Genomic DNA, 491908 nt, shown 5'->3' with positions numbered 1-491908 from the left:
AGCCACCATTGAGCATCTTCATTCAGGCAACTCAAAATTTGGGACATGTTTCATATTGATACTGTGTGAAGGAAACTCAAAGACTTTTTTTTTTTTTTTTTTTTCAGTACTGGTTTGTGAATGCTACATTGTAACACTGGGTTTAATAAAGAGCAGTAGTATTCAACTGAATTTCTCAGACACACTCAGTAATGCGGCATCCAGCACTATTACTAATTAGGCATCCCTGTATGCAAAGAATAACTGGATTAGTGAGGGTCTGCTGTATATACATTTACGTATTTATACTTTATCTATCCCGTGATTAGCAGCCTCAATTTTCCTGTCATTTGCACTGAGCAAGTCTTCCTCATTCCATGATTCATTCAGGCGGACACAGATCAGCAGATGTACTGAAACCACATTCACATTGTTCACCACTAGTGAAACTCCATTTATTTAGGTTTATTTGGCATTTTATTACTTGTTTTCAGTCAGTTGAGAGTCTTCCATATTCCAAATGGCAGGTGATAAACCACTACTGGACTCTCCTATGCTGGCCATGGGCCTCCAGGCATTACTTTCCTTCTGCTTCAATCTGACAAGCTTTGGTTGAAGGTCGAATGAATGCTGTTGTTGGGAAGAAGCTCTTTTTTTGACTTCAACCCTGATCAAAAAGGGTGTGAACCATACATTGGATGCCTTGATTTTTTTTCCCCTTATCATCTTACATCTGGTGGTAATGAAATGACGTATGGCTTTTAGTGCCAGGAGTGCCCGAGTACATATTCGGCTCACCAGGTGCAGATCTTTCGATTTGACTCCCGTAGGCGACCTGCGCGTCGTGATGAGGATGAAATGATGATGAAGACAACACATACACCCAGCCCCCATGCCAGAGAAATTAACCAATGTTGGTTAAAATTCTTGACCCTGCCGGGAATCGAACATGGGACCCCTGTGGCCAGAGGCCAGAACGCTAACCATTTAGTCATGGAGCCAGACACATCTGGTTGTGCTATGCCCAGAAGAGGAAAGATCTCACTTAGCCTACTGGTGTAGATTGTAAGCAGCCCGTAACTATGTGGCCTGTCTCATAAAGCACTCTATCTATTGGCTAGAATGGGTAAATTCCTTCAGACTGGAACAGCATACTCAGGAGCAGTAGGGAAACAATGAACAAGCAAGACCAGATGTCTGCAGAACACTGGGCTTTGCTCCTAATCTAATGTAAATGAGTTTGCAAAAGAGATTATTCCTGGACCTTTTACTTAGTGTCCTGGCAGTGGTATTTATACATTTGGGCATGATTCAATTTTACCACAAAGTATTTTGAGTATCATAATGGTTCATTTTGTGACCTCTCCAAGTGATGTTCGGTTTCCTGTTTGTTTCCCGATTCTTCAGATGGAATGTACATATTTGCATTTTTCTTGGATTGGGTTTCAGATGGCTAGTGGTAAGGACAGATGTTGGTTTAGTTTCAACTTCCCCAAATGTTCTTCCCTGAGCAGCAATGGCTGAACCATGTGCTTAGATAAAAGCCTTGGTTCAGATGTTAACTGGCTGGTAATTGGTGTATATGTTGTACAACATGGGAAATAGCCCACTTCCTTGAAGCAGGCCATTTTTCTGAACTCTCCATCTATTTTTTATTTTTTATTTATTTCATTTCAATATAGGCACCTGAGCCAAGGCTCTTCTTGGTGCAATACAAATAAATGACAATGGCAGCTATATTCACAATCTGATTACAAAATAAAATACAGTAAGTATATAATTTAACATGGTGTAAGAGATAAGATAGGACAAAGCTTCCTAACCATAATTACCATACTATTTCAGGTATTTAGTTACGTTACTTTTGAAGATAGATAAAGTTGGTAACATTTTTATATTTTTTGGAAGCGAGTTATACATAGTTAGAGAAAAATGCCAAAGAGAGTTTTGACCATAACTAGTGGAATGAATCTGATTGTAGTGAATATTATAAATAATTCTTGTTTCATAATTATGAATCTGTGAATTGGTAATTACTGATGTGTTTGAGCGGACTAATTTGTTTTGAATTTTATAGATCATAATTATAGAAGCCTTTATGCGGAGGTTTGGAAGTGATAATATATTACAGTATTTATACAGATCTTTAGTCGGTGTCAGAATGGGCAGTTTGAAAATTATTTTTAGTGCTCTCTTCCTAAGGACCTCTACCTTTCCAAATAATTCTTTATTACAGCATGCCCAGACATGTATCATATAAGAGATGTGGCTTTCAATAAGAGCATAGTAAATACCTTTCAACAACCCACGAGAAAACTTATATCGCAATCTACTGAGGATACCAATCACAGGGATAATTTTATTACAAATAGTCTCCACGTGATTACTCCACGACAGATTTTCATCTATAATCAGTCCTAAGAATTTAGTACTGTGCACTTTCATTACTCTTTGATTGAAGAAAAGCAGATTTTTATCCAAATTTAATACATATAAAGGTTTGTGAAAATTTATGTAGTTTGTTTTTGTTAGATTGATGGTTAATCGGTTGGAATTAAGCCATGTTTCAAGTAATCGAATATCCTGCTGCATATTTTGTTCAAGTTCATGATTGCTAGAGCCTGTATAAAAAATATTAGTGTCATCAGCAAAAATGGATAGTCTTCCATTTAATTTAAGGTGACCAATATCATTAATGAAGATAAGAAACAATAAAGGCCCAAGCACAGAACCCTGAGGCACACCAATTGAGATCACCTTCACATTACTCTGATTATTATTACATGTAACAAACTGCTCCCTATTAGAGAGGTAATCAACAAACCAATCCAATGCAATGCCTCTAATGCCTGCTACTTCTAATTTATGTAATAAAATTTTATGATCAACTGTGTCAAAAGCCTTTTTAAGATCTATAAATAAACCAGCTGCTAACATACCTGAGTCTAAAGCTTGTTGTAGTTTAATAATAATATCCTCAATAGCATTACTGGTACTCGAGTGAAGTAGGAAACCATACTGAAATTGATAAAAATATTCTACTCTACTCTTCTTATCCCATCAAGTGACAAATACATCGTCTGTTCTGTTAAAAGAATCCAATGAAACATGTCAGTCAAAAGTCCTTAGTAATTTTCCATACCTTTCTTGTGAGTTTTGTGTGGTTTACAGAATCATATGCTCCTGTAAGATCTATAAATGCCTCCCCAGTGATTTGTTTCCTTTCATAATCACCATTGATGTACTGGGTGAGATTAAGTCTCTGCCCAGAGCATGACTTTCCTGGTCAGAATATTGCCTGTTCTTTAATACTCATTCTATCAAGTAATTCTTACATTCAGTTCAATATAATTCTCTCCAGGATTTTGAAATGGTAGCAGGATGAAAGTTACTGTGGTTATTAGGTTATTTTCCTGGTTTAAGCAAAGCCACAACTTTCACCTTGCATTCTAGTTATACAGACAGTTGTAGGATACAGTTGATAGCTGAGGGACCAAAATGCTTGATCTGTTCTGGCCTTATGTCATCCAATCTAGTAACCTTGTAGTTTCTGCTGAATAGCTGCTTTTAGTTTTCCACATGGTTGGATATTGTTGTACATGCTAGTGAATAGTCAGATGTTGAAAGTGCTTTGCCGTATCGTAGTGATAAGCTGATAATGCAGTTAATACCCATTAAACTTTAGTTAATTTTGTGTGTGTTCCATTTAGTGCTATATATACTGATGGAGAAGGAGAAAGGTAAACAACTGGAAGATGTGACAGCAATGCCAAGAGCAGATTTCGAAGGAGACCATAAAGTAGTGCCCAAATTAAGACTTGGTAAAATAACAAAGTTAATAGAAAAAAAGGAAAGAAAAATAAAGAGATGGAAGTTAAAAGAGAAAGAAATAAGGGAAAAGTTTCAAGAGGATCTGAAGAAATTCCCAAAGATGACGTGAACAGTGTGGATGAGAAATGGACATGTTTCAGAAATGGTTTTGTAAAGTGTGCAGTAAACACCTGTGGAAAACTATCAGGGAGGAAAAAGGAAAAGGAGACTCCTTGGTGGAACAGCAGGGTAAAGGAAGCAGTTAAAGAGAAACAAATAGCTTGGAAGAAGTGGATAGGCAGCAATAGTACAATGAATTGTCAGAAATATAAAGAAGCCAAAAAGGTATGTAAGAAAATAGTCCGAGAAAAGAAATGGAAGAGCTGGGAAAGTTTCACAGAAACTTTGCAGGAGGATATAAAGGGAAGTAAAAAGGTTTTGTATGGTTTGGTGAAGAATAGTTTAAGAAATAGGGCAGATACAAAATTTGTAAAAACTAAAACAGGACAGATATTGATGCAAAGAGATGACATACTAAAAAGATGGGAAGAATACTTCTCAGAATTAAAACCAAACCAAACCCCACAACACTTAACGCCTTTGAAAGGGCTTTGCCCAGCAACCGCTGCTCAGCCCGAAGGCCTGCAGATTACGAGGGGCCGTGTGCTCAGCACGACGCATCCTCTCGGCTGTTATTCCGGGCTTTCTAATCACGTAGACTGAGTGGACCTCGAACCAGCCCTCAGGTCGAGAGAAAAATCCCTGACCTGGCCAGGAATCGAACCTGGGGCCTCCAGGCGAGAGGCAGGCACACTACCCCTACACCACGGGGCAGGCTACTTCTCAGAATTGCTAAATATTAAATATAGTGAACTGGTAGATGAGAAGAAGCAAGAAGAAAAAATAGGGAAAGAAGAAGAACAAGAAAAGGAGATATCAATGTTAGAAATAGATGAAGCCATGCAAGAGATGACGAGCGGTAAAGCAGCAGGAATGGATAAGCTAACTACGGAAATGATAAAAGAAGGGCTGCAGTGGCTGTATAGACCATTTAAAATAATCTGGAGAGAGAAAGAGATCCCAGAAGAGTGGGGAAAGGGTTTAATTATCCCAATATTTAAAAAAGGTGATAAAAAGGAATGTAATAACTACAGAGGGATCACCATTATTGCCCATGTAGCTAAGTTCTTTGAGAGAGTATTGGAAGAAAGACTGAGCAGGAAGCTAGAAGGAGAAATGGAAGAAGAACAGTATGGTTCTAGGAAAGACAGATCTTTAAATTAAGATATATGATGGAGAAAAGATTGGAGTTTGGAAAAGACTTACAGTAGAAGTCCGATAGTCTGGCACGTTCGGGACCGGCCTGGTGCCGAAAATTCCGGACTATCGGGCAGTACCTTTTACTACGATATAGGTTAAGTCATACAGCAAAATCAGCTGTAACACGGCGTTTTGCAGTAAAATGTTGATCAGCAGAATCATTAGTTTAATAACTTTAGCTCAAAATTAGGGCAGCACCAAATTTTCATTCAACACAGTCAGTTTACATACATGTACTGTACTGTAATACGGATCCTAGATCGCAAGAAAAAATACTGTAGTGAGAAGTTCTCGCTATCAAAACAATGAACTGAACCTGTGTGTGGTGATAGCCAACAATGCCGATTGTGTCTAACAGTAGCAGACACGTCGTGGACACTTTCGGTTGGTTTCGAACCGCGCCGCGCGCTTTCACTGTCACAAACGTAAAAAAAAAACATTAAAAAATCCTGGATAAGTTGCTGGACCATTGGGCGTTCTGGACTGTTGGATGCCGCACTAATGGAATTCTACTTTAGTGATGACATTTATTGATAGTGAGAAAACTTATGACAGTGTGCCCAGACAGTTGGTATGGGACACATTAAGGAAAAAACAAGTTAACAGAGTGGAAGTGCAAATGATAAAAGCTATGTACAAAAATTGTGTTGGTAGTGTGAAGACTGGTATAGAAAAAACAAAATGGTTTAAAGTTGAAACTGGTCTCCGACAGGGAAGTGTACTATCCCCCATATTATTCATCACAGTCATGGATTAAATTCATAAGAACATTGAGAAGACAGGCAACAAAAGCCATGTTGTTTGCAGATGATATAGTGATATGGGGTGAGGATGAAATGGAAGTCCAAAAACAAGTAGATGTATGGAATCAAGAGATAGAAAAATTTGGGATGAAAGTAAGTACAGAGAAAAGTAAAACAATAGTGGTGACAAGGGGAAGGAAGGAAGAAAAGAAGGAAGGAAGGAAGGAAGGAAGGAAGGAAGGAAGGAAGAGGATAGAACTGAATGGTAAAATTCTGGAAGTGGTTAAAAGTTTCAAGTACTTGGGAAGTGTGATCACAGAAGATGGAAGGATAACCAAGGAAATTGGGAAAAGAATACAACAAGCAAACAGCTTCTACCAATGTGTGGGGGGTATTTTGTGGAACCAAGATGTCCTGAAGAAATGTAAGAAAGTATTATATTCAACGTATTATGAACCCATATTAACTTATGCAGCTGGATTGTGGACTACAATAAAATGAGAGGAGAGTAGAATACAGGCATTGGAGATGAAATTCCTAAGAGGTATCGAGGGCAAGACCAGAGAGGATAGAATTAGAAATGAAGATATAAGGGAAAGGACTGGAATTGTGAAACTCAAGACAGGATAGAAACAACAAAACTAAAGTGGTATGGGCATGTGATGAGAATGGGAGAACAGAGAGTGCCAAAAAATGTTTTTTCAGAGAAGTTAACAGGAAAGAGACCATGAGAAAGACCCTGAAAAAGATGGACAGATTCAGTTTTTGTTTTTATGGACATCGAGAAGGCCTACAACATTGTGCTTAGAGAGATAATCTGGGAATGCGTAGAAGGTATAGGTGTGCCAAATTTCCTGACTGATAAAGTAAAGATGCTCTATCAAAAGTGCTTAAGCTGTGTCCAAGTAGGGGATGGAAATTCAGATTGGTTTGAAACCAAGAGAGGAGTCCAGCAGGGAAGTGCCTTGTCACCACTCCTGTTCATCATTGTCATAGATCGGATCATAAAAATCCATCAAATCCTTCTTGTATAGACTATTTGCAGAGCTTGAATTTACACAAAAGATAGCGAAATATACGTGTCCTCCTTTTAAACGTATGTTGTTAGAAGACTTAATATGAACGGTAAACTGATTTTGTGTTACTTAACTGCACGTGAACACCGTCCTCTTTTATCATGCATTTCTGCTGTATTTATGCTTTTAGGGCTTTCTTTTTTACTGGAGAGAAGCATCGCAAGAATGTTTACATGAACCAGAGGAATGGCATGCTAAAGGAGAAAGTTATCTAACTCCCCAGCTATTTACCGCCAATATTCAGTCAGGCTGTTATACCCGGTACGCAGCCATAATCCCATTTATCGGAGTTGAACGGCAGCATAAGAGACAAAGAACATCACAACAAACAAAGGTCAATGTAATGTTATTGTTGATCAACGTTATGCGCTTTCGATATTGTAGGCCTTCACATTTAGTTTCCTTCCGACTCTGCAATACCCATAGAGTTAGTAAATAATACACTAGAGGTAGCACTGGCACCATTGTCTACGAGAGAATCACTGTAGCCAGCGGAGCATGTTGAAATCGCAGCTGTTTGGCAAAAAAGTCACTCAGCAGTGCTCATCAAGGTAAATAGGGGACTTATAAAAGTGTGTGGACATAGACAAGGTTTAAAATTCTTACATGTAAACATTCTCAGATACTACAGTATATTTGCGATGATTCTCTCTAGTAAAAAAAAGAATGTCCTGAAAGCATAAATACAGGAGAAATGCATGATGAAAGAGGACGGTATTCAGGTGCAGTTAAGCAACACAAAATCAATTTACTGTTCATATTAAGTCTTCTATCAACATACCAGTACGTTTAAAAGGAGGGCACGTATACTTCACTATCTTTTGTGTAAATGACCAGGACTTTGCTATAGTTCTGCCCACCGACCGAAAATGTCCTCTCTCATACGAAGCGGAAGAGCGAGTTTTTAGGCCTAAAAGCATTGGCGAGATTTTGGGGTAAAGTAGACAAAATATTGTCATTGCCATTTTAGGCTGGCTTTCTGAGCCCAAGTTGGCAGCTTCGAGCCTGGCTCAGTCCGGTGATACTTGAAGTGCTCAAATATGTCAGCCTCTTGTAGGTAGATTTACTGGCACATGAAAGAACTCCCATGCGAAAAAAATTCCGACACCTCAGCGCAAAGAGAATGAGTAAGAGATGACTCTCAACGTTATTTTTCACTTCTGTACGCAACGGCTGCGCAAAGATCGCCAGGAATTGCACACCAGCGCCTCTAGTGTCAACAGGGCTGAACTAATATTACCGGGCAGGTGATTTAAATCGTTTAGCGCACGGAGGGTCCCCAGGTTCTCGTCTCCCCTCCACTCTTAAATATTGTATTCAATATATTTTTTCTTTTTCTTATTTCTCTTATATTTTTCTTTCATTTCCTTTTCTTTCTTTCCTTCTTTCTGTTACCTTTTTCTGAAATACTGCATTCTGAACAACAATACACCTGGAGGTTGGCCTGTGCTTTATTATTATTATTAATAATTTTTTTGCTGGAGAAAAGAAGCTTACCAGCTTGTGCTGCTTATTATAATTATTTGATTTATGGAGCTATATTTTATTTTTACTAATTCACAAAGCCATGAAGGATGGGAGTGACTGGCCTTGCCTGTGCTGCTTTTGTTTGTTTCTGCTGAGGAAAAAGGAAGCTAACTCACAAAGGGAGGAAGGAAGTGACCAGAAGGTGAGTGGGATTGGCAATCCTTATCTCAGATTAAGACCTATGACAGAAATAGACACTAACATCCCCTCGTACATCAGTCCTCTTTAACACTACTTAAGCCAACTGTAACAGTCAATAGTATCAAGATATGCCACTTATGCAGGAAATAAAATATAAATACAATGTAAGAAAGAAAACCATACACAGGAACCAAAATAATGAAAGGAAACTCATATGCTAAGGAGGGAGTTTGTAGGATTCAAAGGTAAATTGAAATGAAACATGATCTTTTGATTTATGGAGCTATATTCTACCTACTATCCACAGTGTTACAGGTATAAAATTGTGTAGAAATTTGCACAAAAGTTTTAGTGATCATAGTATATCATAATCTCATGACATTACATTCAGCAGTGTTAATCATCAATTAATATTCATCAGCCAGAAAACTATTCAATACAACACAAATACAAAATCATTCATTTATGAAAGAAAGACTGGAACAGACAAGGTACAACATAATACTTTTCTCTCTTATTGCAGTCTAACGTTGCATTGACATTGCAAACGTTTTCAGCAACACCATTTGTATTTTCCCAAGGAACTTACTATATGATACATCTTTCAGTCTGTCAAAAGAGTCACCTAGGGCCACACACTGAGAAATATTGAGATTTGTACTTCTTTTGCATGTACTAGAGGATGGCAAATCTCTGGCAGAGTAGTGTTTGAAGAAACCAAGACATGATAGCACATACTCTGTTCCTACATACTGCACCAAAACACAACATATCATTCAATCAGTCATCTGCATTTAGATGATAAACAGTGTCAAGCTACAAAATTGTATGCATCCCTTGTATTCATTGATCTACACTGTTTACAATAAAAAATGTTCTATTTTATGTGACAGTAGGATATATCTAAATTTTTCTGCTACATGGAAAAGGATGGGATCATGAATATATTTGAGGGTTTAAAAGACAAGAGAGCACTTACAGATTCTGTGATTGTTCCCTCTTACAACATGCAGGAGGTACAAATAATGCTTCCTTTCAGTCCATCCGCAGGAGAGGAGTTCCAATAAATTGACAGAAATATGTAGCATCAGGGTCTACATACAATAATATGGCAGCTTAATTTAATTTCGTGTGGCTATTTCTAGCCGGGTGCAGCCCTTGTAAGGCAGACCCTCCGATGAGGGTGGGCGGCATCTGCCATGTGTAGGTAACTGCGTGTTATTGTGGTGGAGGATAGTGTTATGTGTGGTGCGTGAGTTGCAGGGATGTTGGGGACAGCACAAACACCCAACCCCCGAGCCATTGGAATTAACCAATGAAGGTTAAAATCCCCGACCCGGCCGGGAATCGAACCCGAGACCCTCTGAACCTAAGGCCAGTACGCTGACCATTCAGCCAACGAGTCGGACATATGGCAGCTGATCCAGCACAAAACATTCCCATGCCAAGTCACAACATAGCTCCACCTATTAAGAGCTATGTCCAAGGAATTGTTTGCTAATTTAGTACAGTATTATGAACAATATGCTGCTACTTCCACAACATTATGGTGTGCAAGGGACTTTGCTGTGATCTAGACGAAATGCCAGTTGAAGACAGTGGAAACTCACTTCAGACAGTGCCATTTGTACCTACTGTATATCGAAGGCAGAAATCTATGTTGGTGGTTGCAGAGTAGGCTGATCTGTGGTCTGACAGCATGCACTCCAACCGGCCAACCAAGCAGAGGAGGGGTGGGTATGGTTCCACCGTGTTTCTACACCTCTGCATTTGGGACACAGAAATGGGCTGTTCCCCTACCACTGGCTGTCCTGAGAATGGTTTTCCTTTCGCCTGCAGTAAGGTGAATGATGGGACAGTTCCTAGTATATGTCATGGCCACCAAACATCTTGCCCTCACCACAAATCTCCTTGCTTAAGATGATGATGCTTGTTGATTAAAAGGGCCTAACATCTAGGTCATCGTTTTAAGAGAAAGTACAACTAGGCAACCATCCCCTATATATATTAATAATCAGAGAGAAGAAATGGAAGGGGGCCGACACTAGGAAAAGTGATGGTATCAGCTAAGGAAGACCAGGGCCATGGAGGGGAAATAAGACTCTCTAGGCCTCCATACATAATACAATCGGGGCAGAAAAGAACAGGTGGTGATCGAGGTAGATCAGATAGGATAGATGAAAGTGGGGAGCCTGGCACAAGTAAGCGGAAGCAATGCCAAAATTCAATTAAGGGCTCCGTGGTCGCCTACCCAAGCTCCCAAGTGCAGAGCCCACATGGGACCCCTTTTAGTCGTCTCTTACAGCAGGCAGGGGATACTGTGGCTGTTATTCTACTGCCCCTACCCACAGGGGGACAATTATGATAAGGCTAGTTGCTTTACGTTGCACCGACACAGATAGGTCTTATGGCGATGATGGGACAGGAAAGGCCTAGGAATGGGAAGGAAGCAGCCGTGGCCTTAATTAAGGTACAGCCCCTGCATTTTCCTGGTGTAAAAATGAGAAACCACAGAAAACCATTTTCAGGGCTGCCGACAGTGGGGTTCGAACCCACTATCTCCCGGATGCGAGCTCACAGCTGTGCGCTCCTAACCGCACGGCCAACTCCCCCAGTACTATGATAAGGAAAGTTTGTACAACTGTTACCATCACATCAAATGAATGGGTTACCAACATCACAAAATTCACAAATATTTAGTTACTTGGACATTGCATACATACCAGTACATACTTTTGTATAGGAGGATGTGCATACAAACTGCAAATAAGAGAGGAGAGAGCATAATATATTTCCTGCGTTCTGATGAGAAATTTTCTCCAAAATACAAGATTTTCAGTGAAACCTCCTTTGGTAGAAATGGATGCTTAACCAAAACTATGACTTCTTTACACAAATCATTCACACAATATCACACGACACTTCCACTTCAGTATTTGATTATTATCATACAATTATACACAAATGATGATCTCATATAAAGGAACAGATTATGAGTACAGTAAACCACATGTTTGAAAGGTTCCTTGCTCCTGAAAATAAATCCACATTACGGTTTTTCACTTCCCATTTAGCAAATATGCTTCATGCTGTACTTAATCTCCCTATAATAATATTAATAGTAATACTAATATTAATGATAATAATACATGTCCCATGAAGTTTAAATAAAGTGTTTGATTATATAACAACTGTAGGGCAGGAATTTATAAAAGTCATTAATGCAATTAAGACAAATGGGAGTCTGAAACATGCAGATGTATGGCATATTTTGAATTACAACACTGAACATGAACTGAACATACTTGTTTTCTACCTTTATGAACAATTATAATGACATTCTGGGCTTCATAATGATCTCATTTTTTTGCCTATGAGGCTCATATATCACCGATTCATGGCAACGATGGAATGGGCCTCAGAAGGATGCAACTGTGGCCTTAATTAAGGTATGGCCTTAGTATCTGCCTGCCTATTGCGAAGAAGGGAAACTATCTTCAAGATAGCTGACAGCGGGGTTCGAACCCACCACTGTCCAAGCGCAATTTCATAGATACATGACCACACTGCACAGCCTACTTGTTGGGTGTTTTGTAATACAAAATTAAATATATTGATAAAAAATCATTAGCATTCATAAACTGAAATTGTTTAATTTGAATGTAAAATTAACATTAATAACATTAGCACCAGTGTTCTCCCCGGAAATGTTTGTCAGGCAGGTGGCAAGAATGAGTAGCCGGGCGGGGAATACTACATAAAACTTCAATATGAATATAAATTTCAATTATTTCCCCTCAGGGCGTTAACAATAATATCAGACAGGTAAATATTAACTGCACAATTGAACTATTTGAATGTTATTATCACGAACAAGTTATAACAGAGTACGTTGAACTTCTAGTGTTCTATTGCTCCTTCCAAATCATGTTACAGTGGACTTAGGCCTCCCAATCGGTTGCTGTGGACATGTGGGCAGCATCTTTATACAGCATCTTTGATAGGGGTCCTGGATATCTGGAGTGACGAAAGTGCCTTGAACACACAGTGCGGTTCCTCAGCTGCTTCGGAGGAAGCTGCCGCAACCATTCGACCCCCACAACGTCCAACCACTCTCTGCAAATGTTAGGTTTAGCAACAGGGAAATGATGAAATAAGATTTCCTGTTGCCGGCCTTCTTCGCTATCTGTGTAAATTCCACAGATCTGACACTTTTCGTGCATGGTCTGAGACATGAAAAGAAATAGAAGAAAATAATTAAGGACACTGTAATCAGTTTATATTTTTACTGCTAATATCAATACTATCAAAACAATAGTGGCTTATCAGACATAGGCCTAATAAAACATTACATTTTACAAAAGAAAATATTCATAAAATCCTCCTATCAATACAATTCAAGTCATCTGTTAGATGAAACAAAGTCTTTACGTGTTTCAGCCTAATCTCAAGGCCATCTTCAGTAGTAAAACAATTGTTACATAATATACAAACAAATTAAAAAAACGTAATGATGTGAAGTGACAGTGATCATGATAAGTGAGTTAAAAACACATTGAGGTGCAAAGTCCTCTCGTCTAATACATCTTGCTGGCTGTTAAATAAAACATTATGCTGAGGAGTGTAGTGAGACCGTCAATACTACGAATAAAACGTGTAACATCTAAAAGTTGTCGTCTCGAATGGAGATGACCTTGTCAACTTTTAGATGTTACACGTTTTATTCGTAGTATTGACGGTCTCACTACACTCCTCAGCATAATGTTTTATTTAACAGCCAGCAAGATGTATTAGACGAGAGGACTTTGCACCTCAATGTGTTTTTAACTCACTTATCATGATCACTGTCACTTCACATCATTACGTTTTTTTAATTTGTTTGTATATTATGTAACAATTGTTTTACTACTGAAGATGGCCTTGAGATTAGGCTGAAACATGTATAGACTTTGTTTCATCTAACAGATGACTTGAATTGTATTGATAGGAGGATTTTATAAATATTTTCTTTTGTAAAGTGATAACCGTCAATACGGAATGAGATTCATAACTTGCAAAACATTACATCAACTGAATTTTAAGGTGTCTGTTTCAAGTAGGCTTATGTAAAAATCATATCAGCCACCATGCAAAAAGGTAATAAAAAGACAGCCAAAAATAATAGCAACTATCAATCATTAACTTATTAACTTACTTAACCTCCTGCGGCCAAGTATCCTTTGAATATGATTATATTTAAAAACAGACTGGAATATCCGCAAACATTATTCAAACAATACGATAAAATAAACAGAAAATTTAGGCCTGGGCGATTATGTTTCAATTTTTTTAGTTTTTTTTTTTTTTTTGCTATTGGCTTTACGTTGCACCGACACAGATATGTCATATGGCGACGATGGGAAAGGAAAGGGCTAGGACTGGGAAGGAAGCGGCCGTGGCCTTAATTAAGGTACAGCCCCAGCATTTGCCTGGTGTGAAAATGGGAAACCACGGAAAACCATCTTCAGGGCTGCCGATAGTGGGGTTCGAACCTACTATCTCCCGAATACTGGATACTGGCCGCACTTATGTTTCAAATTATCCGAAATTCATTTGCCTTGGTGTGGTATGTTTTCATGTTCTGGCCTCAGGAGATTGGTAAAACAAGAACAGTAAGGATGCTTATCTCAAATATTTTGTACTTTTTTTTTCAAACACGCAAACGAAAATAACAGATATACGCATACAAATCAAAGTGAAGCAAAATGTCACAAACAAAGAGAATGGTCACAAACGTCAAAAACGTGGTCGTCCCACGTGGTCCAAGTTGTCAAACTCAAATCGACCAATAGCAATCGGGAGATGTTTCTACCAATAGGAGCTGCCGTATTCATCACGTGGGCTTAGGGTGAGTGACGTGATGTACAACAGCGCGCCCACGCGAGTGGAGGGCGAAAGTATTCAGTCTGAGCCGGGCCCTCGGAAGGGTAGGACCTATGCCGCTGTCAAACCCTTGTCTCAGCGTCTCCGAAAGCCGTGTAAGTAGTTAGTGGGACGTAAAGCCAATATTATTTTTACTATGCTAGTGGCTTTACGTCGTACTGACACAGATGGGCGATGGGGTAGGAAAGGACTAGTAGTGGGAAGGAAGCGCCCGGGGGCTTAATTAAGGTACATCCCCAGCATTTGTCTGGCATGAAAATGGGAAACCACGGAAAATCATCTTCGGGGCTGCCGACAATGGGGTTTGAACCCACTATTTCCCGAAAGCAAGCTTACAGCGTGGCCCTAATCGCACATCCAACTCGCTCGGTCAATATACGGTATTGTATTCAGTACGCACACGTTATCTTAAAATGTACGTAAGAGCTCGCACCGCGAGAGCTGTTTCCAATGCATACAGTTAGTAAATAATACTCCCTTAAATATCATATGTAATGTCATTTGCTTTACGTCCCACTAACTACTTTTACGGTCTTCGGAAACGCCGAGGTGCCGGAATTTTGTCCCGCAGGAGTTCTTTTACGTGCCAGTAAATCTACCGACACGAGGCTGACGTATTTGAGCACCTTCAAATACCACCGGACTGAGCCAGGATCGAACCTGCCAAGTTGGGGTCAGAAGGCCAGCGCCTCAACCGTCTGAGCCACTCAGCCCGGCAAAATATCATATAAGACTACATATTAATACAAACATTTTTTGAACAAACCACTGCCTTCGTAATATCAAATACAGTATTTGGTAATATACATCACGAAGGCAGTGAACAAACTCGTACTAGTTCATATAAAGGAGTCGTTCAAATGAACTATTTAGCTCATGAACGACTCTACTACAGGCGCACAGCGCTCAGGAACTCGGCCGTTTTTCAAAAGGCAACCTGTAAACAGCGGTTTGGGGCTATTGAAGTTGATGAGATAGAAAAGTCTTAAACAATAGCGGCTGACAGATTGCAAGAGGGTGCTAGGTAGCTTGCCAGGATATTAACACCAAAACTCGTAAGTACACAGAAAAGAAAGAAGAAAAAAAAAACCTTATTTACTTTGTGAAGTTGTATGTTGCCGATTTCTTGTTGTAACATCCGTCGCAGTGTTGGTTATAACACATGTGTGTGTTGCATTTATTTTGTGCACGAATTGTTTATAATTAATGATGATTGACAAGTGTATTTTAGATCACGACACCCTCTAGCTCCACTTATAACGCAGTTTTCTATTATTACTTAAAAAAAAAAAAAAAAAAAACCTACCAGCGGTGATATGGTAACCAAACAACTATTCATTGTTCAGGAACATGATTTTAACAAGTTTTATCCTAATTGCATTGGCATAATGCTTGTTTATATTTAACACCATAACCTTGTAGCAAGTAAGGTGGGACATTCTGGGATATATGTTTACTCATCAGGAAGCAAGTTAGATCCTTAAGAGTTCTACTGTCAATTGGTGTAGAAAGCATGGATGTTACTTCTCCTTAGAAACTGTTGAGACAGTTGCCTTGGCAACTAGGGGATCTTGTATTTTTATAGCAACAGAGTTGATGTACTACATTGTCTTAACCTTTTACTGGGTATATAGGGTGCTGTGAACATCCAGAGTATAACATTCACTTGTTTATACCGAGCGAGTTGGCCATGCGGTTAGGGATGCGCAACTGTGAGCTTGTATTCGGGAGATAGTGGGTTCGAACTTCACTGTCGGCAACCCTGAAGTTAGTTTTCTGTGGTTTCCCATTTTCACACCAGGTAACTGCTGGGGCTGTACCGTAATTCCTTCCTACGCCTAGCCCTTTCCTATCCCATCGTCGTCGTAAGACCTATACTTCATTATACTTTCCATAATTTAATTTCCTTATTTCTTACTTTTAGCCTCCTACAGATATTAAGGAAAAGGAATTATTATGCTCCATTTGTGACAAATTTTATAGTGATATTTGGGTGATACCAATGCGCATCGTACCCTATAATCCCTTAAATTTGAGACTTGAGGTTCAAAGTCAGTATGATTCTTAGTTTTAAAACTGTGGTGCTAAATTTTTTGTAATCATATTTTTAAGATAGTATTACAACTTAAAATTGGCATGTTTCATTCTTATTTAACATCTGTAAACAAAAAGTGTGATTTTTAGGTGGGGTGTTGTGAGCACCCTATCTACCAACTTATGTAACTTTTACACACAGCTAATTAAAGGTAAAACTAGACAGGTAGCATCTTCAGCGTAAACAGGTCCATAGCTGTGTGATCGATAGTTGCGTGATGTTTCTGATTTCATTCATAGCTCTAGTGGCCGCCACTGCTCTAGATCTTATATGTAGTCTGAAACTCTTTCCCGTCGTTTGGATTGTGACACCTAGGTATTTAAAATTGTTAGCCCTCTTGAGTAGTTTGCCATTGCATTTGACGTTCTCTGCTTCAGTGAGTCTTCCTCCCTTCCTAAACACTACCAATTCTGTTTTCCCTTCGTTTATCTGGATGTCGTTTCTCTCCGCCCATTCACATAGTGTGTTTATCAATAATTGCAGTTTATCTATATCGGTCGCTGCGATGGCCATGTCATCAGCGTATATGTATGTGCTTGTTCCTGCCATTCCTTTGGTGACATCGTACATAAGGACATTAAACAGTATAGGGCTGAGTGGGTCGTCTTGGAGGACACCGTTCGTCTGCGGCAGCCAGTCTGATATGCCTATTCCATCATCTTATTTGTATGTGGTTTTCTGCCGGTATATTCGATATGAGGGTCGTTGTGCTCGTTCTCCCAATTAGTTCCTCCAGTTTATCTATTAGTACCTTTCTGTTGACCATATCGAAGGCTTTTGAGTAGTCAACAAAAACCACATATAGTTTTACTTTTGGCCTTTCTATCGTCTGCTTTATTTGCTCCAACAGGTTTTCTACTGCCAGAGTCGTGGACCTTCCCTTTCTAAAACCAAATTGTCCCTCTGGTAGAATGAGTCTAGCTTCTCTGCCAGCCTATTGGCGAGGATTCCTGTTAAGAGTTTCAGTGTTGTAGATTCCAACGCTATTCCTCTATACGCGTTTGGGTTCTCTGTGTCTCCTTTACGCTTGTATAATAATTTGATTGCTGACTTTCTCCATTCGTCTGGTATGCTTCCTAGCTCTAAACATTTGTTTAGAAGGGAGGTCCAAATCGGTAGGTATTCTTGTGCTGTTTGCTTTAAGTGTTCACTTCTTATTCCATCTATTCCTGGAGCTCTGTTATTCTTCATTTGCTGTATCGCTCTCGCAATTTCATCCGTGGTGAAGATCTCATCAGCTTGTGGAGTCCTAGGTGTCTTAATCATGGGTCTTGTTTCTTTTGAGCAGATTACTATTCTTATATGATTTATCCATGTTTCCATGGGTATGTTGGGCTGTATTTTCTGCCTTTTTTCGGTCTCAAAGCTTGGTAAGGGTCTCTTTCTGCCTCTACAATTTTCTTATGCTCTTCTTCCAGGTGTTGCTTTTTCTTCTTTCTTATTAGGTTCTTGTATTTCTTTCGTATTGTATTTCTTCAGTGGTTGCGCTTGCCATTTGTTCTCTGGTTTTATGTAGTGTTTTCAGTTTTATTTTTTGTTTGTTCATAACATTCTCTGTCGAACCATGGCCTCGCCTTCCTATTTGTATCTTGTGTGGTGGCCCCATTTATTATAGTTGATTTCAGCCATGTAGCGGCCTCATCAATATTTCTTGCTCTTATTGCTCTTTCAACCTTATCTTTTTCTTTCATTTTCTCTTTGATTTTTTCCATGTTCAGGATCTTGCCAAATGTTATATTTCGTCTTTCTTCTAATTTGCTAGTTCTGACGTTCTATATTTAATTGTACTGGAGTGTGTTTATGGATGACTGCTTCTTCTTTTTTCAATGTGGTAGCAGGGTGTTTTGTTCTAAAGCCCTTTGTGATTATTAGATCTATTGTGCTAGCTCCGTTATGCCCTATGTATGTGCAGTCCTCCTGTCTGTTGTGTATTGTAAAGCCTTCGTTTGTTAGATAATCCATTACTTCTTTGCATTTTCTGTCTTGCCTATTTATTGTACAATTCAGATCTCCTGCAATGATTAACTTATCCATACTTCTACTGTGATCCGAGGCCATTCCTAGTTTGTCTATTATGTCTGTGGCAGTGTGATCTGGGTTGAAGTAGACTGCTACTATAACTCCAATTCTTGTCCTGACAACCAGCATGTTTTCTTCTCTTAATAGTAGTTTGAAGGGGGCCAGTTGTGGTTTGATTATGCATAGCACCCCTCCCACTGGTCTTCCTCTTCTCATACACAGTATCGCATAGGCATGAAAATTGTAAAAATCTGGGATGTTTAGTTCCGTGTCCTCTTTTACCATTGTCTCTGTTAGTACTCCAATGTCATAATCAGCCATGATATTTCTCGGGAGCAGGCTCAAGACTTCCCTCAGGCCCTCTACATTCCATGTTATTATATTGATATTAATCCCTGGTTGCCGGGCCTCTCAACTTCCAGGGTTGCCGAAAGGGCCGACATATTACATCTTCTGGCCAGAAGTTTCCATCGTAGACTGTTTCTAGGTCTTGCATTGGAATGCCTATTTTGAAAGCTCTGCTTTATATTTTGTCATTCACTAGGTCACAGTAAATTTTCCCTTTTACTCCGTTTTCCTTTAGGTATTCTATGATAGCTTCCTCTATCCAGTTTTCCCACATGTAACCAGGCGTATCGTTCCGCTGCCTTTATTTTACTTTCCCCTTGTCTCATTCCCATTTTTCTTCCATTAATTTATTTTCCTGTCTCGTTTCCCCGTTGTCTGTTCCCGCCTCTCACCGCTGTTGTCCACTCCCTATCCTGGTTCTCTAGTTTAGTTTCATCATTTACTGGTATTCTAGGCTGCCTTGTTTGCTTCCCCTCTTCATCTTCTATTATATGTACTTCAACGTCGTTGGGTCGTTCTTGCTGGCCCCTGTGCTCTTGTCTTGTTACCTTTGTCTCTGTTACGCCGATTTTCATGTTATCAGCTGTTACCTGTAATCGTGGTTTCCCGTGCATTGGTACTTGGGAAGTGGGGGATTTGGTTTGTTTGCCCATGCTGCTTTGAGGGGGCTGCGCTTCATCTTGATTACAATATTGTAGTAGATCCTGATTTTGTGCATAATTTTCATCTATTTTAGGAGTTGCAGGATTTTGTACGTCTTTATGTTTTCTCTTGTTTGGCAGTAAGGGCCAACTCGCACTTTCAGTGTTTTTGAGGTGGTCTGTTAGTATTTCGGCTTGTTTCACTGTACCTCAAGTATTAGTGCTAGTTTCGTTAGTAGTGTCTCACTTAGTGCATCAATAGATGATTTAACATCTGCTATTTCACATTTAATTTCCGATTTATTTGGGATCATGTCCATTCTCTGGGCCAGGTTCTCTATTTTGTCCCCTCTCACTTGCTTATTGTTAATTATCTCATGCTTGCACTTTTCACACATCCATAGTAATTTGCAGTTTTTACGCTTCAACATTTCAAATTCACCTAACGTCATTAATGTGCACTCCTTGTGATGCCGTCTTTCGCAAATCCCATCACACTGTATAGATATATCTTCCTCTCTTGGTCTTTTGTTACAAGTTCCGCAAGTTACCACTTCGGCGCTACGCCCTGCTGTGGCCATCACTCTCGTACTATCGGAGCGAACTATTTGGCTATAAGTTCCTTTAATGCAATATTCTGGTTTCCTATCCTCACTGGTGTGTGGAAACTTGTCACATGATTATCCTGATCGCATACTCAAAGTAGTTAGAAAAATAGCACGTGTTACATAGATTCTGATGCAATTGTTCTTATACAACGCCTGAACTTGACTTAAATTCACTAATTTCTCCACGACCTAATGTCTTCTCTCCTTATGTATGATGGTATCGCGCCAGTACGAATAACAAATAGAAATGTCTTCAGCAATTGTTACAAGCGAGTGTCCTTTCTTGGGGGTGCGTTGCCGTGTGTTCCAGTACGAACAACAAAAAGAAATGTCTTCAGCAATTGTTGCAAGTGGGTGTCCTTACTCGGGAGTGCGTTATAGGCCAATATAAAATAAGAGTTTTGCCTGTACATTGCTCAGAATTTGAAAAGAATGGCATTTCTGTATCGGTCATGTCCACAGTAACAAGGAAATACACTTTTTACTTTTCCGTAATTTCTGTCTGTCTGTCTGTATGTATGTATGTATGTATGTATGTATGTATGTATGTATGTATGTATGTACGTACACGCATCACTAGAAAACAGCTAAAGAGAATTTAATGAAAATTGGTATGCAAAGTCGGGGAGTAAGTCGCTAAAATCTAGGCCATAAATAATTTTATTTACGCTGATAGAAATGGTAGTTTAGGGGAAGGCCTAAAATTTAATTTTCAAATATTTATGTTATTAGTGGTCCTATCGTAATGAAAATTGGTATTCAAAGCCAAGGAATAAGTCGCTACAATCTAGGCAATAAATAATTTTATTCACACTGAGTGAAATGGTAGTTTAGGGGAAGGCCAAAAATGTAATTCTTAAATATTTACGTTATGAGCGGTCCTATCTCAATGAAAATTGGCATGCATACTCGGAGAATGAGCCAAATCTAGGCTATGAATCATTCTATTCACACTGAGTGAAATAGTAGTTTAGGGGAAGGTCTAAAATTTAATTCTCGAATATTTAAATTATTAGTGGTCGTATCGATAAATACTACATAACCAAAGTTATATAGAATCAAGTTTCTGACTATTTATGTCTTATACATTTTTACCGTACCGACTGTGATAACACAGATATTCATGAAATTGTAATTTTGTTGCCAAGTCCATATCAACGCCGAGCCACGAGAAAATGGGTTAACAGAATTTAATGAAAATTGATATATAGAGTCGGGGAATGAGAAACAACAGTCTAAACTATAAACAAATTTATTCACCCTGGATGAAATTGTAGTTTAGGGGAAGGCACCTAAAATGTAATTTTAAATACCTACGTTATTGGTGCTATTGAAAAGTATTACATAACAAAATTTATAGGGAATACAATTTCCGATTATTTATGTTTTAATCAGTTTTACCGTGCCGACTGTGGTAAGAGTAGTATTTCAGAGTCGGAAGAAAACTAAATGTGAAGGCCTACAATATCAAAAGCACATGTCATTGATCTACAATAACATTACATTGACCATTATTTGATGTGATGTTCTTTGTCTCTTAAGCTACCTCTCAACTCCGACAGATGGGATTACTGCTGCGTACCGAGTACAACAGCCTGACCGAATATTAGCGGGAAATAGCTGGGGAGTTAGAAAACTTTCTTCTTTAGCATGCCATTCCTCTGGTTCATACATTTTCTGATACAGCTGGTACGTAACACACAGGTTCTTCATAGTATTCCAGCTACGTGATCCCTAATCTGACACGCTGTTTTGAATGAGCAGTGTGCATACTTAAGGCAGAGGCTCACGTAGTAGTAGTAGTAGTAGTAGTAGTAATAGTAGTAGTATGGCCTGGTGTTTAGGCCTATTCCAAATTATAGCACCACAATTCACTAAATAACTCAAAATTCTACCCTGAAAAGAGCCGTTTCTTAATTAAAGTTTCTTCCTCTTTACTTTTATTAAATTCTACATTCATTTTATTCCAAATTAGCAGTGAAGAGTGGGTTCCTCCTTTGGCTTGGAGGAAAAATTTGCCTCCAAGTCAGATAGATTTTTCCGCCGCCAATGTAGTGAATTAAGATTTTCCAACTCATCGGGTACTTTAGGAAACAGATTAGTAGAAGGGCATAGTTTATGCCGTGGGAGTCTCCACTATTCGACCCCCTCCCTGCCGAAAAAAGACGAAGGGTGTTCACGGATCACAGCTATCTGTGGCTTTGATTATTCCAGCTCTGGAACTTTTGACTGTTAGATCGGCAGCGTAGTCCTGTTTGTTTAAAGTGAGAAAATGTGCAGTTTTTCATTTGATTGAGTATTTTAGGTATATGATATCATTGTTACTTTCCTACCAAAGTTTTTGTAATGACCTATGTTGACTTCAATTAGGAAAACCACAAGGTCAGTCTCTCTGAGAATCCAATCCCGTAGCGAAGCACGGATACATCAGCTAGTCGCCAATAAGAGTTAGACCTGACCCGGATCAACTAGAACCTCTAAGAAACCTGCCCTTAACTAAGGAGGCTGTTAGTTTAAGAAGAACTCTTGGAATGTTTTCTCATTATTCCTCTCATTCAGATATTCTCGAATAAGATCGTACTTCTTGCACGTTCGACCTTCCCACTCTCAGATGAAGCAATTCAGACTTTTGGAAACCTGAAAACTGAAATAGAGAAATCTGTCATTACATGCATTGATTCTGAAATTCCCTTCTCTGGAGAAATAGATGCATCGGAAAGTGCTATTGCCGCTATTCTTGTCACAGTCCGGTTGTGTTATTGGTTTCTTCTGCAGAGTTCTGTGAGGCTCAGAAATGAAACATTCATCAGTTGAAAAAGAAGCTGAAGCTATAGTAGAAGCACTTTGAAAATGGCAAAACCATCTGAGTGGTAGATGCTTCAAATTGATAACAGATCAAAGATCATTGATGGTTGATAACAATCATCATGGAAAAGTAAAAAACAAAGAAGTATGCAGTGGCAAATGGAGCTATCCTGCTTTCAGTATGACATTATATACAGATCTGGAAAATCCAACGTCGCTGCCAATACCTGCCAACTTTTATGGTTTTTCTGTAAAATTTACGTAAATTGCAGCATTTTACGGTTTTGTGGATGGACGGTGTCATTTTACGACTTTAAGCAAAGTCATCTCCGTACAGGCCATGAAGGCCCTTGGAGTGGTGGAAGGTAAAGGGTTCCACTATTCGTAACCTTGGCACTTGATGGGGTAGAGAGGTTAGCTCTATGCTCGGTCACCTTTGGCCCCAGGAATTAACCTGGTACTCATTTTTGGTGTAGGCTGAGTGAACCTCAGGGCCATTGTGCACCTCCGGAAGTGAAAATCTCGTTTCTTAAATTTTACGAGCCCCTGACGGGGATTCGTACCCACGTCCTTCCGGGCGAACCAAGCATGCCTTTATCGCCTCGGCCAGGCAGCCCCTATTTTACGACTTTGTGGGAAAAAATTTCAAACGTTAACATTCAATAATCACCCCACTTCTGTACAATCTATTGTTTGCGTGGGTCAAACGCAAGTCCACGATAGTCAATAACTCATTCTTTGATATGATTGGTACTTTTAACCATGTGATGTTTGTGTCGTCATTGGAATTGAATTTAAAGCCAGGATAACAGTTCTTCCATGTGAACCTTAGGTATCAGCAGGCTCTGCTCCGCAAATTCTTTGTTCCGCTTTGTTTGCTTGTTGTCATTTAACTCATATTCTTTAACCATGTGAGTGTTGTTCTTTGTTCACAAAGTTGGCGTTCCTTGAATGTTTTGGCCTTTTAAGGTTATAAAGTGTTCAAGTTTTTGTGTTATAACTTCATGCTTCACATTTTCCTGTATTCCTTGGACTAATTACATTCGTTCCACGGGTGTGTTTTTTACCATGTGCATAGTCTTTTTTCACGAGGTTGGCATCGTTTTAAGTCTTAGTGTGCTTTGACATGTTTTAATGAAGTATTTGACTGCCTTGAGTGTTTATTTTATAATTTTATGTGACGTTCAGTGATCCAGGTTCCTTTTGATGTTTCAGTAGATATTGAGACATTTGTTTTCGGACATTTTCATACGCTATATTCCGATTGTAGGATTCATGAATAAGTCCAACAAGAAACAGTACTTCCAGGCATTTGAAGAATCATATTCTGATGATATGCCCTTTGCACGGTATGTGGGTGTGATATTAATATTGCACATGGGGGAAGAAACAATTTAGGTAATCATGTGAAGTGTGGTAAACACGTAAGTTGTGTTTAATCGAAGGAAGATAATAAGAAAATCAACACCTTTATTGCCAAGTCTGGAAACATTGACAATGGCGTAATTAGGGCCGAGTGTCTTGTTTACTTCCTTTTTGGTGGAACACAGTTAGCTCTTATTAAGTGCAGCTGGTCATGCTGGTGCTTTATTTAAGATGATGTTTCCTACATTAGTTGCAAAGAAATATAGGTGTGGTCGCACAAAAACTACATGCATTGTAAATAAAATGGCAAAAAAATGCATCATCTGAAGTTATTAAGTGCCTTCAGAACGGACCATTTTCTTTGGCAACGGATGGAAGCAGTGATACGAATGCCAAGTTCTATCCTATTATCGTTACATTCTATGATATTCCGCAGAAAAAGTAGTGAGCACTGTGCTATCCGTACCAGCGTTAGATAGGGACTCAACAGGGCAAAACATAAGTAACCTGATGTTATCACAGCTGAATTCTCATAACATACCAATAGAAAACTGTGTGGCTTTGTGCTCCGACAATGCTCCTGTTATGATAGGACACAAAAATGGGGTTTCAGCAGTTTTGAAGGAAGTTCAACCAGATATTAGCTTGAGCAAATTAATAAAAGATAAACAAAAAGAAACTTTAGACTTGCTTATTAAATAATTGCCCTCTCGAACGGCCTGACTTTCTCAGTTTAGAGATCCCGCTTGCACTGGTCGTGTTTGTAGCTGGCTCGTCTGTGTTTGCGAGGATAGGAGAAGGAGTGAAAAGAGTAAGGGAGGGAGGCACTAAGCCCAGGGTTAGGGAGGGGAGGTGTTGAGTTGGAGAGCTGGAAGCGGGGTTTGTTTTTGTTATAGAATTGTTGACAGTGAAAGTTTTGAGTAAAATGTTTATTTTTGTTTGTTGATTTCACTGAAATTATAAGAGGGATTCCTAAATTGATCTGTATTGACGTGGATGCTCTTGATAATGTTGAGCAAGGTGACTTTTTGCTCATAACGCAGGATTTTCTGATCTTGATCAATTGTTGTGTATTCATGACTACATTCTTTATGATGCTCACTCATAGCTGAAAAAGATTATATTTAAGAGCTTTGTGATGTTCAGCGTACCTTATTAGGCTACAAAGTTGCAGCCTGTTTGACCGATATAGCGGGAACTACAGGATTGGCATTCTAATTTGTAAACTCTGGAGTTCAAGTATCTACTATTATTATTATTATTATTATTATTATTATTATTATTATTATTATTATTATTATTATTATTATTGATGGTGTGCATATTGAAAATTAGTCTGGAGTTGGGATGGGAGGTTCTAAATGCTATTTTGATGTTGTTGTTGTTTGAGTCATCAGTCCATAGACTGGTTTGATGCAGCGCTCCATGCCACCTTTTCCTGTGCTAACCTTTTCATTTCTACATAACTATTGCATCCTACATCTGCTCTAATCTGCTTGTCATATTCATACCTTGGTCTACCCCCACCGTTCTTACCGCCTACACTTCCTTCAAAAACCAACTGAACAAGTCCTGGATGTCTTAAGATGTCCTATCATTCTGTCTCTTCTCTTCAAATTTAGCCAAATTGATCTGTCACCAATTCGATTCAGTATCTCGTCATTCATGATTCAATCTACCCATCTCACCTTCAGCATTTTTCTGTAACACCACATTTCAAAAGCTTCTGTTCTCTTTCTTTCTAAGCTAGTTATCGTCCATGTTTCACTTCCATACAATGCCATGCTCCAGATGAAAGTCTTCAGAAACACCTTTTTAATTCCTACATCAATGTTTGAAGTGAACAAATTTCTCTTCTTAAGAAAGCTCTTCCTTGCTTGTGGTAGTCTGCATTTTATGTCCTCCTTACTTCTGCCATCATTAGTTATTTTACTACCCAAGTAACAATAGTCATCTACTTCCTTTAAGACTTCATTTCCTAATCTAATATTACCTGTATCACCTGCCTTCGTTCGGCTGCACTCCATTACTTTTTTTTTTTTTTGTACTTATTTATTTTCATCTTGTACTCCTTACCCAAGACTTTGTCCATACCATTCAGCAATTTCTCGAGATCTTCTGCAGTCTCAGATAAAACAACAATACAGTAAAATCTCGATTATCCCTTCTAATGCCCGGGAAGTGGTGAACGGTTAATAAAATAAAAAAAGGGTTATCCATGCTACTAATTTTAATGGACTTTAAAAAGTACATAAAATACATATCGTATAACCTTAAAATGCAGTGCATTAAACCCTCTTTAAAACCAAAATGTATTCAAAGCTACAGCAATACATATTAAATATTCACCAATTACCAGCAGACCAGAAATAATTAATTTACCTGGTGTCATTGAAGCTGCTTTAAAAAAATCTGTTACTTTTACTTTTTTTTTTTTTTTTTTTTTTTTTGGCACTCTCCTACAACTTGTTTTCTTCTTTATGTCTATTTGAGCTTTCTAATACAAGAATGTTTGAAAAATATGTATCGTCCTCTTGTTCCAAGAATTCCATTAACGTTTCAACGGACTCCAGTGCGATCTGAAGCGGTATGCTATTGTTTGTGACGCACTCTTCTTCCCCATCCCTCTCAGTTTCACTCCTCACTTTGCAGCTGACTGTCGAGTTCCCGTTCACGCTTTTATTTACTGTTTTGTCATCAATTTAAATGTAATGTCCAGGCAATACATTATCAGCATGAAGCCACTCCTCAATGTTACTTTCATCCACTTCTCCAAAATGAATGTTATTTTCAATAGTTTCCAGGATATCTTTGATCATCAATCCCTCATTTGATGGGCGACCACTAGTATCCTGACAACGATTCTCACAAGTCTAACAGGCCAACAACGCCATAGAACCAACCAATCTACAACATTATTTCAACAGCCCCATCAAACTTCCACAACATTCGTCAATAAGATAAAATTTCCAATATCAAAACTTTGAAAATAATTGTCAATCAGTTATGAAAACAACAGCCATTCAACCTCATGTCAAATCTTACCAACGTAGAGAATAACTGCTTATCATCTCCACAAACTTACTCCGATGATTCAGAATAAATTTAAGCCATCTTTAAACTTCGTGTAATCACATTTCCGCGGAACCATTTTATAAACAATGTACGAACTGTTTGACCATCAAATATACGCTGGCGTAAACAGCAATTTCCCAGCATTTTGGAATGTTTTTTCTTTATCTTTTATATTGCGCCGTTCCCGGCTCCCTGAGGGGACGCATAAGATCCAGGCTAGCATAATTACGATCCTTCCGACTAACATAATTCTATCATTTGGGCTATGAGTTCCGGATAAGAGAAAGACATACCATACAAAGCCAAAGAAAACTTAAATTACACATAGAAACAACTCTCATACGTTGCTTATTATATTTCTTACGCTACCAAGTTGTTGCACCATTCATCCACTTAAATCTAAGTCTCTACGCTACGAAACACATTGAAAGAACTGTTTAAATTTTTACATATCTTATTTATTATATAATTGTTTCAATCCAAAGGTCGAATGTTAATCTATCCTCCCTAAAAAAAAATCTGATAGCGGAAACTGCATGTTCATCTGACTATCTCGTCCATTTCTAGCAAACATGGCTTTAATTTCTTAGATCTCCCTATTTCTTTTACTCGAATACATAATTAATCACTTTCTTTCCTTTTCTAGTTTCTCCATGTCACCCTTTCACTTAATACTTCCACACTTCTGGCGTAAGAAGAAATCGAAGAAATGTCAGTATCGGGTAAAATATATGCAAGCGATGTTTATCTAGAATCTGCCGGTGATTGACCCGTCCGGCACCCACTATGCATTATAAAGGAAATGTTGCTCGATTTAGTCATCCTTTAAACTAAATCTACTGAAATCTATTGCACTAAGTGCTTAAATCTTGATTGCCCAAAAAAAATCAAGGACAGAATGTAATATACGGCAAATTATTGAAGTCCGTGTAACCAATTATTCAGCTGAACATTATTATCGTCCAGCCCGTAATTAACAACTTAAAAATCATGAGTCCAAAATGTCAAATTCACCATCTTAGACCTTTAAAGAAATGATCAAATCGAAATAAAGTGTAAAATTAATAGATTGAAACAATTAAGTTAAATATGTTTGGATAATTAAAGCTTGTAAAATAGTTTAGAACATATTTGAGTAGTTAAAACTTGTATGAGTAATTAAAACATATTGAGTAACTAAAACTTATCTGGGTGCACCCTAGCAAAGAAAAAAAATTATTTACAACATGAGTCCTTACAAGCTAGAGTGTAGACTGAGGGTGGTTTCAAGATATACAGTACGCATTTTAGGCCTAAAACCATATCTCATGAATTGGAATTCTCCTCTATTGCCTATGAAGTTTTGAGTTAATTATTAGCTCTCCCTTGGAGCTCATATTAATCTGCTGACATATAGTTATTCCTATCTCTCGCAACATATCAATAGATACCTATAAATATCAACCTGGGAGGATAGTTCCCTAATATTTCTACAAGTAACTGGTTTGGTTTACAATTCTGAATATTCATACTCCTTATTGTCTCTTCTTCTTCTGCGTGAATATTGATAAGTCCTCTTTTAAATGAATGTAATTTTTATAAATGGTTCAATAAGTACCAGTAAGGTCCACATACCATTCTAAGATCTGAATCATCTCATCATTTTAAGTTGAACATACGTGCGACATTATATATTCTAATGACTACTCTACTAGTTTCATCTGAAATATACTAGCTAATGTGGTCTGCATTGTGTGAAGACTTGACCATCAAATATAGTTCCTACATTTTCAGTCAGTCATCAGTGATAGGATGTTGCCTAAGAAGCTATTACATTTCCTTTCGCCTGAGAATATATCAAAATTAGAAGACATCTGTGAAACAGTGCATGTGTTTAATTCATCCTCCTAACTGAGATTTCGTTGACACTACCAAGTGTGCACGCTAACCAACAGGTGTCACTCCGATCTTACTTGAACGTTTTATGCTTGCTCGTAAGAGAAATATTACATGAATCTGCTACATATTCATTTCCCTTTTAGTAAAACTCAACATGAAAACCACTAAGTCCACTACTACGTCACCGTGCTCACATTCGCGAAGAATCAATAACTATCACCATTCTAAATTATCAATCTCATATCAACTTCTCTTAAATAATCATTATTATACTTTCAAACATATAGTCCGTTTCCTTTACTAAATACATGTCCACTTCCTTCAATTTTGGCCCTTATTACTTAAATCACGGTTCATGGACATATTTCACGATATTATGACCTTCATTCCGTCATAACCTTCAATTATCGTAAACACATTTGTCTATTTAGCAAGCATATCCTACTGCTGGTTCCTAACTTGACATTCATTGGTCATAACCAATGTACACACGTACCTAAATCTCTCTTTGACATAGCATAGAATTCACTGTCACCTTAACGAACTCAGTATTTCACACTACATGGATCACATCTCGAACGTAGGCTTTCTTCACTGATTGACTACCTATCTATGGATTTGACATTCATATATGAAGATTACCTATCCACCTTTGCTTTAATTCAATACACCACTTTCGTCGCTTCATTATTTCGCACGGAACCAATTAACAAATCATATTACACTTATATATGAATATATAAACATTACTACACTAATTTAAAAGTAAGACTTATCTGAATTCAGCAGCTCCAGACGTCGGCATATGTCCAGCTGACAGGACACACGGATACATCTCCTTTTATTTCCCTAGGTGAATGGGAAATATTGGCATAATTCTCCTCTGGGCTTAGTCATCTCGGCAGGCAATGTCATCCGACGGCACCCATTTGGGCAGTCTGGCCTTTCATCTTCTTAGAACATCTTGCTCATCTCTGGACTAGTTGGAATAGAATAGCAAACAAGATCGATTAGCATTTCCATCATGAACAGCTGTGATAATCTATCTAATGCGAAAGATTGTTTCTTTTGAAAGAGCTGATCTACTTGTCAAATATTCTTCTTGGGGTAGTATATTTCTATGATTTAAAATAAACAGATTTTCTTTCTTCTATCTATCCCGGAGTTATTACAGGATTCCCACTTCTGTAACTCTTTAACTTTAGTGATATCGAGTAATACGTCAGCAGAGACTGCCGTGACGTAAGCTTGTCGTAGTTTATTTTCAACTTTCCACGTATCTTGAAGTTCGCGGAACCAAATTACTAATCTTCTGCTTAATTTGCGACGTGGCTTCTAAAAGGTCTGTTCTTTGTTCCCGCTGAGCTGATCTCTCGTCGATACCCTCTTTAAACTCTGACGTAGTTGCTTTCGTCTTCAACTCGGATTTTTAAGTAGCAATTCAATCTCGTTTTCTAATTTTTCTCAGTAATTGTTAGTAACAATCTTCACATCCGTTCTTTTTCACTGTCTTCTGGATCTAAATTCCTTTCTCTAGCGCCTGAGGTGAATACTTTTGCCTTCGCTTGCCGTGTGGTCAGACATTTTGACATTAATTATTCTAAGATACCTGGGCTCCATCTTTGTCCTTACGGACGGAACTTCTTATAACAGTGAAATGGCACAATATTCATTAATGTAATCTTTTTCATATTCTTGTACCTCATATTAACGTGTTATTCTACTTATGCTTCAAACTCTGACTACGGCTTTAAGCCATCAACTGTCACTCATAATTATAAGATACCTCTATTTTTAAGTGTACCACCTAAGAACCTACTATTTTAATATCATTTAAATGTATTGTATATTTTTAATGAAATGATTTTATATGCTTTCCACTATGTATTTAAAATTTAATATTGACTAAGGCTTCAAGCCATCTTCTGTAATACTGTACCATCCTATGACGTCCTTTTCATCAAGTGAACAACACATGTTTTCATCACTACAATAGAGTTTTAGTTATTTCATGAACATTTGTATAATAGCTGTAGAATATTTGGAAATGTTATCTGACAGAAATAATAAGGTTTTGATTAGTGACTGAAGATGCCTCAAAATATGAGGCAAAACATGTTTCACTTTTGAAAAATGTTTTAAGTTAAATGTCAATATCTTATATTGTATTGAATAGGTGGAAATAAAATTTCAAATATTTTCCTATATACTTAACGAAATTTTCAATACGGATAAAAATGATTTTCATCACTTGTAATCATGGACTCAGGAGTCGGAGAGTCAGTGTACAGTCGCTCCAAAACAGAATACTGTATCAAGTACCTTGATGTCAAGAGCCGGGCTGAGTGACTCAGACGGTTGAGGTGAGGCCTTGTGATCCCAACTTGGCCAGTTCGATACTAGCTCAGTCCTGTGGTATTTGAAGGTGCTCTGTAGATTTAGTGGCTCGTAAAAGAACTCCTGCGAGACAAAATTTCGGCACCTTGGCATCTCCGAAAACCGTCAAAGTGGTTAGTGGGGCGTAAAACCAATATTATTATTATTATTATTATTATTATTATTATCATCTATATATTAAAAGAATTAATGAAAACTAAAGTCATTCTATCCGGTTGATTTCCTTCATTTTTTTTTTAACTGAAAGGTATTCATGCACAGATTTGTCATCAGGCACTATAAATCACTTAACGTTTGCCTTCCTCAAATTATTTGATTTTTTCAATTTTTTGTCTCTTTGAAGCTATCATATCTTGGCTCTAATTGAGGTACGGAGTTCGTTTTGACCTAAGAACACTCAGTGGATCAAGATCTTTCATTTCAGCTCTTAACTATTTAAATTGGTTGATTCTGAGGAAAGTTATGAGTGCTCGTTCAATTTGACGTCCCATTTCTTTAACATTTTTTTTTCTCATTGAAGCAATTAAATCTTTTGTTCTAATTGAGGTACGCAGTTCGTTTTGGTCTAAAGACACTCAGTGGATCAAGCGCTTTCTTTTGAGGTAATACTACTTAAATTGGTAGATTCTGAGAAAAGTTATGAGTACATTTGTCTCCATGACGAAGATCTTTCAAGGACTTTTCAACAATTCAGCGCGTGGTGTTGTTCCAAGGAACGTTTAATTCAATTTCTATGTGTGATGTATTTTCAAGTGTTTTGTTGACATAATGTTACATTCTATTACCACAGCAGAGCATGTTCTTTATTTCATTAACTCGAAACTTTGCAAATACATCCGTGAGGATAGTAACGAACAACACCATAATTTGTACAGTGCGGGTGGAGCCAGCGGGAAACTGCTAGTTATTATTGTTAACTTATAATTGACATCATGATTACACTCATTCAGTTTAAGAAAAACAACGTCAATATCTCTTTCTGAACTAGCAGTAGAAACACGGATATTCTGTACAATTCTAATTTAATCAACAAATCTAACCCTTTTACAAAGTCAGTGTTTACAGATTTCGGTGCAATGACTGCAACAGCTCGTATATAGGACAGACTGATTGGATTTCAAGATTAGGTATGCAGAGCATATTAATGCAATCAGGTATAACAGGTTTTCTGCAGTGGGTCAGAACATATGTAAGCACAAATTAAATGACATAGATCAAGACATAATGATACTGGGCTATGAACATTTAGACCAATATTTTAATCCTAACTTGAACTTGAATGACATCTTTGAAAAACCCAAAATCTTATTTTATTTTATGTCCTCATTACGGTTTTCAATAGTGTTAAATTTCCCAAAAATAGTATGTTCTTTCAGATCACACGCAATACTTTGTCGCGTTTTGCTTCTCTACCATGCCTACCTGACTCCGCCCAATCCATTACCTGTCTTCCCCTTCCCTCCTGACCCCCCTCCCCCCCATCCCCTTAACCTAGTTTTTGCCTCAAGAAAGTCCGAGCCCTCAGTTCCTCTCTAGACTCCGTAATATACAGCAGGCTGATCGAGGTGAGTCCTTCACTGAAGATTAACTTTCTCGCCCTTTTTCCCAGTATCTTATTCTAATTTGCTTTATCTTTTTCATACTTCAGATCCCGTATTAGATTGGGTACCTTTTGCCATTTGACAACTTTAATATCCGTACTCGTAACAAGATCCACTTGCTCAGTCACATTACGACTCAGCACTTCACCTCATAAAGACTGGTGTCACAAGTTGCCACTAAGGCTACGTATTTTCATCTTAATGTCAACACTCTACAGAGGTACAGCAATCATTCATCAACATTTTAAGAATTCAACTCGTGGCTAATAACGCCACATTTAAGACTTTATGCTTCACAAAGTGAGTAAGACTTATTCAAATATTTGCAAAGGTTTTCACCTGTTTTACAAATATTTTAACATTGTGTATATCTTTGTTTACCTGCCCAATTTTGGCTGATGATGACGTCTGAGACGTTGAAACCTGTACCAAATAAAGTAATGTTGTAATTTTAAATTAGCAGCATATTTTGTATTGAAAAGGTGGATCTTTTGCACTCTACTCTATTGTTTATTAAACCTGATCGTAGGTTGATAGTTTGCTATCCTGTTGTTTAGGTAGAAAGTAGCTACCTCTGTCTTTAGTGGACTAGGTTTCAGGTGCCATTTTTTAAAATCATCCATCTTGTCAAGATCTTGAGATAGAATGTCTTCCCCCTCAGTGAATCTATTCTTTGTACAGTGAGGTTTGTATTGTCTGCATAGGTGAAGTTGCGAGATACGGTTTCTGGGAGATCATGGATGTATAAGTTGAAGAGAATGGGAGACAAAACTGATCCCTGTGGCAAGCCATTATTAAGTTTATGGAATCTACTATGGGCATGTTTGTATGAATATGGAAAAATCTGCTACTGAGCTATTTTTATCAGGGTGAAAATTTTGAGACAATGTTTAGCTCTGATGAGTTTGAGGAGAAGGCCTTCTTTCCAAACGGTGTCATAAGCAGCTGTGAAACACAAATTGATTTCCATTTTCATCTCGAATCCTATTTCGAGGAAGTAAGTCAAAACAAGAACCTGATCACTGCAGTCTCGACCCTGCTGGAAACTAGCTTGCACAAGTGGAGTAAGGTGTTCAGTTGCAGGAGCTATTCATTTGTTGCTCAACGCCCGTAGGTTTAACCTTAAAGTACCCTACACGTGTCTTCTGGGTGGTGCTAATAAGCAACAACAACAATCATAATAAGATGCCGCCATACTGCTTGAATGTTCCTTGGCTATGACAACCAGGTAATCAACTTAAAAATATGTTAAGAGCAGAAAGTATATTGTAAGCCTTACCTCTAGTACTTTGCATTAAGTTGTAAATTGAAGTTGATCTTCTCTCTTTGCTACTACTATTACTACTACCACAACAACTACTACTACTACTACTACTACTACTACTACTACTACTACTACTACCGAACTGTAGTGTATATTATGTGGGAATATGTTTCCACTGCAGCCATTTTTATGAAGTAAAAATATTTTGGCCAGGCACAAGTGATATTTAACTTACTGAAATTTTTTGCCGCACACAGCACGTTGAGGGGGAGGGATATCATGACAACATAGCAGCTGCTTAATTGGGCAATTCTGAGTAGCCTCTTGAAAACAAAACACTTGTGAGAAATGATACAGAGTATCAATATACCTTCCCTTATCTTGTTGAATCCATTGTTTGAAGGCTAGTGTTCCTGTTACTATAATGCATTCTGAGTTGGTAACAGTTCCATAAAGTTCTGTCAACTCATCAGTGTCTGTTTTTTCAGCTGCAGGATGCAAGAAGAGGTGTTCAGCTGTGTGCCTGGGACTGCCCTGGTGGAGTATGAGTAAGTAAATTAGAATTCTTTAAAATACTTGTGAGAGTCATATTTGATATTTTCTCTTCTTTTTTGTACTTCATAAAACTGTTTTGTTGAAACTGCATGTTAATATAAACTTATCAATAAGGATAAATATAAAAAGAAATGATTGTAACAATTTTGATATATACTGTATTGACTCAGTTTCTTGTAGTAGCCCCAATTTTAAAATTCCAATAAACCCTTGTTAAACCGGACCCCGATAAGCCAAATTTTCTATGTTACATTTTAACACAGGAGACAGTTTTGCAATTCTGTACTTTGCAAATATATTACCAAAAGATTTTTCCTATTAAAGCTATTTTATTTTAAATTATAAAGACTTACTCAACAACATAATGATAACATCTTAAAATAGAACACTGTACAACACAAAGAACAAGATGCATTTGATAATAATGTTAATAGCTTTGCGTCTCGGAGACACCGAGGTGCTAGAATTTAGTCCCGCAGAAAAAGCCAGACAGAAACTTGTGAAATGCAGAATGCAAGGTTTTAAAAGTTAATGAAAGTTAAGTCACTTTTATTATTTGGCTCCGTTACAGACCGGTTGACACCACCACTGAGAGTGTGTGAGACGGGAGGGTTGGTCTGCGCAGCGAACTAAAAAAGTCTTTGTGTCACTGCGCGGGCAAACCCTCCCGTCTGCAGTCAGTTTCTGTTAAGGTATTTTATCAAGTGCATCTGCCGGGCTGAGTTGCGTAGATCGTTGAGGCACTGGCCTTCTGACCCCGATGTGGCAGGTTCGATCTTGGCTCAGTCCGGTGGTATTTGAAGGTGCTGATAAATGTCAGCCTTGTGTTCGTAGATTTAGTGGCACGTAAAAGAACTCCTGCAGGACTAAATTCCAGCACCTTGGCGTCTCTGAGACGTAAAGCTATTAACATTATTATCAAATGCATCTTGTTCTTTGTGTTGTACAGTGTTATATTTTAAGATGTTATCATTATGTTGTTGAGGTCCTTATCTGGAACAAAACACAAACACAATGGTCTTTATAATTTAAAATAAAATATCTTTAATAGGTAATATATTTGGTAATATATTTGCAGAGTACAGAATTACAAAACTGTCTCCTACATTAGGAAGTAAAACTGTTCACATTTGTGTTAAAATGTAATGTAGAAAAATAGGTATGAAGTGAGGCAGACGAAAAAGCCTCTAGGGGAAACTAGAGACGATGCTGTGTACATATAAGTGGCTTACACAACTGCATTTGATGGATTGGCAGTCAGAGAAACTGAAATACAAGCTGCTGCTGTGGAAAGACTGGCAAAGGAGATGGCAAGCTCAGTCTGGCATTTCTGATTTTGAAAGATGCCATAATGTAATGATTATTTTAAAATATTTTTTAAGTGGTAGCTCTAAATGCACTACGATTATTGTGGTTTTGTTATAATTGGAATTTTAATACACCATATAGTGTTCTTTTTTACTCCCAATTAGCCCAGATTTATGAGGTGTTTTTCTGTATTTAAATTTTGTCCTTTCTTATCACGTTTGGTATCTGAAATCTGACACACTATGAAAATTATTTCAGTTAATCACATGTCAAACTATTGTTGTATCCAAGGTATAATATACATGTTTGTAATAGCCCATGAACATATCAGTCTCCTCCATTTAGCAGTGCTATGTCATGGATACAATTTTTTTCTTAGTTCCAATATTATTTGATAAATATATGCAGGGCTAAAGGTGGCTTCTCAAACATTGAAGTTTAATTTTAAAATTTCTAAAACCACAACAGATGGCATTACTGCTATAATTTTTAAAATTTTCAATTCTGTAGCTGCAAGAATAGAGAACAAGAACAAAGCTATCTCTAATTCCTCTCTTGTATTACAATTTCTTATTCTAAACGTTTTGAAACATTATAACCGTTCCGTTACGTAACAGTTTCCTTCTCCAAGGCAGCTCATAGACATCAAAGACTTTTACTTATCTAGAATATGCAGAGTTTTGCCTGCATTGGCGAGAAATCAAACTGTAGTTGCTTTATAAATTCAGGGAAAAAGCACTCATGTTTTGCTCCAGTGCAGGTTGGGCTAATCAGTGGAAACCACACCTTTTCCAGAAACTGGCTGGCTAGCATGCTGGTAGCGATGCTCCTGCACTGCTGCTACTACTACTACTACTACTACTACTACAACAAAATGTCTTAGAAGGTAGAAGGTGACTCCTTCTCTCAGGCTAAGGAAATTTGGAGCGGTGAAAATGATGTTGGGTGAAGGTGAGAGGAGGGGGGTGTTGGCCATGGCCTATACTAGGAACTGCCCTGGTATTGGTGCAGGAGAATGGAAAACCATTCTCAGGACAACTAACAGTGGGGATCAGTCTCTGTCCCTGAATGCAGAGCTGTAGAGCCACAGTAGAGCTGTGACTGTCAGTAAGCCGAAGCCTACTCTGGTCAGTTGGAATGCAGAGCTGTAGAGCCACAGACCAGCCATGGCAACATTACAGCCTAAGCAGGGTCTGCATCCACCGACTGCAATACCACTGAAGCAAAGGAAGTTATTTCAACTCTTACCTCAAAGTAAGGTAGGCTGTCAGCTGAACAAGCAGCTCTTGGGTTTCAGTTTTAGTTATTGGTTTTAGTTTGTGAAAATTATGTTAGTATATATGTGGAGTAAAATAAGATTATTATATACAGTGGATGCCGCTTATTATAATCACTCTGGGACGCAGGTAATTTGATAACAGTAGCCGAAAAATAAAAATTGATAGGTAGCGTACCGTATTTATTCATAACTTACATGCACTACAATGAAACAGATACCGGCACACAGCACTGCAATACCGTTAACTGTTTTCAGCTATGGAAAATAGAGTCTAATCATTGTTTGCTTCTGGTTGTTTCTCATAAGTCCATTAATATCTAGCGCCTGTCGTATTTCAGCAATCGTTGGTGTTCGGGAAGTTTTGGCAACATCGTCATCAGCATTGCTATCTTCTGCTCCGTGTTCTTCACCTCTTATATCTAATTCTGCGAAAGTAAAGATGTCCTCATCAGTGTTCATCCTTTCCTGAAATTCATCTTCCTTTAAGCCTGTTGGACAAAGTTCAACATCATCGTCTACTTCTGGTAACTCTCTTAAAAATCCCCCATACCGGAAACAGTCCCTTATTGTATGCGCTGAGACATTATCCCATGACATGGCTAGAAGATGCAGGGCATCGAGAAGGCTGGTTGTTTTGGCAAGGGCATTGGCACTAGTTTTATGTGAGTCCTCTATGTTTTCTAAGATTCTTGTGCGCATTTCATCGCCATAATACGCTTTCATGGTGTGAATAATTCCTTGATTGCATGGTTGAATTAATGAAGTCGTATTCACCGGTAAGAAAACCACATCGATGTTTTTGAGCTCACAATTCACAATGTGCGCTGTACAGTTGTCAACCAAAAACTATTTTACGGCTCAGCCTATTATCCCACTTCGGTGGCCATTCTTTGAAAATAAGGGCAGTCATCCATGCATTAGAGTTGGAATGATAGTCCACTGGAAACTTACTGATGCCTTTAAAACAACGTGGGTTCTTACTTTTCCCAATCACTAACAGCCTTTTCTTTACACCACACATGCTCGCACAACATAAAACTCTTACTCGTTCCTTGGAGGTTTTACAGCGTTTATCACTTCCATGTTTGAAGAAGTACGAGTGTTCAGGCAAGGTGCGATAATACTCGCATACTGGAGAACGAAATCCCTGAAAACAAATATGATAATATAAACCGAATTCATGATCACAATAAACGGAATATTTTCAATGTTTTAGTACGGTATTTGTCCGTATGGGACTTCATAAAAGTGATTGTATAATACAGTTGATAACATTATCCGTGATTACAATAAACGGCGTCAACTGTATATATATATATATTTTTTTTATGCTAGTGGCTTTACGTTGCACCGACACTGATAGGTCTCATGGCGACGATGGGATAGGAAAGGCCTAGGAGTTGGAAGGAAACGGCCATGGCCTTAATTAAGGTACAGCCAACTCGCCCGGTAAAATAAGATTTAGATATCTGGTGCAGAGATCACCCAACCCCATGGAGAGCCTCCAAGAGAGACCCAAACCGTACCCACCCCGTTATCCCCCTTTTATTGTTCAAACATTTCATACATAACACAGTGCTGTTACAGATTGTGGGCATAATTTAAATGTATTTTGTCTCTTGTTTGGCATGTTGAATGTCTTTTAAAGTTTGATAATGTCACTTTAAGATGGTAAATTATAACAGTTATTAAATTCATAATAATTATTATGATTTAAGACATATAATCATATACTATAATTGGTACCTTTATTGTATAATATGTCCATATCTCTTTTCTTGAAGATTCCTGGTGTTTAAAATGAACAGTGGTAAGTTGGTTGTTTTAAGCAAAATAGTATCAACAATAAGATGTTGTGCAGCTGTTATGTAAACATTAGTATTCTCCTAATTGATAGACATTCATGCAAATAATAGTGAGTTACGAGGGCCATACGGAAAGTAGTACCCGTTAGCACCGCATGAAGATCTGACGACTCGGGTAGCCGCTGGGCAAGGTCAGACCGCGTCAGTGACTTGTCTGCCTGCTCTGTGCGAGGTTACCTGACGCTAGCATTGCTTGTGTAGTGCCTGTGATCATTTAAAATGTTTAAACAAATTGAGAACTCCCCCAGTTGTGAAGTGAGGGCTGTGATTAAATTTCTTAATGCACGAAACGTTCGACCTTGTGATATTCATCGCCAATTAACGGAGGTGTATGGAGACAATGTGATGGACGAGTCGTCTGTTCGGCGCTGGTGTGGCAACTTCAACTTGGAGAGGGGGAATACACTCGACAAGGAGCGTTCAGGAAGACCATCTGTCATTACAGACCAACTGCTGAGTGCAGTACATGAATGCGTGAGGAACGATCGGCGCGTCACAATTGATGAACTCTGTGAACATTTTCCTAATGTGTCTCGAACAATTGTTCATAAAATTGTCTAAGACCATCTGCATTATTCAAAAATCTGTGCAAGGTGAGTCCCTCGCATGCTTACAGAGGAGCACAAAACCAAGCGTATGGCTGCAGCACTGACGTTTCTGGGACGTTATTCCAATGAAGGAGACTCTTTCCTGACTCGCATCATTACTGGGGACGAAACTTGGGTTTGTTATGCATCACCTGAGAGTAAACGACAGTCAGTGGAGTGGGATCATGCTCATTCACCAACCAAACCAAAAAAATTCAAGACAGTTCTGTCCACCAGGAAACTCATGGCAACCATTTTCTGGGATCGCCGAGGTGTACTGCTCATTGATTTTATGGCCCGTGGAGACACAATTAATGCTAATGCGTATTGTGAAACATTAAAGAAATTACGGCGGGCAATACAAAATCGACGGTGAGGTCTGTTGTCTACAGGCGTCATTCTCCTTCATGACAATTCCAGGCCTCGTGCATCTGCGATAACACAACAACTTTTGCAGCAATTCAAGTGGGAAACCTTCGACCATCCCCCGTATAGCCCGGACTTGGCCCCATCAGATTTTCACATCTTTACAAAGCTTAAAGACTTTCTGGCAGGATATTTGACGGCGATGAAGAACTTAAACAAGCCGTGACTATGTATCTCAATACGCTGGCGGCGGAGGACTATGACGCTGGAATACAAAAACTTGTCCCACGTTATGACAAATGCCTAAATTTGCTTGGAGATTAAGTGGAGAAGTAGTGTAAAGTATGCTCTTTCCAATAAAAATGTGCATATTTGTTAATATTTACTCCTATGTCTTTATTGCGCAAACGGGTACCACTTTCCGGATGGCCTTTGTAGAAATTGATAGTAGTAGTATAGTAGTAGTAGTTTGGGAAAGGCTTTTAGGGTGGGAAGTATAATCAGAAGTGGGGCGGGGGTGTCTGAATATACATACAAAAAGGTGCAAAAGAGGCATTGATGAAATCACGTTAATGAGGTTTAAACCAGTTACATGAACTTTCTTTTTCTCATTTACTGGGTTCTAATGAGTACTGTCAAGATAAAAGGAAAACTTAGTTTAACTGGTATCTTTGTGGCAGGCAGGGCAAGAATACATTAAAAATAAGGATGTAAATGCATCAGATTTTTCCCGAATACATCCTTGTTCGAATAGAAAAAATGTGGGATAGTTATAGATGCCATTTTTGGATGACAACCTCTTCTCCTTCTACAAATGGTAAAAAGTCAAATAGGAAGCCACTGACGTAGGACAGTTTATTAACCAGTGCAATGAGACGGTGAGAATTTAATGTAGCAGGAGATCCCAAAACTCTTAACAAGATTGAGACTGAATATCTGGTATGATTTTAAAAAGTTTGTTATACCAAAATTTTATATTTATGTTTATAGTGGACATTTGTTTTGTGTTTCAGCAACAATTGCTTGGCTTATTTCAAAGAGGAGCAGCTTGATCCGGTGAGTTTATTATGCCATAATAATAATTTACTTTATACAGCAAAACCTTGTTAAGACGTTTCTGCAATGGACAAGGAAAGACCATGTTAAGTGAGAAAACTTACTACTGAATACATGAATAAAAATTATCCAACAGGGATAGGGAAACACTAGATACAATTTTCTCCGAGATGAGGGCATTTAATCATACGTTCAATTATTTAAATACATTGTTCCACCTTGTCAATACTATTAACAGTTTGTTGTTATAAAAAGCTATACGTTTCGAGAAACTTAAAGTGTTCTCTTCTTCAGCAGCGTTAAAATGGCCAAACATACTCTTGAACTTGTTACATCATTATAATCCCAAATTCTTAACTTGACACAATAAAATAATTTTAAACATCTATAATGAATGTTGAAATGTTTTGGTTAGATGATTTAAAAACATTAAATGTACCCCCTTATAAAATACAAACATCAGTTCAAATCTTAGATTATTGCTAACAATACAAAACATATAATGAAAAATTTGCTAAAAGAGTCTATATCTGTATAATATAAGACAGCTCTTACTGTCTTGGCCACTTCATTTATTTCATGGTCCTTCTCAATTTTTCTTTGGTTTGATACAGCTGCTTGTCAAATACTCAGAAGCGAAACAAGACCTTGATCTTTATTGACATGGACAACACGCGGGCCAGATACAACTATCCTTCTCTTAATGGATCGGTTGTTAGCTGGAAAGACCAAACTTGTTGCGTACAGCATCTCTTTACTCTGCCGTCTAAATCAAAACAAATAGGTCAATACGGATCTACGATAGTTAACCATTATGGTTAAAGTAATTGAGGGCATTTTACGTCGTGTGTTTGCGGGTACAGTAAAAACTATACCCACCATTTCTTAAGATGAGAGGAGAGTATTAAAAGGTAGACAAGAGAACAAATATGAAAATCTTTTCTGCTGGGGCTTTTAAAATAACAACGGTGCACTAAAAAGTGTGAAAAACGTGAGACAAAAAATATGAAAACACTTGCATGGGGGCCTATGAAAATATCAAAAGTATTATTGCAGATCACATTTCTAAAACAAATGTCAGTAGAAGCCTTTTTATTTTAGACCAGTGGATTACTAAACATTATTTTCTGGTCGCACTCGTAGACAAAGAATTGGAGGTTACACTTGACCATGTGCGACTGTGAGAGAAAAACCTTGGCTGCCATTTTGAATCCAAGAAAACTTCGACCAACTGGAGTGATAGAGTTGAAACTGGAAGGTGTGATTTTCAACATTTGAGCCACCTCTTGACCAAGGTACAATTTACGAAAGGAGAGAATGAGCTACTTAAAAGGGGTCCAAAACACAATTTGCCTAATAAAGATAGAGAAATAGACATCATTAACACTGTAGCAGAAGCGGAAGAGAACATATCAAAACTCCCACGCGATGTACAAGACAAAGTAAGATTGGAGCTAAAGAAGAAATTACCCAGAGTAGCTAAAGAGATTTATACCAATTTTGATCCTAAAACAACAGAAAACAATAAAAAACATGAAATCAAAATTTGAAGATAACAATATTATAGTAACCAAGGCTGACAAAGGGGACGCAATCGTTTTGATGGATAAGGATACATACACTACATCAAAAAACTGAGTATTTTTTTGATAATAACAAATACACATTAGTGACTAAAGATCTGTTAGCTAAAGTTCAGTGCAACTTAAAGGCCTTACTTAAAGGATCCACATCTCTTTTTACCGAAGAAGAACAATTAAAACTTGTCAATATGAATCCTAGGCTCCCAGAAACTAGAGCTTTGCCCAAAATACATAAAAAAGATGTTCCAATTCGTCTGATTGCCGAAATTCTCCCACGTATAAGGTCTCCAAATACATTAATAGTTTTTTGAAAAGACATTACACTTTTAATAATAAACAACCATTAAGAAATTCCGTTGACTTGTGTGACATTTTGTTTAAATTTGGCATGTGTCCAAACCAAAGGATGTGCTCGTATGACGTAGTGAATATGTTACCGAATATTCCGACAGATAAAACTGTTAATATTATTCATGATAATATTTGTAAACACAGTAATCTTAGTAAAATGGAAGTAGAAGAATTCACTAGATTATTAAATTTCTTACTAGACAATAATTACTTCTCAGGAAGTAGAAGAATTCACTAGATTATTAAATTTCTTACTAGACAATAATTACTTCTCATTTAACAATAAAATTTATAAACAGAATGGATTAGCAATGGGTGACCCAATATCGGGCATCCTTGCGGACATATTTACGGATTCAATTGAACACAATGAAATAATAGCGAAATTAAAGGAATTGATTTATGGTTGAGATATGTAGATGATATGTTTGTAATCATAAACAAAGATGTCACTAACAGTCAAGAAATCTTAAATAAGTTAAATGAAATCGAACCTAATTTGAAATTTACAAAAGAGGACGAAGTAGATAATTCATTGAATTTTCTAGATGTAACTGTTCCGCGTAAGGATAACACTTTTGATTTCCAAATATTTAGAAAACCGATACAATCATCTACAACCACAAACAATTTTTCCTTACACCCGAATTCACATAAACAAGCATCTTTTCACAGTCTAATTTGTAGAGCACTTAGAATCCCTCTATGTCCCAAGAATTTGAAGAAAGAATTGAATTATATTAGGTACCTTGCTAAACAGAATGATTTCAAAATAGAAATGATCAATAAATTGATCAATAAAATTAAGAACAAGAACAAGTTATCAAATATACAGTATACAGTGTAATTTTTCATATGTTGGACAGACTGGGAGAAGCTTTATGACCAGATACATGGAACACGTTAACGCGGAAAAACATAGGAAATACTCAGCGATGAGTTTGCATGTGAGGGAGACTGGTCACCAATTTGAATCCATAGAGAAAGACCTAGTGATAATTAGAAACATAGAAAAAGGGAAAATGTTGAACGAACTAGAAAGTTTATATATCTATTTAGATCAGACGTATAATAAGGAACAGAATCTTAATGAAATCACGGACACTAAAAGCATGTTACATGAATAAAGCTGAAATTATTAAAGACAGTTCAAATGAACTTAGGATACCTAATATATTTAATTCTTCGTACTCTAATACGCCACCCATACCTACAGATAATAGGCCTACTTCCAGCCAAGCAGATGACTCCGCCCCTTTGTCAGCCTTGTCACAGTTAACTCCACCCATCCTCTCCTCCCTTCCACACTCCCCTATTCCTTCCCCTATGAGTTCACTACTGCCTCTGCAGCACAGATATAATACGAGACTCAGAGCCAACAGAAGGGCAGCTGCCAACACAACAGTTGATAACAGATAACTTTCAGCTAGCATGGAAGTCCTCATCTGTTCCAAACTACGTAATCAGAATTCTCTCCTTGCGTACAACTTCTTAATTCATCCTTTCCTTCTCTTACAGAGAACATTTTCCAGTTTCTACTGACATTTCCTGACAAGATTTCAGACAATAGTATAGCCTACCGGTCCTAAGGGCCACTTCTGCTTTATTTCAGCTGATACTTCTGTTTCACCTTATGCTCACATATTCATCAGCGGCCTTGAACATGGTGTATTTATGACATTCACGTTAGTGCTTGTGTTCACGCCCTCATGTCGTTGGCATTATGTTTTTATCACTGTGGTTCGGGAGATAGTAGGTTTGAACCCCACTGTCGGCAACCCTGAAAATGGTTATCTGTGGTTTCCCATTTTCACACCAGGCAAATGCTGGGGCTGTACCTTAATTAAGGCCACGGCCGATTCCTTCCCACTCCTAGGCCTTTCCTATCCCATCGTCGCCATAAGACCTATCTGTGTCGGTGCGACGTAAAGCAACTAGCTTATCACTGTGGTATTCCACTAACAATTTTTAATGAACTATTTTAATTAGAATTTTAATGGAAGAAGTTTTAGACTCTGACGAGATTATAGTTTAATCATTGACAGTGTTTCCATTAACATGTTTGTATAATGTATCATTTTTCACATTTTTATGTCCCGATTTTTAGTAACTAGCTAAACTTTTAGCTTCCATATTTAATATTAGATGTACTCTTAAGGATTGTTTTTAGGCTGAAGATGCCCTAAATTAAGGGCGAAACATGTCCCATTTAACGGATAGTCTGTTAATGTAACCACTGTAAGTGAAAATAAAAGTATTGAATAGGTGGATTAAAAAACACCTTTGTTGTTTTTTAATCCTAATGCCTTGTCGAAACAAAGTCACCAATGATCTTGCTGGCACCAGCATGTTGGAAGGCAGGAAGTGTTCGGCTTCCTACCTGGTGTTCAGACAGTCTCCTCTTCAATCCTGTGCACAATTTTAAGACAAGAGCCTGATTTATTCATTATTCACACTCGCCACATCAAATTATTGTATTTTGCACATGGTACACATTCATTATTTCCATGCTTCTCTATCTTTTGATGGTGTTGGCGATATGCCTATTCCTCCTTAACATATGCTCAAATGAGTTTGATTACATTGAATTCGCAGTGAACAACGGGCAACCAAACTAACTTCACATGACGATGGGGTTGTTTTTTGTAGCATGTCAGCTTCCTTTGAGGTGTCACATAGTGCAGTCTAGCCCAATCAATTATCTCTGATTTTGTAAGCTGTTCATCCCTGTCAACATGGAGCAGTGGTGAAATATTTCTCTCAGTAAGGCAAGATATAATCTCAGTTTTCCTCCACCACACACTAGGATTCCTTTAGACAGATCAATCATTGGGAGATATGCAGTGCCTGTCAATGAAGAGATGGCTTGAAATGGCATTAGCATACCTGCCAACATTCCCGATTTAGGCGGGCAACTCCCGGTTTTTAACAGTTCTTCCCGCCTCCTGATTATTCTATTCTATCTCCCGATTTTAGCTTATTTTTTGGTGAATTTCAAACATTTGTTTTCAAATCCCACCATTTCAGCTTTTTTACAACGGTGGCCGGAAGTCCTTCGCTCATTGGCCGCTTTCAAACGAAATATCGATGTTTATTAATGCGAGAAATGTGTGCGAATGTTCAATGTTTATTGAAAACTGTATATCGCGACGCGTATATCGATCGTCAATCTCTCGTTTTCGCATGCAGTGTTCGTTCACATCAGTATAGTCGATTCTATTCTCTTTGGTCGATTCTAGAGACTAGTTGCTAGATATGGAGTCATTCTTTGTAATTTAGTGACAGAATTTCAATGATAACGACTAGTGACTTTTCTAGAGATTTTAGGAGCCATTTGGAGACAATTCTGATTAATTTTAATTTATTCCAATATAAATAAAATAGAGTTTTGCCTGTACAATGCTCAGAATTTAAAAAGAATGATATTTCCGTACCGGTCGTGACACAGTAACAAGGGGAAATGCACGCTTTAATTATCCGTAATTTCTGTCTGTCTGTCTGTCTGTCTGTCTGTCTGTCTGTCTGTCTGTCTGTCTGTCTGTCTGTCTGTCTGTCTGTATGTATGTATGGTACGTATGTACGCACGCTCATCACGAGAAAATGGCTGGAGAGAATTTAATGAAAATCGCTATATAACGTCTGGGAATAAGTCACTGCAATCTGGGCCATAAATAATTTCATTCACGCTGAGTGAAATGGTAGTTTAGGGGAAGGTCTAAAATTTAATTTTCAAATATTTGTGTTATTATTGGCCCTATCGATAAATACTACATAACTAAAGTTATATATTATTATATTTCCTATCATTTATGTCTTATACAATTTTACCGTACCGGCTATGATAAAAGAGATATTCATGAATTTGGATTTTTGTTGGTAAGTCCATACCAGTGCCGAGGTACGCGAAAATGGGTGAACAGAATTTTATGTAAAGTCGGGGAGTAAGAAACTACAGTCTACGCTATAAATAACTTTATTCACCCTGTTCAAAATGGTAGTTTAGGGGAAGGTGCCAAAAATGTAATTTTTAATTACCTACCTTACTGGTCATATCAAAAAGTACTACATAACAAAAGTTATAGAGAATACAATTTCTGATTATTTATGTCTTACTCAGTTTTGCCATACCGACTATAATAATAATAATTGTAGTTATTATTTACTTATTTAGTGTATGATTAATACAATATTATATACAATATGTACAACTACCATCTCAAAAGTTCATAACTAAAGTTCCAAGTCAAAAGTTGAGAGCCAGAAAAGAGCTTTGCTTGAGACACAGTGTAAGTCCTCTATAAGCACGCAAAGGACACTTAAATGCAATGTGATCCACTGTCTGTTCCTCTTCTCCGCAGTCACATTGCGGTGATGTCTTCCATCCCCATTTGAAGAGAGTTGCTCCACATCTACCTTGGCCGGTCCTAATTTGGTTTAGCGTCCTCCATTGCCATCTGGGTAGGGCAAAACCATCTGGGCACTTGCAGGGCTTCTCAATGATGTGATGCTGTGGTAACAAGGATTGCTGTTGCCATTGTTCTTTCCAGGTGTCTGATACATTAAAGGAGGTGTCTTGTAGATTCATTGCAGTACGCCAAGAAGGGTGTCTGGATTTCATTCGTTTAGCTGGAGAAGCTGCTATGTCAAAATGAATCGAGAGTTGAGGATTCTTTTCTATTTTCTTCCATTAGTTAAGCAGTGACTGTAATCTTCTTAGGGATGGAGGTGGTATGTGGCTTAGCGTGGGATGCCAGTGTGTGTTAGTTGGTCGGATGCATCCTGTAATGATACACATTGCTTGGTTCAGCTGGGTGTCTACTAATCCAGTGTGAGAACTGTTAAGTGACGGAATAAGAAAGTGCAAGAGCAGTGGATTACAGGATTTGAGCATTAACACCCCAGGATGTACCTGCCAGCTTTTGAAGGATGTTATTCCTGGTCTTGATCTGAGCTGACATATTATAGAGGTGATTCTTGTAGGTCAAGGACCTGTCCAGGGTGACTTCAAGGTATTTTGGGTTACTACAATACTGTAGATTCTCTCCTTTGAATGGAATGGTTGGTTTGTACCCAGCACTTCTATTCCTCATGTGGAAGGTAGACACAACAGTTTTCTGAGGGTTTGGTCTAAGGTTGTTCTGATGAAAGTAACTGTCTAGAATTATTAAGTCTGATGTAAGCATCGACTCAGACTCATCAAAGTGTTGGTGTTAGGCGACCATTGCAGTGTCATCTGCGTAGATGTGTTTTCTGGATTTGTTTACTGGAAGGTCATGTGTGTACAGGTTGAATAGAAGAGGGGCCAATACAGAGCCCTGAGGGAGTCCACCATTTATCTTATGAACTTTACTTCTGGAGTCTTCTTAAAAAATCTGAAAGTACCTATTTCTCAGCATGTTTCTGAGTAATGTGGAGAGTTTCAGGCAAGGGATGATGCTGATAAATTTGAGAAGGAGCTTATCTTGCCACATGATGTCGTATGCAGCTGTCAGGTCTAAGAAGACACCCGTGCTTACCATTTTGTTCTCAAATCCATTTTCAATTTGGGTAACTAGTGCTAAAAACTGTTCTCCACATCCTCGTCCAGGTCTAAATCCAGCTTGCTCGACTGGAATATGCTGATTTATTGTTGCAGAGATCCTGTTATGTATCAGCCTTTCCAGAAGCTTCATTGTAACACTGAGTAGTGCTATTGGCCGGTAACTCTCAACTTTTGTTGGGTCCTTAGATGTTTTCAATACAGCTATTATTTTTGTTTTCTTGAAGACTGAAGATAGATTACCTGTCTCTAGTATGTTTGTGAAGAAGTTGGTAAGCCATTTAGCAGCAGCTGGTCCAAGATGAAGAATGAACTCTGGATATATACCATCAGCACCTGCCACTTTCCCAGATTTTAGACTTTCTAAGGCCTGCTTAGTTTCTTGTGGTAGAAATGGGGCAGAGAATTCGGAGGATCGTTGAGCCGAACGTTTCTTTTCCTTCATGAGGTGTTTCAAGTGCTTTCTATAATGCTTTTCAGCCGAAACCTTTGAGGTAGAGATCATATACTTGGCCATGTCGTCTAGACTGATGCTTGTTTTCGGTCTAATTTTGCTGTTTGGTGTGTGCAGTTTCCTGATCAGGCTCCAAGCTTCCCTGCTGGAGTGAGTGAAACCTAGGGACTCTGCAGTTTCTTGCCAAATTCTCTTCCTATTTTCATCTAGGGATTGTAACAGTTCTGAAGCTGTATCTGGATCACCATTGGCCTCAAATTCTTTAAAGAGCCTTTCTCTCTCCTTGTTCCAGCCGGGGATGTATTGTTTACGATATCCTCTTGGGATACATCGTTGTGCTGCACTTTTAACTACACCGATGAATCTGCTGTAGTTACTATGGATAGGTCTTACCCATCGCAGGTTGGAGTCAATCTGTTTAGAAAATTCTTCCCAAATTAGCTTTTTTAAAATTCCATCTGTGTTTCGGGCAGGAGTGAACGATGGGCACAAGCAATCCAGACTGGAGAATTATTGGTCTGTGCTGACTGTGAGGATATTTATTAAGCACTGTGTGTCGTATGTTGCTGAGTGGGTGTTGTGACTGCGTTACAAAACAGAGATCCGGGGTGTATTCTTCGTTCCATCGGCCATAATAGAAGGAAGCCTTATCCTTGGCATCATAGATAAATTTAAAGTTTTCAGTTTCCATCCAGTCAGTGAGCTTTTCCCCATTACTGTTGTTCTCTTTGTATCCCCATAGTGTGTGATGGCTGTTGAAGTCTCCTGCAATTATAGTTGGAATTGGCGGAGGTGGCCAGGGAGTTCCAGGAGGTTTATATATGTTAATTATTGTCAAATCGCAGAGTTTGATTGAGGTAGTAAATATTTCATTATCTGAGGAGGATGGCAAGACTTGATAGTGGGTGATATCGCTCCTCACATAGGTGGCAATCCCGTACTTTGCATGATTAACTGCGGACACTAATTTGAATCCTGGAATTCTCCCTCTGGATTGCAATTGGAGATCATTTTCCGTGTGGGTTTCTTGAAGCAGGATGATATGAGTATGGTGTTCTTTGAGAACCTTTGGTAGGTGTTCACACTTTGCTCTGATTATGCCCTCGATGTTAAGCTGGCATATTTTCATTGAAGGGCCAATGTTGCGAACTTTGTAATATTTGTAGCGATGGTGATTAAATTTTGAAGATTATTAAAAAAATGAGAAAAAACGTCGTGAAGGAACGATCGCTTGAATAATAACACAAGAGGAAGTCATGAAAGAAAGGACAATTCACTTTACATTAGATGCTCTAATATCACAGAGTCGGAAGAAAACTAAATGTGAAGGCCTCCAATATAGAAAGCTCATAAAATTGATCAACAAGAACATTAGATTGACCGTTGTTTGTTGTTATGTACTTTGTGTATTCTGCTGCCATTTATCTCTGATAGATGGGATTACTGCTGTGTATCGAGTATAACAGCCTGCCTGAATATTGGCGGGAAGTAGCTGAGAAGTAATATCTCCCTCTTCTTTAGCATGTCATTCCTCTGGTTCATAAATTTTCTGATACTACTGGTGTATCATAGTACAGTAGAACCTCGATAATTCGAAATCAGTTAATTCAAAATGCTGCATAATTCGAAGAATCTCTCGTTCCTCGGAACACGAGGTAAGGTTTTGCTTGTTATTTAAATTGTTTAATTCGAAATAAGGATAATTCGTCATTCGAAGAACGTCGATCCCAGCATTTAAATTCAGACTTTTAATTCAAAATTGTCCTTCAATTTGCTTAAAATAATACTTTACAGCGTAAATTGAATTAAAAATCCTCCATGTCACGATGGAACGCGTCTTCCGGAATGTGTATCTTTTCGCACTTTGAGTTTGGTGCCCGGAACGTGTATCTTTCAGCACTTTCACTTTGAGTTTGGTGTGTCTACAGCATGCTTCAGAGTTGCCAAGTTCTAGTGAAATCATAGTTCTTTTGTATTCTTCTAGTTACTCATTTTACTTAAAGTTTTATTGTGCAGTTATAAACTTCGAAGATGTTATATTTTATTAATACCGTGTTTTAGTTTATTGTTACGATATTTTAATTTAGGGCACGTGTGTTCTTTTTTTTTTTTTGTGTTGCGATGGCTAAGTGTCAGTATTCTTCAAAGACACTCAGCGAGAAAATGAAAATTATAAGGGAGGTCGACAAAGGACAAAAAACGAAAACTGAAATAGCTAAAGACTTTGGAATTCCTGTGTCCACACGTTCGGGCAAACAGTATCCCTGTAGATGGCGAAATTATTAAGGGGAAGGTGAATGAACTGGCGCTGAAGACAGGTCTTGAGTTTCAGTGTTCGAACGGGTGGATTCACCGTTTTAAGTAACGGCACAATATCATCTGGCAGGCTGTGTGCGGAGAAGCCGAATCAGTGAACACTAGTGATGCAGACAGTTGGCGAGAAAATGTGGCTCACATAATCAATTCATATGCACCGAACAATATCTTCAATGCCGATGAGACTGCATTGGTTTTTAATGCCGAGCCCAAACAGACCTATGGTTTTAAGGGAGAGAAGTGCCGTGGCGGGAATCCTACAAGGATAGGGTCACAGTCCTTCTGTGTTGCAATGCAGACGGAAGCGGAGACTTCCTCCCCTCGTTATAGGCAAGTTCGAGAAGTCGCGATGTTTTAAGGGCATCGGGCACTTTCCGTGCAAATATGTCGTCTAAAAATTCCTCTATGACAGGCAAAAGTTTTGAGGAGTGGCTGGTATGCCTTGAGCGCAAAATGGCATGCCAGGATAGGAAAATACTTCTGTTATTGGATCAGTGCACTGCACACAAACATAATTTAATTTTAAAACATGTGCGTCTTCTTTTTCTGCTGGCCAACACTACGAGCTACTTGCAGCCCCTAGACCAAGGCATAATTTCATCTGTGAAACGTGCCTACAGAAATCGACTGGTGCATTACTTTCTCCGGGAACTTGCTAGAAACATTCTGGCGGGAGAAATACGCAAGTGGAACATAATTGATGCAATGCGGAGTGTGACAGTTGCCTGGGACTCTGTTCCTTCATCGACAATCAAGAACGGCTTCGTCGAGTGTAGTTTCGGTTCGTTAAATGAAGTAGAAGGAGGAGGAGAAGAAGAAGACGACAATGAAGATGAATTTGAGGAGTTATGTCAAAAGTCCGATGTCGGTATGACTTTCTCCGAATACATTGCCATACACCATGCGGAGACTAGGCCTACTTCAGAAGAGCGGGATCCCGCCATGATAATCAGCTGTGATAACATGACGCCAGAGGGAGATGCAGCTACAGCTGATGTTGAACACGACGAAGATACGGCGCAGGCGGCAACTATTCCGTCAAAGAATGATGTACTTGCCGCTCTCACCGTGTTGGATTCAGTGATAAGTGCAACAGATGCTGACGACGCTACAATTAAGGCTGTGGCCAATGTGGAGCAGTTCGTAGCTAGTGTTTATAAAAAAATGATGAAGCAACCTCTCATACATTCTTTCTCTAAAAGGCAGTAAGCCTAATGTGTGACAAAAAAAGCCCTACTGGATCATTAAACATTTGTGAACTATTCAGGCACTGTAAAAAGTTATCTATTATTCTTGATATTTGTTTTAAATATATGTCTGGATTTTTAAAGTTTGCTTTGTTGGTGCCATGTGTATCCAATATGTCTGGGTTTTTAAAGTTTGTTTTGTTGGTGTAATTTGTTTCCAATTTTGACAGCCTTGTTGGCTCCCCTGTGCAAGTGCTTTATACTGCACTTAAATCAAGTAGGTTATAACCTATTTGCTTAAATTGCGTTGTGCATATACAGTAGATTACTGTATTCCTTGTCTTTCAATCATGTTTTATTTTTCCCGGGTGTGAGGTTGTGTTTGACAGTGTATGGCGTTATCCAAGAGCATTATTTCAATAAATGCACCTTGTTGGATACATTTAGGAATTTTTTCCCCTACAGCATTTGAAAGGTTTAACTGTGAGTCATGATGATTCCATGTTTTAAGGGATCTTAGAATATTTTGTGATATGGCAGTGGTTGGCATTTCTGAACTTCGAGTTAGCGGCGGTTAATTCAAAATCACGTAATTTCCAGCTATTCCTTCCCTACTCTTGAGGCAGTGATTGGAATGAGCAGTGTGCGCACTCAAACGGAATAATTATACAGGAGTGTTTGCGGCTGTCTGCAGCCTGGTCATTCTAGCTCTGAAACTTTGAACTTTTAGATCGACACCATAGTACTTTTCACTAAAAGTGAGAAAATGTGCTGTTTTTCATTTGATCAAATATTTCATATGAAGCATTGCTTTTAATCGCGACATTCATACTGATGTCATTGTAATGACATGTTGTTTTCAGTTGGGAAAAGTATAAGGACAGTCTTTCTGAGAATTCCGTAGCGAAGCACGGGTACATCACCTAGTTATTTGATCCAAATAGCATTGCACTTCGCTTAATCGCGTGGGCACTTGATGCAATAAATTAATCTATGCATTTGCTAAGTAACGGCATCTAATTGTATGACAGATTCTCCCATGTGGATCATGGGTTCATACTATTTTCAGTAAGCTTATTAGAGACTGATCATCTCACTCACATACTTCCTGTGAGGGAATAGAGAAGTGTAATTTTTAGCCTCTTATAGCAACAGTTGGGCTTTGAAACAATAAGTGTTATAAATATATCATAGTACTGTATTGTGCAAGACATGTAGAATAAGCAGTTTTGACCAATTGTATCTCCTGATTTCTCCTGATTTTTGGTTTTGTAAAGTTGGCAGGTATGCATAAGTAGAGGAGTAAGCTTGAGTGAAGTTTTAAAAGCAAGAGAAATCCTAAAGTGAAGATAGGGTGTAAATCATTAATACAAATTGGGGCAATACACATTTATCGAAAGAGAGGGATTGTAATAATTTACATGCGGTGATGTTTGATAAATTACCATCTTCTTTGGAATTATAAGAAAAGACTAGGTAAACAAATAACAGGGACTCTGTCATCTGGGCAACAGCCCTGAATACATATCAGTGGTGAGTGATTAATTAATTTATTAATTAATTCACTCATTAATTCATTTATTCATTCAAAAAGGAAGGAAAGTGGTTTGTATTGTAGCTAACAATACTTACTAACAATAGGCAATTTCAAGTACAAAGACAACGGAGTCTTCTAAGGTTCGTAAATGCTTTAGTATGGTAGTATAACCATGCCTGTGAACCTCAAAGATGGACTAATAGGGGATAGAAACCAGTGTGGTAATTACTGTGGAATATCCTTGCTCTCTGTTGCTGACAAAATTCTTACCATAATTCTATCCAATCGTCTCGTGCCACTTGCAGAAGAGTTTTTACCAGAGACACAATGTGGCTTTAGACCCAGTCGTGGTATTGTCGACATGGTCTTCTGTGCCATACAAATGCAGGAGAAGTCCAAGGAACAAAATCATCAACTATATATGGCATTCATAGATCTTGTCAAGGCCTTTAGACTCGGTTAATAAAGATGCTCTGGAAAATCTTAGCGCTAATTGGCTGTCCTCCAAAATTCAGTAAGATCCATAGACTCCTACATGACAACATGTATGGTACCAGCCTTACTAATAATGGACCTGGAGAATGATTTGAGATCACTACTGGTGTAAAGCAAGGAAGTGTAATTGCTCCTACACTATTTTCAATTTTTGTTGGAACCATACTTCACCTTGTTAAAGGAGAACTACCACAGGGCATAGAAATAGAGCATGTTTGAAGGAGGTTTATTCAATGTTAGCAGACTGCATGCCAAGACCAAGATTTCTACTGCCTGGATTATGGAACTAACTCCAGTATGCAGATGACTTTGTTGTTCTGGCCATCTCAGAAGTAGATCTATAGACCATCCTAAATGCTTTCACAAAAACAAACAAGAGCATTGGTCTAAGTCTCAACATCCAAAAGACACAGATATTGTATCATTCTGCACACAAAGCCAATGCTATTGCTCCTGCCATCGCAGTCCATGAAGAATCTTGCAGAACATCCAGAACTTTGCTTACTTTGGTAGTCACCTCTCAGCAAATGCTAATATAGATGTTAAAATTCAATATTGTCTGAATTGTGCTAGTGCAGTATTCTGTCATCTATGACAAAGGATCTTTAATAACATCAGTTCTTGGACAAAACTTCATGTGTACCAACACTCCTTTATGAGTGTGAAACTTACCACTTACAGGAGGCACATGAAGTGCCTGGAGAAATATCATCAGCGCTGTCTGAGGAGGATTCTTAGGGTTAAATGGCAAGATCATCAAACTAATACCTTGGAAGAAGCCTATACCATCAGCATCGAGGCTATGATCATGAAACTTTGACTTTGTTGGACAAGTCATGTCGTTTGTATGCCTGATTTTCACCCCCCCCCCCCCCAAAGCAAATTATGTATGCTCAACTGAAATGTGGCTGTCGACACCACGGTGGACAACAAAAGAGATTAAGGGACGTACTAAAGTCAGACATGAAGAAATACCACATCAACACCACTAACTGGGAAACAAAAGCAGCTAACCGCCTAGTATGGCGGTGTCTCTTTCGTGAAGGTTCTAAGAACTTCAAAGAACAACAGTGCCGGAGATTTAAAACAGAAGAGAATTGCTTGCAAAGAGCGGGCGTTCCTCAGGATAAATAACCCTCAACAATTGGATATCAACACTGGCAATGTTTGCCACCACTATGGAAGAATTTGTGGCTCGAGGATTGGCCTCCACAGTCACCTTAGAAATTAAAAACTCACCAGTAACATCTGAGGTAGACAGTCATATTCACCAGCGAGTGATAATCTATCATCATCATAATAGAATCTCAGTTGTAATCGTGCAAGCAAAGAGGAAGGTTGTTGAGTGAGTGCTGACATGGGGAATTCAATAGAATTGTACCGGGCGATGATAGGTCGTTGGCACGGTAGAGGCAGGCCCACGAGGCGCAACATGGGTTGCAGAGCCGGACAGCAGGTGAGTTTGATTTCAATTTTGATGGCTGCCTCGGTGATGGCAGTGTTGTTGGTCATTGGAGGGGTCGAGATGAACCCTGGACCTGATCATGATAATGCGGTTGGATGGGAAGAGATGGGAAATCGGTAAGGCTCAAGCTCAGACTGAACAAATGAGAGAGTTACTATGAGAGCAGTCTAGTGAACTACGAGAAATAGTGAAAGAGGAGATAGGCAAGGTGACAGAAATGGTGGTCCAAAATAATAAAGAAATATCAACTTTGAGGGATAAGGTGAGAAGAATGGAGGAAGAGATAAAAGAACTGAGATGGCAGGAGAAAAAGCGACTGCAGGAAACCCGAAAGAAAAATATTTTTATATATGGGCTACCTGAGGACACTAAAGAAGGTCTGGTATCCAAAGTGTTGGAGCTAATTAACGAGAAGTTGAAGATTAGCTGCAGGGAGGCTGATATAGACTAGATACAGAGAATGGGGAAAGCAAAAGGCAAGAGACCAGTGAGAGTGAGGTTCGTATCAATCCTACTAGTGAAGAAGATTTTGTATGCAAACTCGTGTCCTTATCCTGAGGTGGTGCAGCTCTTTTCAGGCACACCCCCATTGGAGGTGAGCTGCATGTACCATTTCAACCACATACCAGCCCTCCTGCCATTCTTAAATTTCTGGCAGTACCGGGAATCGAACCCAGGCCCCCGAGGACGGCAGCTAATAGCACTAACCGTTACTCTACGGAGGCGGACAGATTTTGTATAATACAAGCCGATTGAAAGGTGAAAAATTATGGATCAAACAGGAGCTGGAGAAAGAAGCCTTCAGGAACCAGAAAATGCAGGGGCAACAGATTAGTGGTGGGTGACGGCAAGTGGACCAGAACATGGGGGGTAGAGCAGTTAAAGAATATGTACAACACAGCGAGTACATTGGCCGAGGAGGAAGGTGAATGCACGAGGTAGCTGAGATCAGCAGAAGGCAGAGCAGTGAGTGACGACCAGGTAGTGAAGCGACAAGGACAGAGAGAGGAAGAAGCAGACGCAGAGACAACTAAGGCAGAGCAGTGAGTGACGACCAGGTAGTGAAGCGACAAGGACAGAGAGAGGAAGAAGCAGGCGCAGAGACAACTAATAGTGAGAACAGTCCTGGTGACCTTCAGCGACAGCTGAGTGCTGATTCCATGAGAGATGCAACACCGAAACGCAGACGTGTGAGTATCAAGGCCTTCTGGCACAGAAAAGGTAATTTAAACTAGGGTGGCCTCAATAGGGACTCTGTTAATACTCTAGATGAGAACTCTGATGAACTGGGTGTTACTAGGATTACGAGGTCTAAGAAGAACAGCCAGAGTGAGGAGCAGGGGAGAAAGAAATAACTAGAGATAATAGTAGGGTGCATCAATATTGAAGGCCTTAGAAGTAAGTTACAGAATGAATCTTTTAAAGAGTTGTTTCGTAGCTTGCATATCCTTGCATGTGTGGAAACCTGGATTTCACCGAAAAGTAATGTAGAAATAGAAGAGTTCATGTTCTACTATAAGGCAAATGAAAGACGAACCGGCAGGGGTAGATATCCGGGTGGGATAATGGTTATTGTTAGGGAGGATTTGCAAGCTAGAATAGTCCAAATTGAATCAGAAATGGAGGAGATGATGTGGGTCAAAATAAGGATGTATGATGAAAATGAGCCACATTTATGAATTGGTTTTGTCTACAACCCTCCTGAAGCCTCGCCATTTGCAAAAAGGGATTTCTTTTATGAGTTGGCACTAGAAATTAATAGAATTCAAAACATTTTTGTGGATGCAGGCATTCTAATAATGGGGGACTTCAATGCGTGGGTTGCAGATCGGAAACCGGTGTACGACAAGTAGGCAGAAGAAGTTTATGTACAAAAGAGAGTGAGCCAGGATAAGGGCTGTAATAAAAATGGAGAAAAGTTGCTAGAGCTGTGTGGTATGGTAGAACTATATGTTTTGAATGGATGGTGGCATGGCGACGAATTAGGGAACCTGACATACATAATGGAAACAGGGGGTAGTAGCATCGATTTGGCGCTATGCTCTAGGAATGCGTTGCCTATGATTAAATGCATGAAGGTTAAGGAATGGGGTGAGACACATCATCTACCAATTATTGTCAGAGTAAAAGATAGAGAGGGTAGGGCGTTAACAAGCAATATGATAAAATTCAAAGAAACGTTAGTTACCAAATACAGGTGGAGAGAGGAGCTAAAGAAGGAGTTTATCTCTTCCTCCATTCTTCTCACCGTATCCCTCAAAGTTGATATTTCTTTATTATTTTGGACCACCATTTCTGTCACCTTGCCTATCTCCTCTTTCACTATTTCTCGTAGTTCACTAGACTGCTCTCATAGTAACTCTCTCATTTGTTCAGTCTGAGCTTGAGCCTTACCGATTTCCCATCTCTTCCCATCCAACCGCATTATCATGATCAGGTCCAGGGTTCATCTCGACCCCTCCAATGACCAACAACACTGCCATCACCGAGGCAGCCATCAAAATTGAAATCAAACTCACCTGCTGTCCGGCTCTGCAACCCATGTTGCGCCTCGTGGGCCTGCCTCTACCGTGCCAACGACCTATCATCGCCCGGTACAATTCTATTGAATTCCCCATGTCAGCACTCACTCAACAACCTTCCTCTTTGCTTGCACGATTACAACTGAGATTCTATTATGATGATGATAGATTATCACTCGCTGGTGAATATGACTGTCTACCTCAGATGTTACTGGTGAGTTTTTAATTTCTAAGGTGACTGTGGAGGCCAATCCTCGAGCCACAAATTCTTCCATAGTGGTGGCAAACATTGCCAGTGTTGATATCCAATTGTTGAGGGTTATTTATCCTGAGGAACGCCCGCTCTTTGCAAGCAATTCTCTTCTGTTTTAAATCTCCGGCACTGTTGTTCTTTGAAGTTCTTAGAACCTTCACGAAAGAGACACCGCCATACTAGGCGGTTAGCTGCTTTTGTTTCCCAGTTAGTGGTGTTGATGTGGTATTTCTTCATGTCTGACTTTAGTACGTCCCTTAATCTCTTTTGTTGTCCACCGTGGTGTCGACAGCCACATTTCAGTTGAGCATACATAATTTGCTTTGGGGGGGGGGGGGGGGTGAAAATCAGGCATACAAACGACATGACTTGTCCAACAAAGTCAAAGTTTCATGATCATAGCCTCGATGCTGATGGTATAGGCTTCTTCCAAGGTATTAGTTTGATGATCTTGCCATTTAACCCTAAGAATCCTCCTCAGACAGCGCTGATGATATTTCTCCAGGCACTTCATGTGCCTCCTGTAAGTGGTAAGTTTCACACTCATAAAGGAGGATTTGTGGAATGCGGAAGCTTCCGCGGCAGACTGAAATCAGTCAGGCCATCTAGGTGGAGTACTATAAGAAACTATTAGAGGATGAAGATAGGTGGAGACCAAGAGTAAATGAAAACGGAATATCGGTAGGGCTGGAGTGTACTGTGCCTACATTAGACAAGGAAATATCGGTAGAAGAAATAAGAGAGGTCTTAGAGAAAGGCAAATCAGGAGCGATTTCGGGCATCACTAACGAATTTTGGAAGCAGGTAGCGCAGAATAAAGATATCCTAGAAAGTATGGTGAAGCTATTTAACAGAATATTTGAAGGAGGGGAGTTTCCAAAATCTTGGCAAGAGGGAGTGATCTGCCCAATCTACAAGAAGAAAGGAGCTAAATCTAACTCAGATAATTACAGCGGCATAATGTTGCTGGATACATTAAGTAAAATATACACAGGTGTGTTAGCAAAAAGGTTAATGAAGTGGGCAGAGGGGGGATCAATTCTGGAGAGACTTCAGTCAGGCTTTAGAGAAAGGATGAGGACAACAGATAATATTTTTGTAGTGAAAACAATAATGGATAAGTATGTGAAAAAAGAAAGGTGGAAAATAGTACATTACTGCTATTGACTTGGAGAAAGCATTTGATTCTGTGAGCAGAGGGGTGGTTGTAGCCAAGATGAGGAGGATAGGAGTGTCTCAGAAGATAAGAGCGGTTGAAAACGTATATTTAGAAGTGAAGTGCTCAATTAAAACTAAGGAGGGAGCAGTATTTGGGGAAATATTCTCTAAAGTAGGGCTGAAACAGGGTTGTAAGTTGTCACCAGTACTCTTCCTACTGTTTATAAATGATATCTTTCAATCAAAAGGTTTTGAGGCAGGGGTTTACCCAAGTCTTGATAACCATTTTTGCTGACGACATCCTTCTGCTCACTTTGACACCCAATAGTATGCAGAGTAGTATAAATGTAGTGGTAAATTACTGTAAAGAGTGGAATTTAAAAATTAATGCACAGAAAACCAAGGTAATGATGTGCAAAAAAAGGATATAAATTGTCAAAGAATGAAAAATGGTGGATGGGCGAGACGAGGTTAGAAGTTGTCAAGAAAGTGGAATACTTGGGTTTGATATTAAGTGCAAATAAAAAGATCAAAACTAAAAGGTATGAGTGCACTGTCAGCCATTAACATGCTGGAGAAGATGATGCCCAACATAGACTACAGAGTGTATAAAAATGTTTGTAGTGCAGTAGTTAAATCTAGTGTTGTACGGAGCGGAAATTTGGTGAGTTGAAGGGAGGGTTGATTCACTTTATATAATTACGAGTAGATTTGGTAAAATAATTATGGGTCTACCCAGTTGTACAGCTAACTGTGGAGTGAGAATGATGTGCAAAGATATAAGTCTGCAAGTGGATATTATTAAGAGGATAATAAAGTATTGGCTGAGAATGAAGCTGCGAGAAGGGGCGAAGTATTACAGATAGCATATCAACACCAAATGAAACATCAGAACCAAGGATACTGGGTGGATGGGATAGGGAACATTTTGGAAACGATAGGAATGGGATATTACTGGAAAAGAGACTGTATAGAGAAGATGAGAATATGTAAATAAATAAAAAAATAGTTCTAAGAATTAAGGGTATTGAAAAGCAATGTATTGTATTAATGCACAGTGTAGAAGTAAGAGGTCATTAGAAGAATTTTGTAATGTAAGTGGGAGAATGAGGATAAATGTAGAGATTATAACAAATAAGGGAATGAGGGGTATAATATGGTGGTTAATGGGGATACATAAAAATAAAGCATACACACAAAACAGAGATGAAAATAAATGTTTACTATGTTCTGAAAAAATGGAATGGGCACACCCGATAAAAGATTGTTCAATGACAAAGCAAATACGAGAGAAATTTATAGATGAGGAGGATGTAAAGAAAATTGTGAACGAAAATCAGTTGTATACAATTGTAAAGTTATTGAACAGAGAATGGATGCAGCCGGGGAGTATCGCAAAATTATTTAACATTATTAGGGGAATGTGGAGTAGGAAACTTGAGGGAAGGAAAGGATGTGATACATGTCGGTCAGGAACTGAATTGTACCTAAGGTAACCTAGACAATATAATTCCGTTGAAGTCTAGAGCCATTAGGTACATAGGCTTAAGGTATAGTGTGGAACTACCTTGTTGCAGTAGTTCTATTAGTCTGCCGTATTGTCGAATACTAATTTTTCATTTTTTCCCTTTTCTTAATAGCCCATAGAGGGAATATTGAGATTATTTGAGGTTTTGTTTATAATCTGAAAAGATGTCAATATACATAGATATTTCAGTTTTTCTTCCAAATGCCATTTATCAACGTAACTCCAACATTCAGTTTACATTATTCTTTCTCTGTTCAATCTCTAATCACCTGTTTTATATTAATATTCATTAAAATGTACCAGTTATTAACACAATTCTCAATAGTTATCTCAAGTTAGTCCTTTTAATTTTGTATACTGCATGTATCACAAATTATGAAACGGTTACAATAAACAATACCCTCTCCCTAATCTATGATTTTCAAGTTTAAGGGAGACAGGTATCTTTGACTTTGATAATAGAATCTAGGCTGACGTGTTATGCACACAGATTGAATTATTATACAAGTATCACTCTCCAGATACTTACATAGTACTTAAATAATCATTTAGTTTTAAGTATGAAGGAGGGAGCTTAGTATGTTCATGAGACAAATGTGTTAGTATTGCATTTTGTATTAATGATTGTTCAGATTTAATACTTTAAGTAAGTGATCATTAACATTATTTTCAATTACATTCAAGCTCTCTAATAGAGACACATTTAACAACATTCAAAACTTAATTATATTAATATGAAAAGCAAGACTATTTTTTTTTCCTACCATATAATATCAGTGCAAAAAAGGTGGTTTAAACCAAAAAAAGAAAATGGATTTAACAAGGGAAAAAAAAAGGATTTGGTTTCTTCTTCTCCTTTTCTTCATGGACCCTCTAAATATTAGTTCCTAATTAGCGTCGACCTCTAAGATCTTTTGCTACCATGTTTTTCCTTCATTCCCACCTAGATATTACCTGCTCCCTTCACAAAGCTGCAGGATGTTCTTATTGGGTCGTCTTGGATTTTTTCTCTCTCTTCACCTGGTAGTCCTAGAGTGGAGAGTCTGATTCTTCCCAGCGCCTCACATTAAAAAATATGTGTTCAGCTGATTCCTCTGCTTCATTGCATTTTCTACATAATTATATTGTCTCTTATTACTCCAATCTATGTAGGTGTTTTTTCAGATGGCAGTGTCCTGTTAACATTCCTACTGCCCATCTTATATTTTTCTCTGCTGAGTTTCAAGAGTTCTTTAGTATGCTTCTTGTTTGGTCTTTTTATCAGTTTCTTTGCAAGCTTGCATCTGGAGTATTTTTCCAGTTCTCCATTTGTTTCTTTTGTACCCAAATTCCTATGTAGTGCCGGGCTTGCCCATAGGAAATCCCGCATACAGGTTCTGGGCCTACAAAATGTGTTTCTGCCCCTTTCCTGGCCAGTTTATCTGCCTTTTCATTTCCTTTTATACCTGCATGCCCTGGTACCCATATTATTTTGACAATGTTGTACTTCGAGAGCTTCAGGAGAAGTGAATAGCAATACCAGACATTTCTGGATATTATCCGGACTGCTTCTAGTGCCTTAATGGCCACTTGGTTGTCCATAAAAATGAAAATGTTCTTATTCCTATAGTTCATTTTCAGATTTTCTTCAAGACATGTTGTGATAGCTATGATATCAGCTTGAAAGACTAGTGTGATTGCCCAGGCTCATCTGGATTGATCTCTCAGGTCTTCTCCCGTTGATCCCTCCTCCTATGCCATCCCCAGTCTTTGAGCCATCAGTCCACCACTCTGTGTCTACTTTCTCATTATTCCATTTGTTGATATCCCAGTCTTCTTTTTTTATTTTTTATTATCTGGGTCTCAAATGGTGTTTCAAAGTTGTACTTTGGTATCATATGATCGGAAGCCATTTGTAGAACTTCCTCTGGTATTACTCTGTTAATTTTACAGTGACCTAGATTGGATCTTTGTGCATTCCAGCACTCTGATTGTGCCAGTCTATATGAACTCATTCTAGCCTGTCCTTTTATGAAACTGAATAGTGATGGGAGCTCTAGTAAAGTATTCGAGGCTTATGTCGGCGTAGTTCTCATAGCCCCAGTTATAGCTATGCATGCCATTCTCTATAGGCTATCCAATCTACTACTGACTTTTCCTTGGCTTACTTTCTGCCACCAGATGATTGCAGCATAGGCCGTCAACGGTATAATGATCGTTGTATATATCTGCGTTACCATTGATGTTCTTAGGCCCCATGTCTTCCCGACGGCTCTTTTACATGCATACAGCAAGTTCTAGGCCCGGGTTATGTTCCTTGCTATATGTGGATTTCAGGTTAGATTTTATCTAACACTATACCTAGGTGCGGTGCCTGTTCTTCCATATATATATTGCCCAAAGAGCCTCATTGATCTCTTTCCCTCTAATTTCCTTCTTCTTGTAAAAGGGACCAGAGTTATCTTGTTCGGGTTAACTGATAGTTGTTCTTCCCGACACCAGTTCTCCACAAGGTTAAGTGATCTTTGCATGAGGTCCTGGATACTCATCACCTTACCTTGTACTACAATCACTAGGTCTTCTGCGTATCCTTGTATATAAAAACCTTGTTCGTTGAGAATAGCTATGATTTTTTTCACCACGAGGTTCCACAGCATAGGAGAAAGAACTCCTACCTGAGCACGGCCTCAGGTGGTCCTAACCATCAGCATTTCTTCACACAGGGTTGCTTTTATCTTCCTTCCATCGTAACATGGATTTAATCCATTTGACGACGGTTTTACTCACCTTGCTCTTTTCCAATGCTTTGATCATAGAGTCTAGAAATGCAGCCAGTGCAATTTCTTTATATTCTAGGTTTTCCTCTAATTTACAAACCAACTGGTGAATTGCTACTTCAGTGGATTTGCCAGGTCTATATGCAAACTGATTTTCATGTAACGTTGAGTTCACTTGCCCCGTTCTTCTGATATATTTATCCAGAATTTTCTCCATTGCTTTCAGCATGAAGGAGGTTAAACGTAATGGTCTGTATGCTTTGGCTTGGGCATAATTTACCCTTCCAGGCTTAGGTATGAATACTGCCTTAGCTTCAGACCATGATTTCGGCACATACCCTAAAGCTAGACTAGCTCTGAAAAGGTCCGTCAGGGCATTGACGAGTATTTTCCGTTTCTCCTGTAGGAGTATTGGAAGTATCTCATCTGGCCCCGGAGCTTGTATAGGATGAAATTATCAATTGCCCATTTTACATGGTTATGTTTTATTATTATTTTGGCACAGTTCCAATCTGCTCTTTGAGCTCCCGTCTCTGTTCCAACAGTTTCTTCCTCTGTCATCTCCTCATCCTCAGGAAAGTGACACGCCATTAGTATCTCCTGCGTGTCCCTCCCCGCTTCAGTAAATGAGTCATCTGGTTTCTCCATTGTCCCCACTTGATTTATATGGGTTGCTTTCAGAACCTTCTGGAGCCTTGCTGTTTCAGTGTTTCCACTTTCTCACAGATCAGTCTCCAAGATTTTTTCTTTTTTTTTTTTTTGCTATCCGTATCTCTAGGTTATACTCAGTGAGTTTCCTATGATATACTTCCCACATACCATTTCTAGATGATATTCTATACAACATCCTAACCTCTTTTTTCATTTTGGCTAATTTGTTCTTACACCACCTTACTTTTTTGGTGTTTTTCTTTTCTTTGAGAGGACAATTTTCATGGTATGAGTCTATAATGGCCTCTTCTAATAGTACCACTGCCTCATCCAATTCTTTCTGCCCTCTCATGTTAGTTGGAATTTTTTGTACAGTCTTCCTTAGAACTTCTCTGTATCTGTCCCAGTTAGTTTTTTTTGGGTCTCTACATCTCAGTCTGACATAGTCTTGCATCTATTGCAAATTGGATGTGCTGGTGGTCTGCCAATTATGGTTCCTCCAGCACCTTCCAGTCTTTAATAAAGTTTGCAAAATGCGTGGTGCTTAGTGTAATGTCTATTACCTCCCTACGATTTTTGTTTATAAATGTAGGCTTGTTTCCTAGATTTAGTATCATCAACTCAGTTCCAGTAATAAACTCTAGTAAAGACTCACCTCTTGCATTGCAGTTCATGCTGCCCCATGCCGTGTGGTGTGAATTTGCATCTGCTCCAAGGTCTAGGCGTTTGCCTTTCCTCTTTGCGTTGCAAATTAGTTTCTCAACTTCTACTGATTGGGGCAGATTAGTTGAGTCATATGGGAGGTATGCAGAGCCTATGGTTATTTCTCTGGGTCCCTTCCAATTTCCAAGTTTTATTTATCTTCTGATGTAACTTTGATTGACCGTGAGAGATCCAGGATCTAGTTCAGTCGCCTATTTGTGTAGACTATCAGCTGTCCTACATAAGCAGTCCGTTGCCTAGGGTACACCACGAGGAGGTTATCTACACGTTGCACCCCAATCGGAAATTCAATCAAGAGATTACTTACATGATTGAATTTCCAAGTTTAATCTTGGAAATGGTTAGGTCCCGTGAACAGTGTTCCTGCAACATATGACATTTTAATTTCCTGTTCGCTAGAAGATATGTTCTGGGTATTTCCGATGTTGTATCGTACATCAGCTTACCTCCAGATTCCGCCAGTCCTGTTACTCTGCCCTTGACTACCCATGGCTCTTGAATAAGGGCCACGTCATTAGCCTCGGACTTGAACTTCCCGGCGAAATTGGCCACAGCTGCTTTTTTATGCTGAAGATTGGCCTGAAGGACCTGCAGCTCCATCTTTATCAACGTGGGGTTTCATTTTTCCCCTGATGACTTGAAACTTGATCTGTCCAAGTCCGAGCTTAGCCTTAAGGCTTCTCTTTTTTAAGCTCTTCAAAGTCTCTTTCGCCAGGGGCTAAAACGACTGTCCTTCCTGTCTTATCAATTGAAGTGGCATTCAGCACTTTCCACTCTTGTGTTAGAAGTTTGGTATCGTGCAAGTCTGCTCTACTGGAGCTTCTGTTGCCATTTCTTGTTTTGAGTCTGTGACAGCCTGTCCAATTGGGACTTCTTTCTCCATTTTTTCATCTTGGGCTTGCTCCTGGATCTTGCTCTACTGGAGCTTCTTTGACTTCCCTTGATGTCGAAATTTTTGAAATTGGTTCTTTATAAGCATCCATGTTTCAATCAGTCGTAGGGTTTTTGTCCCTTCTAGAGTTGTGAGCATCGTTCTCACCATCCGTGGTGAGACATACAGCCAGGCATTGTTTTCCCACAACTCAGGCTTTCCGTAGCAGAGATCACGCCCCGGCCCAAATGTAGCCAGGTTTGTTCCCCCTTCAATAGGCCTACTCACGTGATCTCCACTTGGCATTATCATGATTTAGTTCACAGCCATGACTTTTCCCCCTAGGTTGGGATCGTCACTTTCCCAACCCGCGGCTTGTCCAGGCTACGTAGAATGAAGTGATGTGTTGGTTCCAGCACTCCGCAGTATCACCCATGTGAAGGAACCATGGATGCCTCTCTAGCATGTGTGGGCAAAGCCTCCACTTCCATGCCTTGACTTTGGCTAGTAACAATCACAGTGCCTCAAGACATTTTCTGGCAATACCTGTTTTTGGTACGCGAGAGGGTATTTTATTTCCCTCAGACCCTTCAGACAAGTCCGGAGGGCCCCCCTATCCGCCACCTGGGACGCGCCCGATAGTGGAACAGGTAAGAAAACACCCATGGGTAGGATTTGGATTGGTTTTTAACATTTTTTTTTTACCATGTCGACAGCAGACACTACTGGATGGATTTCGGTGCCAGTTTTTCTATTGGGATTTGGTGGATAGTGGGGGGGTGGAGGCATCAACCCATCTAGGGGGACTCCTACTCTATAATCCCCTCTAGGAAGTCAAGTTATCCACTGTCGCTCAATTCTTTGAAAAAAGCTACGCAGTCTACTCTATGTACGGTAGCTGGTATCTCTTGACAATCTGTGATTTTTGCTGGATATACCAGTAAAAAAATCACTTTTAATGAAATAGCATTGCTGTTTGTTTCTGGGATAGGCAGTGTACTTAGCTCTGCCAGTTCTGTTTCTTGCCCTGGAGCACATAACCCAGGTAATATGTTGCCTTATTTGAAAATGATGTGAATACTGTTTGGTTGTGAATGTAACTCTTTTCAGATAGAAAAACCAAGTTTTTTTATGTGCGACAATGACATTAAAGTGGTATTTACGAACGATGTTACCAGCGGCTATCTTGGGTGGATTTAGTTTACAACTATTCCAGGAAAATTTGTTGCAGGTTAGTGGTTGCAACAATGAAAAATAATACTCCGAAATAGAACTACCGTTTATTAGAAGTTTAAGTTTGTTGGTAAGGAATTTCCTGTGTAGGTACAGTGTTCTCCCCACAAATTTTCATCAGCTGGGTGTCAGGAATGAGTAGCCAGGCATAAAATAGGGCATAAAAATGGATATGATAAAATTTCTGTTTATTCCCCTCAGGCCATTAAGAGTATTCGACAGGTAAACATTAACTGCAAAACTGAACTGTTTTAGTGTTATCACAAACAAGACGTAGCAGAGTATTTTGAACTTCTAGTGTTTTGCTGTTTTATAATAATGTGGGTAACATCAGGGCTTACCATTTTGTTGCTGTGGAGTGCCATACAGGTTTATGACGTTATGTGGAATCGCATGCGATTCCATGCTAATCCAGGCACCGCTCGCGTACGACTTTATGTGGTAGTCAAGCCACACTTGAAAACTTTGATGCAGCAGTTAGTCTGACAATAATGAAGATTTTTCGTTTAAATAAACTGTTTTACAGTATTTAAATTTAAATTTCTAACACCCAACGACTCAAATACAGTAGAACCTCGATAATTCGAAATCGGTTAATTGAAAATGCCGCCTAATTCGAAGAATCTCTCATTCCTAGAAACAGGAGGTACAGTTTTGCATTTTATTTAAATTGTTTAATTCGAAATACGGATAATTCATAATTCGAAGATCAACATCGGTCCCAGTATTGAAATTCAGACTTTTAATTCAAAATTGTCCTTCATTTTGTTAAAAATAATATTTTACGGCATAATTTGAATGAAAAATTCTCCGTGTCACAATAGAACGCGTCTTCCGGAACGTGCAGGCATATTTTTCCGCACTTTAACTTTGACTAGGTGTGTCTACAGCATGCTTCAGAGTTGCCAAATTCTAGTGAAATCATAGTTCTTTTGTATTCTTGTAGTTACTTGTTTCACATAAAGTTTTAGTGTGCAGTTATAAACTTCAAAATTGTTATATTTTATTAATACTTTGTTTTTGTTTATTGTTATGGTATTTTAGTTTAGGGCACGTGTGTTCCTTTTTTGTGTTGTGAGATTGCTAAGCATCAGTATTCTTCCAAGACACTCAGCGAGAAGTGAATATTATAAGGAAGGTTGACAACGGAAAAAAAAAAAAAAAATGAAAACTGAAATGGTTAAAGACTTTGGAATTCCTGTGTCCATGCTTTCAACATTTTTAAAAAATTGTGAGAGCATAGAAGCTAGGAAATGCAGGGTGTAAATACAGCAAAGCGAATGCGCTTTCGAGGAGTTAAACACTCTGATTTGGAAGTACAGTTGATTGAGTGGTTTCGGCACGTTCGGGCAAACAATGTCCCTGTTGATGGCGAGTTTATTAAGGGGAAGGCGAATGAACTGGTCCTAAAGATGGAGTTTGAGTTTGTGTTCAAACTGGTGGATTCAGCGTTTTAAGGAACGGCACAATATCAGGTGGCAGGCAGTGTACGAAGAATCAGAATCGGTGAACACTAGCGATGCAGACAGTTGGCGAGAAAGCATGGCTCGCATAATCAATTCGTATGCACTGAACAATATCTTCAATGTTTATGAGACTGCATTGTTTTTTAATGCCGAGCCCAAACGGACCTATGGTTTTAAGGGAGGGAAGTGCCACGGCGGGAAATCTTACTAGGATAGGGTCACAGTCCTTCTCTGTTGCAATGCGGACGGAAGTGAGAGACTTCCTCCCCTCTTCATAGGCAAATTCGAGAAACCACGATGTTTTAAGGGCATCAGGCACTTCCCGTGCAAATACAAGTCATCTAAAAATTCCTGGATGACAGGAAACATTTTTGAAGAGTGGCTGGTATGCCTTGAGAGCAAAATGGCATGCCAGGACAGAAAAATACTTCTGTTGTTGGTTCAGTGCACTGTACACAAACATAATTTAATTTTAAAACATGAACGTCTTCTTTTTCTGCCAGCAAACACTACGAGCTACTTGCAGCCAGTAGATCAAGGTATAATTTAATCTGTGAAACATGCCTACAGAAAACATGCCTACTTTCTCCATGAAGTTGCTAGAAATATTCCGGCGGGAGAAATACGCAAGTGGAACATGATTGATGCAATGCGGAGTGTGACAGTTGCCTGGGGCGCTATTCCTTCATCAACAATCAAAAACTGCTGCGTCAAGTGTGGTTTTGGTTCATTAAATAAGGTAGAAGAGGGAGAAGAAGACGACAATGAAGATGAATGGGAGGAGTTACGGCAAAAGTCCGATGTCGGTATGACTTTCTCCAAATACATCGCCATAGACCATGCGGAGACTACTTCAGAAGAGTTGGGATCTCGCCATTATGATCAGCTGTGATCAAGTGACGCCAGAGTAAGATGCAGCTACAGCTGATGTTGAACACAACAAAGATACGGCGCAGGCGGCAACTATTCCGTCAAATAATGAGGTACTTGCCGCTCTCGCCGCGTTGGATTCAGTGATAAGTGCAAGTGATGCTGACGACGCTACAATTTAGGCTATGGCCCATATGGAGCAGTTCATAGCTAGTGTTTATACAAAGAAAAGATGAAGCAACCTATAACACATTCTTTCTTTAAAAGGCAATAAGCCTAATGTGTGGGGGAAAAAAAAAAAAAAAAGCCTGCTGGACCATTAAACATTTGCAAACTATTCAGGTACTGTACAAAGTTATTTATTATTCTAGATATTTGTGTTAAATTGTATGTCTGGGTTTTTTAAGTTTGGTTTGTTTGTGTCATGTGTTTCCAATTTGGACAGTCTTGTTAGCTCCCCTGTGCAAGAGCTTTACATACATACATACATACATACATACATACATACATACATACATTATCATTAAAGACTGTTATGCCTTTCAGCGTTCAGTGTGCAAGCCTCTGTGAATTTATTAAACATCACCACAATCCTCTATTTGCAACTAGTGCTGTGCCCTCATTTAGTTCTATACCTCTTATCTTTAAATCGTTAGAAATTGAGTCTAACCATCGTCATCTTGGTCTCCCTCTACTTCTCTTACCCTCGATAACAGAGTCCATTATTCTCCTAGGTAACCTATCCTCCTCCATTCACCTCACATGACCCCACCACTGAAGCCGTTTTATGTGTACAGCTTCATCCATCGAGTTCATTCCTAATTTAGCCTTTATCTCCTCATTCCAAGTACCTTCCTGCCATTGTTCCCACCTGTTTGTACCAGCAATCATTCTCGCTACTTTCATGTCTGTTGCTTCTAACTTATGAATAAGATATCCTGAGTCCACCCAGCTTTCGCTCCTGTAAAGCAAAGTTGGTCTGGAAACAGACTGATGTAAAGATAGTTTCATCTGGGAACTGTCTGCCTTCTTACTGAATACTGTTGATCGCAACTGCGAGCTCACTGCATTAGCTTTATGACACCTTGATTCAATCTTGCTTACTATATTACCATCCTGGGAGAACACACAACCTAAATACTTGAAACTGTCGACCTGTTCTAGCTTTGTATCACCAATCTGACATCCAATTCTGTTGAATTTCTTAGCTACTGACATCAGTTTAGTCTTCGAAAGGCTAATTTTCATACCATACTCATTGCACCTATTTTCAAGTTCCAAGATATTAGACTGCAGGTTTTTGGGACAATCTGCCATTAAGACCAAGTCGTCAGCATAGGGCAAACTGCTTACTACATTTCCCCCTAACTGAATCCCTCCTTGCCATTTTATACCTTTCAGCAGATGATCCATGTAAACTACGAACAGCAAAGGTGAAAGATTACAGCCTTGTTAACCCCTGTAAGTACCCTGAACCAAGAACTCATTCTACCATCAATTCTCACTGAAGCCCAATTGTCAACATAAATACCTTTGATTGATTTTAATAATCTACCTTTAATTCTATAGTCCCCCAGTATGGCGAACATCTTTTCCCTCGGTACCCTATCATATGCTTTCTCTAGATCTACGAAACATCTTACAACATTTTAAGAAAGAGCTTTATACTGCACTTATATCAAGTAGGTTATGACCTGTTTCCTTAAATTGCGCTGTGCATATACAGTAGATTACCATACCCTTTGTCTTTGAATCATGTTTTATTTTCCCTGGGTGTGAGGTTACGTTTGACGGTGTATGGCGTTATCCAAAAGCATTATTTCAATAAATGCACCTTGTTGGATACCTTTGGGAAAAAATTTTTCTCCACGGCATTTGAAAGGTTTAACTAAATCCAGGTGATTGCATGCTATAGAAGACCTTAGAATAGCGGCGGTTAATTCAAAATCACGTAATTCAAAGTTTGATTTTTGCGTCCCAACAACTTCGAATTAACGAGGTTTTGCTGTATGTATATTAATGTTATGGAACTAGCACATATCTAGGGTATGTTAGCCGGGTGGACTGCCCATTAAAAAGGTTCTAGGGAGAACACTATGGTAAGTAAGTAAATAAATCTTCAGGGCTATGCTTACATAGGGGTAGAGAAATCTATGTTCATTTGCATTGTAATACAGAACATAACAACAAGGTAGGCACTTGTAATTATTTTTCATGAACTAATTTTCAGGACTCGTCGACATACTCCATTGACACATTCCCTTCTGCATGTAAGCTACCGTGGGAAGGCGAGTTTCAGGACTGTGCTGCATATTCAGATCGCATTTTTCCTTCTGCTACATGCAAGTTGCCTTGTCAGGAAGAATATCCTGGTCCATATGAGTTTGATTTACAACTTAATGCTGAAACCTCAATGAGAAATAGGTGGTTGGTAAGTATTGAAGTGCTTCAAAATTAATCTATTTGACTCTCCAACTGCATAATTTGCACCCTGCCCAAAATATTTTTATTTTCACTTTAAATCGCTACGTAGTACAAAAAGGTATTTTTATTTTTACACTTTGCTTTAAATCACACCACAAATAGGTCTTATGGCAGTGATGGGACAGTAAAGGGCTAGGAGTGGGAAGGAAGTGACTATGGCCTTAATCCGATGTCAAAATGGGAAAATATGGAAAACCATCTTCAGGGCTGCCGACAGTGGGGTTCATTAGGCATAGATATCAAGGATAATTTAATAAAAAACCACCTATTCAATACTTGAATACTTGAATAGGTGGTTTTTTATTAAATTATCCTTGATATCTATGCCTAACGTCTTCTTCAATACGGAACAATAATGAGAGTTGTTACTTGTAAAGTGGGGTTCATATTCATTATCTTGTGAATGCAAGCTGGTAGTTATGTGACCCAAACGGTGCAGCCAGTTGCTCTGTATAGCCTACAAGAAAGTGTCCAAATGTTTGTTGTCATGTATGAATGTGCTTATCTTAAGGAACACTTGATGGATTTTGATGTAGTACGAGTACTTTTAGAGGATCTCAAACCTTTGATCGGTTACAATTCCAGTGTTCTTATAGCAGTTATAGTACTTTTAAATTGTTTCCAGAAATTAATAATAGACAAATATCAGTACACAAATTTCATGCTTCTCTACACATTGATTAAATCTAGTCATGCCTGAAGCAAGGTCATTCAACTGTCTAGCTTGGATCTTTTTCCAAATTTAATAGAAATTTCTACTTGTTTTTTAAATTCCTCACCAACAGCTCAAATTCTGGATACTCTTGTCCAAAGGAGCCGCATGTTTCTTAAACCATGTAGAACTTCAGTCTCGCTGAATGAACACAGTTTGTGAGTACCTCTGTTACAGAAATATCTGAAAACAGGTGATGTAATGTTAGGAACAATGGTAACGGAAATGTCTTCATTCAAACTATTATTGAGTGATGAACATTTCGTAATTTGGCTGTTGTTTTTTCTCAAGGTTATGTTTTTTTTGAAATTATTTTCAATAGACTTCAACAAAGAATGCACTGAACCTTGATAGATCATTTAGTTTTTTTTAAACATTTATATTGTGTTTTATTTCATATTTTGCTATATTAGCACTAAGATTTTCATTTATTTATTTATTTATTTATTTATTTATTTATTTATTTATTTATTTATTGTCGCTTAAGCGCAGCCAGTATCCAGTATTCGGGAGATAGTAGGTTCGAACCCCACTGTCAGCAGCCCTGAAGATGGTTTTCCATGGTTTCCCATTTTCACACCAGGCAAATGCTGGGGCTGTACCTAAATTAAGGCCATGGCCACTTCCTTCCTACTCCTAGCCCTTTCCTGTCCCATCGTCGCCATAAGACCTATTTGTGTCGGTGTGACGTAAAGCAGCTAGCAAAAAAAAAATAATTATTTATTACAGCATTACATAATGCCTAAAATTCTAACTTTATTTAATCTTGCTTATATTATCAGTAGTCCTAATCTCACTTACATATAAGGTTATATCATTATTGTTTGTTGTTTCTGTTCTAGTTGCTATAAAAGTATGTACTTTTTTACTTTTTTAACCTTATGTGGCCACGAGCTTTAATTTCATCAAGAAGATTGATAAAAGTACTTGACTTACTTGAGTTATTTCCTTTTACTCTTTTGCAGAGCATAGGGCTTCGACAAAGTAGCGCCAGCATATCCTATTTTGAGCCAGGATCTTGAGTTCTCCAAAGGTCTTCCCTTCTTGTTTTGCCTCCTCCATTGACATTCTAAAATCCAATTTTCATGTCCTGTTTCAAGCCAAAGTCTTAGGATCCGTCCAGCTGCTTTTCTTGGTTTCTTTAATAAGCTAGTTTTAAGCGACTGCGAGTAATTAGCTCACATTCACTGAGTGTCATGGTGGGGCTGCCACCTTTTAGCCTTGACACTTGCTTCCACCTCGGATGTTACGGGTGGAAAGGATGCCATTTACTGCATCCTTAATTGTGATATGGTTATTCCACCATATATTCAGTTGCCAGAGCCTCGTCTGTGATAACACGGAACACCATTGATAAAGTACTGCAAACTCCCAATTATTGAGGTATGAATTATACCATTTGCGGGTTATCTGTGCACCCCCGAGATTTATTGTATTATTTTTAAAAATTTTATTTCCTTTATTTTTGTCACAGCATTATGAAAACATGTGAACAGCACACTTGAAATTCAAGCACGCTCTCGACTGCAAGTGTGCTGGAGGCATGCTTTGAATGTCCTATAGAGCAGTTGCTTTGTTCGTGTTGTGTGATAGCAGTCATGGCTATGAAGTGAAAGTGGTTTTAACTTTAAAACAAACACTCTAATTGAAAAGTTTTAGAAGGGGGAGTCAGTAAAGAAATTACAGTAGTGAATGATTATGGGATTGGGATTATGTATACTTTTGTACCAGTATCTCAAGTATTTTACGAACAGTAGACATTCTAAGCAATTTTTATATTAGGCTACTTTATTGATACAAGGGGTTATTGAATGCATTAATTGTTCAACATTATTGTGTTTTCGAACAGTATTGTATGTTCTGTATTATTGAGAAACATTTCTGTTGCAGTATCTTTTTCTAAAGATGATGAATTGTACAGCACTTTTCAAGATACGGTTTGCTTTTCAAAATTGTTGATTACTTTGCATACAGGGTGATTCAAAAATATTTTTACAGGCTTTGTGGATTGGTTCCTTACACCAAAACAAGAAAAAAGTTCATATAAACATGTCCCAGAATCCTTCATTTTCAGTTTAATAAAGTTCAAAATGTTATTAATGAAGGAAAATTTTAAAGTGACATTAATTAGTTTTTGACATTATATTGTCAGCGTGTTAGGAAGTGTTTAACACACAAACTCACATCAGATGTTCGAAATGTCCTCCTCTTGCATCTAGACATGCGTGCACTCTTTGAATTGTGGACTGTTGCACTTTCTCAAATACTTCCTGATGGTGTTTAATGGTTTTGCAACCTTCCATGATACGTTGAAGACGAGTTTCTTCATTCAGGTTGTCTGCTGCATAAACCAATTGTTTAAGGTGCTCCCAGAGATAAAATCCAAAGAATTGAGTTTGGGGAAACATGCAGGCCATGGAACTGGTCTTCCTCTACCTATCCATCTGTCATGGTAGATGACCAGCCAGTGCATCTCGAACAGTGAGACAAAAATGCGCTGGAGCCTCATCACGCATGAACCACATGTTTCTTCTTATTTTCAGGGGCACATCTTCTAGCAAGTTGGGCAGAGTGTTCTGAATAAAGTCCTTGTAGACAGCACCTGTAAGGCGTGCTGGGAGAACGTGTGGCTCTACCAGACAGTCGCCTACAATTTTAGCCCACACATTAATCTTAAACTGATGCTGATGTCTAGCCTGAACTGTTGCACAAGGATTAAGAACTGCCCATGTGTGTTGGTTATGGAAGTTTGTTATTCCATCTCTTCCAAATATTGCCTATTCTGTAAACAAAACTGAAGAGACAAACAACGGATTGGCAGTTTGTGCAAGAAACCATCTGCAAAAGTTCTCCCGTGGTGGGTGATTGGCGGGTGAAAGGCTCTGCACACATTGAAAATGGTACGGATACAGGAACTGTTCGTGAAATATCGCCCATGCTGTACTTTGAGACGTACCACATGCCATGGCCACTTGCCTAGTGCTAATACCTGGATCTTCTTCGACAGACTGGAGAATGTGTTCTTCCTTGTCAGGTGTACGAGCAACTCTTGGTCTTCCTCGATCAACTGTCTGTGGTTCTATGGATCCTGTCTCAGCAGCGTGGCGATAAACACCAGCAATGTTTGGATTATTCGGCTGTCTTCGGTCGGGAAAAAAACTTTGATACAGCTCTGAAGCCTCGCGTCAGTTATCATTCACGCAGCCGTACATAAAAATCATGTCTGCCTGCTCACGAAATGAATACCCTTCCATGGTTGAAAGAAACATTCACTGTAACATGTACACAATTGAAAAGTTGAAGGCAAACTAATAGGTACACTTTCACTAACTCACTATGTACAAAGATGAAAAAAGTAAACAAGTCTCCATCGCAACACATCGCCATCTACGTAGGATACAACGAGTCAAAGCCTTCTATGAATGAGTGCATAGATAAATGCAGTTGTTTGGTTGACCTGGAAAGTTGTTGAACGTAACATAAATTTTCGTTAAAAAATTAAAAATGCAAAAGCAAATGATTTGGGGACATATGTTTATATGAACTTTTTTTTTTTTTTTTTTGGTTTTGTTGTAAGGAACCCATCCCCAAAGTTTGTAAAAATATTTTAGAATCACAGTCAGTGGGATTCATAGCCACTATCTCGTGAATGCAAGCTGGTAGTTTTGTGACCCAAACGGTACATCCACTTGCTCTATATACAAGTAAGTATTAAAATGCTTGTCATGTATGAATGTGCTAATCTTCATGAAAACTCGATGGATTTTGATGGAGTAGTGTAATTTTAGAGGAACTCAAACTTGACATCAGATGCAAAGAGTTGTTCTCCATGTTGAAAAGAATAGACTTTCCTCATTTAACTGCATTGAGCATGCTGTTTTGTGAAACGGGAGTTTGTCCTGTAAGACATCCTCAGCTACAAAAACACACCAGGACAAAATTCCAACATCTTAAAAGATTAAAAATAGTTCTAAATAGTTCTCTTTATTTATATATATAATTCGCTGGGGCCATCAAGGACCACGTTAAGTCTTGTTGCATTTGACACTGAACTTGGCCTTCTTTAGAGCCCAAATTTCCCTCATTCTTTGTGAGTGGGCCTGCGTACGCTCCTCTGTCCAAGGGGCACCGTGTCTTCTCTTCGGTTGCTCGTCTCGGTTTAGCCCGTTCGTCAATATTTTCTTGCGGAAGAGATCTCTGTTAAAGGCGTCTTCAGCTGAGATATGTAGCATTTGCAGGTCTTCTTTGGTATTTCTAAACCAGGGAATTGTGGTTTTGGGGTTTGAATCAAAAAAGTGAAAGATTTCGTTAGTTAACTTTCTTCTGTCCATTCTTTTCAGATGACCGTAAAATCGTGCCCGTCTTTTTCTGATTGTGTCGGTAATTTTCTCTATTTTGCTGTAGACTTCCTTGTTGGATCTCTTTTGATGGATTCCATTTCTGTACTTTGATCCCAAGATTCCTCTCACAATTTTTCGTTCTCTTTTCTCCAGTTCTTCAAGGAGTCCTTTGTTGACATTTAGGGACAGGGTTTCGGCTGCATATAGAACTACTGGCTTCAGAACTGTTTCATAGTGACGTATCTTGGTGTTTTGGGAAAGGCATTTTTTGTTGTAGATTGTGCGGGATGTTTGGTAGGCTATTTCCAGTTTGCATACTCGCTCCTGAAGTGCTTCTTTGTCCAGTCCATTTTTCATGATGATCTCACCCAGGTATTTGAATTTGTCTACTCAGGTGATGTCCCCGTATTTTGTATGGAGTTTTGGTGGAGCCTCTTTGATGTTAGTCATTACTTCTGTTTTCTCAAACGATATCTGCAAACCAGTTTGTTCGGCAATTTCCTTTAAAATTTCAACTTGAGCTCTAGCGGTTTCTATGTCGGTTGAGAGAACAGCAATATCATCGGCAAATGCTAAGCAGTCTGTTGTGATCCCCTTGGATTTGGTTCCTATTCTCAATGGACTGTAGTTGGTTTCCTGTAATCTCACCCGCCAGGTTCTGATGATCTTTTCAAGAACACAGTTGAAGAGTATCGGGGATAGCCCATCACCTTGTCGGACTCCTGTTTTGATGTCAAAGGAATGCGAGAGACATCCGTGGAACTTCACCTTGGATTTTGTATCGGTCAGGGTGGCTCTAATTAATGCCAGCAGTTTCAAATCAACTCCAAATTCATTTAAGATGTTTAGCAGGACTTCCCGGTCAATGGAGTCGTACGCTTTCTTAAAGTCCACAAAGACAGACACATACTGTTTGGACCTTAGTGTACAATATCTGATGATCGTTTTGAGATTTTGGATCTGTTCAGCTGTTGAGCGACCTTTTCTGAACCCTCCTTGGTATTCACCTATTTGATGTTCGACTTGTGCTTCCAAACGCTCCAGGATGGCAAGTGATAGAATTTTGTAAGTCACGGGTAGCAAAGATATTCCTCTGTAGTTGTTGATGTTCTTCATGCTGCCTTTTTTGTGTAATGGATGGATCAAAGCTATTTTCCAATCTTCGGGTAGGGTCTCCTTGTTCCAAATTTCTTCTATTTGCTTTTGCAAGATATCAAGTGATTCTTCTGGGGCATATTTCCATAGTTCTGCTACTGCTGAGTCTTCCCCCGGTGCTTTGTTATTTTTGAGACGGGCAATGTGGCGCTTGATTTCATCTCTGTCGGGTGGTCTGGAATCTGGATACCTGAGTAAGGGTTCCTTGGTCTCATGGCGCTTTGCGGATTAGAGCAATTAAGTAAATTCTTGAAGTAATCTGCCAGAATGCTGCAATTTTCTTCATTTGACGTCGCCAGTGTGCCGTCCGTTCGCTCAAAGCATAGAGATGGTGGTTTATAGCCAGTGAGTTTGCATTTGAAGGCTCTGTAGTACTCTCTGCTTTCATTCTTCCTAAAGTTTTGTTCTATTTTTTCAATGAGAGATTTTTTGTATTTACGTTTCTCAGTTCTGAACACCCTAGCTGCTTGGGCACGTTGGGTTTTGTAGGTTTCCCAAACATTTTCTGATTTCATAGAGTTGTACTGTTTCCACGCATTGAGTCTTTCTTGGAGGACTGATTCGCAGGTACTATTCCATCAGGCATGCTTTTTGCTTCTCTTGATTTCTGCAACGTCTTTGGCGGCCTCAACAAGGAGACTTTTGGTGTTGTTAAAGTCACAGTCATTTGGTCTAGCCTTCTCCTGGAACTCCTCGACCCTTTGCCGAAGTTTATCATTGTCGAAGCGTGTGATCTGTTTAGTTGTCTTCCTTGTGTTTGCGGGAATTGGTTTGAATTTGATAAGAGACATATAATGATCTGAGGCCACATTGATGCCTTTCTTTACCTTGACATTCATAATCTCAGGGCTGTTTCTCCTGGAGATCGCAACATGATCAATTTGGAACTCTCCGAGAGCTTGGACGGGAGAACACCAAGTCATTTGCTTTCTGGGTAGATGGCGAAAGTGGGTCGACATGACCTGCAGGTTGTGATTTTCGCAAATGGTTACCAGTCTTTTGCCGTTGGGATTGGTTCTTTTGTGAGCAGGGTAATTTCCTATAACTTATTGTACTTCTGCTCACGACCTAGTTGGGCATTGAAGTCACCCAAAAGAAGCTTGACATGGTGTTTGGGGATTTTGTTCAATTTTTCATCCAGTAGGTCCCAGAAATTATCAACTTCGTCTGGATCAGACTTGTTCTTATCGTTTGTAGGAGCATGTGCGTTAACTAAGGCGTAGGTTTTGTTCGCGCATTTAATTGTGAGTATAGACAATCTGTCATTCACAGGTTCGAAATTTGCAACTGATTTAAGGATCTTGGTTCTAACAGCAAACGCGGTTCCAAGCATCACAGCTCCATTGAGGATTCCTCTTTGCGCTTTGCTCTTGAAAAATCGGTAGCCTTCAGATTCAAAAATCTCTTCATCTGGGTACCTTGTTTCCTGTAGGGCCACTATGGATATCTGATTTTCGTGAAGAGCTTTGGTGAGGGTTTTCAGCTTGCCAGTTTGTGTAAGTGAATTTATGTTGAAAGTTGCTAGAAAGGTTTTAGATTTTGGCCTGAGTTTTTGACTCTTCGTGGTACATCGAGATGCTCCGACTCGTCTCTTGCATGATGTCGAGTCTCCCCCAGAATCCGAACGAGACTCGTGCGCCGTGGCGTTCACGACGAGGGATTTATCCGAAGATTTACCCCCTGGGGTATGTTTCTTGAAATGTTGTGCCATCATGCTTTTTGACTTGACTTTGCTTTGGACGGGTACCCATCCTTTTACAACTAGGGCTGTTAGCCCTAGAGGTTGCCTCAAGATGTTTTCTGTCTTCTGATCATTTACCAGTCTTTGCTGTAACCCTGGCAAGTGACCAGTTTTTTTTTCACGGTGGTATTTTATTTCCCTACTACCCTCTGACTCTGCTGGCGGCAGAGCCAGCGAGCTTCCCCAATTCCAATGGGACGCGCCCGATGAAGGTAACCAGTAAATCCGCACACGGGAGTTCTCTATTGTCTATAACTAACTAAACATTGTTATGCTTCAAGACTTAAAGATCAGACAACTTAATGTTGTGAAATAAAAAGTCAAAATGCCTGTGAGAGACAAATATACCATGAAAATGCACTAATTTAAAACTATTCACACCACAAAAATTATTTGTCCATAAAACTCTGTGATAATGTATGGACAAGATATCATGTAGCAGAAATTTAACATTCCAGTATTCGTGAGGTGGTGTATTTGAAAATAGAGTAAAAGTCCGCTATAGCGAGTACAGCATTTAATGAGATCCCTGTTAAAACGACAAGTTTGGTCCGTCCCTTCAAATGTCCTGTATTAAACTGTGTATTATCCTTCAGTTACAGCGAGAGTCCCATCACTTATGCATCCGTTATTACAAGCGATTAAGCGTGCGTAATTTTTTCCGTCACCGATATTTATGCGCCCCAGTGATTATGTTGGATACGATCGATCACCTTCAGTATCGTTTCCTCGCTGTGTCCACTAGCGTGCTCTCACGTTGACATTTGAAGGCGAAATTGGGAGTCGATCAGTAATACCCGTCGACTGCTGTTCCGTAAAGAAAATTCGAAATGAAAGAGAATATGTTTACTTAAATGCATTATTTACGCATTTATTACAAAGCCATGTTATTCTCTTTCATTTCGAATTTCTATAGAGAACAGCAGTCGACGGGTATTACAAATCGGCCTAGGAATTTTGACACTAGACACAAGTTGTTAACTTGTTATAAAATAAAGACTGAATAAAAGATCTCTTAATTTTAATGCTAAATACTGCAATTAAGAAAGAATGGGATACACCTCAAGATATGGCAGAGTGCATCATTCATTTCAGAGGTTAGTTTGTTTTCTCACGTCTGGTTAAATTACGGAAATGCTATTATCATGTAATTTATAGCGAGAAGGTTAGCATCATACATATAGTACAGTTCGGTCCAGATAGGTGATGCTGTTTGAATAAGAGAATTAAAACTTTTGCCACAAAATGCGATCAATCATCTTTGTTATGGTATAGTTTTCTCACTATGTGCATTTGCAAGCTCTAGCGTCAACATTCCTAGGCCGATTTGTAATACCCGTCGACTGCTGTTCCCTATAGAAATTCGAAATGAAAGAGAATAACATGTTTTTGTAATAAATGCGTAAATAACGTGGCCAATAGCAGTTGTTAACTCATTAAAATAAAGGCTGAAGTAAACTATCTCTTAATTTTAATGTTATATACTTAAATTAAGTAAGAATGTGATGCACCTCGAGATATGGCAGAGTGAATCAGTGAATCACTGATTTCAGGGGATAGTTTATATTTTCTTGCGTCTAGTTTAATTTTGGAAAGGCTATTCCCATGTAAATGTTTAGCGAGGTGAGGAGGTTATCATTTTTCTACATGCGTTTGGAATGTTTTCATGATACATATATGGTTAGGTGTGCTGACACCGTTTGAAGAAGAAAACTGAAATATTTGCCATAGAAGCCTCTGGAGTGATATTTCTCCGAAACCAAGATGATTTTTTTTTTCTCAGAATCTCGTGTGAAAAATCAAGGGTCGTCTTGCATTCACGGCCTAACTGTAATGAACACCACTGACAACTACCGTGGTAACCACGCTCCTGCTTTTCACCCCAACGCGCGCAAACACAAAACTCGCTGACAATAAATGACCGCCTCTTTATTATACATTGCTAGCCATGGCATCCAGTTGTACAGTGCCTCTGCGTAACGTCACTGGATCTTGGGAAATAGTGAAAAGAGAATGACGTTCTATTAGCCTCTACAAAAAGTTTCTCAAATTTGTAGAATGGCATCTAAACATGCAAGCTTTCAAATTCTTAGAAAGGCCACGACTCAGTGGCAGAGTTATAATACGTCTATTGTACCTGACACTTAGTAAAATTAAGTTTTATAGACAGCATGGATATTTTCGTGATGGATGGTCGTATTGTAAAAATACGTGGAATGGGTAAAAATACGTGGAACGGGTATTGCCAGCAAAATTTCAACTGGTTCTCCTCAATATTATGATGGCAATTTTTAGTTACTGTTCATTAAACACTTGGAAAAGGAGAATATTTCTGCAGTCTCAAGGAAGTACTGTATAGGCCTAACTGAAGCCAATATTTGGCGTTAGCTTGAAGACAAAGATAGCTAAAAAATGTGTACTATAAAAAAAATGCATTTGGTGGCCTGCAACAAGGACACTTTAAAGAAGTTGAAGATGAAATTGTGGGATATGTGCTCGAAAAACGCAAGGGCGGAATGGCCATACCACGACCCAGTAAACTCGTTCATTGATCTTCAACGCCAATACATCGCTAGCCGCTGAAGTTGGCTGAACCCGGGAAGCGAGACATGTATGTAATGGTCGGTTGTAGCTGATGCTGAGTTAAAAGTAACAGTTTTATAGACAGCAAGAATATTTTCCGTATGGATCGTCATATTGTAGAGGTGCATGGTATTGCTGGCAAATTTTCAACGGCTTCTCTTCGATAATATGATGCCCATTTTAAGTTAATGGTTATTAAACCCGCGGAAATAAAGAATACCGAGCTCGACAGCTGCAGTCGCTTAAGTGCGGCCAGTATCCAGTAATCGGGAGATAGTGAGTTCGAGCCCCACTGTCGGCAGCCCTGAAGATGGTTTTCCGTGGTTTCCCATTTTCACACCAGGCAAATGCCGGGGCTGTACATTAATTAAGGCCACGGCCGCTTCCTTCCACTTCCTAGACCTTTCCTATCCCATCGTCGCCATAAGACATATCTGTGTCGGTGCGACGTTAAGAAAAATGGCAAAAAAAAAAGAAAAAAAGAAATAAAGAATAAGTATGCAGCCGAAAAAGTACGGCATAACTAAAGCCAGTGTTCGGCATTGGCATGAAGACAAAGACAGTCTAAAAATGCGTACTGTACAAGAAAGGCATTCATATGATTTAACTAAGAACTTTTTAAGCCTGATTAAAATTTTTTGAAGGAAAAAGTGGGGGTCGTATTGCATTCGGGGTTGTCTTGGATGAAATTAAATATACACTTTCACATAGTATTGAATTTTGAAAAATGCCAAACAAATAAGCCGTAGTGTGGATATCATTGGCAAAAACATAAGTTTTGAACAAACTGATTGCCGCTTCATACCGATTTTAATATGCATAGGGGTTTTCCCAACTTTTACAAAAAGTTGGATATAACGACAGTCCGCTGTAGCAAGTAAATTTTTTGCTAGTATGAATTCTCGCTGTAACAGACTTCTGCTGTATAATGGGAACCTCTCTCAAAATATTGGTAAGCAAGAAATCTTGGATGAACACACAACCCCATAGGAAAAACGTCAAACTTGAAGAAAAAAAGAATGTGTAATGTGGAGTGAAATAGTGTGTGAGAAAAAGAGTGTAAAACAGAAAAAGAAAACTTAGATCAAAGAGTAGAAGGAAATAAAATAATTCCTTTCAAGAATGATGTTTGATTTCCTGGCTTGACTGAGTTCCTCGTAAAATTGTTGATAACTTTCTTAAAGTAGTCTACTTACAAACACTTCTTGTTTAATAACTGTATATATTCGTTTGAATTAAGTGAATGTATTGTGTAGCATTGAAAAGGCGGACCTCTCTCAAAAATAAGGTACCATATTTACGCAAATAATCCCCGGATATTTAAAAAAATTGAGGCACAAAATTGGGGTGCGGGTTTTATTTGCGTCAATGTTGGCAACACCCTAGTTTTTGGAAACCACAGTTGGAATAAACTGTCCCCATATGTCATATTTAAACAGAAAACTATTAAGATTTTTAATTCTGAACTGCCCTTTAAAATAGTATTTTACAGAGTATAACAACTTGGCGAACAAAATGGAATTCGTTGGGGAGCTATGAATATTAATGGGGCTTATGGAAGAAAGAAAGTGGAACTGGCTGAGTCAGCAAAGAGGATGCATCTGGATGTGCTAGGAGTAAGTGATATTCAGGTAAGGGGAGATAACGGGGAAGAGATAAGAGATTATAAAGTGTACTTGACGGGTGTTAGAAAGGGAAGGGCAGAGTCTGGGGTAGGGCTCTTTATCAGGAATACAATTGCATGCAACATAGTTTCTGTTAGGCACGTAAATGAGCGAATGATGTGGGTAGTTGTCAGTTGGAGGAATTAGGACTAGAATTTTTTCCGTTTATTCACCATGTGAGGGTGCAGATGAGGATGAAGTTGACAAGTTTTATGAAGCATTAAGTGACATCGTGGTCAGGGTCAACAGCAAGGATAGAACAGCGCTAATGGGTGATTTCAATGCGAGAGTTGGGAATAGAACTGAAGGATACGAAGGGGTGATTGGTAAATTTGGGGAAGATATGGAAGCTAATGGGAATGGGAAGTGTTTGCTGGACTTCTGTGCTAGTATGAATTTAGCAGTTACAAATACATTCTTCAAGCATAAAGCTATTCACCACTACACATGGGAGGCTAGGGGTACCAGATCCATAATTGCCCGAGTGCACCAAGCTTGGTAATTATCAGCCTTTAAAGTTGAAATTTTTTTCATTGTTCCGTATTGAAGAATATTATAGTTAAAATTGAAATAATTGATAAAGAGATTCAACCTATTCAATACAAAAGAATAAGAAATGTAGTGAATTACATTCCCATTTAATAATTGGTAGAAACGGTACCGGTTTCGACCCTAGTCCAGGTCATCATCAGCCGATTAAGACGAAGAACAATGCATAGGATCAGTAGAAGAGGCGATATAAAAATGAAATGGGGGTAGACACTGTAAAACTTAGAAGTAAAATGCAAATCACTCAAAAGAAAACAGTGCGCAATTCTCTGAGCGGTAGCACAGCACACGCAGCACTAGGCAAAGTCCCACCATGTTTACGAATAGCGGAGAATGGTTAAATGAGCCAGTTTTTAAATATTGTCAGGCATAAAGTCACATCACAATCGAACACGTACAAAGATCCATAATCGTGCAGGAGTTGAAGATGAGTAGATCCATTGAAGCAACTTGCCAGCTCCTGGTGATCAGTGTGATGCATTCAATATCAGGCACTGTGGTTTCAAATGCCCAAAGTAAAATGGAGAATAGCTTGACGGTCCAGTAATTTTCCTCGGTCGCGGGAAAGTAAGTATATAGATAAATATAATACAATATAATAGAATTCTATAGGAGCACATTTACTTATTCAATTATATTGAATTGTATTATATTTGTTTTATATTTATTAGGCCTAAATAGGATACTTATATTGTAGTAAACTCATATACTTATATATCTTGCTTGTACATTTCATGTAACAATAGCATATAGTAGATTACTTTAAAGTAATGAACTGTAATATAACTTCCAGAACCTGATGACAATCTGAAAAGACCTCCCAGTACTTCCAACCCTCTGGACACACTACAAGATATTGCTAATGTGAGTACAGTATGTTAATATGTTCACCATATATCACAATGCACAAAACTATACACAAGTAACTGCAGACCACAGAAGTACAGACTGTGTTTATGTAAATATATATATATATATATAATTATACTGCTTAGGGGGACTTTGGTGTTGACAGTGGTGGTGGTGATGATGATGATGATGATGATGATGATGATGATGATGATGATGACGACAACTTAGGCCAGTGTTCTCAAGATTATGCGCAAACTCCACTATATACACCAACAAGACCTTGAAGTGGTGTAGGCCTAAAGGTGAAATATTTTCTGTTTTAATTTAATTTTAGAAAAACACTGTACTGCACTGGAGGTGGAGTTTAGGTAATGAAAATAAATTTAAAAATCACCAATATTTATAACACCGAGGCCAAACTATTAAATATTCTTTTTCAGTTTACATGGCACTGTATTTTTTCTCTCTTCACTAAAAGAATGGGTGTATATTTTTCTTTGCAGCACCACTCGAGGAAGACACCTGGAGATACAAAAAAGAGGAAGCTGACAGCAACGGAGTCCATATCAAATGCTGCAGAAGTGCAGCGAGAGGCACTTTTGTTGGACATGGTGCTGAAGAGAGAGAAGCATAACGAGGAATTAGAAATTTTTAAATTAAAAAAATAATTAATAAAAGAAAAAATTGCCTACTGGAAAGCAAAAAATGCTGAACCATTGTAAAAGAAATTAGTGTTTAAATAAAATCTCACCTTAACTTTGTTTGAATTTAAGTAAAATGTCTGTTAATTACAGCACGTCTGGTAACTTGTCCTGGATTATCATCATTCCTGAGATGCAGATGCACAGCAGGTATTGGTAAATTGCCTTCTTCTTTATCAAGTAATTGAAGATTAATTTCAGGGTCATTGGGAGAATCTATTTCTCGAGCTGCAATGGCAATGTTGTGCAGCACAGCCGTGGCAACAATAATGTTCGACATATTTTGAATGTTGAATCGAAGTCCTAAAGATATGGAAGGGAACCTCCTCTTCCACACACCATATTGCCTCTCGACAACATTCCTTGTGGCAATATGGGCTCTGTTATATCGTTGTTCTGCTGGGGAGGTGGGATTCTGAACAGGTGTAAGGAGGAAGGATTTAGATGGGTAACCTCCGTCACCCAAAAGATAGCCATTAGCTATTTCTCTCGTCTCGAGACACTCTCTCAGCCGAGAATTGTGAAATATTGTGCTATCATTAGTCGACCCTGGCATCTTGCTACAATATCTCGTATCATGAGGTTCGAATTGCTCACAGTTTGCACGTTTAGCGAGAAATAACCTTTCCTATTTCTAAATACCTCCCCATTTTTACCTCCGGGAGACTGTATTCACACATGAGGGCAGTCCAGCGCACCCAATACACCAGGAAACCCAGCTATTGTATGAAACCCTTCCATAACCTCTCTTTGTTCCCGCTGCATAAGTGGAAGTTGAATGAACTGTGGCGATAACGACGCAAGTAGATCAGAAACCTTGTGTATTATGCAGCATACAGTTGTTCTGTCAACATCTCAGACATCACCGATCACTCCTTGAAATGTTCCAGTTGAATAGAACCGCAGCGCTATTAAAAGACGATTTCTAGGCGATATAGGACAGTTTCTCCCAGTCGGGAATTCCAATTGTTCACCAATTAAATCTAAAATGTAATTCACTGCTTCCTTATGCAATCTAAATCTTCTCTGGAACGAAACATCGCATAATTCTTCAAATAAATCGCGTCTCTCTTCTATAATTCTCCCTTAATTTCTTTCAAACTGATTAAGATACGGGAGATATAACCTATAGTTGTTCAGCTCCATCTTGGAATCTTACCCACAGAGCACAAATACAACTTTACTGCGGTTTTCTTAGTTAATCGCTCGGTCACGGGCGGTAAACATTATACCGCGGTAAAATATCAGTAAACTCGAAACCGAGCTTGGTGCAACAAAAATACGACTTTACCCTGGTAAAATTGTGAAGTTTACCGCGGTATTCTCTTTACCGAGGTTGGTGCACTCGGGCATATATCTTAACCGACTTCGAATTCAGGAAATCTGTTAGGAATGTACAAGTTTTCTGGGGATTTCTCTATGATACTGACCACTATCTGATCTGTTGTGAACTAAGTATCTCTAGGCCTATGGTAGATACAGTGAAATCTGTCTGCAAACGAATAAGGGTAGAAAATCTCCAGGACTAGGAAATTAGACAGAAGTACGTGGATATGATTAGTGAGAAATTTCGAAAAGTAGACAGTAAGCAGGTTCAGGATATAGAAAGTGAATGTGTGGCATACAGGGATGCTGTAGTAGAAACACAGGGGAATGCCTAGGAACAACCGTGTGTAAAGATGGGAAAAGGCGAACATCTTGGTGGAATGATGAAGTGAGAGCAGCTTGTAAACGTAAAAAGAAGGCTTATCTGAAATGGCTCCAAACAAGGGCTGAGGCAGACAGGGATTTGTACGTAGATGAAAGAAACAGAGCGAAACAAATAGTTGTTGAATCCAAACAGAAGTCGGGAAGATTTTGGTAATAACCTGGAAAGGCTAGGTCAAGCAGCAGGGAAACCTTTCTGGACAGTAATAAAGAATCTTAGAAAGGGAGGGATAAAGGAAATGAACAGTGTTGTTAGTAATTTAGGACCGAGCTCGATAGCTGCAGTCGCTTAAGTGCGGCCAGTATCCAGTATTCAGGAGATAGTAGGTTCGAACCCCACTGTCGGCAGCCCTGAAAATGGTTTTCCGTGGTTTCCCATTTTCACACCAGGCAAATGCTGGGGCTGTACCTTAATTAAGGCCACGGCCGCTTCCTTCCCACTCCTAGCCCTTTCCTGTCCCGTCGTCGCCGTAAGATCTATCTGTGTCGGTGCGACGTAAAACAACTAGCCAAGTAATTTAGGTGAACTCGTAATAGATCCCAGGGAATCACTGGAGAGGTGGAGGAAATATTTTGAACATCTTCTCAATGTAAAAGGATATCATCCTGGTGGTGTTGCGAACAGCCAAGCTCATGGGGAGGAGGAAAATTATGTTGGTGAAATTACGCTTGAGGGAGTGGAAAGGATGGTAAGTGAACTCCATTGTCATAAAGCAGCAGGATTAGATGAAATTAGACCTGAAATGGTGAAGTATAGTGGGAAGGCAGGGATGAAATAGCTTCATAGAGTAGTAAGATTAGCATGGAGTGTTGGTAAGGTACCTTCAGATTGAACAAAAGCAGTAATTGCACCTATCTATAAGCAAGGGAACAGGAAGGATTGTAACAACTATCGAGGTATTTCATTGATTAGTATACCCGGGAAAGTATTCACTGGCATCTTGGAAGGGAGGGTGCGATCAGTGGTTGAGAGGAAGTTGGATGAAAACCAGTGTGGTTTCAGACCACAGAGAGGCTGTCAGGATCAGATTTTCAGTATGCACCGTGTAATTGAAAAATGCTACGAGAGGAATAGGCAGTTGTGTTTATGTTTCGTAGATCTAGAGAATTACAATAAATAAACTTGATATTTCCACCTATTCAATACAATTTTAATGCTGTTATTCAATTACAACATATTAAAATTCACATGACTAGTTTCAACGCGTACTTGCGTCATCTTCAGCTGTTTTCGGAAAATAGGCAACCTTAAAATTCATGACATGTCTTAAAATGTTTGGCATGAAATCCCATTAAATCTATAATTAAAACCTTAACTCATTAAAAACTATTATGACAAGTAAAAGACTTGCAAGTCAGTCGTATAATAAAAGTTCATTGGTTAAATGATATTCTTATGAACAAGCAGTTGTGGAGTCCTTAAATTTGTTGAGCGATTGATAAAATATTGTGTTCCATTTCACTACAACTTGTGTACTGCAGAACCGTCTCGAAAAACATGAAGGTTGGTCATATGGAATTTTCTGGATAAAATCTTCTATGTCTTAGGCCTATGAGGTGGAAACATTAAAGTAGTTCCTTGTGATGTTAGTGAAACCAATGTTTCTTGGTTCAATGCGGAACCTGTAAATATATTAAAACGCGGTTAACGATCCAATGTTGAATGTGTTGTGGCTCTAATCAGCAAAATGATGAAGTGATTGTATGTAGGACTCACCTCAAACTGCCGTGAGACAATGCTATTACTAGCCGCGCTCAATGAACAATGAAAGCTCTGAGCAGGTTTGCATGATCGGACGTAGCTAAACAGGGGTAGTAGGGGTGGGTTGAGACGATGTATGTGGGCCGCGCGTGTGGAGGAAGTCTGGTGGGCGTGAACTGAAGTCGCAGTTCGTAAAATGCCACAAGATTTGCAGGATGATGTTAGGACAGATGTAAAAAGACAATTACAAAAACTTTTTATTGCAAACAATAATAGAACTGGCGTTACGGCAGAAGTTTCTTTTACTGAAAGAAAACACATCATAGACCTTAAGAAGAAGATTCTAGACGAAGAACTTATCGTAACCAAAGCGGATAAAGGTAATACGACAGTAATTATGCATAAGGCCGATTACATTCAAAAAGCCAAAATATTTTTCGATGATAAGACCTTCACAGTGTCCAAGAAAGATCCAACACAGGTACTTCAAAAACAATTAAAACAAACATTAAAGAAAACGGTTTTTCTCTTTACGGAACAAGAAAAGACCAAATTGATTAACATGAACCCGGGGCTTCCAACAGCTAAAGCACTTCCAAAAATCCACAAGGCCGGAGTCCCCATCAGACCAATAATAAACTATAGACCAAGTCCCTTTTATAAAGTAGCACAGTTGATTCGGAAATTCCTCAAACAACATTATAAATTTAGGGCTAATAAATCAATTAAGAATACTATTGAATTAGTTAACAAGTTGAACGACTTCGAATTACGACCCTACCACACAGTACATTCGTTTGATGTGGTTAACATGTTTCCAAGTGTTAATACCAGTAAGATAATACCGATCATTCATAACAATTTAAAAACTTAGTCACCTAAGCGTACTAGAGATACAGGACTTCATGAATTTATTAAGGTTATTAATTAACAATAATTACTTTATTTTTGATAGTATAATTTATAAACAAAATGGGCTATCAATGGGGTCTCCGGCCTCGGGGATTTTAGCAGAAATTTATTTGGATTTTTTAGAGGATTCCGCGATAGATAACGGAAATACGTTCAATAACATACACCATTAATCTAGGTACGTGGATGATGTATTCGTAGTTCTAGATGAGCGGATAATAGATGCAAAGACCACCTTAAGTAAACTCAATGACATAGATCCGCACATCAAGTTTACCTTGGAATCTGAAAAGAAGGGATCAGTTAACTTTTTAGATTTAACTATTAAGAGACAGCCTCCTACTTTTTCCTTCAACATCTACAGGAAACCAACACAGACTAGCGTCACTATAAGACAAGATTCAACACACCCACAAGCTCACAAAAGAGCTACGTATTTCAACCTCGTAGACCGGGCTTTTAGAATCCCTATGACTAAAGCTAATTTAAACAAGGAGCTGAATACTATCCGCAATATATCCTATGCCAATGGCTACAAGGCCTCCTTCATCGAAAGCATAATCAATAAGATCAAACATCGTCCGCAAACCACGCTTACCAAAGATAAACAAAGTCATAATTCCTATTCAACTTTTACATTTAATAACAACATTCACAGAGTCACTAATATATTCAAAAAGAATAATGTAAAGATATCTTTTCGCACAGATAATAAAAGTACTGAAGTTTTACACAATGCAACTACTGTAAATAAATCTAACCCTTATCTTAGGTCAGGTGTTTATAGGTTCCAATGCAATGACTGTGGCAGCGCCTACCTAGGGCAAACTGGGCGCAACTTTAAGATAAGGTATGCCGAACACGTTAATGCAGTAAAATATAATAGATTCTCCTCTGTGGGACAACATATCCATGAGCTAGGACATAATTTTACAAACTTGGAACAAGACATTCAAATATTAGAGACCTTGAGCAAGGGACCATTGCTGAACGCTACTGAATTATGTTACATTCATATAGACCAATATTTTAATGCTAACCTCAATCTCAACGATATAACTAAAACTCCAAAAGTTCTCTTCGATTTTCTGATAACATTTTAAAAAACTGTTCAAATCACAAACAAGAATTTAATTTTACGTATAATACACAATAAGTTTTCCCGATATTTGTTCCGCAGTCCACGCCCACCAGACTCCCTCCACACGCGCGGCCCACATATATCGTTTCAACCCACCCCTACTTCCCCTCTTTAGCTACGTCCGATCATGCAAACCTGCTCAGAGCTTTCATTGTTCATTGAGCACGGCTAGTAATAGCATTGTCTCACGGCAGTTTGAGGTGGGTCCTACATACAATCACTTCATCATTTTGCTGATTAGAGCCACAACACATTCAACATTGGATCGTTGACCGCGTTTTAATATATTTACAGGTTCCGCATTGAACCAAGAAACATTGGTTTCACTAACATCACAAGGAACTACTTTAATGTTTCCACCTCATAGGCCTAAGACATAGAAGATTTTATCCAGAAAATTCCATATGACCAACCTTCACATTTTTCGAGACGGTTCTGCAGTACACAAGTTGTAGTGAAATGGAACACAATATTTTATCAATCGCTCAACAAATTTAAGGACTCCACAACTGCTTGTTCATAAGAATATCATTTAACCAATGAACTTTTATTATACGACTGACTTGCAAGTCTTTTACTTGTCATAATAGTTTTTAATGAGTTAAGGTTTTAATTATAGATATAATGGGATTTCATGTCAAACATTTTAAGACATGTCATGAATTTTAAGGTTGCCTATTTTCCGAAAATAGGTGAAGATGACGCAAGTACACGTTGAAACTAGTCATGTGAAATTTAATATGTTGTAATTGAATAACAGCATTAAAATTGTATTGAATAGGTGGAAATATCAAGTTTATTTATTGTAATTCTTGGTTCAATACGGAAAAATGAAATTTCTTACGTTAACTGATCTAGAGAAAGCATATGACAGGGTACCGAGGGAAAAGATGTTCGCTATACTGGGGGACTATGGAATTAAAGGTAGATTATTAAGATTAATCAAAGGCATTTATATTGTCAATTGGTCTTCAGTGAAAATTGATGGTAGAACGAGTTCTTGGTTCAGGGTACTTGCAGGGGTTAGACAAGGCTGTAATATTTCACCTTTGCTGTTCGTAGTTTACATGGATCATCTGCTGAAAGGTATAAAATGGCAGGGAGGGATTCAGTTAGGTGGAAATGTAGTAAGCAGTCTGGCTTATGCTGACGACTTGGTCTTAATGGCAGATTGTGCCGAAAGCCTGGTATGGTATGGTATGGTATGAAAATTAGCCTCTCAAAGACTAAATAGATGTCAGTAGGTAAGAAATTAATCAGAATTGGATGTCAGATTGGTGATACAAAGGTAGAACAGGTCGATAATTTCAAGTATTTAGGTTGTGTGTTCTCCCAGGATGGTAATATAGTAAGTGAGATTGAATCAAGGTGTCGTAAAGCTAATGCAGTGAGCTCGCATTTGCGATCAACAGTATTCTGTAAGAAGGAAGTCAGCTCCCAGACGAAACTATCTTTACATCGGTCTGTTTTCAGACCAACTTTGCTTTACAGGAGTGAAAGCTGGGTGGACTCAAGATATCTTATTCATAAGTTAGAAATAACAGACATGAAAGTAGCAAGAATGTTTGCTGGTACAAACAGGTGGGAACAATGGCAGGAGGGTACTCAGAATGAGGAGATAAAGGCTAATTTAGGAATGAACTTGATGGATGAAGTTGTACGCATAAACCGGCTTTGGTGGTGGGGTCATGTGAAGTGAATGGAGGAGGATAGGTTACCTAGGAGAATAATGGACTCTGTTATCGAGGGTAAGAGAAGTAGAGGTAGACCAAAACAACTATGGTTAGACTCAGTTTCTAACGATTTAAAGATAAGAGGTATAGAACTAAATGAGGGCACAGCACTAGTTGCAAATAGAGGATTGTGGTGACGTTTATTAAATTCACGGAGGCTTGCAGACTGAACGCTGAAAGGCATAACAGTCTATAATGATAATGTATGCATGTATTTAAATTCAAAATTTCTCCACGTCACGATAGAACGTTTCATCCGGAATGTGCAGTGGTAGCTTTCCGCACTTCACTCACTTCATTGTGTGTATAGTATGTTTTGTAGTTGCTAAGTTGGAGTGAAATCGTAATTCTTTTTTATTCGGCGTTTTAAGAAACGTCACAATATCATGTAGCAGGCAGTGTGCGGAGAAGCTGAATCCGCGAACACTGGTGATACCGACACATGGCGGAAAAGCCTGACTCATAATTGTAATCAATTCGTACACACCGAACAATATTGTCAGTGCTGATGAAACTGAATTTTGTTATGCCAAGCCCAAACAGACTTGTGGTTTTAAAGGAGATGTGGTTACTGTACTGTGTTACAATGCAGCCAGAAGTGAAAGGCTTCCTCCCTTCGTCAGAGGAAAGTTCGATAAGCCACGATGATTTAAGGGCATGGTGTACTATCCCTTCAAGTACAAGGCATCTAAAATGTATACGGTACAATAATCCAATGAATAAAGTACTTGACAAGGAAGCCAGCATAGATTTCTCTTCGACTTTGAATATGTTTTTTCTTTTGTTGCATGAAGTTATGTTTGCCAGCAAGTTATCCAAGTTCATTATTTGAATACTATAAATGCACCTTGTTGATACATTTTGGAAATAGCTTTTTTTTCCCCATGACATTTGAAAGGTTTAAACTGTGAATCAATGTTAATTGCATGGAGTAGTGGCTCCTAGAATATTTTGTGATGCGACAAGGGAATTACGAGTTGGCCGTTAATTTGAAATCACATTATAACTTGGTTTTACTGTATCGCAAACCTAACAAACGAGTCTGTTCCAAGTGTTTACATTGCATGAAAATAATTATCCACCACCGGTTGTGTTACTATCCGAGTAAAAGGACACCACATATGAGAAGTGTTTTAGACACGGAGTGTGACGAATTTGTAAGTAGAGGATTGTAGTGACGTAAGAATCAACGAATCTTTCAAGCCTATTGCAAGTTCAGATTAATGAAGTATCTGTCACATAAGTAGGCTTACTTGCTAATTTTCATGACATTTTATAACTGATAATGTATTTTTATCATCTCATGCAAAGCAGCTATATCCGTAAATTCATATGTTCATATTTGCGTAAAGACCTCGTGGACCTCGCAGAGTGATATAAAACATTTGTTTTTACCTATGTTACTCTTTCAGTGGAAGGAATTTTAGTTGATTTCATATTTTCAAAATGAGCCTTCCTAAAACTGGGAAAGAAAAATCGTGTCAAAATGACTGGAGTAAAGGAGTACAGGTTAAATACAATGATGATATTGTTGATAATGAAGATGCAGTCTAGTGTTCTAGTGTTGATCTTCCATTTTGTAAGCCATATTGCTCTACTTGTAAATGTCCTTCCACCTTCATTTTCATTTTCTTTTCTAGTACCCTTTCATTACTTTTACCACCTGAGATATGAGTCTGATTGTTGATAATTATCACATATCTTCCTGTGTCCTTCCTTGATTATTCATTTTACAGGAAAGTTTATGAATGTGATACATCTCCAGAATTTTCCGGTTTGAAAGGTTGCTATAAACTCACCTCTGCCCATTTGGATCCTAATTCGTTTCAGTGAATGAATGTAAGGCTGGCAATTCAACTATTCAGTAGATCTGTCACTAACAGTATAGAATTCTAACGGGGTATTAATTCAGAGGGTTTAGAAGACAGTGAAGCAACAGAAAATTTCACAAGTGGATTGACGCATTAAATTCATCCATTCCTAGTCAAGCACTGTATAAATGATCAAGCACATGACACTGTTGAAGTGGCAGAATATCCTCAAAGATACTCAGAATACATTCGTTTTACAAAGAGCGCTGGAATCCTTGAGAGTTACCTTAGAAAGTACCGTACTTGAGAAGTTTCTGAATATTTGTGGAAAAACAATTACAGCTACGTGAGTACAGAGTTGAATCCCCATAACGTCTCTTGTTAATCATAAGTGTATTCTTGCAAGAGCAATTGAGTAAAAAAATTGTGCAGTGAAAATACAAACTGAACATAAAATCAGGGGAAAAATTATGAATCTTGAAGATGAAATTCAAATACTGGACTAGGAATACAGATTATCTAACTTAAGTGAGCAGAGTTTTGGCAAAGGGTGCTTAGTGTATTATTTAGCCAGATACAGAGTGCGAAATATTTCAAAAGTGAAGTAGTGTAAATAAACCCTACCGTTCCTCTACGGCAAACCGACTGATAATGTTGATTTTTCTTCATTTTGAAACACTTTCCAGGCTTGTTAATGTTATGCTGACCAAGCGAGTTGGCTGTGCAGTTAGGGTCACATAGCTGAGAGCTTGCATTCGGGAGATGGCGGGTACTGAATCCCTTCATTGGCACCCTTGAAGATAGTTTTCTGTGGTTATCATAAGTTAAGAACTTCATGTTTTATCCAGATTGACATGTATTCAGGAGAATAGGTATGAGGTTATAACTGAAATAGTGTGAATATCACATCAAGGTTGCTTCTAATGTTGTTATCATGTGCTTTCTGCCTATCTCATTGCCAGATAGTTATTGCCGCAGTCACTGTTGGCCTGTGTAGGTTGCAGTTGTTGGGATAACTTCTCGTCCTGCCGTACTCACAGTGTGACTTTGTCTTAGTGGCCACTTGCATGAGCATTGACTTTCAGTGGCTATTTGTGGACTGTGTATTACTTGTGCACTCATAAAACCATTTTATGCCTTGTGTAGTTCAGTGTAACTGTGCTTTCATAATTTATTTGTAAATATGTGAGCTGGGCTGAGTGGCTCAGACGGTTGAGTCACTAGCCTTCTGATCCCAAATTTGGCAGCTTCGATCCTGGCTTAGTCTTGTGGTATTTGAAGGTGCGCAGTTACATCAGCCTCGTGTCGGTAGATTTACTGGCTTGTAAAATAACTCATGTGGGACAAAATTTCTTGGTGTCTATGAAGACCGTCAAAACGTAGTTAGTGGGACTTCAAAAACAATAACAATATCAGTATTATTATCATCATCATCTTCATCATCTTTCAATGTCTTCCTATCCTCTGGACTCCTGGATTGGTATTTAGTGATGAATCGTCTTTACCTTCAAGCCCCAGCCATTGATTTAAGTCCATGTCATAGATATAGTATTGAAAAATCACAATTAAAACCGTGTCATATTCCTCTAGAGTACCATGCACTTTGAGTTTATCACACTTGTCTGGTTAGTGTTTAATATTGACATATATATATATACACATACATACACAATCATTATATATATACAATAACTCACGTATTAAAAATACATTCTGCTTCACATTGAAACACAGATTTACTGGCATTCTTCTTGAAATTCACAACATATATAATTAATAATCCACTTGATTTGAGAACGAACAGATAAGCATGACTGAGCTCGACTTAATACTTAAGAAGTGGTGTTCTAGTATTAAGGGTTGTTAATTAGACAAATGAGCCATGGACAAAGATAATGGAGGGTTAAGAGTTTCCAGTCTTGCCCTTTGTTACTCCAAGTTGGTGCATGTGTAACAATGTCAAAATTATTCTTGAATTTCACATGTTTTATGTGATCTCCCTTCACTATTCTTAATTACCATGCAAATATGTCAACTAACAATTTTCAAGACTCCATTTAGTGAATTTTAGGTTTTTTTCTTTTCAACTTATATCCAAGATTATGCAAACTACCTTTTCAACCCTCTTAGTGCCAGCTCCCCTACTGCTGTGTTTGTTAAGATTGCCAGAGAGAAAATTCCTATTATGCAATGTCAAAGAAAATAGCATATCCTATCCTCACTTTTCAAGATATTTTCATTGTAGTTTACACTTTCTTGTGATCTCTCTCTTCACTTAACATCACTAAAAGGGCCGATGATCTAGATGTTAGGCTTCTCTAAACAGCAAGCTTCATCAACATCATGAAAATAATTCATAGTGTCCAATAAAAGAAAAAATTAAATTTGTTCACGCAATTTTAAAAAATTCAAATTTGGATCACTCTACATCTTAGTATTGTACTCATTAAATTTGGTATTCTTGTGCACACTGATGCATTGTTTACTAGTTTACGAAATAATCACTGTTTTAAGATGGATAGTGCTTCTAAAAACTACTTTTCCAGATCACTACTCATACATGTTATATGTACATATTTACATTTCACAAAGTTTCACCCCTCAACACTGTGCAGTCCTACACATAAACCTTGCAGAACTTTCTTGCACTTGGCATACACAATATTGGACCTTTTTATTGGTCCACCATCCTTATTGCTACATACTACACAACGTTTTAAATTTCTACAGGGTAATTTTTCTAACAAGGCCCCTCCTGCAGAAAAATTTGTTGCAGCAGAGAGTGATTTCCTTGACTTTTCCATTCTATGTCTAAATCCTCAGTAATACTAGAAGTAAACTGTAGTCAGGTCATTTTCTTGTTGGAAAGGGGTAAATCATCATTTTTTTGAAATCATGCGATCAATAAAGAATCAAACTGTCTCACAGTCTACCTCATACAAAAATATGGTAAGTCTTTTACATTGTTCAATAATGAAAGCAAAATTGTACCTCCCTATGTCTTCTGCAGAACTGTATACAAGCCTCATTGAAACATTCCAATGAGTTAAACCTTTAATTCAAATTCTGTACCCTCGACTACAAGAATTGTTAGATAAAACCGATTGGATGTGTTTGCAAGTCCATTTCTGTTGGTAACCTGTATGTAAATGAGTTATTTGATTTTAAAAAATATGTTGCCCCTGAAAGACATTGTTGCTTCACATAAAATTAAAAATTAAATTCACATCGTCCAGAAAAGGAATTCTGGGTTTTCACGAAGTCAAATATGTTGTCGAATTTGATTGAAAAGACAGTTATAGATTGTGATTTGATTAAAGCTCCGAGATGTTTAAACCCCTCTCTAGCGGAAAACCGACAAAGCTATTGAGATACAGTTTGTCACGACATAACAATATAAAAGAAGATGCGCTTGTTGACGAATGGAAGATGTTGCATATGAAGATGGGACCAGCTTTTGAAGAAAAATTGTGTAGTTATTGGGATAAAACTATTGTAGCAGGTCAAAAACAGCATCAGGAATTGGAAGTTATCAAGGCTGCTTTGTGTGTATAACATGTGAATGCTGACATTGAAAGGGGTTTTTCTGTTTTGAGATGGTCTTTAATAACTGAGGATAAACCTTCTACTTGTAAACGAACATTAAATGGCATTTTGGTGATGCATTCAAAGCGTTAGGCAGTATACTTGAAATGTTTCCCATGGCATAAAAACTTACTACTATGGGACACAGTGCACATAACAATTATACAGTGTACCTAGAGGAGCAAAGAAGTTTGAAAGAGGAAAAATAAAAAGAAAGAGGATTTTTTTTAGCTATGGAGACTTAAGAAAAGGTACAACTAGCTGAAGAGTCTAGGAAGTAAATTTCCAAAATAGAAAGTAAGATATCAGAGACAAAACAGGACCACGAGGTAACTTCTGAAGTGTCTGATCATCTGTTCAAAGAAGGCAATGATTGATTGAAGAGAGCAATACAGAATGGGATTTTGAATGTAGTTTGTGCTGCAGAGGGTATATTGGAAGGTGTTAAAACTATGTGTGAAACTCAGAAACAAAAGCTTAAGAAGTAAAACTCTTCAAAAAAAAAAAAAAAAAAAAAACTGTGGAGAAATGAAAAATAGTTTGATCACTGCTTTGTTTGACAATAGAAACATAAGAATTCTTGATTTGCATTTGATTTGAATTGTTAACTGGCTGAAATCTGTCAAGACATGACATTCAATGGGATAAATATTTATAGAAAGATTTCCTTATACCATACAACATACACAGTACTTCATTTTTTTACAATTTTCTTTACATCACCCGGACACATATAAGTCTTATGGCAACAATGGGATAGGAAATCGCTAGAAGTGGGAAGGAAGTGACCGTGGCCTTAAGCTACAGCCCCAGCATTTGCCTGGTGTGAAAATGGGAAACCACGGTAAACCATCTTTCGGGCTGCCGACAGTGTGCTTTGGTCCTACTATCTCCTGAATGCAAACTGGTTGCTACATGACCCTAACCATGCAGCCCTTTCTTGGTGCATTCCTTTTACATCAAACCTTGTACGTTTCGGCACTGTTGTAATTTTAAAATATCGCTCTCCTTTCATTGCAACATTTAACTGGCCATGGCTGAAAACTGGCTGAGGTAAACAGAGACCTTCACATCCCTTGAGGTTTATTGATCATTACAAGTAATGAACTTCATTCCGGTTCCAAATTGAAGAGAGCAATACAGAATGGGATTTTGAAGGCAGTTGGTGTTGCACAGGGTATATTGGAGGGTGATAAACCATTCGGTGGGCGATGCGATGAGATCCGCGGCTGCAAGTCGCTCGCTCGGCGGGGAATGCGGATATATCTCCTGATTCTAATTATATTTTTATTCTCAGTTTCCTGCCTGCAGTGGTTTATTTCTTTTTCAACAGCATATTCCTGATGACTCTGCCCTCTGATGTGTGCTCCCAATACCAATGTGTCATCCACGAGTTGCATCATAAAGAACGCAACTTATGCCCGGGCCAGAACGACTTAAAGCCTAATAGCCTCATGCTGAAGCTTTAGCTCATCACCTAATCATCTCTTGGATGCATTAATATTGTTGTAGAAGGGATTTCTGGAGATTATGATACTAAACAGACCCCTCTGATGACAAATTAGAATTGTGATCTGATTTATAATTCCCACTTTTCGGTTCTTTCTCATGACAGGAGCGTGTGTTTACTGCGAGTTACACAACATTTATTATCGCACGCATGTATTCCATAACATAGGCACAATTCATGATTTCCTTCCAAACCACAGAGACCAGGGTTCTATTCGATTCTTTTTCTTACATTTTCCCCCCTAAAATGTCTAAAAGGAATTACCAGCCCGCACTGTTAGAGGAAGATTATCGACGGGTCATGATAAACGAAATGTTGGAATTTAGTGGGGAAAATAGTGATCTTAGTGAAGTAAATTCTGCCGAAGGGGAATCCATAACTGACAGGAATTTACCTGGAACAAGTACTGCAGGCTCGAATGTACAGGATTCGGGCCCAGCTGATGTGAATGTTCAGCAGTCACGAAAGAGACAACACATGTTCGATTCCAGTTCAAGTAGCGATCATGACAGTGACAGTGGTGACTATAATACTGATAATATTCCAACCACTTCATCAACTTAGACTGAAAATGGACGAAGAAGATTCTGCTTTGATCCAAACTTCCATCATAATGAAAAGGGAGAGTTTTTAGGGAAAACAAAACCGACCAAAATATTTGAATTAGTTTTCGATGATGAGATATGCCAGAACTTAGCCGAGCAGACAAAAGATGCCCAACAGAAAATCGTACTTAAGACCCAGTTTAGTAAGATGAAACGAAGGAATCGAGATCAAGACCGGGTCCGGACAAATAAGAATGAAATAGAGCTTCTTATGCACATAATGTTGCCACAGAGGATTGTACAGAAACCTAAATTAGGACATTATATTTCTCATAATCACTTGTTGACTACACCTATTTTCTATGAGCTGATGGCACAGAAGAGATTTATCCTCGCCGGGCTGAGTGGCTCAGGCGGTTGAGGCGCTGACCAGTCTTCTGACCCCACTTGGCAGGTTCGATCCTGGCTCAGTTCGGTGGTGCTCAAATACGTCAGCCTTGCATCTGTAGATTTACTGGCATGAAAAAGAACTCATGCAAGACTAAATTCCGGCAGCTGGGCGTCTCCGAAAACCATTAAAGTAGTTAGTGGAACGTAAAGCCAATAATATTATTATTATTATTATTATTATTATTATTATTATTATTATTATTATTATTATTATTATTATTATTAGACTTTTCCTCCACAGCTTTTTACATTTCTCTGACAATTAGGGGTATAATGGACAAATTCCTCCTAAAATATGCCAAATAAAACCAGTATTTGACCACCTGGTAGCAAAATTTTTGGAAACTTATACACCTGATGGCAAAGTGTCAGTTGATGAGAATCTCTTGTTATTATAAGGGTGGAAGGGTGGACAGTTAACATTCCATAAAAAATGATCACGTTTCCGAATGGAATCATACAAATTATGTGAAGCCAGGACAGAGTATGTAACTTGATCTACTTCAGTGTGTATCATAATGAACAGCTGTAAAAGACATAACACTGTGAAGACTGTAAATATTACCTGTATTGTAATGTAACATAGTCCATGTGTGACACTTACGAATTGTAGGTATATAAACTGGATCCCTCAACGCTAACCAGCATTACAGATCATTTCGTGAGTATTATAGTTCATTCCATTACAAATCTTTCAAGTGCTTGTAAACTTTGTCAGTTTACAATTTATGAAAATGAAAAGCCACAGCCTGTTTCGTCATTTGACCAGGTCAGGAATGGAATGAATGAATGAATGAATGAATGAATGAATGAATGGAGCCCCCATCTAACGGCGAGGATAGGAAATGTTCCGGCTGCCGAAGCCCTACAATTTACATGTACACAAAAAATTACTTCCATGCAGAGATTGTTAGTAAACTGCCTGAATATTTAGGTATAAGTTACTGGTTAAACGAAAACCAGAGCTTTGCTATTAGGAAGAAACAAGCACAGTGTGAAAGCACTTAGAACATTCTTGCACAAAGTATTGAGAAATTAAAAATAATAGGATTTTTCAACAATTAAATACACTATCTTCAAGTAAATATTTCTCTCATGTCCTTTCTATACTTCATTTTATTCTAAGATTGTTTTTAAGCAAGTAATTAAATATTTTTTCAATTAGGGAAATCGCTCCCCACCTGGGAGTGAGCCGGTGTGTACAGAGCTCCCCGCTTAAGGGTTAAAACTGTGTGTGAAGCTAAGAAGCAAAAGCTTAAGAAGTGGAAACTCTTGATCATGATACAAAATGCCAAGCAAATTGGAAATTGGTGCCTCTTGAAAGAAAATGGAAGTGTTTTATTGGATATTGTTAAATCAGTTTGAGGAATCAAAGCTCTCTGTCCACCTTTATGTCCTTATTTTTTCCAAATCTAAACAATTTTCATACATACATCTTAGAATTAGGCCCTAATCTGGTTCCATTTTGGAGCAGTTGGGAAACGTTCTGATTTTTAAGGAGCATAACTATGGCTCCAATTTTTAGAATAAGAATATGTGGATGCAAACCATTAATTCCAAGGATTTCAAGAATTATGTAGGAAATTGAAGTAGCTAGCTTTCGTCTTAATTAGTTGATGCTAGTCTATGTTTTTGAATTGTTGGGTATAAGCCCAATGACTTTCAAATTAATTAATTAAGAATGGCAACTTTTGAGAAAATATAATCTTTTGCAGAACTGAATGCTTTGCTGTAAATTTTAATTACGTTATCATCATGTGCTAAAATTCTGGCTGGTAGTTCAATAACATTTGATCCGTCTCCATCTACAGAGGGGCAGTCACCGTTACTGATTTCTTGCAAAACAAATATACAAATTCCTTTTCTTTTGTGGTTTAGCCTGCATATTTTTATGTAAGTGGCGTATTTTGAAAAAAAGTTCCATGAGGACATTATTTAGTACAATTATAAATATGGTCTAGAAAACCAGGATAACGGCCGAGAGGATTCGTTGTGTTGACTACATGACACCTCGTAATCTGCACGCCTTTGAGCTGAGCAGTGGTCGCTTGGTAGGCCATGGCCCTTCAGTGCTGTTACACCCTGGGGTTTGGTTTTATAAATAAATAATTGTTTGGCAATAAGCATGTGACAAAACAGACAAAACCTTTATGAAATCCCTCCCAAGAACAATAATTTTCTCCACCAGAAGAAGTGGAAGGATATATTTTAGGATAATACCAATATAGTTGGTCCGTTATTGCATATTTTAGAAGATGATTCACACACGTTAATGAATGGCTATTTGCCATTGGGGCTTTATCCCATATTGAGCCGTGCCAGTCAAATATCGCCAGCTACTTTCGAATTTTATTTTTAACCAGACACTGAATTCTCATTTAAATTGAAAGGAATGTTGATTGTAATATGCACTGTTCAACAGCAGGGCACCCCCTGTGGATGGGGGAAGCAGGCAAAGAATACACCCATGGTATCCCCTGCCTGTCGTAAGAGGCGACTAAAAGGGGCGACCAGGGATGATTATATTAGAACCATGAAACTCCTTGTGATTAGTACCACCTCACGGGAAACACCATGGGTCGCTTTTACTTGCGCGTAGTACCACTATGTTAGGTACCACTATATGAGCGACGCCATGGGATGACGGAACCCATGGTTTCTGGCTTGCCTATGATTAGTACCCACTATATGAGGAACACCATGGGATAGTATGAGTCCCTGTGGTTAGTACACTTAGGTGATGAACACCATACGTTTGCGTTGCCTGTCAATGGCGCCGCAATGTGCGAAACACAGTAGGTCTGTAATACATGTGCAAATTTCATTACCTGTGTGTAGTACCATAATGTGTGGAATACCGCTGGTCTACGCTACTCTTGACTAGTACCGCAACATGACAAATACAGTGGTTCTACTTTTCTAACGATAAGTACCATTGTGAGGAGCCGATGACTTGGATTTTGGGCTCTTGTCGACTACAAGCATCATCGGTTCAGTATCGTGCTATAGAAGCAGTCTCTTGATCAGTATTACTATTGTTTTACACCAGCTTCTGTGCATGTGAGGCACTGTGGGTCGGTTCCACTGATCATCTTAACTTCATTTCATTTTGTCTCATTTCATACCATTAGGGGCCGATGACCTAGATATTAGGCCCCTTTAAATAATGAGCATCAATCAATCAACAACAGCTGGGCAGCGAAACAGCGATTTTCCCTGTCCACAAAGTACCAGCTGACCAGTAAGGCACTGACTGCACATGCATGCCTACTCCCCTTCCACCTTCTCTATAGTGCCTGCTGCTCAGCGCTCTCATGGGTCAGGCGGGCTTGGGCTCGCCAGTAGGTGAGCTCATTAGCCAGTCAGAATGATATATTTTTCTAATATTTTAAAAATATACGGCAAGAAATTTTTATGCTTTTAAGGACAATCTGCAAATGTAAAAGCCAAGAGCATTCATCAGAATGCTTTATGATGTCCATCGGTTAAACCATTCTCTCAAAATCGATGTAACAAAAATCGGCCTTGTGTTTTAAATATGAGTAGTCCAGTTACAAACATGGCCACCTCCATTTCTTAAAATTTTTCAGGAGAGGCGAAAAACTGTTTAATACATTTCCTACTTTCCTTTTGAGTTAATTTTTTGAATGCAGATTCTCAGCAACATCAGAAACATATTTACATAAATATTTTCATATGATATTACATAGTTAAGTAGAAAATCACTGTTGAAATATGGAGTTGGCCAAGTTTGTAAGTAAACAATGGAGCTGGCCACCTTTGTAACTGAACTCCACGCCTAATGCACTGATTTAACATAGTAAAATGGTCAGTAATTCTAAAATTTATGACAGGTGCATTCAACAAACTTGTAATATGTAAAAGTGTCAATTTAATGAAGAAAATGTGATTATTTTATAAATGAGACAAATATAAGAAAGTTGATCTTTCATACATTCTACGGTAGTTTTCAGTTTTTTGAAACAGCAGAATCCCTTCAACAACTTCAAAATCACCCTCAGTATTCTGAATGAGACATTCACAACAATCAGCCGCAGCAGGTACCTCTGGCTTGGTGTCATTTTCGTCAATAATCTCTTGAAACCATTTCAGTTTCTCATGGTTGTTCCACTCCTCTCCATAGTGTTTCTGAAGCAAATTTCTCACATTTTATATCTTCAATGGCTTTACTCTGATGCCAGGAACTAGTTCTGTAGGATTTATATCTTTCGGTCGTTTACCTTTTACCTTTACCGTTTACCTTTTTTCGTAACTGACAATGACTGCGCAATCTCAAAATTATAGTTGAGTTCCCCACTAACAGTAATCGAGTTTGACTTCCTTGTAAGCACAAGTATTTTAATTTGTGAAATTTTAAAGTGAAGTGCTCCAGGATCTTTCACACACGTTTTAGCTTCAGCTTTCCAATCAAGAATATTCCAGTGGATTTTCAGGAGCTTTACCATTCCATGTTTCCTAAATACATCGTGGTAGTCTTCTAGTTGAACAATTGTATCCACTTTCTTTAAATCTCTTTCAGTTGTTCCAAAATCTCTATCGCTCGGCGTGTAAGAATAGCCAGTGATATTTTTCTCCATATCACAAAGTAACCTTTTGATGTATAATTACCTAATTCCTTTTACGGTAAAGTAAAACTATTAACAACAGCTAAAATTTTCTAGTACAGCAATCGTTCATATCACACAATATCAACAACCACTGTTTACTTCCAGTTCACACAAACATCTGTGCCAGTCACGTGATTAAATTGAAACTTATGATTGGTCGACGTGGAATTGGTCGATTTTGTTACCAATGCCTTAAGGAGTTGGACGTTTATGTAACTTAGGTTGATTTTATAATGCTAAATTAACACTGTTATGGCCGATTTTGATACTAACTAATCTCGTAATGAGATTCCCCATATTCTTTACTATATGAATCGGCAATAACCCCGATTTAAAAAAAAAAATGGAGTTGGCCATATTTGTAACTAGGCTACTCATATATTGATGATGATTATATTTCCCTGTTTTACTGTCTTCTTTTAGTATCGTAACAAACTGTATTTCTTGATGTAGCTTGATATGTAAAAGTTGAAAATAATATCCATTATTATACCTTTGTTCCTCAAACATAAACATTTCCTTTAATAAAAATGTAACATAATCCTAATACCTGTTCAATAGTAAGTGAACAGGCCATATCCCATCCGCAACCAGAAACAAATTTAATTTAATCTAAGACATCAAATGATATTACTCTTTATCATTATTAATTTGTGTGTGTGTATTTGTACTTGCTCATACATTTTTTCTGGTCTCAACCAGCCTTTTTTTTTTGGTTGGGGATTACTGAAAATATATATACTCTGACTGACAAAATTAATGGATCACTTGAATTTTCAAAGGAAAAACGCATGTTGAATTGTGAACCATATGTTTTATTATTTACATTGATTCTTTTCATGAAAAATTTATCTAAGTAATGTTACCTGTCTCTTATTGTTACCCGTGAAAATAATCACCGTAAATAATAAAACAAACGTTTTGCAATTTAACATGCTTTTCCCTTTGAAAATTTAAGTGATCCATTAATTCTGCCAATCAGTGTATATTATTTATCAAACTTTTTGTCCGGTTCCATGGCTAAATGGTTAGCGTGCTGGCCTTTGGCCACAGGGGTCCCGGGTTCGATTCCAGGCAGGGTCAGGAATTTTAACCATGATTGGTTAATTTCGCTGGCAAGGGGACTGGGTGTATGTGTTGTCATCCTCATCATGACGCGCAGGTCGCCTACGGGCATCAAATCAAAAGACCTGCACCTGGCGAGCCGAACATGTCCTTGGACACTCCCGGCACTAAAAGCCATATGCCATTTCTTTTTCAAACTTTATGATGCAGAAATGTGAGAGCATCAAACATTTGACCAAATTGTTCATTCTGTGTAACGGTTACACCACTGTAGTATACCATTGTCATCTCCTGAAGTCCTGTGACTTCAGCTGAGATTGAACCCATGATCTTGGGCAACAGGAGCTAACATATGACTCCTGTCAGGCAGAAATGAAAGTCAGAGAATCAGTTCTTATATCTACTGGTTTATTTCATCTACGTGCCAATATTATTACCAAAACCAGCTGAAACCCAATCCTGAAAAGGCTCAAATCTGTGCCTTCATCTGCGACACATTAAAGCATCCCGGAAACTTAAAGTATATTGAAAGGGAAGCTACTGAACCAATATTTCACTCTCAGATATCTAGGAGTCGCCCTAGATCGCACACTGGCTTACAAGAAACTCTGCCAAACATTAGGTGAAAGAAACATCATTCTTTGCAAGTTGATGGGCACTACTTGGGGAACTCAACCACAAACCCTTAGAACATCAGCTTTAGCTCTGTATTATTCGGCAGGTGACTATGCCAGTCCAGTCTGTTATAAATCAGTCCAGACACAACAGGTTGACACTTTACTCAACGAAAGCTGCAGAATCATTATTGGATGCCTGTAGCCTACTCTTGATAAGAAAATCGACTGCTTAGCTCGTATTACCCCTAGGGACACACCAACTATTTGGATATTCCCCAACCCATCCTCACCTTAAATCTAGGAAAACTTCCTTTGGACAACTGTCAGTCTTGACATGAATGCTGATACCGCTAGAACGAGAATGTGGAAGAAAAGAATTTGTCATCTCTCCAACTAAATGGCCCCAAAAGAAAGCCTCCCTCCTTGTCACAGGGAAATCTGGGCTACAAGGAAGGCACTCGACAGACTATCAACTGGAGTTGGCAAACCCGAGCTGAACCTGTACAAATTGGGGGCTTTTGAGTGACTCCCCTCTGAGATTGTGGGGAATTACAGGCAGCTTTACCTTTACCAGTGGCCCTTGTGTCCAGCAACGTGCACGATGGAAGATTTAACACTTATAACCCTAATGCTATTGACATCACCCACTACTGAGCACAGAACAGAACTTTTTTTTTAATGGTTCAATAGACTTGTGTCTCAGTGTTCTGAATTTATAATGTTAGGTTTAGAATAGTTTGAATACTATATTTTAATTAATATTTTACTGTACTGTATCTTAATTTTTGTATTTTACTTCTTACTGTTCGTCATCTGTTTTGTATTTAACTGGTGCTTCTGATGCAAATAAAAAATATTATTAATTAACTTTTTAAAATAAATTTCTTCTACAGTACTCTCAAAAACTGAAGAAAGTGTATGTCAGCATGCTGAGCAAACTGTCAATTCAATTCAAATGGATTCAGAAGGAAGCAGGGCTTCGTGTCCGGGCATTGCTTGTATATTGTATGGAGGATCATTTCAAGTTCCCTGTTCTGAGGTGCCCCAATCATACTTCACCTGATGTGCCTTGTAATATTGGTAAGAGAAAATATACTTGTATACTTCTTTAAAAAAAAATTATAACCTTAGTACATTTGCATAATGGATTATCTGTACTGTACCAGGAACCATTGGTCACCTGGAACATAAATTCTCAAGTCCTATATTTGTAAGGGGACAGCCGGAATTTAGGTTCTCAATGGCACAGCCAAGCATTCAGCATGCAGTACATATCACCCGTTCCACGTCACTGATGACGTAATAGCACGTGAACAAGGCGTGGTGATCTAGAAATTGCTAGAACATTTTCTAAAATCTGAACCCATTGGAATTTCAGTTTAAAAACTATATCACCTTGTAGCCCATAGTTTAAACTAAACCCCTGTAAATTTTGTGAAAATCGACCCATAGAATTGGAAGATATTCAGTGAGATAGAAATGCAATTTTCCACAAGGCACGGGTGATAGCCCGGCTAGTGGATATAAAAGGAGATCCATATTGACAGGGTCAGTAGTAGTTCAAGTTCAATACTCGCAGCTGTAGTGTATGCATGCTGGTGAGAATGAATTCATACTCGGCACTCAAACTTAGTACGGTACGCGAAGGATCTTTGAAACAGACTTGTGTGAATTCAGTGAATGATACGACACTTAGAATTTTTTCGATTGAATATAGACTTGTAAATTCAGTGAGTGCTACGACACTTAGAAACTTTTCAATAACACAAGTGACTTTTGATGGTTGTAGTTATCAACTTCGTGTTTATAACCACAGTTTTAAGACGTCAGTGACAAGAAGTTACTTGAAAGTTTTTAATACTGACAATCACGTGTGAATTAAGAACACTTCTTAGAAAATTACAGACTACTTAGCCCTCTAAAATAGACTGGTCGCAGTCGTACTTTAACATGTACATTTAAAGACTGCAGAATGGTGATCCATTTGTGGCGAGTGTGAGACGTTGAGTTACATTCTTTCTTTCTTCCACATTCAAACTGTGAATTTTAGAGACTGTTGTAGTCATGAATGGACTTTATTGTTGTGTGTTAATACTTCTAAATATAACGAGACTTACAATTCTTCTTCATGAGTAGACTCTATCATTGCGTGCAGACACTTGTAAAATTACGTGAAGTCAAATTTGATTTTGCAACAACATTTGTGAAATACAATTTTGTTAACAGACTCTGTTCTTAGTGACACTACTTATAAATTTGATTTTGTTCCCAAGTAAGGACACTCATAATTATTCCTAATGAACTGTGCTTTCAGTAGACTGTAATTTATGAGTGACATGATTTACGGACAATTGAACTGTGCTATGAATAGACTCTAATATCTGAGTGATATTGATAACGGACGATAGACGTAGGCATATTATGGACAAATGATTTCTAGTACAAGAATCTTGAAATATGCTACCAGTGATGAAATACCCCACTCGTGTGCACTTTACTAAATAATGTGCCATGTTAAAATAGGATGTTCCCAAAGTTAAAGATAGTCAGTTGGACTTTTGCTTGTTCTACAAGTATATGTTGAATACGATAAAACCTGACGAGTGCCTCTCTCAATTATCTACACCTGTCAACAAGGGACATCAGATCATGGTTCAATGTGGGACATCGGATCATGGTTTGACGAGGGAATCAAATGTGGTACCTTGGTGGACATCGAACTACAGGGAACTCAACGTGTGGTTCGCTGAACTACATGTTCTCCAATCCAGTCCAGTATTCCGGTAATACAGGTGATATAAGTGCTTTAAAATCTTTGTAGTTCCACCAGACTAACTTCTCATTTGTGGAAGAGTAAAGCAAGTGATTCTGGAGTGCGTAGCTCGACAAACACTATGAACTTGAACTAGAATCATTTGGGTCTAACGCAGTTGTTTAAAGGTCAAGATTGAACTTTACAAGACAAACTTTATTTTCTATTTTCACAATTTTGCGAATCTCAGTGTTAAATTTAGGTAAACTATAATCATAGATTTGCATCTCGAGTGCTATAACTCAAAAACAGAATTCATGTTACAAGTGATAAAATATTTTATTTCCGTTCACTAAATTAACTTATTTCAAGAGAGACATTATCAGAAGAATTCATTACCTTAAGATATAACTTATTTTCATTTAAGAATAATTCTAAAGACTTGGAGAAAAGTTGATCATTTTGACAAGCCTATGTGCATGATAAATACTTTACTTTCAATAACTTCAACTAAAGCTAGCCACTTTCAGTTTAGAAATCATTATCATGAAAAATGATAGGGAATCAACCTTTCGAGTTCAATGAAAAGAATAAACGTTCTTAAAGAAAAATATATCATCATTTCGCATACCCCTCTCTGTACCGCTCCATAAGAACCCAAAACCCCCTTTGACAAACCTCATGCCTAATTGTTCCTGGTACGGTACAGAATTTAATTATGGGTAAATCTCTCTTCATTTATGACTGATGTTGCTCAGTTAGTTGAGTTGAAATTGAATCATATTGCGCTCTCTCCCTCTCACCTTGCTATGTTTTCAGAATGTTCTCTATTTCCAGACTTTAATAAAGGTTATGTACCATGTTTTTTAGGACTTGTGCAGAGTGTATTTTTAAGGAATGTTTACTGTATGGTGTGGAATGTTGTGATAGAATATTTTATTCGTATTCCATTTACCTACCTAGCCTGTATGGTGTAGAATATTATTGTGGAATGTTTTGTTTGTTTTCCCTTTGTCTACTTAAGTAACTACTAGATTGTAAATTATTGTTCTGTGATACCTGTAAGATTCCGGAAAAGTGGTGCTGCGGACTTTTGGAACAGGGTGTGTTGGCCCCTGTCGATTCTAGAAGCATGTCCTTTCTAATTCTGGAAGATGGAAAGTTCGCGATTGGTGTCTGCCTATGTTCTGGAAATATGGTGGAAACATCGCGACTTGATAAAGAGTTTTGATTGGTGGATCTGGGTGGCGATAGGCAAACTCCTGTGCTCTGATTGGTCACTCGATAATCACACCAAGGCCAGACTTCCCTTTTTAAGAGAGCGAGGCAAGATTTCGTGGTCGTTCGTTCTATCATCAGTACAGCGATTAGACGTACGTCGGCGAATCCTCGCTCCCGAGATGAGCTACCTTGGGGTAAGCACTGCTGATTCCAGTTCCGCCTTAATTTACATTTAATGTTCACTTGTTTTTTCACATAGGAGTTTGCCCTACTCGCCCATACTTGCCACTCTATTTCTTAGATGTCTTAGAAAGCACGCTAACTTTCATTTAATATTGTATTTGTATCTTGTGTTTCCTCTTACCCTCAAAATTGTATTGTAGAAGTTGCATTATGTTAATATATCTATAGTTTACCTCTTGACCTAATAGTAAAGCTCTCGGCAAAGTACATCTAATTGGTATTTTGGAAATGGTGTAACTGGATTGTTTGGATAGATGAATTTAGTTCGAAACTTACCTTGTAATGTTTATTTGGAAAATAATATCTCAGATAAAGGGATCACCGTTGATTTTCCTGGAAACCTGCAACTTTCGTATCTCTATGGCCCTGGTAGGTTTGCCCAGACCCGCTCCATGTTCCTTTATTATAGTTGTCACGTTGCCCAACCTGATATTTATTTGTGTGTATTGGTGCAGTTTATCTGATGTTTATTGTGTGTTAAAGTCTTAAGGTGCTGTGTAATTTGATTTATTTTCTTCTTTTCTTAACTGTGTATCGTGTAACCACTGGAAGCCGGTTACATTTTTCCGTGCAGTGACCTGATTGGTATGCACAATCACATGCTGTCAAAAGTCCCCATATTTTTAAATTTCCATCAAAGTGCCTTTTTCCCCCTGCCCCTGTCATATTGCTCTGTGTAAGAATGTTAATATCAGTTGTGTGATAGGTATGTTACAGTGAACAAACGTATTGCCCACATAAACATCACAATACAAGCTTGATCCATGCTCAGGATTGATTGCAGTGAGAAGTTCGTCAGACCTCTTATAACTCTCACCCTTGGCAAGTGGATTACATTTTTGGTAGTGAGCGTAATTAATTTTTGTGATTGTGATAAATAGTAAGTTATATGCTTTAAATCCAACTAACTAATTTTAAGGTTTATGGACACACCGAGTTGGTGGAATTTAGTCCTGCAGGAGTTCTTTTATGTGCCAGTAAATCTGCAGGCACGAGGCTGACATATTTGAGCCCCTTCAAATACCACCGTACTGAGCCGGGATCGAACCTGCCAAGTTGGGGTCAGAAGGCCAGCGCCTCAACTGCCTGAGCCACTCAGCCCTGCTTTCAAAATTTTATTTTTATTGTTAACAAACACAAACACTCTGAAAATATAAGTAGTTAAGCATAAGTAACTTAAAGTATATTGGAAGAGAAGCTACTGAACCATTGCTTCACTCCCAGATATCTAGGAGTGTCTCTAGAGCGCACACTGACTTACTGTACAAGAAACTCTGCCAAAACATCAGGTAAAAGGTATCTGCAAGACTTCGCAAGTCGACGGGCACTACTTAGGGAACTCAACCACGAACACTTAGAACATCAGATTTAGCTCTGTATTACTCTGCAGGTGAATATGCCAGTCCAGTCTGTTATAAATTAGTCCATACACAACAGGTTAACACTGTACTCAACAAACTTTTCTGCGATTTTTCTGTAATTTAACAGGCCATTTAAGGTTGTCAGTATGGATCAAATATAAAGTTTATAGCTGGTAATATAAGTAGTTATGTATAATTAAGCCGTTTATACCTAATTTTATCAGACTAAATTGCAGGTATCCATTTATTCTGGAAGAAATAAGTACTCAACTACCTGGTTTCTAGAGTTGGCTAGTGTGTATGCTTCGAAACACTAAGCCGGCACAATCAGCTGTCTCGATGGCTCGACACAACACTTCACTGTTTCAAAGCAGTGAGATTGCTTCGTGCGACATGTCACATGAACAGAAACTCCAGTTCTCTACACGTCAGCTACATTGATGCTTCAAAACAGCAAAACTATGCTTTGTTTATCCTCTGACCTCAAAAGAAACATTCTGCGTGACATTGCAACACTCGTTAATAGATGCTTCATATAGCGAACTGCGAGTTAAGTTTCTAAAAGAATAATGTACTCCACAATGTAAGGTATTTGTTTTACGCAGAAAAGGAAGGTCATACTATAACAGAAAAACGCTCCGGTTTCTCAAGTGAAAAAGTTGAGAAAATTATGTTTTTAAACTTCAGTTTGAAGTAGATATTTTAAACTGGATTAGGTCAAGCCTGTTACTGTACATATGATACCAATCTTGGACTCTCTTAGTTTTAATTACTCATTTTATAATCATTCAAATTAGTTCATTTAGTTTGTGATACGGACCCAGACCCTTTGCTTAAGCAAACGCTTAACAGATAGCAGAAGAAAGCGCATAGGGAGCATGCATAATAAATCTAGCAGAGATATAAACACAGCAGTGCTGTATGATCCACGCATAGGACTGTGTAGACCCCCAACCAAGGCGGACGTAATACAGTCTGAAGTTAGACCCCTTCTCCTCCACCAGAGATACCAAAAGAATAACAGACCTTACTAACTAAAAGGAAAGAAGGAATAAGGAAAACACGTAAGTTTATTAAATTGAAAATTCAGGAGAAAATAAAATGGACAAAATTAGAGCATAGTTGTGCCATCCAACCAAGACACATAGTACAAAGGAACGTACTTACAATTATTTTAATAACTCCTTTCAGCATGTCGTTTTATCATTTACCTTTGCAGCGTGATATTATAACATACCCTTTTATCACATCTACAGTAACTGATATTCCATCCCATTCATAAAGGCACTCAAATTCGAGGTTAAAAGACTTGGTTTACCCATGAATAAACTGGTTGTACAAGAATAAAAATAAAAATATTGGCACCGATCAGGCGAGAAAACACTCCCACCCACAAAAAGCAAATCTAATCCAACAATCCCCGCCCAGAATAAATATTATGGTAAAAATAAGGAAAAGCGGACATCACCAAAAGGCTTGATCTCAAAGGAAAAAAGGAAGTGATTTGCGCATGTATCTGAACCAATATGGCAGCCCCTATGAGCTATAAGAAAAATAAACCAACAACTGGTTGCTGTGTAGCCACACAAAATATAAACATAACTTTATTCCAAAGGAAAGAACTCAAATGGAGAAAGCAAATACACTAGGAGAAAAGAAATAAACCCCTTGGAGGAAAATTAATTTAACTCTCCTCCTTCAGTGAGCAAAGGTTTTGGTCTATTACAAGCACTCTCTCATCACAACGTACAATCCTGGATCTCAAGCTTCAATGTGCCATAATCCAACTTCACACAAAATCAGGGTACACCAGTCCTATTCCGGGGGTACAGCCACCTATTGTCCAAGACAGCATGTCATAACCAAAACACATGCAATATCATAACTTATTCATCCAGGCTTCAGTCTCACAGCTTCAGTCTTCTATGATAAATACCATACATAGGCATTTACAAAGTGGGAAATAAGATGCCCTTCTTACCAAGGCAGTAACCAAGCTTAAATAAATCCCCTACAGCGGCTACCCAAAGAATCACCACCACATGGCACATATCGGAGTACCACAAAACAAACAGTTCACACAAGAATAGGCAGAAAGCCTCCTACTAAATGAAGCAGTGTAAGAAAAAGTAAATCTCAAGAATAAAACATGGGATCTTAAATGACATAGCATTTTTTTAAAGCAGGAAGGTCAAAAACTGACTAAAGTAAATTAAAAATAGGCTCCTAAAGGAAAGGCAACCAATCAAGGGATAACCAAACAAGTAGAATACAGAAAAATATGGTACCCCAGAGGGATATACATAATTGAAAGTCCATTTACCAATGCGATCTGTTGAACATTGTCTTTAAATCTTGTGAAAATAGGACATAGAAACACAATTAGACAACGCCTGGCCTTCATTTTAGTCATCGTAAGAGTTCCTAAAAAATCAAGGAACAAAAAGGGACAAAGGAAATAATCTACGTAACGAGATAGAAAATTAGCGGCATCTATTGACATGATCGAAAACAAGGCAGCATGTAGGTGCTAATACAACGTTATTGACATGCGTTCACGAGTATTTGGAGCAATTATGGAACATGAATGGAAATAAATTTACATAGAGACACAAAGGGTGTCTCATTTGTTAAGTATCTTACTATGCTCTCGTAACTTGTTTAGGTTCATAGGTTATAAACTTCATGGTTCTGATCTGTATTGAATTGTAAGTACAATATAATTATTAAATTAATGTAGTAATGGTCCACCTTTCAATACCATAATATGCAATATTTTAAATTACATTAATTAGGGACTAGTTTTGGCCGGGGCTGGCCATCTTCAGCCTTAATGTAAAACATCTAATAACTAAATAAATGTACATGCACACAATTGACATTAAACAAATGAAACAAATATATACAAATTGACATTATTATTATTATTATTATTATTATTATTATTATTATTATTATTATTATTATTATTATTATTATTATTATTATTAAATTTGAAAATAAACTAGGTTCTAACATCTTGAGTATGCTCATCATCAAGACTATTTCAAGTATTCATTTATATACACAGAACTGTTAGTTCTAATACTGCTAATCATTAATAATTCAATAGTAAATATACACAGAACTGTTAGTTCTAGCAAATACTTTAATATGATAATACCGGACAGCTTGCTGTTTTCAGCGAGAAAGCCGATAGTGCTGCTACCTGCATGGCTTGGTGTGACCAACTCTTCAAAAACATATTGCCATCTGCATGATTCTTGGCGCACTGCCGTGTTGTTTATAATGTATCAGTGTTTGTTACTAAATAATCTTACATTGCAGTTATATTCCAAGAAAAGTGTTATGCGCTGAAGAAATTACCCAGCAAGATAATGGGCGTGGGAAATGATAAGGACCGCAAGTATTACAAAAAGTAATGACCTTCCATCTGTGTTGAGGTTACATTGGTTACATTCTATGCCCCTTATATTAAGAAATTCAATCAAATACCCTACTGAAATGTTAGTAGGACGTAAAACCGATAATATTAACAAATATGCAACTCCAGTATACTCAAGCTTGAGGGTCCATATTGTTAAACAGTGCCATAAATTTCACAATCGAAAACTTGCGGGTCTGTAGCGTAATGGTTATCGTGGTAGTTTTGAAATTGAAAATTCAAAGCCATGAGTTTCGAATCCAGTCACCTTTTCTTTTACTGTAAGAAAATAATAATGATTTTCTTTACGTCCCACTAAGTACTTTTACGGTTTTCGGAGACGCCGAGGTGCCGGAATATAATCCCGCAGGAATTCTTTTACATGCCAGTAAATCTACCTACACGAGGCTGGCGTATTTGAGCACCTTCAAATACCACCGGACTGAGCCAGGATCGAACCTGCCAAATTGGATCAGAAGGCCATCGCATCAACCGTCTGAGCCACTCAGCCCGGCGTAAGAAAATTATTTCAGTGCATTATTGGCATAGGCTTGAGCACCAGTCCAATTAATTTAAAACGTGTGTATGGTAATTCTTCATGCATTAATTTGTGAAAGAGACTTTAGGAAATTCTGGACCCTTCATCCTTGTCATGAACATCGTAGTTCACTCACGTAACCCCAATATGTGTTATATATTATGTATTTTTGTCTTCAGAGGTAAAACAGAAAATTCAAAGAACAGCAAAAGCGAGATGTCAGCGTGAGGTTGAGTTGCTCTGTAGAGTTCGGAAAGATTGGCCGTACCGAAGAAGAATAAGAAGAAGAAGAAGAAGAAGAAAGAAGTCAAAATAATGGACCAAACTACTGTTTCTAAATTACAGCTTCTTCTCTTTCCCAAAATCTTAATACATTATGGATGTTGTTAGGTTATCTGTCCCCGTTGGCTCTTTGGCTGATTGGTTAGCTCTTCGTGCCCCCCCCCTCCCCATTTATGATACCATCATTCTTTGGAGTGTTGGACTTCTTCCATTTCCCTTCTAAAACCAAACCCCTTGGCACTACAGCCCTTGAAGGGCCTTGGCCTACCAAGCGACCGTTGCTCAGCCCGAAGGCCTGCAGATTACGAGGTATCGTGTGGTCAGCACGACGAATCCTCTCGGCCGTTATTCTTGGCTTTCTAGACCGGGGCCGCTATCTCACCGTCAGATAGCTCCTCAGTTCTAATCATGTAGGCTGAGTGGACTTCGAACCAGCCCTCAGGTCCAGGCAAAAATCCCTGACCTGGCCGGAAATCGAACCCGGAGCCTCCGGGTAAGAGGCAGGCACGCTACCTCTACACCACGGGGCTGGCCCATTTCCCTTCTGATTAGTGTTAATAGAGGATGGCTGGCCAGTTGTACTTGCTTTTAAAATAATCACCACCACGGAATGGTCAGCGTACTGACCTTCGGTTCAGAGGGCCCTGGTACGATTCCCGGCTAAGTCGGAGATTTTAATCGCGTCTGTTAATTCCTGTAGATCGAGGGCTACGGGTTTGTGTTCGTATTCATACGCATCTTCAAGTATATATAACACATCATGCAAAAAACAACCACAAAAACACTCGTGAGTACGGTATATAACCCTCCACATATGATTGCTGTTATGAAAGGCATCCGGCCGGAAAACTAGGTAAGTCCATACAACATCCTGCGCTAGGTAATTGAGAAAAGGTTAGAAAGAAGAGGAGAGTGTAGTTATTAAGTATTTCCCCAGAGGCTGGGTGGATCCTCAAACAGATTCTGCTTTATAATTTTTAAGACATAGCGAAAGGCACGGCTAACATAATGCTCGTTTGGAGGTTTATGAAGGAGGAATTTCATATTTTAAAATTTCATTCTTAATTATTGTGATTACTCAATTATTTTAACTAAAATATTTCCAATGAGTGTGGTGCATTCCGCTCAGCTGTAGCATAGACAAGTATGCAGTTCACACCAACACGCTAGATGTCACCACCATCGCTGTTCGCACTCCACTCAATGCTGTTGAGATACAGCTGTCCGGTATTGGTGTATTAAAGTATTTGGTTCTAGTACTGCTAATCATTAATAATTCAATTTACCAGTATTATAGTATTGAAAGGTGGACCATTACTACATTAATTTAATAATTATATTGTACTTGTTTAGGTTGTTTGTTAAAGTACGTAAAATTCTAATTTTGGACTCTTGTTAAATTTCATTACTCATTTTATAATTATTTAAGTTAGTTCATTTACTTAGACTATTATTTTACTGTGCTTTTTTAACTGCATTAGGTTAAGTTTGTTATTGTACGTAGAATACAGATTTTGAACTCCTCTTAATTTTCATTAATTTTATATTCAAATTAGATACTGATTTAATGTGCTTTTAACTGTAAAACTGATCCTTTTTAGTATCATTGTAGGTGCGTAGTTTATAAGCAAAAAAGTTTATTACTACAGTATATACGAGAAATTATAATTACACTGTACGTCATCTATTTATCACACTGTATTTTGTTCATTTACTCATTAAATATTTCACAAACCTCATATTTTATTGTTATCAGAATGTCAAAAATTTTATTCAGTGAATTGAACTTATCTGTGAAGTTTGGTTCCTGTTTCACTACACCATCGCGAAACACTGTTTCTATTGCAGTCTGGGACGGAACTGTGCCTTGTGTCGACACACTGCTTCTCTTGTAGTCTGAGACATAAGTGCGCTGCGTGTCCACACACTGCTTCAGAGTAAATCACTGTGCTATGTTGAATATTTCAAAACAGTCAAGAGTGTCACTTCACCCATCTTTACTGGTTTCATGCAAAAGTGACACAAGGCACACCTCACAGTAGTTTTGACTGTCACAAAACACTATATTTATTTTGTACCCACAAAACTTGGTTGTAATTCACTTTCTTGCCTACTTCGTAATTCATTATCACTAATACTACAGTATAATTAATTATTGAAATTGAAAAATTCATTAACAGATATGCACAGTACACTATTTGCTCTAATGGGAAGCAAATTGAAACTTTTTTATGCTGTTAACTAGAATTGTTTGCAGTCCTGGATCCTAATTTGTGACCTTATGCCATTCTATGGTTTCCTCATCACTATCGTTGACTTTGTCACATTCTTCTGATAAATTCCACCGATAATACCTAGGTGCTCATCGTCTGAATCTGTCTTGTCACTTATGTTGTTCTCACACTCACATTAGTTTCACTTTCTTCATCTTTTCACCCATTATCACTCATTTTTTAGAAATCATCAATACTATCTAGTAATTATGACTCTTTTCAAACTCTTTTTTATTATCTTTTTGTGATGTAATGTCTACAATAGCTATAAAACGAACATTTGCAATGTCAGCAGCTTCTGAAAAGAACATCACCATGGAAATCACACTTTGCAGCAAAACCTTCCTTCTTTTTCATTCCCAATCCCTGTGTTAAGCCTAACTAAGGGCCCTGTGTACCTGCTTCTGACATCTTTCGGCTAATGTTACAAACATAATCTAAAACATACAAACGCAAAGGTGTGTAATTTAAAATTCCATTTAATTATGTCTTTCGCTCTCGCAGGAGCCAATCAGTTCCAGATAAACACATGTAATGCTTGGCTAAGGTTAAAAAGAAATTTTCATATTATCATTTATTTTTTTTAAGGGGAAGTACAACTAGGAAGCCATCCTCATAGACGGACTTTGCTGCTCATTTTTCCCCATTTTAACCCTCCATGGGCCAAAATAGCTATTGTTACATGATCGGGCGCAATCCGTCAGAGATACAGTTTGCATTTGTTATTCTGTGCTGTCTGAAAATCTTCTTACATGTGATATCTTTATATTTTGTTACATTTTAATGTTTTATTTGTAATTTAGTACAGTGAAACCTCGTTAGTTCATTCCTCATTAGCACGTTTTCCCATTTATCACATCGTAAATTCGAAGTCCCGATTCTTATTGTGTCATGAATTTTTACTATTACCACTTAGTAAGGTCACATTTATCCTAGCCCTGAAAATTTGTTATTTGTCATCCCTTGTGAAAGAAACGTGATTTCCAACTCGGTAAGATCCGTCGTCACAGCTGCGTGATTACTGAAGAAAAAAAAAACTTATTCCTGAACTTCACAGGTTAAGTTGCATGTTTGGGGAGCAAGCCTTAGCATTAGGAATGTTCAGTTTTCATTGTCAATTAGCAGCAAATTTGCTGAATAACACAGTGAGTCTATTTGTGCTTGTATTTCGTACTCCATTCAGAAGCTAGAAATTTATTTTGTGTTGAGTGGTACAGTGAACTGTAGTGAATATTTATCGCGTGATACGGTAGCCTATATCTGGATTAGGAACATACAAACATACCTATCGCACCATGAATTTTCGCTATTATCGCTTACTACGAGTATGGTCACATTTTTCCTAGCTCAGAAAATGTTATTTGTTATCCCTTGTGAAAGAAACGTGATTTACAACTTGGGTAAGATCCATCGTCACAGTTGTATGATTATGGAAAAGTGAGCCTATTTGTGGTTGTATTTTTCATTCCATTAACTCATTGCGGACCGTGGACAGCGTAAGACGTTTAAGCTTGCTCCTATGCTGCGGGCCATGGACGGCGTAAGACGTTTAATGTTCCGCGCGAAGGAATGCTGTTTATATTCGTCATCTATGCATTCTTACACCTTAGTCAGCGTTACTGGTTGTAGCAGGAAGTTGGTTGACCTTTTTGAGATAACCCTCACGTTGAGTGGGCTCATGTTTATCTTAGCTGTTTTAGCGGGAATATCTCAGCACTTCCTCGCGCCTCAAGACTGTACTTGAGATTCCAATGTAGTGCGTGTCGTTCTTACCGAGTGTAGTATAATGGCTTATAGAACAAAGTTTCTTACGGAAGATTAATTATTAGATACTAGCAAGATACCCGTGCTTCGCTACGGTATTATACTGAAATTTATAATTGAATGCTTATTGTTTTAGATATATAATCCTCCGAAATTCGCGATCTGACTCGTTTTCTGCGAGAATCCACCAAAATTCCCGATCTGACTCGTTTTCTATTATTTTACGACACGTTTCCTCCCATTTTTCAATCTTCCTTTTCAGCAATCGATTTCGTACTTCCCGGGTTAGGCTCAGGTATTCCTCCCGGTCAGTTGGGTCCGTAAATCTGAGCCATCTTTTCCTATAATCATTTTTAATATGGATAAAATCCTTCAGGAGATCCAGCGTGGTGTCATATTGGGTGCCTTGGCGGCACTGAACCCGCGGCCAGGCTGCATTCTTAGTCATTACCCGTCCAGGAGCCGTTTCCAGCGCGGTCCGCACATTTGACGACGGTCCGGAACATTATTATTATTATTATTATTATTATTATTATTATTATTATTATTATTATTATTATTATTATTATTATTATTATTATTATTATGTGTTGCTGGAATGGCTGATGACAGGGAAAACGGGAGTATCCGGAGAAAAACCTGTCCCGCCTCCGTTTTGTCCAGCACGAATGACACATGGAGCGAACGGGATTTGAACCACGGAACCCAGCTGTGAGAGGCCGGCACGCTTGCGTCTGAGCAACGGAGGATCCTTATAAGTACATTAATAACAGTAAAATCAATTGGTCTCACCTCCTTCTACACCCCACCGCCGTTAAGTTTATTTACCGCCACCTCCCCCCCCCCCACGAAAAAATTAAAAGAAGGCTTGTTTCTTTATGTTTAAGGGAGATTCCAAACACCAATGTTCACGTCTATTACCTTCAGCTTTGAGATATAAGTATCCCCATAAAAATAATTTACTTTTTGCACTTCACTTCACACTACTCCCCCCCTCCCCAAGTGAATTTTCCCGCAAAAAATACTTGTTTCTTTAATAGTAAAGGATCTTCTAAATACCAATTATCACGACTCAAAATTCTTCAGTTTTTGATTTATGTGTCCTCATTAAAGGAATTCAACTCCTTTACACTCCCGCCCTCCAAGATGGTTCCCCCCCCAAACGCGTTTTTCTTTGTTTTTAAAGGAGATCCAAATACGAATTATCACGTCTGTAACAACTTTAGTTTTTATTAGATGTATGTATTCTCATACAATTAAGTCAATTAATTTTTCAATTCTTTCACACCCCCCCCCTTCATTGGATTTTCCGACAATACGTGTTTGTTTACTTTTAAAGCAGATTCCAAATATCAAATATCACGTCTGTAACATCTTCATATTTGAGATATCAGTAGCCTAATTAAAAGAATTCAACACCATTTTCAGTCACTTTTAACCCCCCCCCCCCCCCCTGCTCCACCCAAGTGGTATTTCCGAAAACTAAAAATACACGTTCCTTTATGTTTAATAGAGATAAAAAATACCATTTTTCACTTCTGTAACATGTTAAGTTTTTTGAGATATACTGTAAAAATTCTCATTTTAAAATTTCACCCCTTTTGAGTTCCCCTTAAGTGGAGTTTCCCAAAACAAATCACCTATGTTTCTTTACATTTACAGGAGATTCCAAACACCCACTTTTTACATCTGTAACATTCTACGTTTCCAAGATATTCTGTAGATATAGTCTTTCAAAAAATTCAGCCCATTTTGTCACTCCTGTTTAACCGCCATTAATTGGATTTTCCAAAAACTATTATTTTTAAAGGAGATCCCATATACAAATTTTCAGTTCTGTAATATCTTTCGTTTCTGAGATATATGTATCCTTATTAAAGGCATTCAACCCATTTTTCACCCTTTTAAACCCCTCCTATTGGGATTTAAGGAAACAAAAAAAGAAGTGTTCCTTTATTTTTAGAGGAGAATCTAAGTACCAATTTTACATCTGTAAATTTTAAAGTTTTAAGATGTAGACACACTCATTTTAAAAATTCACCCCCCCCCCTTTTCACCCCCCAATATTTGGATTTTCCAAAAACGAAAAAATACGTGTTTCTTTACTTTTAAAGTAGATCCCAAATACAAATTTTCAGGTCTGTAATATCTTCAGGTTCTGAAATATAAGTAGCCTCATTAAAGGCATTCAACCCATTACTCACCCTTTTACACCCTTCCTATTGGGATTTTCTGAAAATAAAAGAATACGTGTTTCTTTATTTTTAAAGGAGATTCTAAATACCAATTTTTACGTCTATAAACTATAAAGCTTTGAGATATAGATACACTCATTTTAAAAAATCACCCCCTTTTCACCCCCCATTAATTGGATTTTCCAAAAACAAAAAATACGTGTTTCTTTATTTTTAAAAGAGATCCCAAACACCAATTTTCAGATCTGTAATATCTTCAGTTTCTGAGATATAAGTAGCCTCATTAAAGGATTCAACCGTTTTTTCACCCCTTTTCACTCCTCCTATTGCGATTTTCCGAAAACAAAAAAAATACGTGTTTCTTTATTTTTAATGAAGATTCTAAATACCAATTTTTACATCTGCAAACTTTAAAAGTTTGGAGATATAGATTCACTCATTTTAAAAATTCACCCCCTTTTCACCCTCCGATTAATTGGATTTTCCAAAAACAAAAAATACGTGTTTCTTTATTTTTAAAGGACATTCTAAATACCAATGTTTATATCTATAAACTTTAAAAGTTTTGAGGTATAGATACACTCATATTAAAAATCATCCCCCTTTTACCCCCCACCATTAATTGGATTTTCTAAAAACAAAAAATACGCGTTTCTTTATTTTTAAAGGAGATCCCAAATACCAATTTTCAGGTCTGTAATATCTTCAGTTTCTAAGATATAAGTATTCTCTTTAAAGGCATTCTACCCCTTTTTCACCCCTTTTCTCCCCTCTTATTGGGATTTTCCGAAAACAAAAAAATACGTGTTCCTTTATTATTAATGAAGATTCTAAATACCAATTTTTACATCTCTAAACTTTAAAACTTTTGAGATATAGATGCACTCATTTTAAAAATTCACCCCCCCTTTTCACCCTCGCATTAATTGGATTTTCCAAAAACAAAAAAATATGTGTTTCTTTATTTTTTAAAGAGATCAAAAGTACCAATTTTGAGGTCTGTAATATCTTCAGTTTCTGAGATATAGGTACCGGTATCCTGATTAAAGGCATTCAACCCCTTTTTCACCCTTTTTCACCCCTCCTATTGGGATTTTCTGAAAACAAAAAAATACGTGTTTCCTTATTTTTAAAGAAGATTCTAAATACCAATTTTCACATCTGTAAACTTTTAAAGTTTTGAGATATAGACACACTCATTTTAAAATTTCACCCCCCTTTTTCACCCCCTTAGCGACGGAATATCCAAAAACCCTCTCTTAGCGAGCACCTACATCTTAATATGAATATATCCCCAAAATTTCATTTCTTTATGTCCAGTAGTTTTGGCTCGGCGATGATGAATCAGTCAGTCAGTCAGTCAGTCAGTCAGGACAAGCTACTTTATATATATAGATTGTTCACAATGATTATTCTGGTGATGAACTTACTCCTGAAATAGACTCAGATAGTGAAAGTGAAATTCCGATTCCCGAATCCGATAGGCTTATAGAGAAAAGTGAAGTGCCTGATACATATCATCCTAGTTATTGTCCACCCATTCCACCATTTACAGAGAATTCAGGTATAAACGTTCAAATAGAAAATAAGCAGGATATTTTGAGTTACGTGAGTATTTTCATGAATAACGAATTTTATCAGTATGTATGTGAGCAGACCAATCTATACGCGAGTCAAGTGATAAGTTCAGTGCCCCGGCCTTTCACAGAGAATTCGATCATGCAATCGTGGAAACCGATTAGTATAAAATCCTGATATAAAAATGTACTGGACCGAAGACCCTGTTTTTCATACTCCGATATTTTCTAATACAATGTTCCGAATACGCTTTCTTCATATTCTTTCATGTTTTCACTTCGGTGACAGTAATCATTATGCCGAAAATACAGATAGGCTGTATAAAATTAGACGTATTTTGAAACCTGTGACACCAGATATCACACCCTAAATACTTACTAGAGGTAAGCACAAAGTATCATTTTTCTAACATGTATAGTTTAGGAGTAATTGTAAATTGTATTAAGTGATGCACGTCAAGAGGGCGGGGCATGAAAATGGCTGGTCCAGGCATTCAAGTGTCCCGCTCAGAAGCAGGTACTGAACGTGTTAAGAAGTTAGAAATTTATTTTATGTTGAGTGGTACAGTGAAGTTTTGTCACATGATTCGGTAGCCTATATCTGGATTAGGAACATAATCACGTGAAATTGAATAGCATGGTATATGTTTGTTTTGTGATAGACTAGTTATGAATACAGAAAAAGTCATGAAATTCCTTACTAATGAAGACAAAATTAAATCTTTCAGAAAGTGGACTGGCATCTACATCTTAAAGTGCGCAGAGGTCGTGAATGTTGAACTCACACCTTCAACTTTCGATTCGATCATTCATCTTGGTCAAAGTTTTTCAAAATGGCAGTCAAAGTCATTCCTCCTGATTACTTCCAATCGCACATGGTCGAGTGTAACCTCCAATTCATTGTCTAAGAGTGTGACCAGAAAATAATGTTTTATTAACCTACTGCTCTGAAATAAAAGGCTTTTACTAACATTTGAAAAGTGTGATCTGCCCTAATACTTCGATATTTTTGTTGGCCCCCATGCATATGTTTTCATATTTGTTGTTTGGTATTTTTCACACCTTTCAGTGTGCTTGTTATTTTATAAGCCCCAGCAGAAAAGGTTTTCATATTTGTTCTCTTGCATTTTTCACAACTTTTAATACTTTCCTCTCATGTTTAGAAGAAGGGTAGATACATTTTTCACTGTACCCGCGGATACACAACGTAAAATGCCCTCATGTCAGAAAAAAATCATATCTAGTGTCTCCATATCCCTTTTGGATAGTTTTTATTTGTATATTCAGTAGTATATTTTCTCAACACGCTCATTTTTGTTGTCCCCCTGTAGAAACGTCTTAACGAGGTTTTACTGTATTCCTTATTTTATATTACAAAGCAATATAGTACTGTATATGTATTAAAGTAATTGCAGGAAAGTAATTATTATGACTGGTATACAACAAGCGAAAGGTAAATAATGTTTTGTTGCACAATAAATGGGTAAACAGTAAACATTATTCACATATTTTGAACTTTTCATGAAATCATTACAGTGAATAGGATCAGATGTATCTTGCAGATGTCTTTACTTAAGAATGAAACAAAACAGGCAGCTGGCCAGTAATGAACCAGGAAGTGCTACAATGCATTTTATGAAACTACTGAAGGTTGAAGCCATTTCCCAGGAATGTTTACGTCAGTACATTGAATAACACAGGAAGGGTATCTCTCATATACATTGTGTCTACTGTAAGTGGATTGTCTACACGATTCGGGTTGTGTAGCTTTTAGCTTGGATTTGGGAGGTGGTGGGTTTGATTCTTACTGTTGGCAGCCCTGAAGATTGTTTTCTGTCTCTCTCGTCTTTCCCTTTTCCAATTACATTTGGATCAGTTTGTGGATCAGTGACTTCCATCTGCTTCTATCCTTCCTCCACTCTCATTTTAACACCTCCTCCACATCTCACTCTTCTTTCCAAAGCTGCCTTAACTTGCTCCAACCATCTTTTCTGGATTTTCCCTCCTGGGTCTTGTGCCTTTTACTTTCAGTTCAAACACTTGTCTTGGTGTTCTTCCTCTGTTCTCTGCAGATGCCCAAACCATCTCAAATGTTACTGTTTTATCCTTTAGTTGACACTTAATCTGAGCCTTTCTCTTACACATGCATTCCTTTCATGATCCCTTCTTGTTTTTCTCAGCATACCTTGCAGGAACTTCATTTTGCTTCCTTGGGCCGTGATGGTCACCGTTGTTTCCACTCCGTATGTCAGGATTGGTATAAAGGAGCTTTTGTAAGGGGTTTCTTTGTATTCCAATGCCATATCATAATTCCACACCAGTCCTATGACACTCTGAAAGAACTTCCCTGCCAACTGCGCTATGCTGCTGATCCCATAATTTTCTTACTATCTCCTGATATCTGACATTGTAATTATTTAAACTTCTTTACTACCTGTAATGGCTGGCCAGTACTTTCACAAATCCTCTTGCATTCCTCTCCTTGCTTGTTACTACAACTATCTTGTTTTTCTCTTTACTATGTTTCATTCCCCATTCCTCAGTTCTTTCACTCCACATATTCATTTGGTTTTGTATCTTTTCTTTCTAGCAGGCTGGGTAGGATGTTTATAAACTGTCTACTTCCATTTTGCTCCACCTTGATATACGTCTTGTCTTGTTATAGTTTTCCAATTTTCTCCTCTATTTTCTTGATCATCTTTGATCTCATCCAGCCACCTCTTCCTGGGCCGTCCAATGGTCTTTTCCCCTGTATATTCCTATCCAAGTATTGTCTTGTCAAAATATTTTTGGATATGAGGAGGCGTATATCTTTGCCCCAGTACATATGAATACAGTACAGGATTTTTGAACCTGTAACATTAGAATGCAAGGAGTGGAGTAACCTTATCTCTTTATTAGTGTCAAGCCACCTAACATCATCTGCTCATTTCTTGCGTTGGAGTTGGGCAGCTGTTTCCTAGCATTAATTATTTTGTGTGCAATAACTGAAAATACGAGGTCCATATGATTTAAAAATACTGAAACCTCTGATGGAGGACTATCTTAATACTTATTTTTGAATCATTTCAGAGAGTTCAAGGTTCTCTCTGAATGAATGAACATTTGGACTTTTTTAGTCACCACGCATATTGAGTCACCCGTGTCCTTTTCCACACATTTTTATTATTGCTGCGCGACTCCAGCTGTGATCTCACTAGCTTTCAGATGAGTAGCTGTCAGCCTTACTTTTAGAACAAAGACTTCATGATAGCTAGAAAATCTCCTGTAATCTGTTGAGAACACTGGAAAATATTTTCCAAAGATATTACAATATCTGAGAAAATATTCGGCGATCGCAAAATGAACACTGCAGAAAAACTACAATTTTTCAGCAGTCACGTTATGTTACATGTGATAATTATTACATGATTAATATTATTCCAGTCACGTTATGGGCAAGCTCCTGCCACCGTAGAATTTTTCGGGCGTGCTACTGAAATGGTTAAGGTTCTGTGAATAACTAAGGAATGTGGCTGTTGTATCTTCATGTTTATTACTGCCTGTATCATTATCTTTTGCTTACATTAAGTCGAAAGAGCAATAATACTCCCTTAGTTTGCATAAGATTGCATTCAGTGTCTGCTTGAAAGTGTTTTAGATATAGGATCAGAAGTAAGTAAGCGAAAATGAACATTGTTAAACATTGAATGCACTTGCAGAGGTAACCAAACCCCAAGCAGAAATGTAACTGTCTGTGTTGAGAAGGCGATACTTGTCATCTGAGTTGAAGCTCATCATCCGAGGCAAATGGATTAATTCACAGAATATCACAGAAAATCAGTTCACAAAATTTCTCTGCATGATGTAATAACTGGTTTACGGTGTACTAAAGGAAGAAGAATGAGGCCCAGATTTTCTTGAATAGTTGTCTTATCATAATCATTGTCATAATTTCCCCATATCCAGATTCTGCTGGGTTGGAGCATTTATGACACTTCTCCACCTTTCTCTCTTCTTCATTCATCTTCCATCATTTTGTCCCAGTCCAGGCTTCTTCTTCATGCACTCCTCTATTGAATCGATCCACCTTGTTCTAGGTCTCTCACTCTCTTTCCCTCATACTTCATCTCCATTGTTGTTTTGGTATTCTGTTCTCCTCCATCCTCTTACAAGTCCAGACCATCTTAGCTTATTCAGATTTTCTATTCTGACTTCATTTCTAACATCTTTCTCATTCTGTCTTTCCTTCTTAGGTATTTTATTTTGCTGGCTTGAATTCTACTCTCCTCCTTACTTATCATTGATCAGGTCTCAGCCGCATACGTCAGTATGGGTGCATAATTCATTTTGTATATTATCGCTTTACACTTCCTTGGTACTCCCTTATTCCAGACAAGAACACTGTGGTAGAATGCATTACTCTATTGCTCTCTGTTGCTGATCACCATGTCCAGCCTTGTATTCTGCATTTATTCACTACCTAGGTATTCGAGACTGTTTACAATTTCAAGGCTTTGACCACCAATTTTCACAATACCTTTCCCTTGTCTTTCTCCTCTTGATATCACCATGGTCTTGGTTTTCTCTTCACTAATTTTAATACGGTACCTTAAATTTCTATTTTCTCATTCAGTGCACGAAGTTGTTCTTGACCTTTTTTGCTGTTCATTCCCCAGACCACAAAATTGTCTGCAAATTGTAATAACTTCATCTCACTATTCCACATGCTTCCTTTGTCTCCTTTACAGTTTCATCCATAAGCATTAGAAACAAAAGAGGTGACAGCACACTCCCCTGTCTTAGTCCAGTTTCATTTCTAATCCATTCTGTCTTTCCAAACGGAGTCTGTATACTGCTGACACAGTTTTTGTACATTGCTTGCACCATTTCTACCATTTGTGTCCCCAGTCTCTGTTAGACCGTTTCCCACAACTTCTCCCTGGAAACACTATTATATGCCTTTGTTAAATCTAAGAATGTCATGACCAGTTCCTTTCCATATTCCCAATTCTTTTCCATGAATTGCCTCATGCTGAAGATTGGGTCCACTGTAAATCTACCTCTTTTAAAGCCATACCATTCCTCTTGCAACTCTCCTTCTACGTTTCATATTATTCTCTTCTCTTCTCTGATTTTTCTTTCAATTATTTTTGCTACTTAAGAGTGTGTTTCCTCTATAGTTATAACACACTTTTTGTCCCGTTTCTTAAAGCCTGGTGTTTTTATTTCCTTTCCCCACTCTTCTGGCACACATTTCTGCTTCCATATGCACTTGAACAACCTGTACACTCATTGTAGTCCAACAGGTCCAGCAGCCTTTATCATTTCCACACTAATTTTATCCATCCCTGGTGCCTTCCCCATTTTCATTTTACAGACTGCTAATTCCATCTCTAACATAGTTATATCATCTTCTGCCGTTGAGTCATCACACCGTATTACTAGTCTCCTCTGCACAGTTTCTCACATTCAACAGCTCATATCAAAATACTCCTTCTATCTTCTCTTAATTTCTTCTGGATGTCTTATCAACCCTCCACCTTCCTCTTTCATCAGCTTTATATTAACTCATTCCATGGTTTCCCATTTTCACACCAGGCAAATGATGGGACTATATCTTAATTAATACCATGGCCATTTCCTTCTCATTCCTCCCCTCTTTCCTATCCCAGCATCGCTGTAAGACCTGTCTGTGTTGGTGCGATGTAAAGCAAATTGTAATTAAAAAATGTAAAAAAGAAATTAAATCCTTCTTTCCTGTAGCTTCGTATAATTCCCTACAGCATTCTTTTACTGCCAGCTCAATCTGTTTCAATCTTTTGTGTAAATTCTTCCCATTTCTTCTTCTTTTCAGTTTCTTATATTTCCTTCCATTATCAAGATATTTCCTTTTGATTTCTTCTTTTTATCTCTGTTTCATTCTTGCCACGTTTTCTTCTTTACTTTCACTTCTCTCACTTTCTCATTCCATCCTGGTGTCTTTTTTTCTTTCACTCTCATCGATGTTCTGCCACAGTTACTCTTTGCCATACTTTTACAAATGCCCTTTTGATATTCAACCATTCATCTTCCACATTTCCTTCTTCAGTAACTGGAATGCAATGTTTCAGTCTCTCCAGAAATTCTTCCTGTACATTCTTATCTTTTAATTTTCGCACTTTTATTTTGCTATCTCTTATCTCCTATAATTTTTCCATTTTCCCCACTCTTATTTTTGCCATCATATCTCTATGATCTCCATTAATTGCTTCTCCTGGTAAAGCTCTTACATCCATCATCTGTCTGCAAATTGTCCTTTCCACCAGAAAGTAATCAATTACTGATTTTATTCTTCTGTCACTCCAGCCCTATCTTGCAATTTTCCTGCTGTTTTCCTTCCAAAATCATATGTTGCCCACAGTCGTTCCATTTCCCTCTCAAAACTGAAGTAGATTCTGTCATTCCTTTTCCCATATCCATATGGTCTAATTACCTCTTCCTTTCCTTGTCTTTCTTTTCCCAGCTTTGCATTTCTCCCATTATAATCATTTCCACATCAGTTATCTTCTTCCTTTTATTTCTCCACGAATTCCTCAATACCCTCCTCTTTGTTCCCTGTCTGTGGTGCATACACTAGTTTGAAGTCCTTCACTTCGTTCCTCATTCTCAGTCTAATTTTCGTTATCCTGTCGCTGATGTACACCCCACCACCACTCCTGTATAGTGTATATCTTTTCCTCATTCTCTTCTTTCCTATCTCCTTCCAGTTAATTCTGCCCAACACCATCAATTTTATACCATATATTTTTAATAAAATCTACCACTACTTCTGCCTTTCCTGTCAGGGTCATAAGGTTGATTATACCCACCTTCATGTTGCTGGCTACTGGTCGCCCATTTTTCACTATTTCCCCAATGCCCAAGGAACCATGTGTCGCTTGCAGGGTACGGCCTAACCTTCTCTGAGACAAGTTCAGAAGTACCATATCATCTGTAGGCAATTATTACAGTGGGGTCGCCACTCCCAGGGGCATTTTATACATACTGCCAAGTGTAACTTTAGGCCGCTCCTCAGGAGTACAGATGCCTTTTGCAATCGCTTCACTGAAGTCCTGATGTCATTGATAGGAGAAAGTTCTTCAGTTTTATATTCCATAGAGACTTGGGTTCTCTTCTGCCATCTAAACCGTTGACCACGTTCCCATTTTTGGTGATTTTGTGTGTCATTTCCTGCACAGAGGCTTCACCTGACCTCCAAAGGAAGAGCTCCTCCACCTGTAGCTGTTGGTCCCCCCTTTGGGTGTGAAGTTCGGTAATGGCCACTTTACCCTTAGCCAGACAGTCAAAGGTAGTACCGTTACCCACTATATCACCTACAAATTGTACCAAATGCATTATTACTATTACTGTCATCATCATCATCATCATCATCTATTGATTACAATTCAAACTCAGTTGTTAAAGAACTATACTCAGTCAGTGGTCACTACAGAGTTTGCGATCACCGGGCGAGTTGGCCGTGCGCGTAGAGGCGCGCGGCTGTGAGCTTGCATCCGGGAGATAGTAGGTTCGAATCCCACTATCGGCAGCCCTGAAAATGGTTTTCCGTGGTTTCCCATTTTCACACCAGGCAAATGCTGGGGCTGTACCTTAATTAAGGCCACGGCCGCTTCCTTCCAACTCCTAGGCCTTCCTATCCCATCGTCGTCATAAGACCTATCTGTGTCGGTGCGACGTAAAGCCCATAGCAAAAAAAAAAAAAGAGTTTGCGATCTGTATCTGTATCTGGGCTCACCAGGTTTAACTAAAAATTTCCTGTTAAAATCCTAAAATACTTCTCTTCATCCTTGCATCCTCCTTCCATCCTCAGTGAGACTCTTTTTTTCAGTTTGAAAATTCAAGGAAGTTTTGATGTGTTGATTTAGGGATTGTAGCTGTTGTTTTCTTTCTTTCAAGGTTTCCAATATGTGGACCACATAGTCCGTTGTGACAATGATCGTGCTGAATATCACAAGGATGAAGATAGTGGACGTTTAAGTGTAGTTGTGCCTTTGGATGTACCTCATGCTGGGACTGACTGGGTTACTGTGGTGTACTCTTTTGTGTGCAAAAACAGCTGTCCTGTTGGTATGAATCGGCGTGCTACTGCTATTATTTTTACACTGGAAAGACCCAAGTAAGTATATTTAAATGTCTGTACTTCACATTTACAATTGGAAAAATATTTATTCAGAAGCATCAGATTGATTTATAATGTGGTTAATACTACTCATACACCGGGCGAGTTGGCCGTGCGCATAGAGGCGTGTGGCTGTGAACTTGCATCCGGGAGATCGTGGGTTCGAATCCCACTGCCGGCAGCCCTGAAGATGGTTTTCCGTGGTTTCCCATTTTCACACGAGGCAAATGCTGGGGCTGTACCTTAATTAAGGCCACGGCCGCTTCCTTCCAACTCCTAGGCCTTTCCTATCCCATGGTCGCCATAAGACCTATCTGTATTGGTGCAACGTAAAGCCCCTAGCAAAAAAAAAAAAAAAGATACTACTCATGCTTTTACCCACGTGCTAACTCACGTTCCACATTAGGATTGAGTCTCCATCATTGGTATGTCCAATAAAGAGGTGCACTATCAACTAAACACTATCGAACTAGTCGATAATCTTAATTCTCATAACAGTAGACTACTGTAAATCACAAAGCAAGCCAACTGAATTCAGTCACACTCCCGTCACTGCAGCACAGAATTGAATGAAAGTATTGGTTGATGGTCGCTTTGTATATTTTTGATAGCTGTAAAGGGTTTTCAGCATCTTGCTACGTTTTCTTTATTTTCACTGTACATTTATTTACACTGCTTGACAAATATATTAAAGTACCAGGAGGGAAGAAGGAAACAAAATGAAACTTCACTTGTTGAGAGGGTATGTGATGTTATTTCAGTAATTACACAATCGAGTCAAATTTACAAAGAGCATGGTAATATGAGCCCACTTATCAGTATGACATTGCACCCCTTTGGCCTGGACGCATACACTGATTCGATTGGGAAGGGTGTCATAAGGCCATTGTTATCTTCTCCTGAGGCAAGCTGGCCCACAACTATTGTAACTGGTACTGGCACTGGGACGGAGTTGACGTCCGAGGTGGTCCCACACATGTTCTATCGGAGACATATCTGGGAGTCATGCTGGCCACGGAAATATCTCAATATCACGCAGACAGTTCATAGAGACAAGTGCCATGTGTGGACGGGCATTGACCTGTTGAAAAATGGCACCATGATAGTTGCATGAGAGGTAACACATAAGGATGTCTGTGACGTACCGTTGTGCAGTTAGAGTTCCTGCAATCACTGAACTGAAGTCATACCCGATGGCTCCCCATACTATGATGCCAGGAGTAATACCTCTGTGCCTCACCAAAACATTAGAAGAATAGGACCTCTTCCCAGGTCATCGCCATACTCGCAAACAGTCATCGTGCATAGTAGTGCAAAACCACAATTCATCGCTGAACACAATGCGACACCATTCATCATCAGTCCATGCTTCTCTGTCATGGCACCATGCTAACAAAAGCAGCCCTTTGTGTTGTGGTGTTAGCGGCAGCCCACGCATGAGACGGTAATTTCTTAGTCCGGCTGCTGCTGCTAGTCTCGAACCAATGGTGTAGGATGACAGAATATTACAGGGAGTTCATTACTTGTTCTCGGATGGCAGGTGCAGGTGTGAGAGGTTACAATGTGCTTGGTGCACAATACGGCGATCCTTTCGTGTTGTGGTCAGGCGTGGTCGACTGGAAACTTGACGACGAGTATGTCTACCCTCACGTTCCCTTGCAGTCGAACGTTGGGCACTGTCACATTCGAATGCCCGGATGTTGCACAATTCAACCAGCCGGCCAAATGGAGACCCACAATGAGGCCCCTTTCAAACTCTGTCAAATGTTAATAACGTTGTCTCACACGAGTATGTGGCATCTTCGCATTCTTCACAGTGATTGCTCAATATCTGATGCTGTTCACACCCCTTGTTCACACCAGCTTAGTAACAAAAATAAACACGAATAACACTAATGCACTCTGGTGGCCGTTCTACTTGTCACAGAGAATTGCAATTCTATAGGTGGGCCGGCGTAAGTTTGCACATGACAGCTGTGCAAAATGTTGGTCACACTGCAGTAGTGCACGAAGCGATGTTGCCGCCATAACAACAGCTGATTGCACGACATTAGATTTTAGAAACATGGGACACTTTTTTTTTTTCATCACGATGATACACAATCCAGATTAAATCGGCCGACAACAATTGCACTTTCAACATACCGATTAAGTTTACAATAAAATATATCCTCACACAAAACGATATGAGATAAATCTACTACGAAGTTCTTTTTATCGCGATGTTAGAAAATACAGAAGAAATCGGCAAACAAGAATCTAACTTTAAATACACCAATAAATGTTACAATAATATACACCGGTGCTAACACGAAAGTTTTCGAGTAAAATCTATTAAATTTACGAAAATTCAGAAACGTTATTCTTCTTACCTTATTCACATTGGTAGAGGCTGTATACCCTCCAGATCACTGCCATCACAACAGTCGCCTTCGTTGTCGTCATTGTCCAGGCAGATCATCAACTCCTGACAGTCACTGACGATGCCCTCTATTGCCATTGCCGAGTTAATTAATGTTGCGACATGGCTAAAATTCTTCCTCCACGAAGCCGCATTCACCAGAGCAATACCCTCCCAGAGTAGTCTTTCCTCTTCAGTAATTTTGAAGGACTTGTTATTTGTTTCACTTCACTCTGTACCAACTCAATAGGGTTGAAGTGACAGTGGTACGGCGGCAATCGAACAACCTCGTGTCCTTGTTCCTTTGCTACCTCTTCGACTACATATGTTGGTGAAACCGGTTTGTTTTGTTTCACCATTGCTTATAAGACTAATTTAGTCATACCTATATACGTTGGGATATTTCTTGCCTGTAGCCATTCCACTAATAGTTCTTTACGAGCGCTCGAAGTGGGGGTCTTATCCATTATTACGGAGTGGTAAGGTGCATTGTCCATAACAATGACAGAAGGGCCTTTGAGCTGTTGCAGGAGCTTCTTAAATCAATCTAAACACCGCGAACATGGTCCATATCTTTGTGATAACCACCTTCCACAAAACCACTGGATGAACCTGCGGGCGCTTTATTAATCTGGAGCCCCTCCAAGTCTGTTGATTACCGGAGCTTTTAGGACTGTCATCAGGTCAAGATTTAGCAGTACACTGCCCAGCATTCTTCCACGTCTCATTCAACATATTACATTGTGGAGATCCGTACTGGTAAGTTTATTCAGAAAAATATTCCTAGCTATCACGTTGTGCGACTTTTCAAGCAGCACTTTTCTTCCATTTAGATTTATATATCTGAAACCTTTGACTTGCAGAACCAATTTTATGGAAGTATTACCCCCAGAGGAAAGCTTTTCCTGGCTAATGAAGACTAGTAACTTTCGCCACAATAGGGTATTCCTTCCTGCTGTAATAATAGTACACGTGTCTCGTATTGCATCAGCCTAGAAAGAATCAAATCCTGTTACAGGAGATGGCTTAATTTGTTTCTTTCGTGGAGTGTTAAGAAATAAGTCCGTACTATCAGCCCCGTTTCTACTACTGCTATGTTCCCCAGTCCCTTTCTCCTTCAGTTCCTGGAGGTTAACACCTTTCTGAATAACAGTGCGCTTTGGAAGCCCTAATGTTTCATTTGTACGTTGCACAACTTTAACTGCAGGAACAGAGGGACAACCATGTATGCGTATGAATACCCTCTCCTTCTCGTAAAACTTGCAAGTTGCCCGCACTAATTCACATGCCTGACAATTAAGGGGCACTCCTCGGCGCAGAGGATTATCACTTCGCGGTTCATCACTATGTTGTTGTTTCCATGACATCGCACTACACTCGTTACAAAAAAACTTCACAATTATCTCACAAAGAAAACACCACTTTTTTCATCGCGCGAATCACACCTGACCACGTGCTAGTGACGACAGACAAGCGGCAACACCTCAATACGGAAGTCAAAGTAGTTATAGATGGCACCACTATAATGAAACCATATTAACAACAAACACCAAATGAAAGTAGTTCATCTTTATTTTGCAGCTCGCTTAATCATTATATTTTCTTTTAAATGCTCGTGTTTCTGTAAGTAAATAAAAAGATTATACGCACTGTACCAAATTAAATACGAACTAGTATGTATAAAATGTATAACTGTATCTGACATAAAAAGTAGTGGATTGGTCGTTCTGACTAACGAGTGATGTTCCTCAATTTTTTTTTCAAGCAGTGTGCAGTAAAACCTTGATGCATCGTATTTTAAGGTGGAGTGGGAATGACGATGGATGCAGGAAAACGATAAATGTGGGTGACATATAAAATAGGGGGGAAGCAAAATAATAAAATATGGGTACTGTGTTTGGACATTTTTCGTCATGTAGTAATAATAATAATAATAATAATAATAATAATATTGATGATGGCGTGTGGCCTCCGAAGCCGGGTGCAGATCTTTTGAGTTATCTCGCATGATAGACGATCTACACGCTGACAAAAATGTGGTTCTACCTAAGAAGAATCCTAATGCGTAAGTCGGCGCACACCCACAGCCCCCGAACTGTCGGAATTAACCAACAGAAGTTAAAATTCCCGACCCGATTGTGACCTCTTGAATTGAAGGCCAACATGTGCTAACCATTTAGCCATGGAGCCGAACATGCTCATACTATACATAACGGTATCAAACCATTGCAGTCATGATATACATGATGAAAATAAAAAACACAACTTTTACGTCGTTACGTTTCACTTTTCCTTACATCTTGAAGTAATTGGAAAACCTTCAAGGTCAGTTCTCTTATTGCAAATTAATGATATACGTGGATATTACAGCAATAACCTGTATTTTGGTAAAGATTCTGTAGACCCTTAGCGAACGATAGGTTAGAGATCCCACATAGTGTGTCTGGGATGAATGATGTCAGAGAGGTTCGAAATTCAACATGGCGTGCCTTGGACGATGTCATGGCGGTCTAAGCGATGCTGTCAACTTAGGAATTAGTTTCAAGACCAGGCAAGTGGAGAGGTTATTGGTCTGGCTTGGTTAGGTCCGGGTTGTAACAAGACAACTGGGCGGGGAGGCAACAAAGTGGTCAACAGGCCTCTAGCTTCCCACACACATCAAAAGGTACGACGAGATTAATAACCCTGTGACTAATTAAAACGTACCTCATGCACCCCGTGACTACTTTAAACTGCACGATTTTCTTATTTTTAACTAAACTGGCAGCCCTAGCCAACCAATAGCAACACAGAAAATGGTGGCAAATTTGAGTTTTACAGTGCCTCCGTTTTAATTCTCATAAATAAGAATACTTCTAGGGGCTGGTTAGGGGGTTGAGGAGAAGCGTTGGTGCCAGGAGGCTCGTTGTGGGGTTGCGCGTGAATAACGTGTGCACAGCACGCCAGCGTATGAGATCCTTGCTCAAGACTAGTAATTCGTACTCGCTCGTACATTTTTCGCATAACAGGTTGCCGCTATTACCGTATTTACTCGAATAATCCCCACCATCGAATAATGCCCGCACCCTCATTTTAGAAAGGCTCATTTTGAAAAAAATGAAACGAACTAAAATTCCTTCCATCGGAAGAGTAACTTAGGCATAAACAAATATTTTGTATCACTCCGTGAGGTCAACGTGGACTTTACGCAAATATCACTGCTATGAAATATATTTTCCATGAAAATGAGCAAGTAGGTCTATTTACGTGACGGGTATTTCATTAATCTGAACTTGCAATAGGCTCTATTCCCTGTAGATGGGAAGATTCATTGTCTCTTGCATCACTAGAATCCTCTCCTAAATTACTTACAAGTTCTTCACACTCCACGTCTAACGCCCGTAGGCGGCTGGAATATCTAATTGAAAGGTAAAATCACAGCGACAAGTAATATGATTAAGATTATGCGGTTACGTGAATGATGTTGATCCATGAATATCACTGTAATATTTGTCACGTAGTATTTGTCACAAATTGATTTTACTCAAATAAAGTCTCATATCGGAGGTTGATTAAGAAATTTTTTGAGTGACATACAATGTGTAGGCTATAATTGGTTTTTCTTATTCCCTTTGTTAATGCTTTCTGCCACCAAGTTCAATAACAATTCACTCTCTTAGAAAGTCATATTAGGCTTCTTTCTCCGTTTCTGCTCAATAGCGGACATAATTTATGCAAATTATTTGCATACCCCGAATGGAATTAAAAAACTTGTTTACAATTCGATAGTGGCGGCAGCACGTAGTCATTTGTTTTTTGTACGTCAGTATGAAAAGATGCTGTTCAAACTGAGATTGAAATGAAAACTTAATTTTGGTAAACCGAGATGATAAATTCTGTGGTGAATACAAAAGTGAGCGTTATTTGAAATAATGACATATCCAAGTTTTGGAAATCTAAGATAACAGCAAACGTTACCGACGTTGGTGAATACAGGCCTAAAACACTTCTCACACGTGGTCTCTTTTTTACTGGACAGTAACACAACCGATGGTGGATAATTCTTTTCGTGCAATGTAAACACTTGAAATAGACACACCGGCAAAATCTGATGTTAGTTTTGCGATACAGTAAAACCTTGTTAATTCGAAGTCTTTGTAATACAGAAATCGGACTTCCAATGTGATTTCGAATTAACAGCCATCTTGTAATTCAGAAATGCCAACCCTCACCAGTTTTTGCGGATTCTGCTTTTCCGCGTACTGCCTGCTACGTGATATTGTGGCTTTCCTTAAAACGCTGAATACAAAAGAATTACGATTTCACTCCATTTTTAACTGTGAAATACACTGAAGTGAAAGCTACCCCTGCACTTTCCGGAGGACGCATTCTATCATGACGTGGATTAATTTTGAATTTAAATTACTCTGTAAAATACGGTACTATAAAAAAAAATGTAAAGTCAGTTTAGAATTAAAAGTCTGAATTGTTTTCTGTTTAAATATGGCATATGGGGACAGTTTTCTTCCATCTACGGTTGCACAAAGCATAACTGTACACTCAGCATCGAAAACTAGGTGAGCCAGGAGCGTGTTGGCAACCTTAACGCAAATAAAACCTGCACCCCAATTTCGTGCCTCGAATTTTTTTAAAAATATGCGGGGATTATTCACATAAATACGGTATGTGCTAGAGTATTCAGCTGTCTCTTTAAATTCAAAAAACTTTTGCGTATATTTGTCTTACGTTTGATCGATCCATGCGGGGAAAATTGTGGCCGAGGACAAATTTTTTGACGATCGATGTGATAAAATGATAGTTCGAGGAACGATAGATGCAGGAAAATTTAACATTGATTTATATGGAACATTTTTGGGACCAAATAAATTGAACGATGGATACGGGAAAATGACAGTTCCAGGAATGATTCATCGTGGTTCTACTGTGTAGTAATTAAGTTATTCATAAATTAGGCATAACTACAACAGTAATCTGGAAAACAATAGTGTGTTTGGCTATTATCATGTCCTGGTGAGCTAGATTGTGTACTACAGCCAGGGACGCTATGATGGTCGAGCACCCCTCAGAATTTTTGTGTGGGTGCCTGTCATCCCTATAAACAGGGAGAAGAAAATTTCTAAAAAAAAGGATAACACGAGAAAAATTGTGGAATTTTAATTTTTCATTGTATTTCTTAAATGAAAGTAGGATCTGAGTATTTTTCATATAGCCAAGAGGAGAGATATAAAGTTTTGTTTGGGCAGAGACTTTATCAGGGATGAAAACATGCTTTGTAATTTTTTTCTCGATGGGCAGACATTTCCTCTCACGTCAGCACATGCAAGCACCCCCTCTCGATTCCGTTACCGGGTGAGTTGGCCATGCGGTTAAGGGTGCTTAGTTGTGAACTTGTATCCGGGAGATAGTGGGTTCGAACCCCACTGTTGGGAGCCTGAAGATGGTTTTTTGTTGTTTCCCATTTTCACACCAGGCAAATGCTGGGGCTGTACCTTAAGGCCACAGCCGCTTCCTTCCCACTCCTAAGCATTTCCCATCTCATTGTCACTGTAAGACCTATCTGTGTCGGCGTGACGTATAATAACTTACAAAAAGGAAAATAAAAACTCTGTGAGTTGTGCTCGGTGCTACTCTCTAGCAGAACATGTACGAAAGTCCGGGGAGCATTCAATCATTCATAGTTCTTTGTGTCACAGCTACCTGCTACCGCTCTTCTATTGACTTCTCTGTGAAGTGTAATTTAGTTTAATTTTTGTTTTCATTCATGGTGACATTGTTGTAAAGTTTCTATAAATAGTGTATTTTTGTAACACTGGATAAATTCATTGTTCACTCGACAATGAAAAGAGGTTATTAGGCTACTGTGTCATCATCAGAGAGTGTTTCAGGTGACCTGGATTCAACTACTGCACCTAAATAAACAACGAAAAATTGTGCTGGTGGGCACTCTTTTCAAACAGTGGAATGACAAATGTAATTGGATCTTACGCTACGAGAAGCATGATAAAGTGTTTAATTCTGTATGTATAGAATTAATTTCTTCCAGAGGAATGTTTGCAATAAAGAAAAAGACTGTAAAAGCATTCATGGAAGTCAGGTTTTCTTCTCAAAACGAAGCCTTACAAAGATTCACTTCTCATAAGAAATCTGATTTTCATACGTCTTGCTGTATTAGAAAAAGTGTAAGTGATAAAGATGTGAACGTTCAGTCTTTGATCTTTAAAGGTTAAGACAGGGAAATGAAACGTGCATGAGTAGCTCTCTCAACACACTGACAACGGATCCTAGAGATATTAGTGCGGCCAGTGGTGGTTGACTGACCCCAAAAATCTCCGTTTTTACGCACAGGCATCATTTGTAACTTGTTGTGTTATCTCTGTTGGCTAAATTATTAGCTACTTGCATTCCTGTCAGAGAGTAGTGGGATAGTGAATGTTAGTGTCGAAATATTTCTCCACTTGTACGATCTTTATAGGCATGAAAACTATCGATGTGCAGAGTATTCTTATGCAGCAAGAATCATTGTACAAGATGGCGTGTCAAGGGTAACGAGCCTGGTGACAAAAAATATTTCAGTATTGATATGCAGATTCTTATTCCAAAGTGCCAAGTGAAATGAAGAGTTAAAAAAAGTGATGTGATTTTGGGCCATTGACATATGTAGTGGTTTGATTATAAGTATGGATTATATAATAAAGTGGGCACTTGTGGGATAAAGAGTTCTCATAAAGGTGTGTAACAGGTAATATAGCTGGGCTAAGTTTTGAAAAGGAGAAAACACCCCTACTGAACTTGTCATGCTTCAACACGTAGGGTCGAAATAGTTATAATAGAACAAATTTTATTATAGCCAAGTTGATTAAAGTGACACTCAAATTTTGAAACTGCAAAGCCTAAACTTAAGTTACATTAGAAGGTGGAAAAAAACCACCTGAAATTAGACCATGAAACATCAACTACAAAGCTGTATTGTCTTTGCAACGCTTAAGAGACTTTCAAGGACAATACCATCCTGGATTCAATGTTACACACCAAGCATATGTTTGTGAGATCGGGATATAATACCAAATATTCATCAATCAGCAGAGTAACGCAAAAGCAGTGCTGGTGATCCAGAGTAAACCGTGGTAGGTACAGGTTTGAGAAAAGGAAAAAGATTAAAAGAAAATAAGAACAGGCACACCTTTCTCAGCAATAAAACCAACAATATATTGTATTTTGAAAGATTTTCAGTAAAATGACCAAACATAGCCTGTTTTTATCCTTTCATAATTTTCCACTACAATAAACATCTTTCAAATGAATGCTTTGATTAAAATACCCGTAGCAGACAAATCTTAGTAATCGTTATCATTTACTTAAACAGAAGTATAAAAAAATTTTCACACTTTTAGTATTTGCAAAAAGGTTTTAATTGAATAGGAGACAAAAGTTGTTGATCGTTATTACCTATTTTGACAGCAGTATAAAATTTTAATAAAATAGAATAGACCACTTCAGGATCATGACTAGAGTTATCTCAAATGAATATAACAACAAAGCTTTTATATCGTTATCGAAAGAAATGTGGCACTAAGCACAAATATAATAAAAGCTGTAGCAAAGATTGCTTTCTTAGCTTAGATACCTAACAGGCTACCATGGTAAAATACAAAGAACACCAGGGTTACACATAGTCTTTCTATAGACATGAAATATACCATGAAATATTACAATAAGAATATTAATTCTAAAGAAAAACAAGGAAGTGGGTGAGGAAAAGGGAAGGAGAGTATGGCTGTTGGTTTTTCCTCTTTTTTAAAATTTTTTAAAGTACGTATGGTGCACCAAAATAAGGTACACAGTGTTCCCTAAAGCACTGTCATTTGATTTTCCCAGTTCTTAGTTCAAAAAAAACATGTTACTTGTATAACATAAAAAAGGGTTAATACTAACTAGCCAAGTTTTAATATTTTCCATGTAAAATAGGACTTGTTGTTTTAAAAACTGGTTAAATGGTAAAAAGTAGATTCTTTTATCAATTTTACATGATTCTATTGTACATAAGGTATACCAAATCATAGACTTTGCCAATTATATATAAAAAATAATTTTAGATGCACTAAATAATATTGTATTTTTCAAAAAAGACATGTTATTTGTATAGTACAATGGGCTTATGCTATTTAGCTATATTTTTAATGTTTTTCATGTAAGAATAGGACTTGCTATTGCATATTTTTAAATTTTTGAATGTTCCTTGCTATAAAAAAACTCAATGGCTGATGATGGCATAGTGGATTGCCGAAACCGGTCCCAAAGATGTATTTTATGATAAGTTAAATAAATATGTGATGTTCTAAATAGACCATTACGATAACGTATTGAATAGGTGGAACCTTTAGCTTTACTAAGCATTGTAAAATCTTGAGTCAATACGGACAAAAAATGACGTTTTTAATACTAAATAAATCTTAGTCCATGGCATAACAAAATATATAGGACAAGATCAAGCACAGCTTCAAACTATTATGCCAAAAAATCTTTGAGAAAATGGCATATAATAATGCATTTTGGTGATGGCATGAAGTTAGAATTGCTACAACTGGCTGAAGGCCAAAGTAAAAGTTCCAGTATAACCTTGAGAGATAGAACAAAATATTGCTCACACATCAGGACGTTGACTAGCACAGCTGTACGAGCAGACCAGCCACATCAAAGTGAATTTGCTCCCTCCACACACAAGGTTCCTTGCTCGATGCCTGACTGGCGAGCTGGGCAATCACACTCACTTATATACTGGAATAGCAAGTCAGCAGAGAAAGGTCGAGAAGGATAGGTGACATGGCAAGATGATGTAAAACAGAGCAGGTAAGGGAGAGAGCAACGTACAGTACACAAACAACATGGCGAGGAGACAGAGTTGTTTAAAGTGGAAATAAACGGAGCAACAGCTAGCAGTCGATGACAGCCAATGAAGCCGGAGAACAGGTAGACAGATATGCCATATTTTACGGTGAGGGTATGTTGTACATAGACTAATAGTTGGAAACAACGTCTGTGTATTTTGTTGAGTGACAGTGATTCCAATAGTGATAATGAGGTAGAAGTTTACTTGTGTTGGGTACTAACAGTGGCTACACAAAGGATAATCCAGCCATACATTTGGAACTGTTTGAAGGTCAGCCAGCCCTCGCATTTGTTCCTGATGTTCGGTACAGTAGAAGTCCGATAGTCCGGCACGTTCGGGACTGGCCCGGTGCCAGATTACTGAAACTGCCGGACTGTCAGGCGATACCGCTTACCATGATATAGGTTAAGGCATACAGCGAAAACAGCTGTAACACAGTGTTTTTGCAGTAAAATGTTGATCAGCAGAATCATTATTAACTACGAGTATTTCTTAAGATTCGTCTTTGTATTTTTTTGCTGAATCTTGGTTTGATGAAAGTGTCTTTCCGGTTACATCAAATCTTCAAATTCCATGCCGAAATTTAAAGTTTCTGAGCCAACAATTAGAAAAATTGCATTCACTTTCTGCAACACCTAAGCTCCGTTACGGGCTTTCCTTCGGAGCGTACTGCATTGAACTATTTGTTTAATACGCTATCTAATTGTTCCAGTTTTTTCATTTTAAATGTTTGTCTGGAAGCCAATTTTTCAGCTGTTACCAATTGAGAACCAAATTTCATTAGTTCATCTTTTTGTTTTTTATGTCATTAATGGTTGACGAACCAATATTAAATTCATTCAACAAAATATTTCTATTCTCACCTTTCTCCAGGCGTTTGATGATTTCCGGTTTCTGGTTGATGGTCAGAGTTACATGCTTACGTTTCTCTTCTGATTTCAAACTTGAAGAAGGTTTTGGTTTTGAGAACATTGTCACTGCTCAAATACCAAGAAAACTTCCACAGGGAACTTTGATATGTATGTCCACTGCACTACTGCACTACTGTAATATGGATCCTAGATCGCAAGGAAAAATACTGTAGTGAAAAGTGCTTGCAATAAAAACAATGAACTGAACCTGTGTTTGGTGACAGCCAACAAAGCCGATTGTGTCTAACAATAGCAGACGTGTAGTGGACACTTCCGGGTGGTTTCGAACCGCGCCGTGTGGTTTAACTGTCACAAACGTAAACAAAAACATTAAAAAGTCCTCGAATGGTGCTGCACCATCGGGCGTTCCGGACTGTTGGATGTTGGACTAATAGAATTCTACTGTATAGTATTTCTGTGGTTGTAAATCGCTTTTTCAGTGAAGAGTTATTTAACACTTTTGTAACTTAACCTATACCATAGACAGAATGTGCATAAATATTGAACATCCCCCAAGACATTAAAGTGGACTGACATTTCAGTTATTTATTTATTTTAATTTTTTGGCCAACATAGGACTACCTTAATCAGGTTTATGGAGGTATTTCTTTTTGTCAGCCCAATGCTGTTTCATCCTTTCTGAAAGTAATTTTCTTTCTGCTTCTGGAATCACTATTCCTATTCTGTTTCTTGATTTTTGCCTGTAGTTTAGTGTGTTTATCTTTCAATATCTTGGGTGTGTTTGTTTTGTATTTTAAATCTTCTATTGTAATATATAACTCTCTCATGTCTTCTTTTAGTTCTGTGATTCATCTAATATTATTCTTACTCTTACTCTTCCATAATTGGTATGAATCGTTTTTTGGCAATCATAATTTTGGTGGGACGGGTGAGGAAAAACTATTACAGGGATTATTGGAGTACAGACCCTCTGATTGAGACTCCTATTTTCAGACAGGTGATGAGTCACAATTGTTTTGAAGGAATGCGTGGCATTTTCCTTTAATTTAGTACAGGATGATCCAGCAGAGCTGCTTCACAAAATCCAACCTCTTCTCCAACATTTTGTGGATCAATTTCAGAACTTGCCATATTTACTCGTGTATTAGACCCCCCTTGGCTTTTCGAGGCAAAGAAAATGAAAAAATAAATTTTGCCTACAAGACCCCCCAGCGTAATTCGTCAGAGAAAAACGACTATTCCGCTTTGGATGGGTACAAGCTTTACTGCAGCTCTGATGACATCACACAAATTTGTGAATAGTTTCATCCGTACGATCCACTCAATGAAAACGCATCAAAGTCATGCGGTACATCTGTGTTTCGTAGTTAAGAAATATCCGCCTGTGTAGCATAGGCCTACTGCAGCTCTGATGACGTGAATAGTTTCATGTCCGACCCGCGCATTGCAAGCACGCATCAGTCATTTATATAAGTTTGTCTGTGCTTTATAGTTAAGAATGTCCGCCAGCGTAATGGTAAGCACAATTAGCTGCCATTCTCGGGATCCTGAGTTTGATTTCCAGTACCGTATTGCCAGAGATGTACGAATGGCAGCAGGGTTGATATGTGGTAAAAATGGTACGTGCAACTCCCTTTCACTGGGGGCCTGTCTAGAAAGAGCTGCACCACCTTGGGATAAGGAAACTAGTTTACTTTAGTTAAGAAATATTTACGGTTGTTGCTATTAATATAGCAGGTGAGATCATTAACAAGGTGATCATTTAATATCTTGCAACTCGGGCCAATATAGGTCTTTTGTGAGGGAAGTAGGTTTAAAACTTGATTTTTAAAAAATCCGATCATAAGTATTGTTTTACTCGCCAACGTACCTCACGAATAATAATAATAATTATTATTATTATTTATTTATTATCGTTCCGGCCATCTATGGACCACGTTTTACAGTCTTTACGTTATTTTTCGCCAGTCCTGACTTCACATTCTGTCAGTACTTCTTTATCCTTGCACTGACTTCTTTCTTCTGTTCTTCTGTGTAGGTTATCTTATTCTTATTCTTATTCTTCTTCACAAGTTCTTCCCCAGTCTCCTGGAAACCCTTGAACTCCTTCACTTTTTGTCTAAATTTGTTTCTGTCCAGTACGTTCTCTTTTTCTACTCCTATCCTGGCCAGATCGGTCCTTGCTTCCCGAAACCATTTTGGTTCCGTCTTCCTTAGGCTGAAGAAGCTGAAAATCCTTTTTGTCAGTCGGTTGGTGTCCATTCTCTGTAGATGTCCATAAAATTGAAGCCTTCGCTTTTTCATCAATACGACGATTTCCTCTGTCTTCTGGTATAGTTCTTTGTTGGGTCTAAGTCTCCTCTCCCCACCTTTCATTTTTGGGCCCAAGATCTTCCGGAGCATTTTCCTCTCTTTCTTTCTGATGTTCTCTAGATCTCCCTTTCCAATCATGTCCAATGTTTCTGCTGCGTATAAGCATTCAGGTCTGATGACTGTGTCCAGATGTCTTAATTTGGCTCCATATGACAAAGCTTTCTTGTTGTAGGTGTCTCTAGTGAGCTGATACGCTGTTTCCACTTTTCTCGCTCGTTCTATCAGAGCTAGCTTCTCTGATCCATTCTCTTGAACTATTTCTCCAAGATACTTGAAGCTCTTTACTCTTTTGACTTTCCCCTCTTTCAACTTTAACATTTGGGGAGCCTCTTTGATGTTGGTCATAAATTCAGTCTTACTGTATGATATTTGCAGTCCAGTCATTTCTGCTATGCTATGGAGTTGTTCCACTCTTTTCTTGGCTATTTCTATATCACTGGCAAAGACTGCGATATCATCAGCATATGCCAGGCAGTCTATCCGTATAGCACCTGCCCCTCTTCCAATACGGAATGCTTCTTTGTCCGGGATTCCTTCTTTCCACTTCCGTATCACCTGTTCCAAGACACAGTTAAAGAGAATTGGTGAGAGTCCATCCCCTTGTCTCACACCAGTCTTGACTTCAAAGGACTCCGATATTTCACCCATGAACTTGACCTTTGACTTGGTGTTGGTAAGTGTCTGTTTGATGATATTCCTTGTTTTACTGTCCACACCATATTCTTCCAGTATTCCGAATAACGTCTCTCTATCTACCGAATCGTAGGCCTTCTTAAAATCCACGAAGACTACAACATATTTGCTTCGTTCCAGCATCTTGTACTTTATGATGTTCTTGAGATTAAAAATCTGCTCAGTGCATGATCTGCCTTTCCGGAATCCAGCTTGGTACTCACCCAGTTCTTCATCGAGTCTTTCTTCAACCCTGATTTGAAGGGCTTTAGACAGCATTTTATATAAGACTGAAAGCAGCAAAATTCCTCTATAATTATTGACATCCTTCTTGTTCCCTTTTTTGTGTAATGGATGTATTAAAGCAGTTAGCCAGTCTTCTGGAATTCTTTCCGTTTCCCAAATAATTTTAAATAAATTCTGCACTTCCCATTTTGAGGAGTTCTGCCACAATACCGTCTTCACCTGCTGCCTTGTTATTTTTTAGCTCGTGGATGATTTTGGATACCTCACGTTCGTCAGGTGGCTTTGAATCTGGCATTGTTACCTGCGGTCGTTTAATTGCCAGTCTTTCTTGTGGACTGTCGCAATTCAGTAATCTTTTGAAATATCTGGCGAGAATTTCACAGTTTTCCTTATTGTTCATTCCTAGTTTACCCTCTTCATCCTCAAAACATAGACCAGGTGATTGATATCATTTTAACTGTGACTTAAAGGTCTGATAGAAATTTCTGGTGTTATTTTTCTGGAAATCTTCTGAGGTCTTCTTCAGCTGATCTGTTTCATATTGTCTTTTCGCTTGCCTGAAAGTTTGTGCTGTCAATTTTCTTTGATCTCTGAAGGCAATCAAGTCACAGTTCCTTCTGGTGGAACTCCATTTCTTCCATGCCTCCATTCTGCGCAAGAGTGCATCTTCACATGTTTCATTCCACCATTCACGTTTCTTTCGTTTCGCCAAGAGAATGGTTTTACTTGCAGCATGTTTAATATTGTCTCGAATGTCATCCCAGTTTACTGAATTAATGTTTTCCAGCTCTTTTTGGTATTGATGCTTTATTTCCTCACTAAGTTTTAATCTTCCCACATCGTATCTTGGTACTCTTTTCCCCTTTCGTCTTTTCCTGACTGGGAGAAGTCTCATCTTTATTTTGGTTAAATAATGATCAGAATCAACTTGGGCACCTCGTAATACTTTCACGTTCATGATTTCTTTTTGCGCTTGTTTAGAGATCGCCACATGGTCAATTTGGAATTCACCCAGAATCGGATTCGGAGATCTCCACGTTTTTTGTTTTCTTGGCAAGTGTCTGAATTTAGTTGACATGAGTTGTAGATTAAAGGCTCGGCACAACTCAGTAAGCCTCTCTCCATTCCTGTTTGTCCGCCTGTGTGCCGGATATTCCCCTACTATTTTTCTGAACTTTTTCTCTCTTCCTATCTGAGCATTGAAGTCCCCCATTAATACCTTCACATTTCTTTTGGGAATCCGGGAGATCTGATCTTCCAATTCCTCCCAAAAACTATCAACTTTGTCTGCTTTTTTGCGGTTGTCTTCTTCAGGGCGTGGGCATTGATTAATGTGTACGTTTTGTTTCCACATCCTAAATGCAGAAATGATAGGCGTTCAGAGAAACTCTCGAAACCTACAACGGAGTCTATTAAACACTTGTCTACAATGAATGCTGTTCCGAATAGTGGGAGAGATTTAGTGTGGTCCACTATGATGGCTGGTTTTCTTTTAAATATCCTAAACTTTCCAATATCGAGTAAGTCCTTGTCTCTGTATCTTGTTTCTTGAACAGCCAAAACTCTTATTTCCCTTTCTTCCATTGTCTTTGTTAGTTCTTTCAATTTTCCGACCTTAAGTAGCGAGTTTACATTCAGAGTTCCTAGCCAGAACTTGCGTTTCATCTTGAGTCTGTGGTTCCCAGGGGACTCCGACTTCCCCTCGCGTTGTGGTGCAGGCTCTCCAGAACCCTTTGGCCTGCTTGTGCCACTTATCGTGGCGGTGGATTTCCCTTTTGGGCTGCCACCTGGAGTAGTTTCATCAATGCACTGGTAGTCCATAACGCGTTAACTGTCTAATCATTAGACGTGGCGAAGCAAGAATTGCTTCGCAGATATACAACTGAGATTGTAAGTCCCAGAGCTTCCATTAACAGCCGCCCCTAACATGGGATAACAGACGCTGACCAGCAAGCCTCCTGATGCGGGAACAGACACCATAGCTGGATTTGTGGTTCATTGCCCCTTCCGCCTCACTTGCCATACCGAAGAACTACTACTCAACCAAGTCAACCGTTGAGATCTTCACCATAACCCCGGCAAGGGCCCTCCATACTTATTACCCCTGAAGAGAGGGTGTCTCAGTATTATAAATAAATAAATAAATAAATAAATAAATAAATAAATAAATAAATAATAATAATAATAATTTTACGTATGGTTCATGTTTGTGGGTTACTGTAGTCATGTCCTAGTTCATGAACCAGGGGCAACGGCTGAGTGGCCTAGTAAGTGGTACTGAGAGTCGGGATACCAGTTGCTATGGAATGGGAGTGGGCATCTCGGACATATTCTGAGTCGTGGCCCTCCTTGTGCTCAGGCGGCTAGGACTATACAATTCACCGGTGGTCCATAACCCGTTAGAGGAGAGATCCTCACTTACACTATGTGCAAGTAGGGTAGCATCCTGCTTCATGAATTTACCGAGCTCAGAACATTTTAAGCAAGCCTCGGACCTATGGGAGTGATGAAGTCCCACTCCCATTTGACAGGCGAGGGACTCCTTGGAAACAACTTGGCGAACGAAATGGAGTTCGATGGGGAGCTATCAATGTTAATGGGGCTTATGGAAGAAAGAAAGTAGAACTGGCTGAGGCAGCAAAGAGGATGCATCTGGATGTGCTAGGAGTAAGTGATATTCGGGTAAGGGGAGATAATGAAGAAGATATAGGAGATTATAAAGTGTACTTGACGGGTGTTAGAAAGGGAAGGGCAAAGTCTGGGGTAGGGCTCTTTATCAGGAATACCATTGCACGCAACATAGTTTCTGTTAGGCACGTAAATGAGCGAATGATGTGGGTAGATTTGTCAGTTGGAGGAATTAGGACAAGAATTGTGTCCATGTATTCACCATGTGAGGGTGCAGATGAGGATGAAGTTGACAAGTTTTATGAAGCATTGAGTGACATCGTGGTCAGGGTCAACAGCAAGGATAGAATAGTGCTAATGGGCGATTTCAATGCGAGAGTTGGGAATAGAACTGAAGGATACGAAAGGGTGATTGGTAAATGTGGGGAAGATATGAGGCGTCTAGTATCAAAACCGGCCAAGTCACAAAATTTACGAAAATGAGTTAAGGTTACCAATTTGAAGTAGAAGTATAGCACTGTCAGGTGAAACAAGAATATGCTTTAAAATCGTCCATGTCTTCATGTTATAGAGCACTGAATTCTCGGTCGTGCGACAGAATCGGCCAAGTCATGCAGGCAGTGAATTCAAAACCGGCCAAGTCAAGGAACGAGCGACAATCTTTATGATGCAGCATTATTGTCTGGAATCTTGTGTTGTTACATTAAGCAACAATGTGATAATATCAGTAGAAAAATCGTTCCTTGTAATGTATATTCTTTGAAGACATAATATTTTGTCTTTTGTTCGTTTGCAACACTGATTTACGTATTTGCGGGCTTCTTACCGTCATTGGCGCCAAAGCAATCCTATTTCCGGTGTGCTCGTATTTTGTCATTATTGTGTGCTGTAACGTGGATATTGTTCCGAGTGGTGAACTGAAAAATTTACTTTCATACCTAGTGCTACATAATGGAAAGATCAATAAATGAAACCCCCAGAAAGAGAACAAGAGATACGTCACAGTGGAAATCACAACAACAAAAACGAGAGCGGTAAGAATAATATTTCATTTTATTTTACTACAGATTATCGAAGTTTCTCATTCGATTCTTGAAGCAGTTAGGTTGATTTTAGGTTGATGTCTTTTCAGAAATTAGCCTCGCAGAACTGTCAAACCTAAAATATGGGTTTCTATGTTTCATTTTCCCAGATTAAAAAAAGAATTCAAATGAGCACATTTGAGAAGAGAAAATAAGATGATCTAACTATGCATGTTTGTGTGAGTGTGTGTTCTAACTCACATTAAAAACCATAGCAATAATAATAATAATAATAATAATAATAATAATAATAATAATAATAATATAGCGTCAGAAATCTTCCAGCACTGCAGTTTTATAAAACTGTAATATTAGCAAGTGAAACAGCTTGCATCAATAGTTCACGAGAAATGCCTGATATTGTATTATAAGTGAGAGCAAATTGAAGACTTTCAAGAACAACAATATTACTTAGTATGTTTGAACAGTACCTATCTTAATAATGATTCTATTAACATGAGTTCGAATCCCACTATCGGCAGCCCTGAAGATGGTTTTCCGTGGTTTCCCATTTTCACACCAGGCAAATGCTGGGGCTGTACCTTAATTAAGGCCACGGCCGCTTCCTTCCAACTCCTGGGCCTTTCCTATCCCATCGTCGCCATAAGACCTATCTGTGTCGTTGCGACGTAAAGCCCCTAGCAAAAAAAAAAAATTAACATGAGTGACTGTTATTGACGATCATTTTATTTTACTGTGTTCAAGATCTAAGTAAACTATAAACTTTTGGCGAGAGAAATCCTATTTTGTATTCTCCTCAGCTTTATGATGTTCTTCTTCGTTTATTATTATCTCATTTATGCTAAAATGCTTTTTTTAATTGCAAAAAGAAAAGTAATTACAATGTCAATTTATTTTCATTTAATTGCCTTTTTTACAACCGTTTGGAATTTAAAAAGAATACAGTTTTACAAAAACAGACTGAAATTGTACAAAATTGCAACAAAAACGGCCAAGTCAAAATTTAAATTAACAAAAAAGATGGATTAATTATGAGTTAGATTTCTCAAAAGAGCGGAACTTAAATATTAAACCATTAAGGATATAACTGTGAAAAAAAAATCTTTTCTGACCATCATTGCTTTGTCTCTACAGGTTTTTCATCCATATTGAAAAATATGCCTTGAGTGACGGCCGGTTTTGATACTAGACGCCTCATATGGAAGCTAATGGGAATGGGAAGCATTTGCTGGGCTTCTGTGCTAGTATGGGTTTAGCTGTTACGAATACATCCTTCAAGCATAAGGCTATTCACCGCTACACATGGGAGACTAGGGGTACCAGATCCATAATAGACTATATCTTAACAGACTTTGAATTCAGAAAAAATCTCTTAGGAATGTACGAGTTTTTCGTGGATTTTTCGATGATCTGTAGTGAACTAAGTATCTCTATGCCTAGGGTAGAGAAAGTGAAATCTGTCTGCAAACGAATAAGGGTAGAAAATCTCCAGGGCGAGGAAATTAGACAGAAGTACATGGATATGATTAGTGAGAAGTTTCAAACAGTAGACAGTAAGCAGGTTCAGGATATAGATAGTGAATGTGTGGCATACAGGGATGCTGTAGTAGAAACACAAGGGAATGCCTAGGAACAACTGTGTGTAAAGATGGGAAAAGGCGAACATCTTGGTGGAATGATGAAGTGAGAGCAGCCTGTAAACGTAAAAAGAAGGCTTATCAGAAATGGCTCCAAACAAGGGCCAAGGGAGACAGGATTTGTACATACATGAAAAAAACAGAGCGAAACAAATAGTTGTTGAATACAAAAAGAAGTCATGGGAAGATTTTGGTAATAACCTGGAAAGGCTAGGTCAAACAGCAGGGAAACCTTTCTGGACAGTAATAAAGAATCTTAGGAAGGGAGGGGAAAAAGGAAATGAACAGTGTTTTGAGTAATTCAGGTGAACTCATAATAGATCCCAGGGAATCACTGGAGAGGTGGAGGGAATATTTTGAACATCTTCGCAATGTAAAAGGATATCATCCTGGTTATCATAAGGCAGCAGGAATAGATGAACTTCGACCTGAAATTGTGAAGTATAGTGGAAAGGGGGGGATGAAATGGCTTCATAGAGTAGTAAAATTAGCGTGGAGTGTTGGTAAGGTACCTTCAGATTGGACAAAAGCAGTAATTGCACCTTTCTATAAGCAAGGGAACAGGAAGGATTGCAACAACTATCGAGGTATCTCATTGATTAATATACCAGGCAAAGTATTCACTGGCATCTTGGAAGGGAGGGTGCGATCAGTCGTTGAGAGGTAGTTGGATGAAAAGGAGTGTGGTTTGAGACCACAGCGAGGCTGTCAGGATCAGATTTTCAGTATGCACCAGGTAATTGAAAAATGCTATGAGACGAATAGGCAGTTGTGTTTATGTTTCGTAGATCTAGAGAAAGCATATGACATGGTACCGAGGGAAAAGATTTTCACTATACTGGGTGACTATGGAATTAAAGGTAGATTATTAAAATCAATCAAAGGCATTTATGTTTTCAATTGGGCTTCAGTGAGAATAAATGGTAAAATGAGTTCTTGATTCAGGGTACTTACAGGGGTTAGACAAGGCTGTAATCATTCATCTTTGCTGTTCGTAGTTTACATGGATCATCTGCTGAAAGGTATAAAATGGCAGGGAGGGATTCAGTTAGGTGGAAATGTAGTAAGCAGTTTGGCCTATGCTGACAACTTGGTCTTAATGGCAGACTGTGCCGAAAGCCTGCAGTGTAATATCTTGGAACTTGAAAATAGGTGCAATGAGTATGGTATGAAAATCAGCCTCTCGAAGACTAAATTGATGTCAGTAGGTAAGAAATTCAACAGAATTGGATGTCAGATTGGTGATACAAAGGTAGAACAGGTCGATAATTTTAAGTATTTAGGTTGTGTGTTCTTCCAGGATGGTAATATAGTGAGATTGAATCAAGGTGTCGTAAAGCTAATGCAGTGAGCTCGCAGTTGCGATCAGCAGTATTCTGTAAGAAGGAAGTCAGCTCCCAGACGAAACTATCTATACATCGGTCTGTTTTCAGACCAACTTTGCTTTAAGGGAGCGAAAGCTAGGTGGACTCAGGATATCTTATTCATAAGTTAGAAATATCAGACATGAAAGTAGCAAGAATGATTGCTGATACAAACAGGTGGGAAAAATGGCAGGAGGGTACTCGGAATGAGGAGATAAAGGCTAATTTAGGAATGAACTCGATGGATGAAGCTGTACGCATAAACCAGCTTCGGTAGTGGGGTCATGTGAGGTGAATGGAGGAGGGTAGGTTACCTAGGAGAATAATGGACTCTGCTATGGAGGGTAAGAGAAGTAGAGGGAGACCAAGACGGCGATGGTTAGACTCTGTTTCTAACGATTTAAAGATAAGTATAGAACTAAATGAGGCCACAACACTTGTTGCAAATCGAGGTTTGTGGCGACGTTTGGTAAATTCTCAGAGGCTTGCAGACTGAACGCTGGAAAGCATAACAGTCTATAACGATTATGTATGTATGTATGTATGTATGATTTTACGTCCCCCACTTAACGATTTTCGGAGACGCGAAAAAAAACGATATCGTGCGTTAATAAAAAATGGAGACAACGATAATAAGAAATTAAAGATTATTATAATAAAATGCTTTACTGCCATACCTGTATTACTGCCATACCTGTAGATATCCATAAATGCGGCATACTTTCCTGTATTTTTAATCTTCTCGTCATGGAACTTCTGGAACTATGCGGGCACTTGATAGCATACCTAACCTAAACAGTTCGGTCTCTCTTATCTCATGTACAGCTGTGATAAATGTGGAGAACATGCATGAAATATACCTTAAAATAAGGGTTTGGCTTTCAATAGCATTAGTAATCCAAAGAACGCTTCTAGTCACTATGTATTACGTTCGGAAGTACAACTCGTAACATACGCTAGTTATCAGCTGGTTTTTGCCCGACTCATTGGCTGAATGGTCAGTGCACTGGCCTTCGATTCAGAGGTTCGCGGGTTTGATTCCCGGACGGGTCGGAGATTTTAACCTTCATTCGTTAATTCCAATGGCCCGGGGGCTGGATGTTTGTGCTGTCCCCAACATCCCTGCAACTCATACACCACACACTGTCCTCCACCACAATAACACGCAGTTACCTACACACGACAGATGCCGCGCTCCCTCATTGGAGGGTCTGCCTTACAAGGGCTGCACTCGGCTAGAAATAGCCGCACAAAATTAAAAAGCTGGTTGTTTGGCATGCTGTCTACAGCACAGCTTTATTCAGAAGTAGTGGCTTCTGCTACACATACACCAACTGGAAATATCAGAGACCATCTCCAGAAAATACTTTGGAATAGATTCTCTCTGTTTGGACTCTATAGTCAGGAATGAGGTCACCGCAAGTTTTCTCAAAGGTATCCCAGTTGTTGATGTTGTAGAACACCTCCAGCCATTGTTGCTGAAACTGGCTAAGGTTTCGTTGGCCAGTTTAAGAGACAACGTCTTGGCGGAGGCTGGCTGTTGTTCATCGCTTAGGGGTGGGGGTGAGGTTGGGGTTGGGATAGTCAGGGTAGGATCGTGGATTGGAAGGATATGTTATGGAGTCGATGGGATGGCGCATCGGGGAGGGGGGCGAGGCGTTTGGAGTGCCACATCCGTCGTTCTGGTTGCTGGGGTCGTCGTCGTCGTGGTGAATCTTTGGGGCTCGCTCGGCGATGGTTCCAGTAGCGTTGAAGACGGGGCCTCAAATGCTCTCGATGCATGGCAGATGAGATGACAGTGAAGATGTCTTCACTTGGAATGACGACATGCCAGTAGCAGGGAAGTTGGCGGCAAAAGACGATAATTCAAATTAAAGCAGAGATCAGGTTTACTCAGGCTTACTGTGTGGTTGGCCTACTGCTCAACTGACAGAGACAAATGACTGTCCATTAAGTTCTTTTGTATCAATATTGCATAATATCATAATACGATACCCTTATCCCTTTTCTCTACGGGGTTGAGTATGACTGAGAAGAATCTTCGTAGCGAGATTTTACGACCGTATCCCCTTCTTGATGTCAGCCTAATCAGAGGGTTTAATGAGATGAAATAAACAACGTGATATGAGTAACTGAAACTGACTATATTTACTTCATATGTAGGTCAAAAAGCCGTGTTCACCATTTGTTGTCTTTTTACATTTAGAAATACTGTAATGCCATCCATTGAAATTAGCCAGTATAACTCTAATACTGCCCCCATTTTTTCCCGAGCTAAGCCCAGCCATCGAGCGAGAGATCCCAAGGTGGACCGTTCGATCGTTGGCTGTCACTTTCTAGAGGCATTTAAGGGATGTTAAGGATTGATGACCAAGCAGGATAAAAAGAAATGTTAAAACAACACTCTGACATTTATTCACATAAGCAAACAATAAATGAAAATATTCTTACTGATATATATTTTTTTTTACATAGAACTTCCTAATATTGATTTTCTTCCTCCTTATTTAGAGTGGCACGTGTTCTTAATCTCCAGCCTTACTGTGCTGTAATGAAAACCAAAGAAAAATTAGGCCTCTTGCCTTTCCAAATCAAAATATTTGATTGAAAGAATTTAAATAAATTAACATAGAGGTTCGTAAAGTAATTAACAACTGTCTTGCTAACGAGGGTTTTACAATAAATGTGTTCAAAGCTTTACCAATTCAAAGTAGTCTCAACACGTGGTTTTAAGATGTACTCAACTGAATTTATCATTTACAGTATTTAATATTAGTCAATGACACCAACATGAACTTCAGTAGAGAATGAAAATTGATTTCAAAATTCTCAGAATTAATTAATTATTATTCTGATTATTATTATTATTATTATTATTATTATTATTATTATTATTATTATTATTAATTTCTCATCATGTAATTAACCTATGTTTCACTGTCACACGATCGTGTTCTCATTAATTTTCCACTGCATTATTTACCTAGCGATCGTCGTTAGCATTTCAGAATAATTATTTTCAATTAATTATTATGACTTATTTTCACCATAACTCAAAGTAATCATGCGGCTAACGAACTTCTACTTCTGATCTTTGTATTTCATTTCCATTCAAATTAATCTTAAAATATTTCAAAGTTCAACTATAAATGAGTCAGAAATTTACATTATCCACGTGTGAGCTAGTTAAATAAATTTTATTTACAAATCGAGTGCCTTCGTAAAATAACGAGATGATCTTTCCTTTTAAATCTCGATAATGAAGAAAATAAATCCTTTTCTAGTCTTCCTCGACTTAAGTTGATCAAACTTTCCCTTAAGGGCATGAAAATTACTTCTTAAGGCAAAACACAACGATGAGTGTAATCTGCGTCGCAGCAGGTGCACGACCAGATCAAATTAAATGGGACCAACATGATGCAAGAGAAATATACATATTTACATACACATACACATTCACACTAGGAAACACGTCTTTTATGTACATTATTTACATCGAATCCTGTTTTGGCAAGTTTATTCATGATTTTTACGAGTGGTCAGGACGCGTAATATCTAGCAGAAATGATCTGTGTACTGAAATTATCCTTCATTAATGGTGGCTAGTGATCGAAGTCATGGGTATCACTTGGTAGAAACACATTTCACATATCAACGTAAGTTCATCTAACTCATGAAATTATAATGGAAGATTCTAGTAAAATCCATAAGCACTACCATCGTTTGGGCTACAGGTTGAAACTATCGCGAGCGTGAGCCTTAATCCTATTATTTTTATTCCCTACCTGTGAAATACATTCACAACACGTGCTCCAACAATTATAATCTATCTTGTGCTCCCAATACACAAAGATAAGTCAAATATCATCATTAAATCATCAATTGCTCAATTATACAACAAATATCCCTCAGGATTGGTCATATTCCAGACCCTTCATGAACAGAGCACATTCAATCTCACATATAAGGACTCTACAGTAATTTTATGGCTCACGAGCGTTTAATTCTGTTTTACCCGATCTTTAGTCAATATTACTATTATTTAAGTGATTATTACATCTACTGATCCTCGTGGAATATCGTAAAATTAGATGACTTTACCATAAATACAACAAGTGATCTTGAAAGAGACTAGATTCGACCCTATTCACTCAAAATGTACACGCAAATTTCAGTCCAGCAACTTTCAACATTACAAGGAAAGTAGATTTATCGTGTGGTCAGTGATTATTAAGTATAAAGCTCCTAAGCATGGGAAATCATTCAAAGACAACCTACATGTCTACTCTAATAGATTCGAAAAATTCATTCACACGTACCTAGTCTACCACGACACCTTAAGAAGTGGAAAAATTAAATATTTCTAACTACAGCAAACTAATAGATCTACGACTTAAAGAAGAAAGACCTCTAGTTGTACAAAAGGTAAGACAGATAAATTAAATTAAAAAGGTACTCAAGTTTTAGATGGAGTTCGATTCCCGTCGACAGTCAATTATTCCAGCATTTTCCTCCGGTCAGTCTCCTTCCAATTACCAGATACGCCTCACATTTTTACAGCTCCATGGAGGCTCTGTAGCAGGTGTCCCTTGATGAAGTTGTGTAGTCGGTGGTTGCGGAATTGTCCATCTTGAGGTGTTCAACTTCTAAGACGACTTCCGTAGAATGCCGGTCACAAGCTGTAACTGAGATGACAAGATTAAGTATTTTGCACAAGCACACGTCGAATATTAATAGCTCGTCTACACAGTCACACTTAACTTGGTTCTTATGGCGTTTTTATTCCATAGGAATTCACTAATTATCGCTAAATTCTAGCAGAACGGGCGTCGACTTGAACTGGAAATTACTTCTCCACGTGGTCCGATAACGTAGTGTCCCACACAGCAGCACAGCGAAGAATATTCAGGGTAAGAGCAGGATATTCAGAGAGCGATTTATTCGAAACAAGGCCTTTTTATATTATCAGCCTGGGAGGTGTGATCTTCAACGAGAACAGTAATTGGCTGATGGTCTCATTTAATTGGCTCAGACTATTCCAGATCCAGAATGTGAGGTGCGCGCGTGCGGCGGTAGTCACGTGGTTTGCTTCGACCTTGGCACAGTCCTGGCATGTATCACCCCTCTGAACGACGAAAAAAACTCGTTCTTAGCTCGCCACTACTCCCCAAATGACACGCTGCAGCTCCAAGCAGACAATAAAACTTTTACTTTCCACTTGTTGAAAATATTCATAATATCGCCAATTTTAACGGGGACAATACATTCATAAGTTTGTTAGGGAATAGTATAGAATGATTACATGCATCATTTATAGCCTAGAAGTCGTATGTTCACTGCACACAATTTGAGATTATCGCATATTGGACCCCGCTTACTGTAAAAGTGGGGAAAAAGAGGGTTTAATGCGCGAGTGAATACGGTATATAAACTCGCCTAGAAGATATCACTTAATGAGGCCATGACTTTGTAGAGAGGCCATCTAAGTGTTAGGAACTATAATCCAGGAAAGCTGGTAAAATATGGCCTAAAATATGTATTGATTAGGGGGACTTTTTCTCAACCTATTGTTATTGTAGCCTACTGGCAGTCATGGTGATGTCACACTAAACCCATGAATGCTGGCAAGATGAGCCAATGGCTAGAGTCAATGAATTTTGGTCAGTAAAATGTTTTGATAACATGTAGACATGTGCTGCTTACCATTCTAATTGTTTCTAATGTAAGCAGATCTTCGCGTTTTTCTTGTATAATTTTTATAGAAGTGTGATGTAAATAGTTAGGCAGGTGATTTGTGAAAAGCGTGTGCATAAATGTATATATTTGTGTTGGTCAGCGTAGTTTTTTTTTTTTGTTAAGGTTATGTTACTGTATTTAAGAATAGATTGTGGTGTTGAAGGAGAGACGTTTGATCCTGTTGTAAAAATTATTTGTAACCATGATGTTTAGAAATTTTAAAATGTGAATTGGTGATTTTGTCTTGCAGCAAGTATTTAATCGGAAGGAGAATAATGTTTCAGTATGTACCATTACGTTACGATTGACGTCAGTTTACATGAATATACATCGGAAGAAAAATGGCGCAGATCAGCTTCAAGCGTTAAGAATGCACGGAATAACTTTTTGTGACAAGTTGACCGCAATTAGGAGGCAGTGCCTGGCGAGATGGAAAGGAAACTCTATGAGAAATGAACCATTATACGTAAAAAAAATTGAAAAACGGTCTATTATTATCTACTTTGGCAAGAAGAGTTTTCGTCGTAAACGGACTGTGAATTGCGATTACTTGACCAGAAGATTAGCTGACATAATCAATATAACCATAATAGGAGCCATACGAAGGAAGAATCCAGAAACAAACCACTGGAAAATACATAAAAACGGCAGGGAAACACGCATAATAGATTTCAAATACTGTACGGAAGAAGAGGTGTTGGGATACGGCATTCGTAAATAAGGCCTACACTGACTTAATAAACGGCCAAATTTTCATCAAATTATACGTATTGCCCATTGATAAGATTTAAAGAACATTATTCAGACAACATAAAGAAGACCAAGGAAGAGCCAGTTTATGAAAATAAAAATTGAATCTGAGCAGTATCTTTAGAGGAAAAGAAATATATATACAATTAGAGAAAGTACTTGGAAAAGCTTTATATACTGAAAATTAAGATGTATTCTATCAATTTAATATTGTCTTTTCGTTGCATGGAAATTGGACACGAAATGGAGCTAGCCTAAAGCGATGGAGGGAGGCTGACCAGATCATCGTAAGCTCAAGCCTGAAGACCTAGAGATCCAGCATGACGTGATCCAGTGCAAGGCTAAGCGTTCCGAGAAGCCGTGACGAGGAAGAAGAAAGCAGAGTCGGACATAACATGGCCAGAGATAAGTAACGTTCTAGTAAATTTAACTATAAAGTATTTCATTTGGTGTAGTATAATTGTAGGAATGCTGAAATGCCAAAGATATGACCTGTTTGTGCCATTGTGTGAATTCTAAGGCATATGCCGGAGAAAATAACCACAGATACGTATTATTTATGTGTAGTAATATACTGCCGTGCTCATAAGTTTGATATGAGGTTAATGTGAGCAGTATCGGGAAGAGAATTGATGTTTTTGAACCTATATGCTTACGAGAACGTCATATATTAAACTAGGCAAGGCTAAGATAGTGAAGTGCAGTATAATAATAATAAACCTAGGCTACCCAATGACCAGATTGAATAACTAGGCCAATATCGTCTACATTTACGATGAGTTGAAATAAACAGTAGCAGCTTGCGGTGTTTTGAGTAGATATTTAAGTAAAAGGAATGTTTTTACTGCGACGTGGTAGACATTACGTGGAATCTGAGTAGAGATATTGTTGTATGCGGAGGAATCGCAGTAATTAAATGCATAAATGATAATATGTTGTTGGAGATTTGAGATGTTGAATAGGTATTGTGTAAGTAAATGATTGATGGAAATAGGTGCGAATTTATTCTTAGCTACAGTTATGTTGCGATTGAAAATGAGGCAAGCAGTGAAATTAAGGCCTAGATACGTGAATATATTAAGTGAAGCAGTGAGATTAAATGGTCTATTGGTCGAACTTATATGGAATATGGAGATAGATGGATCGTAATTTACACGTATTTGAAGTGTATATAGAATAGAGATATAGTCGCCTAGTAATATATTCGTCTCATATAATGAATATATAGCAGTGGAGCACGCGTTAACCTGAAAATCTGGAGGGGCGTGCCATTCCAGCTGATGAGTCCAAATGGCACGTCTGGACGAAACTCTGCATAATGCACACGGCCTAACCACCCAAAAGCGGGTTCTATTGCTGTGATTTTAAGATCTGCGGCTGTGAAAGCGTTTTTTGACATTGTATCTCCAATGGGGGAGCATTTTTTGAACGGAGAAATGATTTCTCCTTTAGCAGGTTAGCAAACTTGATTTGCTAACACAGCGAGGCCACGCAGTTTGGTCTGCTACTGCTAAGCAGAGTCGGTAAAATTAGTAGGCAGTAGAAGGAGTAATTTTAATTGAATATACACATAATAATTAATCGGTCGGTACGATTCTGACAGGTCATGACGGTTGAAGAACATGGCGACGGCATTCGTAAATGAAGATATTTAATTTTATTTTTGGCACACATTTTTAATATATATAGGATGTTGGAATTTATATTTATGGTTAGGATTAATTTCTTTTAGATACTTAAAATGGCATTTTGAAGCCATCATTGGAAAGAGTTACTTATCTCATGCCATAAACAAGTCAATACGCAAATTCCCAAACCAATTCCAAAGAGTAGTGCAAATAGACCTAAAGGAAAGAAAGACCACTCCCTCCTTTAATAAAGAGTAAATCCTAGTTGTCCCCATATTGAAATAAAATGATGAAGTGTGGTCACGCAACAAAATAATAATTGCCCAGATGAATTAAAGATACCTGCCCAATTTTAATTATGTCAATTCGTCAATTTTAGTTGTCAAGAAAAATAATATGTGATTTTTTTGATTTACTTTCCTCTATTACCAAAGATGATCATTATTTTGTTAATTATAATATTGGCATGCTAATAAATTAGTTTTAAGTTTATTCTAGCGTTTATTTTCAAAGGTAGAGATAGGAAGATTAGTTGTAAGGATACATTTAGGCTGATATTTCGGAGTCATGATATTTAAAGGCTTATATTAATTCTACGGTAGGATTTCGGAGTAAATGAGTAACACATTGAACTATACACCCTCTTCAACGGAACTTGCGAAGGTAAATAGTATTGTTGAATATATATAGATGTTTTTACCCTGAGATATTGACTTAATATGGACATGCAACCACCGCGTTTGATTGGTATATCCATCCCCGATTTCGCATAGTTAATTAGCAACATGTAAGTGGAAATATTGCACGGGCAACATCATATTAAATTAGTACTACAACTTGAGGTGAAGTATGAGGAAGTACAGCGCCATGGTGATACCTATATTTTTATCAGTCCAACCTGGACCTTGGTAAGAATTAGGACTACGAGGCCACCAATAGGTTGCATTAAATTTGTTGCCCATACATGGGGCAAAGTGAAGAGAAAAACACTGTTGCCGCAGGTTGCATTAAATATGGCGGCCCGAACGTGAGGCAAGTTTGAAGAGGTCGGATGAATAATTAGATTCTGGATATACAGAAATTTGATAACTTGATTATGGAGTGAATCTTGAGGATGAGATATGGATGTTAGGCTTGGACATATGTCATATGATGCCGTAGCGTCGAGCAAGTCTGAAAAGAAGGACGAATTGAGGAATGAGAATGGTTTCAAGAGAAAGATACCGGGGTGGTTGAATTAAATCTTGGACCACAGTCATGAAATTTATTCGAAGAAGGAGACGATGCCTGATAGTTTATGAACTTAGGTATGGCATGCGACGCAGAATGGATTGATAGCCATGAAGATTAAGGAAGAGAGGGCTTAACTAATGGAGAAATTTATATTTTTGGATGGAGAAGAAGAAGGTAGCAAGAAATTTGATGCGGAGTCTCGCAATATTTGACAGTCTCGTGGAAGGAGAAAGTCTACTGTATATATATTTAGGTTACTTTAAGGAATTTGATGCATGAGTGATGATGAGGGAAGAGTTTTATAACGCAAGTTTCATATTATTGATTTTATATATATGATTAGGTGGATACGACATAAATATAATTAAAATTGGGCATATAGGTCAAGGTTTGGATTTGCGTATGACTTGTATAGGTTGTCATGGCTGAGTTACGATGGTCTGGGTTAGTCTTTCCCAGTTAAACAAGAAAGTACAAAGTAAACTTTGAAGTATTTATAATAATAGATATAGTTATAAGTCTGATAGACTATTTTATGTTGATATTTGATGATTGGTTGGTTGAAGTTGAGGGATAAATAGAGAATTAGGCTTATATATAACATAACTGGAATTATAGAGCATTTTAAGTGGAATATCAAAAAAATGTCGAACTTAGCTCAATTAAAATCACAATTTGAGGATTATAAGAAAGAAATTGAGGAGGAGAACAGGAAGAGAGATGAAGTAATACAGAAAACCAAGGAAGAGCAATTAGGGATTCTTGAAGTGTTTAGACAGATAGCTGAAGAAAATAGGAAGCAAAATGAGAAGCTGCTCCAGGACATGATTAAAAATCAGGAGGAGAAACAACAACAGGCGAATGAAGAAAATAGGAAGCAAAGTGAGAAGCTGCTCCAGGACATGATTAAAAATCAGGAGGAGAAACAACAACAGGCGAATGAAGAAAATAGGAAGCAAAGTGAGAAGCTGCTCCAGGAGATGATTAAATATCAGGAGGAGAGACAACAACAGATGGCTCAAGAAATTAGGAAACAAAATGAAGAAATTAGGAAGCAGAATGAAGAAAATAGGAACCAGATGGCTGAAGAAATTAGGAAACAAAATGAAGAAATTAGGAAGCAGAATGAAGAAAATAGGAACCAGATGACTGAAGAAATTAGGAAACAGAATGAAGAAATTAGGAAGCAGAATGAAGAAAATAGGAACCAGATGGCTGAAGAAATTAGGAAACAGAATGAAGAAAATAGGAAGCAGAATGAAGAAAATAGGAAGCAGAATGAAGAAAACATTAACAGACTGGAAGGAAAGCTCTTGGAAAGGATGAATGAGAAAAATGAGGAATTTCAGAAAATAATCAACGGACAGGATGAGAAACAAAAGCAAATGATTGAAGGAAAACTTCAAGAATTCATTAACAGGCAAGAAGAAAAACAGCAGGAAACAATGAAGGAAGTGAAAGAAGCTGTAAGGATGGAAATGGAAAAAGTCGGAAGTGAAATGACACAAATTAAAGTGGATATTGACGTTTTACGTAAGGATATGACAGGGATTATGGAAAATAAGAATCAAGAGGTAAATCAAGAGATAAATAAAGTTATGGAAGAATTGGCAGAAAGCAGAAATGTTATTCAAAAGTTGAAAATGGAAGAGATGAAGAGTATAACGGATAAGTTGGAGAGTTTGAGGATAAATTCCACAGAAAGAATTAACAAATTGAATGAAGCAATCGAAACAACGAATAAATCAGTGGAAGTAAATATCATTCTGGCAAGAGAGCAGGTGTCAGATAAAATTAAAATAATACAAGAAGAAGCTGAACGGAATAAAAATGAAACTGACAGCAGAATCAGCAGAACGGAGAGAGAATTACATACGATTCGTAAGGAAATTCAGGAAATGAGAATAGAGAACCGAACAACAAGGCCTAATGTCATGAGAACAGTAGAAATTCAGGCTTGTGATAGGGAAACAACGCCAGCAAGGACTACGGATTCAAGCCAAGGTATTAATGGAAGTTCGATGGGGAACGGAAATGGTAATAAGGGAAGTCCAGCAATAATAAATATAATTAAAACCATCGAGGATAAGCCAAAACATTTTAATAATACTGCAAGTTTATCCCCAAAACGATTTTTGAGGGAGATGGAGGATTATTTTCGGGATAATAACGTTCCAAACGAGAAACGACTCAAAGTAATTGAAAAACATTTAGATGCTAACCCAAGTATTTGGTACCAGGCATTTAAGTACAGTTTCCACGAATATGAGGATTTTAAAACGGCATTTTTAAGGAAATATTGGAGTCCGGAAGTACAACAGCAGCTTAGAATGGAATTGTATTCACGAAAATTTGCTGTTGCTGGTCAGACAAGATATAGTGACTATTTTGCTTTCCAATTTCAACGTTTTCAGGATTTGGATTATGCACCCAGTGAATTGGAAGCTATTAAAACTATTCAAAGCCAACTTCCACCTGAAATACAAAGATTATTGGCGACCTCGAACGTTCAAACGGCAATTGAAATGGAAGATAGGCTGAGACAAATTGACATGACGACTTCTCATCCCACGAGTAGGTTAATACGTAGTATGGGAAATGAAGAGTCAATCAATGTAATAGCCCATGAGAATTACGAAATTAACAAACGAAGAGGACAAAGAGACGTGGCTAGGAACCAGGAGATGGATGAAAGAAAAGAGATGAGAGGATACCAACGTCAAAGAGATCAAGAATATCGACGGACATATCAGATGGATGGAAGATATGTGCCATATGACAGGCAAAGTAACAGATATACAAGAAACAGAAATATGATCCGAAGAAGGAATTATTACGGAGGAAGAGGTGGACGGAACTTCAGAGAAAGGGAGTTCGGAAATAGAAGATATGCCCAGGAGCAGAAAGAAGACTTGAGAAATCAAGAAAAATGGAAGCAAGCGATTAAAGACAAGGAGATTGTTGGAGATATCGAGGGCGCAGAGAGTTTAGAGCTCCAACAATATAAAAATTCGGAAGCAGGGAAACGTCATCTTAACCCGAATGCACAGAATTTCAATACAGGGTTAGACGTTCCTGAGAAAAAAAAACGACAATTTTGAAATAGATCATGAGGAAAATGGTAATAGAGGAAAGAAAACGGATAACAAAATTATAAGTTGGATCCATACGCAGCAAATATCAAGTATTATTACAGGGAAAATCAGGAACAATCCTTAAATAATATACCGGACACATGCGGAAAGGAAGGATGCATTAATTCAGAATGTCAACCAGATGGAGAAGACGAGATTGTTTAAAAAGAAATACATAGAGTAATTGCAAAGTCAACAGTTATGAAATGAAGTACGGAGAAGGAAGTTGAGTAACGTAAAGGTCCATTTATTACACGAATGGAAGCATAGTATAAATATATTGTGACCAACATATTTAAAAAAATAAGTGGGAGGAGAAAATGTACCATTACGTTACGATTGACGTCAGTTTACATGAATATACATCGGAAGAAAAATGGCGCAGATCAGCTTCAAGCGTTAAGAATGCACGGAATAACTTTTTGTGACAAGTTGACCGCAATTAGGAGGCAGTGCCTGGCGAGATGGAAAGGAAACTCTATGAGAAATGAACCATTATACGTAAAAAAAATTGAAAAACGGTCTATTATTATCTACTTTGGCAAGAAGAGTTTTCGTCGTAAACGGACTGTGAATTGCGATTACTTGACCAGAAGATTAGCTGACATAATCAATATAACCATAATAGGAGCCATACGAAGGAAGAATCCAGAAACAAACCACTGGAAAATACATAAAAACGGCAGGGAAACACGCATAATAGATTTCAAATACTGTACGGAAGAAGAGGTGTTGGGATACGGCATTCGTAAATAAGGCCTACACTGACTTAATAAACGGCCAAATTTTCATCAAATTATACGTATTGCCCATTGATAAGATTTAAAGAACATTATTCAGACAACATAAAGAAGACCAAGGAAGAGCCAGTTTATGAAAATAAAAATTGAATCTGAGCAGTATCTTTAGAGGAAAAGAAATATATATACAATTAGAGAAAGTACTTGGAAAAGCTTTATATACTGAAAATTAAGATGTATTCTATCAATTTAATATTGTCTTTTCGTTGCATGGAAATTGGACACGAAATGGAGCTAGCCTAAAGCGATGGAGGGAGGCTGACCAGATCATCGTAAGCTCAAGCCTGAAGACCTAGAGATCCAGCATGACGTGATCCAGTGCAAGGCTAAGCGTTCCGAGAAGCCGTGACGAGGAAGAAGAAAGCAGAGTCGGACATAACATGGCCAGAGATAAGTAACGTTCTAGTAAATTTAACTATAAAGTATTTCATTTGGTGTAGTATAATTGTAGGAATGCTGAAATGCCAAAGATATGACCTGTTTGTGCCATTGTGTGAATTCTAAGGCATATGCCGGAGAAAATAACCACAGATACGTATTATTTATGTGTAGTAATATACTGCCGTGCTCATAAGTTTGATATGAGGTTAATGTGAGCAGTATCGGGAAGAGAATTGATGTTTTTGAACCTATATGCTTACGAGAACGTCATATATTAAACTAGGCAAGGCTAAGATAGTGAAGTGCAGTATAATAATAATAAACCTAGGCTACCCAATGACCAGATTGAATAACTAGGCCAATATCGTCTACATTTACGATGAGTTGAAATAAACAGTAGCAGCTTGCGGTGTTTTGAGTAGATATTTAAGTAAAAGGAATGTTTTTACTGCGACGTGGTAGACATTACGTGGAATCTGAGTAGAGATATTGTTGTATGCGGAGGAATCGCAGTAATTAAATGCATAAATGATAATATGTTGTTGGAGATTTGAGATGTTGAATAGGTATTGTGTAAGTAAATGATTGATGGAAATAGGTGCGAATTTATTCTTAGCTACAGTTATGTTGCGATTGAAAATGAGGCAAGCAGTGAAATTAAGGCCTAGATACGTGAATATATTAAGTGAAGCAGTGAGATTAAATGGTCTATTGGTCGAATTTAAAGTTAAGAACTTCATATTTGGGTTCCGTATTGAAGCAGAATTCACATCAAAGAAAAGTACAATAAGTTCCACCTTTTCAATACATTATATTATGTGACAGTTTTACGTTACAGTTAAACCTTCACATTTTTATACACTCGGGACCGGTTTCGACAGTGTCCCTGTCATCATCAGCCAAGAACAATTAATCGAGGACATTAAACCTTACAATATTTCAGGTATGATATAACAGTGAATATAAAATTATACATTATCTATCTACAAAAAGGTGTGAACATGTCCAGGTAAAAAATCACGATTAAGAAAAATCATGTCCTGTAGGGTGTACATTTATAAAAATTTCTAATTAAAATAACGTGTTAAAAATCTGCTGTTATATTATAGCTATAGCAGAGTATGTTTATAGGTGTAAATCTATGAAATTTTGGCACTCAAGACATATAGCTATGTTTGACAAGTTAAAGGTGTTCAAACATTTAGTTAAATGGTGTTCCACTTAAAATATGTGATGCAGTTCAGCTGAGGTTGTAGTAAATATGTTTGTAGGCTTGATTTTGGTATTTTTAACACTCGAGACATATAGCCATGTGTGACAAGTTAAAAGTTGATAAAACATTTAGTTAATGATGTTCCACTTAAAATATATGGTAAAGTTCAGCTGAGGCTACAACTTGGACTTGAGGAGCAGATGATTATGTAAAATATCAATATAAGTAGAAATGAACAATTTAAATGGGTCACTGCTCGTTGATGTAGATGATCAGCAAGTCCTATTAAACAAATATACATGTCGACATGTGGTTGTATATCATCTTGTTGAGAAGTAACAAAAGTCCTGGCTGAAATGGTGCTTGTAGATCTTATATTGTAGGTTGTGATTATATAAAATGATTAGAAGGGATCCTGATCCAAGTCGGAACCTATAAGAAATAAATAAAACGCGATATAAAGTTACCGTATTTAAGAAACGAAAGGGAGTTAAATTTCGCGAAGTATTGGTGAATGAGAAACTCACCTCAGGTGCCAAGTTGATGGTAGACGGAACGTAGTGGAACTGACAGGCTGAAGAGAGACGAGGCCTAGAAGGGAGCAGAGAGGGGCGGAGTTACTGAGTTAGGGGAAGGAGGCAACGCGGTAGAGGCGGGACTGTGATCAGGTGGGCGCGTGCGATGGTAGGGGAAATATGTAAGCGTGTTGTGTATTGTTTTGAAGATGGATCGGTTTTTTGGTATTTTAAGAGTGTTCATTATTTTGATAAAAGTGTCAAAAAGAACATACAAAAATTGACAATAACACAACATTTAGCAATATACATCTTTGGTCCAGGTACATCGACGATGTATTTATTATTATGGACCAACGCACTACAGACGCAGCTACCACCTTAACGCACCTTAACACTATTGATACAGACATAAAATTTACACTGGAATCCGAAGCCAATAATACTATTAATTTTCTTGATCTCACCATCACCAGACTTCTATCTTCCTTCAAATATAATGTCTACAGAAAACCTACACATACTGCCACTACAATACAAGAAGACTCTATTCACCCCCTAAGCCATAAACGGGCCACTTACAATAGCTTAGTACATCGAGCATTTAATGTCCCAATGTCGAAATCAGACCTTAACAAAGAATTAAATACCATACGCAATATCGCAACTCATAATGGATACAACAAGAATTTTATAGAAAATATAATCAGCAAATTCAGACATCGCCCAAAATCGAACCTAATTAAAGAAGCTACTAAATCGAAATCTTTTTCAACCTTTACCTACAACTGTAATATTTACAAAATTACAAATATATTTAAGAAACAGAAGACTAACATCTCCTTCAAAACTAATAACAGAAATCTAGATATCCTATACAATTCTAACTCAATCAATACCTCTAACCTTTCCGACAAATCAGGCGTCTACAGATTCCACTGTAACGACTGTCTCAGCACCTACCTTGGACAGACCGGTAGATCGTTCAAAATTAGATATACTGAACACGTAAATGCGATAAAATACAGAAAATTTTCCGCAATAGGCCAACATATACATGATTATAAACATAAATTTTATGGTATGAATAACGACATAGACATCATTGAAATAATAAATAAAGGCCCCATACTCGATTTCACCGAACAATTCTACATCTCACTCGATCAATACAATAACCCAAATTTTAACCTTAACGATCTCTCCGAAAAACCTACAATACTTTTTGACACTTTTATCAAAATAATGAACACTCTTAAAATACCAAAAAACCGATCCATCTTCAAAACAATACACAACACGCTTACATATTTCCCCTACCATCGCACGCGCCCACCTGATCACAGTCCCGCCTCTACCGCGTTGCCTCCTTCCCCTAACTCAGTAATTCCGCCCCTCTCTGCTCCCTTCTAGGCCTCGTCTCTCTTCAGCCTGTCAGTTCCACTACGTTCCGTCTACCATCAACTTGGCACCTGAGGTGAGTTTCTCATTCACCAATACTTCGCGAAATTTAACTCCCTTTCGTTTCTTAAATACGGTAACTTTATATCGCGTTTTATTTATTTCTTATAGGTTCCGACTTGGATCAGGATCCCTTCTAATCATTTTATATAATCACAACCTACAATATAAGATCTACAAGCACCATTTCAGCCAGGACTTTTGTTACTTCTCAACAAGATGATATACAACCACATGTCGACATGTATATTTGTTTAATAGGACTTGCTGATCATCTACATCAACGAGCAGTGACCCATTTAAATTGTTCATTTCTACTTATATTGATATTTTACATAATCATCTGCTCCTCAAGTCCAAGTTGTAGCCTCAGCTGAACTTTACCATATATTTTAAGTGGAACATCATTAACTAAATGTTTTATCAACTTTTAACTTGTCACACATGGCTATATGTCTCGAGTGTTAAAAATACCAAAATCAAGCCTACAAACATATTTACTACAACCTCAGCTGAACTGCATCACATATTTTAAGTGGAACACCATTTAACTAAATGTTTGAACACCTTTAACTTGTCAAACATAGCTATATGTCTTGAGTGCCAAAATTTCATAGATTTACACCTATAAACATACTCTGCTATAGCTATAATATAACAGCAGATTTTTAACACGTTATTTTAATTAGAAATTTTTATAAATGTACACCCTACAGGACATGATTTTTCTTAATCGTGATTTTTTACCTGGACATGTTCACACCTTTTTGTAGATAGATAATGTATAATTTTATATTCACTGTTATATCATACCTGAAATATTGTAAGGTTTAATGTCCTCGATTAATTGTTCTTGGCTGATGATGACAGGGACACTGTCGAAACCGGTCCCGAGTGTATAAAAATGTGAAGGTTTAACTGTAACGTAAAACTGTCACATAATATAATGTATTGAAAAGGTGGAACTTATTGTACTTTTCTTTGATGTCTATTGGTCGAACTTATATGGAATATGGAGATAGATGGATCGTAATTTACACGTATTTGAAGTGTATATAGAATAGAGATATAGTCGCCTAGTAATATATTCGTCTCATATAATGAATATATAGCAGTGGAGCACGCGTTAACCTGAAAATCTGGAGGGGCGTGCCATTCCAGCTGATGAGTCCAAATGGCACGTCTGGACGAAACTCTGCATAATGCACACGGCCTAACCACCCAAAAGCGGGTTCTATTGCTGTGATTTTAAGATCTGCGGCTGTGAAAGCGTTTTTTGACATTGTATCTCCAATGGGGGAGCATTTTTTGAACGGAGAAATGATTTCTCCTTTAGCAGGTTAGCAAACTTGATTTGCTAACACAGCGAGGCCACGCAGTTTGGTCTGCTACTGCTAAGCAGAGTCGGTAAAATTAGTAGGCAGTAGAAGGAGTAATTTTAATTGAATATACACATAATAATTAATCGGTCGGTACGATTCTGACAGGTCATGACGGTTGAAGAACATGGCGACGGCATTCGTAAATGAAGATATTTAATTTTATTTTTGGTACACATTTTTAATATATATAGGATGTTGGAATTTATATTTATGGTTAGGATTAATTTCTTTTAGATACTTAAAATGGCATTTTGAAGCCATCATTGGAAAGAGTTACTTATCTCATGCCATAAACAAGTCAATACGCAAATTCCCAAACCAATTCCAAAGAGTAGTGCAAATAGACCTAAAGGAAAGAAAGACCACTCCCTCCTTTAATAAAGAGTAAATCCTAGTTGTCCCCATATTGAAATAAAATGATGAAGTGTGGTCACGCAACAAAATAATAATTGCCCAGATGAATTAAAGATACCTGCCCAATTTTAATTATGTCAATTCGTCAATTTTAGTTGTCAAGAAAAATAATATGTGATTTTTTTGATTTACTTTCCTCTATTACCAAAGATGATCATTATTTTGTTAATTATAATATTGGCATGCTAATAAATTAGTTTTAAGTTTATTCTAGCGTTTATTTTCAAAGGTAGAGATAGGAAGATTAGTTGTAAGGATACATTTAGGCTGATATTTCGGAGTCATGATATTTAAAGGCTTATATTAATTCTACGGTAGGATTTCGGAGTAAATGAGTAACACATTGAACTATACACCCTCTTCAACGGAACTTGCGAAGGTAAATAGTATTGTTGAATATATATAGATGTTTTTACCCTGAGATATTGACTTAATATGGACATGCAACCACCGCGTTTGATTGGTATATCCATCCCCGATTTCGCATAGTTAATTAGCAACATGTAAGTGGAAATATTGCACGGGCAACATCATATTAAATTAGTACTACAACTTGAGGTGAAGTATGAGGAAGTACAGCGCCATGGTGATACCTATATTTTTATCAGTCCAACCTGGACCTTGGTAAGAATTAGGACTACGAGGCCACCAATAGGTTGCATTAAATTTGTTGCCCATACATGGGGCAAAGTGAAGAGAAAAACACTGTTGCCGCAGGTTGCAAGTAGGGGAATGAAACTTCTGCGTGCTAACAAAATTTATTAAGATATTGATAATATTAAAGTTAAGATCATTGATATGAACGTAGCAACACTGGACACATAAGAGGTTACACGGGGAGAATGAACAGTCATCAAAGGGGAAACCGGGAATATCGTGTTGGTATCTTTCTTTTTTTTCCGTCATCATGGCGGTATTTTATTGTAAGAATTGACATTGGTAACGAGACAGGTGGAATATCCACATATTTTGGGGAAGTTGTCCTGTAATAGGAAATTGTAGTGTCCCAGGTAATGTCCTGAAGGTAGAAATGGCATTCCAGGTTAGTGACCTGTAGAGTTGATATTTTTGGGGATACAATTAGGACATATTGTTTCTGTGGTTTTGCATCGTTGATCGAATTGTCGTCGCAACATTGTGAGAGAGGTATAGCTGTATGCTAGGTATTTGTCCTTAGGAATCAGTAAATTGTGAAGATAATTAGGATGTGATGTTTTCCGTGGTTGTGCATTGTTGACAGTGATCTGTGAGGTTGTATTGTTTCCTTTAAATATTTGGTGACAGTTGTCAAGTGAATTGTGGAGTAGGTCTTGCTATGTAAATTTCATGTTGGTCAATAGAATGAGATTGTTATGGGCTGGAATTGTGTGTGTTCTTTTGATTCATATCTGGGTTGGCTGATAAGAGTCAGGCGAGGAATCAGTCGTCCGAAGCAGACCATATGGTGGGGCGATAAGAATGTGCCGAATCTTTTTCTTTGTACTGCTTGAAAATATTTCATTTCTCAATGCTAGAAATTTAAGCCTTGTTATTTCGTGTTCAAGCTTCACTTCCATTTAGAATCAGTGGCATTAATGTGTAGATAATTTGCGTTTTATTATTTGGGGTATTTGTTAGATTTTATTGTTGGTGATGTTGCTTTCGTGGGTAGCGATGCGGTAACCTGGCAGTGATCATGAATCACTAGGAGCTTGGGTGCCTGGTGGCCAGGAGTGTCATATCGTGGCATTCGGCTTCAGCGATAGATAAAGTTGTTAGTTGATAACCGAACTGATGCAGCTGAGCGTTTTTCCTCATGGAACTGGGAACCCTCCTATTGGCAAAGTAGTTATCATGCAAGATCATTTGGAGTTGGTGTATGATAGAATGCCAGCTTGTCCAGAGTAACATAGGTTCGTTGCCACGCATAGACAGTACAGCGTGTCATATTTATATTTTATTTATGGGATTTACATTTACGTTCGGGCCATTAGTTCGACTCTGTCCACATGTTTAATTATGAACGGCATATGAATTTTTAGTTGTCATATAATTAATGTAGGGAAACAGTTAGGTTGGTAAGATATTTGTAGAAGCACATGTATTTCCTTCAGGAATTACAGACGGAAGACAAGATCATGCAACTCATCCAGTCAATGAAGTAATGAAACCAAACCGAATAAAACTTGTCTATGTAATTACATTTCAGGAAAACCACAGTGTTCTGTTCTTTTATATTTTCTCGTTGAGGACATGTGTGTGTTTAAATTTTAATTTAATAATTAAATAGTCAATCGTAGTGGTTATTAACTTAAGCCCAAGTGGTGAATGGGTGTTAGTCTGAAAATCATTTCATTTTTATATTTTGTTGTGGAATCCTCACTTCAAATGATTAAATTTTAATTATTTTATTCAAGTTTTGGTTGTTGATAAATGCACTTGAGCATTTATTAAATAATTAATGATTTTTTGTTTAATTTGTTTGTGTTTTTTTGGCATGATGAGGCATTTAACTTTTATTTGGGATCAATCCAGTAACCAGTCAATTTGACTTATCCTTTGGCCATCAGCCCTGGTAAGTTAAATTCAATATTTGTGACAGTCAATCCACAAGGACATGTTAGGTCAATCCGATTCAATTAAGGGCTCAAGCGACTCCCAAGAATCCTGTACGATGAAGTCAGTGAGCTGCATTAACAATTCAAGAGAAAGTCTGGAGCTCGAGCCTCGGGGGCTATACTTTCCAGAATCTTATGGAACATCCCACGGTTGACAGTGGAATTCGACAGATCATCTTTCAGGTTGTTTTTTAGGAAGTTAGTTTCATTTATGATGGTGTTTCTTCATCCCTCAGGCAGCATTGTAAGAAGACATGGCCATACAACTCTGAATTATGGGATAAAGATTTTGTTCAGTTTGTTCATCAGTCCTCATGACCTAACAAATTTAAACTTTATTTATTGATTTTAGATTTTAATCCTTCGACCAATCTTTAATTTCATGTTGTTAGAATCTTAACTGTTCCCGTAATCATGTCAGCAAGTGACGAAGAACCAGAACAGCCCCTGAGAAGGTAAAAGTGATCATAAATGCCACCGACTTAGTCCGGTGAAGGATTTTATATTGCTGACAGGCCACAAAAGGATTCAGTATATATATAAATGGTTTTGACCCTATGTTGAAAAGCGTTTTAGCAACAGCAAAGAGCACTGCATGTGGAACATAAGTTTATATCTTCAGCAGAATCTAGAGTATGTTGATATAGCAATGAAATGGCTTTGGAAAGCAACCAGTGCAGTGTATGGCATAAATCATTACCCCGCTATAACATTGTTGTTGAAATTATTGTTGCTACGAATTGACTCCTACTGTGATGTATTCTGGCTTGATTTAATATCGCCAGAGAGTGGCAAAGGAAGCACAGAATGCAGATAATAGGCCAAAATATCATGAAACCAAGAAAGTGAGCCAGAAAACTGTGCATGAAGAGTATCAGATATGCTGAAAAAGTTTGACACCTTGCAGAAGGACGTTACAGGAAGTGAAGAAGTGGTATATGGATTGATAAATAACAGAGTAAAAATAAGAAAAGATATAAAATTTATAAAGACAAATGCAGGACAGATTTTGACTCAAAAAGATGATATTGTACACAGATGGAAAGAGTACTTTTCAAAATAGCTGAGTATTAGTTCACACAACTAGCTGTTTAAAGGGATCATGAAGAAGAGTGATTAAAGAAGAACAAGATTAAGGGATATCCATGTTAGAAATAGAAGAGGCTGTACGTCAGATGAGATTAGCAAAGCACCTGAAGTATGATCAGGTAGCTATAGAAATGATAAAAGCAGCAGGTCCAGTAGGAGTACAGTGGTTATTTAGAGGGACATGGAAGAAAAAAAGAAATCTCAAAAGATTGAGATAAGGGTCTAATAAAACCATTATTCAAGAAAGGTGATAAGAAGGAATGTAACAACTTTAGAGGAATTATCCTTGTTTCACATTTTGTCACGCTATTAGAGACAATATTGGAAAGAAGATTAAGGGTGAAATTAGAAAATTAACTGGTAGAAGAACAATATTATTTTAGGAAAGATTAATTTTTGACCTGATCTTCAAACTTAGGCACATGATCGAGGAAAGATGGGAGTTTGGGAAAGAAGTGCAAAACAACAAAAACTTTGTACAAACCATCAACATACCTGTAGATGGTCAAAAGGGTTGAGAATGTGGCTCAGTTGGTTGACACACCACTGTCATTCATTAATGCTTCGTATGAAAAGCTGTCTAAAGGACCATATAAACCACATGAAAGAACGAAAGAAAAACTACCATAAACTGTGCAAACACTACCTGGTGGGATGATATGAAAGTAGTGGTTAACTTCCTTTTCTTTTCATTTGTATTGCCTTTGTTATATGGCAGGGCTCAGGCTAAGAAGCCTGCTATTATGCTAAACCATTACAGTGGAACCTCATTTATCCGTTCCCGGAAACTACGTTTTCCCAGACTATTCGTTCAAATTACATGGTCCCGTGAACATCCTAATTAAATAAGAGCTATCAATATTAATGGGGCTTATGGAAGAAAGAAAGTAGAACTGGCTGAGTCAGCAAAGAGGATGCATTTGGATGTGCTAGGAGTAAGTGATATTCGGGTAAGGGGAAATAACGAGGAAGAGATAGGAGATTATAAAGTGTACTTGACGGGTGTTAGACAGGGAAGGGCAGAGTCTAGGGTAGGGCTCTTTATCAGGAATACCATTGCACGCAACATAGTTTCTGTTAGGCACGTAATTGAGCGAATGTTGTGGGTAGATTTGTCAGTTGGAGGAATTAGGACTAGAATTGTCTCCGTGTATTCACCATGTGAGGGTGCAGATGAGGATGAAGTGAACAAGTTTTATGAAGCATTGTGTGACATCGTGGTCAGGGTCAACAGCAAGGATAGAATAGTGCTAATGGGCGATTTTTTTTTTTGCTTTACGTCGCACCGACCCAGATAGGTCTTATGGCGACGATGGGATGGGAAATGCCTAGGAAGTGGAAGGATGCGGCCGTGGCCTTAATTAAGGTACAGCCCCGGCATTTGCCTGGTGTGAAAATGGGAAACCACGGAAAACCATCTTCAGGGCTGCCGACAGTGGGGATCGAACCCACGATCTCCCGATTACTGGATACTGGCCGCACTTAAGCGACTGCAGCTATCGAGCTCGGTGGGCGATTTCAATGCAAGAGTTGGGAATAGAACTGAAGGATATGAAAGGGTGATTGGTAAATATGGGGAATATATGAAAGCTAATGGGAATGGGAAGCGTTTGCTGGACTTCTGTGCTAGTATGGGTTTAGCTGTTACGAATACATTCTTCAAGCATAAGGCTATGCACCACTACACATGGGAGGCTAGGGGTACCAGATCCATAATAGACTATATCTTAACAGACTTCGAATTCAGGTAATCTGTTAGGAATGTACGAGTTTTCCGGGGATTTTTTGATGATACAGACCACTATCTGATCTGTAGTGAACTAAGTATCTCTAGGCCTAGGGTAGAGAAAGTGAAATCTGTCTGCAAACGAATAAGGGTAGAAAATCTCCAGGGCGAGGAAATTAGACAGAAGTACATGGATATGATTAGTGAGAAGTTTCAAACAGTAGACAGTAAGCAGGTTCAGGATATAGATAGTGAATGTGTGGCATACAGGGATGCTGTAGTAGAAACACAAGGGAATGCCTAGGAACAACTGTGTGTAAAGATGGGAAAAGGCGAGTATCTTGGTGGAATGATGAAGTGAGAGCAGCCTGTAAACGTAAACAGAAGGCTTATCAGAAATGGCTCCAAACAAGGGCCAAGGGAGACAGGATTTGTACATACATGAAAAAAACAGAGCGAAACAAATAGTTGTTGAATACAAAAAGAAGTCGTGGGAAGATTTTGGTAATAACCTGGAAAGGCTAGGTCAAGCAGCAGGGAAACCTTTCTGGACAGTAATAAAGAATCTTAGGAAGGGAGGGGAAAAAGGAAATGAACAGTGTTTTGAGTAATTCAGGTGAACTCATAATAGATCCCAGGGAATCACTGGAGAGGTGGAGGGAATATTTTGAACATCTTCGCAATGTAAAAGGATATCATCCTGGTTATCATAAGGCAGCAGGAATAGATGAACTTCGACCTGAAATTGTGAAGTATAGTGGGAAGGCGGGGATGAAATGGCTTCATAGAGTAGTAAAATTAGCGTGGAGTGTTGGTAAGGTACCTTCAGATTGGACAAAAGCAGTAATTGCACCTTTCTATAAGCAAGGGAACAGGAAGGATTGCAACAACTATCGAGGTATCTCATTGATTAGTATACCAGGCAAAGTATTCACTGGCATCTTGGAAGGGAGGGTGCGATCAGTCGTTGAGAGGTAGTTGGATGAAAAGGAGTGAAGATTTTCACTATACTGGGTGACTATGGAATTAAAGGTAGATTATTAAAATCAATCATAGGTATTTATGTTGACAATTGGGCTTCAGTGAGAATTGATGGTAAAATGAGTTCTTGGTTCAGGGTACTTACAGGGGTTAGACAAGGCTGTAATCTTTCACCTTTGCTGTTCGTAGTTTACATGGATCATCTGCTGAAAGGTATAAAATGGCAGGGAGGGATTCAGTTAGGTGGAAATGTAATAAGCAGTTTGGCCTATGCTGACGACTTGGTCTTAATGGCAGATTGTGCTGAAAGCCTGCAGTGTAATATCTTGGAACTTGAAAATAGGTGCAATGAGTATGGTATGAAAATTAGCCTCTCGAAGACTAAATTGATGTCAGTAGGTAAGAAATTCAACAGAATTGAATGTCGATTGGTGATACAAAGCTAGAACAGGTCGATAATTTCAAGTATTTAGGTTGTGTATTTTCCCAGGATGGTAATATAGTAAGTGAGATTGAATCAAGGTGTTGTAAAGCTAATGCAGTGAGCTCGCATTTGCGATCAACAGTATTCTGTAAGAAGGAAGTCAGCTCCCAGACGAAACTATCGTTACATCGGTCTGTTTTCAGACCAACTTTGCTTTACGGGAGCGAAAGCTGGGTGGACTCAGGATATTTTATTCATAAGATAGAAGTAACAGACATGAAAGTAGCAAGAATGATTGCTGGTACAAACAGGTGGGAACAATAGCAGGAGGGAACTCAGAATGAGGAGATAAAGGCTAATTTAGGAATGAACTCGATGGATGAAGCTGTACGCATAAACCGGCTTTGGTAGTGGGGTCATGTGAGGCGAATGGAGGAGGATAGGTTACCTAGGAGAATAATGGACTCTGCTATGGAGGGTAAGAGAAGTAGAGGTAGACCAAGACGACGATGGTTAGACTCTGTTTCTAACGATTTAAAGATAAGAGGTATAGAACTAAATGAGGCCACAACACTAGTTGAAAATCGAGGATTGTGGCGACGTTTTGTAAATTCACAGAGGCTTGCAGACTGAACGCTGAAAGGCATAACAGTCTATAATGATAATGTATGTATGCATGTATGTATGTGTGTGTGTGTGTGTGTGTGTGTGTGTGTGTGTGTGTGTGTGTGTAAAAATACCGCGTTATCCGTTCCTTGAAGAAACAATTCCCCAGATCAACCGTCCAGAAATTTCAGTCCCATCAACACTAAATCCTGGATCAAGCGTTTTTCAAGAAAAAGTATCTCTCAAAAGGATGGCTACGACATACCTATGGATTTTGACGTTAACGTCCCATCATTGCGATAATTAGAGCAAGTACTGTACTGGGAAACCGACCGGTGGTGAACTTGCTTAAGGGACCGTCTTAGCATCACATTCAGCTGGTATCATTTAGGGAATCCTCGGAAATCGTAAAGCAGAGTGGCCACACTTGCAAGGAGACGGACCGTATTTCAACAGCTCTACTTGAAGACGGAACAAGTTTCGTCCCATGTTCATACTTATAAAACATCTACATTATGTCCGGGGTTAGATGTTTATTTTTGACTATTTTCTATCATATTGCCGAACAAGTTTCCAGCACTTCCTACAGGGCACTATATAATATAGTCACTGGGCTTTAAGACAGGAACCGAAATTGATCCTTCGTAACATGAATCGAGTATTTTAATATGATCAGATACGATTGCATTCTTGAGACAGGAAGAAATGTTCCACTTTACATATATAAGGCCATTACTGTTTTGGTCCTAATATAAGATGGAGATTTTTACGTTTACGTATTTGTGTTAAAAAGTCATTATAAAAACAGCATTAGTTATATTTGCGCAGCGTAACATTTAAGAAGTTCGTATCATGTCCCACTCGCACTGGCTCAGCTTTAGGTCACGAATAAACCGAAATTTCTGGAGTTTTGATGGGTTTATTTTCTCTTTCCAATTTGTTTATGATTAGTGACGGGCAGAATTGAATATGTAATGCATTGGAGAACTTTTGAGAATCGATACTTACATTCAAAACCATATTCTCAAGTTCAACATAACCTTTAAAAGTCGCTGTAGGCCTAATTTAAGCAGTACAAGATTTCCAGACAATTACTACAAACAGTATAGGCCTGCTGGTGACCAAATTACCATGTAAGATTAAAAAAAGGGATTATGCTATCATGTTGGGCGTATTTGTATCCAGTGTGCTTTATTTGATTAGTTTAGAGAATTAAAAACTACTTGCGATCGATTGTTGTCTGGCTTGATATAGATGTTGATTCCCATAGGGAACCTGAAATATTTGTCCTGAATGAGCAAATTTACAATACCAATATAAATGGTCCGTTATTGGACATTATAAATTTTCCAGCTAACTCATTCTTGGTTGCCAGCGTTTCGCCCTCGTGTGCTAGGGTGGGCTCATCAGTTGGTACCTAGCACACCTACCAATACGCTGGCTAGTGCATACCGTGGAGGCCACTGCGTAGGCTAACTGGAGCCACCGGCAGTGCCAATGCACTAAGAGACTTTGTCTCATTATCATAAATTGATGCCTGCTTGGCCATCAGATGATATAGATGTTGATTCCCATAGGGAACCTGAAATATTTGTCCTGAATGAGCAAATTTACAATACCAATATAAATGGTCCGTTATTGGACATTATAAATTTTCCAGCTAACTCATTCTTGGTTGCCAGCGTTTCGCCCTCGTGTGCTAGGGTGGGCTCATCAGTTGGTACCTAGCACACCTACCAATACGCTGGCTAGTGCATACCGTGGAGGCCACTGCGTAGGCTAACTGGAGCCACCGGCAGTGCCAATGCACTAAGAGACTTTGTCTCATTATCATAAACAGTATAGGCCTACTGGTGACCAAATTACCATGTAAGATTAAAAAAAGGGATTATGCTATCATGTTGGGCGTATTTGTATCCAGTGTGCTTTATTTGATTAGATTATATGTTGTCTGGCTTGGCGTTATTTATTAAATATTTCAATGAGCTTGGCTGATTGTAAAGTTGCTGACATGAAAGAAGTTTTCAGGGGTAACTGACAAAATTTCCCCGGTAAAAGTGAATGTAAAGTACTGTATCGAGATTTGTAACTTGTGTAATTAATGTCTGAAGCTGGCCGCATGGTCTAGCTTGCCTGCCTCTCACCCGTAGGCCCCGGGTTCGATACATCGGCCACGTTGGGCATTTTTACCTGGATGTGAGGGCTGGTTCTAGGTCCACCCGCTTATGTGACTACCATTAATTGAGGAACTGTCTTAACAGTGAGATGGCGATCCCAGTCTAGAGAGCCAGGAATAACAGCCGAGAGAATTCGTCACGCTGACCATGCGTCACCTCGCAATCTGCTGAACCTTGGGCTGGGCAGTGATCGCTTGGTAGGCCAAGGCCCTGTAGGGCTGTAGTTTGTTTTGTTTTAGGGGTGTTTGTAAGATTATAATTATACGCATTTAATTATTTTGATGTTTAGCCAAATTGTTGATGGTTTTAATTCATTCCCGGATTTTCCGTTTTCCCGTAGCTTACTTTTTTCCCTGGGGTTCCCCCCAAAATGGAGAATAGAGGATTCACTGTATACACTTTTAAATCTTATAAATATTTTACATATAAATCTGCTGGATGCTTTATCTACTACTTTTTTGGGCCGTATTAGTATGTTCATATTTTTACGTCCACTGATATCACGTATCTCTGGTATCATGTATCTCAATAAGAGAGAATGGAAGAGGTCACCAACAGTACTCAGGAAACTGGAACCGTAAAATGATGATGTTGATGATACCACATACGCTTAATTTAGTCTGTTCATCCCCAATAATATTCCGTCCAAATGATTATGTCCAGACCGGACATTTCGTTGTATATTTTTCCTGCAGCCTACTCATTTTGTCTACTCTAAATTAACCTGTTTCTTCCTATTTCAGTTCATCCATGTCTCGTGATATAAACTGCAGTATAATTTGAGAATGTAAAAATTGTAGCTTAGTCCATTTATATGTAGGTATAAAACTAATTGTAGCCTAGTCTGTTTCAGTCCTTTAATAAATTTGAAATCTATTGTGCAATTATTGCCAGACTACACAGTTAAAAAATGGACAGAAATGGATGAACATTTGTAAGTTGAACATGCATATTCAGTTTCATTCTTAAAAATTGTAATTGCATCACTCCGGAGGTTTGTGGCAAACATTTCCATTTTCGTACTCCAAACAATGTCATCTAACCTAGGTTTACCGCGCACCTTTTATGAAAACATATTTCAAGCTCCCTGTAGAATAATAACATTTTCACTATAAATTTACACGGAAACAGCCTATCTGAAGTTTAAAAAGACGCGAAAGTACATAACCTAACATCTGAAATTAGTTAGGCACACTGCTGTATCTTGAGAAGGAGAAGTATCATATTATTTTATTTCAGTACACAGTATTGAAATTAAGGAATCTTTTAGTTCAGCCTTTATTTCTAAGGAGTTAAAAACTGCTGTCATTGCACTTATTGCAAAAACATGTTCTTCCGATGTTTTGTTTACACCAGTCAGAGTTGCGAGACGTCAGGCTCGCTCAAGATCTACTCACTCACTACAGCGAGGAATCAATACAGAAGATGATCGATCGCATCCAAAATAAACGCTGGAGTAATAGTGTTGAGAAAAAAGAAACTGATGCTCTTTCCGAAGTCTTGCGACAAAGCGATGAGATTCAATCACATTGTCTCGGTATAATCGGATGGTAGCGGATGACACTGTGTTGTCCTTCACTGTAAACTTTGTCCATTCCGCACATTGTCTCTTATCCTTTTACTGACGTTAATTTTAACTTAAATTTCTGATTCTCTGTAGAATAATTACAAAGATTTACTACTTTCCACAAAATCAATATTACATCCGTGGAAATCACAGTTACATTCCTAATATGAATTAACTGTCAACTGTTGTAGAAAGAAACAACATTACACTATCAGGACAAGAGCACAAATCGTATGGGCATCCATTGTTTTGTAATTTGCTTTACATCACACTGACACATATAAGTCTTATGGCAATGATGGGATAGGAAAGGGCTAGGAGTGAGAAGGAAGCGACTGTGGCCTTATTTAAGGTACAGCCCCAGCATTTGCCTAGTGTGAGAATGGGAAACCACGATAATTCATCTTCATAGCTGCCGACAGTGGGATTCAAACCCACTATCTTCCAAATGTAAACAGAAAGCTACATGATCCAAACTGCACAGCCACTTGCTCGGTTGACAGGCGTCCAGTATTTGAGACTTGCAATGCCTATTTGAAAGAAATTTATTTTTCACCATTCAGTGATAAAGAATGACCATTGAGAACAAAATAGATTATGAGTTAGTGAAGTTCAAATAGATGGATGAATGAATGAGGGAAAGCATGAGTTGACTTTCTTCTGTCATATTTACGGAATGTTATATAAGGGGGAGGTAGTTAATTTATGCTGCATGATCAGGGTTGCCAGGTACCTCAATTTTCCAAGCCTGTTGATATTGGTAAAAATCCTGATTACCCCCAAAGTAATCATTTTTCACATACTTAGTTTTTTTTACTTTAAATTGTCTATTAGAAGAACATTTTGCATAATTTAGCCTCTGTTTTAATTGCCCATTATTACAAATATTATAAAGGCAACATAATCGATAATATGAAAACTGTTCACAGTGAGGTATTTATCTGAGTTATGTGATTGTGAGTATTTCACTCACAAGCAAGTTGAAGTGTATTATGTAACTCATCTTCCACTCATTTGACTTTGCTTTCACAGATCAGCAAGGGAAGATAAAAAGCATTGTTTCATTTTTAAATTAAATATTGTATATTATGTGTATAATTCAACAATATCAAAAAGTGACTCATCATCATAGAATTGTAATTTTTTAAAGTTAATGTTATATGGGTATTATCTAGGTTTCAAAAAGTCAGTTTTTTTCAGGAAAAACTGGCAACCCTGTGAAGGATCCTATCTAAATATCTTGCAGTTTATTAACCATCCTGCTCCTTTTTCCTTTCCTTTTTAAAATTCCAGTATTACTGGTTGTGTTTTCAATTAAACCTTTTATTGTTTACAGTGGAGAAGTGATTGGACGAAGAAAAATGGGAGTACGCATTTGTAGTTGCCCAAAACGGGACAAAGAGAAAGAAGAGAGAGACTTCCTGAAGCTCCCTGGACCTGGAAACTATCTCCCTCATTACACACCTGTACCTGAATACGACCCTACAGCTGATAACCCAGACCAGAGTGGTGAAGTTGAAGAGCCTACTCCATCCGAGATGGACCGCAATGCAGACTTGATTGTGGTAAGTGTCTGTAGTTGAGTGTAATGTCTATTAAATCCACATAAAATTAAGTATCTTGTAATCTATTTAAATCTTGCTTGCCTTGATAAATGGCTGTGCATCTCATGATATTTGTCTAATGTTTTGAAATACTAGTAATCAAGTCATACCTGGATGTTGGCATAGATGTTTTATCTGACAAAGTAGAATCTGGGCTGAGAAGCACTTGTACCTTCTTTGACTGGAACTGGAACATCTGCTTGAAGTCGCTTCTTGAAAGTCATATGCTTTAATTCATTTTCGAACAGTTGTCAGGATTTCGGTAAAAGAACATTATCTTTACCATTTTCCATAATATGAAGGAAAAGTGTTCAGGAACTGGAGAATATAATTGGATTGTTGGAGAGGTTCTGTTTGTTTGTTATGGATAAACCCCGTAGGATTGATCGGTTTTACGAGGGGGGAATCAAATGTAAACAGGCTTTTATTTTTTACTTAAATTCATTTATTGAGAAACACAAGGCAATTACAATTTATTTTTCCACATATCTTCCTGCTTTAGAAATGCATTTGTCCCAGCGAATGGGCAGATTTTTGGTGCCCTCATCATAAAAAGAACAGGGTCGCGTCACCAGCCAGTTGCGCACGAAGTCTTCCACACTCTCGTCATCTTCAAATCATTGCCCTCCTAGAGCTTCTTTAAGCGGTCCAAATAAATGGAAATCGCAGGGCGATAAGCTGTAAGGAGGATGATCAAGTGTAATTCAGTGCATTTCCTGTAGCTTGGAGACAGAGCTGCAGTTTGGGGCCGCACATTGTCATGGAGGAGGATGACCCGTCGAATCGGTTAGTCTCGTCTTTTGCGGCGAAATGCAACCCTTGCCTTGTTCAACAGCTCGCAGTAGTAAACAGCATTGATTGTGCGTCGTTCATGCAAAAAATCAATCAGCAAAATGCCTCGACGATCAAAAAAAAAACTGTTACAAGAACCTTGCCAGCTGACAGTCGAGTCTTGATTTTCACTGGTGCTGCCTCCCCTTTCCTGCGCCACTCTTTACTGGCTTGTTTGGATTTGGGAGTGTAGTGGTGGACCCATGTTTCGTCGCAGGTGACGATCCGACTCAAAACTGCATCACCTTCTTCTGCAAACCTTGCTGTAAGCGTCTGACAGACCTCCAAACGTCTTAGCTCCAGATTTTTGGTCAAAAGGCGAGGGATCCATCTGGTACACACTTTATGGAACTGAAGGTCATTTGTGATGATTGCTCGACAGCGTCCACAACAGATTTCGACTTGTTCTGCAATCTGATACTGTCGAATTTCGTCAATAATGTCTTTAACCGCACAAATGTTTTCGTCTGTAATGCTGGTCTGAGGATGGCGGTAGTGTTGCTGATTTTCCACTCATTCTCGTCCTTCCTTGAACTTTTTATGCCAGGCAGTCACATGCGCCCTTGACAATGTTTGCTCACCGAACTGTGCAGTCAATCTCTGGCAAATTTCCACCTCTGTAACTCCTTCACGAGCAAGAAATTTTATGATTATGCGTTGCGCAGTGGAGTGATGCAGCTTTTGCTCTGACATCGTGAGCGTTACTGTTGAAACGGTGGAAATATCTAACAGCACACACTCCCCACTCCTAACGGTCCCGCCTTAGCATAGCAGAAGCGCAGGGCCAGTCCTGCTAACTGTTGATGTTCAGGAACAAAAATCCTGTTTATATTCGATCGACCTTCGTATGTTCCCTCCTTTTCAGTCTCTATGTAATCCTTTGAATGAAAAATCACTTGGTATTCCACTGTCTGAGCACTTGGATGACTTCTTTCCTCCCAACTAGCTTTGTGTAATGTAGTCAGAAATTAAAAATTGGTAATTGGATAGAGTTGTGGAATAAATAGAGGAGTTTTGCCTAATAAAGATATTTTCTTGAGTTGAGCACTTAATTTGCTTAATTTCCACTTGGAAAACTGCTCATAACTTTCTAGACACTCAATAATTATTGTTTGACTTTTGTTCAGGCTTCTGACACCCTCATTGAAAAAGAAAAGAAAAAAGTATTTGTAGGCTACTCAGTGGATCATCATGGATATTTGGTTTTTGCTACTCTTGAATTAAATCCTATTACAACAATATGCCAGTTTGTTTGTTTACCATTGGTAGGCTTCTGTGTCGATATCAGTGTTGTAGTTCCTCATCATTACAATCAGCAAAAAGTATGGATCACTTTGTAAAAATCTTAACCAGAAATAACTGAATGTCACCATGCTGAGATGTCTTCCTTTTAGGGAGATTTTATGAACTAAGAAACATATATTCAATAACTTTAGAGATTCTGATTTCATGTGGCTATTCCTAGCCTGGTGCAGCCCTTGTAAGGCTGAGGACAGAAGGAGTAAAAGACTTCATCCAAGTTTATGCACCCCCAAACTGGAAACAGTGAGGAAAATATAGAGGAATTCTTCGAGACACTGGAGGAAATAATCACCAATGTGGAAGTGATAGTCGTGGGAGATATCAGTGGACAGGTTGGAAATGACAGAATTGGGAAAGAAGTAGTGATTCCTTTTGAATATGGAAAAAGAAACTGTGATGGAGGTAAGTTGATTGAATTTTGTAAGAGAAACTGAATGATTGTGGGTAACACCTTGTTTAGAAAGAAGAACAATAGGAAGATCACTAGATATGGCTGGAGTGAAAGAAAGACAAAAACAGTTATAGATTTTTGGTTGAGAGAAAAATCATAAACAGTTACTGGATGTAACAGCACTAGCACGTGAGGCTTTTGATGGAGACCGCAGAGTAGTTGGAGCAAAATTGAAAATAGGTAAAATTGTGAGAGTAAAAGAAATAAGACAGAAGAAAATAAAAGTATGGAAATTAAAAAGTAAAAGAACTCACAAGGAATCGAAACAGCGTATCCCTACATCAGAAATGGAAACGGAAAGTGTAGAGGAGGAATAGACCAAATTTTAAAACATATTTCTAAGCTGTGCAGAGAAGATTCTTGGTAGGACTTCGGCGAGAGTGAAGGAAAGGGAGACGCCTTGGTGGAACGGAAAGGTGAAGGAGGTTGTTAAACAAAAGGGAAAGCCTGGCAAGAATGGAATAGAGATAGGAAAAAAAGGAAGTAGGAGTAAGTATCAGGAAATTAAAAGTAAGTGTAAAAAGTAGTAAATGATAAAAAAAATGTTGGGAGAGATTCACACAAGAATGGTGGAAAAAGTATGTTGTATGGTTTGATAAAAAATAGAGTAAAGAAATATCTACACAAATCAAGTGAAGGAAGAGCATGGAAATGTAACAACAGACCAAGTGAAAATAAAAAATCGATAGGAAGATTACTTTGATAAACTTGTGAGTGTGTTAAATGATGCAGAAGAGTGTAGTGGTAAATGAGGATGATCCAGAAACGGAGAGTGATATTGCAATAGCAAAATTGGAAGTGGCTGTTAAACAAATGAAAACAGAACAAGGTTGGATGAAATACACTGGCAGAAAAAATATCCAAACACCAAGAAGGGATTGTGCTAGATTAACAAACGTTGGTAGGTGTGATTATACACCTGAAAGATGGTGTTGATTCAAATTTCTCGCAAATCACAAAAGCATGGCGCTAGTAGCGGCCCCATGATGTTGCACATCAGGTTTGCTTTAAATACGGGCTTTACTGTCCAAGAGCGTTAGTTACTTGTGAGATTGGATGGTGGCTGTGAGTGAGTCAAGAATGTTTTTATGGCGACGAAGAGGCCAGTATCAACAGCTCACTGTGGTTGAACGAGGCCGTATTATAGGGCTATGTGAAAATGGATTTTCCTTCTGCGCTATTGCAGAACGACTTGGCAGGAATGTCTCCACTGTGGATGCGTGCTGGCAGCAGTGGTCATGAGAAGCTACGCTCGCAAGAAGACCAGGCTCCAGACGACATCGTAGCACCACCGAGAGGGAGGACCGTTGTTTTCGGCGTACGGTAGTGGTGGCACAGCGGACTGCATTTGCAGCAGCAATTCAAGCGGTAGTTGGCACTACAGTGACGCAACGAACTGTTCGAAATCGGCTACTTCAAGGACAGCTCTGAGCCAGATGCCCTGCAGCGTGCATTCCACTTACCCCAAACCACCGCCGTCTGGGACTTCACTGTTGTTAAGCGACAGCTCATTGGAGGATGGAGTGGAAGTCCGTTGTGTTTTCCGATGAAAGATGGTTCTCTCTTGGTGTCAGTGATGGCCCTGTGTTGGTTAGGAGGAGGCCAGGTAAGCACCTGCATTCCACCTGTCTGTGGTCTCGACACACTGGACCTACAGCGGGAGTTCTGGTATGGAGAGCAATTTCCTATGACAGCAGGAGCACTCTCATGGGTATCCCACGTACCCTGACTACAGGTGTGTACATCCGTCTGGTGATTCGACCTGTTGTGCTGCCATTCATGAACAGCATTCCTGGGGGAGTGTTTTCCAACAGGATAACGCACATTCTCATGCCGCTGTTGTAACTCAACGTGCTCTACAGAGTGTAGACTTGTTGCCTTGGCCTGCTTGATCCCCCGATCTGTCTGCAATCAAACACATATGGGACATCATTGGACAACAACTCCAGCATCATCCACAGCCAGCATTAACTGTCCCTATATTGACCGACCAAGTGCAACAGTCATGGAACTCTATCCCACAAGCTGAAGTCCGGCAGATGTACGACACAGTGGTTGCACGTTTGCATCCCTGCATTCAACAGTCAGGCGATTACACCAGTTATTAATGGACCAGCGTGGCACATTTGTGATGGCTTTTCTCGTGCGGATATTAACCTATAGTCTTGTGTCTTTAACCCTTTCGCTTCCTGACACATTTTGGCAGGGTATGTGCAAGAAATCCCTGGCCCTTTTCTTGCTTTCTTCTTATTCTTCTTCTTTTGAATAACGCATTTGCAGGGTACGACGAATCAACTTTGGTTACTTTTCATTATGTTCGATTTCCTTTGCTTCCAAATTTCCTTCATCCTTTGAGAGTGTCGTTCCTTCTCTTCTCGAGTTCACTTTCTTCTATTTGTTAGTTTCTTCCGCTCCTAAATTGCTGCCTTTTGAACTGCTTCTCTAAAACGTGCTCTGCTTTTGATCGTATCTGTTTTAATTCCAGCACTTCTGTTTTTGATTGTATCTGTTTTAATTCCAGCATTTTTCATGTTTTTCTCAATTTCAGTGAACCATGTGGGTTTAAGATTTGTAACTGTTCAGAAGGTTGAAGATGCGCTTGGTTAGTCTGTTGTCATCCATTCTGTAAACGTGTCCAAAAAATTGTCTTCTTCTTTTCCTCATTACATCAGTTTTTCAATTTTCAAATATAGCTCTCTGTTTGGTCTTAACCTTATTCTGCATTATTATTTCGTTTAGCTTCCGGTATTTTTCTCAAAATTCTTCTTTCAAACTTCTCTAGTTTTCCGAGATTTCCATTTATTGTTAGTTTAAGAGTTTCTGCCGCATATAAATTTTCAGGTCTGACTGCTGTTTAGTAGTGTCTCAATTTTGTATTCCAGGATAATGATTTTTTGTCATGTGGAACATCCATTCCATTTTGTGCACTCTAGTTTCTATAGCTGTTTTTTCTTTTGTGTCATTCGCTATCCACTCTAAGTATTTAAAGCAATTTGTTTTACATATTGTGTTGTCATGAATTGTCATATTTTGCGGGACATCACATGGTTTGTCATGATTTTTGGTTTTACAAATGATATTTGTAGTCCTATTTTAGCTGCTTGTTTTAGTAATTCTCTGATTTGTTCTTGAGCATTATCCACTGAGTCAATAATTAACGCCATGTCATTTGCAAAAGCTAGACAGTCTACAGTGATTTTATTTGGATTTCTTACCAGTTGAACACCTTTAGTATTGACGGCTTTCCTCCATAATCGAACTATCTTCCCTAATGCGCAATTGAAAAGCAGAGGTGACAAACCCATCTCCCTATCTTACACCTGACTTTATTTCAAAAGGTTTTGAGAGTTTGCCCCTAAATTTTACTTTGGATGTTGTGTTTATTAACGTTGCTTTAATTATTTCAGTTGTTTTATTATCAAGTCCTAATTCCTTTATAATGTCAATTAGTGCATTTCTGTCAATTGAATCATAGACTTTCTTAAAATCCACAAAAGTAACTACATATTTCAAGTTCCTGATTTTCCTCATTGCTATTATGTTCTTTAAGTTTAATATCTGTTTGGCACATGACCTTCCCTTCCTTTTCTTGCTTTCTTCTTCTTTCGAATAACCCATTTGGAGTATTTTACTGAAATATGCATAATTCACTTATTTATTCTGCACATTGAATATTTTTCATGTTTTATTTTTAAATTCATACTCTAAAAGATACTAAATGCAAAAAGTAAATAGACGCACAAAAAAGATATATATATATAATTTTCCAAAATTTACTGACCGAATCAGAAAGTTTTTTATTTTATTTTTCATATTTCTTCAAAATTTCAAAAAAAAAAAAAATAGCTGGCCTCCAACCACCCATATCACTTGAAGGAACATTTAACAATGGACAAAACTACTAAATTGCAGAACTACAGAATTGCAGAACTACAAACAACACCTTTCACTTCCCTCCAGCAACATAGTCAGCTGGCGCAGAAGGTCAGTGCCTTCTAGATTTCGCTTGCTTCTTTTGGCACTGTATACTATACTAAAGTTTGTTTAAGCAGCTGAACATTTCTTCTCGATTAATTTGGTGTATGTTACACGTATATTTGAGAGCGTATTATATTTTCAAAAAAATTATTTACTAAACGTCCATATATACGGACGTTGGAATTTCTTGCACATGCCGCCAATGTCCATATGTACTGTACCAGGAACCATTGGTCACCTGTAACATAATTTTATAAAGTCCAATATTTGTAACGGTATGGCCAGAGTTTACACGAGTTCTCAACAACACGGCACAGCACAGCCAGGTATTCAGTGTGCAGTCCACATCACCTGTTCCACGTTGCCGATGACGTAATAGCACATGAACAAATCGTGGCAATCTAAAACCTACCAGAATATTTTCCAAAGTCTAAACCCGTTGGAATTTCAATTTATAACCCATATTACCTTGTAGCCCATAGCTCAAACGTAAACCCCCGTGAATTTGATGAAAATCGGCCCATGGAATTAGAAGATATTCAATGAAATAGAAATACAATTTCCCATGAGGTACAAGAGACAGCCCAGCTGGATGATATAAAAGAGATCAGTTTTGACAGGATCACCAGTTCAAGTTCAGCACTTACAGCCGTAGCTTATGCAGGATGGTAAGAGGGGATCTATACATGACATTCAGACTCAGTACTTTACATGAAGAATCTTCAAATGGACTTGTAAATTCAGTGTGTGCTATGACACTTAGAAACTTTTCGATTGAATATCACAGTGACTTGTGATGGTTGTAGTTATTAACTTTATTTTTCTAACCCTAGTTTAAGACGTTAGTAATTAAACAAGTGACAGTGTTTGAATAAAAGCTACTGAAAGCTTTCAATAAAAACAATCGCGCGTAAATTGAGAACACTACTTAGCCCTCTGAAATAGACTGTTCTGCAACCGTACTTTAACTTGTATGTTTAAAGACTGTGTTGAGTTGTGATACGTTCGTGACAAGTGTGAGACATTGAGTTGCATTTTTTCTTTCACATTCAAACTCTGAACTTCTCAAACAGTCGTATTCACTAATGGACTTTATTGTCGTGTGTTAATTCTTCTATATATTATGAGACTTACACATTGCATGAAATTAGCTTTACGATCAGACTTGATTTCTGCAACAGCATTTGTAAAATACAATTTTGTCAGCAAACTCCGTTTTCTAGTGACATTACTTTCAAATTTGATTTTTATCAGTGGAAGAAAATATGTTCCCAAGTAATGACACTTATAATTATTCATAATAAACTCTGCTTTTAATAAACTGTGATCTCCGAGTGACATGATTTACGGATAATTGAACTGTGTTATAGATAGACTGTGATATCCGAGTAATTGAATTGTGCTTTTAATAAACTATGATTTTCAGTACAGTCTTGAAATATGCTGCCAGTGATTGAAATAACCCACTCGTGCACTTTACCAAATAATGTGCTATATTAAATAGGACACTCCTAAAGTTAATGATAGACAAAATTTTTTGTGTTCTGTAACTATATTTGAATACGATAAATCCTGACGAGTGCCTATTGCAATCATCTACACCTGTTAGCGAGGGAAGAGAAGATTTGGTTCTACGTGGGACCTCGGACCTTGGTTCAACAAGGGAATCCATCCTGGTACCATGGTGGACGTCACGACATCCGACTACAGGGGAATTCAACGTGTGGTTCGCTGAACTACATGTTCTCTAGTCCAGTGTTCCAGGTGATATAAGTGCTTTAAAAAAAAAAATTGTGGTTCCACCAGATTAACTTTCCATTTGTGGAATGGTAGAGTCGGTGATTTTGGAATGGGCAGTTCTACGAACACTATAAACTTTAACTGGAAATTATTCTGGTCTCGGTTGTTTAAAAGACAAGATTAAATTCTTACTACAAGACAAACTTTATTTACTATTTCACATTTTGGCAAATTTCAGTGTTAAATATTTAGATAAACTGTAGGCAAAGATGTGAGTCTCAAGTGCTATGAAACTCTAAATAGAATTCACATTACAAGTGATAGAATATTTAATTTAATCATTTTCTGTTCATTTAATATGAACTTATTTCAAGAAAGACTTTATCAGAAGAATTTGTTACCTTAAGGCATAGTTTATTTTCATTTAAAAGACACTCTAAAGACTTGAAGAAAAATGCATTATTTTGGCAAGTCTATCTGTATGACAAACATTCTTTACTTTAAATCATTCTAACGAAAGCTAGCCTTTTTTTTTTTTTTTGGTAAATCTATTATGAAGGGAAATGATAGGGAAGCAACTATCCATGCTCAATGAAGGGAATTAATGTTGTTTTAAAAAATATTTACTATCATTTCGCATACTTCTCTCTATACCGCTCCGGAAGAACCGTGTATTCCTGTGACAAACACTCATGCCTTATTTTCCTGGTACAGAGAGAAAGTATAGTAAAGTGGCGCCGGACGTTAATGGGCCTCGAATGGAGTATATTCGATCATGACTAGCGTGGATAAACCTTGAATGGAGTATATATAAATTATTTTTTTTTTTGTTATTGGGTTTACGTCGCACCGACACAGATAGGTCTTATGGTGATGATGCGACAGGAAGTGGCCGTGGCCTTGATTAAGGTACAGCCCCGGCATTTGCCTGGCGTGAAAATGGGGAAACCGCGGAAAACCAATCTCTTCACATTTGTGTCTGTCGTCATGGAATTCATAACTCGATACGGAAGAATAATTGTCACTTTTATCTTCACTTCCATCGGAAAGCAAGGGCACTTACTCAGTATCGCTGTTTGCTAAATTACTTTGTTTACAGTCGGGGGTTTTAGCACGAAAACCATATTTCTTTGACTGTTGACCACACGGAAAATATGTGCATGGCCACATGAATTCTACACAGAATACACATCGAAATAAAATGTAGTACTTTGATGCAAAATAAGGCCAATAGATGTCAGAAGTATCTATAAACTTTTGACGCTTACAAGCGGTTGACACTGGGAAGGGGTTAATATATACATAACAGTGGCCCATCTGCTAGAGTGAGGGTTATGCCGGATAGTGTCCAACACAATCTCTCTATCGTGAGCAGACGTCACGAGATGATCTCAAACAGGGCACGCTCTTCCCAGGGACACAGTTGCATGCAGACGTCTCTCTACACTAAAATCTCATGCCTGTCGGTTGTTGTCTCCCCGGATAGCCTTCTTGATACTGACATTGTGGCTGGTATGCATTCTATGTAGCTTCTCCACAGACGAGTAACATATCTACATACTCGTCACAGGAATACATTGTGTTGTGTTGTGTTGTGTTGTGTTGTGTTGTGTTGTGTTGTGTTGTGTTGTTACCTGCCTTGAAGGAGGGGAGTTCGTCCCATGAAAATAACATATTATTGCAGGTTCTTTCTAAAGCAAATGTGTAATGTTGAACTGTTAGTTGAAGCCTTATGCTTCAAACCAGTCGTTTATTAAACATAGTTTAACCAAGCTCAATAGCTGCAGTCACTTAAGTGCGGCCAGTATCCAGTATTCAGGAGATAGTTCAAACCCCACTGTCGGCAGCCCTAAAGATGGTTTTCTGTGGTTTTCTCATTTTCACACCAGGTAAAATGCTGGGGAGGTACCACGGCCACTTCCTTCCCACTCCTATCCCTCTCCTGTCCCATCATCCCCGTAAGAAGAGGAGCTATACCAGATGAATGGAGAGTTGCTATAGTAGCCCCTGTGTATAAAGGAAAGGGTGATAGACATAAAGCTGAAAATTACAGGCCAGTAAGTTTGACATGCATTGTATGTAAGCTTTGGGAAGGCATTCTTTCTGATTATATTAGACATGTTTGTGAAATTAATAACTGGTTCGATAGAAAGCAGTTCGGTTTTAGGAAAGGTTATTCCACTGAAGCTCAACTTGTAGGATTCCAGCAAGATATAGCAGATATCTTGGATTCAGGAGGTCAAATGGACTGTATCGCGATTGACCTGTCTAAAGCATTTGATAGGGTGGATCATGGGAGACTACTGGCAAAATTAGTGCAATTGGACTAGACAAAAGAGTGACTGAATGGGTTGCTATATTTCTAGAAAATAGATCTCAGAGAATTAGAGTAGGTGAATCTTTATCTGACCCTGTAATAATTAAGAGGGGAATTCCTCAAGGCAGTATTATCAGACCTCTATGTTTTCTTATATATATAAATGATATGAGTAAAGGAGTGGAATCAGAGATGGTGGCCGATGACCTCGATGTTAGGCCCCTTTAAACAACAAGCATCATCATCATCATCATCATCAACATGAATCAGAGGTACGGCTTTTTGCGGATGATGTTATTCTCTATAGAGTAATAAATAAGTTACAAGATTGTGAGCAACTGCAACGTGACTTCGAAAATGTTGTGAGATGGACAGCAGGCAATGGTATGTTGATAAACGGGGTTAGAAGTCAGGTTGTGAGTTTCACAAATAGGAAAAGTCCTCTCAGTTTGAATTACTGCGTTGATTGGGTGAAAGTTCCTTTTGGGGATCATTGTAAGTATCTAGGTGTTAATATAAGGAAAGATCTTCATTGGGGTAATCACATAAATGGGATTGTAAATAAAGGGTGTTTAGGGGTTGTAGTAAGGATGTAAAGGAGAGGGCATATAAGTCTCTGGTAAGACCCCAACTAGAGTATGGTTCCAGTGTATGGGACCCTCACCAGGATTACCTGATTCAAGAACTGGAAAAAATCCAAAGAAAAGCAGCTCGATTTGTTCTGGGTGATTTCCGACAAAAGAGTAGCATTACAAAAATGTTGCAAAGTTTGGGCTTGGTAGAATTGAGAGAAAGAAGGAGAGCTGCTCGACTAAGTGGTATGTTCAACAATGATAAAGGTGTTTTAATTTATTCCACCTATTCAATACTTATATTATCACGTATAGTTGTTACATAATTAAATTCTTAGTTACATGGGACATGTTTCGCCCTCAATTAAGGGCATCTTCAGCCTAAATACAATAATCAAAAATACAACTAAATTAAAAGTGGACGTTAAATACAATCATCAAAAATACAACTAAAATAAAAAGTGGAAGTTAAAAGTTTAGTCTGTTCTTAAAATTCAGAACAATAAAATTGTGAAAAATGATAAAATAAAAAGATGCTAATGGAAAACTGTCTTATGATTAAACTATAATCTTGTCAGAGACTAAAACTTCTATTAAAATTCGAATTAAAACAGTACATATAAAATATTGGAAAATTTTCCAATATTTTATATGTACTGTTTTAATTCGAATTTTAATAGAAGTTTTAGTCTCTGACAAGATTATAGTTTAATCATAAGACAGTTTTCCATTAGCATCTTTTTATTTTATCATTTTTCACAATTTTATTGTTCTGAATTTTAAGAACAGACTAAACTTTTAACTTCCACTTTTTATTTTAGTTGTATTTTTGATGATTGTATTTAACGTCCACTTTTAATTTAGTTGTATTTTTGATTATTGTATTTAGGCTGAAGATGCCCTTAATTGAGGGTGAAACATGTCCCATGTAACTAAGAATTTAATTATGTAACAACTATACGTGATAATATAAGTATTGAATAGGTGGAATAAATTAAAACACCTTTATCATTGTTGAACTGTTAAATTTTCAATACGGACCTAAAATGAGGTTTATAACATGTAAGTGGTATGTTCCAAGCTGTCAGCGGAGAGATGGCGTGGAATGACATTAGCAGGCGAATAGGTTTGAGTGGCGTTTATAAAAGTAGGAAGATAAAGTTGGAATTCAAGAGGACAAACTGGGGCAAATATCCATTTATAGGAAGGGGAGTTAGGGATTGGAATAACTTACCAAGGGAGATGTTCAATAAATTTCCAATTTCTTTGAAATCATTTAGGAAAACAACAGATAGGGAATCTGCCACCTGGGCAACTGCCCTAAATGCAGATCAGTATTGATTGATTGATTGATTGATTGATTGATTGATTGATTGATTGATTGATTGATTGATTGATTGATTGATTGATTGAAGACCTATCTGTTCGTGCAATATAAATCAACTTGGAAAAAAAAAACTTGTTTCCTGCTCACAGTCTTTGACCATGAATTATTTGTGCTAGATGACTTTTGCTACCATCTTAAACACAACACCACTTCGGCAGCATCTGGTATTGGTTTGGACCGACTCAAAAGAGTTTTAACATTCGTGCCAACTCTACACACTTAAGATGCAGACTTCTATCCACTTGCTGAAGGAGTTTAAGTTTGTCTACAGAAAGGAACAAAAACTTTTTTTAAATTACAAGCGTTTTTGGAATCGAAAAAAGACGGGAGCAAAAGATGGAGTGGCATTCATTGTTAGCCAGAGTGTCAACACTGTTTCACACACATAGAATATGTTAAAGACAGGATTATCAAGCAACATCATCAGACTGTCACCAAAAGCTAACCATTGTTCAGGTGTATGTCTCACAAACTGGGTATAGCCAAGAAGAGGAAGACTTTCCTTGAAGATCTAGAGGAACAAATAGAACGTGAAAATGTAAATGTAATGGGTGACCTCAGTGCAGAGGTTGGTATAATGTCAGAAAAAGTTATAAAGCCATCATCGGTCCCCATGGGTTACAACAGTATACAAAGGAACAAAATGTAGGTATGTAGAGGAAATAAATGTGCCACAGTCTTTAATAAATAAAGAGAAAATACTGTACAAGAACTATCAGAGTTGCATCCAGATAGGTGATAGTTGTTCAAACTGGTTTGCGACTAAGCTTGTAGTACAGCAAGGAAGTGTTTTATCTCCAGTATTATTTATCACTGTGTTGGATGAAATAATGAATTCACTTCCCTTGCTTTTGCAGTAATATGGAACGATACAGAAGCATAAGTATAGCAGAAACTGAATGGCTGGAATGATGTCTTAAAGGAATTGACTTGAAAATCAGTCATTCCAAAATAGTGGTGTTCATGGTCAGCTGGCAAAAAATGGGAGTGAACAAAAGTTTTGATGGGGAAACCTAGAAGTGGAGCTTTTCAAGTAGCTAGGCAGTATGGTCACAGAAGATAAGATAATCGGTCTCATGCTGATATCACACTTTTACCATTAAGTGCAAAAAATCCTATGGGATGCTCAAATCCCAATAAAATAAAAAATACCCTTTATAACAGTTTCTTCATAACATATAGTCTTGAAACCTACACTCTAACCAGCAGAGATGTCAGTAAGCTCCAAGCTGTGGAGATGAAATATTTAGGAATAATCCAAAAACAAGAAAGGACAAGATTCAGAATGAAGTGGTAAGATAACAGGCCCAACAGACAATGAGTGAAACCCTTTCAGAGACCAGGTTAAGGTGGTTTGGGCATGTCCCATAGAACCACGTAGAACAGCAAGAAAATGTCTGGAAACAAGATACCCAGTGCTCCAAAGAAAAAGTGACTTGATCAAGTTAAACAAGATGTGAGAGAACAAGGACTGGAGTGGGAGCAAATCCAGCAGAAAGAGACCTTCCTCAACAGACAGAAGTGGAGGGCAAGTTTACACCATACCTGGGCAACTGGAGATGGAAGATGATGATGATGATGATGAAGATCCAAATTTACCATATTACCTCTCAACTTTCCTTTGTTATTAAACATGGCATTTTCCTGTTTCACAATAGAACTGGGAACTGGTAGTGGAAGTGGTAGTGATTGTTGATCCATGAAGCCAAGTGATTATCATCAACTCTTGAACTGGAAAACTGCATTATTCTGTGATCTAAAGCAGATTCAGACTGCAAGATGTGTTAAATCAAATTCTGGTTGCATGGTCCTACAGATAGTGCATTGATAATTCTATTCATAAGAATTTTCCATTCTTTTTCCAGCAGAATATCCTTTGTTTATTTGATTTCAGCTGCATCTTTTTCTAAGGAATGCACTGTTCAAATAGTCTTCAGATTTCTTAACCTGATGTCTGTTGCATTTCACTGTGTTGCATCTGTTCTTTACCACTTTTCTCCCTATGGTAATTTCTTTTTTAAGAATAGTGTCAAGGAAAAACTATTTCTTCGCTCAAATGTCATTGCTCAGAAAGCAAAGTTGGACATTTTTTTAAAAATCTTTTTCGATTTTACCTGCTGCTACCCAGTCAGAAATATTTATTCTTTATTTCTACTTTTTTCTTAATCAATAGAGTAAAGATAGCATTTTTACAAAAATACTCTTAAATTTTTATAAATGATCAAACTACTCAAAAGGATAAAATCAAGAACGAAGAAAACAGGAAGGTCCCTCTTACCATTATAATGAAGAAGCACAGACTTTGGCATGGGCGCATTATGAGAATGAACATTGGAAGGCCTGCCAGAAAGTACTTTGACAGTACTGTCCAAGGAAAACGACCAAGATGAAGGCCAAGAAAACTCTGAATTGAGACGGGAAAATCAGGTGTGGAGGAGAGGGGTCTGAGATGGAAAGATGTCCTGGAATAGAAGATGTATGAAGACGGGAGGAGATGGTGACCATTTGTACCCCACACCTAGAAGTGAGGGGTCTGAGAAAGAAAGATGTCTTGGAATTGAAGATGGGAGGAGATGGTAGCCATTCGTACACCACGCCTCAGAAACTGGAGTTCAAAAAAGATTACTGCTGCTGCTGCTGCTGCTGCTGCTGCTGCTGCTACTACTACTACTACTACTACTACTACTACTACTACTACTATCTATCTATCTATCTATCTATCTATCTATCTATCTATACATATATACATCTTCATTATAGACTGTTATGCCTTTCAGCATTCAATCTACAAGCCTCTGTGAATTAACTGTGTGTCTCCACAGTACTCTTATTTGCAACTAGCATTTAGTTATACACTTCTTGCTATTAAATAATTAAAAACCAAATCTAACCATCTTCGCCTTCATCTCTCTCTACTTCTCTTACCCTCCGTGGCAGAGTCCATTATTCTCGTAGGTAACCTGTTCTCCTCCAACTTCACATGGCTTCACCACCGAAACTGATTTTTGTGTGCAGCTTCATCCTTCGAATTCATTCCTAACAGCCTTTATCTCCTCATTCTGAATTCTCTTCTGCCATTATTCCGACCAATTTAGAGCAACATTTGTTTTCACCCACACAGCTTCCTCACACTCACAGCGAAGCCAGTCTTTAAACATTTAAAGATGATTTTCTTTGAGAACTTCCTTCTTAAAGAACACTGTTAATGGCAACTGCGAAGTCACTGCTTTACCTTTGATATTTCTTGATTCAATTTCACTTTATATACTTCCATCCTGAGAGAATCATCATCTTCTTCCTCCTCCTCCTTGCATTTTCTCACTTATCTGGGGTTGGTACTTCATGTTAATTAAACCCAGACACCTTTCCTGACGCCAGCTGCATGAGGAGGGATCTATTCAGTATTGCATGTTTCTGTTGTGGTTTGGAGTGTTATGCATTTTGTGGGGCTTGATAAATGAGAAATTAAGACTTGAAAATTGTGGACTGATTACTTTATAAGCAATATCAACATTCTAACAATATAAGATACCGTATTTCTTCAAATCCAAGATTACCCCCACTTTTTCCTCTAAAAAAATTGAATCAGGCCTAAAAAGTGCTTTGTAAGATCATACAAATGCCTTTCTTGTACATTACACATTTTAAAACTATCTTTGTCTTCACGTCAACACCAAACATTGAGTTTAGTTATGCCGTACTTTTACAGGCTGAATAATTATTCATTTTCACAGGTTTAATAACCATTAAATTAAGATTGGCATCATAATATCGAAGAGAACCCGTTGAAAATTTGCCAGCAATACCTGTTCCACGCATCTCTACAATATAATAACGATCCATCGCGAAAATATTCCTGCTGTCTATAAAACTGTTACTTTTACTCAGCATCAGGTAAAACCGGCTACCACTGGACACACCTCTCGCTTGCCGGCTTCAGCCGACTTCAGTGACTAGCAATGTATAATAAAGGCGCACGCGATGAAGGTCAATGAATTAGTTTATTGCTCCGTGATATGGTTATTCCACCCTTGTGTTTTTTGCACACATACCTCACAATTTCATCTTCAATTTCTTTGAAGCACCCTTTTTGCTGGCCACTGAATACATTTTTTGTACAGTACACATTTTTTTAAGCTATCTTTGTCTTCACACTAAATGCCAAATATTGGCTTCAGTTAGGCCTGTGCCATATTTTCTTGTGACTGCACAATTCATTTCTGCGTGTTTAATAACCATTAACTTAAAATTGGCATCATAATATCAACGAGAACCCATTGAAAATTTGCTGGCAATACCTGTTCCACTATCTTTACAATACGACGATCTATCAGGAAAATATTCCTGTTGTCTATAAAACTTAATTTTACTAAGCGTCAGGTACAGTAGACACGTTACAACTCTGCTGCCGAGTAGCAGCGGCCCTTCTAAGAATTCAAAGGCTTGCGTGTTTTGAAGCCATTCTGCAGATTTGAGAAACTTTTTTGTATAGGCTAATGGAATATCATTCTCTCTTTGCTATTTTTTCTCGAGATCCGGTGACAGATGCACTGTACAACCGATTGTCACGGCTAGTTAGGTCGTGACTGCAAGACGACCCTTGATTTTTCACCTGAGATTCTGAGAAATGATTGTCACCTTGGATTTGGAGAAATACGATACAAGTTGAAACATGAAATACAAAATCCAAGATATACAAATTGGTGCACTAGGTATAATCTACATAATATATGTGTAAGTTTAAAGTTCATGCAATGATATTCGTTTGATTGGTTTCATAAGAATGAAGCCATATTTTCCACTGGTAACTTAGTTAAGTGCAACTTAAGAGCTTTTCAGTCCAGCACTACTGCACACTGTAGAGTACTGAACATGACCGAATACCTTGAAAGTTTATTTAGAGTACAATTCGCGCATGAAAATTCAATATTCATTTACTTGGCCCAGAACGGGCAAATTGCATGCACTCTATAGTGTGCTGGTGGCAGTAATAGACCTGTTGCTTAGATCCTTTCCAACAGGATAAGCATGACCAAGGCCACCATAGCTCGTTTGAATAGAACAAGCAACTCAAAATCTGGAGTTGTGGTTTCGGATCCCACTGGTGTCCAGTTGGCCATTTTTGTTATGTACATCATCTACTGAACACTACCCAATACATTGAAAGTTTATTTAGAGTACAATGCTGTCGTAAAAATTCAATACTGGTGTGCCCCCATGTAGGAAAAGGGTAGGCAGATAATTCCCAGCGGCTCAATTTCTTCTCAGGGTATCCATCTCTCGAGTAAAATCTGAAGATTTTACATTAGGTCTCGCTTAACGTGAGTTCAAAGAGAATGTCGGTTTACCGAGGATGTAATACCAAATAATTAATTCACCTGACTAAAGTACCAACGATGTAAGTCCTTGATAAATTCAAATCAGGCATCAACTCAGTCAATTACTTTCTTGGCTTACCAACTAGCTTATCAACTACATAAAAGGGAAAGAATTCATCACACACAAATTCTAGAAAACATAATAATAATATTTATTTAAATAAAAGATTGCCCTAGGAAAAAGTAATGTGATTTAGGGTAGTATTCACGTTGTTACTATGTACAGATAATAATTCAGTCACCTGTGGCTCGTAGAAAAGAAAAATAAATGCAATGTTAAGCTATTTACACCAATTCCGAAATGAAGTCAAAAATGGATATTACTATTTACAATTGATCACTGGACATCCACAGTCTTCATTGACAACAAGTCATTAAGTTGACACAAATATCGTTATGATATTTAGATTGCTCATTATCATGAAAATCAGGCTAATTAGATCTGAATAAAATGTATAGTTTAGCAGAATAAAACGTAAAATAAACAAATAGATCTGAGTTTGAATATGAATATAAATATAAATCTGCTCATAAATCTGAACATAAGTTTGAACATAAATCTGAACTCCTTTAATTTGGTCTTTCTTCTATGATGCGCTTTGGTAACGACTTGCAGGCTAAGGCATATTTCCCTAATGCCTGTTAAATCTGGCTCCTAGCCTATCATTTCCCTATCTATTATTCTCTTAAAGAATATAAATTCAAATAAACTCTGTGTCAGAATAAATAAGTTATCTATCTAGCTTTCCACATAATTTTTGATTCACATACACATCTATTTCAGACTCTATGTGCTCTCCCTTTGTCATATTCCATAACATTTCTCATCTTCGCAAGTTACTCAATTCATTTGGGCAGTCAGAATGTAAATACTATGCATTTATGCTCGAAAATATATTACCGCATTTATAAATATCATATTTGCATTTGGGCATGAATACCGTTATAAAATACATCATAATATTCTCGTACTTGAAATACAGCATCTACTATTGTCATATAATCCCATCAAAATCTCAATTCTACTTCAATGTATATCACTCATACCTTAGTTTAGGTCATTCCCGCGGTGTGCTCAGTTTCACGTACATGTATCAATTCACACAAATCCTTACCTCTTATAAATGTGACATGGCATTTCCTTAGATGCAGGCAATCCTTGCCCTCTCCGTAACACATAAATAAACATCCGCATTTCATTATACATTGACTTATTTCGCCAAGTTACCAATACTGTAACATGATTTCAACATTCAACTGACAACTTCATTATCATAACCTCCACTACAACATGTCGCGATTACTCTTATATTACCGTGCCAAATATGTCACAATTGCCTTTCTTATAAACACATCTCAATAACGTTATATACTATAACCCCAAACTGAGTTCCATACTCTTATGTTGCGGAGCAAAGAGTACGTGATTCTACACATTCATCTCAGACGCGCGGACCAAACATGACGTAAACATTTAGTATAACCAATACGAGATTTATCAAAATTCCACAATGTGTCAAATCATTGCTATCAGCTGTTATAAAAGACACTTCCTTCAAATTCTCGTAACTCATTAGTTATTCTGACCAAAAAAATGCGGTGGTGTATATGTAATGTACTAGAATCTTATTCTACACTGCTCGATCGTATTACTGTAGACTCAAATATCTCACACTTCACTTCCATTATTCACTTGCACTCTTAATTAAATGGTTTTTATCACCAACTTATCAGCACATGCCACAAGTAAATGTATACGCAAATCAAAAACTACGTAATTAAAAATGTAAAGACTTAGCTCGCTTGTCGTTACATTTGGTCCAGTTGTTCCACCTCCGCTCGGATGTCGTTAGCTCTGCGGTCAGGATGTGGGTTAGTCATCTGGTTGACCGTTGCCTTCCTCATCGTGGGTTGGTCATCTGGTTAGCCGTTGCCTTCCTCATCATGGGTTGGTCATCTGGTTAGCCGTTGCCTTCCTCATTATGGGTTGGTCATCTGGTTGCCCGTTGCCTTCCTCATTGTGGGTTGGTCATCTGGTTAGCCGTTGCCTTCCTCATCATGGGATGGTCATCTGGTTGACCGTTGCCTTCCTCATTGTGGGTTGGTCATCTGGTTAGGATGTACCACTCCCCAGTTTGGTCCATCATGCATGCTTAGCAGGCACACATCATATTACGTCTGCTGATAACAAAAATATACATTTCGGAGCAGAAAATTGTCATGATATGATCCGTCTGACAATAATAATTCTCCAGTTGTTATTCCTTTTTCTTGCTCTCTGAGATATAACTTTGATCTTGTCGGGATTAAGTTCTCCGTATATATATATATATATATATCGGCTCATTCTGGGAAAATCTCGAAAATTTATTCTTCTTCTTTCTTGAATTAGAATTGAATTGAATTCTTGCTGTATGAAAGTATTTCTCTTGGGTTTCAATTGGTCCCTCCTTACAGAATGCGACGCGATTGCTCTCGGGATCCTTCTAGGCGTATATCACCGTATCTTGCTTTTTTAATATATATTTTAATTAACTCTGGTTCGTCGGCCGGTGAATTATATTATTTGTTTTACGACGACGATCCCTTTTCTTCAAGAATCTCCTCTAAATTCTTGTATCTTCTTTCAATATATAGCTCGTTTATGAGTTATGTCTTCACTCTTGCGATGCAGATTTTTAAGTGAAGTTTTTTAACAATCCCTTCGCTTCTATTTTTTTTGTAAAACAATTCACTTGACTCTCTACTGTCCCGTAGTGCCTTCAATATTTGTCCGTTCCCAGACATGCATGGCCTTCTATAATATCGCACTACATATATATTCCTTGTATCTCAGATCGGATGGGCCATACCTTCATTCGGCGCCATTTTGAAAGCTGTCTACGAGATGTACACGGGTACACCGGTTTTCATTAACCATATGTGATCAAAATTCCTGACTTGTTCAGGAATTGAATTTGGGTTCCTTTGAACTGAAAGCCATTGATGCTGGCAATTGAGCTGAAGAACCATCGAGGGAGAATACATATCCTAAATACTTGAAATCTTCTTTTCCTACCACTTTTGCCACACCTGTGGTGTCGCGGGTGCGAATTGTCTCGCACATGTGGATTTGGCCCTGTGTTACGACTGGATGCCCTTCCTGACGCCAACGCTATATGGAGGGATGATCCTAAATACTTGAAATGATCCACCTATTCCAGATTTATATTCCCAAACTAAAACTCAATCCAGAAAGTGCTAATTTTTGTACCATACTCACTGTACCCCTTTTCAAGCTCTAAGATACAGGTGGGTTTTTTTTTTTTTTTTTAGTCGGAGCACCACTCAGAACATGGCACGGCTGGTGCAATGACACTCAATCGCTGGCTGGTATGACGTGCACATTTCCTCCCCAATACATCACGGCAATTAACATTTATAGAAAGCTATTCCTAGTGAAACTATCAGTCTAAAACGTACCTGGCATTACATTTAATGTTCAAAATATTGTCCCTCAGCTGTCAAATACGCCTGACACCTCTAAAACTGGTTTGCAGACACTGAGCAATCTCAGCCCGTGTGATGTCCGAAATAACATGTGCAATGCTCTGTTGTTTGAGGGTTGTTCACATACACCTTTTCCTTCAGCATTACCCCCAGGTATTAATCACAGGGATTTCAATCGCGAGATCTAGCGGGATAATTAACCACATGATCTTCAAAAACTTCCCACATTATCCCCGTTGACTGATCAGTAGTGTGTGCCATCGCATTATCTTCCATAAAGTAACTATTACTCGTTCCTTCTTCTGTCATTTGTCAGTTCTTGGAAGAATGGCCTGAGAATGAAATCATATTGGTCAGCATTTATTGTTTCATGGAAAAATATAGGCCCTATAGTTCATCGAGCACTTATTCCACACCAAACTCCTACCTTTACATCATGAAGTTGACAGACATGTAGCTGGTGGGGATTTTCTGCACTCCAGTAGCGATTGCTCTGACTATTTATGTAGCCGTTTAAGGGAAGTAAGCCTTCCCTATCTCGCCCATTGTAATTTTCCAAGTACCATTAACATAAAATTGAGCAAAGATATTAACTTGAAACTCGTACCAATTTTAGCTTGAACATTCTTTGACAAAAATAAGCAGCAGTTTTTGAAAATATTCATTAGTTGCCCAGATATGATTTTTTCCCAAAGTCGTATTTTTTTCCAAAATCATTTTCTCTTAAATCACCATAATTTTAAAAGTACATATTTTATAGAAAATTGACTTCTTATTTTTGTAGCTCTGTAATGTAAGAAGAAGCTGTAGAAATTTAATTCCTGTAGCATTAATAGTGTAGGAGAAATCTGTACCAAGAATTAGAAAAATTGTTGAACCGAGAAAAATGATTTCAAAGTTTTGCGACAGAAATCTCATTTTTAAAACTGTCCTGCTCCATACTCTTCATTCTCCTCATCCTCTCTGGACCTCTTCTTGTTTCTTCTCTTCCTTCTTGAACACTTCTCAATTTCTTTCATCATTTTGTTTGCTTTATTTATGCGAATGGTATAGATTCAGCCTCTGTAACCATAACATCACCGACATCTTCCTTACTTGAGAAACCAGTCTGGTAGTTTCCAGAAAATTTGCGCTTATCAGACGTTTTAATTCGAATCATACTTGCTATATAACATTCACAAGTGATTAGAAATACTACAACAGTTCTCTTCTCTTCTCTTCTCTTCTCTTCTCTTCTCTTCTCTTCTCTTCTCTTCTCTTCTCTTCTCTTCTCTTCTCTTCTCTTCTCTTAAAACAGTTTGTCTCCAGCCTGTTTTCTTGTTAAGAATGGACCCAGTGATGCAGAACTTCTTCACTAAATTACATACCATATTCCTATGGGAAAGGAGAATGCCAGGAAATTTACAGACGAATCAAAAGCAGCACACTTTAACATAAGAATGCTTTACATAGACATCACAGTGAATACACACTGTTCTATTGTATACATCACTCATTAAGCACATGGTAACTTTTGTATTCATACAGAAACTATGCTGTTTCACTGAGCTCGATAGCTGCAGTCGCTTAAATGCGGTCAGTATCCAGTATTCGGGAGATAGTAGGTTCGAACCCCACTGTCGGCAGACCTGAAAATGGTTTTCCGTGGTTTCCCATTTTCACACCAGGCAAATGCTGGGGCTGTACCTTCATTAAGGCCACGGCCGCTTCCTTCCCACTCCTAGCCCTTTCCTGTCCCATCGTCGCCATAAGACCTATCTGTGTCGGTGCGACGTAAAGCAACTAGCAAAAAAACTATGCTGTTTCAGAGCTAACACATTGAACATACTATCAACACCACAGATTTTAAACTAAATTAATGCGATAAAGACACGGGACTTTACACTTAATCGCTACTGCATCAGATCACATTAGCCAGTTATCAAGCAATATATCTCTTGGCAGATGAGTCACCCGGCTATGCTATTGCCTTTCCATGTAGTTCCCTGGACACTCGCTCAGAACTTAAATAAAAAAATAAAAAAATGAATTATATTGTAGGCTTTCAGCGTAGTCTGCCATTAAGACCAAGCTATCAAAATGGGTCACTTGAATACTTCCATGCCATTTTGTATGTTTTGGTAAATGATTTATATTCAGCCAAGAGAATAAAAAACTACCACTTAAATAGAGCAAGATATTTCTTTAAATCTAGCATTTATGTAAGATCTGATTATTTTAGCTGCTTAATTGCCAATTTGGTAAAGCTGTAATTTATTTTCTAGTAGTAGTAGCAGCAGCAGCAGTAAGTAAACATATTATAATAACTTCCTAATTAGTGTAAAAATACATCCAAACTTGAGGTCATATATTGTTGGCTTTGGTATGGAAAGACTTAGTCCTTGGCAGCATTTGAATGTTGATTATCCACCACCATATAAAATGCTTTGTCTCCTGTTGATGAGTATCAACTTTTTCAGGATGAGGAAGCCACTACTGACAATACGGAAGAGGTCCATGGTGGAGAAACAGAGAATGAGGAAGAGAGTGATGAAGGCAGTAATTCTAGAGAGCCAGATGTGAACAGCGACAAATATTTGAGAGTTCGCAAAGATTCATTTTTATTGCCTCCAAATAAGAGGCGTACCAAAGCAACAGGTGGAAAGAATGCAGACAGTGCTCTGACCATTGTGAAGCAAATGGTTGATTTAGCATCATCTCGTGATGAATTTGTTGTTTTTGGAGAACAGGTGGCTATGAAATTACGAAATATTAAGGATGCTAAAGTCCGCCTGTTATTGCAACATAAAATTAGTAATCTTTTGTTTGAAGGTGAAATGACCAACTTTGGAGTTGAGTTGAAACAGAATACACTATCTGGAAATGAGCTTTCACAATCTATGAATCAGTCTGTATCAACTTCATCATCATATTTTGATTCACTTCCATCCCCTTCATGCTACTCATCGTCACCTCAAGCAAATTTTTATCCAGTTTCTTCTAGTCGTCCTTCACCTTCAAACAATATATCATTGCGATCCAAATCTGTTGAATTTCCAAAAAGTAAAAAAGATTCAAACCTCTTTTGTGTTGTGCAGCCAATAATCTCCAGATCGAGCAGTTCATCAGCACAAATGTAAAGAGATGAAAGACTACTTAAGATGAGATCTTGAGAAATAACAATGAATGTTAAATTCATACAGCTGTCTAAATGTAGACAATTAATTTTACATGTTCAGAAAATGAGTTTTCGAGCTATCCAGCAAAATTTGTTATCGAAAGTACAGACTCATTTTCTTGTTTATGATTCAGACAGCAGTCAACTCTCAATTATCTATGATAACGGTTGGCAGGGTGTCTGCAGGTCATGAAAGTCATGAAAAAGTCATCACTTGGAGTTTTGGTCATGTAAATAGTAAACAAAGAACTTAAGATACTTGAAATTTGCTAGTCTCTCCGGTGAATAAACCATCAGTACCGTGCTTGTTTTCATAAACACATTTATTTTTATCATCATTCCTCCTTATACAGCTTGGCAGGGCATATATGTTAGGGGAACTCGGGGTAATAAGAACCTTATCATATAAATACCATATGTAGGAAAATAAAATACAAAATTGGTAGGGTATTTAGAAAAAAAACTCTTGCACAAATTGAGTAACACTATAATGTGTGGGGAATGCAGAAATATCATTAGTTACTTTTTGGTATTTATATCATAATGTTCTAATTACCCCAGGTTCCCTTACTTCTCTAACTTCCTCTCTCCTCTCACTATTCTTTTTCTTTAATTTTATTCCATTCGGTATCAATCCCATGTAAATTTCATTAATGTCTACTACTTTCCTCATTTATATCCATCTGTTAATTCCGTCTTTAATATTGTTATATTGTTTTCTATTTCCGTATTGTCTCTCACACACTATTTCTCACACTCAGGAATTTGTCAAAATAGTCTTCACATGTTTTCTTTATCTCTTTTGGCTGTGTTAGTAACTCACAACCTTCATCTTTCCTCAGCTTTGTGCATACTCTTCTCTTGCTTCTTACAAGCCTATGTAGCGTTGTTTTGCTTCCTTGTACATCCTCTTGTGAATTTCTCCCAGCTATCCTCTTTTCTTCAGGTACTAAATTGTTTACATCTCTTTTAAATTTCTTGATACTTCTTTTTACATTGTTCCTTTTTATCTCCGTTCCATTCTTGCTTGCTTTCTTCTTTTCTTTCAAGCCTTCCTTTACTGTCTCCACCATGGTGTCTCCTTTTCTTTTACTCTTGCAGATGTTCTAACACAGGCATTCTCTCCACAGCTTACAAATGTTCTCTTTGAACACATTTAAGAAAAAGCCAGATAAACAACTGATAGGGAAACTGCCACCTGGGCGATAGCCCTAAATGCAGATCATTGATGATTGATTAAACTTGGACCCTTCCACACTTCCAAATTCCATAGCTGGAAGTTGTTGTTTCAATATCTCCTGTACATTTTTCTCTTTTAATCTCCATACTTTTAATTTCTTCTCTCTTATTTCCTTTATTCTTTCAATTTTTCTCAATCTCATTATTGCTACCACTACTGGATGGTGTCCGCCAAATTATTCTCCTGATAGAGCTATCCATCAGCAGCAACTTGCACTTTCTACCACGAAGTAATCCATTACTGTCTTCGTCCTTCTGTTATCCCAACTATATCGTGTACTGGATTTGCTATTCTTCTTTCTAAACCATATATTTTGTCCTAGTGTTGAAAGGGTAAGACTTATGAATAATAATTAACATGTTTTTGAGTGTAAGACTTCTGGATACTGTTATTAACATAGTGACACACGTAATTTAAAATGAATTACTAAATAAATATAGGTAGGTAATTTTGTGTGTATCATTGTAAGTGCAATATTTTTATGTAATTACCCTTTTAATGTATTAAATAATAAATAAATAAACAAACTTTTAAGAAAGAAAGAAAGAAAGAATGTGAGGACACTCGTTGAAAGTGCCAAACGTTTGAGTTGTGGGCTTTCTTTCAAATTTATTATTGCTCGTTTCAGTCGAGTCATGAAATATTTTAGGAAATGTCATGCAAGTCATGAAGAAGTCACGAAAAATGGTTTACTCAAATCTGTAGACACCCTGGTGGTAGCCACCCTATGGATAAATTAAAATGTGGTTAATAGGAATCTTAGAAGTGAAGCTTCCATGACGTGTAGAATTATTTAGTTCTTTTTCCGGGTTGAACCGTGTTGTTGTATATTCTTTGTCAAGGCGACCGAAATATCCCTACTCGATCCGAGGTAATCAGTCTCCCAGGCAACAGTCACACTACAAGAGTGGTTCCAGACCTTGGTCTTATATATCCTACTCTTTCTGGCTGATGTAAGTCCCCTGGCTGTTTCATGAGAATTCTGGAAAGTATATGTCACAGCCAGGTAGTGTGACTTGCCCCCGCTTTTATGTAATTAGAGGTTTGTCCTCCGTGTTTATGTTGTGGTCTGCTTGTCTTAATCTCTGTATGATAGGCATCCAAGAATTGCTGATTTTATAATCTTCTTCTAAATTTCTTGCCATTAACGCTTTCACAGCCCGTACTTATAGACATGAGACTGTATAGGCTTTTGGGCTTATGCCGTGTCAAGAAAATAAGGTGAAATTCTAAATTCATTTTATTCGGGTATTTCTTGATTTCGATAGCCTCAAGGATTTCCCTTTCCAGATTCCAAGGGATAGCTGCTAGGATCTTGGTCTTGTTAAATGATATTCCATGTCTTGTTTCGTAGGAATGCTTGGCTACAACTGAAATATATCTGTTTTGGTTCTTGGTGTGACGGATGTGTTCTTTTAGGCGGGTAAAGATTAGATATTTTGTTTCACCGACATAGCACATTCCGCAGCTATATTCAATGTGGTATACTCCAGGAGCTTGTAGTTCTTCTATTATGTCTTCTACTGGTGGTAGATAATGGGCTAGCTTCCGGTGTGGTTTATAGATGGTCTTTGTCATATTTATTCAGTATCTTGCCGATCCTGTTTGTAGTGTTTCTAGTGTATGGAAGTATCGCTGTTTTCGGGCAGGTGTCCTGTTGTTTTCTTCTATGGCGGCCTTTTCTTTGTTTGCTTCTGATTTTCTAAAGACTCATCGGATGTTATTGAGTGAGTAGCCATTTCTCCTGAGGGTTCTTGTCATGTGTTCTTTCTCTACTTCGAGGGGTTCTGCGTCTGATATCGCTATGGCCCTGTTAACCAGTGATGTTAGAACAGCTTGCTTTTGTGATGGGTGGTGGTGAGAAGAGGTGTGCAGGTACCTGTCTGTGTGTGTGTGGGTTTCCTGTATACTGCGTGACTCTGAGTCCCATTGATGTTGCGTTTTACTAGGACATCTGAAACGGTAGTTTTCCGTTTACCTCCATTTCCATGGTGAACTGAATATTTTCGCGAGTAGAGTTGAGATGGTCGAGAAATAGCTGCAGGTTATTGCTGCTCCTGTGAGGCCAGATCACGAACGTGTCAACCACATAACGGAGAAAACATTTCAGTTTCAGGGTGGATGTGGCTAAGGCTTTCTGTTCGAAGTGTTCCATATACATGTTTGCTATTATTGGAGAGAGCGGCGACCCCATTGCGGCCCATTCTGTCTGTTCGTAGAACTTCCCGTTAATGTAGAAATAAGTGGCGTAGAGGCATTCTTTAGCTAGTTTAGCTAGTTTCTGGTCTAATAGCGGAAATACTTCTGTTAGTGGCCCCGTGGTGAAAAGTAATGCGATGTCAAAACTTACTTATAAGTCCGTACTTTCGATTCATTGGTCCTTAAGGAGCTGGACGAAATATTGGGAGTCCTTCACGTAGGTTTCAGTGTGTTTCTGTACGTGGCTGAAGTAGTCCGGCTAGGTAACGGGCGATATCGTGTGTTGGAGATCCTATAGCACTCACGATATGTTACAGAGGTATGCCTTCTTTATGAATTTTTGGGAGGCCATACAATTTAGGAGGTATCGGGTCCTTGGAAATCAGTTTCTTCTGTATTTTGGCTGGAATGCTGGAATTTTTTTTACTAACCTGTGGAGTTTGTTCATAATGCGATTGATAGGGTTTCTTATTTTCCTGTATGTAGAATCGGTGAGTAATTGTTCTGTTTTCAGTGTGTAGTCGGTGCGTGTCATCACCGTAGCGTTTCCTTTATCCGCGGGTAGGATTATTGTTTCCGTAACTTGACGTAGTGTTTTTTGGGCATGAATTTCTTCTTTGGTCAGATTGGATGGTGGTGGCTTTGCAGTTCTCAGTAGACATGATAGTCTGAACTTTTCTGCAGATTCGGTAGGGAGGTATCGGATTGCAATTTCAACTTTGCTAATTTTCTTCCACTGGTATCCTGTTAGGAGCTACTGCGCAGTTGAGTCTTTTTTCTAGGCCGAAGTAGTAGGTTCACTGAGTGGCTTATCTGTGAGATTAACTATTACATTCTTCTATAGAAAATCAGATGGTTTCTGTTTTCGTTCTTGTTTTGCTTGGCAGTGGCAAGTTCCAGTGTGCGCTGAGATTGTGTGTTGCTAATGCTGTCTAACGTGGTCCAGTCATTGAGAGATAAAGTGCTGGCAAGTTCCAAGTGGAGGTGAAATAATTCCTACGCAACAAGACACTGGAATCTGGAAAGAAAAATCTGTGAGGCTATCGAAATCAAGAAACACCCGAACAGTATGAATTTAGAAGAAGGTTATAAAATCAGCAATTCTTGGATGCCTATCATACATTGATTAAGACATGCAGACCACACTTAAACACACAGGGCGAACGTCTAATTACATAACAGCATGGGCAAGTCCCACTACCTGGCTGTGACAAATAGGCTACTTTCCAGAATTCTCACGAGACAGCCAGAAAGAGTAGGATATATAAGACCAAGGTCAGGAACCACTCTCGTAGTGTGATTGTTGCCTGGGAGACTGATTACCTCGGATCGAGTAGGGGTATTTCAGTTGCCTTGACAAAGAATACTGTAGGTAATGTTCAGAAAACAACAACACGGTTCAATCTGGAGAAAGAACTAAATGGTTAATAGGAAATCAGTCATAAACATAATAAAAGTGGTTATTACATCAATGAAAATGACTTGCATCACCACAGTTATTCCATATGAGAAGTTATAAACTGTTTCATATCAACAATAAATTATTTAAGACTACTAACAATTTAATTTCATCACTTCTAAAAATTTTACACCATGCCAAAATAGTCCATTAACACTTTGTTTTGTGGCAGTTCTCTTTCTAACAAATATCAGAATGGAGTCTGTGTTAACATTAACTTATCTGAACAACTCTACTAAATAATCCAATAAGCAATGCAACAATTTAATCATCGCTCAGAATTTCAAAGCCTTGTTCGCACGTCACAATTAAGCTATTGTTTTATGTCGTCCACATCCACTTGTTCACCACTGAGAACTTGTTTTGCCATTTTGGCCAGCTTGCCTGTTATTATGTCATCTTGTGTAAATCCCCAGAAGAAGTATGATCATCAGTTTCATTAAATGAATCTGATCTAACAATAACTCACACTTTGTACACTGAAGTTCTACAATAGACTAGGTATAAGGTGATTAGAACACACACATCACTGTTGCATAACTTATTGTGGAAGCCGGAGCTAATGGAGTCTAAATTTGGTTCATAAGTAAATAAAACATTGTGGGTGGAAGTTCTACAGTTAATCCACACCCAGATAATTGAGAGTTGGGTGTATGTGTTTGCTGAATGCTCATAATTACCATCAGGCTCATGCAGGTTATAACTATGGCAATGTTGCAGTGCAGTTACTAATTAACTTCTTCTTTCAAAAGCCTAAGCCTTGTCTTTGCAGCTGTAGTTTCTTTTCCTAAACAGTCCTTTTCATCTCCAAGTTGGAGGAACGCCCCATCTCACTGACCGTATTTTTATTTTAAATTAGACGTTCTTGGTCATCTCCTTGTTTGTTTTTTTCCTAAGATCTTGCCTTCTAAATTGTTTAGTAGAAGAGTATCATGCGTTCAAACCCCACTGTCAGCAGCATTTAATATGGTTTTCTGTGTTTTCCATTTTCACACCAAGCAAATGCTGCGGCTGCACCTTGCACCTTAATTAAGGGCACGGTTGCTTCCTTCCCACTCCTAGGCCTTTCCCATCATAACGATAGGACCTATCCTTGTCAGTGCGATGTAAAACAAGTTTTAAAAAATCCTGTCCAAGTAAGTGTCTGATGAACTTTGGATTTTCCTATTACATTAAGTAGCTGTCTTGCTTATTTCTTGCAGAACCATCTCATTGCTCTTCCCGTTAATCCAGCTAGTTCTGGTTTGCTGCCTCAATACAAGCTTTCTCCTCTTTTTCTAACATCCAGATATCATACCCATATATCAAGACAATCCATACAAAGGTCTTTATAAATCTCTTAGTGTGGATGTTGACGTGCTTGGTCAGCAGAAGGTTCTTTTTATTCTAGATAGCATTCTTGGTCAGTGCTATTCTTCTCTTGATTTTGTAGAGATATCTGTTGTTTCCCTTAATATTGGTACCAAGATAACAAAACTCGGCTACTTCCTGCCTTAATATGTCTGTCCTCCTCCGCCTCCCTTCTTGATTATAACCATGACTTTTGTCTTCTTGGTATTTATTTTTAACATGATCTTCTTGGAGGTCCTAAGCATTTTATTTAACTCCTTTTCCAAGTCTGCCATTATTGCAGTATTATTGGCAAATCTGATGCAGTGAATATGGATTCCATTCATTTTAATTCCAGCCATCCTTTTGTTTCATTATGGTTATTGCCCTCTCAATTATCATATTAAGTAACTAAGGTGATAGGGGACACCCCTCTCTTCCCTTCTGATTTTTACTTCTTTCTATCTGCCATTAATATTCAGTTTGGTACTTTAACTTTTGTATGAAGTTAAAATTAGCTAACTGTCCCTCCAGTCAAGCACTACTTTGCGCATTGCTTTAAATAATAACTTTCAATCTATCATATCAAACTTGCTTTTTTTCCTACATCAATATATGTAATATGCATCTCTGTTTTTCCCTTTAGTTTATTCTGTTTGGCAATGAGTTCCATATTTCTGGAGTTATGCAAGGCTCTCTTGCTTCTAATTTCCTTATTCTTAAGACCTCTGTGGCTGCATTTATTATGCTTGATTTGATAGCATCCTAAGTACATTCTTCCTTGTCTTACTTCATTGTTGCATGCTTGAATTTCTGTATGACCTCTATATCCTTAAGTTTATATATGGCCCATTTCTTCTGATACTTCAGTTTTTGCTTTTTAAATCTAATATTGTACTTTGTTCTAACAATTGTATGGTCACTATCTATATTAGCCCTGGTTAACTGTGATTCAATATTGCTTTATTCCTGTACCTTTGTTTTATTAAAATAACATACGGTAATTATGTACGGTATGTATTATTAACTAGAACAGCTAAATGCCAAAGATCAGTCATGAAGAATAATCCAGATCTCAACTACTTGTTTGTTTCTGTTCATGTATGAATTTTCATACAAGCTAAGATAGTCACACATATAAACATTGGTTTATTCAGATGTTATGAAATATTCATGTTGTAATTTTTGCTATAAATGTACAAAAAGTCACTAGTACAGTAATGCAGCAGTGAGATGGTCACTGTATATTTCTCACCTTTTAAAATGTGCATATGATGTATATTGTTACTGAAAAGAAATTCTTATATATGTTATACTTATTTTTATCAGTGTTGCATTTGTTAATTATATAATGTGAATGTTATAAGTTCAAGGAAGTCTTCATTTCGTGTTCTAACCCTCAAAAATTGAGTTTGACCACTCATCATTGGTATGGGGGCTTTAGAAGAAAATAGAAGAGAGAAAGAGGAAAATTGAAAAAGGAAAAAGAGAAAAGATTGAAAGTGCAATATAGAAATTGCCATCCACATTCAGTTAAATACCAAGTATAGAAATGGAGGGTATGTGTTAAATAAAGGCAGATTAAAATCAGAATGCATCTAGTAGCTGTCAGCTAGAGCTCGTCTTTATAGTACCTGTAGAATTAGCTTCCTTGATTAAGACCTAAAGATACATGTAAAAACAATCCTATCTGTATCTACAGTAGAGCATTGGACTTTCCACTCGTCTGTTTCATTACCACCTGTTTGTACTACTTTTCCAAATTTCACAGTCTTAGTAATTAGCTGACCAGGTGTGTTAATAATGTGATTGTTCCTTGTTGCATGATATTCTCAGTTTGTAAGCTTGTTTTTTTTCTACATAGCTCTGGTACAGACAATGAAATGTATACTGTACATTATAGTAGAATTATACCTGCTCATAGTTCCTCTGAAAAACAAACATTCCAAAAAACTAGTTAACAGTTTCATCTGCAGAAAGTATATTTTTATGAATGTTAATTTATAGACCTAAGATAGAGAACTCACCATCACAGTATGGTGCAGAACTTTGTCAGAGAATCATAACTCTCTTTACATTACATGATATCTTCCACACATCGTCCCACAGAGTTTGCAAACACAAACTGATCTTGGTTGGTGAAATCTTGAATTACCACTTATTAGATGGAGAAATCCATGCACTACATGTCTGGTCATCACATGATGCAGCTCATAATTTGCTTGCATTCGATCCTGAAAAATCATAACATTATTGGTATAGAAGTCAGTAAGTTAACCAATTGTTACTCAGTTCTCTAGAAAATTTCTGTTTACACCCTTTGATCTGGGTGTATATATATTCTCTCTTGTGCATTTTTCGAGATTAGTTTACTATGTATCACCTTCTCTGGATTTCAAGATGGCATCCTTCAATTTCTCACACATGAAGTGAATAAATTCTGATGAATATAACCTAAACTCTTATCACTATAGCTTGGTTTCCCTAACACTTGTATAACTTAGCAGTTGAGGTTAAGTACACATTGTTACAGCAATCCTGTATACTGCAGAAAACCTCATTTCACCACAAAATCAACAAGCTTGTTACCATATATCTTGTAAATGGCTTCAGCTCACAGAGGATTAAATTTACCAGTATGACACTATCACACGTTTAAATGAAACATTATCGTGGGGACACCGCAGTTGATTTCATTCCGCAAATCAACCAATACATAACTTCATATAAATGTTCAGGAACAATTGTATGTAAAAATCCCAAGTTCTTTTGAAAGTCAGTGATAAAAGAAAGAAATGATAGTATCTTGATAATATTGCACACACATCACCTATAACTGAGTTTCTACATAAACATAATTCTACATCTGGTTTGATGTAAAGTTTGATGGAAAATATATTTAAATATACCACATATACAGTCCCACACTCTTTAGGCTGCACTTTATGGAAGATTAACTTCACAATTTAAGTTCACACTTCATATGTAAATAATAAAGATATGCTTACAAGCAGGGTATTGATTTCCATCATTGTCATTTCAAAACTGCACAAGGTTAAACAGTTAACTGTAGTATATTTTTATTGATGGCTCTTCATTTTAAACTCAAGAAAGGGATTACCTGAATGTAGACCGGCCTGTTGTACCAAGCAAGCTGGATCTCAGTACATGTCATGAAACTACAAACTTGCATTCAAAAGATATAGTGGGTTCAAACCCTGTCAGCAGCCTTGAAGATGGCTGTGTGGGATTTCATGTTTTCACATTGGGCAACTGGCGGGGTCGTACCTTAAACAACGCTATAACAAGTATTATCCCAGTCTTAGGTATATCTTGTTCCAGTATCGCCAAGTACCCGTGTGTGTTTGTGTGGTATTAAATCACTTGCAGAAGAAATGAACAGATGCTATAATGTAGAGTTACACTGCAGTTTATGCAGAACATTAAATAACATTTTTCTCACCCCTTCACTGCCAGCCATATCTGGTGAGTGGGCAGGGTCAACAATTTTTGAGGGTTAAGTGGTTCCACCTATTTTCTTTTACCTTGTATTATTTTTTAAAAGTGCTCAAGAGTTGATTAAGTACACTTTATGTGAAATGTAAATCAACTTGCTAGAAGGGGTGAAGCAAACGTACTGTATTTGGATATGAGATTGCTCAGCAAGATAATGGGTGGAGACCGATAATAAAATATAATCATATTTGAGTAAGTCTCGCACATCCTTTTGATCCTGTTTTCTCATTTTATTTGTAAACACGTAAGTAGAATTTGTTTATATTTCTGATACCCTGTAAAACCTAATACAAGATGACGTTAGGTTCAGGCATGCATGTAAACTTTGTTGTTAAAAGTTTTTATTGCATGCTCCTAACTTTCAAATTAAGTCATATAGAAAGAGAGGAACAAGAAAAGAATACATAACAGAATGAACATATTGGCAGGACAGAGTGGGAAGAGAGAGCAACAGAAATAATAGATGAGGACGAACATGAAAACACAAAGGACAAGGACAATTTCCAAATTTGCAAACACTGTTGTTTTCAAATAGATAGACTCTGTCCTCATCAGTCCTAGTGTTTCTCCATCCATCTCTTCTCAGCCCCCAACGAGCTTCTTTCTGCTTCCCAGTTTCATTTGGAAAGCAAGCTTCAACCCTAATTAACGGGCCATCTTGATGTGGGAAGTGTAGGATAAAAAGAAAGCCGGATTAAGTACAGGTAGAGGGAAGAGATGTAAGACACAGATAAATACAGATGCTAAAAGATTGGTAGAGATATTTTAATAGGAAAAATGCACAAAGATTATATCTAGGATGATGCAAACTATTAGTTGACAAGAAATATACTGCAGTCAAACCTTGATATCTCAAACCTCCATTACTCAAATTTTCAGTATCTCGAAGTAACTTGATTTTCCCGGCCATTTTTCCTATTCTTTACGTGTATTTATTTCTCTATTACTCAAAATTTGGTTACATGAATTTCTCGATTTCTCAAAAGCAAATATTTCCTCCCTTGAAAAAAAAAAAAACCAACTCTATAACTCGAATTTTATTGAATGTTAACTGTGCATTATGACGTTTGAGGTTGTGAGGAACAGTTAACAAGTAAAAATAGGGTTACAGTGATGCTGGGAGCTAATATGACGGGAACCAAAAAACTAAACTTCTAATTATTGGAAAATCGGCAAGTATTCGCTGTTTCTCGTGTGCGATTTAATTACGGGTCATGTACGAAAGCAAACCCTGAAGTCACGGATGACAAGCTCCATTTACGGATCTCGGCTGCATGGTATTGACGAGAAGTTTCAAAGTGGAGGGAGGAAAGGTTAACAAGAGAAGAGAACGGAATTTTTCCAAAGATGTTAACCGAGGTATGTTTCTTGTTTCACTGCTGTATGTACTTTACCCTGTCTTCTAAAAATGTTACTATAATAAGGGTTATAATGAAAGTAATGCCGTCAATATTTTTACAGGTAATGTGTTCAGTATAAGCCGTAGGTACATATGATTAAATTATGTGCTATATATACTCTATATCTGTATCTCAAACTTCCGATAAATCAAAATAAAATTTAGCTCCCGAGGTGATTCGAGATGTCGAGGTTCCACTGTATTGCTGCATTAAAGTGATTTTCATATCTTCAGAGTAAATCTTATGTAAACAGCGCACATATCTAAGTAAATAAAAACAGTTTTAAGATTTTAAGTATTCAAGCTCTTAAGACCTTTACGGTTGTGAAATTACCAGTGTTTCACTGTTGTGTGACAGCAGGCTCATTACTAATTGGATGTCTCACCTCTCCAAGACACTGACAGTTGGTGCACTGCAAGCCTCCTTTTGAGCACAATGTAGTGAGAGTATACTGGGAGAGATCTGTACCTACACTTGTTATAATACTTGTCTTTGGCTTTTATATCAAAATGTTTTTACTTGATTCAGCGCTATTTTGAAAATGATAGTTTTGATGATGATGATGATGATGATGATGATGATGATATGATGATGCTTGTTGTTTAAAGGGGCCTAACATCGAAGGTCATCGGCCCAATGGTAGTTTTAGTAATTACTGTAGAGTCAGGCATTTTCTCTATAAACCTGCGTTTTGTCTTAGGCCTAACTCTAGACAGATCAGAGTGGGATGTGTCAGGCCCTACCCATTGATGCTGGGGTGTATGCAAGTGATTTTTTTTTAAATTTATTGAAATAGTTATTTTATTCTCGCCACTAGAATTACATTTACAAATATTTAATTTTTTAAAATGTTTTTGATGTGGTTGTATGCTAATTTCACAAATTTTATGAAAGTAAAAAACATCATACAGTTTTCTTATTCTTTTGTAAAACACATCATCAGAAATAAGTCTTTATCTTGAAGTATGGAATCCCTAAAAACATAATTAAAGAACAGTAAACATTATTTTTTTCTTGAAGTTAATTAATTAATTTTGTGTAGCTATTTCTAGCAGAGTGCAGCCCTTGTAAGGCAGACCCTCCGATGGGGGTGGGCGGCATCTGCCATATGGAGGTAACTGCACGTTATTGTGGTGGAGGATAGTGTTATGTGTGGTGTGTGAGTTGCAAGGATGTTGGGAACAGCAAAAACACATAGCCCCCGGGCCATTGTAATTAACCAATGAAGGTTAAAATCCCCGACCCAGCCGGGAATCGAACCCAGTCCCCTCTGAACCGAAGGCCAGTACACTGACCATTCAGCCAATGAGTTGGACTTTTCTTGAAGTGAAAGAATATTAAATAAGATAATAAACCAGTTTTAGATTTAAATATACAATTGATGACAATATTATTATCGAATTCTTGTCCACATGAATAAGCCAAGTCATCTTAATTTCTGAGGGAAAGGTCACACATACACTTGACACAGGTTTGGTCATAGGTGGCAGTGGTTTCTCCATTAATTCCATTAAATGGGGTGTAGGGTGGCAGTGGAAAAATAACAAGGTGAACCTCGCCCAGAGCTGTGCAGTGGTCCATAATTCTATTTTGTGTTTAAATTTATCTGTGAGCTGAGGTCGGGGTGGGAAGAGGTGTTTGGTGGGAGGTGTTGGTTGGTTTGTACGAATGACAGCGGCGAAAGGGGAAAGGTCAAGTGCTTCTGAAGATTCGGATGAGTCGCGGTAGACAACTTTTTGTAAATAGCAAAGGCGAATAGTGTGTAGATGAGAAAGAATTGTTGGGAATGTATAAAGGTTATTGATTACTTTGAGTCTACTTTCTGGTCTGAGTCGATAAGCTATTTGGCTGGTATGGCAGTAAAGTTTTAACACTGGTATTTGTGAGGGCCACTCTTCTGCCGAAGTTTGAATTTTTATTTTATTTTATGTTTTTGTTTTCATATCATACCTGACATTTTGATACTGCTTGGAATACAATCTCTCCATCATTTCCTGTCATTCCACCTGTTCTCCATCGACACTCCGTTTCAGTCTTCTAGTCTCTTCTTAAGACAGTCCTTCACTCCCTTTACCCATCTGACTCTTGATCTTCCCCTTGGCCTCATGTCACTCACTTCCATCCCATGCTATCCGTAAGTCCTGAGCATTAGAATTCAGACATATGCCAAAAATGTATTGTGCTCCCTTCGGTGGTGATATTATAAGCTGACATATCTACTCTCGTGTGCCATTTATATTGAATCACTTCATAACCTCGATCTTGACTTGATCTGGAAAGGAGTAGTTCTGAATGTGTCGATTAACCCTATCGTATTTCATTATCATGGTTTGAAGTATGGAGGCTATCAGCTGATAGGGATATTACTATGAGTTTTATTTAAGGTTGGAATACGCTGTAATCATGGTGTTATACTCTCTTCACAACAAAACCATTGCCATATAATAACTACCAAGTATGATCCTATTCTCATGTCATCTAATATCACAATTATTCCATCTTTCTTCAAAATCGACGACGGGTACACCTTCACATCTTTTTATTGACTCTATTAACTCTATCACTTCATAGACTATGCCTTTCACAGGGCGAGTTGGCCATACGGTTAGGGGCGCACAGCTGTGAGCTTGCATGTGGGAGATAGTGGGTTCGAACTCCACTGTCGGCAGCCCTGAAGATAGTTTTCCGTGGTTTCCCATTTTCACACCAGAAAAGTGCTGGAGCTGTATCTTAATTAAGGCCACAGCCACTTCCTTCCCACTCTTAGCCCTTTCCTGTCCCATCGTCACCATAAGACCTATCTGTGTCAGTGCGACATAAAACAAATAGCAAAAAAAAAAAAAACCTGTGCCTTTCACATCTCATATCTTCGTAATACCTGTCATTCATAAAATTTAACTTCCTTCAACGTTATTGCTTCTACGCTTGCCCATAATTCACATAGGATCTATTTCTTCTTGCATTATACAGCCATCTCCTATCTATTAATATTACTATATCCTAAAATCCATCTTAATTTCATACAGCACATAACCTTTCCAGTACTCTTTGAATGACAACCACATAGACCTTCAATATGATTTGGGGTCTATAGATCTATTCATAACACATTCTCCAATAGCATAAACAAAACCGTGGCTAGGATTGGAATTCGTTTGTACTCGTATCATTATCACTTCCTATACCAATATACATTGATTAGCACAATAATCCTAAGACAGCTAGATATGACAATAATAATAATAATAATGTTTTTTGCTTTACGTCCCACTAACTACTTTTACGGTCTTCGGAGACGCCATGACAACAATACACCTAGAGTAATTTGTAACTCGGGTAATGAGGAAACAATAAATGTTGTAACACAAGAAAATACTGGTAGAAACACACCCAGAGAGCCAAGAAATACTAACAGAAGCTACAAGAGAGAAGGAAAGAGAGAGCTAAATAGATGCCAGTGCAGGAAAGATAATGAATTTTACGGGAGATACAATGCAAATAACAGATTCATAAATACAAAGTATGTTAGAAGTGTTATTTTTAATATCCACCTATTCAATACAAAGAGATCTGGTAAATTAAGAATTAAATCTTTTCATAAAAAGTTACAAGAGACATGTTTCGCCCATATTAAGGGCATCATCAGCCTCAAACTCAAACCTGTAAGGTGAATAATCAGGATCCTGATTGTTCTTACAAATCGTAAAAAGAGGATATCAATGTAGGTGTTTGTCTAACATAAAATTATTAGAATGTCCTTGGTTAAAATCGTAGTATCAAGCTGCATGTCACAAGTTCACAAGATTACACTCTCCAGAGCGCTGAGTCAATGCCCCAAAACCTGTTGAGGGTAAAGCAATAAACAGCTCAATCTTTATAATGAAATAGAAATGTGTTTCCTTGAATACTCCTATTGGAGGATAAGAAAAAGTAAAGCTGATAGATTGTTAAAGATATTAATTTTGTATGTTAAGATAAGACAGTCTTCTTAAGCAGCTGTACAGCTGTCTATAGTCTTATTTAACTGGCTTGAAGGAGTGAAAGTCGAATGTGTTACGATACGATAACAGTCTTCTTTAAGTAGTTGTGGGAGCAAGGAAAAGTATTTGGCTGTCTGTAGTCGTATTTATCTTGTCTGGAGGAGCGAAAGTCGAAGGTATATTGACGTTGATTAGAGCTTTTTGGTGTGAAGTCTGTAACAAGAGGAGAGTGAATGCTTAGGAAAGGTATTTTGGAAGAGAATGTGGGTTTAAAGAGAAAAAATGGAGAATGTATAAACACTTACCCTTTCGTCAGTACAGATGTAAATCAGTTATGGAAAGGTTAGTTGAAAAAAAAAAAAAAAACACAATGTTATGTGTACGTTCATTTATTTCTTTGACTGTTATGGTGTTAATCAGTTGCTATGGTAGCATTGAATGACTGACACTTGTGCTTCTAGTATTGTATCGATGTGAAATTGGTGGAGGAGGGTGTGGTGGAGGGGACGGGGTAGGCGGGGGGTTAAGTTTATGTGTTGCTGGTTGCGAGAGATATGCGTGGTCGGGCAGGGAGGGAGTCGTGTTTAGTTGCGCAAGATTTGCTGGGGCGGACATGAAGGGAGTCATGTTAGTTAAAATAGTGGAGGTCTAGAATATGTTAATTTAAGATTTTTAAGAATGTAGTTATGTTTTGAATTTAGAGTTTGTAATAATTTGGGTGAACTTCCGTATAATGGATTTTTTACTTCAATTAAATCCTTCAAGCCAGTTAAATAAGACTAGACAGCTGTACAACCACTTAAGAAGACTGTTGTCTTATCTTAACATACAAAATTAATATCTTAAACAGTCTATCAGCTTTACTTTCTCTTATTCTCCAATAGGAGTATTCAAGGAAACACATTTCTATTTCATTATAAAGATTGAACTGTTTATTGCTCTACCCTCAACAGGTTTTGGGGCATGGACTCAGCACTCCGGAGAGTGCAATCTTGTGAACTTGTGACATGCAGCTTGAAACTACGATTTTAACCAAGAACATTCTAATAATTTTATGTTAGACGAACATTGATATCCTCTTTTTACGATTTGTAAGAACAATCAGGATCCTGATTATTCACCTTACAGGTTTCAGTTTGAGGCTGATGATGCCCTTAATATGGGCAAAACATGTCCCTTGTAACTTTTTATGATAAGATTTAATTCTTAATTTACTAGATCTCTCTGTATTGAATAGGTGGATATTACATGTAACACTTGTAACATAATTTGTATTTACGTACATTTCGATACGGACCTAACATGAGAATCATAATGTGTAACAGATTCATACTGTATTACAGGCCAAACAATCGATTCAGACGGAATAGGAATCAATACAATTACCGTAGAAGACCAACTCATGACGACAGAAGAGATCAGGATGTAAAAGAAAGGGAATTGCTGTTGAACCTCTGAATTCCAGAATCTTCTTAGGAATGCATTTTAAAAATCCTCATAATCATTAAAACTATATTTGAAGGCTTGGTACCATACATTTGGATTCAAATTCAGGTGTTTTTAAATTACTCGTCTCTTGTCTTCAGGAATTCTGTTCTCTCTGAAGTATTCCTCCATCTCTCTCAAAAATTGCTTGGCTGATATACTTGCAGTATTATTAAAGTGTTTGGGCCTATCGTCATAAGTTTTAATGTTGTTTATGATTGCGGGATTTCCGTTGTTACTATTGCTATTCCCTACCATTGTGTCGTTAGTACTCTGGTTTGACTCTATGGTAACTAGGTGTTGTTTCTCTTTCGTTAATATGGATTTCCATCACTATCTGCCTCTCATTATAGCTTGCTAGGGCAGATTTTGGTTGCCCATTTTTCACAGTTCCCCCAGCACCCAAAGAGCTGCGCGTCGCTTTTAGCAGGGGACGCCCTAACCTTTTCCGAGGCACCATATCTGCTTTGTCCATATAGGCTATTGTTACGATGGGCTCGCCACACCCAAAGGCATTTTATACCTACTGCCAGGTTCAAAATTAGGCCGCCCCTAACATGGAGACAGACGCCTTTCGTAGCCGCTCCTCTGGAGTACAGACGCTACGGGTATGCCCCTTCCGCCATCTCCGCCGTACCTAAGTCCACCTTCTCCGCCGTAGATGCCGTTGAGGTCTTCACTCGTAACCCTGAGCTGGGACCCATACCAGATGTTACACACCGGGTCAGTGTGCTCTGGGACTCACATAGGCAGGGGCGCCACTCCCTGGGTAGGGCTGCCTCTGAAGAGGGTCCCTACCTGCTACCTGTTCTAATTTAGATACAAGGAAAAAAATAGGTTAAATGTATGTAATCTGGGCCCTGCTTTAAAGATATAACACACAAAAATGCATAGTAACTTATTGAACTTACAGTAGCAGGAAGATCATCATCGTCAACAAAATCGTTCACAGCAACCTGAGTGAAAGGAAGGGCTTTATCAGAATTGGAATTGGCAGCTGCATTTGCAACAGTTCGTTTACCATCAGCAGCATTATCAGTGGAAGATTCCAAAGGATCCAAGGACCCAACATGTTCTCCATTCGCTGTATCAGAGAGTTTCCGACATTTTCTACGCAACTGGGTGTCTGGGGACAGAGCAGTGGTTGTGGAATCATCTACATCTTGCTGCTCCACTTGCATAGGCTGCTGTTGCTGTTCTGCACCTTGAATATCTCCTTTCTCATATTTATTTTGTACATTAGATAATCCCTTGGCTTGTAAAGCCTCAGCTGTAACCAACAGCCCATCCAATTCAGTCTCCAACACCTTTATTTCACCCCGATACATGAACTCCACAACTAATTTGATGTCCGAGTATTTCATTCCATTCAAAATGACTACAGGATGTTGCACATGGTGTTGACGGAACAGTTCCTGGAAATAAGGGCTGCATGCTGAAAGGATCATCTTATGAGCTTTTAAAAACTGTCCTTGGCATGAAAGGGTCACATCAACTAGGTTCGCAGCTGCTCCAAAAACACCTGCATACAAGAAGAATTTCAAAGGGAAATAATACCCTTGGTACCCAGGACAGAGGTGGAGAATGTTGAAGAGGAATGGAAAAGATTTAAGGAAGCACTGGTTGGATGTGCAGAAAAGGTGTGTGGTAGAACATCAGGAAATGTGAAAGACAAAGAAACACACTGGTGGAATGATAGGGTAAAGATTAAAGTGAAGGAAAAGAAAATAGCATGGAAAGCATGGAAAACATCTAAGACTGAAGAAAGTAGAAGAAAATATGTGGAGGCAAAGAATTTGGCCAAGAAAGTAGTGGAGGAAGAAAAGAGGAAAAGCTGGGCCTTATTCACACAGAAATTGAGAGATGATACGCAGGGCAGCAAGAAATTACTGTATGGTATCTTAAGAAACAAAAAGAGAGATCAAGTAAACACCAGATTTGTGAAGGATGAAGGTGGTATAATTTTAACAAAGCCAGAAGAAATAAGAAAGAGATGGAGAGAGTATTTTCAGAAGCTGCTGAACATAAGAACAGATAACAGTCATTCAATGGACGACCAGGAAAGGGAATTAGTTGATGAAGAAATGGATAAAGAAATTACAATGAATGAAATTGAAATGGCAGTGAGAAAGATGAAGAATGGAAAAACTGCTGGAATAGATGAAATTTCAGTGGAGATGATAAAGGCAGCTGGAGCTGTAGGCCTGCAGTGGACATATCGGGTTCTCAGGAATGTCTGGGAGAATAAGGAGGTCCCTGAGGATTGGCAAAAAGGAATAATCATCCCAATTTTCAAGAAAGGTGATAAGAAAGTTTTGAAAAACTACAGGGGAATTACTCTAATATCCCATGTTGCTAAGATAATGGAAAGGATACTGGAAAGTAGAATAAGGTTGAGGGTTGAGAATCAGATCCAGGAAAATCAGTTTGGTTTCAGAAGTGGAAGGTCAACAATAGAGCCCATTTTCATTATGAGACAACTAATGGAAAAGCATTGGGAGTACGGGAATGATATGGTGATGACATTCATTGATATTGAAAAGGCATATGACAGTGTCCCTAGGACGAAAGTTTGGGACAGTCTGGTGCAAAAAGGAATTGGACAGGGATTAATAAAAATGATCATGGCATTGTATAAGGAATGTTGTAGTTGCGTGCAAACACAAGTTGGCAGGACAAGTTGGTTCAAAATAACTAGTGGGCTGAGACAGGGAAGTGTTCTATCACCAATCCTGTTTACAATAGTAATGGATGACATCATGAGAACAGCAAAAGCAGCATATGGAGGAAGAGAAGTGAACATGATGTTATTTGCAGATGATATTGTGATTTGGAGAGAAGACGACAGGAAGGTTCAAGAACAGTTGAATGTGGTGAATGGGAAGATTGAAGAATGTGGATTGAAAATAAGTGTAGAAAAGAGTAAAACTCTTGTTATGACTAGAGGGGAGAAAGAAGGGAAAGGTCAGATTAGACTTGCAGACAAGCCCCTGGAAGTAGTGGAGACGTTTAAATACCTGGGGAGTGAATTAATGGAGAATGCTCGACTGGAAGCTGAAATTAGTAAGAGGATTCAAGCTGGAAGCTGTTTCTATCATAGTGTAAGAAACATGTTATGGGACAAAGATGTGCCAATGGAAGCAAAGGAAACCATGTACAAAATGTATTGCGTACCCATAACAACTTACGGAGCAGAAACTTGGACAATGACAAAGAAGGATGAGAGTCGAATACAGGCAGCCGAAATGAAATTCTTGAGGAGTATGATACAGAAGAGTAGAAGAGACAAAAGAAGGAATGAAAAAATCCGGGAAGAAATTGGAGTGGAGAAAATGAATGATAGAATATAGAAGAGCCGACTAAGATGGTTTGGGCACATAAAGCGAATGAGCGACGAAAGAATGCCAAAAAAGGTGATGGAAATGCAAATCCAAGGAAGGAGAGGCCGTGGACGACCACAATTGAGATGGAAGGATACCATCCAACGCAGCATTATAGAAAGAAACCTGGACTGGGACACAGTGTTGGAGGAGGAGTGGTGGAAAGACCGAAAAAAGTGGAGAGGAACCATATTTGCCCCTACCCGGCTACAGCTGGATAAAGGAAAATGATGATGATGATGAGGGCAGATTTTGTTGTCTGGTTTTCCGCTCGCATTTCTTGAATTTCCTTATGAATTTGTCATAACTCTCCTTGTGTTTTATTGATTCTTTTGTTGGCTTAGTTTCTGTTGTGTTCCATTTCTTCTTTCATGATGCATAATTTATCTGGTCTCACCTCCATGGATTTATTTGTGGTTTCAGTTCCTTCGTTCAGCTTATTCATTATCTCTTGGCATTGATCCCATCTCTCAGAATTAATTTTTAATCCCTCAGTGTTATCTGCGAACTTCTGTATTTCCTCATCCTTTAGGTGCTGAATGAAGTTTTAATTCTCTGATATTTCTTCTCTAATCTTGTTTATTTCTTGATAAACTTCTCTATTCTTGTTCTCCATTATTTCTGTCATCTCCGTGCGTAGGTTTACAATGTTGGATTTAATCTCTGCAACTTTTGTTTTGATCATCTCTTTCTGCCTCTCCTCCATCTTTCTCATTGCTTCCATCTGCTTCTGCTGCAATTCCTCTTGTCTCTGCTGGAATTCTTCCTGCTTCTATTGTCCTTTTCTCATACCTCTGATCTCTTCCATCGTTTCTTGCTGTATCTCCTCCTGTTTTCTTATCTCTTTCAGAATCACGAAGATTCCATTTTGCTCTTCCTTCGTCTTCTGTATCTCTTCCTGATTAAATTTTATTGCCTCGTCTCTCTTCTGCAACTCCTCCTCTTGTTCTTTTTGGTACTCCTCAAATTGATGCTTAATTTGATTTAAATTTGACATGTTATTTGATAGTATCTCTGTTGGTATTGTTTTAGTTCTCTTAAGTTTTGTAAGCTTTCAAAATTTCCTAACTTCCCTAATGACTTATGCTAGCCTTAATTCTATGTCTTAATCAATATTTATTATTATAGTTTCTTTTTCTTTCTCTATGCTAACTGGGAAAGACTATCCAAGACTACCACATTTCAGTCACATTGACTCATCCCAGGTCATAATAAAATTCAGATCCAATTTTAGTCAACTCAAACTCATTTCAATTATGATCATTTCTTGTGGAATGATGTTATTTATATTGTGTGAGAAGCATACATAAGTTTAAAATTAAATATAAGAAAAAACATAAAACATAATATAAATACTTCAATGACGAAGAGCCACATTAAACTATGTGAGCCAAAAACCTTGCAACATCAAGTGCATTTGGCTTCACTTTAACCAGATCTTCTGTTGTGCAACGGAATGGGCATGAACTACATTGCAGCAAATGGGCTGTGATCTGCTCTTCTCCACATACACACAAGGTACTGTCCACTTCGAAACCCCATTTCTTCTGGTTTGCCCTGCACTGCGTAACACCAGAGCGCAGTCTATTCAGTGCTCTCCAATTCACCCAGTCTGTGACATGGCCAGGAGGGAGTTCCTCTTTTGGGGTCATCCATTGACTGATCCTCGTATGTTGACTCCTGAAGCGCCATTCTTGAATTCTTGCTTGCTGCGCTGTTCCTTCAAGTGTTTCGGTTACTCTCAAGAAGCTTTAAACATCTACATACTCGAGCTGTGTCAATTCCTTCTCTTCATTTTCGACGTTGGGTGTCCTATCTTCCTCTGTCTCTTTTCTCTTGCTTCGAAATTGGAGCATCAAACATCTTGTTATCTCTCTCTTTCTCTTCTTCTTGTTCCAAGTTGCAGTGCCATTAATCTCTTTACCTCTCTTGCCGTCTTTCTCTTGCTTCAACATTGGGCATCAAAAATCTCTGTATGCCCTTCTTGCGTCCAGGTTGGTCAACGTAAAGGATTCTCAGCCAGCTTCTCACGGAATCTCAAATTTGGTTCAATTTAACGTGGGATCCGACAAAGTATTCGATGCACCGATTATCATGTCATCAACCTTGACCTCACTGATGGACATCTCCATCTGACACATCACAGCAATTATATCCAACTCGAGAAAATGCATTACCGGTATCTTATTTCTAATACATCTTATCGTACTATTATTTTCATAAATAGCATTTCAAGTTATCCTTTACTTATAACTATTTATTAAACATAATGAAATAATAAAGAATAGGAGGAGAAAAATATCCTTATACATAAATTGAACAGCTGATTCCTCAATTTATGCAACAAGCCTTCATGTCTTACTTTCTGCTGTACTTTCTCTATGTCATTAATTGAAATGGGTCCACTTTTATGCTTTCTTACAAGTTGAGATTGATCAATTACAATTTACATCTGACAATTCAGATTATTCTACATTGATTTTTTTTTTAATTCTCTTCTTCTTGGTCTATAACCTTAATTGAAAATTGGAGTTCAGCATCATACCTAACTAAAATTATACCATTCATCATCAGTCTAATATCCTAACTAAGGTACAATATTCTTTGACTGATTAATCTGAACCTATTTGATCTGATTTTTATTTTATTTTTATTTTAAATTTCCAATTGAATTTTATTATCTGAAATTTTATTATGACCTCAGTTGTTTACTTAGGTTTCGGAATGCTCAATAAGTTTCTTGTATGCAGCCAACATTTGCTGTTATTAACCTGTCATTCACAATGAAATATTCCTACATCTAACATATACATACCGGTATTAAATTCATGTAGTATATTAGCAAGGTTTAATATGATATTGATGTTGATTCCCATAGGGAATCAGAAATATTTGTCCCGAATGAGTAAATTTATAATACCAATATAAATGGTCCATTATTGGACATTATAAATTTTCCAGCTAACTCATTCCTGGTTGCCAGCGTTTCGCCCTCGTGTGCTAGGTTGGGCTTATCAGTTGGTAGCACACCTACCAAGACACATGGCTAGTGCATACTGTGGAGGCCACTGCATAGGCTACTTGGAGCCACCGGCAGTGCCAATGCACTATCAGAGACTTTGTCTCATTACCAGGAATTGATGCCTGCTTGGCCATCAGATGATATAGATGTTGATTCCCATTGGGAATCAGAAATATCTGTCCCGAATTAGTAAATTTATAATACCAATATAAATGGTCCATTATTGGACATTATAAATTTTCCAGCTAACTCATTCCTGGTTGCCAGCGTTTTGCCCCTGTGTGCTAGGTTGGGTTCATCAGTTGGTACCTAGCACACCTACCAAGATGCATGGCTATTGAATACCGTGGAGGCCACTGCGTAGGCTGCGTTGAAAATGTATAATGTCCAATAATGGAACTCGAGGGAATTAATCACTCACAATTAAAATCCCACAACACTTGAAGTCCAAGACTCAGACTAATCAGCTACAAAGCCAAACAAGAATACCTGTAATCTTTCCATGTGTAAATTAGCATATTCAGTGCTCAAAAGAATAGAATGAAAATGTGCGTATACAGTATTACGGTATGTACTAGCTGCTATTAGAAGATAAGAATGTTCAGGAAGAATTTCTGGAGAGACTGAAACAAGAAACCAGTTACTAAAGTAGAAAATGGGGAGGATGAATGATCCATCTTCAAAAGGGCTTTTGTAAGCAGAGCAAAGAGTGCCTGTGGTAGAACATCAGCGAGAGAGAAAGAAGTGGAGACACCATGGTGGACCATGGTAGAATGAGAAGGTAAGAGAAACAATGAAAGAAAGAAAGAATAGAGTAAAAAAAAAAAAAAAAAGCAAAAGGAAGAAATTGGTAAGAGAAGAAAAAAAGTTGGAAAGAATTTACACAAAAGATGGAAACAAATGGATCTGGCAGTGAAAGAATGCTGTATGGAATTACACGAATAGGAAAGAAAGAGTTTATACAAAACTGATGAAAGAGGAAGGTGGAGAGTGGATAATACATCCAGAAGAATTAGAGGGAAGATGTGAGGAGTATTTTGATAAATTGCTGATTGTAAGAAATTGTGCAGAGGAGATGGTAGTAATACGGTTTGATGATTCGACAGTAGATGATATAACCATGTCTTAAGTGGAATTAGCATTCATAAAATGAAAATGGGGAAGGCACCCTGAATGGATGAAGTTACTGTGGAAATTATGAAGGCTGCTAGACCTGATAGACTACAGTGGGCGTATCTTAAGTGGAATTAGCATTCAAAAAATGAAAATGGGGAAGGCACCATGAATGGATGAAGTTACTGTGGAAATTATGAAGGCTGCTAGACCTGGTAGACTACAGTGGGTGTATAGATGGTTAAAATGCATATGGAGATAAAAACATGTGCCAGAAGACTGCGGAAAGGGAATAATAATACCAGTCTTTACGAAGGGGGACAAAAATAGTGTGTGATAAATATAGAGGAATCACATTCTTATCATAAGTGACCAAAATACTGGAAAGATTATTAAAGAGGAGAATGAGAAGAAAGGTAGAAGGAGAGTTGCAAGAGGAATAGTAAGGCATTAGAAGTGGCAGATCTACAGTGGACCCAGTTTTCAGCATGAGGCAATTAAGGGAAAAGAGTTGGAAATATGGAAAGGATCTGGTCATGGCATTCACAGATGTAACAAAGGCATACAATAGTGTTTGTAAAGACAGAATGGTTTAGAAATGAAACTGGACTAAGGCAGGGGAGTGTGCTGTCATCTTTTTGTTTCTAATGGTTATGGACAAAATTGTAGAAAATAAAGGAAGCATATGTGAATAGGGAGATGAAGTCACTTCTATTTGCAGATGATAATGTGGTCTGGGAAAGAAATAGCAAACTGAGCTCAATAGCTGCAGTCACTTAAGTGTGGCCAGTATCCAGTAATCGGGAGATAGTGGGTTTGAACCCCACTGTCGGCAGCCCTGAAGATGGTTTTTGGTGGTTTCCCATTTTCACACCAGGCAAATGCTGGGGCTGTACCGTAATTAAGGCCACGGCCGCTTCCTTCCCATTCCTAGGCCTTTCCTGTCCGATCATTGCCATAAGACATATCTATGTCGGTGTGACGTAAAACAAATAGCAAAAAAAAAGAAATAGCAAAGAAGTTCAAGAACAACTTGATGCACCGAACAAGAAAATGAAAAAGTATGGTATGAAAGTCAGGGCAGAGGGAAGACCATGATGAAATTAAGAGGAGAAAGGTATTGTGAAAATTGGCGGTCAAAGCCTTGAAATTGTTGACAGTTTTCGTGTAAAATAACATTCTCGAATGGAAACTTGTGTGCCGATACATGTTGTCAAAAGTACTGCATGTTCAGCTATGAGCCCCTTAATATCATTAACAAAAGTGAAAACAAAATGTCAGTATCTTAAACAGTTCACGAGTTATTTCATGTGGACAGCTTAGATGAATAACTGTATTAATTTGTTAATAACTGTAGCTAGGATGTACACCTGAGTACCTTGAAATTGTTGACAGGGTAGCTTCCTGTGATGCGGACAGGGTCAGAAGTGTTCTTTGATGATTCTCTTTCAGTGTTGTGTGTTTGTAAGTGCTGGATCATCCAGAAGTATTTTACTTCTTTTGAGCAAACATAGTGAACTGTGCTATGCAACATCTCTTCAAAATAATCTCTCACCTACAACTTATGTTTCATTTCAGTCACCATCTTAAAGTTGTTGTTACAATTAGGCACAGTTACACATTGCAGCATCATATACCAAAGTCTGTAATTATGATGCAAAAACTCTGTAACATTGTAGGGAATTACTTCCTTTGTCACCATGATATCTATAAACGCAAGCACTGGTCAAATGGATATCGAATTTAGGGCCTGATGATAAATTATGAGTGATAACAATGTACACCTACAGTAGCTGTCAGTTTCTATACTTCGCCTATTCATTCTGTACTTATCGCTGCATACAATGCCAGAATTCATATTTTTTATAATTATGTTATACTGCGTCAATAATAGACCTCGGTAGAAATGAACGGCCTAGTCGCTTTCTGACAAGTATTTCCGGAATGAAGAAAACCCGTGATTGACTGTTCACATACTCGACACAAACAACATTTAGCTCCTACAATACCCTGCTGATCACAAGAGCAGGGACAACGCTCTCAAGATGTCTCAACATTTCTTGCGAGAAACAGGTGCTTGTGCCAGTCTTGAGAATCTCGAAACCCCGTCTCACTGTCCATCACTATCTTTGGGCATATCTGGGTTAAAGAAATGCAGTCAAACTTTTAAAGGGAATACTTGCACAAAGTTTGAACTTCTGAGCTCTTCAAGAAGTTATAAACTTCATGGTTCTTATGTGTATTGAATTGTAATTTCAATATAATTATTAAATGAAGTAGTAATGGTCCACCTTTCAATACTGTAATATGCAATATTCTAAATTGTACATTAATTAGGGACTAGTTTCAGCTGGAGCTGGCCATCTTCAGCCTTAATGTAAAACATCTAATAACTAAACAAATGTACATGCACACAATTGACATAAAACAAATGAAACAACTATATACAAATTGATATTTAAAAAACTGGGATGAAATTATAAGTAAATTTGAAAATAACTAGGTTCTAAATTCTTGCATCTTGAGTATGCTCATCGTGGAGACTCTTTCATGTATTAATATTCACAGAACTGTTAGTTCTAATACTGCTAATCATTACTAATTCAACTGTAAACGGGGACTGGTAAATGTTGATCCCGTAGTTCATCACCAAATCTATTTGAGTTGTATTAGCCATATGCAAGTCATTGGATGCCGCTATAAATAACCACTAGCTGAAGGAGCACTGTTAGATGTTGTTTCAACATCAATCAAAGTAATAAAATGAGATGCTCTCACGGTGCTTGTTAAATCATGCTGAAATATTGTTGGACATTATCAGGACGGCACATGAAGATGTGGTTAAAACAGATACATTGTGTCTAGTATAAAATTTGCAATTCATTGAGGTGCCCATGAAGTTAACCTGAATAAATTAGTTAAAATTAAATTCATGAATTGAATGAGAGAATGTGTTAGTTAGATGGCATAGATTATATGAGACCACCTCTCAGTACAGCATGTGGTGTGTGGCCTATTGTTGCGTGTGCTTCAGACTAACTGTTGTGAGATTCAAATGGAAAGGAAGGAGAGGGGAGGGGAAATTTAAGGCAGGGCTGAAGGATATGGGAAAAAGGATGGCTGCTGAGGAAAGGTGCTGTGAATACTATGTAAAACTGAATTATGATCTTCAAGAAGTTGCTAAATATCCTTAGAAAACCTGGACATAAAGCGTAATGGATTTAATATATATAGATAATTATTTGAAGGTGATCAAAAATGTCAGCCAGGTGAGGTACTGGTACAGAATTCCTGAAAAGCAAAATTAAAGGGTCAGGGGAAAAAACCAGGTAAGTCACTTTTTCATCGAAATTGAGATATTGTTACAGTCCGCTTCAGAGTGATAATGCGCATCTATTGAGAGGTCAGAAATGGAAAGCAGGCGAGTCAGGAGAAATTAACACTCAAAGTTTCACTGTTAGGGGTAAGAACTAGGGGGAGTCAAGCACAAAAACTGCTTTTTCTCAAGTTGTATAAATACTGACTCTCCTGCTTTTTTCCCCTGACCCTTCAATTGTGACTTCTCAACATCTCCAAAAACTATAAAAGTAGCTATTGGGACATAAAACCAATAATACTATTATCATTCATTTAACATTAATTTTTAGTGCTGCTACAATATCATTACTTGCTATTATTATTATTATTATTATTATTATTATTATTATTATTATTATTATTATTATTATTATTATTATTATTGCTGCTGCTGTTGTATGTCTCACTGGGCTGGAATTTTATTTCAGTTATATTTTGATTTTGTTTAACACTAGAACCGCCGGAGCGGTCAAAATGACCACTACACATTTTTCAAACTCAATTTTGACTACAGTTTTTATTGTAGGATATTGAGCTGCAGGGACTTTTTCTGATTAGTGGTAAGGAAAATCCATGTTAAATATAATTAAGTAACGGGTATACCTACTACCAAGTGATAAAAATCATTGTTATCCGTATTGAAGATACTGAATGTAGGATGCTAAAAGGTTTGTTTTGTCACCTATTCAGTACATATAAATTATACAATTTAGGAATTTATTATTGATTCCACTTGAGACATGTTTCGCCCTTCATTGAGGGCATCATCAGTCAAATTATCTCCTCAAGGCAAAAATCAGGTACCTGGTTAGTAGTTGACATGCACAAATTAATAATTATAAGTACACATTACAAAAATTAAGTATGAGAAACAGTTGTACATAGTGATAGTTGAACATATAGAAGTCAGCACCAATGCGAAAAATTAAAATAGTAGAGTTCGGCAGTGGTGCTCTGGAGAACAGTTGACGCAATCAATAGGAAAATATAAAGTTTTAAAAATATTTACATTATAACAACTGTTCTCCAGAGCACCACTGCCGAACTCTACTATTTTAATTTTTCGCATTGGTGCTGACTTCTTATTCTATAAACCTATATGTTCAACCATCACTATGTACAACTATTTCTCATACTTAATTTTTGTAATGTATATTTATAATTATTAATTTGTGCATGTCAACTACTAACCAGGTACCTGATTTTTGCCTTGAGGAGATAATTTGACTGATGATGCCCTCAATGAAGGGCGAAACATGTCTCAAGTGGAATCAATAATAAATTCCTAAATTGTATAATTTATATGTATTGAATAGGTGACAAAACAAACCTTTTAGCATCCTACATACCTACTACCGCCGGAGCTGTCATTTTGACCACTGAATTAATTATCGTAATAAAATTTATTATAACACATATCTCTCATTGAGATATAATCATCTGATCATAATTATCCAATCAACAATGGTAATGTTCAAAAACTCAAAACTGGAACTTGGATATGTTATGAATTGTACGAGCAATATTTCCACTGCATCTCCAGTAGTGTTGTCTTTTGTCAGCTTGTCACATACAGCAAACGTGTCTCGTAAACCATCAGTTGCTGAGTCCGTTGCATGACATTTCTGAAGATATGACTGATGTAGAATATGGGCCAGATATAAAGGACCTAAGAAGAGAAAATGCACACCAAGATTACTACCAATCAAGTGATAACTCAGAAAGCAGCGATTCAGACCACGCTGAAAACTGAAGTGTTCAGACTTAAGGTACGTTGATATTAGTATTATTATAACTATCAGCATAACAGCTTCAGTGAAATTCCTTTATTTATACCGTATTCGAATTATAATGATACCTCGGATTGTAGGAGTACTGACGAGTTTTCAACTATCCTATTAGAGCTGTAGAAACAATAACCCGAGAAGCATGGTATCATAGGGTATGCGACAGCCAAGGTAAAAGCCGCTCATGGCCAGATAATGCGTCATCAGGTGCTGATGGCATCGCGGATTGGACTGTAGCAGACTTTGGGAATACTACACCGGGTAGGTTTGCTCGCCATACCCCCTGGAAAGAAAATCCAGGACTTAATCCATAATCAAAGCAGCATGTTTCTGATGACAGTGTAATGAGTGCATGGCATATTTTTATTGAAAAATCAATATTAAAAGTCATAAAGCAATGTACAGAAACAGAGGCAAAACGATAATAATGAGGAACTGTGCGTATCGAGAACGAAAATGTAATAATTTCAATAGCGGTCGAAAAGACCGCATCGGCAGTTCAAGATATAAAATATATTCCGGCAGTTCTAGTGTTAAATTGTACTTTATCTGGTATTAATTATGTCTCTAATGTATACTAATTGGTTTGGTGTAAGAGAAGGCCCAATGGCCTTAACTACACAAATAAAGACATTTGTCTATCTATCGAATTCTTTGTGTTGCCTTTTATCTTGGTGCAGCATCATGCATTCTCTCTAAGTCTAATAAACATCAATATAACAGACTATTCCTCTGGTAGAACTTTCAGTTTGTTTAAACTGAAAATCCGGATCTGACTACACTTTTCATGGATTAAAGTTGCACTGCTTTTCATTCACATTATTCTCAATTTGTCTCCCATCAAAGGATGTTATGAGAGAGGTTTTTTTTTTTTTTTTTAAAGCAAGCTTTCAGTTCACATGACTGTTTATATCATCATCATTGCTATGGGATGTACAGTTTTACATGAAATACAAACTGCAAGGATGTGACTATTCATTTCAAATGTGCCACGAGAATTTGAGTAGGTGAAACATTATCTGATACTGTAATGATTTGGGGAGGAAGGGGGTCAACAAGGCAGTGTTATTGGACCTTTGTTTTCTGACACATATAAATTTTATGAGTAAAGAACTGGAGGAGTCACAGTAAGGTTTTACAGATGATGCTAAGCTGTATAGTATAATAAACAAGTTAAAGGATTGTAAGGGACTGCAATAAAGATCTTGACAAAATTGTGAGATGGACAGCAGACAATAATGATGTTAAACAGTTTAACCAAAGAAAAAGTATCTCGGTTCTAATTGCTGTCTTGGAGTTACAGTGATCTCCATGAAGTACTTTAAGTACCTGGATATTAATATAAAAAAGTTATTTTCATTGGGGTAATCACATTAACAAGGTTATAAATAAGGTTACAAGTCTCTTCATGTGGTTATGAGATTATTTAGGGGTGGCAGTAAGGATGTGAAGGAGAGGGCTTATATGTCTCTGGTAAAACTCCAATTAGAGTATGGGACCCTCACCAGTATCACTTAATTCAAGAACTAGAAAATATTTAAAGGAAAGCAGCACGATTTGTTCTGCGTGGTTTTCAACAAAAGAGTAGTGATACGAAAATGTTAAACTTTGGGCTGGAAAGACTTGGGACTAAGGAGACAAGCTACGTAACTAAGCATATGTTCCAAGTGTTCGGTGGAGATGTGGCATGGAATGACAGTAGATGAATAAGCTTGAATGGAGGTTTTAAAAGAAAGATCATAATATGAAGATAATGTTGGAATTCAAGAGGGCAGATTGGGGCAAATATTCAATCATAGGAAGAGGAATGAAGAATTGAAATGATTTACTGAGAAAGAGGTTCGATAAATTTCTAACTTGAAAACATTTAAGGTAAGACTAGGTAAACAACTGATAGGAAATCTGCCACTTGGGTAACAGTCTTAAATGCAGATCAGAGGTAATCGATTGAAACTATGACCACCGTGGTAAGAAACCAGTTACTATGCCACTCAGCAATGGTGGAGATTTATGTGGTGAACATAGAACTATAGGTACACTTCTTATATTTTTCTCTCCCCCTCTCATGATCAGTGTCATTGAGAAGTGCCCTGAGAACTTACAGCATTATATTGAAGAATGAATTTGTAATGACTAATCCAGTACCAACAAAAAATGTTTCTCATTTCTGTTATCATCTGTACCTTCCCTGAGACCCATTTCTTTCTCATGCTCGTCTATTTTATTTCTTATCATGGAAAATAAATTTGCTTTGTTTGACTTTATGTTGGGCTATTAAATACTTGTATATTGGTCAGAGAGTATTGTTTACAAGACAAAGTCTCGTATGATTGGCAGATGTAAAAATTACAAGTAACCATGCTCATAATGGTCCGTATTGACTAAATAACTTGAGGGGGGGGGGGGGGAGATTGATGCACAAACATACTCATACTTTTCAGAATGATGATTGGCCTTGAGTAACATAAGCTCACATTGAAATAACTGTGACATCTCATATTGCTTGATAAATAGTTGCTCATATTCTGAATAAATGTAGTTTAGAAACCACATCCTTTTAGAACATTTTTCATTCGATCCTTTACATTACTACTCTTTTTTTTTTTTTTGTACATAACAAGGGCATGTCTGTATTTCTCTGAATGCACTGCAGCCTTTAGGCTTAAGAGCACTGCCTGGTTTGGAAGTATCACCTGTCCATTGTTCCTGTGTTTTTAACTAGTGTATATAGTTCCAGTCACGGGGCTGTGTTTAATTCCTGTGGGTCAATGGTTATTGTTACCGTGTTTGCATGGAACAGAGAGGTGGAAAGAAGGTGCTGGCTTGAATGGGTCTATCTACAACAATCAAAAGATTAATTTAAAACTTTAAAAATTAAGGTTATATTTTTTTCAGATACAAAATTTTAACAAAACAATGTGCTAGGCAACAAATCAAGATTTCATGTTTGCTACAAAATAGAAAAACCAGACAAACCTAGAAAAGTTTAGTTACAATTTGAGCTACAGGCTCCCTATTTACAAAGTCCCTACGTCACTACTGTTGCGTTTAGATAGATAGTCAAGGAGACAAATCTCCCAATTTCTTTTACATTACACAATTTTTAAGAGCACTTTCCTCCAATGGTTACAAGTTACAGCCTTCCAAAGGCACCATTCAATATTTACACAAATTACAAGAAAGAGCCTTTATGCTCTATAATTCTACCCAGGGGACTGCGCTCCCAATACAGCCTAATCAGGGCAACCTTTAAGTTTACATCAGAGATTAGTGTCCTTGCTCAATAGATTTTACATTTTCAGGCCTCTCGAGGCACAACCTACATTTAATAGTTCAAACAGATATCACTGTCTTCAACACACAACAGTTTACCCACTTAACAGAAAAGTTTTTACAGGAGTATAGAAATACTCATTCTACCAGGCTTTGGTGGGAAGAAAGAAAAATAACAGATTAAAGTTACTGGCCTGAAAATCAAAATGATGTGGAGGCAGCCACTTGCTTTCCTTGACACAGATACTTAGAAGTTTAAAACACTAGTAGGGCTCACTACCCGACGTTACAGGGGCTAATCCCATACTGCTGAGGTGACTAGATGGAGGAAATTTAAGTTATAAGGCTATGGATAGAAAACGGTTTCAAAAACATAGTCACCTCAAATACAGGTTGATAGGGAACTCGAGAGGGTGTCACACTCCATTCCCGAATTTCAGTTAAGTACACTTGATTTACTCGAACTTTTACATGAGAAGAAAGAAAAGTTTACATTTTAGTAAATTTTCGGTTACATTATTAAAGATAGGAAACCTTCCCCTCGGGTCAGCTTGCGGAGATAACTACTGAGTTAGAAGGATGGTGGCCATTACCTTAGCTGATGTTCTGCCTGCCGATGGATGAGGCCTCCGCTTCCTCTCTTAGCACACAAACTCAATAACACGACAATCAATAAGTTAACTTAAAAAGGCGTCAGCTTTTATACTAGAGAGGAAGATTCGAGAAGGCTCTGGACTAAGACTAGACACACCCACTCATTTTTATTGGACAGTCGAAAAGTTACAAGAAGCCTATGATTGGCAGAAAAATAAATACATAAATTTTGCTATTGTTTGAAATCCCAAGTTGGCAGGAAGAGCTAGAAGAGTTGCAACCTTAGAAATATCAAAACAAAGAAAATATCTATTCAGCTTAGAAACCAATAAATAAAGAATTTCTTTAAATTTTTAGTAGTTCCACTTTACACCAGAGTGCACGACATCAGTTTTTTAATAGACACATCTATGGAGGAAAGTCCAAACTTCTTGAAATAGTTGTTGCAAGCTTTGTGTTAGATAGCGTTCTTCAAGGTGCTTCATTTAAATGCACGGGGTTGAGGTGTACCTCCCGGTACAATTATGTTCCCAAATACAGTGCTCAAAAGAAAGTTTTGCATATTCTGGTTTAATATACAGTATTTTTTATTTTGTTATGTGTAGGTACATACATTATACATTATGAAGGGTATGTATAAAGAAAAACAACATGTATGCAAAAGCAACATAATCACGAAGTTTTTAATGTGAGAAGCACAAAATCATCATTCATTGTCCGACTCGTTGGCTGAACGGTCTGCGTACTGGCCTTCGGTTCAGAGGGTCCCGGGTTTGATTCCCGGCTGGGTCGGGGATTTTAACCTTAATTGGTTAATTCCAGTGGCACGGGGGCTGGGTGTATGTGCTGTCTTCATCATCATTTCATCCTCATCACGACGCGCAGGTCACCTACGGGTGTCGAATAGAAAGACCTGCACCTGGCGAGCCGAACTTGTCTTCGGACACTCCTGGCACTAAAAGCCATACGACATTTCATTTCATTTCATCATTCATTGTGTGACAGATCAGTACTTTGTATAGACACCTTGGGTCCTGTAGCATGCTTGAACTCAAGATGAGGCATAACCACCACAAAAGAATCCAACTTGTCTTGGGGCAAATTATCCCACTCTTGGATAACATCTTCAGTCAGTTGCAGAATATTAGCTGGAGGATTAGGATAGTAGGCTTTTGGTCTCTTCAGCTCACAACATGCATGTTCAACACAGTTTAAGTGTGAAGAATGTGCCGGCCACACCACATGCATCTCAAGGACTGATTGACCACTCTGGCTCAGTGGGCACAAGCATCATCTGCTAGTTAAAAGCCATCGCTGACAGTGGCAGCAAATCCTGTAACAACTGGTGGGAGGATGTTGTCTCTGTATACCAGATGAGTCATATTACCCTCAATAGAAATCAATCGCTTTGTCTACCAAACATGATTCACCCCTGAAACATGACAGAACCTCCCTGATATTGCCGATGGCCTCCAGAATGAAGAGCTCATTCAATCCCTCACTGCATCATTCCCAGACTAATGCTCAGTTGCATAGATACAAGCTTCTAGTGACCTCATCAGAAAAGAGCGTTCACTTCCCCTGTTCGTGATGCAATCGGCTATGAATACTAGTTGCCCACCTCACATGAGCTTCCCTATTGTGTGATTTAAGAGGAGCTTTTGACACAGGCCTCCTCTGATCTGACACATTCACTCCGGTGGCACTTCTTTTTATTAAAGAAATTACACAGAGTAGTGAGGTTTTAAAAAAAGATAATACCCAGAAAAAAGTAACAAGGCAGAGTTTTGCACTAAATAAAAGTACCCAGGTACACCTGGTCTCCACTACACCACTCTCTTACATTGTTTACAAGTGAGGTTAAAGAGGTCAACACGACAAATGCCTCCTATTGGACAATATTGAAACTGATCTTGGTTTACAGTTGATAAATTTTACATAAATTTGATCTGGATTTAGCATCGGTATGTGTCTCAGATATAGACCTGCAGTGCTTACTGTAAACATGTTTGAGATCCTGTGCAATATAGCACATGAAAACTTAAACTGTAAAACTTTATTTGAGCACTGTTAAGGCCAGTGCCTTATGTGTGCGGATTATATCTTGTGTTGTAGTTTCTATACCCTTCTTGCATAAAATTTGCATTTCAGGTTGCTTTTTAGAATTGCCATTTTATTTAAGGTACTCATCGACCCTCCATACAGCCATTTTCAAGAAAATTTTGGAAATTTTTTATTGGCCCATATAAAAGTATGTTTTATCTAGTTTCCAGAAATGTATAATTTATATATGTTTTCGTGTTATTTAGCTTATTTATATACATTTAAATGATCGGTGCGCACGTGTTTCAGCAGCTGTCACTTTGACAACTTGACGTTTCTGGCTTGATATTTCAGTATTATTTCATTCAAAGCGTGGGATGTGTTTGAACGCTTTATTTCTCATACTCAGAAGTTAGTTTTACTGGTGGGTAGCAGATAGAAGCACTAACTATGTTGTATTCTTTGACGAAAGGAAGAACGTCTTTCTTACTTGCCATGTGGTCATATGAGTGATAGTTATTTTGTACATGTGGTCTTCATGTTATATTTTGAAAGATGGGCTCCAAGTCTCGTACGCAAAATAGAAGGAAATCACGCGTGTTTCAAGGGAATTAACACGCTAAGACACCTACGGAATTTCAAAATAACAAGTGTTACTGATAGTGTGAATAATCATGTGCCAAAAAGTGATTCACATAGGTTAGGTTCAGACATTGGAAATAGTGACGTATTTAGTGATGTTAATTTTTGTTCTGGGAACGTTCTGTTTGATTTAGAATGTCTACATACTATGATTTTATTTGTAGCGTGCCCTGAATGTTTGACATGTGGTAGTTTAGTTATAATAAAGTTTTATTGCAGCCAATGGCCATATGTAAATTTTCTACTCTTTACTATATTCATGTAAGGACTTTTCTCTTTTGCTACACTTATCGAAGTGGTATCGTTCACATATTTTCTTACACAGTTTGCACACGCATTCGTCGCTTGGATCGTGATATATCTCTTTCATGCATAGCTTATGATGGAAACCATGTACAGCCAGCCTGTTGATAGCACTGCGCATGTTCTTATTTGGGCCCATCCAGTCTCTGTTTGTCATAGCATCCATCACGTAGAACTCCGGCCAGATTTCTTCTCTTTTGCTTAACCTCAGATTTAGGTGAGCAGTGGCTTGGGGTGTCGATGGCACAGAAAGATATCTAAGGTCCTCGATAAGGAAAGGCTCCTGAGCTAGTTCATAAGCTAGTCTAGATGGAGATGTCTTAGAAATACCTAATATTCTTTTCAGAAAGGTAGCTTTCACTTTTTCAAGGGTAGTTAGGTCAGATGTTGATAATTTGTCCCAGATTAAATCTATGCCATATGTCAGAATGGGTAGTATCTTTGCATGAAAAAGTTTCATTGCCGAGCCTATTGATATTTTGGTTGGGTCTTGTATATCGTAAATTCCTCTTATTGCTGCTGCTGCTCTTTCCCTCACATGTATTTTGAATGAGGATCCTGACGTTTGTAGAGTGATGCCGAGGTAGCGAAAATTATTTACTGTAGTTAAATCTACCCCTGCATATGAAATTCTATCTGTCACTGCTATTCTTCCTCCTTTTCTGAAGACCATACAGACTGTCTTGTTCTTGTTAACCTGGAAGTCGTTTGTTTCGGCCCATTCCTGTAGTCTATCTACTGCGATCTGAAGGTCTTCTCTGTTTTTCGATCCTATTATCATGTCATCTGCCTAGGCATACAGCACTGTTGGCAAATTATCTGTTATTCTTGTGATGTCTGTTGTAGCTACGTTAAAAAGCGTAGGGCTAATGGGGTCTCCTTGTAACACACCGTTTGTTTGAGTGATGGGGGAAGAGAGTGATACCCCATCATCTATTCTCACGCTATTGTAGGCTAGAAGGTTATTTATTACAATCTTAAGTTCATTGTCTGCTCCAATCATACCATCTAATTTTTCCATTAATTTTGATCTGTTGAGCATGTCGAAGGCCTTGCTGAAGTCAATGAATATAGCATAAAATTTTCCTTTTGGGTGCCTAAGTGCTTCTTGCACCTCATCTAGTAAATTAGCGACAGCTTGTAGAGTTCCTCTGCCTTTCCTGAAACCGAATTGTTCCTCTGGGAGATGATCATCTATTAGTTCGTTAAGTTTTTGATTAATGATTTTTGTATATACTTTCATGATGTTGTTCTCTAGCGCTATCCCTCTATACGAGTTTTCATCATCAGGCTCTCCTTTTCCCTTGTATAACATTTTTATGTAGGACGTCCTCCAACTTTCTGGGATTCTACCTGTTTCTAGACATTTATTGAATAGCTTGGTCCAATAAGGTAGAGTGTCTTTTAGATTCTCATTGTAAATTCCATCCGGACCTGCTGCTTTGTATTTTTTAGTGTCTTGAATTGTTCTCGTCACTTCATCTATTGTTATTTCCAGATTTTTTGTTGAACATTTTGCGACATCTTCCTGTATTTAGTACATTATTAAAGTGGGTTTCCCATTTATTCATGTTTATTTGATTCAATGGATTCACCCTTTTCCTCTTTAAAGCTACAAAAGGATCTCTTAAAGCTTCTTGGGATTTCTGTTGTGCCTGCATTTCGGTATAGTTGTTCCTTTTCGTTTTCAGTAATTGTTTATAGCTTCTTCGTTGTATCGCGTACGCTTGTAAGGTGGTTACAGTTTTAAGTCTTATGGCTATATGTAGTAAGTTGAGCATTTTTCTTCTTTCTATGTAGCATTCTTCATCAAACCATTCTTTGGACTTCCAAGGTTTCTTGTGGAACAAAGAATCCCTTATTATTCCATTGATGACATCTAGAGCTGTTTCGAGATTACCTTCCTCGATGAGCTGATGAGTCTCTTCTATACTTTGGCTGTTTTCCCTGAGTTTGTTTTCGTCTATACTTCTTGATCTTATGCGTATATTCTCTGTTTCGTGTGGGACCTCTTGCCTGATTAAGAAATTTGTCGATACTGGTAGATGTTTCCTTTGTGCGGCAATACCTTGATTTCTCATAATCTGATGTCTTATCAATTTAATATTTCTTCCTCGGTAGAAGATTAAATCAACGGTACTGGAACCGTTTGGAGCCAAGTAGGTGACTTCCTCACTTTTGTTCATTAGACGGTATCCTTCCGTGAGCAGCATTTCTAATACGATATCTGTTTTGCTAGTCTGTTTATCCAGACGACAGTTAAAATCTCCAGCTAGTAATACATTTTTGTCCTTGTCAGTAAATGCTAGAATTTTGGCTATTTGCTCGACAGTGTCTTCCACTTTTTTCAGCAGACTAATATAAGTTCCTACTATACTAATTTCTTCTGCTTTCAAGATTACTAAGTTTTCATCTATTATTGTATCTCTCAGTCTTCCCATTTTGTTGTTGTACATGCAGGTCACTCCTCCTTCTGGCCTTCCTCGATCCTTCTTAATTGATAGTGCGTGTTTGCTGTAGTAGCCTGGCGTATCCATCTTTTGTAGTTTAGTTATAAACGAAGTAGATAATAAGAGATTGGCTGGGCCATTTCTATATTATTATTATGTAAGATGTGTGGCTATCCAACACAACAAGACGAAAAACCTTATAACCTGGAGTAATGGACAGTATTTGCCACTTTAACAACGGCTTTTTCTCACGTTTCCTTTTTTTTTCAGCATTTATCATTACTTAGGCAAATGAAATAGAGATATTAACTTCATTCAAAAACTAAATTGTAGCAAAATAACTCAGCTATGTTCTATAGCAGAATAATACATAACATTGAAATTAAGGGTCCGGACCCCTGCAATTAAATTACTTTTCTCTATGAGAATAATTCAATTTATGGAAAAACATTAATAAATTTGGCCCTATGATAACTACGAAAACTATTCTGTTATGTAACACTCAGAAAGTATTGCAAAGCAATCTGAAGCAGCAATGAGCCTTTTATGTTGAATTGGAGCAGAGATATTACGTCCCAAAAATGCTTGTAATTTTTTCCAAATTTCTTTAAAACACCCCCCTCCCCCTGCCAGAAATTCATACATACATACATACATTATCATTATAGACTGTTATGCCTTTCAGCATTCAGTCTGCAAGCCTCTATGAATGTACTAAACATCCCCACAATCCTCGATTTGCAACTAGTGTTGTGGCCTCATTTAGTTCTATACCTCTTATCTTTAAATTATTAGAAACCGAGTCTAACCATCGTCGTCTTCATCTACCTCCACTTCTCTTACCCTCCATAGCAGAGTCCATTATTCTCCTAGGTAACCTATTCTCCTCCATTCGCCTCACATGACCCCACCACCGAAGCCGGTTTATGCGTACAACTTCATCCATCGAGTTCATTCCTAAATTAACCTTTATCTCCTTATTCCGAGCACCCTCCTGCCATTTTTCCCACCTGTTTGTACCAGCAATCATTCTTGCTACTTTCATGTCTGTTACTTCCAACTTATGAATAAGATATCCTGAGTCCACCCAGCTTTCGCTCCCGTAAAGCAAAGTTGGTCTGAAAACACACCAATGTAAAGATAGTTTCGTCTGGCAGCTCACTTCCTTCGTACAGAATACTGTTGATCGCAGCTGCAAGCTCACTGCATTAGCTTTACGACACCTTGATTCAATCTCGCTTACTATATTACCATCCTGGGAGAACACACAACCTAAATACTTGAAATTATCGACCTGTTCTAGCTTTGTATCACCCATCTGACATTCAATTCTGTTGAATTTCTTACTTACTGACATCAATTTAGTCTTCGAGAGGCTAATTTTCATACCATACTCATTGCACCTATTATCTAGTTCCAAGATATTAGACTGTAGGCTTTCGGCACAATCTGCCATTAAGACCAAATCATCAGCATAGGCCAGACTGCTTACTACATTTCCACCTAACTGAATCCCTCCCTGCCATTTTATACCTTTCAGCAGATGATCCATGTAAACTGTGAACAGCAAAGGTGAAAGATTACAGACTTGTCTAACCCCTGTAAGTACCCTGAACCAAGAACTCATTCTACCATCAATTCTCACTGAAGCCCAATTGTCAACATAAATGCCTCTATTTGCTTTTAATAATCTGCCTTTAATTCCATAGTCCCCCAGTATGGCAAACATCTTTTCCCTCGGTACCCTGTCATATGCTTTCTCTAGATCTACGAAACATAAACATAACTGCCTATTCGTCTCATAGCATTTTTCAATTACCTGGCGCATACTGAAAATCTGATCCTGACAGCCTCTCTGTGGTCTGAAACCACACTGGTTTTCATCCAACTTCCTCTCAACGACTGATCGCACCCTCCCCTCCAAGATGCCAGTGAATACTTTGCCTGGTATACTAATCAATGAGATACCTCGATAGTTGTTGCAATCCTTCCTGCTCCCTTGCTTATAGATAGGTGCAATTACTGCTTTTGCCCAATCTGAAGGTACCTTACCAACACTTCATGCTAATTTTACTACTCTATGAAGCCATTTCATCCCTGCCTTCCCACTATACTTCAACATTTCAAGTCTAATTTCATCTATTCCTGCTGCCTTATGACAATGGAGTTTATTTACCATCCTTTCCACTTCCTCTAGCATAATTTCACCAATATCATTTTCCTCCTCCTCATGAGCTTGGCTGTTCGCAACACCACCGGGGTGATTTCCTTTTACATTGAGAAGATGTTCAAAATATTCCCTCCACCTCTCCAGTGATTCCCTGGGATCTATTGTGAGTTCACCTGAATTACTCAAAACACTGTTCATTTCCTTTTTCCCTCCCTTCCTAATATTCTTTATTACTGTCCAGAAAGGTTTCCCTGCTGCTTGACCTAGCCTTTCCAGGTTGTTACCAAAATCTTCCCACGACTTCTTTTTGGATTCAACAACTATTTGTTTCGCTCCGTTTCTTTCATCTACGTACAACTCCCTGTCTGCCTCAGCCCTTGTTTGGAGCCATTTCTGATAAGCCTTCTTTTTACGTTTACAAGCTGCTCTCACTTCACCATTCCACCAAGATGTTCATCTTTTCCCATCTTTACACACAGTTGTTCCTAGGCATTCCTTTGCTGTTTCTACTACAGCATCCCTGTATGCCACCCATTCACTTTCTATATCCTGAACCTGCTTACTGTATACTGTTCGATACTTCTCACTAATCATATCCATGTACTTCCGTCTAATTTCCTCGTCCTGGAGATTTTCTACCTTTATTCGTTTGCAGACAGATTTCACTTTCTCTACCCTAGGCCTAGAGATACTTAGTTCACTACAGATCAGATAGTGGTCTGTATCATCGAAAAATCCCCAGAAAACTCGTACATTCCTAACAGATTTCCTGAATTCGAAGTCTGTTAAGATGTAGCCTATTATGGATCTGGTACCCCTAGCCTCCCATGTGTAGTGGTGAATAGCCTTATGCTTGAAGAATGTATTCGTAACAGCTAAACCCATACTAGCACAGAAGTCCATTCCCATTAGCTTCCATATCTTCCCCACATTTACCAATCACCCTTTTGTGTCCTTCAGTTCTATTCCCAACTCTCGCATTGAAATCGCCCATTAGCACTATTCTATCCTTGCTGTTGACCCTGACCACGATGTCACTCAATGCTTCATAAAACTTGTCAACTTCATCCTCATCTGCACCCTCACATGGTGAATACACGGAGACAATTCTAGTCCTAATTCCTCCAACTGACAAATCTACCCACATCATTCGCTCATTTACGTGCCAGCAGAAATTATGTTCCGTGCAATGGTATTCCTGATAAAGAGCCCTACCCCAGACTGCCCTTCCCTTTCTAACACCCGTCAAGTACACTTTATAATCTCCTATATCTTCTTCATTATCTCCCCTTACCTGAATATCACTTACTTTTAGCACATCCAGGTGCATCCTCTTTGCTGACTCAGTCATTTCTACTTTCTTTCTTCCATAAGCCCCATTAATATTGATAGCTCCCCATCGAATTCCATTTTGTTCGCCAAGTTGTTTCCAAGGAGTCCCTTGCCTGTCAAATGGGAGTGGGACTCCGTTACTCCCATAGGTCCGAGGCTTGCTTAAAATGTTCTGAGCTCGGTAGATTCATGAAGCAGGATGCTACCCTACTTGCACGTAGTCCAAGTGAGGATCTCTCCTCTAACGGGTTATGGACCACCGGTGGATTGTATAGTCCTAGCCGCCTGAACACAAGGAGGGCCAGGACTCAGAATATGTCTGAGATGCCCACTCCAATTCCATAGCAACTGGTATCCCGACTCTCAGGACCACTTACTAGGCCACTCAGCCGTTGCCCATGGTTCACGAACTAGGACGTGACTACAGTAACCCACAAACATGAACCCAGAAATTTATTTTGGATTATTTTATGCCAGAAATCCACTACTTTATACCCTTAGAATCCGTGATATAAGTTTCAAGAAAATAAAATAACTTTGCTGAAATTTCATCACTAGTGTCCATGAGTACCTTAAGTGCTCCTTCACAAATGCATGTCCTATGAAGAATGCTACCATGAATTTTAACTGAATTCTATTGTACTTAAGTAGTGTTTTAGCCGTTTTCTTGTGTGGTCTTTTAACAAATTTTCCCATATTTCATACCGGTTGATGCTTTCCACCTTTTGAGATTTTCATCCCTGAACTAGACCTTAACTACCAGTACTCCACTTATGAAACACTTTGGTATTCCAAAAACTGGTTCTGGTCATTCTAAATATGATGTTGATATTTTTTGTCAGCCAAGTTTATAAATTTTTTCATTTCCTTTGATAACTTTGTGATTTGAGACTTCGACATATTTACATCATTGTATTCTCTCAGGTTCGACAGTGCCCCTAAGACATTTGATATAATTTGGTTTCAGGTAAGTGTCGTATGTTTCAGTTGATATTGGAATAGCACAGAGTCATCTTGAGTGGTAGATCTTGATTTTGTCTTGATCTGAAGAGAATGGCTGACAATGCTTGCGTGAATCTGTGTTCTGAACATCTCCCGACCAAGTGTGTTACAAGTTTTCTCCTATAATGCCTGTATTTTATTGGGTCATTTTGACTGTTGTAGAGAATAAAACTGTTGATTGCTGATACCTCGAGTAGCCAAAAGAACATTTTGCATCACCATTTTTCAGATATCCTGGTAAAGCTGTAGTAGGAAGAGAATTTATCTGCGAGATCAACGCCATCCATTGCTTGCATTTACACATCATTTTCTTTATTCCTTTGCTTTCTTTAGAACCTCCAGGCTTGTAGTAAGTGCTCAGCATGAACACTGTGCATTTATTTTCTACAGTAAGACAAGAACCTTGTCATCTTTGCAATAGTAAACTTGTGGCCTTATACCTAGGTGATGCAGTTCTTTCCAGGCACACACCCAATGGAGTTCAGCTGCATGTACCGTTTTAACCACATACCAGCTTTCTTAAATTTCTAGCAGTACCTGGAATCGAACCCGACCTCCAAGAACAGCAGCTAATAAGGTTAACCATTATGCTACAGAGGCAGATAAACTTGTATCCTCATCCTGAGGTGATGCATGGTCGAGGGTGAGCGCAGCGATCACCCATCATACATCGTGAGGTTTTCTTCAATTTTGTAAACTATTCTTACTTTGAAGTTTGATTTTTGGGTTTTTCTTTTTTATTACTTTACTTTTTTTTTTTTCTAGAGGCTTTACGTCGCACCGACTCAGATAGGTCTTATGGCGACGATGGGATAGGAAAGGCCTAGGAGTTGGTAGGAAGCGGCCGTGGCCTTAATTAAGGTACAGCCCCAGCATTTGCCTGGTGTGGAAATGGGAAACCACGGAAAACCATCTTCAGGGCTGCCGATAGTGAGATTCGAACCTTACTTTACTTTTAAGTCACACATAGTTTTTCAGACCATTGTATGAGGCTCTTATGGTCCTGTGTGTCTTCATGATATCTAGACCTAAGGTTTTGAGGAATTTTCTTCTTGAAAGCTTTCCTTCCATATTGCAGTTCAGAATGATTTGTGAATTTATTCCTCCAGTGTCAAGAAGAGAATATTGTAAGATGCCACCGAAAACAAATTCTAGTATTTGAGTACTCATACTACATTCCATCAACAACATCCACTCCATCTTTGGTAAGGTTATAGAAAGTCACAACAATAGGATATTTTGGGTCTCCAGAAGCTTCATTAGTCTCACCAGAATCACACATCGTTGATAAGAGGATGATGTTACAATATTTCATAGGAGCATAAGACACGACCATTGTGTTTTCACCAAATTCTGACAGACTACAGAAAGGAAGCCTTTGTCTAGTGTTAACAGTTTCTAAAGGTACTCTTTAGTTTTTCCTCAAGTCGCTACGACTGTCAAATTCTTAGCATCGGGCATGGAGGAAAACCAATTGTCCATTGTCACATTCCGACCAAAGTCATCCTCTTCACAACAGCACTTGGTATTTTAGCCAAATGAAAAGGTCCCTCTGGTTGATTTCCAAAATAAAGTTCAGTATTGTGTGTATAAAATATTCTCACATCAACTACAACAAACATCTTCAAATCTTAGTTTGCTGGCTTTCTCTTACATATATTGCCAGAAAGAACACCTTCCTCAAAATAAATCTAACATTTCATCAAGTGTCACATATTCACCTACGCTGTTTAGACATCTCTGTACTAGTCCATCAAATATATTCCTTGTCGGCACCCGTTCCTTTGTGTGCTGGTTTCATCATCAAGCAGTAAATAAAAAGCACCTATAGCTCATAACCATATGAAATATTTCTGTTGCAGTTGCATCATTTGCCCAAAGATCTAACATATTTGCATGGGAAGATTTCATCACCCCAGCCAGATAAAGCACGGCTAATTTGTATCAGCCATACATTTGTATGGTGGGTTATTTTTTCAAGAACCAACACACCGAAAAAAAAGAGGTTCCGTACTTCAGTAATTGTCTCTGAATTCTTGGCCTCCCCTATCACTCCTGGAAGGTGAATTACGATGTTCCTCGTTGGTCTGTGTCTGTGTAGATTTGGTGCATGGATTCTCCATTGCATCGTTTTGTCACCACCCATGTAATAAGGCCCAAAAACTAACGGCACTTTCTTCCTCTTCACCTTTTTCAGCAGGTTGTTCACTTTCACTGTTGTGGTCACTATTTACAACCTCATGTACCAGAAGAACTGTTACCAGAAACAGAACATATGTAAGGCTTTTCAGGCGTTTGCTCTATTAAGCAGCGTTTTGTCTTAGGTCTGACATTAGACTCATCAGAGTGGGATGTGTCAGACCCTACCGACTGACGCTGGGGTGTATGCAGGTAAACTTATCAGACGCCCATATAAGAGGCACAGTCTGATAACTGCATACATGCTCTATTGGTGAAAAATATCTAATTCTCTCCATGGGAACTTAGAATTTTCCATTCAGAACTGCTACCGTCCTGAAACATATTCCTTGCTTAGTCAAATTCCTCTTCAAGCCAATTAGCCTTTTGATTTTCAAGATCCATAAAGTAAAAACATTCATCTACACATAAAAATTGAAACATGAATTAAAACTGGGTAATTAATCGCAAGAATTCTAAGAATTTGGCAGCTAAACACAAAATATGGAAATCGAGAATCAAAGAAAACCAGTAAAAATATACAACACGGATGGTCTATGGTGAGCACTCCGCTCACTGGTACGTAGTAGTGTACCGTTCAGTGGCACTGAACTCACTGAAGGTAACACAGGTGTGTGCTGACGTCTGACATTCCAGTAAACAGCTACTCATAGTTACATACCACTATCTGCAGCTTTTAGCCTTTTACAATAAAATTATTTTGATAGTGAGCACCTTGCTCACCCCTCGACTAATGGCGGGTTAGTGTAAGATGGTAGTGAATGTCATCTAATGTATGTTTTTCTCTTCCAGGCACTTGTCCTTTTTTGTGTCATTTAATTTACTTCCCATGCTGTTCTATATCTTCTATTTTTAGTTTCTTGTTGGATATACATGTTGACTAATCAAAAAGCCAAAATTATTAACTTAAACCAGTGAACATTTAAAACAAACAAATACTTCTGAAATGTATTGACTGTTCCTTTCTCCTTTTTTAAATAAGCCTTATATTCCTTTTAGATCACCTCAGGACCACATTTTCAGAATGTGTCAAGTAATTGTAAAATGCTACAACAGGAATAGACAGTAATGTTTATGTTTCATATAGAGAAGGCAAATGACTGTCTCAAGGGAAAAGAGGTTAGCTGTACTTGAGAATTATTTGATTGGCGTATGTTATTACAGGCAGTCAAAGGCATTTATGTTGACAAATTCACTGTAGTGAGAATTTATGGTAGATTGAGTTCCTGGTTCAAAGTAGTTACAAGGTTTAGGCAAGGCTGTAATCTTTCACCTTTGTTATTCAGAGTATGCATAAATCAGTTACTGAAAGGTATGAAATGGCAGATTGTGCTGAAAGCCTGAAATCTAATATCTTTCAACATGAAAAGAGGTGTAGTGAGTATGGCATGAAAATGAGCGTTTTCAGGAATGATATCAATAGGTAAGAAAATCAAGAAGATTGAATGTCAAGTAGGAATAGCAAAATTGGAACAGGTGGATCATTTCAAGTATTTTATATTTTCCCACAGTGGTAGTAGACTAAGTGAAATTCAATCAAGGTGCAGCAAAACTAATGCAGTGAGGTGACAGTTGCGATCAATGATATTCTACAAGAAAGAAATTGGCTAAAAGCTTAAGATTTGTTTTCCTTAATTATTTGATTCATTTTCATTATTTCTTTCTTTTTTTAACAGGTCTTTAATAAAGAATTTGGAAGAAATCTGGTGGAATATGACTCTTCATTAATATTAATAACTGCACATACAAATGGGGTGGAGCTATCGAAGGAGGATAAAGAAGTATTAGAAATCAACCGTTGTTTCTTGTGAGTATTTTGTTTTTCTTTTTTTCTTCTAGATTTTAATACTGTTCTAATTTGAGATTCTCTCATTCCATCATGGTTTTTCAATACAACATGAATATCATCATCTTCTTCCGCTTCTCCCCAAACCTGTGGGGTCGCAGATGCGAACTATGTCGCACATGTGGACTTGACCCTATTTTACAGCCAGGTGCCCTTCCTGATGCCAACCCTATATGGAGGGATGTAATAACTATTTTGTGTTTGTATGGTGGTTGATAGTGTGGTATGTTGTCTAAAAATGAAGAGGAGAGTGTTTGGACAAACACAAACACCCAGTCCCCGAACTAGAAGAATTAATCACACACAATTAAAATCTCCAATCCAGCCGGGAGTCGAACTCGGGACCCTCTGAACCGAAGGTCTCAAAAATACAATATCAGTATAAGTTCTATATATTCAATTGTTTGACAGCCCCATGGTGCTGGGCAGTTATGGCAAGCTCATATGCCACCAGAATGTGTACAGGGCAAGTATATTACTCACCATATGTTTTTTTTTTTCAGGTAGTTTGTAATTTATTACTCAGAATGAACAGACTGAAGAACCTAACAATTATAAATTAACTGAGTCAAAACTGAAAAGAAGGGACTTCAGATATTACAAAAAATAAAATAAAGTAAATATGATAGTATTTGATCAATTTAAGCAGATACTGAGTTTCAATAATAATAATAATAATAATAATAATAATAATAATAATAATAATAATAATAATATTTTGTGTTTGTATGGTGGTTGATAGTGTGGTATGTTGTCTAAAAATGAAGAGGAGAGTGTTTGGACAAACACAAACACCCAGTCCCCGAGCTAGAAGAATTAATCACACACAATTAAAATCTCCAATCCGGCCGGGAGTCGAACTCGGGACCCTCTGAACCGAAGGTCTCAAAAATACAATATCAGTATCAGTATCAGTATAAGTTATAATAATAATAATAATAATAATAATAATAATAATAATTTTCATCATCATCATCATTGTGCAGTTCCAGTTTCCCCGGTACAATACTGTTTATAAGCCTCTTCCACTTCTTCCTGTCCATATACAACTTGTCGTGGAGAACATCACCGACTGTCCATCCCCTGGTAACTAGTTCAACCTTGATCATGTCCATCCATCGGGTTTTAGGTCTTCCTACAGGTCTTTTCCCCTCCACCTGTCTTTCCAAACTTATTCTGGTTGTTCTTGTAGGCTCCATCCTCATCACATGCTCGTACCACCGTAGTCTGGATGTGCCGATTCAGCCTAATAGGGATGTCTTTATTCCGGCTTCTTTCCTCACCTCTTTGTCATTTCTTAACTTGTCCATTTTGGTCTTCTGGATAATGGATGTAAGAAATTTCACCTCTGATACTTGCAGTCTTGATGAATCTCTTTTTGTGAGAGTGTAAGCTTCAATACAGTAGGTCAATATTGGTATGAAATAGCTGTTAAACATCATCAGTTTGGCCGGTTTTGAAATCATGTCACCCCATAAAAGTGTTCTTACTTGTTCGTAGAATTTTGATCCCTTTTGCACTCTGTTTGTAATTTCCTTTCTGAACAAATTATCACTGGAGATAACACTTCCAAGATAAGGAAAACTATCCACACACTCTAGCTGGTGGTCTCCTAGTTTTACACTTGCTGAACGCCCTTCTCTGTTGACTGCCATCACCCCTGTCTTGGTCTCCCTGATGTTGAGCTTATATTCCTGGAACTGAGGTTTCTATATGTTGAGTCTGGTCTGTACTTGCTCTTCTGTTTCACCCCAAATCATGATGCCATCAGCAAAGGCCACTGCATTCAGTTCACGTAACTTTTCCTTGATGTTCTTCATTATCCATAACAGTGATGAACAGTAGTGGGGACAGTGCACTTCCTTCCTGAACTCCACTCTTGTTCTCAAACCATGATGTTCGACCTTCCCCTATTTGTACACAGCTAGTACAGTCTTTGTACAACATCTGAATTTTCCTTACCAGTCCTTCAGGCACTATTCTTTTCCTCAGGCACTCACAGATATTATCTCTTATAACACTATCATAGGCCTTTTCTATATCCAGGACTACAATCACCAGGTTCTTGCCTTTCTCCCAATACTTTTCCATCAGCATGCAGGTGCTAAAAATGAGATCCATTGTTGATCTGTTACTTCTGAAACCATATTGCTCCTCCTCTAACTGTGGTTCAATGATGATTCTCAATCTCCTTTCTATGATTATCTCTAGAATTTTTAGCCCATGAGACAGCAGTGTTATTCCTCTATAGTTGGTGGGTTTCCGTCTGCTGCCTTTCTTAAACAGGGGAATTATAACGCCCTTGCTCTAATCTGCAGGTATTTTGTTGTCTGTCCATATGGCATTTAGTACTCTGTGCAGCCATTGTATACCCTGGATGCCTGCTGCCTTTATCATGTCCGCATTCACTTCATCTCCACCTGAAGATTTTCCCTTAGGCATAGATTTTAAGGCTGTCTCAGTTTCTGTCCAGGTGATGAGAGGTTCCTCATTGTAGGCTTGGATTTCCGGTTCTGTGTTTTGTTCCTGAAATGGTCTATTCACTAGGTGGTCAAAATGGTTCTTCAGGACTTCTCTCATGTCACTTTCTGTCCTAACCAGATTTCCATTTTCATCTTCAAGTGTCTTTATGGTATTCATTGGTTTCCTTTTACCTCTGATAACACTATACAATAGTTTCTTATTGCTTCTGCTGTCTTCCTCCAGTTTCTGAGTGAATATATTCCATGCCTTGGTCTTTTCTTCTGTAATTGTTCTTTTAACACCCAGTTTCTTGTTTTGGTATAATTGTTTGAGGTTTCTGATCTTTGCCTCATCTCTAGTAAGATCCAGTTTATTTTTCTCCTGATCCCTTTCTTTCCACGAGAGATTTCTTTCCCTGATTGCTGCTCACTCTTCCATTCCACCACGGTGTTTCCTTCTCCTTTGTTTTCATACTTGTCTCTCCTTTCTTTTCATACTTGTCTTTCCACAAACTTCAGTTGCTTCCTTAACCAATGTGTCCCTTAGTCTGGTCCATTCTGCCTCTCAATTTTTCCTTTCATCTTTTGGTAACAGGGTTTTTATCTGGTTCTGGTACTCAGTTTTCTTATCTGTTTTCTGGAGTTCCCATACTTTGATTTTTGGCATTTTCCTGGCACATAGAAGTTTCTCAGGTCTGCTACTAATAGACGGTGGTCACTGTCAAGGCTCTCGCTGGGTATTACTCTGACATTTGTTACCATTCTGCTCCTTTCTTCATCTGAGGTGACATAATCAATTACAGTCTTTTGCAGTCCATCGCAACTGTATCGTGTTATCTTATGGCTCTGTCTCTTCTTGAACCAACTATTTTTCACCACCAACCCATTCCTCATACAGAAATCAAAGAGATGTTCACCTTCTACTATATTTCTTCCACCATATCCATGAGGTCTTATCACGTTATCATATTCTGTTCTGTATGTCCCAATCTCTGCATTCATATCTCCTTATAATGATTACTCTCTCTCTCTTTACTAATAATTATCTCCAAATCATCAAGAAAGTGGTTCTTATTCTCTTGACAACGTCCAATTTGAGGTGCATACATCTGTATCAGAGTTTTTTTTTTGCTAAATGCACAGTCACCTTTATTATTCTCTCGCTAACATACTGAATGTCAACGACTCCTTCTAGATCTTTACTCATGGTGAAGCCAACACCATTCCTCATCTCTTTGTCATTTCTATGCCAATACAGTGTATACTGTTTTCTTAATTTCTTAATTCCTTTCCCTCTCCATTTGGTTTCACTCAACCCCAGTATCATTAATTTCCTCCTTTCCATGTGGTCCACTAGTTCTTCACATTTTCCTGCGAGACTGAGTAAGTTGATGGTCCCAATCCGAGTTAGTCTCCTGAGGAATTTTTGCATTTTTGCAAGATCCTGCCTATCATCAGGCCATAAACCATCATCCCTGACATGAGTCTGCTCATGCTGGCGTCTTAATTTAGTTGATAAATGTGTTCCGAGGCTCTTATGTGTTTTGAAAGAAACTCCAAATAAGCTCTTTTACTGACTAGCTAGGCCTCACGTAATTGAAGATTTTCTTTTGGGGTTTACTCCTTAGCCTTTGAGGATCCCTCCTCATCCCACAAGGCAGTGGGTTCCATCTGTACTACCCCAAGAGGAATAAGTTGCTTTCTCCACCAGATCCACCGTACCGAATCACATTCTCCACTTTCATTAATAATAGCAAATAATAAGTCAAATCACATTCTCTGTTGCATGGAAAAACATAACTGATCACTTTACTTTTGTTATACCTCATTATTATTACATTGTTTTAGTGGATCAGAGGAGGAAAGAAACTTGAGTAATATATAGCTGGACAAAACCTGTACAAGACATTATATTTTTAAACGTTATATTTACTGAAAATCTTTCCTTTTGAATCATTGGTAGATAATTTTTTCAAGCTACAACAATATACTTTGTTCTAAAGAGAAAGAAGCAGGAGCTTCCAGAACAAAATTATGGGGGATTGGGGGAGGGGGAATCGGACCCTCAATTTCAATTTTATATATCAGACGGGCCTTGAACCCCAAACAAAATTTACAGCTTTGAATGCCCTTATGGGCCAGCAATACACATCAGATTTACGTTTAAGAGTTCATGTCAGGACAACTCTCTCATAATTCTTAAAAGCTAGTCAGATTTTTCACTTGCTTTCCTTATTCCATAGGGGAGCCACACACAAATAATGGATCAAAAGATCCGGAAAACAGGAGCAGAAACTTGAACTATGTGGCCAAGTAAGGTAAATAGAAAGGCTGAGAGCCAGGCTGAGTGGCTTAGACTGTTTAGGCACTGGCCTTCTGGTCCCAACTGGGCAGGTTCGATCCTGCTCAGTCCGCTGGTATTTAAAAAGGTGCTCAGAAAAATCAGTCTCCTGTCAGTAGATTTACTGTAACGTAAAAGAACTCCTGTGGGACAAAATTCTGGCACCTTGGGACCTCAAAAAAAACGTTAAAAGTAGTTAGTGGGAGGTAAAAAACAATAACATTACATACCTGCTAACCCTTCCGATTTACCCGGAAACTTTCCGTTTTTAACTCGTTTTATGATTTATTTTTAGTTCTTCCTATTTTTGACCAATATGACCTCCAGTATACTCAAATACTCTTCTTCTAGGATGAACGATGAATTCTTATATGTTTGTGTAAATTACCCAACCTCATTTTCAAGCATTTTTTATTTGATGCTTCATTTCGGGAGTGTATCATCCATCGCCTTCGTGTATCGTGTTTCCTGCTCGCTACAACAGCATGTGTGTTTTACGGCTGGAGATTCAGGACGGCATTCATCCTACAAGCAAGAGAGGCTAGCGAGCGCTAGCAACTCAGTTAATCGGGACGAAAGAATGAGTTTCTTATCGTGTGGTTCGCACACTATTAACGTCGTTTCTGTGCGTAATTTCTTTGGAGTTGTATGCCACGTGTTTTCCTAGCGCTTCTATGCTTTTCACCGTGTCAGATTTGTGTATTAATAATGTATGAGATATACTGATCTGTTTTGTATGTGGTAGTTTGCGTATTTCAGTGCATTTTTGTTCATAATTCTCAGTATATTCTCAGTATTTGAGTATACTTGAGAGTTCATAATTTTAATGAGTTAAATGTATTTCAGGGAGTTGTGTCGGTAACAATTTCTGGTATTTTCTCTTCACGTTATGGCCAGAAAAACATAACAAACGTTATCCCCAAGTGTTCAGAGATATCTTTGAAATTAAATTTCTGTTAATTTTACAGTCTAATCAAGGAAAACTGTTATGCGAATCACCTCGGGAGATAAATTTTATATCGAGTTATCGAAATTTTGATATATTCAAAATACCGTTTTTGAGAATGTATAGTACATAATTGAATCATATGTATCTACGGGCTTTTACTGAATACATTACATTTAATGGTACTTGAAATATACAAAGAAAATCTATTTTACAGCATCACTTTTTATAGTAACTTTTTAGAAGACAGGATACAGTAGTGAAGCAAGCTACATAGCTCTGTTAACACGTTTTAAAAAAATCTGTTAGTCTCTTTTGTTTGTTGTGGTTAACCTTTCCTCCTTTCACGTTGAAACTTTTCGTCAATACCACGCAGCCAAGTTTCATAAATCGAGCTTGTCATCTGCGAATTCTGGGCTTGCTTTTGTACGTGATCGGCAATTAATTGACACCCTAGAAACGGCGAGGATTTGCCGATCTCTAAAGTTTTAGTTTTTTGGTTCCCGTCATATTGGTTTCCACCTTCACTGTAACCCTTTCTTTACTTGTTAACTGTTGCTCACAAACCACAAATGCCGTATTGCACAGTTAATGTTGCTCAAAATTCAAGTTACAGAGTATTCTTTGCTTCGAGAAATTCATATAACCGAATTTCGAGAATAGAGAAATAAATACACGTGAAGAATAGGACAAACGGCCGGAAAGTCTAAGTTAGTTCGAGATACTGAAAATTCGAGTAATGGAGGTTCAAGGTTTGGCTGTGTTATTCGTATGTATGTGACATAAATGAGAGTGATTAGGTACATTTTCTTGTAACCATTTTAATGTGGTGTTTTTTTTTTTTTTTTTAATGATCTATTCACGTTGTAACTGTAGATATGTATGCCTTTTATCCTGTCCTTTTTTCACTTAGACCGTGCCACAATGTATGTGATAAAATCCATGGGGAAAAATCTTTCTGTTTTTGATTTCTGAAAGTTGGCAGCAATGATATTATTATTATTATTATTATTATTATTATTATTATTATTATTATTATTATTATTATTATTATTAGAAAGGCCGAGAACAAATATGAAAGGGATGCTGTCAAGCAATCCTGTGACGTGTCTTGTCAATAGAACCTAATGGGGAAGAAGGCCCATGACACAGGGGATAAGCTGTACTATGTGGTGTCTTAAGATAGAAAGGTTACAGTCTGAAACATAGGATAGAAAATTTAGTCATCAGAAAGCAAAGTGAATAAGGGAAACGATGGTGCACACTTGGATGTGCTTAGATTAACCTAGTCCCTATGAGAGGTTTTCGCCATGCCCATGGACAGCCTAGAAAACCTACATGAGTGTAACTTGGAACCCTACATAAAATTTAAGGTAATTGCAGCTCGTCCTAACTGTTACACGCTAAAGGGGAACACTGGTATCTCCCTTCACCACGTATGGATAAAGTTACATGTTAGGAAAGTCTCTGCCTTACCTAACTGCCACTAATTTTGCCGCCACCCCAGCCTCGTCACCACCTCCCAGGAGGAGACCTCACACTATGTTGCACTCTCAGAGATCAGAACAAGACAGTCATATCAAGCTCAAACTCGCTTAATTGGTATTTCCTTATCAGCTTGGCGAGCAGGCAGGGTGCTGCGGAGTGCATGCTGGAATGCGGACCTGCAGCAGGCAGTGTCCTATCGTTGTTCCTCATTACCGCATTACTTGTTATAAGAGGCTTGGAGTTAAACTCGGGCCCTGTTTAAACATCTTCAAAAGAGGTAGTGAACATAAGTCTATGGAATGTAAGAGGAACTTAAGATCTGGTGCTAAGTGTGATGCATGCAGAATATGGTTTCATTACAAGTCTGGTAAGCTACAGGACCTTGACAGTGTTAAGGGAAGAATGGCATGTAGCAAGTGTTTCATGAATGGGAATGTGACTAGCGACAAAGCAAAAATTGACAAACTTCAGTGGGAATTAAATGAAGCAAATCTCATTATTGTGGAGCTACAAAGAAGTTACAGGAAGTATATGTAAGAGAAATGTAGGCACTCATTCATCTGTAGAGAATAATAAACCCGTAAATTGTATGGTGATAGACGATTCTATCGTGCGACATATAGAACAGAAAAATAAGTCAGTTAAAGTGATGTGCTTGCCGGGAATTCAAGCGGAACAGTTGAACAGGAAAATAGAGGACGAACACGGCAGAAATGAAGAAGTAGTAATTCTCCACGTAGGAACTAATGATTTAAAAAGTCAACAGACTGAATACATAATGGGGGACATTTATGATCTGGTGAACTAGACTAAGAAAAAGTTCCCAAAGGTAAATGTTGTAATTAGTGGTATAGTAAGGAGATCAGATATATCATGGAAGAAGATTGGCCGATTGAACAAAGAGCTTCAGTGGGTGGCCAAAAGTTCCGGATCACTCTTTGTTTGTAAGACGGCAACAGTTGGATCGACAACAGGGATTTCAGCAGGGATGGACTTCACCTGAACCAGCGAGGAGCGGTGAGATTAGGTGAACTCTTTTCGAGGGTTACCGAGTCCTTTTCCACCCAACCATATGACAGCGCAGAACGGGCAGCCAAATGACGATCCACAACGGGAACAGATTTGATGCGGCTACAGCAACAATGGGGCCACCAACAGGATATTGTGAGAGGCATTGATACCAGATGGGATAAGTTTCTTAGATTGTTGCAGGTAAACTGCGGAAGTATTGGGTAATAAAATCGCAAAATTCGAAAACTTAGTTGATGCGAGTGACCCTGATATAATTGTGGGAACGGAAAGTTGGTTATCGGGTAATATATATATTTCAGAAATATTCATGTCAAAATTTCTAACGTTTTGACGGGATAGAGGATCAAAAGGAGGGGGAATTGTCATTTATGTTAAGTCAGAGCTAAGAAGTACATTAAAATGGGTTCTCGATAACTGCGAAATAATTGAGGGTGAAGGTAAGTAATGCACCCAGTAAACAAAAAATAGTCATAATTGGAGCTTATCACTTGCCGAAATCAGGTTTAAACACGATCACTCGTCTTTCAGAATTGACAGGTACTAACATAAGCTACGGGAAAAGAACTATAATTACAGGGGATCTAAACCTACCGTCAGTAAACTGGTCTGGGTCAACTACGGGGGGCCTATTGCAGGAAGCAGTTATTTCATTAATGTGGAATAATGGCTTTTCCCAAGTTGTTACAAAGAACACACGTAAACAAGCACTTGTTTCTGCTGCTTGATTTTTACTGACAACTTTACTTCTCATGGTCCATGTTTTGCAACCATAGGTCAGGATTGGTAAATAATAGGTTTCATATATGACTCTCTATGCGACTATTAGAAAGCCTAAACGTAAGACTAGGAGAACATTCAACAGAAGAAATAAAAATGATTCAAAGTTAAAAACTTCATAGTTGTTCCGTATTGAACTGAGAATCACAAAGATAAATTGAATTTAAGGGTTCCACCTTTTCAATACAATTCTGTTGCACAGGATTATGTTACAACATGTTTATTGTAGTACCGGTTTCAACACTTTTTATAGTGTCATCATCAGCCTATCACATAAACCGAGCAAGAGGACAAAAATAAAACCATATACCGGTATATGTATGTATGTATATATGTATATGTATATATACGTACAACAATATACACACATTGATACAATTCGTGTAACAAGAGTTCACACTTAAAAGTAAAAGTTGTATCTAAAACAGGTACCGGTGTTATAACGTGTTAGCGGCATAATAGTCTTATGTAATCTTGATATAGGTGTTGAAATCACTCATTCTAATGTTGAGTTTATGATTGAATGTGAGTTTAAAAACTTGATAAACATATTAAAATCTTGATGGTTGACTCGTTGTGACATGATAAAATGAGTCTCAGAGAATGATGCAACTTTTGTACTGTTGTTGTTTGACAGTCTTCTAAGCTTATGTTGTACCGGCACGTCAAAAGGTGGATAACTGTATATAAAGGGGTCCTATGTTAGTGTGCAGGACCAAGGTTTCTCAGTCTGATGCGGAACGTGAGGCCTAAAGAAAGGAGGAGATATAATTTAGTATGCAGAAGGCTCAAAGAGGCAAGACAAAATAAAGCGAAAATAGTATGAGGCTCACCTTTCGCAGCATGCCTTGAAGCTTAACATGTGGTGAGGAGTTGAGAACTGGAGCAAGTGTGTAAGCAAGGATGAAGCAGAGGTATAGGTAGGAGGAGGGGGGGGCTTGGGGAATGTGGAGATGAGGAGAAGGTGTTTAAGGCGGGTCTGGAGGGCGATGTGGTAGGGGCATGTTGAGCGAGAGGGTGTTGTGTATGGTGTGAAAAATCGAACGCCTACTTGAGAACTTTATGCTTTTTAAAACCGTGATGGGAAAGTCGAAATGGATGTCGAGTTTCTCCAAGATTTCGTTTAGGTTTAGGTTGGAATTTAAAAACTGATCAAGATATATGAAACAGTTTTCAGTGGCATGAAGGAGGGGGCCTTTCCTTAAAGTCCTGAGAATTTCTAAGTCCTGGTCTATAGTGGTGAAACTGTGTTCTACGTCATGTATATGTTGCCCCACCGCCGAAAACCTATTGTATTTAATCGCGTTAACGTGTTCCTTGTACCTAATTTTGATGCTGTGCCCGGTCTGACCTTGAAAAGACGTTAGTTTTGTTTACTGAATTGGAGTTGTGTATCATTTCCACCTTCCTATTATTGGTTTGAAAGGAAATCTTAGTATGTTTCTTAAGGATATTAGTAATACTGTAGACGTCTTCATTGAAAGTGAAGGTAGAATACATGGCACGGTTGTTTTTTTTTCTTTTAGTAGTGCTGTTTTTGGTCTGTGTTTATATTTATTAATTATTCTTTCTATAAAAAAGTCGTATCCATTGAATCTGGCAATGGAACGGATGGTATTTAATTATTTATTTAAGTTTTCTTTGGACAGTGGTATTTGAAAAGCGCGGTCAACCAAGCTATTGTAAGTTGCACATTTACGTGTATGTGGGTGTGTTGAATCCTGTTTAATGGTGGTTGCTGTTTGTGTGGGTTTTCTATATATCTTACACAATAAAGAAGATGGGAGCCTGGTTATCATAAGATCTAAAAAGTTGATTGATTTGTTGGATTCAGATTTAAGAGTGAATTTAATATGGGGGATCAATATTGTTAAGGTTAATAAGAGTAGAGCCCGCATTAATGGTTCTGTGATCAAGGATTATCAAGGTGTCATCGACCTACCTAGCCCAAAAAAAAGTATATTCTCAAAGGTGTCATTGTTGTCAGTTTACAGTGTGTTCTAAAAAGTCTAGATGTACTAGAAAAATGGTGGACAAGACTAAAACACGTCTCGAAAGTGCTCTAAGATGCTTAGTGAATATCGCTGAAGAATGCGGTTATCTGAAGGAGGAAACTAAAGAAACCCTGCATAAAGCCGTAAGTGATATTAGAAACCTTTTTACGGAACTGCAGTTCGCCGTAGATTATAAATGTCAGTCGAATAAGAATCAATAGAATGAGGTTGGAATAGACAAATCAGTGAATACAGAGGGAGAAGATAGTCGACCTACGGAACAGGTGGCGACATCTACCGGCCCGGCGCAGGAAGTTAATGAAACCCAAATACTATCGACAATGTCTATCGGACAGCAATGTAATCATGACATTCAGACAACATATCTTGACCAAACACACAAAGTCTGTGTAGATTCCGAGATTGAAGACATGATTACAAAATTTAACACAGAGGTTACAAACTATGATCGAAAGTCTTTCGAATAATATAAGACATATGGTCAAAGAAGAAATTATAAATATAACTAAGCCAAAAATGGCAGAGCAACAAATTGTCTTGGAACCTATACCCCAAGAAAATCCAAGGAATAACAATGACATATGGTCAAATATCGCTGCCAAACCCTCCACGTCGAAACTCTGGAATAACAGTAAGAGAAAGATGACCACAACAATCGTGGGCACAAGAAAGTCCGAATGTGGGAATGATAAATCCCAAACAGATAAACTGCAAGCCTCAGATCGTAGAGCTTGGTTATATATAGGGAAATTGCACCAAAATACAATCGAAGAAGTGGTTAAAAAGCACATCTCCAACTTACATGTAGCCAACATATTAGAATGTGAAGAACTCCAAACTAAAGGCACACTTAAAGCCTTTAAAGTGGTGATCCCACTGCAAGACTTACCAAAACTAAACATAGCGGAAGTGTGGCCAGAGGGAGTCATCGTACGACGCTACTGTATTTTTCGTTCCCAAGGAGCAGGAGTCAGACTCGCAGCTCAATCTGCTTCTGTGGAATGTGGAAGGACTGAAAAGCACTCTATCGCTATCTAACAACGATCCTTTGCACACACAAGACATATTAGTCTTCGTAGAAACTCTAGCAACTAAAGCTTTAGAAATAAATGGATTCTACTCGCAACATATACCAGCGACGCAAGGGCCAAGAGGAGAGCCAAAACAAGGAATCTCCTGCTTCTTCAAACCAAAAATAGGAAAAGTGCTAAGCACACATCAGGATCAAGACACACTTGTGATAAATTCCGGGAACCTTTCTATAATAGCCATATACCTTGAACCATTAATGCCAATAGAAGACATAACAACCATTATGATTGCCTTAAGACAGGCGACACCAGGACGAAACATTATTATAGCTGGAGATCTGAACTGCAGATCAGACATTCCAAATCACAGAACAAATGAACTGTTAGATATGATGATAGAGGAAGGATTCATCCTTATCAACCAGGCAGATGAACGAACGTACTTCTCATACTCAGGATGTAGTACTATTGACTTAATATTCTATAAAGGACCCAATATTGAATAATTATATAGTATTTTATTCAGCAGATGAGACACCCCTAAAGAAGCATTGCCCGGTTGTGGCCAATTTTTCCGTTCCAAATGTGATGAACAGAATTAAAAGCACAGAAATCAAAGTCTCACGACAGCTAAGAAACTGTGTATTAAGCCAGAAGAAAGAAGAATGGGAAGAATTCGATAATCAGATAGAGAGAAATGACATTGATTCGGCTGCCATGACACTGGAAAAAAACGATTCAGTCTGCTATGGTATACAATCAAAAGAGAAGAGCTCGCAAATGGTTTGACGCAGAATGTTATGAAAAGAGACAGATTACCCTTCTTGCGCTACATACAGCCAAATCCAACCATAGTTTAGAGGATATAAAATCCTACAGTCAAATCAGAAAAGAATATAAAAATCTACTGAAGATTTTTAAAAAAGGATTACATGGAAAAGGAAGCAAGAAATATGATGGAAGAAGCCAGAAAGGACCCGTACGTGGCATTGAGGCCATGGAAATCTCAGAGCAATAGCAAAATAGACCTAACAGTTTTGGAAGAACATTTCAACAACATTCTCAACATTCTCAACATTGATAAAACCAACACCGCATATGAACCGATCAATGTGAAGGCATGTCTAGCAGAAACTGAACCCTTTACAAGAGGAGAGGTATACGAGACAATAACATATCTAAAAGACAATAAGGCGCCAGGTCCCGATGGCATATATAATGAACATATTAAAGGCTCTGTTAGCTTATTACTTCAAGCAGTCACAGATATGTTAAACCTATGCTTAAAAGAGGGCAACATCCCAGAAATATGGAGGATCTCGACAATTAAGATACTATTTAAGGGGAAAGGCAATCAGTTGGACCCGAACTCTTACAGGGGAATTGCCCTGGAAAAATGCATATTGAAGATACTCACAAGCATTATCACAAAGCGAATTTCTAAGGAAGTTAAACACAGGATTCCGGAAGAACAATTCGGTTTCCAGAAAGGCAGGAGCACTCTCCACGCCATTAACAACTTAATTGATGATATAGAAGATACATTAAGGCATCCTCAAGGAAAATTCCATGTACCGGTAGTCTTCGTAGATTACACCAAAGCTTTCGATACAGTAAACAAACGTATCCTAATCTCGAAGCTGGAAACAATAACAGGAAAAAATAAGCTCACTGTACTGATCCATAACATGATGACATCCAATTTCATTCAGATCTCAGATGGCGTAACCACATCGAAAACAATAACTCAGACCAACGGCATCCTACAGACAGACCCATTAAGCCCCCTACTCTTTAATGTTGCCACATACGATGTTGTACAGATGATTAGACAAGAGACGGAAGATATAAAAAAACTACATATATGCAGACTACATGGTTATTGGATCGAATTCCACCTACAACCTGCAAAGAGCCATAAACCAATTTGAGAAGTGGGCACAGGAAAACAAAATGGAAATTAACACTGAAAAAAATGTACAGATGACAGTCTGCAACGGAGGCCAAGAAGCTGCTGAGGACAGGATATATCTAGGACCGAAACCTCTTGTGACAGTCAACAGCTTCAAATACCTGGAAGTGACTGCAAACCACCGCCAGATCTTTCAGAATACACGTGAAATCCCATGCAGCATCTGCCACAAAAGCAGTTTTTGACATCAAAGAATTGTCCAGATTATCATTAACAACCGCTATGGCCTTATTCAACGCAAAAATAGTTCCCATCGCAACATACGGAATAGATATCATTTGGGATAAGTTAAGTCTAAAAGATCTAACGACTTCGGAAACTGTTAAATCAAGATTCTTGAAAGCCGCTTTAGGTGTTTCGAAACATACAAAGTCGAGGCTAGTATACGAGCTCGCAAGAGAACTGTTCTTTATAGAAGAACTGCGTATGAGACTCCCATCTACCGACAGCTCGAATAAACTGCTCCTTGAAAGACAAAAGAAACGAAGAGAAATTTGGCTGGATTTTTATACTACAGAAGCCATGGTAAATAGATCTTGGGCCAACACGAATCAAGACCTCCGACACCTGTTGACCTCAATAGCTGTGCATGGGTACCACCACAAAGTATGCAAGAACAAGCGTTTTCACGATCCCGGCAATAACTGTATATGTGAGTTTTGCGATCAACCTTGTGATTGTTACCACATTACCACTTGTAAAAAACGACTAATACCCCTGGTAGACTATTGTGCTTAATTAAAATGTGTACAATCAAAATGCGGTAAAATGTATCACCCAAACTTATGTAACTTATGTAACATATATACACAACTTGTGTGAATTTCTTAATAATAATAATAATAATAATAATAATAATAATAATAAAAGGTCTAGATAGAGTTCCGCTAAGATCCCAGAGGCCGGTGACCCCATTGCCAAGCCAGCCTGTTGATATATGATATTGTCAAAGACAAAAAAATTATTGACTATTAATTTTAGGACAGTTATAAAATCCTGAATCTCAAGTATGCTTGAACATCTTTATGTGCTTAAGTTTCTTTCGATAATGGGAAATAGTTTTTTGGTATTAATACTGGGATATTGCACCACTCCCGCGTCCAGGTGGGGATACACGAGTTCCAGACTAGCTCTTAATAACAATTTCATCTGCCAAATATTGCTGGGTTGTGAGTTCCGCGTGAGAAAGAACACCGATGGCCTACGGTAAATCCCAACCTACGTAGATGAACGTCTTCAACACGCTATCAGTTGGATACCGTACTTGTATGATACCGAAATTTATCGTAAAATCAGATTATCATGGCTTGTCAAGAATTCCGTACATGTCATCATCATAATCGCAATTAGAATTAGTCATTATAAGCTTATATCTAGTACTTATTCTAAGTAGACATTGAAAGAATTTTAATGTTTTCACTACTCAGCTTTTATTAATAAATTGGTCTAAGTATGATTTGAAATTAGGGTAGAATATCTTGAAAAATTATTTATACACTGTGGCTGGTTTCCTACGCAATCAGCATCTCTAAGTGACGTAATTATATTGCATTGGAGAAAACAGGTTTAGAAAAACCTCTAACATAAAAAAGAAATGAAATCAGGCCTCATTTATCTATGTCTTAATCCTGGCCTGTCGAAAAATTGTATCATAATTAAGTAGTATCCAAGGAAATGAAATGAAAAGGAAAATAAATAAATTATATAATCAAGTAAAATTATTCAACATAAATATAATAATTGGATGCATCCAAAAGATTTAAGTAAAATAAGCTATACTCCCTACTATATACAATGTTCAAATTGAGTTTCAATTGAAAATGTGAAAAACGCAAAGAAATGGCCAATGATTAATCAATCAATTAATTAATTAATTAAGATCTGGAATCTTTCCATATTAAACTGGATTGCTCCTTAAAATTACCAAAATTCAATCGTCTGAACCTAAATTCACATGCAATAAAAGAAATGCATATCACTCGGCTGAACACTTCACATCAATGTCCACGCACAGTAGAAAAATCGTGTGAGAAAATTAATGTCTGTCCATTAGGGATTTTCTCTAGTTGAGGTTTCAAATTTTTGTGTTTCATATTTCATTTCAACTGACCTCCATATAAGCAAATCTAAGTCCACTTTAAGTCGTAAGTAATCTCAAATTAATTCCATCGTAAGGCTTATGTGGCTAAATCATTCAATTATTATTTAAATTCATGGTTGAAATTCAATTAAAGTGCGTATATGACTTAATATAGCATTACCAAGTGTATTTAATTAACCCTCCAACGAATAATACCATAGGTGGAAAAATTGACACATAGGAAGACTCTATCTTCATCTAAAATCCACATATGAAAGACTAAGTTACCAGTGATGTGTTAAGTTGCTCCCATAAAATCACAAGTTAAATTGCCGTATGTGAGAATGCATGAAAACAATCGTAGGTATGTCAGTGAAGGCCTAAATATTGACGTAGGTGGCCTCTCGGCTCTTCTGATGATCCTACTCACTCAATTAATTCTATACTGATGGCATTGAGATCGTATCCTAATCTGTATTATATATATATATTAGGGAATAAAATAGCAATTGAAAACAGTATGTTTCAATACCTACACCTTAGCATGTGCAACCTACACATACTACCATCTCTCGAAGAATTCTATGACCAACTTACTAAGTAACAATAACTATCACCATCAAAATATACTATCAACTCATATGCTTATTACATTCACCATTTAACACTTCAATTATCGCGCAGCATTCATAATCAAAGCACTCGTTTCATCAAAATGCGCAACATATGTGCCATAACCTACACATATATAAATCATTATCATTACTGTCATAGTATCAAAGAACAGCACATCGTAACCTTAAAACTGTGCCACTATATTTTATTGTAACATTCCCTAAATACGATCTTTACGCATGTTATTTTGTTAAAGCCATCACGCATATAAATATTAGCTTCCTCTTAATACTCTAACACTTCACTGACAACGAATTAAGAAAAATATCAATCACTTCTCCAATACCATATTGACAAACTTACGAACGGCATTCACTGGTATTTTACACCTATGTTTGGGATTTATGGTAACTTCAGATGAATACCTATTTCCTTGTAAGTACACTCGTATATTAACTACGCACACACAATGTCATAATGCACATTATATATTAACCAAAAGAATAAAGGTTTCTACTTACGACACGACTCAAATGGGGACTTAACTTTGCTTATTGGGTAGTGATTTCCATCTCGCTGTTAATCGTCATGGGCTGGTAAGCCTCGCCCCATGGTTCGGCTTAGGTAATCGGGTCCATCTCGTCTTCACAGCTGGTTACCGCCCTCCTGGGTCATCAATCTCGTGAAGCGCCACCATAGTCAGAGTAGTCTCTGCCTCAGCTTCTTAGAACATCATAGTGGTCTTCATTGCGTCAAGGACAGAATAACACAAGGCATTAGTTGATTTATACATGCTGTAATCTGCTTAGTAGTGCTAATGCGAAAAATATATTTGTAATTTGGTCCGTCTAATTTGCTTATAACAGCTCTAAATATCGTCTTATTTCAACTGCCTTGCTCGCCGAAACGGTGTGAATTTTACGTGCTTTTAGAATTGCACTCTATTTTCCGTTTAATTCAGCTCTCTTGACGTTGTGCAGTATCGGGCAAATACAATGTTCCGAGCCCAACCGTGACGTAGTACAGATCCAACTTGACGTTTCCTAACAGCTGGTCTATAATCTCACGTATATGTGTCAACCACAGCTGGTGTTAAGTGGGTTATCGTAGATTTGATCTTTTCTCCAATAATTGATTAAAGAATCTGATAAGTACTGGTTTTTTTACTCGATTCCGTCTTTTCTTCGATGCAGTGCTGGATTGAGATTTGTTCTAATGGAAGATTTTTTTTTCAATAATCGGTTTAAATAATCCGCTCTCGTCATTCTTTCGCACCGCCTTCTAAAAGTGGTTCTTTTCGTGATTGCCGGTAGAATTTGTTGTCTCTTCGGCTCGTACCGCTGCTAATTGCTTTTATACTGATCCGTTAATAGCCGGAACGCCATTTTTGTTCCTAATACTGCAACTATAGAACGGTGAAATGGCACAATATATGTTGGCAATATTGTACGAGTGGATGGAATGGTGGGGTTGATTTCAAAGTTGTCCAATTTCTTAATCAGCTCTGTTGTGTTTTTTACTGATTTATTTGTCTAAAATCTATAATTTTTCTTAAGGAATTTCTGAATGAATTGGGCTCATTTATATAGCAGGCTGGGTCTGTAATTAATAATCGGGCAAATGAGGACATCAGCCTTGTGAATTTTAGGGAAAGCATTAACAGTGGGCAGACCCAGTTTTATGTTTGACAATCTTTGTTTTTTGCTGATCGGTAAAAAGAAACGAGGTGTTCTTTAGAGTTTGTTTCAGAAGACATTGAATTTGTTGATTTGGGTCTTTCTTGACTGTAGAAAAAGAACTATTTTTTTTTTTAAATTTGGTTTTTTTTCGATGTACTCAGCTTTATCCATAATAATGGTGTTTCCCTTATCTGCTTTTGTGATGAGGTTATTATCACTAGTTTTCTTTTTAATTTTGAGGATGTGTTCTCATTCAACGAATGAATCTCTGTTGTTGTTACCATTGGGTGGGGGGGGGGGGGTTGCTTTGCTTTTGGAGGCATAAATCTTATTTCATTTTCTCATTACGTCTAATCTTACTTTATCTTGTAAATCTAGTGGCATTTTGCTGATAGCAAAAATAACCTAGTATTTCCAACAACCTAATCGAACAATTCCATCCCCCGGTAGTCAATTTATCCAAAATAAGTCTAGATGATGAGGAAAATGCGATCCTTGCAAAAGGCCCCAAACATAACTAGTTAAACTTAAATAAAATTAATACAGCTTCTAATTTAGTTATAGAATCTGAAATAGCTATCAGCAAAATGCCACTAGATTTACAAGACAAAGTAAGATTAGACGTAAAAAGAAAATTAAATAAGATTTACACCTCCATAAGCAAAACAACACACACACACTCAGCCCTAAATGGTAACAACAACAGAGATTCATTCATTGAATGAGAACATATCCTCAAACTTAAAAAGAAAACTAGTGATAATAACCTCATCATCACAAAAGTGGATAAAGGAAAGACTGTTATTATGGAGTACATCAAAAAACCAAAAACTTTTTTAACAGTAGTTCTTTTTCTACAGTCAAGAAAGACCCAACTCAACAAATTCAACGTCTTCTGAAACAAACTCTAAAGAACACCTCGTTTCTTTTTACCTATCAGGAAAAAAAAAAAGATTATCGAACATGAATCTGGGTCTGCCCACTGTTACAGCATTCCCTAAAATCCACAAGGCCGATGTCCCCATTCTCCCGATTATTAATTACAGAACCAGCCCACTATATAAATGAGCCCAATTCATTCGGAAATTCCTTAAGAAAAATTATAGTTTTGTCAAATGAATCCGTAAAAAACATGATAGAGTTGATTAAGAAATTAGACAACGTTGAAATTCAACCCCACCATTCCATCCACTCGTTTGATATTGCCAGCATGTATCCCAGTATTAATACCAAAAAACTATTTCCCATTATCAAAAGAAACTTAAGCACATACAGATGTTTCAGCAAACTTGAGATTCAGGATTTTCCAAATTAAAGGTCCATTATTACATAGTCTTTCTAACCTCAGAAAGAATAAATCTTGTGGGCCAGATTCTGTTTCCGAAAAGGCACTTAAACTCGGGGGATGAAGCATTCCTACCATATTTAATAAGAATCTTGAATATATCACTGAACAATACGAAGGTTCCAGAAGATTGGAAATTGGTCATTGTAGTTCTTATTCACAAAGGGGGTGACAAGAGCGACTTGAATAATCACAGACCGGTAAGTTTGACGTCAATCATATACAAACAAATGGAGCAATTAACAGTAGATTATTTAAGGTTAAAATGGGACTCTTCTGGAATAATATTTAAGGCACAGCATGGTTTTAGGGAAGGCTTCTCCTGCGAAAGCCAGCTCTGTTCCATATGTCAAGATATATCGGATAAGCTCGATAATGGGTCAAGGATTGATGTAGTAGTAATTGCATTTGATCTTGTGCCACATGACATCCTCCTTAACAATTTAGCCTATACAGACATTGACAACAGAGTTGTGAAATTGATACTAGAATTCCTCAGTGGAAGAAGTCAGAGGATGCACGTGGGAGAAACGCTATCTTCTTCAATAAGCGTGATGTCTGGTGTGGTTCAGGGTAGCGTTATTGGGCCAATACTTTTCATGAATGATATGCCTGATTCAATAACATCATAAGTGCACCTCTTGCTGATGATTGCATCATATACCGGGAGATAAAGACAGAAGAGAACGAGCTATTGCTTCAGTGGGATTTAGATATGATTGAAAAATGGGCGTAGGAAAGAGGGATTACAAACTTGGAGGGGTAAGTGTTGTTGAAGTTGATAGTTGTAAGTACTTGGGTGTTAGTATATAAAAAAGTCTTAAACTGGTCAGAGCAATTGGAAAATATAGTTAAGAAATCCTGGATATCGTTACATTTTATTATGCGAAATCTCAAGAAAGCTACTTCTGGTGCCAAAAGTAAAACTTATAAATATTTGGTAAGACCGATTCTTGAATATGGATCAGCATGCTGGGATCCGTACATGGTAGGTTTAATAAATTTCCTACAAAAAGTTATAAGAAGAGCGATTAGTTTCATAACCGACTCAGTGTAAGATAGAATAAATATATTCAATAATTAAATTACATCCATTCCTGTTAATTAAGTACAAAATGGACAGATACAATATAAAACAGTAGTAGATGAGAGTGACACAAACAAGGGAGAAGAAATTTAACAGTATACAATAAAATTTTGTATTTATTTTATGTGTAATACAATAAAATCTCGATTTTGTTTAAAATATTTATCGTTCTTGAGTCTAGATGTGATTAAAATTAGTACTGATATGACTAGAAATAAGTCCAGAGTTGAAAAAAAATTGGTTGGTGGGAGGAGTATCATTGAAATCAGGTAGACTGTTTTCAATGGAAATGTCAAATATTATTGGTCATCAATGTCAGAACAGAGTGAAATTGGAGGGCACTGCTTAAGCTACTTAGAGTTGCAGGCAGTGCACTTTGAGAGACTTTGTCTCTATTACAAAATTTATTCCTGCTAGGCCATCAAATGATGTAGATCTTGATTCCCATAGGGAACCTAAAAGCAGCAAAAAAAGTGAGACTAACTGTTGTAGTCAGGCCATGTCCACAAAAATAAGCAGCACGAGAATTCGCAGCAGTAAACCTTAAGACAGCTGCTTGTGGTTAGTAGATGAGAATGAAACTAATAAGAGAGAAGAAATTTAACAGTATACAATTAAAAAACTCAATTTTGTTTAAAATATTTATTATTCTTGAGTCTTGCTGTGATTAAAATTAGTACTAATTTGACTAGAAATAAGTCCTGAGTTGAACAAAAATTGGTTGGCTGGAGCAGTATCATTGAAATCAGGTGGACTGTTTTCAGTGGAAATGTCAGATATTATAGACGCGGTCAAACACTGATGTTCACACCACGTATTTCAGACAAAATTTAATGTTAGTCAATCTAAAACCTTGTATAAATTAAATGTTACGACATTACAACAATATGGCAATGTATCGTAAGTTAATTAGCCCATTTGAGAAGTTCCAGCGCAAGAATTGATAAACATTACTGATTGTGACAATCACAACAGCAATACTGCCATTTCCCGCCTTTCGACAAGAATAACCACGAGCAGCTGTCTTAACCTGGATCCGTCCAAGATTTTTTGAGAATCAGCTTGTAACTTTTAGTGTTGGATAATGTGGATATGAAAATCCTGAAAAAGCTTTAATTTTATTTATTCGGCATGTAACTTCCAAGAAAAGGCCCGTACCATGTATGGCACGCTGGGCGGTAGTGCTGTCTTTTGTTTCATGTACGGGAATTTGGATGTTACTCCGCATTTGTCTTATTGATATGCTTTCATCCAATACTTTCTTTTATAAATCATCAGAATACAAGTTTTTCTTCAATATTTGCATATATTACAAAAATAATGTTGTTCCAGAACTATTAAAAATAACTAGATGTTTGATTTTTGGTGCTAGGGATGATTTTATAGGGGTTGTAAGTGACCTGAGTAGTTAATTGCACAAGAAAATGAATTTATATTTTAAATAATAATGCTGAAATCTCGCAAGCTACCCAAATCACTTATTACATCGTGAGGCAATCAGTCTGTATGAGGAATTATAGCAGCGGTATGTACAAATGTAAGTCACCTGTTCATAATATGAGTACTGCACTAATGGTTATGTTCTGAAAAGCAAGTACACACTACTTATTACCTTTGCGCGTATGATAATCAGTAAAACAATCTACACATAAATCTACATTGCACTTCGTACACTGGGTTCTAGGCCTAGCAAGGCAGTCTTCTGACGCGCATCTTCTCTTTGCTCCTGGAATTGTAGAAGACCAGTGATGCATTCTATCGTACCGAAGTTCCAAAACAATGAGATCTGCTGATTAAGGGAGCAGCTTAGTAGCGTGTGAGGGAAGTCTGGACAATTGCTCGTTGAAAATCAAGGTGAGGAATGCCTTCTCCAGACATGTATTTCAGCTGCCATGCATTATGCATTCCTACATCGACAAGCCAGACAAAAATTGCCTACCACCACTTTTTTTTCCTTGTATTCTGATTGCACATCTGTTGAGTTACGACCCATACGATCAGTACCTCCCATGCCAATATTGTACTGAGAAATCATGTATGGCTGAAACACTCGGACTTTTCCACCTCTAGCCTGTCCTTTTCTCTCACATAAAGAGATACCTGTTTTTCAGGGTGCACTCCACAACATGTAGATGCTACAGTTACTACTGAATTATCCACCCAACAGCAAACCTGAACACTTTCCTCCAAGCTCTTAGGTAATCATATCTACCCCCATTTTTCTTTCTTCATGATAGCGGAAGATTTCAGATTACAATCCTTAGGAATGTGATTTTTCTCGAAGTGTGCCTGTAGCACCGTGTCCCCGTGCACCAAGATGTATTAGCAATCCTATTCTAGTGAAGAAATTGTCAAAGTATAATTTGAAGGGCAAATTTTTCAGGTCCGGTCGAAGATTATCCAGTAGTGTTACAAGGGAGCTGCGCACTTCCCAAATTCTGCTTCATACTGGACATTCGCGTTACGATTTTTTCCTTGGTCTACTTCAAAATCTACAAGATATCCATGACGAGTGTTTAGACACCATACCTTGAAACCAAAACGAATAGATTTTCCTCTTATAAATCGTTTGCAGGAATGCCTCCCGAAATATGGCACCATACTCACTATATGACAAGTGCTCATCAGCTTGGAAGTTTTCCATGAAACGAGCACGTAGAACAGGGCCTCTCAGAGTGCATGTACCAGAGTGCATGGTGCAAAAGACAACTACGCTTGGTTGACCAGAGTGCAGACCCACCACTCGTCGATTTGGAGCAATAGCACTGTCTCTCTCTTTCCCCACGCCTGTCTCGCTCCCTCCACCTGTCTTCCTCTTCCGCTCCAAATCCGAGCCGAGTAGCCCAGAGACGAAGCATTGGTCCGAGCGGAGCCGAATGGGACCGATGCACTGTGCACAGGAAATCTGCACCTCAATTTGCACCCGTGAGATTTTGGGCATTTGAGAGGCCCTGACGTAGAAGATCAATCAGAGGTTTCAACTTCCACATTTTGTCGTTGAAATTTGGGTTTGTGTTATCAGCACAGTGAATGAAACAGCAAATTTTAAGAAACCTGTTTCGCCGCATAGCACTTGCCACCACATAATTGTGCACATCACACACATCCTCCCAATATGATCTCTTCGAAGGAATGGTATTGTATCCAGATAAAATCAAAATTACAATGAAAACTTTCATTTCTTGTCGAGTAATATTTGGGGAAAGGCAGTTCAAAAAGCTGACATATTTGTTAGATTCAGAAACTAAGTGATCAAATATGTCATCTGTAAAAATTGACTCAAACAGTTCATCGCACGATTTTTCTCGAAGTTCGGTGAAATCACTGTTGGGAAATATTCCTGAACGTGTGATAAGGTGTTGCTTTTCCCATTTTGCAGGAATTTGAGGTACCTTTCTGTGTCTTACTTGTACCAACTTAGCTTGATCCACTTCAACAGGCACATCATAGTGTTGATAGTCAGTTGGAGTTCCACAGGTCACTAATTCTGCGTTCGCTCGAAGCTGGCTACCAGGTAAATTGTTAGCAAAGCCACCTCCATCTTCATCCCCGCTGTCTTCGTCTGACAAAACTGCAGCGTCTGGAGGCTTGATGAATACCTTTTCTACGTCGGAAAGTTCATCAATTTCGAACAAGTCGAGTACTTCTCGTAATGAAATTCTCCTAGAAAAATGTATGAACCCATAAATGTGGAGCACATGAAAAGACAGGATGAATAACTGCATAAAAGATACATTTCAACAAGAAAACCGCAATGCAGTGTCAATTTTATGTGAAAATTTTACTCTTTGTGATTAAAAATGGTCAAATTAAAACATATAACTTATAACCTACACTGTTACGCGTCGCTAGGTTGATAAAGAAGAATGAAATGCACAGAAAGGAACATCAGAACTATAACAATTATAGGCTGAGTTGTGCCAGGCACAAAGACGGCACTTCCACCCAGCATGCCAGATAAGTACCACCAAACTTCTCCTTCAAATGAAAGGACACCAGTCATCACCAAGACATACCTCAGCTAATTCCCACACACATAAGCACCTTAGAGAAAAATATAGCACAACAGGTCCATATAAGTAACTATAGAAGTAAAACAGGAATTACTTACTTCAAACGTGCAGCTATTACTGGCACTCGTGAAACCAAGACTTCGTTTTATGTAGGTATACCATACCATTGAGCACGATATACTAAAACAAACAGATGTTAGGCGGGACTTCTCTGAACATGACAGTACGGTAGTAAACAATACAGTGTACGCGGTTTCAATAATGAGAGTCCAAGAAGACGGTGTAGTGGTGCGCTGGGCGGATTCAGGGTAAGGTTTATTGCTGTGAATTCTCATGCCTCTTATTTTTGTGGACATTATGGCTTGACTACAACAGATAGTTTAACTTCTAAGTCAGGTCATAATGACTCTTTCACCTGAAAACACAGCAAGGGTCATAGCATTAGTGGAGGATGGGTGCAGTATACACTGTGTAGCAGAAGTTATAGGTACGTCTTGTTCTAATATGTACAGAACTGTTAAACGGTACAAAAAGGACAATAACTACACCAGGAGGCCCAGTTCTGGTGACAGGAGAAACACTACTAAGTGCGATGATTGCTCATAATGCAAATTCTTTGTGATCGACACACAACAGCTGTGGAGGCCAGAAATAATTTGTTGCAAGTACGGGGCACAAACATCAGCGAAAGGACAGTAAGAAGGAGGTTGTATGAATTGGATTTAAAGTCCAAGAGGCTCGCCACAGGGCCTCTGCTTACACACTAGCACCGCGCCTCTCAGATGCAATTCACCAATGCCCATCGAAACTGGACTGTGGAGCAGTGGAGCTCAATGCTGTTTGCAGATGAATCCAGATTTTGTTTGAGGGAACCAGATGGAAGGGAGAGAGTATGGAAAAGGTCCAGGGAACGTTATTCATCCCGTTCTTTCTCTGCAAGGACTCCATTCAATGGAGGCTCTGTGATGGTCTGGGCTGGAATTACCACTGATGCGTGCATGGAGCTCGTGTTTGTTGAGAATGGAAGTCTGACAGCCCACCATACATTGAGGAGATTTTAGTGGATCACGTGGTGCCTTTTGCACCTGTCATTGGCGAGAACTTTATCCTGATGCATGACAATGCTCACCCACACGTTGCCGTTTGTGTGATGGAGTCAGAATTGACCGCACGGTGTGGCATGCTTGTAGTCCCGACCTTAACCCAATAGAGCCAGTCTCTGATATGCTTGGGAGACACACTGACACACTGGCTCAACTTCGGGCTGCTCTCCAGGCAAAATGGGAGCTCATACCACAAGAGAACATTTGAAATTGCATCCTGAGCATGCCTGATCGAATCACAGCTGTAACTGTGGCTAGAGGTGGTAATACCCTTTACTGAGGCAATGGAAATATGTTGATAACATGTGGACAAATGGACTGCATATGAAACTGTGCAGATCTCTGGGTTTTGACATTTCCAAATTTGTGTTGAATCGGGTGAGTTGGCCGTGCGGTCAGGGGCATGCAGCTGTGAGCTTGTATCCGGGAGATAGTGGGTTCGAACCCCACTGTCAACAGCCCTGAAGATGGTTTCCCATTTGCACGCCAGGCAAATGCTGGGGCTGTACCTTAATTTAGGCCATGGCCGCTTCTTTCCCATTCCTAGGCCTTTCCTGTCCCATTGTTACCATAAGACCTATCTGTGTCAATACGACGTAAAGCAAATAGCAAAAAAGAAATTTTGTGTTGGTGGACCGTTGTGATTGTCACAATCAACAGTCTTTACCAATTATTACGCTGAAACTTCTCAAATGGACTTGCTATATTGTTGTAATGTCATGCATAATATTTGAGTTTTACATGTTTCAAATGGACTAACGTTAAATTTTGTCTGAAACACGTAGTGTTTCAGGTTTTTTTGCTGGCAAGTGTATTTGTCAGGCGTCAGTTTTGTAACAGAGACCAATAATTCTCTCATAGTTGATTGGCACTGCCTGTGGCTCCAAATAGCACTCACAGTGGTCTTCCTCCATATGCACTAGCCACGCCTTTTGGTAGGTGTGTTAGTTACCAACTGACAAGCCCAAATTGGCACACTGGGGTGAAACGCAGGAAACCAAGAATGAGTTAGCTGAAAAATGTATAATTTCACTCATTTGGGACAAATATTTCAGGTTCCCCATGGGAATCAAGATCTACATCATATAAAGTTTGCATCAGGAAGGTCATCTTGCCGCAAAACTGAACCATATTCCAATCCAGGACCGACCCCAATAATGTGCTGTTCTTATGTTGAACGATTTGTTTATTTACAGTGTTCATCATTGTGTATAAATTATTATTAATGTTACAAAATCACTTCGACAATTTCTTATACTGTTGGAATATTTCCTAGTTTAATGATGTTATTGCACAGTCTGTGGAAGATGGACGGACGGACGGACGGATTTTGTCCTTTAATTTGGGGTGTTTCCCTTTGGATTTATAGATTCAGTGAGAAAAAGTTTCAAACATCATAAAAGTCAGTCATTGGATAGCAAAAATTCTTGATAAAACGGACACTATGTATTTCTTCTACTATTTGATTATGGTAAAACATGGATGGTTGTATAGTATATGAAACTTAATCAAGATGCAGCAAAGCCAATGAAGTGAACTCATGGTTGCAATCAAGAGTATTCTGTAAGAAAGAAGTCAGCTCCCAGATGAAGCAGTCTTTACATCGGTCTGGGTTCAGACCAACTTTAATGAATGGGAGTGAAAGCTGGGTGGACTCAGGCTATTTTATTCATAACTTGGAAGTAACGAACATGAAAGTAGTGAGAATGATTACTGATACAAACCGGTGAGAACAGAGGCAGGAGGGTGCTCAGAATAAGGAAATAAAGTCTTAGTTAGGAATAAATTTGATTGACGAAGCTGTGTGTATAAACTAGCTTCAGTGCTGAGGTCATGTGAGGTGAATGGAGGAGGATAGGCTAACTAGGAAAACGATGGGTTTGGCCATGGAGGGTAAGAGAAGTAGAGGGAGACCAAGGTGACAATGGTTAAAATCACCTTTTAATAATAGAGAAGTAAACAACGCACAGAACTAGTTAGAAATACAGGATTGTGGAGACGCTCTGTTAATTCAGAGACCTGCAGACTGAATGTTGAGAGGCATAATGGTGTGTAGTGAACATGTATGTATGTTTGGTTATCTTGTCATTATCCTGGGAACTTACTGACTTGTATTCATGTGTTTTGCATCTTACATGTAAATGATTAAATTCATGTGTTTATCTTTTTCAGGGAATCATCCTCCTGTAAAGGATCCAAGAAATCAAAGAAAAGAAAGTACAGAAGTATGGAGCAAACTTAGGCTACTGCCATAGCTTAGAAAAGGAAAAGTGTGCGCTCTCCACGAGTGCCATGGACCGCCACACAGATGGCACTGGCAACACTACTGCCACATCGTGCAGTAAACAGAGGCATTTACAGTAGTATCATTGCTTCTGTCTCCGTAAACGAGTGATACATGCAACTCACGTTTCAAGATGATTTCAGCAGCTGGAGACTTTGGAGTATTTTCTAGATGATTTCGCCTGTGGGAAGTAGCCAACTCGCTTCGTATCTCCTTTGTGCAGAAGAAAATTCGACACTTCGACAAGTTTAGGTAGCAAAAACCATACATAATCTTCACAACATCCCAACTGTAACAACTTCACTTTAATAACATCTAAACATCCAAACACTCTAAAAATATATCCCCCCCAAACTCTTAGCACACAATAACTTTTCCACAACAACCTTTTCCACTCGCAACAGCACGTTATAAACACCTTCTGGTGCATATGTAAGATAAGTGTCGCTCTGTGTAGACCCTTGATTTTTAATTGGTGTTAGCGAAGCAGGTACTGGTACATTATCAGACGGTTTGCCGTGGAGGTAAGGTGAGCACAATTTACACTGCGTCACTTTTGAAATATTTTTCACTATGTATCAGGCTAAATTATACACTAAGCATACTTTGCCAAAACTCTGCTCGCTTAAGTTAGGTAAACAGTTTTTCCTGTCCGGTATTTGAATTTCATCTTCAAGGTAACACAATTTTTCCCCTGATTTTATCTTCAGCTTGTATCTTCACTGCACAATTTTTGTACTCAGTTCCTCTTGCAAGAATACACATATGATTAACAAGAGACATTAATGGGGATTCAACTCGGTACTCACAGTTTCTGCCAGAGGATAAAGCAAGTTTAGTTGGTATGTAAATGGACAGCAACATATATAAATGTAGAAAGTCAGTAGTGGATGGATGTTCATCACAACTTAGTGATCACAGGATACCAAAACGGCGTTCTAGGAGATCTTGATTAAATTTTCCTGTCACCATAACTGTAGTGTGTTTTCTAAGGTAACTCTCAAGGACTCCAGCATTCTTTGCGAAGCTAATGTAGTTTAAGTATCTCTGAGGATATTCTGCCACTTCGCTGCCATGTGACTGTGATCCTTTATACAGTGCTTGACTAGGGATTGATGAATTTGATGCATTAATCAGGCAGTTTAAATCACTTGTGAAATTTTCTGTTGCTTTACTGTCTTCTAAACCCTCTGAATTAATACCCTGAAAGAATTCTGTGCCATTAGCGATAGATCTACTGAATATTTGAAATGCCAACCTTTCATTCATTCATTCATTCATTAAAATGAATTAGGATCCAAATGGGCAGAAGTGTGTTTAAAGCAAACTTTCAATTTGGAAAATTAATAATAATGTTATTGGCTTGACGTCCCACTAACTACTTTTACAATTTTCGGAAATGCCGAAATTTAGTCCTGCAGGAGTTCTTTTACGTGCCAGTAAATCTACAGACACAAGCCTGACATATTTGAGCACCTTGAAATACCACCGAACTGAGCCAGGATTGAACCTGCCAAGTTGGAGTCAGAAGGCCAGTGCCTCAACCGTCTGAGCCACTCAGCCTGGCATTTGGAAAATTGTGGTGATGTATCACATTCATAAACATTCCTGTAAAATGAATAATCAACAATATCAGCATTGTATTTAACCTGTACTTTGTCTTATACACTTAAATATATGTGGCACATCTGAAAATGCCCACAGCTTTCTGCTAGAGTCACTGGATTGGAAATTGAACAGTTTAAGAATCTTTATGTTGTCAGATATTCCTAAGCATTTCCTTAATTTTTTATTTGACTGGTGAATCAACATCTGTATCATCTGATGACTACCATCTGACGTGAAACCAATTATTCCTACACCTGCTTGCGCTAATTGTATGATGACCTGAATGAGAATTTTTGCAATTATATCAACAGGGATGGGCCAGCCCTGCGGTGTAGGGGTGGCGTGCCTGCCTCTTACCCGGAGGCCCCGAGTACGATTCCTGGCCAGGTCAGGGATTTTTACCTGGATCTGAGGGCTGGTTCGAGGTCCACTCAGCCTAAATTATTACAATTAAGGAGCTATCTGATGGTGAGATAGCAGCCCTGGACTAGAAAGCAAAAATTACAGCCGAGAGGATTCGTCGTGCTGACCACATGATACCTCGTAATCAGGCCAAGGCCCTTCGGGGGTGTTGCGCCATGGGATTTGGTTTTATATCAACAGGGATGGTGATCCGGCTAGTATATATTGCTAGGGGTTGGATCTAGTTGTACAGAAAAGGAACAAACATGAAAACTAGAGCATGATTTGCCAGCTGATCCTTGTTTCCTCTGAACTAAATGTTCCTATATTAACAAAACCATTCACTTGTAACAAATCCCAGTTAAAGCAAATTTCTTCTCTTAGCTTTACCTCATCAAATATCAGCATCCTTAGGCATTCATGCTCGTTCTTACCACTAAAATATTGAGCTATGGCAGCAGTAGCATGATCATTTATGCCATATGAACATTTAAGGCCCTTCACCAATTTTCTCAAATGACCTGCAGACGGCAAAAGCAGCAAGTCGTGTTTTAAGCAGTGCTGATAGCCCTTGGGAGACTTCATTTTTAAAAGAAGAGAATCCAAGAGAAATTCATCATTATATCTCATTCGTTTCTTATTTTTCACTTGACATTTCTTTAACATTGTATCGAGTATAATTTTCTGTTTTTTGCTGAGAGATGTGAATTTTTTTGATTGTGTGAAACTACTCTTTGAGTTTATATCTGAATTCTTTTTTTTCTTTTTTTTTTTTTTAAGCAAATGTAGTTTAGCTTTAGCAACATTTAGTTTATTCTGTGTTCTAATGCAATTACATTTCTGATTCTTCAATCTCCTAGCTCTAACAAAGCAATTGTTTTCCTAGCATTTGTGGCATCAGGACTATCTTCAACTGCTAAGCATACGGGATGATCACTGACATTTATGTTCTGATTAGTGCTTTTAATAGTGACATCTGTTCACATGGATTGCCTCATCACGGGAGAGTTATGTTTCTTAACTGTTGTAGAGAGATACTTGAGCAGATTAGGAAATATATGGGAGAATGCTTCTGGTTTTAATTTCCACCACTGTCTTGGTATCCCTACTCTTTCACTATTCACTGTAAATGAGTCTACTTTTATTAAGAAGTTATCACAAACATGAATATCATACACCAAACAGTTACACGAGTCAGTTTTCTATCTTTTCTTTGTCCCATTTCAGGAAAACACTAATCTCCTTAGGGGGTCTAAATACAGTAAATGCCTACCTGAAGACGATCGATCATATCCAGATCTACAGCCAGGTATGAAACACGTGGGCATGTTGCATCAATACTTCCCACACTGTAACACGCAGTCTTTAAGCACAATAGCGATATAAACTACCATTTATAATACATTTGCACTATTTACTAATGAATACACCAATAATGCAAACTGCCTAAACTTCTTAACAGTGATAATGGATAATAACTTGACACAAATGTAACTCGCACTAATGACAAGTCTCATCTGCTGCTGGCAAACAGTGATTGTGCTGCCACTGATGGAAGGACCACCACTCTCTTCAGTCCACATATGGGTGAAAGGAAAAGAGCACACACTTTTCCTTCTGTTTGCTGTGCTACTACTAACATAGTCTTTAAGCTTCTTTACTCTTTGTATGAAAATGCACGTTAATTAACTATAAGTTTTTTTTATAATTGCTCATTTTTGTTTTGTTTTAAGGAAATAGTCAGCTATAGTTGTAACTAACTTGTGACATACTCTGAAAATTCAATGATGTGCCTATATGTTACAAATTCTCCTCTATGATTAAATTCTAAACAATATTGTAAGTGGGCAGTCATAACAGTATGATATGTTGTAGGTTCTTGGATGTGAGACTACACCTGTAAATTCTGTATTACCTCTGAAATAACACTCTTAATTTCATTGATGTTGTTTCCATAAGCATTTCGAGTAATTATGAACTTAATTATTGACTTGTCATTCATATCTGAAAAATAGAACATCATTCACAACTATGGTTCTTAAGGACTAGTTCAGTTGTTAGAGGTACTATAGCAACCTACAGTATATAGAAGTTCCTTGTATGTAGAAGTTTCTCTTGTCTCCTAGTGGACGTATAAACGTGCTCTGCTTATCTCAGTCAAATGTCATTGCTGCCATTCAAAGCAGCCTTTACTCAGCTTTACACGAAGTTAATGATATTCATTGTTCTTGATTCTCTTTTTTTTTTGCAGTTCGTCTCTGTGTACTTAATTGTAAATGCATATCTCGTCTTATCATGTGTAATTATGATTTGTGATGGGAACATTTTGTTGTTTTTGCTCTGACCAGGAACACTTAAAGCTTTTCTTTTTTTTGGTTTTTCAAATTTTTTGTAGCATGTATGAATGGACAGAAATTGATTTAATTCCCTTATAGTAATTTACTCTCAGTATTCATTTCTCTCATCTGAAAATTCATAAAACATCAGTTTGTGCTTTAAAAATAATTTTCATGTATGTTATATTAGTTCAAAAAAGATTTTAAAATCTTTCTCTCAAGTATCCTGACACCTGCTCTAAACAGACCCTGCTTTATGGCAGGGAGCATTTTTCATTTTGTAACACTTAGTGATCATCTCCATACTACTCTTCTACTGTAAACATCATGCAGCTGGTCAGAATGTTGTTATCTTCTACTGCCTTTAAAATGCTCTGTACAATTATGAGAGGATAAAGTCTCCACGTTGTTGCCTCACCACCAAATTTCACTGTGGGCACTGTACAGGCTAAAATATACCGTTAGCATGGCATTCACCACACCCAAACCCTCCCATTAGACTACCATGTAGAATAGTGTATTTCTTCACTCCAAATCACGTGTCTTTAGTCATTCATGGACCAATGGGGGCACTCTTTACATCGCTGAATGTGGCACTTAGCATTAACCGGTGAAATGTGCAGTTTATGGGCGGATCCCTGAGCCTAGAACCCTAGTCATTGTCTCTACTGACTCACATTTGTGGTGATAGTTGCACAGTTAGTGGCTATGAAGAATTTACAGGGGATAATATCGCAATATATCTTGCATTTCTCCCATACCACCTTCTTCAGTGTTCAACAGTATCTTGTTGGTCAACACACGTGGCTTACTCAACCTTAGTTTTGTTGTGGTTGTTTCTTCTTGTTTCTGCTTCACAGTTTTGTTTCCAAGAGTCGACTTGAGAAGGGCGTAAATCGTCCTGACTGATTGCTTACGGATGTTGCAACCAATAACCTTTCCATGTTCGATTTCACTAAGCACCCTTGCTTCACCCATTCTAGAGGTATCTTATAGTGCTGAACAATTTCAAGCCCTCAGCTGCCTTCTATTGCAGGAGCTGTGGTTGTAGTGAAGTTTAGACTTTAGTTTAGATGTGCAGAGGGATGTCTGGATACTTAAATAATCAGATGGTGTCTGTGTGTGTAATAAAGAGTATGTATCAAAGCAAATGGTACTGAAATTACAAACATGCTCCGAAAATCAAGATACATCATTGTAACATGCAGGGTGTCGATGGCAACATGTTTCTAATTATTTCAGTACTTCTTGTGTTCAAAATGTGTACCCTCATGTCTTGTGCATCGTTTATATTGGTCCTGTAGATTGTCAAACATCTTGAAGAACGCAGGTTGCTGTATCTTCTTTCACAATTCCAGAACGTTCCTAGCTGGTTCATCTGTCCAAAAACTTAATTCTTTCATAATGCTTCATATGTACAGTAGGCATCTGCGGATGTAAGTTCTGGGGAGTGGGAATGGTGCAAGAAATTAAGCGATCTGCAAAGTGTTGTTGTAGAAGGGCAAGTGACTGCCTCATGGTGTGGGCTGTAGCTCCATCTTGCTGCATCCACTGTTGTTGCAGTAGCAGATTTCTGGTGACATTCAGTACTGTTTGATGTTCAGAGCATGTTAGTAATTTGAGTGCTGTTCATTTTGCTGTATATTGTATTGTATATACACTACTGGTCAAAAGTTTTCAATCACCTATCACAACTATGGATTTGTGGTTAAAACAGAGATGTAGTTTTAAATAATCTATCATAGCCCTGTTCTGATAATAAAACAAGCATAAATATGTAAAGACAGAACGACTCTGTTGTGTATTTGACCGGTTCTCCGCATGGAGGGTCGCCGATGAGTAACCACAACAACACTGACGTGTCTTTACCCAAGACGTGTCCACTCGAATAGGCCTCATTTCTTCAGCTGTCTGTGTAGCAAGCAGTTCACATTAGTTTTCAGTACACTGTGTGCAGCTAGCAGTGTGTTTGTGTATCTGATCAGGTGCATACCATATTACCTTCAAATGGGACGGAAGCAGGAGATTGGAACTGAAAAATGTGCTGTAATTGTAGCTCTGCATCACGAAGGGTATTCTAGTAGGACAATAGCAACAAAAGTTGGCGTAGCCCAGTCTACAGTGGTGTATACATTGCAGTGGTTCAAGCAAACCGGTGCCAATGCAAGTGTTTTGCGATCTGGAAGACCCCGTGTAACATCATACAGGAAAGATCAGTTCATAGTGTACAGAGTAAAACGTCAGAGGATTCATACGGCACCTGAAATTCGCGAGGAAGTCAATAATATGCGAGCTGCTCCAATCTCTGTCTCAACAGTGCAACACCGTCTTCGTGAACGAGGTTTAAAGGGGTGCATAGCAGCCAAAAAACCTTTATTACGGACACAAAATAAGGTGAAAAGAATGCAATGGGCACAGCAACATAAAAATTGGAGCTTGCAGCAATGGTCCAAGGTGTTATTCACGGATGAATTGAAGTTTGAAGTATTTGGGAACCGTCGTCGAATGTTTGTTCGTCGACTTTGTGGAGAACGTATGAAGAAATGAAATGAAATGAAATAGCATATGGCTTTTAGTGCCAGGAGTGCCCAAGGACAAGTTCGGCTCACCAGATGCAGGTCTTTTGATTTGACGCCCGTAGGCGACCCGCGCGTCGTGATGAGGATGAAATGATGATGAAGACGACACATACACCCAGTGCCAGTGGAATCAACCAATTATGGTTAAAATTCCCGACCCTGCCGGGAATCGAACCCGGAACCCCTCTGGCCAAAGGCCAGCACGCTAACCATTTAGCCATGGAGCCGGACAACGTATGAAGAGTCAGTATGTGACACCTACGGTGAAGCATTGTGGAGGGTCGGTTATGGTGTGGGGAGTCGGTGATCTAGTGCAAATTAATGGAACATTAAAGAAGGAAGGATATCACAGGATACTGATCAACAATGCAGTTCCATCTGGCAAGAGGCTTATTGGTCGTGTGTTTGTTCTGCAACAGGACAATGACCCCAAACATTCTTCTAAATTGTGTGGAGGGTATGTCAATAGAAAAGAGAAATGTGGGGAACTGAAAAATATGATTTGGCCAAGTCAGTCACCAGACTTAAATCCCATTGAACTGTTATGGGATGAACTTGACAGGGAGATCCGAAAACTGAGGTCAGCTAATGTTGAAGAGCTATGGAATAATTTACAGAGCTGTTGGACTGCAATATCTACACAAACACTACAAAATCTTATTTCCAGAATGCCAAGAGTTTGTGCAGCTGTTCAGAGGGCAAAGGGTGGATACTTTGAAGAGGCTAAAATATAAACCATACTGTATTCTACTTAATGATAGGGAGAGAAAATATATATTTTGTTGGTCTATTTAGTTTTTACAATGTGTTTGTACATTGAAATAAAGTATCTACTTTTGTGCATACGTGATCGAAAACTTTTGACTGGTAGTGTGTGTATGTGTGTGTGTGTATACATACAGGATGAAGCAAAATTTGCGCACTCGGGCATCGCAGCGCGACTGCTCACATGCCAGCAATAAAAAACCGTCTCTCACAAAAGTTCGTCCTGCGAGTATATCCGGGAGAAAAAGGACGTTGAAGAGTGGCAATCTGGCAACACTGTAACCACATGTAGGGTAACTACCTCTGTCAGCACATATTAGGCGTGCTGTACAGTTGGTGCAGTGGATAGAGTTTTGGGTTAGCATGCAGGAGGTCGAGGGGGGTCAATCCTGGTTTGAGGCGTATGTTTTTATTTCGTAAATGTAGTCCAGGTGGTATGGTATCGGGCATCTTAATCGTCAACAGCGATTGCAGCGGGTCCTCTAGAAACGATTTGCACTTGCATATTACGATCCTAGAAATGCACGAACATTCGTTTTCATTGGTCAGCTTTGAAAGACGCCCTTTCCACGTCGTGGGCGTGAATTTATTCGAACCACTTCATCTACTAGATGCGTTACAACGTGTTCAGCGTTACTAAATTTTATAAATGTAGGATACATGTGACGTAAGAAAAGGTGTCTTACGGTATTACAGTATGTAATGTCCGATGGAAATTAGCAAATAAAAAAAGTGCCTCAACCCAGGATCGAACCTTCGACCTCCTGCATGCTAACCCAAAACTCTATCCACTGCACCAACTGTATAACACGACTGGTATATGCTGACAGAGGTAGTTACCCTCAATCAATCAATCAATCAATACTGATCTGCATTTAGGGCAGTCGCCCAGGTGGCAGATTCCCTATCTGTTGCTTTCCTAGTCTTTTCCTAAATGATTTCAAAGAAATTGGAAATTTATTGAACATCTCCCTTGGTAAGTTATTCCAATCCCTAACTCCCCTTCCTATAAATGAATATTTGCCCCAGTTTGTCCTCTTGAATTCCAACTTTATCTTCATATTGTGATCTTTCCTACTTTTATAAACGCCATTCAAACTTATTCACCTACTAATATCATTCCACGCCATCTCTCCGCTGACAGCTCGGAACATTGGTGGAAAAATATCTAGTTCCCTCCATGGGAATTTAGAATTTCCATACATACCACTTAGTCAAGCAGCTCTTCTTCTTTCTCTCAATTCTTCCCAACCCAAACATTGCAACATTTTTGTAACGCTACTCTTTTGTCGGAAATCACCCAGAACAAATCGAGCTGCTTTTCTTTGGATTTTTTCCAGTTCTTGAATCAGGTAATCCTGGTGAGGGTCCCATGCACTGGAACCATACTCTAGTTGGGGTCTTACCAGAGACTTATATGCACTCTCCTTTACATCCTTACTACAACCCCTAAACACCCTCATAACCATGTGCAGAGATCTGTACCCTTTATTTACAATCCCATTTATGTGATTACCCCAATGAAGATCTTTCCTTATATTAACACGTAGATATGTAGACATGTGGTCACAGTGTTGCCAGATTGTCACTCTTCAACGTTCTTTTTCTGCAGGATATACTCGCAGAACGAACTTTTGTGAGAGACATTTTTTTTATTGCTGGCATGTCAAGAGTCGCGCTACGACGCCCGAATGCGTGAATTTCGCTTCACCCTGTATATATAATGTTTTTGCATAACTTTGAAGTGTATCATACCGAACACATCTTCCAAGTACTTTCTCTTGGGTGTTTTCTGATCTTGAAATATACCATCATAAAAGTGTTTTTTTAACCATTATAATTATAGTATAAGAAGTTTTATTTTCCTTTCTTAACCCTAGAAGTGCCAAATGCTGTTGTGCTTGCAGTGCAATGTAATATCACTAGAATGCCAGCAGCACAACCGTGGCACATAGTGCAGGCATTCGCTTAATCAGTTATAATATCATCCATCTTTCACTAGCGCAGCATTGAAGGGAAAAGTTCAAGATTTTCATAACTCATTCCTCACTCACCAGAAATGACTCGTTCAAGTACAGGGCAGGTAGAAATTCGTCTGTTCTTTCCGACTTCCCCCTGCAGTCTCAGTTGCTATGAAATATTTCAAAAACACTTAGGTATTGCTCAGTTAAAAACTGCATATTCCTGTTGAAGCCGTTATTATTGATATGCAGCACTCGAGGATGAACTTGATACAGAGTTTGCAATGAATAAATTTAGTATATTATTTTAGAACTTATCTTGCCAAGTGGTAAACAAAACATCTCCTTGTATTATCAAGCCCAGCAGTGGGCATTTCTAATTTGGGTATGTGACTACCAATCTTGACACTGCAGGTTTAAACCCTGAATTTTAATCTTTCACTACCATGAACTGAAGCATTTCTGGAGGCCTATGAGGCCTCACAGGAAAAGGAAACTCTCCAACGGTGACCCCGGGTAGCGCTTAGCGAACGACAGAACTGTGTGCAGCTCGGAATTTTAGTTCTCTTTAGCTATTCTTCCTGTATTTGCACTGAGAAACAGTATATTTTTGAAACCTAAATGAAATTCTAGTTTTTTTGTATATTACTTTTTAAAACTTTTTTCATTACTGGTTAACATGAAAATATGAAAAACAAGAATGTAGTTAGTTTGTCAAAATTTTGCATGTCAAATATTTCTCTTTCTAAGCAGTGTTTTAAATCTGTGTGCAATGCCTCAATAAATGGCCTGGCATTTAGAGAAAAACATTTAGCACTTGGAGGGTTAAATTAATCGAAAGTACAAAATATAATTGATCATTAATATTAAGCTTTGTAGCTTGTTAATTAGAAATGTATTAGCTGTACAACAAATATCTTTGTGATATAAGTATAGTAAAAAATAAAATTTATTCCTGTTTAGATTAAGACACACATACTGTATGCTAGAAGAATTTGTGTAATGATTGATCATACTTGCATTATTCCATTCCATAAAGTTTTTTGTTCAGCATTCCACTAACTTGAATCAAATAGAGACTTGATTAGTTAATAAAGTGAGGCATTATATATTTTGAAAGCTGAATTGCAGTTTATGTGTGTGACTGTGTCTCAGACAAATCATACAATTTATTGAGCCAATATTAGTTTAATTGCTCAATGATGTACTGTTATCAGTATTTTAATCTTTCCTAAGGTTCACAAGAAGAGAGTATTTTATTTATGTTAATTTCTGTATACAATAATTGTAATATAAGTGAAAGAAGTAACTTTTGAGCTTTTGTTATGGTATTTTTGAAAAGGGTTGATGGTTTGTATTTCATTATTACATTTAGATACAACTATAAATTGCTTACAAGATCATTGCATAAAACTAGGAAAAAGAAGAAAACATTAGTTAGTATTGCTTTAATTCTACTTATTTTGTGCATGATTATTTTTATTTGTTAATCTCTTAGATCTTCTTCATGCAGTTTTTAAGTAAATACTACATTTTCTCATATAAGAAGCACCTTTTTATGGTCAGAAATATAGTCAGAAACATCAAGTATATAAATTATCCTAGGAACTGTGATACAAATTTTTCATTTACATACACTTTTTGTAAAATATTTCAAACACATACAAAATTAATTAAGAATTCAACTGGAGCTATTGCTATTTGGTATGAACTAATTGCATTAGTTTTCTCAACAGTCAAATAGAAAAGGTACATCTGGCAAGTAGAATGTGCAGATTTGTGTTATGGATACTGAAGAGGTATTCTTCCAATTATGAGCTAATAAATGTGAATTGGTTATGATGTCAATCACAACAGTATATTATTGTGACACCACAGAAAAGGTCAAAGGTTTCATCAGCTAATCTTTGTTACTACTACTAGAAGAATTGCCTCTGCTGACACCACTTTCATTCCTCCACATCTCCACTCCCACTTCACTTTCATTGTTTTAGTCTTTTTTAAAGAAATCCTGTCCTAAGTATGTAAATATTCACTCACAAGGAATTTCTACGTATGCCTGTTGAAGTGTGTTTGTGTTCACTTTCTGCTATCTAGCATTGCTACAGTTTTTGCACAGTGTCCATGAATGGTTTACCTGTTGAAATGTTGAAGTACAACCAAGCAAGTTGGTTGCACAGTTTGGGTCACATAGCTGTCACCTTGCATTCACGAGATAGTGGGTTGGAACCCCATTCTGTGGTTCCCTATTTTCACATCAGGTAAATACTGGGACTGTACCTTAATTAAGGCCATGGTCTCTTCCCTCTTCCCTGTCCCATCATTGCCATAGGGTCTGTCTATGTCTGTGTAACATGAAACAAATAGCAACAAAAGGTGAGGTATAGTTGTTACTCCAGCGGGGATCACTATCTGATCAGTTTTGTTTTTTATTTCTTGTAAATCTTTGTTCCTTCTGCCAGTTTATCGGAAAAGCCGTCGAACGCAGAGAGAGGAAGACATTGAAGGAGAGACCCAGCTTGATTTCTCAAAACTGCTCTTATCCAATCCTCTACAAATGATGTGTTCATCCACTCTTTTTCTTGGACGCGAATGTGAATCCATCATAGCAATTTTACATTTGGACATAATAGTGGAGAAATTCTGTTACTGCAAGCATTACAGTACACCTTCGTTCTCACTTCTTACAGAACATATAACATTTGATTTTCCTTTCATATTCATTGTTTAGTTTTGATGCATCTTGAAGCTGATGAGTACCTATCCTGCCTTTCTAATTTGGAGGAGCAAATAATTCTGTCAACAAAATCTTTCACAATTCATTTGCACAGTGATGTTTTTCATCAAAGAGGAAGACCATTTCTCTTCACATGTCCCATTTGTGGCTTATATGGAAGGTTTGTAACCTCAGCACTTAATGGGTTTGACTGGTTAGATCTCTGCCGTCTGACTCGTTGGCTGAATGGTCAGCGTACTGGCTTTCGCTTCGGAGGATCCTGGGTTTGATTCCCGGCCGGGTCGGGGATTTTAATCGCTTCTGATTGATTCTTCTGACTCAGGGACTGGGTGTATTTGTCTATCCCAACACTCTCCTCATCATATTCAGACAGCATACCACACTACCAACCACCACAGAAACACGCAATAGTGATTACATCTCTCGGGGAAGGGCATCCAGCCATAAAACGGCCAAATCCCCATGTGCGACGCAGTTCGCACCCGCGACCCCACAGGTGTGGGAAAAAGCGGTAGCAAAAGAAGAAGAAGTAGTCGTTTAATCTCTGCTATACTGCCTCTACCTTAGGAAATAACCTAAGAACCATTTCTGGTGAAGGATGAGTGAACCTCCAGGGCCATGTGCTTACCTAGAAGTGGAAGACTCTCTTCTAAATTTCTCTTATTCCTGACCGAATCAAACCCTAATTCCCCTATGTGAACCGAGCCCGCCTTTACTGCCTCCACTAGGCAGCCCCCAAACATATCCCTTTGCGGTCTTTCCAAGTCCATTTGTGAGCTGCCTTAACTAATGAGCTCTGTGGACATCCGTTGCAATAGCCCATGTTTATTTTCTATCTTCTGGAGGTATGTTATTATTATAGTGCCTAAACATACTTTTAAGCATTTCTCTGTTCTTTTTACTGTGATTTAGAATGTTACTTCTTTCCAGTGGCTGTTCTCATTAGGATGAGAGTGCTCGACTATATGAAGCATACAACCCTGTAGGTGTACATGGTAGGAAATAGAACAATGTCTTTTTCTTTTCTATAATTAAGTAAACAAAATTATTAGCACCACAATAAAGGTATTTCATGGAAATTGAAACTTATGATTTAAAATGTGTTATGGTATCTGTTCTGTTCTGAAACGGGATAAAAAATTTGTGAAGATATCTCAAGAATTTCTCATAGTGATAGTATCTCTGTGAAATCTTCAGCCCAGAGGCTGGTTGGATCCTCAGAATAGCACCACCAATAGCTATTTTAGGGGAATATCACAAAAACGGATGATAATAATAATGGTGCATGGCCTCCAGAAAGGCCTGGTGCAGGTCTTTTGATTTGACGCCCGTATGCGACCTGCATGTCATGACGAGGATGCAGTGATGATAAAGACGGCACATACACCTATCCTTGTACCAGGGGAATTAACCAATTATGGTTAAAATTTCTGACCCTGCCAGTAATCGAACCCGGGACCCCTTTGACCAAAGGCCAGCACGCTAACCACTTACCCATGGAGCTGGACGCAAAAACAGTTGGTGGCACCATAATGAAATGTGTAAGGCCTAACAGAATGAGGTAGTTTACCATTGCTTTCCTCACTGAGCCAGAAAGTGCTGTTACATCACAACAGCCCTGTGAGTAGCACCTTTTATAACATCCAGATGCCATATCTTGGCACCACCTATATCTCAGCAGCTTCCATACTGTCACAGCCATAAACAAGACTGGGGCTTCTGTGGAAGCTACATTGTGTTCTTCCCTATGCCAAGAGACAGATGAAATATTGCAGGGGGCCTTTATTTTTTCTTTAATGTATCTCATCTGTCAAAATCATCATTCTGTATCCACAAGCAGCTGAGTGGGGTTAAATGTGGTTCCAGTTAATTTCACTCCTTCCCATCTCTCCTCCGTCATCTCCTTATTCCTGTCCAGGGCCCATTGTTTTATATTATTCTTAACAGCATCCATTTGTTGTTTTAATATTGGTGTTGTTAGGCCTGTCCTCCCTTTCATTTAAAATTCCATAACTTGTTTTACCATTCTTTTGTAATTTATTCATGTGAAAATGATTGCTATACAGATGTTCAATCAAGATATTTGAATACATTAAGGAAGTTTCTTGCAGCTAATATCAGAATCGTAATAAACTGTACAGGAAGATGAAAGCCAGTTTGTTTGCATAGTTTAGATAAGTTTACATTTCAAAAGTATATTTGTATGTCCATTGCATGATTTTTCAATAACAAAAAATAATATTAAAATTTCAGTTCTTATGGATGATGCAATTTTCACGAACCCTTGTGTTTCTTGTCATTCGTTTAGAAGCATTTACATCTTAACATGTTTAGCTTTTAACTGATTACTGGAACTGAGCTCGATAGCTGCAGTCACTTAAGTGCGGCCAGTATCCAATAATCGGGAGATAGTAGGTTCGAGCCCCATCTTCAGGGCTGCCGACAGTGGGGTTCGAACCTACTATCTCCCGATTACTGGATACTGGCCGCACTTAAGCGACTGCAGCTATCGAACTCGGTATTTATTTAATTTTGAATCTCATAATAATGTGCCTTTATGAAAATTCTTCTGCAAGTTCTTGAAAGTGCAGTTATGAGAATAATTTGGATATTTCAGATTCAAAATAACATTATATGTGAAATATGTATAATTATGCTTGACTGTATGTATGAATTCCCTTTGGTCACACAAGTGAGTTATATTGGAGATGGGTAGAGAACCAAGCAATTGTTCTCTTAAAACAACTACTACTACTACAAGAGTCATATATGTTAGGAATGAAACCTGACTTTCAGTTAGTATGATAAATAAAATGTTTCAGATATTATTCAGCAGAGTTTGATCATAAAGCACTCGGTTTATTATTTTGATTAAGACTTCTATAGAGACATTAAAAACTCAGCTGATGGTTCATTGTTAATGAAAAATAGAAATACCTGTAAATATTTTAATAGTTGATTAAAATACTATATATTATAATATTATCATGATATTGATTAAAATAAGTGTTTCCAGTAATTATAGATTTAGCTTTGTAATGTTAAGTTTATATCCCATTACTTGTTCTGTATATTTCGATATTATACCCTCAGAGACTGATGTGACAAGAGTAAGGGAATTTTCTCTTTTGTTCTTTGGGTTCAGTCTGGGACTCCTGCCACTTTCTTTATTATCTGTTCATTTTTCTGGTGTGTTATTTAAAATCCTAGGCTGTCTCTGTCGATATATATGTTGATTCCCATAGGGTGTTAGCCGTCATAAAACCAATGAAATGAAGCTTCAGCTTATTTTTCATGCTTAGCAAGGAATTTTCATATTGATTTAGTTCCTAAGAAATACAGTTTATACATCATTAGACTGATCTGTATTTTTATAATTTTGAATAAATATTTTGTAAAATATGATTTAGTTTTAATTTATATTTCAAAGATTTCTTCTCTTACTGCATTCTTTCATTGTTTGATACATCTATTGATAGTTCTGTGTTGCTTGTGACAGACCATTTTGTAATGTTCCTCTTTCATTTTTCAGCCATTGCAAAATGTATGTGGTTTTTCCAGGTATGTATGACCAAATACTATTTATGTAGATCGACTGTGTTGGTTATATCATGTTCAAAATTAGAAAATGGTTGTAATTAATGAGAAACAAACCTGATTATAAACGACAGTAGACATAGAGGGAGATAGTAACGTAAAAGGATAAATACAGTAACAAGCCAGTGTAGGAAGAGGGAGACAAGGACAAACACGAAAACACAAAAGGACAAGGACAGCCTTCACATCTCCATACACTGGTGTTTAGAAATGTATGGCCTCTCTCCTCATCAATCCCACTTTTACATCCATTTCTTCATAGCCCCTGGCAAGCTCATTTCTGTATCCCAACTCATTGAGTAACCATCTTGCAGTAAGTGTAGGAGAAGAAGAAAGTTGCGTAAATATAAGAAAGAGATTTAAAATTAAAATGAATGCAGGTGATTCAAAACTAGGAACTCAGAAGAGACAGGAAAGGATCTCAACATGGTAATTTAAGTGCCAAATCATGACATAAAAGAGACATCTATGTTTTTATTTTTGTCCTTGTCTCCTCTCTGTTGCTCCCTCTTCCTACATTGACCTGTCGTGTTTTCATATTGTGTGTTCCTTCTTATGTTGCTATCTATCCTCCCCTGCGAACCATGTGACCTTGCCGCGGTGGGGAGGCTTGCGTGTCCCAATGAAGCAGATAGCCGAGCCGCAGGTGCAACCATATCGGATGGGTATCTGTTGAGAGACCAGACTAACGAATGGTTCATCGAAAGGGGGGTAGCAGCCTTTCGGAAGTTGCAAGGGCGACAGTCTGGATGATTGACTGATATGGCCTTGTAATAATACTCAACATGGCTTAGCTGTGTTGATACTGCTACACGACTGAAAGCAACGGGAAACTACAGCCGTGACTAACTCCCGAGGACATGCAGCTCTCTCTGTATGTATGATGTACTGATGATGGCTTCCTCCTGGGTAAAATATTCCGGAGGTAAACTAGTCCCCCATTCAGATCTCCGGGTGGGGACTACACGAGAGGGGGCGATCATCAGGAAGATGGATACTGACATTCTGCGAGTCGGAGCGTGGAATGTGAGAAGTTTGAATCGTTGTGGTAGATCAGAGAATCTGAAAAGGGAGATGGATAGACTAAGGTTAGATGTAGTTGGTATAACTGAAGTACGTTGGCAGGAAGAACAGGATTTTTGGTCAGGCGACTACCGAATTATCAACACAAAATCAAACAGAGGAAATGCAGGAGTTGGTTTAATAATGAATAAGAAAATAGGGCAGCGGGTAAGCTACTACGACCAGCATAGTTAAAGTTATTGTCGTCTAGATAGACACCAAACCAATGCCCACCACAGTAGTGCAGGTCTATATGCCTACTAGCTTAGCGGATGACGAGGAAATCAAAAGAATATATGAAGAGATAGAAGATTTAATACAATATGTAAAAGGTGACAAGAATCTAATTGTGATGGGAGACTGAAATGCAGTGGTAGGCCAAGGAAGAGAAGGTAATACAGTAGGAGAATTTGGATTGGGACAAAGGAACGAAAGAGGAAGTCGACTGGTTGAATTCTGCACTGATCATAATTTAGTCCTTGCCAATACTTGGTTCAAACACCACAAACGACGGCTTTATACGTGGACAAGACTTGGAGACACTGGAAGTTATCAAATAGACTTCATTACGATTAGGCAGAGATTCAGAAACCAGGTTTTAGATGGCAAAACTTTCCCAGGAGCAGACGTGGACTCTGACCACAACTTGTTGGTCATGAAATGCCATCTGAAGCTGAAGAAATTGAAGAAAGGAAAGAATGCAAAAAGATGGGATCTAGACAAGTTATAAGAAAAGAGTGTGAGGGATTGTTTCAAGGAACATGTCGCAAAAGGACTAAATGAAAAGGCTGAAGGAAACACAATAGAGGAAGAGTAGATAGTCGCGAAAAATGAGGTGCGCAGGGATGCTGAAGAAATGGTAGGAAGGAAGGAAGAAAAGATCAACTAAGAATCAGTGGATAAATCAGCAGATACTAGACCTGATTGATGAACGATGAAAATACAAGAATGCTAGAAATGAAGAGGGCAGAAAAGAATACAAGCGATTAAAGAATGAAGTGGATAGAAAGTGCAAGGTAGCTAAAGTAGACTGGCTGAAGGAGAAGTGCAAGGATGTCGAAGGTTGTATGTTCCTAGGAAAGGTAGATGCTGCATACAGGAAAATCAAAGAAACCTTTGGAGAAAGGAAATCTAGGTGTATGAATATTAAGAGCTCAGATGGAAAGCCACTTCTAGAGAAAGAAGACAAAGCAGAAAGATGGCAGGAACATATCCAGCAGTTGTATCAAGGTGAAGATGTAGAGAATTTGGTTCTGGAACAAGAAAAGGCTGTTGATGCTGATGAAATGGGACCCAATTTTGAGGTCAGAGTTTGACAGAGCTGTCAGCGACCTAAATAGGAACAAGGCACCTGGAATTGATGACATTCCCTCTGAATTACTGACTGCCTTAGGAGAAACCAGCATGGCAAGGTTATTCCATTTAGTGTGTAAGATGTATGATACAGGAGAAGTCCTATCCGATTTTCGGCAGAATGTTGTTATACCTATTCCCAAGAAAGCTGGTGCTGACAGGTGTGAAAACTATCGCCCCATTCGTTTAGTATCTTATGCCTGTAAAATTTTAACACGTATTGTTTACAGAAGAATGGAAAAACAAGTGGAAGCTGAGTTGGGAGAAGATCAATTGGATGGTGTTATGCATAATTTGACCAAGCGCCAAAAGTAGATTTTGAGATATTGACACAAATTCAAAATCCTTTGTAATTATTCATATTTCCTTTTAAATGTGAGGTATTATATACCAAAATGAAGATAAGAACATAAATTTTCTTCTTAATGTATTCAGTTTAGGGATATTTGAAGTATATCGTCGTAATCTGAGATAATGGCGCTTGGTCACTTGATGCTTTATTGCACTTACATTAGTTTTTGTTTTGCATCACTTGACCAACAAATAAAATTGTCATTTAGTGTCAGATTTGATTTTTAAAAATTCAGTGCAGTGTAAAATATGGTACTTGATAACTGATTTTATTGCTTATTTAAGTACAGGATTAAATTATACAGAACTGTGGTGCTCAAGTGCAGTCTATCAAGCACATAGTTCAAGAGTGCCCCCTACGTGCATTTCCTGGCTCTGTGGAGGAATTTTTTGAAGTAACACCAGAAGTGATTACATGGATAAAAAATTTGGACATTAAAATATAAAAGTGAAGTCCTGATGCTGTCACCAACTTGTATATTTGTATATTTTGGAGTGTATCGAATGAAATGCGACAGTTGTGAGGCTAGCTATGTCGGACGTACTGGCAGAAACTTCTTTATTCGTTACAAAGAACACATCAACGCCTTAAAGCATAATCACTTTTCAGCTATAGCTCAACATAACGAAGATTATAAGCATAATTTTACAAATATTGAGAACGACATGCAGATTTTAAGTATGATCCCCAAGGGCCCTCTGCTCAATATAACGGAAGAATTTTACATTACTATAGATCAATACGCAAACCCAAATTATAACTTGAACGAAATTACAGATAAAGTTAATATCCTCTTTAATACAGTCATCCCGATTTTAAAAAACACCTACATAAAAATAGTTAAAAAACAGAATCCAATATATATCAAGGAACCTCCCGAAGACACGCCCAGCCATGCTCCACCTCTCCCAATCGCTACCCCTATTGAACCTCCACTTCCCCTCTCTACCAACCCTACCTCACCTTCCCCAATCAATACCCCTCATGCCCCTCCACTTCCCCTCTCCGTTACCGCAAGTACTAGCCCTAGACGTACACGGAGCAGTACACGACGTGCTCCCTAACAGTAAACATTCGACCAGTCAACAGGATTATGTAAGTAAACACTTATTCCACACATTCATTAGACATTCCACTGAGAAAATTCTTATACTTCATTCTTCTCTGTTCTCGCAGATTACTGAATGTCCAACAACAAAACTACAAAGAGGGAGCATCTGCACCTACTCAATATCTTTTAACGAGATTAGTACCAAGAAAACTAATGATACACCATAATATTTTCATGTTCATTATTCAACATTCTTAATCATATGAACTCAAAAGAAAAACAACGTACATAATTGAATATTCTAGAATGCTTGGTACAAACACATCTGTGAATGTACAAAATTAATATAATTCCAAAACGTACCACAAGAATCATGTGAACATTTTTTCGTATTTTAATGTATTATTTGATAAATTTTATTACATCCATATCATAGAATGTTCCAGAATGTTTAGTATAAACATACCAATGAATGTATAGAACGATTCACCAATATGGACTGAACTTCAAAGTGTACTTCAAGAACGCCATAAACATTTTACTTGTTGAAATTGTATTTCACCAAATTATCTACTACTCACAAACAGTACCGGTACACTAGAAATTTATGTAACACATACATGTCATAGAATTTTGACGCTTGTTTTTAAACCAGAAGATACATCATATCATTGTATATTTTATATATTGTATATTTTATATATTGTATATTTTAATCTTATCACTCACATCATGTGACATTCTTCATTAGATTTAGTAATGTTTTTAAAATTATTTTAAGTTAACTTTAGATCTTATGACCAGCTGAAGATGACCTCTGTGAAGGTCGAAACCGGTACTGCTTAGTAACAAGATATAATAAAGTATTGATTAGGTGGACAGTACCCATTCTTTGTGATTATGTTTGTATATTTTGATTGTCACGTACACATCATACGCTAATAATAATAATTATTATAGAATACACTGCTACCGAGTTCGATAGCTACAGTCGCTTAAGTGCTGCCAGTGTCCAGTATTCGGGAGATAGTAGGTTCGAACCCCACTGTCAGAAGCCCTGAAAATGGTTTTCCATGGTTTCCCATTTTCACATCAGGCAAATGCTGGGGCTGTACCTTAATTAAGGCCACAGCCGCTTCCTTCCCACTCCTAGCCCTTTCCTGTCCCATCGTCGCCGTAAGACGTATCTGTGTCGGTGCGACGTAAAGCAACTAGCAAAAAAAAAAAATTACACTGCTAGATCATAATATTAAGGCATCATAAACACACAGTTTCTCCAAGTGTAATATAATGAAGGATTTTAAGAATTTTCGAGTTCAAAATCCATATTTCCACAATCAAACCTATCTATATCATTGTCTATTCTAGGATCACTAAACAAGACCTTATAGGAAGGCTTAGCATCATTGGGAATTAGCTCCATGAGAGAGTGCAGGTCGTTCAGTTTTGCTTCTGAAACTGGTTTTGCAATGGGCCATAAGAGTGAGCAGACCATGTAGAGCTGATCCATTTTCATTCTTAAGCCATGACCAACAGATTTCTTAATGTTCACTTCAACAGTACATTCTGCATCAAAGTGCATTTTGAAGAAAATGCTAAAAGGTTTATCTTTCTTCAACTGTATTTCTCTCACATGCAGCCAGTTTACCTTCTCACTGTGTGCCTGCTTCCTGTTTAAAATGTGCTTCTCCAGATGAACTGTACTATGAAAATCCGGTCCGGTCATTCTGTACACAAGAAGCAGGTTCTTCTTTCAGCACATCTTCATTATATTTATGTAGTCTTCGGTGGTATAGAGGCACTGCTGAAATTTGAAAGCACGTTCTACATCTCCAAAGTCGCTGTCGTTAGGGAGGAAGGTATGGCCTGGAAATAAAAATATTTGTGTAATCTTTTCAATGGTAGGGTGTTGTTCCAAAACTGTTTTCAGAAGTAGAACAATCTTTATATTACGATTCTGGCCTCCGCAAAAATCTGACCACAATATGACTTCTTTGACGTTGTGCATGTTTTTCCATGAGATCAGCAGGATCCAACCTCCTGAGCCCCTCGTCCTGCTTTTCCTTCCAACCAGCTGCATCAATGACCTTCATTATATTTCCCACTATGAATCCCTAAGTTATATAACAACTGGTGCTTGTAGAAAACCACATCTGTGGAATACGGGACAATGGCACTGTTTTTTCAAGGCCAAAACAAAAAGTTTCCAGTTTTTCATCCAACTTTGATTTTTCCATATCGGAGGATTTTAGATTCCGGGCGTATGTCACAGGGAAGAAAACCTGTGCGGGAATCTTCTAAACGGGAATCGACATTAAGCATCACACGACCAAGCAACTGCACGCTTGTCGTGTGATCATTTGGTGCGTAATTCAGACTCAGAAATGGTGGTTGGTCACTTGATGCAAAACTTCAATTTAATGATTGAGAGGTTGGCGTTTGGTCAAAATTCATTTCCCGTGAAATCATATTGACAATATAAGTCCAAACAATAATCAATGTAAAGTTTACACCTTTAGCTACCAGATGGTGCAATAATCTAAAAAAATCAATTTTGACGCTTGGTCAATTGATGCATAACACCATCCAATTTGGCACGTGAAGCAATCCTGACTTTACGTCTGATCTTAGAGGATCGAATCAAGAAGGGCAAGCCCACGTACATGGCATTCGTAGATCTAGAAAAGGCATTCGATAATGTTGATTGGACCAAGCTATTTAAGATTCTGAAGGTGATTGGGATCAGATACCGAGAACGAAGAATTATCTACAATCTGTATAAAAATCAGTCTGCAGTGATAAGAATCGAGGGCTTTGAAAAAGAAGCAGCAATCCAGAAAGGAGTGAGGCAAGGCTGCAGTTTGTCCCCCTCCTTTTCAATGTTTACGTAGAACAGGCAGTAAAGGAAATCAAAGAGGAATTTGGAAAGGGAATCACAGTCCAAAGAGAGGAAATCAAAACCTTGAGATTTGCCAACGATATTGTTATTTTATCTGAGACTGCAGAAGATCTCAAGAAGCTGCTGAATGGTATGGACAAAGTCTTGGGTAAGGAGTAAAAGATGAAAATAAACAAGTCCAAAACAAAAGTAATGGAGTGCAGTCGAACGTAGGCAGGTGATGTAGGAAATATTAAATTAGGAAATGAAGTCTTAAAGGAAGTAGATGAATATTGTTACTTGGGTAGTAAAATAACTAACGATGGCAGAAGTAAGGAGGACATAAAATGCAGATTAGCTCAAGCAAGGAAGAGCTTTCTTAAGAAAAGAAATTTGCTTACTTCAAACATTGATATAGGAATTAGAAAGATCTTTTTGAAGACTTTCGTGTGGAGCGTGGCATTGTATGGAAGTGAAACATGGACGATAACTAGCTCAGAAAGAAAGAGAATATAAGCTTTTGAAATGTGGTGTTACAGAAAAATGCTGAAGGTGAGATGGATAGAGCGAATCACGAATGAAGAGATACTGAATCTAATTGGTGAGAGGAGATCGATTTGGCTAAATTTGACGAGAAGAAGAGATAGAATGATAGGACACATCTTAAGACACCCAGGACTTGTTCAGTTGGTTTTTGAAGGAAGTGTAGGTGGTAAGAACGGTAGGGGTAGACCAAGGTATGAATATGACGAGCAGATGTAGGATGCGGTAGTTACGTAGAAATGAAAAGGTTAGCACAGGATAGAGTAGCATGGAGAGCTGCATCAAATCAGTCTATGGACTGATGACTCAAACACACATCATCTCTCTATATGCACTCTGCCATGATTTGAGGCTTGTTGTTCCTTTGTAAAGTAGTAAATTTGTTTAATTACTCTTACATAAGGAATGAAGACATTTTGGTTTAATAGCAGTGGCTTCTTCCTAATTATCACCTCTCATAATTAATTTGAACAAGGATTACAGTATGAATGTTCAAATCCAGTTTCCTTTACATCAGGGGTGCTCACATATGGCCCAAACTCGCCCCATTAAGGCATATTATGTAGCTCCTGGCCGAGTAGTTTCAGGATATGATTTTCTTAGTGGTCAGTAAACAGCATGATAATTATAATAATAATGTTATTGGTTATACGTCTCACTAACTACTTTTATGGTTTTCAGAGACACTGAGGTGCTGGAATTTAGCCCCACAGGAGATCTTTTGCTTGCCAGTAAATCTAGCGACACAAGGCTGACGTATTTGAGCTCCTTCAAATACCACTGGACTGAGCCAGGATTGAACCTACCAAGTTGGGGTCAAAAGGCCAGCACCTTAACCATCTTAAACCACTCAGCCCGGCACCAATAAACCTAGTGAACAAAAACTTTGTTTTAATTTAGAAAGAAAGGAAACAAATCAATAAAAATCTCTGAATTATTTCTAGTTTTCATCTTGATGTGATTTTTCCATAGTTTTACTGGGCTGTAGGAAAGTTTAAAAGCAAATAAGAATTACACTTTCTCAGTTTTTTTCTTGGAATTACAGCTGCAGTGTTCGCTCAGGCAGTAAAAGGCTTATTGCTTTCCGCTGGGGATTAAATCCAGTTGTGGTGAGACATCCACGCGAAATGGCCAGTTTGCACTACTGATATTCAAAAGCATTTTTATATTTTATTTGTGAAAACATCCCTATCCGGATGTAGAAAGGTGGACAGTGATTACAGTGTTTTTAAGAAAAATAGACCGATGATCATTTTTGTATCAAGAACAGTAGGAGAGTAACATACCAGAACCGGGCTGTACTTTAATTAAGGCCACGGTCACTTCCCAATCCTAGCCCTTTCCTATTACATCATCGCCATAAGACTCGTCTGTGTTGGTGCAACAGGAAATAAATAGCAAAAAATTATACGTTCACTGGACAAAACGTTAGTCACCCTAGTTCGCACACACAGATGGATCGTTAAGCCTGTAAAGATGGCGCAGCGAACGATTCCCGTACTCAACCGCACGTGTACTGCTTCTATGTGAGCATAAGGCAGTAGTGATCAGTAAGACATTGATGTTTCAGGTGGACAGTATACATCAACATAGGTGATGTAAGGATGTGACGGAGTGGCTAAAGGGGACAATCGCGTTTGGCTGTGCCCATGGCCATGTGGTGCGTGAATTGCTGGATTTGTTGGTGTTTCGCAGCGGACTGTTCAACGTGTTTACAAGCAGTGGTGTACTACACGTGTCCACGAAACACAACATCAGAATTGTGGTCGGAAAAAGATCCTGACTGAAAGGGACCGGAGGCGGCTTGTGAATCAAAATCGCTTCCAAAGTTGACAGGAATTGCTGCAGTCAGTGAATGAAGGTCCATCCCAACCTGTTAGAGAACTGCATGCAGTGATCATTTTGAGTCGGTCACCTCGCAGGAGGCCATTGCTCACACTGGCACGTCTTCAGTGGGCTAGAAATCATCGAATGTGGGCAGTAGCTGACTGACGGAATTTAATGTGGTCTGACAAATCACGTTTTTTCCTATGTTCCAATGACACACGTCGAGTGCACCGAAGGCCAAATGAGCGTTTCATCCTGGATGTGTGCAAAGTCTGGTTCAAGCTGGAAATGGTTTTGTGATGTTTGGGGGTGTTTTTCATATCGTGGATTGGACCTGCTCACTGAGGTGACCATTAAGGTCAACCAGCTTGTTTGTTTAAACATTCTGGGTGATCGGATGTTACCTTTAGGTCAACATCTGCATGATGAGTATGCTATTGATACCCCAATTTTTCAAGATGACAACAGCAAAGTTTATTGGGATGGACGCATATGTGATTGGTTTTATGAACACTGCCCCACCCTATTACATCTCGATTGACCTGCAACATCACCTGACTTGAACCCGTTGGAAATCTGTTGGACATGTTGGAACAGCGGGTAAAACGCCGACATCAACATCCCCGAAGTTGAATTGCACAATCAAATCGTCAGTAAATGGCTTAACCTGGATGTGACGTACCTGCACAACCTTATGGACTCACTTCCTAACCGAATCCAGGCGATTATCAAGTCCAGACGCAGAGTTACATGGTATTAAATTATGCTTGTAATGAGTTCGCCAGAGGCGACTAATTTTTGTCCGATGTTGACAAAGTGTGAAACTACTGATTAGCTGGCATCTATAAGAAGCTTCCATGGAACTACAACAGGTGAGGATTTGTTTCTCCAACTGAGTGAAATATAGAAGGATCTCGATTTAGGACATATGGACCAAGAAATATGAGTGGTACAAAAACCACATTATTTGGAAAAATAAGAAATTGAACTTACTAACAGAAACACTGATATGGCTCTTGAATTACACTGTGTTATTCATCGACAAGTGCTTTTTGAATTTACAACATGTGATGAACACATTGACGTTTACAATTAATAATAGTATATTTTATCAGGTGGACTCTCATTGGCAGTTCCAGTCATTTCTGACTGATACCTACTGATTCTGAATATGGCAATGTAATTTATCATAGTGAGGTATGCTGTCTTAATTATAATATTTTGAAATGCTTCTTACAACTTTATGAAGAAATAACCATATCATGAGTATAAAATAGAAAGAGGTGGCAGAATTGGATGACAAGAACTGGATGTGGGGTTTAGCAGTTCTCACAAACTTACACAACAATTAACTCAGGCTTTGAAATGAACTGTGTTAGCGTTCCAAAACAAACTGAAATTATTTCAACAGCAATTAGCGGATGAAGAGTTCACACACTTTTCATGTTACCCTGAGCTTGAAGAAGCAAACCCAAAAAAATCCAGAACCATATGATTGATTGGTTGATTTATTTATTTTATTTATTAATTTAGCATTTAATGAATACAATGTTATATACAATATGTACAACTGCCATCACAGTTCATAACTAAAGTTCCATATCAAAGACACAGTGTAAGTCCTCTATAGAGCCTCTAAAAGCAAAGGGCACTCAACTGCAATTAGTGATGGTCAGTCTGAGACGAGGTCTCGAGATTTCTCGAGACTAGCGCAGGCACTATTTCTCGCAAGCGTTTTCCCCGCATCGTGTGGCGAGCAGCGTGTCGTAGGCCTCCAGATAGACGGAGCTGAATGTTGTGTTCACCGAGTATGCGAATAGCAAACCACGCACCTTCTCCATTCCGTAAATAGGTGTCAAGAAGAGTTTCTCTCATTTCTAACGAGGTCTACTTTGACGCAGTATAACATAATTATAAAGGGTACGCATTCTGGCATTGTATGCGTTGATATTTTAAGTACACGAATGAATAGGCCAAGTACAGAAACTGACGGCTACTGTAGGTACACCTAGATACTAGAGGCGTGCATTATCCGAACTCGAGACGAGGCAAGATGTACCCTGCTGCATATGCAACCACCATTACGCATGAGTGGAATGTGTAGTCTAAAATGCTTGAGTTTGCTCCAATTCTTTCGACGGGTAGGTGTACATCGTTATCAGACCCCACATTCAATATCATGTTATGACCACTGCTCGTATTTACCGATATTTTGGTGACGAAGGAAATAATTCCTTACAATGTTATAGAGTATTCGCGTCATATGTAAAATTAGCATAATTAACCAACAACAGCAACAACAAGAGTACAACCAGCAATTCCATGGAAAGGAAATATCACAAGAAGTACCGTACTACTAATTTAACATTCTAAATCCAGGATCATTATACACAAATTCCATTACTTAACACTATGGCTTACAATACTATAGGTTGAACTTAATACTAGCTTAAAACTACAAGTGATATTAAAGTTAAAACATAACTACAACAACAAGAGTACCTACAACAAGAAATTCCATGGAGAGAAAATATTAGAAGAAATACTACTAGTTTAACATTCTAAATCCATCAGAAAATCACAAATTCAGTGCCCGTCGTTTACATCTTTTACTTTTCACTTTACACTAGCACTAATCATCTTCTTAAACGATTTGATACCGGAAGAGAATCTATCAAAGACTGCTGCAGGTAATTTATTCCAATCTCTTATGGTCCTGTTTACAAAGGAAAACTTGCCCACATCAGTATGCTGGTTATTATTACACTACTGTAAGTGACCATTGTCACCGGGATATTTCCCATTTGCGATGTACTTGTTAATAATAATAATAATAATAATAATAATAATAATAATAATAATAATAATAATAATAATAATAATAATAATAATTAGGCGCTTCGGTATATGACTGTGCAATGTGTAATTGTGTCTAGTTGTACGCGACAACTTGCAGACTATGTCCGAAATGCAACGGAAGTCGTGGATGTTGGTTATTTTGAAGAGATGCCATATAGCACAGCCCGCTGTGTTATTCAAAAGAAATAAATTTCGTCGTCAGAAATACTTCTGGGATGATCTGACACTTAAAAACACGCCATATAAATGAAGATTAATAGTCACAGAACACCTCCGGCCCGGTCTGTATCACAGGAAGCTACCCTGTCGACAACGATTGCGAGGCATCCAGGTAGGTTTACATCCCACAGCTCGCAGCAAACAAGAATCGGTCTCCCATCACCTCGGCTGAACGAATTGGAACAAAGTCGGCCATTTTAGATTACACATTCCACTAATGTGTAATGGGGATTGCATACGTAGCAAAGCACATCTTCCACGTCTCAGGTTCGAATAATGCACGCCTCTAGTATCCAAGTAGGTGTACATCCCATCTACAGTTATTCAAAAATTATACAGGATTATTCAGCTAAGATGTCCAACCCAAATAATTCGTGAACAGTTTAAGATACTGGCATTCTGTTTTCACTTGCGTTATGGTATTAAGGGGTTCATAGTTGAACATGCAGTACTTTTCCAGGCCACAAGTTTTCATATGAGAACGTTATTTCACGCAATAACTGCCAATGATATACTATCAAGTTTACAGTCGTAGTTACTGGTACGTCGCACAGCTTGCACTACAGGATGATCGGTGACTCCCAGGTATTTTGGGTTACTACAATACTGTAGAGTCTCTCCTCTGAATGGTATGGTTGGTTTGTACCCAGCACTTCTATTCTGCAAGTGGAAGGTAGACACAACAGTGTTCTGTGGGTTTGGTCTAAGGTTCTTCAGATGAAAGTAACTGTCCAGAAACTTTAATTCTGATGTAAGCATCGACTAAGACTCATCGAAGCATTGGTGTTGGGCGACCAATGCAATGTCATCTGCGTAGATGAATTTTCTGGATTTGGTTACTGGGAGGTCATATGTGTACAGGTTGAATAGTAGAGGGGCCCATACAGAGCCCTGAGGGAGTCCACAATTTATCTCATGTACTTTACCTCTGGAGTCTTCTGAAAAAATCTGAAAGTACATATTACTCAGTATGTTACTAAGTAATGTGGAGAGTTTCAGGCAAGGGATGATGCTGATAAATTTGAGAAGGAGCTTATCTTAAAACACGATGTCATATGCAGCTGTCAGGTCTAAGAAGACACCCGTGTTTACCATTTTGTTCTCAAATCCATTTTCAATATGGGTAACTAGTGCTAAAACCTGTTCTTCACATCCTCGTCCAGGTCTAAATCCAGCTTGCTCGACTGGAACATGCTGATTTATTATCGCAGAGATCCTGTTATGCATCAGCCTTTCCAGAAGCTTCATTGTAACAGTGAGGAGTGCTATAGGCCGGTAACACTCAACTTTTATTGGGTCTTTAGATGTTTTCAATACAGTTATTACTTTTGTTTTCTTGAAGAGTGAAGGTAGGTTAGCTGTCTCTAGTATGTTTTTGATGAAGTTAGTAAGCCATTTAACAGCAGCTGGTCCAAGATGGAGAAGGAAATCTGGATGTATACCATCAGCATCTGCTGCTTTCTATGGCCTGCTTAGTTTCTTGTGGTTGAAAAGGGACAGAGGATCATTGAGCCGAACGCTTCTTTTCCTTCACGAGGTGCTTTACGTGCCTTCTATGATGCTTTTCAACTGAAACCTTTGAGGTAGAGATCATATCCTTAGCCATGTCATCTAGACTGTTCATTTTTTCGGTCTAATTTTGCTGTTTGGTGTGTCCAAACTCTTGATCAGGCTCCAAGCTTCCCTGCTGGAGTGATTGAAATCTAAGGGCTCTACAGTTTCTTGCCAAATTCTCTTCCTGTTTCATCTAGCGATTGTAACAGTTCAGAAGATGTATCTGGTTCACCATTGGCCTCAAATTCTTTAAAGAACCTTTCACTCTCCTTGTTCCAGCTGAGGATGTATTGTTTGATGTCCTCTTGGGATACATCATTTTGCTGCACATTTAACTACACCGATGAATCTGCTGTAGTTACTATTGCGCCATTCCTGCATCCAGGTCAGGCCACAAAGAAATCCAGACTAGCTCATTTCAAACTAAATTTCTATTCTCATTGTTTCTTGAGGTCGTGGGTGCGGAGAGATAACCAGTTTGCTGTGTTTGCTGGCTAAATTCCCTTCAACTAAGTCAATGGACGTCTTCATCTCACCGATAAATTATTTTCGCATAATGAGATTCGTAACCCTTAACCCAAGGTTAACTATCTACTTATCCTAGTATAACATAAAATGCCAATAAGTTTGACTACTATCATTTATTATAATTGAAAATCTTGAAAATGAGAAAAATGAAATATCATTGGAAATATTATCTCTTTTCATTTAAAATTCGTCAATCATTGAAGTAACTCATCAAAGATTTTTGATAAAAACAAAAAGATAAATTATTTGTAATTATGTATCGAAAAGTAGAAAAATACATCTGAAATAATTCTTCGAATTATGTTGCCAGTAAATTAAAATCACATCTCTTGTTCAATTCCTTTGTGTTTGAATGGGATTACAATCCCTACATTCGTTATTATAAAATCTTACAGATCTATCCGGAAAATCATTGAGCATCATCCGTTGTCTTGACTTAAATATCCTAATTTCATGTATTCATGTCTTCACATCTCCATAGTTAATAATATTGAGGATATCAATACTTTCAATAATATCGATGATTTCAATCACTTCGGCTTTCTTATATGTGGATACGTAAGGAAAAAGATAAGCGATAAGTCATTTACTACAGATGCACACTTTAAAATTATTATCATTATCAACAGCTCATGTGGATATCATTCCTTTCATAAAGTCTATGAATCAAGTTAATTGCATATATGTATCACATACAACATATCAACATGTCATCATCAACTTACAACACCTCATCTTTATTTATGAAAATAGGCATGGTATGTCATTTAAGAAGACTCTAACAACCACTATCTTTAGCAATTATGTGTCAGTAACCTCACCATAGCATTATTGTGAAGAGTACCAAGTATGATATATTTCTATTTATTAAGCGAACATGGCTGTGGTTGAAATCTGGGTTAATGGTTAATATTCGACTCAACTTTTCTTATATGGGCTTATCTAAATGATTTACATGTGCCTACCTCCTATATGTGTGATATATAACTCATATTCAACGTTGGATATGGAATACCTAAGAATTATTACTCATCATGGAGTTAAATATATATTATTAACCTAAAATGGCGTCACTCCTCTCAATATAACCCTTGCAACAAATCATTCTCTTTATCGACGAAATAATAACTATCACTATTATTATTATTCTTATTCACTCATTCTTCATATATATCATCCGTTTCATATTTCATCATCATATTTCTTCTTTTATCTCAACAACTCTCATATACACGTTGACTTGACGCAGATTATTCCATAATCATAATCTATTTGCTTGAATATTCCATTTCTTCTTAACTCACTCCTGTATCATTTCATATTCCTCATATGTCTTCACATAATCCAACTATAAACTACGTAAGGCAATGTATCACCTCCCTTTATAATATATCAACCATAACTAATTCGTTACGGTACACAAATACAGTAGAGATAATATGCGACACTTACGGATTTCGCCTTGCTAAAATGGGGACAATTCGACGGTGGCGCTCCTAGTGACTTGACCTGAACAAATCGCGCTAAATTCAAATATCAACGGAAATGTATATACGGAAATTGGATAAATAAATTACGTCTAGAAAGAAAGTATTATTGAGATATTAACTTCGAAGTTGCTAAAGCAATTCTGGATAAATGAATGAAGAATTTTTTAAAAGGTTATTATTCAAAGACTGAAATTAGATATATAAACAAGAAGTGAAATGGACTACTGTGAAATGGCTTTATCTTCCATTTATGCATTACTTTTTTAGCTTTAGCATTCCTGCCTGAACTCTTACGGTTGGATTTGTCTTTTTCTCATTTAAAAACGCTGTATCATCACATTAAGACACTTGCCAATAAAAATATCGGCACAATCCTTACACATATAATGCAATGAATTAACATTTAATAGCTGGACAATTTTCCTCTTAACATGAAGCCTACTAACAGAAAGATATTCCTTACACATATGATGCAATTAATTAACATTTAATAATAATAATGTTATTTGTTTTACGTCCCACTAACTACTCTTTTACGGTTTTCGGAGACGCCGAGGTGCCGGAATTTAGTCCCGCAGGAATTTTCTTTACGTGCCAATAAATCCAACGACACGAGGCTGACGTATTTCGGCACCTTCAAATACCACCGGACTGGGCCAGGATCGAACCTTCCAAGTTGGGGTCAGAAGGTCAGCGCCTTAACTGTTTGAGTCACACAGCCCGGGGAATTAACATTTAATAGCTGGACAATTTTCCTCTTAACATGAAGCCTACTAACAGAAAGAATATCTATAAAATCCCAGCTTTAATCTGAGAAGAGGGATAAAAGAAAGAAAAGTGTGAAAATGTTGTCGATAGTGATGCTTTGAGGAATATTTAGTACAATTAGAGTAAAAATGTAACATAGCCTTGGCTGTATAGTCGAGGATTCGCTGGCATGGAAATGATCTGAACAGATCTTATAATTCTTATATAAGCGTAACGTCCCTTCTTTCTTGTACACCTTATCCAAATCACTTCTGTGACATTTCAAAACCCACAGATCACACCTACAACAACACATCGGTATTGAAGGTTAACTGCTGCACTATATAATAAAATTTGCGTATTATATTTTAAGCCAGTTAAAATATGGGTCGAGCAGGTCATAAGATTATGAAGTACTATAAATATCTCTGTCACTGGAAGAATATACGTGCAAACACAATATTACTTACATGTTCTTGTCACGAGGGAACCTGAAGAACGACCGCGCGTTTTTCTCTACTTCGTAATTACTGCAGCCAAACACAGCACATACCTTTCCTCTCATGTTGAGAGGAGATATCAAGGAATGACACACACTACTATTTATTTATGTCAACTCACTGAAAACGCATAGATAACACCAAAAACTTCACACTAAAATACACGTGCTCTTATGAGAGAATCAGTACTCTTAAGGTCTATCCGCTAGAGTGCGCTCTAGTAGCTGTCCCTCGATATCTCGCTCAGTGTGGCGTATTATCTCTACTGTATTTGAGTAGTATAATTGGATGGTTCTGCCGCCGCCTCCCGCGGGAAATTTGAATTTGGGCGGAAAAATTGAATTTTGGCGGGAGATTTGAATTTTGGCGCGAGATTTCAATTTGTAAACAAAGCCACGTGCTTTTTGACAGCTGTCATCGACAACAACGCATCGCTAACTTCACCGCTGCCATCTTAACGGGCCTAAACCTTAGTGGTACCAAATTAACCTCACAAGTGCGAGATTTGAATTGGCAAACAAATCCACGTGCTTTTTGACAGGCACGTGCGTTTTGACAGGCAACAACGTATCGCAACCTCAGTGCTACCATCTTAACGGGCCTAAAACTTAGTGGTACCAACTTAACCTCACTAGCGCGAGATTTGTATCGGTAAACAAATCCACGTGCTTTTTTGACAGGGCAAACAAATCCACGTGCTTTTTGGCAAACAACAACGTATCGCAAACCTCAGTGCTGCCATCTTGACGGGCCTAAACCTTAGTGCTACCAACTTAACCTTACTAGCGCGAGGTTTGCATCGGTAAACAAAGCCACGTGCTCTTTTTGACAGCTGTCATCCGCCATCTTTAATCCAGAGAGCACCGTGCTGCCCTCTTTATCGTAGTAGATGCAAATTCGTCAGCTGTCATCCACCATCTTTAATCCTGAGAGCACCGTCCTGGCCTCTTGCGTCAGCTGTCATCCGCCATCTTTAAACTAGAGATCACCGTGCTGCCCTCTTGCGTCAGCTGTCATCCGCCATCCTTAAACCACAGAGCACTATGCTGCTCTCTGTAGTAGCGGGTAATTTGAAAAGTTCTGTCAGCTATCATCTGCCGTCTTTAATCCAGAGAGTACCGTGCTGCCATCTTTGTGGTGGTGGCAAATTCCACGTCTTGTATGGAAACAAACGCACGTGCTTTATTGACAGCTGTCATCCGCCATCTTTAATCTACAGAGCGCCGCGCTGCACTCTGTGGTGGCGGACAATTTGAAAAGCTGCCATCTTTAATCAAGAGAGCATCGTGTTGGCATCTTTATTCTTTGACATGTGGTGGCGGACAATTTAAAAGAAATTACAAAAGAAGCGATTAAGAATATAATCCAACACTGTACTCGATACAACATATGATCAGAACATCCATTGGGAGTGTACCTTTGTTCTAAGAGAAAACAAGACTACAGTTTTGAATAGCTTGCGTAAGCGATTGTTTGCTTAGCATAACGTGATCCTAGCATGTTTGTTGTTACATCAGGAAAGGTAACTGTCTAAATCCTGGTCTTTCAGCGCTAGGAAGGGCATCTAGCCGTAAAACAATAGCTCAGGATGTAAAACACTAGAAACTGTGATTTAAAATCCAGTTGTAAAAAAAGATTCTTGCGTCGGGAAGGGCATCCTGGCGTAAAATAGTTTCTTACAGCTTAAAATATCATATTAGGAAGGGGCCACCGGTCGTAAAACAGGACTAGAAGTAGGAGTTCTAGTGCATTTCAGGTGTTATGCCTTACGAGTAGCTATGTACTAGCACCGGGTTTCGAATAAGCAGACTCTAGAACGAGAAAAAGTATCTGGGATGTGTTTTTGAAGCATGCCTACACACACACGCGCAAGCTACATCCGGCTAGCGAGTTCCTACCGGAATGTGTTTGCCTCAGCGGAGTACGAAGTGCACTGCACGCGTACAGTTCGCATTAAAATTATTAGCAGCTTGTAGAGCTGATCTCAAACCTTCTCGTTTAATCGTAGTACAAATACGTCTGCTTGTAGAACTTGTATATTTCGGTACCGCAGCGTTTCGTGTTGTTTTCAAAGGTCGCTAACAGGTAGGGGATACTGTGTATGTAGGCTTAGCTTAGTAAAATTCACGACAATGTCTGACCTCTATAGGTTGAAACTTGGTTTCTTCCGAACATTAGGCTAATCTCTCTATTGATAACTAGTTGTTCTCTTCAATCCTCGTGCTATAGAAGATGTTAATCTCATAATTTCAAACTCACAACAATGTCTGACCTCTATAGGTTGAATCTTGGTTTCTTTTGAACATCGCAAATCTAGGCTAGCTGACTTGTCCTTTCGTATCGTATTATTACATCTGCTTTTACTCTAGGTAATAAAGATCTTTGATTTAAAAATAGCTAGGTTAGCTGTTAAAGAACCAAGTAACTTTTACAACCTTCATTGTATTTAGCATTTTACGATAGGCGAATTAGAAGGTGTAGACAAGGAAGAGGATAATCTCATGATTTCAAACTCACAACAATGTCTGACCTCTATAGGTTAAAACTTGGTTTCTTCCGAACATCGCAACTCTACTCTAGCTGACTCGCGCTTTGGTTTTTAGCACTCTAGGATTAGAAGGCGTAGACATGGAAGAGGTTAATCTTGTAACTTCAAACTTACAACCATGTCTGACCTCTATAGGTTTTAACTTGGTTTCTTCCAAACATTGCAATCGCGCTCTGACCTTCCCAGGTTCGATCCGCTGCAGAACTCCTAAATTTTAGCACCTCGGCATCAACAGCAGGTTCGATCCCGGCTTAGTGCCTAAATACGTCAGCCTGCAGAACTCAGCGTAAGGCACTCAGGAGAGCTCTTGTTGCATAAACATTTAGTTCCAACTGTACTGCAGATGACAGCAACGCTGACATCCGCTTGGTAACAAGCAGCATTTTTACTCGCTGCAGTCTGCGTGAAGCGCTTACAGTTGTTTGTGTGTGTTTATTGCGTGCACATCCTCACTTACCGTCTAAGTACTGTCTGCTGTGAATATTATTCTTCAGTTTGCAGCCTTCAACTGAAGGTAAGTCTGAACTGTTGGTTAGTGTTTGCAAAGCAACTTCTACGCTAGGTAATACACATCTACATTCATATATTTTTATTCTTTTTAGGTACAACTAGAATATTATCGTTCGAGTTACAGGCTTGAAGGTACGCATTTTATTCATCCGAGTAACAGTTTGCAGCGCGAACATCTTAAGGTATGTTTCGAACTTTGAGTTGTACGTTTGTAAAGATAGGTAGGCTAGCTGACGTACCCTTTCATATTCCTACACTGCATTCAATATGTTTGTTCTTTTTAGGTACAACTAGAATATTGTTGTTCGAGTTACGGGCTTGAATGTACGCATTTTATTTATCCGAGTAATTGTCTGCAGCGCGTGCATTTTAAGGTATGTTTCGAACTTTGAGTTGCATATTTGTAAAGACAGCTAGGATAGGTGACGTACCCTTTCATATCCGTACACTACATTCATATTTGTTTGTTCTTTTTAGGTACGACCAGAATATTATCGTTCGAGTTACAGGCTTGAAAGCACGCATTTTATTCATCCGAGTAACAGTTTGCAGCGCGTACATTTTAAGGTATGTTTCGAACTTTTTCTATCGCAACTTTAGTCTAATCTCTATTGATAAATAGTTGTTTTCATCAATCCGCACGCTATAGAGGAGGTTAATCTTATAATTTCATACTTACAGCAATGTCTGACCTCTATAGGTTGAAACTTGGTTTCTTTCGAACATCGCAACTTTAGTCTATTGATAAATACTTGTGCTCTTTAATCCTCATGCTATAGAAGAGGTTAATCTTATAATTTCAAACTCACAGCAATGTCTGACCTCTATAGGTTGAAACTTGGTTTCTTCCGAACATCATAACTTTAGTCTATTGATAAATAGTTCTTCTCTTTAATCCGCATGCTATAGAAGAGGTTAATCTTATAATTTCAAACCTACAACCATGTCTGACCTCTATAGGTTGAAACTTGGTCTCTTCCGAACATCGTAACTTTAAGCTAATCTGCAATGACAAATAGTTATCCTCTTCAATCCGCATGCTGTAGAAGAGGTTAATCTTATAATTTTAAACTCACAGCAATGTCTGGCCTCTATAGGTTCAAACTTAGTTTCTTCCGAACATCGCAAATTTAGTCTATTGATAAATAGTCGTGCTCTTTAATCCCCATGCTGTAGAAGAGGTTAATCTTACAATTTCAAACTTACAGCAATGTCTGACCTCTATAGCTTGAAACTTGGTTTCTTCCGAACATCGCAACTTTAGTCTATTGATAAATAGTTGTGCTCTTTAATACGCATGCTATAAAAGAGGTTAATCTTATAATTTCAAACTTACGGCAATGTCTGACCTCTATAGGTTGAAACTTGGTTTCTTCCGAACATCGTAACTTTAGTCTATTGATAAATAGTTATTCTCTTTAATCCGCATGCTATAGAAGAGGTTAATCTTATAATTTCAAACTCACAGCAATGTCTGACCTCTATAGGTTTAAACTTGGTTTCTTCTGAACATCGCAACTTTAGTCTATTGATAAATACTTTTTCTCTTTAATCCGCATGCTATAGAAGAGGTTAATCTAATAATTTCAAACTCACAGCAATATCTGCCCTTTATAGGTTGAAACTTGGTTTCTTCCGAACATCGTAACTTTAGTCTATTGATAAATATTTATTCTCTTCAATCCGCATGCTATAGAAGAGGTTAATCTTATAATTTCAAACTCACAGCAATGTCTGACCTCTATAGGTTAAAACTTGGTTTCTTCTGAACATTGCAACTTTAGTCTAATCTCTATTTATCAATAGTTGTTTTCTTCCATTCTCATGCTATAGAAGAGGTTAATCTTATAATTCCAAACTCACAACAACGCCTGACCTCTATAGGTTGAAACTTGGTTTCTTCCGAATATGGCAACTTTAGGCTAAACTCTATTGATAAATAGTTGTTTTCTTCAATCCTCATGCTGGTTGACTGTTATTAATTAAATTTTCGTTTGTTCTTTGCGACTCGAGGAAAGGATATTGAGTTACTATAGTTTTAACAAGAGTGCTTCTACTTTGTTAGGTATAGAACATTCATCTCTCTCTCTCTCTCTGTTTGTTTTTCAAACTCACAACAATGTCTGACCTCTATAGGTAGAAACTTGGTTTCTTACGAACATTGCAACTTTGGGCTAATCTCTATTGATAAAAAGTTGTTTTCTTCAATCCTCATGCTGGTTGACCGTTATTAATTAAATTTTCGTTTGTTCTTTACGACTCGAGGGAAGGATATTGAGTTACTATAGTTTTAACAACAAGAGTACTTCTGCTTTGTTAGGTATAGAACATTCATCTCTCTCTCTCTGTTTGCTTTCCAAACTCACAACAATGTCTGACCTCTATAGGTTGAAACTTGGTTTCTTTCGAACATAGCAACTTTCGCCCAATCTCTATTGGTTGTTGTCTTTTCAGATGTTCCCCTGCTGTGAGGAATGCAATGTAACGTTTACAAGGCGAGATAACTTCATACGCCATATGAAATCAAAACACCCTAGCATAACATCTGCTTTATAAAGTTTGTGGTAGGTATTTCGCTTATGTAGAGCGATACGAAGCTCACTTAGTAGAAGCGCATCAGGTATCTACTTGCAACTATAACGCTCAGGTAATAGGAAAAAGCGTTAAAAAACGGATGTAGCTGTAGAAAGTACTAGTAGTAAGAAACCTAGAAAAAATCATGAACTTCAAACTATTTACTGCGAGCGCTGTAACACTGATGTACTATCTTTACATTTCCAGGGTCACTTACGGAGTAATGCGCATAAAAATAATACCTGTAGAAGTGGTAGTAACACAAACATCGAGGAAATTAATACAGCATTTAAAAGTAGGATTTCTGGTTGCAGAATTCGTACGAGTCAAAAGTTTCAGAGTACTGAACACTTTTTAAATTGCATTCAACCGGATGTACAACAGCTTCTTGCTAAAAATGTGTCCAATCATAATTTATTTAAAGTTAATTTCGAACTTTTTGCGTTGTATATTAAGAGCACAGATGAATCCGAAATAACGGACATTAAATCATTTAATACGAAGAATTTTGTACTAAGTCAGTCAACCGATTTTGGTGATGTACTTAGGGATGTCTCGAACATTATTTCAACTAAGAGCGAGGAATTTCAGGAAAAGGAATCAGGGTGGGCTTTAGTTGAAATTTTGTATCTAGAAGTTAACATCAATAAGTACAATCCCATGCGAGGATCTTCGCACATCGAGCTGCCGTCATAGATTCAGCAAAGAAAAGGTGTTGTAAACATCCAAAACAATGCCGAGGCATGTTTTGCATGGGCGGTAGTATCTGCTTTAAATCCTGCGAAATCGAATGTAGCGAATAGAACATCATCGTATCCACACTATTCAACGCAACTCAATTTCGATGGTATAGAATTTCCTATGCAGTTAAAGGACATTAAGCGCTTTGAAGAACTAAATAACATTAGCATTAATGTGCATGGTGTAGACAAAAAGTCTGTGGTAGGTCCTCTGTATTATACATGTAATAAGAAGAGTACTCATGTTAACTTACTCTATATCGAAAACAGTAAGAATAGCCACTTTTGCTGGATTAAAAATTTGAGTAGACTTGTTGGTAGTCAGTTGTCAAACAGGTGTAACTAAAAGTGGCCATGTGATGGATGCCTGCAGTATTTTAGAACTGAAGATCAGTTAACGAATCATTCCAAGAATGACTGCAATCATCTACGTACAGAGATACCTACTACAGGTAATAATGTTTTAAAATTTACAAATTATGACAAGCAGATATGGGTACCTTTCGTGATTTACGCAGACTTAGAAGCTATCCTCAAGCCATGCATCACATGCTCGCCTAATCCTGACAACTCATTCACTAATACCACACACATGCATGTCCCGTATAGCTTCGCGTATTACGTCAAGTGTAGTTATGATAGTACGCTTAACAAGTTAGAGCTGTATCGAGGACCTGATGCTGCTAAAGTATTTTTAGAAAGACTTGAAAGTGATGCAGTACGTCTTGGCGGTATTCTAAATAGTAATATTCCTATGAAGCCACTCACCGAAATGCAGTTAAATGATCATGAACATGCTATAAAATGTGGCATTTTTGATGGGGAATTTACCGAAAATAACCCTAACGTCTTTGACCATGATCATTTAACTGGTTTCTACAGATGCGCCGCCCATAATAGCTGTAATCTTAAGTACAGAGTTCCAAAATTTATCCCTGTAATTTTTCATAACTTATCTGGTTACGACTCACATTTTATCGTTTCACAATTTGCAGCTTCAGATGAAAAGTAGATATAATCCCTCAGAACAAAGAGCGGTACATTGCATTTGCAAAGTCTGTAAAAGTAGATGAGGAGCATTGTATAAAACTGAGATTCCTTGACTCGTTTCGCTTTATGGCGAGTAGCCTCGATAAACTTTCTAGTAGTTGACAGCCAGAACAATTTACGGAAATTCGACGCGTTTTTCCTGAAAAGCGCAGTTTAATTTACTTCGGCGTAAGGGTGTTTTTGTTATGAATATCTTGACAGCTTAGAACGCCTCGAAGAACGTGCTTTACCATGAAAACAATCATTTTACACCTCGCTAAATTCAGCAGATATTAGTGATGATGACTATTTACACGCGCAACATATCTGGGAGCAGTTCCACATTCAAACGCTAGGTGAATACTCCGACTTATATTTAAAGACGGATATACTTTTGTTAGCTGATGTTTTCGAAAGTTTTCGCTGTGTTTGCAAGAAAACCTACAGCCTTGACCCATGCCAGTATTTTACAGCGCCTGGGTTAAGTTCGGATGCCATGTTAAAATACACGCAGGTGAATTTGGAACTGCTAACCGATATTGATATGGTGCACTTTATAAAATCGTCTATTCGAGGCGCTCTAAGTCAGTGTAGTGGGCGGTATTCTAAGGCAAATAATAAGTGCATGCCGAGTTTCGATTCTAGTCAGGAATCTCAGTACATTGTTTATCTCGATGCTAACAATCAGTATGGGTGGGCGATGAGTCAGCATCTACCGGTGAGTGGTTTCCGCTGGCTAACGCAGTGCGAAATTGATGCTTTACAGCTGCACGCCCTAGGCGATGAAGCAGATAAAGGCTATTTTCGCAAAGTTGACTTACAGTATCCTAAAGAGTTACACACTTCTCATAATGACTTACCGTTCTGCCCTGAAAATATGAAGTCCCCGTACATCGCATAGACGACGAAAATGCTAATTGCTAATTTGTGTGATAAATCTAAGTATATCATTCATTACCGAAATTTAAAACAGTGTTTGCAGCATGGTTTGAAGTTATCCAAAATTCATCGCATACTAGAATTTAATCAGTCACCGTAGCTAAAGTCATATATCGATCTGAACAATAATTTAAGAACAACTGCAGTTAACGAGTTTGAGAAAGATTTCTACAAGGTCATGAATAACAGTGTGTTTGGTAAGACTGTGGATAATATTGACAAACGCGTTGATGTAAAATTGATTACAAACTGGGAAAATATTAAAAAAGGTATGGTGCTAACTATTTAGTAAGTAAACCAAATTTCCACAGCTGTACCATCATACATGAGAATTTAGTTATTATACAGATGAATCGTGTTAGGGTTAAGTACCACAAACCTACCTACGTCGGCTTTGCAGTACCTGAATTGGATAAAACACTCATGTATGATTTCATTACGATTTTATGATGAAGAAGTACGCACATATTCCGCAATTGCTCTACACAGATACCGATTCGTTTATTTATCAAATCAAAACTGATGACTATTACAATGATATAAAGCCAGACTTGGGTAGGTTTGATACTAGTAACTATCCAGCAAATAATTAATATCATCTACCGCTAGTAAACAAAAAGGTTCTAAGTCAAATGAAAGACGAATGTGATGGAAATATTATCGATTCATTTGTAGGTACTAAATCCAAGTCATATTGCATAAAACTCTTAAATGAACTACAAATAAAGAAATTGAAGGGGGTTAAAAGTAATGTAGTTCAGAATCAGCTAAGTTTTGAAAACTATAACAATTGCATTAAAAGTAATCCACCTATTTTGCATAAGTAAATGTCTGTCATTAGAAGCAAGAAGAACCAGATGTACACTCATTTAATTAGTAACGTAACTCTTAATAATGATGATTGCCAACGGTTTGTCATTCCAAATTCTACCAACACTCTAGCCTGGGGGAATAGTAGTATTGATAGGTACTACTTTACATAAAGCAGATGTGTGTGTGTATGTATGTATGTGTGTGTGTGTGTGTGTGTGTGTGTGTGTGTGTGTGTGTGTGTGTGTGTGTGTGTGTGTGTACATTATGCTAGAGGTGTGTACTTTGTAATATATACGTTAAGCTGTCTTACATCACAATTCACTGTACATAATGTATAAATATAGTAAGAGGTACGCTCAGAGCGTAGTACAGCGAGTATAAACTTGTACATACATGAATTGTGTCGAGAATAGGAGAAGTACGCAAACATCACTAGGGTAAAACGATTCGAGATAAAACTCGTAAATACGAGATGTAAATATATAATGTAGAATTGGCGTATTATTTTATTTTAGATTAGGTATTACCTTCCTCCCGCTCCTTATTTGCAAGATAGAGTTTTGTTCAATACTATATCACTCAAGGAAGAAGAGTAAGTATGTCAAGAAGGAAGGTGTTAAGCAGATTCGTAAGTATGTTGAGAAGAGAATTTGCAGCGTTTGATTCTAGTCTTGCAATGCAGTGTTCAACAACATCGAACTATAAACGGTAGTATGTGTTCAAGTCTAAGCTTGCACACTCTTGCTTTTGCGATGCATGTTCGATAGAGATGTACCTTGACAGAGGAGGAAGAGCAGCTTAGTAAGTATGTTGAAAATATATTTTTTTCTTTATAAGCAGTGCTCGATTCTAGTCATGCAATGCAGTGTTCAACAACATCGAACTATAAACGGTAGCAGGTGTTCAAGTCTAAACATGCAGGTACGCGATATGTGTGCCGTCTTATGTATAAGATCACGTTGTATGTTTGATAAAGCTACGCCTTAACAGAGCAGGGAAAAGGAGGTTATAACAATCGCTATCTTATGCAAGCCGTTCAGAACTGTAGTCTTTTTTCTTAGAACAAAGGTATTCATTGACATGTTCTTTTTAAATTGTCCGCTACTACGATCAAGAGCGCAGCACGGTGCTCTCTTCATTAAAGGTGGCGGATGTGGAATTTACCACCACCACATGTCAAAGAATAAAGATGCCAACACGATGCTCTCTTGATTAAAGATGGCAGCTTTTCAAATTGTCCGCCACCACAGAGTGCAGCGCGGCGTTCTGTAGATTAAGGATGGCGGATGACAGCTGTCAAAAAAGCAGGTGAGTTTGCTTCCAAACAAGAGCACGTGGAATTTGCCACCACCACAAAGATGGCAGCACGGTGCTCTCTGGATTAAAGATGGCAGATGATAGCTGACAGAAATTTTCAAATTACCCGCTACTACAGAGATCAGCATAGTGCTCTCTGGTTTAAAGATGGCGGATAACAGCTGACGCAAGAGGGCAGCACGGTGTTCTCTAGATTAAAGATGGCGAATGACAGCTGACGCAAGAGGGCAGCACGGTGCTCTCAGGATTAAAGATGGAGGGGTGACAGCTGACGAATTTGCATCTACTACGATAAAGAGGGCAGCACGGTGCTCTCTGAATTAAAGATGGCGGATGACAGCTGTCAAAAAAAGCACGTGGATTTGTTTACCGATTCAAATCTACCTCTAGTAAGGTTAAGTTGGTAGCGCTAAGGTTTAGGCCCGTCAAGATGGCAGCACTGAGGTTTGCGATACGTTGTTGACTGTCAAAAAGCACGTGGCTCTCAGAAATCACGTGGATTTGTTTATCCTGTCAAAAAGCACGTGGATTTGTTTACCGATTCAAATCTCGCGCTAGTGAGGTTAAGAGGGTACCATTAAGGTTTAGGCCCGTTAAGATGGTAGCACTGAGGTTTGCGATTCGTTGTCGTCTGTCAAAAAGCACGTGGATTTGTTTACCAATTAAAATCTCGCGCTTGTGATGTTAAGTTGGCACCACTAAGGTTTAGGCCCGTTAAGATGGCAGCAGTGAGGTTAGCGATGCGTTGTTGTCGATGACAGCTGTCAAAAAGCACGTGGCTTTGTTTACAAATTCAAATCTCGCGCCAAAATTCAATTTTCGCAACAAAAATTCAAATTTCCCGCTGGAGGAGCGGCAGAACCATCCAATTATACTACTTATTTGCGGTCCATTAACCACAATGTCGATATAACTCTTACAATTCACATGTTAGACAACATTGCGTACGCACTGACTTACAGTTGGATCGTTCATGAACTAAGTAGTTCATTTGAACGACTCTTTTATTTGAACTAGTAGGAGTTCGTTCAAATTATTTGAACGGGTCGTTCGCGTGAGCATACAGCATAATATTAGAGGACGAAGACCTAAGCAAGCACCATCTATTGTAAACTGTATGTACTAACTCGCGCCTCGTTCATTTGAACGAAGTGCCGCGAGAGCTGTTTCCATGAAGACAGCACAAATGAACTACCGTACCTCGTTCATTTGAACGACAAAGTAAGCTCTCACATAAATGGCCACTGGCGTGCTGTGTTAATGATCACATGACAGCACATCTCCTCTCACACTTCTCAACTGGCGGCGGCGCTGTGTATTGATAACTTGTTTTAGCACAGATGAACTACCGTACCTCGTTCATTTGAACGACAAAATAAGCTCTCACATAAATGGCAACTGGCGTGCAGTGTTAATGATCACATGACAGCACATCTCCTCTCACACTTCTCAACTGGCGGCGGCGCTGTGTATTGAGAACTTGTTTTCTGTTTGTGCTAGGAGCTCCGCAAGACGACAATCAAATTCCAATTTCGCAGAATGTCGTACTTGCCTGTTAGCTGTAACTGGGCTCATGTTTGTTCGAGTCCGGTCTTACGCAATATACGGTCCACAATACACAGAATGGAGTGATAATGTTGCTGGTTTACCTCTTAAAACATTACGAAAAGAATAAAAACGTGTTTACAGTCTGGTGCTTACGTACTGTAAGCGTTCTATAATACACGACAGTTGTGGGAATTATACACGGGCACTGGTAAATAAATACTTTGTCTACACACAAAAATAATCAAAGTTAACAACATGAAGCACAACGAAATCACACGCACTTGAAGCGGAGTAGCAAAATCATTTTATCACATGGTAACCAACACGAGACTACGGTATTGTATTCAGTACGTATAGCTTATTTAAGATGAGTGTATCGACGTAGTGGAATAATCAACTAAAATAACAACATATGTTAAAATTGTTCATACCACATAGAAAACGCTCACAAATGTCAAGGTACCCAAATACAACAGCCTCTTGTCAGAAGATTTACTGGCACGTAAAAGAACTCCTGCGGGATAGAATTTCGGCACATCGACGTCTATGGAAACCGTAACAATAAATGGTGGCCGTTAAGCAGTTCAGATATAACTGTTCAGAAATAATAGCTGTTCAACCCGTTTTCATGTGAGACGATTCCTCTTCTCGGTCACTATCTGTCCCGTCCCATGTGTAATGATTTCTAAAATGAGATGTATGTAGTAGTGGTTAAAATTAGGTGGTGATCGCAGAAAACTATAGAAGTTCATACCGGTAATTTCAGTCATTACTCCCCTTATTACGATATAATATTAATGGAAATATTAAGGGCATTAAATTTTACACACCAATAGAACATATCAAAAGTTAGCGGGCTTCTGATAAATCCATCTGCATACATCCTACCGTCAGTGGGTACGGCCTGACACATCCCACTGTGATGAGTGTAGTATCAGGCATAAGGAAAAACACTGGTTTTATAGAGTACACTTGAAAAGACTTATATCTAGCATTGTAATATTAGTTATTCAGAAACATTCCTTCTTAACAGGACGTTTCCACAGGATTCGTCTTCCCCAGCTCTTTAACAGCTAAAAAGGACAATTATCATCTTAGAGGAATGTTTTACCGTGGATAAAACCGGTAAATAGCTTCTTCTCTCTCAAACAGCTGATTCATACGCCCCTCGAACCGCCGAGCTTTAAATAGTGTAAGAGATGGGGTGCGGTCGAAGACTATATGGTTGGTCGTTCATATTAAGGAAGGACGAACAAGGTCTGTCTAGGGAGGTCAAGTCACGAATGCTTCTTATGGAGCCGCCATACTGGGTCTTTAAGCGAGCGTAACCAAAGGGAAGTGTATTTGAATTTAGAGGATTTCCGTGCCGTACATTGGAATAAAAACAGATCATCAATTATTTTTCGTAAAGAATTTAATTGGGCATGTACTGTGCATATATATATAACTGTGTAACACTTAAATGATATTAATACATTCACAGCTATTTGAATAGGAATATAATTAGCAGAGCCTGAAATTCTTTTTTTTTAAGAAACAAGAATCAACAGGAAAGCTCATTTACTGTGTTTCCTATTAATACTATCTGTCAAATACGTAATCTTCCTCCTCTGCGAACCATGTGACCTTGCCGCGGTGGGGAGGCTTGCGTGTCCCAATGATGCAGATAGCCGAACCGCAGGTGCAACCATATCGGATGGGTATCTGTTGAGAGACCAGACTAACGAATGGTTCATCGAAAGGGGGGTAGCAGCCTTTCGGTAGTTGCAAGGGCGGCAGTCTAGATGATTGACTGATACGGCCTTGTAATAATACTCAACATGGATTAGCTGTGTTGATACTGCTACACGGCTGAAAGCAACGGGAAACTACAGCCGTAACCACCTCCCGAGGACATGCAGCTCTCTCTGTATGAATGATGTACTGATGATGGCTTCCTCCCGGGTAAAATATTCCGGAGGTAAACTAGTCCCCCATTCGGATCTCCGGGTGGGGACTACACGAGAGGGGGCGATCATCAGGAAGATGGATACTGACATTCTGCGAGTCGGAGCGTGGAATGTTAGACGTTTGAATCGTTGTGGTAGGTTAGAGAATCTGAAAAGGGAGATGGATAGGCTAAAGTTAGATGTAGTTGGTATAAGTGAAGTACGTTGGCAGGAGGAACAGGATTTTTGGTCAGGCGACTACCGAATTATCAACACGAAATCAAACAGGGGTAATGCAGGAGTTGGTTTAATAATGAATAAGAAAATAGGGCAGCGGATAAGCTACTACTACCAGCATAGTGAAAGAATTATAGTCGCCAAGATAGACACCAAACCAATGCCCACCACAATAGTGCAGGTCTATATGCCTACTAGTTCAGCGGATGATGAAGAAATTGAAAGAATATATGAGGAGATAGAAGATTTAATACAATATGTCAAAGGTGACGAGAATCTAATTGTGATGGGAGACTGGAACGCAGTGGTAGGCCAAGGAAGAGAAGGTAGCACAGTAGGAGAATTTGGATTGGGACAAAGGAACGAAAGAGGAAGTCGACTGGTTGAATTCTGCACTGACCATAATTTAGTCCTCGCCAATACTTGGTTCAAACACCACAAACGACGGCTGTATACGTGGACGAGACCTGGAGACACTGGAAGGTATCAAATAGACTTCATTATGATTAGGCAGAGATTCAGAAACCAGGTGTTGGATTGCAAAACTTTCCCAGGAGCAGACGTGGACTCTGACCACAACTTGTTGGTCATGAAATGCCATCTGAAATTGAAGAAATTGAAGAAAGGAAAGAATGCAAAAAGATGGGATCTAGACAAGTTGAAAGAAAAGAGTGTGATGGATTGTTTCAAGGAACATGTTGCACAAGGACTAAATGAAAAGGCCGAAGGAAACACAGTAGAGGAAGAGTGGAGAGTCATGAAAAATGAAGTCAGTAGGGCTGCTGAAGAAATGTTAGGAAGGAAGAAAAGATCAACTAAGAATCAGTGGATAACTCAGGAGATACTAGACCTGATTGATGAACGACGAAAATACAAGAATGCTAGAAATGAAGAGGGCAGAAAAGAATACAGGCGATTAAAGAATGAAGTGGATAGAAAGTGCAAGGTAGCTAAGGAAGAATGGCTGAAGGAGAAGTGCAAGGATGTCGAAGGCTGTATGGTCCTGGGAAAGGTAGATGCTGCATACAGGAAAATCAAGGAAACCTTTGGAGAAAGGAAATCTAGGTGCATGAATATTAAGAGCTCAGATGGAAAGCCACTTCTAGGGAAAGAAGACAAAGCAGAAAGATGGCAGGAGCATATCCAACAGTTGTATCAAGGTAACGATGTAGATAATTTCGTTTTGGAACATGAAGAGGCTGTTGATGCTGATGAAATGGGACCCAATTTTGAGGTCAGAGTTTGACAGAGCTGTGAGTGACCTAAATAGGAACAAGGCACCTGGAATTGATGATATTCCCGCTGAATTACTGACTGCCTTAGGAGAAACCAGCATGGTAAGGTTATTTCATTTAGTGTGCAAGATGTATGAGACAGGAGAAGTCCCATCCGATTTTCAGCAGAATGTTGTTATACCTATTCCCAAGAAAGCCGGTGCTGACAGGTGTGAAAACTACCGCACTATTAGTTTAGTATCTCATGCCTGCAAAATTTTAACACGTATTATTTACAGAAGAATGGAAAAACAAGTTGAAGCTGAGTTGGGGGAAGATCAATTTGGCTTCAGAAGAAATGTAGGAACACGTGAAGCAATCCTGACTTTACGTCTGATCTTAGAGGATCGAATCAAGAAGGACAAGCCCACGTACATGGCATTCGTAGATCTAGAAAAGGCATTCGATAATGTTGATTGGACCAGGCTATTTATGATTCTGAAGATGATAGGGATCAGATACCGAGAACGAAGAATTCTCTACAACCTGTATAAAAATCAGTCTGCAGTGATAAGAATCGAGGGCTTTGAAAAAGAAGCAGCAATCCAGAAAGGAGTGAGGCAAGGCTGCAGTTTGTCCCCTCTCCTTTTCAATGTTTACATAGAACAGGCAGTAAAGGAAATCAAAGAGAAATTTGGAAAGGGAATCACAGTCCAAGGAGAGGAAATCAAAACCTTGAGATTTGCCGATGATATTGTTATTTTATCTGAGACTGCAGAAGATCTCGAGAAGTTGCTGAATGATATGGATGAAGTCTTAGGTAAGGAGTACAAGATGAAAATAAATAAGTCCAAAACAATGGAGTGCAGTCGAACGAAGGCAGGTGATGTAGGGAATATTAGATTAGGAAACGAAGTCTTAAAGGAAGTAGATGAATATTGTTACTTGGGTAGTAAAATAACCAATGATGGCAGAAGTAAGGAGGACATAAAATGCAGACTAGCACAAGCAAGGAAGAGCTTTCTTAAGAAAAGAAATTTGCTCACTTCAAACATTGATATCGGAATTAGAAAGATGTTTTTGAAGACTTTTGTGTGGAGCGTGGCATTGTATGGAAGTGAAACATGGACGATAACTAGCTCAGAAAGAAAGAGAATAGAAGCTTTTGAAATGTGGTGTTACAGAAGAATGCTGAAGGTGAGATGGATAGATCGAATCACGAATGAAGAGATACTGAATCGAATTGGTGAGAGGAGATCGATTTGGCTAAATTTGACGAGAAGAAGAGATAGAATGATAGGACACATCTTAAGTCACCCAGGACTTGTTCAGTTGGTATTTGAAGGAAGTGTAGGTGGCAAGAACGGTAGGGGTAGACCAAGGTATGAATATGACAAACAGATTAGAGCAGATGTAGGATGCAATAGCTACGTAGAAATGAAAAGGTTAGCACAGGATAGGGTGGCATGGAGAGCTGCATCAAACCAGTCTATGGACTGATGACTCAAACAACAACAACGTAATCTTATTGCCAGAAACATAGAAATCTGTACAGTACCTGTGTCATATTATGATTAACGGTACATGAAATACTGAACTTGAAATACTATACTTAAAGTACTAAGAGACAGTTGTAATAAATTACCTTCAACGTTTTCATATTAAGAAAGTAATTACCGATACTGCGTTTCTAAGGGGTTACCCCAGTGTGTTGACAAGCACTGAATGCCTCTTGAGTTGAGTGCATTAAATGATGTATGGTTACTGTTGTTATCCATTCATGTAGTATTTCTTTGGGTTCTGAGGCAAAAATACTCTGTACATGTGCAACAAGAGTGATGTTCTTAGCTACTCTTAACTAGTTTATTGATAACCCATGCAGCTTATATAGTATTGTTGTTTTAAGAGGAAGTACAACGGGGCAACCATCGTCTATAAACACTGATCAGAAGAAAACAAATGGAAGGGGTCCAACACTTCGAAAAATGGAGGTATCGGCAAAAGAAAGATGAAGGCCACAAAGTGCGTGGAAATGAAAAACTTCTTAGGCTTCGAATGCGCTAATGCCGTCGCGGTCGGAAAAAACAAGTGTTGACCAGGGGAAGTCGGATGGGATAAAATAGGTGAGAGCCTAACACAAGTGAAAGCAATGTCAAGACTCAGCTAAGGGCCTCGTAATCACAACCCAAATTGATTTCCCCTGTGGGTGAGGGCAATAGAATAACACCCACGGTATCCCCTGCCGATCATAAGAGGTGACTGAAAGGGGCGTCAGAAGCTCCTAACTAGGGAGCGTGGGTTGGCGACCACGTTGCTCTCAACTGAGTCCTAACGTTCATGCATATAATAGTAATAATAATAATAATAATAACAATAATAATAATAATAATAATAATAATAATAATAATAATAATAATACCGAGCTCGATAGCTGCAGTCGCTTAAGTGCGGCCAGTATCCAGTATTCGGGAGATAGTGGGTTCGAACCTCACTGTCGGCAGCCCTGGTTTTACGTGGTTTCCCATTTTCACACCAGGCGAATGCTGGGACTGTACCTTAATTAAGGCCACGGCCGCTTCCTTCCCATTCCTAGGCCTTTCCTATCCATTCGTCGCGATAAGACCTATCTGTGTCGGTGCGACGTAAAGCAAATAGCAATAATAATAATATTAATAATAATAATAATAATAATAATAATAATAATAATAACCATAATCATAATAATAGTGGTTAAGAAAATTACAGCCATTGGTAGACACAGTTCCTTAAGAAAGAGAAATTCAGTCACTATTAAGTTGAGTTAACCTAGGTCAGGCTATTTTAGGGATTACATTAGGATATTATGTTAGGCTACGGTACGTTAAATTACAGTAGTTGGTTAGTGCGAGTGTTGTGATCTTTAAGTATTTGTCCAGCCAGATAATGTACTCAATAGCGCATTTAAGGTAAATGAAATATAGCTGTAAATAATAACTACAGTTCCGTAAAAGACTGCTATTAACAATTATTGTTGTAATGATGACAAGCTGGACACAAATTGTTGGTTTGATGAGATAGGCCAGCGAAATTAACCAATTACGGTTAAAATTCCTGACCTTGCCGGGAATCGAACCCGGGACCGCTATGACAAAAAGGCAAGCACGCTAATCATTTAGCCATGGAGCCGGACGCATGAAAAGGAAACTTTCGTAAACAACAATACTACTATTACACATTTCCTGTTACTTTCCTTGCTTGTTTTGAAAGACAGTTCCCTTTCTTTGGGAGGTTTCCTATCATATGTCAAAGACTTGGGTGGATTAGGGACGTTTAATATTGTTGGGATGGAATTCCGCTTGAGTAGTTTCCGTCCATCTGCCCTCTTTAGTTCAAATAGCGATTCTTCGAAATTATGCTAGAAGAAAATACACAATAAGACCTATAAATATAAAACATCGTTCATACAAACATATTACTGTACTATTCAGGAATAATACGAGTGTATAAGTTCACAAAACCGCGCACACGACGGAATTATCTGTAGATTACCATTTGTCATGCCTACAGTTATGTACACACTGAGCTCTCCTTTGCTTAACTTTCGAGAAGCAAAACACTCTAATTCCGTCAGTTGTCTTATTTTGACAATTTGGAGTGGCAGAGTATCCCATTTTCTTTCAAAATACAAGTAATAGCTCACATCATTACATCGTGCACGCCCACATAACAACGATTTTTGAGACCCAATATGGCCGCCACCGCAAAGGATTGTGGTAGCGTGACCAGACCTCCCTAGACAGACCTTGAGGACGAAGACGTAAGCAAGCAGCATCTATCGTAAAATATACGTACTAGCTCGCACCGCTATGCAGTTGCTAAGATGCTCATAATAAACTACCTCGTTCATTCGTACGACTTCGCTCATTGAACGAAGTGCCGCGAGAGCTCTTTCCATGAAGACAGCACAAATGAGCTACCTCGTTCATTTGAACGACATCGTTCATTGAACGAAGTGCCGTGAAAGCTCTTTCAATGAAGACAGCAATTAACTACCTCGTTCATTTCAATGACAAATAAGCTTGGAAACGTATGGCCAATGGCGTGCAGTGTTAATGGTCACGTGACAGCACATCTCACACTTCTCAACTGGGGGAGAAGGAGTTATACAAAATCTGTCTCTCCGTCTGTCGTAGATACCACTTCTTCACTTAGGCAGACTGTCGGTGGCATTGTGTAGCTGTTTTCTGTTCGTGCTCATAATAAACTAACTCGTTCATTTGAACGAAGTGCCGCGAGGGCTCTTTCTATGACATCACCTCATGAACTACCTCGTTCATTTCAACTAGTTCATTTGAAGGACTCAAGGCTATGAACGGTATCTAATGAACTATTAAATCAATCAATCACTACTGACCTGCATTAAGGGCAGTCACCCATGTGGCAGATTCCCTATCTGTTGTTTTCCTAGACGTTTCTTAAATGATCACAAAGAAATTGGAAAATTATTGAACATTTCCCTTGCTAAGTTATTCCAATCCCTAACTCCCCTTCCTATAAACGAATATTTGCCCCAATTTGTCCCCTTGAATTCCAACTTTATCTTCATATTGTGATGTTTCCTACTTTTAAAGACACCACTCAAACTTATTCGTCTACTGATGTCCTCCAACGCCATCTCTCCTATGACAGCTCGGAACATACCATTTAATCGAACAGCTCGTCTCCTTTCTTCCAAATCTTCCCAGCCAAAACTTTGCAACATTTTTGTAACGCTACTCTTTTGTTGGAAATCACCCAGAACAAATCGAGCTGCTTTTCTTTGTATTTTATCCAGTTCTTGATTCAAGTAATCCTGGTGAAGGTCCCATGCACTGGAACCATACTCTAGTTGGGATCTTACCAGAGACTTATATGCCCTCTCCTTTACATCCTTACTACAACCCCTAAACACCCTCATAACCCTGTGCAGAGATCTGTACCCTTTATTAACAACCGTATTTATGTGATTACCCCAATGAAGATCTTTCCTTATATTAGCACCTAGGTACTTACAATGATCCCCAAAAGGAACTTTCACCCCATCAACACAGTAATTAAAACTGAGAGGACTTTTCCTATTTGTGAAACTCACAACCTGTCTGTTAACCCGTTTATCATCATACCATTGTCCACCGTCCATCTCACACACTATCGAGGTCACCCTGCAGCCGCTCACAATCTTGTAACTTATTTATTATTCTGTACATAATAACATCATCAGTCTTACCTAAGCAGCGGACGGAAGCAGACGTTCGGAGCTGACAGTGCCGGTAGAGCGGGAGCGCAGTGTGTGCGGTGAGTGGGAAGAAAGACGGGAGGGAAGAGGAAGATGATTGGTCTGGACCAATATCGGGTGGTTATTGGAAGATGGCAGGGAAGATGGAAGATGGAAACAGCCTGGAGTGAAGGAGGTAAAGTAGAAACGAGAATGATGGGTGAGATAATACAGGTGGCAGCGGTGATTATGGTACTGTTAATTATAGGGGGTGTGGAAACAAATCCCGGTCCGACTCACAGTGGCAACATGAACTGGGAAGACGTGGAGGTCATAAGAAAAGTGGTCAAAGAAGTTGTAGAAGAAGTTTGCCCGTTTGAACAGATTAAAAATGTGATGAAGGAACAAGTGAAAGAACTTCAAAATATAAGGCGATGGATACATGGAAAAACGGAGGAAACAATGACCAAAGTGGAAACTAACGAGAGAGAAATTACATCACTCAAGACGAAAATAAGGAAGATGGAGGAAGAGATGGTAAAGTTGAAGTCAGCAGTAGAAGATGGTAACCAAGAACGCAGGAATAAATGCTTATTCATATATGGGGTGCCGGAAGAAAAAGGTGAGGACAAAGTGATTACTATATACAAAGTGGTGGAAGTCATCCAAAATATGATGAAAATCAATTTTAGCGAAGCTGATATTGACGATGTGGGAAGGGTAGGTAAAGCACGGGGCAACAGACCGATAAAAATGAAGTTGTTTTCCACCCTGATGGCGAAAATAGTGATAAGAGGAGCGGGTAATATACAGGGAGCAAAAATTTGCATTAAAAGAGATATGGGAAGAGATGGGATCAAGAATATAAACACCCTGAAAAGACATTTGGTCCGGGCTCGATTGCAAGGGTTAAGAGCCTACATCAACGGTCAATTATTAGTTGTAACCAATGGTCAATGGACCAAAAATTGGACAGTAACGAAATTACGTGAAATGGAGCAGAATGAGAAGGAAGTGGTAATGGGGAAGGGGGTGGAAGAAATGCGAACTGCAGATAGTATAGTTGGTGAAAACGGGCATGGAAACAAAGGAAAAACCAAGGAAAATAGGGCATTGGAAAAGAGCTCGCAACGAGAAGGAGACATCACGGTAGAGGAGATCATATAGGTTATCGGTGAAGAGATGAGGAGGGAGTCCAAGACGGGGATTGAGGAGATGAGGTCGGAGTTCGGTGCCAGAGATGAAAGGAAGAAACACGGAGTGAATGGGGGGGAGGACCACAAGACGTGACGAGTGCAAATAAACGGAGTGAAAGGGAGAAGACAGAAGCACGAGGTGGCCTGGTAAAAGGGAGGAGCTTGAGCCTGAAAGAAATGTGGGAGAAGACGAGTAACCTGGACGTAGGTGTAATGACAAGAAGTAAAAAAACAAGCAGTAACAGCAAGTAAATTGTTTAAGCTAAAGGGAATAATGGAGGATGTGTGTTATTTGCAGTTAAAATAAGAGTGATCTAGTATTAAATTACCAGGTGGTGAACTGTGTGTGGATAAAAGTAAATAAGTGTAGCGAGGCAGTGGAATTCAAGAACGGACAAATGCAATGAAACGTAAGGAGAAAAAGTGCACAGCGACACGGCAGTGGACGTAACAATGAAACGGGAGGAGAAAGAGTGCTCAAGGACACGGCAATGGAGGTAACAAGATAGCTGGGTTTGCAATGTAAGTAGAAATACAGGAAGGTCAGTGTGCAGAAAAGATTGTGCTGAGTAACGTACCAGGCCGGAAGAGGCATGCCGCGTGTTTAAAGAACAGACAACGTCTGCTTACACTATTGCATCCTACATAGCAATATGTTATTGCGTAGACACTCTCCACAGCAATGTGTTATGGGTTTAGTTCGCACTCTACATACCAATATGTAATTGTTTAATATCTATATACAGCAATGCGTTATTGTTTTAGTTTCTGATTATTATACTCCCAGACTACATTTCTGCCACGGCCAACAGACTATCAATAAGGGTTGATCTCGAGTCAGGCGGCAGTGTTTATTCAGCCTATTGCCATTTTTTCTTTTCGATGATGATGATGATGATGATGATGATGATGATGATGATGATGATGATTATTATTATTATTATTATTATTATTATTATTATTATTATTATTATTATTATTATTATTATTTTGTTTTGTTCATGTGTCTGTTTGTTTATCAGGTGACAGTATTTTCATTTTCCATTTGTGAGCTGGTTTAGGTAAGATTTGTTAGTTTTTCTCCATATAAATGGATCATATACATATTATGTAGATCTGGAGAAAGAATAAAGAATATGATGATGATAATAACATCATCTGCAAACAGCCTTGTCTCTGATTCCACTTCTTTACACATATCATTGATATATATAAGAAAACATAAAGGTCCAATAATACTGCCTTAAGAAATTCCCCTCTTAATTATTGCAGGGTCAGATAAAGCTTCGCCTACTCTAATTCTCTGAGTTCTATTTTCTAGAAATATAGCCACCCATTCAGTAACTCGTTTTTCTAGTCCAATTGTACTCATTTTTGCCAGTAGTCTTCTATGATCTACCCTATCAAATGCCTTAGATTGGTCAATCACAATACAGTCCATTTGGCCTCCTGAATCCAGGATATCTGCTATACCTTGCTGAAATCCTAAAAGCTGAGCTTCAGTCGAATAACCTTTCCTAAACCCAAACTGCCTTCTGTCAAACCAGTTATTAATTTCGAAAATATGTCTAATATAATAAGAAAGAATGCTTTCCCAAAGCTTACATACAATGCATGTCAAACTGACTGGCCTGTAATTTTCAGCTTTATGTCTATCACCCTTTCCTTTATACACAGGGGCTATTATAGCAACTCTCCACTCATTTGGTATAGTTCCTTCAACCAAATAATAATCAAATACGTATTTCAGATATGGTTCTATATCCCAACGCTTTGCCTTTAGTATATCCCCAGAAATCTTATCAATTCCAACTACTTTTCTAGTTTTCAACTTTTGTATCTTACTGTAAATGCCATTGTTATCATAGGTAAATTTTAATACTTCTTTAGTGTTACTCACATCCCCTATCTGGACATTATCCTTGTAACCAACAATGTTTACATACTGTTGACTGAATACTTCTGCCTTTTGAAGATCCTCGCATACACACTCCCCTTGTTCATTAATGATTCCTTGAATATCCTTCTTTGACCCTGTTTCTGCCTTAAAGTACCTATACATACTCTTCAATTTTTTACTAAAATTTGTATGACCACTAATTATGCTTGCCATCATGTTATCCTTAGCTGCCTTCTTTGCTAGATTCAATTTCCTAGTAATTTCCTTCAATTTCTCCTTACCTCCATAGCCATTTCTAATTCTATTTCTTTCCAGTTTGCACCTCCTTCTTAGAGTCTTTACTACTCTGTTATAATAAAGTGGGTCTTTACCATTCCTTACCACCTTTAATTGTACAAACCTGTTTTCACATTCCTCAACAATTACTTTACACCCCTCCCAGAGTCTGTTTATATATTTATTTACCATTTTCCAGCGGTCATATTTACTTTTTTTAAACTCCCTCATACCTGTTTTATCAGCCATATGGTACTGCCTAATAGTCCTAATTTTAATACCTTCCTTTCTTTCACATTTATTTTTCACTACGACAAAAACAGCTTCGTGATCACTAATACCATCTATTACTTCGGTTTCTCTATAGAGCTCATCTGGTTTTATCAGCACCACGTCCAAAATATTCTTCCCTTTAGTTGGTTCCATCACTTTCTGAATCAGGTGCCCTTCCCATATTAACTTATTTGCCTTTTGTTGGTCATGCTTCCTGTCGTTCGCATTACCTTCCCAATTGACATTTGGTAAATTGAGATCACCTGCTACTATCACATTCCTTTCCATATCATTTCCAACATAGCTGATTATCTTATCAAATAATTCTGAATCAGCGTCAGCGCTACCCTTTCCCGGTCTGTACACTCCAAAGACATCAAGTTGCCTATTATCTTTAGAGAAGAGCCTTACACACAGAATTTCATGTTTTTCATCCTTAACTTTTTCATAGCTTACAAATTCTTCTTTCACCAGAATGAATACTCCCCCCTCCAATCATTCCTATCCTATCTCTACGATACACACTCCAGTTCCGTGAGAATGCATCCATTATATCATTTCTCAGCCATGATTCAACTCCTATTACAATATCTGGTAAGTATATATATATTAAATTGCTTAATTCGATTCCTTTGTTTACAATGCTTCTGCGGTTGAGCACTAACATTTTTATGTCATCCTTACATGATTTCCAGTTCCCTGTTCGCTTAACACCGCTCCCTATGCCACCCCGTTTCCCTGAATGTACCTACTTATAACCCTTATAAACAAGTTTCCTAACTTATATGCACCACTGCGGTTTAAGTGAAAGCCATCTGGGCGCAGATCATTGTCTCCTACCCACCCATTAGGATCTAGAAATCTCACTCCCAGTTTCCCACATACCCACTCCATAGTCTCATTTAAATCCCCAATCACCTTCCAGTCAGTATCCCTCCTACAGAGTATTCCACTGATAACAATCTCCGCTTACGTAAACTTCATCCGTGCTGCATTTACCAGATCCCACACATCCCCAACTATGTTGGTACTTATACCTGCTTGCCTTACGTTGTTAGTACCAACGTAAAACACTACCACCTTCTCCTTTCCCTCTTCCTTCTCTTCTACTTTCTTCAAAATCTGCCTCAACCTAAATTCCTGGATAACACTCTACCCGGGTTCCCTTTCCTCCACATACTTTCCCAAGATGTCTAACGATGGAATCCCTCATGACCAGAGCCACAACCCTACCCACCACATTTGATCCCCTGCCCTCCTGGTCAGCCCTATCTTCTCTAACTGCTGCAGAAGCTAATTCCTCCTCCCTTTTCTCCCTCCCATGACCCTGATCCACCTGTCTTTTCCTTTCCACTACACTACATTTCCCTTTCCTACCTTTTCCCTTCCTCCTACTTCCACACATCTCAGCAACAGTTCCCTGTTCCTTATCTTCCCTCGGTAGTCCTACCTGCAGTGACTCGTACCGATTTCTAACAGACACCTGTCCTGAATTCTGATCCTGAACAGAGCCCTTAACCTGCAATCTCCTTCCCCTTAAAACATTAGACCACCTGTCTTCTACAATGCCCCCATTTCCTTCCAATCACTCCTTTACACCTACTGTATCCTGTACATTATTTGAGGGAGGCCTACTTTCCTTCCTGCCCTCTGAGAGAATCCTAATTATCTCCCTCAAACTCTCCAACTCCTCCCTCATACTCCTTAATGCCTGGCCACACCCACAGTTCCTACAGTTGCACTGCTTATCCATTATTTTCGGAATATTGGGAAGAAAAGGAAAAAATAAAATAACTTATTCTGTGCAAATAAAAACAAAAGGAAAGAAATATTGCCTATAAAAATGAAAGGAAATATTGTCCACGATAGTTCACAAAAATCACACAACAAGGTAATTAATATAAGCTACTACTACACTACAATACTACCGGTACTTAGTTGTACGAATTTTTTTCTGCTATACCCTAACAGAATGAAAATTGCTGTTAATTACTGAAAACGGAAAGTAATACAGAAGAATTCGGTATACGCAATTCTAAACTGCAGTTAAGTCTGCCCTAATTACTGCAACAGAATTCTAGTAAGAGAGTTAATACAGATACCACAGATACTATAGATACTACAGATACTATACTACACAAATATTTCACAGTAATAGAATAAACGCACTAATTTATAATAAAATACCTACTATAATACACTACAATGATTTTAAACTACGTTCAGACGTAACATAATTATAATACACCAGGTTATTAATAAGCACAGTCTGAAATGGAAATTACAATTAAAGTTTGAAATTCGCAAGACTACTCAAAATAATAGAATAAGCACTCTAAATCCTAATAAGTCACTACATCAGTTTTTAAACTACGTTCAGACGTATCCTAATTACAATAGGTTATTAATAAGCACAAATAGAAATGAAAGTTGCAATTAGGCCTAAAGTTTGAAATTCGCGAGGACTACCGTGTCGGTACTCAAGGATTACCAACAAAAACGCGTAGACAGAAGATTATTTCTTTAGGGTATAACTTTATCCTACTATGCTCTAATAGAAATGAAACCTTGCGTTTGGTTAAATGCTTTAGTATCGAAAGGATTGCCGTACACAGAGAAAAACACGAATATAACAGGCAAGATACTGTCTAATATACCTTATCTCAACTGAAACGTAGTTATGTGATTATTACAGCTGGTGGATAACTATCATTTTCCTTAATTCACGGAACGGCTAATAAAAGTGTCCTTAATTAGGCCTACTGAAAAATACGAAGTTGTCTACAATAATTTCACAAAAATATTTCTGTCAAAACTATTCCTACGACTCCAGGGACTTGAATTGCAATTACTGGAATATATGGTTAATTCCACGTTAAGAAAACAGTACTGCTCTTATGACAACAGTGTTGCCATATCGAACGGCTCTGCGTAACACAATCACGGGAAACGGCGGCATATAAATCTGTGAAATTCAATATTTCACTTCAAGATAACAAGCGGAATAAACTAAGCTGCAAATTATTTGTATGAACTAAAGGGGACGGGGAGTTTACAGGGGCTATTTTTGGTTTGTACAGAATCAGAGGCACATACAAAACCTCAGCAGACCCCAGACGGGCTGAGTGGCTTAGACTGTTGAGGCGCTTGCCTACCGACCCCAACTTGTCAGGTTCGATCCTGGCTCCGTCCGGTGGTATATGAAGGTGCTCAAATACTTCAGCTTCGTGTCGGTAGATTTACTGGCACGTAAAAGAACTCCTGCGGGACTTAATTCCGGCACCTCGGCGTCTCCGAAATCCGTAAAAGCAATTATTATTATTATTATTATTATTATTATTATTATTATTATTATTATTATTATTATTATTATTATTATTATTATTATTATTATTATTATTATTATTATTATTATTATTATTATCAGCTTTTGATGTTACATCTGTTTCAAATATCTTGGCTTTAAAACTGGGTTAATACATGGGAGTTCCAGTAAGGATTTTCAGGGTGGGATATCTTTCGTATTAAATTTGTTTCTTGTTCCTTTAATTTAATTTATTTTTCTTTTGGGGGTTTTTACGTTTATTTGGGTATGGTTTATGGCTTACCGTCCTCCATTTTTCCTACCATTGTTGTCCTCCCCCGGGATTGGTCCTCGCCATGCATAACAATTAGCTATGGTATCCATGGTGATGATAATTGTTTTTTAAAAGAAAAGAGACGATTATGATTTAATATGGTGGACTGCCCCGTGTGGTATTGCTCTGTGGTTTGATGAAACCCGTGTTGGGTGTGATTGACTTTATCTTTGGAGCTCATTTACGCTCATTTATTTTCGTTTCCTCTGTTTGTGTTGCTGGGATTTTTCCTTTCCCTTTGGGTATTTTACTAAATGTTTTGATATCCTGTGCTGGACCTCCCAGAGTACCTGGTCTCTCCGTTAGAAAGAAAAAGGAGAGTTTCAAGAAAGTAAGAAAATATCTCTCAAGGTGTAATTGGAAAGGTTGATAAAGGTTGTAATTTAAAATCCCTACCAAAGATATTGGCTAATTTTAAAGGCATATTTTCTCCGTTTAGAAGTGATTGTGTTCGTTGCGAAGGTAACCTAAAGTTTTGTTTGTACCTTTTCATTTAGTTAATTCCTTTCTTACCCACCGGCGGTATTTAATTTAATTTCCTTTAATTAAAGTGTTTAGTTCAACTTGAATTCCATTGGAATTCTGCTGTGGATTTAAAACAGTTGATTTAATTTAATTTAAATGTTGTTGTTTTAAAGATATTTTGATTCATATTCCATTTCAAACAGGTTTTATTTTATTTCAGGTAACCTATATTTTATCTTGTTATATCTTCGAGGATGACCTGTAATTTTATCTCTTAATTCCCTTTGAGCTTATGAATTATATTTTTCTTAAGAAAAGGAAAAAATTTGTCTTGTTTCTGCTCAATAACTATTTGACACACTGACAGTTGGTAGGTTGATCCACCGGTTTGTTGTTGGTTTCTACCTCCTGGAGGTAAGTTTACTCTGTTTCTATATTTTTCATTTCTTCTGGGTGTGTAGTGGTGTGTGACGCTTCCTGTTTTTTTTCTCTTGCACTGGACCTTTTCCTTGGGTGGTGCAGTTTTACTGCCGATCAGCTGGGTTGGTATGGGTTACCTAGCTGGTGGGGCAGTGTATCACCAATTCCTTAATAGACAGGGGCTACTATAGCAACTCTCCATTCATTTGGTATAGCTCCTTCAACAAAACAATAATCAAATTAGTATTTCAGATATTGTACTATATCCCAACCCATTGCCTTTAGTATATCCCCAGAAATCTTATCAATTCCAGCTGCTTTACTAGTTTTCAATTTTGTATCTTACTCTAAATGTCATTGTTATCGTAGGTAAATATTAATACTTCTTTAGTATTACTCACAGCCCCTATCTGGACATTATTCTTGCAACCAACAGTCTTTACATACTGGTGACTAAATACTTATGCCTTTTGAAAATCCTCGTATACACTCTCCCCTTGTTCATTAATGATTCCTGGAATTACCTTCTTTGAACCTGTTTCGGCCTTAAAGTACCTATACATACCCTTCCATTTTTCATCAAAATTTGTATGACCACCAATTATGCTTGCCATCATGTTATCCTTAGCTGACTTCTTTGCTAGATTCAATTTCCTAGTAAGTTTCCTTCAATTTCTCCTTACTTCCATAACAATTTCTAACTCTATTTCGTTCCAACCTGCACCTCCTATTTAGTCTCTTTACATCCCTGTTATAATATAGTGGATCTTTACCATTCCTTACCAACTCTAAAGGTACAAACCTATTTTCACATCCCTCAACAATTGCTTTAAACCCTTCCCAGAGTCTGTTTACATTTTTATTTACCATATTCCAGCGATCGTAGTTACTTTTTATAAACTCCCTCATGCTTGTTTTATCTGCCATATGGTACTGCCTAATAGTCCTAATTTTAAGACCTTCCTTTCTTTCACATTTATTTTTAACTACGACGAAAACAGCTTCGTGATCATTAATACCATCTATTACTTCGGTTTCTCTATAGAGCTCATCTGGTTTTATCATCACCACATCCAAGATATTCTTCCCTCTAGTTGGTTTCATCACTTTTTGAATCAGGTGCCCTTCCCATATTAACTTATTTGCCATTTGTTGGTCATGCTCCCTGTCGTTCGCATTTCCTTCCCAAATGAAATATGGTAAATTGAGATCACCCGCTACATCACGTTCCTTTCCTTATCGTGTCCCACATAGCTGATTATCTTATCAAATAATTCTGAATCAGCGTCAGTGCTACCCTTTCCCTGTCTGTACACTCCAAAGACGTCATGTTGCCTATTATCTTTAGAGAAGAGCCTTACACCCAGAATTTCATGTTTTTCATCCTTAACTTTTTCGTAGCTTACAAAATATTATTTCACCATCATGAATACTCCCCCTCCTACCATTCCTATCCTATCTCTACGATACACACTCCAGTTCCTTGAGAATATTTCTGCATCAATTATATAATTTCTCAGCCATGATTCAGCTCCTATTACAATATCTTGTAAGTATATGTCTATCAAATTACTAAATTCGATTCCTTTGTTTACAATGCTTCTACAATTGAACACTAACATTTTTATGTCATCCCTACTTGATTTCCAGTTCCCTGTTCGCTTAACACCGCTCCCTAGGCCACCCCGTTTCCCTTAATGTACCTGCCTATAACCCTTCTAAACAAGTTTCCTAACTTATTTGTACCACTGCGGTTTAAGTGAAGGCCATCTGAGCGCAGATCGCTGTCTCCTACCCACCCATTAGGATCTAGAAATCTCACTCCCAGTTTCCCACATACCCACTCCATAGTCGTATTTAAATCCCCAATCACCCTCCAGTCAGTATCCCTCCTACAGAGTATTCCACTGATAACAATCTCCGCTTACGTAAACTTCACCCGTGCTGCATTTACCAGATCACACACATCCCCAACTATGTTGGTACTTATACCTGCTTGCCTTACGTTGTTAGTACCAACGTCAAACACTACCACCTTCTCCTTTCCCTCTTCCTTCTCTTCAACGTTCTTCAACATCTGCCTCAACCTGATTCCTGAATAACACTCTACCTGGTTCCCTTACCTCCACACACTTTGCCAACATGTCTAACGATGGAAGCCCCTATGACCAGAGCCTCAATCCTACCCACCACATTTGAACCCCTCTCCTCCTGGCCAGTTCTATCTTCTCTCACTGCTGCAGAAGCTATTTCCTCCTCCCTTCTCTCCCTCCCATGACCCTGTTCCACCTGTCTTTTCCTTTCCACTACACTACATTTCCCTTTCCTACCTCTTTGCTTCCTCCTACTTCCACACATATCAGCAACATTTCCCTGTTCATCATCTTCCCTCGGTTGTTCTACCTGCAGTGACTCGTACCGAATACTCATAGACACCTGTCCTGAATTCTGATCCTGTACAGAGCCCTCAGCCTGCAATATCTTTCCCCTTTAAACATTAGACACCTGTCTTCTACAATTCCCCCATTTCCTTCCCATCCCTCATTTACACCTACTGTATCCTGTACATTATTTGAGGGAGGCCTACTTTCCTTCCTGTCCTCTGAGAGAATCCTAATTATCTTCCTCCAACACCTCCCTCATACTTCTTAATACCTGGCCACGCTCACAGTTCCTACACTTGCATTGCGTAGCCATTATTTTCGGTATAATGAAGAAAAGGAAAAATAAAATAACTTATCCTGTACACATGAGCACAAACTGAAATGGAACTTACAATTAAAGTTTGAAATTCGCAAGACTACTCAAAATAATAGAATAAGCATTCTAATTTCTAATTATTAAAAGGTTTGCCGTACACAAAGAAAAACACGAATATAACAGGCAATATACTATCTAATATACCTTATCTTCACGACAATTCTCAACTGAAATGTGGTTATGTGATTATTAAAGCTGGTGGATTACTATTATTTTCCCTACTCCACGGGACGGAGAATAAAAGTGTCCTTAATTTGGCCTGCTGAAAAATACGAGGTTGTCTACAACAATTACACAAAAATATTTCTGTCAAAACTACTCCTACTACTCCAGGGACTTGGATTGCAATTACTGGGATATATGAACTTTATTATTATTAGCTAACCGCTCATAAATACTGGAAAATCGAGGGAGCGAAATATAAATTACGGATACTTTAACTACCTACTCAGAACTACAAATGATTTGGAATACAAGATCAGCTGATTTTGATTTATATTTACTTGAATACACTACTTTATACATCCTTTGTTCACGACTTAGCCAACAGTTCAATATTTGAATATGAAGAGGGATCAATAACCAATAACAATACAACGACTGTTAACTATCACCGTGTAATCTCTTTAACTTGTTTTTAAAAGGAAGTTTACAACCGTATCGTGTTTTTTAATGTAGTAAATTAATAACAGATCCGATAGAACAGGAGGAAGTCAAAACTGTTATTCTCGGCACCAAAGACATTAAATCAGTTGAGCTGGATTGGATTTTCAACGAAAACTTGAAAGACACTTGTGACACACTCCCTGACACATGGAGCACCTTATTCAACAAATGTTATTCAACAGGATAATTCCCATATGGATGGAGACAATCTGTCATAAGATGACATACAAAGGCAAAGGAGATAGGAGTGACCCTGACTCATACAGGGACATAGCCCTTCAAAATAATATCTACAAGATATTTGCAAAAATACTGGAGAACAGACTTGTCGCAGCGGCTGGAACGATGATCCCTCATCTACATTTCGGATTCATGAAAGGAAGAGCAATGCTAAATGCAGTAATAAATCTCACTGACTGTATTCAGGACAACATTATACATCGAAAAGGAAAGTTCGCTTTCCTGTCCCTTCGTCGCCATAAGACCTATCTGTGTCGGTGCAACGTAAAGCAAATAGTAAAAAAGTAGCCTATATGATAGGTAAAGATAACACACTGACTATAGCAATAAACATCCTGGTATATAACCGAGTGACAGTACATGATAGCAAGACATACTCAGAAAAAACATAACACAGAGTAATGGAGTTCTCCAAGGTGATCCCCTAAGCCCGATCGTATTCAACATTACCTTGGCAGACATCGTAATGGTCACTCATGAAGCCTCCGTTACGATGTATTTATACGCCGACGGCATGGTTATAGGGTCAAAGAACAGGGTAGAATTGCAGAATATAATGCACAAACTCGAAGACTGTGCCATTAAAAACCGCTTCGAAATTGACAAAAATAAGACAGTCCAGGTGGTATTTAGAAAAGGGGGGAGAATCGCGGCCAATGACAGACTACGGTGTGGAAAGAAGGTCTTGGAGGTCCTGAGTTCATTTAAATGACAGGCTATAGTGTGGAAAGGAGGACTTGGAGGTCGTGAGCTCTTTTAAATAATTGGCCATCACACTTCAACCTTCAGCTACGTCTTTCAAATGGCATGCAAGAGAGAGAACTTCGGCAGCCATCAGAATCATTTACGATATTTCGGATACCACGAGACTATCCTTATGCACGGCCATGAGATAATTTTATGCTAAAGTACTTCCAGTTCTAACATACGGGCTGGAGCTCATCTGGGAACACCTAATAGTATCTGACCTGCGAGTCTTTGAAAATGTCACAGCTAGATTTCTGAAAAGAAAACTGGGGATCTCCAAGACGTTATCCTCAAGATTAGCATACATATTATCCTCTGAGACATTTTTATTGGAAGATCTACGAATCAGAATGCAGCTCCCATCTACAAAACAGGAACGAGAGCTTCTTCAAATTAGACAGAAGGAACGAGAGGACATCGACATGGAATTTCACTCGACAGATGCCATACACAACCGAAGCTGTTCTGGACCAAACATTCACATGCGAAGTGCTCTAAATAGGTTGGCAATACATGTTTTTTACCATAAGCTATGTATAGTACGCGCACTTTATCTTGAGCCCTAGTTCCCATTCGTTACTATGGAGATTCGGGCTCAAGATAAAGTGCGCGTAGTATACTCGGCAGGGCTATCATGACCCGACTGAGCAGTGCATTTGTAAGTTGTGTGAAGGCCATTGCGAACACTACCATGTCAATAAATGCACTAAACGAGGAAAATCCCTTATGGGCCACTGTAAAACGTAAATTAATGTTAGTGGTGTGTTGCTTACTTATAATAGTTTAATGTACCTTATATATGGCCCAGTGGCGTATGCTGGGAACAAGGCGTAGGCTAACACTAGACTTAGGTTACCGTACCCCTTTTAGGTGGTTGATTTAGTGAACGTTCAAGCCTAAGCGTTTTGATTTGCAGCCAATAGCCAACGGAGAAGCCTGCTCAACACTGCTCCACACGCTACTGCCCTGGCCTCTGCTACTTAATCCCTGATCAGTGGAGATGATAGCCTGTTGTTGTTTGAGTCATCAGTCCATTGACTGGTTTGATGCAGCTCTCCATGCCACCCTATCCTGTGCTAACCTTTTCATTTCTACGTAACTATTGCATCCTACATCTGCTCTAATCTGTTTGTCATATTCATACCTTGGTCTACCCCTACCGTTCTTGCCACCTACACTTCCTTCAAAAACCAACTGAACAAGTCCTGGGTGTCTTAAGATGTGTCCTATCATTCTATCTCTTCTTCTTGTCAAATTTAGCCAAATCGATCTCCTCTCACCAATTCGATTCAGTATCTCTTCATTCGTGATTCGATCTATCCATCTCACCTTCAGCATTCTTCTATAACACCACATTTCAAAAGCTTCTATTCTCTTTCTTTCTGAGCTAGTTATCGTCCATGTTTCACTTCCATACAATGCCACGCTCCACACAAAAGTCTTCAAAAACATCTTTCTAATTCCGATATCAGTGTTTGAAGTGAGCAAATTTCTTTTCTTAAGAAAGCTCTTCCTTGCTTGTGCTAGTCTGCATTTTATGTCCTCCTTACTTCTGCCATCGTTGGTTATTTTACTACCCAAGTAACAATATTCATCTACTTCCTTTAAGACGTCGTTTCCTAATCTAATATTTCCTATATCACCTGCCTTCGTTCGACTGCACTCCATTACTTTTGTTTTGGACTTATTTATTTTCATCTTGTACTCCTTACCTAAGACTTCATCCATACCATTCAGCAAATTCTCGAGATCTTCTGCAGTCTCAGATAAAATAACAATATCATCGGCAAATCTCAAGGTTTTGATTTCCTCTCCTTGGACTGTGATTCCCTTTCCAAATTTCTCTTTGATTTCCTTTACTGCCTGTTCTATGTAAACATTGAAAAGGAGAGGGGACAAACTGCAGCCTTGCCTCACTCCTTTCTGGATTGCTGCTTCTTTTTCAAAGCCCTCGATTCTTATCGCTGCAGACTGATTTTTATACAGGTTGTAGATAATTCTTCGTTCTCGGTATCTGATCCCTATCATCTTCAGAATCATAAATAGCCTGGTCCAATCAACATTATCGAATGCCTTTTCTAGATCTACGAATGCCATGTACGTGGGCTTGTCCTTCTTGATTCGATCCTCTAAGATCAGACGTAAAGTCAGGATTGCTTCACGTGTTCCTACATTTCTTCTGAAGCCAAATTGATGATAGCCTAAGGTTTAGCAAATAAATGTCCGGCTTTGTGGCTAAATGGTTATAATGGTTACCTTTGGTCCGATAGTCCCGATTCAATGTCCAGAATCTTTTATTGCTAGTGGCTTTACGTCGCACCGGCACATATAGGTGTTATGGCGACGATGGGATACGAAAGGGCTAGGAGTTGGAAGGAAGCGGTCGTGGCCTCAATTAAGGTACAGCCCTGCATTTTCCTGGTGTAAAAATGGGAAACCACGGAAAACCATTTTCAGAACCGTCGACTGTGGGATTCGAATCCACTATCTCCCGGATGCAAGCTCACAGCTGCGTGCTCCTAACCGCACGGCCAACTCGCCCGGTATGTTCAGAATCAAACCCCTCATACTGTAAATTACCTTGGCTTGGGGACTGGTTGTTTAGGACGTCTTCGCCATTCATTTTATCCTCATTAGATCACCACCACGCCTGTACAGATGCCATGCACTATTATTATTATTTTTTTTGCTATTTGCTTTACGTCGCACCGACACAGATATGTCTTATGGCGACGATGGGACGGGAAAGGCCTAGGAAGTGGAAGGAAGCGGCCGTGGCCTTAATTAAGGTACAGCCCCGGCATTTGCCTGGTGTGAAAATGGGAAACCACGGAAAACCGTCTTCAGGGCTGCCGACAGTGGGGCTCGAACCCACGATCTCCCGATTACTGGATACTGGCCGCACTTAAGCGACTGCAGCTATCGAGCTTGAGTGTTACAGCTGTCGTACCTATCATTCTCTGGTTAATCAGCTCTCTCGGGAGATCAGTGGTGGTGTCTGACCCATGATCACTGGGTCGATTCCAACCAACAAAGGAGAACACTAAACCTGAAAGATTACCGGGCGAGTTGGCCGTGCGGTTAGGAGCGTGCGGCTGTGAGCTAGCATCCGGGAGATCGTGGGTTCGAATCCCACTGTCGGCAGCCCTGAAGATGGTTTTCCGTGGTTTCCTATTTTCACGCCATGCAAATGCTGGGGCTGTACCTTAATTAAGGCCACGGCCACTTCCTTCCCATTCCTATGCCTTTCCTCTCCCATCGTCGCCATATGACCTATCTGTGTCGGTGTGACGTAAAGCCACTAGCGAAAAAAGCAAACCTGAAAGATTGCATTTCATCTTAGCAGATCTACCAATAAAAATAAAAATAAAAAGACTGTATTGCTCCTATAACAGTAGTCCCGCAGTGTCTTCCTACAAGGACGTGGAAGCAAACGAGAGTGAAATGCCAGCACTCTGTTATCTATATAATTAAGTCAGAAGTATGAGGTGAGGAAGTATATACGATTAGAAACCCATGGTTGATATCAAAAACAGTAGAGACAATACGCGACACTTACGGATTTAGCCTTATTAAAATATGAAACAATTCGACGGTGGCGCTCCTAGTGACTTAACCTGAAAAGTCGCGCTAAATTCAAATATCAATGGAAATGCATTTACGAAAATGGATAAATAAATTACATCTAGAAAGAAGGTATTATTGAGATATTAACTTCGAAGTTGCTAAATCAATTCTGGATAAATGAATGAACAATTATTTAAAAGGTTGTTATTTAAAGACTGAAATTAGACATATAAACAAGATGTGAAATGGAGTGCTGTGAAATGGGTTGATCTTTCATTTATGCATTACTTTTATTGCTTTAGCATTCCTGCCTGAACTTTTACGGTTAGATTTGTCTTTTTTATCGTTTAAAAACATTGTATCATCACATTAAGACACTTGTCAATAAAAAATATCGGCACATTCCTTACACACATGATGCAATGAATAAACATTTAAAACCTGGACAATTTTCCTCTTAACATGAAACCTACTAACAGAAAGAATATCTATAAAATCCCGGCTTAAATCTGAGAAGAGCGATAAAAGAAAGAAACGTATGAAAATATTGTCGATAGTGATGCTTTGAGGAATATTTACTTACAATTAGAGTAAAAATGTAACATAGCCTTTGTTGTATAGTCGAGGATTTTTAAAGTCGCTGGCCTGGAAATGATCTTAACAGATCTTATAATTCTTATACAAGCGTAACGTACCTTCTTTCTTGTACACCTTATCCAAATCACTTCTGTGACATTTCAAAACCCACAGATCACACCTACAACAACACCTCGGTATTGAAGGTTAACTGCTGCAATATACAATAAAATATGCGTATTATATTTTAAGTCAGTTAAAATATGGGTTGAGCAGGTCACAAAATTATGAAGTACTATAAAAATCTCTTTGTCACTGGAAGAATATATATGCAAACACAATATTTCTTACACTTTCTTGTCACGAGGGTAGCGAAAGCAAGACCGCGCATTCTTCTCTACTTCATAGTTACTGCAGCCAAACACAGCACATACCTTTCCCTTCATGTTGAGAGGAGATATCAAGGAATGACACACGCTACTATTTTATTATGTCAACTCACTGAAAACGCATAAATAACACCAAAAACTTCACACACAAATACACGTGCTCTTATGGCAGAATCAATAGATCTCAGGTTTACCCGCTAGAGAGAGCTCTAATAGCTGTCCCTCGATATCTCGTTGAGTGTCGCGCATTGTCTCTACTGTATTTGTTGATAGTTAGCAGTGGCGATCTGACGAACCGACGCCTAGCACACCTTTCCCACCCGTCCCCACTCCTATCCGATATACAGCAGCACGGATATTGGTCAAATAGAAAAAGTAAAGAAATTCAAATATTTGGGTGAGACAATTCAAGAAAATGGTTTAGAAAAATCTGCTATAGAGGAGAGGATACAAAAGATGGAAAGAGCGTACGGTATAACTAAGAATACTTACAACAAAAAGTGCTTTTCAAGAAAACTTAAAATAAAGCACTACAACACAGTAGTGAAAGCCGAATGCCTTTATGCCAGCAAATGTCTAGCACTGAACTACAAGCTTGATAAATTAGAAATATATTAGAAAGAAGAATTATAAGGAAAATATTAGGTCGTTTAAGAATTGCAGAGTTTTGGAAATTAAGAAGTAACAATGAAATTTACCAGAACATAGAAATCATATCAGAAACAATCAGAAAAATGAGATTGCTATTTCTTGGACACATTTACAGAATGGATGACAATAGACTGACTAAACGAATCTTCAAGTACCTTTGGGAAAAGAAATTAACTACCACCTGGATTCAAGAAGTCAAGAAAGACCTGGGAAGGAACAACATACGAGAAGAAAAATTATTGGAAAGAAAGATTTTTAGGAAGGAAGTCTTACAAATGGAAGCATTCCAAGCGAGGAGGGAAAAGAAAACAGGCACAAAGTGGACTGAAGACAGGAAAAAGAAGCACAGTGAAACAATGAAGGAATACTGGAAGAAAAAGAAAGACCAACTAAGGAGGAAGAACTGAAATTGTAACGTGGTCCTTAGAAGGCCGGAACACAAGAAGAATAAATGTATCAGATGCTTACACCATAATGTGCTTTAGAGTTCTATCATTCTCAATTGAGGTTTGGGCTTCAGCGACAGCCTTGGTAGCCTTCCGTATGCGCCCCTGATATGGCCATTTGGCTGCAATAAAGTTATTATTATTATTATTATTATTATTATTATTATTATTATTATTATTATTATTATTATTATTATTATTATTACATAAACAACCTCTTCCAATAAAATAGTTCGCACTTTCGTTTGTCAGAACCATTCTATTCTATCCTCTTTGAACAGTACCTTTGATTAGTAATCCTTAAATCAAGCTAGTGACTTGACTTAGTGCGCAGAGCAGAGTCCAAATAAAAAAAGAAGATGTCCACAAATTAAACAAGAAGTAGGAGTCATTTCAGTTCGCTTCGTACAGTGGTAGTGTGCGGTTCCACTTTCCTAATTGGTTCGTGTGCGTCAAGTGCAGTATTCTATAGTGCAAGGTTTACAGTACATGTATGGCTCTCTTCGATAGTGGGGGTGGCGGTACTAACCGTTCACCGGACATGGACATTTCTAGTAATATTGATCATGAAGAGACAGTGCGGTCAACCAATAATAGTGTCAACACACCTGCTCTCGGTGGTGAAAAATCTTTATCCAATATACAGTCTGATGAGACTGTTATAACTAATCCGATTTACTACTATTCAGGACACCGCGGTCCGTACGTAATCTATGTTGAGTCAGCTGATGAGAAAAACACTGGAAATATGCATCCCATGGCGCTTGGTAGGCTCTTCTACGATAGTAAAATTGTCGGTATAAAATCTATCAAACCGAAAGGTGCAAAGCGTATACAAGTTATATTTGACTCAGGTAACATTGCCAACATTTTTCTTAAACACCCCATTTTGAATTCTCATAAACTTAAAGCTTTCATTCCGGACTCCAACTTGTATCGCATTGGATTAATTCGGAGAGTCGATAAGAAATTAACTGAGGAGGACATTATTAAGTACATTGAATCCCCCGTTCCTATAGTTAAAGCACAACGGCTCAACCGACGTGTGTCAGTTTATGGGGAAGCTAACTTTGCTCCTACGGGAACGATAAAATTAACCTTCAAATGTCAATCTTTACCAGAATTTGTTACTATTTTTCACGTTATACTCGAGGTTCAGGCATTCATTTTTCGCCCTATTATCTGCGGGAAGTGTCAACGATATGGGCATACAGCCAAAAACTCCAGAACGAAATACCCGAGATGCGGTAACCGCTCTAAGAATCATGAAAGTCACACATGTTCTGATGTCATACGTAAATGACTACATTGTGGGCTAAATCACAGTGTAGGATCCGATAGATGTGAAGTTCATCAGCAACAAATCGCAATCAAGCGCATGATGTGTGTGGACAATATTTCCTTCCAGGAAGCACAAGAAAAACTCCATCCGACAGGATTTTTCCCCCTTAGCGTACCACATCTATTTCCACAGCTTAGTACCAGCACTTCGGCGTCTCCACGTGAGACTCCTCGTAAACGAAAATTTACTGAAGTAATTCAAAGACCAATTCGACCAACTCCCCTGCCAGGCTTTGATAGAGCAGGTTATCACGCGATCTTACGCAATCCTATTTTGGAACATACTCGACGGGTATCTATTTCACAGACTCAACCGCCAAAGGTGCAAGTGAAACAGTCAACTAACACAGCTTCCCCTATAGAAGGTCCTCAGACTTCATCTGATCGCCCTATACTCCCGCGATTAACCAAGAATGTTCAAGAAGAAATACTACAAGACTTCAAGCGATTAGCAGATGTTCTGGGTGAACAGCCTCAATGGGCTCATTTATTAAAAATCCTCTTTAACAAGGTTAGTCAGTTTTTAGTAGAGGAGGATGCGCATACTGCAATGGAACAGTAGAAGTATTACTTCAAAAAAGCATGAATTAATACTTCTCATCCAAGAATATCATCCCCATATTATTATATTACAAGAGCCATGGTTAAAACCTGACTCCACCTTTTCCGTCCAGGGTTATAATGTTGAACGACTTGGTGATTGTGGCTACGGTGGGGTACTCACTTTAATTGAGTCGCAGATACCATATACTAACGTCTTGCTCCCTCACACGGTTCCTAACACATACTCCTTGGCTGTTAGAGTGCAACATTTCCTTATCGTGAACCTTTACTGCCCGCCTTCCACACAAGGCAACGCCTTTCAATGGCATCACTATTTTTCACAGTTTTCAGCCCGAGACAGGTTAATAATAGGAGGTGATCTCAACGGACAGCACACTGACTGGGGATGTGTCGATATCACAACAAAAGGACGTCATATTCTTAATGCAGTTTTAAATAACCATTTGTTTATTTTAAATGATGGCTCTCCAATGCGGTTATCTCCACCAGGACACCGTAATAGTGCAGTGGGTCTATCAATTTACTCCGAAAATATCGTCCATAAATCAATGTGGTACACGCACAAAGACACTCATCTAAGTGATCACTTTCCTATAATTATTGACATTATAACACAACTCCATCCGCAGAACATAGTTTTAAAACTTCAGCGTAGAACACGGAATCTCCAAGATTTTGATTTTGGCCTCTTTCATGATTATATTTCAAATCGCATTAAATTTGCCTCACAATCATCTTCTGCCTATACTTCCTTATATCAGCATATTCAAAACTACCTAGATATATATCACCCTTTTCATTATCGCAAATATAGCAATACTACTAGACGGCTTAATATTCACTGGTGGAATAAGCAATGCGCTGCTATGGTAAAACGAAGACGCAGCCTGCTCAGAAGCTTAAACCAAAATTTCACACCTGCTAATGATTTGCAATATAAAAAGTACACTGCCCACCTGAGAAAAGTATTCAACGAAAGACGAAGAGAATCTTGGAAATGTTTTATTAACTCCCCCAATAGAAACACCTGTATTAAGGATATTTGGGCTGCTATAAAAAAACTAACTCATATGGGATGCAATACACTCGACCAACCACACTTCGAAAGCATCTCCCAATTATACGACACATTAACGCCATATTTTGTTGTTCAAGAATTTCAGCAGTATACTACATTGCCTCTTCCAGATAAATTTCTCACATTTTCCCAACCTGTATCTTACCCAGAATTTTTTAACATACTCCAAAATAAACCTACTTCTGCTCCTGGACCGGACTATATTACCTATAAAATGATCTCCCATCTTCCTTACCATGCATATGCAATCATCATAGCGTATTACAATAAAATACTAAACTCCGATGTTCCTCCTTCTGCATGGAATACATTTACGCGTGTGCCCATACCGAAACCAAAAAACTCGGCTACCAATCTTATTGAATATAGAGGAATCTGTTTAGGGTCATGTTTAAGAAAAATCTTCCTCAGTATTCTATTGGAAAGGCTTTTATCGTGTCTCGCTTATCACAATTTGCTACCCATCTATCAATATGCCTTTATAAAAGGGAGAAGCACAGCGGATCCCATTAATATATTATTAACTGATTTGGTGCTTGCAAAACAACGCAAACATGGAATAATTGCTGCTTTCCTGATATTAAAGCTGCCTATGACAACGTGCCCATACACATGTTGCTGTCGAAACTTCATAACACACCTCCCTGCTAATTTTATTAAAATTCTCCAATATCTTTTATATTTTCGGCGAATGGAACTCGCATGCCCAACCTCTACGTCTAACGTGCGATACGCATCTCATGGGTTGCCTCAGGGCGACATTTTAAGTGGCCTATTATTTGCTCTATACTTAAAGGATTTATAAGGCATCGTCATACGTGATGCACGACTACTATTATATGCGGATGATATAGTCATTTATTCTTCTCATGAAAGTCTGGAAGTCTGCAGAACTAATATTACTCGAGCATTAACTACATTAACGCTCAGTGTCGCGTATTATCTCTACTGTATTTGTCTCGTTCAACAGCCTACACCTTCACTTGTTCTTGCTATTCAAGAATTTTTGGATAATTGTCATATTAAACTCTAAATTCTTTTGACTAGTGAGTCATATGACCTTCTTAACTCGCATCCTCCTCTACATAACTGTAACCGAATCACTTTGCTATAACATCTGCTGACGTAACGTTCTCGACCTGTAACCCGAGTGTTTCTACAAGTGTTGAACAACTCCTTCCCTCATAAGTAAAACTCAGTCTGTTTCTCTTGAAGATTTGTGATAATAAGTGTTGTGATTGGGTAATGGCTTTTCAGCAGCGCCCAAGAAAATCCCAAGAAGAAGTCGACGACGAAGAAGTGGTAGAAGAACAAGAAGACTTGTTGCTCGAAGCCCATCAAATCAAAGAGGATAGAATAGAATAGAGATGAAACTCAATGATAAATTTCGGTTCCAAGCCACTTGGCGCTAGTTGTTTAGTCTCTTTTCCGAGATAGCGCCACAGTGTGCATTCTGGTGCAATACCTTAGTATTACTATCAACCGATAGCGCGGAGAATTAACATCCGTCGCAGTGACGCACATCCGGGTGTGCTTACGGCTCCTCCCCCCTCCTTTCCCATCCCCTCGCCACCCTCCCTCTCCCACAAAATGGCGATAATAATGCAGTTCTACTACTTCCATGCCCAATACATTGTAATTCATATATTTTTATTTCCAAGTACTTACTACGTTGTAAATAATGATCTGATACCCCTAGTTCGTATGGCATACTATGTTGCTGAAAACATAACCACACACCTCAAAGCAGCTTTAACTTCAAATGAATGATTGACACATTAACACAAAGCTGATATTATAACAAATAAGAAATCCCTTCGAAAGCAAGACAACAGAGCACACCATATGCAAGACAATGGGGTATCACATCAATATCCAAGTACCACATGAAAATAAAAATAACAGAATTAAATGCACTGGGACAGGAAATATTAATAGAATATTAATAGAACCATTCAGCTTTCAGCCCCTGATGTGTACTCAAACAGGAAATACAGAATTTCAGGACGACTGGCGAAGATATATTTCAAATAAACAAGCACAAGGAACTAAGATTTACATCACAAGCACATGAGCACTTGGAATTCAAACAACACAAATACTGTAGCATCATGGGAACTATCGCTTAAAATCGATATAAGTTCGAACAAGGTTAATCGATTGGTTAAAGTCGAATTCGATGCAATTCAGCAATATTATCTCCACAATGCTTGGCGTTTTATGACTAATTAATTTGTGAGAAGTGCCCACTGATTGAGGTTAGACTTGAAATACTTTAAATACCTCACTTCGAGACAAACTGCCTTTGATTATTAACAACGCTCTTTTCATGCTTACTTGCGCGCCATCTACAGAACGTGTATATAACTATTTACACGTTATGAATGACCTCCAGCGCCATCTAGAAAAAGAGACTGAAACTACCTGAAGCTAGCTACAGATTGAAACCAATAGCCCTATTAGAGTTTCACTCCCCAGCATCAAATTATCAAGACAAGACAAGACAAGACTTGTTGCGGCAGTCTCACGTTGCTTCTCGTGGTGAGTGGACGTGTGACGAGCGGCTCTAGCGTTATACTCAGTGTCGTACGTGCGTAGGTTCAGTTTGGTGTGCGTGTTCATTTGTCTTGTTCTCGGTGCTTCCTTGGGAGCGGTGATCGGTTGTGAGTATTGTATGTTTTAACTTCCCAACTCCCTCCCGACCTCATGGCAGAGTCGAGTGGGGGTCTAGGAATGGAGGAAGAAGCAATTGAAGTGGATAGTCAGGAGTTCTCGATGGCAAATACGTTGGTGATCACTACACCCCCTCCAACTAATAGTAAAAATGCTTCATCTATCAATGCTGATTTATTTTCCTTAAAACCGGCAACTCAGCTCTATGATGATAACCATATAGGTCCATATTTTGTCTTCGTGGAGGCCCTAGATGCCAGTAAGGATTTGGGTAACATACATCCCATGGCGTTAGGGAAATTTTTTTATGATCGAAAATTTGAAGTTATCACACAAATTGCTAAGCGAGGTCGCCAGAGGATGCAGATTGAATTCCAGAATAGACATAAAGCTAACCAATTCCTCACACAACCCGGTCCCAAAGGAAAAACATCTGAAAGCATTTATACCTTCCGCAGCGTTATTTACGATTGGCGTGATCCGTGGGGTTGATAAGGATTCGTCCATGGAGGAAATATGTATGGTAGCTGAATCGACCACCCGCATTGTAGGAGCTCAGCGCATGAAACGCCGTGCAGGTCAGGAGGGCAAGGTTCTTTATCTTCCAACGGGTACCATTAAACTAACGTTTCGAAGTCAGACCTTACCGGCTTTCAATTCAATTTATCGTATGCGTACTCCGGTGGAACCATTTGTTTTTCCCCCAACGATCTGCCGGCGATGTCAAAGATATGGCCACATTCGATACAACTGTAGGGCTCAACACCCGAGATGCGCTACTTGCGCCCAGGAGCATGAATCGACCGATTGTCAGACCTCGACCAAACTATGACTCAATTGCTCGGGGGAACATCAGTCGGATCGCTGCAATGTCCGGAACATAAGAGACAACAGGAACTGAGGAAAAAGCAGGCCTTTGAGGGCGTGTCTTTCTCCTCTAATTATTTTTTTACTCCGACCAACAATAGATTCAGCCCACTTTAGCGCTACAACAATTCGCTCCTCTCCCGAGTGCTCCTCAGGTTGTTCAACCTCTTTAAGATGGCCGCTAGCTGCTAGTCGCGCGCAAAGTTTCTCTCGCAAAAATTGTAAATTGCAGGTGATATAGTGCTTGAAGTGATAAAGAATTACATTCGTGCTGAAGTTCAAAGTGCTTGAAGTGATAAAGACGTTATTACATTCGTGCTGAAGTTCAACGTGTGCAGCTAACTACAGTAAACTCTCAGTGTTCTACTACTAAGTTGTCATAATGGCTCCTAAGAAGCTTCCCCAAGCCAGCCCACCGCATGGCGCCAGCATACAAGAACTCGTTAAGCAGGCCGTAGCCGTAGCCGAACAGTTACAGCCCCTAATGTTGCAGCTCCAGGAACTAAGAGCGGAATACAAGGAAAGTGTCAAACTATTACAAGATCAGCTTCAGGCTAAGGACAGGGAACTTGTGAAAATCAAGTGACTTTAAAAACAAGCAAGATGAACTGGAGCAATACCAGCGGCGGCAAAGTATCCATATTTTCGGCATTCCGGAAAAGGGAAGGAGAAGATCCCTATGTCATCGCAATAAGCATCGCAAGAGATCTTGGTGTCGACCTTGACCTTCGAGACATTGACAGGAGCCATCGCATTGGAAGACGACTGGGTGCGAAGCCACGACCTCTGATAGTGAAATTCGTTTCCTACCGTAAGCGGAGTGAAATCTTCCACAAGAAAAGAGGCCTTAAGGGAACGGCGGTCACAATAGGAGAGGATCTGACTGCAAGAAGACTCGCAGTCCTTAAGGAGGCAATTTCGAGGTTCGGTGTACGCCAGGTATGGAGCATTGATGGAGTAATCAATATAAAAATTGGATCAAATAAGTTTAATGTGTGCACTGTGGAACAGTTAAATGAACTAAAGTGATATGCGGGAGAAATGATCACAACATTTTGTTACTTTCTATTGTAGTTTAATTTTAGGGTTAACCTTGTAGTATATCATAATTCACTTTAATTCTCTATTAGAACGTAATTAGTAATATAGTTTACTTCTGCTTGCCGTAGTGGTAGATTGGTGTTAGTAGCAGTAGACTGGGTTCAGTGCCTTATTTTTGTCGTGTTTATTTCCACTTACGTTATTGACACATTGCCATTATCGTATTGATCGCTGTAAATTGTTATTTCCATTTCCATTCCCATTATTGCCATAGTCATCTCCAACATAACGGAGAACAACGTAATTTACAGTCCCCCTGATAACGAACTTGAGACAAACGAACAGGCTCCCCTCTTCCTTGCAAACATTCCTCAAAATCTTTCACTTACTCCACCCTCCCCCAATGTCGCTGGAACCAGCTGCGCAGGCAACAAACACCTATTGTCATCTGAGCTTTCTTGCCATTTCCCATTCGACAAGGGACATCATTAACCACCAGCTTTCTCCGTACAGTAATGCTTTAAAGATTTGCCATATAAACGCTCAAAGCCTCCTTGCGGAGGCGCGAATGAACGAAATAAAAGCCCTATTTATGCCTCCCAGTTTCCACGCAATATTAATCTCTGAATCTTGGTTAAAACCACATCACGCAATAGAAAGACTGCAGCTGGCGGGTTATACATTTCTTAGATCCGACAGATTGATAAGCCCTCCGGGGGTACTGCTGCGTATGTTATGACCAGCTTACGCCCTAAAATAATCTGTAGGTCTCCAGGTCCGTACGAGCGAAAACCTGAGTTCATGTTCCTGGAAATAACTGTGAGTGAAGTAAAGTGTCTTCTGGGTGTAGTATTTAAGCCACCGAAAGCGGATTTTCTATGCGACCTAGAGACTCAAATACAAGATTTAGTCACTGATTACTCAAATATACTTATAATGAGCGACTTCAACATAAACCTTCTTGAACCTAACTCTCCTCAGACAACCCAACTTTTAACTTAATTTACAGCTTGCAATTTAACGTTTCTCCCTCTCAACGCTACACATCACACAGACACATCACACACCTTAATTGATCTCATTGCCACTAACCAACCTGAATTAGTTCTTCATCACGGTCAAATTAATGTCCCAGGTATATCGCGACATGATGCTATATTTATGACCTATTCTATTAAAAGGCCCAAGTTCAAATCGAAAATAATTTCATATAGAGATCTACGAAGAATTGATAAGATTGAACTTTTACAAGACGCAGTTGCAGTGCCATGGCATGACATATTTAAACTTAAAGACATAAATGACAAAGTGACTCTCTTCAATCAACATTTGACTGAACTGTACGATAGACACGCCCCTGAAAAAAAGGCTCGAGTTACGCGGAAGCCAGCTCCCTGGCTCTCAGATGAGATTAGAGCACTAATGGCTGAACGCGATGCTGCTTATAGACGAGTTAAGAAACATTGCACTCCTGACAATCTACTGAACTATAAGAGACTGAGAAACGCTACGACCCAAAAGATTAGAAATGCGAAACTACGACACGCTCACAGTTTTATTCAACCAAATGTTTCAACGTCTGTGTTGTGGAAATCCACAAAGAGCTTTGGAATTACCAAAGGACGAGACGATGACGAAATAAATATACCATTGGAAAAACTGAACGATCATTTTTCATCTAACTGCACATTAAATGCAGCGCTGAAACAGGAACTTCTAGACGGGAATTATGCAAAGACGCGAACAAATAGAGAAAACTTCTACTTCCGTCCTGCAACCCACTCACAAGTCAGGTTTGCTATAAATCGGATAACATCAACGGCAAAAGGAAATGACAGTATAGGAATAGAGATGATAAAAATTATTCTGGATGTGATATTACCTGCACTAATTAATATATTTAACTCTTCCCTTGTAGACAGCACATTTCCCGAAATATGGAAAGCGGGCATTATACGTCCTCTAAAAAAAGTAGCTTCCACTTCAGAACCATCTGACTACAGAGCCATCTGCATACTTCTTGCTTTATCCAAAGCGCTAGAGTGCATCGCTCATAGACAAATAACAGACTACATCACGACTTACAAGTTATTTAACCCACTACAATCTGGTTTTCGTCAAGCACACAGTACTACAACGGCACTACTGAAGGTCACAGAAGACATCCGGGAAGCTATGGACAACAAGGAAGTGACAGTTTTAATACTCCTAGATTTGAGCAAAGCTTTTGACTCTGTTGATTTTGATATTTTGCTCTCGAAATTGTATTCCCTCCATTTCTCGGACAGCGCCTTCCTTTGGTTGCATTCCTACCTGCATGGCCGTCGGCAGTGTGTTACAGATAGAATAAACAAATCAACTTAGCGGTCTGTGCAGTGTGGTGTGCCCCAAGGGTCAGTGTTAGGACCCCTTCTTTTTTTCTATTTACATTAATGATGTCTCCCAAAACCTAACGCACTGCAAATACCATATTTATGCTGATGATGTTCAAATGTACCTCCATACATCTCCAAATCTAATACTTTCGGCCATAAACAAAATCAATCAGGATCTAACATCATTTTCTTCTTGGTCTTTGAGATGTGGGCTTATGTTAAACCCAGAAAAAACGCAAGCCATCATCCTTGGATACCCAAAACTACTCACGAAGGTCAATCGACCAGAGATTCCATCTATAAGGTTGTGTAATACTAACATACCATCCATGTCATCAGTAAAAGTCCTAGGCATTACTTTCGAAGATGACATATCATGGAAAACGCATATCACGAACATCACCCAGAAAATATTCTCTGCATTGCACATGCTACACGGGTATAAATACTTATTTCCTGAAAAACTCAAAAAAATGCTGGTAGAAAGTCTGGTTTTCCCTCATTTCTTCTATTGTGACGCGATTTATAGAGACGTTCGAGGCAAGTTATTGAGCAGATTACAACGTGGTCAAAATGCTTGTGTGAGATACGTCTGTAACCTACGGTACTATGACCACGTAACTCCTTCATATAACCATCTATCTTGGCCCCGACTAGAGATCCGTCGCACTGTGCATTCCCTATGCCATCTCCATAAAATACTTCATTCTTCACAACCATTTTACCGTACTTCATATTTCAAATACTTATCCTCTTATCACAGTCTTAACACCAGATCCACAAATAATTCCATCCTTGCTTTACCTACCCATAGATCTGCCATCTATGATAAATCATTCACAGTAATTGCCTGCCGTGAGTGGAACCTCCTTCCCGAAAATATCAGGGGGTTAAGCGCTATTCACACTTTCAAGGAAGTACTTTGGAGACATTTTATGCACCAGTAAGGATCATCTGTAAACCTGATGCTGCTACTTACAACCATTCTATTGTTATGGATTTCCTGGTAGAGAGTCTAAAATCCTTATCCGATTTGTCTTTAAAATCGAATTTTATGTACTGCCTTTTTTTACATGTAGGATATTAGTTTTAAGAATTTATCCCTTTTTATATCTGATTTATTTAAACTTAATTTATTAATTTAATCTTAATTCATTTCATCTTAATGTAATCTCACCATTCTTGTATTATTATTAATTTAATTTGTATTAGATCTAGTTATTTTAAGTAATACAATGCAATATATGTATATTTCAGTTCCTGGTTAGATGGAAGAGAAGGCCTGAAGGCCTTAATCTTGCCAGGTAAAATAAAATATTACTAAACTATACTAAACCTCAATTACCCAGAAAACGTAAATTTACGGCGGTGGTTTCATCTCCACCCCCGCGTCCGGATAGGTCGCCTGGTTATGATGTTCAGGGCTATCGTGAACTTATTAAAATGCCTCCCGTGATCCCACCTAAAACAGCTCCTAGAGTCTCCGTATCCGAGCAGAAAGTTTCGATTCCTTCCCGACCAGTTGAGTCGGCTGGGACATGGAAGCCTGCCAAGTCACAGGCTTTGCCCTCGTTCCTGTCGCTTCTGACAAACTCGCTGCATATGTACGAGCGGCTGAGGACGACCCACATTGGTAAAACATGCTCATCACGTTGCGTGATGAACATATGGTAATTCTAAATCAAGCAGCAGCTTCCATTTCCGTAAAGGATACGTCGCCCACTGTAGGTAAATAATATCGTTACCCAATCATACTATCTCATTCCGGTTTTTTTTGCTTTCTCTATCCATATATCCTTTGGCACAACTTATTCGGGTTATAAATGTAAGTGAAGTGTGGACTCTTGTTCCCACGAAAATCGGTTTGTGCCTTCTCGAATTCCCTTTCGGTTACCATAATATTCCTGTAGGTTAGGTCCCTTTCTATTCCTCTTAAGTGTTGACCCGGTCTTGTATGTGATTGGTAGAAAGTCGCCAAGTTTCGGTCGCTATGGCGTGAAGCTTAGTACCGTCAGAAGGGGTGAAGTCGATCAAAAAATGTAGTTTTTATTTTATTTTAGGGGGAATATATTGAAGAATTCGTTTTAAAAAAAATACATGTAATCCTTAGCATTTCAACATTATATCTAATGCTGAATATAGACATAGCCATTTGTACTTTTGGAGTTATTTTAATTGAAAAGTCGATCGGCTTCACCCCACCCAGTGGGGTGAAGCCGATCACTGCTTTTTAAAAGGCATACAACGGCTTCACCCAGGTACTGGGGTGAAACCGACCAATTTTTAAGTTGAAATAGCTCTAGAGGTATGGTAGGCTATGTTTTCATTCAATTTTAAAATACTAGAGGGTGTTCCTCAGGGACCTAACATATATGTAAATTAACAAATATAATATTTCATGCTTAGAACATTGTATTTTCATTTAAAAGACAGCCACTATACAAACAATTATCTTACATCATGAAGAATTTTCACTCAATTTTTGAAATGTCAATATCTGGGAAAATGTAGCGTCCACGACCGATGCCCTTAGGCTTCACTTTTGTTACAATTTGCGTGAGGGGAGTCTTGTCTACATCAGGAACATCTGGAAATACAAAATGAACCTGCTTGGATCCTCTTTTCCTTAAATAGCTGACTTCAGCGTCACTTTCAGCCATCTGAACTATTTGACCTATAAAATGTCTGTTCCTGCTACCAGTCGGAAATGATACCAATACAAATTCACCACTCTTGTAAGAACTACAGTTTTCACCTTCTTCAGTAGTTCCACCATAATCTATGACACTAGACCTACCGGTATCATCCTCGACAAATAGCTCTGAATCAGAATGCAACTGGTTCTCGTTTGATGATCTTGAATGCATATCATCACCCGACTCTACGAGATCACGAACTACTATTCCCTTGCCAGCTGCAACATTGAGACGTTTTTGCTTTGGGCGTTTCTCGGTACTTCCAGTGGTTTCCTTCCTTAATTCCTTTAAGTGGTCCACCAATGTGTCACTCCACCGTCTTTCCAATCCTTCATTTTCCCTCGGAGATTTTGGAAGTTTTTTAAGGACAGCTTCTCGATTTAGAGGAACAATGCCACATGCTGCGAATCCTGCCACAACGTTGGATGTTAGGTGAACACCCACTTCCTCGAAGGTCTTCTTCAGCATCTTAGGAAACTCACACTTAGGCAAGATTCCTCTGTTTTTCATTTTCCATTCTTCTAAGCACTTTCTCCAAGCTCCTTTTAAGTTAGTGGGTGGAAGAAGGCTACATCAAGTGGTTGGCAAATGTGGGTGGTATTTGGTGGAAGTAAAATGAAGTCAATTTCGTTCTCTTCACACACCTGAATAACATGGAGAGAAAGATGACTTGAGAGGTTGTCTCCAATCAGTACTTTTCTACCGTTCAGCTTACGAGCAAACGGGAGCAGAATTTTCTCAAACCAGTCTTCAAATATCTCAAGGTCAAACCAACCGCTTGTGTTCCTGTTATACCCACTGCCAGGAATGCCATTTTCAATCCATGTTGGGTAGAGATACTTTGCTTTATATACCACATATGGTGGCAAAACAACACCTTCAGCTGTAGCTGCAATCATGACACTAACACTTGTCTTGGACGAATCCATGATTTTCTCTGCATGCTTTACTCCTCTTTTAACCAGTGCTTTACTTTGGCCTGGGTCATCTGTAAAGTTGGTCTCATCAAAGTTTATTATGTTACTAGGAGGCATATCTGCAACGTATACCTCCAGATTATCAAAATAATCATGAATAACTTCCTCACTAATTCCAGCACGACTCCTCTTGATATTTTGCACTAATCTTTCAGTAAGCTCCTGGTTTCTTTTTATAAAGCCTAAGAACCAGTCTCTTCCTGGTTTATTGTTCTTAAAACGTTTCTCAACTCGCCCAGAACGATTCAAATACCCCTGTACAACATTTCTCACATCATGTCGTTTCAAAGGAAAACCCCACTCTCCACACTTGATCAACCCATGTACTAAACATTCTTCGTCTTTTGAATTTAGAACAGGCTGCCCACCATAACTGTTTTTACGTTTGCCCTTCACCCACTCATTTAGCGTTGTATAAGGCACACCGTAACACTCGGATGCTTTACGAATGCTCAACTTTCCTTTCTTCACTTCCCGAACGGCATTTTCCAGATATACTGCACTGTAGTTCCTTTTTCCCTCCCTGCCCATCTTCTTTACGTACGTTCGCGGCATGATCGACTTCACCCTGCAAAATACAATAATTCAATTAATAGATCAGTACTCGTCCTCACGACAAACTTTAGCCTTTGCAAATACATAAATCGGATGACAATGCATTCACTTACCAACTAACAGTCCGAAAACGGCTGAATTATATGCCTATAATGTGGTCTTGTGACACTTTTTGTCTGACTTCATTCACAGGTCACCAAAATGCATGTGTTTATTTCCCACAGTGCCACTGAACGGTTATCCACAGAGAACATTCCACATATAGAAAATACTCTGCAACTCATTGGCTTTCAAAGAGAATATATATCATAAAGTTTCCTGATTTGCCACCAGGTAGCAGTAGCAAAAAACATAACGATATATTGGCGATCAACTTCACCCCACCTGATCGTCTTCACCCCTTCTGACGGTACCGTGGGGTTACTTGGGACACTTTTTTGATTTAAACACTTGCCATTTTCATAAAAATGTTATATGTGATAAAGTAACTTTTTAAAAACTTGGGTTTACAGTTATACTTCCTAAACGTGAGGTAGTATTATTTCTAGTTATACATAAATGGAGAAATTTGAATTTAATGGGTGTCCCAAGTTATAACCCAAGTTGGGGTTTCTTGGGACACTGATTTAAAACAGCTGATATTCTCAAGTTAGCCTATTGTAGGATAACTAGGGACACTTCAAATATATAAAGAGATCATATAAGTGAAAAATTAATAACATCATTTATTTATAATGATATATTTTACAATAATTGAACATATTTGATACTAGATACAGACCCTACCATAAATTTAGTTTTTAATTTCAAAATGGAATGTAAATTTGTCCCTCCTGACATTGACTGGCTGCACACTAGTTAGATTTACATTTACATCAATTTCCATAATATCATCAAGTGGAAAAATATACACATTTCCGAAAGATTTCGGACTTTTTCTTAGAAACTTCACTGTTACTTTATCGTTTTCAACATCTAATTGTGTGATCTGTCCGTAATATTGTTTCATCACTTCTTTCTTTGTTTTCTCATTAAAAATCAAGTTCACAAGCACAAATTCACCAACAGAAAGTTTATTTATGTTCACTCCTAAGTTTTCTGGTACCGGTACGGGTGTTTCCTCATCATAGTCAAGATCGGAGGCTGAGTTGTGGACAGAATAAGAGTCTGTATCATCACTAGAGGTCTCATCAGATTTCCTTTTAGGCCTATTTATTTTTCTTTGTTGGAGCATTGGTGTATCATCTTCCGGTATTGGCGAGTTGGCCGTGCGCGTAGAGGCGCGCGGCTGTGAGCTTGCATCCGGGAGATAGTAGGTTCGAATCCCACTATCGGCAGCCCTGAAAATGGTTTTCCGTGGTTTCCCATTTTCACACCAGGCAAATGCTGGGGCTGTACCTTAATTAAGGCCACGGCCGCTTCCTTCCAACTCCTAGGCCTCTCCTATCCCATCGTCGCCATAAGACCTATCTGTGTCGGCGCGACGTAAAGCCCCTAGCAAAAAAAATCTTCCGGTATTTCTGGAGCATTAGGGCTCACTGAACGATATTCTACCAGTATTCCTCTTCCTGGTGGAATATTTAACTTTTTCCTTTTCAACTTCTTCAAAGGCTCAGTTTCTCTTTTCCTGGATTCTTCCAAATACGTTTCAAATGTAAGGGCCCATTCACTGCTAGAATTATCAGCAGATGTAGATGTTGATGGCCCTTGATCAATAGATTGTGTCATTTTGTGGGGAAGCCTTTTCAGCACTTGGTCTCTGTCAACAGGGGCAATTCCTGATGCTTTAAATCTACTCTGGATGTCTTTAGATATTGCATCAGTTCCCATTTCCTCTATCGGTTGCTTCAAGAGACGTGTAAATTGGTCTTTGGGAACAGTTCCTCGGTTCATGTTTTTCCACTGTGTTATCACTTGACGCCATTTGATTTTTAATGGTCGGAAAAAAGCGGCATCCAAAGGTTGAGTGAGTCCAGTGCTGTTGGGGGCAGAAGAACAAATTTAATGTTGTTGCTCTTACACTCGTTTATAATCCAAGGTGATATGTGACTTGCCAGGTTATCACCAATCATCACTTTGGCATCATTTTTGTCAAATCTTCGAAAATATGGCAAGGCAATTGTTCTGAACCAATCTTCAAATATCTCGATAGTAAACCATCCACTTTTTGATCGATTGTACACTGTTCCCATAAGACCTCCCTCTAGCCATGTGTTGTACAGGTTCTCAGCCTTATACGTAATATAGGGAGGCAGTAAAGTGCCATCAGCGGCAGCAGTAAACATGACGGAGGTACTTGATTTGGTTGAATCAATAATTCTCTCAGGATGACGGCTACCTCTTCTAACAACAATTCTGTGTTTTCCAGGGTCATCTGTCATGTTAGTTTCATCATAGTTGATTATTTGTTTGGGCGGTACAGCATCTAACGTCACGCTCAATTCATCAAAGTACTGATTCATAATGATATCATCTACACTGGCTCGGCTCCTCTTTATATTTTGGCACATTTTGTTTGAGAGTTCCTTTTTGTATCTTCCTAGGAGAGACCGCACAAAATCCACACCAGGTAAATTGTCTTTAAACCTTTTCTCACTTTTACCCAACCTATCAAGGTATGATTTGACAATAAGTCGAATATCATACTGTTAGTGGAAATCCCCAGTCATCGGCCAAGATCAAACATTGCACCAGCTCTTCTTGGTCTTCCACTGAAAGTACATATGGCCTCCCAACTTTTCCCATTAAGTTTCCTATTCAATGTGGACTTTGATACCCCAAATTTTTCAGCTGGTTTACGGAGATATATCCCTTTCTTCACAGCGTCAACTGCTTTTTCTAGCTGGTTTACAGAATAGTCCTTATATGTACGTGCACCACACACTCGTTTATAATCACGTACCATATTTGAAGCTGAAAGAAGAAGAAACAAATATTAAACATTCTGACACTTATATAATGCGAAGTTTAAATAATGTGAAGCTTAGATAATGCGCAGTTTATATAGTATGCTTCTGTCCCAAGTTACCCCAACTTCTACACTGTTGGGAAATTTCGTTCTCTACTAAATTACAGCTGGCAATATGATCTCGTCACTGTTACAGGTTGTTTAGAACAGTATGAGGTTATGCACACCGGGTCATTCCAATATTCTTGGTAATGATCTAGCGGACTCTGCTGCTGAAGAAGCTAGTCGTCTCCCAACGCCCCCTCTCACAGTAGCTATACTACCTCTTGACTTCTATCCCAGTCTTAAGGACACTGCCTACAGCTCCTGGCAAGATGACTGGAATCAATCTGCGCGTTATAGAGGCACGTATTATTATCAACTCCAACCACAAATTACCACAAAACCCTGGTTTGCCAGGGGTGCACACACACGTCGACATATCACTAACATAATTAGATTACGTTTCAATCATTCCCCTACGCCGCAATACAAGTTTCATTTTCATTTAGTTAATCAGCCTAACTGTGTATGTGGTGAATTAGAAGGGGATAGTAACCATCCATTTTTTCAATGTCCTGTCTATTCTGTACCCAGGCGTAAGCTACTGACTGGCCTGACACGAATGAAAATTCCCTTTCCTACAAGTCTTACTTGTCTATTAATTGATCTCTCCTCTGATATCACTGCAGTTTTAATCAATTTATTGATGATGCTCAATTGATCCTATAATCATTCCACACTCATGGTCATTTAATTACATATTTCACTGGTATATACATTTATTCACTCCTTTTCATTTGATCTTAGTTTTCTTTTGGCTCCCGTTATACTTCACTTTAGTTGCTACTGTTTTTCTCCCCACTATCCACAGCTACAGTCTTTTGTTACTCCCGTTCCTCGTGCTTCAAACATTATCATACGTAATTCCGGTACATTCGTGTTTCACCAACTAAATCAGAACATTGCGCATTACTGTTTTTAGGTTAGTACTCTCATCTCTGCACTAAAATTCTCTGGTATATACCTCAACTCCTTCATATTCCTTCAATTAATACTCCTATTAGCTTTAACCTTTTCCTTTCTCCCTACTACATTTTTCCTAAGTGTTTGTCTATCCGAATTGTAGGCCCGGTGTTGTTTTGAGTAGTAGACAAGTCGCCAAGAGAGGCGGCTTCTGCGTGAAGTTTAGTACCTTTCTGTCCCTCTGCTTTTTTCTGTGTCACACTCTTTTATTTCCCCCCTTCTCACCTGCTTCATATCATTACGTTCCATATGAGAATTTACATGACATTTCCGCAACTCGATCATATTTACTGGTGCTCAATATATTTTGATCTCTCCGCAAGTTTATACCTATCATTAGACGTTCTGTTCTGGCTTCCACCTTTGAATCCAGTGCAAGTTTTGGTTGTATGTGAACAGTGAACCCTTAGACTGCTTTCAAAGATATTAGTTTTTCAACCCTCTATAATATGTGCAAAATGCACTTATCCTATGATTTTAAGGCTCTATCTGGCGTGTGATCTCCTTTCTTATACGCATAGTGGCTGGACGACAGTAAAAAAAGTCCATAAATATCAAGTAGGAGAAGAAAAAGAAGAACAAGGTTATGCATGAAGGCGCGAAAACTTATTCAGGCTTAATAGATTCTTGTGTGGAGACAAAGTTATTTCATACAGATATTTTTAGATAAATATGTAAAAAATTAAAACGTGTATTGCAAACTTACCTTCAAGTCGCAGAAGATATGAATTTTCTCACAGTAACAGTCACTTATGGTACATACATCCGTGTACTGACAAGAAAGCGAACTAAAACAGTGTTGCCAATAAGGAGATCTAAAACATGAGATGCTGTAATGTCCGAAGTTACCCCAACGTCCCAAGTAGCCCCATGTTACGGTACCTTGTGTTTCTCCTGTGTTGTAGGTGTATCGTTGCATTCCATATTCTCTCCTTATGTTTTATTACCTTGTTCTATGCCATCTCCTTTTTTTATACTTGATTTAAGGGAACGTGGCTGGGTATACCGCTCCCAAGCGAAGCCCATCAAATTATCAAGACAAGACAAGACTTGTTGCTGCTGTAGACAGCTGTTGTATAACCTAACCTCCAATATTGGCCATTGGCTAATGGAAGCTATACATGGTTTGTTTTTACTGTCTGTTCCTATGCACATTATAAATGGCTAATAACATCACAAAGAATGTTGTTGTAAATTGCAGTCTGGTACTTGCCCAGCGCTTGCTATGAGCGTTGACAAATGAATAATTCTATATGAAATGGAAATGAACTTTATGTCTTGAAACTTTGAGGTGTTCTTTGTGTGATTCACGCTGGAATTTCGTTATTTTGCTACAAGTTCATGAGAAATCAAAATATAAAGTTTGTAGGGGCCTATACTTAGTTGTCGATTTTAGCATTGTTTCCAAATAGTATCTTTGCTAACTCCCAGTCCTAGCCCTTATCATCTCAGTATTGCTAAAAATCCATCTGCATTAGTGTGCAATCAATCGAACATTATTAATCTACATTTAAGATTATCGCCCAGGTGGCAGATTCCTATGTCTTTTCGTATATGATTTCAATGAACTTAGAACTTTATCAAACAAATATTCCCTTGATAAATTATTCCATTCCCTGATTCCTCTTCCTAAAAATGATATTTGCCCCAGTTTGTCCTCTTGAATTCCAACTTTATCTTCTTATTGTGATCTTTTGTAACTTTTAAAAGCTCCACTGAAGCTTATTCATCTACTATTGTCATCCCTCACCATCTCTTCACTGATAGTTTGGGACATACCACTTATTTTACCAGCTCATCTCCTTACTCCCAGGTTCTTCCCAGCCCAAAGTTTGCAATATTTGGATCCTTTCTGGTTTTATTTATATCAAGTAATCCTGGTGTGGTTCTCATACACTAGAACCATACTCTTAATTAAGTTCTTACAAGAGACTTACATGCTCTCTCCTATGCATCCTTGCTACAACCTCTAACAGGCCTACCCTAATAACCATTTGAAGAGCTCTGTAAACTTTATTTAAAACCTTGGTAATGTAACTCCCTCAATCAGGATCGTTCCTTATATTAACATGTATTTACAGTGATCGCCGTGAGGTACTATCACCCCATCAGCACAGTAATTAAAACTGAGAGGACTTTTCCTCTTTGTGAAACTTACAAACAACTTTTCATCCTTTGTACCATCATAGGGGACCATGGGGTAAATGGGGTAATAGGAACATTATACATAAGTTCCAAATGTATCTAATGATTTTTCTGCATTCCCACACATTATAGAGTGTTACGCAATTTGTGCAAGAGTTTTTTTTCTTCTAATTACCCCATCAATTTTTTATTTTCCTACATATGGTATTTATATGATAATGTTCTAATTGTATTACCCCAGGTTCCCCTACCATTATCCGCTGTCCATCTCTCAACATTGTCTAGGTTCCCCTGTAGTCGCTTATAATCCTGCAACTCATTTACCACTCTATACAGTATAACATAATCCACAATCCAGTTCTTTTCTCATATCATTTATATTTATTAGAAAACATAAATGTCCAATACTACCGCTCATCATCATCATCATCATCATCATCATCATCATCATCATCATCATCATCATCATCATTTCCCTTTATCCAGTTGTAGCCGGGTAGGGGCAAATATGGTTCCTCTCCACTTTCTTCGGTCTTTCCACCACTCCTCCTCCAACACTGTGTCCCAGTCCAGGTTTCTTTTTATAATGCTGCGTTGGATGGTATCCTTCCATCTCAATCGTGGTCGTCCACGGCCTCTCCTTCCTTGGATTTGCATTTCCATCACCTTTTTTGGCATTCTTTCGTCGCTCATTCGCTTTATGTGCCCAAATCATCTTAGTCGGCTCTTCTCTATTCTATCATTCATTTTTTCCACTCCAGTTTCTTCCCAGGTTTCTCATTCCTTATTTTGTCTTTTCTACTCTTCTGTATCATACTCCTCAAGAACTTCATTTCGGCTGCCTTTATTCGACTCTCATCCTTCTTTGTCATTGTCCAAGTTTCTGCTCCGTAAGTTGTTATGGGTACGTAATACATCTTGTACATAGTATCCTTTGCTTCCGTTGGCACATCTTTGTCCCATAACATGTTTCTTACACTATGATAGAAACAACTTCCAGCTTGAATCCTTTTACTAATCTCAGCATCCAGTCGAGCATTCTCCATTAATTCACTCCCCAGGTATTTAAACGTTTCCACTACTTCCACGAACCCCCTGCCTCCCCGTAATCATTACAGCAGCAGCAGATCAGTATTGATTGATTGCACTGTAATTCTCTGAGTTTTATTTTCTACAAATTTAGCCACCCATTCAGCGGAGAGATGGTGTGGAGTGACATCAGTAGGCGAATAAGTTTGAGTGGTGTCTTTAAAAGTAGGAAAGATCACAATATGAAGATAAAGTTGGAATTTTAGAATGTAAGAGGACAAATTGGGGCAAATATTCGTTTATAGGAAGGGGAGTTACGGATTCGAATAACATACCAATGGAGATATTCAATAAATTTACAATTTCTTTGCAATCATTTAAGGAAAGGCTAGGAAAACAACAACAGATAGGGTATCTGCCACCTGAGTGACTAAATGCAGATCAGTAGTGATTAATTGATTGATTGATTGATTGATTGATTGAACCACTATTCTGTCTAGTCCAATAGCCCTAACAAAAGCTTTGGATAGGTCGACAGGGATACAGTCCATTTGACCTGAATCTAAAATATCTGGTATATCTTGCTAGAATCCTACAGGTTGAGCTTCACTGGAATAACCTTTCCTAATCCTGATCTTCCTTCCAACAAACCAGTCAGTAATTTGGCAAACGTGTCTAATATAAGCAGAAAGAAGCTTTCCTAAAGCTTACAAACAACACATGTCAAGCTGACTGGTCTGCGATTATCCACTTTATGTTCGTCACCCTTTTCCTTGTACACTGGGGCTACTGTTGCTACTCTCCATTCATTTGGTATTCTCTTTCAAGCAAACAGTAATCAAATAAGTATTCAGATATGGCACTATATCCCAACCCATAGTCTTTAATACATCTCCAGAAATTTTTATCAATCCCAGCTGCTTTTCTATCTTTCAACTTTTGTATCTTTTTTTTAAATGCCTTTGTTATTATAAGTAAACTTCAATAATTTGCCAGTATTAGTTGCCTCCTCTATCTGGACATTATCATTATACCCAAATATCTTTACATATTTATTTATTTATTTATTTATTTATTTATTTATTTATTTATTTATTTATTTATTTATTAGATGCAGTATAATAAAATTACAATCAGTATAAACAACAATATTAAGTATCAACAGTAAATTAACAACAATAACAATGTAACAAGAATGGCAATGATAACTGGCAAGGGTTGGTTACCGAGTTAGCAAGAAGAAAGGTCATGGGTTGGAAGGACGGAAGAAAATCAAAATCTGGAGAGGCTTTAAAGGAATCCTGTAATTTTGTGTTTGAAGAATGCAAAGGGTGTGAACGTCAATATCCGGTAGTGAATTACCAAGAGTAGCGAGACGGTGAGATGATGTTGTAATGTTAGGCCCAGACGGGTCACATGATGAGTATGCCAGTTGCTGATAGGCAGGGGGGAGACGTGTATAGGGAAGTATGGTGGAAAAGTATTGCATTTGGTATAGCCATTGATTATTTTATGTGGTTAACAAAGATTAGAAAATTGTAAAGGGCTTCTCAGGTCAAGTATACCGAGGTAGTTCAAGAGGTTAGATTTAGTTGTGGTTTTAAAAACAGGAGTATAAGTTAGAAATACTATTTAGTTGAAAATTTTTTGTGATAGCAGATGAGGACCAAATATGGGAACAAAAGTCAATAATGCAGAGAACATAGGTGACAAAGTATAATTTTAAGGCATTAATTTCAGGATTTTATTGACTCAATATGAGCAGAGGAGGTTCACTTTATATTCAGTTATAACACCTAGATCTCTTACCTGAGAAGCAAATTGCAGTGTATTTCTCTGAATGGTATTGGCAGTGTTCATTCCTTGCTATAGCAGATATTGTGCTACACTTCTTAACATTGGGAGAAAGATTCCATTTTTTAAACCAGTCACTACACAAATTGAGAACTGTCTGTAATTCATGACAATCGTCAAGCGTAGACACTTGCCTTAGGATTTTCAGGTCGTCGGTGTACAGGAGGAGGGAACACGGACTGTTTTGGGCGCAAAGAATTATGTCATCGATGTAGAGAACAAAGAGTAGGGGTCTGAGGATGCAGCCCTGAGATACACCTGATAACACAGATGACCACGATGAGGCAGATTCGGGGAGTACCACTCTTTGTTTTCTGCTGGAGAGGAAACTAGTTATCAATGATAAGACGGGGCCATGGATATCAGTCTTGTAGCAAGCTTATGAAGAAGAAGTGTGTGATCCAGAAGTCAAATGCTTTGGTCAGATCTATATAGATTACATCTAACTGAGATTTATTTTCTATTGCTGAAATGATATGGTGATTGAGAACTGTGAGGTTAGTGAGGCATGATTTTCTGGGAGTGAATCTGTGTTGTTCTTCAGAGAGGTACGGCTGTGTGGAAAAGAGAAGTCGATGGTGGTAGATTATTCTTTCAAGGACAGAGGAGATAGTATTGGGATGTTAGATATTGGGCAGTATGATGAAATATCATGTTTGTTGCCAGGTTTGAAAATTGGTGTGATATCAGCTTGTCTTCAACTGTCAGAAGCCATGCAGAAGTTTAAAATTATAGATAACGGCACACAGAGAGATGCAGAAGTATTTTTGAGGATATGTACACTGGCAGAAAATAAAATCCCAACACCAAGAAGACATTAGTCCATAGGAATTCAGCTTAGGCTTAACAATCATCTAGGTAACATATTTATTTGATTAAAGTTTCCAGGTCACAGGTTCAAGTATGCGCGAAAAGACATATGACACGGTGGTACTGATGTAGTTGCCACGATTTTGAATGCAAGCATGCAAACTTGCATGCATTGTGTCATACAGGTGTCGTATGTCATTTTGTGAGATGGAATTCCACGCCTGTTGCATTAGGTCAGTCAAATCAACAACAGTTAATGCTGGTATTGGAAAACGCTGGATTTGTCATCCCATAATGTTACATACGTGCTCAATGGGGCAATGTTCTGGTGATCTCCCAGCCAAGGCAGCAGGGCGACACTCTATAGTGCTTGTCGGGCGACAGCAGCAGTATGAGGACGAGCGTTATCCTGTTGGTAAACACCGCCTTGAATACTGGGAATGGATGGCAGCACAACCGGTTCATTCACCAGTCTGACATACAAATCCGCTGTCAAGGTTCTTCGGATAGCGACGAGAGTGCTCCTGCTGTCGAAAGAAATCACTCCCCAGGCCATAACGCTGGTGCAGGTTCATTGTTCCGACGCCACTGACAGCTTGGTTCCAAGCACTATCCTGGCCTACTCCTTACCAGCCTGTGGCGATCATTGGCACCAAGGTAGAAATGGCTCTCATCTGAGAGAACACAGCAGATCTCCACTCCTCCCTCCAATAAGCTATAGCTTGACACCAGTGAAGTCGCAGATGTCAGTGATTAAGAATTAATGGCATGAACGCTTCAGGACATCTGGCTCGGAACTGTCCTTCAAGTAATCGATTTGGTACAGTTTGTTGTGTCACTCTGGTGCCAACTGAAGCTCTAATGGCTGCTGCAGTTGCAGTATGATCCACCACAGCCTTTACAAGATATTGTATTACAAGATTTGTATTGAATTAGGAGGATACATTTCATTTTTCCTTTGTAAAGCCACACAGCCTTGCGGTGAATATTGCAGTCTTCCCTCTCCGTAGTGGCCCGCGTAGGGCCGGATCTCTGTCTTCTTGATAGAGTGATTTCCCATGACCATTGTTGTAAAGAGTGATGCACTTTGGATACATCCCTGCCGAGTCTTTCCCCAATATCGCGGAAAGAACATCCACCTTCTCGTAGCCCTATTACATGACCTCGTTAAAACTCGGTAAGCTGCTGATAGCTGATACTGCTTACTTCGTCTCCTTAAAGGCAAATCAGCTGTTAAGCAATTTTCATTTTAAGATAACTCTGGCAACAAATACTGTTGTTTGTTCTTTTCAAACATATAGGCCCAAGAAATTCCTACAAAGGGCTGCATAAAAAATTGCAGAAATTTTTCTGGGGAATGCAGCATTTTTGTCCTTTACATACAGGATATAGCTTCTACCAGGAATTATGCAGTACATTATCACTGCTTGACCTTCAGCTCTGTTAAAATGCCACAGAGCAGTTACTACAAAATATTGATAGTCAATAAGGTTATAAAATCAAGCTTTGAGACTACAGTATGTCCTTAATAAAATTGTTGGTAAATTTGAATTACATTTATATTCTGCAATTAAAATGTGTTTGTCCTCACATGTGGACATTAATTCTGAAGAGGATAAGACCATATAGTATATGGATAGAAATGAGTTCAGTTCATCGTTGGTGTAGCTGCTGCAGAAAAACTCTCCTTTGTTCATAAGCACTTAAATTAAAAAATAAAAAAACATTGTGATAAGCAGTGTGAGTGTAAGTAGTCACATAATTAGCCGCAGAAGATTTCATTTTGGATAAAAATGAAATCAAGTGTGAAAGAGGGGAGGGGCGGAACACTTTGGGGTCGTCTACGATCTGAAGCCTTACCATAACTCTCAGAATACCCTGCATAACAAAATGTAATATTTCATGGGTGAACGTAGTTCTTTTGTAGGTCGCTGCTTTTAGCAGCGAAAGGCAATTCTCCTAATTTAATAAGTGTCTGAACAGCTTCTGAGTGTTAAGTCAAGATGTTTTTCACACTGAGATTGCATCTTTGTGAGTATTTGTTGAGGATGCTCAGTTATTTATAGTATGAGCTTCTAGTGCCGGGAGTGTCCGAGGATACGTTTAGCTCACCTGATGCCCAGGGGCGGCCTGCATGTCTGGATGTGGGTTTATGATAATGGTACTAGGAGGGTGAAATCCATTGTTGGGCCGTAGCTTAATCGTGTTGAATAATACTAAGCGGTTTGCTCAAGGTTTAATGTCTCCATCTGATGGATGAATAACCATCAACTTCACTCTTCCACCTTTCTAAGTGCATAGCATATCCCGTGTTGTTCCATCTATACGATGAGTCAGCGAATGAAGCCCCTCCACCAACGTCTGTCTTTGTACTTTTCTCCTTCTTCATTGTTGTCCCAGTCCCCTCTTCATTGCCGAATGTCGTTTTTTACCATGTCTGTATATCGCATTCTTGGCCGCCCTCTTGGTCTTAAATGTTTTAACTGCAGATCATACATTTTTCTGGGTATGCGATCAGGATCCATCCTTCGCATGTGACCATACCATTTGAGTCTATGCAGAGTTATGTTTTCCTGCATTGTGCCAACCTGAGCCATGTCCCTGATGTTCTCATTAAGAATTTTATCTTGTCTTGTTTTGTCAACCATCGCTCAGACGAATCTCATTTCAGCTGCTGAATCCTTGCTTCATCCTTTTTCCTCATGGTCCAGGTCTCACTCCCATATGTCAAAATTGGCATGTAATAAGTCAGATAAATTGCTCGCTTTGCATTTCAGTGGTACCTTTGGGTTCCATATTAGGTCTCGGACAACTCAGTAGAATGTTCCTCCAGCTTGAATCCTGCTGGTAAGTTCCTCTTCAGTGGAGCCTTTTGGTGATATCATGCTTCCTAGATATTTGAATTTGTTGGACATCTTGAGTTGTTTACCCTCTATTTCAATGTAACCTTCAGGTTGATCATTTCTCTGCATAACCAACACTTCACTTCTTTTTTCCTGATAATCTTAGGCTGTACCTTTTAGCTGTTACTGTCCGTGCATTGATCTGATCCTGAAGTTCCTCCTTGGAATCTCCCCATATACAGATGTCATTAGCAAATAGCATGACTTTCATTTTGTTGTCACCAATGTTTTGGCATACTTGTTATTGAATCTTATTCATCACAGTAATGAAGAGAAGAGGTGACATAACTCAACCTTGTCTTAGGCCCATAGTTATTCTAAAGGGTTCCGTCATTCCTGATGGTGTTTTGACGTGATGTCTTCAAATAAATTCTCGGCAGCCCTGAAGACGGTTTTCCGTGGTTTCCCATTTTCACACCAGGCAAATGCTGGGGTTGTACCTTAATTAATACCATGGACGCTTCCCTCCCATTCCTAGGTCTTTCCTATCCCATCGTCGCCATAAGACCTATCTGTGTCGGTACGACGTAAAGCAAAATAGCAACAACAAAAAAAAGCTGACGCAGTCCAAATATTAGATCAACTGTTACCCCCTGTGGGTGGGAGACGCAGACGAAGAATACACCCACGATATCCCCTGCCTGTCATAAGATGTGACTAAAAGGGGCGACCAAGAGATGATTATATTACTTGCGCGTAGTACCACTATGTTAGGTACCACATAGGTTTGTGATTAGTAGCAAACGAGAGCGCGACGGCTTTTACAGTAACTGTGATTAGTAGCACTATATGAGCGACACCATGAGCTGACGGAACCCATGGTTCTGGCTTGCCTATGATTAGTACCCACTGTATGATGAACACCATGGGATAGTATGAGTCCCTGTGGTTAGTACACTTAGGTGATGAACACCATAGGTTTGTGTTGCCTGTCAATGGTGTCGCAATGTGCGAAACACAGTAGGTCTGTAATACATGTGCGAATTTCATTACCTTGAGTAGTACCATAATGTGTGGAATACCACGAGTCTACGCTACTCTTGATTAGTACCTCAATATGACAAATACCATGGCTCTACTTTTCTAGCAATAAGTAGCATTATGAGGGGCCGATGACTTGGATTTTGGACTCCTTTCAACTGCAAGCATCATCGATTCAGTATCGTGCTATAGAAGCAGTCCCTTGGTCAGTATTACTATTGTTTTACGCCAGCTTCTGTGCATGTGAGGCACTGTGGGTCGGTTCCACTGATCGTTTTAAATTCATATTCATCCATCCATTAATTCTTCATCCTCACGTTTTGAATTGTGGTCAGTGGAGGATTTTGGGTTTTCAATTTGTCATTTCATTTCGTCTCATTTCGTACTATTAGGGGTCGATGACCTAGATGTTAGGCCCCTTCATACAACAAGCATCAATCAGATCAACTGTTGATCTGCCTTTCCAGAATCTGTATTGTTCCTCTGATAATTTTAATTCCATCAATGGTCTTAGTTTCCTTTCTAAAATCCTTTCATACAGCTTTCCCACTTGGGAAGTTAATTTAATTCATCTGTAATTGGAACATTTCTTCCTGTCACCTTTCTTAAAGAGTGGAATGATGATACCTTTTTTTTCCAATCTGCTGGTATCTGCCCTTCCTTTCATGTATTGTGGAAAAGCCTATACATCCACTGCTTTCGTGCATCACCCATGACCTGGAGATTTTCCTGTTTTGATGTATTTCCATGCGTATTCTATATCATTCCATGCCAGATCTGTTATAGTGTCTTCCATCATTAACTAATCTATCTAATGGAATGTTTGTGATATCATTCCCATTTAACAGTTTATCAAAATAATAATTCTTTGATCTAAGTGCACCAACTTGTTTTCCTTTTTCTATAAATAGTACACACATTCATTGTGAAATGATTTTCAGCTCTTTATCACAAGTCTTAAATGAGTTGAAGCAGTACACCATCTGTATCTGTAACCTTCTTCTTCTTCACTGGTCTGTGGTTTTGTGAACTAATTTAAACAAAAAGTTTTACCATGAACTTGGACTTCAATGTTTCTTATAAGAACAGGGTTAAAGCAAAGATTTACACAGCTCTATAGTATAATTAAGGGAGTAGCAAATAGGTTTTTAAATCATGCCTGCCCCATAAGTTTTAGAAAGATTGTTAACTTTTAAGCTAAATTATCTTCAAAACCAGTTGTTATGTCTATGGTTGTTTTGGGGATTTCTTTATACTTATCACTGCATTCATTACACTAAATTTCATTACAATCTGAAATGGTGAGTTTGAAGTCTTGTGTTTATTTGATGTGTATAGTTTCATTTTATTTTTTGGTGGATGTCTTATTTTGCATGGAATAGTGAAATACAAGTAATTGTGAATATTTTTGTATCATATCAGTCTGATTTTATGCTGGGGCATGCTAGCTGAGGGGAATTGTCACTGGTTTCTCACCAAGGCAGCCATGGTTTGAATCCCAGTCAGTGCATTTGGGAATTTTAAAATGAAAATTTTTAAAATTTTCTTTCAATTCAATTTTTAGTTATTGTCTATAGAACTTTACAGTTGTCAGACAATGTCAAGCCCTACCCTAGATACAACAAAAATAATATATTCTAATTTGTATACAAATGAAAACCACACGTTCTTATTTATAGTTCCATCAGGGTTCCCAGCAATTTGGAAAGTCAGGGGAAGTCAGGGATTGTCAGGGAATTACAAAATTGTCAGGGCAAGTCAGGGAACTTGACTCAGATTTGTTATGTGTCAGGTAATTCATACTGATGACAAACTGCAAGTTGTGAATCCTTTGAAGCGAGGAAAAGTGATCAGTTGATGAGGTAAGTTGATTTTATTTTTAAAAGTTAAAATTGTACATGTTTCAGGCTATGGTAGAATTAAAACAAGATGAGTTTGTTGAAATGCTGAACAGTGTGTGGTGACTCTGGCCCTACCAAGCTGTAAAGTATATTATTATCTCAACAAGGTATTTTTACATTGCTGAGATAAATGTATGTGTGCTGTGATATAGTTTTTGTGTACAATTAACATGCTTTTCTTTGGTTTCAGATTAGGCCAATGCATTAGATAAGATTGCAAGAAAAACAACTTTTCAACTATCAGTGACCGGATTCAACCCTTAATTCAGAATTTGTAGATTGGTTCAGTAATGTACCGGACAATAAATTTGAAGCCTACTGTAATGTGTGCAGAAAGAAGTTTAAACTTAGCCCAATGTGAACTTGAGCTTTCTCGGGAAGCTTGAAGTGAAAATGGAAACAGAAAATCCTGGTGGGAAAATGTTATTGAACCTGGGAGTGTGTGGTTTGCATGTCATCAATGGATCTGTTAAAACAAGTTTTATGACTGTAAATTCGGAGCTTGACTCATTCCTGCATAACATGATTTTTTATTCAAAGACTCACCAGCTTGCCAGGCAGTTCATTCACATAGAACTGGACCAAAACACACTCAGCTTTAGAATATTAAATCAAGACAGCCATCATTGTCATTTTTTTTTTGTAAAATCTAGTGCTAGTTCAACAAAATATTAAGAATTGTAGCTACTAGTTCAACAGAAACGAGAAGTGTAGACATTGGACACACCCCCTGGGGGTGGGAGACGCATATGTAGAAAACACCTCTGGTATCCCCTGCCTGTCATTTGGGGCAACTAAAAGGGGCGGACATGGATTGTGGTTTGGTATCATGCGTTGGACCCCCTATGGATGGGAAGGGCTGAATACATTCACAGGTAATCCCTGCCTGTCATAGAAGGCGACTAAAAGGGTCGCGACAATCGGTTTCCTCTTTATTTTTTGACTGTTAGTTCTAGACCTATTCAAAATTCTTGATGTGTGTGCTGCTCGGAGATGGGCCTCTTATGTGTAGAATTATGCTCGTAAGCCTGCGGGTGGGAGCGCCATGTACCCGTGCAGCAGTATCCGCCTGACAACACAGGTCCCCACACAGCCGAATGCCGGAAGGACATATTATTAATTGTTTATTACTTTTTCTCTATATGTATTACTCTGTACATGCTATGGGGTACATGTTATTGCGGGTGATTGGAGAAAGGGAGTCGTAGTGCTCATTGCCTCAATCATTCCGTATTAGGCATCGTCTAACATCGGACCCCAGGCAATATCTGCTACGACCAGGTTGGTATTGCCTTGGCTGATTGGTTCAGTTACAGAGGCCCCTGATTGGAGTGGGTGGCATTTGGGGAGGATGATTTTGGGCATGGCGTCGAAACCACTTCCGCCTGCCTTGGGTAGTTCGCTACCCAAGTTTTTAAGATTTGATTCCCTAAAGGGGGCAACCCCCTGGGAACAAGCGCAGTGTATTAATTTGGGTTCCAGCTTCCCTAGGTTCCTGGTTGCTACCAGACCAATGGGCAAGATTTCAGGCTGGTCAGATCGATCCTTTTCAGTCCACACATCGAAGGTGTATACGGCGAACTTGAGGATCTTAAGAAAATGCGCAGTGGTGGTTTGCTTCTTAAGACAAGCACTGCACTGCAAGCAGATCGGTTGCTTAAATGCGATCACTTTGGCAAAATCCCCGCCATAGTGGCAGAGCACAGAACTTTGAATCTGGTTCAAGGAGTTATCTTCCACCATGATTTCGTTCTGAACACTGACTATTAATTGATGGAAGACATGAAGCACCGTGGCGTGCACGCATCCGGCGCATCACACGCAAAGTCAACAGTGAAGGCATTGCCATGGGTGCGTTCATAGTCTCCTTCAAATTGTCAGTGTTGCCAGAGAAAGTCAAGGTAACAAACTATCCTTGCGATGTGAGGCCGTACATCCCAACTCCTATGCGATGCTGTCAATGCCAGAAATTCGGACACATGGTATCTCGTTCGAATCCATCTATGTTTGGTACACGTGGAAGAGAAGCTCATGGCGTGGAAGAGAGCACAACTCCATATAGGTGTGCTAACTGCCCTGGTCTTCATTCTCCTCGAGATCAGAATGTCCGGTATACTTGAGTGAGAAGAAGATCCAGGAGATCAAGACCCTGGATGGTCTTTCCTACCAGGAAGTGCACTGTAAGTTTAATTCTCTGAATGCCCCAGCCAAGACACTAGACTTCAGCATGATAGCACAGTCTCTCCCAGGTTCATCATTTACAACTGGAACACCTTCTCAGAAGATCGCTGCACCCAAGGCAGCAGTTGCTCCTGTGAGCAGCGGGTTCATCCCAGCCTTCGACCACAAACAAGTCTGTGCCAGCTAAGAAACCTATGCCGGCACAGCAGGGGAAGAGGACAACGTCTCCTTCCCTCCAGAGTTTGGCAAAAGCCACGCCCAAGCCGGCGGACTGTTGATAAACTTAGCTATAATGGGTATTTATTTGATCCTGTATTGACTTGTCTGAATCTATTAAAAAAGCTATTTAAAATAGTTTATGTTGTGTCCACCTTGTCAATACACTTTACATTTTAATGATAGAAAATTATTTATTTTATCATACATGTTTCAGGAAAAATATCCATTCCCTTCATCAGTGATGTCAATTCAACGAATAAAACAATATAACACTTTTTGTTTTTCTTTCAAAGTAAAGGAGTATTGTATTCTAATTCACTATATCAATGAATAAAGAAACTAATGAAATATTATGTAAATGATCATTACATAACATTTAATATTTTGATGAATTGAAATGAGAATACCCAAATAAATTTAAGATCTTCAAGTTTTTCTTCTTTTCTCTCTTCTTCTTCTTCTTCTTCTTTTTTTTTTTCCTTAAATGATCAAACGCTAGTCTATACAATGGGTTCTCTTCTGTACTTCTTTCATTTAAACTTGATTCAAAGTCATTCAAAGTCACTTTCCAAAACATTAATGAATTTTCCCTTTTTGGCCAAATGTATTAACTCCATGACATTAGAAATGTCTGTAAATTTATGATTCTTTTCAACCATATGCTCTCCCATTTCAGAATATCTTTTATGTTCGACTGCATTAACATGTTCTTTGTACCTTATAGCCAAACTTTTTCCAGACTTTCCTATGTATCGTTGTCTACATGTTTGGCATGTCAATTTGTAAATTCCTGATTTATTAAATAGGTATACATTTATTCTCTATTTTATAAGAATTCAAAATTATCTTATTAGTATTAATACCCATTTTGTATGTGACGATATTCCTTCATAGGTTATGATTTTCATTTCTGTGTTGACGTATAACTAATATAATAGGGTTTGAGGGATGTTCCACCATTCAACACAATGTAAAATAAATTTCAAGAAATTCAGTTTCAAACCGTATTAATATTATTGAATGTTCCTCCTGAAAATTTTAGCCAGTTGATAAGAGTGCTTATTTCGAAAAGTTAGAACTGCAGATTTCTTTTTCTCCTTTCGCTCTTTAATTAAAGTTGTTTTTGGTTCATTTTTCATTTTATGTATCATTCTATTAATAAATTTTATGGAGTATCCGTTGTTACGAGCAATTTGGTGGATTATATTTATCTCTCTATTATAATTCTTCCTAGACATAGGTAAGTTCATAGCTCTATTAATTAAGATCTAAAATGTTGCCTTTTTATGTTGACTTGGATGATTAGAGCGTTTCTGATAATAGTATCTGTTTGAGTAGCTTTTCTGAATATTTGAAAATCGAAATGACCAGAATTTTTAATAATTGTCAAATCTAAATAACTTACAGTTCCATCAATTTCAGATTCCATTGTAAAATGTAGGCCTACTTGTTTATCCAGAGTATTTAAATACTCTAATAGACCATCAGGTTTAAATTTTTGTTCATCAATAATAACAAATATATCATCGACGTATCTTAACCATGTAATCAATCAATCTATTTTATCCACTATTTTATTACAGTATAACCTCCCTATAACGGACACCTTCGGGACCGAAAAAAATGTCCGTGATGAAGGGGTGTCCGCCCGCGAGAGGTTATGAAACCAGTACCATTAAACATAAGTTGGAACACAATAACCCATGTATTGTATGTGTTAACAATTCTCGCAAATGTACCTTTAATTGTATACTGTATACAGTATTGTACAATATACTGCACTGTACTCGCATGAGAAAGTTGTAGATGGGCTGCTGCAGCTGCGATGCACTGTATTAAAGAGACAAAAACACTTCTATGGGAACCTCTATTGAGCACACTGTACACTATTACCGTTCACCATGTTAAAATTAAGAAGAACGTATGAGTTTTTGAAACTTGAAATCAGTATGTAGATGTAGCAATCTCTAGCACAGTACAGTAAAACATTAGCACTTGAAAAAATCCTTAATGTTCGTTTGTTTTGTCCATTTCGGTTTAGCAATGATGTTTTCACTATGTGCAATTAAATCCTGGGTCAAATTTACACCTTTTTCATCGTTTTGTTTATAATAAAATTCTTTCAGTCACTTAACAATGCTGAGAGCCTCACTGTACGAGGTTATTGGCAGCTCATTCATTTCCGTATTTTCTTCAAAGTCGTCATTAGCATCACCTTCACTCCTGCTTTCGTCAGAATCTTCATTTTTGTCCCTCTTCCCTTGGATTGACTGAAGAATCGTTTTCGTGTCTCCACTCTCACACTCTGTTGGAATTTTCGATATAGGTGTTCACTTGTACACTATAACCTGCTGCATTAATCAACTCTTGTGTTGTTTCCATGCTGTCAGGAAGGGTATCCGATTCTATTTCGGGATGTCCACCACTAGCGGGAAACCCAGCTTTCAGAAAGCAGTTATGAATTGTTGAGGCCATGACGTGTTTCCATGCATTGGTTATCCATGAAATTGCTTGGAGAACATTCAGCACCTTTGTCAGTGTTTGAAGGGTTACTTCATTCCCGTTAAGTTCTGATACTATGTGCTTCATCACTAATTGTCTGTACATAACCTTGAAGTTCTGGATCACTCCTTGGTCAAGCGGCTGAGAAACTGATGTTACATTTGGTGGGAAAAAGACGATCTTCACATTTTGCAACTTAATTGTATCCGGATGCGATGCTGCATTATCAAGGAATAATAACACTTTTCGTTCCTGGCGTATCATTTTTCTGTCCAATTGTCCTAGCCACTCTCATTATTTCTCTGGTCATCCATGCTTTCCTATTCGCTTTCCATTCAATGCCAAACTTCGTTATGTCCATATTTTTAAAATGCCTTGGTTTTGCAGCTTTTCCTATCACAAGGGGCTCCTCCCGTTCTCCACTCATACTTGCACATAACAAGACCGTAAGATGTTCTTTTGCAACTTTTCCACCAGTACAACGATTTCCTTTGAAACACAAAGTTTTGTCGGGTAAAGCACGGAAAAATAATCCAGTTTCATCGGCATTCAAAATATTTTCCGGAGCATACCCATCTATGATTGAAGGTATTTTTTCTTGCCAGTTGTCAACAATCTCCATATTAACACTGGATGATTCTCCGCAAATCACTCTGAAGTTTATACCACGTCGCTTTCTGAATCTTTCTAGCCAGCCATTCGAGGCTTTGAAATCTCCAATACCTAATTCTGTCGCGAATTCTAATGCTTTTGCTTGTATCATTGGTCCTGAGACAGGGACATTCTCACTTCTTATTTTAGCGAACCACTCTAGCGTTGCCTTGTCAATGAGAGCTCCACTACCACTTTGAAACAGTTTAATGCGCTGTTCATTGCCATTTAAATGCCATTCTTTCACTAGTTCCTCTTGCTTTTTCACAATTTCAGCTGCCTGTGTCTTTCCAATCTTAAACACTTCGGACAGTTTACGCACACCACACTTCTCATGTTTATGATAGTCTATTATGCCTACCTTTTCTTTTAAAGTTAAAAACTTCCTCAGAGCCATGTTTACACACACTTACTAATGTAAAATTGAACACATCAAAAGCCCACGAGTCAATGAAAAGTAACCTGACAGTGAAGGTACAAATTCCAGGGCTGTTGAGCATGTCAGATCACACAACTTCCAGAAGTGATAGCGTAGCTTAGTGTTGCCTTCCAAGAATGTGTACAGCCAGGATCAAAAGTTACGGTGTCTGTGATTCTTGGAAGTACTGGCTGTGCAAAAAGTAAGCGAATACATACTGTACAGGACACAAATACAGAATTTTTTGAAAAAGAAAGTGTCCGTTAGGAGAGGTTTAATTGGAGTTTCTCGTAGCTATGGTGTGTCCGTGTCCGTAATAAAGGGTGTCCGTATAAGAGGAGTAAATTACTCATACACAACATGGCATTTAATTATGGACCTAGAAAATCGTCCGCCAATGAGGGGTGTCCGTTAAGACAGGTTTTACTGTATATTCCATGTAATCCATGAATATGTTTGCTAAAATACTTGAAGCCAGCAACCCATTGCTAGGCCTTTAGATTGTTTGTAAATTTTGTTGTCGAAAACAAAATAGTTATTTTCCAAAGTAAATTCTAGTAATGTTAAAAATTCCTGTGTTGCATTAAATTCTTTCTTACTATTTTTATAGTATTTACGATAGGAATGTTGGAGTACATATCTTTGATATCCAAACTATGTATCGTGTAGTAGTCTGTTAGCTCAATGTTTTTGATTCTGTTACAAAAGTCAACAGTATTAATTAGGTGTGTCTGGCTATTAAACTTACAGTGTTCTTTTAAAAATCTTTGTGTAAATTTGGCCGTCTGATATACCAGACTGTTTCTAAAATTAACTATTGGTCTAATAGGAATTTCTCTTTTATGAATTTTTGGTAGCGCCCTTAAAGTAGGTATTTCTGGGCTCATGTTAACTAGACAGTTTGTATCCTTGGAGTTTGATAAAAAGGTCATGTTATTGAGAATTTGTTTAAATTTTTTCTGCATAGATAATGTGGGATCTTTTTTTTTATAAATTCAAAATTATTGCTTGTTAGAAAATTCTTAGTCTTTTCAATATAATACTGTCTTTCTATCAGCACAATTGTATTACCTTTATCATCTTTTGTCACAACAATATTATCATCATCTATCTTCTTCTTCAATAATTTAATATTCTTATTCAACTCCTTATGGTTCTCTACATTATGTTCCATCATATTGGATAATGTTATACTAACTTCGTGTCTAAGAGTAACTTGTTCATAAACTGGTAGGTTAGCTATAGCCACTTCAGTTTCAGCTAACATGACCAAATCTTTTCCATTATTATAATTCTCCTTTTCCCAATTGAATTTAGGACCTTTACTTAAAATGTTACAGAGCCTCCATGGCTCAGGTGGGCGGCCTCTCACTGCTGGATTCTGTGGTTCAAGTCCCAGTCACTCCATGTGAGATTTGTACTGGACAAAGCGGAGGCGGGCCTCCGATTTTTCCTGTCATATTTCATTCCAGCAACACACTCCAATATCATTTCATTTCATCTGTCAGTCATTAATCATTACCCCAGAGGAGTTCGACAGGCTTCGGCAGCTGGCACAATTCCCATCCTCGCCACTAGATGGGGGCTTCATTCATTCCATTCTTAACCCGGTTGAAAGACTGGAAACAGGCTGTGGATTTTCATTTCATTTCATTTTAAATGTTCATTTCATTAACATCAAATTTAACTTGAGTTAATTTCTGACAGGTTCAAAGAACTTGTGTTCATTATCATCCAGAATATTTATCTTCTTCTTATTAAAAGTATTTTACTTTATTACCAGGTAAATTTTGGAACTTCTTATCCAATATCACTTGTTTCTTGCTGAAAATATACATTGAAGTTTATATGTTCTTCTGTAACCAGTCCAACTCTATTTTCAATGTTGTTTTGGCTATCATTAGATGTAACTAATATGACTCATTATTAAGTCTGGATTTTTTAAGAAAAAGAAACTTAATTTCATTCCTAAACCATACGTGATTAACCTTATTCTGTGTTTTTATCTCATTAGGATGTAACCTTTCTCATTTTTGCAAGGATATCAAATGTTTTGGCACCAGTTTATAATATAAATATTTTTTTAGAAAAACTATGTCTTTAGAGATTTTGGAAATTTTAATTTATAATTTTGTAAATATGTTAAACAATTTCTTAGCCTGGCTGACATAATCACTGTTGATAAACTTAACCATAATAGGTATTTATTTGATCCTGTATTGACTTGTCTGAATCTATTAAAGAAACTAATTAAAATAGTTTATGTTGGGTCCACCTTGTCAATACACTTTTAATGATTGAAAATTATTTATTTTATCATATATGTTTTAGGAAAAATATCCATTCCCATCATCAGTGATATCACTTCAAGGAATAAAACAATATAACACTATCTTTTGTTTTTCTTACAATTTAAAGAAGTATTGTATCCTAATTCACCATATCAATGAATAAAGAAACTAATGAAATATTATGAAAACGATCATTACATAAAATTTAATATTTTGATGAATTGAAATGAGAATACCTAAATAAACTTAAGATCGTCAAGTTTTTCTTCTTTTTTCCTTCTTTTTCTTCCTTAAATGATCAAACACTAGTCTATACAATGGGTTCTCTTCTGTATTTCTTTCCTTTAAACCTGATTTTAATTTTTTTTTTTTTTTTTTTTTTTTTTTTTTTTTTTTTTTGCAAGATTAATTTCTAAACTTTCCAAAACTTTCATGAATTTTCCATTTTTGGCCAAACATGTAGACAATGATACATAATACAGTCTGGAAAAAGTTTGACTATAAGGTACAAAGAACATGTTAATGCAGTCAAACATAAAAGATATATGGTTGAAAAGAATCTTATAGTTACAGACATTACATGGAGTTAACACATTTGAGATGGAGGAGGCTCATATACCACACCCAGGAAACTGGAGATACTTTAGGATGATGATGATGACTCCTTTATTTTGTAAGAAAAACAAAAAAAATAGAGTTATATTGCTTTATTCCTTGAATTGACATCACTGATGAAGGGAATGGATATTTTTCCCGAAACATGTATGATAAAATAAATACTTTTCAGTCATTAAAATGTAAAGTGTATTGACAAGGTGGACCCAACATAAACAGATTTAAATAGTTTCTTTAATAGATTAAGCCAGTGGAGGTGGCATCGTTGACCAGGGCTGGAAAATTTCTTCCCAGCCCGTCTTCTAAACAAGAATTGACAGCGGGAAAGAAACGCCCTTACAAGGCGTTCTTCCACCTCTCCTACGAATGTGGTCTCATGCCCTCCATCCGGAGGGTCTGAATCTGCGCCGGTAGATTTTCCTCGTGGAAAACCTGCGTGTTCCCCTCATACAAAGAAACCCCGCCCCCGGAATACGTCGAAGCAGTTATGGAGCATTTATCTCCATCTTCAGATGGGGATGTGTGTGTAGGTTAGGTACAATCTTGCTGCTTCTAACCTAAACCTCACAAGTCCACACCCTCACTATGGCAGTGTTACAATGAAATTGTAATGGTTATGATAAGCATCTTGTTGAGCTGCGCCAGCTCATTAGTGAGTATTCGGCGAGTATAGTCTGCTTGCAGGAAACAAATCTCAGACCAGGTTATCATACGATCTTGAGAAATTTTCAACTATATTCGACAGAACGACATTATTCTCACCAGGCTTTTGGTGGCGTTGGCATTTTTGTTCGTTCTGATATTTACAGCGAAGACGTTCCACTAAGAACCCCGCTGGAAGCTGTAGCAGTTTGCAGTCCGCTGCCTATCATAGCAACGTTGTGTAATGTTTATTTTCCCCCAAGCCATCCTCTTAATATAAATGATGTCGCTGTTCTTATAGATCACTTTCCACCTCCCACCTCCCTTCCTCTTATTGGGAGATTTTAACGCCCATCACCCTATATGGTGCTCTGAAACGCCTTTTCCCAGGGGAAGGGAGTTGGAAACATTAGTAAGAGAGCTCGATTTTTGTATTTTGAATACAGGTAACCAACTCATTTCAGTGTACGTTACGGTACACGGCACATATTCGTGCATAGACATAAGTCTATGCAGCTGAACGTTGGTTCCGCTGTTTCGGTTGAATACCCACATACCTGCCAACCCTTCCGATTAACCCAGAAACTTTCCAGTTTTTAACTCATTTTCCGATTTATTTTTCATTCTTCCTGTTTTTTACCAATATAACCTCCAGTATGTTCAATAATCTTCCACTAAATAAAGGATAAATTCTTATGTGCTTGTGTAATTTGGCAACCTCGATTTCAAGCGCATTTATTTGGTGATTTATTTCAAGAGGGTATCGTCCGTCGCATTCGTGTATCTTGTTTCCCCACTCACCACAGCAGCATGTGTGCTGTAGACTACAGCTGGAGATTCGGGACGGCATTCGTCCGACAACCAAGAGAGGCTAGCGTACGCTAGTGACTCAGTTAATCGGAAGGAAAGAATGAGTTTGTTATTGTTTGGTTTGCTCATTTCTGTGCATAGCTTCGTTGCAGTTGCAGGCCACTTTTATTTTCCTGCATTTCTGGCTTTCCTCTTTGTCAAAGTCATACGTTAATAATGTGTGAGACATACTGAGTTGTTTTGTATGTGTTAGTTTTGCGTATTTCAGTGCATGATTTTAATGAGTTGAATGCAATTGAGGGAGTTGTGTCGGTGACATATTCTGGTATTTTCTTTTCACATTATGGCCTAAAAGTATATAACAAATGTTATGTCCAAGCGTTCAGAGATACCTATAAATTTCCATTCATTTTGCTGTCTAATAATACATTTTGTTCCATGTGTCGGTGTGATAAAAATATTATTATATGTATGAAAGTATTATAAATGAGAATGATTAGGTACATTTTCTTGTAACCATTTTTATGTTTTCTTAGTTTAAGATTTTAAATTCAATGGTCACTTCACACGCTGTAACTATAGATATGTATGCCTTTTTTCCTGTCCTTTTTTTTTTTTTACCTAGACCATGGCACAATATTTGTGATGAAATCCAAGAATTAAAAGATCTTCCTATTTTTGATTTCTAAAAGTTGGCAGGTATGTACACATGATGATCTTTGCGACAGTGAACATTTTCCCATTGATCTTACTTTGTTGAAACAGAAATTCGTCGAGGCTCCTCCTCAATGGATTCTTAAACATGCTGATTGGCCAAAGTTCATATCACTAGCTGTCCTTAACAACGTGACCAGGCGGACCATAGATGGCAATATAACTTACATAACACAAGTTATTCTTGCTGCTGCTGAGGAGTCCATTCCATTGTTTTCAGGGACTCCTCGCAGAAAACTCTTTCCTTGGTGGAATGAAGAAATTGCAGCAGTGATCAAAGAACGCTGTCACGCTCATAAACACTATCGTAGGCAGCCTACCGTGGCCAACTTGGTATCATTTAAAAAACTCTGTGCTAAGGCGCGAGTTCGTATACGGCAGAGGTCACGTCTCCTGGACAAGACAATGTCCATAAATAGATGTTGAAACTCCTTAGAGAAGATAGTCTGTTATATCTCCTTCGTGTGTTTAATTGAATCTGGATAGAGGGTGAGTTTCTGTCTCAGTGGCGAGAGAGCATAGTAATTCCTGTCCTTAAGCCTGACAAAAATCCTAAGTATGCAGGAAGTTACAGACCTATTTGTCTTATTAACCGTTTGTGTAAGCTATTTGAGAGGATGGTAAAGTGCCAACTTGTGTGGTGTCTGGAGAAACAAGGACTTTTGTCCGAGTAAAATGTGGTTTTCGAGCCACTCGCTCGACCACTGAACACTTGGTACATCTGGAGAGTTTTATCCAGGATGCATTTCTCCACAAACAGCATTTGGTGGCTGTTTTCTTTGGCTTAGAAAAGGCCTATGACACCACATGGTGATACGGTATCCTATCAGTCCTGCATCAATTGGAGATTCCGAGGTAACGTGCCGGTATTTATTGCAAAATTTTTGTCCCTCCGTCTATTCCGTGTCCAAGTAGGGAGGGCATATTTGCAATACCACATTCAAGAAAATGTAGTCTCACAGTGATCGGTTCTTAGTGTCACTCTGTTCGCGATTACCATAAACGGTATTGTCGCTGCTGCTGGTTCAGCAATAATACTGTCGCTGTACGTGAACGATTTTGCTCTGAATTATAGGTCGCATAATATGGCAGTTGCAGAGCGACAATTACAGCAGGCTATTAGGTGAGTGGAACGGTGAACTTTAGAACATGGCTTTCGGATTTCAACCGCAAAGACCTCTGTTGTGCACTTTTTCCAAAAGCGCACTCTTCACTCGCATCCTGAGCTTCATTCAGGAAAGGTCGCTCTTCCTGTAGTTGACACTTACCAATTTCTTGGGCTCCTTTCGATAACAAATTACCGTTGGAGCCACATGTGGCAGTTAAAAGTGCAATGCACTAAGAAGTTGAATATTTTGAAGTTTCTTAGCAGTACTATTGGAAGGGGGGGGGGGGCTCCTACGATTTTATAGGGTAAATATTTTATCCAGGTTAGACTACGGCAGTGCAGCATATGGATCTAGTGTTGGCTACTGAATGCATGATTCGAAGCAGTGTATTGATTCATTCAAGTGTCCGAGTGAATCGATTCACAGGAACGGCGAGCTTACGACACACGATTCAGCTTACTCCCAGCGGAGAGTGCTGAGTGGCGCACTCACTGGACGTTGACGGGGAGCCGAGCTTCCGCTGCAGCGAGACAGTGAATCATGGCACATCGAAAGAATCGTGAATGAGCGCGGCTCAGTGAGACACAAGATACACATGGCTCCTTATCGGCTCACTGGACACGTGGAGAGCCGAGCTTCCGCTGCAGCGAGACATACAGTGAGCCATGGCACACCGAAAGAATCGTGAACGAGCACAGCTCAGTGAGAAACAAGATACACACAGCTCCTTATCGGCACACTGAACAGTGGACACTGGTGGAGAGCTGGGCTTCCTCTGAAGCAATACATCAAAGCCACGGTACACTGAAAGAATCGTACGCTAAATGGACTCCCGAGCTCAGCTCATTTGAAAATAATACCCACTTGCATTCACTGTCCTCTTCTTACAGGGAGGTTTAAATAATAGATGGATTTATTTTCAGTGTTAAAAAGGTAGTCAAAACATAATTCTAAAGTAGCTGGTTACTAGGTAGGCTATTAGGTTATACTATTTATTAGTTTAATTAATCTTAGTATTATAACTTAGTTGACATTTGACAATTAATTAAACTCGACTCTAGCCTGCCCTATGACTATGAGTCATGCTCATGACCACTCAAAAGTACTTGTTTTATATTGGGAAGAACAGCTCAGTATTGTCTCAGTTCGTATGTCACATCGTTGCACAAGACTTCAATAATATGTGGACAGTAAGGGAGCCGACTGACGCAATAACTTAACCAACAGTATGTTGAATCAGAAAACCAGTAGTGGGCTACTGTACATCTCGGGTAGCCTATACAAAATATGATTTTAAAAAATCCTCTGCTGATAGAAAAATACAGTATGTATTTTCAAAAGTGACTTAGAGAGTTGGACGTGCGGTTAGTATTGCGTAGCTATGCGCTTGCATTCGGGGGATGGTGGGTTCGAATCCCACCGTCGGCAGCCGTTAAGATGGTTTTCCGTAGTTTCCCTATTTTTACACCAGGAAATCCTGGGACTGTACCTTAATTAAGGCCATGACTGCTACCTTCCTAATCCAGGACCTTTCCCATCCTGCGTCGCCGGAAATCTTCAATGTATTAGAGTGACTAGCATTTTTTTCTAAGAAAGTTCATAGTATGAAGACCAGATGGCAGCAGCGAACAATGAATGCTGTTGCTGCTCTCTTACCATTACATACTACACAGATGTAGTAGGAGCGGTGACTCTAATGTGCCGTGAATCGGATCACTGTATGGATCACTGTATCAATTCAGTAACGTGAACGGAATCAAATGAATCAATTCAGTAAAATGAATCAAATGTCCCATCACTATATAGATCAGCATGGTAAAGCGTCCTTGCAAAACTGAATAGCATCCACCACAGCAGGGTTAGGCTGGCAACGGGAGCTTCTCGTACAAGCCCCATTGCTAGCCTGCTTGCTGAATCTGGTGTGCCGCCTTTACACGTGAGGCGCCAGCAAATGATTCTGTCCTATGTTGCAAATTTGCAACAGATGCCACTTTACCCAAGCTGTCCTTGCGTATTCAACAATTTAAACCATTGGCTGTACGCTGCTTATCCTTGAGCAATGCGGCTGTTTGGAATACGCTTGGATAGCAGTCACAGATTGTTTGATGTACCTTCTGTTCCCTGTCTTTTCAGACAACCAAGTGGGGTACCTCCATGGATAATACGACGACTTGAAATAATCCTGGATCTGCACGCTGGCCCGAAGGAAAACACAGACCCTTCGATTTATCGGAGGCTCTTCCTGTCCGTTGTTGGCCGGTATCCAGATTCAGTCATTGTTTACACGGATGGTTTGAGGGCAGAAACGAATGTGGGCTGTGCATTCGTTGTCCACCATAACAGGTTTCTGTTTCCATTACCAGAAGTCTGTAGTGTTTACACAGCAGTGCTCTATGCTATCTGTGAAGCTCTGCAGTACACGCTGTCCGATGAGCGCCAGCACTTTCTGCTGTGTACTGACTCCTTGAGCTCGCTACAATCTATTGATGCATGTTTCCCTCGGCACCATCTGGTGCAGCGGATCTAGGACCTGCTGGCCGGGTGTTTGGATGCCGGCCTCAGAATCATGTTTATGTGGCTTCTAAGCCACATGAGTGTAGAAGGAAACGAGTTAGCTTATAAAGGTTTCCAAGGAGGCTGTTACATTGCCCCCATAAACTTACAAGGTTCCAGCAAGTGATATTCGCTCTCAGCTGAGACATTTGGTTATGTCCCATTTGGAGATTGAGTGGCAGGCCACTCCACTTCCAAATAAGCTCAGAGCGATAAAAGGTACAACGAAGGTGTACCTGGGCCAGGATCAGGACATAATTGCACCAGGTTTAAAGTTTGCACATCAATTTATTTCAGATACTTGGGCTAATTTGCTTTGATTCAATTATTTTCCCTTTTATGACTAGAAATACTCACCAAGTTAATTCTAATATGTTACACAGCAATGTAAGAAGAGGGTTTTGAGCCCTGAACACATAACATCCAATGAGGGAACCAGCCCTCGTAAAATGAAGCTTGTGTCAGTGCGACGTAAAGCCCCTAGCAAAAAAAAAAAGAAGCTTCTCAAACTTCTAACTAGTTCTCGGAGAGAGATCTCCCACATTTAGATCATGGGGCGAGTACCAGATAGTTCTGGAGAAATACCAACATACAAATCGAATCACGAAAGCCTACTGTAATCTACATTAGTGATGTACAAATTATTAATCTTACATAGGAATAGCCCAGGCATGATAAGACTTCCAATCTGGGGAGAGGAAGCTTCAAGAAACCCAGAAATTTCCAGAAAGCACTGGTACTTTACAAATATCTTTACAAATAGTAAATTACACAGTAATTAGCCGACTCAAAGCTGCTTCAGTGAGGAATTACAAAGTTAACTTAACCATCAAAGCTTTTGAAAGCTCGGGTACCAATACAGGTTGACAATTGTAATTATATTGGGGCCGATAAACCAAAGTGGCAAACGGGTATGTAACAGCGGCTATTTCATACTGACAGTGACTAGGTACATAGAATTCCAGGAAAGTGACAACCAATTTTAAAACGAGAAAACTCCAGTCACTAAACAATTAAATGTTAAAGTTTATGAGGGGCACTCAAACGTACCCGGATATCCATTTAAGGTAGTTTACATTCTAAGTAACTTTATTTCTCCTTTCAGCCCCTGTTCACTCTGACAGACATTGAAAGCTTACCTCCATGCCCCTGTGATCCGGAATCGAGCCTTGAACGGGCAAGCTCACACATTCAGCTGATACGGTTCAACTCGCATGTCACGGCGATCTGAAGCTCCTGCTGGGGCAAGAGCCTGGATATATATGCAGGACCCGCTGACTCTCATTTGCTGCCAGGGAGAGGCGGGGCAAGTAGCCAAGGGACATGGAGGCAAGTGGCATGGCGCACAACCTTGGGGAAAGAACTAATCTAGAGCGGGAATACACATCCCTTTACTCTAGAACCATAATTTTGAAAGGAGGGAAATACAATTTTATAATTAAATGCCTAAATGGCATAATACATAAGACATCAATTAACAGTTAACAATCACTAATTAAAAATAAGAGAAAGATCAAGCAGTTTACAAACATGAAAGTGAAGACGGAGAAAGGAATAGAGTTACCAAATGAACCTATTCCATGAATGAAAATTTTCTTGCTCATTTAAGTTCATGTCCATTGGTGCTTGATCATAAGAATTTTCACATTAAATAATATGAGGAATATATATATTCTCTTAAACCGATAAGTCCATAAAAAAGAAACTTGATGAAATGTATTCCGGGATAACACACAACACATGAATGAAGATGAATACAGAAGTAGGCGACAAGGCCGGCTCAGATCCCCGAAGTAGAAACACGACGAAGCAAGTGCCCCGAAGTTATAGTTAGACACCATCCGTTGGATATCATGTACGAGAGAAAGCTTAGGAAACCAGAAAATGGTTTAGATCTGAAGAAGGGGAGCAGACGCTGACCGTACGTTGACCATCACCAGTCATGGGCCGGAAGAATCGGCTTTAGGAAACGACGTAACCCAAGCCCTAGCTCGAATGAGGGGCCCTCTCACGGAGTTACGGGCGAAGATGGCAAACTCGTCAAGGCTGAAAAAATAAATGTAGAGAGCCAGCAAGGTGTCCAACAACATGCCAACAGGTTTAAGGCAAATATGGGGGGTGAAGGCTCAAGGACTGCGCAGCAGCAGGACCACCATAACGGGGACATACAGGTAGAAGGGGTGGAGAATCCGGGAGGATTCACATAATAATCAAACAAGAAACGATATAAAAAAAACAGAGACAATATTTAATGCCCCAATCAATAAATGATCATAACATAAGCCATATAAAAGAGAGGAAAAAACACTCAATGAAACCATAAATAACTTGAAACAAAGCAAATATACTGTGCTGGGCACGCGCATTGCAAGGAAAACTTGGCGGGTTTGACCTGAGATAGGTGAACGCGAATAACTCTTTCTGTCTCAGGAAAGCAAGGTGACCGGAGTTAAGAAATCAACAATAGTACAAGGTTCGCAAAAACAAGGAGCTAATTTCCCAGAAGGAACAAATTCTTTATAAAAACTCCCACAGCTAGGTTTGCAGGTCGGCGCCCTTGATTGTAGCGTTCTCGCTTCTTGTCATATGAGAACTTGAGATTCTCCTTAGCTCTCTTCCAGATAGCCCTAATGTTAGGAGGTCAGTCTTCTCAGGCAAAAGCTCATTAATATTCCACAAGTTGGAAAGAGGAGAGTTGGGCACAAAAGAGAAGAGAAAAGAGGGAAAATTTATGAGTCTCATGGACAGCAGAGTTAAGCGCAAACACTAGCCAAAGTAGTGAAATATCCCACCTCAAGACATCCTGATGATGAAAAGCAATGAGAGCGGAACGGAGATTACGGTTCACTCTTTCAGCATACTAAGGCTGGGGATAGTATGGGGAGGTGGTTACATGAGAAATGGAAAGATTAAAACAAAACTTTCTAAATAGATTTGAGGTGAAGGCCCTATGTTATCAGACACCAAAAACTGACATGGACCAAAGGATGAAAATATGGTCTTCAGACATCTTACAGTGGTCTCAGCTGTAGCTAGTTTAGTAGGGAATAACCAGAAAAAAAGGGTGAACCCGTCAACACAGACAAAATTGAACTTATTCCCATCTCCCTTCAATTTCGGGAACGGTCTGATGTAGTTGATGAATATGCGTTCCATGGGGTGAGTAGGAGACAACAAGCCTACTCTAGTATTATTGGTGGCTTACTAACCCCACAAATCTTACAGGCTTTAACAAGTTTGTGAACTTCTCTGTCGAGCCCCTTCCAAATAAAATTTTCTCTGATTTTCTCTCTTTTCTTAAACACTCCTTGATGACCAGCGAGAGGAGTTTCATGATAATTCTTAAAAATCATGGGTACCAATACCAAAGGTATGACCACCTTCATCTTTTGATCAGGACGAGAGGGACAGCAAAGAACACCATTTCTTAAGACATATGGAGCGATGATCTTCCCGTTATTAAACTTGAACGATAGGTCCTAGCACAGGATCTTCCTTTTGAAACTTAGCAATGTCATGGTACGACAAAGGGGTCAGACAAAACCGTGCCGGTCAAGGGTAACGAAATAGAAGGTTCGGAAGATAAAAGGTTACTATCATGAGCAAGATCATCAGAGAACATTCGACTGGGAGAATTTGCCAGGACATTATCTGACCCACGAATATGGCAAACATCAAATTGAAAGGCTGAAATTCTTATAGCCCAGCGAGCCAGGTGACCAGTTCTAGGTGTCCCTAAGATGCAACTCAATGCTTGGTTATCCATTTCAAGTTCAAACCTAACATGCTCTAGATACATACGAAATTTCTCTAAAGCAAACAAAACTGTCAAACCCTCGAGCTCATATACTGAGTATTAGACTCAAGAGGGGATAGAGTCCTAGAAGCATAAGCGATAGGGCGTCTTCCTAATTCAGAGTCCTGCTGTAGGACAGCTGCACCAGTGGATGAAGAAGTGTCCGTTTGGACGATAAAGGTCTTAGAAAAATCAGGGATAGCCAACACCGGAGCATTAGATATTGCTAACTTCAGATCCTCAAAGGCAGCTTGCTGAGAGGTACCCCACAAAAACGATTGGCAAAATTAGGAATGAACTTATGAAAAAAGTTAATCATTCCGACGAAACGGGCAACATCCTTAACATCCTTGGGAGGCTTGAACTCACGAATGGCCTGGGTACGAGACTGGTCGACAGAGACACCACTAGATGATACAATATGCTCAAGGAATGACATTTGGGGCTTAGCAGAGGATACCTTAGACAATTTGACAGTAATACTGGTTTTATGAAGGCGTGAAAGAACTTCCTTAACGTGTTGAAGATGATCCTCAAAAATTCCTGAATGAATTACTATGTCGTCTAAATAATGGTAGACGTAGTTAAACTTAATGTCAGAAAATAGGTGGTCAAGGAGTCTAGTGAGCACCGCGGCTCCCATGGAAATACCGAATGGCACGTGACAAAATTCTTAAAGTTTCCATTCGGTGGCAAAAGCTGTCAAATGACGAGATTCCTCAGTAAGGGGAATTTGGTAATAAGCCTGATTCAAATCTAAAACAGTAAAGTACTTGGCCCTTTTAAACCATGAAAAACAAGAGTGCAAATCCGAAAGCAGACCTATCTGTGTCGATGCGATGCAGCTTGCAAAAAAAAAAAAAAAAAAGAAGACGTTGGGAAAAGCATTGCAAATCTTTCTAATGCACTCAGCCTGGTCCCCAGGTAAATGGCTAAAATTGGACACCATGTCACTCTGAGGGGGCAACACAGAAGAAGCAGAAGCAGAATTGAACATATGTAAAGGAATTTTCACAGAATCACGAAATTTGAACCATCAGAAACTATTCTGCATATCTAATATCAAACCAGAATAATTTTAAAAAATGACCCAAGAATAATAGAACAAGACAGATTTTTAGCTATATATAGGGAAAATTTCCAAGTATAATTGGAAACGACTGGGCGAGTTGGCCGTGCGGTTAGAAGCGCGCAGCTGTGAGCTTGCATTAGGGAGATAGTGGGTTCGAATCCCACTGTCGGCAGCCCTGGAGATGGTTTTCTGTGGTTTCCCATTTTCACACCAGGCTAATGCTGGGGCTGTACCTTAATTAAGGCCACAGCCGCTTCCTTCCAACTCCTAGGCCTTTCCTATCCCATTGTCGCCATAAGACCTATCTGTGTCGATGAACGTAAAACCACTAGAAAAAAAAAAGAAATTGGAAACGCGAATTTTACTCTTAACAATGCCCACGATCTCAACTTTAGATGAGTTAGCCGAAACACAGGAAAAGGAAACGGGTTCAAAATCAAGAAATTTACAGACCGATTTATGTGACGTAAACCACATCTCACTTTCAAGTGAAACTACGCTCCTAGAATCCAAAAGAGCTGAAACCAGTTCATTATTCACTTCTACCGTAATAAAAGGAGCGTAACCTTTAACATCGGCAGATATTCTCATACACTCAGTGGGGCAAATAGATGAAAGCAGATTAGAAGGCACAGAATTTCCACAGTTTTTGGAAGAAGGTGGGTCGGTGGCACCAACCGCAACCGTCCCCCTATCTAGTCAACTATTCCCCGACATTCTAGGGCAATGCCTTGCCAAATAACCTGAGATCCCACACCGATAGCACACATTATTAACGGCCGTAGAGTAAACCTTCGTGCTAGAAAAAGCACTAGACAATGGTGCACTAGAAGATCGTGAAGGGCGCTGGTTACACAGATGATCAGGGGAACTACAGGCATAATACTTTCTTGGAGGTGCGGGCTTCCGAGAAATAGGAAGGGGGGAAGGAGTAAAGACACACTCACGGCACGGAGAGAGTTGGCATGGCGAACTCCCTCAGCAGTTACAACCATGGCCTCCAATTCAACAAAATTATGAGGCTGAGCCACGAAACACAAGCAGGAGCAATAAGATGGAGAAATACCCTCTACAGTAGTTGAAACCATCTGCTCTTTAGTATAATGGAGAGCAAAATACCTGGCATAAAATTTAATATCGGAAATAAAATCAGATAGTTTCATCTAGGCACTGTACCCTGAAATAAAATTTCTGAATCTAAAGAACTGAGTGCACGAGTGGAATGAAATGCTTTAACAAATGAGCATGAAAATGTTGTAAGGAAGGTTGTTCCGCTGTTGCACTATTTTATCGGAAAGTATTCCAATAGTATATGGATAAATAATTTGTAAAATTTGAGCGTGAGACAACCCATAGACTAAAGTGTGATCTTGGAACTCAACAAGAAAACAGAGAAATGAGACCACATCACTGGTTGAATTCACTGGATAACGAGGGGCACCTTTTAACATCAAATTTAACGGGTGGGGCATATTAGAAAAACTCGAAATATGAGAGACCAAACTAGGCTATTAAACAGGGAGCTGAGCATCTGGAGGAGAGGTTAAAGGTATAAATTGTTGTAGTTCAGGCAAGGGTTGCTGCCCATTTAACTCAATACTGCCGGTAGACTTACTTAGCTCATCTTCTACTTGACTTAGCTTTAGTGGCAACCATAGACAACCACGATTCAACTTTCTCCAACAGCTTAGAAGGTTTAGCCTTTAAAGCCCCAACTTGGTTCCTAAACTCTTCCTTCAATTCTAAGGTAAGCAGGTCTTCAGTTTGTTGCAAATAATGGGTCACTCGACCTTGGCCTCTTTTCAACTGGTGGATTGAAGCTACATCGCTTCCCAAGAAGTCCATGACAGATAAAATATTGGAAAGATTTGCCTTAATCAGAGACACCGAATGCCTACCTCGCTCTCGATATGCTGGGGCACAGAAATAACTTTACCTAAATTAGATCGCATTAAAGCCTCATCGCTTTTAACAGTTCCCTTCGATTCCAGGTTATGAATTAGTAACTCATTCAGTAGCTCCTCCTTCCATAAGGACCCTGGATACAAAATGTCCCGAGTAGCCATATTATGAATAACACGGACTAGGAAAACAGAATTGAGAAAAGGCCTGAACGGAATAATTTTCAGAGTTCAAAACCTGAAGTTAACTGAAAACAATGGTGCTTTGTCCAGATCCATTTAACAAACACTCTGCTACCACTTTTGTACCGGGATTTTTGTGGATAGCAGTCAGAAGAAGGTGCAGGCCAGGATCAGGACATAACTGCACCAGGTTGTTAAAAGTTTGCACATCAGTTTATTTCAAATACTTGGGCTAATTTGCTTTCCTTCGGTTATTTTCCCTTTTATGACTAGAAATACACACAAGTTAATTTTAATATGTTACACAGCAATGTAAGAAGAGGGTTTTGAGCCCTGAACACACAACATCCAATGGGGGAACCAGTCCTCATAAAATGAAGCTTCTCAAACTTCTAACTACTTCTCGGAGAGAGATTGCCCACATTTAGATCATGGGGAGAGTACCAGATAGTTCTGGAGAGATACCAATATGCAAATCGAATCACGAAAGCCTACTGTAATCTACATTAGTGATGTACAAATTATTAATCTTACATAGGAATAGCCCAGGCATGATAAGACTTCCAATCCGGGGAGAGGAAGCTTCAAGAAACCCGGAAATTTCCAGAAAGCACTGGTACTTTACAAATACCTTTACAAATAGTAAATTACACAGTAACTAGCTGACTCCAAGTGGCTTTAATGAGGAAATACAAAGTTAACTTAACCATCAAAGCTTTTAAAAGACTGGGTACAGATACAGGTTGACAATTAATTAAATTGAGGCCGATAAACCAAGGTGGCAAACGGGTATGTAACAGTGGCTAGTCCATACTAACAGTGACTAGGTATGTAGAGTTCAAGGAAAGTGACAACCAATTTTAAAATGAGAAAACTCGAGTCACTAAACCATTAAATGTTAAAGTTTACAAGGGGTACTCAAACGTACCCGGATATCCGTTTAAGGTAGTTCACATTCTAAGTAACTTTATTCCTCCCTTCATCCCCTGTTCACTCTGACAAAAGCTTACCTCCATGCCCCTGTGATCCGGAATCGAGCCTCGAGCGGACGATCCCGCACAGTCAGCTGATACAGTTCCACTCAAATGTCACGGCAATGCGAAGCCCCTGCCGGGGCAAGAGCCTGGGAATATATGCTGGACCCGCTGACTCTCATTGGCCGCCAGGGAGAGGTGGGGCAAGTAGCCAAGGGACACGGAGGCAAGTGGCACGGCGGCCAACCTTGGGGAAAGAACTACTCTAGAGCGGGAATACACATCCTTTTACTCTAGAGACATAAGTTGGAAAGGAGGGAGATACAATTTTATAATTAAATATCTAATTGGCATAATACATAATAATAATAATAATAATAATAATAATAATAATAATAATAATTCTTCCGAGGTATCTGTGGAACAGCAGAGGTGAAAGAAGGTGCTGGGTGGAATAGGTCTCAACTTACGAAATTAAAGTTAATTTAAAACTTTAACAAAGGTTATATTTTCTTTTCAAGGTAAATAAACAACAGAATATAACAGGTACCAAGTAGCAGATCAACAAATTGAGAAACTACAATTTTAGTTCGTTACAAAATTTGGGCTTCGAGCCCGACACTCACGAGCCTTGAGCTATAAGCCCAACTTTACCTATATACCAAGTTCAAACAAAGGGGCAGAAAACCCCAATCATGCCAAGGAGCACTGGCTCCTGATTACCATATTAAGCCTCTTCGAGGCACACAGAAACCAAATTTAAGAAAGAGCAAACCCGCTCTCAAGGTTCAAGCCCATCAAAGGCCACAACAAACTATACTTCAAACTGCCCTCAAGGCATACCAAGAACAGGGGTAATAAATACCCAACCTACTGGGCCTATTCAGTAAAGAAGCAGGTTAATTACATGGCCCAAAATACCAACTTGACTGGAGGCGTAACTTGCACTCCTAATACACTTTTAAAACCTACTTGGCAGGTAGGCCACATACACAAGGGCTAATCCCATACAAAAGAGGTGACTTGTATAAGAAGACTTTATTACATTAAGAAAGGAAGAAACGGTTGTGAAAACAAAGTCACCTCAAAACAATAGGAGTGGGAGCTCGAGAGGGTTTAGCACTCTCTATCCCAATTTATAGTTAAAGAGACGAAGTTTTACCAAGTGTCTATTACATTTTAAAGATAGGTTACATGAGAAAAGTTTTCGAACCTGCCCCGAGGGTTAAACTGCTGAGCTAGCGAGAAATGAAGTTATTAAATGGCCATTACCTTATGGATGAACTGCTGCCCGAAGAAAGAGGCGCTTCCCGCCCCCTGCTACATAATCACACTAGGAGAGATGTTACTGAAGTGGCGAGGAGACCAGAAAATCAGCAGTTTATATACCCTCGCGGAAAATTCGAGACGTTTCATGAATGATTACAACCCGCCCACAAAATTTTATTGGATAACAGCAAAAACTAATACACCAGACGAAGAAGAAACACCTTATTGGTGGAAAATTAATTACAGAAATTCCTGATTGGCTACATTCAAAACAGACGGAAAGAAAGGATTATATTGCCAACCTACAACTGACAGAACAAAATTTAGTTAACACAAAACTTATGAATACAAAATTTCTTCAGGAAGGTACATTCCTTTACACCAGAGTGCGATATTAGTTTTTGTAGAGACATCTGTTAGAAAACGTCCAAATTTCTTGATCCGGAGGAAACAAACACAAGTCGAAATAGACACCGTTCAGACACTTCAAAATTACCAAATTGACTGAGGTGACATCTTTCGAGAAACCATTGGATTAATATAGTTTGTTAAAGTTCAGGCGTTCTCCTGTAGAGGAGTTTCGACTGGCGCAATATTTGAAGGAGAGGCATGGAGGTGTACCGCCCGGTACAGACCTCCCCCCCCCAAAAGTCCTTCCACGGGGTGACACAGAGGAAAACAAAATTTTGTTTTTAAAAAAAAGGTCCAAGTTTTGCTGTTGAGATGAAAAATTTAGAAAAATAAATAACTTTTCAGTGGTCGGAGGTCACAGAAGTTGTTTGATATAAGTAGAATCCAGTTTTGAAATTTCTTTGTAATAGCTTTGCTGAAAGGTACTTTTGCTGAATAGTTGACAAATCTTGAAGAAAGAAAGAGAATTCAAGGTCTTTTGTGGTTATTAATTTAAATTTCCATTTAAAGATAGGTGAAACCACTACACGCTGCTAATGCTTGACGGCCAGACCTGCCGCTGCAGCCGATGTTTGTACGAGTCGCCCGGACTCCTCCCGTACCCTGAGATACCGCTCTCCCGCACTATGAGAGGGGTAGTTGAGGTGAAGCACGCCGCAGATGCGAAGTTTAGGAAGCAGTCCTCGAGTAGCTTGCGGTTGGTGCGCCGCACATCAGCCTTTGCCGGGAGCTGAACTCCGGCTCGCCGTTCTTAGAGAGTCTTCACAGGAACGAAGAGGGCCCAGTTTCCGTTCAAGTTGCTACGCGGCGGTTGATGGCTGAGGGGGCACTGAAAGAGTAAGATCTCCGCAACAGACTTTTGTTGGAAATTTTGCTTTAGGGTACAATTATTGTGGTTGAGGCTGAGGGGCCAGCGGCGTGGAAATATTTATTTCATTTATATAGTTATTGCCACTGGTGTGGTTTAGCAGGAGGCGGGAGCGTGGTAATGGCCATAGTGCAAGGACAGCAGAGTAACCATGGGGAAGGTTTTACATAGTATTGGTACAAGGCAGATTCAACCACATGTAAAAATATAAGGGCCAGAAGGCCTTAAAATGAAATCAAAAATATAACCTTCAGGATTCTTACAAAATTATAAAGACAAAGTTAGCACGAAAATTATACAGATTTCACCTGCGACCAGTAAACCCTAAATATCCTCTCGGTGGCTGGGTTACTCACTAAGAATGTAACAAGTGTCAAAAAACTAAAGTGACACACGGCCCATGAAATCTGGGGGCAAGCTTGCCCGCGGGAACACACCTTTTTAAACAAGAATATATCCCCGACATTAAAATGGGTGGACATCCGTCCATGCTCAGATCTATTTCATTACCAGAGTACCAAAAGGAAGAAAGAGCAACTCACTTTACGATATGAAAACACCGAATCCGAAAAAATAGAGGGACACGGAAATTCAGTAACATTCTATCAGGGAAGACTGTTATGATACACTCCCGAAAGAATTTAACGGAAGAAAATGAATGGCACCTACTTCCCAGGAGGAATTCTTTAGATGGTAAAAATAAAAGAAATATCGAGAACTTCACAGGGATGAACCTCAAATCGACAATGCAGATAGTTTACTACCGTATAAAAGCCTGCCCCAAAGAAAAAGCACAACTCCCCGGAGTAATTAATATGTAGAACCTCATCGATAATTCCAAAGGCCGAAACACACCTCATACCAATATAAACTTCCTACCGGGGATAATCACTCAGGGATGACTTAGTTACACCCATGTTACAAGACAAATTACCCTATACAAGTACACATGAAAAGAGGTAAACACCATGACCTCACAATACAGACAAGAAATAACACGAGAAGATGCATCAATACCCAAAAGGAGCAACCTACTCCCAATGCATCCTCCCATTCACTTACATCATAAATACCCAAAATCACAAAAGAGAAAAATGTATATCAAAAAGGAGCCTATAACTCCCATACAAGATCCCCTATTACACAAAAATATGACCCTACAAAGCATCAAAATACAAGACATCATGGGTGAACTTGAGCAGGAGGACCAGATAGCGGGTCGAAAAAGTAGAAATACATCTCAAATTAAAGCAAAATTCCTCAACTGAGTAGGCACTGTCAAAAATAGAGAAGTGAGTTCGAGAAATGTGTATGTCGTGAGGACGAAAACAGGAAGATCAAAAATCATGACGGAGACCACTTTAAGTATGTTAGAAGATTTACCCCATCTGACACATCACCAACGGGAGGGATATATAAGGTGAAGACACAACAGAATGTTGGGCGAAAGGAACACATACTTCGTTTGCCTACCTCGCAATCACGCTACCCTACCAACCAATACGCGCCGCAAAATCAGAGAACCCTACAATCTAGCATAGGAATTAGCCTAGATTCAGATCATGCCTAGAGGAGGCTACAGGTCCCAAGGAACTTAGATTCCACACAACGTAGAAGGCTTCGATTACCGAGAACTAGGACGTAAGCGACCCCTGAACGCCACAAGGCTCATTAGATACACAGGAAGAATTGGTCAGAGAAATGGCCGACCCAAGAAGAAAAATAAGACGTGCAAATAAAATATACATATTTTACCATAGCAGACAAACATTAGAAGTGACATCCAACAAGGCTTAACAGGAGAGATAAGGAAAGGTTGGCCTAAAGGCATAGTGCCTATACAATGAGAGTAAGTCAATCGCAAAGAATTTAGCCCATGAACATACCCAACGACCTCGCCCAAAACTACGTCTTAAAGAGGCAACCGATAGGGAAAGTGCAGTTAAGAAGCACTCGAAACGAATGACAAGGTTGATGTCACACAGCCAAAACAATGACCGTCACTCAAAAGAAACCACTTGAAAGGGACAACCAGACAGAACCTTAAGTTTCACAATCCCTTGAACAAGCATGCCACCATATTCGACCTTCGTAATGGGGAGTTTATAGAAAAATTCCTCCTTGCGCAAGTGGTGAGGATGGAGGACTTTGCGAGGGTCAGACATGATAGAAAAGATTTTACAAATTTAGAGAAAAAAAAAATTCCAGCACCTGAGAAAATCGTTAGAGTTCGAATCGAAAACAAGGTTTAGCCGTCAAAAGAGGCTAAATTGAGACCCATTCAACCACGCTCTGCTACCACTTGTTCCGAGGTATCTGTGGAACAGCAGAGGTGAAAGAAGGTGCTGGGTGGAATAGGTCTCAACTTACGAAATTAAAGTTAATTTAAAACTTTAACAAAGGTTGTATTTTCTTTTCAAGGTAAATAAATAACAGAATATAACAGGTACCAAGTAGCAGATCAACAAATTGAGAAAGTACAATTTTAGTTTGTTACAAAATTTGGGCTTCGAGCCCGACACTCACGAACCTTGAGCTATAAGCCCAACTTTACCTATATACCAAGTTCAAACAAAGGGGCAGAAAACCCCAATCATGCCAAGGAGCACTGGCTCCTGATTACCATATTAAGCCTCCTCGAGGCACACAGAAACCAAATTTAAGAAAGAGCAAACCCGCTCTCAAGGTTCAAGCCCATCAAAGGCCACAACAAACTATACTTCAAACTGCCCTCAAGGCATACCAAGAACAGGGGTAATAAATACCCAACCTACTGGGCCTATTCAGTAAAGAAGCAGGTTAATTACATGGCCCAAAATACCAACTTGACTGGAGGCGTAACTTGCACTCCTAATACACTTTTAAAACCTACTTGGCAGGTAGGCCACATACACAAGGGCTAATCCCATACAAAAGAGGTGACTTGTATAAGAAGACTTTATTACATTAAGAAAGGAAGAAACGGTTGTGAAAACAAAGTCACCTCAAAACAATAGGAGTGGGAGCTCGAGAGGGTTTAGCACTCTCTATCCCAATTTATAGTTAAAGAGACGAAGTTTTACCAAGTGTCTATTACATTTTAAAGATAGGTTACATGAGAAAAGTTTTCGAACCTGCCCCGAGGGTTAAACTGCTGAGCTGGCGAGAAATGAAGTTATTAAATGGCCATTACCTTATGGATGAACTGCTGCCCGAAGAAAGAGGCGCTTCCCGCCCCCTGCTACATAATCACACTAGGAGAGATGTTACTGAAGTGGCGAGGAGACCAGAAAATCAGCAGTTCATATACCCTCGCGGAGAATTCGAGACGTTTCATGAATGATTACAACCCGCCCACAAAATTTTATTGGATTACAGCAAAAACTAATACACCAGACGAAGAAGAAACACCTTATTGGTGGAAAATTAATTACAGAAATTCCTGATTGGCTACATTCAAAACAGGTGGAAAGAAAGGTTTATATTGCCAACCTACAACTGACAGAACAAAATTTAGTTAACACAAAACTTATGAATACAAAATTTCTTCAGGAAGGTACATTCCTTTACACCAGAGTGCGATATTAGTTTTTGTAGAGACATCTGTTAGAAAACGTCCAAATTTCTTGATCCGGAGGAAACAAACACAAGTCGAAATAGACACCGTTCAGACACTTCAAAATTACCAAATTGACTGAGGTGACATCTTTCGAGAAACCATTGGATTAATATAGTTTGTTAAAGTTCAGGCGTTCTCCTGTAGAGGAGTTTCGACTGGCGCAATATTTGAAGGAGAGGCATGGAGGTGTACCGCCCGGTACAATAATAATAATAATATATTTATTGCAGCTAATTGCCGTATACAAAGAATAAACAAAATCATTCAATGCAGAACTTAATTAGAGGAATTTTCCTTCCTCCACACCTTAGTACGTGATAGCGATCACACTGCTTCCCCGCACAAAGCACACATGCATCCCCCATTTGGCGAGTGATATTTCGTCATGGAGCATAGTTTGAAGTGAAAACCATGCACAGCAAGCCTTGTTGATACGTGCCGTAACTCGTAGTTGGGTTCCTTCCATTTGTCATTCATCATCGCTTCCATACTATAGAAGTCCAACCAGATATCCCATTTCTTTCTCTGATGTTCGCAAAATAAACTTTGTTATGCTGGAGTTGATGGGAGAGAGAATTTGTCCTGTATTTCCTCCAAAAACATCATTTCCCCTAGTTAGCTCATACACCAGTCTCGAAGAGGTGAATTTCGACTAACATAGGGCTCTCTTTAAAAATGTTGCTTTTATCTTCTCCACACCCTTTTTCTTACTGGCAGATGCTGCCAGGTACTGGAGATGCCGTATGTTATTACAGGTGCTATTTTCACTCTGAACAACTTTGCCCCTGTATGAAGGGATATTTTATATAAATGTTTGATGTCATTAATAACAATCACTGCTGCTGTTAATCTTTGTTTGATATGCGCTGTGAAATTGGTTCTTTGTATATGCAGTGTTATTCCGAGGTATTTAAATGGCATAATACATAAGACATCAAGTAACAATTAATAACCACTAATTAAAAATAAGAGAAAGCTCAAGCAGTTTACAAACATGAAAGTGAAGACGGAGAAAGGAATGGGGGAGATACACAATTCATGGCACAGAAGGTATGGAGGACTTCCCTTTGGGCTTCCCAGAGGGAAGCAGTGGTATTATGTTGTCTTTGGATCGGTCATGGTATAGTAACGCACTCCCATTTAGTGAAAGGAGAAACATCTCCGATGTGTACTTGCGGCGATCATCTTACCGTGGTACACATCCATACAAAGTGCATGGACCTGGTCAATCTGCGCCGTAGTCTAAAACTGCCGAGTACCATCTCCCTCATCCTGCGAGATGATGAGGAGTCAGCAGACCTCGTCATCCATTTTATGACGGATAGTAGTTTGTTTTGTCGCATATGAATGTAGTGTTTCGTATTAGTCTTTGTATTATTGTTCACTAAGTTTTATTAATTTAACTCTGTTTTAGTTTGTGTTTGTGTATTTTAATGTGATTTTTAAATAGTAATTTTCATGATATATTATTGCATTTTAAGGCAATGTCTTATTTTGTCATCTATCATTTTACCAAAAATAAGGCATTGCGAATTAGATCTACTGATTATTTTAAATTCACAATCATTGTTCATCTTCATTTGTATTAAATTCTAGTCGGTGGATATGTTTTAAAATTTTAATTATCGTATCATGCCGTCCATCTCGTACCATTAGGGACCGATGACCTTAGATGTTATGTCCCTTTAAACAACTAGCATCGTCATCATCAGACATTGGACATGGATCTCTTGATAATGCTGCTGTCAAACCATGTGTTAGTACAACAGAAACGATAAAGACTGAGGCAGGGATAGAAAGTGGAAATCGGTACACTGTGCTCCTTCTTATTTGAATAAAGATGAAGTAGCCAAAGCAGAAATTTTATGGGTGTTAAAAGTTGTTGCTAGTAAATACAAGAGGAGTTCATGTGCAGAATACGTGATACATTTAAACTTATGTTTCCAGATAGTGCAATTGCATCAAAATTCACCTTAGCTGAAAGTAATTGTGCCTATGTGATTAATCATGGCATTGCACCACATTTCAGTGAGTTATTAACAAACGATTTGAAAACTTGTGAGAACGATGGTATGTAGTTTCTTTTGATGAGTCGCTCAATAAGGTAACACAACAAGGACAAATGGATCTCATTGTCAGATTTTTTAAATATAAACACTCATAAAGTGGATTCTAGATACTGGAGCAGTGTTTTTCTGGGTCGTACTACTCCCCAAGATCTGCTGCAGAAATTTAATCATGGACTGCAACATCTTCAAAGAAAAAACTTGTTGCAGGTCATAATGGATGGATTGTGAACTTGAACTTTCTCGGAAAGCTTGAAGTGGAAATGGAGGCAGAAAATCCTGGTGGGAAAAAGTTATTGAACCTGGGAGTGTGTGGTTTGTATGTCATCAGTGGAGCTGTTAAAACAGGTTTAACCCACTTTGGGTGGGGGACGCAGACAAAGAATACACCCACGGTATCCCCTGTCTGTTGTAAGAGGCAACTAAAAGGGGCAACCAAGGGTTGATTATATTAGCACCATGAAACTCCTTGTGATTAGTACCACAATGCGCAGAGCATCATGGGTCGCTTTTACTTGCGCGTAGCACCACTATGTTCAGTACCAAATAGGTTTGTGATTAGTAGCAAACGAGAGCGCAACGGCTTTTACAGTACCTGTGATTAGTGGCACTATATGAGGAACACTACAGGATAGTATGAGTCCCTGTGGTTAGTACACTTAGGTGATGAACACCATAGGTTTGCGTTGCCTGTCAATGGCGCCGCAATATGTGAAACACAGTAGGTCTGTAATACATGTGCGAATTTCATTACCTGTGAGTAGCACCATAATGTGTGGAATACCACGAGTCTACGCTACTCTTGATTAGTACCGCAACATGACAAATACCATGGTTCTACTTTTCTAGCGATAAGTACCATTATGAGGGGCCGATAACTTGGATTTTGGACTCCTTTCGACAGAAGCATCATCAATTCAGTATCGTGCTATAGAAGCAGTCCCCTTACATCAGCTTCTGTGCATGGGAGGCACTGTGGGTCGGTTGCACTGATTGTTTTAAATTCACATCCATCCATTAATTCTTTGTCCTCACGTTTTGAATTGTGGTCAGTGGAGGATATTGGGTTTTCAATTTGTCATTTCACTTCGTCTCATTTCGTACCGTTAGGGCCGATGACCTAGGTGTTAGACCCCTTTAAACAACAAGCATCAAAACATATTTAATGACTGATGAAGGGTGAATTATACTAAAGAGAATATTAGTGTTGGTTATAATAGCAATTTTAGGGGGGTGTATATTAAGTTGAGTTATATTTCCATCACCTTCTATGATTTGTTTACCAACCACTTTAAAATTGTTGGCTTTGATTGTAAGAGTATTGGGGGGTTGATTTGAAGGTATAATTTTATATGTTGGTAAAATATGGATCTCTTACTGATGAAATTATTAAAATTAGTGTTATTAATAATAAAGTAATGACAAAGGTTTTTATAGAAGTATAGAACAGTTCATTGGAGAGGAGAAGAAGAAGAGCGGTAATGGCTACATTCCTGAGTAACATGTATTATTTATTCAAAGACTCACCAGCTCACCGGGCCGGTTCACTGCAGTGACTGGTAGTACAGTGTTCCCACTGAAGTATTGTACAGTACGATGGCTTGAAAATGTTCATTGTCTGGAACGAGCCTTAGAAGATTTCACCATATCAAGGCATATGTTGCAAATGCTAAGTTTCCAGAAAGTAAGTCCTGTAAAAATATTAAAGAACAAATCCAAGACCCTTTAATAAAATGCAGACTAGCATTTTTAAAACCATTTCTTTGGAATGTGAGCCTTTTCTCAGGTGATTTAAAAGTAACAAACTGCTTGCTCCATTTTTGTTCTCCCATCTGAATGAACTGTTAAGAAGTTTGATGAATCACTTTGTCAAGCGTAGTAAAAGGAGTGTGATTTTGCTTGATCTACAGACCCAACAAATGTAATTGAGGTAGGTAAAGTTGATATTGGATTTAGTACAAAAAAGGTACTTAAAGAAAATTGTCAGAGAGAGAAATTTTTGGCTTTAAACATGACTGTCAGAAAATATTAGTGGCAGTTGTGACAAAACTGTTGGATAAGAGCCCTTTAAAGTATAGATTAGTGAAAGGTCTTACGAGTTTGAACCCACTTGTAATATCTCAGCAACCAAGTCTTGGTCAGACTCGAAGGGAATATGTCTTCGAAGTGTTGCATGAAGCTAATAGAATAACTGAAAATGTGGCCGATAGGGCTAAAGCACAATACATTTCTTTGTGGTGTGAATCAAAGGAAGCTTTGGAAACTAAATTCAAAGAATATATCTTAATATCTGATGATAGTATGGGTTTAGACATTTTATTTGCAGACATTTTAGCAGAAAACACAGTATAGTGAACTTCAGTAAGTAATAAAGCTTTGTCTTGTACTCTCTCATGGAAATGATGCAGTGGAGAGTGGCTTTTCTATAAGTCAATGTTGGTAGAAAACATGCACAAGGAGTCAATTATTGCACTAAGACAAGTGAATGATTCCATCTTGTGCTACGGAGGTGTCAGATGCGTACCAATTAATATAGAATGTTATCAGTGAGATGTGCTCATAAGAAATACCAGGATTTCTTGCAGAATACACGCCTGAAGGTCAAAGAAGAGGACAGAAAAAAAATATAAGAAACGAAGAATAAGTGATGAAATAAGAAGGTTGGAAGGCAAAAAAAAAAAAAAAAAGTTAAACGAATGCAGTCACAAGAATGTGAAGCCAGAATTGAAGATAAAATATACCTACTTGAAACCAGAAAAAATTGTGTGTAACTTTGTTGTGCTGCATTTTTTTACATTATTACTAACATTGTGTGTTCATTAGTAATTTTAATAGTAATACTTTCATTATTCATTATAAATAAAATCTGTTAACATTTACTATTATCTGGTAGATCATTATTAAATTGTATGTACCTTAGGCTACTGTTTAAAATGTTGTAGCCTATTTCCTATTTGAGTAATAAATATTGTCCAGATGGACGGTTAATGTGGATGGAGAAGGCTGTTAAAACTTACGTAAATGCCAAATTTTTGTCAGGGAAATACAATATTTTGGCCAGGGAAAGTCAGGGAAATTAGTTTGACTTTCTGGCTGGGAACCCTGTTCATTTATGGAATACAGGCACCTCTTAATTAAGAGATCTTTTAACTGAAATATTTTAATATTCAGATATTTTATATCCTTAGGCAGTTTGTTATAGAGTAACGTACCCTTCACATATGGGCTGTGGTTCATCTTTTTAGTGCAGTGGAAACTTATGTGGTAATCATTCCCAATTGTTGTGTTATAATTGTGGACTCACTGTTACTTTTAATGATGTTTGTTGTGCTTAATAAAGAGAATAGCCTTTTAGGTATATATGGAAGAAAGTATCATAATATTAGGTCTATGTGTTATGAAAGAATGTTTGCAAATAACTATGATCGGTGGAAAACGGTAAATAAAAATGTAAACAGACTCTGGGATGGGTTTAAAGAAATTGTTGAGGAATGTGAAAACAGGTTTGTACCTTTAAGGGTGGTAAGGAATGGTAAAGACCCACCTTATTATAATAGAAAAATAAAGAGACTAAGAAGGAGGTGCAGACTGGAAAGAAACAGAGTTAGAAATGGCTGTGGAAGTAAGGAGAAATTGAAGGAACTTACTAGAAAATTGAATCTAGCAAAGAAGGCAGCTAAGGATAACATGATGGCAAGCATAATTGGCAGTCATACAAATTTTAGTGAAAAATGGAAGGGTATGTATAGGTATTTTAAGGCAGAAACAGGTTCCAAGAAGGACATTCCAGGAATAATTAATGAACAAGGGGAGTGTGTATGTGAGGATCTTCAAAAGGCAGAAGTATTCAGTCAGCAGTATGTAAAGATTGTTGGTTACAAGGAAAATGTCGAGATAGAGGAGACTAAGGCCAAAGAAGTAATAAAATTTACATATGATAACAATGACATTTACAATAAGATACATAAGTTGAAAACTAGAAAAGCGGCTGGAATTGATCAGATTTCTGGGGATATACTAAAGACAATGGGTTGGGATATAGTACCATATCTGAAGTACTTATTTGATTATTGTTTGGTCGGAGAAGCTATACCAGATGAATGGAGAGTTGCTATAGTAGCCCCTGTGTACAAAGGAAAGGGTGATGGACATAAAGCTGAAAATTAAAGGCCAGTAAGTTTGACATGCATTGTATGTAAGCTTTGGGAAGGCATTCTTTCTGATTATATTAGACATGTTTGTGAAATTAATAACTGGTTCCATAGAAGGCAATTCAGTTTTAGGAAAGGTTATTCCACTGAATCTCAACTTGTAGGATACCAGCAAGATATAGCAGATATCTTGGATTCTGGAGGTGAAATGGACTGTATCGCGATTGACCTGTCTAAAGCATTTGATAGGGTGGATCATGGGAGACTACTGGCAAAAATGAGTGCAATTGGACTAGACAAAAGAGTGACTGAATGGGTTGCTATATTTCTAGAAAATATATCTCAGAGAATTAGAGTAGGTAAGCTTTATCTGACCCTTTAATAATTAAGAGGGGAATTCCTCAAGGCAGTATTATTGGACCTTTATGTTTTCTTATATACATAAATGATATGAGTAAAGGAGTGGAATCGGAGGTAAGGCTTTTTGCGGATGATGTTATTCTGTACAGAGTAATAAATAAGTTACAAGATTGTGAGCAACTGCAACGTGACCTTGAAAATGTTGTGAGATGGACAGCAGGCAATGGTATGTTGATAAACGGGGTTAAAAGTCAGGTTGTGAGTTTCACAAATAGGAAAAGTCCTCTCAGTTTTTTTTCGTTTTTTTTTTTGCTAGGGGCTTTACGTCACACCGACACAGATAGGTCTTATGGCGACGATGGGATAGGAAAGGCCTAGGAGTTGGAAGGAAGCGGCCGTGGCCTTAATTAAGGTACAGCCCCAGCATTTGCCTGGTGTGAAAATGGGAAACCACGGAAAACCATCTTCAGAGCTGCCGATAGTGGGATTCGAACCTACTATCTCCCGGATGCAAGCTCACAGCCGCGCGCCTCTACGCGCACGGCCAACTCGCCCGGTCCTCTCAGTTTTAATTACTACGTTGATGGGGTGAAAGTTCCTTTTGGGGATCATTGTAAGTATCTAGGTGTTAATATAAGGAAAGACCTTCATTGGGGTAATCACATAAATGGGATTGTAAAAAAAGGGTACAGATCTCTGCACATGGTTATGAGGGTGTTTAGGGGTTGTAGTAAGGATGTAAAGGAGAGGGCATATAAGTCTCTGGTAAGACCCCATCTAGAGTATGGTTCCAGTGAATGGGACCCTCACCAGGATTACCTGATTTAAGAACTGGAAAAAATCCAAAGAAAAGCAGAGACGTTCAATAAATTTCCAATTTCTTTAAAATCATTTAGGAAAAGGCTAGAAAAGCAACAGATAAGGAATCTGCCACCTGGGCGACTGCCCTAAATGCAGATCAGTATTGATTGATTGATTGATTGATTGATTGATTGATTGATTGATTGATTGATTGATTGATTGATTGATTGATTTTATTACTTCGATTCGGAATGCGAAAGATGATCCTTAGAGCTTTCGTACTTATATCATTGTTACAGTCCCTTTTAAAATAAAAGTTTAAAACATTAGTTTAGTTAGGATTCACCATAAGGAAGCCGTGGTTTGAATCACATGGCTATGATCCCATTATCAAAATTTACATAAAACTACAGGGTTATTACAAATGATTGAAGTGATTTCATAAATTCACTGTAGCTCCATGAATTGACATATGGTCATGAAACTCAACAGTCATGTAGAAAAACTCAAAAAGTTTTGGTCTACTGAAGTCACACTTCACATTTCTGCCACAAGAGCGCAGCAGCAGTTAGCAGAGCGCAGTGAGACAAGATGGCGACAGGAGCCGAGAAAGCGTTTGTTGTGCTTGAAATGCACTCACATCAGTCTGTCATAACAGTGCAACGACACTTTAAGACGAAGTACCACAAAGATCCAACAAGTGCTAACTCCATTCGGCGATGGTATGTGCAGTTTAAAGTTTCAGGATGCCTCTGTAAGGGGAAATCAACGGGTCGACCTGCCGTGACTGAAGAAGCAGTTGATCGAGTGCGGGCAAGTTTCATGCGTAGCCCACAGCCGACCGTTTGGAAAATCTTACAGAAATGACTAAAGCAGAAGCATTACCGCTTACAATTGCTACAAGCGCTGGCTCCCAATGACCAAGTCAAATGCCTTGAATTTTCGGTGCTGTTGCAACAGTGTATGGAAGAGGATGAGTTTAGTACAAAACTTGTCTTCACAACATTTTTTGTTAATGGTACAGTGAATAGACACAATTTGCAAATTTGGTGGGGGAGGGGGGGGTAGAGAATCCTCATGCTATCTTGCAAGACATTCGAAATTCACCGAAAGTTAATGTGTTTTGTGCAGTCTCACGGTTTAAAGTTTTGCTTTTGCGAAAAATCCGTTACAGGACATGTGTATCTGGACATGCAGGAAAATTGGCTCATGCCGTAACTGGAGGACATCGTGGACTTCATCTTCCATCAGGATGGTGCTGCGCCCTACTTCCATGGTGATGTTTGTCAATTCTTAAATAAGAGATTGGGAACTGATGGATTAGTGGATTAGTTGTGGTGGAGCTGATGATCAGCAATTAATGTGATGACCTCCACGCTCTCCTGACCTAACCCCATGCGATTTCTTTGTGTTGGATTACGTGAAAGACTCAGTGTTTACACCTCTTCTCCCAACAAACCTGCCAGAAGTGCGAGCTTGCATCAACCATACTTTTGAATCCATTGATAGAGACATGATGCGTGGAGTGTGGGACAAACTTGATTATAGGCTTGATGTCTGCAGAATCACTAAAGGGGCACATATCGAACATTTGTAAATGTGAAGGGAAAAAAACTTTTTGAGTTTTTCTATGTGTGTGCAAAGCCTTGTGACAATATGTCAAATAATAAAGTTATTGTAGAGCTTTGGAATTGCTCAAATCATTTGTAATAACCCTGTATAAGAGCTTGCTTTTTGGCCATTTTGCTGTAAACTACTTTTCCCCAGCCCTCTTGAGACCTTGTCAAGATGACTGCTGTCGCACCCGATGGTCTGTGGATATTGAAGTACCATATGGCCAGTGTGTTGTCATTCTCAGCTATATTTGCTTGGATTTCGTGATGAGGCCTGCTGTCTTTCATATCAGACAGCTCCTCAGTTGGTCTCATGAAGCCTTCAGTCCGGAATTAAAATTCTTGGACAAGCTGGGAATCAAAAGGGGTCCAGATAAGAGGTAGGCATGCTACCCCTACACAACAGGTCTGGTGGGTTTTTTTCATACAGCAAGTAAATTAATAAACCTGTAAATATGCTAAAATAATTAAATTTAAGTTCAATTGTCTCCATTTGACATTATCACGTCATTACTTGTACAATTTAGGAATATTAGCCTGCTTCAAAATTATGCTGACTAAACTGTATGCTAAAAGCATACATGCATGGTAATCTGATTTTCTTCTTCATGCTCTGTTCCTGGGTGTTTGGGATCGGTTCCACAGATGGTCAACTGATGGGCTTTAATATTCTCTAATCAGTCAAAGTCTGAAAATATTTTGTCTAAACATTGCAAAGAACAACGGATGAGAAGCTCAGTGTTAGGTTAAACAGATGACGACAATGTGCATGGCAAGCCAGATGCTAAAAAATATTCCTTGTTCTGCACAAAGTGGATATATGAGGGCCAGTTGTATATTGCCTTCAATGGTCTCAAATGAAGGGTGACAAGAGATATTGATAGTCTCATATATATTAATTAAAAGTAGTTATCGTTTGCCTGTAGGCAGTGATCTTGTTCCAGGAACCTATACTTGCCTTGTTGGAAGAAGTTCCTGTGTTGGGAGAGGAGCTAATACAGGGCATGAAGCCAGAAGGCAGTAGCCATTCAGAATACTTCAGTAGCCACAAAGTTTATTCCTCACAAATATTTCTAGTTTCTTCTTTCCAGTGCCTTTTGCCATCATTGTTTGTGAAGGCCATTTCTGTACCTTTAAACTGATAACAAATTAGTGTAGTAGTTGCTCTTTAGACATTGAAATGCCTTCAGTATTCACCGAAATAATTGTCAAAATTGGTTCTGAGAAGAACCTTTTATTTAATCGCATCTTGAGCTCACAAATGCTTCTGGAGTAACTTTTTCTCTTGAAATTAAAGAGGTTGCTTCACACACTTCTTTTTTCTTCTAGATATAATATTATTAAGTCTTCCTTCCATAATTGGTTTAAATTGTAATTTCCTCCTCAATTTTCTTGTCCACCAGGGTTTTGTCTTTTAATTGATCTGAGTTCTTTAGTGTTCATGCTGAGATTCTTCTTCTGCATAAAGCTACAGTGAAGTACATTTCCAATCATCAAGAAGATCAGTCTTCTTTGGTGTGAAATAATATCCATAAAATAATAATGAAGCTATCAATGCAACAGTTACCAAAGCATGGATGAAGAGACATTGAAGGTCTTGACAATGATCCCATTCATTCCTCAGGGTAGTTTTCTTCATATATCTGGACTAATCAGCAGAGTGCATGATCAGCCTGCCTCTGGAACTGCAAATAGGTGCAGCAAGTAAAAAAGCTTCATAAGGAGTATCCTTGAAAATAGAAGATTCTTTGTTGAATTTTAAGGACAAAGAAGTAGGTGGAGATCGCAAAGGAACGGATTACCACAGGGTAGCATGCTTGCTCCAGTGCTGTTCAACGTTTATACTAACGATCAACCATTACCTGAGGGAATGCAGAGTTTCATCTATACAGATGATTGCACCATACTTGCCCAAGCTCATTATTTTGAAAATGTTGAACAGACACTTATTAAGGCATTGACAGAATTGTCTGACTATTATAGGGAGAACCACCTGAGACCAAATCCCAGTAAAACTCAAACTTGCCCTTTTCACCTTAAAAACAGACAGGCAGCAAGAACCCTTAATATTACCTGGGAAGGAATTACACTAAACAATGCACAACTCCAAAATATCTAGGAATCACCCTCGATTGTGCTCTAACTTACAGGAGGCATTGCCTGAATACAGTACCAAACAAAAAGTGGCAGCCCGAAACAACATTATAAGGAAATTAACAGACACAACACAGGGAGCTAACCCTACCACTGTAAGAACATCTTCCCTTGCACTCTGTTACTCTGCTGGGGAATATGCAAGTCCATTATGGTCTCGATCTAGTCATGCCAAATTAGTAGATGTTGCTCTTAACGATACTTGTCGGATCATCACCGGGTGCTTAAAGCCCACTCCACTTGACAAGTTTTATTGCCTTGCTGGTATTGCACCTCCTGACATCCGTAGAGAGGTAACGGCAAAACGTGAGATGTACAAGGTGCAAACTTCTCAAGCACATCCTTTACATGGACATAAACCAGAAACCCCATGACAAAAATCAAGGAACAGCTTCCTCAGAACAACAGAGGTGCTTATCAGGACACCACAGCATTCCCGAACTGATCTCTGGCGTGCAAGGTTTAACAGCCCTAAGGGATGGCTCACACCCTGTGAAAAAATTTCCGCTGGATACGCAGAGAAATGGACCACATGGAGATCGCTCAATCGATCAAGTTCAGGTGTTACTAAATGCAGGAACGACTTGGTGAAGTGGGGTTTCCATACGGAGTCGTCGCTATGTGAGTGTGGCGAGGTGCAGACATCCTCTCACCTGCTCCAGTGTAGTCGGTGTCCGGCATCGTGTGCTCTGGAGGACCTGATTAGCGCTACACCAAATGCAATCGATGTTGCTGACTTCTGGGTGGCAAAAGTGTAAACAAACAGTCGTTTCAATGATATATTGTATCATGTACATATTATGCATTATTTTTACCATATTAACTTCAATCATTGTAATTGCTTCTGAAACGAATAATAATAACTGATAACATTTTCTCAGCGTACGTTGGTCTTCCTTTCCAAACAGAGAAACTTGCAACCAATTTCTTGTCGATGCTTCTAGATAGTTTCTGTTAACACTATTTGCACACTGTGAGTCCGGTTATAGTATCATACAGCAGCCACTCAAAGAATGGTCTTAATGATGGGCAGTTTGTGATCTTCCTTTATTAATACATCATCTTTGGTTAAAAAAGTTAGTTATTTCTTGCCTCAGAGGCTAAGATCAGCATGCAAGTGTGTGTGTTTCCTCGTCCAGTGTGATGACTGCACGTTGTGTGTTGTGTATGATTATGATGATAATGAGGAAGGGAGAGGGTGAAACCCACTGTTGGTGCATATTCTACTCATATAAATGTATGTTCTTCAATTTGTCAAAAACTAATTCAGGATAAAAGGGAAAATATCTGGAAAAGAAAATGTTAAATAACAGGTTATAGCTGAAAAAGATACCATTAATTAGAAACAGAATGACTGTTTCATTCTTTATCAACTGCTACTGATCTGCATTTAGGGCAGTCACCCAGGCGGCAGATTCCCTATCTGTTATTTTCCTGCCTTTTCTTAAACGATTGCAAAGAAATTGGAAACTTATTGAACATCTCCCTTGGTAAGTTATTCCAATCCATAACTCCCATTCCTATAAACAAATATTTACCCCAATTTGTCCTCTTAAATTCTAAAATTCCTACTTTATCTTCATATTGTGATCTTTCCTACTTTTAAAGACACCACTCAAACTTATTCGTGTACTAATGTCATTACACGCCATCTCTCCACCGACAGCTCGGAACATACCACTTATAATGCCAGTATAAGTGGTCCGTTATTGGACATTATAAATTTTCCAGCTAACTCATTCCTGGTTGCCAGTGTTTCGCCCCAGTATGCTAAGTTGGGCTCATCAGTTGGTAAATAGCACACCCACTAAGGCGCATGGCAGTGCATACCATGGAGCCCATTTGAAATTTAAGCCCCCTCCCCCCCGCCGGGAGGAGGAGTTTGGTTAGATTTGCTGGTACCGGTGCAATTTAATGCTCCTCACCCAGCCGTTTAGTGGAATTTAGAATTTGGGAGAAAAAGCGTAATTGAATGAGTTGTATTAATAGGTATTTCAGTTGTTATTATGAAAGTAAATAATTAATGAATAATAAAAGTAGTGGTCATTGGTCACCCATCCACTGAGTGACCATGCTGTATGTTGCTTAACGATTGGAGTGTAGTTTAGTGAATGTATTAATAATTGATTCATATTATTTTTAATGCAGTTAAATGGAGCAAGTCTGATTATCCACTAAGTGTATGGCTGACGCAGTGATTAATGTTTCAGATATGCGGCTGCATTGGATGGTCACCCTTCCAAACACCAACCACACCTAGAATTTATCTTTGATGGGGTAACAGGCATTTATCTGGTAAATTGCGCAGTGACTACACATTCAGTAAATTGTTGCGTTATACATGTAATGCGAGTGTGCAGATGTAATTTGGAAAAACAGCATTATTAATGGGTAGAGATGAGAATTATAGGCACTAAAAACTTAAAATAGGCAGGCATATAGGCTCTTAAATTAGCCAAAATAGGCATTTAAATAGGCACTAACGTGTAAAACAGGCATGAAAAAATAGTCTAATTTCATAACACACTCAGTTCCTATAAAAGAAATTTACAAGCAACGTTTCAATGTTTTCCGGTAACAATCTTTTTCTCCTCTCATTTTTTCTCCTCTCATGCGTAATGTTTTTGTACTGAGAGAAAGATCTCTCAACATCACATGAACCGAGCTCGATAGCTGCAGTCGCTTAAGTGCGGCCAGTATCCAGTAATCGGGAGATAGTGGGTTCGAGCCCCACTGTCGGCAGCCCTGAAGATGGTTTTCCGTGGTTTCCCATTTTCACACCAGGCAAATGCCGGGGCTGTACCTTAATTAAGGCCACGGCCGCTTCCTTCCACTTCCTAGGCCTGTCCTATCCCATCGTCGCCGTAAGACATATCTGTGTTGGTGCGACGTAAAGCAAAATAGAAAAAAGAAAAGAAAAAAAAACATCACATGAAATGATTGGACAAAACTTCAATGAAGTCACTTCATCTGGTATTATTTCGCTGCCATCCCAGAGGTTCGGTCAAAACTTCCCCTGACTTCTTCCACAATCCTAAATGACTCCACCTGGGGCATGTCACACTTCCCCAACTTGGTGATTGTTCCCGGCAGCTTGTTGAAATTTGAAGATGCTCCGGTTTATGCAGGGGTATATTAGCTGCCAACATGGCAGTGCATAGGTCTGAAGATGGTTGTTGGTTGCTGCCCAAAGTGGATTGGTAGAAAGGCTGCATTGATACAGATTTCTGTACTCGTTATCAGATGCATCGCAGTATTTCTAAGTTGATCAATATGGTATTTTTCTCATATCTATATATATAAAATAAGAGTTTTATCTGTACATTGCTCAGAATTTCAAAAGGATGGTATTTCTGTATCAGTTGTGTCCACAGTAACAAGGAAATGCATTTTTTAATTTTCCGTAATGTCTGTCTGTCTGTCTGTCTGTCTGTATGTATGTATGTATGTATGTATGTATGTACACGCATCACGAGAAAACGGCTCAAGAGAATGTAATGAAAATTGGTATGCAAAGTCGGAGAATAAGTCGCTACAATCTGGGCTATAAATAATTTTATTCGCACTGAGTGAAATGGTAGTTTAGGGGAAGGCCTAACATTTAATTCTCAAATATTTATGTCATTAGTGGTCGTATCTTAGTGAAAACCGGTAGACAAAGTCAGGGAATAAGTCGCCACAATCTTTGCTATAAATAATTGTATTCACGCTGAAAAAAATGGTAGTTTAGGGGAAGGCCTAAAATTTAATTCTCAAATGTTTGTTATTGGTGATCCTATCTTAATGAAAATCGGTATGAAAAGTCTGGAAAAAAGTCGCTATAATCTAGGCCATAAATAATTTTATTCACGCTGAGTGAAATGGTAGTTTAGGGGAAGGACAAAAATTTAATTCTCAAATATTTATATTATTAGTGTTTGTATCGATAAATACTGCATACGGTAACTAAAGTTATATGATATTAAATTTACGATCATTTATGCCTTATACATTGTTACCGTACCGGCTATGATCACAGAGATATTCATGAATTTGAATTTTTGTTACTAAGTCTATATCAGCGCCGGGTCGCAAGAAGATAGGTGAACAGATTTTAATGAAAATCGGTATGTAAAGTCGAAGAATAATGAACTACAGTCTACGCTATAAATATGTTTTTAAGATGACCTAATATCATAGAGTCGAAAGAAAACTTAATGTGAAGGCCTACAATATAGAAAGCTCATAAAATTGATCAACAATAACATTACATTGACCGTTGTTTGTTGTGATGTGCTTTGTGTCTTCTGTTGCCACTGATCTCCGATAGATAGGATTACTGCTGCGTACCATATATTTTTTTAATTTGCTTTACGTCGCACCGAAACAGATAGGTCTTCTGGCGACGATGGGAGAGGAAAGGGCTAGGAGTGTGAAGGAAGCGGCTTTGGCCTTAATTAAGGTACAGCCCCAGCATTTGCCTGGTGTGAAAAAGGGAAACAACGGAATACCATCTTCTGGGCTGCCGACAGTGAGGTTCGAATCCACTATCTCCCGGATGCAAGCTCACAGCTGAGCACCCCTAAGCACACGCCAACTCGCCCGGTCGTACCGAGTGTAAAGCCTGCCTGAATATTGGCAGGAAGTAGCTGGGGAGTTAGATAACTTTCTTCTTTAGCATGCCATTCCTCTGGTTCATAAATTTTCTGATACTACTGGTACGTAACACACTGGTTCATCATTCTATTTGAGCTATTCAATCCCTACTCTGAGGCACTGATTGGAATGAGCAGTGTACATATTTAATGGAATAAGGGCAAAGGACAGTTCACGGCTGTCTGCGACCTGGTCATTCCAGCTCTGGAACTTTGGACTGTTAGATGGGCACTGTAGTACTGTTTGTTAAAAGTGAGAAAGTGTGCGGTTTTTCATTTGATCAAGTGAGTTTTACAAATAGGAAAAGTCCCCTCAGTTTTAATTAATGCATTGATGGGGTGAAAGTTCCCTTTGGGGATCATTGTAAATACCTAGGTATTAGTATAAGGAAAGATCTTCTTTGGGGTAATCACATAAATACGATGGTAAATAAAGGGTACAGATCTCTGCACATGTTATGAGGGTATTTAGGGGTTGTAGTAAGGATGTAAAGGAGAGAGCATATTTGTCTCTGGTGAGACCCCAACTAGAGGATGGTTCCAGTGTATGGGACCCTCACCAGAATTACTTGATTCAGTATCTGGGGAAAAATCCAAAGAAAAGCAGCTCGATTTGTTCTGGGTGATTTCCAAAAAAAGAGTAGTGTTACAAAAATGTTGCAAAGTTTGGGCTGGGAAGACTTGGGGGAAAAGAGACGAGCTGGTAGACTAAGTGGCATGTTCCGAGCTGTTAGTGGAGAGATGGCGTGGTATGAAATTAGTAGACGAATACGTTTGAGTGGTGTCTTTTAAAAGTAGGAAAGATCACAATATGAAGATAAAGTTGGAATTCAAGAGGACAAATTGGAGCAAATGTTCATTTATAGGAAGGAGAATTAGGGATTGGAATAACTTACCAAGGGAGATGTTCAATAAATTTCCAATTTCTTTGCAATCATTTAAGAAAAGGCTGGGAAAACAACGGATAGGGAGTCTGCCACCTGAGCGACTGCCGTAAATGCAGATCAGTAGTGATTGATTGATTGATTGATTGATTGATTGATTGATTGATTTATTTATTTATTTATTTATTTATTTATTTATTTATTTATTTATTTATTTATTTATTTATTTATTTATTTATTTATTTATTTATTTATTTATTTATTTATTTATTTATTTATTTATATGATAACATTGCTTTCAATCGCTACATTCCTACTGACGTTTTTGTAATGACCTATGTTGACTTCAATTAGGAAAACCAAAAAGTCAGTCTTTCTGAGAATCCCATAGCGAAGCATGGGTACATCAGCTAGTTTGATCTAAAAATAATAAAAGTGACATAAATTACATTGTCCCTATATCTTAAATTTCTCCAGTTGGGCTAATTGCCAATAATGCTTCGTATATATCATGCATTTGTTTCATAAAAATTGGACTATTAGAGATGATGTTTCTAGAAGTACAAGGGAACAAGGGAATTAGTAATTTACATGGAAATATGTCCTCAAGGATTTTCAGTTATAATTTGGCAGTAACGTGTCAAGTTCACCGGGTGAAAAATATAATAAAGAAAGACGTGAAATGATACCGTAGTATCGTAAAGGAGAGATCCGTCCTTTTTTGATTGCCACGGACCCACCAAGCTGGCCCTAACAGTATTCTTACTTATATACAGAATGAAAACGGAGGCACTATAAGTATCAGATTTGAGAACATTTTATTTGTTTCCATTCTCCGGCTTTGGTCAGCCGGGTCAAATGTCATGAAGACTATTTTCCGTTGCCTGCAACAGATCCTGCGTCATGTGTGCCCACAAGGCCGCCACCCTCGTTGATAATTAAAACCACATAATTTGAAATTGTGACATGCACCCATAACCTTATTTTTGTCTCAATTTAGCAATACTCTAGAGGGGATGCTAGAGGCTTGTTAACCTGGGAGCTTAAGCCCCTCATACTCTTTGTTTCACCCCCCCCTAAGCACAATGGTTACTTACCAGACCTCACCAATCCAGACCAATGGCCTTTTCCCTGGCTTGGTCTTGTAAAGATAGTCTTGGCAACCTCATAAAACATGCTGTGGCATCATCCTAGCTGGGCGACATTGGATCTGCAACCTGTGTTTCGCGAAGGCTTAACGGAAGTGTAATAGAATTCACGATTTTTAAAGGGAGTTTTCAAATTGCATTTCAGTTGTAAATCTCTAATTTCACAGGAAATGAATTACAGTTACGAATACCGATTTAACGACTGGTGTTCCAACTCCTCGTTCAGTAATTTAATGATTATTTACATTTTAGCAATATAAATTATTGAACGATCACGACTAATACAGAATTGCAACAAAACAACTTGCCACAATATATAAATTAATAGGTCTATATATGCTACAATGAAATGCGATCATAGTTCTCAATCACAAAAATGATAAAAGGAACAAACAAACTTACAGCACCTCCTTACAGCACCTCCTTACAGCAAGCTTGACAGATCTGTAGTGAAATTGGGATCTCCTGTGATCCAGTGCTTCAGCCAGTAGAACTTGATTATTTTTCTTTGGGCAGTGCCGCAAACACACTACTTATTCTTCCTCTTCTTCTCCCACTTCACAATAAATCACAACACGTTCTGAAAATAAAGCGTACACGTACAACAGTTTGCATCGAAAGGGAGGTACAGGGCATATGGGCTGTGCAACTTAGTTCGACGTTGACTGGTTCTCTCATATGTCTTAGGAGGTTGGAGGGTTTGAAGGTTTCGAGGTCAAATTGTTCCTTGTTTCTCCAGATATAAATTTCTCTAGAACTATTTCTGGTGACTTCTGAGAATTCCCATTTTTGTTTGTTGGGTAAACAGATATTGAGAAAAGAGAAAATTCTGTCGAGCACACTAGCTACAATATAATGCACTAGAAGAAAATCAGCTGTTTTAAAATACAGTCAAAAGTCATCAAATAGGCAGTTATGCTCCAAATAGGCACAAACCCCTGAAATAGGCTCTTATAGGCACAATAAAACCAACAAAATATAGCTAAAAAGACCCTAAAATGGATTTATATCTCAAAAGCCTACGTTTCTGAACACAGGAATAAAATAGGAAAATTCCCGTGTCTATTAATGGGAAACAGCATGTTGCACTCCGCCTCGGTCGTACCCCTGGTTCCAGTGCTTTGAAGGCCGTAATATTAGGAAGTGAGTACTTGTATACCTGGGTGGGTTTTGTGTGGTGGGATGATTTTGTTGGGTTTGGTAGGTCTAATTCAGGATTAGTTGTCTGCTTGGCATGGTAATGGGGTGTGGGTGTTGGTTTTGATCTGCTAGGAACTTGAGTAGTAAAAGGTTGAGCAGGGTAGGGGAGTCTTGGCATGGCTAGATGGTGTCATCTCGGGCTGAAGGATTGGGATTCGAGTGTGGTGGAATAGTGAGACTTAGGAATGGAGGAGGTTTGTTATGTGGGTGTAGATGTTGAACACATTTGTAATGAGCTTTATCTGCCTTTTTCAAAAAAGGGCAGCCAGGGAATGAGGTGGCATGGCTGCCTTGGCAGTTGGCACATCTCGCCTGGTCCCTTGGCACCTTACAATCAGTGTCACGGTGTGGACCGCTACATCTGTTGCAGCGGGTGGACTCAGAGCACGTAGCTCCTGAGTGGTTTAACTTGAGGCAGTTAAATCGTGTAATAAGTGTGGATCGGGGAGGGGTGCGGGTTCGAGTCTTTGTCTTGTTAGTGTTGCATGTTGGTACTTGGCTTGACCTATGAGCTGGTTTTTTACGCCAGCTCTTGGTTTGAGTGTATTTGGATTGAGTGACCGTGCCCGGTTGTGAGACTGATGAGATCTCAGTTCCAGGCTTGGGAATAGGTCTGGAGAGGGCAGAAGTGTGTGGAGTATCTGTGACTGGTTGTGTGCACGTGTCCGGTTGTGAGATTAATAGAGTCTCAGTCCCAGGCTCGTTTTCGGGTTGGGGGTAGAGGGGGGAAGTGCTTGTGTTGATTAATGTGTCTTCTGTCTGTGATGTTTTGTGTTCATTGTTTGGATGGGTTTGTGAGAATTTGGTGAATGTGAGCGGTGTGAGGTTGGTTCGTGCTGCTGTGTGTTGTATGTCAGGTTGTGTTTGAGTGGCTGCGTCTGCATCTGGGACGAATTCTACAAGAACCCTATTACGGACATTATGAATTTTTAGGTGTTCCTTGAGTGAATCAAAACTTACTTCTGAGTCTCGCGAAAAAATAAGAATATATCCATTATCAAGCTCCTGCAGAAGTTGAATGTAGTGTCTGACTTTGCTGATGGCTGTGAATATGTTTTGGCGGTGATCACGTAGCTCTCTGAGGCATTGCTTAGGGTTCATCCATCGGTTTTTGTGTAAGAGGATGATGAGGGGGTAGAAATCGGGGTGAGGTGCGTTAGTGCGTATTTCAAGTGGGTGGTGGAAGGGGGAGTAAGGATTTTGGAAATCTGTGGTCTTGGTTACGGTTGGGGGTGTTTGAGAGGAGTGTCGGTATCCTGGCTACTCAGTCCACCAGGGTGGTCCCGACTGGATGGGTTCTTGAGGGGGGGGGGGAATGTATGACTTGGGTGTTGCTTAAAACACTGGAATGGTCAAACTCTTTATGAGGACCGGCACGCTGATTAAGGCTCACTCAGTGGGTACGGTCAGAACAGGTGTAGTTTTACTGTGTTGCAACGGGACAAGTTCCGAACCAGTGACCACACTGAGGGCTACTGACAAATTGCTTGTTGGATTTTAGAGTGCCTGCACAAGGCAGGCTAAGTCTTTGTTGGTCTGGTCTGGTCGACTTCGCTGGATGGAATATGCAGGACCGCGGACAGTCCATGTTGAGTATATCTCCTGGGACGGACCGCGCTTGAAACTCTTGGCAGGTAGTGTATCTCTGAGAGCGCAGGGGCTCACAGTAAGAGCGTTCTTGGTGGCTGATCTTGGTACTGAAGTGCCGTGTATGTGCAGGTTGACGGCTGAGGATGGTGAGCTGGCGGTTTGCAGGGTGCAATCTCGGTGACGTGGTACTCCTTGATGCATTTGCTATGACAGCTTGGCTGTGAATGTGTTGTGATACCATGGAGGCCACTGTGTAAGCTACTTGGAGCCACCGGCAGTGCCAATGCACCAAACATTGATGCCTGCCTGGCCATCAGATGATATAGATATTGATTCCCATAGGGAACCTGAAATATTTGTCCCGAATAAGTAAATTTATAATACTAATATAAATGGTCCGTTATTGGACATTATAAATTTTCCAGCTAACTCATTCCTAGTTGCCAGCGTTTCGCCCCAGTGTGCTAAGTTGGGCTCCTCAGCTGGTAAATAGCACACCCACCAAGACGCATGGCTAGTGCGTACCGTGAAGGCCACTGCGTAGGCTACTTGGAGCCATCGGCAGTGCCAATGCACTATGAGAGACTTTGTCTCATTACCAAAAATTGATGCCTGCCTGGCCATCAGATGATATAGATGTTGATTCCCATAGGGAACCTGAAATATTAGTCCCGAATGAGTAAATTTATAATACCAATATATATGGTCCGTTATTGGACATTATAAATTTTCCAGTAATTCACCACATTAATTACATTTCTTTTACATTTGCAATTATTTCACTTTCCAACTGGACATGCACCACTTGCTGTTATTCTGGTTTACGAGACAATAAAGCGACAAGATGATTGAACATTGACCTCTTGCAGTGACATCTTTTGTTGTTTGTGTGTGAAGATATAGAATCACTTGTTGTTCATAAACCAGTACATGTCCATGCATGTCCTGTTGTAACCATCCTCCTATTAATGTTGATACGCATGTTGTCTTCTGCTGTTCACAGTATATTTTTCACTATATAATGAATTCTAATGCCATGTTTACATCACATGAACTTAATATCACAACTGATTGTACCAGTGGACGTCAATCAATACCACAGGCTCACTCTCTTATTTGTTCTTTCATGGCTGCTTATGACTGCCATCTGGCATTGAATAAATTGCCTGGAACATTTTACAAATTTTTATTACATATCACATTTGGAGAAATGTTTGCAGAGTTCTGAAAAATTTAAATCACCAAACCATATGATATGTGTAATTAGTTGCATTTGTTTCCTTTTTGAATGATCTGCAGTTTATTAATGAGTGTTTGGATGTATTTACCCATTCATGAGCCATTATCCTTAGGAATAATGTTTTTAGATACTCCTACTCAGATGCCAGCAACAGTTAATGATCAGTTGTCCATTTTAAAGTTCACCAAAACACTTTTTATTACATTTACTGACAAACAAATTTAATTTAAATACTCTGTACTATATATAAAATGCATGATGGGAACTACAATTACAAAATAATCCCTTTTTAATGTGAGAATGTATGTTGTTATTTCATCAGGAGAGTGCACGTCACCGTCAGAAGCTGCCTCAGCCAATGCAGAGTATCTCTACTGTACCGGTACCATCATCAACTTGCAAAGTCCCTTGCTTAAATGATTATCCAGGGCCATTTAATTTTCAGTTTGAAATACCTCCTGAGTCATCAGATGGATCAAAATTGCTGGTAAGTGGTGATGAACTTACAGAAGGTTGTGCAGCCTCATGTGCATGTTTTGTGTGTTTTTTATGTATAATTAGATTTCTGAGGCCAACTGATTCTTCAAATAATTCCAGATCAGAAATATCCTATTTTGCACTTATTACTGCAGTTTATAAAATAATTTCTTCATATGTAAATGAGAAATAAAATATACGCATGTGCGCACGCGTGCGCTGGCTTTCTACCCAGGCTGCTGAGGTTCAAATCCTGGTGGATTCTATAATGAAATTTTCACCCAAAAAAATCACATGGCATCAGCAATGATATTTATCCTAAAGCTCCCGACCAAAACATTAAATGTGCAAGGGTAGCTCCAATGATCCTAGAAATACATGGGAGAAGCTGAATGAAGTTGTTTCTTATCTTAGGTACATTTTTAATTTGTAACTATGTAAAGTGTGTTTAATGCATTGTCATTAATGTTATTTATTAATATTGGACATTCTGATCACATTTAGTCAGCCAATATTAATTACAAAATTTTGAAAGTAGCAAGTGACAGTATATTATTCTCCAGGACACATTTAATGAGAATGTAGTGCTCTACTGCCGTTAGAACTATGCTGTAAAACAGTAGGTGTAGTCATGTGAGAAAAAAAATTGTAATTTAAATGGCCTCCTTTATTATTTTCATTCGTTATAGACATTGCAATACAAGAAACATAAACCATTCCTGAGAGAGCACTGTCATCTCAGTCTTCTAATACACATAATGACCTACTCCACAAGAATGTATTAAAGTAAAATATATGATTATATTTGTAGGGATCTCTGACCTTTGGTTGTTCCCAAAATCTGCTGTTGCATAATGATGTAATAATTGATGAATTTTGTAGTATTCTAAATTCAGTTCTCTTTATTCATAATATCTATAAGATGTCCTGGTCAAATATGAGCTGCAGCAAATATTTTCTTTTCCAGTTCCTACTGCAGTATTTTGTAACACATATTGGTGAATGACAGAATACAATGTGTGTGTGAAAATGGGAATGGTTGAAGAACAAGATGAATTTGGTGACCATCTTGGTTGTCCTTGCTTTGTCAAATGTCACACAATTGTGAACTTGTGCTCTTATATTCAACCATAGTCTTCTCCTTCCTTTTCTTTGAGTGTACCAAGTTTTCCTTGTATTATAAGTTGCAGGACTTTGTATTTTTCAGATATGTGTTAGGCCTTGTTTTTTTCTTCTGATGTTCAAGCTCGTGGATGTCAGGAAGGATTTTGATTGATGGTGCACTAGCTATTGCATGCAGTTTAACTCATGTATATTCAGGAATTTTCTGTAAATAAGGACACATGCACCCACTTCCGTGTTGATGTGTTTACATTATGGCGGTAGTAAGTCAACATACTTCAATTAAAAGTTCTTTTCCTAAAGACTGAGCATTTAGGATATTAGCTTGTCTGGTTCTCTGGTCACCATCATTTCACTTTTAGTATGCTGTGCAGTCTTAGCTTTCTTTGCTTTAGCTGTCATACAGCTCGGGTTTGACCTCTTCCTAGGTAGGATCATGAAATAAGTCCATAAAATAGCTTGATGTGGGTGAAATGTTAATGACATGGAGTGCCAAGAATTTTGGCTGCCCTTCAAAAATTAACCTAATTTTTTCATTTTTGATATAATTGTACTCTTTTCATTTTTTAATTTATTGTGATTTATACAGTAAAATTTGTCCAAAGTGGAATAGTACAGAAGCTTGTTCAGTGAGGAATTTTTCTGTCTTGGTTGAGCTTGTAACAGCTGGACAAATTGGATTTAAGTTAGGGAGAAAATCACATTGAAGTGACAATGAAAGACGTGGAACTAAAGGAGGCCCAATAGCTAGTATTAAACTGAGAATTGTGTGAAAGCTTAGTTCATTTAAAGAGGTTTACAGACTGAAAGCTTAATTTACATCCAGTCAAGGACCAAAATTATAATCTGTAAGAAGATTTAGTGTGATATTTTAATTATGCAATTCTTGTTGGGTAAGAGGCAGGCTTCAGATTTCATAAACATTGAGTGTTAAACTGTATCTTAATAGTTACTTGTAAGTTTAGTACCTCCTACTTAACCTAATTTGTAGGTATATCTGTATTTTCCATTGTATTTTTGAAACACTGAGACTATATTTCCTTCCTACAGTTCTCGGTGCCTCTGAATAAATTGTTCGTAAACATGCACACCAAAATACCAGTGAAATTTAAGTGGATATGTATGGAACAAGATTTGCAGATTCGAGCATTGCCTGTCTTCACTTCATCTGATAATTTTGAAAACCCTGTGGTGAGGTGTCCTCTTCATTCTTCCCCTGGAGAACTCTCAAATGAAGGTAGTTATAAATTAATGTTGCACATTTTTTACTTCAGTATATTACCAAAATGGAGATGAGTACCGTATTTACTTGTGTATTAGACCCCTCCTGGCTTTGTGGGACAAAGAAAATGATTTTAAAAATCTCGCATTCAAGATCCCCCCAACGTAATTTGTCAGAGAAGAACAATGATTCTGCTTCGAAGCGGGTACAAGCTTTACTGTAGCTTTGATGACATCACACAAATTTGTGAATAGTTTCGTCCGTACAATGTGCGCAATGAAAACATGAGTGAAAGTCATGCGGTAAATCTGTGTTTCGTAGTTAAGAAATGTCCCCTCTGTAGTGTAAGCCTACTGCGGTTCTGATGACGTCATACAAATAGGTGAATAGTTTGTGTCCGACCTTTGCAATTAAAGCATGCATCAGTAATGCTATATGTCTGTTTTTTGTAGTTAAGAATGTCTGCCAGCCTAATGGTTAGCACAGTTAGCTGCCGTTCTTGGGGGCCTGAATTCGATTCCTGGCACTGTATTGCCAGAGATTTAAGAATGGCAGGAAAGTTTATATGCGGTAAAAATGGTACATGACGCTTCCCTCCATTGGAGGCTGCACCACCTTGGGATGAGGAAACAACCTTACTTTAGTTAAGAAATATTCACGGTTGTTGCTATTAATATAGCAGGCGAGATTATTAACAAAGTGATCATTTAATATCTCATAACGCGGGCCAGTGTAGCCTACATAATCTTTGGAGAGAGGTAGGTTTAAAACGTGATACAAATAATCCAATCATAAAGATTGTTTTAATCGCCAACGTACCTAAATAATAATAATAATAATAATAATAATAATAATAATAATAATAATAATAATGGTATTGATTTTACATCCCCACTAACTTCTTTACCATTTTTGGAAATGCCAAACAGAACATACTATTCATTAATAAAAAGATATGGAGACAACAAACATGCGAAATTAAACATTATGATAATAAAACACATACCGCCACACCTGTAGGTATGTAGGATGCTAAAAAGTTTATTATGTCACCTATTCAATACATTGGAAATTTTAAACTTCAGGAATTTATTATTATTTCCATGTGAGACATGTTTCACCCTTCTTTGAGGGCATCATCAGTCATAGTACCACCTCAAGGCATAAATCAGGTACCTGATTTGTAATTAAATTGCAAATACTAAGATACAAAATTGACATATTACAGTGGGAAAGTCAAGAGAAAAACAATGTTCAGTGATGATATAGATAACAATATATCAGCCGTTGGCTGCAAACTATCAGTTGTGAAGGACAACAGCGTCAGATTGCTAGGGTACGTCCTACAAAGGATGACTCAACATTAACATCGGGCAGTTTAAGGGAAAGCAAGTGACTTGCACCAATAGGCAAGACCACAGGGCACTTGACAGTGTCTAGCAGCAGTGGTCCACATGAAGTACTGACGCTTTATTATCAGAAATGCTGGTAACTGTCACCAAAATTTCACTACGAAACAGTGTTCATTGAGAAAAGAATGTTCATCAATAAATGGAGCTCAAATGGGTTATGTTAACTTATTTATAGACACAGTAGTCGGCAACAATGCGTAAAACCACAGGGTGTTTTTGCAGTGTCCAGTAGTGGTGGTCCAAAGAATAATTGATGCTGCTCTATTAGAAAATCTTAGGAAATTATAAAGTTTATACATATATTTACATGGAAGCAGTTTGAGGAGAAAGGGTAAAGTGTCTGGCACCAATGTTCATAACAATAATTACTGCTGTTGGTTGATGATCACAGTTTGACAGGGTAACTACTCAGTAATATTTACATTATTCTATTGAACAATTGGGAAATTACAAGCTTATAATGCATATTTACAAGAGAGCAGTTTGGGGAGAAAGAATACAAAATGTCTGGTACCAGTGTGCGACACATTATATCTGCCGTTGGTTGACGATTGCAGCATTAACAAGGCAACTACACAGTAATATGCAGTGCGGTCTGACCTCAGTTCATAATTAGTGGAAAGTTAGGAAAAATAATCCACCGTTTTTACGTGATTGCCAAATGAGGTTCTATTAGGCAATAGTCATACTGGAAGCTGTCTGGTTGAAGTCCCGGGTTCATGAATATGGCGCATAAGCAACGGTGAATTTGGCTGGCGTGGAAATAAACTGTTTGGGTGTCATAATGCTTAGGCATAAATTCAGTGTAGTCGAAACGAAAGGTCGTTGAGTACACCGTGCATTGTGAATGGCAACAATGATGGCACTTCAGAATGTTGATGAGACTTTAAACGGATGTATTGCCGTAAATTAAAACATGAAGAACATCGGGACGAAGTTTTGTTTTGTGATGCTGGCCTAGTGAAATAGAATGGTGTTGCTTAAGGTATAATCTGCAGTGGAGGTATTAAATGAGAAAGTACACTACTACAGAGTCGGAGCATCATGGCTAGGACGAGACATCTTCTTTTCTATTTAAAGATAAAAATTTCATTCTGTATTGAAAGTATTAACGTTAAAAATTAAATAATTGAAAAAGAGGTTCAACCTATTCAATACATAAGAGAAAGAAATGTAGTGATTACATTCTTATTTAATAGTAATTAGAAATGGGACCGGTTTCGACCCTAGTCCAGGTCATCGTCAGCCGTTCAAAACATAAAAAAATATGAAAAAACAATGCATATGAAAAAGAAAAAGATTAAGTGAACTCTGGATCGGTATAAGATGAAATATAAATTGAGGTAGAAATTGTGAGTCACTTAACCCATTCACGTACCATTTAATTGAACTTATTTGTGCCTTGGTGTACCATTTGTTTTCATGACTTTACATGATATTATCACCGACACTGAAAAAGCATGCTTTACAGCTACACTATTTATTTCACCAGTTACGATGTATGAATGATACTCTGGAGTATCACTTACGTGCTCCCAGTTTCATTCCCTATCGTGTAAAATATGATTAGAAGCCGTTGGTGTGGCATCAGTTGTGGGCCTAAAATTCAGTGACATACTCGACGGCAAAACAGCACTTTGTTCACTCCTATCAGTACTCACGTCACTGTCACACGAACTATTTTCACTATCTTCATTGCCACTAAATTCTTCGTTGCTTATTTTTATATCAATGTCACTCTCTTCTAAAAATTCCCTTGTAATCGCTTTGTCACTCAACTTGGAGGCAGCCATGATTTCGCTTACAATGAGGTTGCTAAGATACAGGTCATTCTTTCAACAGAATAACTGCACAGGAGTGCTTATCGAATACATCAATGAAATAAAACAGTGCTTCAATCTGTCAAGAGGTTACCTTACTAATATCAAACCCTTTCACAAAGGAAACCGTCTAGGAGCGGGTCCGGAAATACACAATATGCGCGGCCGGAGAGATCCGTCTTTGTACCGGAGTGCGGTCGAGAGCCGGGACGGAGACATCCGTCTTTGTACGGGAATGGGTTAAAAGAAAACAGTACGTAATATTATGAATGGTAGTACGGCACACGCAATGATAGGTAAAGTCTCATAATGTTTATGAATAGTGGAGAACGGTCAAATGGGTCAGTTTTTACACTCATTCAGGTACAAAGTCACAACACTATCGAACAACATATGAAGATCCATAAATATGTTGAAGTCACAGACGAATAGATTTATAGAAGCAAACTGCCAGCTCCCGGTGATCAGCGCGGCACTTTCAAGGTCATGCGCTGTGGTCTCGAACGCCAAAGTAGAATGGAGAATATCCTGAAGATCCAGTATTTGCCTCGGTTGCGGGAAGTTAAGTACGTATATATAGAAATATACAACGCAATTCAGTATATTTTTATATTTCTATATTCTATATTCTATATTTCCGCGCATGTGTTTGTGCGTTTGGCGGCAGGGGATGGGGGTGGGGGGAGCATTTGGGAGGGAGGAGCATGGGCGAAGTTCATGCGCAGAGGAGAGTTGACGGAATGGTGGGAGGTAGAGTAGAGGGGCGAGCTTGTAATGTGTTGGGAGTGTTGGTTGATGTGGTGTTGAGTTGAAAAAAGAGGGGGGTGGGGGGTGGAGTGTATGGTCTCGAAAATTACGTGGATAGTGTTGATGTCTTGTTCCTATTGCAGTTGAGATTGTATTGATTTGTGTTGGGTGTTGTTGTGTTGTTGAAGGTCTTGTGGTTTTTACTTCTCGTACTGCTATCAATGCCAGAGGTTCGGGCACATGGTATCTCGTTGCTCGATTAGTCTGGCATGTGGCAGAGGAGCTTGTGGCGCGAAAGAATGCAAAACACCTTACAGGTGCAATAACTGCCCTGGTCTTCATTCGCCCCGAGATTGGAACTGTCTGGTATATCTCAGTGAGAACAGGATCCCTGAGATTAAGACCCTGGATGGTCTTTCCTACCAGAAAGCGCACGTAGGTTCAATTCTATCAATGCACCCGCCAAGACTTTAGACTACACGAAGATAGCACCTCATTCATCATTTATATCTTCTAATCCTGTTTCATTTGCTGCGCCCAAGGCGGCTGTTCCTCCTGCGAGCAAAGCCGCAAAGAGTAAAAACTCAAAGGGGGGAACCACCCCCGGCTGGGACTCCTAAGCCAGTGCAGCACAGGGGCAAGGTCAAGTAACCCCCACCCCCAAAAAAAGAGGTCGGCGAAAGCCGCTCCCACACTGGTGTAGGCAGGTTCGTCGACCAGGGCTGGGAAAATATCTCCCAGCCCTTCCAAACAAGAAACTAAGGCGGAGAAGTGGAGCGCCCTTACGAGGCGCTCCCACACTTCTGTGAAGGGGAAATCATGCCCTCCATCTGGAGGGTATGAATCAGCACCAGCAGGTACGCCTGCTCCAAAATCTGCGTGTTCCTCTCATAGGATGAATTCCCTCCCCACAATACATCGAAGTTCTGGGTGCCAGTCCCATCGTCTATTGACAACGACGGGATGAACGTCAAGCTGTCATCTACATCTATGGATCTAGATGTTGATATTGATAGTGTTTAGGTTTAAAAGCATTTTGTTGCTCATAACCTAACACTCCCTCTTTTAGTCCACGCTATGTCACTGTTACAGTGGAATTGTAACAGTTATGATAGGCATTTTGCTGAGCTCTGCCAGCTAATTAGTGAGTATTCGACGAGTATAGTCTGCATTCAGGAAACAAATCTCAGACCTGGTCATCATACTGTCTTGAGAAATTTCAGACTATACTCCACAGAATGACATTATGCTAACTGATCTTCCGGTGGCGTTGGTATTTTTGTCCATTCTGATACCTGTAGCGAAGAGGTTCCATTAAGTACCCTGCTCTAGGCTGTAGCAGTTTGTGTTCCACTAGCTGCCATAGCAACAATGTGTAATGTTTATTTTCCATCAGGCCAGCCTCTTAATATTAATGATGCAACTGATCTTATAGATCAGCTTGCACTTCCCTTCCTCCCATTGGGCAATTTTAACGCCCATCACCCTATATGGGGCTCTGAAACGCCTTGCCCCAGAGGAAGGAAGTTGGAAACATTAGTAAGAGAGCTGGATTTATGTATTTTGAATACAGGTGAACCAACTCATTTCAGTGTATATTGCAGCACATACACTCGCATGGACGTCAGTCTATGCAGCCGAACGCTGGTTCCCCTGTTTCGGTGGAATGCACACGATGATCTCTGTGACAGTGACCTTTTCCCATTATTCTTACTTTGTTGAAACAAAAATCCATTGAGGCTCCTCCTCATTGGATTCTTAAACATGTTGATTGGCCAAAGTTCACATCACTAGCCGTCTTTAACGACGTCTCCAGGCGGAGCATAGACGGCGATATAACGTACATAACACAAGTTATTCTTGCTGTTACCGAGCTCGATAGCCGTAGTCACTTAAGTGCGGCCAGTATGCAGTATTCGGGAGATAGTAGGTTCTAACCCCACTATCGGCAGCCCTAAAGATGGTTTTCCGTGGTTTCCCATTTTCACACCAGGTAAATGCTGGGGCTGTACCTTAATTAAGGCCACGGCCACTTCCTTCCCACTCCTAGTTCTTTCCTGTCCCGTCGTAGCCATAAGACCTATCTGTGTCGGTGCAACGTAAAGCAACTAGCAAAAAAAAAAAAAAAAAATCTTGCTACTGCTAAGGAGTCCATTCCATTGTTTTCAGAGACTCTCAGCGGAAAACTCGTTCCTTGGTGGAATGAAGAAATTGCAGCAGCTATCAAAGAACGCCGTCGCGCTCATAAATGCTATCGTAGGCAGCCTACTGTGGCCAATTTGGTAACATTTAAAAAACTCCGTGCGAAGGCGCGAGTTCTTATTCGACGGAGTAAGAAAACTTCGTGGGAGAGATGTGTGTCATCTATGATGTCACATACTCCATCATCTCAAGTGTGGACTAAACTTCAATGTCTTTCGAGTAGCCAAGGATCATCCTCTGTACCGGGAATTTCCATTGCAGGCAGTATCGTCACTAAACCGCTGTCGATTGCTAACCATCTAGCCAGTACTTTTGTGGATTTGTCTGGCTCTGGGAATTACCATAATGATTTCCTTGCTCTGAAGAGGGAGGCAGAACGTCATCACCTTATTTTTACCACTCAAGCTTCAGAGGACCATCATGTACCCTTTACGGAGGGGGAACTCCGCAGTGCCTTAGCGCTTTGCAAGGTCACGTCTCCAGGACCAGACAACGTCCATAACCAGATGTTGAAACTCCTTACAGAAGATAGTCTGTTATATCTCCTTCGTGTATTCAACCGAATTTGGATAGAGGGTAGTTTCCGTCTCAGTGTCAAGAGGGCATAGTAATTCTCGTCCTCAAGCCTGAAAAAAGTCCTAAGTATGCAGGAAGTGACAGACCTATTTGTCTTACTATTTGTGTAAGCCATTTGAGAGGATGGTAAATCACTGGCTTGTGAGAAACAAGGACTTTTGTCCAAGTACCAATGTGATTTTCGAGCCGCTCGCTCGACCACTGACCACTTGGTACGGCTGGAGAGTTCTATCCAGATTGCATTTCTCTGCAAACAGCATTTGGTGGCTGTTTTCTTTGACTTAGAAAAGGCCTATGATACCACATGGTGATTTGGTATTCTTTCAGTCCTGCATCAATGGAGATTCTGAGGTAACTTTTCGATATTAATTGCGATTTTTTGTCCCTCCGTCTATTCCTTGTCTGAGTAGGGAGGGCATATTCACAATACCATGTTCAAGAAAATGTAGTCTCACAGGGATCAGTTCTTATTGTCACTCTGTTTGCGATTGCCATAAACGGTATTGTCACTGCTGCTGGTTCAGCAGTAATACTGTTGCTATATATGGACGATTTTGCTCTGCATTATAGCTCGCATAATATGGCAGTTGCAGAGCAACAATTACAGCAAGCTATAGGAGAGTGGAACAGTGGACTTTAGAACATGGTTTTCGGATTTCAACCGTAAAGACCTCTTTTGTGCACTTTTACCAAAAGCGCACACTCGCATCCTGAGTTTTATTCAGGAAATGTCGCTCTTCCCGTAGTTGACACCTACCGATTTCTTGGGCTCCTTTTCGATAGCAAATTACCGTGGGGGCCACATGTGCGGCAGTTAAAAGTGCAATGCACTAAGAAGTTGAAAATTTTGAAGTTTCTTAACAGTACTAATTGGGGAGGGGCTCCTGGAATTTTATAGGGCAACTATTTTATCCAGGTTACAGTAGACTACGGCAGTGCAGCATATGGATCAGCAAGGCAAAGCGTCCATGTGAAACTGAATAGCTTCCAAGACAGCGGGGTTAGTTTGGCAACGGGAGCTTTTCATTCAAGCCCCATTGCTAGCCTGCTCGTTGAATATCTTGTAATGAATCTGGTATGCCACCTTTACACCTGAGGTGCCAGCAGCTCCTTCTGTCGTATGCAGCAAATTTGTGACAGATGCCACTTCACTCATGCTATCCTTGTGTATTCCACAATAGAAACCGCCGGTTGTACGCTGCTTATCCTCGAGCAACGCGGCCGTTTGGAATACGCTTGGATAGACCTTCGGTTCCCTGCCTTTTCGGACAATCAAGTAGGGTACTGCTGTGGATAATACGACGACCTCAAATAATCCTGGATCTGCACACTGGCCCGAAGGAAAATACGGGCCCTTCGATTTATCGGAGTCTCTTCCTCTCCGTTGTTGACTGGTATCCAGGTTCAGTCAGATGGTTCGCGGGCAGAAACGAAAGTGGGCTGTGCATTCATTGTCGATAATGATAGGTTTATTTTTGCTCTCCCGGAAACCTGTAGTGTGTACACAGCAGAGCTCTATGCTATCTGTAAAATTCTGCGGTACGCACTGTCCGATGAGCGCCGACACTTTCTGTTGTGTACTGACTCCTTGAGCTTGTTACATTCTATTGATACCTGTTTTCCTTGGCACCCTCTGGTGCAGCGGATCCAGGACATGCTGGTCGGGTATTCGGATGCCGGCACCAAAATCACGTTTATGTGGCTCCCAAGCCATATGGGTTTAGAGGGAAACAAGTTAGCAAATAAGGCTGCTAAGGAGGCAGTTACATTTCCCCCCTTGCCTTACAAGGTTCAAGCAAGTGATATTCGCTCTCAGCTGAGACATTTGGTTATGTCCCTTTGGGAGATAAAAGGTACAACGAAGGTTTGGAGGACTTCCCTTTGGGCTCCCAGAGGGAAGCAGTGGTATTACGTCATCTTCAGATCGGCCACGGTATAATAACGCACTCCTGTTTACAGAAAGGAGAATCCCCTCCGGTGTGTACTTGCAGCGATCATCTTACTGTGGTACATATCCTCACAGAGTGCGTGGACCTGGTAAATCTGCGCCGTAGTCTACAACTGCCGAGCACTATCTCCCTGATCCTGCGAGGTGACGAGCAGTCAGCAGACCTCGTCATCCGTTTTATGAGGGATAGTTTTATTACTTTGGCTCTGTTTGTATATTTTAATATTTTTTTAAAAATAGTAATTTGCTTGATTTTGAATTTTAAGGCAATGTCTTATTCTACCATAACCTATCATCTTTCATTTTCCCAAAAATAAGGCATTGTGAATTAGATCCACTGATTATTTTAAATTCACAATCATTATTCATCTTCATTTGTTTTAAATTATGGTCAGTAGATACATTTTAAAATTTTAATTATCATATCATGTTGTCCATCTTGTACCATTGGGGGTCGATGACCTTCGATGTTAGACCCCTTTAAACAACAAGCATCATCATCAACATAACCTTTTTGTTTCAAGGTGATACCGGATTCATTCAGAGAAAACTCAAGAGACAGTAATTTGTCTCCTAGGTCTTTGACCTCAGACGACTTTTGTAGAAATGTGTACACTGTGTTAATTTCTCTCAAGTTCCATGACAAAACTACAATGTCAGCAACATAAACGATGATCAGAAGATCAGCATCTGCACCCTTTACATAGACGCTTCAATTGCCGGACTTTGGTTTGACACCAATCTTCAGTAGTTGCATGCTAAAACGTCGGCACCAACAGCAGCCAGCCTGTTTCAAGCCATACGGCATGCACAATCCTCGTTCAGCATCCTCTCGGCTTTGGCTGTGATCTCAGATGGTGGATGGCTTTCCTATACAATGAATTTGAGGATTTCCCTTCTGTAATTTGGCACTTCCATAAAGATTTCCTCTTCAACAGTTCCATTTAATTATGCTACATCGAATTGTCGGACATACACTCCGCAATGAGCAGCGAGCGCAGTAGCCCTTTATATTGAGCTGAATCATGTTACTGGCGCAAATGTTTCAGTATAATCTCCGAGAAATACCCCTTGCCACAACTTTAGCCTTCCTTCTTGTGATCTTACCATTTGCTTCATACTTATTCCTAAGGACTACAAGACTTCCAGTTATTGTCCTGTTTTCTGGGTAGTTTGCGAGATCCCAGGTTTTTTTTTTTAATTAGATCTGCCATTGCCAGCATCCATTAATTTTTCTCTGGACCTGAAAATGCCATCTGAATTGAAACCTCGGCTAGACATACCGAATCAATTTATCCTCCATCATATTCCTAGTAAAGCTTTTGAGGTCTGTCTCTTGTTCCCGAGAGCATGTCAAAATTGTTGTATTTCTGGTTCTGGTTCATTTTCAAAACCGAGAAATTCCTCTTCTGAACTGTCCGAATCATGAATGCTTTCTGTACGTTCTGTGTGTCTAGGAGTTATGTTTACATTGGTGAAAGAATCAACCTGCTTCAGCTCCTTGTTGGGATGATTGTCATCGAAATGTTCTTGTTGAAGAAATATATTTGTGCGCTGACTTGGGAAAAAATTATGATTGTATTTTTGCACTTCTCGATCTCCATTCAAAATCTTGACATCATGCAAGATTTCTACTTTTCATTCATGTGGTATCGAAATTCTGGAATCTTTGGACTGCTCCGCTTATCCAAGGAACATGCCCTTTTTGCCCCGAGGGTTGAATTTTCCCACGTTTGGAGATCGATTTAGACAGTAGGTTTCACATCCAAATATTTCAAATTTGCGAACATTTGAAACCTTTCCAGTCCAGGCTTTGTAAGAAGTTCGTTGTAGGAAACCAGGTTCATCAGCAGCTGACGATGACCTAATTAACAGGTCGAAACTGGTACTGTGTTTTAATGTGATTGAAATATTTTAGACACTGTATATGATAAAGTATTGATTAGGTGGAAAACTGTCATACTTGAGAGTAGGACTACTTGATTGGTCTGTTGAATAAGAGAAATGAAGCCTATTACAATACTGTATCACTTATTATTTTCACTTACATTTACATGCCAGCAAAATGTAATTCCAGTGGTACACAACTTGACAGGGTTATCTACAGTTAATGATTTAATTTAATTAATGTTAGTAGCTGAGCTGTTTGCATAATCTATCACTAATTTTTTTTTTTTTAATGTAAGGTATATAGTTTATATAGTGTGAGATAGTTCACTGAATGTACACTCACTCAAAACATGAACAAGTGCATGGTATTGTAAAAGTTCCTTGCAAGACATCTTGTCTGAGAAACAACTGAAACTATAGATATAATGTTTGTTGTGGGTACTCAGAATGTTTGTATTTAAAGGGGAGATCAATTAAATTTTGGTAATAATTAAATTAAGAGTCCGTCTCTGTGGTGTAGTGGTTAGTGTGATCAGCTGCCATCACCAGAGGCCCGGGTTCGATTCCCGGCTTTGCCATGGTATTTGAAAACTGGTACGAGGATTCAGCCTTGGGAAGTCAACTAAGTAGAAGGGGGTTCGATTTCTTCCTCAGTCATCATCGAAGTGGTCTTCCATGGTTTCCCCACTTCTCTTTCAGACAAATGCCGGGATGGTACCTAACTTAGGGCCATGGCCACTTCCTTCCCTCTTCCTTGTCTACCCCTTCCAATCTTCCCATTCCCCCACAAGGTCCCTGTTCAGCATCACAGGTTAGGTACAGGACCTCATCCCCAGTTGTAACCTCGACCCAAAATCTCACGCTCCAGGACAGTGGCCCAAAGGCGGTAGAGGTGGTGTCCCTCACTGAGAGTCCGAAGGGGAACCAACCTGGAAGTTAAACAGATAATGATGGAATAATTAAATTAAAGCCCAGTTTCATGAACAGTTGCTAAAAGAAGGCTAACTACCATGAGTTGTTTAACACAGTGTTAAGATTCTTGCGTTTCCCCAATCTTTACCCGGAAAATGTTAGCTAGCACGATGCTAACTTTTGCGAAAGTTACAAACAATGCAAATCTTGAATACAGCTGTAGAACATGGCACATGAAGTCAAAATAAAGAGGTTGACCAACATTTGATTCACAGTCCCAAGCTCAGAAAGAGGAATTGCCTTTTCCTGACCCCTATAATCCTCTCCACACTGTTCTGTGTGTGCCATGTTGTTATTTATAACGATTTTGAGGTCTCATTTTAGGATGTAAGTAGCACAGAGTTAAACACTTTTTCTTAAAGGGCATCCATGATGTCGTGGTGGTGGTGATTATTGTTTTAAGAAGAAGTAACAAGGCCACTTCATTAATTGTCCCCACTTCAAACTGTGCTTCATCTTGTACGATCATGTCGAGAACCTGGCCATCTAGCAACTACATCTCTGATTTGGAGGTTAGGATCACTAATCAGTTGATCATTAATAGAAAAGTATCCCTTCTGAATGCAGTATATTGCAGCTGTATTGCCTCCAAATGATTGGATTCTTATGTGTGTATGGTCTATTTTTAGTACGGTATGTCACAGTTTGTCTGTTGGTAGAATCTTTTGATTAATAGTTTAATGTCTTATTGTTGATAGTTTGAATGTTGTATGACAGTTTTTATAATTATATTATAATTATTCCTTTGATATATTTTAATAATTTAATTTCCTGCAGTGGGGGGGGGGAGGAGAGTGGGTTTTTTTTATAGTCACGATTCTTACCTTTGGGAACATCAGGGATCGATACCGAGTCAGTCGAGTAGCTGCCAGCATTTAAAGCAGGATGCTTTGGAGTCCTCAGCATTCTTGGTGAATATTTGTTCCAAGTGAGTTCTGAAAATAAAAAAAATATTTGTAAAAATTTGTAAGTCACTAAAACAAGAATTATACACAATGTGATAATACATATATTACACCCCTGCATTACAGTTATTATTATTATTATTATTATTATTATTATTATTATTATTGTTATTATTATTATTATTATTATTATTATTATTATTAGATTTATTCAAAAAATAAATTATTCACATATGAAAGTTTATAAGCTGGAAGGTCTCCATATTGTATTATTGTTTGTTAATATTGTATAGTCTATAGTACTTAAGAAAATTAGAGCTTTTAACAGAAGGCAGAAAATCACGTGAAATTTGGTCAAGTCACGTCTGCGATGAGGACTCAGCTGCGATGATAGCATTCATACTAACTATGGACCCTAGATACAATTGTAAGGTATTGATCTTAAGATGACTCATTTGTAAGTGCAGGAGATCTGCCTCTCCAGACTGACAGCCCTCCTCCATAGTATGTCATGATAATTTGGAAGGAAAAGGCGGATGTCCGTATAGGGGTGTGTTAAACAGTCTTTTCAATGGACTTTTTTTCAATGTACAGCTTGTTTCTTGAGACAATGTGTGTTACTGGTAGCAGTTTTTACAGCGTTCTTACATGGGTAGACAATGCGTTGCCTATGGACAACATGTAGGCCTACTACTTTTTCAATGAAATGTGACTCCAAAGGAGTCGAAACCGGTCTTCACTTAATAAATTTCAAATACTTTACATTGTGTATGATGGAACATACCTCACCTTCACCTCTCCTTTGCTGAAACCATGTGAATAACGCAGCATCCAGTTCTTTTGAAGATGATGCTTTCATTATTTTTCTTTTAGCGAGTCCATGCGAACTGTCAGAACTCGCCACTAACTTCAACACTTTGTCTTTATTCTTCATTAGGTCCCCCACTGTTGTCACACCCATACCGAAATCTGATGCTAAATTTGAGACCAGTTCACATTTCTTTAACCGTTCGATTTTATTAACTTTATTTTTTATGGTTAAAACTACACATTTTCTTTTTACTGCAGATTTCGATCTCAACATTTCTCGGCTGTTAGAATGGAAAATAAATATTCAGTTTTATCAGTCAGTCTCACATTTCCTTACTTTGCACTACAATACAGAATGTAGCCTATTTGTCTACTAATAGCAGAGGTTGACTATGACGGACCGCTAGGCTGGTTCCCAATTCCTGTGCATTGTGAAATATTTACGATGCAGTAGCCTGTGGTGAAAATATTTAACCTTGACAGAGAATGATATGAAAGATCTACGTACGGCACTCGGTGATGTTACACGCTACCAAATAAGTTGTAGGTATCACTCTGAAGTAGAAATGACCAGCATATACCGTACTCTACGCTCCATGGGCTGGGAGAGGGCACATCATGGATAGTGAGTTCTGCGATGATCGCTATGTAGTGTTCAGAAATGACAGGGATCTGTTTTTATCTGGGAAGACTAGAGGTGGTGGAGTTTTAGTAGCTGTCAAAAAGGAGTACAAATCCAAACTTTGTTCTAAATATAATGATCAACGGTGCGAGTCAATAACTCTTTACATTCAGGGTCATACTCGTAAGTTATTCATAAATGCTGTGTACATTACTCCCTCTTCTAAACTGTCTGTATATGAAGGATACTTCAATTACGTTGAAAACATAGAGGGTCTTATAACATCTGACTGCCTTATTGTCGGTGACTTCAACATACCTGAAGTTATTAATGCCAGTTATAACTTTAATGAAGGATCAATGACCAGTCGTCGTCTATTTCAGTTCATCTCATATCTTGGATTAACATCACGTAACAATATTCAAAATTGTAATTTCAGGACATTAGATTTAGTATTAGGTAATATTCAAGTTGAACTGAAGCATGACGAATTCACGTTAGTATCTGAAGACTTACATCACCCTGCACTTTGTTTAGTTTTACCGCCCGTTAAAAAAGTTCCATTGCCTCCGATAATTAATCGCGAATATTACAACTTTAAAAAGGCTGATTTTTTGCGGCTGTATTGTAACATACGAGACTTCGACTGGAGTTTATTGTATTCTTTCAAAAATATTGATCTTGCTGTTGATTTCTTTTATGCATCGCTGTACAAATGTTTCGAAAACTGCGTTCCAAAGCAGAATGTAATTCAAAAATCCAAATATCCAGTTTGGTTCACGCGTGATATTATTCAGTCCATAAAAATAAAGAAGAAATGTGCTATAAAAAGGAGATTTTCAAAATATTACGATACGAGATTTAGACAGATTCGGTCGGAATTGAAAATGAAATTACATGTGGCTTATGCTGTTTATATTCATAATTTAGAAAATGGAGTTAAGAATAATATTAGTCAGTTTTGGACATATGTCAAAAGTAAGCGGGAATCACGTTCATGTGACAACACATTTCTACTGAATGAAAATTGTTATACACCTGGAAACATTGCAAATGGGTTTGCTGAGTACTTTTCATCGGTGTATGTGAACACGGATTTTACTTATAATGTGGAACATCTTTCTTTGAATGAAGTTTTTGTTCTTCCCAGGGTTGATAAATTGAACATCACTCATATACTGGTAGATGAAGTAAGAACAGTCATTAATAAAAAGTTAAAACCTAAGAAATCCAGCGGACCTGATGGCATTCCACCATACGTAATCAAGGGCTGTGCTGACATACTGGTTGCTCAATTAACCTTCTTGTTCAATCTTTCTTTAAAGACATCCTGCTTCCCGGAAAAGTGGAAAATGGCAAAAATTACTCCAATCCTAAAGGGAGGGAACTCAGAGATGATAGCTAACTATCGCCCTGTTTCAGTAATTAATGCTATAGCGAAGATATATGAGCACATACTGTACTCTAGGATTTTCGACCATATTAAAGTAGAGCTATCACAATGTCAGCATGGCTTTATGCCCGGCAGATCTGTCATTACTAACTTGCTGGGTTTTACTCAAAAGATTTACAATGCATTAGACACAAATAGAAGAACCGATGTAATATACATGGATCTAGAAAAGGCCTTTGATAAGGTGGACCACAAAATTCTTTTGATAAAGCTGCATCAGTTTGGAGTTTATAAATCATTACTTCAACTATTAAGTTCCTATTTAAAATATAGGCAGCAATCTGTTTATTTTAAAAGGGAAATTTCACATAATTTTGTAACTTCTTCAGGTGTGCCACAAGGTTCCAATCTTGGTCCTCTCCTATTTCTCATTATGGTTAATGATTTGCCTGAAATGGTTCGTTCCTCTGATTGTTTGTTATTTGCTGACGACGTTAAGTTATATAAGACCATATATAAATGCAGTGACGTGAATGATTTGCAACAGGATATTAATAATATTATATTATGGTGTGATAGCAACAAATTATTCCTAAATGTTAAGAAATGTAAAGTTCTAGTATTTACCAGGAAAAAGGAATATATAAATCCGACGTATTATATTGGTGAAACAACACTTGAAATTGTAACGTCTATTAATGATCTAGGAATTACTTTCGATAGCAAGTTAACTTTTAATAGCCATATTGCAAAAGTAATAGGCCAGTCTAACAAGATGCTTGGTTTTATTATTAGAAATTCCAAATTATTTACTCAACCTGAAGTTATTATTAAGTTGTATACAAGTTTAGTACGAAGCAAGTTAGAATATTCGTCGGTAATCTGGGACCCCCTTTATAAGGACCAAACACGTCACATTGAGATTGTACAAAATAAATTTCTAAGATATTTGTATTATAAAACTTTCAATGTATTTTGTCCATTTGACATTTCAACCCACTATTTAAGAAGTTTATTCAATTTCACGTCTTTGAAAAACAGGAGAACATTAATTTCGTTACATATATTGAGGAAAATTTTGAATGGAAATATTGACTGTCAAGAATTACTTACCTTCATTCCATTTCATGTACCACAAGTAACATCAAGACAGCAAGTATTATTTCACATCCCAAGATCTAGAAGCGTTCATCACTCTAATTCACCACTAGTCAAAACATTGTCAGTTTATAATTCAATTAGTGCACAAGTTGATTTATTTGCTGGCGCTAGTTTGTTCAATAAGCAAATAAAGGCCATGTTTTATTAAATCATCATTAAATTCCTTTTTGCTGAAATGCTAGGTACTCATAAGTTTTTGTTTGTGTTCTTTTTCAACTTGTTTAGTAATTTTCTATGGCTGATGTATAGCCTATATTATTATGTTTTTCAATTGTAGTAATAATTTTAAAATGTTTCCTGCTTATTAGTTTTCTGCTGTACTTCTTTCTATTATTTTTACTATTGTCATTATTTTTGTTTGATGTATTTACACTTTAAAGTCTATATGTCATGAAGGAACGTAATTGGGCTTAGCCTGTGTACCTTCGTATTATCAAATAAATAAATAAATAAATAAATAAATAAATAAATAAATTACAGTACATTATTCGTCAACAATGAAATGGATAATAAAGTTTGTGACTGTTAAATTTGAAAAGCATCCCTCCTCCATACTATGTATGTCATGATAATTTGGAAGGTAACAGTTAAAAGTTAAATAATTTTACATAACTTAAAATTACATAGTAAAAAATTGTATGAATTCATGTCTCCAATGCCGATTGCCGGTCTATGCGCATGTACGTGCAGTGGTTACTGTATGTTATGATCGTGGACTCAGGAGTCAGAGAGTCCGTGTTCAGTTGCTCCAAAACAGAATACTGTATAAAGATACCTTGACGTCAAGAACCGGGCTGAGTGGCTCAGACGGTTGAGGTGATGGATTTGTGACCCCAACTTGGCAGGTTCGATCCTAGCCCAGTCCGGTGGTATTTGAAGGTGCTCAAATACGTCAGCCTTGCATCGGTAGATTTACTGGCACGTAAAAGAACTCCTGCAAGACAAAATTTTGGCACCTCAGCGTCTCCAAAAACTGTCAATGTGGTTCGTGGGATGTAAAACCAATAACATTATTATTGTTATTGACATCAAGAGTACGCTCATTGAATTTTTGAGCGACTGTACATTGCTTTTTAAAAAATTGAGATTTTTTTTGGCAATGGATAATCCGCAGAACGGTTAATCGAGGGGCTGATAATTGAGGTTTTACTGTACTTGTTTTAAACATTCCCCCCTGTTTTCACCCCCTTAGCAACAGAATATCCAAAAATCCTTCCATAGTGAGCACCTACACTGTAATATAATCGATCCCCTTAATTTCATTTCTTTATGTCCAGTAGTTTTGGCTTGGCAATGATGAATCAGTCAGTCGGGACATGTTATTTTATATATATATATATATATATATGTTATCATAGGCAAATTTCACATTAGTATTAACCTCCTCTTCTGTCTGGACATTAACCGTGTTACCAACAATTTTTACATACTGCTGTCTGAATACCTCTGCCTTCTGTAATCCTCACATATGCACTCCCCTGTTCATTAATGATTCCTGGAATGTTCTTCTTGGAACCTCATGGGCTCATGCTGGGTACAAGGGGCACCATTTCTAAACTACTACACTAGTGTCCAAAATTTAAACATAATCACTAAACAAGGCCATATCGCCTGATAGGACTGCCAGAGGGATTGCTGAACAAACGGAAGCTGAATCACACACCATATGTCACACAACTTCTCCAAAAAAACAGTGTCAGAAAGGTTCTGATAGCTAAGGTACACCTTTGACAACAACTAACAAAACTTAGCAATGTCTTCCACAACAAAATATGCTGTTAATAGGGTGTATGGTTACCCCTAACGGCCACACATACTTCGCAGCAATGTGGCATGTTCTCCATCAGTTGGTCGAAGAGCTCTTGTGGAAGTCGATCCCATTCCTCCGAAAGAGTAATGCGAAGGTCTTGGAGGGTCCTTGGTGGAGGCTGACGGGATGCAATTCGCCATACCAATGCATCCCAGGCATTTTTTATAGCATGCAGATCGCTGGCCAGTCCATGAGATGAATGTCTTCCCCAGGCAGAAATTCATCCACCAGAGCAGCGCGGTGTGGTCGGGCATTATCGTCCATTAAGATGAAGTCTGGACCAACCGCACCTCTGAACTGTCGAACATGTGGTCTCAGTACCTCATCCCTGTATCTCCGAGCGTTAACAGTGTTCCTCGGACCTCCCATGAATATGTGCAGGTCCGTACGGCCATTTAACATGATGCTGCCCCACGCCATGACGCTGCCACCACCACCACCACCACCACCATACTGGTCCCATTCCACGATGTTTCTGTGGTTGTATCAGATACCCGGTTCTCTCCAGATTAATGTGCGAGGGGAATCGTTCTGCAAACTGAAGCAGGATTCATCTTTGAAGAGCACATGCCTCCATTCATTCATGGTCCAGTTTCGATGTTGACGGCTCCACAGTAAACTGGCCCGTCTCTGCGCTGGAGTAAGCGGGACGCACATTGCTGGACGTCGGGCAAACAGCCCTGCTGTTCTGAGCCTTCGGTACACAGTTTACCAGGAAACGGCAACCCCTGAGACGGCTGCAAACTCCGCTGACAATTGTCTTGCAGGTGCACTCCGATTTCGTCGGGTGGTTAAGGCCAGATATTGGTCCTGCTATGGGGTGGTTACTGTTCGTCGACCTGGTACTGGCCTACAACTAGCATCTCCTGTGTCTCAAAATCATCTCCAAAGCCTGGAAATGACACTTTGTGGCACATTCAAGGATATGGCGACTTCGGTCTGTTTCTGGCCTGCTTCCAGGCGGCCGAGTATTCTGCCCTGCAAAACGGGGTCCTAGTGGCGTCGTTGTGCCATTGTATTGTCATGTTCACCACGAGGCTACATTCCGCACACTATAACAGGGCAAACATGACTGAGGGAATATGGGGCACAGGCACTGGCTGTGTTTACCTTGCGGTTACGCTGCTAGTCAAAGCAGGGAACACTCCTTTCCTGTACAGAGCGAACACGTAAGATTGGTAGGTGCATATGTCATGTAATTTGCGGTCCATTTCCTGTTGCCCTGCTTACTTGTAACTTATGCTTAACTTTTGGACACTAGTGTAGTCACCTACTTACAACACTTTGATGTACCGAATGAGACCATCATGAGCTGGGGTATACAACATTGAAAGCCTCGATAGCAATCTTGAGGCATCACCTCTATGCTCCATCCACTTAATTACATCAATTAAAGTAATTTATCTGCTGCTTCTTTGTTTTCTGTATATTATCAATAGAATGATTGTTTTTTACTCTGTACCCTGTACAAAATTTGTATGATATTCTTTGTCCGTTTGGCAACCTTAGTCATTTGAGGAAGAATAAATATTATTATGTACCTATACATGCCCTTCCGTTTTTCACTAAAATATGTATGACTGCCAGTTTTATGCTTGCCATCAATTTCCTAGTAATTTCCTTTAACTTCTATTTACTTCTACAACCATTTCTTAACTCTATTATTCTTTCCAATCTGTGCCTCCTTCAGAGTCTGTGTGTACTTCTCTATTAATATATAGTGGATACCGTACATTGTTGAGGGAGGCCTACCTTCTTTCCTGTCCTCTGAGAGAATCCTAATTATCTCCCTCAACTTTCCAACTCCTCCCTCATACTCCTTAATTCGTGGTCATACCTGCAGTTCTTACACCTGCATTCCTTAGACATTCTGTACTCTTCTTTATGGAATAATGAAAATTCATCAAAGATAAAATAACTTACTCTGTGCAAAAAAATCAAAGGCAAGAAATATTGTCTAGGATTGTACACAAGGACCACATGACAATAAGGTAATTAATATACTAACTACACTACTATACTACTTAAGCATATTGTATCAGTATATTTTTATCCTACAACCCCCTAACAGAGTGAAAATATTAATTACTAAATATCGAAAGGAATACACAAGAATTACACAACAGTAAAGAATGCAAGCAAGATACTATCATATCATATCTAATAAAATAACTACCTACAGTTCTAGCTCGCGTACCTTAAGAGGGTCCAGGGTCTAGGCAGATATATTCCCGCCGTTTACCCCCTCGGGTCCCTTAAGATCAACTGAGCTACACCCTGGCCCTGAATGCTACAGTGTGGACAGCTCTACGCCAGGCCACCTTTGCACTAGAAATGGAGGTAGTAGTCATTTCGTTTACCACGCTTACAGCGCTCTAAACTCTACGTAAGAGCATCTTAATTTCAGCAAGTTAATAGAAATAATAGAAATGTGGTTAAAACTAAATATCGTATTTACTCACATATTAGACCCCTTTTTTCCCCTACTTTTACAGCCAAAAAGAGTAAAGCGGGGTCGAATATGCGATAACCTCAAATTTTGTGCAGTAACGCGACTTCTAAGCTATAAAGAGCTATAAATTATGCATGTGAGCATTCTACACTGCTCTTTTAACAAAGCTGTGAATGTATTTGAGTTATACTGGTCATTTTCATTGGAAGGCAGTATTTCTAAATGTAAAAAGTCACATGGTGAACACGACTTTTAGGCCTACATATAAAGCAAATATTTGTTTTAGTTACTCATATCACTTCATTCGTTTCATCTCATTAATTCCTCTGATGAGGTTGACGTCAGTCGTAAAAACTTGCTACGAAGATTCGTCTCACTTCATACTCGACCCCGTAGAGAAAAAGGGATAAGGGTATCGTATCATCATATTATGCAATGTGTTTGTGTTTGTCCAACCTTTGTCCTGTTGCTCTACGAGATCAGGTATGAAGTGAGATGAATCTGCCTGGCGGACTTTTATGACCGTACAAAATAGCTCAATGGCCAGTCATTTGTCTCTGTCAGTTGAATAGCAGGCCTACTGCTGTTACTGGCATGTCATCATTCCAAGTGACGTCATCTTCACTGCCATGTCATCAGCCGTACACTGCAATTGAGATGAGACCAAGAGCATTCGAGGTCCTGTCTTTTTTTTTAACCTTTCAAAAGTAGTTTCGTTCCCGACTACAGAGTCCAAACTGTGTGAAGCTATTCCCAAATGGTTTCTGGAGATGGTCTCTGATATTCCCAGCTGGTGTATGTGTGGCAGAAGCCACTTCTGAATAAAGCCGTGTTGTTGAAAGCGTGCCAAACCACCGATAACTAGCATATGTTACGAGTTGTATTTCCGAATGTAATACATAGTGACTGGAAGCATTCTTTTGATAACTGAGGCTGTTGAAAGTCAGGCCCTTGTTTTTAAGCATATTTCATGCTTGTTCTCTACATTTATCATATCTGGATTTACCTAAACAGCTGTAAATGAGAGAAGAAAAATCACATTGTTTAGGTTAGGTATGGTATGGTATCGCCCGGATAGTGCCAAAAGTTCCACGATGGAAAGAATAAAAATAAATAATAGGAAAGTTCGCCACGTTTATGGATATCTACAGGTGTGGCGGTAATGTGTTTCATTATCATAATGTTTAATTTTGTACGTTCGTTGTCCCCCATTTGTTATTAACCCATGTTTTGTTTGGCGTCTCCAAAATTTGTTGAAAGTAAGTGGGGACATTAAAAAATCAATATTATTATGATTGTTAGGTACGTTGGTGAGTAAAACAATTGTGATTGGATTGTTTCTATCACGTTTTAAACCTACTTCCCTCCCAAAAAAACCTATATTGGCCTGAGTTACGAGATATTAACTGATCACTTAGTTAATGATCTTGCCTGCCTAACAACAACCATGAATATTTCTTAACTAAAGTAAACTCTTTTCCTCATCCCGAGGTGGTGCAGTTCTTTTTTTTTAGACAGATCCCCAGTGGAAGGGAGTTGCATGTACCATTTTTACCGCAAATCAACCTTCCTGCCATTCGTAAATCTCTGGCAATGCGGTACTGCGAATCGAACTCAGGCTCCTGAGAACGGCATCTACAGTAATTGTGCTAACCATTACACTGGCGGACATTCTTAACTACAAAACACAGACATATATACATGACTGATGTGTGCTTGCAATGCGCGGGCCAGACACGAAACTATTCGCCTATTTTTACGACATCATCAGAGCTGCAGTAGGCCTACACTACGGAAGCGGACATTTCTTAACTATGAAACACAGATGAACCGCATGATTTCAAGACGTTTTCATTGCGTGGGTCGTTTGGACGAAATTATTCACAAATTTGTTTGATGTCATCAGAGCTGCATAAGGCTTGTAGCCACTTTCAAGTGGAATCGTCATTCTTCTCTGACGAATTACATGGAGGTGGGGGGGTCTTGTATGAGAGATTTATTTTTTCATTTTCTTCGTCTTGAAAAGCCAAGGGGCTCTAATACATGAGTAAATACAGTATTTAGACAGCCTATACTAATTACAACAGGTTAACTGAAACAATAGGAATGTAGTGTAGTCCATGAAGGGCTGCAAGCGGTCACCAAGCAGTTCGCCGTAGCAGTCACTGATCAACGGCTTGTTCAGATGGATCAGTAGATCCAGCCCATGCCATGTGAATATATCCAACACCATTATGGTGCTACCACCAGCCTGTATGGTGCCTTGTCAACAACTGGATCCATGACTTCATGGGGCCTCTATCATATTCAGACCCTATTGTCAGCTTTAAACAACTGGAATTCCGGAGATAGTAGGTTCGAACCCCACTGTCGGCAGCCCTGAAAATGGTTTTCCGTGGTTTCCCATTTTCACACCAGGCAAATGCTGGGGCTGTACCTTAAGTAAGGCCACGGCCGCTTCCTTCCCACTCCTAGCTCTTTCCTATCCCATCGTCACCATAAGACCTACTTGTGTCGGTGCACCGTAAAGCAACTAGCAAAATATAAACAACTGGAAAAGTGATTCATTGGACCAAGCTGCATGTCGCCAGTCCTCCAGGGTCCAATTAGCAGTGTCACATGTCTGGGTGAGATGCGATGCCAGGTGTCGTGCTGTTAACAAGGGCACTCTGGTAGGTCTTCTACTCCTATATTCCACTGACATTAACCCGAGGGCGGTCGCTGTGGGTCGTCATGACCCGCACACTTACATTTCCGTTCACTCCTCTTCCACCAATGGCGACACAGCAACCCTCCTCCCAGTATCTTCCTAAGTATACCCCCTCTACACAGTACAACAGGCGGCACTCAGTTCGAGCATAGCAGTTCTCGAGGAAAGTAGTGTGCGGGTCACCACGACCCACCGCGACCTTTAGTGTTCACATAAATGTTCTGAGTTAAATTTAACATTTCTGTACATTTTCCTTGTTTCGATGAAATGAATGAGAGAGAAGCAGACCGTATTCATTCTCTGCTAAATGAATCATTCTTGGCAGAAACAGACAATGAACTGGGTGGTGATGAAAGTGATGTAGGGACTGATGTTGATCCACAAGAAGAAATACAAGACAACCAAGTCCGGAACACAGATACAGAACAAAGTGATGATAGTGATGACAAAGTAGCCACTTACGATGAACATTCGGAAGGCAACTCTACATCGGATGATGAGATCCCACTACTTTATAGAGGTAACTACACTGGTAATGGAAACTGGCTGAACCTACACAATCAGTCCATACAAGTATTGTGACATCTTCCAGGGTGCAAAGGAGCAGCGAAGGAGGTTAACACACTGATGAAAGCATGGCAGTGTTTCTTCACAGATGACGTTCTACAGAAGATCGTAGATTATACCAATATATACTTCAATATAATAAAAGACAATTACGAACGTGAAAGAGACTCGAAGAACACAAATTTAGAGGAGATAAAGGCATTACTAGGACTTCTGTTTTATGCAGGAGTATTGACATCGCACTTGAACACGGATGAAATGTGGAGTGACGATGGGACTGGAGTACCTATTTTTCGGTCTGTAATGTCCCAGCAGCACTTCCGGTTTCTTCTCAGAGCTCTTCGCTTTGACGATAAAAGGGTTCATCACATTAGAATTGCTGGTGATAAACTCGCTCCACTGTATGAGGTTTTTGAATACATCATAGCTAAGTATCAAGCAAACTTCAGTGTATCGGAATATACCACAGTCGATGAAATGCTGTGGGGATTTCGTGGCAGGTGTCCCTTTTGTCAGTACATACAAAATAAACCAGCTAAGTACGGCATAAAGGTGCTTTCCATTGTTGATGCTTGCACTTTCTACGTTCTGAACATGGAGGTCTACTTGGGGAAACTACCACAAAGTCAGTATCATCAAATCACACAAACTCCTGCTGAAGTGGTAATGAGGCTTGTATCACCTATTTTAGGAAGTGGACGTAATGTCACCCACGACAACTGGTTCACAAGCGTTTCTGTAGCTCAGAACATGTTGCTGCAACATAACCTAACAACTGTTGGTACCATTAAAAAAAATAAGACACAGCTTCCTCTTTGCTTTGTGAAAAGTATGGGGCGTGAAGTACATTCTTCCATGTTTGGGTTTGACAAGAATCTTACAACTTTGGTATCCTACATACCCAAGAAAGGAAAGGTTATCATCTTAATTTCAACGATGCACCACTGTATATATATTGATCCTAGCACAGGTAATGCGAAGAAACCGGAGATCACTACGTTCTACAATTTAACGAAAGGTGGGGTTGACGTAGTCAATGAAATTTCGGGAAGTTACTCTATGGGTAGGAAAACAAACAGGTGGCCCCTTACTGGTTTTTTTCATCTTATTGACATGACAGCTATCAATGCACTAGTAGTTTATTCCTGGAACAACAAAGACAAGCATCAGGTGAGGAGGTAGTTCTTGAAAGAACTCTCCAAGGAATTGGTCACGCCATATATGAGGACCCGTTTGCTGGCTATAAATCTTAGCTGTCAGCGTAGGACGGAAGTTCTACACACTCTGAAAGAAACAGATCCACTCCCTGAGGGACCTCAAGAAGATGACAGTACCAGAAAACGAAAAAGATGTGCACTGTGCTCCAGGATCGGCAACAAAACGTATCAGATTTGTGCAATCTGTAAGAAGTTTGTATGTGGAATCCATGGCAAACTGACTTGCCTAGACTGTCTGGAAAATGCCTGAACCAGAGATGGAGAACTGTGAAATGCTGGATTTGTAAATGTTTTTTTTAATCCTAGCCAGATATTCTGAATTTATCAGTTGGTTTCGACATTTATTATTTTCTGTTACTTTTTATATGTTTACTCGTACCAAAAGTTTATGTGTGAAAATCATTGAAAAATTCAACACGGTGCCTATTCAAAAATGATCACTAAAACTTTCTTCATGTTTTTAGAAGGCATTCGTGTAAAATTATTTCTGACTTTTAACAGTATTCCAGAAAAGACATGCTATTAAGTGGAGGTTTTGTATTAACGTTTTAAAAATAGATTTGTTGTTGTATAGTAAGAACATAAATAGAGTTTCGGTTGTTTCTATGTCCAAGATAATAGTATTAATTGATGTACAAACATAGTTTTAAAAAATAACAAGTCCTGACGAAATAAGTTAAATACTAATTTGTGGTGACCCACAGCGACCACTTTAAGATGCAAGCACTGCCGGGTTAAAGAATGCTGCACTGACCTGCTGGATGTGCATCTGGTATCTCCTGCATAAAATGTGGATGTGATTTAAGCCGGTGGGACTTGTCTCTTACCACGGACAATTCTTGCCAGATCCTGCTAATCACGATCGTTAAGCATCTGTGGTCAACCACTGCACCTGTTCGCTGTGTGTGGTAATGCCTTCCATGAGGTATTTCTGATACACACGACACCATGTATTAAGGAATGTTAAATGTCCTGTACAAGTTGTCTTCCATCCTCTGACAAGCCATTAGCCTATGCCACCTCCTCCCATTCTGTCTTCCCATGTCACTATCATTGTCTTACTTTTAGCTATACTTATCTTCATTTTAATTTTTTTGATTATATTTCTGCATTCCATTTAAGACCAACACACTTTCCTTGTTTGTTTGTTTGTTTGTTTGTTTGTTTGTTTGTTTGTTTGTTTGTTTGTTTGTTGTGCATACCATGGAAGACAACACAGTGTTCTTGATTATCTTTATTTGTTGCTCATAACATGTAAAACCAACACATTTTACTTAATTTTATTTATTTATTTATTTACGTTCACATTGGAGCACTTAAATCAAACCCAAATATATTTATGTTAACAAAGAATTAACTGAAGATTTAGCTTGCATCATCATCTTCCTTTCCCAAAACCTCTTCATTCTGGCTGACCTTTCTTCATCAGATATGACATATTGTTTGTGTTGTACAGTTTTTAATGACAATCTTATTTGTTTGTTCTTGAGAATCCTTTTTTCTTCTCTATTTTCAATTTGCTTCATTGTAATATTTATTTATTTATTTATTTATTTATTTATTTATTTATTTATTTATTTATTTATTTATTTATTTATTTATTTATTTATTTATTTATTTATTTATTTATTTATTTATTTATTTATTTATTTATTTATTTATTTATTTATTTATTTATTTATTTATTTATTTATTTATTTATTTATTTATTTATTTATTTATTTATTTATTTATTTATTTATTTATTTATTTATTTATTTATTTATTTATTTATTTATTTATTTATTTATTTATTTATTTATTTATTTATTTATTTATTTATTTATTTATTTATTTATTTATTTATTTATTTATTTATTTATTTATTTATTTATTTATTTATTTATTTATTTATTTATTTATTTATTTATTTATTTATTTATTTATTTATTTATTTATTTATTTATTTATTTATTTATTTATTTATTTATTTATTTATTTATTTATTTATTTATTTATTTATTTATTTATTTATTTATTTATTTATTTATTTATTTATTTATTTATTTATTTATTTATTTATTTATTTATTTATTTATTTATTTATTTATTTATTTATTTATTTATTTATTTATTTATTTATTTATTTATTTATTTATTTATTTATTTATTTATTTATTTATTTATTTATTTATTTATTTATTTATTTATTTATTTATTTATTTATTTATTTATTTATTTATTTATTTATTTATTTATTTATTTATTTATTTATTTATTTATTTATTTATTTATTTATTTATTTATTTATTTATTTATTTATTTATTTATTTATTTATTTATTTATTTATTTATTTATTTATTTATTTATTTATTTATTTATTTATTTATTTATTTATTTATTTATTTATTTATTTATTTATTTATTTATTTATTTATTTATTTATTTATTTATTTATTTATTTATTTATTTATTTATTTATTTATTTATTTATTTATTTATTTATTTATTTATTTATTTATTTATTTATTTATTTATTTATTTATTTATTTATTTATTTATTTATTTATTTATTTATTTATTTATTTATTTATTTATTTATTTTACAAATACCAAAGCAATTTTCTCTAATATTTTTATTTGTTATGCATTCTATGTTAGACCAACATTGATAACTTCACCCATCATATATTCTTTTATTTTTAGGATTTAATTACTTATTTCACATTATTCGATCGGATCATGAGCAAACACAGTATCATGAAGATCCAGAAAGCCACAGGCTTAGTGTGGTGGTACCAGTTAGTGCTCTCCCTCTTGGTTCTGACTGTATGACTGTAGACTTCACATTCACATGCAAGAACAGCTGTCCTGTGGGTATGAATCGACGTTCAACTGCTGTTATCTTCACTCTAGAAAAGAGAAAGTAAGTATTGATCTTTTCTTACTATAATTGTATATATTTCTCATTGCTGTACCTACTTGAATACCAACTCCTTGGCTGATTGGTCAGCATAATGATTTTTAGTTCAGAGAATCCCAGGTTTGATTCCTGGCCGGGCCAAGGATTTTAGCTGCATTTGGCTAATTCCTCTAGCTTGGGCGCTGGATGTTCGTGATCATCTTCATCTACGTACAACGGGGCACACTACACCACAGAAACACACAGTTGTCAATACATCTCTCCACAGGAGTGTCAGAAAGGGCACCTAGCCATAAAATTGTGCTTAATCCACATTAGTGTTTACCCCAGATAATCGGGGAAAAGGACAGGAAAGAAGAAGAAAGCTGTGCTTACCACATGTATGCATAAGTTTTTGTGGTAAAGAAAACACGCAATTTTCAAGGAAATGTTGTTGTTGTTGTTGTTGTCGTTGACGTCGTTGTTGTTGTTGTTGTTGTTGTTGTTGTTGTTGTTGTTGTTGTTGTTGTTGTTGTTGTTGTTGTTGTTGTTGTTGTTGTTGTTGTTGTTGTTGTTGTTGTTGTTGTTGTTGTTGTTGTTGTTGTTGTTGTTGTTGTTGTTGTTGTTGTTGTTGTTGTTGTTGTTGTTGTTGTTGTTGTTGTTGTTGTTGTTGTTTATTCAAAGCATAGGCCATCAGCTTCTACACACTTTGCCCATCTTTCAGGTAAGTTATGAATATCATGCCAGAAAAACTGCTTGTCTTTTGCAGCAAACCATTCATCGAGCCATTTTCCAACTTCCTCGAAATTGCTGAAGTGCTGCTCTGCGAGTGCATGCCCCATTGATGGGAAGAGGTGATAAGTCAGATGGCGCCACATCGGGGCAGTACAGCAGGTGCAGAAGGATGTCCCATCCAGGCGATTTCAAGGTGCCTTTCACTGGTTTTTCTGTGTGAGACGACGCATTGTCGTGTGAAAAAAATCACTTTGCCATGTCTTCTGGCTCATTCCGGTCATCTTTCAATCAATGCATGATTTAAATTAATCATTTGTTGGCGATAGCATTGTGCATTAACAGTTTTGCCGGGCTTCAAGAATTCAGAATACACAATACCGCTACCAGAGCGTGCACTGTCTTTCACATTGAAATCACCACGTTTAAATTATTATCAAAACCATGTCTCACATGTTCTAATCGATGGAGAGTGTTCACCATGTTTCTACCAGCAAACGATGACTTTCCACAGCCTTTTTATTTTGATTAAATAAGAAGAGCAATGCGTGTCGCAAATGTTCTTTTTCAGGCACAAACGTCGACATGATCACTGAACGATACAACAAAGATGCAGACTCAACTTGTGTGTGTTTGTAGATTAATATCAGACGAACAAACTGACATGTGTCGAATTCATACACTGTGTACTGTTCGTTGGCGCCATCTCTTACTACTGAAACCGGAAAAGACTTATGCATAGACCTGGTATATGAGTATGTTAGGTGAGATCTTGAAAGAGAAATCCAGTCACTCAGGTGAAAAATAGAGAAAAATAGGTGTTACAAAGATATTATGGAGAGCAGAGATGAAAGAAGGTGAGGGCATGAATGGGTGGATATACGAAAATTGAAAGATTGATTTAAAACTTTAAAATTGGCAGTTTTATTTCTTTTCTTAACCTTTCCCCATATTTTTTTCTTTTCTTTTTCAAATTTTCTTCTTTGCCAAAAGAATTACAAAATCAGGCACAGTTTTAGCTCGTGAACTAGAAGTACAATCTAGAATAATCAGATTACAATTTTACAGGCTGAGCTTGAAGCTCCCAATTACAAATGTTCCTTGAGCACTACTGCTCCATTCAGTCAACAGTTAAGGAGATGGATCTCCCAATTTTTACATCAGAAGGAAGAGCATCCTTGCTCTACAAATTTACACTTAGGATTCTGTTTTCAAAATTTCACATCTTCCAGGTCTATCAAAGGCACAACCTACATTTAACAAAATTAAACAGTATTCACTGTCTTAACTGCTGAACAGTCTGATACCTTTAACATGAATTAAATGAAATGGACCGAGCTCGATAGCTGCAGTCGCTTAAGTGCGGTCAGTATCCAGTATTCGGGAGATAGTAGGTTCGAACCCCACTGTCGGCAGCCCTGAAGATGGTTTTCCGTGGTTTCCCATTTTCACACCAGGCCAATGCTGGGGCTGTACCTTAATTAAGGCCACGGCCGCTTCCTTCCCACTCCTAGCCCTTCCCTGTCCCATCGTCGCCATAAGACCTAACTGTGTCGGCGCGACGTAAAGCAACTAGCAAAAAAAAAAAAAAAAAAAAAATGGAGTTAAACAAGGTAAAGAGTACCCATTCTACATGGCCTTTGGTAAAAACAAAAGGTTTAATTACTGGCCCAAAAACCAAAATGGTAAGGAGGCGAATTCTTGCAATCCTAGAAATTTACATTAAATGCATAAAACCCTATTTGGGCTTATGGTCTGATGTTACAGAGGCTAAGCCTATACTACTGAGGTGACTAGATGGAGAAAAATATTTAAGTTACAGAAATTACAAGATAGAAAAGGTTACAAAATCATAGTCACCTCTAAATCAAGTTGAGAGGGAATACGAGAGGGTACCTCACTCTCTGTTGATATTCCCCGATTTCAGTTAAGTTCTTTCGGCTTGTTTGAAATTTGCATTTAGAGTTTGAAATTTACATTTTAGAAAATGAAGTTACATTACTAAATATTTGAAACCTTCCCCTCGAGCTAGCCTTGAAAGACTATCAGATTTTAAACTGGATCTGCCATTACCTTGAGCTGGTGGACCTCTCAAAGATGGATAAGGCGGCCCCCTGCCTTTGTTACAATCACACACTAGACTATAAACTGGAGCGATCACAAAGACAACCTGGTCCAAAACATGCCAGCTTTTATAGCAGAGGGGAAGGTTCCAGAAAACTCTGGGCCAAGGGCCCGACACACCCCCAATTCTCATTGGATAATCAAATAAATACCAGAAAGTTTTGATTGGCCAAAAAATAAATGTACAAAATTTTTCATTCGCCAACAAAGTTGGCGGGAAGAGATAGAAGTGTTGTAAACTTTAGCACACCAAATACAAAGTATAAACAATTCACTTCAGGAAACCTTAACATACAAAATTACTCTTGAATTTTAATAGTTTATCTTCACACCAGAGGGCACAACATAAGTTTATAGTAGCGACATCTGTTGAGAAATGTTCAAACTTCCTTGTACTAGTTGTTGAAAGCTTTATATTTCAGATGGCATTCTCCAAGGCACTTACTTTAAATGCGCGGGGCGGGTGTACCTCCGGTACAATAGGCATTGTTATTTAATGTAATATTTTATTTAATATACTAATTTTAAATGAAATGTAGTTGTGTAGCTTTGTATAAAAGACAACTAAAGAACTTGTGACTGGTTAAAAATTAATTTGGGAGCAGGGCAGAGGAGTGATTTTGTCATTGGCTTCCCCCTCTCCTCCCGCACTCCCCTCTGCTGGTAACATTTGTCTCACTCGCACAAGGAGAAACGTGTTGCTGACTTTGTGTCAACTCAGCCTGCTTACAGATGTCATATGATATCACTCAAACACAGAGCTGTTGAAAGTGTTTTTTGTTTGTTTATCTATATTTTTATCTATATGGTTCTACTTTCCATATATCTTGCTTCCCTCAGTTTAATTTTCATCTTAGTAATTTTTCATTTTCTTTCTAGATTTCATATCGTGCAATATGACCTGATGGCAGTTCATTTCCACTCGGTGGTCTGGCTGGCATAAAAATTAATTTAATCTACATTTGCAATCTCTAAAATTTTAGAAGTTTTTATATGAAGTGGAGCAACAATCTTAATGAACTAACTGTCAATATTTTTACGTGAAACAAATTTTAAGGTACAGAAGAAACTTTTAATTACATCATCGTCATTTATTACGTAGAATTGTTCCATGGAAGATAGGAAACTTAAAAAGGTCCACCTTTTCAATACAAAAATGTTATAGTTTATTTACAACATATATTTACACTTGGAACTAGTTTCGACGCTGTTTGGCGTCATCTTCAGCCAAAATGTGGGAAATAGGCTAGCATGTAGACATTTATATTACACAAGGCGTTACATTAAACAATACACATCTTACGAGGAGATAAAAACAGGAACAAATATAGAAACAAATGAATCGTTGAGAAAGCAAAAGTTATAAATATTAAAAATAACCTTAACCACACATCTTGCAGTGCGAAAATATTCGCCTTGAATGATTCCTGAATACAAAACGCACGCGCACACATTTCTGAAGAGCCAGCAGGCAGGAAAAAGTAAAGTGAAACCGTAAGAGTTCTTCTGAGAAGAGTTCATCATTTTTTCTCTGTTCTGACTAACTAATGAAGTCTCCCTTGAGTTCCTGATAAACATACACAACAGGAAATTCTCCTTCACTCTCAACAATAGCTATAAAGACCAACGGTAAATTGCATTTTAAATATTGTGCAGAGACGTGAAAGCATGATCTTGAACATGATATAACTTCTTCATTTAACCCAATTTTTTACACAAGGTGTTACATTAAACAATACATATCTTACGAGGAGATAAAAACAGGGACGAATATAGAAACAAATGAATCGTTGAGAAAGCAAAAGTTATACATATTAAAAATAACCTTAAACACACATCTTGCAGTGCGAAAATATTTGCCTTGAATGATTCCTGAATACAAAACGCACGCGCACACACTTGTAAAGAGCCAGCAGGCAGGAAAAAGTAAGGTGAAACCTTAAGAGTTCTTCTGAGAAGAGTTCATGATTTTTTCTATGTTCCGACTAACTAATGAAGTCTCCCTTGAGTTCCTGATAAACATACACAACAGGAAATTCTCCTTCACTCTCAACAATAGCTGTAAAGACCAAACGGTAAATTGTATTTTAAATACTGTGCAGAGACGTGAAAGCATGATCTTGAACATGATATAACTTCTTCATTTAACCACCTTTTGAAAGTCTCTCTCTATATTACATAGCTTCATTAACACCACCATTCTGTAGATGCACAAACTAATCTTGTAATCTTCACAGGTTCGGTATTCAGCTCGACAAGAGTATAAAATTGGTATTAAGGAATACGTTTTCTGAGAGTTTGGAGGTTGACTGTGCCAGTATTTGTGGTGTATTGTTGCAGCGTTACGTGTAGGGTGGGGGCGTCGGAACATAGAAAAAATGATGAACTCTTCTCAGAAGAATTCTTAAGGTTTCACCTTACTTTTTCCTGCCTGCTGGCTCTTCAGAAGTGTGTGCGCGTGCGTTTTGTATTCAGGAATCATTCAAGGCAAATATTTTCACACTGCAAGATGTGTGTTTAAGGTTATTTTTAATATGTATAACTTTTGCTTTCTCAACGATTCATTTGTTTCTATATTCGTCCCTGTTTTTATCTCCTCGTAAGATATGTATTGTTTAATGTAACACCTTGTGTAAAAAATTGGGTTAAATGAAGAAGTTATATCATGTTCAAGATCATGCTTTCACGTCTCTGCACAATATTTAAAATGCAATTTACCGTTGGTCTTTATAGCTATTGTTGAGAGTGAAGGAGAATTTCCTGTTGTGTATGTTTATCAGGAACTCAAGGGAGACTTCATTAGTTAGTCGGAACAGAGAAAAAATGATGAACTCTTCTCAGAAGAACTCTTACGGTTTCACTTTACTTTTTCCTGCCTGCTGGCTCTTCAGAAATGTATGCGCGTGCGTTTTGTATTCAGGAATCATTCAAGGCGAATATTTTCGCACTGCAAGATGTGTGGTTAAGGTTATTTTTAATATTTATAACTTTTGCTTTCTCAACGATTCATTTGTTTCTATATTCGTCCCTGTTTTTATCTCCTCGTAAGATGTGTATTGTTTAATGTAACGCCTTGTGTAATATAAATGTCTACATGCTAGCCTATTTCCCACATTTTGGCTGAAGATGACGCCAAACAGCGTTGAAACTAGTTCCAAGTGTAAATATATGTTGTAAATAAACTATAACATTTTTGTATTGAAAAGGTGGACCCTTTTAAGTTTCCTATCTTCCATTCTCAGTTCAATACGGACAAAAATGAAATTCTTAGATTTAAATGAATTGTTCAATGTCAGACTCATTCTGACTTCATCATGCTGCATCAAGCAATTCTCTGATCTAATGATGTTTCAGCATACACCTGTTTTAATTTAAAAGTATATCATATGGATGTAAGTTTTACTCATGTTTTGCAACTTTCAGTACATTAGTTTTAAGAGTTATTTCTTGACAGCTGAAGATGGTCTGATGTGGCCGAAACATGTTCTGTTGTTCTAATATGATGTTTTTACAACTTTGAATTTTAAATAAACTTATATGTATTGACTAGGTAGAACCAGTATACAAGTTTTTCAACTTATATAACATAATTGACAAAACGAATCCAAAATGGAATATATTTCATGTCCAAGTTAAGCCCTCATCGGCATGGGGTTCAGAAATGTGAAAAAGAAAATGTCCAATATGACCGATATGATGGATGTACAGTAAAACCTTGTTGAGACGTTTTTGCAGGGGACAAGAAATATGAACGTGTTAAGCAAAAAAACATACCACTGAATATACGAATAAAAACTATCCAACAGGGATATGGAAACACTAGATACGATTTTTTTTTTTTTTGGACATGAGGGCATTTTACGTCATGTATCCATGGGTACATTGATAACTATATCTGATGATATGAAAACCTACAACCTTGTTTCCCAGTCGTGACCGGGTCAGGGATGGAATGAATGGAATCTTCTGGCGGGGATAGGAATTGTGCCGCCTGCCGAGATCTGTTGCACTCCTCTGGGGCAATGATTGATGGCTGACAGATGAAATGAAATGATATCAGAGAGTGTTGCTGGAATTAAAGATGACTGGGAAAACCGGAGTACCCGGAGAAAAACCTTTCCCGGCTCCACTTTATCCAGCACAAATCTCACATGGAGTGACCGGGATTTGAACTACGGAACCCAGTGGTGAGAGGCTGCCGCCTGAGCCACAGAGGCTCAGTGAAAACTATATCCACCACTTCTAAAGATGGGAGGAAAGTATTAAAAGGTGTGAAAAACACAAGAGAACAAATATGAAAACCTTTTCTACTGGAGGTTATAAAATAACAAGTGCTCTGTAAGTTGTGAAAAACACCTGACAACAAATGTTAAAAACATATGCACGGGATACAATAAAAACATCGAAGTATTATTGCAGATATCACTCTTTCTAAAGCAAATTTTAGTAGAAGCCTTTTATTTCGGAGCAGTGGGTTATTAAATAATATTTTCTGGTGACACTCTTAGACAATAAATTGGAGATTACACTCGTCCATGTGTGACCGGGAGGAATGAGAACGAATGACTTTGACTGCCATTTTGAATCACTTTGACCTACAGTTGAATGATTGAGTTGAAACTTGTAGGTGCGAGTTCAACATTTGCGACTTCTGCATGCTCAAAGATGCAGATGCCAGGCCACTTTCTGAAAGATTTTAATTTTGTCTTCATTAGCAAGGAATTTTACGACTTTTTCCGTATCCCTAACTAGGCTATCTCAAGACGAATATGCACCATGTTAGTCAACTTCACATGGTTATGTTCCTAATCCACATATAGGCTACTGTATCATGCGATATGCCACTCAACACAAAATACATTTCTAACTTCAGAATGGAATGCGAAATACAAGCACAAATAGGCTCACTTTTTCTGTAATCATGCAACTTTGGCGACGGCTCTTACCCGAGTTGTAAATCACGTTTCTTCCACAAGGGATGACAAATAACATTTTCAGGGCTACGAAAAATGTGATCATAGTCATAGTAAGCAGTAATAGTGAAAATTTGTGATGTGATAGGTATGTTTATATGTTCCTAATCCAGATATAGATTACCGTATTACGCAACAAATATTCACTACACTTTACTGTAAAAGTCAACACAAATTTCTAACTTCTGAATGGAATACAAATATAGTTGGTCCGTTATTGTACATTATAAATTTTCCAGCTAACTCATTCCTGGTTGCCAGCATTTCGCCCCATTGTGCTAAGTTGGGCTCATCAGTTGGTAAATAGCACACCTACCAAGACGCATGGCTAGTGCCTACCGTGGAGGGCACTGCATAGGCTACTTGGAGCCTCCCGCAGTGCCAGTGCACTATGAGAGGAATCAACATCTATATCTTCTGAATGGAACGCGAGACACAAGACAAATAGACTCACTGTGTTATTCAGCAACCTTGCTATTAACCAGCAAGCAAAACTGAACATTCCTGAGGCTAACGGCTTGTTCCCCGAACGTGCAAGTTAACCTGTAAAGTTCACAATTTAAGGCCTTTTTCCATAAACATGCAACTGTGGCGACGGATCTTACCCGAGTTGGGAATCACATTTGTTTCACAAGGAAACAAATAACATTTTCAGGGCTAGGAAGAATGTGATCACACTAAGCGGTAATAATATTTGTGTGGTGATAAGTGAGGTATTTTTATATAGATTTAATACAGTGAGAATTGGGATTTTCACCTTGCTAAGTGGGAAAACATGTTAATGAGGAACGCACTAATGAGGTTTCACTGTAATCGTGTTATGTTCCAGCATAGCTCTCAACCAGACTTGGAAAACGTATGATGTACTTATCATAAAGAAATACTGTTGGTAAAGCAACCTTTAACAAAGGGGTAACATGTAAAACTAATTGAAAATGACCAATAATAACTTAGAATCCATAGTTTTCTGAATCGCTTTGATGAGTGGTGACACTCCGGTTGCTGTTTAAGTCTATGTTCTGCCCCCGCCGGCATGGAGGTTAAGAAGGTGTTAAGAGGAAAATGTACAAAATGGCCGAGATTATGGATGTATGTGAAGATGTTCCAGTATAGCTCTCCACCAAACTTGGTACGCATATCACTTACCGGTATCTGGAAAAAAACCGCTGTGATGGTAAGACACCCCTAGCACCGTTGGGGAGAGATTGACATGAAACAAATATCGAAAACCGATATTAGAGTTAAATCAATAGTTTTCGAGGTTGCTGAGATGAATTGTGACACACTGCATGCCATTTAAGTCCAGCATCCATAACATTTACTCTTAAACTACAAAATAGTTTGTAAAATATCATTCAACGTCATAATAATGAAATCGACAAAAATTTGCTTCACACATAATTAACAGGTAATAAAAAGCCTAAAATTAAACATTCAGTCATGTGCCCGGGCAGTGCTGGTTAATATATCTACTAACAAATAAATAAATAAATAAATAAATAAATGAAACAAGAACAAATAAAATACTGTCGAACCCCGTTTATCCAAAATAAAGGGGGCAGAGCCACTTCAGTTGACGTGTTTTTTGGATGGCACATGGTAAATATTTTCGGAAGTTAAATGTCGAAATAAAAATGCAGGTGCATACTGTATATTAACATTAAAATGTTTATATGATGTCGCTCATTGTATAAAATCAACATTAAAATGTTTATATGATGTCGCTCATTGTATAAAATCAGTGATTTTCTTCTGAATTTTCTTGGTGCAGCACTGTCGTGCAGCTATGTCATACCACCATTTAATCAACGAACCAACAGCAGGTGTAGATTCATTGCTGTGTTCAACAAAACTCAAAGCAGTCTGAAATAATGAAACCGTTTATTTTGTAATGTGGTAAGAAAAGCATTGGAACTACAGTATAAAACCACAAGGCCAGTGGAACGACCTTGGGTGAAAGAAAAATATGAATGGAAAAGGGTCGCTGGACTTCCCTGGTTTCCTAACAGAAGCTGCAGTATAGTCTGAGCAGTAAACAAGATGAAACTCCCGCAACTGAAGCAACGTTAAACACAGTCTACATGATCTTCATGACGAATAATACAGTAATAATAATAATAATAATAATAATAATAATAATAATAATAATAATAATTCGTGCTTGTACAAGAAAAAATGTATCATGGAATGAACTAGATGGTAAGAAACTGTTTTGTTTTATGCTATACATGCATTCTGGTAGTAAGTCATGATATAAAAATAGGGTTTGCCTAGTAGCTGTCGCACATATAGCAAGAGAATTACTAATATCGACAGCTAAGAACGAGAGGATAAAAACAAAATATTAAAATACAATTTTGCCAGCCAGCGTTTGGTTAAGCGTGTTCTACTGTACCTTTAAAATTCAATTAAATGAGTACCAAGGCTACACAAGGTAGAAATGTGGAAGCAGTGTGGGTTGAGGCCAAGAGGTGTAACTTACTGGGGTATAAATCCGAACATAAATATGTAAATATTTATGAACTATAACACACATAGGGGCAATATAACACACCGTGGTGTGGGGAATGAAATAGACTTTGTATTACCTGAAACAACTTTCGTTAAGGGATGACACAAATTTTAAAACACCAATGAATAAGAAATAATACAGTTAAATTAATGTTACAAGGAGCATGTACGGCCATTCCTAGCGCCTCAAGAGGAAGAAATCGGCAGCTTTCGGATGATTTATTCTTGAGCGGTCAGTCCAGGTGGTGGAACTGTAGGAGTAGAATTGTGATAGTACGTCTAAATCAAATAGAAAATGTTGTTCATTGAATTGTCACAACATTTAAAAAAAAAACATGGAAATAACTACATTTCATAGATTTCCTTGGTCATCCATAGTGGGAGATTTACAGAAGATGAAGTTTTACAAACTCAGAGTGTAGCAAGTGTGCAAATTCATGTTGAAAGATGCATACAGAGGATGAACATTTTTCACAATCTTGCAAAATATTTCTAAAGATCTGTTCCTGTATATCAGCAACATTGTTTACATAGCTTGTGTACTAGCAAATTTCTTGCCATATTAAGTCAGACTTTTCTGAGTATATACGGGGAATACTGTGATCTCCAAAAGATCACTAAATAATGGGCTTCCTCAGGGTTCTGTTCTGGCTCCAATCTTATTTAACTTATATAGTCTTACATATGCCTGCCACAATTTCAAGAAAATTTGGTTATGCCGATGATTGGGCGCTTGCTACCAGACATACAGTATTCGAGAAATCCAACCCTAACGAATGACCTTAAAGAGTTCATACAGTAATTTAATTTGTGGAAACTTACACCTAATGCCAACAAAACAGAAGTATATTGCTTCCATCTAAACAGCAAGAAGGCTAATAAACAATTGCAAGTGTATTTTGAAAATCAATTACTGAGATATAATAGATTCCCTAAATATCTAGGAGTCACCTTAGATAGAACACACTCCTTTAGACAACACCTTCGTAACATCCAATCCAAAGTAAGAACTCACGACAATGTAAACCAAACCAAACCCCCACGGTGCAACAGCCCCAAAGGACCGTGGCGTACCAGGCGACCGCTGCTCAGCCCGAAGGCTTGCAGATTATGAGGTGTCGTGTGGTCAGCACGACGAATCCTCTCGGCCGTTATTCTTGGCTTTCTAGACTGGGCCGCCATCTCACTGTCAGATAGCTCCTCAATTGTAATCACGTAGGCTGAGTGAACCTTGAACCAGCCCTCAGAATCAGGTAAAAATCCCTGACCTGGCCAGGAATCAAACCCAGGGCCTCTGGGTAAGAGGCAGGCACGCTATCCCTACACTGTGGGTCCGGCCTCACAACAATGTAATCCAAATATTATGTGGTACAACTTGGGGTTCAACAGCAACTTGATTTTGATGCCCAGCTTTGGGAGTTGTGTTTTTGGCTGCTGAATACTGTACTCCTGTTTGGTTGATTAGCCCTCACACCAACCTTATAGATACACTGCTCAACACCATGATGTGTCTCATCACCAGCACAATAAGGTCTATACCCTCATATTGTCTACCTCTTCTCAGCCATCTCTCTCCACCAGATCTTCGACATTAAAAAGCTCTCCTCAGGGAGTTAAAGGAAGCAATTAATAATCCCAATTACCATTACATGGCAGCTTCACTGACGTCCATCTGAATTGTCTATGGTCTTGAAATCCATCAATAAGAATTCAAGAATACCAGCTTCAATATAACTAAAGAATTGCGAGGAAGACAAGATACTAAGCCTGAGTGTTAACTCTGCCACGCATTGGTTCATTGCTGACACCTGGATTTGAGCTTCCTCAGAAAGCCTGGTCTACTCTCAACAGGATATGGTTGGACCATGGTAACTGCGCAGATTCCCACTACAAATGGAAAATAATTTCTATACCTAACTGTGATTGTGGTGTCTTTAAGCTAACCATCCAGCATATTATCACAGTGTCCAAAATGAAAGTAATGAAACCTTGTTAGTACGTTCCTCATTTACACGTTTTCCTGCTTAGCACGTCATAAATTTGAAGTCCCGATTCTCATCATATATAAAAATACTTCACTTATCGCGTCACAAATTTTTGCTATTATCGCTTAGTATGATCACATTTTTCCTAGCCCTGGAAATGTTATTTGTCATTTGTGAAAGAAGCATGATTTCCAATTCTGGTAAGAGCCGTCACCACAGTTGCATGATTATGGGAAAAGGCCTTGAATTCCTGAACTTCAGGATAAGTTGCACCTTCGGGGAGCAAGCCATTAGCCTCAGGAATGTTCAGTTTTGTTTGCCGGTTAGCAGCGAGATTGCTGAATAACACAGTGAATGTATTTGTGCTTGTATTTCGCATTCCATTCAGAATTCACAACTAATGCATTGACAAGGTGGAAATAAAAAAATACTTAGTTGTGAATCTGTTAAAATACGATACGGACCATGAAGCTGATTTTATGTAATTCCATTCAGAAGTTAGAAATTTAAATTGTGTTGAGTGGTACAGTGAAGTGTAGCGAATATGCTGTGTGATACGGTAGCCTATATCTGGATTAGGAACATAATCATGTGAAATTTACTAGCGTGATGCATATTTGTCTTGAGGTAGCCTAGTTATGGATGTGGAAAAAGTCATGAAATTCCTTACTAATGAAGACAAAATTAAAATCTGCCAGAAAGTGAACTGCCGTAAACTCACACCTTCGAGTTTCGACTCAATCAAGCGAGTTGGTCAGTCATTCCTCCTGGTCGCACATGGTCGACTAGGTCGAGTGTAACCTCCAATTCATTGTCCAAGAGTGTGACAAGAAAATGTTTAATAACCCACCGCTCCAAAATAAAAGGCTTGTACTAACATTTGTTTTAGAAAGAGTGTGCAATAATATTTTGATATTTTTATGGGCCCCCGTGTACGTTTTCATATTTGTTGTTTGTTGTTTTCCACACCTTTCAGTGCGCTTGTTATTTTATAAGCTCCAGCGTAAAATGTTTTCGTATTTGTTGTCTCACGTTTTTCATACTTTTTAATACTTTCTTCTTATTTTTAGAAATGGTAGATATAGTTTTCTCTGTACCCGCGCATACACAACATAAAACTTCCTCATGTCGGAAAAAATCATATCTAGTGTTTCATATCCCTGTTGGATAGTTTTTGTTCATTTATTGAGTAGTAATTTTCTTGGTTAACACGTTCTGTTTTGTTTTCCCCTGCAGAAACATCGTAACAAGGTTTTATTGTACTGTGGCAACATCATTGATTTTGCTCATACGTTTCCAGAGACTGTTAGTTTTATATAAACAACTTAGACATAAAGATATAGTTTGTTTTCCAAAATCATGTACGTATATATTGTATATGCTGATGATCGAGCTGTTGTTACCCAGGGTGATCAGTTTGAGAGTGTTGAACGGAGACTAATTGAAGCCTTAGATGAACTGAGTCCATACTGCACAGAAAACCATCGAAAGCCTAACACTTCAAAGATGCAAGTTTGCGCTTTTCACTTAAAGAATATCGAGCTCGATAGCTGCAGTCGCTTAATTGCGGCCAGTATCCAGTATTCGGGAGATAGTAGGTTCGAACCCCACTATCGGCAGCCCTGAAAATGGTTTTCCGTGGTTTCCCATTTTCACACCAGGCAAATGCTGGGGCTGTACCTTAATTAAGGCCACGGCCGATTCCTTCCCACTCCTTGCCCTATCCTGTCCCATCGTCGCCATAAGACCTATCTGAGTCGGTGCGACGTAAAGCAACTAGCAAAAAATCACTTAAAGAATATGCAGGCAAGAAGAAAAATGAAGATTTTCTGGGAAGGTGCTCTCTTGGATCATTGCTCAATACCTAAATATCTAGGGGTGACTCTGGACCGTGCACTCACGTATGAACAACATTGTGTTAACACGAAACACAAAGTATCTACGCGAAATTCCATTCTTCGCAAGTTATCCAGTACCAGCTGGGGAATGTAAGCTCAAACAATGAGAACTACTGCTTAGCACTGAGCTACTCTGCAGCAGAATATGCATGCCCTGTTTGGTATAGATCATGTCATGCCAAACAGGTGGATATTGCTTTAAATGAAACTTGCCAGCTTATAACTGGTTGCCTAAGATCTACACCTTGTGATAAGGTATATTGCTTGGCTGGCATTGCTCTCCCAGATATTAGACGTGAAGTAGCTGCCAAACATGAAAAATCTAAAGTAGACATTTCCCAAACACATCCATTACATGATTATCAACCTGCTCAACAACGATTGAAATCGAGGAGAAGTTTTCTTCATTCTACTGAGTGCCTTTTGGAGTCACCTCAATCATCAAGACTAACTTCCTGGAGATCCAGAAACCTCCATCTCAATGTATGGACGGATCCATCTGAACTCTTCCAGCCAGTTATGAAGAATCGTGGTCTACATGGAAGATTCTGAACAGGCTGCGGTCTGGGGGTCGGTCTCTCTAAGAACAATATGAAGAAGTGGGGTCTATCTGAAGAGTCAACCCTCTGTGTGTACAGAGAAGAACAAACCATGATGCACCTCCTTAATTGCAACTCCTGCCCTCTTGTTTGCACCATGCAAGATTTAGTAAAGGCCACACCAAATGGTCGAGATCTTGCCAAATTCTGGTCCGATATGATATAATTGTTACTTTGAATTTACCTCTAGTATGTTTTTACTAGTTAGGCCTATCTAATTATTTCTCATTCTTAACTAATAATTTATATGATGTATTGTTTCTGATACAAATAAATAAATAAGTCATATGCTAAATAAATAAATAAATAAATAAATCAATCAATCAATCAATCAATCAATCCTTTCACTAACAAACTTGACTACAAGCATCTATGTTTTTATGTACAATTCTCTGTGTTCTTAGACTCTATTCCATTTGCAGACCAGAAGAGACAATATTCCAATCTTATATTTATTTTTGTGTTTTTCTCCCACTGTTTCACTCATCCCCATTATCAGAAGTTTCCTCCTTTTCATGAGGTTGACCAGCTCGTCAGTTTTGTTTGTCAACATCAAGATATTTAATTTTCCCACTCTGATACTTTGTCTTCATTTGGTTTGGGTAGGTGGTGTAAGATCAGGTTGTAAGCAGTCATTCATTCCAAATTGATGTCGCTGCCTTAAATTCCTATTGTTCTTGAAAGCAACTTCTTCAGTAATTCCTCTGCTGACCTGGTGAGCCTGACGGGGAGATTTTATTTCAGGTTTTTTTTCCCTTAGCCTTTGGTGTCCAGTCACCTCAGCCTACAAGACAACAAGTTGTACTCATATTAATCCCTGAATACAGGGCTTCCTCTTCTGCCATCTCCACCGTACCGAAGTCCACCTTCTCCGCTGTAGATGTCGTTGAGTCTTCACTCGTAACCCTTACCAGAAAACACACCAGGTCAGTGTGCTCTGGGACTCGCATAGGCAGAGGCACCACTCTCTGGGTAGGACTGCCTCCGAAAAGGGTCCCTATGCGCTACCTAGTATCTTCTTTTGAGTGACTGTCAAGTTTTGTCGCTCAACTAGGGCAAGAAACTGCGAACTGTCATGGTTGTTCTGTTGTTCAGTAGGTCACATGTACATTTTATCTTCAATATACAATATCCAGTGATTTCTTCTGCAGAATATTATATAAAATGTCTGTCAGAGAAAAAATATCATTAAATACCACAGCCAGTAAAGTCAATTAAAACTGTTCATTTATTTAGAAAACCTTTACTGAGTAGAATGTTTTTTTATCCAGTTGGTTATTATTTATTATTGTTTCAAATAGAATCTTTATAAATACATGCAGCAATTTAGAATTAGAACAACAGTGTGTGTCTAAAGACCAAACCCCATGGCGCAACAGCCCCGAAGGGCCATGGCCTACCAAGCTGCTCAGCCCGAAGCCTTGCAGATTATGAGGTGTCGTGTGGTCAGCACGACGAATCCTCTCGACCGTTATTCTTGGCTTCCTAGACCGGAAACAGTGTGTCTGTGAAGAATAAACAGTTTCTTCTTAGGGTTGGAACACGTTGAACTGGAAACAAGTCTACTATGTGAATTGGTATTTATTGCTGAATGATGAGAAAAAGATGGAATTCCACTGACACTTGAAAAAATATATAAGGCATTTGGAAATACAGTTTAGGTTTTGCTGCAACACTAAGTTTTAAGTGATGGGTTAGACAGTGCTTGAACAGCATTCCAGGTCAGTTGGCCCAGAACATAATGTCCAGGATGTACAAAGTCCATAACAGAAATATCCAATCAGTGAGGGTCATAAGTCAGAAGTCAAATGTACAAAGCATCCAAATTACAAAATAGTCCAAGTGCAAAAGTCCAATAAACAGAAAAGTCCAGTGTACAGATATGTTCAACATACAAAGCATCCCACATACAAAATAAAATTATACAAAAAAGTCGACAAATTGAAAGAAATGTCTGCAAGCAAGATTAATTTCTGTAGATATTACATGATTATATATATATATATTTGTTGTATTTGTCTGTCTTAATCAAATTTCTTATAAATTAGGCATTCTCAGAGGAGGAAAACATTTTGGAGATTGATTCCTGTGTGTATCATTATCGCTCAAAAAAAGTAACAAATTTTTAAAGCTTGTTATATAACCAACAACAACTTAAATTCTTCTTTTTCGTTTCTTCTTTCCAGTCTTCTGGGTCAGTTTTCCCTCTCTACCACTCCCTTCCTTCCTCCAGTATTTCTTCTACTTTTACTCTCTATACTCTCCTTCACCGTATACATCCACCTCCTTCTGGGCCTTCTCCATGTCTTTCTCCTAGTATTTTCTCCGTAAATACTCACTTTGAAACTCTATCATTTTCCATTCTCATCATGTGTTCATACCATTTCAACTTACTGGTCTCTATCTTGTCTTGCAGTTTAGGAAATCCAATAATCTCTTTGATTTCTGTTTCTGATTGTATTCCTTCAAGGAATTTCATCTTGGCTGCTTGGATTCTGCTTTCATCTTGTTTTGTTGACCATGTGCCCACCACATATATCAAAATTGGTGTGTAATACAATGAGTACAGAATTTTCTCCCATTTCTCTGGGACGATCTAGTTCCACCCTATACCTCTCACACATTGGTAAAATCCATTGGCTTGGATTCTCTTTCCAAACCAAAATTCCTTCCATCGAAAGAACAACGTAGGCATAAACAAACATTTCATATCACTCCGTGACGTCCACGTGGTCTTTATGCAAATATGAACGTGCAAATTTACGGATATAGCTGCTTTGCTTGAACATGAGATAATAAAAATACATTATCACTGCTATAAAATATATTTACCATGAAAATTAGCAAGTAGTCCTAGGTATTTCATTAATATGAACTTGCAACAGGCTCGATTCCCTGTAGATTGGAAGATTTGTTGTCCCTTGCATCACTAGAATCCTCTCTTAATTTACTTACAAATTCATCCCACTCTATGTCTAAAACACTTTTCACACACGGTCTCTTTTTACTCAGATATTAACACGACCGGTGGTAGATAATTCTTTTCGTGCAATGTGAACACTTGAAACAGACACACCAGCGAACTTAGATATTAGTTTTGCGATACAGTAAAACCTCGTTAATTCAAAGTCGTTGGGACGCAAAAGTTGTACTTCGAATTACATGATTTTGAATTAACCGCCAACTCGTACTTCGGAAATGCCAACACTTGCCACGTCAAAAAATATTCTAAGACCTGTTACTGCATGCAATTAAAATTGATTCACAGTTTAAAATCTTTCAAATGTTATGGAAAAGAACTATTTCCAAAATGTATCCAACAAGGTGCATTTACATTATGCAAATAATGCACTCGGATAAATCACTGACAAACATAACCTCACGCGATGAAAGAAAACAGAACACAGTTGAAAGACGAGGACAAATTATGCTGGCTCCCATGTGCAAGCGCTTTATTTTTTGGATTACTGTACTGTTTGCGTTTTTAGATGTCTAGTACTTGCACGGAAAGTACCCGATGCCCTGAAAACTTCGTGGTTTATCGTTATCAAACTTTCCAATGATGAGGGGAAGAAATCTTTCGCTTCCGTCTGCATTGCACCATAGTCCGCTTAGGCTAGGCATTAAAAAAATGCAGTTTCATTGGCATCGACAATATTGTTTGGTGCGTACGAAATTATTATAATTATAAGCCACGATTTTTTGCCGACTTTCGGCATCGCCAGTGTTAGCGGATTCTGCTTCTCCGCACACTGCCTATTACGTGATATTGTGGTGCTCCTTGAAACGCTGAATACAGAAGAATCACGATTTCACTTGAACTTAGCAACTATGAAACACACTGTCGAAACACCAAAGTGAAAGTGATGAAAGCTACCCCTGCACATTCCAGAAGATACATTCTATCATGACACGGATAAATTTTGAATTTAAATTGCTCTGCAAAATACTATTTTTTAAATGTAAACAGTTTAAAATTAAAAGTCTGAATTGTTTTCCGTTTTTATATGACAAATGGGGGCAGTTTCTTCCATCTGCAGTTACACAAAGCATAACTGTACACCCAGCATCGAAAACTAGGTGGGCAGGGGCGTGCTGCCAACCTTGACACAAATAAAACCCACACCCCAATTTAATGCCTAAAAATTTTAAAAGATAGATGCGGGTATTATTCACATAAATACAGTATATTTTGCAAATATTTGAAGTATTTCACAACTTCCATTTACCGTATTTACTCACGTCATTTTCCCCTTTTTTTGCTTCTTTTTTCAACCTCAAAAACGGGGAGGGAAAAATATGTGAATCTAAATTAATAATGGAACTGGAAAAATCAAACATAATTACCTTAAGTTACAAAATTTATTTAGGCTAAAATAGTACAAAATAATCGAAAATGTGTGTAACACAATTTTAATACAAAATCGAAGGCAATAATGTGTTCCTTAGCAATAATTATACGGAAACCGTCATCTTTTAATGTCACATGAGAATTCACTGAAATAAATAAGAATACGGTATTAGGGTAAAATCTGTAAAATTGCCTACACTAATACCCTAGATATGTATTTCACTTCAAAGAAATAGACTTCCCATGTCATTCGTCACTTTCTTCCAAAGTCTTCTGCAATGAATCGCTCCCATTCTCTTCCATCTCCCAGATGCAGTCATCTTCAGTTCCATCTAGGCTCTTCACTTCCCATTTTTTTGTTGTACATTCTTGTGGATTTCATCCATGACTGTGATGATGAGTAGAGGGGATAATCCACTTCCTTGTTGAAGTCCTGTTTCTACATTGAATAAGTTTATTTGTCCTGTCTTAGTCTTCACACTACTTGCACACTTTTCATACATGGCTTTGATCATTTGTACTTCTGCTCTGCCTACCTTCTTTTATCAATGCACCCCAGACCATTTGCCGTGGTACACTGTCATATGCCTTCTTAATATTAATTAAATGTCTTAAATAAATCCTTCCTGAATTCCCATCTTTTCTCCATCATGTTCCTTAATGCAAAAATTAGATCAAAAGTTTATCTATCTGTAATATTTGTTATGTTTGTTATATTTTATTATGAAAGTTTACGTTTGTTAAATAGTCTGTTGACAGTGCAAGTGAAATTTGCTCAGTGTAGCTGTATCTTGTGCTTCGTGAATAAATAAATAAAATAAAAAATCCATATTGCTCTTCTTCCATTTCCTTTTTTAATTTCATCCTCAGTCTTCCCTCTGATATCCTCTCAGAGATCTTTGCTACACGTGAAATGAAGGTGATTCCCCTATAGTTGCTACATTCTTTCTTATAACTAAAGCTCGGAAGTTCATGCCCTAAAAAACTAAGAAATATGCTCTTAAAAACTTGAAAATATGCCAATAAATATGCACTATTAAAATTTAAAAATGGCAGTAGACAAGTCAGATAAGTATTCGTAATAATAAACTTATATTTATTCCTTGGAGGTTGAAGTAGAAATGGTCCTGCTGTCAATGCTGAGTGATGAATTGCAGTTCACAACCATCACTTAGCACAAATTTTCAACAGGAAAACATCATCTGTTGTGTCGCAAAACACTTCTGTATCTATTACAGAACTATTTAAAATAGTTTTTACTTGAGTCCGCCTTGTCAGTACACCTTATAATGAAAGAAAAATTTTCATTTTACCATACATTCCCTTCTCGAAACATGTATGGTAAAATGAAAATTTTTCTTTCATTTTAAGGTGTATTGACAAGGCAGACTCAAGTAAAAACTATTTTAAATAGTTCTGTAATAGATTCAGACTAGTCAATATGGATCAAACAACCATATTAACTTATCATGGTTAAGTTTATCAACAAACACTTCTGTAACGTGAAAAACTTCTTTCCACATCACAAGATGTTATTGGGGCATATTTAAATGATGATAACTGCTCCACA

General features: G+C 38.4%; 2 protein-coding genes across 3 annotated transcripts in view; both read left to right on the top strand.

Moving 5' to 3' along the window:
- The first annotated feature begins 15424 nt into the window (after window positions 1-15424).
- On the top strand, window positions 15425-288479 carry LOC136865600 (cellular tumor antigen p53). Of its 2 annotated transcripts, XM_067142418.2 has the most exons (10): window positions 15425-15573; window positions 35103-35162; window positions 41588-41630; window positions 72819-73019; window positions 109669-109855; window positions 134323-134542; window positions 187819-188047; window positions 211991-212260; window positions 259640-259770; window positions 287968-288479. In XM_067142418.2, exons 2-10 carry the CDS (start codon window positions 35110-35112, stop codon window positions 288035-288037), a joined length of 1404 nt encoding a protein of 467 aa, XP_066998519.2. In that variant the 5' UTR covers window positions 15425-15573; window positions 35103-35109; the 3' UTR covers window positions 288038-288479. The 2 variants fall into 2 exon arrangements, with proteins under 2 accessions (XP_066998519.2, XP_066998520.1); XM_067142419.2 differs by lacking the exon at window positions 211991-212260.
- A 134677-nt stretch (window positions 288480-423156) lies between these two features.
- The window catches only part of LOC136865584 (cellular tumor antigen p53), a 98237-nt gene continuing 29485 nt past the window's right edge, over window positions 423157-491908 (top strand). The window contains exons 1-4 of the mRNA XM_067142416.2: window positions 423157-423236; window positions 440571-440735; window positions 442898-443084; window positions 470970-471189. Coding sequence (XP_066998517.1) covers window positions 440607-440735; window positions 442898-443084; window positions 470970-471189 — 536 coding nt within the window. The 5' untranslated portion in view covers window positions 423157-423236; window positions 440571-440606. The remainder of the gene's footprint in view (window positions 423237-440570; window positions 440736-442897; window positions 443085-470969; window positions 471190-491908) is intronic.

The sequence above is a fragment of the Anabrus simplex genome, chromosome 1 (genome assembly GCF_040414725.1).
Source record: "Anabrus simplex isolate iqAnaSimp1 chromosome 1, ASM4041472v1, whole genome shotgun sequence".
NCBI lineage: Eukaryota > Metazoa > Arthropoda > Insecta > Orthoptera > Tettigoniidae > Anabrus > Anabrus simplex.
This window is presented reverse-complemented; position numbering and strand designations above follow the sequence as displayed.

Excerpts from the sequence above, each read along its gene's own strand:
- LOC136865600 (XM_067142418.2), top strand. The coding sequence starts at position 35,110 with ATGCAAGAAGAGGTGTTCAGCTGTGTGCCTGGGACTGCCCTGGTGGAG. Across the intron at positions 134,543-187,818 it reads TTTACACTGGAAAGACCCAA|TGGAGAAGTGATTGGACGAA; the intron begins GTAAGTATATTT and ends TATTGTTTACAG. Across the intron at positions 259,771-287,967 it reads GAAATCAACCGTTGTTTCTT|GGAATCATCCTCCTGTAAAG; the intron begins GTGAGTATTTTG and ends TATCTTTTTCAG.